The sequence below is a fragment of the Mesoplodon bidens genome (genome assembly GCF_964165515.1).
Source record: "Mesoplodon bidens genome assembly, chromosome: 19".
NCBI lineage: Eukaryota > Metazoa > Chordata > Mammalia > Artiodactyla > Ziphiidae > Mesoplodon > Mesoplodon bidens.
The window spans coordinates 17,081,441-17,630,363 of NC_138179.1; the positions used below are offsets into that span (position 1 = coordinate 17,081,441).

At 48.0% G+C, this 548,923-nt stretch overlaps 17 protein-coding genes and 1 long non-coding RNA gene across 44 annotated transcripts; 5 read left to right on the forward strand and 13 right to left on the reverse strand.

The window, feature by feature from the left end:
• Positions 1-20,296: 20,296 nt before the first annotated feature.
• On the reverse strand, positions 20,297-64,585 carry YWHAE (tyrosine 3-monooxygenase/tryptophan 5-monooxygenase activation protein epsilon). Its single transcript, XM_081218479.1, has 6 exons — positions 64,406-64,585; positions 32,219-32,418; positions 29,723-29,829; positions 28,861-29,067; positions 26,072-26,208; positions 20,297-21,258 (listed from the first exon to the last, which is right to left on the reverse strand). The coding sequence occupies exons 1-6, from the start codon at positions 64,467-64,469 to the stop codon at positions 21,206-21,208; spliced, it is 768 nt and encodes a 255-aa protein (XP_081074605.1). The 5' UTR covers positions 64,470-64,585; the 3' UTR covers positions 20,297-21,205.
• A 2,600-nt stretch (positions 64,586-67,185) lies between these two features.
• Positions 67,186-68,223, forward strand: LOC308607642 (ATP synthase subunit ATP5MJ, mitochondrial-like). The gene has a single exon (XM_081219803.1). The coding sequence runs from the start codon at positions 67,840-67,842 to the stop codon at positions 67,960-67,962; it is 123 nt and encodes a 40-aa protein (XP_081075929.1). The 5' UTR covers positions 67,186-67,839; the 3' UTR covers positions 67,963-68,223.
• Positions 68,224-82,014: 13,791 nt separating this feature from the next.
• On the reverse strand, positions 82,015-108,247 carry CRK (CRK proto-oncogene, adaptor protein). Of its 2 annotated transcripts, none has more exons than XM_081218475.1 (3): positions 107,869-108,247; positions 96,993-97,528; positions 82,015-84,641 (listed from the first exon to the last, which is right to left on the reverse strand). In XM_081218475.1, the coding sequence occupies exons 1-3, from the start codon at positions 108,107-108,109 to the stop codon at positions 84,504-84,506; spliced, it is 915 nt and encodes a 304-aa protein (XP_081074601.1). In that variant the 5' UTR covers positions 108,110-108,247; the 3' UTR covers positions 82,015-84,503. The 2 variants fall into 2 exon arrangements, with proteins under 2 accessions (XP_081074601.1, XP_081074602.1); XM_081218476.1 differs by having other exon boundaries at positions 84,440-84,641; positions 97,163-97,528.
• A 6,574-nt stretch (positions 108,248-114,821) lies between these two features.
• On the reverse strand, positions 114,822-138,713 carry MYO1C (myosin IC). 4 transcript variants are annotated; one of them, XM_081218480.1, is made up of 32 exons: positions 138,469-138,713; positions 131,162-131,317; positions 130,931-131,046; positions 130,188-130,386; positions 130,026-130,106; positions 128,585-128,764; positions 128,406-128,504; positions 127,590-127,703; positions 127,433-127,504; positions 126,891-127,010; positions 126,696-126,778; positions 126,371-126,476; positions 126,178-126,258; positions 125,807-125,898; positions 124,018-124,112; positions 123,891-123,937; positions 123,696-123,776; positions 121,009-121,114; positions 120,786-120,903; positions 120,064-120,177; positions 119,912-119,988; positions 119,495-119,563; positions 119,323-119,407; positions 119,080-119,239; positions 118,344-118,427; positions 117,402-117,495; positions 117,252-117,307; positions 116,996-117,131; positions 116,843-116,913; positions 116,657-116,754; positions 116,479-116,578; positions 114,822-116,076 (listed from the first exon to the last, which is right to left on the reverse strand). In XM_081218480.1, the coding sequence occupies exons 1-32, from the start codon at positions 138,541-138,543 to the stop codon at positions 116,050-116,052; spliced, it is 3,192 nt and encodes a 1,063-aa protein (XP_081074606.1). In that variant the 5' UTR covers positions 138,544-138,713; the 3' UTR covers positions 114,822-116,049. The 4 variants fall into 4 exon arrangements, with proteins under 4 accessions (XP_081074606.1, XP_081074609.1, XP_081074608.1 ...); XM_081218483.1 differs by lacking the exon at positions 138,469-138,713 and adding an exon at positions 137,856-137,943; XM_081218482.1 differs by lacking the exon at positions 138,469-138,713 and adding an exon at positions 137,541-137,665.
• Positions 138,714-140,968: 2,255 nt separating this feature from the next.
• On the reverse strand, positions 140,969-160,516 carry INPP5K (inositol polyphosphate-5-phosphatase K). 4 transcript variants are annotated; one of them, XM_081219394.1, is made up of 13 exons: positions 160,233-160,510; positions 158,886-159,116; positions 158,319-158,426; positions 157,880-157,988; positions 154,603-154,719; positions 154,071-154,246; positions 153,386-153,497; positions 152,566-152,675; positions 144,102-144,288; positions 143,096-143,233; positions 142,742-142,825; positions 142,490-142,594; positions 140,969-142,298 (listed from the first exon to the last, which is right to left on the reverse strand). In XM_081219394.1, exons 2-13 carry the CDS (start codon positions 159,041-159,043, stop codon positions 142,239-142,241), a joined length of 1,464 nt encoding a protein of 487 aa, XP_081075520.1. In that variant the 5' UTR covers positions 159,044-159,116; positions 160,233-160,510; the 3' UTR covers positions 140,969-142,238. The 4 variants fall into 4 exon arrangements, with proteins under 4 accessions (XP_081075520.1, XP_081075521.1, XP_081075522.1 ...); XM_081219395.1 differs by lacking the exon at positions 142,742-142,825 and having other exon boundaries at positions 160,233-160,516; XM_081219396.1 differs by lacking the exon at positions 158,886-159,116.
• Positions 160,517-161,572: 1,056 nt separating this feature from the next.
• PITPNA (phosphatidylinositol transfer protein alpha) lies at positions 161,573-202,428 on the reverse strand. Its single transcript, XM_081220051.1, has 12 exons — positions 202,181-202,428; positions 198,112-198,142; positions 193,163-193,308; positions 188,702-188,793; positions 183,625-183,632; positions 182,455-182,529; positions 180,216-180,299; positions 177,813-177,890; positions 177,542-177,652; positions 176,303-176,425; positions 165,183-165,251; positions 161,573-164,131 (listed from the first exon to the last, which is right to left on the reverse strand). Exons 1-11 carry the CDS (start codon positions 202,198-202,200, stop codon positions 165,207-165,209), a joined length of 813 nt encoding a protein of 270 aa, XP_081076177.1. The 5' UTR covers positions 202,201-202,428; the 3' UTR covers positions 161,573-164,131; positions 165,183-165,206.
• Positions 202,429-216,133: 13,705 nt separating this feature from the next.
• SLC43A2 (solute carrier family 43 member 2) lies at positions 216,134-254,498 on the reverse strand. 5 transcript variants are annotated; one of them, XM_081220041.1, is made up of 14 exons: positions 254,436-254,498; positions 253,321-253,557; positions 244,560-244,767; positions 242,940-242,995; positions 242,063-242,139; positions 229,102-229,194; positions 226,188-226,321; positions 225,902-226,104; positions 225,334-225,480; positions 222,681-222,819; positions 221,193-221,319; positions 218,779-218,852; positions 217,415-217,538; positions 216,134-216,859 (listed from the first exon to the last, which is right to left on the reverse strand). In XM_081220041.1, the coding sequence occupies exons 2-14, from the start codon at positions 253,478-253,480 to the stop codon at positions 216,698-216,700; spliced, it is 1,704 nt and encodes a 567-aa protein (XP_081076167.1). In that variant the 5' UTR covers positions 253,481-253,557; positions 254,436-254,498; the 3' UTR covers positions 216,134-216,697. The 5 variants fall into 5 exon arrangements, with proteins under 5 accessions (XP_081076167.1, XP_081076171.1, XP_081076168.1 ...); XM_081220045.1 differs by having other exon boundaries at positions 254,447-254,471; XM_081220042.1 differs by lacking the exon at positions 253,321-253,557 and having other exon boundaries at positions 254,436-254,457.
• Positions 254,499-260,657: 6,159 nt separating this feature from the next.
• SCARF1 (scavenger receptor class F member 1) lies at positions 260,658-270,780 on the reverse strand. 4 transcript variants are annotated; one of them, XM_081220549.1, is made up of 12 exons: positions 270,627-270,701; positions 270,292-270,353; positions 269,730-269,831; positions 269,397-269,530; positions 268,374-268,899; positions 266,912-267,130; positions 266,370-266,498; positions 265,470-265,573; positions 264,893-265,013; positions 263,485-263,609; positions 263,247-263,393; positions 260,658-262,579 (listed from the first exon to the last, which is right to left on the reverse strand). In XM_081220549.1, the coding sequence occupies exons 2-12, from the start codon at positions 270,300-270,302 to the stop codon at positions 261,720-261,722; spliced, it is 2,478 nt and encodes an 825-aa protein (XP_081076675.1). In that variant the 5' UTR covers positions 270,303-270,353; positions 270,627-270,701; the 3' UTR covers positions 260,658-261,719. The 4 variants fall into 4 exon arrangements, with proteins under 4 accessions (XP_081076675.1, XP_081076674.1, XP_081076673.1 ...); XM_081220548.1 differs by lacking the exon at positions 269,397-269,530 and having other exon boundaries at positions 270,627-270,780; XM_081220550.1 differs by lacking the exon at positions 269,397-269,530 and having other exon boundaries at positions 262,324-262,579; positions 263,247-263,356; positions 270,627-270,780.
• A 187-nt stretch (positions 270,781-270,967) lies between these two features.
• Positions 270,968-275,209, reverse strand: RILP (Rab interacting lysosomal protein). 3 transcript variants are annotated; one of them, XM_081220552.1, is made up of 9 exons: positions 275,123-275,209; positions 274,269-275,034; positions 274,103-274,196; positions 273,911-274,017; positions 273,577-273,822; positions 273,179-273,324; positions 272,683-272,805; positions 271,915-272,004; positions 270,968-271,672 (listed from the first exon to the last, which is right to left on the reverse strand). In XM_081220552.1, the coding sequence occupies exons 2-9, from the start codon at positions 274,494-274,496 to the stop codon at positions 271,534-271,536; spliced, it is 1,173 nt and encodes a 390-aa protein (XP_081076678.1). In that variant the 5' UTR covers positions 274,497-275,034; positions 275,123-275,209; the 3' UTR covers positions 270,968-271,533. The 3 variants fall into 3 exon arrangements, with proteins under 3 accessions (XP_081076678.1, XP_081076677.1, XP_081076679.1); XM_081220551.1 differs by lacking the exon at positions 270,968-271,672 and having other exon boundaries at positions 271,691-272,004; XM_081220553.1 differs by lacking the exons at positions 270,968-271,672; positions 274,269-275,034 and having other exon boundaries at positions 271,691-272,004; positions 275,123-275,201.
• Positions 275,210-275,250: 41 nt separating this feature from the next.
• PRPF8 (pre-mRNA processing factor 8) lies at positions 275,251-311,744 on the reverse strand. Its single transcript, XM_081220546.1, has 43 exons — positions 311,664-311,744; positions 311,360-311,470; positions 310,455-310,623; positions 307,988-308,152; positions 307,683-307,901; positions 307,341-307,553; positions 306,700-306,825; positions 306,499-306,604; positions 305,347-305,537; positions 305,097-305,216; positions 304,821-305,010; positions 304,567-304,686; positions 304,322-304,456; positions 303,845-303,974; positions 303,271-303,467; positions 302,936-303,142; positions 302,644-302,807; positions 302,377-302,503; positions 302,067-302,259; positions 301,605-301,792; positions 301,222-301,460; positions 300,849-300,995; positions 300,455-300,665; positions 300,142-300,258; positions 284,689-284,936; positions 284,408-284,587; positions 284,070-284,205; positions 283,785-283,954; positions 283,480-283,609; positions 283,219-283,365; positions 282,860-283,020; positions 282,364-282,555; positions 281,131-281,368; positions 280,865-280,993; positions 279,849-279,962; positions 279,591-279,764; positions 279,134-279,327; positions 278,177-278,416; positions 277,937-278,078; positions 276,334-276,474; positions 276,060-276,199; positions 275,752-275,954; positions 275,251-275,581 (listed from the first exon to the last, which is right to left on the reverse strand). Exons 2-43 carry the CDS (start codon positions 311,457-311,459, stop codon positions 275,427-275,429), a joined length of 7,008 nt encoding a protein of 2,335 aa, XP_081076672.1. The 5' UTR covers positions 311,460-311,470; positions 311,664-311,744; the 3' UTR covers positions 275,251-275,426.
• Positions 311,745-323,442: 11,698 nt separating this feature from the next.
• TLCD2 (TLC domain containing 2) lies at positions 323,443-328,128 on the reverse strand. Its single transcript, XM_081219403.1, has 4 exons — positions 327,856-328,128; positions 327,551-327,633; positions 327,245-327,327; positions 323,443-326,688 (listed from the first exon to the last, which is right to left on the reverse strand). Exons 1-4 carry the CDS (start codon positions 328,029-328,031, stop codon positions 326,236-326,238), a joined length of 795 nt encoding a protein of 264 aa, XP_081075529.1. The 5' UTR covers positions 328,032-328,128; the 3' UTR covers positions 323,443-326,235.
• Positions 328,129-330,468: 2,340 nt separating this feature from the next.
• LOC308607796 lies at positions 330,469-334,548 on the reverse strand. Of its 2 annotated transcripts, XR_014014049.1 has the most exons (3): positions 334,381-334,548; positions 332,740-332,829; positions 330,469-332,381 (listed from the first exon to the last, which is right to left on the reverse strand). It is a non-coding gene; the product is annotated as an uncharacterized lncRNA (long non-coding RNA). The 2 variants fall into 2 exon arrangements; XR_014014048.1 differs by lacking the exon at positions 332,740-332,829.
• Positions 334,549-340,512: 5,964 nt separating this feature from the next.
• Positions 340,513-352,139, forward strand: WDR81 (WD repeat domain 81). Of its 3 annotated transcripts, XM_081218723.1 has the most exons (10): positions 340,513-344,642; positions 345,387-345,494; positions 345,748-345,938; positions 346,052-346,242; positions 346,491-346,656; positions 346,735-346,900; positions 347,586-348,275; positions 349,241-349,386; positions 349,677-349,856; positions 350,913-352,139. In XM_081218723.1, exons 1-10 carry the CDS (start codon positions 340,946-340,948, stop codon positions 351,231-351,233), a joined length of 5,856 nt encoding a protein of 1,951 aa, XP_081074849.1. In that variant the 5' UTR covers positions 340,513-340,945; the 3' UTR covers positions 351,234-352,139. The 3 variants fall into 3 exon arrangements, 2 of the variants coding, with proteins under 2 accessions (XP_081074849.1, XP_081074848.1); XR_014013951.1 differs by lacking the exon at positions 350,913-352,139 and having other exon boundaries at positions 347,586-348,289; positions 349,677-349,798; XM_081218722.1 differs by having other exon boundaries at positions 346,491-346,900.
• Positions 352,140-352,699: 560 nt separating this feature from the next.
• SERPINF2 (serpin family F member 2) lies at positions 352,700-360,120 on the forward strand. 2 transcript variants are annotated; one of them, XM_081218725.1, is made up of 10 exons: positions 352,700-352,882; positions 354,274-354,340; positions 354,484-354,522; positions 354,644-354,706; positions 354,986-355,187; positions 355,617-355,760; positions 355,907-356,110; positions 356,552-356,694; positions 358,164-358,368; positions 358,996-360,120. In XM_081218725.1, exons 2-10 carry the CDS (start codon positions 354,278-354,280, stop codon positions 359,406-359,408), a joined length of 1,476 nt encoding a protein of 491 aa, XP_081074851.1. In that variant the 5' UTR covers positions 352,700-352,882; positions 354,274-354,277; the 3' UTR covers positions 359,409-360,120. The 2 variants fall into 2 exon arrangements, with proteins under 2 accessions (XP_081074851.1, XP_081074850.1); XM_081218724.1 differs by lacking the exon at positions 352,700-352,882 and adding an exon at positions 353,007-353,127.
• A 7,523-nt stretch (positions 360,121-367,643) lies between these two features.
• On the forward strand, positions 367,644-379,600 carry SERPINF1 (serpin family F member 1). Of its 2 annotated transcripts, none has more exons than XM_081218225.1 (8): positions 367,644-367,782; positions 372,207-372,304; positions 373,991-374,189; positions 374,816-374,971; positions 375,360-375,563; positions 377,006-377,148; positions 378,541-378,751; positions 379,215-379,600. In XM_081218225.1, exons 2-8 carry the CDS (start codon positions 372,215-372,217, stop codon positions 379,472-379,474), a joined length of 1,263 nt encoding a protein of 420 aa, XP_081074351.1. In that variant the 5' UTR covers positions 367,644-367,782; positions 372,207-372,214; the 3' UTR covers positions 379,475-379,600. The 2 variants fall into 2 exon arrangements, with proteins under 2 accessions (XP_081074351.1, XP_081074352.1); XM_081218226.1 differs by having other exon boundaries at positions 367,646-367,782; positions 372,207-372,292.
• Positions 379,601-380,789: 1,189 nt separating this feature from the next.
• SMYD4 (SET and MYND domain containing 4) lies at positions 380,790-421,091 on the reverse strand. Of its 6 annotated transcripts, XM_081219004.1 has the most exons (12): positions 421,006-421,091; positions 418,958-419,103; positions 403,478-403,622; positions 398,928-399,017; positions 396,660-397,237; positions 396,073-396,323; positions 386,403-386,585; positions 385,818-385,981; positions 384,507-384,639; positions 383,206-383,322; positions 382,881-383,022; positions 380,790-381,694 (listed from the first exon to the last, which is right to left on the reverse strand). In XM_081219004.1, the coding sequence occupies exons 2-12, from the start codon at positions 419,089-419,091 to the stop codon at positions 381,541-381,543; spliced, it is 2,091 nt and encodes a 696-aa protein (XP_081075130.1). In that variant the 5' UTR covers positions 419,092-419,103; positions 421,006-421,091; the 3' UTR covers positions 380,790-381,540. The 6 variants fall into 6 exon arrangements, with proteins under 6 accessions (XP_081075130.1, XP_081075129.1, XP_081075125.1 ...); XM_081219003.1 differs by having other exon boundaries at positions 382,881-383,004; positions 396,073-397,237; XM_081218999.1 differs by having other exon boundaries at positions 396,073-397,237.
• On the forward strand, positions 420,392-474,123 carry RPA1 (replication protein A1). Its single transcript, XM_081219006.1, has 17 exons — positions 420,392-420,549; positions 434,167-434,217; positions 435,655-435,733; positions 436,381-436,489; positions 445,174-445,262; positions 456,285-456,377; positions 458,631-458,763; positions 459,939-460,041; positions 461,838-461,906; positions 462,053-462,245; positions 462,404-462,543; positions 462,958-463,106; positions 466,028-466,160; positions 468,147-468,323; positions 468,855-468,962; positions 471,433-471,519; positions 473,138-474,123. Exons 1-17 carry the CDS (start codon positions 420,517-420,519, stop codon positions 473,243-473,245), a joined length of 1,854 nt encoding a protein of 617 aa, XP_081075132.1. The 5' UTR covers positions 420,392-420,516; the 3' UTR covers positions 473,246-474,123.
• A 29,094-nt stretch (positions 474,124-503,217) lies between these two features.
• RTN4RL1 (reticulon 4 receptor like 1) lies at positions 503,218-505,850 on the reverse strand (the record flags this gene model as incomplete). Its single annotated transcript, XM_081219141.1, is given in 3 exon segments — positions 503,218-504,718; positions 505,741-505,804; positions 505,806-505,850. Coding segments are annotated over 3 exon segments (1,434 nt in total). The 3' UTR covers positions 503,218-503,393.
• Between the last annotated feature and the right edge of the window lie 43,073 nt (positions 505,851-548,923).

Sequence of the window (548,923 nt, forward strand, 5' to 3'; positions counted from 1 at the left end):
ATTACTCGCCATAAAAAAGAATTTGCAGCAACATGGATGGACCATTTGCAGCAACATGGATGGACCTAGAGAATATTATGCTTAGTGAAGTAAGTCAGACAGAGAAAGGTAAATACTATAGGATATAACTTATATGTGGAATCTAAAAAATAATACAAATGGGGACTTCCCTGCAGTCCAGTGGTTAAGACTCCACACTTCCACTGCACAGGGTGTGGGTTCGATCCCTAGTTAGGGAACTAAGATCCTACATGCCGTGCAGTGCAACAAAAAATAATGATAATAATACAAATGAATGTATATGCAAAACAGAAACAGACTCACAGAGAAAACTTGTGGTTACCAAGGGGGAGGGGGAAGGGGGGAGGGACAAATTAGGGGTATGGGTTTAACAGATACAAACTGCAATATATAAAATAAAGAAGCAACAAGGATATACTGTACAGCTCAGGGAATTATATGCATTATCTTGTAATAACCTATAATGGAATATAATCTGCAAAAATACTAAGGTACTATGCTGTACACCTGAAACAACCACAATATTGTAAATCAACTATACTTCAATTAAAAAACAGAAAAAGAAAAAGAGTGAAAGGAGGAAGAGAAAGAGAAAGGAGGAGGGCTAAGGGGGACTAAGGAGGAAAAGAAGGGAATGGTTGCAGAAATGGGCCTGGGAAGGGCCGAGAAAACAGGCAGGGGTGAGGAAGGCCAGCTCCACTGCATACTCAGAGCCCCAGGGGAGGTGGCAGCCCAGGATGGGCAGAAGATATGGCTTTCCTTATTATCCAGTGGTGGGGGAGAGTGCTCCGGGCAGACACTGAAGGGGGATCTAGAAACAAATCATACCAGGAGGGTCATGTCTCCACAACCATGGCCAGCAGCAATGGGCATAAGGAAGCAGACTCATGGTCCAGTGCAGCCAGGGTTGTAGTAAACATCCTGATCACTAAGATTAATTGGGGCATGAACAGGCAATGTGTTAGGCTCTTTATGGGACTGTTAAAACAGATCATCTCCTGGTCAGGAAAACTGTACAGAACAAGTCTGGAGATGGAAGTGAGGCACTGATGGCAAAACTAACATAAGGCGCAGAGGCTATGAAAGGCCCCTGGGATGCATGAGGCAGGGACAGGTGACAGATGGAACATGGGCAGACGTGCTCTTCTGGGAATGGGACCACCCTCCATGGACACTGAGGCCTGGTCAGGGCATTGTTTCCTCAAAAGGGCACCCTGGACAGCCCCCAAATCTCCAGGGTGCTCCAGCACCAGCAGAGGCTACGGTGGACTCTGCTCTCCCCCTAAATATTCCACGACAATAAAGGCAGCAACCCCACACAACTGCCCCTACAAGCCCTGAGCACAAGAGGAGGGAAAAAGAGAAGGACTATTTGGGGGCAGGCAATTTGTTCCTGTGTGACTTCAACGTGAAGGGAATCCTTGGGACCTCCCTGTTGTCCAGTGGTTAAGACTCCACGCTTCCACTGCAGGGGGCTCAGGTTTGATCTCTGGTCAGGGAAGTAAGATCCCATATGCCGAGTGGCACGGCCAAAAACAAAGGAGTCCTTAAGGACACTAAGAAAATAACTGACCAGACAGGAGGTGCCAGAATTGCAATATCAGCAGCAATAACACCCATATATAGAGTGCATATCTATATCTATATACTGCATATCTCAGTAAGATATGCAGACTGCTCTACATGTTATACTCATCTAATCCTCATAATTATATCTCAATCCCCATTTTACAGATGGGAAAACTGAGGAACAGTGGAGGATGCCCAAGGATAATTAAGGGGTAGAACTGGTATTTGAAGACTTGTATCTCCACAGTCCATACCCTATTTCTATACTATGCAGCTAGATGAGGGAGATGGTGTTGCCAGACCTGGTAGAAGACTCTCAGGTCCCACCAGGTCCCTTGCAGGTTAGGTCCCATTCGTCACCAAGCTCCAAAAACTAGCAGGGTCTCACTCTGCTGAGGAAGATTATCCAGGGCTCACCCTCATGGCCCTTGCTGTCAGTCTCGACCGAATGCACCACTCATCTTTGCCCAATGGATTCCCATCTGTCACAAGCCCCAATTCCCCTCTGTGGGTTTCCTGGCCACAGCCAGGCAAGATCTCTCATCTGGAGAAGATGTGGAACTAACTGGGGAGCACTTGTGTGGCTTCCCAGGAGCTAACTGTGAGCCAATGTGAATTTACTGCATTATGGGAAACAGAAAACAGAAACCAAGATCTCTCAAAGCCTCCTCTCCACTATTCTGCACTCTCCTCCATCCCACTGCCTCTCTCAGCACACTCACTTTCTCAGCTGATTCATCAACACATAAATCATCCAAAATAGTAGCCTAGCACCAGGTTGTAGTGGCTTTCAACTTGGGTCTCCATAGGTACCGAAGAATGTTTTCTGACTCTTAGTTTAGCTTCTCTGGACAGAAACAACTTAGTCCAGGTTATGACTCACCTCCCTGGGTCAAAGAGCCCAAGGGTGAGGTCACAGAATAAAACCATGCCTGTGGGCAAGGCACACAGGGTCAAATGTGTCTTTCACAAGAAGTCCCTGAGCCAGTGGGAAATGAGGAAGGAGAGATGCCAGCTCAGGGAAAGAAAGGAAAGAAGCCAAAGAGCAGTGCCAAAGTATCCTAGGACAGGAACCATTCAAAAAGAAAAAGCTAGTATAAACAGCCAAGAGCAAACACTAAAAAAACAAGAAAATGACCTAAGTGATCAACAAAGAGTGAATAAATTCCATTATGGTCCATCTGAAGGCTAGAATATCATGAAGCTGTTCCCATTTTAAATTATGAACACAGGTATCATGGAAATGTGTGATAGAGAGTGAAGGGAACAAAGGATTAAAACTTAGTGCAGATGCAATTTTTTTTTTCATTGTCAATGTTTTCATTGTGGTAAAACATACATAAAATTTATCATTTTAACTATTTTTAAGTTTACAGTTCAGTGCCATTAAGTATATTACAATGTAGTGCAACCATCAACGCTATTTCCAGAACTTTTTCATCACCCCAAACGGAAACTCTGTATCCATTAAACAGTAACTTCCTATTTCCCCCTTATCCCAGCTCTTGGTATCCTCTATTTCACTTTCTGTCTCTGTGAAATTGCCTATTCTAGGTACCTCATATAATTGGCATCACATAATATTTGTCATTTTATGTCTGGTTTATTTCAGGCTCATATTTCTAAGTTTCCTCCATGATGTATCATGTATCAGAACTTTGTTCCTTTTTAGGGCTGAATAACATTCCATTGTATTAATATATCACGTTGTGGTTATCCATTCATCTTTTGATGAACACCTGGGTTGTTTCCACCTTCTGGCTATTGTGAGTAATGCTGCTAGGAACACTTTTATTCAAATATCTGAGTCCAGTTTTCAATTCTTTGGGGTATATACCTTAAGAGTAGAATTGTTAAAACATATGGTAAAGCTACGTTTAACTCTTTGGGGAATCAAAAACTGTTTTCCATATAGCAGCTACAACATAATACACTTCTACCAGCAATGCAGAAGGGTTCCATTTTCTCCACATCTTCACCAAAACTTGTTTTCTGTTATCATAATAGCCATCCTAACGGGTGTGGAGTGGTATCTCATTGCAGTTTTGATTTGCATTTCCCTAATGACTGGTTATGCTGAGTGAGCATCTTTTCATCTGCTTATTGGTCATTTGTATACCTTCTTTGGAGAAATGTCCATTCAACTCCTTGGCTCATTTCTGAATTGAGTTGTTCTTCTGTTGAATTGTAGGGGTTCTTTATATGTTCTGGATATCGATCCTTTATCAGATATATTATTTACAAATAGTTTCTCCCATTCCATGAATTGTCTTTTTACTCTTGATAGTGTCCTTCGATGTGCAAAAGTTCTTATTTTGATGAAGAGTAATTTTTTCTTTTGTTCCTGTACTTTTGCTGTCATATCTAAGATATCATTGCCAAATTCAATGTCATGGTTTTCGTCTATGTTTTCTTCTAAGAGTTTTATAGTTTTAGCTCTTAAATTTGATTTTCATTCATTTTGGATTAATTTCTCTGTATAATATACGGTAAAGTTCCAACTTCATTCTTTTGCATGGGGATATCCAGTTTTCCCAGCAAAATTTGTTGAAAAGATTGTCCTTTTCCCACTTAACTGTCTGGCGCCCTTTTCAAAAACCAACTGACCATACCTGTAAAGGCTTATTTCTGGGCTCTCTATTCTATTCCATGGGTCTAAAGGGCTGTCCTTATGCCAGTAGCAGTGTTTTGATTACTGTAGCTTTGTAATAAATTTTTAAATCAGGGATTCTTGATTTCTCCAAGTTTTTCTTCTTTTTCAGAATTGTTATGGCTATTCCGAGTCCCTTGAGATTCCATATGGATTTTAGAATGGGTTTTTCTACTTATACAAAAAAGAAAAAAAAAAAAGACACTGGAATACTAAGAGAGATTGGATCGCATCTGGAAATCACCTTGGATAATATTGACGCTGTAACATTAAGTCTTCCAATCCATGAAAAGGAGATGTTTTCCATTTATCTGTCTTAAATTTCTTTCAGCAGTATTTGTAGTTTTCAGTGTACAAGTCTTTCACACTTTTTTTTTTTTTGTCTGCGTTGGGTCTTCGTTGCTGTGCACGGGCTTTCTCTAGTTGTGGCGAGCGGGGGCTACTCTTGGGAGCTACTCTTTGTTGCGGTGCACAGGCTTCTCATTGAGGCGGCTTCTTTTGTTACGGAGCACAGGCTCTAGGCACGTGAGCTTCAGTAATTGCAGCATGCAGGCTCAGTAGTTGCGGCACACTGGCTCTAGGGCTCAAGGGCTCTAGAGCGCAGGCTCAGTAGTTGTGGCTCATGAGCTTAGTTGCTCTGCGGTATGTGGGAGCTTCCCAGACCAGGGATTGAACCCACATCCCCTGCATTTGCAGGCAGATTCTTAACCACTGGCCACCAGGGAAGTCCCTCACACTCTTCTTAAACGTATTCCTAAGTACTTGATTTTCTTTTATGCAATTGTAAGTGAAATTGTCTTAATTTCCTTGTCAGATTGTTCATTGCTACTTTATAGGAATGCAACTTATTTTTGTATGTTGATTTTGTAACATGCAGCTTTGCTGAATTGGTTTATTAGCTCTCACAATTTTTTGTGGAATTTTTAGGGCTTTCCAATATAAGATCATGTCATCTGCCATTGTAAATCAACTTTTTATACTCCAATAAAAAAATTTTTAAAAGATCATGTCACCTGCACACAGAGGTAATTTTATTTCTCCTTTCTAAATTAGATACCTTTTATTTCATTTTTCTTGACTCACTGCTCTGGCTAAAACTTCCAATACACTGGTCTTCCAGTGTTGAACAGAAATGGCAAAAAAACAGGGACTTCCCTGGTGGTCCAGTGGTTAAGACTCTGCCTTCCAATGCAGGGGGTGCAGGTTCAATCCCTGGTCTGGGAACTAAGATTCCCACATGCCACGTGGCTTAAAAAAAAAAAAAAAAGAAGAAGAAAGAAAGAAATGGCAAAAAAGAGCATCCTTGTCTTGTTCCTGACCTCAGGGGAAAAGTTTTTAGTCTTTCACCTTTGCTTATGATACTAGATGTGGGTTTTTCATATGTGCTCTTATTATGTTGTAGTTTCCTTCCATTCCTATTTTCCTGAATTTTTTCTTTTTTATCATTAAAGAGTGTTAAATGTTGTCAACTGCTTTGTCTACATCAACCGAAGGTATTTTTCCTTCATCCTGTGAGTGTGGAGTATTATACTGATTGATTTTCTTTGTGTGATTTTTTAAATAGAAGTATAGTTGATGTACAATATTATATATCTTACAAGTGTACAATATTGTGATTCACAAATTTTAAAGGTTATGCTCCATTTATAGCTATAAAATATTGGCTATATTCCCTGTGTTGTATGATATATCCTTATAAGTTATTTTATACATAATGGTTTGTACCTCTTAATCCCCTGCCCCTATATTGCCTTTCCTGCCTTCCCTCTCCCCACTGGTAACCACTAATTTGTTCTCTGTATCTGTGAGTCTGTTTCTTTTTTTTTTTTTTAATATATTTTAAAAACTTACTTATTTTTGGCTGCATTGGGTCTTCATTGTTGTGTGTGGGCTTTCTCTAGTTGCAGCGAGTGGGGGCTACTCTTTGTCACAGTGTGCAGACTTCTCATTGCAGTGGGTTCTCTTGTTGTGGAGCACGGGCTCTAGCTACATGGGCTTCAGTAGTTGAGGCTCACAGGCTCTAGAGCGCAGGCTCCATAGTTGTGGCGCATGGGTTTAGTTGCTCCGCAGCATGTGGGATCTTCCCAGACTGGGGCTCAAACACATGTCCCTTGCATTGGCAGGTGGATTCTTAACTACTGTGCCACCAAGGAAGCCCTGTGTTTCTTGTTATATTCACTAGTTTGTTGTATTTTTTAGATTCCACAGATAAGTGGTATCATACAATATTTGTCTTTCTCTATCTGACTTATTTCATTTGGCATAATACCCTCCAAGTCCATCCATGTTGTTGCAAGTGGCAAAATTATATTCCTTTCTATGGCTGAGTAGTATTCCATTGCGTGTGTGTGTGTGAGTGTGTGCATGTGTGTCTGTGTACCACATCTTCTTTATCCATCATCTGCTGATGGACATTTAGGTTACTTCCATATCTTGCCAATTGTAAATAATACTCCTATGAACATAAGGGTTTCAAATTAGTGTTTCTGCTTCTTTCGTATATATACCCAAGAGTAGAATTGCTGGATAATATGGTAATTCTATTTTTAGTTTTTTGAGAAACCTCCATACCGTTTTCCACAGTGGCTGCACCAATTTACATTTCCAACCACAGTTTAAGAGGGTTCCCTTTTCTCAACATAGTCTCCAACACTTGTGTTCTTTTGATGATAGCCATTCTGACAGATGTAAGGTGATGTCTCATTGTGGTTTTGACTTGCATTTCCCTGATGATTAGTATGTTGAGCATCTTTTCATGTGCCTGTTGGCCATATGCATACCCTCTTTGGAAAAACATTGATTCAGGTCTTCTGACCATTTTTTAATTGGGTTATTTGGGGTTTTGTATGTAACTGATTTTCACGTGTTGAGCCACCTTTGTATTCCAGAATAAAACCTAACTTGTCATGGTGTATAATCCTTTTAATGTGAGGCTCAAACCAGTATGCTAGTATTTTCCTAAGGATTATTACATCAATATTCATAAGAAATATTGATCTGTAGTTTTTAGTTTCTTTGTATTTGGTACCAGAGTAATACCGTCCTCATAGAATGAATTAGGAAGTATTCCCTCCCCTTCAATTTTATGGAAGAGTTTGAGAAAGACTGGTGTTAATTCTTCTTTAAATCTTTGGTAAAATACATCAGTGAAACAATGTGGTCCTGGGCTTTTTTTGTTGTTGTTAGGAAATTTTTAATTACTGATTCAATTTCCTTACAAGTTATAAGTCTATTCAGATTTTCTATTTCTTCATGAATCAGCCTTGGTAGGTTGTATGTTTCTAGGAATTTGTCCATTTCATCTAGATTATCCAAGTTGGTGTACAGTTGTCCACAGTACCCTCATAGTCCTTTTTATTTCTGTAAAATTGGTAACGTCCTCCTTCATTTCTGATTTTAGTTATTAGAGTCTTCTTTTTCTTAGTCAATGTAGGTAAAGGTTTGTCCATTTTTTTTATCTTTTCAAATAAGCAATTTATGGTGTCATCTTTTTTTTTAACGTATGCATTTACAGCTGTAAGTTCCCTTCATAGCACTGCAGTTCCTTCATTTCTTACATTTTGGTATGTTGTCTTTTCATTTTCATTCATCTCAAGGTGTATTCTATTTTCCCTTGTGATTTCTTCTTTGACCCACTGGTTGCATAATAGTGTTAAAATCCACATGCTTGTGAATTTTCCAGTTTTCCTTCTGTTATTGATTTCTAGTTTCATTCCATTGTGCTTAAAGGTTATTGGTATGACTGCAATCTTGTTAAATTTCTTAAGGCTTTGTTATCCAATATATATGGTCTATCCTATAAAGTTCCGATGTACTTTACAAGAGTGTGTATTCTCCTGTGGTTGGTTGGTTAGGTCTAATTGGTTTATAGTGTTGTTCCAATTCTCTATTTCCTTATTGATCTTCTGTCTGGTTGTACTATCTATTTCTGAAAGGGGGGGTATTGAAGTCTCCATCTATTACTGTAGAACTGTTTATTTCCCATCAATTCTGTCAATTTTTTACTTCATATATTTTGGGACTCATTTGTTAGGTGCATGTGTTTATAAATGTTATATCTTCTAGTTATATTGAAACTTTTATCAACATATAATGTCCTTTGTCTCTTGTAATCTTTTTATATTTAAATTCTATTTATTCTGACAATAATGTAGCCATCCCAATTCTCTTATGGTTACTATCTGCAGGGAATATCTTTTTCCATCCTTTTATTTTATTTTCATTCTCTTTTGTGTCCTTATATCTAACGTGAGTCTTCTATAGATGGCACATATATGGGTCCTATTGGATTTTTTAATCCAATCTGTCAATCTCTGCCTTTTAATAGAAGAGTTAAATCCACTTACATTTATGGGAATTCCCTGGCAGTCCAGTGGTTAGGACTCTGCGCTTTCACTGCAGAGGGCTTGGGTTCAATCCCTGGTCAGGGAACTAAGATCCCACAAGCTGTGCAGTGCAGCAAAAAAAAGAAAAAAAAAATCCGCATATATTTAATGTGATTATTGATATAGGATTTACTTCTGCTATTTGTTTTCTATATATCTTATATGGTTTTCGTTCCTCATTTTCACCATTACTGCTTTTTCAAATATATATGTAATCTTTTGTAGTGTACCATTTTGATTCCCTTCTTTCCTTTCCTATATATTTTTAAGTTATTTTCATAGTGGTTACCTTGAGGGTTACTAACAATCTACTTTGAATAATACCAACTTAGTTTCAGAAATACACATTTTAATCAAAAACCTCTGTCCCTCCCCTTTATACTGTTTTTGGTACAGATGACACCTCTGTACACTGAATGCCTATTTGCACGTATTCATAATTATTGTTTTATGTTTTTGCCTATTAAGTCATATAAAAGGAAAAGAAGTTACAAACCGTATCTAAAGTACAATAGCACTAACTTTTGTATTACCTACTAGTTACCTTTTCCAGTGTTCTTTATTTTCTTGTGTGGCTGTGAATTACTGTCCTTTCACTTCAGCCTGAAGACCTCCCTTTAGCTCTTCCTGTAGGGCAGGTCTACTGGTGATAAATTCCTTGTTTTTGTTTATCTAGGAATGTCTTAATTTCTCCTTCCTTCTTGAAGAATAGTTTTGCCAGAGACAGATTTCTTGCTTGACAGTTTTTTCTTTCAGGACTTTAAATATGTCATCCCATTGACTTCTTGCCTCTATGGTTCCTAAAGAAAAATCAGCTGCTAATCTTATTGAGGATCCATTATACTGATTAATCAGTTCTCTCTTCCTATTTCAAATTCTCTTGGTCTTCGGATTTCAGCAATTTGATCTCTTGGGGTTTATCCTGCTTGGAGTTCACTGAGCTTCTTGCACATGTATATTCATGTCTTCCCTCAGATTTGCAAAGCTTGAGGCCATTATTTCTTCAAATGATTTTTCTGCCCCTTTCCCTTTTTCCTCTTCTTCTGGGATTCCAGTACACATATGTTGGTATGTCTGATGGTATCCCACATGTCCCTCAAGCTCTACTAATTATTCTCCATTCTTTTTTCTCTATGCTCCTAAGACTGAATAATTTTTTATATATATAAATTTATTTATTTATTTATGGCTGCACTGGGTCTTCGTTGCTGCACATGGGCTTTCTCTAGTTGCGGCGAGTGGGGGCTACTCTTCGTTGCTGTGTGCAGGCTTTTCATTGAGGTGGCTTCTCGTTGAGAAACATGGGCTCTAGGTGCGTAGGCTTCAGTAGTTGTAGCACGCAGGCTCAGCAGTTGTGGTGCACAGGCTCAGCTGCTCCATGGCGTGTGGGGATCTTCCCGGGCCAGGGCTCGAACCCATGTCCCCTGCATTGGTAGATAGATTCTTAACCACTGCACCACCAGGGAAGTAAAGACTAAATAATTTTAATTGCCTTATCTTCAAAAGTTCAATGATTGTTTCTTCTGCCTGCTCAAACCTTCTGTTGAACCCCTCCAGTGTATCAGTTCTTGTACTTATGCTATTGGTGTCTTATTTATTACAGCTACACGTTATTAACCCCAAAGTACAATGTTACAATTTTTGCTTTAAAGTCATATGCTCTCTTAAAGAAGTAATATTTCTATATTACTCTTTTAAACACTCACTCCTTAAATATCTTCACTTCTGATATCATCTCGTCTCAGCCTGAAGAACTTTATTCAGCATTCCCTACCGTAAAATCTGCTCCCAAATAATTTTTAGTTTTCTTTTATCTGAAAATCTTTACTTTTTTTTTTTTTTTTTTTTTTTTTTTTTTACGGTACACAGGCCTCTCCTGTTGCGGAGCACAGGATCCGGACATGCAGGCTCAGCGGCCATGGCTCGCAGGCCCAGCCGCTCCGTGGCATGTAGGATCTTTCCAGACCGGGGCACAAACCTGTGTCCCCTGCATCAGCAGGCGGACCCTCAACCACTGCGCCACCAGGGAAGCCCTCACTTTCATTCTTGACAGATGTTTTCAGCAGTATAGAATTCTGGGCTGGATTTTTCTTCTTTGAGCACTTTAATATTGCTGTTCTCTGGCTTGTTATTTCGAATGAAAAGTCAGTGATTTGAAATGATACTCACTTGTATATGATCTGTCCATTTGTCAACATACATGTATGCTGTTTTCAATGTTTTTCCTTTGATTTTTCAGCAGTGTGATTATAATGTGAGCAAGTATTCATTTTCTTTGTATTTTTCTTATTTTCACGGGACTTGTTATATATTTGTCTTTCACAAAATGTGAGAAAATTTTAGTCATTCTTTGCATACTTTTCCCATCCCATTTTTTTCTTTTCTCTTTTTGTTTTTGTTTTTGGCCACACCACGCAGCCTGTGGGATTTTAGCTCCCCGACCAGGAAACAAACCTTGACCCTTGGCGGTGAGAACGCACAGTCCAAACCACTGGACAACCAAGGAATTCCCTCCCATCCTTTTCTCTTCTCTCCTTCTGGAACTACATCTACACATATGCTAGACCTTTTGATGTGTATACTATCTCACAGGTTCCCCTGAGGCTGTACTCTTTTTTAATCTTTTGCTTTCTATTGAGTTAACTTCAGGCTCACGAATCCTTCTGTTATTTTCCTTATTCTACTGTGAAGCCCATCCAGTGAATTTTTATTTCAGATATTGTATTTTTTAACTTTTTTTTTTTTTGGCTGCACTGTGCTTGTGGGATCTTAGTTCCCTGACCAGGGATTGAACCTGGGCCCCAGGCAGTGGAAGCGCTGTTTCCTAACTACTGGACCACCAGGGAATTCCCTTTTAACTCTTATTTTTTCCCAAGGCATTGTATTTTTTATAGTTCCAAAACGTCCACTTGGTTCTTTATTATAATTACAGTATTTCTACTGAAATTTCCTCTTTTAATTTGCACAAACATATTTTCCCTTTCATCCTTGAACAGTTACACGAGAAGCTTTAAAATTCTTATCTGCTATGGTGGAAGAATAACAGTAAGACTTTGCTAATTTACTTATCTGGGTTTTCTCAGGGATAATCTCCATTGATCCTCTCTTGAGTATGGGTCACGTTTACCTGTTTCTTCATGTGCTGAGTAGTTTTGGATTGTATCCATGCTATTGTAAAGAATGGGACTCTAGATTGTTATGTTCCTCTGAAGACTATTAATTTTTATCAGGCAGCTACCCAACTGAAATCAAATTGCAAATTGCCTCACTAGCAATGGGTGGCAGCCGAAATGTCAGTTCAGTCAGCAAAGAGACTTTTAAATGAGAAAATTATTAGGCATATTTTTAAAAGCTGACTTTAACATTTCAAGCACAACATAGTATAATCTGCAGAACAATTCTGTGAATTCCTCAGAAGATTCATTTCCAAATGTCAACACTGCTGAGAATTTTCCAGCCATTAAAAAAAAAAAAAAAAAAAAACACCTAATAGAAGTTCCCAAATCTCAAAATTAAGTCTTACTGAGCTTTCAACCTCTCCCTGAGAGAAGACTTGGGAGCACAACTGCTCTTGTCCTCTCCTGCTTTCTTTTGGATTAAATAATTTTTAGAATTCCATCTTTGTTATCTACTGACTTTTAGCTATACCTCTTTGCATTATTTCTATATAGTGCTTGCCCTAAGTATTACCATATATATTCTCAACCTCTCAAGGTCTTCTGAGAATTCATATTGTATCACTTCAAGTAAAATATAAGGAATTTACAATAAAATGTATCCATTTACCATCCCTTGGCTACCTCTTAATGCTATAGTTACCATATGTATGATGTGCCTACATAATCCCCCAATATAGTTATAATTTTTGCTTTAAACACTTGTAAGATTTTCAAAGAAACTGAGAAATAAGTCTCTTATAACTTACCTTCATATTACCATTTCAAGTGTTCTTCCATTCCTTCTTGAAGATCTATTAGGACCATCCATCTCTTCTATTTTGTCCTTAATTCCACAGAAGAAAAACTTTTGGTGCTATTTACATTTCATCACTCCAGAACTTTCAGGCTCATGAACATAAATGAAAAAAAAAAAAATTTAAACAAAATTTTAGCAATGCAAATCCAAAAATATTTTTAAAGGACAATATATAACAACTGGGGTTTATACCAGGAATGCAGGGTTGGTTTAGTATTTAAAAAGCAATCATTGTAATTCATTATATGCATTATAATTCATTATATTAAACTAAAAAAGGAAACACACATGCTCTTCTCAATAAATGAAGAAAAGGCATCTGACAAATCCAACATCCATCCATTCCTGATAAAAACTCTCAGCAAACGAGGAACAGAAATGAACTCCTCAACCTAATAAAGAACATCTATGAAAAACTTACAGCTAACATCATATTTAATGGTGAAAGAATGTTTTTCTCCGTAAGATCAGCAACAATACAAATATGATGTCTGCTCTTACCATTTCTATATAACATTGTGCTGGAGGTTCCAGCCAGTGCAATTGGGCAAGATAAACAAATAAGAGCAGGAGAAGAAAAGAAGTTAAAACTTTATATTAACAGAAAATATAATTGTCTATGAAGAAAATCTGATGAGATCTACAAAAACAACAAAACACTACTACTAAAACTAAATGAGTTTAGCAAGGTTTCAGGGTACGAGATCAATACACAAATATCAATGTTATTTCTATACACTAGCAATGAGCAATCAAAAACTGAATTTTAAAAAGCATACAAAAACATTAAAAATTATGAAATACTTAGGGACAAATATGACAAAAGAAGTGAAAGACCTGTACACTGAACAGTATAAAACACTGCTGGAATTTTAAAAGGCCTAAACTATTAGAGAGATATACCTTATTCATGGATCAGAAGACTCAATACTGTTATTAGAATAGACACCTCACTAAAGAAAATATACAGATGGCAGATACGCACATAAAAAAATGCTCAACATCATTAGTCATTAGGAAAATACAAATAAAAAAAACACCTACTAGAATGGAAAAATTAAAAAGACTAAGCCAGCTCTACAGTACAATGGATAGTGCATTGGACTTGCAAAAAGACTAACTATACCAAGTGCTGCAGAGGGTGTGGAGGAACAGGAGATTTCAGACACTGCTGGTGGAAATGTAAAATGGTACAATCATTTTGTAAAACAGTTTGGCAGTTTCTTAAGAAGCTAAATACCCACCTACCATACTATCCAACCATTCCACTCCTATTTATGCACAAAAAAAAGGAAATGTATGCCCACATAAAGACTTGTCACATTCATAGCAGCTTTATTAGTAACAGACAAAAGCTGGAAACAACCCAAATGTCCATCAATAGGTGAATAAACAAACCGTGGTATGTCCTAACAGTGGAATACTTCCCAGCAATAAGAGGAATAAACTACTGACACATGCAACATGGATGAATCTCAAAACAATTAAGCTGAAAGAAGCCAGACCACCTCCCCGCTAAAAAAAGAGTACATGAATTATATGATTCCATTTATATAAAACTCTAGAAAATGCAAACTAATGTAAAATAACAAAAAGCAGATTGGTTGGTTGGGGATGAAAGAAAGGGGAAACAGGAGGGAGGAAATTACAAAGTACAACAAGGAAACTTTTGAGGTTGAAGGCTATATTGACTATCTTGATGATGATGATGGTTTTACAAGTGCATACATATCCCAAAACTTCTCAAACTGTATAGTTTACATACATGACTTTTTAAGTCAAATAAAACTGTTTTATGAAAAGAAGTTGTATCTTTCAGAAATTTCCTAAAGACAGGCTAATACACATACAGAATATTGTCCTGTTTTATACATATTAAGATTATGCATGTTATGTATCTTACTATTCTCATCTAACATTGTATGCAAACAACTTACAACATTAGCAGAAATGTTTTAGCCTCATTTTTTTAAAACAGCAACATAGTATACATAGTAAGGGTGAACCAAAATTGATGGGCATTTAGGTTATTTCTAATTTGCTATTATAATGTCAAAGTGAACATATTTTACATTTATTTGTAAGCATACACACACAAGCAAAGGGTGCATTCATTTAAAACTTTCATTTATATTGTCCTGTCTCAGGATCTACATAGAACTGTTAGAATTAATAAGTTAATTTAGCAAGGTCATGGAAAACAAGGTCAATAGAGTATTACTATAAGTAGCAACAACCAGAAAATGAAAAAAAATACTATTTAAAATAACACACACAAAAAATCAAATACCTAGAAATTTGTCCAATAAAAAGCACCAGACCTCTACATAGAAAACCACAAAACACAGGAATTCCCTGGTGGTCCAATGGTTAGGATTCGGTGCTTTCACTGCTGCGGCCTGGGTTGGAGCCCTGGTCGGGGAACTAAGATCCCGCAAGCCACACAGCACGGCCACACACACACAAAAAAAGAAAAAACATTATTGGAAAAAATTAAAGATCTAAATAAATGGAAGAATACTATGTTCATGGATTAAAAGAACATAATTGTGTAAATACTGTGTTCATTCTCCAAAATTTATTTATAGATTCAGTAAAATCCTAATCAAAATCCCAGCAGGTTTTTGTTGTTGCTGTTCTATTATTGAAATTAACAAGCTGATTCTAAGGTGTATATGGAAATGCAAAGAGCCAAGAATAATCAGTACAATCGTGAACAACAAAAAAACTGGAGGACTTACATTACCAGATATTGAATATTGAATTATTTTATTCCTACAGTGTTGCACTGGCACTAGGACAAATAGACCAATGGAACAATAAATGTTGCTGGGTCCACTGAATATCCATATGGAAAAGTGTTATTTTTAACGTCTCCCTATTACCATGCACAAAATAGATTCTAGATGATTCTAGATCTAGATATGATAGGTCCAACAATGCTTCTAGAAAAACAAAAGATGAACAATCTTGGGGTAGACAAATATTTCTTAAATAGCATACATAAAGCACTTACCTTAAAGGAAAGTACAGATATACTGGACTATATTAAAATTAAGAACTCCTGCTCATCAAAAGACATCATTAAGATAATAAAAAAGCAGGACACAGAATGGGAGAAGATAACTGCAATAACTACAAAGACACACTCTATTCTTAAATATATTAAGACGTCCTACAAATCAATAAGAAAATGACAACCTACAGAAAAACAGGCAAAAGATATCCAAATGTCCATAAACATATTAAAAAGTACTCAGTCTCATTAGTCATCAGAAAAACACAAATTAAATCCAGAATGAGGTATCAGTACACACCCACCAGAAGGCTACAACAAAAAACAGTGACCACACCAAATGCTAGTGAGGATGTACAGCCACTGGGATTCTAATACACTGCTGGGAGGACTGTGAAACAGTACCGCCACTTTGGAAAACTGTTTTGCAGTATCTACTAAGCTGAACACGTGTTCCCTATGACCGAGCAATTCCATTCTTAGATATACATGCAACATTAATTCATACATGTATATACCAAAAGACATGTAAAACAATGGCCACAGCAACATTATTTGTAATATCCAAAAACTGAAAATAATCCAGTGTCCATCCATGGTATACTAATGCAACAGAATACTACATAGCCATAAAAATACACTATTATTACAGGCAATAATACAGACTAATCCCACAAACCTAATGTTAAGAGGAAACAAACAACAAGCCATTTATGTATATATGCCATTTACACCAAGTTCAAAAACTAAGCAAAATTAATCAATGGCAACATCAAGATACTGGTTCCAGTTGTAGGGGTAAAAGGGGGTAAATTAATGAAGAGGGCATGGAGTGCTCTATGATGTTGGTCCTGTCCTATTTCCTGATATGAGTGGTGGTTAAATGGTGTGTTCCCTTTGTAAAAATTCTAAGACGTACACCTTTGATGTATTTTTTATACTTGAATAAAAACTTTACTTAAAAAAAATACCAACAATAGTCTTATGTATTCTCTACATCCTCACCACAACAAAGTATTCTATAAATCTAATCACTGCTAACTATAATTATAATCTTAAACAAGGTGAAATTAGCATCTCGTTTTCGCTTACATATCCTTCATGACGAATGAGGTTAAGTGAAGAAAAAAGTTTTTAAACGTTTATTACTTGAACTCTGCTGAAAGCAAATTCTGAGGGAGTTCAGCAGTTATTGTGGCCTGTTAACGCTACAAATGTACCACTAATTAATGGGAAAGAAGCCTTAGGTGCTGAAATAAGCCCTACCACAACCCTATAGCTCCAGAATTCTAAATGGAAAAGGGTCTTCATGGAAGACTCAGAAACAAGCAATATGGGATGGAAGCATGAGTTCCAAGACTTTTCAGCACAACTGAAAAAAATGGTCAACGATAGCTTTAGACAGAGGAAGAAAGCTTCCGGACATGACTCATACCGCATGGGTTGTGCAAGTACACATTCTTAACATCAATTATGTGAGAAACAAATGTCCAAAACCCAATGAACTTTTTAAGAACAATAAGACTTAGGTTATCTGGAAAACTCAGTCACAGCACTGCAGCAACTTGGCAATCCATAATCACTGGTTATCTATTTGGATTATGGCTCTACTTGTCCAAGCTAAACTGTTTTAAATTGGAAGAATTGCTCCACCTGTTAAAAAAAACACTAATTTTTAAATTTCTAAATTAAGCTACAGACTAAGAAATTGCCAAAAAAATTAATCTAGGCAGTAATCCTCTTTTTAGACGGCAGCCACTGAAGAACCCTAAATATATTTATCATTTATATTCTATTTCCTCAATTCTAATATGATTTATACTACAGCTTAATGTGTCTACTATAGCTTTTCAAAAAGGCATATATCAATTGTAAACCATAAACTGATCTCAGAAATGTTAAAATATATTTTTTAGATGATCACTTTAGGGTAGGGGAAATATATTTCAATAAAACACTAACAGCCTAAAAGAAAGAGAATGCTTAATGGTTAAGAGCATGGGCTCTTCAGTTATACAAATCCAACTGTGAATCCTGTTTGAATACACTAGCTTTGTGGCTTTGGACAAGTACCTCAACTTCTCCCATCCCAGTTTTCCTATTTAAAAAACACAGATGGAAAACTTACCTAATTATCGAGTACCTATGTGCTAGACACTGCCTAATAAGCACAGTGCCTGGTACACAGCTGATACTCAATGTTAGCTATTAGTTGTCAATAACAATCACAAGTCTGGGAACTCAAAGAAATGAGAGATATGTCTTGTTGGATGGTTTAATTTTGCTGAATTGGATTGGATCCAGTATCACCACTTCCTCTAAAAGCTCGCAATTCCTTTTCAGTAGGCAGAGGAAAGGGGGAGGGGCATGACACAGGGAATTAAGAGGTAAACTATACATATAGCCAACATTTTAACTATAAATGGAGTATAACTTTTAAAAACTGTTGTACTCCTGAAACTCATTAACATTGCAAATCAACTATACCTCAATTTTTTAAAAAATTTCGAGGGGGAAAATAAAACTTTAAATCCAAATCAAAGAAAGAAAAACAATTCCTTTAATGAAGCATCCCAGAATTTTACCAGGGATCCCTGTGAACTTGTTAAAAATTTCAAAACAAAGCAAGATTCATCTTTCTGCAATTTTTTCAGCATGATCACTCTTCTACTGTCCTAGGATCAATAGTAGAGCAACTAATATGGGATTTTGTTTTGTAAAACTCTCAAGTGGCATTCGTCTGGAGCAGAAGTCACTGTTTGTATTATTCCATCAACACGCCCTGACTATGATCTAACAAATTGTCTTCCTAGAAAGCAGCAAAATATAATTTTGGAGATCTTCCTTTCTGGCCACCCGTCACAGAACCCAAGTATGGGTATAAACCCATTTATTGCTGCTCCTAACATTCTAGAAAACCTTTGGGTTTAAAACTTTTTTTCAAAGCAATTACCAAAAAATCAAAACAACTGCATTCAAGTTGTAATGGTAACTCAAGTTTCTATCAAAATCAACTGATCCTCACAGATGACTAAACCAGGAGCTGAAAAACACACTCCACCTCCCAGACAACAGATACAGGAAGTAAAATAACACTGTCCTCACAGGGCTGTCACCTTTCTGCAGTCTTCGCTCGCTGTCTTCCAATCTTTGATAGGGATCTTTCTAAAGACCTGTACTAATCACCACTGTCCTTCCTATGTGCCTTCATTAGTTTCTTTGGATGGCAAGTCCTTTTTTCTCCATACCAAGATTGCCACACCACTGAAAATGCTCATGGCATCCTGAATTTGCTGGATACAAATAGAAGTCTACATAGTCAACTAAGGAACTCTTTCACTAAACAAATTCATGTGACAACCCAACTTGGCAGAATCACCTCCACAAACCAGACTATTTTGTAAAAAGATTACCTATGTGTTTGTTCATTCAAACTGTTCCAAGTCCAGGCATTCACACATTAGTGTTTAGTGTGGGAGCGGCCTGCAAAACCCTGAATCCTATTAGCAGTTTCTTTAAAAATCTGTGATAGAGCTTAACAAATTCCTCTAGTTTTGGACTGAGATGCAGCAGACAACACTTGGCAACATTACTGCTGGAAAAAAACAAATCTGATTATCTCTTGGAGGTAGCTCCAAAGAGTACAATTTATATACAATCGTCTCCAATCATCTGACAGAAAAGCAATTCACTAAAACATTGTTTATTCTACATACACTTATTTTAATAAGAACTACTAGTACTAGTACTAGTACTAGTACTAATCTACTTATTTCCCAAGTATTTACTACGAAGGTATACTTTTGGTGTCAACATCTCATTTGGCAACAAGTCAAGTGTGGTGAAGCTAGTAGTCTCATACATTGTTTGATGGGGCTATAATGTTGAACAATTCTTGGAGGGAGATAGTATTTACCAATTGAAAAGTATGTGTTTTCTAACACAGGAAATCTAGAAAAGTATCATACAGATACACATGCATTTACTGCAGCACCATTTACAACAGCAAGGCTGGAAATAATCTGAATGTCCAAAAGTAGTCAACTGTTTTTTTTCCCCAAAAATCAGGAGTACATCAACGTGAGGCAGTCATTTGAATGAGACAGATCTCAATGCCTGACAATGATCTATACTATCTATATGCACTGATGTATATGATCTCTGGAAGATATTCTTACATTGAGTGTTTCTAATAAAGGGGACTACCATACTATTGTTTTACCATGTGTACACATATACTGAGAATGAATTTAATCATTCTTCTCTGCTCCTGTCACTGATTGGGGTGGGGGGGATTTTTCCCTCAGCCTAAGAAGGATTATTCTGACACATTCACATATTCAGCCTTTGGTTGCACAACCCCAAAAATTCCATGCTAGATGATCCACAATTACACCTTGTATTATAAATACACACTGGCACTTTAATGATTAAAATAAACATCGTGTTGTTATCTGGTTTAGAAGACAGGATACTTGCACTACTTATACTTGTTCTTCACAACCAGGTTACAGGTATTTTTCCCCCCAGAAATATACATCATTTTTGGGAAACAGACAAGTGATTTACGGAAGGAAAAAAATAAATGAGATCTTTTTCACATTCAGGCAAACAATATAATCAATATGTTCGGACTAGAGATTTTATTTTAGAAGGATAAAGGATGGAGGCGCAATGATGTTTGGCATTTTTAATTTAGGTTTGTTTTATTTAAGTTTAATGTTAATCCATGCTGTGTTTCAGTAAGAACAATACAGATTCTGTATCTGTGGCTCCAGTCAGATATCCAGTAGTACAAATTAGCTTCAAGTTACACATACTGAACAAAAGAGGTTGAGCGAGCGAAGGAGGGGAGGGGCGGGGCCCAGGGGGAGAGGGAAGGAGAAGAAACAAAGAATTGAACACGCATGCAGGCTTTTCCATTACCACCTTCAATGCTAACCTGCTTCAGAGGGAGAGTAAAGTAGGCAAGAATGAGCAGCCACGGATTGTTGAACTGTTACCAGCACCATGCTTTTCAGCAACATTTCAGCAGAGTTTGAAACACTTTTTACAGCAAAACCATTAGAACAAACTCCCCAAACAACCTTTAACCACCTCAAGCTAACATCCAATTAATTTTAAACATTGGTATAAAGTTCAATTTAAACAATTAGAAAAAGGGAAAATGATACCACATACACCTCTATAGTGTGATTAACCTTTCTCTTAGATGCTTGCATCACCTAAAAGTCTAATGGCTTTCGAATGTAATTTCCATTTCTAATGGTGACCTTGCCACATCTGGCAGGAGACAATACAGTAATGCTGAAAAAGCCTCTATGCAGTCCTGTTAGTGTCTTAAAGAACCTAAAAGCTGGGACCAGTAAAATCCACAGAAATTCACTCTTGCCTTTAAGAACTTTTGAAAACTGTTTTTTAAAAAACAAAAACAAAAACAAAAACCAACAGGGCAGGAACCTAAATTCTGAGACCAAATGTAAAAGTCAGATTTGGTGGTTCTCAGTGACAATGGGGGAATTTCCAAGAGGGGTGGGATGGGAAGGTGTGGGGTGGTCAGAGATGGTTTCTCTTGTTGGCTTTTATGTCTCACTGATTTTCATCTTCCACATCCTGCAGCGCTTCTTTATTCTGCTCTTCACCTGCAAAGAAGAATGACAGTTAATTATTTCATAATGACTAAACTAGGCTGTTGTGGTCACAAGGGTATCATTCCAAGCATAAAGACTCCTTATATTTGCTACAATTGGTTTAAACACAGACAGGCAAAGGATTTCTACCTTGACACCTGAGATGCCTAAGCCAAGAGGTGCTGCTGGATCAAGGTCCTGAATGATCAACAGGATGAAAAAAAAAAACAAAAACGGATGCATAGTAAAAGTCAGTGTTTTTATGCTAAAAAAGCTCTTAGGTAGACAGCCAGGTAACCATATTGTTAAAATGATTTTCAAGCTTTCATGTACATCTTGAGTCAAAATACTCTTTCTCAATAACCTCACCTCTTCAAGAACCAAGAGTACTTTATAATTTTTTGCAAAATCTTATTCTTCTGCAGGTCCCATTATTAGAAATGTTTCAATAAGAGAATTGAGCAGTAAAATTCTTCAAAGGAGTTCTATAGTTTTAGAGGGAGGATTCTGCTTTTGTAAACGAATATTTTACACATTTTGTATCCTGGACAGTCACACCAAACCATAATCACAATTTCTCACTCCAGAGTGGAAGAGCATGCTCAAAGTAAACCAGACCACTGAGGTTATTAAAGAAGGGCATTTGGACCAGTTCTCTCATGCCACTTTTCTTTTCCCTTTGAACACGATGATTAGCCTGAGGAGTTTCAACTGCACTATGACATGCAACAGAAAGCCAGCCTATTTACCAGAGAATCATCTACCTATTAATAAGCAGTAAATAAGTCAGCCATAATAAGGAAGCATGCAGGCTTTTGCCAAAAAATAAACAGGTAAAAGTTACATTCTTCTTCTTTAACAAGCCACTTGTAATTCTTATGTAGTTACTAGTCTGATCAAAATAAATGAAAATCAATTAACTAACCCAACAATCATGGTATGATAGTTCAGACAACCCATCCATTCATAGTGCTTGTTAAATTACTTAATTAGAATGGACAAATGACACTAAGACCGGCTGCCTACAGACATAAGGCAAAACTCTGAGGAATGCTTTTAAACAGTCTTAAAGACCTTGATACAATAAATGCTGTCATGGCAATAAGGGTTAAGTAAAGATAGTTTCAGTCATTTTAACATTTCTTTTGTGATGAAAATATTTGACATTGATTGTTTAACTCTAAAAGTACTTAATGTACATAAAGATTTTTGACTCACATTTAGAAAAAGACGTGCAAGGAAAGACAAAAGTAACTATTTACTGCGGGAAGAAATGATGGTCCGCCCAACTGTTTCCCCGGAGAACAATAATGTATTCAAACTTAGGAAATGATAGGAACGTTCACTCTCATTTTTAACAGCCATACGCTGCCAAAATATGGTTAACATACAACAACAGAGCACACTCTAATTTACTCATAAGCAACCATTAGATTTGCCAAAAGTTCCAAGTAACTTTGGCATAAAAATACTGTCACATAAGTCACACCCAAACAGAGGTAGACAGGGGTAGCAGATCATAAATGTCTTAGAAGGTTTCACATCCTGGAATGTAGAACAGGCAGTTTTTTAAGCGACAAGATGATGATATGCAGGCATGATTAGTGAAGAACCAAAACTAAAAGCAGAATTCACTGTGCCATGATAATGACTTACAAAGTAGAGTTTTTAGGAAAGGAAGAGTTGGATTTTCCTTTAGGAATCTATATTGCAAGGAGAAAGGGAGGGAGAACAATCATATGAAAGCAACATTACAAGAAAAATAAACCAAGAGCAGGACAAAGGAAAACATCAATGATTTAGGGGAGTCAGATTTTGATCTTTTTACTTTGTATGAACTTCACTCTAAGAAATAATCTGTTCCTTTTTAAGAGGATGAAATAATATCCTCTTAAAAGGTATACAGAAGGGGGGCAAAAAGGGTTCTTCAGATACATATTTCTTTGCCCAGTTTCTAGATTTGGGGGGGAGGAGGGGAACGGGCAGAGAGAACACACTTCCTCTCTATGGAATTGTGTATTTAACAGTCCTCTGACCACAGGTTAAGAGAAAAGGACTGAAATCACTTGATGAGAAAAAGTGGTGCTCCCTTTAAAGAATTATGTTTCAACAGACCCAGACAGACATTAACATACTCTGCAGTTAAAAACATATAAACGTGTAAGTAAAGGCTTGTGAACAATATATACTTCTTCCTTTAGAAACCCTCAATTCAAAAGGTTTTTTACACCATTTTTCATATTTAAAGTAAAAAAGGAGAAAACCATCTAAATAATCCTTGAAATAAATGCAAGTAACATCCTGACCAATTTCATGACCAAAATTCTTCTACATTCAGCATTGATTCTAAATCACAAAACCAATTTAATTTAACATGTAATACTCTACCTTTTATCAAAACTGGAAAATAATTTCCTAGTACCGACAACAATTTGTAAATTCAGATAGCTTGTTAATATTGCTAAAATTTCAAGATAGACCACTTGAATTTTTCACATTAAACTGCTTCATAATTCCAAATATTTTGCGACAAACCTCTTAAATGAAAATCAGTCTGTTTCGACCAAATTTAATTAACTGGTCAATTTACAAAGTGAAAAGGAATGGATGCAACTGAATTTCACTAGATTTTTCAGTGTTTTAGGATTAAAGAGAAATCTACCCTAAAATGTAATAAAACAATTTGTACAAAGAACCTTCCCAACTATGAAAACACAACAAATCTAAAGATACGCTATTTTTAAATGATCCATTTCATAAAACAATGCTCAATAACCAAGAGAAAGCATCTTTGGTTCTGTATAAAAATAGAGTGACATACAGTCTACCCTCAATCAATTCTTGGTTATGAGTGATAATGAAAAATATAGGCTTTTTGTAATCTAGCAACTTAGTTATAAGAGCTGGCATCAAATGTCTAAAAAAAATTGCTTTTCAAAGTCACCTTCTTTTTGTTACTTTTCACCCTCAAAAAAACATCCCCAGAGGTCAAAGGGGTATAGAGCTTACTTATAGGTCAATACCGCTTACCAAACTCTCCACATGCTTTCCTTTTATCCCCTCAAACAGGCAGAGATATTAGTCTTCTCTGAGCTGGGGGTGACTGTGAAGAGTCCACAGCTATTTGGCCATTCTTCTTAGTAGTTATTGTTAGAATACAATAGAATTTAAAGCTGGAAGGAACCTTAGTCATTAGTTCAGAGATGGTTAAATTGGTTTTGAGTCCCACAGACTGGTACTGGTTGCCCCTCAAGTACTGTGTTGAATGAAAAGTCATCTGTGGCTCCATCTGGCTTTGTTGGTAAAGTGTGCAAGTAGGTCACATGTGCCACATATATCAAGCCAACCCTAGTCAAGTTTCTAAATAGTTCATCAAGCTGGTGCACTTTAGAAGCTGAGTCACCTAATTCTCACTTCAGTAACCATGACTCAAGATAATTCTAAAATCTGACTTTATCCTTCCACTGTCAACCTACATGCCCTGACACCCATTTTCAAATACATCTTTAAAAAGTATGTTTCCAAATACAGTACAACATGTTGGTTTGACCAACGGAAAATACAGCTAGCCTCAAGCAATACAACATATGCTTCAGTTTGGGTAATACACTCTTAAAGGATCTGTAGCTGAAAGTGACAAGAAACTTTATTTCCACTCCCCATATCACCACCACCAATTACAAAAACTCTCATAATTATCATGCCACACTAGCTTGTGTCCATCTCCCCGTCCCATCCCCCCTCCTTCAATGATGTATCATGGATTAAAACAATTCTTTAGAAATGGGCAGAATAAAATATCCTTTAAAATCAAGAAACGTGACAAATTTGGCCTTTTACAACTGGAAGAAACATTAAGCACCCACCCCACCCCACCGCCCATCACAAGATTAAATTTTATAAAATATTCTAGTAACTATTTACAACTGCAACGCTAGAAAACAAGACACTACACCAGACCTCTTAAATAAGGACCTATGGGCAGGACATGCCATTTGTTGTGTAGAATACAGAGGTAAACTAGTTTTTTTTAGATCAAAGATTTCCACACAGAAAAGATGCTTCATAAATATCTACTTATAACCATCTAGTTTTTTGTTTTTGTTTTTTTTAACATCTTTATTGAAGTATAATTGCTTTACAATGGTGTGTTAGTTTCTGCTTTATAACAAAGTGAATCAGTTATACATATACATATGTTCCCATATCTCTTCCTTCTTGCATCTCCCTCCCTCCCACCCTCCCTATCCCACCACTCTAGGTGGTCACAAAGCACCGAGCTGATCTCCCTGTGCTATGCGGCTGCTTCCCACTAGCTATTTTACGTTTGGTAGTGTATATACGTCCATGCCACTCTCTCACTTTGTCACAGCTTACCCTTCCCCCCAACCATCTAGCTTTAACCTGAGGATTACCACTCAGCCAAAGCAGTGATCATGACAATCAAATACAATTAACCTTAGACCCCCTAAAATTGAATCTGAGAAATGATAATATGAACTGCTTCCTCTCCCTCCATCTTTCAAAACACAGTGTGAGAGAAGAGGTAAACTAAGTTTAGCAAACAGTATTAGAGGCAAAACTTTAAATCTTTGAATATTAACAAAAGATCCCCTTTCCCAAACAGGTCTTTTATCATCTTACAGACCAAAATGGAAGACTGTACTTTGATATCATTTCCGGTAAAGGCAGTAATCAAAATTTGATAGTTTGGAGGAAAGGCTGTTGAGTCTAAATTGTAGCTTAATGTAAAGAAATCCCAACTTCTAAGAGTAAACAGATCCAACAACTGAAAGAGACAACACTTTAACTTCAGTCTCCTTACCATCACCCTGCATGTCTGAAGTCCATAGTGTCAGATTATCACGTAACAACTGCATGATAAGCGTAGAGTCCTTATAGCTTTCTTCACTCAGCGTATCCAGTTCTGCAATTGCATCATCAAAAGCTGCTTTTGCCAACCTACAAGTGTTTACATAAATGTATTACAAAAATAAACTAAAAAAGTCCAAAACCAGAATTGGAAATGACATAAGTTAAATTTCAGTCTTTTCTTCAGTTATCACACAGTAATAGCGACACTGAATGCTTGGGTTTAGGCACTGAAATAAAGGAAAAGCAGATGTAACTGATGAAAATTAACTTCCTATTAACTCCCTTTTTAATTTTGTAATCCAGCAACTTTGGAACTACTGGAACTTTTGGAGTTCCACTTATGACTATGCTTTTGACAAGCAGACCAAATTCCATTCTAATCCACCACCAAAATACATGCATATTAAAGGTATTTCCAAATTCTAGTCAACAGTTCACTTATTTAACGAAGTTTTAATGCAAAAAGAGAAAATTCTGGGACAGTATCTCACAATTTAATCCAACAGAATTTAATGTTAATGGAGCAAGAAAAATAGGCAATACAGAACTCACAAAAATGTGATCATATAAGCGAATTACTACAGTTAAAATGAAACAAAATTCACATTCACTTGTTGAGTACTGCCTACTATGTACACCAAGTGATGATGGACATGGGTGGGGAAAAGAAAAGAGGAAAGAGAGACATAACCTGGGTACACAATGAACTTTTTAAAACATCTAAGAATAGAGGGACTGACACATAAATAACTACTGTAAAAGGAGGATGAAATGCTATCCTGGAGAAAGTACTTTAGGGATCCAAGAGGAGGAGCAAATGGGGAGGTCATATTTGAACTAATTAATGGGTAGGAAAACAGCACAAATGGCACACTTCAGATTAAAGCAAAAGCATGGAAAGGACTAAGTTGAAGCTACGTGTGGGACAGCTAGCCTGGAGAATGGCAATGAAAGATTCAACCAGTACTATCAGCTAAACAGCTATAGCTTCTTTATTAGTCAAGACATATTACCTGTTTGGACAAACTCGACTAGCAACATTTAGAATGTTTTTAGATAAATTAATATTTATTTGCATTCAAATGAATCCACCTAACATCAGGAAAATCTCTCCTTTCATGGAATATCTGATTCCTACATACTCAAGAACACTGAAGTTACAAAGAATAAATACATATTCCTACTATATGAAGTATCTAAAATAGGAAAACTCATAAAGACAGGAAGTAGAGATTACCAGGGACTGGGGCAGAAGGAAATACGGAGTTACTGTTTATTGGTCAGTTTGTTTCAGGTGATGAAAAAGTTTTAGAAATAGTGGTGACAGGCAATATTGTGGGTGTAGTTAATGCCACTGAATTGCACATTTAAAAACAAAATGCTAGGGCTTCCCTGATGGCGCAGTAGTTAAGAATCCGCCTGCCAGTGCAGGCGACAGTGGTTCTAGCCCTGGTCTGGGAAGATCCCACATGCCGCAGAGCAACTAAGCCCGTGTGCTACAACTACTGAGCCTGCGCTCTAGAGCCCGCAAGCCACAACTACTGAAACCCGCACATCTAGAGCCCGTGCTCCGCAACAAAAGAAGCCACCACAACGAGAAGCCCACGCACCGCAAGGAAGACCCAATGCAGCAAATAAAGAAAGAAAGAAGATTTTTTAAAAATAGAACACTAAACTTCATGTTATGTATATTTAAAAAGTAAAAAGCTATGTACATAAAGATATTCCTTAAATTTATATGTGTATCAAAAATTGGGAACAGGGGGCTTCCCTGGTGGCACAGTGGTTGAGAGTCCGCCTGCCGAAGCAGGGGACACGCGTTCGTGCCCCGGTCCGGGAAGATCCCACATGCCGCGGAGCAGCTGGGCCCGCAAGCCATGGCCGCTGAGCCTGTGCATCCGGAGCCTGTGCTCCACGACGGGAGAAGCCACAACAGTGAGAGGCCCGCGTACCGCAAAAAAAAAAAAAAAAAAAAAGGAACAATCTGATGTATAAATAGGGGAGTACTTTTACATACGTCAATAGGATGCCGAATTTTATGATAGAAAATACAAAATGACATGTACACTAAGAGCATAACTATATTAAACACATGCTATAAAGACTGAAAGCTAATATACAGAAATGAAGATAATTCTATTATGAAAATTCCCCATTCCTTCCTCTTACTCTGTAACAAGGTTCTTTTCAATCTACCAATCAAATTTTTCCCCATCAACATAATTATCCTAACTGCTATCCTAGTGAAGTGAGATAGGTCTGTCTTTATATCATCCAAAACAGCTGCATTAAAAGCCAGAATAGGGCTTCCCTGGTGGCGCAGTGGTTGAGAATCTGCCTGCCAATGCAGGGGACACGGGTTCGAGCCCTGGTCTGGGAAGATCCCACATGCCGCGGAGCAAGTAGGCCCGTGAGCCACAACTACTGAGCCTGCGCGTCTGGAGCCTGTGCTCCGCAACAAGAGAGGCCGCGATGGTGAGAGGCCCGCGCACCGTGATGAAGAGTGGCCCCCGCTTGCCACAACTAGAGAAAGCCCTCACACAGAAACGAAGACCCAACACAGCCCTAAATAAATAAATAAATAAATAAATTAAAAAAAAAAGCCAGAATAATTCTTTATTACAGGGCCAAGCCAACGAAGGCAGTCCCAAGGAACAAGACAAAAAACAAGTAGCTATTCTCCTTTGTAACCTTTTTTTACTTCCAAAGTGAGAGCGTTTGTTCTCTTTCATGACCTACCTGCAGGCACGGTCAGGGGAATTAAGAATTTCATAGTAGAATACGGAAAAATTGAGAGCAAGACCTAAGCGAATGGGATGTGTTGGTGGAAGTTCTGTCATTGCAATATCACTAGCAGCTTTATAAGCCACTAGGCTGTTCTCCGCAGCTTCCTTCCTGTCATTTCCTGTGGCAAATTCAGCCAGATACCTGTGGTAGTCCCCTTTCCTAAAACAAAACAAAAACAAAAAAACAGAATTAGGAATAATGCTTTTTAAATAAGTTGTTAAAAAGTTTCTGTATTACATAAGATCACGTATGTGACAAAAATATGAAACAGGTATACTTCAATAATTTCAAAAAGTCTCTTTCAGGAATGACTGACTCATCTATTTAGTTTTCCTCCTCAGAGATTTCACATTGCCAAATATAAGCAAAATCCTAGAGAAATTAACTGAAAAGGCTCAAAAATCAACAAATTTATCACTTGATAGACGAGAATTAAATATAAAAAGTGGTTCCAAAGAATGGCACAACAGTTTGTTAATCATGAAATAAAACTTCCATATAAATTGTTAAGACTGAACTGTGTAATGCACTGCTTGTAGCCAGGGGGGCAGCCCCACACAAGCAAATGAGTATGAATAGGTAAAGCGAAACCTAGTACATTTTTACAGTAATAGTCTGACCACCTAAATGCAGTAATATTGATTCTTCTTAGCAGTGAATCTGCAAATGAGTATTCAAAAATTAATTTGAGACTCACTCCTCCCGTAACTATCTCTCCAACGTTAAATAAAATGTTGTAAACCTACATTAAAAAGTGATGATTCTAAGAGAGCCAACATTTATCTGACATTTTCCCTGCTAGTATAGAACCTACATTTTATAATAGAAAACCTTGGACTCGCCAGTGTTAGCTGCTGGAATGAGGTGTTTGTCCAGTACATCCAGAATGTCACAACAGATTAACTTTAGCTCAGTCTCAACCTGAAAAACAAGTCAAAAAAATTGTTTAAGAAATTATATATAAATGATCACATTCTATCTCTGGTTTTGGAGAAGAGAACATGCATACCCCTCTCCAAACCCCCCTTCCCTCTCTTAATACAAAAGCAGAGAAAAGCTGTCTCCGGTTTATGGAAAGTCTTTCTTCCTATGTGCCATTACTTAAGTGCTTTAAAAAACCCTCACAGTTCAGCTACAGAACAGTGATTACTACTTACTAAATGCAGCACATTTATATTAAGTAGCTTCTTTAATGAGGTAGCAACTATTGTCTCCACTTAATGGGAAAACAAAGATTACTGTATTTGTCCAAAGATCACTAACTTAAAGAACTTAGGGGCAGAGTGAGAACTTGAACCCAGGTAAGGTTGCATGGTTAGAGTCACAGTTTGTAAGGGATGGAATAAGAATTCAAACCAAGGTATTCTGCTTCCAAGGCTCACATTTCTAACCACTACTATGCTCAACAGCCAACCACCTGAGTGGTAGATCCACAGCCAGTTACAACACCAAAAATCTGTAAACTCAAGGAAATATTGCCACTCGTCCCAATTCGTTTATCATGCCCAAAACACACACTACTCCTAAACATATATACACCATCTGCTTTCCATTTTCTATTACTACAGTGACATTGTTCAACCTTTCCAAATTCATTTCATGCCCTCTGGAACCTCCTCCTTCCCACTGTAAATAATTCGCCCACTCTCTCTTCTCCTATAATCTCGTTCTGATCCTAAGTAAAACCAGCTTTCTCCTGAATGAACTACCTTCTTTATGGCTTTTCAAGTAAAGATAGACCACTCTAAGAGAAGGATGATTTCTGAATCTCTTAACTCCTCACTGACTCAGTATGACTGCTCTCCTAATAGTCCAAACCCTTCCTCCTTGGAAGCTCATCCACTATGTTTTAATTTCTCAATTTCTGTTATCAGTAGATCTCCACAGGCTCTTCACCCACATTCACTGAGTATCTACAGCTTACCTCTACAATTCCGGGTATCACACACTAAGGTATTATCATGTTCCTTTCAACACAGTTCCTTCAACTCAACTCCGTGACCTTCACTTGTCCATACTCCTAACTGTGCTGTTCTATCCTGGAAGTCTTAAATTCCAACCTCTTGACTCTTTCATCTTCTCCCAATTTATCAGTTCCTCCCTTTGCTTCCTGCTTCCTTTCCTACTTATCCCAAATCCCACAATCTAGTTCACAGACTTACCTCTTTAGCACTTTCTCATTTCCTCATCCCTCTGAGACACCAAACTTGACTATTGACAATCCATATTCTTTTTTCAACATATTTGAAAGTAATGGTCACACTGGTACCAGCTAACCACCTTCTCTGTAACCCCAGGTATGTTACTTAATCACTCAGAACACCTGTTTTCCCATCTATGAACTGGAGTAATACCTACCCTTTACACGGTCATTTAAAGATTAAATACAGTATCTTGCACAATTATATATATTACAAATATCTCCCCATGTTAGTCAGTAAATGTTTCCCTTTTCCCTCCCCCTACCAAATTTACTACTCCCCATGCTAACTTTGTGACTGCTTCTGTTATTTCCCTCACTGTACTCTTAAGAGTGTGTTTAGAATCAGTTCCACTAGAATCAGTTTCTCAACAGTGGGGGGGGGTGGGGCTATTCTATGCATAACAGGATGCTCAGCAGTATCCCCATTTCTACCCACTGAAATACCAGCAGAACTGTCAAGTTGTGACAACCCAAAATGTCTCTAGACATTGCCAAATGTCCTCTGAGGAGCAAAGTCACCTCTGGTTGAGAACCACTGCACTAGATCAAACTTTTTTGACCAAAACCCACAACAAAAACATCACATATCGTATATGCCCACATGTAATATATGAAACAATAACTTTATGAAATAATGTCCAATGCCCTCTGATACTTTCTATTCTATTAAAAAAACAATGACTAGACTGATCTTCCATAAAGATATTAACTGTAACTGTCTCAACTTTGCACATAACACCTAGCAACTGGTGTGGCACATAATAGACACACAAATCTTTGTTAAATTGTCCTGAATGGTAATTTCAAGTCACTCAAGGAAGTATTTTGTAGTTACCACAATAAAAACAAAGATGAAATTAGTTCTTTACTTGTGTGGTGCTCAACACTACTCTGTGCAGCTTCCAAGGAAAAAAAGTTCTTCTCCTCTGTCCTGAAATACTGTATAGCCTATAATTCCCAATACTGGTGAGTGAAAGATGTAAATACATTAAAATGTAAAATATACATTACACAGGTATACAACAATGTGTGTACTAGGCTATGATTTAAACAGTCCACCACCTAAGACATCATTCTTTAAACTTGTCTAGAATACGACAATCTCACCATTTGCCGATATTCCCGAATCATTTTTAGTTTGTCTTCTCCTCCCTTGTTTTCTTCTTTCTGTTCAATGCTGCTGATTATCCTCCAGGAAGCTCTTCTAGCTCCAATCACATTTTTATATGCAACAGATAGGAGGTTTCTTTCTTCAACTGTCAACTCCACATCCATCCCTGCTACTTTCTTCATTGATTCCACCATTTCTATAAGTGAAAATAAAATGAGACCGTACAAACTATGTTTTGCTGAAACATCCCTTTTTTTTTTTTTTGCGGTACGCGGGCCTCTCACTGTTGTGGCCTCTCCCGTTGCGGAGCACAGGCTCCGGACGCGCAGGCTCAGCGGCCATGGCTCACGGGCCCAGCCGCTCCACGGCATGTGGGATCTTCCCGGACCAGGGCATGAACCCGTGTCCCCTGCATCGGCAGGCGGACTCTCAACCACTGCGCCACCAGGGAAGCCCTGAAAACATCCTTATCACAGTAGATCTTTTTGCTTTCAAGCTAATGTAAAACAAAAAACAAATTTTTTAACAAAATAACTTCACAATCATCAAAACTAGTATGAGTAAAAAACTAAAACCATGTAAAAGATAAAGTAAATTAAGAGCCCAGAAAAAATAGGATCTAGAATATAAACTGTATGGAACCAAAATGACTTCATACAGTTATCAAGTATAAAGTATAATTCAGTATGGCTTGGAGGCATCTCTCCCATATTAAGAGCACTAGGAATGCATACCTATCCGTTTCCCAGTAAAAATAATTCAGCTGGCAGTTTAAAACAAAAGTTTTAAATTTACAGACTCTGAAATGCATTTACTCTCAAATTATTCCCCAATTAAATACAAATAAATTGAACTTCCCCAAAAAGTAGTCACTGGAGAAAAGGGAATTCATTCATATAGCAAACATATACTGAGCATTTGGCTAGTCACAAACACAAACTTATCTTTGGGTATTTGCAATTCTTCCTCCTTTAGAAGGGCACTGTCCACCTCCTATGAATTCATTCATCAGCAAAGTTTTGTATGGTTCTCACTTGTCACCACTAGGTGGCGAGCAAAGAAAGGGGCCCAGATAAACCTTGGGAGATCCCAAGTATAGGAAAAAATAGTTAATAAAATGCACGTGAATGCAAAGGAAGAGCCAAAAACAGCTCAATAAACACCAACTGAATAAATATATTAATGAAAACTATGCTTTTAGAAAAGACTAAGTGCGATATTAGCATGTGGCTCTCCAACTTTTACTGCGTCAGAATTTTTGGTGATGAGACCCAAGGATCTGCATTTTAACAAGCACCCTTAGCATACATTCTAAGCATAAGCATACCTTAAAGTACAATGCAGATGGTGACTTTATGAAACACTGCTTAATAATATGATAAATTATGTGTAATCCCAGGAAATGATATGTTTCCAAAAATTATCCTTTCAGGAATATCAAGAAGTTACATAGTGGGGGGAGTTCCCTGGTGGTGCAGTGGTTAAGAATCCACCTTCCAATGCAGGGGACTCGGATTCAGCCCCCGGTCGGGGAACTAAGATCCCACATGCTGCGGGGGCAACTAAGCCCGAGTGCCACAACTACTGAGCCCACGTGCTGCAACTACTGAGCCCGCAAGCCACAACTAGAGAACCTACATGCCACAACTATGGAGCCCACGCACTCTGGTGCCCGTGCACCACAACTAAAGAAAAGCAAGTGTGCCGCAACGAAGAGCCCATGCACTGCAACGAAAGATCCTGCATGCTGCAATGAAGATCCCATGTTCTGCAACCAAGACCTGACCCAGCCAAATAAATATTTTTTTAAACAGAAGTTAAATAGAAATATTAAGATGATATGATCTTTAGAAAACAATTCAGTAGTTTCTTACAGAGTTCAACACTGTAAGACTAAGCAAGCCCACTCCTAGGTATTACCCAAGAGATACGAATATATATCTGCACAAAGACTTTTTTACATATATGTCCACAGCAACTTTATTCATAATAGACAGAAGGTGAAAACCACCCAAATGTCCATCCATACAATGGAATACTACTCAAGAATAAAAAAGAATGAACTACTGATACAAGTAACAACATGGATGAATTTCAAAAAACACGATGCTGGGCTTCCCTGGTGGCGCAGTGGTTGAGAGTCCGCCTGCCGATGCAGGGGACACGGGTTCGTGCCCCGGTCCAGGAAGATCCCACATGCCGCGGAGCGGCTGGGCCCGTGAGCCATGGCCGCTGAGCCTGCGTGTCTGGAGCCTGTGCTCCGCAACGGGAGAGGCCACAACAGTGAGAGGCCCGCGTACCGCAAAACAAACAAACAAACAACAACAAAAGAACATGATGCTAATTGAAAAAAGCCAGACCAGGGAGGGAGGCTCAAGAGAGAGAGGATATGGGGATATATGTATACTTATAGCTGATTCACTTTGTTGTACAACAGAAACTAACACAACATTGTAAAGCGATTATACTCCCATAAAGATATTTTTAAAAACAAAAGGAAAAAAGCCAGACCAAAAAGGACTATGATTCCATTTAAATCAAGTTATACAAAATGCAAAACTATAAAGGCAGAAAGCAAGTAAGTGGTTACCAAGATATGGGGGTTAAGTGAGAGGCTTGTGAGCAAAGGAGTACAAGGGAAATTTGGGGTGTAACAGAATTGTTCTACCGTGGTGGTTACACAATTGAATACATTTATCAAAACAATGAATTTGGGACTTCCCTGGTGGCACAGTGGTTAAGAATCCGCCTGCCAATGCAGGGGACGTGGGTTTGAGCCCTGGTCCAGAAAGATCCCACATGCCGTGGAGCAACTAAGCCCGCACATGCCATAACTACGGAGCCTGCGCTCTGGAGACCGTGAGCCACAACTACTGAAGCTCATGCACCTAGAGCCTGTGCTCCGCAACAAGAGAAGCCACCGCAATTTGAGAAGCCCGCGCACAGCAACGAAGACTCAACTCAGCCAAAACTAAATTATTTTTTTAAAAAAACAATGAATTTTACGGGTATAAGTAGTATATTATAAATTTTACCTCAATAGAGCTAAATTTTTTTAATGCAATTCTGAAGCATTAAAACAACAAATATTAAGGCATATATAAGACCATCTGTGGGAGCCTGGGCACATTCATCTGAAACATCCAGTTTTTTTTTTTTTAACCACAGCCATGAAAAAAAGGCTAAATTTAGTGACAGTAGAGTAAAGAGGGTATCATTTCAAGCTCACTGCCATACTAGTTCTCAAAAACTAACAACAAATTAAACATGCCTCAGAAGTGAACCAGTAATTTCATCTAAGTTGTTCCAACAACAAAGCAATTTAAAAAGTAACCTAGCTACACCAAAAAAAAGACCATAATTCTTTTAAACTGTAGAGCTCTGCAACATTATATATGGAAAAACTGTACCCAAATATCTAATACCACTAAAAATTTAACAATGGTATGTCTCTGGGTACTATTCCAGATGACAGATTTTTTTCATTTTTCTGTGCTCTAGAAATTTTCAACAATGATCATATAATAGTTTTACAATGTGAGGGGAGAAATACATTTTAAATACTCAATGATATTCTACTATCCCAGCTTCAATTAAGTATACAATTCCCTTCATTGAAAAAGCCACAAAACAATGCACAAAAGACTGTGGTACAAATACAAAAGTAGCAGTTATCTGTTATTATTAAATAACAGCTTTACTGATCTGTAATTCACATACAACTCACCTATTTAAAGCATACAATTCAATGGTGGTTATATTCACAGAATTTGCACAACCATTACTATAATCAATTTTAGAACATTTTTCATCATTCGAAAAAGAAAAGCTCCATACACATTAGCAGTCATTCCCCATTCACCCCCAAATCCCTCAGCCCTAGGCAACTACCAATCCACTTGCCATCTTTATGGATTTACCTATTTGGACATTTCATACAAAGGGAACTATACAGTATGTTGTCTTCTGTAACTGGCTTCTTTCACTTAGCATGTTTCAAGGTTCAGCCATAGTGCAGCATCTATCGATACTTCATTTACTGAATGTATACAGGTGTATACCACATTTTACTTATCCGTTCATCAGTTAATGGACATTTGAGTTGACTTTCCACTCTTTGGCTATTATGGAAAATGCTGCTATGAACATTCATGTAAGTATGCATTCAAATCTCTTGAATATATACTTAAGGAGTGGAACTGTGGGGTCATATGATAACTTTCTGAGGAAGGAACTGCTGAACTTTTTAACAGGGGCTGCACCATTTTTTTTTTACATTCCACCAGCAACAGAGAAGGATTCTAATTCCTCCATACTCTCACCAACGCTTGTTCCTTTTTTTTTTTTTAATAGTCATCCTAGTGGGTGTTAAGTGGGATCTCTGATTTTGATTCGCATTTCCTTGATGGCTAATGATGTTGAGCATCGTTTCATATGCTAACTGGCTATTTGTGTATGCTCTCTGGAAAATACCATTCAGATGTTATGACAATTTTTGAGTTATCTGCCTTTTTATTACGGAATTGTAGTAGTTACTGTTAAAAGCCAAACTACTCCTCATAGCCCTTTATCTTCAGAAATTTCTTCACTCCTGAAGGAACTAGGTTAAGGGATAGTAGTAGCACGAAGCAGAAGAGAAAAGAGCTAAAAGTTCTACAACCAGTGTTTTGTACCAATTTGTACAAATTATGACTATAAAGAAATTCCGATAACACTGGTGTCATCCTTACCCTTTTTTTTTTTTTTTTTTTTTTTTTTTTTCTGTACGCGGGCCTCTCACTGCCGCGGCCTCTCCCGTTGCGGAGCACAGGCTCCGGACACACAGGCTCCGCGGCCATGGCTCGCGGGCCCAGCCGCTCCGCGGCACGCGGGATCCTCCGGGATAGGGGCACGAACCTGCGTCCCCTGCATCGGCAGGCGGACTCTCAACCACTGCGCCACCAGGGAAGCCCCTTACCCTTTTTTTAAACACCAGCAACAGAAACACAATCCTAACTATAAAATACCCCAAAAGTATGTGAAAACCCTAATTTATCCAAAACTCTAGACTAGCCACACCCTTAAAACCTCCATCAGCAGAGGACTAACACCAGTTATATTCACACAACCTTCTCAAACACTAGTATTTCATGAAATCATTATTGCAGCAACTATTTTATCAATGCGATCTCAGCATTTCTCAGATGGCGGAAGACTGTCAAATCTATCTGCAGCAGACATGATCACAATTTATGAACCAGATAACTGCAACTCATGGTCAAATCACTACTTGTGGATGCGCAGTTTGGTACATGAGTTTTGGGCAATAAAATATAATTTCTGGGACTCTGACTATCCTGCCAAGAGAATCAAATGTTTTGCACTCCAACTTTAATTTAGCTTTGGTTCTTGGTTTTTGCTCTCTGAACTATTTACACATTCCTTCGATAAACTCATTCACAAATAAAACACCTCACGGTAGACACTGTTCCAAATGCTTTGCACCGGAACACACACTGAATCTGAATGCACCGAATCTGAGCAGACCTTTTAAGTAGGTACCAGTATTATCCCCATTTTATAAAAGGAAACTAAAAACTGTGGGGGTGAAATTTGCTCAAAATCACAAATTCAGTGGATTACAACAGGCACTCTGACTCCACAGTCATGCTTTGATTTAATCATATTATCTCAGATTTGAACATTTATTTGAATTCATCTGTATGGGGATCCTTTCGTTTGCTTTTATAATAGATGCAAGATAAATGATTTCAATGACAACAAACATACACACTTATTAATACATTAAAATGTGGTTTATTCCTGCTTACATCTTCTTCCACCTACAAGTTAACCTCCCAGAACAGTCTCTTCAAAAACCTTAACTGCCGGGCTTCCCTGGTGGCGCAGTGGTTGAAAATCTGCCTGCTAATGCAGGGGACACGGGTTCGAGCCCTGGTCTGGGAAGATCCCACATGCCGCGGAGCAACTGGGCCCGTAAGCCACAACTACTGAGCCTGCAAATCTGGAGCCTGTGCTCCGCAACAAGAGAGGCCGCGATAGTGAGAGGCCCGCGCACCGCGATGAAGAGCGGCCCCCGCTTGCCACAACTAGAGAAGCCCTCGCACAGGAACAAAGACCCAACACAGCAAAAATAAATTAATAAACTCCTACCCCCAACCTCTAAAAAAAAAAAAAAAAACCTTAACTGCCAATGCCTAGTAGAGAGCAGATGCTCCCATGCCACTAACAGTAAACAACATCCCAGTAAACTTGATTCTCCCAAGACTGTCCCTGCCAGATGGTAAAACACTGTCTCTGCTGAGGTCCAATAATCTTATTAATTTTATAAAGACAGAGTACAAAATCTAAAGGGGGGCCTACAGTTTCTAGTAAGAGCCAGACTCAGGATGGAAGCAAACTGTTCAGAATCACAGGAAAACAAGCAGGCTCTGTACTGGATGATAGGACTCATGTACCTCCTACCAAAGTATACAGGGTCATAACCATGATTTCGCTGAACATGGAAAAAAATGTCTGTCGGCTGTCAGAACACATAATTCTGACTTTAAAGACAAAAAACTGAAACAGTAACTTGCCTAAAGTCACACAGCTATTAAGTGGTAAAACCAGAATTCGAACCCAGACAATCTAACTTAAGTGCCTGAGCTCTCTCTTAACCACCACATTCAACTAACTTTCCAAGAAGTGTGCTCATAGAAACAAATTAAGTCCAAAAACACTAACGGCAAACACCCCAAGGACAGAAAAGGGCCACAGAATCAAACACTGCCTTAAAAAGGTTCTGTCACTCAAGGTTCTGGAGAGGTCTTGGGCTTGCTTTATGTAAAGATTGATCAGTTGACCCATGACCTTTTCTCTTTGTCTAGGAAACTATTCATCCCTCTGGATCAAGTTCTTATTCTGCAAAGCCTTACTGTGCTCTCCAACCCATGTTCATACTTCTTTCCCTGTGTTGAGAATCAGTGTTTTTCTTCCAATCAAATACTACCGTCCTAAAAGGGTATTAACTGTGTCTTTATCTCTCTATTCCCAGAAAAGCACAGTATCTAATGATATAAATGGCACACAAACATTTGATGAAAGAATGAATAATGTAAACTGAACTACGTTAATAGAGATTGAGAAATATATTCTGGTGGGCCTGACTATATAACAGATAAATGAAACCTATTTAAGGATCCCCCCCTAGATAGAACAAGAGATTCTATAGTTCCTTCTCAGCAATTTCAATAGGCCCTTTTTCTGCAGCCCATTTTATTTTGTAGAAAATTTAGCTATGTATCTGTCCCTAAAGAAGTTTCTGACACCCAAAGAATCATCCTGAAGGTCCGAATTCTGTTCATTAAATACATAAAGGGGAATTTAGTATAGGTGTCCTATGTTATCAAACTTTAGCTAAATGCCTATAGTACATTCAAATAATATACCCAATTAACAAGACTATGGCATCTTAGGGACTTATGAAGTATCTAGTATTATATGATCTGATATTGAATTCTGTACATGAAATGAATAAAGACGATCAAAACTCTTTCATAAGACAAAAGTCAAGGCATTTGGAGATATTCTGAGAACTGGGTATACTGTAGTCTAGAAGGCTTACCAATTCATCTGCTATAGATTATGAAGAAACGGCACAAAGAATGTGAAGGGTTATAACTTGTCTTTTATATGGAAAAGTGGCTGGTTGATGTTTAAAAAAAAAGGAGAGGGTAGGAAATAAGCCCATCAAAGCAATCTATAACAGAGGATACAAAAGTGCCATTTTAAATAATAACCAGATTTGATTCCCAATCAAGAGCCTCCTAGGGTGCATTTAGAGCAAGACAATCAAGGGGAAAAAAATCTAGCTCTTTCCTTTATTTAAAAGACTAAGATCATCTACCACACTTCACACCCATTAGGATGGCCACTATCAATAAACCAGAAAACAGGTGTTGGCAAGAATGTGGAGAAATTGGACCCCATGCCCTGTTGGTGGTCATGTAAAATGGTACATTTGCTGCGTTAACCAGTATGGTACTTCCTCAAAAAATTCTGAAAACAGAATTACCATATGACCCAGCAATTCCACTTCGAGTATATACCAAAAAGAACTGAAAGCAGGATCGTGAACAGATGTATCTGGGTATTTTCATAGCAGCATTATTCATGATAGCTACAACATGGACACAACCAAGTGTCCATTGACGGGTGAAGAGATAAGCAAAAGGTAGGTATATACATGCAAGGGAATATTAAAAAGGAAATTCTGCAATATGCTACGACATAGATGAACCTTAAGGACATTATACTAAGTGAAAGAAACCAGTCACAAAAACACAAATATTGTATGATTCCACTTATATGAGATACTTAAATTAGTCATAAAGAAAGTATAATGTTAGTTTCCAGGGGCTAAGGGGACAATGGGAAGTTACTGTTTAATGGATAGTTTCGGTTTTACAAGATGGAAAGAATCAGGGGGATGGATGGTAATGGCTTCAGAAAAATGTGAATGTATTTAACACCACTGAACTATACACTAAAAAATGATCAACATGGTGGGACTTCCCTGGTGGTCCAGTGGTTAAGACTCTGAGCTCCCAATGCAGGGGACCAGGGTTCGATCCCTGGTCAGGGAACTAGATCTCACATGCCGCAACAAAAATCCCACATAACGCAACCAACATCCGGCGCAGCCAAATAAATAAATAATTTAAAATATATATATATATATATGTCACTGTTTAAAAAAAATGATCAACGTGGTAAATTTTGTTATGTGTATTTTCTCACACACACATGACGAAGATGAACTAAGTAGCTCTGTCCCAAACTCTGTAGTCCCCCCTTCTCAATGAAAAGTAATCCAGATGACAGACATGATGATGATAGTATTGATAAAATCTTCAGTTAACTAGGGATTGTTGAACAGAAATTCCTCCAAAGACCCAACATGAGAAAAAACTTAAGACAATACATTTATTTCTGGCTTGCATGAAGGCAAGCTTCCCAAATCATTATGTCAAATGGAAAGAATGCAAAGTTATCTCAGGGGTGATGCAGAACTATCATGGGAAAAGCCAGGGGGAAAAAGACCAAGGTACCTCTGTAAATCGTAAAACTCTCTGTAAAATTCACCTTGTTGAAATAATAAAAATCACCTCAGTAAAAATCTCTCTAGACCAATTATTAGTTATCAGGCATGGTCGTTTGAAATTGTTAAGTTTGGGATCTATCAGAATATATATATATATTTTAAATTTCTTTTGGATGGGGACCATTTTTAAAGTCTTTATTGCATTTGTTACAATATTTCTTTTAATATTTATTTATTTATTTGGTTACACCACATCTTAGTTGCAGCAGGCGGGCTCCTTAGTTGCAACTCACGAGCTCCACAGTTCCAGCATGTGGGCTCCTTAGTTGTGGCATGCAAACTGTTAGTTGTGGCATGCACGTGGGATTTAGTTCCCTGACCAGGGATTGAACCCAGGCCCCCTGCGTTGGGAGTGCAGAGTCTTATCCAGTGTGCCACCAGGCAAGTCCCAGTACATACATACATACGTGTGTGGGTGTGTGTGTGTGTGTGTGTGTGTGTGTGTGTGTATTGCCTGCGTTGGGTCTTCATTGCTGTCCACGGGCTTTCTCTAGTTGTGTTGAGCAGGGGCTACTCTTTGTTGTGGTGCACAGGCTCTAGACGTGCAGGCTTCCACAGTTGCAGCACACAGGCTCAGTAGTTGCAGCACACGGGCCCTAGAGTGCACATGCTTCAGTAGTTGTGGCTCGCGGGCTGTAGAGCGCAGGCTCCGTAGTTGTGGCACATGGGCTTAGCTGCTCCGCAGCATGTGGGATCTTCTGGGACCAGGGATCAAACCCGTGTCCCCTGCATTGGCAGGCAGATTCTTAACCACTGCGCCACCAGGGAAGTCCCAGAATATATCTTATATGCATACATCTGGAATGACATATAGAGAAGTCTTTACCCCTCCCCCAAGATACATTAATATTTCTATCAAATGAGAGTACTTCTTCAAAACAGGAAGATCTATTGTTAAAATAGAAGTGTAAAAACTATACTTTTCAATATAGTACCACCATTTTCCCCTCACACTGAGTTTTTCACTTTATCACATGATGACTATTATCTTAGAGACACTTTACAAAATAACTAAAAACCTCAAATAAGGATAATAAGATAATAAAGAGAAAAAAAATCACCATCACTGAAAGCCATTCTACACTAGAAGAGAACAGCAAAAGGAAGAGAACAAATATCTTGAAGTATTTTCCCAGTTGCTGAAGAAAAAAGTTTTTTTTTTTTCTTTCAGTCGCACCGCACCACATGTGGGATCTCCCACCAGGGATCAACCCCACACCCCCTGCAGTGAAAGCGTGGAGGCCTAACCACTGGACCACCAGGGAATGTCCCAGTGTCAAAAGTTTAAATTTTGGGAACATTTCCATCTTGTGATTAACAGAGAAACTTAACACTGAAAGCTGGGATGTATGAAGGTCAATGCCTCTTGTACCATACACAGAAAAAATATCTGTGTTTTCTCGGTCAAAAGTGGGGAAGATAAGTACAGCAGCAAAGAAAAACCTGATATTTGGCATGGGTTGGGGTAGGGGGGTGGGGGAGTTCCCAAATGAATAAAAAGCAGAAAACCAGACTTGTGCCAGCAACAGTAGAGCAACAGTAGAGAATAGCTAGATTGAGAACCAAAGGGAGAACTAAAGGCTTAAGATGAAAGAGCTCAGGCTGGCCAGAGAGCTTAATGTGATGACTATCTCCCTTAAAATCTCAATACTTAGTTCTGAAGAGATATGGTTTAGAAATTAAGGAATGAAAAGAAGGAACTCCACCAGAGACTTAGTGTGCACAGAAGGGGGAAGTGTTATGCCCTTTAATGATTCATTCATATTGAGGCATGCCATGAAAGCAAAATGTCCTTCATACAGCATGCACATTTAACACACCAGCCAAAGGATGACCTCTAGAGAAGCTGGCGTATAATTCTGAAAACAGCTCTGCCTCCCCTAGGATTCTGGAAAGCAGAGAGGCCTAGATGCAATCTATTTAATATCTCAAAGTCGAAAGTACAAGAGACAGTAAACATGTTTTCAACCTTTTCTGAATTGTGATTGATAATTCTGTATTCCCAAAGGACAGGTGAGCTTGGGAACCAAATTATTCATCAAATTTCAGAGCCTTGACACAACAAAGGTTTCTTTTTCACTCAGATGTTTGTGAGAGTCCACCATCTTGGGGCTGTATGGTTCTGTACTTGAGGCTTTTCTAGTCAAGGAAGCAAGGGAAGAAACAGAAGAACCAGGAAAGGGTTCGTCACTGTTTCTGTTAAGTCCCCTACATACGAACCTTCAAGTTGTGAACTTTCAAAAATAGGAACATGCGTTAGCATGTCCAATCACCTGAGTCAGTTCACCTGTCTGGAGTACACTGTCACGTGCATGCATCCTTTACAAGTGGTTGTGCTTTTGTGTACTTTACAGTACTGTATAGAGAACAATAGTATAGTGTCTTTATTTCAAGCTAGGTCTGCAAGAGGATGACTTCATTGAACTCCTTGCTGTGCAACACGAGGAGCTTACTAATGAAGACCTGATGGAATTGGAGACCCACAGAAAAGACGAAGAGAGACAAAAGAAGTAGTAACTGAAGAATCAAAGAGACAGTGTGGGAAATGGCAAGGAGATTTTACTTGAGGAGGCACTTTTAGTTTTTTGAGGCACAGGACCCAAACGTAGAACGGTACTCCAGCAGCCGTTCAGATTGCAATCCAGTCCTACCGTGTCATTTATGACGAGAAAAAAAGAGCTACTACCCAGACATGACTGGATCGTTTTCTCAAGAGGGTAGGTAGAATTGAATCCAGCAAGGAACCAGAACCTGTCCCATCAACGTCAGGTGTGAGTGAAATTGCAGCTTGCTCTCCGTCTCCTATTGCTGACGATCCTTCAGCTCTACCATCTCCCACTTCCTCTCCCTCCTCCAGTCAGTGACTCTTCTTGCCTGTTCACTCAATGCCAGTCCTTGTATGCCAGCTGTTGTACTGCACTACTGTGCTTTTCAAGGTACTGTGTTTTCTTTATGTATTATTTCTGTGAAAAGTATTATAAACCTATTACAGTACAGTACTATATAGCAGATTGTGTTAGTTGGGTACCTAGTCTAACTTTGTCGGGCTTAGTAACAAATTGGACTTACAAACGCGCTCTTGGAACAGAACAAGTTCGTATGTAAGGGACTTACTGTACACAGTTACACATACAATTTCTGCTCACGTTTCACTGGCCAAACAGCTCACATGACCCTGCTGCTGCCCAAGTGCAAGAAGCTGGAAGAAGTGGGGAGGGCGCACTACAGTGTCTCAATATAGCTTAAAAAAAAAAAAAAAAAAAAAAACACCCAATGAAACCACACTAAGATTTATTTAAAAAAAAAAAGGCTATCAAACCAGACATTACTTATAAGGTCACAGATACGCAAAGGAATTATAGGCAATTAATTAACACAGACCACAAATTTTGTCTATGGTTAATGACAACTGAAGCAACAACTTAAAATGTCCCAAGCTGGACTTTGCTGATGGCACAGTGGTTAAGAATCCACCTGCCAACGCAGGGGACACAGGTTCGAGCCCTCGTCCAGGAAGATCCCACATGCTGCGGAGCAACTAAGCCCGTGTTCCACAACTACTGAGCCTGCGCTCCAGAGCCCGTGAGCCACAACTACTTAAGCCCGCACGCCTAGAGCCCGTGCTCCACAACAAGCCACCACAATGACAAGCCCACGCACCGCAACGAAGAGTAGCCCCCACTCGCCGCAACTAGAGAAAGCCCGCACGCAGCAACGAAGACCCAATGCAGCCAAAAACAAATTCGTTTTTAAAAAACTCCAAAAAAAGAAATAAAAAAAATAAAATGTCCCAAGCTAAATTCTGTTCCTGTATTTGATAACAAGAAGTATGCAAGTTTGTTGGAGAAAAAATGTCCAAGGTACTAAATCTAAGAGGAATTTACCATGTGGATCTTTATGTAAAAAGAGTCACAGAAAATGTCTGACTAGATTTACACAAGAGAAGCAGTCTTCACTCAGATACTTCTGATCTCATGAAATCAATGAGAGCATTTCTACAGGACGTTACCTATGTGAATGTCCAGGTGTTATGCTGCTTTCAGATTGATGGACTTAGACAACCTCCAAGAAATGAGTGAAATTACCAGCTAAGCAAAATTTGTACAACCACTAAACAAAATCAATTCATACGGATAATCCAATGACAATCACCATCCTGTCTTACAGATTTCTAAGAGTCGTATCTCTTGGTAGCAATGGCTGTTAATATTTAGGAATATACAGGTAAGAGCCAAATTTTTTCTAAAACTATGCATTTTCTGTCACACTGACGAATACTCTACTGGCACCAATAATTCTGTACCATAAAGCCATGGAAAAGAAATTTGACCTGGACAATTTTAAGGGCAGGTATTGTCAGCTAACCATAAAAGAAATTCAGTATGGGGCTCCTCTGGTGGCGCAGTGGTTGAGAATCTGCCTGCCGATGCAGGGGACACGGGTTCGTGCCCGGGTCCGGGAAGATCCCACATGACGCGGAGCAGCTAAGCCTGTGAGCCATGGCCGCTGGGCCTGTGCGTTCGGAGCCTGTGCTCTGCAACGGGAGAGGCCACAGCAGTAAGAGGCCCGCGTACGGCAAAAAAAAAAAAAAAAAAAAGAAAATCAGTATGATCCCTATGGAACATAATTTTTGACAGAGCTATACTCTCATAAGCCCATCAGATTAAGCTGGTTACAAAACATTCTCAGAAAACTAACGTGACTTAAATTGGCTGCTGAACATTAAATCCCTGCCAAATTCCACAATTTAGTTTCATCACTAATAATTCAGCTGCCTAAGTCTGCACAAAGTTTGTGATGCCATCACTTTAAAATGTTTTTTGCACTTGTATCAGTGTGCTTCCAAATCACTGAAGAGTTCTGAGGTGCGAAAACACAATTTAAGATTTTACATTACTCAAGATTGTAAGTCAATCTATTAAAAACTTCTTAATTGGGAATACCCTGGCGGTCCAGCGGTTAGGACTCGGTGCTTTCACTGCCGAGGGTCCACGTTCAATCTTGGCTGGGGAGCTAATAAGATCCCACAAGCCATGCGGCGCAGCCAAAATAAATAAATAAAATTAAAATTCTTAACTACTTTAATTCCAACAGTAAATAACGTGGAAAGGATCTAAAAATACAATTAAAAGCTGATGTTTGTAGCTTTAGGAGACTTGTATTTTCCTAGAGAGATAAAAAGCTATAGTAATCACTAGTTATATTTTGTTAAAACCAACAAAATATTGAGATGTATCTTACATATGCTAAGAAGATTTATTTTAAAAAGCAATCTGAGTAAACAGTTTGGCCAAGATTTGAAAGCCACTCCTGGGGTTTTTTTTGTTTTTTAAAATATTTTATTTACTTTTGGCTGTGTTGGATCTTTGCTGTGGCACGTGCAGGCTTTCTCTAGTTGCAGTGTGCGGGCTTCTCACTGCAGTGGCTTCTCTTGTTGTGGAGCATGGGCCCTAAGCGCGTGGGCTCAGTAGTGATGGCGTGCAGGCTCTAGGATGCACACGCGGGCTTCAGTAGTTGTGGTGCACAGGCTTAGCTGCCCCACAGCATGTGGGATCTCCCCGGACCAGGGATCGAACCCGTATCCCCAGCACTGGCAAGCGGATTCTTAACCACTGTGCCACCAGGGAAGTCCCTGGGATTCTTCTTTAAGCAAAAGTTTAAATGGCTTAAAGTTGACAGAATAAATCTGACATCTAAATACACTTTCGTGTTGAGTACTATATGAAATGAATAGGACGCTGAAACAAAACAGGAGATCTGGGAAGCCTCTCTAAAGAGATCTTATTTTATTCCAGTAACATTTTTACTATTCTTGTCATATCACTTGTACTGTTACTAGGTGGACCAAAAGACACACACACTTCGGACAACAGCATGGTAGGAAACCACATTTATAGCCAGAATGATGCAGATTAGATTTTCATTCTGGCTTAGATATTCACTTACATGCTATTTGACCTATGTCACTTAACCTCTATGAACTTGTTTCCTCACCTACAACTTGGAAGATAACCATCACTCATTGGGTTATGAGAGTTAAAATGAGATTGCATCATAAAGTCCCTGGCACATAATAGAAACTCAACAATATGTTAAAATCCTTTTCTTTGCTTGCCTTTTTTTTTTTTTTTTTTTTTTTTGCTGCACGTGGGCCTCTCACTGTTGTGGCCTCTCCCAGTGCGGAGCACAGGCTCTGGACGCGCAGGCTCAGTGGCCATGGCTCACGGGCCCAGCAGCTCCGCGGCATGTGGGGGCCTCCCGGACCGGGGCACGAACCTGTGTCCCCTGCATCGGCAGGCGGACTCTCAGCCACTGCGCCACCAGGGAAGCCCTGCTTGCCTCTTTTAAGACTTAAAAACAAACAGGAATCCAGGAAGATGTAAGCACTTAGAGAAGCGTTAACACTGTGCTTGAAGCAGTAATAAGCTAAATAAAGAACAGTGAACTTAGTCTTAATGGCATCTAGAATGCTGACTCCTTTCCAAATGGTTTTCAATTTACTTTGCTCAGATCCACCAGAGGAATCACTAACTATGGAAGCTACAGCCTTACAAAGTATGTTTCATAAATAGTAAGACTTCAAAGTTGAAATTACTCCTTGATCCCTGGGCTGCAGGATGGATGTTGTGTTAGCAGGCACGAAAACAGCATTAATCTCATTGTACATCTCTTATCAGAGCCCTTGGGTGATCAGGTGCATTGTCAATGAGCAGCAATATTTTGAAAGGAAATCTTTTTTTCTGAGCAGTACATATCAACAGTGGGCTTAAAATATTCAACCATGTTGTAAACAGATGTGCTGTCATCCAGGCTTTGTTGTTCCATTTACAGAGCTCAGGCAGAGTAAATTTAGCATAATTTTTAAGGGCCCTAGGATTTTCGGAAATCAATAAACGTGGGGCTTCCCTGGGGGCGCAGTGGTTAAGAATTTGCCTGCCAGTGCAGGAGACATGGGTTCGAGCCCTGGTCTGGGAAGATCCCACATGCCGCAGAGCAACTAAGCCCGAGCGCCACAACTACTGAGACCACACGCCTAGAGCCCGTGCTCCACGACAAGAGAAGCCACTGCAATGAGAAGCCGGTGCACCGCCAATGAAGAGCAGCCCCCACTCGCCGCCAACTACAGAAAGCCCGCGCACAGCAACGAAGACCCAACGCAGCCAAAAGTAAATAATAAAATAAATTTAAGAAAAAAAATCAATAAATGAGCATTGGCTTCAACTTTAAATCACCAGCTGCATTAGTACCTAATAAGAGTGTCAGCCTGTTCTTTGAAGCTTTTAAGCCAAGCACTGACTTCTCTCTAGCTATGAAAGTCACAGATGGGATCTTTTTCCAGTAGAAGGCTATGAAACATATGTTTGACAACGGCTCTCAAAGTTCCTCCAGGATCATTCAGTTACAGTTGCCCACAGTGGTAGTTAGCCTGGTAATACACCTTTATTGACTATCTGCTGGCCCTCACTTCCTAACTGATGTTTCTTTCCCCAACAAAGTAAATCATTGGCTCCTGAATCTTTGCTTTAGGGTCCACTTCTAGGGAAACTCAAACTAAGACAAAGTTGTGGTTGAAGAACATAGTCTATAATCCTTGCTACAGGAAGTGTAGTCTACAGACCAGGAACATCAGACATCACCTGGGGGCTTAATGAAAAAGCAGACATCCCAGGCACCATCACAACCGCTCCTGTTATAATCTCTACTTAAAGAAGACCTCTGGGGGCTTTCCTGGTGGGGCAGTGGTTAAGAATCCACCTGCCAATGCAGCGGACACAGGTTCAAGCCCTGGTCTGGGAAGATCCCACACGCGGAGCAACTAAGCCCATGTGCCACAACTACTGATCCTGCACTCTAGAGGCCATGAACCACAACTACTGAGCCCACGTGCCACAACTACTGAAGCCCACATGCCTATAGCCCGTGCTCTGCAACAAGAGAAGACACCGCAATGAGAAGCCTGCACACCTCAACAAAAAATAGACCCCGTTCGCCCCAACTAGAGAAAGCCTGCATGCAGTAACAAAGACCCAATGCACCATAAATAAATTTTTTAAAAAACATAATATGAAAATAGAGGCAGAAACAGGGAAAAGCGACAGAAATCAATAAACTACGTAAATGAAGGGAAAAAATAGTAAGAGGTCCATACTCAAAGTATGCAGCACCACTCAAAAACAAGAGTTAATTGATCATACTTTTTTAAAAACTGGACAAAAAACTATGCAATACTGCCACAGAATTTCCCATATTCTCCAACTCAGGGTCTCTGGCAATTCACTGCTGAAAAAACAGCTGAGACAGCCTCTAAGAAGGGAGCTCTACAAGGTCGTCTAGTCAAATCTAGCTGTATACCCGGAGATATGTATTAAATTTGAGTACTGATCAAATGCCTTAATTTTTAATAAGCACCCTCAGTAACTCTTAGTCAGGGGTTTGAGAAACGATCTATTCCCATGTTTCTCAACCCTGGCTGCACAGTAAAATCCCTTGGGAAGGTTTTCTTCTTTAAAGGTAGACTGACATAGGTGAACAAACCAGACATTTTAAAAGTTTTTATGTTAGTCTGGTCGAAATGGTCCAATTTTTTTTAAATTTATTTATTTATTTATTTATGGCTGTGTTGGGTCTTCGTTGCGGAGCACGGGCTCTAGGTACACGGGCTTCAGTAGTTGTGGTATGCGGGCTCAGCAGCTGTGGCTCGCAGGCAAAGTAATTGTGGCTTGCGGGCTCAGCAGTTGTGGCTCATGGGTTTAGCTGCTCCGCGGCATGTGGGATCTTCCCAGACCAGGGATCAAACCCGTGTCTCCTGCATTGGCAGGCAGATTCTTAATCGCTGCACCACCAGGGAAGTCCCAATTTTTATTTTAAAATACCTTTTTTATATTCACAATGTTTTGTTGAGGGAAAAAGGCATGTGGCTGAATAACATATATAATGTGACTTCTATGAAAGAATGCAGTACATTAAGTGCATATACTATAAACATGTATCTATCTTTAGGACACTTTTTTTTTTTAATTAACATCTCTGAAACCCAGATTTCTCTTAGTCAGTGGCATGTCATGATGCAGTTAGCATTTTTCTGTATTAGTGAGATGCATGTTATATCAATAACATCAGAGTCAATAAAACAAGGTATGTTTGTGAATACACGCACTGGCACTTGAGCAGACAAAGTTCTAAAAGTATATTCAAACTCTCAACAATCGTTACATCTGGCAGATTGGAGTAGCTGTCAATATTTTACTTGATAGGGCTGTACTTGTTTAACATTGTTACATTTAATTTTAACTTCTGTAGTTAAAAAAAAGAATCGGGAAAATTGTGGACTTCCCTGGTGGTCCAGTGGTTAAGAATCCGCCTTCCAATACAGGGGATGCAGATTTGATCCCAGTTCGGGGAACTAATAAGATCTCACATGCCACAGGGCAACTACAGAGCCCGCGCGCGCCACAGCTAGAGAGAAATCCACACACTGCAATGAAAGATCCCACATGCCGCAACTAAGACCTGATGCAGCCAAATATAAAATATTTTTTTTAGAAAAGTGGGGAGGGCTTCCCTGGTGGCACAGTGGTTAGGAATCCACCTGCCAATGCAGGGGACACGGATTCGAGCCTTGGTCCGGGAAGATCCCACATGCCACGGAGCAACTAAGCCCGTGTGCCACAGCTACTGAGCCTGTGCTCTACAGCTCACGTGCCACAACTACTGAAGCCCGTGCGCCTAGAGCCCGTGCCCCGCAACGAGAAGCCACCGCAATGAGAAACCTGCACATCGCAATGAAGAGTAGCCCCTGCTCGCCACAACCAGAGAAAGCCCACATGCAGCAACGAAGACCCAACGCAGCCAAAAATAAATAAATAAGAATTACAAACAGTGGTATTTTTCTTCTGCTCAACACTGTTTAATCTCTCTATTCCTTTTTAATTATAAATTTATTTATTTATTTATGGCTGTGTTGGGTCTTCATTGCTGCCTGCGGGCTCTCTCTAGTTGCGGCGAGCAGGAGCTACTCTTCGTTGTGGTGCGCGGGCTTCGCATTGCAGTTGCTTCTCTTATTGTGGAGCACAGGGCCTAGGCGCGCGGGCTTCAGTAGATTCAGCACGCGAGCTCAGTAGTCGTGGCTCGCGGGCTCTAGAGCATGGGTTCAGTAGTTGTAGCACACAGGCTTAGTTGCTCCGCGGCACGTGGGATCTTCCCGGATCAGGGCTCAAACAGGTGTCCCCTGAATTGGCAGGCGGATTCTTAACCAGTGCCCCCAGGGAAGTCCCATAATCTCTCTATTCCTTGATTAAATAAAATAACACGTGAACATCTTCAATGGCCATGTGAAAAAGCCAGGGGGGTTAGGAATAAGCACTAGTTAAGATTTCAAAGCTAGAAAGAAACAAAGAATCTCACAATGCATAAGTGGAAAGGAGAAAGACAACAGTAACTTAAAATATAAAACACTAAGAAAAATTCCACATTAATAAATAGGATTCTACTGGTTACACTTAAGGAACCATATTAATACTACATAATCTAGTAAATCCAAACATTTTCTTACAACTGCATTTTACCAACTGTAAAGTATAATACTGAGACCAACTCTCCTCTGGGAAGAACAATGAGGGTAGTAGCCTTGTACATTCTCTTTATCCTGACAACTAGCAAAACAGGACGAAATTCCATTCATGTTATTCGGGAGAAAAAAACAGTATTTTATGCAGCACCTTTTCTCCAAAATGATCAAAATATCTGGGGTCCCTGTGTTGCACAGTTCCAAGAGAAGTTTATCATGCTAAAGTGACCCTGAAAGTGCTGCATTAAAAGAATTGCAAATACAGCAAATTTGAATCCATTATTCTGAGAAAAGAAAAAAAGAAAAAAAAAAGAGAACAGACCTACAAAGTGAAAATAGGTCAACTCAAGTAAGGTAAGTAAAAAAGCTAAACCAGCCTCTGAGGGGAAGTATTCGTGCACAGTCCCTCATTAATCCTGGTGCTTCCTTAAAAGCTTGATGCCTTTTGGGGTATATTGAAGCCTCACCTTCCAGGCCTTCCGACCACAACTTAACATTACATTAAATCATGTAAAATTATCATTTTTGTAAGTCAAAAATGGCTGAAATTGACAATTTCATATAATTGAACCTTGTAATTCATTCAACACAAGCAGGAATATATATGAAAACTTGGCAAATGGGAGTTCCTCTATTAAATGAACCAATAGCTTAGTTGACTGGAGTAAAACCCAAAGTTGTAGACACAATCCACAGCTGAATTGAGATTTCTTTCATAGCCCTCCACTCTGCTGGTCACAAGGCAAAGATTACTTTTTTTAAAGTTTCTGCCTGCAAATTGTATAAAACAGCTTTCATAAGTCTATTATACAGGGACTTCCCTGGTGGTCCAGTGGTTAAGCCTCCATGTTCCCAATGCAGGGGGCATCGATCCCTGGTTGGGGAACTAAGATCCTGCATGCCCCACAGCGCGACCTAAAAATAATAATAATAATAATAGTAATAATAATAATAATAAAAGAAGTCTATTACACAGATGAGAAAAAGAGGCCCTGAGACTTAACTTACACGTCTGAAGGAACAGTAATCAGACATAAAACATGGACATGACAAGACCTCCCCTGAATTTAATGATTTCTGGTCCAGTGCTCATTCTACTATCTCATCTCTCTCTTCAATGAAAAATATACTCAAACCTACATACCCTTCTGCCTTATTCATATATGAAAGAAAACACAAATTAAGCCAAAAGACTGTTCAAAATAACCTTTAAGTTATAAAATTAAAACCTAAAGAACAGGGCTTCCCTGGTGGTGCAGTGCTTAAGAATCCGCCTGCCAATGCACGAGACACAGGTTCGAGCCCTGGTCCAGGAAGATCCCACATGCCACGGAGCAACTAAGCCCGTGCACCACAACTATTGAGCCTGCACTCTAGAGCCCGTGAGCCACAACTACTGAGCCTGCATGCTGCAACTACTGAAGCCCACGTGCCTAGAGCCTGTGCTCTGCAACAAGCAAAGACACCGCAATGAGAAGCCCACGCACCACAACGAAGAGTAGCTCCCGCTCGCCGCAACTAGAGAAAGCCCGCGTGGCGCAGCAGCAAAGACCCAGTGCAACCAAAAAAATAAATAAAATAAATAAGAGTAGGGTTTCCCTGGTGGCGCAGTGGTTGAGAGTCCACCTGCCAATGCAGGGGACACGGGTTCGTGCCCTGGTCTGGGAAGATCCCACATGCCACGGAGCGGCTAGGCCCGTGAGCCATGGCCGCTGAGCCTGCGCGTCTGGAGCCTGTGCTCCGCAACGGGAGAGGCCACAACAGTGAGAGGCCCGCATACGGCAAAATAAACAAACAAACAAACAAATAAATAAACAAATAAATTTATATATGTTTAAAAAAACCTAAGAAACAAGAGACTTCCCTGGTGGTCCAGTGGTTAAGAATCCACCTTCCCATCCAGGGGGCTCAGTTTCGATCCCTGGTCGGGGAGCTAAGATCCCACATGCCGCAGGGCAACTAAATCCACGAGCCCCAACTAGTGAGCCCGCGTGTCACAACTACAGAACCTACACGCCACAACTAGAGAGAAGCCCGCATGTCACAACAAAGACCCGACACAGCCAGAAACAAAACAAACAAAAAAAATTTTTGTTTTAATGTAAGGAACAGAAATAGAGCTTCAAGTGGTTTGGACTGATGTTTACATACAAGTATGGAAGTGGATGGACTTAGGAGCTTGGGAATGAGATAGACGAGCTGAATCCCAGCGATCCCTACTGCTGTCACCCTTCCTAAAGTTCTTGATCCTTATCTGTGAAAGTACCTACTCTGCAGGGTTGTTGTTGAGGACTGAGAGAATGTTAAGCACCTGAAATAGTTTTCAATAAATAGTAGATGGTACTGTTACAGGGTTTTATTATCACAGAGTCAATAAAAATAATTTTTTGAGAAAACTTTTGTTTGTTAATACCACTTAACACTAGTAGTCAATGAAGAAAGAATTTGAAATGGGACAGGGACCAGCACCAGGTATAATGCCTTACATTGTACCAAACACCACTGTTGTTACTAATTCAAATTAACTCTATTACACACACTAACAAAAGAGTAATTCTAAAAGCATTTATGCATTCCCTGCAAAATAAGCCCCTTGAACAGAACTTTTGCCTGTTTTGTTTACTGGTGAATCCCAAGTTGTTTAGAACAGTGCCTGGTACATACTCTGAATACTAAGGCTTTTCAAAACACAATAATCTTGACACTCAAATATGTACCATTTTTCTTCTTCATGCACCAGCCTAAACAGAGGAGCTTCTCACTCTAAAATTAACTCATACCTTCCCTTAAAAAAGACTAAAACGATTTTTAGCCTTGGGAATTCCCTGGTGGTCCAGTGGTTCGGACTCCACACTTTCACTGCTGAGGGCCCAGGTTCGATCCACAGTTGGGGAACTAAGATAGCACAAGCTGCGCAGCCGGCCAAAAAAAATCTAGCCTTAAAAAAATGTTAGGGCTTCCCTGGTGGGGCAGTGGTTAAGAATCCGCCTGCCAATGCAGGGGACACGGGTTCGATCCCTGGTCCGGGAAGATCCCACATGCCACGGAGCAACTAAACCTGTGCGCCACAACTACTGAGCCTGCGCTCTAGAGCCCACGAGCCACAACTACTGAAGCCCACGCGCCTAGAGCCCATGCTCCGCAACGAGAAGCCACCACAATGAGAAGCACGTGCACCGCAACGAAGAGTAGCCCCCGCTCGCCGCAACTAGAGAAGCCCGCGCACAGCAACAAAGACCCAACACCCCCCCAAAAAAATTTATTTTAAAAAAAGTTTTTAAACGTTCCTGATTAGCTTCTGATAGGTAGAAAACAGGCATCCTTTTACAACAACTCCACAACTTTTGACTGCAGAAAGGTATCTAGCCCACGAGTCTCAATACTGAGAGAGGGAAAAAAAGATCCCTCTTACTGCATCAGAACTGGAGATTTCTCCTCCTAGAATTTACGAAGATACTCCCTCAGGCATGCAAACATGTTTACCTGTACTAGAACCAAAAAAAATGTAAAAAAGATCGGGGAAGTAAATGACCTAAGGTACATATGGGAGTGGAAAAAAAAGAGCTTAAAGTCAATCTCTTCATAATTTCTCTAGAATTTGATACTGAAATTAAAAAACCTTAAAATTTTGTTTTGGAATACATGAGAGGTAAAATGAGCAGAAATAACCCATGCACTGATTCAGGAGAAGAGTTATACTATTTATTCAGATTTATTTATTTGATTTATTTTCCTAAGTCTTTGAACAGCCAAGAAACTCATCAAAATTGCAGCACTTTCATAGTAACGTATCTTAAAATTGTGGGGGGAAAACTCTACTCTGCACAAAAAAATAATTTGCATCAATGAATACCTTTTGAAAAACTTATAAAAGCAAAATTATAACTGTCCTAAGTGATATATTATAGTCAAAGGGCATAAAATGTGTCAAAAATTTCATGGTAATCCTACTATAAATTTTTACTAATTTATGATTTAGCCCATTATGAGCAAATAAAATCAATCACATAAACTCTTAAGCAGGACACATTTCTACAACACAAAAGTATTCACAACCACCATTCCAAGATCCTTAAATCTTCAAATGACTAACCACCAAGGATTAAGTATTAATTGGTAGCTTATTTTAATATAAATTTATTTATTTTATCTGTTTTTGGCTGCGTTGGTCTTCATTGCTGTATGTGGGCTTTCTCTAGTTGTGGCGAGCAGGGGCTACTCTTTGTTGTGGTGCGCGAGCTTCTCATTGCAGTGGCTTCTCTTGTTGTGGAGCACGGGCTCTAGGTGCGCAGGCTTCAGTAGTTGTAGCGCATGGGCTTAGTTGCTCCGCGGCATGTGGGATCTTCCCGGACCAGGGCTCAAACCCGTGTCCCCTGCACTGGTAGGTGAATTCTTAACCACTGCGCCACCAGGGAAGCTCAAAATTGGTAGCTTTCTTTAATCAGAACCCATTCACTGCCCAAGGCTTATACTAAGCCTTTAAAATCACATCTCACGATACTGGTTACACATAATATTTTTTCCTAGTCAGTAACCTGAGACTGCTAACATGCAAATATTGAACATTGATTTACTTTTACGTTTTTGTACTATGGAACCTTTCATCCCAAACCCATAGACAACACGTGTTATATCTGCTAGGGAGATAAGTATATCCTCCTGAATATTAACCTGGAATTAATATCAAAAGAACTACAAAGGGGCTTCGCTGGTGGTGCAGTGGTTGAGAGTCTGCCTGCCGATGCAGGGGACACCGGTTCGTGCCCCGGTCTGGGAAGATCCCACATGCCGCGGAGCAGCTGGGCCCGTGAGCCATGGATGCTGAGCCTGCGAGTCCAGAGCCTGTGCTCCGCAATGGGAGAGGCCACAACAGTGAGGGGCCCGCGTACTGCAAAAAAAAAAAAAAAAAGAAAGAACTACAGGGACTCCCCTGGTGGTGCAGTGGTTAAGAATCCGCCTGCCAATGCAGGGGACATGGGTTCAAGCCCTGGTCCGGGAAGATCCCACATGCCGCAGAGCAACTAAGCCCATGTGCCGCAACTACTGAGCCTGCACTCTAGAGCCCAAGAGCCACAACTACTGAGCCCGAGTGCCAGAACTACCGAAGCCCACGTGCCTAGAGCCCATGCTCTGCAACAAGAGAAGCCACTGCAATGAGAAGCCCATGCACTGCAACGAAGAGTAGCCCTTGCTTGCCGCAACTAGAGAAAGCCCACATGCAGCAACGAAGACCCAACGCAACCAAAAATAAATTAAATAAATTTAAAAAGAAAAAAGGAAGAACTACATACCAGGGACTTCCCTAGTGGTCCACTGGTTAGGACTCCACGCTTCCACTTCAGGGGGCACAAGTTCCATTCCTGGTCAGGGAACTAAGATCCTGTATGCCAAAAGGTGCAACCAAAAAATCAAGTACTACATACCTCAACATGGCCAAAGTATAGGTTATACTGCTTGGGAATAAATTTGGACAACCTTCATCCTCTGGATATGCAATTTTACAGATGAGTTAAGATTAAGGATTTTGTTTTGGGAACTAACCTTTATGCAAATGTAACTTGGACACTAAACCCATGAGAGTACACTTGCTAAGAATAACTCAAAAAAGGTACGTGGGGCTTCCCTGGTGGCGCAGTGGTTGAGGGTTCGCCTGCCGATGCAGGGGACATGGATTCGTACCCCGGTCCGGGAAGATCCCACATGCCGCAGAGAGGCTGGGCCCGTGGGCCGTGGCCGCTGAGCCTGCGAGTCCGGAGCCTGTGCTCCGCAACGGGAGAGGCCACAACAGCGAGAGGCCCGCGTACCGCCAAAAAGAAAAAAAAAAAAGGTACATTAATCTCTAATATGAATGTAGATCAACAGCAAAAACATTTACTTCATCTCTGACAATGGGTAAAAGGAAATTTTCACAATTAAGACTACTACCTGATAATTATACTTTGCAGTTTACAAAACCCCACAACTTCATTATCACCCTTGAAATTAGCAAGCAAGGTAGATATCATTAATCCCCATTCTATAGATGAGGAATCCAGATGATTCCAAGGCCTTTGCACTACATTACATCCACCAAAGTATGAAAGTCATTTTTTTTGAGTATTCTGACTTCCTAACAAGCAAATTTAACAAGGTAACTATTTATTATAAATTTATTTATTTGGGGCTGTGTTGGGTCTTCGTTGCACACGCCAGCTTTCTCTAATTGCGGTGAAAGGGGGCTACTCTTCGTTGAGGTGCCCAGGTTTCTCATTGCGGTGGCTTCTCATTGAGGAGCACGGGCTCTAGGCACGCACGCTTCAGTGGTTATGGCACACGGGCTCAGTAGTGGTGGCTCGCAGGCTCTAGAACGCAGGCTCAGTAGTTGTGGCGCACGGGCTTAGCTGCTCCACGGCATGTGGGATCTTCCCGGACCAGGTCTCGAACATGTGTCCCCTGCACTGGCAGGCAGATTCTTAACCACTGCGCCACCAGGGAAGCCAAAAGTCATTAATTCTTATTCATAGTAACGTGTCTCCTCCAAATTTTTATATGTGAAGAAAAGGGCTTAACACATTTCATATTGCTTTATAGCTAGATAAAATCCTGTCCTGATCATAAATGAAGCCTACCAATGACAGATCTGCCCAGCTACTATGATGGATCGATCACTGGAAGAAGGGCAATGAATTCAAGATTAAATTTCAAAAAGATAAACCAGCATCATGATCATATGTTTTCTAAACTATTCAGGATTCAGTGTTCTAAACATAATGATCATAACAAGACGTAGGTGAGACTTTAAAAATATTATTTGGAAAGTTCTAAACTTAAGACAGACACTGCTGCTAAGGGTCTGCACCTAAGTTTTTTTTTTTTTTTTGCGGTACGCGGGCCTCTCACCGCTGTAGCCTCTCCCACCGCAGAGCGCAGGCTCCGCGGCATGTGGGATCCTCCCAGACCGGGGCACGAACCCGTGTCCCCTGAATCGGCAGGCGGACCCCCAACCACTGCGCCACCAGGGAAGCACTAAGTCAAGTATTTTTAAACACAGATCTAGCTCAAGGTAAACATACATAAAACATACTTGGCTTTGACACTATCAGTCTGATTGACTAGTTAGTATGCCAGTAATCTCTATTTTCAGCAACTACTGTATACTTGACTTTTCCAGCTCCCATTTGGGGGAAAGGAGAGTGAGAGGAGGAAAGCTTTCACTTTGCCTTTGATCTGTCTTATGTTCTGCCAAATAATAACGTCATTTGAAAGAAGAAAACCAGTATTCTGGGGATTCAGATCTAAGATATCTTGGTGGTAGAGGGATGGACAAAGCTTAGGAAACTTTCTAAATGAGACAACTAGTAGCAACAAATGGTCTTAAGTAGGACGACCATAGGGCAAGTTTGCAGTTTCAACACAATTATGAATTGGCACCCCTTCATTTCAAGGTATCCTGACTTGAATAAATTATGATGACCCTCCTATTATTATGGCAGCTGTTATTACAACTTAGTAAACTTAAATGAGCTTCTGAAATTGTTCCTAGGACTTGCATGAATATTTAGTTAATGAGCTCAAAGTAATGTTATCTTGGCAAACCAATTTGTCAACTGGGATGCATCTGTATCAAACTGTTAACTGACCATTTCAAAAACCGTTAAAACAATTTTGTTTCTGTTCCCCACTACCCCTTAATAGATTCTGCTTGACAGCTAACTAGGCTACTATTTGGAACATTTAAGAATCATTTGCCAACCTCCCTGCCCCCCAAATTTTTATGACTATATTAATTTAAGGGCTGCATTCATTAAGACTAAGGTGAGGGGCAGAAACATTTTAGAAGTACTTTACAGAAATGCATGGCATTAAGTTATATCCCAATATAGAAATTGTGATAAAGCAAAAAACCTAAATATAAACACATTCTGAGACTACCTAAAATTCATCACTCTAACTTCATTCACTGTGCCTTGTTTTTGAAAGAAAACGAGGTTTCTTTAGAAAAGTATGAAGATATCTATTTACAATGGATACGAGTCAAGTCATAATACCAAAACATATTACGTGAAGTAACTGCTAAAAAAATAAGCATACCCCTCCTCCCACAAGGCACCATCTGATTTAGTTACACATGGGTCTTTTGTGAGTGGCTCAGGAGAAATAAAGAGTACCAGTCTAAAGGTCATCAGACCGACAAGTTCTGGCTTTGCCATATACTTGCCAACTAATCATGTGATACAGGAAAATTAAAAAAAAAAAATCACTAAATCTTCTCAAATTCACTTTCCTGAACCATAAAATGGAATTAACATTACCTACTTCAATATCACATGAAATAAGTAAAAAATTTTCTGCAAGTGGTCTGTGAAATGTGAAGTTCTATATAAATATGAAATTATATAATGTAAAGTTTAAAATTTTAACCTTTATCCTATGCCTCTCACTACTGTTTAAATACACTTTACTTAAACATAAGGCTATAAATAAATAAATAAATAAATAAGGCTAAAAAATTGCTGGAAAATCAGCCGTACAGCCCTTTTTTTTTCCCTTTACAGCCTTTAAAAAAGAAACAAAATCATGCTTTCAGATCAGCGTCTTAACGTATTTGAAACTCATTTGTAAAATGAGATACATTAGATCACTGTGCTGAAATTTCACTTGCTCTACCAGGTTAAAGTCAAGAAATTTTTTTAATATTTCATATTCCCTTGACCAAGCTATAAAACAATTATGAAAAGCCTGCTTATTCGTATGGACTTTCAGTGGGTTTGCCTGTACTTAATGAATCCAAAATTTGCTCAGTTTGGTATCTGTGTTCTTCCCCATACTAGAATTCAAAGGTGAAAAGGGTACCTAGAAATGTCCACAGTAAGAATTTACCCCATCACCACCTCAAATTGCAATGATTCATGATTTCCTTATATTCTATAGTTTTGTAAGCCAACAGAATAGACTGACCTATATATTGTGTATATGCACTAAAGTATACACAAAAGAGCATCTACCTTCAATACAAAGACCAAAAGCTACTTGTAGGAGGAATTTTTTAATTGCATTATCCAGCTCTGCTTATGTTTAGGTAGGAGAAATGTATTCAATAAAGTTAACTCCATTAACTGAAATAGCAATTAATTTCAGCATTAAGTGAAATAGCAACAATAAAAATTATTACTGGCCTATAGTCAAAGAACTGATAATTAACCCGTGCTTTTAAACTCATTACTAAAGTCGATTTACTCTTATCCATTTTTTTTCCCTAACAAGATGTATATTAAGGAGCTAATTCAAAACATGCCCCCCACCCCTCACTGACTACCAAAGTAAGCCAGAGATGAGGCTCTAGTGTCTTAAAAGGACAGCTCTCAAGTGACACAGAACAGATGCATTCCTGGTGTTGCGCTCACAGATTCAATCAAACATGACCATCAAAATGTTACCCCTACCTCATGTGAAGCTAATCATCAAACATGACCATCAAAATGTTACCCCTACCTCATGTGGAGCTAATCATCACATGGAGAAGAAAAGTGAGAAAAGGCCAAAACCAGCACTACCGCACAACCCAAACGTAGCTTATGCTGACCGCTCTGTTCTCAAAAAATGTAGAAAGTACTCATTTCCCCCCCTCTATATTCCCCACTTTTCCATACTAATATGGTTCATATACATGAGAAGTTAGGACTTCAGAAATGCTACAAGATGATGGGCTTGCTTAATATGGTTATGAATGACCCAAAAACCATCCCTTAGACTACTGTTGTTACATGATAAGATGCTAGATTTAATCTTCAAAGTGAACAGTCCTATCCCCAAACTTCAATATTTCCCATCTGCAACACCAAACTGTCCTTTTCCTGAACACAGCTTAGCTCGTCCTCCAGTACCATTAAATAATCTGCATCAAGTGATTCCAATTCCCCAGGACAAAGTTAAATGATGCCACAAAAAAGTTTAAGTACTAGGTTAAACAAAACACGCAAGATAAAAGCTAAAGGTACTGCAAGAACAAGGAAAAAAGCCAATATGTATATCCAACTACACCAAACCAAATCATCAAAAGCACTCTTCACCTTCCTGATACCTGATAAATTGTTTGGCAACTATAACTATGGGGTCATTTTTTTTGTGACCACAAACAAAACTGAATTATTGCACCCAATAAAGGAGTGGACAAAGGTAGAGAATGATTCCTAATGACTGTCTTCCTCTTCTTCCTTTCCAATGAATCCCTCCCAATTTTGTGCCCAAAAGTCACAGGAGATCCTCTCCACCTGGGAGATCCTATATACCTCCCACCCTTAGATCCTGAAGGGACAACCCTAATGTTTAAACAACGGTAAGGATGTGGCTCTATAGTCCTGTGTTGAATAACAAATTAAGCCTTTGGTCAAAAATCCTCAACACCCAATTCCAAAAATATGATCGTCACACTAAACTGTCACTTACTTGGAAGCTACAATCACAAGCTTCCAAATCAGTTTTTAAAATAAGTTCTTAAAAAAACCTTCCTCCATGTCCTTTTTGGTGATCACAGCAGGTTTACTCAAAGCCTAAATCCCTACAGAACAAAAAACATTCAAATATAATTTAAAGTTTCTCCCCAAGGGCACCAGTAGATTAAGAGGGGAACTCTTTGGGGCAGGAGAGGGGAAGAAGAAAAAAACTTCCATTACAAGCACACCTACATTTGTTTGACTTCTAAATACTGAAATAAAGACAAGTCTGACCTTGAGCTGTATTTCCCCATCTTATTCCCCTCCTCCTCCCAACAGAAATCTTGTTCAATACAAACAGCAATTTAAGGATTTACGAAACGAAATTTAGTGATCTTTCCTAAATTTGAGTTCAGGTCTTTTCTAATTTTCAAATTCCTGAATCCTAAGGTATGATGACACACTGGGACTAGCCCTGAGGCTATTCACATGACCAAGCAGGCATTCAAGGAAAGCAAGGTTCCCACACAGCATGTTAAAAAATAAATGGTTTAATGAAGAAAAATCTAAAGATCACTGACACTTGATTCCAACCATGTCTCACCCCACAACAGCATTAAAAACACAAAAAGCATACATAAGATTTTTTGTTTTGATAATACTAGTTTAACGGATGTGGGGGTAATTCAAATACCTAGGTCCAAAATGGGAGGAGGGAGGGACCCAGGCCGGGAGGGGCAATTAAAAAAAGCAGCAGTTTGGGACTGAGCAAACAGACACAATGGCCACTTCGATAAAGTTCTGAAAAATGACTATAGCACCTTTAGGGACAAAGGAGCAATGAACAAAGAAGAACTGTTCGAATCTGTACATAAAGCCGTCTATTAAAATTGAAGAAAAGAAAACAGGATCTGCTGGGATCCTTTATGTTCTTAGTACAAAAACCCAAGTCTCTGCTGAGTGCTTTGGGATAAGTGAATATCCCCAATGAAGTACGAACATGCATTCCAAGCCAGGGGAGTCAACCAAAATAGTTACTACACGTTATTTGAAAAAACTTTATTTTTCAACAGGTCCTTCCATTTGTCATAACGCTGCGTGTAAACAGGAAAGTCATCATTTTTAAATACCGGTAGATTGAAGCACAGGCATGGAAAAGGGACTAAGAGTCATTATCTCCTTGTTTCCTGTTCAATGTTCTATCCAGCAGAACCCACAACTTATGGAGCCAGAAAATGATTACAGAAACTTCGAGCTCTCTGGGATAAGTCTGAGGACAGGGAACGTGAAAGAGATTTTTCTAGACCTCCCTAGAAAAAAGCGAGGTTGAACGGAAAGCCTAAAAAACCCCGCTACAAGGTGTGCCGGCCTACGGGAAGGAAATCCGACCGTAGCATCTCAGCTGGCCTCCGCCCAAGGATGAACTGCAGTGATTCCCACTCTCTCCCCCCTTCCCCCACCCTCATCCAAGACGGCCCACCACCACAAGCCCAGAGAAGCCCTCCGCTTGCTAGAGTTCTCCTTTGTGAGACTCCACAGCCGCCGCCCCACTTTGGGCCTCCGGGGAAAAGCCACCGCCCCCACCCGCCATATTTCCCCGAAAGGCGCCCGCGCTACAGCGCCCAGTCGCCACTCTCCCCCATGTGGCGGGTGTTTCTTCCCTCATCACGCCACCAAATTGTTCACCACGTCCCAAAACCGGCCCAGAAACTCCCCTGGGGATTGCTCGCCCGGAGACAGCACCCGCCATCTCCTCCCCCGCCCCCGCCCCGGGACTCGCCCTCCCCCCAGCCGCCATTTTACAACCAATTCCTCCACCCTATGGCCTTGGTCTCCTCGGCTCGCGAACGTCTGCAGCTGAGGACTCCGAAAGGGTCAAATTCCTGAGCCTGGAGCCTCCTACCGCTCCGGGAGCCCAGAGGCCATTTCCTGCTTCCCGAATCCACGTCCCCGGGCTAGGCTTGGAGACGATGCCGCCATTTTGTCTCCTGCTCCCGGCCTCTGTGGGCGGCGGCAGAGGGTTCGAGAATTCCAGCCCCCCGTTGCCCCGCCAACTCACCGTCGTATCGCTCAGCCTGCTCGGCCAGCTTCGCCTGGTACACCAGATCCTCCCGATCATCCATAGCGGCAGCGGCTCCGGCAGGGTCTGCGCGACGGATGGAAGCGGATAGCGTCTCCAACTCTCAGCCTCTCGCTCCGCGCCCGGGCTGCAAAAATGGCGGCGCCTCAATCCGGGACTTCCGCCTGCGCACGCGGACAACTGCTCAGCTCTATGGCAACCGCTCCCTGGCAACTGGCGCGGGGGGCGGGTCCGCGAGCTAAGCGCCCGAAGAGGCTGGAACCAGCTAGACGCCCCTCCTCCGTGGGCTCATCGGCTGCTCTAGGCGGGAACTGTGACTGCGGGGAGGGAGAGCGCCACGAGGGAGCGAGGGAGGCCGGGTGAGGCCAGCTTGGACCGCTCCAGAAGAGAGTGAGCAGGAGAGCCTGGACGCGGACTGAGAAACGAGAGGCTGTAACGGTTTTTGAAATGGCAAGCCTTCCTCTCCGAAACCAACTTCTCTCCCATTGCCCCTGTTTTCTCAGCCAAGCCCAGTCCTGGCCCTTATTCACACCCGTTTAACTCCGGGGTAAAGAGCTGGGCCCTGCTGTAGTTGATAGGGGAAGGAGGGCTGCAGTTTTCACACTTGACCTTGGCACTTTGCAATCTTTTCCTGTTCCTCTCCCTCAGCCGCCTTTTTCCCTTTAGGCCCACCATGGGTAGGAATGGGGAAGTTCTTAGAGGAGCCTGGTCTGGAGTGCAAGGTGCAGAAGAGTAGGTCCAAGATCAGATTGAGATACAGGAGGCAGGAATGGGAAAGAACCTGGTCTGTTTTGCTTCCCAATGGATTCGCAGCACCTTGTACTCAGTACAGTATGTGTTGCAAGACTAAAGCTCAGGTAATTAGAGCATATGCCGTGTGGTAAAGTCTGCAATGAATGTGGAATAAAAAGCTTGGAACAAAATTATGAGGAGACCTGGATGGCAAGCCGAGAAGTGTGCACCTTATTCAGTGGGCGCAAGGAAGCTACCGTTTGATGATTTTTTTTTTTTTTTTTTTTGTACGCGGGCCTCTCACTGCTGTGGCCTCTCCCGTTGCGGAGCACAGGCTCCGGATGCGCAGGCTCAGTGGCCATGGCTTACGGGCCCAGCCGCTCCGCGGCATGTGGGATCTTCCCAGATCGGGGCACGAACCCGTGTCCCCTGCATCAGCAGGCGGACTCTCAACCACTGCGCCACCAGGGACGCCCCCGTTTGATGATTTTGCGAGGAGGATGACACCGTCATAGTTATTCTCTAAAAAGATTATAAATATTGTATAGCAGTAATTAAAGAGCAGCATGAATTATCAGGTTATTACAATAATACAGGCAAAAGGTAATAGAATAGCAGTGCAAATGTGAAAGAAAGGACAAATAGGAATAGTACTACAGAGGGAAACCACAACAGTTTGCAGCTAATCAGACTTGAAGACCTTGTGAAGGGAAAAAAATTAAAATTGACCTTCAGTCTTCCCACCCTGAGTCACTGGGATAATGAGTGGCAGTACCATTAACAACAACAAAAAAAAGGAATGCTAGGAAAATTTGCTGATGGAATGCAGAGAAAAACGTGAGCTCCTTTTATCACATGTTGGTTCTAAGGTTCTCACATATCACTAAAGTAGAAATAAGAGGCATGGAATTGGAAAAGGGGACTGGCATTGCAAGCTGGAGGGAGGCTGCAATGGAAGCAGCTAGAGAATGTGTGGAGGTAGGAGGACAAACAAAACCTTGGAGAATACTTACTTTCAAGTGATAGGAGAAAGCAGAAGAGCTAGCAAAGGTTGGCTCCTTAAGCCCCTTCACACTTTTAATACACCTTATCAAATGTCAATGATGAATGATTAAGAATCTAAAGACCTGGGTTCTAGCCCTAATTCTATAACTAAACAAATGTGTGACCTTCAGAAAGTCATTTCACCTCTGAGCTTCATGTTCATATGTAAAGTTAACTGGAGACCATATGTTAGGCCACAAAACAAGTCTTAATATTAAAAGATTGAAATCAGGGCTTCCCTGGTGGCGCAGTGGTTGAGAGTCCGCCCGCCGGTGCAGGGGATGCGGGTTCGTGCCCCGGTCCGGGAGGATCCCACGTGCCATGGAGCGGCTGGACCCGTGAGCCATGGCCACTGAGCCTGCGCGTCCGGAGCCTGTGCTCCGCGATGGGAGAGGCCGTGGCAGTGAGGGGCCCGCGTACCGCAAAAAAAAAAAAAAAAGATTGAAATCATACAAAGTGTCTTGTCACAATGGAATGAAGTTGGAAATCAATAAGAGAAGGAAAACTAGGAAAATCTGCAGATAATGTGGAAATTAAATAACACTTAACTAACTGATGGGTCAAAGAAGAAGATACAAGGGAAATTAGAAAATACCTTGAAATGAATAAAAATGAAAATACACTATACCAAAAATTATAAGATGCAGCAAAAATCCTGCTAAGGGAAATTTATAGCTGTAAATGTCTACATTAAAAAGAACGGGACTTCCCTGGTGGTGCAGTGGTTAGGAACCCACCTGCCAACACAGGGGACTTGGGTTTGATCCCTGGTCCAGGAAAATCCCACATGCTGCAGAGCAACTAAGCCTGTGTGCCGCAACTACCGAGCCTGCGCTCTAGAGCCCACAAGCCACAACTACTGAGCCCGTGTGCCACAACTACTGAGCTCACATGCTGCAACTACTGAAGCCCACGCACCTAGAGTCCCTGCTCCGCAACAAGGGAAGCCGCAGCAACAAAAAGACCACGCACCACAACGAAGAGTAGCCCCTGCTCGCCACAACTAGAGGAAGCCCACGCACAGCAATGAAGACCCAATGCAAACAAACAAACAAAAAAATGTTTTAAAAAAAGTTTAGGGCTTCCCTGGTGGCGCAGTGGTTGAGAGTCCGCCTGCCGATGCAGGGGACACGGGTTCGTGCCCCGGTCCAGGAGGATCCCACATGCCGTGGAGCAGCTGGGCCCGTGAGCCATTGCCGCTGAGCCTGCGCGTCTGGAGCCTGTGCTCCGCAACGGGAGAGGCCACAACAGTGAGAGGCCCGTGTACCGCAAAAAATAATAATAATAAAATAAAATAATAAAAAAAGTTTAAAAAAAGCAGAAGGATCTTGCAGGTTGGGGCAGCCTGAGTCTTTGGTCCTACACCCATATGCTTCAAAGCTTTATTAAAAATATTTGGAGGGGCTTCCCTGGTGGTGCAGTGGTTGAGAGTCCGCCTGCCGATGCAGGGGACACGGGTTCATACCCCGGTCTGGGAAGATCCCACATGCTGCAGAGCGGCTGGGCCCGTGAGCCATGGCTGCTGGGCCTGCACGTCCGGAGGCTGTGCTCTGCAATGGGAGAGGCCACAACGGTGAGAGGCCCATGTACCACAAAAAAAAAAAAAATTGGAAAAAAAAATATATATTTGGATCCCCATGAAGCCCTACTATACACAAGTTTACCAAGAGGTTTGGGTAGGAATGGGGTTGATGGACTTCATTTATAAAATCAGGAGTGCTGATAAAAGAAGTAAAGCTTTGAAATTTGACTGCTCATGATGACCATGAGCAGTCCTGCGCCTGCTCATGGTCATCATTAACCAGCTTTACTTGGAGGGAACGTCAGTCTGGCTGTAGATTTCAGCAAGCTGTGGCCAGATGGGAACCTGCCATTGACCTGCTGGCATGAATAAATGTACCTGGTGTGATCCACACTGCCTACATGGGTGTTCCTCCCTCAGCCCCCATGCCCATCGTGCTCTGCGTAGATCTTTGTGATGCAGCAGGTACAGTCAGAGTCTCACTGAGCAGCAGTCTCATCCTTAGGAAACCTGAGGGAGTGAGGAGTAAATATCTCGATTAGCACGTAGGAGTTGGGGATCAGATCTAAGCACTCACACTTGCGGTGTTCAATAAATACTTGTTAAAGGGGAGGGGGATAAATTGGGAATTTCGGTTTGGAATGAACAGATACACACTACTATATATAAAATAGATAAACAATGGGAATTCCCTGGCAGTCCAGTGGTTAGGACTCATTGCTTTCACTGCCGAGGGCCCGGTTCAATCCCTGGTCAGGGACTAACTAAGATCCCAGAAGCTGCGTGGCGCAGCCAAAAAAAACCAACAGATAAACAACAAGGACCTACTATATAGCACAAGGAACTATATTTAATACCTTGTAATAACCTGTAATGGAAAAGAATCTGAATACATATATATATAACACGTAACTGATTTACTTTGCTGTACACCTGAAATATTGTAAATCAACTATACTTCAATTAAAACATATATGTGTTAAACAGATTTTAAAAAAGAAGGCTCTCACATTGATAACCTAACTGTACAACTTAAGGAACTACAAGAAGTACAACATAAGGAAATAAATAAAAAATATTAAAGTGGAGATAAGTAAAATAGAAAACAGAAAAAAAAAATAAGAAAATCAACAAACTGAGTTGGTTCTTTGAAAAGATCAACAAAACTGAAAAACCTGTGGTTAGATTGACTACGAAAAAAAGAAGACTCAAATTATTAAAATTAGAAATGAAATTGAGGACCTTACCACCAACCTTACCGAAATAAGGAGTGTAAAAGTTTTATAAATTGGATAACAAATGAAATGAACAAATTCCTAGAAACACACTGATATCACGATACAATAAGAAATATATATTTGGTCTTTGTCCTTGGTTCTTACCAGAGAGCTCCTAAAACTCTTGTACAGGCATACTTCGTCTTGTTGCACTTCACTTTATTGCACTTTGCAGATACTGTGGGGTTTTTTGTTTGTTTGTTTATTAATTAATTTATTTTTGCTGTGTTGGGTCTTCGCTTCTGTGCGAGGGCTTTCTCTAGTTGTGGCAAGCGGGGACCACTCCTCATCGCGGTGCACGGGCCTCTCACTATCGCGGCCTCTCGTTGCGGAGCACAGGCTCCAGACGCGCAGGCTCAGTAGCCGTGGCTCACGGGCCCAGTTGCTCCGCGGCATGTGGGATCCTCCCAGACCAGGGCTCGAACCCGTGTCCCCTGCACCAGCAGGCAGACTCTCAACCACTGCGCCACCAGGGAAGCCCGATACTGTGTGGTTTTTTACAAATTGAAGGTTTGTGGCAACCTTGGGTCAAGCAAGTCTACCGGTGCCATTTTCCAGCAGCACTTTTTTTTCCCCCTAATTTGAATGTATAATTGGTTGTATTAACTCCAGGTAGTGTCAAAAATGAATTAAATTATAGAACACCCAGTTGGTATCCACAGAGAATTGGAAAACTGCTTGATGTGGAAAACACACACACTTGGTATCAGAAATGTGTGTAGAAACAGATTATTATACACACAAACTACCAAAACTGACTCGAGAAGAAATAGAAAATGTGAACTGATGTATAACAAATAAGGAGATTGAATCAGTAATCAAAAACTTCCCAACAACACAACAATGTGAATGTATGTACTTATGCCACTAAACTGTACACTAAAAAATTATTAAAATAGTAAATTTTATGTTATGCATACCCAAAGAAAAAAAAAATCTTCCAACAAAGAAAATCCCAGGACTAGATGGCTTCACTGGTCAATGTGTCTACAAAACACGATAAACAATTAACACTAATCCTTCTTAAACTCTTCCAAAAAAATAGAATACTTTCTACTTCATTTAGTTAGACCAGCATTACCTGGCCTCTAATACCAAAGCCAGACAAAGACACTACAAGAAAACTACAAGCCAATATCCTTTATGAATACAGATGAAAAAATCTTCAACAAAATAACAGCAAACTAAATTCAGCAGCATATTAAAAGACCAAGTAGGATTTAACCAAGGAATGGAAGGCTGTTTCAAGAAATTCAATCCATGTAATTGATACCCTACATTAACAGAATGAAAGGGAACAAAAAAATCATCAGCTCGATTGATGCAAAAAAAATCATTTGACGAAATCCAACATGCTTTCATGATAAAAATAATAAGATAGGAATAGAAGGGAACTTCCTCAACATAATGAAGGCCATATTTGAAACTCACAGCTAACATCATACTCAATGGTGAAAGACCAAAAGCTTCACCCTAAGATCATGAACAAGATAAGATGCGCCCTTTTGCCACTTCTATTCAGCATAGTTCTAGAAATTCTAGCCAGAGAAATTGGGGAATAAAAAGAAATAGAAGGCAAATTGTAAAGGAAGAAGCAAAATTATCTCTGTTCACAGACATGACCTTGTATGTAGAAAACTCTAAAGGTTCTACAAAAAAAACATGGTAAGAAAATAAACAAATTCAGCAAAGTTGGAGGATACAAAAAGCAACACACAAGTCGGTTGTATTTTTATACAGTAGCAAATGAACAATACAAAGAGGAAATTAAGAGAAACAATTCTATTCATAACAGTATCAAAAATAATAAAGTAGGAATAAACTGGTCAAGAAGGTGAAAGATGTCCTGGAAAAACTACAAAGCACCGCTGAAAGAAATTAAAGGAAACCTAAATGAATGGAAAGACACTCTGTGTTCTCAGATCAGAAGATTCAGTATTGTTAATATAACAGTATTACACAAAGTGATCTACAGAGTCAATGCAATCTCTATCAAAATCCCAATGGCATTTTTGCAGAAATGAAGTGAAACAGCTGAATTTGCTGACCTCTAGAAATCCCTCCCAGACACATCACAGCAAAGGTGATGGGCTCTGCTCTTGGAATCCCTGGGTTCGATGGCTCCTTATCACCTGTGCAATGGAAGCCTATTACTCAACTTCTTTACACCTCAGTTTACTCATCTATAAAATGAGAATAGAATTTTCCTTGTAAGTGGGAGATTTAAAGAACCTGATACTCAATGAATGTTAGCTATGTTTATTAATGTTTGTATGGTTCAAGCTTGAGCAAGAACCAGGAGAAGTTAGTGTCATAAAATACAAGTGAGAAGCGTTCAAAAATAAGGGGATGGTCGAATTAAATTCTCCAGAGACATCAAGATTAGCACTGAGTTAAGGCCACTGGATATAGCAATTAGGTCATCAGTGACCTTCATTCAAGATCAGTTTCAAAAGGGTGTTGGAAGCCAGACTGCATTTGGTTGAAGCACAAAGAAGGCGAGAACGTGGAAGTGGTAAGTGTAGGGTTCTCTTGAGAAGAGTAGCAGTGAAAAGGTAGAGGGTGATCATTTAATAGGGGTGATCTCCCAATAGGGGTGGCCAAATCATAGAGTTGGTCCACATGTTTGCAAAACCCACCCCACCTTACAAAGCTGGCCCTGCTGCCATATTGACCACAGGATATGCAGATTAGGAGTAACATCTTTTTAACCACTGGGTCTTCTCTCCTGAATAGTCTCCCAAGACTGGCTAAAGTCTATCTGAAGGTGCCTTTTCAGAAACTGCTGAAAAGGCAGAAATCTGAAACCTTAGATTGATCCTCCGACTGTACTGCCTGTTCTCTCAACCAACAGAACTAAAAGGGACAGAAATTGTGGACAGGGCAACAAAAATATAAAGAGAAATATTTATGATATAGCATCTGGGATTATAAACTGATAAAAAAAAATCATGGTGCTGAACTGAGGGTGGCTCCCGCAGTATGGTACTGCACTTCTCATGCTGCTGTGTTGATGGATATGTCACCAACATCACCAGGTCAATAGGTCACACCCCTAAATAGGAGTCTTCCAACTTTATTGAAGAATCTCCTTTAATAGAAATAAGAACTCATTTGACCTGTCTTGAGGAAATAATCGCCGACACATGGTAGTGTACTAACCACTGCAAGAAGGAAATAAGATGTTAAAAAATATGATTACTCATTTCCTACAGGATCTTGCAGTTTAGGGCTTATTTTCTTAAAAGGTTATTGTGTCTTTGGACTTCTCTGTTGGCGCAGTGGTTAAGAATCCGCCTGCCAATGCAGGGGACATGGTTTCGAGCCCTGCTCCAGGAAGATGCCACATGCCATGGAGCAACTAAACCTGTGCGCCACAACTACTGAGCCTGCGCTCTAGAGCCTACGAGCCACAACTACTGAAGCACGTGAGCTCTAGGGCCTGCATGCTGCAACTACTGAGCCTGCGTGCTGCAACTGCTGAAGCCCACGCGCCTAGAGCCCGTGCTCCACAACAAGAGAAGCCACCGCGACGAGAAGCCCGCGCACCATAACGAAAAGAGTAGCCCCGGCTCGCTGCAACTAGAGAAAAAGCCCACGCCCAGCAACGAAGACCCAACGCAGCCTAAAATAAATAAATAAATACATAATAAATTTATTTTTAAAAAAGTAACAATCGACTACTTGAATAAACAGTAAGTCCAATAAATAATATATGCACAGGATATAACCTGGTAATTCATATATGAGGAAATTCAAGGAGTAAATAAATGGAAATAGATTCATTTTCACTGGTAATAAAACTATACAAATAAAGTGGCTGAGATATACTTTTAAAATTTTTTAGGGGGCTTCCCTGGTGGCGCAGTGGTTGAGAGTCCGCCTGCCGATGCAGGGGACATGGGTTCGTGCCCCTGTCGGGGAAGATCCCACATGCCGCGGAGCGGCTGGACCCGTGAGCCATGGCCGCTGGGCCTGCGTGTCCAGAGCCTGTGCTCCGCAATGGGAGAGGCCACAACAGTGAGAGGCCCGCGTACCGCAAAAAAAAAAAAAAAAAAAAATTTTTAGGGACTTCGCTGGTGGCGCAGTGGATGGGACTCTGCGCTCCCAAAGCAGGGGGCCTGGGTTCAATCCCTGGTTGGGGAACTAGATTCCACATGCATGCCGCAACTAAGAGTTTGCATGCACAATGAAAGAGCCCGCAAGCCGCAACAAAGACCTGGCGCAACCAACTAAATATTTTTTTTAATGTTTTAATTCTTTTTAAAAATTAAAATAAAAAATTTAATTGTGGTAAAATACACATAACAAAGCTATCATCTTAACCAATTCTAAGTATAGAGTTCAGTAGTGTTAAGTACGTTCACATTGCTATAGGAGGCATACTTATAAGCATACTAAATTATCTTTTTTTAAAAATTATTTAATTATTATTTATTTTTGGCTGCATTGGGTCTTTGTTGCTGCATGCGGGCTTTCTCTAGTTGCGTCAAGTTGGGGGCAGCTACTCTTCGTTGCAGTGCGCAGGCTTCTCATTGCAGTGGCGTCCCTTGTTGCAGAGCACAGGCTCTAGGCACACGGGCTTCAGTAGTTGTGGCACGCAGGCCCAGCAGTTGTGGCTCCCGGTCTCTAGAGCGCAGGCTAGCGCAGGCTCAGTAGTTGTGGTGCACGGGCTTAGTTACTCCGTGGCATGTGGGATCTTCCCGGACCAGAGATCGAACCCGTGACGCTGCCTTGGCAGGCGGATTCTTAACCACTGCGACACCAGGGAAATCCACTAACTTACTTTTAAAAGTTTAATGGTGGTCCACACTTTCTAGATTATTCTGTTATCAGCGTTAACAATTGGTAAACGTCCTTTGGAGAGGTATTTGTAATACTTTCCTGTAACTACTACAGCAAATTACAAGTTTTGTGGTTTACACACAAATACATTATTTTATGTTTCTGGGGGATAAGAAAATCAAGGTGTCAGCAGGACTGTGTTCCTTCTGGAGGCTCTAAAAGGGTTTCCATTTCCTTGCCATTTCCAACTTAGTCTGCCTGCGTTCCATAACTGACTGCCCCTCCCTCCATCTTCAAAGTGCCTCACTGCAACCTCTGGTTCCACGGTCACATCTCCTATTTCTCACGGACTCCTCTTGTATCCCTCTTATAAAGCCACTCGTGATTGCATTGGGCTCACCAAGGTAATCCAGGGTAATTTCCCCAGGTCAAGGTCCTTAACTTAATCACAACTGCAAAATCCCTTTGTCATGTAAGGTAACAAGTTCCAGGGATCAGGATGTAGACCTCTTTGGGGGACTATTATTTTGTCTCCCACAGAATCACTAACAGATTTTGTTAATATAATCACAATAACATTATTACACCCCAGAAGATTCACATTTCTTAACATCATCTAATATCCAACCCGTGTTCACTTTCCCATGTTTGTCTGTTTTTTTCCGGTTGGTTTACCTGAGTCAGGATACAAACTAAATTCACAGAGAGTGTCAGTTGATAGGTCTGTGAAGTCTCTTTATCCATAACAGATATCCCTTCCTGTCCTTTTTCATGTCACTGATTTCAGAAGAAACTGGGCCATTAGTTATATAGAATATCTCCCATCCTGGATTTGTTTCTTCAGCTTCTTATGGTGTTGTTTAACTTGTTCCCCTATTCCTCACATTTCCTGTAAACTAATAGCTGGATTAGAGTCAGGGTCAATTTTGGGGGGTTTGAATGCCTCAGAGGTGATGCTTGCTGTGAGCTTCCTGTTATATCACAACAGAGACAATGTCTTGTTCGCTTTTAGTGACGTTAACACTGAAGAGACAATGTTTTTTGTTGTTGTTGTTGCTTGTTTGTTTTGCGATACACGGGCCTCTCACTGTTGCGGCCCCTCCTGCTGCGGAGCACAGGCTCTGGACGTGCAGGCCCAGCGGCCATGGCTCACGGGCCCAGCCGCTCCGCGGCATGTGGGATGCTCCCGGACCAGGGCACGAACCCGTGTCCCCTGCATTGGCAGGCGGACTCCCAACCACTGCGCCACCAGGGAAGCCTGAGACAATGTTTTTAAAATGGTTTTATTGAGATATAATTTACATACCATACAATCCATCCATTTTAAGCATACCATTCAATATACCATAAGTACATTTACAGAACTGTACAACTACGGCCACAATCTAATTTTAGAACACTTCCATCACCTTAAAATGAAACTGTGAGCGCATTTACAGTCAATCCCCATTCCTACTCTCAGCCCCAGGCAACCATTAATCTATTTTCTGTCTCTATAGATTTGCCTTTTATAGAAACAAATCATATTTTGGGTGCTTCAATGTTCTGGTCTGTTAACTTTCAGTTGGTTTCTGAATTCGATTCAGACATATTAACCTAAGCCTTTCTTTTTTTTCTTGCTCCTGGTTCTCTCAATCCCTCATTCATTTATCTTGATCCACTTACTTACTTGTTTTGTGCTTACTTAATTTTCTTGCTTTGTACATTTTGTGCCATCTCATGTTCCTCAGAAACCATTTCTCTGCTACCTTAGGTTGAGTATCGGGGCCCTGCTAGCCCACAGGGCACTTTTATGAGACTTATAAAATAGGTGCCCTTTCCACATATATGCAGCCCTAGGGGCTCACTGCTTAGCAAGCAAAATGTGCTTTTGAATTTAAAATGATACCTCCTGCAGGGGATGAAGCCAGGGACCAGGCCTGCTTCATGGCTAGCCCAGTGCAGGGTGGATTTCGGCTTCACTCCTCCTTGCTCGGCGTGTCCTTGGAAAGGGCATCACCTGCATGTCCACACGCAGCCATAACGCTAGTTAAGACTAGACATTCAGCTCTCCTTTACAACAGTAAATAGATGCTTACTATTAACTGTTCAACAAATATTTGCTGAGTGCTTTCCATGTGCTAATCATGTGAGATGCTTCAGATAAAAGTTAATAAAGTGGACACAGCCCCTTCTCTTATGAAGCTTCCTGTCAGAGTCTTCATTCTCAATGACAATTTTGCAAGTGCCTGTCTTCTCAAACAGTCCCCATGGTCCAGTTCCAAACACCTATTTTAGCAGGTACTAAAAATCATGATTACACATGCAAAATGTTCAAGTTACAAAATAAAATGAAGAAAAACTATGAACATTTGGGTATTGACTCACCCAGTGATGATGCTTCCTAGGAATCTGTGCTTCTTCACACATTTTAGTCAAATAGTTTCTTTGGGGTAGCCGTGTAGATTCCAAAAGTAGCCACAATACTTCACCCTTCCTATATCCACACCCCTTTGCAGTATGACTATATAGCTTCTCCCATCAAGAGGTGAAATCTATTTTTTCACTCCTTGAATCTGAGCTGGCCTTATGACTTGCTTTAAGCAATAGAATGCAGTGGAATTGACACTGTGTCAGTTCTAAGGCTAGGCCTTATGAAGCCTTGTGTGATTCCATCTGTTCTCTTGGAACCCTGTCCATAGCCATGAGAACCAGTCTGGGCTGCTCTGTTGGAGGATGGAAGATCACAGGAAGCAGAGACTAAACTCGGTCAGCTAAGGGCCATCCAAGACCAGCCAGCCCTCAGTCAACCGGAAGCTGATCTCAGATATGTGAGACTAGACCAGACCAGAAGAACTGTCCAGCAGAACCCAACCCAACCCAACCCAAACTGCTGAGCTGTAGAATTGTTAAGATAAATGACTGCTGTTTTAAGCCATTAAGTATTGATGTGGTTTATTTTGCAGCAGAAACTAACTGACACTAACTTTAAGTCCCTAGGAGTAATACTACCCAGTGCTCCCACTTGGCTTTTGAGGACCTCTAGCCCATCTATCCTGTTTTTCATTCTTTTGTTCAAAATACATACCCTGGGTATCTGCTGTGTGTCAAGCAGGGCTGGGTGTTGGAAATACAATGAGAAGTCTTAGTCTTGTGACAGACACATGCACAGGCAATGTCAGTTCAGTGTGACAACTGAAAGCACATATTGCCAAGAGAGGACATGGAACAGATACATAACCCAAATCAGAGTGTCTGATAAGACTAGTAATCGAAGGTGAGCCAGATAGATGTACAGACTGTACAAAAGCCTGGAGGGGTGAGCAGGTGGGTCAGGTAAAAAAGTACACAAACTCAGTATGGCTAGAGCCCAGAGTACAGCAGAGAAAGTGACGAGAGGGGAGGCTGGAGAGAGGAGCAGGAACTAGAACATAAAGAGCTCTGTATCCCTTTGTAGGGAGTTTGGATATCTGCTGAAGGAGAATCTAATCTAATCTAAATTATAGAAAGCTCACTAAGGCTGCAATATAACAAAGGGATTGGGGGGACCAAAACTAAAGGCACCCAGGTGGCTTTTGAGGTGATCCAGATGAGAAACATTGGCAGTTTGAACTAAGGTAGCAGCAGTGGGGATGGAGGTAAGTAAACTGATTTTAGATGCTCAGGAGTTAGGACTTGGTAAATGACTAGAAATGGGGTGATGAACTCTTGAGAGGAAGGAATAAAAGATGGTCCCCAGGGCTTCCCTGGTGGCGCAGTGGTTGAGAGTCCGCCTGCCGATGCAGGGGACACGGGTTCGTGGCCCAGTCCGGGAGGATCCCACATGCCGCAGAGCGGCTGGGCCCGTGAGCCATGGCCACTGAGCCTGCGCGTCCAGAGCCTGTGCTCTGCAATGGGAGAGGCCACAGCAGTGAGAGGCCCGCGTACCGCAAAAAAAAAAAAGATGGTCCCCGGGTTTTTGGCTTAGCCAATTGGTGATAGACACTGAGACAGGGAATGTGTATGAGGGGCAGATAAGGGAAGGGATGATGAATCCAGTTTGGAATATACTGAGTTTGAGGTGCCTTCAAGATATCCAAAAGGTGTCCAGTGGGCAGTTGGATATACCTGAGACCTGACAATATTTTATATATTTCTTCATTATCTAACTAGAAAAAAAAGGATAGTAGATGGCTGATAGCTGAAGAGTTTAGGAACTAGAAGGTGCCTTGAAATGGAAGAGCAAAGGCTTTGGGAAGACAGTGAGAGAACTGGAAGGCTAGAAAGTAGTGGTCAGGGAGTAAGATGTTTAAGATTCCGGGGATATAACAGTACAAGATAATGGATTTGAGATGGTCAATAAAGTGAAAAGCTAGGTGATGGATGGGTAAGCCCAGAAGACAGCAGACCTTGGCAAGAAGAAACACTGTGAGCCAGAGGTCAAAAACCATTAATAAATGAGGAGAAATTTGATTGGCAACAGTAAAGTGGTAGGGAGCCTAACAGGTTGGCAAAAGCTTCAAAGATGGAGTAAAGTACAAAAATGGGGGACAGAAGACCCAGTACAGCTTGAGGATGCCAGTGACAAAATGAGAGGTGACTAGGGGGATTTACACTTGGGGCAATTAGCAAAGATGACAAGAATGTGAGCTACGGAATGAGCTGGTTGGCCCTAGGTGTCCTAGTTTGGATTGTTTTTCCTTCAGAAGAATTCAATTCCCATGGAGGAAAGAGCAGCAGCCCTGCAGCAGTATTTCTCTAAAGGGGAGACCAGGGATAGAACTGCCAGATTTAGCAAATAAAAATACAGGATGCCCAGTTAAATTTCAATTTCAGGTACTACATAGACATACAGTAAAAAATTATTTATCTGAGGTACCTGAAGCATCTTATTGATTTCAACAAAGGTTTGGCATCATGTGGTCCTAACAACCTGCCAGTTGGTCAACCTCTCACCTATTCAATTCAACTCCCTTGTATTAGTCGGAGTAGGCTAACTAATGTAACTATTTGACTTTAAAACATACGGTTGAACAAGTTTATTTCTTGCTAATTAAGCCAGACACCAAGCCAAAGATGCCCTTCTCTGTGTAGTTACTTTGGGCTCAGGTGGATGAAGGATTTGCCCTGGGAGTCACCTCCATTCCCACCTGATGGAAAGGAAGAGCATGGAGGAGCACCTGTGGGAGGTTTCTATAGGCCAGGCCTGAAAGTGGTAAAGGCACTTCTGTACAGTCCATTGGCTGAACTCAATCACATGGTCATATGTAATACAAGGAAGCCTGGAAAATGTAGGATGCACAGGAAGAAAAGAACATGGCTTTGAGTGAGCAATCTCTGCCACACCCTTTATGAGTCTATCTGTGGATTCCCCAGGGATCAAGATTCTGGATCAATAACCTCTGCTTTAGAAGAACAGGCACCCACACGTACACCATATCCTAACTACTATTAAAAATGTGATCAAGGACAGAACTAAAGATCATTACATGCATTCCTTTTTTCCTAGACATCAGGGTTTTTCTGATAGCCAAAAGTGGTACCTATCAAATAGATCTCACTAAAGAGAACCGGAGAAGTTCATCCTGTTGTTCCCAATTCTAGCTGCTAGCCCACCAAGTTGGTGTTTTATCTTTCCATTATGATGAAATTTACCACAAATCATTCCAAACAACAAATGTTTTCCCCTAGTTCTTGCTTATGTAAATGTTGGTTGCCATGACAACAAAAAAGACTGCCCTTGATCAAATGGCAGAGCTTGCTAAGGAACAAGAAACAACTAGCTGGTTCAGCCATAACCCTAACCCCTCAGGCGTGTTTAACAAGGGAAATAAGAAACTGGGGCAATTTCTTATTCAAAAGAAAAAGTGAACGTAGAGGAAGAACTTGATTCTAGTGGGAGAAAAGATGTGGCCAAAGAATTTACATAAACCACTTCCTCTGTTACCTTCTTTTTTGGGGATGAGATCTGGCTTTCTCCTTTTCTCTTGTTATATCACAAGGCTCACGGAAGGACTTGGGCCTCAGACTCAGGCCAATTTTGTCTTTACTTCCTACCTACTTTCACATTAGAATGGGTTCATGCCCTTTACCATAATGCACAGAGAGAATTTACCTGCCCCTCTTAGTGTGCTGTGCTTTCTTGAGTTGCTGCCTCTGAGGTCTGTTATTGAAAGACCTAAATGACAACAGGATAAGGAATAACTACTTTGAATATTGTTTAGGCTATATGAAGCTACTTCCATTACAACTGGTATTTTAGAACAAGATAATTTAGACATAATCTTGACACTTTTGTTAATGAAATTCAGCCTTTTTGAAAATACTGTCAAAACCAGAAATTAGGGGCCTCCCTGGTGGCGCAGTGGTTGAGAGTCCGCCTGCGGATGCAGGGGATACGGGTTCGTGCCCCGGTCTGGGAGGATCCCATATGCCGCGGAGCGGCTGGGCCCGTGAGCCATGGCCACTGGGCCTGCGCGTCCGGAGCCTGTGCTCCGCAACGGGAGAGGCCACGACAGTGAGAGGCCCGCATACCGCAAAAAAAAAAAAAAAAAAAGAAAAAAAAAAAAAAAAAAACCAGAAATTAAAATACCAACCAGTGAATAATCTTCATTGTATGAATATAGCTCCCCTCTAAATAATCCAGTCACCTCCTTTTCTATGGAAAAAGAAAGAACAGGAAAGCACGAGAACCCTTGAGACTAGGCTTTGTCAAGCATTTCATGTTTCTACAACAGAAAGACCTTCAGAAATGGGTGTTATTCTGACTGAAATTAAAACGAACCTACAGCCTTCGAGCATACACAAGACCAGGGATACTGGGGACAGCAGCTGAGAGGTAACCGGTCGGGTCCCTATTCCCCAGACTCAAACCCTGCTAAGGAAAACATTATTTGATCAACAAATATGTACTGCCGACTGTGAGTCAAGCTCTGTGCTGGGCTCGGGCAATAGAATAATGAACAAATTAGATATGGCTCCTGCCCTGATGGAACTGATTTACAGTCTAACGGAGGAGGTAGAATGAAATCACAGAAATAATTACAATCTGAGAGGACCTCTGTGAAGGTGAATGATGTGATGATTATAAACGGGATTTAGGGGTTCAGGGAAGATATCTCTGAGAAAGCGACATTTAAGCCAGAGGGGGAGGCCAGTTAAGCTCGCTTCGACCTGTATCCCTAGAGGGTCCTTAAGCCCTGCTCTTTTTGAACGTCACTTCTTAACAGCTAGCTCTTCTTGGTCCCCTACCTTATCTCCCCTTTTCTTTTTCTTCATGATATGTGTGGCAGCAGAGGTCCACATTCTTAGCTTCCTCCTGCCAAACTGTGGAAGACCATTTTCATATTTTCATCTGTGGACAGGGCCACTTCTCTCTGCGCATCTGTAAGAGGAATAGACTTTAATCCGAAGATAAGGGTCACAAAATTTAAGAGCTGTTATGAGCACTCCAGGCTATATAAAGGAACCCAGCACTCAACCTATCACAAGATTTGGCAGCTTCTTATTAATAAAAAGTGGAAACATACTTAAATCACCTTGCTGTTAAGTGTGTGTACGGCAAAGATGGCCCCCTTGCAAGAGTTTCCTTTAACTCTGGGTTGATACTCTGCTATGTATACAGCAGTAACCAGATGTTTGTTTTGGGTCCAAGGCAGGATACTCTATAAATGACTGGCAAAGCTTGTCCTTTTCATTTTAAAACTTCACTACCCACAGGACATAAGACTATGGAGTATAAAATCAACCTTTTAGGTATATATATTCACACACTGGTGTGTATGCATCTAAATATACATGTGCTTTGAGAAAGGATGGGAAGAACATAATGTTTAACTCTTTTAAATTATCTATCCTGAAAAAAGTGCTCACATAAAAAAGAAGGAATTACACTGAATATCTACCCTAACATTGTAAAAACCTAATGTATAACATCCACACTTCTCATCTGCTTTACAAAGCCCCTACCACATCCATATTTTCTTTATACCCACATATAACCATTTCTGGACAAGTCTGATGTTATCTGTCCACATCATTCCAGCTTTCCAATCATTACATAATCATTCTTCTTAGATTCCCCTCAAATCATTATTTCATGACTTCTGGAGACTTTTCAAAATAACACCAATGATTGATCCCATCTTCTATGAGTACCCACAGAGTGTGTATAATTGTTTCTTTATCTCTTATTCCCTAAGCATAAAAGATTTAGCTCTTTTGTGAAAAATATTCAAAGATTACTTTCTTCAAAAGATCACCAAGCCAAACATATGGCCATATTTTTATTTACTACATATACTATAAACATATACAATACATGCTACAAAAAAAAAACATTTTTAAAAAAATTTAACTGTCAAGAAAGTGTATAGTGTTATAATACAATGGCACATGTTCATATTTTATTTCAAATTGGTTTGCTTATCACCCATTTCAAACCATTAACAGTGAAATGTTACTTAAGGATAATTAAAAATTATCTATTTGCATTATTAACAATAAACAATTCCAACAAATTAATAAGAATTAATCATGTCAAATATTAGTATCCAAAAAACGGGCTTCTGCAGAAATTATTATATAAAATATAGCAGCCAATTTCAGTTTATTTTGCTCTATGATAATGTACATATGCACTTAAATAGGATTCTAGCATTTGCTTTTGGAAGATACTTTTAACAAGTCCTTTGATTTCTTAAGGTCCAACAACCGCCACACCCAGCCAAATCTAATCCAACAGTTCATGTAATGGCTTTGGACAACCGATCATTGAGAAATTCTTATGATTTGGGTAGAGTTGCATGTTCCACCAATATTACATAGGATGAAAAGAGACATTACAAGCCAATATCAAAATTGAAGCAAAAGAAAATACAAATATTCAAATCAGTTGTGACAAAGCTTTTCTACAAATATTTTAAATGTCATACTTTTAGGAAACCAAGATTTAATGTGTATTTGGATTTTACAGTGTCTATGCTCTAACTGAAAATTTAACAGAGTAGTCAGATGGAATTAAGTCTAGTATTGCAAATCTGTCCATTCAACATTATTGAGCACCCACTATGTGCATAGCACTGTGCTAACATTTTAAAAGTCGAGTATTAAGGTCCTTATCAAGCATTACCTTAGTGTGAGGTAAAAATATATTAAATTAGCGTCAACTCATTAGTTTCCTTGTGGTAATGTATGTAATCCTGTGCCAGCTGGCTTCCCTGTGCCATATGATGAGCTTCTGCACAACCCTCATTCACTCACACAAGTATCTGTACACCAACTGTGCCAGGCATTGTGCTAGTCACTGGGATACCATGATTTGGCATATGTTCAATGAACGCAAATTAATCTTAACCTATGCAAAACAATTGGAAAGCTACATTACTTTTCTAAAATGAGGCCCAAAGCAAAAAACAAGGTGTTTCTATTGGTCATATCACACCACAGACCAGTAAGTGCCTCTAGACTGCAAACTAACTTTGAAAGTTTCATACTGTAGTCTAAATAGCCTAGATTATTTCTGGTCTTAAAAGTCAATTCTTTGGAGCACCTGACCCCATATAAACCATTCCATACTTAAAAGGGTTTGTAAACTAAACTTGAACACAAAGAAAAAGAGCCCCAAATGAAGGCAGTTTATAATGTAATGTACTTCAAGCACTATTCTGGCCATATGAAATTAATAATACATAAGTAATTCATGATTGGTTCAAACATTTTTCAAACCACTAACCCTATCCCCAAACTCATGTCATTTTAACTTGACTTTTATACAAGTTGTACATAAAGCAAAGGGCAGAATTTGGCCCCCCAACCGTCTACGGAATATTCTAAGTGATTGGTCCTTCCACTCTACACACAAGCGACGAATTCCAGAGTCCCCTGATAGGATACTGGCCCTCAGGAGAATGGCCCTGCTGGACCCCATGAGCCAGGAGTCTATTTCGCTGTGGTAGCAATGTGAACCCACTATGACCCCTTGAGGGACGGCAGAGAGCTGGGAGTTCGGCTGTCCACGCAGTGACTCCAACACTGGCTTAAAGCTACGCACTGAATAACGTGCTCTGCACACCCTGCTTATCATCTGGAATGAAAACAACACTCGTCTTGAGGATCAACCCATTTGTAGGTTTGGGGAAAAAGAATTACAAGGCTTGAAAGAACCCCAAGAAAAAGTATGAAGCACTGACTGGGAAGGAAGACAAATGCCTCTTGTAGTGTCCTCAGAATTCTCAGGATTTGAACTGTCAGAATGAGTCATACAATGGTCATGTTGTATAAATGAAAATGCATTCCCACTGGGTACTATCACACGGTGCAGGATGACTTCATGGGGGTGGAAGGGAACAGTCTATTGCCATTTGATAGCATGATTTCAGAATGAAAATAAAACCATTGAATACATCAGGGTAAGCAGTGTGCAGCACTTCTCTCCTGTCCATCAGTTTTCCACAGGTTGATTTGTATTGCCCGAGAGAAAGAAGGCAAGATACCTATCCCTTCAGATACACTCAGGCAACGTTGCTACCATCTAAAATTGCCAATTCAAAAGTTAACACACTAGCCCTCCAGTTTCGTACCCTGAATATGGTAAATATGACTAGGGATGGAGTAGTTCAGTCTAAAAGAGATCACAGGTAACAGAATGCTTATATAAACTAGACTGCTTTGACATCTGTAAGAAAATTGTATAGATGGCAATTGGAAAAAAAAAAAAGATTGTTCCCATCTGTGAGCAAAACTGTTTGTTGAGCTATACTCAGCTGAAGTCCTCATCGGGATTCTGTTGATCCAGCAGACGGACATGTGTGAATGGGAAGTGACCTCGTTTGCCATTACACTCCCCTTCCCACTGACCACTCACATTAATCTTCGTAACCTTTACCAGCTCACCGACCTGCAGGAGGAGAATAAGGACAACACTTTATTTCCAGTTATGAATGCAAGCTGAAAAACTCCATTCCTGGTTAGCCATACCCTGCCCACGTGATTGCTCTAGGGCTGATATCACAGAAATGGCTATTCACTGCCTCCCAAGCCCCAGCCACCAGACCGATTACTTGTGGTTAATGCAGGCAGGAGGAAGAAGTGATTTTAGCAGTGCAGAAAAACACAGAGTACAGAAGATAGAAGGGATCTTAAAACATGATTAGAAATCTCAAGTGTCTCTGGAGGAGCAACCCTACCTAGAATGATCTAGTATTCCTTATCTTTGTACCCACTACTCTTAGCTTCCTGCCTGACCCACACTGGCCCTCCCATCCCTGGCATATAGCAGCACAAACCCCCAGCCCACTCTCGTACACATATCCTGGCCTGCTGCTGCTTGTAGAGCAGAAGGCAATCATGGGAAGCATACTTCATTTGGTCCCAGAAAGTGAAGTTCTCATCACCTTCCTACCAAGGCAAGGATTTTCCCACTTGAGCAAGTACAGGCCAAGACTCCAAATTCCATCAGCTCCCTGAAAGACCCCACCTTCTTCAGCAAGTTTTACTTGGCAGAGGCCACTGCCGGCCAGTCCCCCCACTCCCACCCCACCATGTACTGACAGACCTTGTTGCTCCCTCAATGCCACTTGGTACTTGTTCATTAACAATAAGGGGACATCACGTTTTTGCTGTTACAAAAAGCTTCCTGTTGCAACATCAGATATTTTTGACAATCTAGGATATACCTCTATCTTATTATGAATCTTAAGACAAGGTCAGTCTGATGAATGGATTCATCCTGTAGCAAAGTATTTAACAATGGTGAGGTAAGTCCCCAAATGTCACTGGACTAAAGAACTTTACGACTATCCTTTAATTATGAACATCTGAGTTTTGAGCAGGCAAGTTGTTTCTAAACATTACTGTACATTTGGTTTTATTAAATTAATAACTACTACATATTTAACTTTCATAAAGTACTATAGAGAGCATTTTATATAAGTTATTTTCTAATAATCATTATACCCCTATAAGACAGGAATTGTTTTCATTTTACATACGAGAAACTGAGGTTCAGAGCAATTACATATTATACCTGAGGTCACAAAGCCAATGACAGGGCTGAGATTTGAGGCCAGAAATACCTGGCTCCCAAGCCCATTTATGTTTTTTCTGCTATACCAAGAACGTTCAAATTATGCTCCCACAGCCCTGGGGGTTCCTTCCCTAAGAATGCAGGCCAACCACTGGCCAAAGCCAACCCAAGTCTAGGCCGGGGCCTTCTCTAAAACCAGCTTGATCTCACTCACAGAGGAAACACGTTGCCTACTGGCCAGTCTACAATTTCCTAAAGAATTATCTGAAAACCGTAGAGGCCTAAAGTGGTTGTGGGGGTCATAAGATGCTGAGAAAAGGAAGATGGAAACCATCGGATATTAGAGAGACAAGGGATAAGACACAAGTGTGAGAAAAAGCAGCACCTTGATTTGTTGATAGTGAAGGCCAATGGTATAAGGGGAGGAGAGGGGAAAATGATATTGCATGTACATCTTTCCAAACAGATCCAGTTCCTATAGGCTGCTAGCACCAGGTTCTGTTTATTCCCAGCAATCTTCCAATTCAGTTCCTGACATCTGAGCAGGCCAACTATGACAAGCAAAAATTTTCAAACAGTCTTTGAAGAGAGGAAGCCCGGAGCATCAAGTGAAAATTTCCTTGGTAGTAAAAACAATCTAAAAGATTTCTTCCTATATCCCCAATTCTAGTTCTCAGACTATCTCACTTGTTCTCTCTTTTTTTTTTTTTTTTGCGGTACGCAGGCCTCTCACTGTTGTGGCCTCTCCCGTTGCGGCGCACAGGCTCTGGACGCGCAGGCTCAGCGGCCATGGCTCACGGGCCCAGCCGCTCCGCAGCATGTGGGATCCTCCCGGACGGGGCACGAACCCGTGTCCTCTGCATTGGCAGGCGGACTCTCAACCACTGCGCCACCAGGGAAGCCCTATTCTCTTCTTTTTAAAATCCTTGGGACTTCCCTGGTGGTCCAGTGGTTAAGAATCCGCCTTCCAGTGCAAGGGATGCGGGTTCAATCGCTGACTGGGGAACTAAGATCCCATATGCCGCAGGGCAACTAAGCCCGCGCGCCACAAATACGGAGCCCGCAGGCCACAACTAGAGAGAAGCCCCCATGCTGCAATTAAGACACCGCATGCCGCAATGAAAGAGCCCGAGTGCTGCAACTGAGACCCAATGCAGCCAAATAAATTTTTTTTAAAAAGTGCGAGGGAAAGAATATGAAAAAAAATAATAATAAAATAAAATTCTTGCAGTGTTGCAAGAAGTTAGCCTCTACATAAACTCCATAATGTGACTATTCCTTAGTGAATCTTCCTTGTTTCTGAACTGTCAACTACCTTTGACTCCCCACTCTTCACACATCCACACACACAACACGTTACTGGAATAATTGCCCGTGTGCTGCTAGCCCCTTGCTATGATACAGTAAATTATATCAAGTGCAGCACTCCCACCGCTGTTTTTGTTATTTATTTGTACTATGTGTTAAAACACTCATGTCATACTAAAGTGCTATTCAGGTAGCTGGACCCAGAATAATACAAGTCCCTGACCTTAAGAAAGAAAAAAACATTTGAGGGGATGTGTTTGCTCATGTCAAAAATCTAAATTGCCACTCATGTTAGATTCCCCTCCAGATGGGGATGAAAGGGTCAGTTTCTTTCAAGAAGCTGGTTTAATGACATCCCAGCTGTCATATGTGAATCCATCATTTTACTGATATTAAAAACACACCCAAGGGACATGAGGGAACATTCTGGAGTGCTGAAAATGTTCTATACTTTCATCTGGGTGGTTGTCACATAGGTATATATACATGTAAACTCACTGAGCTATATACTTATATACTTAGGATTGGTACGTTCTACCAAATGATTTCGTATCTAAATAAAAAAGTGAAAAGAAAAGAATGTTTGTTACGTTTTATCCAGCTTTTCTAGGTGTTTTGTAAAAGATGGTTCTTCAGGATACATCCTTAAGCCCACCATTATACTTGATACCAAAATCTAGGTTTAAACACCTCTCTTTTACTGTAAGATTGCCATTATTCTTAAGCATTCAAAGTGTTGTCTCAAATCACATCCCAAACAGCTCTAAGTGACGGGTAGGTAGAAATGTGGACCACCTTGCTGTTAATCAGTACCACAAAACCACACCAGCTTCTCCACAAACAGGGCAAAACCTGCTGATCTGCCCTCTGGCCTTTCTTCCTTCAGAGCTCGAAGGGAGAAACGAGTCGGGGTTCCCATACGGCAAGATGTTACTGGGGGGATGAATGAAGTGCAAATTAGTCCTTTGGACAACATCAGAGTCTGACATCATACAACATCTCAGATGTATACACTCTCTTGGTTCTACCCTACAGAGAAGGGCTCAGGAAAAGCACACCATCTTCTAGAATCCAAAATCTTTTTTTACAGTTGCTTAGGTTCTTGGCAGAGAAGTCCAACCACCACAGGGTGGGAAAAAAAAGCTGTGTCATGACTCTGAAACGATTCTGATTTTTAAATGGATAAAAGAAGAAAGCTGTAAGTGGTTAAGAGGCTAACCAACCTGCCCAAAGCGGCCCTGAAGTACAAGTACTTTGAGGAAGACCTTATTAAAATTAAATACCCTATGTATAATACCCTATGCGTTCTTTCTTCCAAAATATTCAAAGCACATGGGGACTCTTGGGGTCAAGAACAGACAAGTCCCAAAGGCAACATGACTCTCCTTTAGAACACATGAGGCCCTCGAGCTCCAACAGGGTGGAAGAAAGGGTAGCTGTCGAGCCTGGGGCTGAGTGCAGGAGGCGATGGGGCAGTCTAGGCACATGGTGCTCCACTAAGTCCAGGTCTTTCTCCAAGTCAGATGTGACACCATAATTTGTGCTCCTCTTCCCGTTAAGCAACAACACTCTGAAGCAGAATTCCCCAATGCCAGACCAGGGGATGCATATAGGTTTGAAGCTTGGTGTACTACTTCAAAGACAAAGAAAGCAAAACTGAATACTTGCCCCAGAAATGTTACAATTTTAAGACACAAAGGAATGTACTAATCAGTGAGCGCAGTAATAACTTAGTTCTAACACTACTGATTTCAAAATTCAAGTTATAGATGGAAAAAAAAATCCTCATCTGCATGCTAATGAAAAAGAAAGAACTTATAAAGGACCTAAAGCACTATGAAGCAGTTAACCTCTCCTTTCATGAGGCAGACCTCACTAACACCTTGTAAAGGAGAGACAGTGATGATTCTTTCGCCACCAAGGTACTATTTTAGTGTCCAGTCAGTTCCTAGCCTCTCAACCATATACCATATCCTCAGGAGCAAGTGCGCAAGTAAATTATGGCACCATCTGTAAAGAGGACTGAATGTGGTTACTTCAGTTTCTTCACTCCCAGGTAACTTGAGGAACACACTGGTTTCTTCCCTAGCTCTGTGTAGTTCCCAAGGTCAATCATGATCTTGGTACAGATTAGTCAAACCTAGAATTGATCTACAAGCCAAAAAAAAAAAAAAAAGAATTGATCTAGGAGCAAAAGATTTCCCAGTTCACCTTCACCAGTGAGTTCCAGTGATAATGAAAAAGAAATTGGAGCCCAAATGGCATTAAACAGGAGACATCAGGGAGCTGTGTGACCTAGTCAGCTGGTGTAACCCCAGGTGACTGCTTTTCTAGTTTGCCTTCTAACATGAAAGGCATCAACAGTTGCCAACGTTCCTTTGATCCAGATTTGCTGCATGATTCCAGTGAGTTCAGGGCAGGAAACACACATAACTTCATATAAATAAAACCAGGGAAACCAAGTACAGAGATGGAGTACAGGGACCTTGTTTTCAAATATTTTCAAACATACCAAGAACACATTTAGTAAATATTTCAAGATTTGACTGAAGGAGGAAAAAAAGGTAAGAAAACTACAGCAATCTAAGACAGGGGTCAGCAAACTATGGCCCATAAGCCACAACCAGCTTGCTGCCCCCTCTGTAAATAGTTTTATTGGAACACAGCAAGCTCATTTGTTGTTTTTCTACGACTGCTTTCTAGCTGCAATGGCAAAATGACAGAGGCCAGATGGCCTATAAAGTCCTTTACAGAAAGAAAAAGTCTGCAGACCCCTGATCTAAGGCATAGGTGATATTTAGGGTCCATCTAAAATCTTTCAAATCAGTGAAGACAAAGTGACGACAATTCAGTCTTAATGATTCACTTGCCTCAGAGATGGACTGAAATGGGCATGGCTCATATTGGTGGAAAGTTGCAGGTCTTTGAGATTTAACTGGTAGGTAGACTTCCTGGTGTAGAGCAAAAGCACCACACTGAAGACAGGTCTTACCCTGATTCTAGTCCAAGTCAGAAAAGATTCTCTATAGTTCAACAACTGATAATGACTGCAACTAAGTTCCCCATCCCCTTGGTGAGAGGTGGGGAGATGACCACATACAGCAGGTACATTTTAGCTCAACATAAAGAATTTTCTAAGAACTAGTCCAGTGAACTAGACCTGAGGTTCCCAAACTGTACAGTGTCAGAGTCACTGCAGCAAATTCAGAGGGGTGCCACCAAGTATTTTAAATTTTTGAGGGAAACACAGCAACATTTCTTATGCCATGTGAACTACCAGCTCGAGGCAGTTAAAAATTTTGACATCAGATTATACTACATCCCTTTCAAAGATGTCATATCTTTGTAGAGCTGGGTTTTGGCAGTTGCTATGATAAAAATCAAGTACCTCATGAAAATAAGTGTAGAACAGGAAATGAAGGTGGCAATGTTCCATATGGTCCCAAGGTTTGAGAAACTAAGGTGTACACATCTCATTAGTTAAATAACTGAAGTTATTTTATTAAAACAAAAATATTATTTTCTTCCAATTATTTTTATTATTTTTTCAAGTGGGTACTACGTTATTAAGATATAAATATTTAAGCTGTTTGAACCTACTGACTTAATAAATGGAACTGTTAAGTATTTCATTTGGCCTGGAACATTGTAAAATATTACTGAAACACTATGGGTTCTATGATCCAAGAAAGTTTGGAACCTCTAGACTACACTGTTGTGGATGATACAGAGCTCCCCAAAAGTAGAGATAATTCAAATACATGTTTAAAATCATCTGGGGGCGGAAGGGCAGAGAGATAGGGATATGGGATTAAGAAGGTACAAACTATTATGTACAAAACAAGCTACAAGGGGGACTTCCCTGGCAGTCCAGTGGTTGGTACTCTGCGTTTCCACTGCAGTGGGTGCGGGTTCAATCCCTGGTCGGGGAGCTAAGATCTCACACGCCATGCGGCGTGGCCAAAAAAACAACAAACAAACAAAAAACAAAAATAAACCATCAAAAAATAAAAAATAAAATAAAATAAGCTACAAGGATATATTTACAACACAGGTAACACAGCCAATATTTTCTAATAACTATAAACGGAGTATAACCTTTAAAAATTGTGAATCACTATGTTATACACCTGTAACTTACATGATATGGTACATCAACTATACTTTAATTTAAAAAATTATTTTAATTTATCTCTAAGGATACCAGAGGGCCTGCCTTCAATGTCCAAGAAGCTGGATTAGTTACTTCCAAACTCTGTTCCCATTGAGATCCTGTAATCTGAAATGAAGAAGTCCAAAAAGGATAGGAGAGGGAAAGCAGACAACTGTCTCAATGAACAAAACAGAAATCTACAGCTACAATTCCAGAAAAAGACAAACTAAACACAGCCAAGACTTGTCACTCAGGTTCTTATACTTTCTAATCTCATTTTTTCTCTCTGGATCACAGGGAATATTAAGGTCTTCACTCCACTTTTCCATACATAGGTCAAAAGGCCTAAATAACTTAGGTTTCACAGAGTTCCACATGGGGAGATGTAGAGTTGATGTAGTCACTGCTGCATATAATCAGGGACCCAAAGCACTTTACACCGTCCCTTATCTGTGCCCTGAAGGACAGGTCCGTGCCTAAGTCCACCTGAGAAGCTCCTTGGTTACGCAGAAGTCTTATAATACCAAAGGCAAGATGCCAGAAAATGGAAGTTACATGATTAGTACATTTAAAGATAATGGGGGGGCTTCCCTGGAGGCACAGTGGTTAAGAATCCACCTGCCAATGCAGGGGACACGGGTTCGAGCCCTGGTATGGGAAGATCCCACATGCCGTGGAGCAACTAAGCCTGTGAGCCACAACTACTGAGCCTGCGCTCTAGAGCCCGTGAGCCACAACTACTGAGCCCACGTGCCACAACTACCAAAGCCTCCGTGCCTAGAGCCCGTGCTCCGCAACAAGAGAAGCCACCACAATGAGAAGCCCTGTGCACCACAACGAGGACCCAATGCAGCCATAAATAAACAAACAAACAAATAAATATTTAAAATAAATAAATAAATAAAAATAAAGATAATGTCAGGGGGGCTTCCCTAGTGGAGCAGTGGTTAAGAATCCGCCTGCCGGGCTTCCTTGGTGGTGCAGTGGTAGAGAGTCCGCCTGCCGATGCAGGGGACACGGGTTCGTGCCCCGGTCCGGGAAGATCCCACATGCCGTGGAGCAGCTGGGCCCGTGAACCATGGCCGCTGAGCCTGCGCGTCCGGAGCCTGTGCTCCGCAATGGGAGAGGCCACAACAGTGAGAGGCCCGCGTACCGCAAAAAAAAAAAAAAAAAAAAAAAAAGAATCCGCCTGCCAATGCAAGGGACAGGGTTCGATCCCTGGTCCAGGAAGATCCCACATGCCGCGGAGCAACTAAGCCCATGTGCCACAACTACTGAGCCTGCGCTCTAGAGCCCGTGAGCCACAACTACTGAGCCCACATGCCAGAAGCCACCGCAAGGAGAAGCCTGCACACCACAATGAAGAGTAGCCCCCGCTCACTGCAAACAGAGAAAGCCCACGTGCAGCAAGGAAGACTCAATGCAGCCAAAAATAAATAAATAAATAAATTTATTTAAAAAGATAATGTGACGGACTTCCTCGTTGGTCCAGTGGTTAAGAATCCACCTTGCAATGCAGGAGACGCCAGTTAGATCCCTGGTCAGGGAACTAAGATCCCACATGCCACAGGGCAATTAAGCCCGAGCGCCACAACTAGAGAGCCTGAGTGCCGCAACTACAGAGCCCACGTGCTCTGGAGCCCACACGCCACAACTAGAGAAAAGCCCGCACACCTCAACGAAGATCTCGTGTGCCACAACTAAGACCCAATGCAGCCAAAAAATAAATAAATATTAAAAAAAAGAAAAAAAGATAATGTGATTATTCTGGACAGTCTACAGAGGCATAAAATAAACTTTAACACCTGCAATTTACAAGATAAATTCACTATTCAAGCTCCCATGGAGCCAGAAGCATGAAACAAAAACCGATCAAATCAAAATCTTAGATCAGCAGCAGAGCAACTAAGCCCGTGCGCCACAACTACTGAGCCTGTGCTCTAGAGCCCGCGTGCTGCAACTACTGAAGCCCATGCACCTAGAGCCCCGGCTCTGCAACAAGAGAAGCCACCACAATGAGAAGCCCATGCACCATAATGAAGAGTAGCCCCTGCTCGCCACAACTAGAGAAAGCCTGTAAGCAGCAACGAAGACCCAACGAAGCCAGAAAAAAATAAAAATAAAAAATAAACTTCCATTTCTTAAAAAAAAAAAAAAAAAAAAACTTAGATCAAATCAAAGATCAAAAAGATAAAAGGTGCCTCTGCACTGTTCTAGTGTTACTTCCAGTGTTTCTCCTTCAAAACACTCAGCATATCTACATTTGTTTAAAATCCGTCTTCATTAGAAGGTCCGGATGGAACAGATGGTGTCTTCCTGGTTCAGTTATATTCCCCCAGAATTACAGTGGGCAGAGGAATACCCCTACTTTGGTTGTTAGCTAGAATTAATCCCTTCTTTCCAACAGGCTTCATTCCTACTAGAGAAATCTGATGGGTAGGGAAAGAGGAAATAGGCATTAACTTATATTCTACTGGAGGACTCTGTTCCAGCAAATATACCATGCAGGAAACATCCATCTGTAAGATGAGGACAGGTGGATCTTGAACAATTTTTTAAATTTATTTTTTTAAGTACAGAAACCCTCTGTACTTAAAAAATCTTAGAGAGACCCTGATATATAACACAGTAAAAAACAGAGTTGCTTTGACTAAAAGCAAGAGAGGGAACCCAGAACCTCGCATCCTCAGCTACCTCCTGCGAAATGTTGGGGCACTGTGGAGCAGTCTGAACCCTATTATGTCTAGGGTTCTGCCCAATTCTAAAATGCAATGATTCTAATTTATCATGTTCAAGTTAACTGTAAGACTCCACTAAAACGTGCCTAGCTCATCTACAGATCTAAATTTATAGTGGGTCAAATATAGCAATGAATGTTTTTCTTATCAGAATGCTACAGTCAGAAAGCCAGAGTCTCCTAATCTTACCTCCTAGCCTCATCTCAATAGGGATGAGGCATCAGCTCCTATGAAAAACCAGAGATGGGAAAGGAGAACTGCCTCCCTGCATAGAGAATACAACTGAAGATATGCTGTCAGTGAAACCATACAAAACTTACACTGAGGAGGGCAGCACCACTGTTCTCAAACAAAAAGAATCACAGATTGAACCTGGGTATGGTTGCAAAGGCACCAAGGTAGATCTGGGTTCCTCATATCTCTACCTCGAACTAGTTTAAACAACCCATTCGATTTGTCTCAACATAAGTTTTTTCATACAACGAATAAGGATATCTAAGGTCTTTTCCAGCTCTAGATTTCTATGATGCTAAACTAACATCATGTTTTTTTAAGTACATACAGTGTTTTAAAGATATTATTTGGGGTATTTGTTCTAACTTGAAAGAAGCTATCTTCATCAATCAACATATATGGCTCAAAACTAATGTCCAAAAAAAAGAAAACTTACTGAAATCATAAACTAGTCTTCCACTTTAGTTTTTATTTCGTAAGATTTAGGTTTCACAGTAGCAGAACAGCTCAACCATCTTTGAGCACTAAAGCCTCTAATCAAGGCAGGTATCATTCAAAACAATTCTGGTGGGACTTCTCTGGTGGTGCAGTGGTTAAGAATCCACCTGACAATGCAGGGGACATGGGTTCGATCCCTGGTCCGGGAAGATCCCACATGCCGCAGAGTGACTAAGCCTGTGCGCCACAACTACTGAGCCTGAGCTCTACAGCCTGCGTGCCACAACTACTGAAGCCCACGCACCTAGAGCCCATGCTCTGAGACGAGAAGCCACCCCAATGAGAAGTCCGCACACCACAACAAAGAGTAGCCCCGCTCGCCGCAACTAGAGAAAGCCTGCGTGCAGCAACAAAGACCCAACGCAGCCAAAAAATTAATTAATTAATTAATTTAAAAAACAAAAAACAATTCTGGTAATTCCCTCGTGGTCCAGTGGTTAGGACTTGGTGCTTTCACTGCAGTGGGCCCGGGTTCAATCCCTGGTCGAGGAACTAAGATACTGCAAGCCACACAGTGCAGCCAAAAGACAAAACAAAACAAAACAATTCTCTTTGAGAAAGGAATTGCAAATGAAAGCAAAATTAATGTGATAACTATTCTCTACTGGGTGTCAGCTGGCTTGTTCCAAGAATGCTATTTTCACACTCCAGCCCAGTGCTAACAGAGTCTGCAATAAATGTCAAGAGTCACAACTGTCATGTGCACAGCACCGTGTTGGTTGTTGCCATCATCTGAACTTAAAATGAAAACATGAGGCTAGAAACTTTTCCTTACCCTCCAAACTCTAAGTGGGAAAAAGTGGTGTGACCTAGACAACATACATTTCATTTCTCATCAAAACCAGGACACAATTCTTTTAAGTCACAACATGATCTCTTAAAAACACACATTTTTCAGTCAAACCTGTAAGACCTAACTAACCCTCCTTTGCATCCATTATTCAGAATGTAAAAGAAAAATTTCAAATCCAGTAACATCAGAGACTACTTCAAATAAATTCCAGCTCACTGTACAGGCTAATACTCCCACTTAAAGGGCAGCTCCCCCGCCTCAGTGTATAAACATGACCCAAAGGAAACAAAATTTAGAGATTTCAGTTTACAAGAATATACTTTTGCACCTTCTCTGCTAACTTGTGCTCACAAAACTTCAGCCTGTGCTTATGAAATTTAGCTACTTACATTCAAGTTACCATATCTGAAAGGCTCTGAAAGATGGGAAAGCATGCTACTTCTACACTAGCTTTTATGCTGAACTAGCTCTGCATAACTCAGAAAGGAAGAAGAAAAGAAGGGAGGGAGGGAAGGAGAAAGAGAGGAGATAAGGGACAAAGCTGTAAGTGCTAAAGACAGGAATAAATACAATGCAATGGTTGGCGAGAGGAGATGGGCTACCAAGGATAACTATTCACCCGTAAAAGGCAAAACTTTATTCCTCAGGAGGAACTGGCTTCTTGTCTATAAAATGCATTAAACAGAGGGCTTCCCTGGTGGCGCAGTGGTTGAGAGTCCGCCTGCCGATGCAGGGGACACGGGTTCGTGCCCCGGTCCGGGAAGATCCCACATGCCGCGGAGCGACTGGGCCCGTGAACCATGGCCGCTGAGCCTGCACGTCTGGAGCCTGTGCTCCGCAACGGGAGAGGCCACAACAGTGAGAGGCCCGCGTACCACCAAAAAAAAAAAAAAAAAAGCATTAAATAACAAAGACCAAGTAAACCTGCTGCTCCTGGGAATTAATACTTTTGGGTATGTATCTCTTCATACCTATACACTTTACTATTCCTCCTGAATTACTTGATGAATACAATCAATCAATGGTAAGAAACCCCATACCCCCTAAAGTAAAAACATTTTTATAAGAAAATTAGTTTAAGTATTTTGATAGACACCACTTATTGTACTCAAATCTGTGTGAGCCCATCTTGTTTTAGATAATGATAAACAGAAAGAAAGAAACAGATTAGAACATAGAAGATGAGAAAAAATATTTTAGGTTAATTCCTGTGAATTCAGGTAGTATTATTAAAGTAGTCAAAGTATGGTTTAGTAGATCAATCAGAACATTCAGTTATACAGTTTTAAGCTTACTCATTCCAAAATAGGTTTTCTATAAAAAAGAGAAAACCCAACATTAAATGCCAAAATCAGTACTTAATGGTAAAGTACCATTCGACATCTATAACAACATCACAATGCTGTTGCTTGTATTCAGCATTCCTACAAAGCTCTAAGAGGTCTGAAAGGGAGACCCTGTAGCAGATCTCTTCTTTCTACATTTTGCACATTATGTACCTCCAAAGCCAAGGCTGTCTTGTCGTAGGCATTAGGGACTCGCTTCTGGATTACCCTGGCATAAATGGGCCCATTCTGGAGGTTAGGGAGCGGAGTGTTGACGCTGGGTTGGGCATAGGGCCCGGGCTCCGGCCCACCCAGTGGCTGTGGGTGGGAACCCTCCTGGTTACCTCCAATCAGAGCCGATACTGAGGCGGAGGCAGGTCTATACTTCTCGACGTAAGGGACTGGAATCATCCCCCTCTTGCCTTCGCTGTCCTCCGCATTCCACCACTGCTCTTCAGGCTTATCCCGGATTCTCAGGATGTCTCCTTTCTTAAAGGGAAGATCTTCCTCATCATTCCCATTAAAGTCAAAGAGGGCTCGTACATACTCTGCCTCCTCCTGCCTGAGAATCACTCCACTACCCTGCCTGGATCTGGAAACTGGTTCTATCAATGTTGTAGTGTCCAAATAGTGTATTTTGTAGAATTCCAGTAAAGCAGGCAATGAATCAAATTCTTGATCTCCTATTCGGAGTCTGGAGGGGCTCACCCCTGGAAAAAAACAGAGCAGGGTATTATTTAAAGATATATTATACTGGAGATGCAATGTAGATTTTAAGCATTTCCCAAACACGTTTAGTCAATATTTAATCAGAAAGAAAGAAAAAAACAAACAAACAAAAACCTGTCTAGAATAAATAACTGCTTCTCCTAATAGTAAACTAAAATCATACTTTGTAGCTCAAACATTCCCTGGGAAGAAAGATGCCTATCACCATCTGCAGCAGAGTCAGAAGGCTATGATAGACCAACCATGCCAGTCATGACATGCTCTCATACTGGATCAAAGACAGAGCAACATGGAGACTTCCTGTTCATTCTTCCCAAGTGTTCTGCTGCTATTCCATTTACAGGGTACAAACGGTTCAAGGCTGTGTCACAATCTTCTTTTCAACCTCAGGAAATGTAGCAAGCTCTCCTTTTTCATAAAAGTCACAGCAGCTATCCCAGGAAGAGGTGGGGAGAGCTTGGTATCTACCCCAGGATCATACATTCGTATCTTCACATCTAGAATGTACAATTCCTAATAAGAAAAAGTTTTAGACTATCTTTTTAATCCACAATTAATGACCTCAATCTCACTTCTGACAACTAAAAACTAAGAAGCTAACTGCTTGAAAATCAACTTACAAGATCTTCACTTAAATAAAACATGGAAACTGGACTGTTCCCTTAGAAACAAACAGGTCTTGAAAAAAGGTAAACAAGGATGCTCAGGAAAATAAAGAAGTGTTAAAATCCTCAAACTGATGACACACTGAGGGTCCAAGAGAAAGGACATATTAGGAATGCTTAAAATTCACATGACACAAAGATGTGTGAGGCCTTTGACACAGGGCATACTTTAAACTGGTTCCCTCCCTATCCTGAGATTCTAGAATTGAAGGATAATAAATGAATGTATTTTGCTTCAAATAAGAAACAAAGTTTCTAATGAGGAATACAAACCTTTAACTTGCACTCTGCTAAGCACCCAAAATATCAATATCTTAATTGGATTTTTTACTATTTGGTTTCCTGATAAAGGAATGCATAGCTCTACAGAACACTGCTTCTCATGGAGTTTATTTTTAATTTTTTTTTTTTTTTTTTTTTTGCGGTACGCGGGCCTCTCACTGTTGCTGCCTCTCCCGTTGCGGGAGCACAGGCTCCGGACGCGCAGGCTCAGCGGCCATGGCTCACGGGCCCAGCCGCTCCGCGGCATGTGGGATCTTCCTGGACCGGGGCACGAACCCGTGTCCCCTGCATCGGCAGGCAGACTCTCAACCACTGCGCCACCAGGGAAGCCCCCAGGTTTTTTATATAGGTATATATATACACACGTCATAAATACATTTTTATAACTAGATTACTATAATTTTATACCTTGCCCCTTTTCCTACAATAAAAGTGTTTTACTTTATACAATATTCTATTATATAATATTTATATAATAAAAATTTCCCCATATTCTTCAAGAATATGACTTTTAATGGCTATAAAATATTCCCAACTTTTCACTATTGCAAACAATGCTGTTATGAGTGTTTTTGTTCTGGTCTACTAATGAACATTTTTATTACTTCCTTATGATAAACTCCTTGAAATGCAATTGCTGGATCAAAGGGTAAGAACATTAAGGTTTAGGGACTTCCCCGGCGATCTAGTGGTTGAGACTTCACCTTCCAATGCAGGGGGTTTGGGTTCGATCCCAGGTTGGGGAGCTAAGATCCCACATGCATGCCAAAAAACCAAAACATAAAACAGAAGCAATACTGTAACAAATTCAATAAAGACTTTAAAACTGGTCCACATCAAAAAGAAAAAAACAAAACAAAACAAAACATTAAGAACATGAAGGTTGGACTTCCCTGGTGGCACAGTGGTTAAGAATCCACCTGCCAACGCAGGGGACATGGGTTTGACGCCTGGTCCGGGAAGATCCCACACGCCACGGAGCAACTAAGCCAGCACGCCACAACTACTGAGCCTGCGCTCTAGAGCGCACGCGCCGCACCTACGGAGCCCACAGGCCAGCACCTACTGAAGCCCGTGCGCCTAGAGCCCATGCTCCTCAATGAGAAGCCACCGCAATGAGAAGCCCACACACCAAAATGAAGAGTAGCCCCTGCTCACTGCAATTAGGGAAAGCCTGCCTCACCGCAGCAGCGAAGACCCAACGCAGCCAAAATAAATAAAGTTTTAAAAAAAAATGATAATAATAATACTAAGGTTTACGTTGCCAAACTGTCCTCCAAGAAGTTTGATAGTTTTACACTCCCACCAGTAGTTTACGAGTTCCCATTTCCCCCATATCCTTGCCAAACAGCAGGGATATCTCTTCTTAAATATTATCTTTGATTGTTTGATGTTTTTCATGTTTATTGACTATTTGTACTTCTTTTGTGAAAGTTACTTGTTCGATTCCTTTGTTAAGGGAAACAGCCAATCTACCCTCTCCACTCCTATTAAGACTAGCCCACCCATCTAAAACCCTTTGCTATTAATGCTGTGAAACAGGAACACTGTGGTAGCCCAGCTGTCTAAATCACTTCACCACTCAAAAAAAAAATGAGACCAAATTATTTTGTTCAATGTTAGAAGAAAACACTTCTTCCAGAAAGACCAGAAAAAGTACATTTAAAAACTTTGGAAGTTAATCAAAAGTCCTCAATACAGAATGAGTACTGATGAGTGCCTTCTCTTTTCACCCAAATGAAAGAAAGATCAAGACACTGAGAGGACAGATGCACATTTCTTATATTGCAAAAGTCCATCTGTGGAATTCATGGCTGTAAACTAAAACAAGTTAATAGCCCACATTCAATAATGTTGGCTGTCTCTCCAACTCAAGATGTTGAAATACATGCCCAAAGCCAGGATTGTCCATCTACGGCAAACACTCATCAGACACCAGCATAATGCAACCCAATAGTTCCAAGTTCAGGACTGGAGAGATGATTTTGGTAATGACCATACCAGAGCATGGTGGTGCTATATTCTGGAGTTTCTCTTCACTAAAGCGGATCACTGATGGGCAATTATTCCTATTCAAGTCTGGTAAACGAGATGCATGGCTATCTCACCTATCACCGCTAGGCTATAGTGAACTTTCAGGTCTGTGGAACTATGTTAAGAACAGGGTCAGTGTGAGCTCCAAGAAGTCCTACTTAGCACTGCCTGGTCAAGAAAGCCTCCAGGGCAAAGTGGTAGGGAGAACCTTCACACCAGCAGAGCACCCCGGCTTAGAAAATGGTCCTGATGACACCTGGGAAGAAAAGCTCCCTTGCTAGAATTTACCCAACTACATTCCAAGGTACAACAGCTAATATGGTTTTCACTAGTCACCTTTTTGGGACAGTGGTTGGCAGACTGTACGTGCTTAGTAAGTGTTAGATATTATCCTTTTTTAAAAATATTTTTATTTACTTATTTATTTATTTACTTACTTATTTATTTTGGCTGCACTGAGTCTTAGTTGTGGCACGCGGGATCTTAGTTGCAGCATGTGGGATCTAGTTCCCCAACCGGGGATCAAACCCGGGCCCCCTGCATTGGGGGCATGGAGTCTTACCCACTGGACCACCAGGGAAGTCCCATGTTAGATATTATTCTTAATGAACGTAACTCTGAAGTGAGGAGAAGTTAAATCAAGATCTGTTCCCAGCTTTGAGAAACTCACAGTGTAGTTGGGGATACAAGCATACGCAGTGTGGTTAGTAAGCAAGGAGTGTAGCAGCATGTCTTAGGAAGACATTATTTTTTTCCCCTGGCTTTCACTTCCAACTGGAGACATGCTCTTACAAAAAATAGTGGCAACAACAAATTATGTTCTAAGATACAACAAAATCACAATAAAAGAGCAGCTCTTCCTGTTCCTGAACAGTTTTTTTCTTTTTTGGCCACACTGTGCGGCTTGGGGGTCTTAGTTCCCCGACCAGGGATCACACCAGGGATCGAACCCAGGCCCCCAGCTGTGAAAGCTCCGAGTCCTAACCACTGGACCGTCAGGGAAGTCCCCTGAATGCTTCTAAGGTACTCTTTTCATTCCAAGATGGCAACTACTCCCTTTCATCCACTGTTATGGTTTCTCCGATTACTGTACTATCCCAAGTGAAATGTGTTTTGGTTTTTTTTGGGGGGGTGGGATAGGGTTTAGAAGGACAAATAAGACCACTAAGCCAAGTCCCTTAAAAAGATCAGCATGAGAATTCCGAAAACAAAAACTCAGTTCATCTGCCAGAAAGGCAGCAAGTTGGTTCAATTCACTTCTTGCTCAAATGCTTCATGATGGGAACTGGGCCCACTATTTTGTTTTGTTTGATTTTTGCTTGGCAATTCCAACAGACACAAAAATACAAGGAAAACACCAAGTGAAAATTTACCTATAAATTCTTTACCTTTCCTTTCTTTAAAAAGGTATATATATATATATATATATATATATATATATTTTTTTTTTTGGCCACGCCGAGAGGCTTATGGGATCTTGGTTCCCCAACCAGGGATCAAACCCAGGCCCAGGGCAATGAAAGCATGGAGTCCTAACCACTGGACTGCCAAGGAATTCCCTCTTTTCCTATTCTAACAACACTATAATTATTCCATAGAGGAATACCTGTTTTTGCATACTGCTGCAGCAGTTAGAGTTAGATATATGGGGCGATCAAGCTTCACTAATCCAGAAGAGAAGGAGGGGGAACAGAACATACATAAGCCCCAGATAAGCCCAAACCTCACCACAGCTATGCGTTCTGGTTCCTTTTCCCTAGTTCATCTCCTTCCAACCACAAACAGCCAAAGGCAGGAAATAGAAGGGCGGGAAAGGAAGGAGATACAGTCAGTCAGTCTAGAGAACAGAACAACAGAGTTCTCATAGCTGGGACTTGGAAAACCTCACTGACTTGTTCTACATTAAACCTGTGCTGGATTCTGAATGTGCAGTTATGAACACAATCAGAAATCAAAATCAATGCAGTCAGAAGTATCTTTTAACCAAAAGAGTTGTACATGCTCAACTCATTACTTCTAAGCATTTCAGCCCTCAAGTTACATCAGTTTTTACAAGACCACTCTCTGGAGGTTTTATGAAGAACACCCAAGAGCTCTGTGGGCTAAACAGGCCAGGTCACTTCTGGCATGGGCACCACCACAGTGGCTCCATCACCAGCCTCTCAGTCTCACAGCACTTCCTCTTCTTTCCTTTCCTCTTTAATTCTCATTCCCTCTTTCTCCTCTGCCTAAGCTATTTACAGAGGCTGCTTAAGCACTCTCACTACCTGTCCAATACAAAGGGCTAATAAGGCCACTGACTTCCACTTGAGAAAGTATACTGAAAAAAAAAAAAAAATGTCATGAAGAACCTAGGGGCAAGATGGGAATAAAGACACAGACCTACTAGAGAATGGACTTGAGGATACGGGGACGGGAAAGGGTAAGCTAGGTCAAAGTGAGAGAGTGGCATGGACATATATACGCTACCAAACGTAAAATAGATAGCTAGTGGGAAGCAGCCGCATAGCACAGGGAGGTCAGCTCGGTGCTTCGTGACCACCTACAGGGGTGGGATAGGGCGGGTGGGAGGGAGACGCAAGAGGGAAGAGATATGGGGATATATGTATACATATAGCTGATTCACTTTGTTATACAGCAGCAACTAACACAACAATGTAAAGCAATTATATGCCAATAAAGATGTTAAAAAAAAAAGAAAGTATACTGAAGACATATCAAGATGTACGGTTTCCTAAGCAAATAGAACTTCCTAAAAATGGTGGATGTCAGCATGGTATACTTTGCAGATTCAGACTGACTAGGTTTGATGAATTCTATCTCTGATCTTTCTTAGCTATATTAGCTGTTATTTAACTTCTCACAGGGCCTAGTTCCTAACTAATAAAGTTCCTGAAAGTAGCTGGTATATTATAGGTGCCCAATAAAAAGCAAATCAGTTTAACACACACCCCCAAACCTCCGAATTCCTTTAGAAATTTTCAATTCATCCCCAAATCCAGAGTCTGCTGCACTGTTTCCCAGAGAAGCTTCCACAGAATCTCAAGATGCTTCTCAAAAAGTTCCGTGGTCAAATTGGTTTGAAAGACCCAGTATCCAATACCTGCCTCTCTTAGAGTCGTAATTTCACATGAGCATAGTAAAGGCTTGGAGAAGTTCTGCAGTAAATAAACCCACCTCCTTTTACCAAGGAATTTTTTTTTTTTTTTTGGTCTAAAACCTTTAAGTAACTCACTGAAGAACTTCTCCAGAACCAATGAATGGAGGGATACTCTGATATTAAAGAGCAAATTATGAGGACCAGATTTGAGAACTACAAAGATGAGGTAAACAAATGAAACAGATGCTGAAGGTACAAAAAGGCAGCGGTAAATAACGGGCAGTCCCCTAAGATCTCCAGAAGTGGCTTGGCCCAGCACCACCTTGAAGAGGCAGTACAAACAGTTATCACCCTAGCTTCTACCCCCCACCCCCAAAACGAGGCAAGTTCTTATGCTCCACTCACCCACTAGAGCAACAGGTGGGAGGCTCTGGGTCGAGAAGGTGACGGCAGGCGCCATCCTATTTCCATGTACTGGATCCAACGTTCCTTCACGCTTCTTGATGCACCCCACCCCCCTCCACCCAGCACTTACTCCTTCAGACATGCTGTAAGCCTCTCAAAGCTGAGAACAGTTTTCCACCTTGCTTCAACTCCTCCCTCTCAACCACATAGATTAATATACCTAATGCTTACTGAGTACTTACTATAGGCCAGTTCCATTCCTAATACACTAAAACTCACTGAATCCTCGAAACAACCCTATGAGGTCAGTATTACTACTTCCCCTCTTTCACAGATAAGGAAACTGAGGCAGAGAGAAGTTAAAGAACCTGCCCAAAGTTATATGAGTAGTAAGCAGCAGGTAAGGAAGGTTCAAACCCAGGCTTCAGAGCACAAGCTTATAACTACTTTCCCTACTCATATTTACTCAGTTTTATTGATTGTCTACTGGACAAGGTCTAGTAAAACCTCATGTTCCAAGAGGAAAAAACTAGTGGATCCATCAATGATTGCAAAGTCTTCCCAAGAGGTACAGCTGACAGAGTATGACCAGTAGACATGACCAAGCCCTCTCCTATGGCCCTGGGGCACAGTCAGATCACTTCCAGGCAATGGCAGCACTGGTAGCCTGTGGGAGCTAAATGCTTAAGTTAAAAACAGGTTCACTGGTGGGGACTTCCCTGGTGGTCCAGTGGTTAAGACTCCACGCTCCCAATGCAGGGGGCCCGGGTTCGATCCCTGGTCAGGTTAGATCCCACATGCCACAACTAAAGATCCTGCATGCCGCAAGACCCAGCGCAGCCAAAGAAATAAATAAATTAAATATTTTGAAAAACAAAACAAAAAAACACCAAACAGGTTCACTGGAAAAGGTTGAGAATACCTGGTCTATTTTGTCCCTATGCCTCTAAAATCTATATCTAGGCCATTCCATACAAATTCATCCTCTACATTATCTCTATAAAATACACTATATAATCCTAAACAAAAAGCTCATTTCCCATATTCAATCTGCTAAATAAGGTTATTAAAAGCCTCTTTGTCACCAACTTCAGATAGCAGATGTGTATTCTCTGAACACTAAAGCCAGTTTCTTCTTGTCATTCTTCCCTTTTGGTCTTTAAACAGAACCTGGGACCCAGGGCAGAGACAAAAGTGTTGAGTCCTCAAAGTGCACTGTGGGATCTCAGAAGAAAACTGGCTTTGACAGAAAGGAGTACAGTGTATTAGTGTCAGCTTTAGGTCACAATTCCTAGGTTCAAATTCTGGCTCAGTCATTTACTAGCTGTGTGACTTTGGGCAATTTACTTTATCTCTGACTCTCAGTTTCCTCATCTATAAAATGGAAATATTTTAATAAGTGGAGATCATAGTACTTTCCTCACTAGATTGTTATAGACAGTAAATGAGACAAGGCACGTAAAGTATTCAGCAAAGTGCCTGGCATAGAATAACCAGTCAATAAATGTTAGCTATTAATATTGTATATGCCTTTCTAAAATTCAAGAAATTCTTCTGTGTGGTTTCAAAAGAATAAGAGCTGGATGGGGAGAGGGAGAACAAAGACTAAGTAGTTTTTATAAAGACAGCAACTGAATCAATTGCCCTATGTGGAAAATAGGGTACACAGCAGAAAGAAAAATGACCACAATGCCCATGAACTTTCCACACCCCATGCACAAACTTTAGCAATCCTCACCTTCTCTCTTGGGCCAAGAATCTGACCTCATATCTGTTATGAAAAGGTGGAGCTCAATATTAAGGTAAGAGCTGAGATTAAAGTTGTAACACCAAGATGTGGGGAAAGCTCAAATAAAACTGCCTGCTGCTATTTCCACATTCCGCAACCAACAAAACACATACACAAACAAAATGTTGAGAATTGAGTTTCAGGGGCCGTTTGCTATGTCACTGCACAGTAATGCAAAACCCTAGACACCATGAAGGTGGTAAAAAGTAGAACATATTTGATTTAGTGTAAATACAAAAATATTCCCGTCTCATGTTATAATGCTATTAAACCAACCAGACTGAGAAAGACCTCAGATAACTGTGGGCTTAAATATCCCCACGCTTGGGACTTCCCTGGTGGCGCAGTGGTTAAGTATCCGCCTGCCAATGCAGGGGACATGGGTTTGAGCCCTGATCTGGGAAGATCTCACATGCTGCAGAGCAGCTAAGTCCGTGCGCCACACCTACTGAGCCTGTGCTCTGGAGCCCGCGAGCCACAACTACTTAAGCCCGTGTGCCACAACTACTGAAGCCCGCACGCCAGAGCCTGTGCTCCGCAACGAGAGAGGCCACCGCCATGAGAAGCCCTCGCACCGCAACGAAGAGTAGCCCCTGCTCACCGCAACTAGAGAAAGCCCACACACAGCAACGAAGAACCAACACACCCAAAAATAAACAAACAAATAAGTAAATTTATTAAAAAGAAAAACAAAGTTAAAAAAAAATATCCCCATTCTCTTTTTAAAATTGGTACGTGTTAACAACAAAGAGACTACTCCATCTCCCCATTTCTGGCCAGAGTGTATAAATCTAAATTAGGACTCTCCTAAAAGGGCAAGTCTGCAAAGGCTGGTTCAGGAGCCTCCTAATTCACAGATTGGCCTGGATCTCGTCTCAGCTGGTCAGGACCAAACTGCTTCAACTTGGGAACAGTGAGAAGGTGCTAAGACTCTTGGTGCTGTTACACAGATAACAGCAACCTCAGAATTACTCTGTACCTCACAAATCTCAAGTACTAAGTGCCCAAATCTCCTTAAGACTCCCCAAACAACTCCAATGGCATGGGTAAGAGAGTCACATCTCAATCTCTGGTAAGGAAGATCCGGTACAGATAATTTAAATTCTCAGAGAATCAGCTCAGCAGGGTCTGTTCCCAACATCTAGGAAGACTCAGGCCACAGCCCTCAAAGTTACTGAACAAGGAGACGCCCTGGAGTACAAGACAGACAATGTTGAGGTTCAAGAAAAAAATGAAGCTCCATTCATTTTCAGGGAAGGGATTGTCTCCACTGTCTTATTTCTGAATTATTTCCTGAAAAAAAATCTTTCCTCCACTAATCGCTTTGAAAACTAGAAGCCCCTCATTGTGGAGGGCAGTCTCTGGACGCTAAGATCTCTTGAACACAGTCAGCCGGTCATCAGCTTATTCTGGGCTGGTCACAGAGGCCTTTCTTTTATAACCAAGGCACTTAGCTCACCACCTTCGTCCTCCGCGGGGGAAGAGGACGGTAAAAGTATTTTGGAAAAATGCCCAAGAAAGGAAAAAGCTGACCGGTTTCCTGAGGGTGTCTCCATCCCTCCCGGCCAGTATGCGGTGACTTCCTACCAAAGGCCACCAGGGGAGTATGGCCAAACCCGGCTCTCCAACACTGCAGGAAATGTTTCAAGCCTAAAAAGCCACTTGCAGGATTATCGGATTCATTCCGGGCACCGCTGCCAAGTGATGCCCCCGCAGTGCCAACATCCCCCTCAGCTCTTTTGTCCCCACGTTGCTCGGCCCTGCTCGGGCGCTAGCCCCACCCTGGGGCCGAAGCAGTTCCCCTTCCCCTGGGCTGTCCTCCCAAGTCACACCCAGAGGCCTGGGTCAGCGGCTCCTCCTCCCCCACACACTCCCGCTCGTCCGTGGGAGCGAGCCCCGGCAGCTGGCTGTCCCCCCGGCCACGGTCACTCCGGCCCTCTGCCTACGTCCCTCGTGGGGGTCAGCTCTCGAGGAGCAGCCGGCCAGGCTGGGGAGTTACGCGGCCCTCACCCCCGCCCGGGGCCTCCCGTCCCGTCCGTCCCTCACCGGGCGGAGGCTGGGCGGGCGACGGTGGCACCGGCGGGCGCGGGCCGCTGCTGTTGATGATGTAGTGGGAGACGCGCGAGTTCTCGGAGACGCTAAGCACATAGTCCCCGGGGCTGGTGCTCGAGTCCCGCACCAGGAACACCCCGTGCCGCTGGCCCTGCAACAGCGCCACCGCCTCCTGCCGACTCAGCCGCCCCCAGTACCAGCTACTCCGCTCCTCCGAGTCGAAGTTGCCCGCCATTGCCGCCTCCACGCCTCCACGCTGGGCCGCCGCCGCCGCGCGCGCCCCTCCAGCCCCGGCGCCCGCCGCCCAGCGGACCGGCTCGGGTCTCAGCCTCACAGCAGCGCCCGAAATGGCGGCGGAGGCCGCGGGCCTTCCCCACCGGAAATGACGCGCTCCCTGCCCCTGGGAGGATGCCGGGAAGGGGACCGCGGCCCGCCATTGGGAGAAGGGCAAGGCGCAGCCCTTGCGCGCACTGCGCATGCGGCCTCTTGGGCGTCGTCGCGTGGCGGGGACCGGGACTGCAGAGGGCGGAGAGGCGGAGTCTAGGGCCGAGGGGCGGGGCCTCAGCTACCAGTCCACTGTTGGCCGCACGGTTCTTTGCTCCTCCGGGTTTCAAGTTCCTGGAAGGCCCAGGTTTCTAGGCAGTGACTAGGAGACAAAATTAGAGTAAAAAGGTGATGTGGCCCCAGGGCCTGAGTTCCCTGAGACAGTCTTTTTCGGATGGTTCCTCCAGCTTCTCTCCAGGCCTGCTAAAGTTCTTGTTTTCATTGATTCATTCAGCAAACAGTTGACCACATTTGTCCTGCTGGTGCAAAGGTCATCAAGGCTGGGCCCTTTCCTCACCGAATTCTCAGAACAGTAGGAGGAACCAGGAAACAGTCAATGACGAAGGAATACCAGTGATACGATGGGGAAGGGACAAGGGGCTCTAGGAATACAGAGCAGGGCCCCCTAATCCACTCTGTAGAGGAATCCAAGAGGGCTTCCCAGAGGAGGTGGCTTGAGCTGAATATTGAATGGCAATCAGAAAAGAGCATTCAAGACAAAGGGAACAGAGTGTGCCAAGCCAGGTGGAAGTGTGGAGTTCTCCTGTCCGCTGAGGCTCGCAGTCATCTGCCCAGATTCTCTAAACTCTAATTGTGGTCATGCGTATCCTCTGCTCTCCCTGCCGTCAAGATCATTTCTATCTCTGCATCCCATGTCTATATCTGTATTCCTGTGACAACCTGCTCACTGGTGTTCTATACTCTTGATGCCCCTAATCGCATAGCACACAACTGCCAGTTTGCACTTTCTAAGTTATAGCTCTGAGTCTGCTGCTACCCTGTGTAAAACTTTTAACAGTCTCCACGTGTTAGAACTCCCAGTTTATCTCACAGTGTGGAACCAGGCCACAGTCTCATCGTCACTGCTCCTACATGAATCTTGTGTTTCTTCTTTCTGGAATACCCTTCACTCCTTTTGGGATCTCAACCTCAAATGCCTCCCCTTTCTTGACCATACATCACTCCCTCTCTGCATCTACAGCACAGCGTCCATATTATCTCTATTACAGTTCTTCCCTGTTATACTGTAACCTTTCATTTACACGTCTGCATTCCATGCTAGATCTCCCCAAAGGCCAGGCATCTAGTGTAGGACACACTCCATAATCATTTCATAATAACAGCTAACAGGGCTTCCCTGGTGGTGCAGTGGTTACGAATCCGCCTGCCAGTGCAGGGGACACGGGTTCGAGCCCTGGTCCAGGAAGATCCCACATGCCGCGGAGCAACTAAGCCCGTGCGCCACAACTACTGACCTGCGCTCTAGAGCCTGCGAGCCAGAACTACCGAGCCTGAGTGCCACAACTACTGAAGCCCGTGCGCCTAGAGCCCGTGCTCCGCAACAAGAGAAGCCACCGCAATGAGAAGCCCGTGCACCGCAACAAAGAGTAGCCCCCGCTTGCTGCAACTAGAGAAAGTCCGCACACAGCAACGAAGACCCAACGCAGCCAGAAAAAAAAAAAAGCAAATAAATAAATTAAAAAAAAAACAACAGCTAACATTTATTCAGGGAATACTACTTGCCAGGCATAGAGCTAACTACCCTTAGATAGATCATTTCTTTTAATCCTCTCAACAACCTATGGGTTGGTCCCATTTTACAGATGAAGCCAGAGTTAGGTGACTTGTCCAGATACACATAGCCACTGAGTTGGGAGCCGGGATTCAAATCCTGGGAGGAGAAGAGAGATATGGTCACTCTGCTCTATCCTCAGGCTTCTGGGATAGGAATGGCAAGAGATGGGGGTGAGGAAAGGATGGCAGAAATAGATTTTTTTTTAATCAGTCAGCCCTGGGTTTTATGGTCTTATATGAATAACACACCTATTCCAGACCCACTTCACACACCCCTGGGCCTACTCTGGAAAGGGTTGGGGGGCAAGGACAATTTCCCTGCTGTGGGTGATTTATCAAGACCCTGGCTTAGTCACAGCATGTCACCACAAGCCAGCAGAAGAAGCCAGCCCAGGATGAATTCTGGTCCTTTGGGGAAGAGACATGCCTGCTCTTCATTTCCCCAGGATGACTGGACTTTAAGGCAGGACCTTACCAGGGACTGCCTATGGGGATCTGAACCGTGCCTCTAAGCCCCCTCTCCAGGGCACATGGACATGACAGAAGAAAATACTTTAAAAGAAAAGAAAAGAAAGAGTGGATGAGGGAGAAAGAAAGGAAGGAAGGAAGAAAGGCAGAAAAGAAACAAAGAAAGAGAAGACAGAAGAGAGGGAGGAGAGAACAAATCATAACTAAGCTGGAAAATCAGCAAGGAGATTGGTAAGGAGGGGATACCCAGCACCAAGCAGCTAGTCAAGTGTGCTCTTCCTTGGAGCACAGAGAACCTATCAATTCAGAGGCCAACAAGGTGGGAACAGGTATGGCCTTGGGACAAGAAGAAGGCAAGCCCCCCTGCCCCTTCCTCCTTTCTCTTCTCCTCCTCTCCCCTTCATACATAAGGATTTACAGCTATACTGGTGGCTTCTGGCCCCTGAGAAGCCTGAGATCTGCCCTACAAAGAATGTAAAGAATGTGACCTTCTTGTTTAGGAAGATGCTCCTGGAGTTGCCTGAAGGAGAAGCAGAGATGAAAGGAGAAAAGGAAGGGAAGCCTTCGCTGTTCAAGAGAAAAACACATCAAAGTTCTCTGCTCCCTCCCCTCTAACCAAAGAAAGGCATTCCTGGGAATTCCCTGTCGGTCCAGAGGTTAGGACTCCCGCGCTTTCACTACCGAGGGCAGTTCAATCCCTGGTTGGGGAACTAAGATCCACAAGCGGTGTGGCAAAAAAAAAAAAAAAGAAGAAGAAGAAGAAGAAAGGCATTCCTTATTTTATTTATTTTTAAAATAAATTTATTTATTTATTTAGGCTGAGTTGGGTCTGCTGCTGCGCTCAGGCGGGCTTTCTCTAATTGCGGTGAGTGGGAGCTACTCTTCGTTGCGGTGCGCGGGCTTCTCATTGCGGTGGCTTCTCTTGTTGTGGAGCACGGCCTCTAGGTGCATGGGCTTCAGTAGCTGTGGTACGCGGGGTCTAGAGTGCAGCCTCAGTAGTTGCGGCACACAGGCTCAGTAGTTGTGGCTCACGGGCTCTAGAGCGCAGGCTCAGTAGTTGTGGCACACGGGCTTAGTTGCTCCGCGGCATGTGGGATCTTCCCGGACCAGGGCTCGAACCCATGTCCCCTGCACTGGCAGGTGGATTCTTAACCACTGTGCCACCAGGGAAGTCCCAAATTCCTTATTTTAGCAAAGGACAAGGAGCAGAGGTCCAAGGACCTATTTTCCTGCCTGTGTCTCCTAAAATGATGAAAACTGCCTCGTACATCCGTGCAAGTCATGTGCTGCACAACTCCAGGGTACTATGTAAATGAAACCCTCTGGAGTTGGGCTACTCACACTCGCTTTTCCTTTAAAAAAAAAAAGATTATTTGTATGAAGATGACAAAAACTGCTATTTAGAGAGAAAACTGACACATCTTGCAAAGTGTGTGTGAGAGAGAGAGGGAGAGACAAAAGTTGGTGGGTGTATAGGCACCATTGGTATTGGTGGGAAAGTACAATTCTGCCCAGTTTTCATCCATGGATGGAGACGAGGAGAGAGAAAGGAGACAGAAAAATTTCCAAGTCTCTGCTGGAGTTCTGGATAATGAAGAAGAGAGATGCCCCACCCACCGTGGGTAGCCCATAGTTTTGCAGAGACAAGGACCTGTCTAAAGATGTACAAAGGTAGGGTCTGGAGGCAGACACTAGGGGAAAGCTCTGGGGAGAAAAGTGAGGGAATTGCAAGGCAGGTGGAGGGGAGGAGAGCATGCTGGGAACCAAGGCAGGAGATGGGACCTTCCTAGAAAGGTCAGTGAGATGTTCCCAGGGGTGACATGCTGCAGGGCTTTTGAGAATCATTTGTCTGCTTTGCTACGATGTAAATCCCCCTGATTGCCCCATCCTTTAGGAGAGCTGCTCACACAGATGCCTTTTGCAGGGAGGAAACAAGGAGAAGGTGCCTGGGAATTCCCTGGTGGTCCAGCGGTTAGAGCTCTGTACTTCCACTGCAGGGGAACTAAGATCTTGCATGCCACACGGTGCAGCCAAAAAAAAAGAAAAAAGAAAAAAGGAGAGGGTGCCAACTTCCTTGTCTCTGTCCTCGTGGAGCTGAGAAAAATCGAGAACATCTGAAGGTGGTAAGATGCAAGTATGCCTGTCTTCTCCTCTCCTCCTCCTGCCCACTCCTCTTTGGTCCCACTAACCATCCTCTTCCTCCATGCTTTGACTTGCTGTTCCGTCTGCCCGGTCTCCACAGAGACCTCCTTCCGGTCTCTGCTCCAACGTTGCCTCTTCAGGGAGACCTTCTCTCACCGGCCCATTTGACACTGCAAACTGCATACCCAACTCTCCCACTCCCCCTTCTCTGCTTGATTTTCCTTGCACTTATCCCCTTCTAATTTTACAGATCTGTTTTATGCGTTGTCCTTTCTTCCCCTCTAGAATGCAAGCTCCGTTAAGAGCAAGGATTTTGGTCTTTTTGCTCCTGCTGTATCTCAAGTGCCTGGCAGAGAGCCTGGCATATACGCATTAAGTGAATATTGGTCGAATGATGAAATGAATGAAAGGAGAGTCCAGTGGAGGCACTTGTTCAAAGTTAGCTTCCTGTAATTGTCAGGTATCTCCTGGAGGGCACTGCACTTCCCATAGGAGGTGAGCAAGGGGTGCAAAGCATTCTTGGTTACGTCTCAAAAGGACATGTCCTCAGCTGCATCTGGGCTATGTCTGGGGCGTCACTCTCACATGTGCTCCAACTTGATAGAGGAAGGCAGTGTTGTTACAGTTGTAAAGCTGGTAATTGCACCTATCACAGTGCTTATCTTATCTGTCGGCTTCTTGGTGTCAGCTTCTTGGAACCTAAGTTACTACTGACAGAGTGAACAAATGATTGTGGTGCTTTTTCTTTAACTTAATTCGCAGGGAGGTGTCCAGATCTAGGTGTGTTCACAGGATAGTGCCAAACCCAAGATAAGTCATACATGACGTGGCATCTGTTCTTTGGGAACTTCTGTCCTAGGTGATGAATCTAAACCCCTCGGCAGGTAGCCTGACTCCAAACTAAACCTTCCCTTGCCTTTAAGCCTTGCACCTGCCATTTCTTCTACCTACAAGGCCCTTCTCTTTTGGGAAAACTCTTAGCCTGCCGAGGAGCTCTGTGGTTGCAGATTTCTTCTGCAGGCAGCAGCACTCTGATTTGGGGGGAAATCATGTTCCCAGTCTTGGTCCTCGCAGTCAGGGGGTGGTCCATGCTTCTGCCTGGGGGGCGCAGGCATATGACCCAGGCCCGCCAGGCACATATCAGAACGAGCTCTTCTCCCTCACTACACGGACCGGCTCAGGGAAGAGCACCTCATTAAAGCTGCTCCACTGGGAATCAGCTGAGACTTTAGAATCACTGGGAAAGAGGCACTTTCTTCTTCTGCTTCCGATGCTGAATTACCGAATGCAAGCCTGGAGCTGCCCGTGGCTGCTGCGGCCACCACATGAGTGGAGAACCTGCCTGAGAATGAAGCCACCACCCAGGAAGGCTGAGCCAAGAGATGGTTCCAGACACATTCCTGATAGTGAGGGCCTGGAAGGAGCCCTACTCTGGAACTGTTAAGCTGCTAATGCTAATAAATGTCCTTTTCTGTTTAAGTCAGTTTGAATTGGGTTTGTCACTTGCAGTGGAGTTCGGAGATTACCCTTTGAGACCCACTTCAAATGTTATCTTCTCTGAAGTGTCAGCAACCCTCATCCCCACCTGAGTCAATCTCTTGTCACTGTGCCCTCGATGCCTGTACTTACCACACTGGGCTGTTTCCATTCACTAGGCCTGCCTGCCAGGCTGAGGACCACACGGCAGGGACTGTGTGACGATCCGCCCTCCGCCACAGCCCTGGGCCAGGCTGAGTGGCCTTTCCATGGACAGTCAATGAAAGAGGGAGGCCATGTTGCAGCTACTGGTCACTCCTACTCTTTCCCGCAGGGAGGGAGCCCAGCCTCCTTCTTTCTGGGCATAAGGCAAAAATTATAATACAATACCCCTGGTTGCCTTCTAGGGGTCCTCTCCCTTTTTTTTTAAATTGATTTTTAAATTTTTGGCCGCGTTGGGTCTTTGTTTGCTGCATGCGGGCTTTCTCTAGTTGCAGCGAGCAGTGGCTACTCTTCGTTGCGGTGCGCGGGCTTCTCATTGCAGTGGCTTCTCTTGTTGCGGAGCACGGGCTCTAGGCACGAGGGCTCAGTAGTTGTGGCTCATGGGCTTAGTTGCTCTGCGGCATGTGGTATCTTCCCAGACCAGGGATCGAACCCGTGTCCCCTGCACTGGCAGGCGGATTCTTAACCACTGCGCCAGCAGGGAAGTCCTCCCTTTTCTAACATTCACAAGGAGCCCAAAGTTGGCAAACACGTATTGCTTTATTTAGTGTTTCTCTGGATTGCAGAAGTGTCAGCAGTGGGCTGAGACCCCCCCAGGAGGGCAGAGGCAGCTGGGCAGTCCCCCAGACCCTCTGGGGAGGTGGGGGGGGGAGAAGCAGCAGAAAGAGGTGATGCCCCTGCAGCTCCTCCCAAGGCTGGCCCCTTCCCCAGGCTCCCAGGATAGGGAGGGGGGTCAGGGGCCAGTAAAGGCCCTATGTCCTTGAATTGGGGCCAAAGTATATGGGCAGGGTGTTTGTTATCCTAAGGCATGGACTCAGGCAGGAGTGCTCCTCCCACCTGGTGGCCCCCAAAGGTGGTTGCTGGTCAGGAAGCCACAGGCACCCTTAAGGCATGAGCCTGTTTCACGGGGCCCCCGTCCCTGGGAGAGGCAGTGAGGTGTGCTGAGGACAGGGCTGCAGTCTGGTTTTGCCCCAACCTGCTGGATGACCTTGGGCAAGTCCCTTCCCCTCTCTGGGCCTCTGTCTCTTGCTCGTCACACCAGGAGACTAGACTAGGTGATCTCTCAGAGTCGTCCAAACTCTATGCCCTAGAGTCCTCCAAATTCTATGCCCTAGGGGTCCTGTCCCTACTCCAGGATGCCCTCAGGCTGGGATGATATTAGAAGGGCAGTTTTAAGGCAGGAAGGAGGGGGCAGGCAAGGGTGGTCTCAGCCCCCAGGGGGATGTTGGAGTGGGCTACAGGTGGGCAGGCAGACAGACGAGGTGCCAAGGAAATGAGGAGGAGAGGGTGGCCTGGGCAGGGAAGAGGGCACCAAGGCCCAGACCGCCCACCCTCTCAGCTCCATTCCCTGCCCTGCTGGAGTCAGGGAAAACACATCCAGTGTGTCCTGGGGATGGGAAGATGGCTTTTTTAAAAAATAGTTTCCTATAAAGCATCAAAAAATCTCAGAGAAAACCTCAGCAAAAGTTCCCTTCTCTCAAATATTTGGCATCGGCAGTGGGGCTGGCGTGGCTGCCTCTGGCCCCGGCTTTCCTATTGCTGTGGCCCGGCCTGGCCCACTCCTGGGGCAGCTCCCTGGTCCCTGCTGCTCCCTCAAGAGAGGGGCGAGCGGCAGGCAGGAGTTTGTTGGTGGGCTTCAAGGTGTCCCTGGGTCCCTGTCTGGAAGCTCGAGTCTTTGGTAACTGGGAAGGGGAGAAGGGGATGAGCAAAGCACTGGGAGGCGGGAGGGGGGTCCAGTGGGCGCCTTCATCACCGAGAGTTCAGCCGTGGGGCCACCTGTGGGACGGGGGAGAAGCCCAGGTGGTGAGCAGGAAGCAGAGGTGCTTCGAGCACTTGTCTTCATGGCTTAGATACGTCACAGCGCACCGGGGCAAGCTGCGGGAGTGGTCTAGAGGCCTTGGCACTGGAGACGCCAACCCTATTCCCACGGGAGCCACTGCCCTGGCCAGAGCGGGCCTCCCCTCCCCCTCAGCACACCCTCACCCCCTTGATCACCACTCCCCCTGCCGTGCTGCCATCTTTATGACCCTCTGCACTGTGGGAGCTTAAAGGACCCACGGCGAGGTGCCCAGGCTCTGCCCAGCACTGCTGAGGTTGGAAGGCTTGGCCACCAGAGGCTCTGCCCTGGCCCCAGGGCCCTCAGCGGGAGGCAGGGTGTTGCTGCCAGGCCCCACTCACCACAGCCAGGTGCCCATTCTTGGCCTTGGTGATGAGTAGCTCCGAGCCGGTCGTGAAGTCGATGATGCCATCCCTGCCGGGACCCCCTGCGAACGTGATGCTGGAGGGAAGGTGGTGCGTGAGGCCTGCCCCCCCGCCCATGCACGCACAGCCCCCTCCCCGCCCCTCCCCGCCTCACCTGCCCTGGTTGATGTTGATGTTGTTCACACGGTCGGCACTGAGGGCCGTCTTGGTCAGTGTCTCAATCACATGGTCACTCTGCAGCACCACGTCCCCCTGGGGGCCCAGATGGGGTCAGGGGTCAGGCCCTGCCCAGAGCTAGAGAAGCCACCCCCTCCCTGCCTCCCAGTCCCCCAAGGGGCACCTTCTGCTTATTGTCCTCACGCTGCACGTGGAGCACAAAGAGGCTGTCGCTCAGGCTGCTGACGGAGATTCCTGAGGGGGAAGGGCAGAGATCAGGGATCAAGGGTCAGAGCAGGGCCCCCCCGCCCCCACCCAGCCCTGGACTCTGGCTCACCGGTCAGGTTGGCGTACTCGATCCTCTGCTTGACTTTGGCATCCTCCACGATGACCACGGCGTTGGGCGTCAGCAGCAGCTGCCGGGAGCGGGGCTTGTAGCCCTTGCGGTCATATTTCACGACGGGCACTGCGTACTGGGGACAGAGGGTGGCTGAGGGGCCTCCTCACCCTCTGCCCAGTCCCTGACTCCCCCACCCAGTCCTTGGGCAGCAGAACTATTTGGGATTGAGGGTGGCCGGCAGGCAGGGTCTCACCTGGATGGGCTCAGAGCCCAGGGCCTGCAGCACTTTGGGGCTGATCTCATCTGCACCTGCAACCCAGATGGGGGAGGGGGAGGTGAGAGGAGAAGAGAGGGGACTAGGATGGTGATGGAGGGCTTACGCACTGCAAAGTCAGGGGCTCACCAAGCCGTGTGCTGATGAAGAGCCTGGGGACACTCTGGGGGTAATTGTCCTTCTTGCCCTTGAAGATCTCACTAGCCACGGCTTTCTGCTGCAGCTGAGGAGACAAGGGCAGGGAGGGGGGCTGTCAGAGGGATGGCGACCATCACAGCAGGGACAGGCCCAGCCTCAGGAACTGAGACAGTCTCCCTCACCCTCTCTCTGGCCCCAGCACCAGAGGCTAAGCCCTGCCACCAACACTCCCCTTTAGCCCCTTCTCTCCCTTACCCCCATCCCCACTGACCAAGGCACAGGGCTCCTCAGAAGGGTCATGACAGACAGTACTGTCAGGGTTTAGGCCCCACTCTGGGGATAATTCCCCATCATAGCAGGCCTTGGAGCCCCTGAGATAAAGCTCTGGCCTGGGATCTGGCTGGTTGCTAATACTCAAAAAACTACTACAGGTTGGGATTTCCCTGGCAGTGCAGTGGTTAAGACTCTGTGCTTCCACTGCAGGGGGCACAGGTTCGATCCTTGGTTGGGGAACTAAGATCCTGCGTGCCACATGGTGCGGCCAAAAAAATAAAAAAATAAATTTTTTTTTTTTTAAAACCACTACTGCAGGTTAACTCTGCTGCGTGGGTCCTTTAGCATCATCCTATACTGAGTTGGCAAATACAGGCACGTCAGCCACCAATGTCTCTCTGGAACTATTCTATCAGACTCAAGTTGCAGCCTTTTCAACACTGGGCTCTGGGCAGCCTCTACCAGGCCAGTGGAGCTGGTCTAGAAGATAAACCCTATTTGCAGTGCAAAATCAACTCCAGCCTCGGCTTCATACATGAGGCCAAACGGGCTGGGATCCATTTGAGGGCACGTGGTAAATTGGGGTGAAGGTCCTCCAGGCCAGCACTCTTCTAGTGGCCCCCTGGCTAGTCCCCCAGTGTCTGCCTCCCAGCCCCATACCTGCTGCTTCCACTCAGGGCTGATGCTCCGGCAGTACTTCCACACCATGTTCTTCCGGCACAGCTCCCGCAGCAGTTCTGAGGCCTGTGGGCGCAAGCGAGGTCAGGGCACCCAGGCAGCCTGGCTCCCTTCCCTCTGAAGACAACAGGCATGTGCCTACCATCAGGCCTTGGCCTAAGTGACACCACCTCAACCTGGGCCACTCTTCCATTCCTGAGTTGTTTCTTTGCAAAGAACTCATTCTTGGGACTTCCCAGGTGGCGCAGAGGTTAAGAATACGCCTGCCAATGCAGGGGACGCAGGTTCGAGCCCTGGTCCGGGAAGATCCCACACGCCGTGAAGCAACTAAGCCCGTGCGCCACAACTACTGAGCCTGCGCTCTAGAGCCCGTGAGCCACAACTACTGAGCCCGCATACCACAACTACTGAAGCCCGCGCGGCTAGAGCCCATGGTCTGCAGCAAGAGAAGCCACCACAATGAGAAGCCCATGCACCGCAACGAAGAATAACCCCCACTCGCTGCAACTAGAGAAAGCCCACGCACAGCAACGAGGACCCAACGCAGCCAAAAATAAATAAATAAAATGAATAAATTTATAAAAAAAAAAGAACTAATTCTCTGCAGCCCAGCTCCCGTTCCCTTCCCTTCCCTGATGGCTTCTCTGGTCACACAGTTATTAGGTCTCTCTGCTGAGCGTGCTGGTGGTTCCCAAGTCAGCAGGGAGGGTCCACAGACCTCACGCAGGGCAGGCGGCGGCGTGGGCCAGGAAGTGTCCAGGATATTCCGGGGCAGCTGCCGCCGCAGGTTGAGCAAAAAAGAGGTGCGCACATGATCCAGGAAGAAGGCATTCTCGGGGCAACGGGGTGCGTGGCGCAGAATGAAGCCGCGGATGAGCCTGTGGGTGGGGGTGAGAAGCCTGGTAACGGACCCCCGCACACACACACTCCGCACCCCGCCCCCATGGTGTCCAGTGCTCACCGCCGGATGGTCTGTGCTGCCCACTTCCTCTTGGCTGCCTTCCTCCGGCCCAGGGTCCCTCGCCACCACGACTGGATGCAGATGGCTGCGGAGAACACAGACGGCTGACCTCTATCTCCTCCCCGCCCTTACCCTAGCCCCTGCCCTCCTGAAGACCCCTGGGCCCCCAAACCTGATCGCTTCACCCGGAGGAATTTCTGCCGCCAGTGAAAGCCCCTCCAGGTGGCCTGGATCTTCGTGGCTGTAGTTGGGAAAGAAAGTCACTTGGCCAGAGCGCAAGGGACGCGGCTGGGGGCCGGGCACTGTCAGAGCTCACTGAGTGGCATGAGTGAGGGGAGTGGCTGAATGAGCATTAAGTGAAGGGAGAGTAAATCAAAGAGCAAGGGAGCGAGCAAAGCAACGTGAGAAGTGAGAACGTGCTGAGTGTGTAGCCAAGGGCAGGAGGGGGGGTGCTGGGGCTGGTGACGAGGAGGGCAGCTGAATGTGGGCGTGGCGGACTTCCTGGAGAAGGAGCCCAAATGCAGTGATTTCTTTCCTGCTCCCCAGAATGGACTCCACTGGGATAGGAAGGGTGGGGTCCCTCTCTCACCCAGGCTCTGCCGCCGGACCTCCAAGGCATCCTCTGTGGCAAACAGGGTCTTGGGGAAGCGGATGAAGATCTTGGTCCTGTAAAGGCAGCACTGATCAGCCCCTGGTTGCCACCCCCATGCCCCCCAAACACCAGGCGTGGGAGCCACTCACCTGCCCATCTTGTACTCTTCCGGCTTGTAGCCGAGGTGTCTGACCAACACAGCCACCCCATCCTGGGGCCGTCCTGCCCATATGGGCCATGTCTCTGGGCACAGTGACTTGTACCTGGGGACAGGAGGGGCAGAAATGCACTCAGCCCCCACCCCTGCCAGCATCCTTCTCTGGGGGCCCAAACCAGCTTTCCCAGGCATCTGCTGGGTGCTCCCACTGACTCACAGCTCACAGAAAGCCTGAGAGGTCGCTCTGTTACTATCCCCACTTTAAAGATGAGGAAACTGATGTTTCTCATCTGCTGAAAGGCATGGGGCTAGAAAGTGGTAGAGACAGAATTCACACCTGATTGACTCCCCAGGTCCCTAACTCAGGGTAACCCCAAAGCTGCTCTATCCTTTCTGATTGGAAACTCTGTCCTTTTCACAGGCTTTTACTATCTCCGCTGGTGATAGATAGGCATGTGGATGCACGCTTCATGGACCGCTAAGCAGCTGCTCTGTGAGGGCAAGGCCTGGGGGGGTGGGGAGGGCTGATCTTTGCCCTACCAAGCTTCACATTAGGCCTGCAGCATGGAGGGGCCCCTGGTGTGGATCCCACAGCAGCTCAGAGCCCCGTCCCTGAGCTGAGAATCGCTCAGCTGTCCTCCCTCCCGGGATCTAGGAGGCGCCGACAACCCTCCCACCCTTTTCCCCTGGCGCTGAGCCAGGCCCCGCCCCCACCTCTGCAGGAAAGCCTCATATTTGCGGCGATAGGCAAAGCCGGCTCTGCGCACGCGCAGGTTCTCCATCAGCCCCAGGTACTTCACCTGGTGCCGGATCAGCACCTCGTCAAAGCGGCCTGGGGGAGGGATAACCGGGTGGTCAGAGGGCTTTTGCCGCCAGATGGCCGTTGCCTCTGCGGGGGAGGCACAGCCTGCACTGGTCCAGGGGGCAGAGGGCTTACCGGGCTGCTTGGCGTCATTGGGCTTGATGCAGCGGACGTAGGCAGGCTCCTTAGACTTCAGGATCTCCACCAGCTGCAGGAGGCTCATCTTGAACTGGGTGGCCACCTGGTCAGCCAAGATGAACGGAAGGTTGGTTGGAGCTGGGCTGAGGCCGCTAACCCCTGCAGATGATGCCGCCCCCTGTGGCAGAGCCCTGAACACCCCCAGAGACCCCTCCCTGGGGCAAAACAGAACCAGTTCCCACAACTACCCCTGCCCTGCGTGGGCCCTTACTTTTTTTTTTTTTTTTTTTTTTTTTTTAATTACAACACTTTATTCCAGCATCGGCAAAGGTCAGAATTCTGAAGCTCGTGAAGACTGGGCAGCATTTCCATGTGAAATGTTACAACTTTACAAGTTTTGTTTCTTATTTAATTCTACATGCAGGAACTGAAACTTGGTAAAAGAAAAAATGCAAAAAAGCCAGAAAAAAAGATGTAATCAAGTTGTAGCATATAGATGTGCTCTTCAACTAAATTTACTGTGCCTATTGGAAAGCAAATGAAAGACAACTATCCTAATAAATTAACAGATTGCCAGAAACAGGCTAAGAACCCTCATTTCTATTTAGTGGGGAGAAAACAAAACAAAAACGAAAGCAAAATGAAAGCTCTACTATTTCCATACTTTGTTTAGAGACAGAGACTATAAACCCATGAAGGTCAACAAAATCTCCAGATCCCCTTCTCCCATCACCCCTCCCTCACAACAGAGGAAGGGGCCAGACTACATCACCTGCATCGCTCTGGCCAAGCTAAAGACCTCAGTTGAAGAACCTCATTCCCGTCTTAAAAATCCTGTTCAGGTCTCCTGGCAACCTCAATCCTATGCCTTCCTTTGGCAGCCACTCTTTCTCTTTTTAGAATTTCAGGGCCGCATTCCTAAACGATGTGTCCTACTCCTATGCGTTCAACCCTTATCCCTGTACACTGCACTGCAGGACCTTCAAGGACTTCAGGCCTGTGGGAGAAGCGGATGCCTCAGCAAAGATTTGCTATCCATTGCGGTCCCATTAATGCCAGGGGCGTATGCCTGGGGGTTCTGGAAGCATCAAGAAGGGGCAACTATTTCAGTCTGTGGGGTAGGGGGCATCAGGAAGGGTCCTCTGAAAATAACCCTTCAGCTGAGAATTAAAGGAGAAGTAGGAGACAGCCAGAAGGCAGGCAGGAGGGGACGGCATTCAGGCAGAGCAACCGAGTGAGCAAAGGCTTGGTGTGCACAGGGAACTACAAGCAGTGCAAGGATCCAGAGAGGGAGTAAAAAGATAGTGTTAGAGAGGCAGTATCACAGTAGGACTCGAGAGCCACATTAGGGAGATTAAATTCTATCCTGAGGGAAATAGGGAGCCAAAGAGGAATTTGGAGGGAGGGAGTGACAGGAAAAGATCTGCCTTTTGGAATAGCTCTACAGCAGACAAGTGGAGGATGGTTGGTAAGGACGATGGGAAGCCAGGAGACCACAGAGGAGGCTGTGGCTGGCTCAGAGGACCAAACTGGAGTAAGGGTTACAGAGAGGCCGAGAGGCAAGGGTATTCAGGCAGCAGAAACGGGCAAGATCCAACGGTTGTTAGGATGAGGGCAATGGTGGAGAGTGAAGAATCAGGGATGATGCCCAGGTTTCTGTCCTTCAGGACTGGGTGGAGGGTGGTCCCTGCCCTGAGTTAGGGAAACAGAAGGAGCAGGCCTGGGACACTGGATAGTCAAGGGCCATTTATAGACTACTGGGGTCTGGAGTGCCTGCAGGCCACTTGGAGATCAATGGAATCTATGGCTTGCTGGAGAGGCCTGGACGGAGTGGGTGTGTTCTCACGAGGGTCAAGGAGGGGGATATGAGGCCATGGAGGAGAATGCTCAGGGAAGGGGCGGGGGTGGGGAGCAGAGGGCAGGGTCCCAGAGAGTCAGACTCTGGACAACATGCTGCCTCCATGGCCTCCCTGCCTGCATGTCTTGGCCTGCAGCACTGTGGCTTCTACCTCTCCATGACCTTGCTCTTCTTGGGACCGCCCTGGCACTCCTTCTGCCAAGCCCAGCAGCCACGCCTCTGACCACAGCTCACTGGAGCTCTCCCTGTATCTGGCACCACTGGCCATATCTGCCTTTCCCCGTCTCTCTCCTCGAAATGTCACTTTCCTGTCCACCTCCTGGTTTTTTTTTGGACTGTATACCTGTGTGGGGCCCTCTGTCTATCTGATAAGCACCTACTCATTCCCAAGTTATCACAGATGCTTCCTCCTCCAGGAAGCCCTCCCTGACCACCTCCCCTCTTCAACTCCCTCAGGCAATTTGCTGCTCCCTAAGTTTCCATAGCACCCTGTGCACATTTCTAGGAAAGCACCTATTCATTTTTGTATCCAAAGTGCCCAGCAATGTCCACTACAAATGTCTGCTGTGGGGGTGATTGCACGCAAGCACCCACACAGACACAGGTGTACACATACGCGTCCACACTTAGAGACAGTGCACACACAGGTACACATGGAAGTAAGCACAGATGCACCCACGGGCAGCCTCCCAGACACACACCGACGCACAGCCAGGCACCAGTGAACACACGAACTCACACACCCACTGCTAACTCGCAGCTCATGCAGGCACTGGTCCCGCTCCCGTGCACACACACACCCCCTCGGGTCCCACCGCCTTCACACCGTCTCTGGCCGCTTCTTGTCACTGAGCTCGCTCCGGTCGAAGCACTGGCTCATGATGGGATTTTCCGAGCTGCACATGGTCTATGAGGGCAGAGCAGGGCGTCATGGCGGGAGCACAGGGTAAGGCCTATCAGATTCCTGGGGCAGAGGTCGTACAGGGCCCAGACCACGACCCCTCCCCCCGGTCCTCCTCACCTCCTTCAGGTTCCGGAAAAGAAGGTCATTGTTTTTATCCAGAAACCCTGGAAGGAGAGAGCAGAGGTGAGGGGAGGGAGAGCCCCTCTCCCCACCCACTGTGGGGACCCAGCCCCAGGGTCCTCACCGGTCACGTTGTAGGTCACCTCCCCAGCATAGTGCAGCAGGCGGAACTCCCCGCGGCCCAGAGATTTCCTGGTCCGCTGGTCAGCCAGCTTGTGCCTGGGGGTGACAGGGAGAGGAAGCTGCAGACTGCTGGCCTGAGCCATCACCCTGCCTGCTGAAGAGACTTCAAGAGAGGAACCAGGCATCCAGCAAAAAGCTGGCAGGGTGGGGCCACCTCCCTGAACAGAGGCTGCCACAGAGGCTCAGAGAGGTAGATGGCTTTGTCCTGGGTCACACAGCACCAGGACGGGGACCTTGGCCTCTGCACTGCCAGGGCATGCTGGGTGGAGGGTTACTTGGCGTTGCTTTTGGCTGTTACGTGGCTCTGCTCAGAGGGCTGAGTGCTGCCCACTACATTTTAAGACTGGAATCTGCCCCAAGAGACTACTTATGTCTTAAGCATGTTTATACCCTTTAGCCCGTTTTCTACTTTTAAGAACAATTCCAAGCAACTAACCAGAGAGACCAGGCAGAGATTTAAGGCACAGAGATAGATATTCGTGGCAGCCCTGTTTTCCCAGCAGAAACCTGGAGGCTGGACGGGGCCCCCAGAGGCTGGGTGAGAGCAGTGGAGTATCTGCTTTAGAGCCACTGGAGGAATTGTTTTGAGGAAATTTTTCTGTTTGATGATACAGGAAGATACTCAGGATATAACATCATCCTGAGCCTTACACACAATAAGTTCTCAACTATGAAAAAAAAATGTATAGAAAAAGGCAGGAAGAAAATGTCTCGAATTATTAACAGTGGTGACCTCTAGGTGACAGGATTACAAGTGGCTTTTGCACACATTCCAACTTTTCTCTGATGAGGGACATTATTTTTACAGCCAGAAAAAGTTTTTCTTTTTCTTTTTTTTTTTCTTCAGGCAAGGCTTTATTGGGGCCCCTGCTACAGCAGGTGCGGGGAGTGAGAACAAACAACAGGTTCCTTTGCTTGCTCGCTCCAGAGAAAGGTTTTTAAACATTCTCTTAAGCAAAAATTGCTCAGGACTTCCCTGGCGGTCCAGTGGTTAGGACTTGGCACTTTCACTGCTGGGGCCCGGCTTTGATTCCTAGTCGGGGAACTAATCTGCAGCCCTGGGGCTGAGTCTCAGCTCTGGGCTTAACTAGATGTGAGCTAACCTCGGGCAAACGGCTTCAACTTTTTTGTTTGTTTGTTTGTTTGTTTTGTGGTACGCGGGCCTCTCACTATTGTGGCCTCTCCCGCTGCGGAGCACAGGCTCTGGACGCGCAGGCTCAGCGGCCATGGCTCACGGGCCCAGCCGCTCCGCGGCATGTGGGATCCTCCCGGACCGGGGCACGAACCCGTGTCCCCTGCATCGGCAGGCGGACTCTCAACCACTGTGCCACCAGGGACGGCTTCACCTCTCTGAGCCTCAGTAAAACCTCCTCTAGGGGTTGCTTCAGATTAGAGGAGGTGATGTACTCAAAATACACAGGGCAGAGCTGGAACAGAGAGGCGTGTTTCTTTTCTCCCCTCACCCCGCTTTAGGGGATTCCTTAAATATAAAGGAATTTCCAAATAAGGAAGCTAGGAACATCTTAGGAAGTTTCATTCTCAAAAGGATAAGGAGGAAGCTGTGCTCCTTGCCTGTGACTCTGTGGACGCAGTACGAGCCGCGGCTCTGTGTGCCTGTCCTTCACTTAGTGCCTCCTCTGGTCACCCCCTTGTGACTGGTGTTCAGTGATTAGGGGGGACTGCAGGCTTCCACAGGCTCTGCCCCAGGGGAGCCCCACAAGCCCACTCACGTCAGGAAGTGTGGATGGTGCTTGATGGTGTCCTCCAGCTTCTCCAGGAAGGTCAGGTCTGTGGCCTCCCCGGGGCGCAGACACTCCTCATCCTGGGGGGTGTGGCAGAGGGCAAAGGACGTGTGGGGGAGGGACTGGAGAGCACAGGGACTCAGGGGTCCCCATGGGAGGCGCAGACACAGAGGAAAGGGGCACATCACAGGGAGCCTCCCAGACCTGGCCAGCACCTCACCTCACCCTCCACAGACAGCCCTGTCCTGTCCCTGCTCCAATTCTGGCTCTCTGCGGACAGGCCCGGAGAACAAGGGGAAAGGGGTGATGTCATCCCACCCAGCCCCCAACACGGGGCCTTGGAGGAGCAGACGGCTCACCAAAATGGAGATGATGCCCTTGAACTTCTCCTCCACCAGGTCACAGATGATCTTGTTGTTGAAATACTGGACAGGCTCCCACTGAGAGGCAAGAGGGGAGGAAGGCATCATCATGGGGTCCTGGCACCTCTCCTGGGGAGACCAGTGCCCGGGCTTCCAGGGCATGTGGGGATGCCCGCAGGCTTGCACTCACCGCGATGCCCTCTGCCTCATACTCCTCCTGCTCCGACTTGAGGGTGAGCTCAATGAAGAGCTGCTGCAGCTTCTCATTGCAGTAATTGATGCAGAACTGCTCAAAGCTATGAGGGAAACAGGAGCCCTCAGTAATTCCAGGGGACACGCGACCAGGAGCGGGGGAGGGGTGGGAGGAGGCCCCACAGCTCTAAGGGAAGAAACACAGAGCAGGACCCAGGTGGCTGGGAAGACACTGGCAGGAATGTGAGAGGCCGGGGAAGAGGAGAGGCACCAGGACAGGGGAGACGGGAGGAGAGACAGGAAGGGGACAGTGGGGCGCTGACCTGTTGTTCTGAAACACTTCGAAGCCATAAATGTCCAGGAGCCCGAGGACCGTGGTGCTCCGCCAGCTGGGGCTCTCAGCATCCTAGGGCCAGTGGACCGAGAGCGTGGGTCCCAACGTTCGCCAGCGCCCAGCCCCGGACCCCCCTGGTCTGCCCTCCCTGCCACCTTGGGAGCAGCAGGGGCCAAGCCCTCACCTTGGAGGCCAGCGACCTGTTGATCTTCGCGACCAGCCAGGTAAAGGTGCGACTGTACACGGCCTTGGCGAGGGCGTCTCGCGCGTATGCAGCCTGCTCTAGGTTTAGCGGGCTCAGGAGCTGGGGGTGGAGAGTGAGATGGGGAAATGAATGCAGCCCCTTCCCACCCCGGGCCCCTTCGCACTCAGGAAACTGACCACTCTGCCCTCCCCGCCCCCAATGAGTCTGGGGTTGGGGGGCACCAGGGGAGGATACAGTGGCCCCACCAGAGGGAAGGTGGTATAAGACAAGAGACCTCATTCCTGGAAGAAAAAAAAAAGAGGCCTCATTCCTGGAGGTGAGCCTTCCTTCCAGCCTCACCCTCTTGCTGTGTGACCTTGGCCAGCTCCCTGAGCCTCCCTGAGCCACCCGCCTTATGTCTTTCCAGCATTGCTAAGAAGACCAGCTGAGCAGATCAGAGGAAGGGGGATGATGGGAGGAGGGCTGCTGTGCAATACCTGCTCCTGCCCCCACTAGCTCCTGAAGCAAAGGCTGGGCCTCACCTCTTCGCCCTTGGCGATGATCTTCCTGTGCGTCAGGGCTTCCCGCAATGTTGAGCCTTCCACACCAAGGAGCTGCCAAGGGAAGGGGTGGGCCTGGTGAGGGTGCACTCCCCCCGCCCCAGCTGCCCTGCCCTCGCCCTCTGCTTGCCCCACTCACCCGGGTCAGATACTTGAGCTGGTTCTCGGTTGTGACCTGGGCGTTGCTCTCTTCGTCGGCAGCAAAGTGGATGTTGCCCAGATGCAGGACACTGGCCACGATGCTCAGCAGGTCCTGGGGGGGACAGGGAGGGGTAGGTGGGGGTCACAGGAGGGGCTGAGAGCCCCACAGGGGCACACAGTGGATGGTCAGAAGGAGCCGGGAGAGGGGCTTCCCTGGTGGCGCAGTGGTTAAGAATCCGCCTGCCAATGCAGGGGACACGGGTTCAGGAAGATCCCACATGCCGCGGAGCAACTGAGCCCGTGCAGCACAACTACTGAGCCTGCACTCTAGAGCCGCGAGCCACAACTACTGAGCCCATGTGCCACAACTACTGAAGCCTGCGCGCCTAGAGCCCGTGCTCCACAACAAGAGAAGCCACTGAAATGAGAAGCCCGCACACCGCAACGAAGAGCGGCCCCCGCTCACCGCAACTAGAGAAAGCCTGTGGGCAGCAACAAAGACCCAATGCAGCCAAAAATTTTTAAAAAAGAACCCATTGCTTTCAAAAAATTAGCAAAAGACAGACTGTCTCTGGCAGAAATGGAACTGCTTCTGCCTCCTCTTATTTTCATATAAACAGAGACTATGGTACCTGCATGCAGCAATGAAGACCCAACGCAGCCAAAGATAAAATAAATTTTAAAAAGGAGGCAGGAGAAGTGGTAAAGGAAATTTGAGAGGAAAAGGCGGCTAGAGTAGAAACAGGGTGTAAAGGTAGACAGAGATTTTCAGGGTATGACAGGAGAAAAGGGAGGGTCCCAGCAGAGGCCTCACCTCCACCTCATCCTCGGTGAAGTCGATGACCGTCAGAGCCTTCCTGACGACCTTCCAATCATTCTTGTCGTTGATGGAGGAGACTTTGGCGCACTGGCCCTGGAGGATGGGCAGAGCTGGATTCTAGCCGTGGCACTGGGCTCCCTGGGTGGCACCCGCCCTGCCTGGCCCCTACTCACCTTCACCAGGTACAGGTAGCTCTGGGGGTTCCGTTCCAGGCCCAGCCTGCGCAGTGTCTCCTCCTCGCCCCCCTCCAGCAGCTGGTAGAAGATGTGGAAGTTCCTCTCCCCATGATTCTGGTGCACCACCCGGGACTTCTCCAGGAGGTAACTGAGGATGTGGCCACCCACAGGGGCGCCCTGTGGGCAGGGCAGGATGTAGCGACTGCTCAGGGGGACTGGAGACAGAGCCCACCTTCCCCTTCCTCCCCTGCCCTCCGAATTCCAGCTCTGACAATGGCTCAGGCAAGTCGCCCCCTCTGGCCTGTTTCCTCCTCTGAGAAATGAGGACGCTCAGCCCTATCTACCTGGCGGCTCCACTTGGATGTCTGACAGGCTTCTCAGTCTCATCAGGCCTGAAACTGAACTCCTCATCTCCCCTCCTCAAACTAGCTCCCTCTTCCCATCTTGGTCAACTTTCTAGGTGCTCAGGCCAAGCAGTCTGCAGTCCTGGAAGCCTCTTTGTCTCCCACACCTCACGTCCAATTGGACAGCCAATCCTGCTGCCTTAACCTTCAGAACCTCCAGAATCCAACCACTGCCACCACACTGGGCCCAGCCACCATCATCTGTCATCTAGACTTAATAATCATCAGCTTCCTAACCGGTTTCCTTGCTCGGCCTGACTCTCTACCATCTATTCTCAACAAAGCAGCCAGAGTGATCATTTTAAGAGGAAAGTGAGGTCATAACACACTTCTGTTTCAAACTTTCGGGACCTCCCTGATGGTCCAGTGGTTAGGACTCTGTGCTTCCACTGCAGGGGACACAGGTTCGATCCCTGGTCAGGGAACTAAGATCCCACAAGCCACATGGGCATAGCCAAAAAAAACAAAAACAAAACAAAAACAAAAACCCCAACTCTCTAGCCTCCCTTCCACTCAGAGCTTTAAGAAAAGTTCTTACAAAGACCCAAAAGGACCCACAGCATCTAGCCTCCTCTTCTATTCCTTGGCCCCTTGCTCTCTTCTCCAGCCACTTTGGCCTCCTTGCTGTTCATGAACACATCAAGCACTTTCCCCATCACAGCCTCTGCAGTGGTGGTGCCCTCTGCCCGGACTCTCCTATCTGCACAGCTCATTCCTCTGTCTCCATCAGCTTTTACTAAATGCCACCTTCTCAGTGCCTACTATATCTGCCTCATTTAAAACAGCAACTGCTCCCGCCCCTTGCCTCATTTTATTTTTTGCTGTGACACTTGTCAGCTAAATTACATTTTTCTGTTTACTGTCTGTCTCCCTGGAGGCAGGATTTCTGTTTCACTGAGGTACCACCAGCACCTGGAACAGCGCCTGGCACACAGTAGGTGCTCGATAAATATCTGCTGGTGCCAAAGACCTGGCCAGTGGGCGCCTGCTGAATGGGAAACCCACTCCCCCTGCCCTGTCCCACCCACAGGTACCTTGAAGTCAAACTGCACGTCCATGTACTTCCCGAACCTGCTGGAGTTATCGTTCCGGAGGGTCTTGGCATTTCCGAAGGCCTAGGAGAGAACAGGGGTGTGAGGCGTGCCTGGCACTCTCTCTCTGCCCCTCCCGCCCCCCAGATGCTGCTGCCCCCTCACCTCCAGCACGGGGTTGCTCTGCAGCAGCCGGTCTCGCACGGCACCGCCCCGCTCGGGGGCTGGGCAGGTCTCAGCATAGAACTGCAGCAGCCGCTTGGTAGCCTCTGTCTTGCCTGCCCCGCTTTCCCCAGAGATCATCACTGCCTGGTCCCGGCGCTCCGTGCGCAGTGCCCGGTATGCAGTGTCGGCCACCGCGAACCTAGGGCAGAGGCCCGTCAGGAGCTTAGGGGGCCAGGGGTCAAGTGGCTGCAGGGGGTGGGAGTCCCACAGGTAGGACTGCGGGTGGGCGCTCCCATGTCTGGTGGGGTTCACAAGGGGGTGTACCCTTGAGGATGGGGGAACTCTCCAAGGTGTGGGTCAAGGGAGATCCTTCCCAGCTGAGGATGGGAGTCATATTCAGACGGAGGATTGAGGGGATCACTCATGGGTGGGGGGATGGGAGGTCATTCAGGTGAAGGCTGAGGTCACTCATAGGTAGGGCTGGGAGGTCCCTCAGAGGTGGGGGTCAGAGGGTCACTGAGGTTGGAGGGCTATGTTCAGGTAGAGCTGGGGGAATAAGTCATGGGTGTGAGTTGGGGTGGAGGCTGGCGGGGTCCTGCCCAGATGGAGTAGAGAGATTCACCTTGGGTGGGCACTGGGCATTCCTCACAGATGTGAATTGTGATTCATTCCAAGTGGGAGGTCGGGTGGAGTCATCTCAGGTGGAGATGAGGGGGTCACTCATAGGAGGGGGGGTCACTCACAGGTGGGGTGGCACCTCATAGAAGCTGACGCCCCGGTAACGCTCCATGTGCTGCCGGCTGTAGATCTGTAGGTCCCGGTAGGGGTTGACAGAGACCAGCACTGGGCCAATGTAGGTCTGGGGGTCAGGGGAGGAGGGTCAGAAGTTTCTCCCAGAGGCCCCTGAGCCTCTTTCCCTCACAGCCCGCATCTGTGCCCCCAGCACCCCCTGCATCTTCCCACTCGGGCCTCACGTAGATGAGGTTCTCCCGGAAGCGTCGCCGCAGGTTCTCGATGAAAGCTGCCTCGCTGGTGAAGTTCTCCAGCAGCACGAAATCCTGTACCCCGACCCGGTCACGGGCGGTCAGTGCACTCTCCATGGTCACCCGCACCCCGTCACTGCCCAGGGCCTGCAAGGAGGGGCCGTGGGAGAGGGCCAGTGGCAGCAGGGTAAGGGAAGGCCACTTCTCCCCTCCAGCACAGCCTGCGGGACTGAAAGGACAACCAGGGGCACGTGGACACGGGGGGCCTGGACACACGACACAGGGAACACCCAGGAGACGGGTGTACCAGGCTGGGTACAGTGGGCTTGGATGGCAGGAAGCTGGCGCATGGAACACTGAGGACGCGGGTCCCAGAACAAAGACCACATGGGACCTGAACACAGGACACTGGAGCACAGAGCACCCAGAGGACACGGGGGCAAGGCCACTGAGTCCAGGGAGACGCTGGTTTTGCGCAGAGGAAGGGGGGGTCATGAGAATAAGAGAAAGAATGCTCTGTTGACCTTGGACAAAACCCCTCCTCTCTCTGGGCTGTGTCCTTCTCAAGAAGGAGGAGTTGAGATAGACCAGGTGACCTCAAGTCCCTTAGCTCTGGGCCATGTGTGACAGGTGCTTTGTAGGACAAATAGCTCAAAGTGAGCTCTACAGGCAGGGTGGGGCCATCTCTCCCACGCCCACTCCCAAAGTCGCCAGGGGGAGAGTGTCTAGGGACCTAGCAAGAGGCCACCCCAGGCCACAGGAGAGGGATTCCCCCAGGGGACCTCCCATCCCAGCTGGGCTCAACACCCACCCCAGAAGGGGGGCCCTCCCTCCCACAGCTGAACCACGCCCTCCCCTCCAGCTGCCAGGTTCCCAGACACCCTCCTCCCCTGAGAGCCCCGAGAAGCCTCAAGGGAGTGGGGATTTTACCGCGGAAAACCCAGCTCCCTCCGGACCCCATCAGAGGGTGGAGAGAAGTACAGGTTCAACAAGGCCCCCACCCCAGAGCACACTCTTCAAAAGGGTCTGCGGGCTCTAGGAAATTGACACCAAGAGTGTCAAGGGTCAGAGAAGAGCAAGGTGGCCGCCGTGGTGGGAGGGGGTGTAGATCCCCAAGAGGCCACTAGGCCTCCTCCAACCGCAGACCACCCAGATCTCTGGCCCAGGAACCCCTCAGGGTCTGGCCAGGGGCCTGCCTCTCCTAGGCCTGTCCCTCACTGCCCCCTCCCCCTTCCAATACTGCCCCGAAGCTGCTGCCAAATCTGGCCCGAGCTCCAGCCCCCTTGCCCTCTGGGTGACGGGTCTCGGCGCTCTCAGTCCTCCCCGGGAGCTATTCGCCCGGCCCGGGTCCGAGAGCCTCACGGCCCTCCCTGCCTCGGCCTCCTCCCCCTGCAACTTTCCGGGACGTTTTTCCACCCGAAATTCCTGGGCCGCGCCCGCTTCCTGGCGGGGCCGAGGCGGCGCCGCGAGGCCGGGAGGGACGCCCGGGACCCCCGCCCTGCTCGCCAGCCCCGCTCACCGACGCTCGGTAGCGCATCCTGCCCGGTCGGCCTGGCGCCCCGCTCCGCTGCCCGTGCTCTCGCCTCGGGGCTCGGCGGCGGCGGCGGCGTCACGAGGGAGGGGCCGACCCGCCCCCCGTTCCGCCCCCTCCGTGAGCCTCGGAGGCGTGGGACTCCCCGGGAGCCCCCGCCTCCTTCGGTGCTTGGACTCGGGGGTCCCTCCCCAGCTGGTAGGGGTGGGGCAGGAACTAAGGGGGATCTCGCGGCGTGGGTGGGTACAAGGGTGGGGGCGGGGCCGGGGCGGGGCTCCCCACCGGGCAGGGGCTCCGCCTGAGTCAGGTTTTCCAGGAGGGACTTCGTTGGTTCCAGGGTGGGGCCCGGAACCCGCGCGGCCGCCGCGTCTACACTGACCCGGAACTCACTTCCGGGCTTGTGTCTACACTACGCACTAGGCCAGGCGCGGGGCTCACTAGGCAGAGGCCCGTGGGTCCCGGAGGAAGCAGGATTTCCCTCCCCTCCCCACTCCAACCTCGAGTCCCGGGAAAGTTAAAAATAGAACGAAATGTCCAAATACGGCCGGCGCGCCCAGGCGGGCGGAGCCTCCGTGCGGGACACTGTCCGCCCCCGTACACTCTCTGGAGGGTGGATCCCGTGTCTTTAAGTCTCTAGAAAATCTCTTTAGTTTCCCGCGTCAGCACAGAGCGCGTACCCCAGGGACGAAGACAGCCAGAGCACCTTTGCCGAGCGCGGTGCGTGCCCGGCCTCCATGGAGGGCTCAGCTTTCCATCTGGGGAATCCATGTCCGACTTCCAGCATTTGGGGAAATACCTTTCTCCCCTATCGAGGACATCCCGACTAGGGCCCCCGTGCCCAGGGGCTCTTCACCTCTCTCCTTCCTCTGGAGAGAGTCTCCCTCTCTTGTCCCTCTGGATCCCTCCATACTTTCTGCCCAAGACATCCTCCCTCTACCCAAACCAGCCCCCAGCAGCCCCGCCCTCGCTGGGCTCTCGGTGGGCAGCAGCCTGGGGGGCAAACTCTAGCTCAGGTCCCAGCGCTGGTGAGGGTGTGATGGCTAGTGCTTCTTCCAAAACGCTGGGCTGCTTCTCACAAGCTGTATGACTGCCAGCAGGTCAGTTAATTTCTGGGAGCCTCTCTTTCAGCCTTAAAATGAGGCTAATACCTGTCTCAAAGGGCTGTTGAGAAGGCTAAGATAAGCCGCCAAGGCACCTCCCAGGCCTTCAGTAAACACCACTTCCCTCTCTCGGCCAGACACACTTTGCACACACGCTTCGAGCAGACTTACTAAGAACCAGGTCCTGGGCCAGACAGGTCACACTTCTTATATAGCGGGGAAAGCCCCTCAGGCGTGTCTGCCTGCCAGTTAACAAAGAGCTCTCCAACTTTACCTGTGCCCCACCTGACAGATAAGGAACCCGAGGTGCAATCGCCGGATGCTGACTTGACCTAGGGGGCAAAAGGGCAGGGCTGGGACCCAAAGCCTCAGCATGCCCCTCTCTCGGACCTGGGCTCCCCGGGGAGGGACTGAGGTTGCGGCAGGTGCGGGCTATAGCCTCGTGGGGAAGGCTCATTACCTCGAGAACAACAGCCCGGCCGGAGCCGCGGCCCTGGAGGGAGCGAGGGGACTGGGTGCCACCGCGCGCAGCTGGGAGATGGGTGGGAACGGAGGGGGTGGGGGTCTTAAATACCACCAGCTTCGGGCTGAGGGCGGGAGGAGGCCCCCTCCGCGAGGGGACTCAGCGTCCCGCTCACCCGGCGTGGGGAGGGCCTTGGAAGACTGGAGGAAGGGGGTCCAGCCGGTCCCCACCAGGAGCACGGCTCAGGGGCGGTACAAGGACTAGGCTGGCTCGGCTGGCGGCCGCCCGCGGGCCCGAGGCGAGGAGCTGGCAGAGGGGTGGGGCCTCGCGGCCGCAGTGCCCGCTCCGGCCGCCGCCGCGTCAAGCGGCAGGAATGAGGGGAATCCGCATGCGGAGGGGTCCGGCCGGCCACCCCCGCCCGCGCCCCGCCGCCGCATTCCCCGGATGCCCGCTGACTCCCTTACAGCCGCCGCCCGGCGGCGGAAGGAGGGGGTGTCTCCGCTGCCAGGCGGGCCAGAGGGCCTGCTCCCCGACCACAGTCCCTGGCCACCGCCACTGGCCGCCTCGCCTCACTGGACGGAAGCGCCTGCCCGGGAGAGGGGGTAGGGAGGCGGGGGACAGAGCGTGCGAGAGACACCGCGGCCAAGGCTGCAGCGCCGGGCGCTTCCTGCGTTCGGAGCGCTGTCTTCTGGTACTGTACTCCTTTCAATGCCCTCAGCCGAGCCATGAGGTCTGTATTATTACCCCCATTCTACAGACGGGGAAACTGAGTCTGGGCAGGCGAATGATGTGTTCAAGATCCCAGGACTAGTAAAAGGAGGGGTAGGATTGGAACCGGGAAGTCTACCACTGTCTACTCCTGCAGGGCTGCCCTGAGGGAAAGACGCCTGCCTAGTGGCTGGAGGATTTCCCAGCTTCTCTGTCAGGGTTAACATGCTACCTGCCAGGCCGTGACCTTCCTTGGCGAACCCGTGACCGCAGTGCCCAGTACCCACCCTTGGCGGTGTTGTGTGACTATTGACATGTAGGCCTTAGGAATAGCAGCTAGGGAGTGGGGCCATGACCTGTGCCCCCAGCATGGCCCTGGACCTAAGGGCTGGCTGCAGGCTGGGGTGCAGCTGTGACCCCTGAGTGACCCAGGACTTATTTCCCAAGGATGCCTCTGAGTCTCCTCCCACCTGGGGAGGTGTTTCCCATAAAGGTGGCACAGGCCCAGCAGACCTGGGTCATCCAGTTACCTAGTATGGGCCAGGTGCCCCCAAGCCCGCCCTCTGGAGGAGTGGGGAGGGCAGTGGGCAGCCTCAGGTGTTCCCCCAGCTCGGGGCGATGCGAGTCTGGAGAGGGTGTTCTGAGGACCCCCAGATTGCTGCTAGAAACTGATTTCCACTGAGGCAGCCTCATGGCCTGTTGGGGCAGTGGAAAGAACCATAGCCTATCTCACCCACAGCGCATGCTGGGCACAGAACAGGTCTTCAGCTTTTTTATTATCAAACATATCTTAGGTCTGGGCCCAGGCTGCCCCACCAAGGACTGTTCCAGACTGAAGGGAACTGTTGTGAGGGGGAATGGAAAGAAAAGGTGGGGACTTAGGGGTTCTACCTGATATCTCACTGGGCCCCAGTCAAGGGCTGTATACTCTGGCTCCAGAACCATGGGCCTTTTGCCTGCCAGACACCTCTGCCTGGGGGTCCAGCAGAAGTAAACAAAGTGCCTTGCCCACTAACCTATCCTCCTTGTTCAGTATCCTGTAAGATGAGAGGAGGCAGGCACCTCCAGCTAGTCATCACCGCCTGGCATCAAAAGGCCCGCCCGGGCTTCCCTGGTGACACAGTGGTTGAGAGTCCGCCTGCCGATGCAGGGGACATGGGTTCGTGCCCCGGTCCGGGAAGATCCCACATGCTGCAGAGCGGCTGGGCCCGTGAGCCATGGCCGCTGAGCCTGCGCGTCTGGAGCCTGTGCTCCGCAACGGGAGAGGCCACAATAGTGAGAGGCCCACGTACCGCGCAAAAAAAAAAAAAAAAAAAAAGCCCGCCCTCCTCGCTCCACTCCTCACACCAAGGAGTCACTACCTGCTAAAACCTCCCCTTGGCTCCTGCATCACTGCTCTGATCCTGGACCAAGCAAGCAGCCTCCAAACTGGCCTCCCTGCCTTCCTCCCTCCAATCCATTTTCCCACGGCCACCTGTGGTATTTACAAATGCAAATCCGATCAATTAACATCTCATGTTAATAGAGTGAAGGTTTATAGGGCACCTGTCCATATGCCAAGCACACTCACTGCTTCTTGCCAGGCCTCTGTATGTGGACTCCAGAAGCCCCCTGTATCGTCAGTTTACCCCACTGCTCCTGAGCTCCTGTGTGGCTACAGGGGCAGCCGTCTCCAGTTCCTTCTCTCCCCATGTCTCCCTCACCACCACACACAGCCAGGAGGAGCTGCTTCCGCCTTTGCCCCCAGCCGCGTGGCTCTAAGCTTCAAGCCTTTGCACCTGCAGCTTCCTTGGCCCTCGCACCCAAACCCCTCCCCACCTGACTGACTCTTAGTCATCCTTGAAGATTCGGCTCAGGTATCACTTCCTCCAGAACCCCTTCCTGACGCCCCGCAACACACAGCCCCCTCCTTATCGCATTCCGCTCTGATCGAAGGTTTCCTTATCAGTCTCTCCCAGGAGACTGCTCCCGCTCCAGGCCGGCACACAGTGGGAGCTCAATAACCCCTCGTGGACGCCTGTGTGAATGAATGAATCACAGAGCCCGGGAGTGTGAGTAGAAGGCCGAAGCGTGCCGGGCGTTGAATAGGCCGTGGGCCAGCCATTCATTCTCTCATTCATCTCGGAGCCCCCCAGCCGCCGCACTCACACGCAGGGGCCACTGGCGCGGCTGGGCCGGGGGGCGGGGAACGGGAAGGGGCGGGGCCCGGACGGCTTCTCCGGAATCCGGAGGCAGAGCCGGCAGCCGGAGGGCCCCAGAGGGCGCGCAGGGCGCCTGGGTCACGCGACCCCAGTCGCTCCTTGCCGCCCTCACGTTACCCGCAAGAAATCTAAATCTCCAACAGGCCGAGTCCCGGGGCCACCGGGTCCTGGGACCCCGCACGGGCCGGGCCGAGCCCACCCTCGGCCCCAGCGATCCCTGGGCCGGCGACCCCCGCCTCCCCAACCGTAGCTCCGGGCCTGGCTCGCCGCCCGGCCGCTTACCCTCTCCTCCATCCCGCCCGCCAGCGGAGCCCCCCCAACCCCGGGGCCACGCAGCTGCGGCCCTCCCGGAGTTCCGCGTACCCACCGGCTTGGCTTCTCGGGTGCGCGGGCGGGGGCCAGGCTAGTCGGCGTGGCCGGCTCCGGAGTCGGCGGCCCAGGCACGCTCTCCCCGCCCAGGGCCCGCCCGGGGCCGGGCCGCTCCCTGTCGTCATCCCGGGCAGGGCCCAAGCCCCGGCGCGCGCGCGCACCCTCCGGCCCCGCCCCGGCCTCCCCGGTGCCGGCCCCGGCCCCGGCCCGCGTCCGTGTCCGCGGGGGCTTGGTGCAGCACACTCCGCAGCCAGCTCCCGGGGACGAGGCGCGTCACAGTCATTCACACACACGCACACACGCACACACGCACCCTCCTCCGGCTGACGACCGGGCCCACTCGCTGTAGTGCTGGGCGGCGTGTGTCTTATGGGGTTCTCCCTTCTCATCCTAGGGCGCCTTTGCATCACCAGAGCAAACCCGACCCTGCCCTGCGTGCCAGACCAAGTCAGTTCTTCCCCTTTTCTGACTGCCTCGCTCCATTCACCCTCCTTCTCCACCCACGCTACTGCTCTGAGCCGGCCAGTGTCTGTTCTTCAGGCCAGACGGGAAAGCAGCGGCATTAACTGAGCCTGTACTATATGCACCTGGAGCTTTGCATGCGCTGGTCCTTAGATCTCAGAGCGGCCCTGTCACCTCGGTGTTGTTAGCCCAGTTCATAGGCCAGCCCACTGAGGATCAGGGAGCTGGAGGAGAAGGGATTCAAACCCAGATCCCCGCTTGGAAACACTCTGCTCCTGGTGGGCTTAAACCCTACCCTGTTCCTTCCATTTACCCCTTCTTGTCCAGTCTGTTCCTGTCCCACCAAGGATCAGAATGCTTCCCCACTGCTCACCTCTTTCCCAAGGGGTTTGCCTGAGAGGAAGCTGCTGGGCCCTGGCGAGACACTGCCACCCTTCCTCCCAGCCCAGAGCATCCCAGCTTACAAGCTTGCAGGGCCTGTGGGGATGAACCACACGGATGATCTCCCCGGTGGGTATCAGCTCCACTTGCAGGGCCATTCCGTCTGTGGATAGCCAGCGTGCTGAGCACTGGGGCCTCTGAGCAAAAGCCCGTCTGCCTGCCCGCCCGCTGGTTCTGGCTGCTCCCGGAACCAGGAATCTAGTCTCACGCTGGGATGGCCGCTTGGTTCGGCTTCAACTCCAGCCCCGGGGGATGTGTCTGGTCCAGTGCCTCAGGACACAGCTGGAACAGCCCAGGTCTGATTGGGAGGCCTCTTGGCCCAGCAGGGTTGGGGCAGGAAGAGGAGGGGCTGAGGGACGGAGGAAATGCTTGTTGTCCCAGGTAACCAGAGGAGCTGATGCAGCCACCCATGGGGGACCCTGGGCTCCAGGTCAAAGGGTAGGAGGCCTTTCTCCCCAGCAGCTCCCTGGCCAGGCCTCTCCCACTGCCCTCTCGCTGGTATCAGCTGGAGAGCACAGTGACCACTCCCCAATTCAGAATGTACATCCTCCCTAAGCCAAGAGGATCCATGAATAGGCACAGTCCCCCCCCCCAAGCTTGTCCGCCTCCCACAGCAGCAGGTGAGCCCCTGGAGTTTGAGGCACCAGGCTGCTGGGGACTGGCCATGTTGGGCAGAGGGGTTAGCTGGAGAGGCAGGAGGGCATTGTGAGGAGGCCCCTGTCCCACCCTCCTCTGGAGCCTCAAATGCTTGAGGTTGGTTCCTGGGTGGCTTGGCGTTGGGGAGCCTTAATCTTGTTTGCCCCTTACTTTTCCGCAGCACCCTCAGGTGCTCCCCACCCCCAAATGTTCCTGTTTTTCTATCTGTATTGTTGCCAAATCACAGCTGACACTTTCCTGGCCTGGGACTGAGCCCTCGGGTCTCCGGCCATTCCTTATAGGAAGTGCGAAGGGGGAAGTGGATGGGGAAAGCGATCTTTCCAGAGGAAGATGCTGGCAGGGGAGGGGTGGAGTCCAGTGGGCCTGCGCCGCCGGCCCCCTCGGGCAGGCACCTTTCCCTGGGCACCCTTCCTTCCCTCCCCTCAGCTTCCCCCGCCCAGGAAAGGCCAGCAAAGCTTCCTTCCTTCCTTCCTCTGGGAAGCACATCTATCCAGGGCAGGATCATCCCCGGCAGCCACACAATGGCCCTTATCAGCCGTGGAGCCAGGCACAGAGACCCAGCGCGCACCAAGTCTCACATATTTCCTGTTTCCACCCAGCGGGTCAGGGCTGGGCCCAGAGCGGCCATATCCTGACTGGGGCCAAGAGGAGGGAGAGCACCCCCCCTTCCCCTTCCCGCCTCTCAATCATTGCTGGACTCACCCCTCCCTGCTAACAGGAGGCAGGGGTAGGGGTGTGTGAAGACTTAAGGGCAAAGGGGAGAGGTGGGCACCTACAAGACAAGCATGATCCAGAAACATGAGAAACAGGGGGACCCCTGGAGTCAGGAGCCCTGAGGTCCAGCCCCAGGGCTACATCAATCAGAACGAAGAGCTGGATAGACTGTTTTGTTTTTGTTTTTTGCGGTATGCGGGCGGGCCTCTCACTGTTGTGGCCTCTCCTGTTGTGGAGCACAAGCTCCGGACGCGCAGGCTCAGCGGCCATGGCTCACAGGCCCAGCGGCTCTGCGGCATGTGGGATCTTCCCGGACCGGGGCACGAACCCGTGTCCCCTGCATCGGCAGGCGGACTCAACCACTGCGCCACCAGGGAAGCCCTGTTTTTGTTTTGTAATTGTTCTCTCACAATAATCTTGTGAACCGGAACATTGTTTGTATTTTACAGAAACTGAGACTCCTAGAGTAGGGTAGAAGTGGAACTGTCATTCGAACCCAGGTCTTGAGCCCATTCCTGTGTTTCTGGTCTTGCATGACACCACAGCTCCCTGGCTCAGTTCGGCGGGATCACGCCACTCCTCTGGGCTTTGGCTTCCCCGTCCACACATGAAGGGTGCTCTGTAGCAGCACCCACGATGGTTGTGCGTGAGAAGGAAACAGGTGGCGAGTTCAAGGGTTCAGAGTCCCTCAGGTATGTGTGTGTTGGGGGCAGGGATAGAAGCTATCGTGGGGACCTCGGGGTACAGGGATCTGGGGCAGAGGTGGGGCAGAGAGAAGAGATGGTGACATTTTTGGAGAGCTTAACCCAGGACCAAGGCTCAAGACTAAGGTGTGAGGGAGTGCCGGGTGAGGAGGGATGAATCGGTGAGAGCAGAGTATGCACATTTTCTGAGACTTCAGTCCCAAGAAATCCATTCTACCTGCTCAGCAGCAGAGTAAATGAAGTGCCCAACAGCATAAGAGACATGCCCCACCTGGACCAGGGACTTGGAGGGCCACCATCCCAGGACCTCATCCCATTCCCATCTGGGCAACATCTGTCATCCTCAGACATGGTCTAGTCTGGATAACAGGGCCCTCGTCCTGGAGTCTAGCAAGGGCCCAGGGGCGTGTGCCCGTCCCCACCACTATCATGAAGGAGTCACAAGTGTAAAAGCCATGTTTCTAATTATCCCCCAATGCAACAGTCACAGAACACAGATGGCCATGGCCTGCTAGAAGCCAGAGGGACAGTTCCTGATGGCTCCCAGGGTGAAGTAGGAATGCAGAGCAACTGGAGTGTCCCTCAGTCTCAGGTCATAGGCTGGGCGTTAATAGTCACAGAGCAGGCTCCCTGAGGTGTCTTCTCCTCGGAAACAGGCTGTAGAGTCAACGGCGGCTGGAGGCAAATGGTGGGAGTGGGGCCGAACCGTGTCCACACAGCAGCTGGAGAATGCCCTCTGAAGACCCCCGGGCCAGATTCTCCAGAACATCTTGATTCTGACTCTCCTCTCCGCCTGGCCCCACTTCTAGGTCCCAGAGTGGTCTAGACAAAGGGCAAGTTTCTGGCCTGCGATGGCAGGCGAGGGTAGGGGAAGACGACCTGGATGGGGCAAGGACCGCCCTGGAAAAGTCTGTGGCCGTAGGTCCTCTACCACCTGCCAGCCCTTCCTAAGAGGGCAGGCTGGGGGCATGGAGCCTGATCCACTAGCAGAAGCGAACCTGAGTCCAATCCTCTGCTCAGACCCTGGAACTTCCTGAGTTGGACTCCTTGAGCTGGGGGTGGGGGTGGGGGGGTGTGCTGCTGGCAGAAGGACACACATCAGCCTGCCCACAACCCCTACAGAAGGGCCTGGGTGGAGGGCTCCTCCATCCTGCCGACTTAGTCATCTGCTTCTGCTGAAAGCAGGGATCCCAGGTCCTCTGCCCACCCCTCAGGGGGACAGGCAACGAGACGCCAAGCCTCCTGGAACCCAGTGCTACGTGGGCCAACCAGGCTCCGCAGCCTGTACAAATGGGAGCATCTCCCCCTCCCAGGCAGCCTAAGGCCCAGGGTGGCGTGACAAGAATGCAGGCCTGTGCCAGATGGGGCATGTGCCTGGCAGGCCTGCTTGGGCAGGACTGGAAGTGTGTGTGGGGGGAATCAAGAAATGAGACGCAGGCCGGAGGGTCCTTCCCACATCCAGTGGACTGTCTAGATCTTCACTGTTGACAAACTAGCTGGTTTCACTCACACCTCAGCAACAAAAACCTGTATTTAAGGGGCCGATTCCAGAGATCTGGACTGGAGAGAGCAAAGGAGTGTGGCTAGAGGTCCCCCTGGGGGGTGGAGGATACCGCTGCCTCCTCAGGGGGCCGGGCTGGGCCCTCAGCACTCCTGGCACTGGTAGGCAGAGCTGGCTGCCAGCTCCAGCCTCCGCCCTGGATTCACTCTATCCCGGCTCAGATCTGTGATTGGGCTTCATCCAGGGGGCCCTCCGCCAAGAAGGAGCGAGGATGGATCTGCAGGGGTAAAACAAGCAGTGAGCGGAAGGGGCGAGGGCAGGCTTCACCCCGTGCCTTCTGTCTCCCCCATCCCCCAAAGGCTTCGGCTCCATGGTGGAGGTCGGCTCCTCGGCCCGTGGCCTCAGGGAACTGGTGAGGGGCTCAAGTCTTCTGGGCTACCCTTCCTCTTACCCACCAGCAGCCATTACCTTGAAGGGAGTGCTTATCCCCACCACAGAATGTAGGTTGTTGCTATAGTATAAAAGGAGAAACTGATCCTCAGTCTCAGGAATGTCACTAATGTCGATGTACACCTGGAGGGAAGGACAGACGGAAGTGGATCAGCTCCACGGCCCCAGGCCCCATTCAGCTCTCTGCTCCTTCCAGAAGACAGGGGAGAGGTCAGACAAGCCCGCCTGCTGGAGATGTGGAATACCTATCTCAGGAAAGGGGGCAGGTACCTGGTTCAGCCCGTCGCTGAAGGAGACCTGGTTGTCCCTGACCCAGACATACGACACGTAGTCATTAATGTGGCGCAGCCCCACCTGCGGGAGGGGGGATCAGGCGGGTGGTCAGTGGTGTGGGAGGACACGGGACCCATGTCAAGCCCTACGGAGAGGATGGTGTCATGTCTAAGGCTGGCCGTCACACCAGCTGCCTCTTCCCCTGCACTGCTAGCCCCTCAGTGGGCAAGGACCCTTGGGGTGGATGAGGGTAGCTCTGCAGTCTCTGTGCCCAATTCCCCTGAGCACTCAGAGTAGATACACCGGTGGGGGGGTGCGACTGATGGGCTCCCTGCCCGCCTACCACGTCACCTTGTACAGGCCAATCCAGTCCCAGGGGCTGCTGAGGAAGTCTGCGGTCAGGGAGTAGCCGATCAGCATGTCGCTCTCCTTGGTGCACGGGCTCTCGGGCAGCAGGGTGACCAGTGGGGCAGATACCGATGGCTTCAGCTACGCACAGGGGCAGGAAGGGGTTGACGTCCCACAGCATCATTCCCTTCCCTGAGACAAACGTCCTTACTGTGCCCTTGCAACGGTCAGGGTCAGTGGGGAGGGATGGAGGGGCACCCACGGGTTAACTCTACTAGGCTGCCCTTAGAGTACCAGACCTTGGCTGGCCAGCTCGAAAGAAGGGCCAAAGGCTGATCGGGGATGGCTGGCCCTGCCAGGAGGACGAGACTGGGGGCCGGCTAGGTAACCAAGCAGAGAGCCAAGTGCTGAGGAACGTCGGAGTGGGGGAGATCAGGGGCGCCGCTGGCGGGTTGAAGAAAGAAGCCAGGGAGTTGCTCACAGGCCCTTCACGGTTCCTGATCCAAAGGCCCAAATCCAATTTGGGGGCCTCTGGTGAGAACAGCTACAGGCATGTGGAGGAACACAGTAGTATAAAGAGAGACAAACAGTAAGAGGGCAGCCAGCAGCTCAAAGGAGGTGAACACCACCTTGGTCATGAGATGGCAAGATACAAGGATGGAGGGGGCTTCCTTTGCAACCTGAGCCTGATAGGTGCAGGACAAATGAAAGCAAGTCCTACTTCCCATGGTAGGTAATAAGCATAATGGAACTCAGGAGCCCCAAGGGACAGTACCAAGAGGAAATGGAAACCTACTGACAAAGGGTTTGAACACATTTTTGACAGACAGAGCCATCAACAGCTCCTAAGAAGAGCTGGGATACCTGACCCGGGAGGAAAGGCAATCATGTCCTCCCACAGGTCTCCCCTGGGGCATCTGCTGACATGAGAACCCAGGGCGGGAGGGTCTGGGGATGTGGCCCAGCATGGCTGCTCCTCTGCCAAGTGCCGGGCAGCCCAGAAATTTACCTCCAAGTCAAAGGTGCTAGTGACAGGCTTATGGTCACTGATGCTGTACAGCATGTGGCTGACGTAGCTCCTCAGAAACAGGGTGAAGTGGGGGGCTGACAGTGTCGGGGTGTGGATGGCGGCCTGGGGCTGCCGCTTCAGCCTCCACAGGATGCGGTCGGTCCACGCGGGCTTGCGCTTTTTCTCACTGGGGGTGGGAGGAGAGGAAGAATGGGGAGAGAAGGGTTGGCAGGTGAGCAGGAAGGGACCCACGAGCTTGCTGGATGCCCTAACACCAGGGCCTGTCAGCAGTCACGAGACCTCCCTGGGCCAGAGCTGGAGACCAGCACGGCAGCAGGGTGTCCGATGGAACCAAAAGTATGCTGGCCTTTGTCAGACTCAGCCAAGGACCCTCAGTAGACTAGAGGGTCACAATCAAATTGTGACTCAGAAACATCCCGTTTAAAGCCTTTATTATTTCTTGAATAAAGGCAGCAGAACATCAAAGAAGCTGAGGTTTGGAATTTGGAGTGAGACAGACCTGAGCTGGAATCCGGCTTCCCCCATACTAAAGACCTGACCTTAGGGAAGGAAAGGGAAGTATTTAGGGAACGCTCACTACATGCCAGCAACCAGAACTATTTATTTCACTCTTCACAAGTGGAGAAAATGAGTCTTGGAGGGGAATTAACTTTCCCAGTCACACAGCCACTGAGTGGTAGAGCCAGGACTCAAGGCCAGCCAGCATGACCACAGAGCATGTGCCCTTAATCACCAGGCCAACCCCTCTTAGGCCTCAGCTTCCTCATCTGTAGGATGGAGATAATAGTAGTTACGTCATAGGGTTGCTGAGATGATTGAATGAGATGAAACACAAAAAATGTTTAGCACCATGCTTCGTACAACATAAACTCTCTGCATACACCGGCTACTGTGATGCTTTGTTCTCAGGAGTCAAGTGAAAGACCTCCCACCTGTTCTTTACTCACCAGCTTCCCTGACGGGCATAAAAGAGACCATATAGCTTGGTCAGATGATTCGCTGCTTTAAAACCTTTAAAGAGTCTTCACTGCTTCCAGAATAAAGCTCAAGTCTCCAAATGTGGCTTTCAAGGTGCGCAGGAGTCTGACACCCCTTGTGCTACCTTATCTCCCTCCTCTGCCCCAGACCCACCTCACCATGGTGAATGTCTCAAGCCTCTGGGCCTCTACTCTTACAGCTTTTGCTATCTATAACTCCCTTTGTCACAGGGAGAGGCCCAGTTCCAGTGCTGTTTTTGTCATAAAGCCGTCACTGACCTCTCTGCTTCCAAAGCATTCTACACAAGTACACCTATTACAGTATATTGTAGTTCACTGTTTCCCAGTCAGCCTATCAGTTAGCGTGTAAGCTTGGAAGGTAAGGACGGACTTTTGGCGTCTCCTGTGTATCCTCAGCATTAGCACAGAGCCTGGCATGCAGTAGGTACTCAAGAAGTGCTCCTGAAACCCAAAGAACTAAAAAAAAAAAAAAAAAAAAAAAACCCCAAGCTCATTCTCCTTCCTCAAAAATGCCCACCTAGGGACTTCCCTGGTGGCGCAGTGGATAAGTATCCGCCTGCCAATGCAGGGGACACAGGTTCGATCCCTGGTCCACGAAGATCCCACATGCCGCGGAGCAGCTAAGCCCGTGCGCCACAACTACTGAGCCTGTGCTCTAGAGCCCGCGAGCCACAACTACTGAAGCCCGCACGCCTAGAGCCTGTGCTCCGCAACAAGAGAAGCCACTGCGATGAGAAGCCTGCACACCACAACGAAGAGTGGCCCCCACTCGCCCCAACTACAGAAAGCCTGCACGCAGCAACAAAGACCCAACGCAGCCAAAAATAAATAAAATTAAATCTTAAATGGTTTTAAAAAAGTGAAAAATATATTTAAAAAAAATGCCCACTTATGCAAAAAAACAGCCCACTTAATCATTTTAAAAAAATAATTTATTTTATTTTATATATTTTTGGCTGCATTGGGTCTTCGTTGCTGTGCACGGGCTTTCTCTAGTTGCGGCGAGCGGGGGCTACTCTTCGTTGCGGTGCGCAGGCTTCTCATCGCGGTGGCTTCTCCTGTTGCGGAGCACAGGCTCTAGGCGCGTGGGCTTCAGTAGTTGTGGCTCGCGGGCTCTAGAGCACAGGCTCAGTAGTTGTGGGGCACGGGCTTAGCTGCTCCGCGGCATGTGGGATCTTCGCGGAGCAGGGCTCGAACCCATGTCCCCTGCACTGGCAGGCGGATTCTTAACCACTGCGCCATCAGGGAAGCCCTACCCACCTAATCTTAACATATACAGTTTCATATGCTTATAATCAGTTTGAAATTCTATTTTTGTCTTCTGCTTTATTCACTTACTATTTTAAACAAACACTTCTGGTATACTTCCATCACTTCAATAACAATATGGTTTTCCAGCAATAGAGGCAGAATGGTGCCTCGGTGGTGAACTCTGACTCTAGTATCAGAGACCAGTTGGGCAAGGTTCTGCCCCTGTTAATTAAGAGCTATGCGGTTCCAGGTTAGTGAATCTGGGGAGTGGTGCCCTTGGAGAGGGCATGGTAGCTCCTTCCCCTTCCCCATACCTTGTCCTACACATCTCTTCCATCTGCCTGCTTCTGAGTTATATCTTTTTACAACAAACCAGTAACTTAGTTTAAAAAAAAGCTCTGCCCTTGGGCAAGTGACTTCATCACTCCAAACCTCAGTTTCTTCCACTCTTAAGATGGGGTGACAACAGTGCTTACTTCAAAGAAACATTGTCGAGGGAGTGGTCAAGAAGTGGGAACTAGGGCTTCCCTGGTGGCGCAGTGGTTGAGAGTCCGCCTGCCGATGCAGGGGACGCGGGTTCGTGCCCCGGTCCGGGAGGATCCCACATGCCGCGGAGCGGCTGGGCCCGTGAGCCATGGCCGCTGAGCCTGCGCGTCCGGAGCCACAACAGTGAGAGGCCCGCGTACCGCGAAAAAAAAAAAAAAAGTGGGAACTGGCTAAACCACCTCTCCTCGGGGCTCCTGGGTTGTTTCAATCCTTCACTCTTCTGAGGAGTGTTCAGGGGATAATTGGAATGTGGTATTCCCATCCCAGAGACAACAGACACTCAATCTCCAAACCAATCTTGGACATTCAGTGCCTAGCAATTCTTAAAACTTGGTAATGAACCACATGAATGTACCACTCTCCCTTTCAAAGCATCCTCCCCACCTCCACTTCCCTATTATGGTCAAGAGCCCATACTTGCTGTCCCGTCAGGATCCTCCCCAAGTCCTGACCACAGCCTGACTCTCCTTCCCCCTCAGTACCTCAGCTTGGCTCTCCTTCCTCCTTGGGACCTCAGCCTGTCTCCCTTTCCTCCTTTTCCACACTCATCACTGGGCACCTGTATTGTTCATTCTTTCAGTGAGCTTTACTGAGCCCTTATTATACGCCAGGCAACTGGGGATCTGCTAAATGGGATTGACAAAGTCGTTGACGAGCTCGTTTAACAAACAAAAGACAAGGAACAAATAAGCAAAATAAATATGTACCAACTAAATATTATACATTTCCCTCAGTTCTCCATTCCTAATAATAACTAAACACGGGGTCCTTCTGTGCATCAGACTGTTCCAATCCTTCCAACACTGGAAGAATGCCACGGGTCACATTTTCCTTCTTCTCCAGGACACTGAAGTTGAGCGAGGTCACCCTATGCAGGTGGGAGCTGGGTGCCTGCCCACGTTGCTGACTACAGAGTCAGTGCTCCTTCCACTGCACCCGTCTCCTCCAGCTTGCCCGTGGTGACCGATTCCCAGTGTGTGTCACCAGAGCCGGGTCTCACTAATGCTTCTTTTTAAAAAAATTAATTTATTTACTTATTTATTTTATTTTTGGTCATGTTGGGTCTTCGTTGCTGCGAGCAGGGGCTACTCTTCGTTGTGGAGCATGGGCTCTAGGCATAGGCGTGCGGGCTTCAGTAGTTGTGGCTCGCGGGCTCTAGAGCACAGGCTCAGTAGTTGTGGTGCACAGGTTTAGTCACTCCGTGGCATGTGGCATCTTCCTGGACCAGGGCTTGAACCTGTGTCCCCTGCATTGGCAGGCGGATACTTAACCACTGCGCCACCAGGGAAGTCCCATCACTAATGCTTTTCTTGGCTGAATGGTCGTGACTGAGTACAAGAATTATCTCTGGAGCTTACAGGCACACCTCGTATCTTTGTGCTTCACTTTTCTTGTACTGCGCCGATATTGTGATTTTTACAAATTGAACGTTTGTGGCAACCCTGCATCGAGCAAGACCATTAGCACAATTTTTTTTTTTTTTTTTTTTTTTTTTTTTTTTTTTTGCGGTAGGCGGGCCTCTCACTGTTGTGGCCTCTCCCCTTGCGGAGCACAGGCTCCGGACACGCAGGCTCAGCAGCCACGGCTCACAGGCCCAGCCGCTCCGCGGCATGTGGGATCTTCCCAGACCGGGGCACGAACCCGTGTCCCCTGCATCGGCAGGCGGACTCTCAACCACTGCGCCACCAGGGAAGCCCAATTAGCACAATTTTTCAAACAGCATTTGCTCCCTTCATGTCTCTGAGTCACATTTTGGTAGTTCTTATAATATTTCAAGCTTTTTCATTATTGTTGTAACGGTTGACAGTGATCTGTGATCTTTGATGTTACTATTGCAAAAAAAAATTATGACTTGCTGAAGGCTCAGATGATGGTTAGCATTTTTTTTACCAATAAAGTATTTTTAAATGAAGGTATGTACATTTGTTTAGACATAATGCTATTGCACACTCAACAGACTACAGTATAGTGTAAACATAACTTTTTTATGTATCAGGAAACCAAAACATTTGTGTGACTCTCTTTATTGTGATATTCGCCTTACTGTGGTGGTCTGGAAGCAAACCCGCGATATTTCTCAGGTATGCCTGTAGTATGTCTTTACTTTCTAAAAATTAAAACCAAGTAGCTCTGCAGGATTCTCCTGGCTTAAGAGCCTAGAAAACTTGAGCCAGTGTACTGACCCAAAAGTAGTGATGTGTTCCATTTTGGGGTCTGAGAGCACTTTTCCTTTCGGCTCCCTATGGCCGAAGATGGCTTCTAAGTGTCTCGCTGAACTCTGGACTCGAGTCTTGAATAGATTGATCTTAACATCCTCTGCTCACTGCCTAGCAGAGAGGTGGACTGGGTTCCTGTCCACTGTAACAAAACCATTGCAATCCCTGACTTTAAAAGGATTTCCTGCCCTCAGCCCTTTCACCCTCCCGTGTAATGGAGCTGACCTCGTTTCTCATTACATCTTGGCTCCGGGATGCTGCCGAGGCTGGGCAAAGCTCCGTACCATGCCCTGCATGCAGCTCAGTCCCTCTGTACAGCGGGTCAACTCCACTCAAGATGCCTCTCACCAGCGCTGCTGACTGATCAGAATGCCTGCGCTCCTTTCTGCCTCCCTGACAATAACTCTCATTGACTCCTCCTGGCTTCAGCTGCCCGCCTCCTTACCATTTGCTTCACCCTCCTTCGGCACTTCCACACAGAGTTCTGGAACCTTCTATGGGCCAACTCCTGGACTTGAGAGTGTTTATTTGGCTCTCTCACTCTGGGTGGGTCCCTCTACTAGACTGGTTGCTCCTTAAATGCCTTATCTTTTCCTTTTGTCCTCTCAGGCTCCCAGTTTAAACATATGCCAGGCACTACGCTACACACCAGGGACGGTCATAAATCAGATCCGGTCTCTGTGCACTGGGCATTCATAGCACAGCAAGAAAGGCACACTGTGTTTTAAAAGCAACACTGAAAGCATGGTGTGTGCAAGGCTTGCAGGCAGCATAAGGAAAGGAGAGAACTCTCAGTGAAACGGGCAAGGGTCAGGAAAGGCTTTTCAGATGGTTCAGATGATGTCTGAACTGGGCTTTCAGGATGAATAACAGACTGAGCAGACAGGAATATTTCTGTTCACTATGTGGGGCTCAGGCCCTGCCCACCGCAGGAGCTCCCAGCTCGGAATATTTCAGTTATGAGGTCCCCCCATAAGGCCCCTGTTCCTGTCCAGACATTCCTTCATTTCCTGGGCTCCAGGCAAGGGGAACTGGATTCACACAGACTCCAGTTCAAATTCTTGCTCCGTCACTTACTCTGTTACTACCTTACTTAGATCTTCTGAGACACAGTTTCCTTATTTGTAAAAAGTCAGTATCAACAGCATTTACCTAATGAAGATACAGTATAAATGAAGTGAAGTGATGCGGGCAAAGCACTCTGCACGATGCCTGGCCCATGGTCAGCACTCAATAATGTCAGTCACAATGTGGATTATACCTATTATGTGGAAATAACAACTGCCTTCTCCTTAGCAAGGCTTTGCTATCCCAATCCTGCCCTCCTTTCTGCTGCTGCTGGCAAGACTGGCTGTGAACCCAGAGGCACTGTGGGCTAGAGGAAGGCATCGTGGGCAACACAGTCCAGAGAATTGGGTCTGAGCCCCAGCTCCGCCATCGCTAGCTGAGCCACCTGGGTAAGACCTTGAACATCTCTGAGCCTCTCTAGGCCATCTCATAACTTCCCGTCTCCTGCTGGTTTCCCTCCCATAACCAGGGGTGTGGGCCGAGGGACACCTGGCCAAACGGTCTGTCAGCGGCTCTCTTCCTGCTGGCAAGTGAGGTTTTGAAGTCAATTGGTAGAGGGTCCCAGCCCCCAAGGCCCCAGCCTGTCCCACTGAGGCCTGACAATTTCCACAGTGAGTCCATTGGACCCTCATCTCCAGTGGATGGCTGGGGAGACTGTCCGCTGTGGACCCGGCCAGCAGGCCAGCTGGAGCCTGACCTCCGCCCTTCTTCCTGGCTTGTACTGTAGCTCAGGCTGGACCCTGTTTCCAGTGTTCGTGGCCTCTTCTTGTGTGCACTGCCCTGGCTGTGACCCCACTCTGCCTTGCTCCACACACCTGAAATGGCTCATGCTCTCCCCCTTGCTTGGTGGGGACATTGCGGCTCTGCCACACGGCTTCCAGCACTGGGCCAGCAGCTCTTCCTCTCACCCCAGGCTGGCTGTGGGCATACCTACTCACCTGCTAAATCCCAGAGGCCTGGGCCGCCCTGGAGGTGCCTCCTACCTCCCTCATGAGACAGTCCTGCTACGGGAATACATGAAGGAGCTGCTCCGGCTGAAACAAAGAGCCTCATAACATGTAGGGGGTTCTTTTTCTTCAAAGAGATGAGGATTCTTGCCCTAAATTGGGCCAGGGACCTCTTGCCAGAGCTACTTTTGCCACTCTGCCTAAGCCTAAGGTTTTGGTGGTCACTTGGCCCTTTCTCAGCTTCTGAGAAAAGTTTTCAGTAAAACTGCCACCTGAAGACATGAATCTAAAAATAACAACAGGGACTTCCCTGGTGGCGCAGTGGTTAAGAATCCGCCTGCCAATGCAGGGGACACGGGTTCGAGCCCCGGTCCGGGAAGATCCTACATACCATGGAGCAACTAAGCCCGTGCACCACAACTACTGAGCCTGTGCTCTAGAGCCCACGAGCCACAGCTACTGAGCCCACGTACCACAACTACTGAAGCCCGAGCGCCTAGAGCCCGTGCTCTGCAACAAGAGATGCTACTGCAATGAGAAGCCCGCACACAGCAACGAAGAGTAGCCCCCCGCTCGCCGCAACTAGAGAAAGCCCGCGTGCAGCAACGAAGACCCAACACAGACAAAAAAAAATAATAAATTTATATTAAATAAATAAATAAATAATAAAATAAAATAAAAATAACAACAGCAGTTATCACAGTGCTTACCGGGTGACAGGCACTGGTCTGAGCACATGCAAGGTCTCATTTAATCTTCAGCCCCGTGAAATAGGTATTGTTATCATCCCCATTTTATAGATGACAAAACTGAGACTTAAATACCGTGTCCAAGGTCATACAGTTGATGAAGGGCAGAGCTGTGCTTCTAACTACCAGATGCACTATCTCCACATTGTTCCCCATTAACTGCCCCCCTGACAACTACTACTTCACCTTCCTAAATAGTACCCGACCCACTCACAGCTGGGGTAGGGCTATGTAATACCAGTAATTGGCTGAGCCAAGCTTTCTGCCCCCGTCTGGGTAGGATCAGAAAGTCCTGGGGAGCGGGGACAACGGGGACAACATTCAGGGGCAGGGGTTCCCAGAATGCTGAAGTACAGTCCCCTCAAGTCAGCAATCAACCGTCTTCCCTCCCCTTTGGCTCTACCTGCCCTGCCCCCAACCCCTATTCCTGCCAGCACTGTGTCTCCCCTTCCTGCTCTCCCTGCGGACAATCTGGGACAGCTCCCACAGGCAGCATCTCATGAGGGGGGTGGGTGGTGCCACTCCTGAGAGGTGATGGCTGGATCTATTCCTGCTTCCCCGACACTTCTATTCGGAGGCAGCTCCCACTGCCACTAGGGCCAGCATGATCTGACTTCCCAGGCCCAGACCTGCGACAGGCTGATCCTCTCCTGGTGGAGCCCCCTCACCTGGTGTCATAGTTGTTGGAGTTCTTATCAAACTTGTAGGTGGGCGGGAAGAGCAGGGGGCCCTCCTGGAACTCCCGGAGCAGCGGGTCGTGTCTCTTGGCAATGCTGAGCTGGAGGGAAAGGCACATTCCCATCTCCCAGCAGTCCTGCCCCAACGGCCCGGCACCACGCTCCAGTCAAGGGCTGGCACATGCCATCGCAGTGGGGCAAGAGTCAAACCCAGCCACTCCACCTCCTCACTGCCCCAGTGGCAGCCTCGGCACCCCAGCCCCCGGCGCCCTCACCCCCGGGAGATCAGCGGGATCCTTTTGAAAACATTACCCCATGGTCCCAGGGGAGGCAGCTGCCTGCCTTTTCCCAGTTCTTGGACTATAGGGACCAGGCTCTGAATTCCACCTCCCTGGCAACCACCAGCAAACGTGTGTCAGAAGGGAGGCTGGGGTAGCCAGGGTCCCCCAAAGGGGTGGTATCTCATCCTCTAGGAGGCAAGCCAGGCTGGGGGTGGGAAAGACAACAGGGACACAAGAGGGCTGGCGATGGTGCAGGGCCACAGCAGGCCGAAGCCCTTCTCGCTCCCTAATCTCACGCACACCCAGTGGCTGTGTCCTCGCTCCTCCAGCTGGAGACTGGGGCGGCCGGACAGGACTGGCTGCCCTACCGGCAGAGGTCAAGCCCTATTAGACCCCACCCTGCCTGGGAACAGGGACTCGGGCGGCCTGGGAAAGGAGAACAGGCACTAGAGAACCTCCCCACATCTCATGTTGACCTCCACCCACCACGGGCTCAGACCACCCTTCGCGGCCCTCCCCTCATCAGATACCTGATCCTTCTCCCACAGGTCACTGTAGCACTGATTTTTTATGGATTCCCGAACAAAGTGCAACCCAAAGTCCTCAATCCGAAAGTTCATGTCTCCAAACCAGAGAATGAGGCTTCAGAAAGAAAGGAAAGCAGACGGCCTGAAGGTTTGTGACGAGGTCAGAAAAGGCAGGACCACAGGGGTTCTGGCCACTCACTGCAGGGCTGCCGGAGAGCAGAAAGCTTGAGGGGTGGGTGAGAAGATCAGGTGAAGACAAGAGCAGGGCCCAACGGGACTGTTCTCACGGCCCCCACCCGCCACCATTTAAGCTGAAGAGATGGGCCCCAAGGGGCACGTGGCAAATATGGAGCAGGCCCTAGCCCTCCCTCCTCAACTGGGCAACAGGCAAGGCTGAGAACCAGCCCTTCCGGGGACCTCGGGAACCACGAGGTTCTTGACCTGGGATGTTCGGAAGTGCCCAGAGCTTCTAGGCAGGGCAGAGGGGCCAGGGAAAGGGAAGGTGTTCCAGACCTCAGGTAGGCAAAGCTGCAGAGGAGAGCAGATGGGCTGTCAAGAAGGAGGCTGGGAGAGGGTGGGAGATGGGGCGGACTGCCTCTGGCTGGGGAGCAGTGACCGGGCAGAGCACGCTTGCCTGGGCTGGCCTGGGGGAGAGGGCAGGGGCGGCAGTTCACAACGGCATGCTCACTCGTGGTCCAGGATGTTGGGGATATCCTGTGCCTCAAAATTCTGCATCTCCAGGATCCGGTCAAAGTGCTCCAGCCGCTGGTCATTGTTGGCCATGTGGGGGGGCAGGTGGCAGTTGATGATGCTGACATAGTAGCCGTAAAACTTCAGGAAGATGTTGACGCCCCCTTTGTTCCCCTGGTAGGTGGGCAGGAGGGTGGGAAGCCATTCTAGGGGGGACACACCTCTCTTTTCCCATCCTAGACCTGAGGGCAGATGGTCTCACCTCCTGTGGGGTCTCCCAGAGTCAGACACTCAGCTCCCAGAGTGGCCTCTCCATCCACAGAGCCCAGCTCATCCACCTGCCATCCTAGGGATGCTAAGTGTCTGACCCCCTGAGGCGGGAAGGCGGCTATGCAGGGCACTGGCCTGGACAGAGTGCCAAGATTCATTTCACCCCCTTTTTCACTTGCCCAGCTCTAAAGCCCCCAGCCCTGCCCATCCCAGTGAGACGGCCCCCCAGCTCTTGACTCAGACAACAGCTCAGTCCTTACCCAGTACCCGAAGAGGCCAGTGGGGGTGGATTTAGTAGAGAGGATCTGGATAAAGGGCAAATGCTGATACTTGGCAAAGATCAGTAAGAGGAGCCCCTGCATGCGGACACTGGAGACCTGCAGGACAGAGGGGCAACGGTCATTCGTGTCCCTCCAGGCCCTGTGCTGGGCGCTCTAGAGAGCCCTGATCCACATGGATGTCCTGCGCCAGGGGTCTATGGCATCTCAGTGCAGATGGAGTCTCAGCTGCCAAATGATGCATTCTGGAAGCTAAGCGAGTTCCAGTTTCTGCTCCTGGGCTTGGGGGTGGAGGGCAGAGAAGACAAGGCTGCCAGGGACTCCCTGCCATCAGGAAGGCCCCGACTCTTCGGCCCTGGCCCAGGCACGGTCAGGTGCTTTTCTCCTCAGTGCCTTCCTGAGTTTCCATGGGTACTGTGCACCGGGGCTCAAAGAACTTCAAAGATGCTCTATGGGACAGTGGCTAAGGGCCAGATCTGGGTTCAAATCCCAGCTCGGGCTCTAAGTATTTGATATTGGGCAAGTCTCAGCCTATTTTCTCATTAATAAAGCAGGAATCTATCTCAAAGATGCTGGATTAACTGGCAGTTATTATTTTTTTGGTTTAGGGATTCTTGAAAGTAAATGCAGGGAAGAAGCATGAGAGAGCCTTCTAGGGTGCTGAAAATGTTCTGTATCTTGATTTGACCAGTGGTAACATGTTCTGCATATACATATAAAAATCCACCTGGGGACTTCCCTGGTGGTCCAGTGGTTAAGACTCTGAGCTTCCACTGCAGGGGGCACGGGTTCCAACCCTGGTCAAGGAACTAAGATTCCACATGCTGCGTGGCGTGGCCAAGAAAAAAAAGAAAATCCATCAAACTGTACACTTAATTTCTGTATACATTATAGCTCAGTGCAAAAAAATTAAGAAAATGCTACTGAAAAATAATATAGACTGTGGGCAGTTGGTGCGTACGAAGGCCACGCAGAGGTGATGAGAGCGAGCGCAGAGGACGTGTGTTCACAGATTGGGGAGAGTAGCTACCGTCCACTGACACAGTGCCTCGCGCATTTAATCTTCTAGCCAACCCTTCAAGGCGGCTCCGTCCCTGTTCTGCACATGAAGGACCGAGGCTCAAGGAGACTACGGAACCAGTAGGACTACCTGGATATTCAAAGGACCAGGACTGCCAAAATCCCTGCTCTCTGTGGCCGCGGAGGTGGGGTGGGAATGGGCCAGTGACCCTCTCTCTCAGCTGCAGGCTGTCTACACCCACCACCCGAGTAGCTATTTCCGGAGCATGAGGTGCAGAGGCCAAGGAGGAAATCCCCGGGTGGGGAGTGTGTACTGGGGCCTTCCAGGAATTATGAAACTTGATCCCACAGGCCAGGAGCTCTGGGACGGTGGAGGAGTCAAAGCAGGGGGAACCCCAAATCCATGACCGAGGGAGGGAAGTATGAGAAACTAGGGTTCGGCAGAGGTTGCTACAGATGTGTCCCCCGCCTCACTCTCCACCCCCCCCCCCCCGTCTCGGTCTCTCCCCTTCGCATGCAAATATGACGATGGAAGTGGGTGAAGGGCTGGGCTAAGAGGGACTGATTCCCAGGGAGCTGATAAAGATTCAGGAAGAGTTTCAAGCTGAATCTGAACCCATAGAGCGGGTTGGGGCGATGGGCTCTACCACAAAGGCACCAGCCTGCTTCGTGAAGCCGCAGGGAAGGGGGTGTGGCGCAGGGAAGATGGATGTGGGGGTGGGGCTGTGGGGAAAGGCAGGAGGCTCCGAGGGGAAGTTCCAGTGGAGGAAATGAAGTAGGAGGAGCTAAGGAAGGGATTAGAGGGAGGTGGCTGGGAGCCTAGTAGCTGGCCAAGGGGGTCAGCCCCAGGCTTCTCAACCCGTGGCTGGCAACTTCTGGCTAAGGAATAGGCTGCAGGCAGGGCTCGCCCTTCACCTCCACTCTCGGCCGGGGAAGAAAGGTCATCTAATTTGGGTGCCAGGCCCTCAGGCTGCTCTCCCAACCTCAGGAGGCCGCATGGATAGAATGAGCTGTGTCCATGCCGCAAGATGAGCTCACTTCCTTGGCTCAATTCCATCCTGCCAAGCCCTTGCCAGTTAGCCAAGGTACAAGGAGGCCTCCAGTCTTGGAAAGGCAGTGGGTGGTGAGAGAGAAGCGGTTCTGCCCTCCGAGAAGGTCCAGCTCCAAGTCTGCAGCAAGAGGCCCGAGTGTGACGTGGAGGGAGCCGAGGGCTTGGGGGCTGGCATTTTTTAGCCTCAGCAGCAGGACCAAACCATGTCTGCCGTCCTCCTGGCTCTGCCCTCCTCGGGAGGACTCACAGCTCTTGCTTCAGCACCCTTAGGCAAATTAGGGTAACAGAATTAATTCTGAAGAAATCCAGTCACCCAGGGAAGGGAAGAAAGGAATTCTGGTATTTCCAGGAAGCATTGCTTCTTGGAGGCATTTTGAGTGGGAGTGTGTTTCATCCCTTGGCTGTGCAGGGCAGAAAGGTGAGATCCAGCAATCTAGAGCCTTCCTGTAGATGCTCCTATGGTCTAAAGATTCCCCAAAGAACTCTGGCCCTACAGACTGAGAACCTTTTTCCTCCACACCTGTGTCCCCTCTCCTAACCTCTTCGCCCCTAAGAATTTGAGGTGCATATCCCTTATGATCAGAGGATACCCTCTGATACCAGCAGGCGAGTCGTGGGATACGTCAGCCTTAGAGATCATCAGTACAGCAATAAAGTACAGTAGCCAAGAACATGGGTTATTAAGTTTGAAAGATCTGGATCTGAACCCCAGATATCCTGTGAAACCTCTGAGTCTTGGTTTTACCCATATAATACCCATATTTCAAAAGAGTTAAGATTTTTAAATAACGTATATAAAGAGTTTGCTTATAATGCTTAACACCAAGTAAGCACTCGATAGATGGTGGCAGTTATTATGCTCCGAGATTTCAGGCTGGGCCTGAGAGTAGAGGTTGGAGGCAGGGGGTGGGGTAGGCACTGAGGTGTTACTAAGCCCCGCTGCACCTCCCCAAGGAATTCTTCTAACCTGAAAAATATCAAGGTATTAAACTAGGGGTTCCAGCTCAGCTCCAGCTACCTCTGAACACACAAGGCAGGCAGGAGCCCCAGGGAGCCATGTGTAACTGAGGTTTGGGCCTTTAAATAAAAGGGACACAGCATGAAAGCTGGAGTGCGAGACCAAAGGACTAGGGATTAGTGATAAGAGATGAGACACATTTCCCAATTGCCCATGAACTTATAAGTTACCTTGACGAAGCTCAGAGGGGAAAGCACATCCATGAAGAAACTGCTCCATGGGTCTTCAAAGGCAGTGTCAGAAAGGAGGCTCATGATCCCACAGTTCATTTCCTGCAAACTGCCCATCTCAGGTCAGAGGCTTCCCCCTGGCCTGGAGGGCACTGCCTCTGCCGCAGACATTTAACACTGCCCTCAGCCGACTTTCCAGCCTTGGGCTCTCAGGACCATGGTCTCTCCCTCCCCTGGCTGTTGACTGCCAACCCCTTGCCATTGCTGATCCAGGACAACAGACACTGCCTGGCCCTGATGCAGGCTGAAAGCTCCTGGCCTTCAGACTCCAGAGTGAGGGTGTACAGGTTACAGCAGTTCCCCACAGGGACAACTTGGGACTGGTCAGGCTTACCTGATCTCAGATATAGGGATGCGTGACGGGCCTGCAGACACCTACCCAATGACATACACGTCCAGATTCAAGTTCAGGTTGTTCAGCTGAAGCAGATCACTGAGGTCTGGAGGGGGTGCTGCAGAGGCCACGTTCCATGTCACGACATGTATGCTGAGAAGGGAAGCCATGGAGGAAGGAGGATGAGCCCTCATCCAGGTAACAGACAGGGGGCTGCCCCTGCTAACGGCTGCACCACAATCCGCTGTAGTCAGAATGGGAAACGTGTGTTTCTGCATCCGGTGGAGGGAATAGAGCCACTGAACTACAAGCCCTTCATCTTCACCTCTGTCCCCGAAGCAGGAAATTCCCACCCTGGATTGGCTCCTCCGTGCAGGCATACAGCTCCCTACACCTGGCAGCACTGGTGCTGCTGACACTAGGAGAGCTGCCAAAGCGGGGCTGAAGGTTTCGGAGTCAGGCAAGGGAAGGGGTGTGGATGGGGTGGACTGTCAGGAATTTATTAATTCCACCAGCCCTTCATCTATGGCTCAGTCAGCAACTTTCCACCCCCACTCTTCAATCCAGGGGATCCTACAACCACCAGAAAGATTCTGGAGGTTCAGTTTTCACCTTGTGAGAGGCCTTAGTACTGCAAGACAGGGGAATTTCAAAAATAACAGAGATAACAGCACCACCTTTCCTTCTTCACTCAGCTCTGGAGCACAACCAATTCTGCCAAGCATTTCAGAAGAGCCTAAGAAGATTCTGAATAACAGGTTTCTCAACATCTCTCTCAAGACTCTACCCTCTTTTGGGAAAAGTCATCAGTTGGATAACATCCACCTCAGCTTCACATAAACCCTAGGGAAACAACAGATCTAATCAGCAGCTCAGGGGATGGAGAGACTTGCAAACCTCTTCATTTGAATAGTGACAGTAATGCTCCCAGGAAGCCCCCAGATTGTGCTGAGTACAGAACAGGCAGGGGCTACAAACCCTGCAGAGACCAAGAAGAACCACCAAGCCTCAGGTGAGTCCTAGGCACACCGTAAGGAGGAGGACCTGTAACAGTGGAAGATGTAGAATGGGGGCAGAGGGGGGAAGGAAAGGGCAGGATGTCCTCAAACATCTTTTCTCCACCAGACCCTGTTCTTAGAGGTCCATGTTCTAAAGAGCACAAATTGAAGAAATTCTTGGCCAGCTTAAAGCAACTTCCTGCCCCTCCATAGGAACATCAACAAAACAATACAATAACCACCTTCCCAGGCACTCAGCCAGAGGTTCCGTGCTTCGTTTGTTTACGGTCTCCCCCTGCTGTCCAACGGAGGATTAAGAGGCAGCTCTTTTACTCTAAGGCTCCTTGTTTCCCCAGGGACCTGCTCTAAGTGGATGGAGAGCCAAAGCCGGGATTTCTTGTTCCCACTTTTAGGTCCCACGATTAGCAGCAAATCCTTGCATCGTGACCGGCACTAAGTTGGTGATTAGCGTTGTTCCTCGTTAAAGAACAAGCATGAGACCAGGCTATTATCACTTCACTAAAGGATCTTATCTAAATCTGATTTTGGGTTTCAGGAGGGCACAACGGGGTCAGGAAGACCCCATGATGTATGTGCTGATCCAAAGTAAGAACAAGGTTTCTACTCTAGAGCTAAGGGGAGAGTGCTTCGTTATGTTTTTAACTTCTAACAGCCCAACACTGCTGCCTCCTCCAGAACCCAACTGGGCCACCTGCTTGGGGCGTCCAAGTGGGAAAGAACTTGGTGGCCCGAGTTTGGAGGGGGCGCGGGGTTCGAGCCCAACATAGCCCTCTCGATACTGGCCTGGGAGGATGTGGGAGGCCTCTGAACTAGAAGCAGCCCTGTAGGTCTGGCCCCTTCTCTCGCAGTCTGGTTCTGCCCCAGCCCCGCAGCCCGGATTGGGTCGGAGGCAGTGATCCCGCCCCGAGCAGGCCGGCCTGCCCGCAGTCGCCTTCCTCACCTGAGCGTCCTGACTCTCAGCTCGGTCTGTGGGTTCATGGCCGCCATCGTCCCCACGCGGTGGCCCGGCCGGCTCGCGTCTCCCCGCCGCAGCCTGTCCTGGCCCAATCTGCCCCCCTCGGGCAGCAGGTGCCACCGACCAGCTCCCTCTCCCGATTGTTTTTCTTCCGGATTTCGACCCTCCGCCTCGGCTTCCGTAAGAGGCGGGGTCTGAGCGCACGGATGGCTCTGGGTGGCGGGCTCGGGGGAAGAGGCGGAACTCTCCAAGGAGCGCGAAACGGTGAAAGGCTGAGGGGAAAGGGGCCTAGGGGACGGGGACGAAAGAGAGGCGTGTCCTCGTGTCACCAGACCCCGATACAACACTGCCCCGCCCAGCGGCCGGGGCGCGCCGTGGCCCAGTCACCGCCCAGGCGGCTCCCAGCGTGCCTCGCGCGAGGTCGGCCTGGAGGGGCCGTCTTCCGGCGGAAGCCGCCGCCTCGGCCCGCCCCGGCGCGTCGCGTTTCACTAGCACAGAACGTGAGGTCTCGGCCCTCGGCGCTGTCTCCCTCCAGGTTCCCAACGTCCCGAGGGGCAGAGGGCGAGGGGAGGCGGCGCAGCCACCCACTGTCCGGCCTGTAATCCAGTCTCTTTCCCAACTACAGGTAATCTCTCTCCTCTTGGTCAGTGAGCGCCTCCATTCTCCACTCTCACATTCAAGTGTTTTCCGCTCTTCAAACTCATGCAAGCTATTACACATTGGACTTTTGGGGGCTCCTGGACTCAGAAAGCTATACATCAGTGAACGAAAAATAAGTCACTGCCTCTATTTACGACCAAACATGAAATGAAGATTATTTACTGTGCCAAAGACTAACTATGATTTCCTTCAAATCACTGGTTCTTAATTTCGGGGAGGGGGGCGGGGGCAGGACAGTGCATGGGATTCCTCTGAAGAACTGATGAGAGCCATGACTCTCCCCAGAAAAATGCACCACAACTTTACAAACAAGCTTCATGAGGTTTACAGACTCAGAAGCCAGGGTTAAGAACTCCCTTAAATAAATGTTTTCCTTGGTAGGATGGGTAAAAGAGGGCGATGTGGAGAGGAGGGGAGACAAGAGCAAAAAGGAAATGCTGCCAGTAGAAGATGGCCAGATTACTTTCAGAAATGTGATATTTGCATAAGTAAAATGATAAGGGGATTGTTTTAGTTTACAGAAATCAACATGCAACAATTTTCAGAGATATCCTGTATCTTTCGAATCCTTCCCTGGTAAAACTAGGGAGATCAGCAAGAGTTTGAGGATACCTAAATTGTAAAATGGACATAAGGACATCACCAATAAGCTGGACTCCAGAAAGCTCTGTCTAGGATTTTATTAGACTGCTTTTTCCCCCAATATAAACCTATATTGGAAGATTGAGACAAAAAGGCACAAACTCACATTAAATAAACAAGGTAATCTAATCAGTTCTACAAAGTGTATTTTGTAAAAGAAGTAGCACTAGGAACCAACCAAAATACGTCAGGGAGTCCCAGCAGGGACTGTAAGAGAATTTGGGAAGATATACACATGTCCACAACACTGACCCTGTCCCCAGCCTCTCTCCATGAGAAGGCCAGAGCCCAGCACCCCTCCTACAGAGGCACTGCTGCTTCTAACTGGGACTGCGGCCCTGAAAGCAGCTGGTCTGAAGGGGCGTGGCACATCCTCAGGTACTACCCCTGGAGCTGAGCCTTGCATCATAGCCCCTCTGAGTGCTAGTCAGTTTGGGGGGTGGGTAAGGAGGGAAGGGGGATACTTAAAAGAAGCCAACACTGCTGCCCAGCAGCGACACTATCCATGGGGACGGAACAGACCAGGCACGTCCCTTCTTATGTTGATGTGGGCTGGAGCCCCAAATCCAGCTGACCTCAGGAAACACCAGTTCAGCTCTTGTGGATGCTGAACTGGGGCAACAGGTGGAGGTGGGAGGAGCCAGAGAAAAGGCCGACAAGGAGCAAGCCCCGCCCCTAGAATTGGAGTGATATGTGTGGATCTCAGAGAAGAGCTGAAGGAAGGAGACTGACAACTGCTGACCCTCAAACCACATAAACAATAGTCTGCCTAGAATATCACCGTTTGTTTCTCCCAGGCTAACCCACATCTGGACTTAACTTAGTTGATGAATGTAAGAAGGGAAAGCTTTAAGCACAAATATAATTATAGCTAATACAGAGCTTGTAGGAAAACATTTATATTTTTCTCCAGTAGGAATGTCTATTCAACTTTCCCAGTCAAATAAATGCTACCAGCAGTTGGGATGCTAATAACCAACTGAATTGCCCCAGATCCACTACTATAGACCCCACAAGGTGAGGAGACTGTGACAGGATATCTCCTGGCCCCAGAGGGGGCCTCAGTGAAGGTGGGAGCTAACCACACTGAGTCTGTCCACCCTTACCCCAGGAGGGCCACAGGGAAGCAGCCGTCAGGAAGTCACAGGTTTCATCCTGTGTGACACTCCCTTATTGCACTTAGAAATGAGTAAGGCAAAACAAACTGACAAAAACCTAAGGACAGATCATCCCATCCTACTTCTCACTCCCCCAACAGAGATTTGGTCTCGCATTAGCAGTTGCACCCAGGCTAGCATGGGCTTGAGTCACTGCACACTTGGCCAACAAACTTCACAAGGTTTGGGAAATGTCAGGTGACACCTCGGCTATCTCAGATTCTCCCACTGGGAAGGCATACTCGGGCTCTGCCAAGTCACAGGGAACCGTGAAGCACTCGGCAGCTTCTGCTCCCCTGGAGCCTGGACTTTCTCACCAGCCAGCTTTGGTAGAGCTCCGGACTACGATCGCTACTTGCTTTTGATTGTCCAGGGCAGAACTCAGCATGGGGGCAGGACGAGCTGAGTTCTTGATCCCCAAATTTCCTTTCCAGCAACGGGAGACATGGGGGAACATGTTCTGGGGAAAAGCTTTTTGCATGCTTGTTTTGTGCAGCATGAAAAGATCAAGACCCATTGTGTCCCGACCAGCCTCAGACAGAGGATAGGAATCTAAGAAAGCACAGAGAAAAGGGGATTATTGCTGAGTGGCAGCACCAGCCCAAAAGGGAAGAGGAGCGTGGACATACAGAGCTCCTCGGGGGGCAGACTCAATTCTAAGGGCCACACAGGACAGTTCCCTCCAGGTAGAGTTGACCCGGGCACATTATGGGCTCTGCGGAGATACAGAATGGGCAACAGGAGGGCCAAGAAACCATAGGTATTTCTAAGACTAGTGACCAGAGATGCAATGCCTGGGGCAGGGGTTATTTGTATTTGTTTAATGTTCAAAACAGGCTGGCTGGGCCTTGGGTACTTCCATGGTGCCTAGAGCACTAACAGTGGGTTACTGGGAGCAGAGGTCAGAGTTAGGAAGCCACATTGCTGTTCTGTGGAACTGGAGGGGAAAAAAATATGTATTTCTAACTCATCCCTTCTCCCCAGGTGAGCACTCCAAATTGCAAAGATCTGCCCAGGAAGCAAAATACCTCAAGTTTATCCCAAGGTTGAAAACTAACAAAGTAAATCATTTAAAATCACCACATCACAAAAGGCAGCTATTTTGAAAGACTAAAAATGTCACTTGGAAATAAAGGGGGCGGGGGCACACAGAAATGGGTCAAGAACACAATGGTTGGAGAGGGAGGAGCTGTAAATACAGCCACCTACACGCCACATATCTCAGAGGGGCGGGCTCCCGCACACACGGGCTTCGTAATACCAGACAGTCTATTTGTTCACAATGTTAAAGGGCATCTAGAATTAACTACAGTAAGGGATCAAAGTTGCCTGAAGAATGGGCACAGAAAGGCTGCGTCCGAAGATGGCCTGTCACTCAGGAGGGTGGAGCTGCTGGGCCTTCCTGTTGACCACTGTCTTGCAAAACTAGAAGAGAAATACAATTATTAAGGAAGCAACAGAGGAAAATAGAAACACACTGTAAATCATTGATGGGGGAATTGCAAAAGGAGGAAGGATGCCAGGCAGTGTGGTGGGGGGCTGTGGGGGGGGAGAGGAAACTAAGGTCCAAGCAGTGATGAGAAGCTGGCATCTCCTCAATCCACTTCATCCTACCGTTTTATCTCCCAGAAGTTCTCCTCAAGCACACGGGGCAGGGAGAGTGAGCAGCGGTTTGCTTCACTGCTGGTGAAAGCCCAGGCCTCCTTAGCACCGTAGTGCTAGAGGACGACCGGGCTTTATTGGATAACATAATTTTCTCTCAGAGCCTGATGGGAGCAGGACCAGGCTTCTCATTCCATGCCTAATCCCCTCTGAGCTGCTGGAATAACAGCAAGTCTGGAGGTGTGCAGGACACTGGGTAATACAATGTAGGGTCTTGGGAAAGAGTGACCACGTGAAACAAGAGACATCCCATCCTGGTCCTATGACCTGGGCAGAAACACTCTCCAAGTATCTGAAAGATGCTGCCTCTGAACTACTCTGTCTGGGATCAGAGGGTATAGAAAGAAAGGAAATGAAGCACCAGACCCAACAAGGACCACTAGGAAAAGCTGTCTGGACAGCAAATTTTCCAAGGGAGAGGCAGGGAACAGCTCTGGCACAGCGGGGTACAGGGAGCACCCAGAATGCCAGCCTCAACTTGACATGGCTCAAGTTACGAGAGGAAGAGTAATTAGGTGCAGATAAGCTTTGATTCTCATCCACTGGCCCCACCCCAGCCGCACTTCCCACCACCCTGTCCTTGTCTCTGAGTGGTTCTTTGTATAATCACATAGATCCCTGAAGTGTCTTAACAGCATAACCTCTTCCTCTTTTCGAAGCCTGAGAGCTATTAAGCATCGCAATCATCATTAATACTAGAGGGCAGGACGAGGAGAGAAGCAGGCCTTCTGCCTCCAGGGTGAGCTGCTGAGCCTTGAGGACCCAAACCGATTCTGGCATCTACGTCACGCTCAGTGAGAAATGCGGTACGTACAGTGCAGAGAGGGGGAGAGTGGCTTTAGTCATCCGCCGTCATTCCTTTCACTGGGTCCTTCTGTCTCATCTGGAACAGAAAAAACAGGAAAAATGGAAGGCTTTTGCTGTTGATGGGACTCTACAACAAACACATTCCTCCTCCTTCTCAATGCTGCCAGTGGATAGGGTAGAGCATTTTTTGTGCACAAAGCAAACCAGAAGAATAGAATTGTGTGTTCACACAGCCAAAGCCATACTATTTATAGCTCTGTCATTGGTCCCACCATCCATGATTTCCATTTCTCTCCCCTGCATCTCACCGTTGGGGTTTAGTTCTTAAGCTCCTCTCTTTCTCTCATTCATTCAACAAATATTTATGAGGCATCTTTTTTTGTGCAAGGAACTGCTCCAGGCCTGAACCAGCCTGAATTCAGCCGTGAACCAAAACAGGCCAAGTCTCTGCTCAAGGAGCTTAAGCTCTGGGACAAGGTGGGGGGAGAAGGAACAAACTATGCCGGGTGGGGCTGCGGGCTGCTGGGACGGAGAGACTGTGGGAAAGTGCTATTTTATGAGCCGGCTGTGGAGGGCCTCTCCGATAAGTGACATTTGAGTAGAGACCTGAAGGAAGTGAGGGGGGAAATCCTGTGGGCCCTCTGGGGGGTGGGGGACAGGGAGCGTTCCAGGTGGAGGGAACAGCAATTCCCTCTCCTGAGCTCTGCCTAGAGGCTTTGCCTAGTCAGCCAGGTGGGCAGAGTTTGGCACCAGAGTTCGGCATCAGAACACAGGGGTCGAGAGTGCAGGGAGTGGATCTCAGCTTGGCAGAAGTGCGAGGCTGCTGGAAAACAGCATGGGATCTTCTCTGGAAGCACTGAGTGGTCCCTTACCTGGCACCTTCCAAGCAGCAGAGGACACAACTTCTTGTTGGGGATACTGCGGTGGCCATCTCTCTCAAATCCTTTCCAACTTGAAAATTCTATTCTAATTGCAGGATGTCTATAACATGTATGTTTTAACTTCCCATTAGATATGTCTTCATTATCCGTGAGTTTTCTGCTCAACTTTCATTCTTTACTCATTCAACAGCTTTTGAGCACATAGAGCATAAGCGCTGGAATCAAACTGCCTGGATCACATTCTGGCTCCATCACTAAATTGTGTGACCTTGAACAAATGACTTCACTGCTAAGCCTCAATTACTGTAATAATAAAATAGAGATAATAGTACACATGTCATGGGGTTGTGGGGAAGATTAAGATATTCACGTGGAGTACTTAGCACAGCAGAGTGCTTGGCACTCTGTACATGTTATCTGTGTTGTTAATGTCTTTGTTCCAAACAGTGTAGTGAAGGGGATGTGTGTGTACACAGCTCTCAAGAACCTGCACTTTTAAGCTACAGCCTCCTCAGTTTTTGTTTTATTCACTTGACTTAAATACTGCCACACTGTGCAGAGATCCTATCTCAGTAGTAGTAGTTCTCCCCTGGGAAACATCTTCAAATACACTCTCTGCTATGTTTCAAACCCGTGTCTATTGTTCGCACCCCCTTGCCCCACCAACTATTATAATCAGTAAGTCCATGTGGAACCTGGACATGAGAAAAACATTCTCCTGGTCCTCCCCAGAGGTTCCCATAGTCACTCCTTACTGACAACAATTACTGTAATTACACCTAAGGTCTTAGCTTGGCCTTTTAGGCTACAGTTTCCTCAGACTTGATCAAGATAATTGCCTGGGGCATTTGTAGGTTCTTGGGCTCCAGACCTGATGAATCAGAACCTACAGGAGATGGACCCTAAATGAGTCATAAAATCAATCAGTCTCACAAGCCTCGCTTTTCACTGTCCCCAGCAAAGATCCTCTCCTCCAAACAGGAAAGTCTGTTTTCTGACACCAAGCCAGTACGTGCTTATTCCTAGCTCCCCCTGGAATGCCTCTCCCTGTAGATTTTGCTCAAAACTCACTTTCCTGAATGATATCTTTAATAGTGCTCCTATAACTTCCGTTATCCATATTAATTAATATCTGTTAATATACTATTTTATAAGGGTTCAACAAATTCAAGATTTTTCAACATAGCAAATCTGTTAAGGATAAGGGCACTGTCATATTTTTTAAAAGACAAGACGTTAACCTTGTGGTGTTAGGTTGGAATGGGAAGTATCTGTGTGATCATAATGTGTCAGCTAGATAAAGTAATAACTACAGATGTTAAAGTCCCCCAGCTCCATCCTATGAGAAAGTCTGGAAGCAGCAACGCCCCAACAGTAATGAGCATGTTCAGCACCCAAACACCGTCCTCCACTAAAGGAACCAGGGCTGCCAGGTGATGCAGCTGATTCTAGGGCTGGTCACAGAAAGAGCAAGACGAGCCTGGAACACCTTGCTGTGCTTCAGGTGAACAAAGGTAACTTCACCAGAACTGGACAGAAAGGCAGAATACAATGAAAAGAACACCGAAGTCTGTGACGTTTCAGCCTAAAATACAGAAACTGGATCTAATCACGCAGAATCACTGGACAAACCCAAATTGAAAGACATTCTACAGAATGACTAGCCTGTAACTTGCACAAATGTCAAGGTCATAGAAGTCCCAGAAAACTGAGGAGCTGCACCAGACTGAGACTAGAAGGGTGCAGTGTGTGATCCCGGGTCGTATCCTTTCCTTTAAAGGAACGGGTTCTCTGGGTTCAAGAGTATACAGGAGGGGGGCTTCCCTGGTGGCGCAGTGGTTGAGAGTCCGCCTGCCGATGCAGGGGACACGGGTTCGTGCCCCGGTCCGGGAACATCCCACATGCCACGGAGCGGCTGGGCCCGTGAGCCATGGCCACTGAGCCTGCGTGTCCGGAGCCTGTGCTCCGCAGCGGGAGAGGCCACAACAATGAGAGGCCTGCGTACCGCAAAAAAAAAAAAAAAAAAAAAAAAAAGAGTATACAGGAGTTCTCCGTATTCTCGTCACTTTTAGTAAGTTTGAAACTCTTTCAAAATAAAATTTTTTAAAAGACAGAAAAGCACTCTTTAAATGTCTGCTCACTAATGACCATTCATGTAAATTTTCAGTAATCAGGGAGGCTAAGATTTAGTATCATGGGACCAAAGCTCCTTGGGCCTCAAGCAGATCCTTGTATACCCTGAGACTCCACCACCTGGCTTTAATTTACTAACGCGAAGCCAGGTCCTGTTTTCCTACTGCTTGAAATAAGATGCAACTTCCCATCAGGAAACACGATAGCTTCCTTTACTCTTAGAGACAAGGTCCCCCCCACAGAGGGTGCCACGGAAATAAAAATGCATTATTTCATTCTTATAATGAAATGCTCTAAGAATGCTTATTTCCTGTTTCCTGGGGCCTAAATGACACAAGAGATTTTATCTGATGTTTGTAGTGTTCCTTGGATCAAACCACTGCAGGCTATATATATACATACAGTCGAGGAACATGAAAATAGAAGCTCCAGTCCTGGTCTGTTTGTTTTTAGCAGTGGTTTCCTCTAGGGAATGAGGCCGAAGGTTGGAAGAAAGGGACTTTTATTTTTTAACATTTTTCTCTATCTTTTGAAAACTGCTTTTACTATAAGTATGAAATACTCCTTTACTTAAAGAAACTTGTAAAAGTATCAATGTCAATTTCCTGGGTGTGATACTGTACTACTGTTTTGCAAGATGTCACTGGGAGAAACGGATCTCCTCTCTGTATTATTTCTTATACCTGCATGTGAATCTTATAATCATCTCAAAATAAAAAGTTCAATAAAAAAATAAAGCTAGTAAAAAACAAACAAACAAAAAAAACAATCAGTTTAAGACACTGAAAAGTAATCACAAACCTAACGTTAGTTCTGAAAGTGCACAGATATGAGGCAAATGTGGAATTGTTTTTAGAACCTCTCTAGGGACTTCCCTGGCAGTTCAATGGTTAAGACTTCGCCTTCCAATGCAGGGGGTGCGGGTCCGATCCCTCGTCTGGAAGCTAAGATCCCACCACATGCCTCATGGCCAAAGAACCAAAACATAAAACAGACACAATATTGTAACAAATTCAATAAAGACTTTAAAAATGGTCCACATCAAAAAAAATCTTAAAGAAAAAAAAAAGAACCTCTCTAGAAAGCCACTCTATAAACAGATTCAGCCTTTGGGGGAAGAAATTTGGCAATAGGTAACAAGAGTCTTAAATTCTCTAATTCCACTTGTAGGAATTTATTCTAAGTAAATAATCCTAATCACCCAAAAAACTGAGTGCATAAAAAATTTTCATCACAGCATTATTTAAAAACAGTGAGAACCTACAACAACATGAAGGAAAATCCAACACAGGGTGATGACAGAGTACAGAGCAATATGTACACTGTTGTTAGAAACATGTATGTGAAGAAACTTTTTTTTAGCAGGAAATGCTTTGTTACAATGTTCAGAGAAAAAAGTGAGAGAACCACCCAGGCACATGGAATACCATCATAGCTAAGTAAAAGTGTGTACGAATTCTTAAAATGGTTATCTTTAAATAGAGTACTTATCTTTAAATAGCGTACTTATCTTTAAATAGAGTACAAGTGTTTTTTTTCTTTCTACTTTTTACTCTTTTCCAAAAAATGTTTAATGCTTATATATTACCTTAATATTGAAAAATGAAACTATTTAAAAAGAAAAGAAAGCTGCTCCTATATTTCAAGATGCTGGTCAATGTTGCAGGTGGTCTGCCCTGGGGTCAATCACTTCTGGGCAGGGCGAAAGGAATTAAGACTCCACAGACAGGGATCCCTCGGCCTCAAAAGACCTAGCTTTGGGCTTCCCTGGTGGCGCAGTGGTTGAGAGTCCGCCTGCCGATGCAGGGGACACGGGTTTGTGCCCCAGTCTGGGAAGATCCCACATGCCGCGGAGCGGCTGGGCCCGTGAGCCATGACCGCTGAGCCTGCGCGTCTGGAGCACAGGTGCTCCGCAACAGGAGAGGCCACAACAGTGAGAGGCCCGCGTACCGAAGGAAAAAAAAAAAAAAAAAAAGACCTAGCTTTGCCCTCTGCAGGCGCTATGGGAATCTCAGATTCCAATCTCCCACAGCCCAGCAGGTGAGCTAGGCACTGAGTGGTTTCTCTCCTCAGACCTTCTGCCTACCACAAACCCAAACGGGAAACTAGGATGTAGTGTCCTGCCAGGCACTTCACTGCATAGGGACACTTATACAATTGCTGCGTAACCGGTCCAGAGTTTAAGACTTAAAATCTAAAACTGATGGTGATCCATCAGTCAAAAAGCCATAGGATGGAGCAAAGGCCCTCTTCATCAAAGTTCAGGTGATGAGAAAGGGACAGGCACATTCACACACAAGTGAACAGACAGGAAGGCCGGCTACACGGAGGCTCAGAGACAGCTCCCAGGGTGGGCCAGCAGAGCAAGAGCGCCATGTAGCCTCTCAACTCCATCCCAAAGTACAAAGTCCAGAAGGAATGGGCTATGGAGGGATCAGAGAAGCCAACAGATTTAGAGAGGAAGACCCACAAGGGAAGGCTGGGGAAGAAAATGCGGCAGGATCTTAATCGTGTGTTCTTTGCTGTTTCTCAGCAAATATTCTAGACAGTCCAGTAAGTAGGGAAACAAATTTTCTTAAAGTTTTTAAAATGAGTCCTCTTCTCCCAGTCTCATTATCTAGAGTTAATGACCAAGGCCCAGGAGGTACCTATTCTCTGAACTAGAAGGTATCCTTAACTTCTCTGAAAGTAATACCTACGGCACAGGTAGCCATGAGCATTTCATGACCATACATGTCAAATGTTTACCACACATGACAGGTACATGGTAAGACCTCAATGTTAGCTTCTCTTAATAATACAGATATGTTATTGTAAGTCAACTGTACTTCAATTAAAAAAATAATATAGATATGTTTATCACCACCATGTTCATAAGACAGTGAGTTCACCATTACAGGAGGTGATCAAGCACAAGCTGGTGGGAAAGCTGCAGAGAGGACTCAGGCACTGGCCATATAATTGGACTAAATGACCTTTAAGGTGCCCTCTTCCACTTTTTTTTTTTTTTTTTTTTGCGGTAGGCGGGCCTCTCACTGTTGTGGCCTCTCCCCTTGCAGAGCACAGGCTCCGGATGCGCAGGCTCAGCAGCCATGGCTCACGGGCCTAGCCGCTCTGCGGCATGTGGGATCTTCCCAGACCGGGGCACGAACCCGTGTCCCCTGCATCGGCAGGCGGACTCTCAACCACTGCGCCACCAGGGAAGCCCTCCTCTTCCACTTTTTTTTTTTTTTTTTTTTTTTTTTTTTTTTTTTTCGGTATGCGGGCCTCTCACTGTTGTGGCCTCTCCCGTTGCGGAGCACAGGCTCCGGATGCGCAGGCTCAGCGGCCATGGCTCACGGGCCCAGCCGCTCCGCGGCATATGGGATCCTCCCGGACCGGGGCACGAACCCGTATCCCCTGCATCGGCAGGCGGACTCTCAACCACTGCGCCACCAGGGAGGCCCTCCTCTTCCACTTTTGAGATTGAGTTTCTTAAGATCAGGAGCGAGGGAAGGAGGGAGAGCCACTGTTCCCCTACAGGCACACATTTCCTGACATTTTTGTTTTTAGGGAAAAGGACTAATCTCTCTTTTTAAAAAAATAAATAATTAATTAATTCATTAACTTTTGGCTGCGTTGGATCTTCGTTGCACGCAGGCTTTCTCTAGTTGCGGTGAGCCGGGGCAACTCTTCGTTGCAGTGCGCGGGCTTCTCATTGCAGTGGCTTCTCTTGTTGTGGAGCACAGGCTCTAGGTGCACGGGCTTCGGAAGTTGTGGCACGTGGGCTCAGTAGCTGTGGCGCACAGGCTTAGTTGCTCCATGGCATGTGGGATCTTCCCGGACCAGGGCTCGAACCCGTGTCCCCTGCATTGGCAGGCAGATTCTTAACCACTGTGCCACCAGGGAAGTCCCAGGACTAACCTCTTGATCTCATTTCTCAAATCCTTGAGCCTCAATCCAAGAATGGTGCGTCCACCCCGACAGAGGGACAAGAGTTATGGCAGTGGTGACTGTGGCCTTACAGTGACCTCTCATAACTCACAAAACAACCCACCCACGCCAGACTACTATGCATTGGTTTAAAGAATAACAGTCATAATTTCTCTGATTTTTCTTTTTTTTTTGGCCGTGCCAAGCAGCTTGCAGGATCTCAGTTCCCCGACCAGGGACTGAACCCAGGCCACGGCAGTGAAAGCCTGGAATCCTAACCACTAGGCCACCAGGGAACTCCCTAACAGTCATAATTTCTATCACAAACTTGCAGTTAATCATGGCAGATTGAATACATGCATTTGTTGCTATTCCTCCCCAAAACCCTACCACAATGACAGTAAAGGATTAAAAAAGATAGAAAACTATACAGACAACAAAAACAGAGGAGACAACTACAGATAAGAGATGGAAATGGCATTCCGGAAGATGAAAAAGGATGGATGAGCAATGACTGATCTGCAGAGCAGCAGGGGCTGCCGGTGAGGAGGGGACCCACTGGTGCTGCAGGTCACCCAGAGGCCTGGGAACTGGCAGCACCAGGTGCCTCTAAGTGCAGCTAGGGGTGAAAACGGGTGACTTCACTGAAAGTGGGAATAAAGAACCATTTGGGCCTGGCATGCCCTGGTGTTCCCTCCCCCAGTTTTCACAGTCAAGTAACGCCCCCTTCCTGCAAAGCCCAGGGATTCACTCTCTGGAGGCACTGAGGTCTTGAACTCAGGACCCCAGGCTCAGCTAGGGGTGAAGTAGGCACGATGCAGAATACAATGGGATTAAGTTAGAGCCACCCCATGGCATAGTGAGCCCACCAGGACCCTTCTTCAGCTCAGCTCGCAGAATGCTGGCCCTGACCATCTCCATGAGCAAAAGACTGGGGAGTCCTCTCAAAGCAAAGTGAGCAGCCCAAGAAAAATAGACTCAGGATCCTGAAGTGGGGGACCCCAATGGAACCACCTGATTACCCTTCAATAAGCCCAGCCACTGACTCAGAGAGCTTCCAACCACTTTCTGGAGCTTCACTCTTCACTTTGAACGGACAGCCAAGGACCCCCAAGCCCCAGTCATTTGAGGGAAGCCCCTAACAGAAAACACAGAGTCCCATAGGAAAAAGGAGCTCAGAGAAAACAAAGAATGTTCAGGTGGCAGATATCTCAAACCCAAACAAGAACCAAAACCCGGAGCTTCAGAAAAGGAAAATGATGCAAGCAGAAAAAAAGAAAAAATACTTAAAAAAAGAACACAGCACAAGAAATGCTTTAAAATGTCTTAAGTTCAACAGAGGAGAGAAAAGTTAACTTCAGAAAACCTCCCCTAGGAAGGAGACGAAAAAGGAGACACAACAAGAAAATTAGAAGATCAATTCATGAGGTCCAACTTCTAACTAAAAACAATCCAGACAGAGAACAAAGAGAACAGAGGGGAGAAAATGATGAAACAGGTAACAGGAAAACATTTCCCAGAACTAAAGAGATCTTTAGCTCAAAGTGCCCACCGGGTGGGAGCAAAATGAACGAAAGTGAACCAACGTCAACGACATTATTGTGCAAACAACCCAACCAACCACCCTGCTGAGACTCAAAAACTTAATGACACAGAGAACTAAGCTAACAAAGAGAAGGAACACGGTTCGAACTTCCTAACAAAACAAGAAAATTATCCAAGGAAGGAATGAAGATCAGAGTAGATGAAAGGGTTCAGTTGGGAAAAAGAATGACAAAGGTATAATAATGGTAAACGCTGAATGACCAGTTAATCCCAAATTGTGACACTGAAGGATGGAGAGGGAGCATGTGAGTGGTGGGTGGAGTAAAAGAGCTAAACCTTCCACAGGAAGAAGCGAGCAATTAACAGCTCAAGTTGAAAAACTGTGAATTAAGAGGATAAACCTATTATTTAGAAACTCAGAGGTAACTAACAAAAGAAACAACTGTGAGAACTGCAAGGGGCTACTTCTGGGGGCAGGACCACAGGGACAGGGCAGAGGAGGACGGCATCGTCCTCATACGCCTGGGATACTACTGCCTGAGTTTTAAAACTATAAAAATACTTGTGGAGGTGATGGATATGCTTTTGGCACTGACTGTGGTGATGGTTTCACGGATGTCTATTTATCTGCAAGCTCATCAAGATGTACACATTAAATGGGTGCAGCTCTTTGTATGTCAATCAGACTTCAATAAAGTGTTTTTTTAATTAAAAATGAAAAAAGTAAAACTCTGAAAATAAAACTTTGATACAAATATTTTTAGAAAGAGGAAAAATAAAGAAGAAAGAGAAGTGAGCTAGAGGTACAGTCAGCACACAAAGGTCCCATACAGTTGCTAAAGGGGTCAGAACATGTCCCCCAGTGGCTTTGCTTTCTCTTCCACTGCCAACTATTTAAAAAATTCCAATTCCAAAGAGGGTTTTCTGCATTTTGTAATTATCTTGGAGGACAGAGATCATCTAAGCTTTTGGCACAGTTATCCACAGAATGGAGAAACAGGCAAAGACAAGGGGTGGGGATTAAAAAAAGAACTCTCCGAGGACAAGTGCTCTCAAACTTTGGATCTGAGGGAGGCAGATCCAGTAAATGCTCAGGAGAGTTTTCCCAGCACCAAGAATTCGAATTCGACCCAAAGAGTGAAAGGCTGTCAGCAAACACTTCCATGACCCCAGTGTACTTCTGGCTGGCCTGTCAGGCAGTGGGCAGCTGAAGCTACAGGCTAAACCCCGAAAGCGCCGTGTTCTTCCATTTGGTAACCTGTTTCTTTTCTTTTTCTCAAGAATCGGGTGACCACAGGACTCAGGCCTCCCTCTTACACTGTTAGAATCGCCAGAGCCCTGGACATTAAAATCTACCACTTCCTGAAGATCCTTAGCAGAAGAATCAGGAGTTGTGTCCAAAATCCTGCCACTTCCCTGCCAAATGTACCTGAATGAATAACTAAAACATCTGCCTACAACAGGAACTAACTCAGCAAACCACTGTAACCAGTGAGTCAGCCCAGGAAGTGTCATCCTGGAGGGTAAAATCAAGGAAGAGCTCGCGGGCCCATTCTCCACCGAGACCAGCACAGCGCAGTGGGGGCACCTGTGTAGTGTGGGGCACCGTGGACCCAGGCCTGCGTCTCACCTGAGGCCCTGCTGGAGAGCCAGACGAGGCTGTGCAAAGATATGCCTGCCAGACACCCAGGCTCCGTGCCAACCCTCCCAGGGCAAGGAGGGAGCAATGGATGGCAGTTCCTATGAAACAGAGCTTCCTACCTTAATTTTAGCCCCGAGAGGCAGGAGGGAGTCCCAAATGGCATTTAGAGGGAGAAGAAGAGACGGAGTGATTGAGTGCTATGGCTCTTCCCCTGACTGTATCAACTGCAGGCTGTGTGACCCTGGGTACGGCCTTGAACTCTCAGAACCTCTACCTCCTCATCTGAGAGTGGGGGTAACAGTGGCGCGTCCTCACAGGGGTTGTGAGAATCACAGGAGATGGGACAAGACGTGGAAAGGCCCTCAGAATAGTGTCTCACACACAGCGGCTGCCTGAATGTTATTTACTGACCATCTCAGAGTGAGCCTTGCAGGGAAGCAGCCCCAAATTCCCCAAATGAGGCAAGAGGAGTGTTAGGTCTTCAGGCTTCCACGGAACAACAGATAGCTCTCCTTCTGGGATCCATGCCACAGCCAAGAAAAAAAAAAGGCAAAGGCTCCAAACTCTAAAAATAGCTCCTAACACCCTTATAGAGGGGTTAGTCCTGTGTGCCGCTGCTGTCCTCTGCGGGTGACGTGCGTGGCATTCGTGGACCAGCCCAGCCTGCCTCCTTCCGGGGCCACCTCCATCTCTGCAGCCCAGCACCATCCCCCCGCAACCAGCTCTGAAGAACCATTGCAGCAACTGTATTACTCACTTGGCATTCAGCACAGCCCGCCATATTTGTCTCTCTGGATATGCCAAGACCTCGACTAGACTGCAAGTTCAAGAGCACAGGCTGCTTTCTTCCTTGTAGTTCCCATATCGCCTGGCATTAGACCTTACCCACAGTAGACGCTGACATGTTCCTAGAACCACAGGACGGTGCCCTCAGTGAACCACCCTGGCACGACTCCGTAATGTTCACGGTTATCTAGGTGACAGTCCCAGAGTCTCGTCTGGCCTCCCACGTACCTCATCCAGCTGTCTCTTCGTCTCTTCTTCCATCCTTCGAATGTCGTCCATAGTCAGGTCAACCCACTTATCAAGCCAACAGAACAGCTGTCTGTGGAAGTTTGTAAACAGACGCCTCTCTTGCTATAAAAAGGAGGGACCCAAGTTAGAACTGGAAGGTGCAGGCCACTGCTGCAGCCCTGTGCCCCAAGACCTCTGTGCCAGTACCCACACTTTACGGGGGTGGGGGGAGTGATACCTGGCTGGCTGATCTGGATCAGCCCTCCAGTCCCTCAGGTCAGTGACCTTTGCCTCCATGTGTCTGAAGGGTATGGCCTCAAGTAGGGGAAGCCCCCAGGAGAGGGTTGGTGCCTACCTCACCGCGAGGCTCTGTGCCCAAAATGCTACCAAGACAGGCAGTCCACAAGTCAAGGTCCCAAAACAACTGTGCCAAGTTTCCTCCTTGTCTCTTGAGCCTAAAGCCAGGTTAAAACTGGCCAACAGCTATGAATGTTGCCCAATTTCACCAGACTCACACATCAGAGATAAGGCTATAGAAACTCCTTAGGTGTCATTTGGGCGAGTTGCTCAGTTTTCCTGGGTCTCCCATTTTTACATGTTATTATACTTTTGTTTGAGATTCTCTTGTTAAAAAAAGAAAAAAGGAAAAAACTCCTTAGGTCTGTCTAGTTCAGTAATTCAGGGCACTGGAGAATTTGGTTCATAGTGCTTCTTGCCTTTTGGCATCAAGAAAAGATGCTGAGGGGCTTCCCTGGTAGTGCAGTGGTTAAGACGCCGCACTCCCTATGTAGGGGGCTCGGGTTCGATCCCTGGTCAGGGAACTAGATCCCACATGCATGCCGCAACTAAGACTTCACATGCCACAACTAAGGAGCCCATGAGTCACAACTAAGGAGCCCGCAAGCCACAACTAAGGAGCCCACCTGCTGCAACTAAGACCCAGCGCAACTAAATAAATAGAAAAGATGCTGAATTTAATTTGTCATTTAATCACAACAAAGCCCCTTCCTGTTTCCTTCTTTTGCCTCAGTTTCCTTACCTTTCACATGTGGTACCCTTGGATGGACAGCATTAAACTGTAAGTTCAGTGCAAGGGGGAGTGGGGGGTCTGGGAAATGAAACCAAAATATCAAGCCACGTGGGTTGATATATGCCACGTGGGTTGTATGATCTTCTCTTGTCGGGCAAAACACCTCCCACCAACACACACTGGGAAGGCCTCCCACCCTGGTCACTTACCTTATGTATAAAGTTTTCCACTTTGTTCTGCAGGCCCCACCACTTGAACTTGACAGTAACCAGTTTGTATGCACACATGTATGGGCAGTCTTTCTGATTTACAAGTTCTTGCTGTATTAGAAACACACCCACAGGCAAGCAGTTAACTAAGAGGGCAGACCTCTGGATCCCCCTTAGCCCAGGCAGGCCATTCCCCTCCTCCATGGGGGAGATCCACACACACTGGCCCCAGTCCACCCCCACCCCCCGGTGGTGAGGGTGTGAACTGCACCTTCCAATTGGGACCCAAGGGTCCTCGGCCTGTTTTGATAGACTTAAATTTTGCTGGGTCTTCCTCTGCCTTGTAATCCTGAGAGGAGTTGGAGTTGGAGGGGGGAGGGAGAAAGAGGGGGAAGGGGAGGGAGGAGGAGGGAGAGGGAGAGAGAGAGAGAGAGAGAGAGAGAGAGAGGGAGAAACAGATCAGATTTTCCACCAGAGTACAGTTCATACCATTCTTGACATTGCTGGCTCACAGAAAATCTGGGAAGGTGTTATAAACAAGATATAGAACTGTTTACATTTGCCTCAGAGGAGAGCTCTCTGTGATTTTGTCTGCCAGGGCCTGTTTTCACTTTTACCAGACTGTGTGAGCAGGCACGTATTTCCACTGTTTAAGATGGGGCTTTGCAACCTGGAGTGAACATTCATATGACCAAGGAAGGTGTTTTCAAACTACAGTTGACCCTTGAGCAAGGCAGGGGTTAGGGGTGCTGACCCTCCACGCAGTCCAAAATCCACCTGACAGTTTGCCCTCCGTACCCGCAGTTCCTCTGCTTCCTCGGATTCAACCAAGCACAGATCGTGTGGAACTGTATTTAATACTGAAAAAAAAAACTGCTTTTAAGTAGACACCCGCAGTTCAAACCCATGTTGTTCAAGGGTCAACTGTACAGATTTCTGGGTCATTCCACCTAAAACCCAGTGAATAAGAACATCTGCAGGGGAGGGTTGCATGCTTTTTTTTTTTTTTTAACTCCCCAGGTGATTCTAAAACGGCAGCCTGAGCTGAGAACAACTGGCCGCAGTCATTCCTGAAATCTTCTAGACCCATCTCCCTCTGGCTTGTTTTGTTTTTGTTTTTAAACTGACTTGTTTTAATAAAATCATTATTGGAAATGTTCAATGTACAGACTTAATCCTCTTGTGTACTATCGTCAGTCTCCCCTCACTGATTTAAAATGCAGTCAGTGCTGTGTGTTAATTAACAGTAACAAAAGTTTACTCTTGGGCTGTTCCTCTGCATTGACTAATGTGGGCAACGAAAAGCAAACTCCTTATGGCATCTACTTAACAAAAATAATGAAGCTATCAAATCACACACACACACACACACACACACACAATCATAAAGCGTTTCCCAAAGCTAAGGAGATTATTTATTAAATCTTCCCTGCCTCTGCTTCTCTCCACTCACATGAAAGAGTCAACAAAATACTCAAAGCACCATACTTTTGGCTAGTATTTCTGTTTGAGAAATGAAATATCTGGTGATGTTCAGTTTGAGGAAATTCATCAAGCTGCACACTTATGATCTATTCACTTTGCTATATATGTTATACTTCAATAAAAATTTTTTTTTGAAAAATCCACTAATCTTTTGAGGGTAAGGGTGGGGATATTAGGCAAAGAAGCAAAGATGGCTTTCATATCTATTTGGGAATGCACAAAACAAAATATCTTAGTCACAAAGAGTGACTCCAGGAAAGAGGTATCACACCCCTGGGGTACAGAGAGCAAACACTTATTCCCTACCAACGGGCAGAGTCAAGCTCCTGTGCCCTGATTCCAACAGGCCTCTGTCAAATAGGGAGAGTACTGAATGGGGGAAACCTAGTCCTTTACTTCCCTAAACCAATACCTCCTGGGCAGTGAGCAGGACAGACCTGGTCCCCCATCTCTCCAACTTTATGGTCTAGCAGTGGACTGTCCTTTCCAGGTGGCTGCTGCCATGTCTGTTACTCTGAGAAGTGACCACCAACGTCTTGAGGGCAGGGTACTTGTCTTTTCATGTAACTGGCAACCCCCCAACCTAGAACCCACAGAACAGAGTATTCTAAACACAAAATAGGCAGGCAATATCTATTTTTAATCACAAGGTTAGAAAGAGAACTAGTTTCAGGCTAAGTGTCACTTCAGCAGGGCAAATCACCCCCAGGGCTACCGACAGTACCTGCGTCATCCAGTGACAATTTCCAGAGGGCAAACAGGACACATACATCTGGGCCACCATTTTCCTGGTGGTATCCCCGAGTCAGGGCGAGGCAATTCTTAACACTCATTTAAAAAATAAAATACCCAAGAGAGAACTTCCCTTTGAGCCAAGTTGGGTATGGTTCCTTGGTTTCTCTGACACTTAGAAGTCATTTCTGGGGCTTCCCTGGTGGCGCAGTGGTTGAGGGTCCGCCTGCTGATGCAGGGGACACGGGTTCATGCCCCGGTCCAGGAGGATCCCAAATGCCGCGGAGCGGCTGGGCCCGTGAGCCACGGCCGCTGAGCCTGTGCGTCCGGAGCCCGTGCTCCGCAACGGAAGAGGCCACAACAGTGAGAGGCCCGCGTACCGCAAAAAAAAAAAAAAAAAAAAAAAAAAGTCATTTCTGCATCTCAAAGGCCACCCATATCACTGAACAGTTCCTACCTTGCTAAGTACTTGGCTTCGATCTGCAATGTCTATATATATGGCTTCCACATGTTTCCAAGCCTCAGGCTCCAGTTTATGCACCTGCAGGAACAAGGAGGACCACTGTGTAGTTTTTATCATCTACGAAGCACCCTTTACCCAAAATGGACACCTAGCAGCAGCTGTTCCCATAGCCATAGATGTGATATTCCTACTGGCACATGCAAAACTATCCAAAGGAGTGAGAGGATGGATTTTAAGTGAACATACATTTGAGAACTAATGCTTTGATTTTTCAGGCTAAGTACAACTGCAGCAGCCCAAGACACTCTCAGGACTCCCCTAGCACCTACTTTGTTTCCATATGTTCCCCCTTTGTAAAGACTATACACTTGTCTCATGGGGATGTTGCCTGGTTAGCAATATACTGCTTATTTTGATGCTCTTAAAAATTAACTAACTCGGGGCTTCCCTGGTGGCACAGTGTTGAGAGTCTGCCTGCTGATGCAGGGGACATGGGCTCGTGCCCCGGTCCGGGAAGATCCCACATGCCGCGGAGCGGCTGGGCCCGTGAGCCATGGCCACTGAGCCTGCGCGTTCGGAGCCTGTGCTCCGCAACGGGTGAGGCCACAGCAGTGAGAGGCCCGTGTACCGCAAAAAAAAAAAAAAAAAAAAAAAAAAATTAACTAACTCAAAATAGGTGGTACCAGATACAAAATCATGCTACGAAATTCTGATAAATTCAAAATGTACAAAAGGGACTTCCCTGGTGGCACAGTGGTTGAGAATCCGCCTGCCAACGCAGGGGACACAGGTTTGAGCCCTGGTCTGGGAAGATCCCACATGCTGCGGAGCAACTAAGCCTGTGTGCCACAACTACTGAGCCTGCGCCCTAGAGCCTGCAAGCCACAACTACTGAAGCCCGCACGCCTAGAGCCCGTGCGCTGCAACAGAAGCCACTGCAGTGAGAAGCCCGTGCACCACAACAAAGAGTAGCCCCTGCTCTCCGCAACTAGAGAAAAGCCCACGCGCAGCAATGAAGACCTAACGCAGCCAAAACTAAATAAATTTACAAAATGCACAAAAGGATATGATAAAGAGTAACTCTTTCTCTTGTCTTCAAGTCCACTCCCAAGTACCACCAGTGCTAAACAATGAAGTGTAGAGATTTTTCTTTTAATACAGATGGTAGTATGTATACACACTGTTTCACATTGTGCTTTTTCCACTGAACAGTGTACGTTGAAGACTGTTCCCTACTGGTTCTTTTCAATGGCTGCATAATATACCACTATGTGGCTGCACAACAATTTATTTAACAGGGTCCTACTGATGGGCTCTTACGTTGTTTTTAACCTTTGGGTACACAAAGAATGCTGAGATGAATCTCCTTGTATATAAGTTATTTCATACATGTGAAAACATAACTGTAGTATAAATTCCTAGGTGTGGAATTGATGGGGTAAAGGATAGGTGTATTTTATTTTATTTATTTATTATAAATTTATTTTATTTGTTTATTTTTGGCTGCGATGGGTCTTCGTTGCTCCAAGCGGGCTTTCTGTAGCTGCAGTGGGCAGCTACTCTTTGTTGCAGTGCGCGGGCTTCTCATTGTGGTGGCTTCTCATTGCAGAGCACGGGGTCCAGTAGTTTCGGCACGCAGGCTCAGTAGCTATGGCTTGTGGGCTCTAGAGCGCAGGCTCAGTAGTTGTGGCACATGGGCTCAGTAGTTGTGGCTCACGGGCTCTGGAGCGCAGGCTCACTAGTTGTGGCACACGGGCTTAGCTGCTCCGTGGCATGTGGGATCTTCCTGAACCAGGGCTCGAACCTGTGTCCCCTGCATTGGCAGGCGGATTCTTAATCACTGCACCACCAGGGAAGCCCGGCTTACAGGATCTTAGTTCCCCAACCAGGGATTGAACCCCGGCCCTGGCAGTGAAAGCACCAAGTCCTAACCACTGGACTGCCAGGGAATTCCCTAATTTTGATGTTTTAAAAATGCACCTCCTCTGTGCCAGGAGGTACATTTTCAGACCAATCCCAGCACTAGGAGAGGGCCTATAAAGGGTCTTGTAGATCATATTTTCAGATTAGAGACAGAGCAATCCCATCCTGGTAGGACAGATCTGGGCACAGGCTACTGCCTGCCTGGCCAGGACAAAGGGGACCACGGATCAGACCCCTTGGCATGGAGGGAGCCTCAACACCCTGTCCTGGGGCCTGGAAGTCCTTGGGGCTCCTGGGAAGTGCTACTTACATTCTCCTGGGTGCCAAGATCTGGTTTGTGCCAGGTTTCAATTTTAATCAGAAAGTCTTCTTTCATGTACTCATTCTGGAAGAGGAAAAAAAATACCTTACAGTCACCAGGCTCAAAGTTGGAGAGTAACCATCCCCCCTACTTGCTCATGGGCAGTCGAAAGACCCCAGCCTCCACCTTATAGTAACAGCTGACTGTACCAGGAGCCCACAGTACGCCAGGTGAGTGTTCTCCGTTCAATCCTCACCCCAGCCTGTGACGGCTGTAGTAATACCACCCTCATCTTACAGTCAAGGAAAGTTACGTTCAAAGGCGTGAGGGGACTTGTCCAATGGCACGGAGATAACGACACAGCTGGTCCTCAAACTCAGTTGTGTCTGGCTTCAAAATCCATGTATTTAATCCGTGTATCTCTCCTATTTGCCTCATGCACAGGGCGTAAGGGCTGACTGGCAGCGTGGGAAGAGCACGGGGAGACTTCCCAGCCAACCAAACGTGTTCCCTGCCCGCGCCCGTTCTCCCCAGCCAGCCTTTTGCTAATTTAACCCTTCATGCTAATTATCAGCTTCCTCCCTTAGTGCCTTTAAAAAGTTGGAACTGCTCAAAGGAGGATCACGTTAACCCCTAACTCCTCAGTGGGAATTAGGTTCCCAGAAACTTCTTACATTTACCAGCAGGGACAAGGCACCTGGATGAGGACGCTGAAGGGTGGAGAGGAGGGGCACTGACAGAGGGGCTGGGCCTGGAAAAGAAACCTTGCTGATTTCTCAATTTTGCCAAGGGTCAGTGCTCACTGGGGTCAACAAACGCCCCAATGGGAAAGTCACAATCGGGTCAGCTGAACTGAAGCTTCTTGTACAACCCTGGGAAGGCCAAGCCTGGGGCAAGCAGGGGAGAGCCTTGCGTCATTCTGTACACGTGAGACCCAGGGCTAGTGTGCCACAGTCCTGACTGCTGCACCTACAAAGCCACCTGCCAATGTAGCTTCAAGCAAGAGGCCATTTTGCCAATTAACAAGTTCCTCATTAGGACTGAAAGGATTAAGCCTCAAAAGATCCAAAAGTCACCCAAGAGAAAGAGGAATACCCAGGAGTCTCCGGGGCAGTTCCATTTTTATTTTTCCTTTTCTTATAAATCATCTACAGCTCCAACCCCCCTGAAAATACTTACTGTAATAACTGCTCCAAGGCAAGGACATGGAAAAAAGAAAGAAAAAGATTAATGAGGATAAATAAAATATCCACCCCTCACCCCCAGGGAGCACGGAAGCAAAGAATTCTCCACTCCCTGGGGCACTCCACAGTCACTCTCCAAGCCCCAGCGAGTACATCTGGTACCTCAAATGCAGCAACTATCAAGTTTCACTCATACAAAAGTCCTCAAAGATCAAATATGGAATTTAATTAAAGCAATGCCACTACAGGCTCCTCAGGACTCTTCCCAGTTGGGCAAAGACAGGGAGCAGTTCTGATGAGCTGAAGCGTGGAGAGCCGCTGCTCTGCCGTCGGAGTGTCACCTGGTGTCCCCCCACCCCCGCTTCCCGGGGCACAGAGCAGGGCACTGTAGGCCAGGCCCTGTCTATCTGCCCTCTGCATCCTTCCTCTCACTGTAACCAAACCTCTCACCCTCCACACTCCTGATCATTGTAATGAGACCCCCTCGGAAAGCACCGTTCAATTATTTATCAGAGAAAATGACTGCAGCTCTAATGTCACTGGGGAACAGACTAGCCCTCCTCCTGACCACAGCCCAGATCATTCTGTACCCTCTGACTTTTGCAGTTATCGCAATTTCAGATGCATGCCACACTGCCCCATCTGACAGTACATGGGGCTAACAGTCAAATTCTATAACTCCAAAACTGAAACTAAGGTTATCTCTGAGATTGAGATGAGGAGAATTTGAAATATAGGGGATAAGATCCACCTTGTACAGAAATGACCCAAGAGACTATCAGTAATTTCTCTGAATCCAACAAAAGATACTTGCAAGAAAGCATCAGATCAAGATTATAAATAAAAGGGCTATTGAAATTAACTGCCCTTATGAGTTTAACAAAAAAGGAAATGAAGGGTATAATATTCATTGAGGGCGAGTCCAAAGAGACCAGTTTGGCAGAAATTCTCCAGCACTGTCCTGGGAGCAAGAGCCCTGGGCTGTGTACGTGGCACATCTAGCAGCCCCATCCTGAGTGTCAGGTTGGCCTGGTTTGATGACACCAGCCCTCAAGGTTCTCCCACTAACCACCTGATTCTGAGTCTATGCTCTCCGAGCAAACTTCTCCTAGTTTGGCCTCTGTTGGGACAGAAAGTGCTAATCAACAGACACAAGGCGGGGCTTCCCTGGTGGCGCAGTAGTTAAGAACCCACTTGCCAATGCAGGGGACATGGGTTTGAGCCCTGGTCCAGGAAGATCCCACATGCTGCAGAGCAACTAAGCCTGTGTGCCACAACTACTGAGCCTGCGCTCTAGAGCCCATGAGCCACAATTACTGAGCTCGCGTGCCACAACTACTGAAGTCCATGCACCTAGAGCCCGTGCTCCACAAGAGAGCCACTGCAATGAAAAGCCCGTGCACCATGAGGAGTGGCCCCCGCTCAATGCAACTAGAGAAAGCCCACGCGCAGCAACGAAGACCCAATGTAGCCAAAAATAAAGAAATAAATTTGTTAAAACAAAACAAAACAGAACAAAACACAGACACGAGGGTCTGATCACTTAAGCAAGTGGACGTTTTCACTACATGTTGGCTTTCTGATTATAATTTGGTTTCCTATGCAGAAGAGTCCACAAGGAAAGAATGCCCTACTCAGCAAACAGGAATATCTGGTTTTCATTAGTAATTTTGTATTTCAATATAACTTAATATATTGGCATTTGGGGGTTTTGTATATCAGGTCTTTCTGAGATCCTAAAAAACAGATCCATTCAGTTCTGACAAACTAGGTTTGTGAACCTAGGAGGGTGACCACCCTCCTGGCCTTTAATGCCAATGTGGGTGACCAAACAATCTTTCCCAATCTTCTCTAGCCTCAAGGCCTCCAAACACCTCTGCATTTGGAGCCTTCCCTTTTCTTCAAACTGCAACCCTGTGTACACTGGAAAAGTCTCAGGAAACCCTCTGCAGTTGGAAAACAGGGCTCTCCAATGAGACCAGTAAGGTACTTTTTAAAAACTATGGCTTTGGGACTTCCCTGGTGGTCCAGTGGTTAAGACTCCGTGCTTCCAATGCAGGGGGTGAGGGTTCGATCCCTGGCTGGGAAACTAAGATTCCACATGCCGTGTGGCACTGCTATAAACAAACAAACAAACTATGGCTTTATTGAGACTGTATTCAGCCCAGGGTTAAGGTTACAGGAAGAAGAAGGAGGAGAAACATTTATTTTCCTCTTCCTACTTTCTTTCTTTTTTTTTTTATGGAACGCTTCATGAATTTGCGTGTCATCCACGCACAGGGGCCATGCTAATCTTCTCTGTATCGTTCCGGTTTTAGTACATGTGCTGCTAAAGCAAGCGTCTCTTCCTACTTTCACTCACAGACCCAGTCCCATCTTAGCCCCTCCTCATGTCCCAAGTCATGAGCATCAGGGGAAAAGAAACAGAGAGAAATAAGGTAAGAGGATAGAAAGAGCTGATAATAAGTAGAGTATTCCACAGCCAACTTCACTCCAGTGAGAACAAGGTTAGAGCCTTCCAAAAGGCATGTGGAGTTTCACTCCACACTCCTTTATCCATCTCACCTCAAACTCTGATCTACTTAGGGCAACCTAACAGTTTGAACTAATAATCTTTCTCCCACCAGCCCCCAGAGGGAACTGGACATAGCCTTCCTTGTTTATATCTCTTTTTAAAAGAGGAATGGCTAACTGAACAGATCTAAGATTCAAGACATTCATTCTGGGCTTCCCTGGTGGCGCAGTGGTTAAGAATCCCCCTGCCAATGCAGGGGACATGGGTTCGATCCCTCGTCCGGGAAGATTCCCACATGCTGCAGAGCAACTAAGCCCGTGTGCCACAACTACTGAAGCCTATGCACCTAGAGCTCGTGCTCCACAACAAGAGAGCCACAGCAATGAAAAGCCCATGCACCATGAGGAGTGGCCCCTGCTCACCGCAGCTAAAGAAAGCCCGCACACAGCAACGAAGACCCAACGCAGCCAAAAATAAAACAAATAAATTTATATTAAAAAAAGAAGACATTCATTCTGTATGGCACTGGGTTGTGACTGTAAAGTCAGCACCCATTGAAGAAGCCAACCTCCTCTCCCCTACTCCCTGCCTCTCCTCTTCAGGGAGTATTTAGAAATTACATTTTTCTTCTTTTGGCCAAGGATCAGAAGATGCGAATGAACATGTGGCGTCTAGAAAAATGCCCATGTCAGCTGCAGCACACTCCCCCCAGAATTACAGAGGACAGTGGCATCTCTCAGTTGGCACAAGCTGTGTACCCAGAGCCCCGCCCCGGGCATGCAGCCGTCCACCCTGTACGTTTGCCTCCATTATGCCAAGTTGGCTAAGGTTCTTACGACACATGCTCAATGCAACTCTCTTACACATCAAGAAATCACCTTTGGCCCTAGACCAGACACACCCAGCCACTGTTCACACTGTCTTTTAAGAAAGTGTGTATGTGCCTCTTTTCCAAGAATTGAACAGCTTCCTGCCTGATGCTTAGGGAATAGTGATGTTTGCATGTTCAGCTACAGCAATAAAACTCTAAGCATTACACATCCCAGGTCCCACCAATGACCGTGCATCTCCTGATACAAGGTTCTTGAACCTGTGTAGGACTGAAGAGAGCAATGACCCTGTGATCTGGACTTCAGTCATTCCCAAAGTCAACGGGATAAGGACCACATGTATCTTCCTCATCAGGTACAATCTAGGGAGTGCCAGGTCCCAACAAATAAGAGAAGTGTAAGCACAGGCTGGCAGGAGGACCCCACAGGCCGACTGTCTGTGCCAACAAATGTAGACTGGCTGGGGGAAAAGCCACTTAACTCACGGTCGACTTCCAGGGGACCTCTAGAGACCCCCCGCTAGAATCCCAGAATGTCTAAAATAGAAAGTTCTCTGTGAAGGTTCAAATCTTTCCTTTCTAGGAACTCTAGATAGGAGACTAGGGAAGATTAAGAGAATAATTCCACTCCTATTCCCACCTTCAACTATAGAACATGCTGGTCTAGGAAGTTCCCTGGTGGTCTGCTAATTAGGACTCCGTGCTTTCACTGCCAAGGTCTGGGTTCAATCCCTGGTCAGGGAACTGAGAACCCACAAGCAACATGGTGAAGCCAAAAAAAAAAACCAAAAACCAAACCATGCTGGTCTAGTGGAAGCCACTGATTCAGGGCTCAGACTAAAGGTGTTATATAACATACTTGGGGGCTAGCTGTTTCTAAATCCTTTGTCATCAAACATTGGGCTTATTTCAACTTTTCCCCAACAACATCAGGGTTTTCTTTGCTATGTTTTCTTGGTATCTAGGTCTGGCCCTTCTCCAGCGCAGGAAGGTCACCCTGCAAGGCCCCTTCCTATGACTGCCTCTCTCAAGAGTCCCTGGGCCTCACTGCTGCTTTTCAAGCCAAACATGAATACATCCTATTAAAACTGGAAATTTCAGTATCTAACAATAAGGGAGTAGCTTAAAAAGATCCCAGTACATTCATACAATGGAATACTATGCAACTATTAATAAATTTTAAACAATAGACTATATGTAGTAACAGAGAAAAGGTTTCCCATTTACTGAGTAAAAATTAACAATTTAATAATTAGTATGACTGACCCAAAATTTGGCTGAAAAACATGTCTGGAGACTTTATATACATGTGTATATGAAAGCATTTTAAAAAAGGATTAGAAAGACACTAAAATGTTAACAGTGACTAGAAATGGAAGGATCATGGGTGATTATTTTCTTGTTTATATGTATTCTCCAAGACAGAGGACATTACTTTTGTAATCAGTAAAAACCAAAATTATCATACCATCCCCAAATAGGAGGGATTGGTTCTATGCCGTCTTGGGCCATGGCTACTTGGTGGTTCCCACCCAGCTGGCTGCCAAATTGCACTAGACAACACTGGCACTCACCACCGGCCTGAAGGGAGGCCCCAAGCTCATCCTTCCACTGGCTTAATCTGGAAAATGAAGGTGGGACACAAAGCCCCAATTCACTGCCACCCCTGGGCCTACTTGACCACACCCTCCATCCACCGTGGGGCCCAAATTCCACCTCTGCACTCACCTGTTCTGCAATAAGGGTAGGCATTCCACGCTTTTTCATGTATATTCAGGGCTCCTTCTGGGGCCAGCATTCGAACAAACGTGGGCACTTTGCTGTAGTGAGAAAAGGGTTATGAAGAGAAACAGAGGAGAGAGTTAGAAGACAATGGGCTAGGGACTTCCCTGGTGGCACAGAGGTTAAGAATCTGCCTGCCAAGGCAGGGGACATGGGTTTGAGCCCTGGTCCGGGAAGATCCCACATGCCGCGGAGCAACTAAGCCCGTGCGCCACAACTACTGAGCCTGCGCTCTAGAGCCTGTGAGCCACAATTACTGAGCCTGCTCACCTAGAGGCCGTGCTCTGCAATAAGAGAAGCCACCGCAATGAGAAGCCTGCGCACCACGACAAAGAGTAGCCCCCACTCGCCGCAACTAGAGAAAGCCCGTGCGCAGCAACAAAGACGCAACACAGCCAAAAATAAATTAAAAAAAAAAAAAAAAAAGACGACGACAATGGCCTTCTACTGCACATTCTCCAGGCTGCAGCTCCAGCTTCTTTGTGGGGAGTTGACATGCAAGTTCCCCTGAGACCAGCAGGTTACTCTGTGTGTGAAAAGCCACCTGCCAGAGCCCGACACCCCAGCTCAGCTGGCTACTAACATCCACCTGCAACTTGGCCCCCTACCCGCCAGGAACAGGACAGCAGGTGAGGCCCCAGGCTACCAGCCACAGCTTATCACTGGGCCCAGGGCGTGGTACTACACATTGCAAGGATGAGATGTCTTCAAGAGTGGACCAGACTGACTGGCTGACTAACCTGGAATATGGGATCCAAGATGACTTGATCTGCTAGGGTCAGTTCTGGGCAGCCAGGAGGGCCTCAGGGCCATCTGCCTCCCAGGACAAAATATTTTCTTCCATTCAATTCTTATCTCAGGTTACAGAGCAGCAGGTACCGTATGAGCTCTTTTTGTTTCTTTTGTTTAAAAAAAGGTATGTGTATTCCTCTGCCTCAGCTTTTCACTGGTAATCTACGCAGTCTTAAGAGGCTCCAACAACCTCATCAGCTTAGTGCCTGAGGCCTAAGAGAAAGAGCTACCTCCAGGACACAGCTAACTCTGGACACGCAGAGCAGCCCACTGAGATCCACTCACTCTTGGCCACACTCATTCAGGTAAGTATTTCTATGGGTTAGGCACCACGATGCATGTAGAAATCACACAGACATGGCTCCTGCCCTCAGGGAGCTTCCATTCTAGTGAGGAGTGGAACTAACCAGGCAGAGCACTGTGAGAACACGGTGCACGGGGAGGCTCCCCAGGGAAAAGGAAGGTTTACACGGAGTAGCGAGTGGGTAGGACTGAGCTAGACAAGAGGGCGGGAGTGGGGTGGGAAAAGCTGGGGGGAAGAGAGAGAAGTTCAGAGTAGCTCGTGTAAGGTATGAGGTGGGGAATATAGGAGAACAAGCAGAGGCTGGGTCGTAAAAGATCTTGTAGCTGCAACAAAGAGGATGGACTTTATCCCGAGGGCAAAGGGCCATCTATAGTTTCTAAGCTAGGGAGCAACAGATCTTCTTCTGGACAGAACGCTTGGAGCTGTGCAGAGAAGTGGAAAGCATGGAGACCAGTTAGGAGCTGCTGTGGTAATCCAGACAAGAGATGATGGAAGGAAATGCAAAGGCTGGAGATAACGAAGGAGATGGACTCAAAAGGACTTGATGAAGGACTTCCCTGGTGGTCCAGTGCTAAAGAATCCGCCTTACAATGCAGGGGATGCAGGTTCGATCTGTGGTCAGGGAACTAAGATCCCACATGCCGCGGGGCAACTAAGCCCACGTACCAGAACTACTGAGCTCTTGAGCCTCAGCTAGAGAGCCCGTGTGAGGCAAACTACAGAGCCCACATGCTCTGGAACCCATGCGCCACAGCTAGAGACAGAAAAACCTGCACGCCGCAACTAGAGAGAAGCTCGTGCGCCACAGTGAAAAATCCCGCATGCCTCAACAAAGATCCTGCGTGCTCCAACTAAGACCCAATGCAGCCAAAAATAAAATAAATAAATAAATAAATAAATAATAAATCTTAAAAAAAAAAAAGGACTTGATAAGACGAACAAGGAAGAGGGTGTTGTGAACCCATGGTTTCTGATTTGGGACAACTAACGGCTTTGGTCCTCATGATGGGAGGTGGTCATGGCATTCAGCACTGTTGGTTTTCTTTTCTTTTCTTTTCTTGGCAATTGGGTGTTTTGGGGTTAAGAGTAGTGGTAGGTAGCAGTTCACAAAGTTTCCACCCTCTCCATAAGGGAAAAGGTGAGACATGTCCCACCCTCCATATGTACAGACCTCCTCTCTGCCACTTTGGTTGGACCAGCTGAGTCTTGAGGAGCCAACTGGCCCCTACTACCAGCCTCACTATCTCTTTTCAAAGTCCTCTTTAAAAAATACAAATGTGCTGTGGGGAAAGTGTGTCTTTCTTAAATTAATTAATTATTTTTGGCTGCGCTGGGTCTTTGTTTCTGCGCGCAGGCTTTCTCTAGCTGCGGTGAGCGGGGGCTACTCTTTTGTTGTGGTGCACGGGCTTCTCACTGCAGTGGCTTCTCCTGTTGCGGACCACGGGCTCTAGGTTAGCAGGCTTCAGTAGCTGTGGCACAAGGGCTTCAGTAATTGTGGCCTGCGTGTTCTAGAGCGCAGGCTCAGTAGTTGTGGCACAGGGTTTAGTTGCTCCGCGGCAATGTGGGATCTTCCCAGCCCAGGGCTCGAACCCATGTTCCCTGCAATTAGCAGGCGGATTCTTAACCACTGCACCACAGCCACAGGGGAAGCCCCAGAAGGTGTGTCTTAAGCCTTATTCTAATCAACAGTTAATGGCTCAGTAAGGATTGGTTGGCAGTCAACTCAGAGGAGGACGAGGAGAAGCCATGGAGGGAAAAGAGCACAATGTCAAGGAAATGGGATCCTGGTGAGTTGTTTTGTATTGTTTTGTTTTGTTTTTTTAACTTTCTGAGCACACCACGTGGCATGTGGGATCTTAGTTCCCCGACCAGGGATCAAACCCGTGCCCCCTGCAGTGGAAGAAGGGAGTCTTAACCGTTGGACCACCAGGAAGTCCTTTGATGAGATTTTTTCCCCACTTCAGTGTTGTTCTCTTCCTGGCTCTGGCACTCACAAAATCCTGGACCCCTCTGGGCTGGCACTTTTACATCCCTAGATCAGCAGGCTACATTAAATCAGCGATTTTACCAAATGAAAATGAAACTGCTTTGCTCAGTTTAACTGACTAGAGATTAAGGTTCAGGTTTAAGTTGCACAACAATGTGAATGTTACTTAATGCCACTGAACTTAAAAATGGTGGGACTGCCCTGGTGGCACAATGGATAAGACTCTGTGCTCCCAATGCAGGGGGCCCAGGTTCTAGCCCTGGTCAGGGAACTAAATCCCACATGCATGCCACAACTAAGGAGCCTGCCTGCCGCAACTAAGATCCAGTGCAACCAGATAAATAAATAAATATTTTTGTAAATGGTAAAAATGGTGACTTTTGTGTTACGTACATTTTACCACAATTAAAAAAAATAGCAGGTTTATTTTTTCCAGTATTGGGTAGTTTCTAAAACTAGATTGATTCAATTTCCATTCAAGCTGGTCTATGTCTACTATGGCTTTCAATGTCCTTTGGGCCAGCTTACAGTTTACTGAAATATTACTGTCTTGGTTAGGGATTCAGCAATTGTGTGGTTTGCAATGGATTTTGGTACACCAATCAGTTCAAGCTATACTCTTAAATACTTATGCCTTTGATCCAAAGAGAGGTACCAAAATTCCTCCGGTAGCTGATTTCACAATATCAGAATTTAAAATACTACCTGACCCCACAATTCTACTTGTAGGAACATTTACTACAGATTTACACACATTGAGTACATCAAAAGATTTGTGCAGAAGGAGTTTTAGTGAAGTACTGTATGTAAACATCTGGAAATGACTGTAAATATACGTCAAGAGAAGACTGGTGAAACAACTTCTAGCACATTTGTTTAAAGATACGACGTGTACTTTAAAAGAATGAGGCCAAATATGCTGACAGTTAAAGAGCCATGACAAGATAAGAAAGAAGAGATCCCATCTCTGTCAGATAACAAAGGAAATGAACAGCCATTTACACACACACACACACACACACACACACACACACACACACTCTCTCTCTCTCTCTGGTACTCTCTCTCTCTCTCTCTCTCTCTCTCTGGTACTCACAGACAATGGAAGGGCCCACACTTCCGAAGACTAGGAGCCTGGTGGGTTGAGTATTACTTTTATTTAAAAACAAACAACACTTTAAATGAGCAAAGAAGAACCACCTCTACCTACTCTCGCAGGTGAAGCAACTTGATCAACCAGCTAACAACTCAAAACACACCCCAAATGATCCGCTGTCTCCACTTTGACACCAGGACGCCTTCGCTCTGCCGTGCAGCCACCTACCTCTGTAAGTGGTAGATCTTGTGCGTGTACTGGCCTTTCTCGCCGTCCTTTTCATAGGGCTCATTCACCAGGACCTCCACGCCTTCACCACCACCCGTTTCATTTTTGCTGGCCTCAGCCACAGAATACAGCTGCCCTACTTGATACTGAAGAAACAGAGAGACGGGAGTTACTGCCAACGCAGAATCTTCTCGATGGCTGCACACAGTCCAGTTGCCAGGAACTGTCCAATTAGATCACTCTGGGACCCCCTGATCCGGGAGCTCATCCCGCAGTTTCTCACGTGGCCTTGCCCAAATCCGCCCAGAGCCTCTAAGAAAAGCTGCTCCGTGGCCTCTCTTTAGCCATCAGGTGTGTTTAATTTCATCTTTCCCATTTTCACATCCTACTTCAAGGCTTAAGGAGGCAGGTGAATATGCTTAATCTCACACCGCTATCCAGAAAATAGAGTCCAAGGTAGTTTTTGCCCTGGACCTGCCTTTGGTCCCAGATCCCCAAACAAGATCTGGGTTGGTTGTTAGAAATCTCTTTATCCCATTCATTTAAACAGGTCCTAAGACATGACTTCTTGTCAAGAAAGGTACCCAGCGCACTGTGAAATCCACAACCCCTGCTATAAAACTGGCTCATCTACTTGTTTCTTCTCCAGCGTTGGGCCCCTCCTCACCCTGCCAGCAGCTCAGAGGGCAGTCCTGCAGGCAACCAAACCTCCTGATGCTTTCCTGATTCCTGGTGGGGCTGAAGCAAGCGCCCTGCTTCCCGTATTAGATAGCACAGATTCCTATCCCACAGTGCTGGCTGGGTGCACCCTCTATGTTGGCACTTACTAGATGGCCAAAGCCTAGTTTTCCTTTATTTGGGTCACATGCCACCCTATCAAGTCACCAGTCAAGATCACTGGCCTCCTCTGATCCCTCAAGACAACTCAGTATTAGGGCCAATGACCTGGGCAGTGCTCAGACCTGGCCCTTCTGCTCCCTTCTCTCTGAGGGAAGCGGTCTAGGGGGGAAAATGAGGTGAAAAGAGAATGAACAGCAACCATTAAAGCAGGAAGTTACGCCTATACCAAAGGATGCATCTTCCCTATCACGGCCAGTGCCACCAGGCACAACACTTCAGGGAGTATGAGAAAAAGAAACTTGATTATAGTTTGGGGAGGGGTGGGGATCGATTTTCCTCACCCTCCATGCCCCCTCCCCAAGCTCCTGGTACTCTCAGGAGTGAAAGACAAAGGTCTTTCTCCCTCTGAGGCCTGCTCTACCTGGCAGCCTCCTAAGCACCACGGGGACATTTCTGGGCAAAACATGGAAGGAGGTGAAGCAGCACATCAGGACACTTCACTGTTCACCACGAAGCTGAAAGAGCCCTAACTCCCAACGCAGAAACGCAGCCCAGGATGCCAAGGAAAGGCCCAGGCAAACCGTCAAGGCTGGGGTAATCCTGTAAAGAGGAGCATCGGGGTGAGAGCCAGCCACCTTGACCTTGCTAATCCAGAGCAACATCAGGGCTGCCTCAATGCCCCCAGGGAACCCCAAGCGGTCCCTCTGCCTTTCCAAGTCCACCCCTAACAGAGGCATACATGAGAACCCCTATCACGTGGGTCAGGGTTTGGCCGAGCCAGGGGTTCCTAGGAGGGAGCAGTAATTCTGTGTCAGAGAAGAGTCATAAGAACATCTAACCACTGACTCAGCAAGCCTACAGGGGAGGGGAGGCCGGTGTTACCAGGCCGGTGGAGGGGACTGGGGGGCCGGCTGGTGGTGCTGCTTGGGGAGGGGCCCCGGCAGAGACTAATCCCCTTCATTTGGTTCCTCTTCAGCTGCAGGAATCAGAGGGCAGGCTCTAAGAGGATCAGTGTGTTGGGCTGGCATCTTCCCCTTTTAATCTCTCTTGATATTCCGATCCTTTAATCCCAATGAGACATGTAAGGCAGTTTTGTTAATCCTAAGGGGTGAATAAGACTAGCGTCCACAAGCTACAAGTGAGGGACACTTTTCATGTCAGAGGGCTCCCTTTGGCACCGTGGCTGTGCACCCTGGGAAAGCAGAAAGCAGCCAGACTCAGATGGGGTAGAGATGGGGGATGGGGATCAGAACATTAAATCAGATAAAGAGCCCCAAGGAGACGGGGCTTCCAGCCTCCTCTGGCCCAGGACAGTGCTCCCTGCCCTGGAGATCTGCTCCCTTGTTCCCAAGAAAGAAGACAGCTAAGGAAAACAGAGACTCCACCACTTTGGCAGTCTGGGAGTGGGAGCCCAGGAAGATGTAGTGGGTGGGCCTGAAACATGTCATGAAAGACAGCACAGCTGTTGGTCCCACCCCATGGACCTGCCAGCCCAGGCACCAAAGGGGCCTGGTGCCATGCATCTCTGGAAATGAGAAGTAAAACAGCCCTGCCCACGGTCGGGGGAAAAGGCAGCCCGAACTGAGCAAGGAACCACTGTTGGACACACCACGTTGAACAGCCAGGGCTCTCTTGCTTTGCTGCAGAATGTCCAGAAACCCTGCACAGTGAGTATTAGGCCAAAGGCTCTGGCCAGCCAGAAGCTGATTTTACCCCAAAACATTGATTCAAGCCATCAGGATGGTCATAAAGACAGGGGCTTCTCTATTCTCTTTTCATTCCCCTTCCAAATCAGAAAGCTCTGAGGGCCTCCAATTGGGAGGCGAATCCAACAGCCACATGACACTGGGCTGTTCCCAGGGGAACCGTTAGGATGGGTTATCGATAATGACTCTGAGAAGGTTGGTCATTACTGATTTCTTCTTTGGCTTCCGCATTCAAGATTTTCTGATCTTCTGGAAGGAAGGCTCAAGCCATCGAAAGAGCAGCTCCTGCTTCAACCCTGCACAGGCCAAGCACTGCTTTCTCATCAGTGGTTTATGGCTGAGAATGCGTTGACCATCACCAGGCTTACAGATGGATCGCAACCAGTGCTTACTTCCCAAGCTTCTGCTTTCAGGCTCAGTTCACCCCACAGTTTCCTCAATGCTCCAAAAACAAACCACCACAAACTGAAAACCGCCAATTGTGGATGCTCTCAAGGTGAGTTCCCCTTTCCCTCCATGCTTGGCTCCACCATAAGCAATCAGCCAAGAGGTGCCCCCGGACAGTGCTGGCCCTCCTGGGTCTGCCATACCTCTCAGAGACACTCCCACCTGTCATTCCATCAAGAAACTCCCTGCAGGGGCATCCCTGGCGGCGCAGTGGTTGAGAATCCGCCTGCCAATGCAGGGGACACAGGTTCGAGCCCTGGTCCGGGAAGATCCCACATGCCACGGAGCAACTAAGCCCGTGAGCCACAACTACTGAGCCCATGTGCCACAACTACTGAAGCCCACACGCCTAGAGCCCGTGCTCTGCAACAAGAGAAGCCACCACAATGAGAAGCCCGTGCACCACAACGAAGAGTAGCCCCTGCTCACCGCAACTAGAGAAAGCCAGCGCACAGCAGCGAAGACCCAACACAGCCATAAATAAATAAATAAATAAATAAATAAATTTTTTTTAAAAAAGAAACTCCCTGTAAAAATGATCCACTTCACCCCTAAACACCACTTTGAGGTACTCCTGAACTCCCGGGGGACATCTTCCTCTCTGGGGTGTTGGATCCTCCTGTACAGCAGAGAGAGAGGCATAGGACCCCCAAGTTTCAGGGCAAGTAACGTGCTGGGCCTTCCTGCTTGGCCTCCTGGTTTGGAAAATCATCACTTGCTGTTTTTTCATAAAGAGAGCAAGGACCCCAAAGGAGATGGGTTAGCAGGGCTCCCCCAAGCCAACAGCTCTCAGCCCAAGCCCGTGGTTCCCAGGCCCCATGTACATCTCAGGGGCCTCCAGGGATCGCAGCATCTACCCAGCCATCCCCTCCCCCAGCTGCCCCAGTCTCATTTCTCTTATCCTCCTTACCCAGAACTCCCACATCACGTTTGAGGCCCACCTTGACCCCTCCTCCAGGTCTCCACAGCTCTTAACAGACGTACAGCCCACCACCAGAGACAATCCTCTGGGGGGCCAATGCCTGCCCACCCTCTTTGGGCGCCAAGGGGCCATTTGTCTCATCTCAAGTGTGCTGCGGGCTCTGGTGGCCTGATCTCATTTTTCGAAGGTCCATTTCATATTTGGAACAGGGTGGAAGTTATCACAAGAGCTGACACTGCAGGAGAGAGAGCGACTGAGGGCACCATACTGGCTGAGCAGCTTCACCTAAAGTCGAGCTTAACTGAAAGCTGAGGGGCCTGTGGATTCCAAAAGGGGCAAAGAACAAGGCTGAGCTGGGAGAGGAGAGTGAAGGAAGTTCAGAGAAAGGGCGGGACAAGGAAGGCTCTGTGACAGTCTTCTGCTGTCCCAGAGACCAACTCTGAGTCAGCACGGCCTATGAACCTTCTTGTGGCAAATCCTGCCAGATCCCTATACACGTCAGGCCCAAGAACCATAAAAGGACAGAGGGCAAGCCAAGCCCATCTGTCATTCCCTGCCCTCTGTAAAAGAAGGGTTCTGGGCCTCGGTCTTCCTAGCAGTCACCTAGAGTATGGCTAGGAAGGGCCTCAGAGATTTCCAGTCCTGCTGGTTTGTCACACAACCAGAGAGAGCCAGACACTTCCCTGATGAGTCACAGAGGTCCCAGAAATGCACGTACTTAATCCCCTCAGTAACATGTCCCCAAACAGGCTGAGTTCTAGCAGGTAAGAGGGGCTGGTTTAGTGTCTATTCAAAGTTATCTTGCTGGTCAACAGCTTGAGGCAGGTTGCACATAGTTGGTCAGACACATAAGCGCCCTCCTTCAACTGAAAATTGCACCAGGAAAATTGCACATCGAGTACTGATGATCTCTGTGCTAGAACAAACATGAAAACCACAAGATGATACTAGTGTGGGCTGCCAGGAGCCCGAATGAGCTAAGGGTCACAAGCAAGTATATCCAACTATGAATAAAAAGAAGAAAAAGGACTTACCTCTTCTACAGACACAGGTAGGATGACTCGACTGCAAGAGAGGGAAAAGAGTATCAACTTCAGGCTCTGAAACCTGCTCTTAAAGCATCATCTTAGAATGGTATTAAATGTTTCGTTGCACGTGACACTACACTCACTGTCAAAAACCCAGCAGAGAATGGCCCCCGGAGTGCTTCAAGGCTACGACCCTCTCTCCCTTCTGGCACTTCATTTAAAACCCTGTGATTCAGTGCAAACCTGTCCCCTCACCAGCTACTTCCCAGGCCTCTGACTCACATTTGGAGCTGTCTTCTTCTCCCTCTCTCCCACTCATATCTTCCCCAACAAAACTCGCCCATGGGTCTACCTCTCTCCGTTAACACAGGAGGTTAACACAGGAGGACTCACCCCTGCAAATTCTGAAGCCAAGATGAGGATTCAGACCCAAAGAAGCAGGTCCTGGGGATTTACCTCTCTGTGGACCCAACCTCCCAACGACAGCCCTCAAGGTGAAAGGCTAGGAAGGGGCCAAGCTCCTTGGAGAATTAATCACCCTAAGAGCACGCACCAACCATCTCTGCTCTGGGGCCAGATATTACAATGCAAGCTACTACCACAAACCCATCAAGAGAGGACACCTAACTTACGTCCTGACCTCCAGAAGCTGTCCAAAGACACCCCAACTGATCACTTCCTTTTCCTTCTCCATTTCAATGACTACCAATTGTTGGAGGTACCACCAATCAATCACCTGATGGAGAAGCCATGGCCAGCAAAGTCCCACACTGGTCAGAACTCCACACACAGAGGTGCGAGGGCCAGCGGCCCTTCTCTCGGGGGCTTGCATTTGTAATGCAGAGCAACGGCCAACCCCCAGCTCAAAACCGTGAGGTCAGAGAGCTGAGACAAAAACGCTTGGTTGTATTCCTACGAATCAAGTCAGCTCCCAAGCTTAGATTCTCAGTTCCCAGACCCTAGGTGGAACCCCTGGAGCCTCCTGCGTCTTGCATGCTTTGTGAAGCACGTGCCGCTATGCTCTCCTTCCTATGCGGTGGTCCTGCCAATTGGGATCCTTGCTCCAGGCTGGTAAAGAGCCTGCTCACTAGTTTCTAGTCCCACAAAGGTCCCCAGATAGCAAGAGACACCCAGAGGGATCTGAGAAAAACTTCACACTCAAGGCAAGGCACAGAGCAGAAAAGTAGCAGGAAAAACAAAATGGGCTCCAAGTCTCTACTGCCTGCTAACTCCCCTTCCTCCAGAATGACTCAAATAAGGTAAATCCTGCAGGTTACTGGATGCTACCACTAATGCTGTCCTCCCATTAGAGAAAGCCAACAGTGCAGAAAAATACTTCCAACTTGGAGGCCACAATTTCTGCACCCTCAGGAGAAACTTCCTAGAAAACAATAAGCCTTTTATCTTCAAGAACAGCAGTAAAAATCACATCCAAGAATTTGCAGAAATCAAATCAAGGAGAATCCTGTTACAGGAAGTGTCAGAAAAATCAACAGGGACAAACTTCAGACCCTGGGCAGGCAGTAAGTCTCCCCCAAAAAGAGATGGGCATCAGCCAGTTCCTGACAGGATGCCCTGAGGCTGCTATAGGACAGATGCACACCCAGACATTTCTCCCTGGCTCCTTGGGAGCAAAACCACTTCAGCAGCAATAGGGTGCAATTCCAAAGGACAGGGCCACAGAGGCAGTGCGGGGCTGGGACTGGAGCCGTGTTCACTTCAGTGTGACCTTCACTTGCACTCCCCAGAGCTGCAGCGCTGCAGCCACAGCCCGGTGTGTCTGATGCCCCCTCTTGGTCCCCCGCCCAGGGATGCACACACACGCCCGAGCACACACAGGGCACAAGTTGGGCAGAAAGGAAATGCAGATGCCAGGCAGGCTCTGCATACCTGGCACCTTGGACCTTTCCCTGGCAGGCTTCAAGGGGAGGAGAACAAAGACTGAGAAGGGAGGACCTCTCTTCAAAACTCACTCATATCTCTTCTGAAGGTCCCTTCCTTTCCCTGCCTGACCCTCTTTACAAAACCTACAGGTTTCTACAGATTCTAGGATTCAACTGGGAATAGAATAAAAGAATCAGGAGAATGGGCAAAGTCTGTCATCTGTACAGTCAAGATTAAAATCCAAAGTGCACCATGCCCTCCTCTTGTTGGATTCCCAAGATTCTTCCTCCTCACCACACAAAACTCTGTACTCTGGCTGGATCAGCATCAGATTGGATGTCAAGAAATAGAGGTGGGGGGACTTCCCTGGCGGTCCAGTGGTTAAGACTCCGCGCTTCTACTGCAGGGGGCACGGGTTCGATCCCTGGTCGGGGAACTAAGATCCCGCATGCCGCTCAGTGTGGCCAAAAGAGAAAAAGAAAGAAAGAAATAGAGGTGGAGGGGCTTTGAAATAACACTCTTCAGATGAGGTGTCAAGCTGGGATGGCACCTGGGTGTGTTCCCTTTGCTATCCAAAGCTCCACACTATGTCCAAAAGTCCTAAACACCTCCAAGGAGCAAACCAGATGGGATGGGGCAAAGTCCCTTCACTGACAAAATGGAAACAGCTCTCAGCACACCTGCCTGGCTACCAAGTGAATTCCACCAGATGCTCTCTACCCGGACACCTCCCACTTCCGGACTTTCTGGGCTTCTGGCCGAATGCTGCCCACTTGCCCTCCCCTCCAGGGGAGCACAGTTTCACTGAAAGTTCTGCACGTACACATCCAATCTCTCCTCTCCCCCCACCCCCAATCTTTCCTCTTGGAAAAAGAAGAAAAAAAAGTCCTAAGATGTTTACTTGGAATCATGAGCTTCAGGAATGGGTCATCTCATATTTGAAAGATCAGCAGTCCGAACATCCCCACCTGTCATCCAGTCCCGTGGATTTCACGAGCAAGCCCATCTCCTTGCAACTCCTACCAGAAGTCACTCATCTCCACCGCCCATTAACTACTCAGAAGCTCCCTCACTCTTCACCATTTTTCCTCAGTCAATGGCTTTATGAAAATATCAATTCCTCAGAGCAATTTCCCCATCTCTTTGCACCAAGACTGAGAATCCCCCAGAGACACGCTGGCCCTGTCCCCCACCCCAACTCCAATAACATGTATATTTACTCACAAACATACTCTTTTTCTAAGCTGTTCTCCTCCCCGGTAACATCCTAGCTCTCTCCCTCACCATAACTCCCCCATATCACTTCAGCCCCTGCCCAATATTGTCTGGACTCCTCACCCAAGTGTCTCCAAGTCCCAAGCAATCTTCCTAAGGCTTTTTTCCCAAATACCTCGTCCTCTGCCCCCACCACGTGGGCACCATGTCACACCATCTGTCCCCTCTGCTATCTCCTTTTACCCTTCCCCTGTCGCTCAGCCTGACCCTGACTCCCTAGTCCTTTTCCTGTGTCTACTTATCAGGATCCTTCCCCTGATGCCTAAGGCAACCACTCCTCACACCCCAGGCTGCCCTCAACACTCGGCCCCATCATCCCAACTGCATTCTTGAAGCTGTCTTATCTGATCTCCCAGTGCCCCTTGGTATTGTTCAGCCCCAAACCCCTCTCCACTCTGGCTGGCTCCCCGGCTCCCCAGCCCTGTCTTGCCCTTGTCTAACCGCTCCTCAGCCACTCGGACAACTCCTCCCTCTCCGGTGGGTCCTCTCAGCCAGTCCTGCAGCTCTGGCTGGCGCCTTCCTCCCTTAGCCTCCAGTCTAGGACCACCGCACATCTCATCCAGCACCCTCGATCCCCTCAGCCCCTCCTCATGCCCTGTCCGGCTCTCAATGTCCCCTTGACCTCATCTCAGGCCTGCCCGGCCCTCTTTGTCCCCTCAGCCTCTCCTCAGGCCTCTTCGGCCCTCACTGCCCCTTGGGCCCCACCTCAGGTGCTGTCCCTCCCGCTTTATCCCCGTTCGGCCCACCTCGGGCCCTGTCCGGCCCTCGCTGTCCCCTCAGCCCCTGCTGGGCCGCCCATCCAGCGCTCTCCATCCCGTCGGGCCCCGTCCGTCCTCCGCCAGGCCATCACCCTCCCTGCTCGTCATCCTCGACTCTCCCTCCCTCCTCGCTTCCGCACGGCCGGCTGGACACTCACTACTCCTTGAGCAGCACCATGTCGCTTCGCGGCTCGGCGGCTGCCCGCTGCCCGCCCAGCCTCCCGCCCGCTGCCCGGCGGCCGCTCTCCCCGTGGCCCGGCCCGGCTGCCTGTGCGCCTTCGTTGTTGTCTGCTCTGTCCCCGCCGCTCTCGCTGCAGTCGCCGCACCGGCTCCTGCCGCCCCTGCCTCGCCGCCTTCCGCGTCGCTGCCGACGCCGCCCGGAGCTCCAGTTCCGCAGCGCCGCGCGGGGGCGGGGCGTCTCTGCGGCAACCAGAGCGTCACGCGCAGCGCTGCGCGCTGACCTAAGCGCGGAGGCGGAGCCTTCCCGGGCCCTCCTCTCTTGTCCTTAAGTGGGCCGCGGCGCTGACATCCGCGTCCGGGGTGGGTCCCGGGCGTGCGCAAGACCCGGGCAGTAGGTGGGGCCGACACCGAGGTGTGCAGCAGGGTCCTGGGGGTGACTGTTCATCTGCAGGCGGAACAGATCCCCCTGTACAGCTGGGCCTCCCCAGTGGTGTGGTTTGAGATCTAGGAAGAGGCTGTGTCAAAAAATAATAATAATGGCCAGGTTTACGTGCACGTGCTCTTCTAAGGGCTTGACTCCTTACAACAGCTCTACCAGCAATGTATTATTACTGTCCACAGTGACAGGTGAGGAGGAGGCAGAGCTTAACAGACTTGCTCAAGAAAAAAAAAAGAGAGAGAGAGAGAGAGAGACTTGCTCAAGTCCAAAGCTAGCATGTGATGGGGCAGAGATTTTCACCTTGCTGTCTTAGTGTAATGTCTTTTTTTTTTTAATTCATTTTATTTATTTATTTATTTATTTATTGGCTGCATGGGCTCTTCGTTGCTGCGTGCGGGCTTTCGCTAATTGCGGCGAGCAGGGGTTACTCTTCGTTGCAGTGCACTGGCTTCTCATTGCAGTGTCTTCTCTTGTTGTGGAGCTCTAGGGCTCTAGGCACACGGGCTTCAGTAGTTGTGGCATGAGGGCTCAGTAGTTGTGGCTCGTGGGCTTAGTTGCTCCGCGGCATGTGGGATCTTCCTGGACCGGGGCTCAAACCCGTGTCCCCTGCGTTGGCAGGCGAATTCTTAACCACTGTGCCACCAAGGAAGTCCTTAGTGTAATGTCTTTCATCCAAAAAGTATTTGCTAAGTGCCTGCTGTGTATCAAAATCTGTGCTTTCCTGTTGGTGGGAATGTAAATTGATACAGTCACTATGGAGAACAGTATGGAGGTTCCTTAACAAACTAAAAATAGAACTACCATACGACCCAGCAATCCCACTACTGGGCATATACCCTGAGAAAACCAGAAGAGGGAGACACAAAAGGGAGGGGATATGGGGATATATGTATACATATAGCTGATTCACTTTGTTATACAGCAGAAACTAACGCAACATTGTAAAGCAATTATACTCCAATAAAGATGTTAAAAAAAATTATCATCACAAAAAGATGAAAAAAAAAAAGGAGCTACCTATGTGAGGTAATGGATGTGTTAATTATGTTGATCTTGGTAATTGTTCCATTTTATTCCATGAGTGTGTGTGTGTATATGTATATATATATATTCATCTCATTGTAGACTTTAAATATATACAATTATATCAATATTTGTCAAATATTCATCAATAAAGTCAGAAAAAATGAAAAAAAATCTGTGCTTTTGTTGAGTGAGCAACGTATCTAGCCCTTAGGGAACTCAAGGTCAAGTGGGGGGGGGTAGGTGGAGGGACAGCTAGGCAGTTAGGATGAAAAGGACTGTGAGAGGTGAAACACAGGTTTGGTGGCATTACACCCAGGAAGTGTAGTCAGCAAAGGCATTCTGGAGGAAGAGGTTCTAAGCTGAGCTCTTCAGGGGGCTGGGAGGGGAGGAGGTACCAGGCAGAGTTAATGCAAAAGCTGGGGCCCAGAGGGCCAGCATGTGCTCTAGGGGAACTGAGAGAGGTGACTGGGACATAAAGTTTGGGGGCTGAGGAGCTGTAGGAGATGGGAGTGGGGAGAGGGTTGGGGCCAGAGTATACAGCTCCTGGGGGTGATAAGGTGTTTGTAGTCCATCCTCAGGGCATGGGCTGGCATCTACGGTTTTTTATGCAGCTCTGGCGTTTGAAGGCTCACTCTGAGAGCTGAGTGAAAAGGGGACTAAGGGAAATAGAACAGAGGCAGGGAGACTGGTGAGGAGGCCTCTGCAGAAGTCCAGGCAGAGTTGGACTAGGACAGTGGTGGGATAAGGGGGGGAGAAAAAGAGAAATGGAGGACTTCCCTCATGGCGCAGTGGTTAAGAATCCGACTGCCAATGCAGGGGACACGGGTTCAATCCCTGGTCCAGGAAGATCCCACATGCCGCAGGGCAACTAAGCTCATGCACCACAGCTACTGAAGCCCACCAACCTAGAGCCCGTGCTCCACAAGAGAAGCCACCGCAATGAGAAGCCTGCGCACCGCAACAAAGAGTAGCCCCCGCTTGTGGCAACAAGAGAAAGCCCGCGTGCAGCAACGAAGACCCAACGCAGCCAAAACTAAAATAAATAGATAAATATTTTTTAAAAAAAGAGTGAGAGAGAGAGAGAGAGATGGATTTAGAAGCAACTCAGGTAAAATCAACAAGACTTATTGACTAATTGGCTGAGAGAGTGAGAGCAAGAAGGGAAGAGCAAAAACTTCCCAGGTTTCTAGTCTGGGAGACTGGGTGGACGGCACTGCCTTCAGGAAAACACAAGGAAGGCAGATTTGCACAGGGGAAGACAATGGCTGAAAGGGAGCAGGACCCTGTGGGGCCCTCCCAGGTACAAATCCTTTCTGTGTCCCTCATTTCCAGTTTGTAAGAAATAGGTGTCAGGGCTTCCCTTGGTGGCGCAGTGGTTGAGAGTCTGCCTGCCGATGCAGGGGACACGGGTTCGTGCCCCGGTCCGGGAAGATCCCACATGCCGCGGAGCGGCTGGGCCCGGGAGCCATGGCCGCTGAGCCTGAGCATCTGGAGCCTGTGCTCCGCAATGGGAGAGGCCACAACAGTGAGAGGCCCGCGTACAGCAAAAAAAAAAAAAAAAAAAGAAAAGAAATAGGCGTCACTCAGCCTCCACGACCTTCCCTGAGTTCCGAAGGGCATATTCAAACAGTTGCTAACCAGGGAAGGGAGGGAATGCAGAAACAAAGAAGGAGCAGTATCCATAACAATATCTTTGATATTCTGCTGGAACTAAGGCCCCCACCCAGGTGGAGGATGCTAACTTCAGCCTGGGCGCAAGATTCCTGGAACACCATCCTGTTACCTCACCATCAACCAATCAAAAGAAAGTCACACACCCTGCAGCCCTCACCCCAAATTTTGCCTATAAAAAGTTTTCCCTGAAAACCATCGGGGAGTTCTGGGTTTTTGAGCATGAGCCACCTGTTCTCCTTGCTTGGTCCTGCAATAAACCTTTCTCTGCTCCAGACTCCACGGTTTGGCCTCACTGTGCGTCGGGCACATGAACTCCAGTGTTGGACTCAAGGGGCACCGAGGTGATCGCGAGTGGGCTGCACAAGATAGAAAACTGGGAAAGGAGGAGGGAGCAGGTGGCTATATTGCCGTCAAGCTATGACTGGTGCCCCAGGACAGCCCTGAATATTGCACATGCTGGCCATCAAATCCTAGAGTTGGAGTATGGATTGCCCCAGAAATCCAAGCCCAACGCCCTCGGAGAAAAACCAAGAGAGGAGACAGAGACATTAGGACCCAAAGTCCAAGATCAAGTGAGCAGCCTGGACCCTGGTCCCCTGACCTCCCAGCATAGGGTTTTTCTCCTACGTAATATCAATACAGTAAATCTTTTTTAAAAATTTATTTATTTTTGGCTGTGTTGGGTCTTCGCTGCTGTGCCTGGGCTTTCTCTAGTTGTGGTGAGCAAGGGCTACTCGTTGTTGCAACGCACATGCTTCTCATTGCAGTAGCTTCTCTTGTTGCAGAGCATGGGCTCTAAGTGCACAGGCTTCAGTAGTTGTGGCACATGGGCTTCAGTAGTTGTTGTGCATGGGCTTCAATAGTTGTGGCTCGCAGGCTCTAGAGCACAGGCTCAGTAGTTGTGGCACACGGGCTTAGTTGCTCTGCGGCATGTGGGATCTTCCTGGACCAGGGATCGAACCTGTGTCCCCTGTGTTGGCAGGTGGATTCTTAACTGCTGCGCCACCAGGGAAGTCCCAATACAGTAAATCATTATTTAACAATTGCCATGTGCTGGCTCTCTGCAGGAAGTAATCAAACCCTGCCGTCTGGAGCTTGCAGTCTAGCTGGAAAAGCTACAGCTACTCATTCACTCCATAAAATATTGATTGAACTCCTTGCCCTGTCCTGGGCCTTTCTCTAGGCACTCAGGATATAGTGGTGATCAAGAAAAACAAGGTCCTTCCCTTGTTCGGTGGGGCGAGGCAGAATATAAACAAATGCAGAAATAACTTCAAGTAGAGGTGAATGTTATGAAGGGGCTGAACAGGGTGACTGGGGGCAGTGCAGGTGGTATTAGTTGGGTGGTCAAGAAAGACTCTAAGAGGCCATGTTTTGGGAATTCCCTGGCGGTCCGGTGGTTAGGACTCGAGGCTTTCACTGCTGGGGGCCTGGGGGCCGGGTTCAGTCCCTTGTGGGGGAACTAAGATCCCACAAGCCATGAGTTTCGGCCAAAAACAAGAGGCCACGGGACTTCCCTGGTGGTTCGGTGGCTGAGACTCTGCACTCCCACCGCATGGGGGTCGGGTTCGATCCCTGGTCAGGGAACTAGATCCCACATGCCGCAACTAAGACCCAGTGCAGCCAAATAAATATTAAAAAAAAAAAAAAGAGGCCATGTTTAGACAGAGACCTGAATGAGCTGAGATGAGGGAGCTTGGAGGGCCATGCAGGGCACTGGGGGAAGTAAAAAGCCAAACAATCATTAAAATACCTGAGAAACAGCCTCCATCTGGAGGAGCTCATGGAGAGGAGGCCTTGCACTTGCAGAAAACTGTACCTAGTGACTGATGTAGCTGGCCATAAAGGTGACCATGTGTGACACAAAGAACAGTGCTGGGAAGGGTCCAAGGAGAGGCCTCCTGGGCTGAAAAGGTGTAGGAAGTATCTGGGGACAAGGGGGATTTGAGACAGATTTGGTTAGAAAAGGGAAATGGCAGCTTCGGAGGGAAAGGAACATACGCAGAGGTGCAGAGGCAGGGTTCTATGTGGGTGGAATTTGGGGGGTGGGGAGACCAGGGTAGAGCCCCTGGTCAGAGCATGAGTGGTTCATGTGGTAGACACACACACACAGGCGGGACGGAGTGTGGGAACTTGAGTGCCAAGTTCAAGATCTGGCCTTAAGGAATCCCCACTCCTCATCATCCAGAATCAACTGTTAGCGAGGTTTCCCCACACTTGCTTCATCTCTTTTCTGAAACATTTTAAAGCAGATCTCAGACATCGTGTCATCTCCACCCTCCATGTTTCCGTGTGCATTCTAGAAATATGGATATTTTCTTATGAATCCACAGGGAAGTCCCAATACAGTAAATCATTATTTAACAATTGCCATGTGCTGCACTGTCAAGAAAAAGCCCTGCATTTTTTTTTTCCTTCACATTTTATTTTCAGTTGCTCTGTTTCTTACATCTCTCACTCTAGCAAGCTTTGCTTCAGGTGTGCATAAGAGTTAGGCCTGGGGCTTCCCTGGTGGCACAGTGGTTAAGAATCTGCCTGCCAATGCAGGGGACACGGGTTCAAGCCCTGGTCCAGGAAGATTCCACATGCCACGGAGCAACTAAGCCTGAGTGCCACAACTACTGAGCCTGTGCTCTAGAGCCCACGAGTCACAACTACGGAAGCCCGTGTGCCTAGAGCCCGTGCTCCGCAGCCAGAGAAGCCATAAAGAAAGGAAGGAAGGAAGGAAGGGTTAAGGGATAGGCCTTGCATGTTGGGGCCACAGCACTCTCCAGGGTGCCCAAATGTGAGTCAACAGTCCCACTGTGAGAACAGACCCCCTGGTGCCTGATGCCCTGGAGTCCCAGCCCTACCACTTCCCACTGTGTGACCTTGTGCAGGTTCCTTAACCTCTCTGAGTCTCAGCTCCTTCATTTGTAAAATGGGGATGATGGTAGTGGCTACCATGTGGGATTGCTGGGCATCGTAGATGAGGCAATGTGCATAAAGCAATTTCATGCAGGACATGACACATTTCTGTATTATCATTCTGGAGGAAAGGATGCTGTGAGGAAGGAGGGATGGACACTACTGCCCCCGAGGCTACTTCTACGTGCTCCAGGCTGAACAGGCAAGAAGGAAGTGACTCTCCAGGGTCACAACGATCTTTCTGTCTCACATGCCTCTCTTTCTTTGTCTCTCTCCCTCTCTCCCTCTTTGTACCCACCTCCTCTCCATCTCTCTAGCTACCCCCCCCTTCTGTCTCTCCTCTCCATCTCTTGGTATCTCTGTTTCTCTTTCTCTTTATCTCACCTCTTGTGAAAACACAGCCGCCTCCTAATTTATCTCTCTTGGAAATCTGGTCTTGAAGGTACCTTCTTTCTTTTTTTTTTTTTTTTTTTTTTTTTTTTGTGGTACACGGGCCTCTCACTGCTGTGGCCTCTCCCGTTGCAGAGCACAGGCTCCGGACGCACAGGCCCAGTGGCCATGGCTCACGGGTTCAGCCGCCCTGTGGCACGTGGGATCCTCCCGGACCGGGGCACGAACCCGTGTCCCCTGCATCGGCAGGCGGACTCTCAACCACTGTGCCACCAGGGAAGCCCGAAGGTACCTTCTTTCTTAAAGCGAGGCCTATGGGAGCACCATGCGGTCAGCCTGTCCCCAAATAGGAGATCTTGGCTCCTTTCCTGTTGTTACCATTGTGTACGTGTTTGTGTGTTTTTTAATAAAATGTTGACTTGCCCCCCCCCCCAAAAAAAGAAGTCTCTCTGTATCTCTTTCTGTCTCTCCCTGTCTCTTTATTTTTGTTCTCTCTGTGCCCCTCTGTCTGTCTGTCTCTTTCTGTTCCTCTGTAACTCTGTCCTCTCGCTCTCTCTCTCTTTAATCTCTCGTTACCTCTCCTCTCTCCATCTCTCTGTGTTTGTCTGTCTCTCTTTACCTCTCTTCCTGTCTCACCTCCCTCCGTGTTTCCCTCTCTCTGTCTCTCCCCATCACTGCCGTCTGCTCTGGGTAATGACCTGCTCTCTCTGTTCTGTCTTGGACTCTCTCTCTCTCCCCTCTGTCGCGCTGTCTGCGCATCTCACTGCTCTGGACCAACCCCGCACTTGCTCCTGGCTGGCTGGCCCTTGTTACCGCCTCGTCACAGCCACACCTGTAACCCATCTCTGTGTATCTCAGAGAGACTGCATTTCACTGTTTCCATCTTCTGTTCTGTACCTTCCTGGCTGCTGAGAGCGTGCTCTTCTCCCAGCCTCTGTCTCAGTCCGTTTCAGCCTCTTTTTGGTTGATTTCTCTCTCTCTCTCTCTTTTTAAGTTTCATCCTCCAAATATTTATTGAGCAGCTGTTCCATGCCAGGCACGTTTCAAGGTACTGGAGGTATGGTGACCGAGGCAGTGCACGTACCAGCGCTCAGGGGGCATTCCTTCTAGTGGGGAGACAGACAGACAAACAGAAGAGCAGACAAAGCGTGACCCTGGCTGCCTGGCTTGTCCCCCTGGCCAGAGGAGTGCATCAGCCAGCCCGTGGGCAGGGACTCGGGCCTCTGAGGTTAGCTGGCTCTGCCCCGTGCTGGCCCTGATGATTCCCTGTCCCTAAACAGGGACTGGGGGTCACTCTAGAAGCTAGACTAGAATGAGTAACCACTTGCTCACGTAACAGCATTCATTACGCGCCAGGCTGGGGGAGACAAAGGTTGGTCTGGGGGAGACAAAAGAGAACGGTCCCAGCCTGCGTGGGGCTGCAGCTCAGACATGCATAGTGTCTGCCCGGGTGGAGGAAACAGCCGTGGGGCGGTGCTTTACCTCCACCCTCCGCTCCCCGCCTCTGGCCTGCACACCGTGAAAAGCTACTGGAGCAGCTGTGATATTTTTAAAAAAAGGCTTTTGGAGCCAGCATCTGAAAATAGGGATATTTTCTATAAAACGCAGGACTCCCAGCTTCTCTTGTAAAAATCAGATCGGGCAACACCGAGCTCGCTCACTCAGGGCCTTAATTGGTTGCAGCTGTGTCAAGGCTGTCCTTAGATGGAGCTGTGGCTTCCAGGTCCCCATGGTGCCCACCAAGTCCTCTTGTCTGGCAGAGAGCTCAAGGTCTAGCTGCCCCCGTCTCATCACAGAGCTTGTGCTGTGGCTCTACTTATATTAGAGAAGTACTTCCCCGTGGTGTCTCAGCAAAAGTGGGAAAATGAAGGACACAGCAAAGGGGTGTGGCAGCGCCCCGGCTTTGGGGCTCGCAATCCTGATGAGTAGAAGCCCTCATGCACATCCATCCAGCACCTCTGCCCTGCCTGCTACGCAGGGGGCCTGCTGCTCGCCCATCCCCACGTGGCCCCCGAGGGCATCCACCTCCCTCCCCTGGGCCTCAAGGCCCCTCTGCCCGGCAGGCTCAGGAGCCAGGCCTCAGACAAACAGGCCATCCTCTCCCCTCCCTGGCCGTGGGGATCTCCTCGGGGCTTCTCTGGGGCAAAGCCCAGTGGCTCTTCTTTCCTGCTGCCACTACCCAGGGCCCTGGTCTGGCAGGACAGTGGCCAGCTTCGCGGGAAACCTGTAGGAGGAGCAGGTGTGCCCATGACCACTGACGTAGGACAAAAGAAAAGGGGCAAGGGTGAGCGCCCACCTTAGAACCAGAATTTCCAGCAGCCTTGGGCTTCCCACCCAAGAGGCCCCTGTCCTCTCCCCAGCTCTGCTGAAAGCTGGCCCACCAGCAAAGGTGGGCTGCAGTGAGTGCAACCTAGTGGAGAGTGGGGGTCACGGAGCACGTTTCAGACAAGTGACAGGCAAGAAACAAGTGGCAAGGGGTTAAGTGACAGAAAGAGACACAGGGGCCGAGGAGGAAGCAGTTCTTAGCCATTTTCGGCAGACATTTATTAAGTGCTTACTGTGTGCCAGGAAGTAAGCCGGGTGCTAGAGAGAGCAAAGGGCCAGGAAGAGGCAGGGTCAGCTCCTGAGCTGTCAGTGACACTGCACTGACCCTCGTGGACATAGGAACGTGTTAACCCTCCAGGCACCACTCTGAGAGCCTGGGCTGGGTCCTTGGACGGGGCCTGCCTCGGCCTTTCCAGCCACCGAAAGGGATTCAGCGACCTGAGACCCTCTCCCTCTTCGTCCAGGTAGACAGGCACACAGACAAGCTCCCACACACTCCTCCAAACACAGTCACACTCGACGTGCCTGGAATACACCTCAGACTTCGACACACGTGTGCACACACGCACACACACAGAGGCACGGCCAAGCAGTTTCACGAGGAGGTGGCATGGAGGTACTGCCTACAAGCCGTGCTCTGAGTCACCTACCTCAGCATAAAACTGTCAAGAGGGCTTCCCGGGTGGCGCAGTGGTTGAAAGTCCACCTGCCGATGCAGGGGACACGGGTTCGTGCCCCGGTCCGGGAAGATCCCACATGCCGCGGAGCGGCTGGGCCCGTGAGCTATGGCCGCTGAGCCTGCGCGTCTGGAGCCTGTGCTCCGCAACAGGAGGGGCCACAACAGTGAGAGGCCCGCGTACCGCAAAAACAAAACAAAACAAAACAAAACAAAACATAAACTGTCAAGAGTGCCCGAATATCCACCAGTTAGAGGTTAGCTTGAGAAGCTTTGGCCAAGTCTCTTAACAAAATGTGAAAGACGTAAAAGTGAACAAGGGGACAACTGCTTAAGGCTTTTGCTTAGAGAGGGGGTTCTGAGAGGGGTAGGGGCCAGCAGAAACAGACCTCACTTCCTTTACTTGGCCACAAGGCTGTCCCGGTCAGAGCTGCCTAAAGTCTGTCCTGTTATCTGGGCGGGGGAGGGTGGGTGTGGGTGGTCCTCATCCCCTGTGCTCTCTGCATTCCTCCAGGGTCATAAAAATAATGCTATCGCTTGTTAAGTGCCTATTAAGTGCAAGGTGCAATAATGTGCAACTGCATGACTTCCATGTCCACCTAGCCTCCCAGGGAGAGTATTACTGCCATTTTACAGATGAGGAAACTGAGGCTCAAGACTTGCTTCAGGTCACGAGATAGTATGTGTGGTGGGGCCTCTAACCTCTGCCCTTCCCTCACAGCCTCCTCAGCACAGGGAGATGGTCTCACTCTGGGAAGGGTTGAGGGGCTGGGAGCGGCCAGAGGCCCTGGTTTGGTCTTGGATCTGCCTGGGAGGCTGAGAAAGACTAACTTCGGGGCTGGACATGCTGCCTGCAGAGACCAAGGGCCCAGGCAGTGGTTGTGTGCCAGCGGCGGGAGAGGTCTGCTCTGTGGCGGGCCACCCACGTGGAGGACACTGCACCTCCTTCCAGACACCAGGTCCTCACCCCAGGGCTTGGCATGAGTCAGGGCCTGGGTGGTACAGGCTTCCAGAGCCCTCAGGCTCACCCTGACCCCACCCCCACCCCAGGGGAGCGCTGCAGCCTGTGGAAAACCATCCCCTCGCTTTGGGGCTCCTAATCCTAACCCCACAGATAAGGCGCCTTACTGCCCCAGAGTCCACGAGAATGCACCGTATTAAACAGCCCCGGAAGCCTGACTCTGCTGAGAAGACTTCTCAGAGTTCTCCGACAGGAGCCCCTTACCATAGGGAGTCCACAGCCTCACCTGCCCCTGGTGGTGTGTATCTGTATAAATTCATGCAGGCTGATGTGCAAATGCATCAAAAACTCCACTGGGCTTTTTGTGCCGCTGTCTGGGACAGTCCTGCACATGTACCCCCAATACTGGATGGCTCCCCATTTTCAGTGTGCTTGGGGCCCAGGGCAGTGGGATGCCCTCCTCACACTGCACAGCCCAGGGCCAGGACAAGGAGGGCTTGAGGAGAAGTTTTCACCAGGCTGACACTGGGTACAAGAGGAACAAAAAGAGAAACAGAAAGGAACTCACAACCTGCAGCCCCATCTACGGCCTTTACGAGGGTGAGAATCTTCCCCAGTACAGGCCCAGGTAGCGAGAGCCACGGGCAGAGGCCAGGAGGGCTTGGAGGAAGCTAACCACAAAGGAACACCTGGACTCAAGTGCAGCGAGGCTAGAGAGGAGTGGGGCTCGGGGCCATGCTCCTGGGGCCGGCCTGGCCACGCTCTTCACTCTGATTGAGCCCGCAGGGCTGGACACGACTTCCAGCTCCTTCCCACCAGAAGCCTGGAGAATGAGGAGGAAGATGGAGGGCCGAGCCCATGTGGTCCCTGCCCCACCCCAGGGCACTCCTCTCAGGGGTTGGGGCGACCAGAGACTTGCTCCCCCAAGTACCATCAGCCTCTAGGGCCAAGATGACTCTACTAAGTAGAGCTCACCCCACTCTCTCCAAGGAAGCTCTTGGCTCCAAGAAACAGACACCTCGCCTGTGTTTGCTTCCCTTCCTCAGGTTGTTTCGCCCTGATTTCAAGGCCTGGTGGCCCCTGGGGCTGCTGCTCTGAATGGAATGTCCTGACCTAGAGGGCCTTGGCTGCTCCAACGACTTAAGAACCACATGTGAGTCCTGGCTCTCACCTTGAGCAAGTTACTCCACCTCCCTGGGCCTCAATTTTTCCAGCTGTAAAATTAGGGAGGGTAGTATGAACTCCTGGCTTGTTAGCATGATCCAGTGATGGTAATGGGAGAATACGTAACCCATCAACCCAACACAGTCAGAGCAAAATGACAGGCGAGGGAGTGGGGGGCACCTGTGGTACCCAACCCATCGGGTACCCTGCTCCCATTTTCATGCCTCTCATCTCCACGCACTGTTGGCCCTAGACTATCTCCCACCCTGAACTCTGGTTTCTTAATGCCTGCTTCTTCCCCCAGAGTGCACACACCCTGCAGGTGGGTGGGAGAGAGAGGCCGCAGCTCCCACTTCGGCTGGGCTGGGCACTGCTGGGAACAGCACAGGCCATGTCTGTACAAGCTCAACATATTCTCCCAGCTGGAAGGGCCCATGCTAGTCAGCGCTTCCCCAAACTGCACTCCTTTGTCAGTGGGTCTCAAATGTTGGGGGGCGGGGCACCAGAACCACCAGGTGGGGCTTAGCAAGGTGTAGACTTCGGTTTCCCTCTAGGTCAGAGGCAAGGCCCAGAGGCTATGTTATTAACCAGCACCCGAGAGCTGCTGCTGCACGTGGTCATTGGGTCCCATGTGGAGGATGGCTGTGACGGTTAAAGCCATTCCTTAGTCACACACCACACCCCCCTGGAGAGGCGCACAGCCCACCAGTGCCGACTCACTTTACCTCATCTCAACATTTCCCGAATCTGACTATACCGCTGTTCTAAAAAATGAGAATAACCTTAACATCTCACAGAACTAGCATGCTGAGGAATGCTTTGGGAAATGTTGATCTCAGGCTCTCTCTTTTTTTCAAAATGTCTGTTTAAGGGCTTCCCGGGTGGCGCAGTGGTTGAGAGTCCGCATGCCGAGGCAGGGGACACGGGTTCGTGCCCCTGTCCGGGAAGATCCCACATGCCGCGGAGCGGCTGGGCCCGTGAGCCATGGCCGCTGAGCCTGTGCGTCCGGAGCCTGTGCTCCGCAACGGGAGAGGCCACAACAGTGAGAGGCCTGCTTACCGCAAAAAAAAAAAAGTCTGTTTCAAACAAATATTTGCTTTTGAATATCTGAGTGGGTGAAGCCCAGGGAGATTAGGTGCGTTCAAGGGGCTCGGGCCTGGGCCCGCCCCTGCCCCTTCCTGTTGCCACCCGTTCCTCCGCCACATCCTGCCTCTGCTCTCTTTGAGCCTGCGGCTCTCCTGGGGTCACCCTGTGTCCCGAACTTAGGAGGAACCCTCAGCATGGTTGACTGGTGACAGGAAGTCTGAGCAAGGATGAAAGGGGGTCAGGATTAGCCTGTCTGGCCGGGATAAGCAGCAGAGGAGGGGATGGCCACACTTCTAAGGTGTCTGCACAAGCCCCATTTGTTTGGGGGTGGAGCGGGGGAGGAAGGTCTTTTCCTGGCCCACTGCCCCTCCCGAGACAGCAATCACACCCAGAGAGACGGTGAGCCGCTGGGTACGACTGGGGCAGAGGATCTTCTCTTGCCTTTTCTTCTCAAGCTCAAAACAGGCACATGTAAGTCATTAACTGATGTGCTCGAAGGGGCATCCCTTACCAGGAGGAAAATGGATTTATTGCTTTATAAAAAGGAGTCTGATAAAACGTAAAAGAAAAAAAAAACCACCACCACCAAAACAATTCACCTAAATATAAACCCACCCCTCTCAGAGCTCCCAGGAAGCCTCAGACACATTTCTGAGGGCAGTCAAGGTGGGTGGGTTGATAAGCCAGGCCCGCCTGGCAGAGGAAAGGGGGCCTCGCCCACATCAACAGCTCCAGGGCCCTTGGAAAGTCTGCCAGCAGGGGGCGCTGTGGCCCTGCAGCCTGGGACAAGCTCCCAAACCTGAGCGGGGCTGGCTCCTGGGCGCTGGGCTTGCTGCGGGCCTGTCGGACTCGGGGTAGCTCTGGGAGGATAAGGGTAGACCCCCAGCGCCCACATCCCACCACCATCCCACACACATCTCTCATGCACAGGACACGTGCACACAACCCACATGCACACACACCCCTAGGTCTCTCACAAATCCACCTTCCCACCCGGGCCTGGACCTCCACGTCTGTCAGCCACATCTTGACTTCCACCCCCACGAAAACAGCTGTGTCTGTGTGTGTGTGTGTGTGTGTGCATGCACACGCGTGTGTTTGTGTGGTGCCCCTTTAATTCCCTTCAGGTCACAGACTGGACAGAGGGTGGCAGTGGAAACGTGTCCCTGGCTCAGGCCCTCCGGGAGGAGGGAAGGGACTGCTGCTCGGCCTTGACCACAGCTCCTGGGCCACATGTGACCATCCAGCCCTCCATCCCCTCCCCAGGCTTTAAGCCAGGGAGGACAGGCCACAGGGGGCTGGAATCACAAAGGAGTTAGCACCAACAACAGGAAGCGGGTCCTTCCTTCCTCAGGCAGCTCAGACTGGCCGGGGGAGGAGGTGAGGGGCCAGGCGAGGCGGGTACAGACAGTGCAAGCCTTTGTCCTCAGCAGGCGTGGTTGGTGGACATGCAGCCGAGGGGCAGGTGGTGGGCAGTAGACGGCAGACTCCTCTGCTTTGGCAAGAGGCGGAATCTCGACACACTGGGGGGAGAGGGCCTGCCTGCCCGGGGTCCTCCTGGCTGCTCCTGCAGGCACCACGGAGCCCCGAGGCTCCAGGGCCCCTCGAGGGTGGCTGAGCGCAGTCCAGAGCGCCTCTGCTTCCAGCAGGAGAAGCGCCTGACCGGGCCCTCTCCCATCCTTCCACCGCAGAGCTCCGAGGCAGGACCAGGGCCCTGGGAGGGAGCGAGGACTCCAACATGGTGAAGGACAGGATCCTAGGGGTGCGTGGAGGTCCTCTGGGGTGGGGAGGACACCGTTGAGTCACTGAAGCAAGGGCGGGACGCCACAGTTCCCAGGTGGTGGGTACTACACAAAAGCCTCCCGGTTGGACGAGCCGTTGAGCTTGAGGAAAAGCTTGTCATCCTCCCTCTTCTGCTGCAGCTGCCTCTCCAGCTGGCGCCGGTAGCAGATGAGGTAGAGGGGAAGGCAGAAGCCCAGCATGCTCAGGACAAGCAGCCCCACATTCACCTGGGGAGGCAGGCACGAGAGTCGCCGTCAAGGGCGGGGAGGGGGAGGGAGGGAGCAGGCAGGGGCTGTGGTCTTTGCAGAGTCCAGCTCCAGCCCCTTCCTCGTTCTCAGGTTTGGGAATGGGGAGAAGGTCACAGGAGAGGAGAGGAAAAACAAACAAGGAGTTTCAAGAGGTCGAGGGCCCGTTGTTCCACATTCCAGCGACAGAATTCCCCAGCTGTCCACGGGCCGGGCCACCGTACTGTACTGATCTGAATCTCTAGGGGCGGGGCCGGGATTGGGACAAGCTCATAGCACCTGGTTAAGAATCTGGGCCTTTGGCAGGAGGAGCAGGGACAGCAACTTGGTTCGATTTACCCCACAATCAGGTCCAGAAGGGACACTCTTCTCCTCCTGTCTCTCCTGCCCATTCACAAGGGGTCCCTGAATTGATCCTAACCAAAGTTCCAAACTGCCTGTCCCGGGGTTCTAGGAGCCCCCGAGTGATGCCTCCCAGCTCCCAATCAGCAGAGTGGGGCGGATGCCCATAACCCTCTGCCCCGCAATCCTTCTTACCCACAGAGGGTCTCCCTGGAGGGGACCCATCATAGCCAGAAACAGGGGCTGCTGCAGGAGAGCGAAGAGTGCACTGACCAGGGACTGCAGGCCCGTGAGGCTGCCAAACTGCGTGGAGGGGTACCTGCCAGGGCAGTAGAGAACCTGTCACCACGGGGGCCATGCTCTGGCTTCCCACATGCTCGTTCTCAGCCTGGCCCCAGGTGCTGGTGCCCCCAGGCTGCACCTCCGGTGGCAGAGAAGAGGTGGGAATAGCCTCAGAGAATGGTGGGGTGTCCATCCTTGGATTGCTTTCTGCTGAGCAGTTCTGCAAAGCGAATTTGTCTTTTGGACCAGCATGAGGCCCCGGGGCCCATGCGTGTCTGGCCAAGCTGAGTGGGAAATGTGGTGCCAGCAGGAGTCTGCAGCTTGTGAACCAGGCCCAGGGTGCAGGCTGGAGGCTGGGCCTGGCTTGGCTGCACCCTCTTCCAGAGAAGCGTTGTGTAATCACGGAAACATAGCATCACAGCCCTCGGATGAGTCCCTCAGACTCTGCCAGGGCAGCCACAACTTCCTCCAGGCCTGGGGGGTAGGTGGGGGTGGAACAGGCAGACCTGGAATGACCCCCATGGGATACTGTTGAGAGGGGGAGAGAGTTCTGGCAAAATCTTAGCCAGATTTTGCCAGAACTCTGGGGCCACGTCAGGCATCGTGGCCCCAGAGGTGAGAAAGGACTCCCAGCAAGGAACGGCTGGAGGAACAGGCTAGTCTTTGGTCAGAGGGAGACAGTGGATGGTGTTTGGGTTCCAGTGTTTGAGCCAAAGCCCGGCCCAAGGAGAAGGAACAACTATGGTTCCTTAGGCATGTGTGGCCTCTTGGAAAAGGAGGCAGGTTTCATTTTAGCCAAGGCCTGAGAAGGCTGTGGACAGAACCAGCCCTTTGAGGCGCTGGGTGGGATCTGTCAGGCACATACTGGGCTCAGTTATTCACGTCACTGCTGCTGCTGAAGCCCACTTGAAGGTCACCATTGAGCTGTGGGCAGCTAGAACCCGCCCCCTGCCCTTCCCATGAGCAGCCAGAGGCAGCCTCAGAACCCGGCTGAGCAGCAGTCCCCGAGGCAATAACGAGCGGCACCTTGGCTGGGGGAACTGACTTCGTGTTAACTGCCAAGGCTTGTGGGCACCCAACTGTCTGCCCACTGACCTGCTCCTGCCAGGTATGGCCTTCCCCCAACACACCCAACAGAAACCCTGGTACCTAAGGCAAGAGGATGAACCCCAAGTGGGCAAGATGGCCCCCTTCAGGCCCTCAGTCCCACCAGGAACCTCCCTCAGGTCATTCCCTTACCCTTGGCCACCAGGCCGCCCACAGCTCCCAGGACTTACACAGCGGCATACAGGCCCCCGACGGCAGAGTGGATGAATCCTCGCACAATCGTGTGCAGGATGAAGGAGAGGATCTGAGGGAGGGAGGGAGAGCAGAGCGTTGAGCAAGAGACATGGAGAGCCTCACCTTGTCCCCTTGCCCCAGAGCTCCTGGTGTCCTGAGCGGTGGGAGCATTGGCGCCCTGGAGTCAGCTTGTGCCAGCTTTCCAGGGCCAACTCCTGAACTTCCAAGAATTTTGAGCCGATTTTAAGTTAAACACAGTCACTACTAACAGTTCAACTGTAATAAACGTACAATTCAACAAATTACAGTTGACCCTTAAACAACATGGGGGGCTAGGGGTGCCGACCCTCCCCGCAGCCAACAATCCACATATAACTTAGAGTCGGCCCTCTGTATCCGCAGTTCTGTATCCTCAGATTCAACCACCCACGGATCACGTGGTACTTAGTATTTACCATTGAAAACCGTCTGAGTATGACTGGACCCGTGCAATTCAAACTTGTGTTGTTCAGGGGTCAACTGTACGTTGAAAACAAAGTTAATGAATACTCAAAACCCAGCACATCCTAATTATTTTATTCTGTTTTACCATTAGCCGTGCTCTTAAGGTGTTTTTTTTTTTTTTTTAAACTTTTTAATTTTTTTATTTTTGGCTGCGCCACACAGCTTGCAGGATCTTAGTCCCCCAACCAGGGATTGAACTTGCACCCTCAGCAGTGAAAGCATGGAGTCCTAACCACTGGACCACCAGGGAATTCCCGCTCTTAAGGTTTTTTAGTCTACTGTCAATATTGTATGATGGTGTGTTACTGTGTCTCTTTCCAACTCCACAGTTGGTGACACCGTATTGGTTGCTATCAGCCACGACGAGAGCACTTGCACCGCGGAAACTGGCAAACACTAAAACCCAGGGCTCCCCCATCCCGCCCCCATCTGGAGTCTGCTCTTAAGTGTACGTATGGACATAGCACTAAGCAGGAGGCCACTAATCACAACTCCTGCCTTTGCGGACCTGAGGACTGGGCCCAGGTCTCCCTGCCTGGTCACCCAGGCCCTACTGGTAGATGGCTGTCCCTCTCCCTTCTAGCTCTGCTTTCCTGAGGAAAGGTCACTGCTGGCAAGCTTGGCAAGCTTAGCAAGCACTTGTTAACGATTCCTGAGAGCCACGAGCTGTCTCCTTTGCTTCCAGGACCCTTTGTTTGCTCTTTGCACACAGCCCTGCCATCGGGCTCGGCAGCCAAGACCGTTTCCGGGAATATGGGCAGTGGAGGCGGCGAGGGCTGCCCTCTGCGGTGCTGCGAGAGGTCTGTGCCCGAACGTGCACCCATCCCTCTGCAGGCTCTGCTTTCCACTCCAAATGCCTTGCTGCCTTTCCACAACTTGTCTTTCAATAAGAACTGGATAAAACACAAAGCAGATGACTGTCCCCACTGAGCACTGCCCCGCAACTGGACAAGGGTGGTCAGGGCAAGGGTCTGCTGGTCTTGCAGAGAGGGCCACCACCAGGAGGCCGGGAGGGCACCAGGGATGCAGCAATACTCCCATCTGGAACTGGTAGGGCCTCCGGTGGTTTACTCTGGCTGCACACGGTGTCGGCACAAACACATGGTAGCACCTGTGGGTGGTGCACACCTGGGTGTTCAATGAACTTCTACGTGCGGCCACTTGTAGAAAGGGACTCTTGCTTTCCTCCTGGACCTGGTCCAAGACACCATCTGGACTTGGGTCACACCCATCTGGAAGCAACGCCATCACTTTTGTCCCTTCCAAGTTCATAAATCTGGGGATTAGAACTACAACACTTCTGTGGACCTAAGGGTGGAGCCAGGCTGGTAATAAAATCTACCTTTCTCAAACTCTCTGCCAAAAGTCAGGTTCCAAAGGCACTGGAAATCTTGTGAGAGGGAATTAAACTTTTGAACCCAGATGCCAAGGGATCATCGGTCTTTTTCCCGCGGCTCCCTTGTACTGGAGGAGCAGGCGTTCCCGCCAACACCACAGACTAGCCAGAATTCTTTGGACATCAGACTTCAGCTGTTTGAGCACATGCAAAAGAAGCAGCCACACAACTACACCACATGGTTCCAGAAATGGTAAGATGATGGTATTCATGGTATGCAAGATGCCTAAAGACCAAGAAGAATTTCACAGAGAAGAGTCTTCTGTGAAAGGCAATCTGAGTTTCATTTACAGCTTGCTCCCAGCATCATGCACGTACAGAGCCTGGCAGGTAGGGGGCCCTTTGGTAAATCACAGCGGGCTGGTTGATAGACTGGTTGGTTGAACTAAACAAATGCAAAGTCACTGTTCTCTGCTGAGAGAGCACTGTTCTCTCCTCCATGAGACATCATGCACCTTTCAGTCTCATCACCCCATACCCCACCTGGCTTGTCCCTCTCCCCATACCCACCTGTAGAGGCAGGTTGGGAATGAGGCAAGTCACCCCAAAGCCCACGAGCAGCAGGTTTGTGAAGGCAAAGGCCCGCATGGCGTTGGTGATCTTCTGGATCTGCCGGTCCCGCTTCTTCTTCTCACCTCTGTGGAAACGCAGAGCACACACCGGAGCTGGGGGCTCCCTGGAGGATAGGCTCTCCCAGGAAGTCAGGTCCCGGGAGTCACAGCTTGCGGACAGTGCAAGACTCAGAGACCAACCGCAAGCATGTGCTAGGGACTGTGGGGGCTAGACCAGCACGAGGGACACTCCCCACTGCATCCCCTGGACTGAGCGTGGGGTGTGAACCTCAGTGGAGAGGTCGGACGCCAGAAGACACGAGGAGATGGGCGTCAACACCCTGCGCTGCTTCAGTGAAGACTGAGGTCCGATGATGGGGAGGGAGGAGGAGACTGCACCCAGGTCAGGACGTGGCAAAGCCTCCTTCACTACTGGCTCCAACTTCACCTGAATCCTGCAGGGAGCTGACACTAAGCCAGATAATAAGCCAAAAAAGGGAGCAAGTGGATTTCTCCTTGGGCGGCAGGAAGGGGTGAAGGAGAAACGAGTATGCGGCAGATGGAACTGGAATGGGCACCAACAGCCTTCTGGCTGTAGGACCTGACCTACATAACAGAGCATTCTCTGTAATTATTTCCCTGTGAATTCACTATTACTGATTCCAGCCTCAACACCCACAAAGGTACCCCACGGACAACTGTATGACATCCAAGGGCTCAGAGGTGTGCAGGGAGGCCCAGACCCACCACTTTCTCCCTATGTGACCTCAGGCAAGCCACTCAGACGCCTAGCTTCAGTCCCCTCATCTGCAAAATGGGTCTAACTCATCGAGGTGTTGGGAGGCTTACCTGAGACGCTGTGCATTAAGGGCTTGGCACAGGGCCTGATACAGTAAAGAGGAGCTTACTGTACTAAGGTGGAGTCAGAGAAGACAGCATTTAACTCACCCTCTGATCTTAGAGCCCAACCCTTCTGTAAAGTAGGGCTCCGGTCCCTTGCTTAATTCTCAGTCATGAACAGATCTATTAACACGTATTAAGGTTATAGCCATTTACTACTCACACCCAGCGGAGCAGACCTCGCAGGCAAACAGGACCACTCTGAGGATGTCTGCGGGTGTACTACTTGTGCTAAGGATCGGAGTGCAGCCCTAAAAGCAGGATGTTGGATAGCTGTCTGCACAGACCTTCCTCTGGTTTCTCTCCTTCTCTCTTCGAGCTCCGTGTTTCCCCAAGTTTTGCATACAAAAGACTTTCCTTACAGAAGCAACAGACCAAAATGTGTGCTGAGCTGAGCGAGGCCAAGAGCAGCTTTGAGCACAGACCCCTCTCGCCTCTCCTGCTAACTTTAAAACCTAACCCACCCACCCGGATGCCGCCTAACACCTGACCGGTGGGCTTCTCCCTCTGGGGGCCGGGGCCCGGGCCATGAGCTCCGCCTACGCACTGGTTGGCGTCTTTCTCCTCAGGCTCCTCAGGGGCATCTTCACACTCCTTCAGCCTCCAGTCCATGATGTAGCCAATGACGGGGGCCGTGAGCAGACAGAGCAGCTGGAGCACACCGAAGATGGAGGTGTAGAGACCCACTGGGGATAAAGACGGGCCGGGTCACGGCGGCTGCCGGCAGAGCCTGGGGTGGGCGCTGGGCAGGCTCTGTGACCCCACAAGCCCTTCTGGGATCTTCTCCAGAACCGCCCCTTGTCACTGTGGGTCATGAGGGGAGCCCGGAGACCTTAACCTCTGAAATCAAAGCCGGAGCGAGGGGCAGGCCACCCTTTTCTTTTCTCCAAAGTCCTCGCCTACTTCCAAGAAACAGCTCATGAAATCCAGTATGTCACAGTGACTTCCCCCAGAAGCTCCAGGAAGTCTCTCTGACTTTGGGAACCACAAAATTACCAATGCCTGGGACTGAGGTTTTGTGTGTGACCGGCCGTCAGTTTTCTGCCTCTAGAAATATACCAGGAAGGCACCACTCACAAGGGCTCTGACGTAAGGGCTTCAATCTTCAAAGAGCCTTAAAATTACGATGGGATTTCTCAGACAAACAGAAGCTGAATGTGGACTGCCCCACCCCCAAACACAGGTCTGGCCGAGGGGGATGTCTGGAGTTCAAGGAGAGGTGTTTCTCAGTTGAACAGAGACCGGCTAGGAGACGATGTCATGTGTTCCCTGACAATCCCCCGTCCCCCCCGCCCCCACTGGCTTACCGGTAGCCATCACTGCATCAAGAAAGCAAAAGTGAAAAAGCAGAGAGGAGTGAGGTCAGCAGCAGAAATGTCAAAGGTTGTTACGGGGGGATGGGGCATGGAGGCAGGCTAGCTCTGGGCCCAGCTCACACGCCATTTCCCACCAAGCCCCGACCCTCAAGAGTGCCCAGCGCGGGTGTCTGCGGACGTTTTCCTGCCGGCTTGGGCCTCACTGGTGTGCAGCTGGTGCCTCGTCACAGGCGGGCTGGTGAATCAGGCCTGTAGTGTTCGCGGGGGACCGTGATGGGGAAGCGGCGTGGGTGCAGGAGACCTGGCAGAACCTGGTCCTCACTGCCCTTGTCCCCTCCGAGGGCAAAGAATCCACCCCACACCCAGCCCAAGTATCTCACGAGCCAGCGCTGGTCTCCCGTCCACCTACTGGCCCCCTGACCCTGATAGCCAGACATGTGTGTGTGCATGTGTGTGTGTGTGTGATGTCAGGCTTACTGCTCACAGGAGCAGGATGGGGAAAACCAATGCCCTGTCAGCTGCAGACCGAATTTCCTGGCCCAACTTCCTCTACTTCTTGAAATTGACTTTTTGAATGCGGGAAACAGATGGAAAAAATGCCTCTTGGGCAGCAAGAGTTCTCAGAGAGTAAAAGGCCGTGACTCAGCAGCAGGGAGATTTGCCTTCCAAGGGCCAGTGAGGGCCCTTCTCTGTACCCGTCAGAGTCTCCACCTGTCTGGGCCTCAGGGTTTACAATAGGGGGCAAATAGACACGATAGGTCATCTCTTCCCAAAGCGTGGCACACAGATTTTAATGAATGTTACATAATAAAAGGGTTCCTGTGGTAGAAATATAGGGGAATATCATTGGACGAAACCAAGCTAAACAGGTTATTTTTCTTCCTATCTTTGCATTTGCTACAAATTTTTGCAAGGGCGCATGATAGGGTTTTTCCACATTGCTTCACGTCCGAACACCCATTTTTGGAGTAGAACCTGCATTATCTGTGCCTCTTTGTCACCTTCCCCTTTTGTTAAGGCCGGGTTTCTCATCCTCTTTAAAAACTTACAGTGCCTGGCAGATCTTCCCGGGGTGGCGGGGCGGGGGGGAACCAACCCAAAAGTTGCACACCAATGAGACAGCCAATAAAAAGGATTTACCAGATGTGTTTGTCCCGCTTAGGGATAACTAAAGCTGACTCAGCTCAGGCCCTGAGGAAGTACTGACTTTCTTTGTAGACTCAAAACCTCTAATCAGCTTGTGTGTTCTTTTGGAAAAGTGGCAGGTGGGTTATCAGTTCTGTCTACCAGAAGTAACAAGCCTGGACTGGATTACCCACGAGGAAGGCTCCACCTGGCTCTGCTTCCCAGTTCAGGGCACAGATCCGGTGCAGGCCCAGGAGCCCCAGTCTCCAGCCGCAGTCGCCCAGCCCCCATCTCGGCCCCCAGCCTCTCCACGCGGCACCCCTGCGGTTTCCCGGAGAATTCTTGGCCTTGGGTTTGACTGATAGTCTTTCAACAAGCTCTCAGGTGGAGTACCACGTTCTGTGCAGTTTTCATTTACAAACACACACGTCAACCGTCCCCCTCAGGCAACAAAAAACACATCCCCCCCAAAAATAAACAAAAAACACATCCCCCACACCCCAAACACACGGAGTTATTTTAGTCCTCTCCTCCCTCCTAAACCGGGAAACTCTGACGGGGACATGAAAGGACAGTTGGGCCCGGCTGTGATGAAATGGCTCTGACACACAATCAGGCCCTTGGATTCTGCCATCACATGGCCCTGCTGGTCCAGCCCAGCCCAACACCCTCCAGCCAGCCGGGCAGCGGGCTTAACCTCAGGCGGGCAGGAGTGACCACCGCTCATGGGCTGCGCCCTGGGGCCTGGAGGCCACCTACCTACGTCCTGGTCGCCGCTGACCAGGAACTGGAGGATGTTGTTCATGGCGCCCATGTAGAAGATGAGGCGCAGCTGAGTGACGCACATGGTGACCAGGCTGAGCAGCAGGATGGGGCTGAACACGCTCTGCATGAACGAGGGGGCCGCTGCGGGGAGAAGAGGGTGCTCAGGGAGAACTGGGCGGTACCGCCGTGGCCACGGCCCACCCGCCACCCAGGGGCTGGGAGCATGGGTCTGAGAGCGCTGCTTTGCCGACCAAATCATGCTGGATGCGGTGGACGGCTGGACGCAGGAGTTAGGTCACCCAGCCGTACGAAACAAGCTGGGTGAGTCCCTCACCCTCGCTGACCCTTCGTCTGTAAGGCAGGCTGGATGGTGCCACCGGCCCTTTGGGCATGAAATGCGGATCAAGGGAGATGGTACCCACAAAGCCCTCAGCGGGCGCTGGTCCCCCCGAGGGGGCTGCAGCTTCCAAATCTGGACTGGCCGCTGGGGTGCGGGTGTGGGTTCAGAAGCTCCTGCTGACAGCTCAGGCAGGCTCAGGAGGTGGGGGCCGCACGCGGGTACCTGTGGCATCGGGCTGGCACTTGACTTCCAGGTCGACGGTGGACAGGCACAGCTTGTGGCCGTCTTGCAGTGCCGCCTGCTCCTTGGCGCTCCGCATGGAGCTGCCCACGCTGAGGCGGCGCCCGACCGTGGTCACCTGCTTGTAGAACTGCTTCCCGGTGATCTTGTGGTCAAAGCCCAGCCAGCTAAACTTGATCTTCACCCTAGAGGCCACAGGAGAGTGTCTGCCGCGCTGCCAGGGCCCCTGGCCGGCGTAGGGGTGGGAGCAGACCACACGTCCACTTACGTGTAGTCCATGTCCTCTGGGCCCGGGAAGGGCTCCAGGGGCCAGTTAAAGAAGCAGTTGAGGAAAACCAGCCCGGAGCAGCCGGCCCAGACCACGAGCATGACGATGAAGGAGGCGCCGAAGTCGTAGATGACCTGAGAGGCACAACAGGGTAGCGGTTGGAGTCAGGGCAGGGCAGAGGGCAGAGCTAGCAGAAGGAAGCCGGAGTGGGCAGTGGGTAGGGGCACCTAGCAGTCCTGCTCTGCCTGCACTCAGCTGCGAGGGGAGGCATGGCCCCAGCAGCCTGGGTGTTTGGTCGTCAGGCACCTGCATTCCGATAATCTTCGCTCGCCCTGGACCAAATGCTTCCAGCTTGGACCAGGTGTCACCTCCGGGGAGAGGCCCTCCCAGACCATCCAGCATTGTCACATCACTGGCCCACAGCCAACAGCCCTGGCGGAGAGTTTTGACCTCTTTTTTTTTTTTTTTTTTTTACAGAGCCCTGCATCTGAGTGAAGGGATGTGAATTACTGAAGCCCTGGGGACCAGGCCTCCTCTTCCCGTGCACCAGACTTGACCCAGCTGCAGCAGGGCAGGAGTGTCACTGTGAGTGTGAGTGTAAGTGAGGGTGAGTGCGGTGGAAGCACAGCTTCTCCATGCCCAGACTGCAATGCTTCCCACTGGCATCCGTGGATCTGTCTGTCACCTGTCTGTATGTAGCCCAGGCAGGGGAAGATAGGTATGAGAGGGGAAAAGAGTGTGGAATGGTGGGAAGAGGATAGGTGAATCCATTCTCCACACTTCAGCCTGAGGGGACTTTTATTTCACTCATTTCTGGTCATTCTCTCCCATACCGTCCAGCCACAAGGCTCCCTTCCCCCCTCCCCAGACCAAATAGGGCAGCTATGTCCAACCTCCCACACTGGGTTAATTGCTCTTTCTTGGCTTTGCCAAAGCACCCTCCACGGCCCCCAGCCAGTCAGCTTCGTCTATTGTAGTGATCTTATTGTCTCTTTTGATTCCCCTGCCCTGTCCAACCCAGATGACAAGTTCTCTGAGGGAAGAGTCTGTGCCTGTCTTCTCTGCTGTATCCTCATGCCCAAGCACATCACCCGGCACCTAGTAGTCACTCGATAAATATTTGTTGATTAGTGACTGCAGGAACAGAAATCACATGAAAGGAGGTCTCAGCTCAGAGAGGAAGGGCTGTGACCCTCTAACCATGAAGTGACTTGGCCAAGGCCACTCAGCCAACAAGTGTTCCCATAGCCTGGCCTGTCTAGACTGGGCCCTCTCTGGAGCCCTATTCCTCCTCTGCCCAGAATCGTACAAACAGAATGGGGCAGACAAGAAAGGTAATTGTCGGAGCAGAAGCCAGGAAGACAGAGAGGAGAGGGGATTGGCAAAACAGTACTGGACAGCGTCCCAAAGCTCTTTTCTTGCTGCCTGGTGCTGAGGTCTCCGTCTTCCCAGGGTCGAGTTTTGACCTCTTGATTCATTTCCTCATCTGTTATTAGGCCAGCTCCCTGCGAGGAACCTCCAGCCTTGTCCACTGGCTTCTCTAGTACCTTGAAGCATACACACGGTAGGTGCCAAAAACATACTCAAGGACTGAACAGCTGGAAGTCTCGCTTTGCTCCTCTGTGACATGGGTGTGACACTGGCATGCACCCTCCTGGTGTCAAGGTGGGGGTCAAGCGGGTAGAGGGCTCAGGACAGGGCCTGACAGGTGAGGAGCCTGCAAGCCCGTTAATGTCATCATTGCCATTGATTTCCAACACAAGAGTCCCCAGAGTGGACAGCAGAGCCCAGCTACCCAGGGAGGCCAGGCACGGAGAAGAGGAGGAGGGGGAACCTGTAGGCTCCCCTGCACTCCAGGAGCTCGAGGATCCCTAAAATCCACAGACGTCTGGCCCCAGCCCCTCTAAGCACCTCGATGTCCAGGTGGCCGGCCCATGTCTTCTTGTTTTGTCTTTTGGCCACACTGTGTGGCATGTAGGATCTTAGTTCCCCGACCAGGGATCAAACCCGTGCCCCCTGCAGTGGAAGCGTGGAGTCTTCACCACTGGCCCCCCAGGGAAGCCCCTGGCCCACGCCTCCTGTGACTCCTCCTCCTCTTGCCCTATGGCCTCTCCCCCTCAGACCTCTCAGGAAAGGGGATTTATTTGGTGCTGGTGCCACAGAAGGGAGAAGCCCCTTCTGAAGCCCTTTCAGGAGCAACAGGATTGGGAGCAGGAACTGGGACTGATGAACAGTGAGGTGTTTGCTCCATCCTGACCCTGTGTGACTTCCACGGGCTCAGAATCCTGCCTGGGAGGGAAACAGCTGAACCAACTTGGCTGAGAGCTGCGCTCTGGCAATGGGGAGCAATACAGCTCAACAACAACAGACCTGGGGGTGGGGGGACTAGAGTTAGACCCAGGACTGGGGACAAACACTCACCCCCTTTCTGTCCCCAGCCCTGAAACGCAAAGACAGCCTTCAGTCACACCTTGCAGTGATATGCTTGGATTTCCCAACCCCCCACCCCCCTCCCCCAACCCCGGCACAGCAGGTTTCTTTTCTTACCCCCATGGTGCCCAGGTGCATCCTCCCCCCAGACGGGGCTTGGGGGAAGGGGGGGCCCCAGCGCCCACAATGACTTCCCTCTTCTGGGAGCGCTGAAGGAGTCTTAAAAGAGGCCTCTGGGGCTTCCCTGGTGGCGCAGTGGTTGAGAGTCCGCCTGCCGATGCGGGGGACACGGGTTCGTGCCCTGGTCCGGGAGGATCCCACATGCCGCGGAGCGGCTGGGCCCGTGAGCCATGGCCGCTGGGCCTGTGCGTCCGGAGCCTGTGCTCCGCAACGGGAGAGGCCACAGCAGTGAGAGGCCCGCGTAACGCAAAAAAAAAAAAAAAAAAAAAGAGGCCTCTGCTCAGACACTAGTTCACACGCTCACCTTGACTCCTGGGAAGGTGACTGCTGAGGAGGCATAGGATCCAATCATCAAGGCAATAAACGTGGACCGAAGGTCACCAAACATGTTGGGCAGCTGAAAGATAAGAAGCAAGGGAGACTTCTTCTGAGAGAACAGACAGGGGAGGGGAAGAATCACGGCATCCTCAGGCACCATTTCTTATCTGCTCTCCACCCTGTGTAATTCACGGGGGCATCAGTCCAGGGGTAATCACAGCTAACTGAAAGTTTTTTCTTCCCAGACTGAGGTTGATAAAGGAAGGGGAGGAGAGTAATACAGAACTCAGACTCTGCACATGAGGACAGAGCAGGTAGACTTCCTGGCTGGCAAGCATCCCTCCTCTCTTCTCCGGCACAAGCCAGGTCCTCCCACCTTTGCAGGGTCACAAGGAGGTGCCAGCAAGCACAGCTGGGAGCCTGAGGCAACCCTCAAAGGGAGCAAGCCTGTTAGAAGTAAGAATCTATTTGAGGATGAGATGATTTTATAAATAAAAATATCAGTGTCCCAAAAGGACCAGATGTCAGCAAAGGCTGCTTTCGGTTCTGGGAGGAGTAGGTCTCTGGAAGGTGCCAATCACAATTCTACAGCCCCCAGGGCGGACGAGGGGGCTGGCCTGGAAGTCCTGCATCTGAATTTCTAGGTCCAAGGAGGGCTTTCCCCTTTTCCACCTGGAAAGAGCAACAGCAAGAAAGGCTCAGGCCGTCTTCCCTGTGAGGCCACTCCTCCCATCTCACAGCAGCTTGTCCTGGGCCCATCCAACGCGACTGCAAAGCTGAAACCCCCAGTGATTCCATACAAATCCAGACACGGTATAATGTGGCAACTCGGTCATGGATCCAAACAGACATGGGGCAAAGTGCATCCTCCTCAAACGGCAGTCTTGGCTGCTCTTGCTAACCTCAGGGGAGCTCGTACCGCATGGTGAAGGCTTCCCAGCCACACCCACAAGGTCCCTGGCGTTGAGAATGGCTCCCTGGATCTGCCAACCTGTTTCACTGAACTCAGGTGTTTATATGGACCTAATATATGTTCCCCTCCCCCTTTGTCTGGAATCATTTTGGGGTTTTATCAAACATGGACCATGTGATGGCTGCCCACAAGCTAATCTGCTGTTGCTGAACGGAGGCGGTTTGAACGTGTTTATCTACCTGCCCCTCATCATTTCTGCCTGTTTTGACCACAATTAAAAATGAAGAAGGGGCATCATCAAAATTTAAAATGTGCTTCAAAGACACCATCAAGAAAACAGAGGCACAGAAGAGAGAAAATTTGTACAAATCATCTGTCTGATAGGGTACCTGTATCTGCAGTATATAAAGAACTCCTACAACTCAGTAAAAAAAAAAAAAAAACATATATAACTATTTTTAAAATGGGCAAATAGGGCTTCCCTGGTGGCACAGTGGTTAAGAATCCACCTGCCAATGCAGGGGACACAGGTTCGAGCCCTGGTCCAGGAAGATCCCACATGCCGCGGAGCAACCAAGCCCGTGCGCCACAACTACTGAGCCTGCGCTCTAGAGGCCGCGAGCCACAACTACTGAAACCCGCGAGCCACAACTCCTGAAGCCCACAAGCCACAACTACTGAAACCTGCGTGCTACAGCTACTGAAGCCCGTGCTCCGCAACAAGAGAAGCCACCGCAATGAGAAGCCCGTGCACCGTAACGAAGAGTAGCCCCCGCTCGCCGCAACTAGAGAAAGCCTGCATGCAGCAATAAAGACCCAACGTGGCCAAAAAAATAATGATAATAATAAAATAAAATAAATAAATTTATTTTTAAAAATGGGCAAACAGACATTTCTGAATAGACATTTCTCCAGAGAAGACATACAAATGGCCAATAACCGTATGAAAAGATACTCAATATCATTAATCATAGGGAAATGCAAATTAAAACTACAATGAGATACCGCTTCATACCCCCCAGGGTGGTTATAATAATAAAAAAAAACAAAACACAACACATAATAACAAATGTTGGTGCTGATACAGAGGAATCAGAACCCTCCTACACTACTGGTAGGAATGTAAAATGGTACACAGCCACTTTGGAAAACACTCTGGCAGTTCCTCAATTAAACACAGAGCTACCATATGACCCAGAAATTTCACTCTTAGGTATATATATACCCAAGAGGAATGAAAATATATGCCCATGTGTACATGAATGTTTATAGCAGTGTTTTTGGGGGCTTTTTTGGCTGCACCTTGTGGCATGCAGGATCTCAGTTCCCCGACCAGGGATTGAACCCACACCCCCTGCAGTGGAAGCGCAGAGTCCTAACCACTGGCCTGCCAGGGAAGTCCCCATTCTTTATAATATACAAAAAGTGGAAACAACCTCCATGCCCATCAATGACTGAATAAGCAAAATGTGGTATATTCACACAATGGAATATTACTCAGCCACAAAAACAAATGAAGTACCGATACATGCTATCAATACAACATGGATAAACCCTGAAAACATTATGCTAAGTGAAAGAAACCAGTCATGAAAGAGCACAAAATTGTAGGATTCCATTCATATGAAATGTCCAGAATAGGCAAATCCATAGAGACAGAAACTAGATTAGGGGTTGCCTAGGGTTGGGGTAGGAGAAGCTGGGAGGAATAGGAAGAAATGCTAATGGGTACAGAGATGTGATTTGGGGTGATATGATTGATTCCGGTGATGACTGTGTAACTCTATAAATAGACTAAAAACCATTGAATTGTATACTTTAGGTAAATTGTATGGTATGTGAATTATGTCTCAATATCACTCTTAAGAAAAAAAAAACATGAATAAGAGACTTGAGATGTTTTGGGATCCCAGGATTTAAAAGGAACATGAATAAATCTACAGTGTATGGCCAACAAAGCCATCCTATGGCATGAAGCCAGGGTGGCTCTCCAGCCTACCCGAAGAATCCCCAGCACACAAAGAGCTCTTCTTCCAGCCCCCTGTGTCAACTCAGTCTTCTCAGAGAGGGTCAGAGGGAGATAAGGAGCATATGGAAACTCCCCCAGCCAAAGACAGAGGAAATGTGATGTGCTCATGGGTGCCCAGGCACATCCAAGTGAGCACTAAAGGTGCACAATCTTACTCTTTGCACACCTGCCTCCCAGGTATGCTGTGGTTCAGAGGACATGCCTCGGTTTCTGAGCTCACATATTTGGGCTGTGCCACGCTGGCTACTCCAGCAAGGCAGCCTCAGGCATTTCTGGGGCTACATCTGCCCCAGGGAGAATCCAAAGATTAGTTCTGCTTGTATGGAAAGAGGAAACTGTTCTAGCCTGGGATGCCACTCCAGCCAGGGCATGTGGAGGAAGAAAGGGGTCAAAGCGGGCTTAGAACCCAACCAGAAGAGCAGATGGAGGACAACAGCCAGTCGGTGCAGTCAAGCCAGGAAATGCTTTTGTTGAGTAGTCACCTTTGGGTAAAAAGAGTGTCCCCAACTTTTTGACAGGGCGAGGGGATACTTCTGAAGAGCAGACTGCTTGCTAGGTAGCCCTTTTCCTTCCACCCTAACCCAAGCTAGAACAGAACAACAGGGGCTTGGGGCTAGTGGGCAACTCTGACCTCATCTTCTGGAGTCTTCTCCCCAGAACTGGATCCAGGACAGGCAAGAACGGGAAGCTGGGAGAGGAGACTGACTTGACATCTGGTCCTGGATGAGACACTTGCCCTCATGCCTGGAAAAGGGCAGTAACCTTCCAGCTGCCCTCCTTGCTTCCCTGCCTCTCCCTGCCTGGAACGGTTTTTGCAACACCCTGAAAATTCTCCTCCCTAACATGTTATTTTAGTCAGCAGGGCCATTCCTAGGGTGTACAGAGCCTCAGGGCAAACCACACTATGCGGCTTTCTTACCAACATGTACATCTTGTATTTAAATTACGATTATTTTTCCTGATTAGAAGAGCAATGCGTGTCCATTGTAAAACATCTGGAACAAAGTACACATAAAGAATGAAATAAAAATTCCCCTGATATAGCCATGTTACCATTTTGATATATTTCCTTTTAATCTTTTTCCCATAAATACCTATAGCTTTGTAACCAAACTGGGATCATATGCTACATATTATTTTATAAACTTTTTCTTTTTTACTTGATATATTATAAATATTTTGTAATTTAGTATTCATCTTCAACATAATTTGTAACAACTGTCCGGTATTTCCTTTTCTGGGTGGTCTATAATTTATGCAACCATTTCTCTGATGTTCTCAGAGCCTTTTAAATTTTTATCATAAATAACATTTTAATGAACATTCTTGAAGATAAACATACAAACATATAGCTATGATTTCCTTAAGGTAAATTCCCAAAAGTAGAATCATTTGGCAAAAGGGAATGCACATTTTTAAGTTTTTGTGATACTCTGTGCCAAACTGCCTTCCAGAAAACTTACACCAATTGAAATTGAAAAAACTTACATTTATTGATTGTTAATGACTTTGAACATTTTTTCTACAGTTTTTAAAATCAGTCATTTATATTCCTCATTTATATTCCTATTGTCCTTTCTTCCTCTGAGGATGTTAATTTGTTCATATTGATTTGGCATAGGCTCTTTACATATTAAAGACCCTCACTGTTTGTCCATATACTGTAGGTATGTTTTCCTAGTTTGTCCTTTAACTTCTTAGTTCGTGGTGTTTTTTTTTTTTGTTTGTTTTTTAACCAATATAAGTGCTTAAATAGGTAGTCAAAGTCTGTTTCAGCTTTTAGGGACTACCTAACATTTGTGTCAGATGAAATCTCTCTGAAAACAGTATCAAGGATGACCTTGACCAGAGAAACCCAAAGCATAAACATCCTGGCAGTAGTCAATGTGTGGTCACAAAATAGCAAGCACAGGAGACGAGAAGGTTTCCCTGGGGGCATTAATTATTTTTCATATGTTAATACTAATTGTGTTTTATCCTTTAAGCTACTTCCTTCCCTTCCTCCCAAAGCTGTCATGCCTGCCAGAGGAAATTTCCCCCATTTGCTGTGCCCAGGAGCAGCTCAGTCAGAGGATTTTTCCTTGTTATTAAGTTATATAATAATGTAACATAGTTATGTTAATATACTAAATCATATAATAGCATTATTATTATTATAGCAACTATTATTATCCTAAAAGCCCTCAAAACATCCTTACCAGATAGGTGTCACTTAAAAAAAAAAAAACTTATTTATTTATTTATTTTTGGCTGTGTTGGGTCTTCGGTGCTGCGCTCAGGCTTTCTCTGGTTTCAGCGAGCAGGGGCTACTCTTCATTGCGGTGCGTGGGCTTCTCATTGCGATGGCTTCTCTTTGTTGCAGAGCACGAGCTCTAGGTGCGCAGGCTTTAGTAGTTGTGGCACGCGGGTTTAGCTGCTCCGCAGCATGTGGGATCTTCCCAGACCAGGGCTCGAACCCGTGTCCCCGGCATTGGCAGGCAGATTCTTAACCAATGCACCACCAGGGAAGTCCCAGGTGTCACTTATCACCCTCACTTAATGGTACAAAACTTTAGGATTAGAAAAGTCAAGGGACTCCCCCAAGCTGGTAAGGGTCAAATTTGGAATTCAAAGCAGGTCAAGCTTACGTGCATAGCCACTGCGTTACTCTGTGTCTTGGAAAACTCACATGGCCCTTGAAGGGTACACACTTGATTTGGGGGACAAAGGCAACTACCCTTACCTCTCACACCTCTCTGCGTCCCTTATTAAGCATTCTGTTTGCTCTCCCCACTAGAGATTTCTTATATCCTTTCCAATGCTCCTTTTAGACCTACCTGCCTCCTTTTCTCCCCTTGACCTTCCTTGGCTGACCTCCCCACAGTCCAGGGCCACACAGTCAGGTGGACTTGCATTTGGCTGTAGACTCTCTGTTGTTTCATCTTCTTGTCTGAGTCTCCTCCCCCACTGGTCTCCACATGACCCTCCCTCCCTCCCTCCTTCCCTCCCTCCCTCCCTCCTCTCTCCTTCTGCCTCTGCCTGACCTCAGCTGCACATAATGGCCACTCAGAAGCCCTGGTGATAGAGTGAGTGGTGGCTGAGTACTGAGCAGAGTGCCCTAGTACCGGCTTGAGGGTCGGGCGGAGGAGGAAGAACCATGTCTTCTGCCAAGTAGGAAGCTGTAGCTGAACTGCAATGACAGATGCGGGGAAAACACTCAGCAGGGGCGGCTTCCTGACCCTGGGCTCACAACTGCACTTGCAGGTGGGGGGCGCAGGCCCCCTCCCGGGCTCTGGGTGCTTCCCACCGCCACCCCTGCTGCCTTGGGGAGGACTAGGGCTGGAGGGGGCTCAGCCAGGCAGAACCGGCCCTCCGTGCTGGCCTGGCTCACATGGGGAGGCCATCCCTGCGTGAGCCCGGTGGTGACTCATTCTCTCAGCCCCTGGGCTGCACTGTAAACAGGCTGTGTGACCTTCCCAGAGGGGAAAACAGCAGCTGCAGATGGCCCCTCCCCTGGAGTGCTGGCCACAGAGCGCTGCTACTGGATGAGAATCACCAGAAGCCTAGGCTCCAGCATGGTGAGGGTGGGCTATCCTCCTCGGAGGACCCTCTTTAAGATGTCTCTCTTCCCAGGGGCCCCCAACTCAGGCCTGGGGCTTGCTGGCAGACGGGACAGAAGAGCCACTGTGTAGCCACCTGGCACCGACTTTCCAAATCAGTGATCTCCCCAGCCCACCAGCTGGGGGCTCCCCCTGGTCCTTAGGGAGCAGCCGCATGCCACGCCGGGTGGGCGAGGGGCTGGCATTCTGGCCCTCAGGCCCCTTCCAGAGGTGAGCCTTGTCCTCAGGTGGCGGCGGTACACACGCAGAGCTCTGTGCAACCTGAACAGGCCAGGATCCAGGTGCCAGTCTGGACAAGCGGACTCGGCCCAACCGGGCTCTTTTCTAACCCTTCACAGCCAACAGCTCCAGGCACACGCTACCCGGAGAAGGTCCTTTCACCTTTCCGCTCCACTGCTGAAGGGGTGAGGAGGAGGGGCTCCACACCCCCAGTCACTTCATCCGCTTTCCCAGCCAGGTCCATCCCCGATGTCCCCACTACACGTTGTCCACCCCTGAACGAGTCACGTGCTGGGGCAAGTCCGGAATGTGGAGCGCGCTGATGGGTGGATTTTTCCCAAGCCAATGGTGATCAGCTGACTGCTTTGGGTTCTCAAGGCTCAGAACAGAAACCCAGAGGCAGAGCTGGCTCTGGGCATTGGGAGGGTCCTGCTCACCTGGCACCTGGGGCACGTAGGATGCCTTGGGGACCCTCTCCTGGCCTGAGCAGGAATGCTAAACTCCCACACACACCCCCAGGGGGCATTTGCTTCACTGCTGTACCCCGAATCCTCTCCCACCCCTTCTCTCAGGTGTTTGAAGAGGGATATTTATTTCTCTTCAAACCCAGATCCCAACTCCCGTGGGATCGCTTCTTCCTCAGGTTCAAAGTAAGACTTCAATGAATCAAATAGGGAAAGCCCACAGAGAAATTTTTCATTAAGGAGCCTGGCAACATTTTGTCATCACTTTTCTGGGAGGGTCTCAGCTCAGAACTCCCCATCTCACCCACACTGACAGGGGTCAGAGGAATGAAGTGGAAATGACGTGTTCACAACACTGGCGGCATCTGGTTCCCATCTCTAAGCAACCCCGGCCCCGGATCGTCGGATGGCAGCCCAGAGATGCCGCCTCTGCCACCGGCTGGTGTTTTCCTCAAGCCAATGAAGCGAGTTAAAGACCTGTGCAAATGCGAGGCCTTGAGCAAACAGACCAGAGTGTGCTGTCCAGATGTCCAGGGGGGAGGCTGAGGCTCGGCACCTCGGGGTGTGCCCTGCACCACCAATGACCCGCACCCTCCTCCTCTGAGGGTGTCGCATTGCCCGGGGCCCTCTGCGGCAGGGACCTGGGAAAGCCAGTTCTAGCCATTAAGCAGCCCCCCTGGCATGGGATCCAGTCTCTGCTCTAGCGGACGGGATCACCTATGAGTACACACCTCTCCGGCTCTGTAGGGAGGTCTACGGGCCTGTGGAGAAAAGGCATTCTGCCAACTTGGGGCCCCCTCTTCACCAGTGGGGGTAGCAGCTCACCATCTCTGGTCATGTTTATTTATACCACAGCCCATGCAACACAAAACCCCTTGGGACTCAGAAAGTCCCCCAATTAAGGTTTCCCTGGCAACATTCCCCCCAGATTCCCAGGTTATTACGGAGTGATTACCCATGGCCCCAGAGCTGTTGTAGGAGATCTGACTTAGGAAGCTCCTAAAGGTGACCCTGAAGACGCCTCTGTCTCCCCAATTAGAACATGGGTGGGAGACCCAAACGGAAAGTTCCTGACCGTTCTGCTTTCTCAAAGGCCTGGGCTGTGTCAGAACGAGATTCAGCTCTGCTCAGCAGAAGCCTTGGCCAGCCCAGGAACATTGCCCAAGAGCTCCCGCCCTGCCCTCACTGACCTGCTTCTCATTCCCCTTTCGGGGTCTGTTCTGGAGAGGCTCCTTATCTGAGGACTCACGGGACAGAGGAATGCCCAAGGAGGTCCCTCAGGCCAGGGGCAGTGTGGGGAGGAGGAAACAGATGACATAAAAAGTGCTTAGGGGGCTTCCCTGGTGGCGCAGTGGTTAAGAATCCGCCTGCCAATGCAGGGGACACAGGTTCGAGCCCCGGTCCAGGAAGATCCCACGTGCCGCGGAGCAACTAAGTCCATGCGCCACAACTACTGAGCCTGCGCTCCAGAGCCCGCGAGCCACAACTACTGAAGCCCGGGTGCCTAGAGCTCATACTCTGCAACAAGAGAAGACACCACAATGAGAATCCTACGCACCGCAAAGAAGAGTAGCTCCCGCTCCCCACAATTAGAGAAAGCCCGCGCAGAGCAACAAAGACCCAATGCAGCCAACAACAAATAAATTAAAAAAAAAAAAAAAACTTAAAAAAAAAAAGTGCTTAGGGAGTTGGGCCATGAAACTACAAGGGGAGTGAGCAGGGGCTGGGGGTGGGTGTCAGCCCCTGCTTTCCAACAGGGAATTATGATTGAGCAGCTTCTTGGTGCCTCTAGACCAAAGGTTGTTGGACTTTTTCTGTAAAGGGACAGAGAATAACTATTTTCGCTTTTGCAGGCCATGTGGTCTCAGTACAACGACTTCACCCTGCTGCCACAGCACAAAAGAAACAAGTGGGAGTGGCTCTGTGCCAGTAAAACTTTGTTTACAGAAACCTGCAGTGGTCTGGATGTGTCCTGGGGGCAGCAGTTTGCTGACCTCTGCTCTAGATCCAAGAATGGGGACCTTAGAGGACAAGCCACCAACCTCCCTTAAACAGATGCCTGCTAACCAAACACTTCAGGTGATGATCCGATGGTTTTCTTGCCTGGTCACTCTCTGGCCTGTGCAGCCTTTACCTCCCTCTGGGAGAGCCAAGAGCTAACAGGAACACTCCTGCTGCAGTGAGTTTGGCTTCACACAGACCTACTAGAGGCTGATGAAAGCAACAGATCCTCCCCTAGAAAAATGCACCTGCACGGCATGTGTGTGCGCGTGCAGACACACACACACACGCAATTTGCTTGCTTGCTGAGAATCTCAAGGGAGTGCCTAGCCCTCCTGAAGCTTATTCATGGACCACCTAGAGGCCTAACAAAACCTAGGGTAAGACCCCTTGCTCACTCAGAAAGAGAACTAATTTTTTTGTATGTGAGAGAGTGCTCAAAAACACACACAAAAAAGAGAAACAACCCTGTAAAAAAGGACAAATGACACAAAGAAGCAATCACAGAAGAAATACAAATGATCACAAAAAAGAGGTGAAAAGATGCTCCATCTCACTAACAAAGAAAAAAATTTTAAATCATAGTATATCAGTTTTCACCAGATTAGACTGGCTAATGTTTGCAAGATTAATGACAGGGTATCGGAAGGGGTGTGGAGGAAAACCTCTCGGACATTCTGGAAGGCGAGCATCTGTGTATAACCTTTTGGGAAGACCATTTGACAATCTATATTAAAATTTAAAACATGCTGATCCTGGGGCCCAGCAATCCCACTTCCAGGAATTTATTTTACAGAAATACATGTACAGGGATGTTCACTTCGGCAGCATCATAAATCAGAAAAATTGGAAACCAACCCAAAAGTCCATTAGCAGGAAGCTGGTTACATAAATTATGGCACATCTATATTATAGAATAACATGGAACTGTTTAATAATGAGGCCAATCTCCATAGTTTAAAATAATAAGGTAGATTTCTAAGGACTGGCAGGAAAAGACATGAAAGATATACTGTTAAGTGAAAAAGGCAAGTTGTAACAGTATTCCTTTTAAAAAGAGCAACATTAGTATATCCAGATTTTCTTATTTTTTTCATAATGAAGAGTTACATTCTAAACTGATGAAGTTAGGCTTATAGGATTTTACAGTCCACATTTTATATTTCCAAAATAGTGACTTTTTACTTTTTGTTTTATAATCATAAAAAGAAAAGAAAAGAAAAAGAATCCTTATGAGCCTACTAGCCTCCCCTAAAGATTTCTTGGACAATAACTATGAACTCATTTTAAAGACTTTCTTTTTTTTTTTTTTTTTTTGAACATCTTTATTGGAGTATAATTGCTTTACAATGGTGTGTTAGTTTCTGCTTTGTAACAAAGTGAATCAGTTATACATATACATATGTCCCCATATCTCTTCCCTCTTGCATCTCCCTCCCTCCGACCCTCCCTATCCCACCCCTCTAGGTGGTCACAAAGCTCCGAGCTGATCTCCCTGCGCTATGCGGCTGTCCCACGAGCTATCTATTTTACATTTGTTAGTGTATATATGTCCATGCCACTCTCTCACTTTGTCCCAGCTTACCCTTCCCCCTCCCCGTATCCTCAAGTCCATTCTCTAGTAGGTCTCTGTCTTTATTCCCGTTAAAGACTTTCTTAAAGGGGATTCATGGTGTGGTGGTTCTTATCTATTTGTCTTAGGCTTTATTACAGTAAAGCACCTTTCTGTATTTCAGAGCGTAAACTCCTCAAGGACCATCTCTTTCTTTTATCCCGAAATTCAGAACTGCCATCACATAGGCATAGTGTGGCTCAAATAATGGGGGTGATGCCAGATTTTTACTTTTCATTTTGATGAAAGAGGTGGTCGTGTTCACACTGTCAAAAAACAAACAGAACCACGGCTCCTGCTTCACAATTTATACATCTTAGCGGAATCTGTGTACGTTTGACAGTTCTAACATAATTCTTACGATTTCAACATTTGTTTTCCCCTGGGAATTTGAGAAGGAAGGAGATATATCCATTTTTTATAAATCTACCTGGTTAAAAAGATAAAAATAGGGACTTCCCTGGTGGCGCAGTGGTTAAGAATCCGCCTGCCAATGCAGGGGACATGGGTTTGACCCCTGGTCCAGGAAGATCCCACATGCCATAGAGCAACTAAGCCCGTGCACCACAACTACTGAGCCCACGTGTCACAACTACTGAAGCCCACGCGCCTAGAGCCCGTGCTCCACAACAAGAGAAGCCACCTCGATGAGAAGCCCGCACACCACAACGAAGAGTAGCCCCCGCTCGCCTCAACTAGAGAAAGCCCACGCGCAGCAACGAAGACCCAACGCAGCCAACAAATAAATAAATAAATAAATAAATGTATGTTCCTTTAAAAAAATTAAAAAGAAAAGAAACAGTGGCTTTAAAATAAATAAATAAATAAATAAAAATGTACAAAAGAGTACAAAGTCAATCTCCTTCACACCACCAGGGGCAAGGCAACCAGAGTTCCCAGATACGTGTGTGTCCCCCACTCCTCAAGCACAGCACATATGTGGTCCTGGGCCAAGCCTCTCTCACCTAACACAGACCCCACTGAGGGTTCCATTTCCATGGACCCAGACCCAGGCACTTCATCCTTCCCACTGGGACAAAGTTAACAAAGCAAAACGCAGTAAGGGTGAACAGAAGAGGCACTGGGCCAGGCTTGGCCTCTGGCTCACAGCCTGCAGGAAGGGGTCACAGAGATGTCAATAGCTCTTCAAGCTCCTTACAAGAAGACCAGCAAGTCCCCAGAGCTCCCTCAAAGCTAAACGAGGGTCCTTCAGCAGCATGACTCCTGACTCATTAGTGGAAAGAGACAGCAGACGTGAACGCACTGCAAATAAATAGTGATGGGAGGTTATTGTTTCAGAAATACTTTCTCAAGGGGAAACTGAGACAGTCCAGACCTTCCTGTTGGACAGAGAAATCTCTGAAAGCCTAGCATTCGCACTTCTTTCCCAATGGCCAGCTCTGAAAGGCACACCTGCCTGACCAGGTGAGCCTGCAGACCGCTCCCTTCTTCGACTTTCTTGTAACCCGGACCCTCCTGCAGCCTCTCCCATTTCCAAAAGCAGCACATTCTGTGGCGTTCTGGTGCTACCATAGAGGGTGCTCAGCATCCTGAGAAACCCTCCCCAGAAGGGCTCCCTGTGCGCAGAAGGGATCCCTCCCCAGAAGGGCTCCCTGTGCCCCAGCATTTCAGAAAACCCAGCAGAGAGGCAGCCTATGTGTTCCCCAGAGTTTTTCATTCAGTTCTGAACAAAGCAACAGTTAGGGGCAGGGTGATTCCAAGAGAGGTGTGTTTTAAGGTTGCACTGTCAGCAAGAGCTGCCACAGAAAATATGAGAAAAGAAAGCAGGTGGCAGGTTTTTTCTCCCGGGTCCTGCCTTCTCTAGGCACATGGCTCCCTCGGCCCCTCAGTCACGGTCAGGAGGCAGGGGACGGGCCACTCCGCGAGTCCCGCTCTGCTGCCTTCCTTTCTGCCTGCAGGACCTCCCCAGCTTGGGAGGCCGAAGCTGGCTTTGCTGCCACAGCTTCACCACCGACGACCCTCTACTGCTTGGGATACCCAGGCAGATGCAGGCAAATGGAAAGCAAGGAAATCAAAGCCAATAAAAGCTGCCTCAGATTCACAAGAAGATGACTGAACTAGAGATCTTCCTAAAAAAATTGGTACTTACTGTTAATGAGGTGAATGTCATGCACATCCCACCAAAGCCATTCAGAGCCAGGGCGATGAAGATGAGCACAGAGAGAGCTGGAATAAAACAGAAAGCTCGTAAGCAGGGAACCACGGCTGAGCTTCAGGGAGGCTGGGGCCTGACCCAGTGCCGGGTAAGGAGCCGGCTCCGAACAAACGCAGCCGAGTGACTGACGAGCCATCAGGAGTTAGTGCCGGACACCTGGGGAGCTGGCCCAGCCTCTGCCTCATCCTCCTCTTGCCTATTTTATGGAGCTTGGGCTCTTGCAAAAGCTGCATCCCCCTCCTCCTTTCTCCACTAACCTTAGCAGCAAGGGAGAGGCCTAGAGAAGCTGCTTCACTGAAACCAAAAATACAGGTACCCAAGAATCAGGAGATGAGCCTGGGTAAGAGTTTGGTGAAACACAAATCCTATTTTGGTGTTTGTTCTAAAAGTCCCTGCAGCAACAGCTCCACCTGAGCAGGGTTAGGGACCAGGCAGCTTCTAAGCTATTTTTAAAGTGCTGGCCTGGGCTGCCCCAAGGGGCTCAGCTCATGACCTCCACACACACCCCTGCAGCTGGCCTAGTTCTCCAGTTGGCATCAATGAGGCCATCGGGGACTGGCCTGGCTCGGCAATGAGATGGGTGTTTCTCATCCCCTGGGAGCTTCTCTCAGACCTCTGTCTGGGGCCATTATTTGGTCATCCAGCCACCCATCAGAGATAAGTCACTGGGTAAAGGCCTAACAGGTGTTCCTCTAATTTGAGCAGTGAGCACCAGGCCTGGCCCAGCTTTCTAGAGCAGGTGGGCCTACAAGCACCTCTGGGCACTCTCTCCCCAGTCCCTGAAAAAAGGGTAGAGGAAAAGCTTACTCACAGCTTGGGTTACTTGCTCCGTATGCAATCAGCAAGCAGGAGACAGCAAAGCAGGCACTAAAAAGAAACAAACAGTACATTGTTATTATCGTTATTGTTAACATTGCTTATTTGGAGGTGTTTGTTATGTGTCAGATGCTTTCAGAAAATTTACATAATTCTTTCATTTAATTTAACAATTCTACGGAGTATAATTGGCTCCATTTTACTGATGAGAAAAATAAAACTCAAAAAACAAAAACAAGACAACAAGGTCCTACTGTATAGCACAGGGAACTATATTCAATATCCTGTGATAAACCATAATGGAAAAGAATATGAAAAAGAATGTATATATATGTATAATTGAATCAGTTTGCTGTACAGTACAGTAGAAATTAGCACAACATCGTAAATGAACTATACTTCAATAAAATACATTTTTTAAAAAACAGGTATTCAAATACTTAGAAAAAAACAAACACAAAAACTAAATTCTCCAAGGTCTCCTAGCTAGCAGGTGGCTAAGCTGGAATTCAAGCCCCAAAGCCAGATCTGGTAAACACCCCGCTGCACTGCCCCCTCCATAACCCAGACTGGAGCGGGCCAAGGCTGTGAAGCGAGAGAGGACACAATCCATTCCCCAGGCTCCCATATGCCCGCTCAGCAAAAGGGGATGGACAGAACCCGACCGGGCAAGGGGCGATGAATGGCAGCTTCCAAATCCCCTCTGCTTGGCTCTAACCTGGGGACCGAGTCTACTGAAGCTCCAAAGAATGAATGAAACAGGTCCCCCACTCATTCCCTTCAGGGCTACAGGCCTCTCTCGTTGCAAACCTCTGCCCTGCACGATGCTCATTTCCAATGGGACTGGCTTGGGGAGTACCTTGGCCAGAGAGGGCCAGCTGCTTGGTGGACTGACCCTGAGACTGGCAATCTGGAGCTTTATAGCCCAGGAACACATCCCAGGAGGTACATAAGATGACCCACAAAGGTACCAGAGGTAGGGAAATACTAGTTTACAATTTTATAATTTTAGAAATTTTATAATTTTCTATTTTATAATTTTATATCTCAGCCCCTTGAATTTATATTTTTTTGTATATGTATCATAAGCCACATGAAACACCGAATGAGAGGATGGATGTTCCCTAAACTTACTGTGGTCATCATTTCATGATGTATGTAAGTCTGAGCATTATGCTGTATGTACGTCTTATACAAGGCTGTACATCAATTATTACCTCAGTAGAATTGGGAGAAAAAAATAAAGCACATAGAACATTAAGAATGATATATGTGTATATTACTGACAGCTCCACGTGCTTATATTAGAGATATGTATTCAAACTCTTTCTTCTCATGGAGGTGTAAGATCAGAGAGACTGGAAACCAGTGTTCTTAATGACAAGCGATTCCAGACCCTCCCAGGCAGGCCTGAGCCCTGTGATGTTTTATGCAGATCAGCACGATGCAAGGATCCCAGCAACTATTGATTTGGTTGCACATGGGATAGGAAGCCCATCCTGGGCAGGCATTTAGGGAGCTCCACAGTGCACCGGAGAGCAGGTACCAGGATTACCCACAGTGGGGAATCTCAGCCCAGGGGTCCCACCTGCCCACCCCCACCCCTAGAACTGACCTGCCCAGCAGCCTGAGCTTCCTTGGGCCGTACTTGTCCATGACGATGCCCAGAGGCAGGGTGATGGCACTGAGCAGGAAGGAGCCCACGGTGAAGGCCAAGTTTAGCATCTCATCCTGGGCCTTGCAGCTGAGCCAGCCATTCATTCGGCTCACCTCCTCGTGCTCCGGCTCTGCTGTGCCCCCCACTGTGCCATTGGTGACATTCTCTGTGTGTAGAGGGAGGGAAACCTGACCACAGGGTCGTGGCAGCGATCTCCAAAGATCAGAGGGGCAGGTGCCCACCCAGAGTCAGCCCACTGGGAATGCCAGGGCTGAATCTGGCTATCCCCCCAGCAGGCTGGGACGTCTATCTGGCCCAAGCTTCCTGGAGCGATAATGCAGAGATTCTTAACTTCTGTGCGGGGGTCGCAGATGCTTTCAAGAATCCAATAAAGAAAGCTCTGCTCCTGCTCTTTAGAAAATGCACAAAGTCTTGTCCACAGTTTCAGGGCCTTCAGGCATCCCCTGCAGCACCCACGAGCCCCAGGTTGGGATTCCCATTCTAGAGTAACCGACACCTAGAAGAGTAGGCCTCGGGACCCCGCCCGGGCTGTGAGTGGGACCCAAGGCTGGCTAGAACCTTCTCTGCAGCTCTGTCCATGGAAACAGTCTGCAGCCAGTATACAGGAGGCCAACCCTAGACCACCTGGGAAGGACAAGCTGCTGGTCTCACTGCGCTGCCCTTGGTCAACCAAGGGGAAGGGTGAGTGGGCCTCCTTTACTGCCCAGTTCGGCAGATTTCTCAAACACACAGCCCCTGTGCTAAGTCCTCCCCGATGTTCTCACAGCATCAACCACCACATATACTGTGTCATGGAATCCCTTGGGAAGGTTTTTGTTTTGTTTTGTTTTGTTAAAAAAAAGAAAAGTCCCAAGTAATTTGCTTTCACTTGTTGAAGTGCACCTTGCTTCTTTTTCTCGCTGGGGTCATGATGTCACTGTCCCCTGTGACCACGCCTGTGCTGTAATCCCAGTCCTTAATGATACCCTCCAAAGTCCACCTGGCACCAAGACAATGAAAAGACGGAGGAAAAAGTGCTGCAGCAGCGGACTGTGGGAGGGTAGAGGATAGGCCGCCACATGGCGGAGGAACCCTCTCGTCTTGGGGACTGCTAGTTAAGAGATGCTGACTAATCCCACAGAGAGAGGAGCAGCCTCTGATTAGAGGTGAGGTCACGCTGGGAGACTCAAGGAAATACCTCTCTTCAGATAACTGCGTGCCTCCTGAATGCGGCTCTCTGGCGCCAGGGTTATAAATCTGAGGTGTGCAAGGCCTGCCCGGGTCTCTCTCGGGGGTGACCCAAGGTTACGGGAGAAGATGTACCTTGGGTGAATCATGCTATATGCCAGCCTCTGACGCAACAGGCCCTGCAGGGGGCACGTTGAGGGTGGGGTGCCGGGACCTGGCCTCTGGGTTCCAATTTTGGTTCCTCCACTTCCTATTTGTATAACCTTGGAGAAGTGATTTCATCTCTACCTCAGTTTCTTTATCTGTAAAATGGGCATAATATAAAAAAATCATCTACCTTTCTAGAGTTTTGAGGAAGATAAAAGAGAAATCCAGATAACATTCTAGAGCTCACATAGGCATAGAAAGTGCTCAATAAACAATAGCTAAAAGTTGTTATTACTACTATTACTACTCCTCTCGTTGGCTCGGAATGGGGGTAATGGCTGGCAGCAGAGCTGGACACACTAACTGGGAGCAGAGTTCCGTAACTGACCATTCATCCACAGCGTGAATTCATGTCTAGTCTCCCACTGGGCTGGGGGCCCTGAAGGACAGGGACTGTATTCTAGTCACCTGTGTCCCCAGCACCTCCCCTTGTTCCTGGTACACAGTGGTTGTTTACTGAATGAATGAAAACAGTGGCATCAGATCACATTGGCCAAAAGGATCAAGAGAGAAGAAATGAAACAGGACACATGGAACCAACTTGAAGACAGAGGGGACTGAAGGAGATTATAGCCCCAATGTTAACCTCCTGAAGCCAAAGACACAAAACCTAACAAGCCAGGTTCTCAGCGCCCCCCCCCCACTTTCTCTCAGCTTTCCAAAAGATGCCCCACCACGCTGGCAGCCAAAACACATGACAAACAAGGTCATCTGAGCCCATTAGGATCCAGCTCAGAACTGTCACACACACTGCCTTAGCCAGCAGGCCTGAGCTGCTTGTCCACAGCGAGGCCACTTCTGGAAAAGCAGAGCTGCTTCACAGGTTGGCACTGGTTTCGGGTGTCAGCTCTGCCGGCAGCAACAGGAAACTGGAATGTAAAGCGCGAGGACAGGGTGTCCGCAAAGCAATGGCCACCTCCAGGTTGGTGTGCAGGTGCAAGCAAACCAACAGAGGTGCGACAGAGTGGACGGGGGGGAAGGGGGCACCCCCAGGTCTGGGATCGCTGGCTTGTGAGGGCGCTAGAGGACACGAAATCCCTCCGGGCTGGGAGTGCTGTGGGATCTGCTGCTACAAGCAGGGAGCCATGGTTGGATGGGCAGCAGAGGAAGCGAGGCAGCCCGGGCTCTGCGTAAAGGCACAGGCTGCCCTGCTCCCAGCTTCCCCAGAGAGGAGCCACGGCTGGACCTAAAGCCACGACCGTATTCCCCCGAGACAGAGAGAAGATGAAATCCCAAGGCAACACACATATGCAAGGCAGACTCTCTGATTTGCTCTGAGTGAAGATGGGGACGAAAACATCTTGAACTGTTTAGAGATCTGGTCACCCTGTAACTAGACAGGGGGGCTCAGGGGGAGAGACGTCAGAGTGGAGGGAAGGGAATCTGTCCCTCCCATCTTTCATCCTAGAGCCACTACAACAGGAGCAGGGACCTTACACTTTTGGTCACCACCCTTCTCTGAAATCCCTGCCAACGGGGCCCCCTGGCCCTCTGCCCTCCTAGCTCCGGGCAGTGATGTCCAGCAACAAATAAGCTGGGGGTGGAGGCGCCCGGGTGGCCTCTCATCGGCCCAGGGAGCAGTGTGAGCGTGCCCCTCGCCCCAGAGGGAACTAAACCTTCTGTGAGCCCGAAGCTTTGTTGGCAGTAAACAGCCCACACGAATGATCACAGACCCAGATGCCCAAACACAGTCCCAGCCAGGCTGCTCCTGCCGCTCTGCTCCCACCTGGGCCACTGTGGGCCAGAGAGACCCAAAAACGTAAGCACCCAGGAAGTGTCAAGCCCCTGGGGTGCCCCTTTGCTCCCAGCCTAGACCTCAGCCCTCACCCCGGTCCAGGCTGCTCTGTGCCTCACCTGCACCGACTTATTACAGATGCGGCCAGAGTGGCCCGTTCCGGCCCGGCCCAGCCCAGCCAGGGAAGGTGAACCAAGAAGACAGGCAAGGAACTGGCATGTCCAGAGTGTGCAGAGAACAGGCGTAAGGCTGCTTAGGAGGAGACCCGGGGCAGGGAAGAGAGAACAATGCCTGCCCTGTTCGGCCCCACTCACAGAACTCACACACGAAATCCTTACAGAGAAAGCAGGGGAGAAAAGAGGGTGCTGTGGTCCCCCTGAGGCTCCCCTAAACCTCCCTGGATCAAGGAGGGGGCTCCCCTGACCCCAGGGAAACAAACCAGAACAGCTGACCGTAGGATGCTCAAGGGGGGAAGGGGCACCGAGTTGGAGGCCTCTGCAAACCCGAGCTGCGCCCCCAACCCCCAGAGTGCAGGCCTCTGGACCCCCTGCTATGGTCTCTGCCCCAGGATCTCCTGTCTCTCTCAAATCCTTAGTCTATCCGGCAACAGGAAGCCGCATCTCAGTCTGGCAGGGGGTATGTCGGTAAGAGGTCAGCCTCAGACACAGCAAACCGAGGCAGGACACGGTCAGAGGACCATGCCGGGTAGGCCAGGGCCCAGCCCCCGCGTGGTGATCGCAGAGTGCTGGCGTGCGCTGGCCACTGTGCTCCGCGCTAGTGGTTCCTGTGTCACCTAGCGCCATCCCACCCTCACCCCATATTCCACATCCAGATACCAGGAGTGTCAGAGCAGATAAGTTGCTTCCCCGAGGTCTCATAGACAGTATATGGGGAAGTTGGACTGGAATCCAGGTGGTCGGACCTCAAAGCTCCTGCTTTTAACCTTCAGGCTGTGCTGACGCTGTACCACCTGGGTTAGAGGCATTTCAGAGAGAAAATGCTGAGAGAATAAAGACACACAAGGCTATTGGTGTCAGGGCAATGCCAGGTGGCCCTTAATGTCACCTAGTGAGAATGGGACTGCCCCCAAGATGCTCCCATGAGGTCCCTGAAAGCCAACCAAGCTGGACAGGACCTTAATGGGACACCAAGAAGCCAGGTAAGGCCAGCAGATGTGGAGGAGGGAAATTAGGTCATGGGAAGGAGGCAGGCAGGGTGGGTGGGGAGGGCCAAGGGCACCAGCTCCTTTGTGACACGTCCCGAGGCTGGAGGCCCCAACCTCGATCCCCAAGTACCGAGTTAAAAAAAAAAAATCCAAAATAAACTGGGGGGAGTGAAAACAGTCCTATTCGCAGCAAAAAAGTGAAAGGACTTCCTTGGTGTTCCAGTGGTTAAGACTCCCTGAGCTTCCACTGCAGGGGGCATGGGTTCGATCCCCGGTCAGGGAACTAAGATCCCGCATATGCCACGTGGCGTGGCCACACACACACACACACACACACACACACACACACACACACACACACACACACACACACACACACACACACACACACACACACACACACACACACACACACACACACACACACACACACACACACACACACACACACACACACACACACACACACACACACACACACACACACAATGTGAAACGATGGGTTTTCAAAAGCTACCACCAGTGGCCTTTGAGGGTGGGAGGAGACCATAAAAAGGGAGGGCCATCAAGTGGCACGGACCATCTCCTGTCCACATCTGCAGCCTCGGTCCGGCCTGGTGGGGACCAGGCCTGGCCCTGCTCTCTCAGGGTCCCAGGGGCCAGCTTCCTGCTGTGTTTCAGTGAGGGGTGCCATCCCCCCGGCCACCACAAGCAGAGTAACTGCGGTGGTCAAGAGCACAGAACTGGGGTCTGCCTTGGGGTCCATGGCTGGGCTGGACCGTGGCTTCCTCGGGCAGAAGCCACGTCTCCCACCCAGCACCCGGAGTGTGGCAAGCCCTCAACAATTCATGAGAGGCTCACAGGTGAATCTGACCATCTCTTCTGCCTCAGGAGCTTCTTCCTGCCTTGAGAATAAATTCCAGTCTCCCCAGGGGCCTGCGGGCCCTGGCCCCTTCCCAGATCTCCAGTAATCTCCTGCCCGCCTGTCCTTTCTCTCCTCTCTTTCAACACACAGCTTACCCTGGAGGCTCACTGCCCGCTCCTTTCCTGAGTCACCCCTGTGGCCCTCCACGCTTCTGCCTAAATATCACAGAGCCCCACCCCCAGCCAAGTTGAACCAGGTCCCCGCAGTGGCTCTCACCCCGGCACCCTGCTCTCTGCTGGGGTCGGACCACCACTTGGAACCATGTAGGCCTATGTGTGATGACTCTTAGATGCTGGCAGACTACAGACTCCCTAAGGGCCCGGATTGCTCTGTGTCCAGAAGAGCCCCTCAGAAAATGGTCAGGTGAAAGAGGTCAGATGAAAGAGGAGATTAAACATCCACAGGTAGCACCAGCCCCCTGAGCTGACCCTGTCAAAGTGGGCCACCGGTTGACAGAGGAAATGAAGAAAGAGTTTGGGTGTGGGTGGTGACAGCGGCCATCGGGCGGCCAAAAGGACACAGTTCTGGAAAAGCCGGGGCTGGGAACCCAGTCGGTCTCCTGTCCATTCCAGCGGGGAGTGGGGAGGCAAAGCCAAGTGCCAGCCCCAGGTCCCCAGCCCCAGCCATCCATCCTGACTGTCCGGGAGACAGGGATAAGGAGCTGAGGGGAAATGGAAAACCCAGCTCTTTCTTTCTTTCTCCCACCTCGACATGCTGGAACCCGACACCGTGTCTGTGGCCGGATTCTGGCTGGAGTCCCAAGAAAGAGTTCTGAGAACCTTTCAACAGGTTCAGGCAAATTTTCTTTCGAGAACAAACCAAAGCATCAGTCCTAAAAGCAACAAAAAGCTGACAAATTTGCATTTCAGTCAGCTGTAGACTGGTCAGCTTTTCACAAGCTTAATTCAATAAAGGTAATAAATGGCCTAACTGCTTCTCTGCAATTCAGCTGTCCCCCAAGCATGAAAATATTAGGCCTAAGCAGAAATCTTGATCCTAAATCCTCCGGGCACACCCAGCCAGGCAAGACACAGGGACTCCTAGTCCCAAAAGGCAACAGGTTACTCAGACTCCAAGAAACAAGGAGCAAGGAGGCCAGAGAGATAAGCTGTGTGGAATCAGCAGGCCTGCCCGCCACGGATGCTGGGTCAGCGGGTTTGCCAGACAGTCAGAAAAACCAAAATCAGAGGCAGGAACAAAGGCACGGGATAAGAAGTTGATGTTCAACCCACAATCCTGACCCTTCAGCTTCGCTTTGGTTTACAGGAGGGACCAGGCAAGCCTCGCAAGGGCTTAAACACCAACTCAGCACTGCGTCGGCACAATCTCTGGGACTCCTCCCACTTCAACGAAGGAAGCCAAGGCTGAGGCAGGAATGAAGTGACCAGCCCCAGCGCCGCCAAGACCATAAAATAAATTAAATCAGTGGACAATGTGGGGGAAAAAACCCTAGAATCTGACCTTCTGACACCACAGGAGGTCAAAAAAAAAAATTGACTACAATAGTCCTCCAGTCTGGATGAGATGCTAAAAGCTTCATCTGGGGATGATGCTTTTTTCTGTTTTTTAACCCCTCTGTGCAGCCTGAAAGAATCCATCAGAGGCAAGCAGGAAGGGTCATGATCTACAAGGAGAGGAGAGAGGGAGGGAGAGGAGGCGCCTAACACTCCAATCTGTTCCCTTCCAGAGTCATTAATCTCCTAACATCTCTCGGGCAAAGCAGAAAGCTTGTTTAAGGAACAAGGTCTGAGTGACTCTCCCATCTCCCCAGATTTCTTGCTGATGTGGGGAAAGGTCTGCCAAGAACCCTAAGGTTATTAGGAAATATTTCTGAGTGGCTAAAGGCTAAAGGTTATAAGTGATATACTCTCTGCCCTCAGGCAGGCTCAGCATCCCCTCCCTTTCTCCTGTCCTTAACCTCTCCCAGCTGAAGCTTCCCTAGTGACTTGGAATGCTCAGGAATCTCTAGGAAGATCAGAGTAGGAAACCAGGGAGGGTTCTGCACGGGCTGACAGGCAGCATGAGCTGGTCCAAAGCTTTCTCTTCCCTCAAAGTTAAAACTCTAAAAAAAAAAAAAAAAAAAAAAAAGGCATGCTGGGCTTCCCTAGCGGCTCACTGGTTAAGAATCCACCTGCCAATGCAGGGGACACGGGTTTGAGCCCTGGTCCGGGAAGATCCTGCATGCCGCGGAGCAACTAAGCCCTTGCGCCACAACTACTGAGCCTGCGCTCTAGAGCCTGTGAGCCACAACTACTGAGCCCGCATGCCACAACTACTGAAGCCCACGTGCCTAGAGCCCGTGCTCCACAACAAGAGAAGCCACTGCAACGAGAAGCCTGCACCACAAGGAAGAGTAGCCCCCGCACGCCGCAACTAGAGAAAGCCGCACGCAGCAATGAAGACCCAATGCAGCCAAAAATAAATAATAAATTAATTTAAAAAAATTTTAAAAAAAGGCATGCCAGTGGTGTGATTCAGGGAGTCAGACTTGGGCTATCTCCATCCAAAGGAACTTGGGCAGGGGCTGCTGACAAAAGTACTGGGGAGAGACATTACTGAGTTCAACCCTTAGGTAGTCACTGCTGGGGACAGAGAGCAGAGGAAAACATTTCCTATCAAGGTTGCCTAGGAAGGTGGGTAGCAGGGTAATGGGTGAGAGGCACTTGGGTCCCACTGATTGGCTGAACCCCACTGACCTTCAGCAATCAGGATCCTTTCACAAGGTCATCGGGTGTGAACATAGGGGTGGGGGTTAGATTTCTTGTAGACAAGCATCCTCGTCTTTCATTCAGCAACACCAATTACAGTGTAGCAGAGAGGACAGACCTAGTGTCCTTTCCATAAATATCCTCCTTACCTCTCTCCTCCCCCACCCCCCCAGCCACGGGGGTAGAAGGCCACTGAGATGTTCTCACAGCCTGTGGGAGGAAATGTCCTTTAGAAAATCATAAAGCAGCAAAAACAGACAAGAAATTGTATCCGAAAAGCCCTTTAGAGACTCCATGATGGCCTGACAGAAAAACATCTAGATTCTAGATGAACCTTCCACCGGCTGGAGGCCAAGCCACTTCCTCTCTCTTGCTGCACCCCAGCTACTGAGTCAGGAGTTCCTCTTTCTTACAGTCAGAGAGCAACATGTTTACTGCAAAGCAAGTGATGTGCCAGGCACTGGGATGAGAAGAGTCCAGTCATGTTCCCAGGTGGTGGTAAGGACACCCTGGACTTAGGGGTTCTGGATCTATTACAGTCTACAGCTGTGCGGCCTCAGACAAGTCAGAAGATCTGAGACTCAGTTTCTTCAGCCACAAAACAGGGACAGTGATGTGTACCCAGCACACACTGTGGGTGTGTGTGAACTGGGTGAGGATCAAATGGGCCTTTTGCTAACTAGGAGGTGCTGCGCAGTGAGGTGGTCTTGCTGTCTGGGTCTACACCGCCATCCCCCCTCTCCCAAAGCCCCCACTCCAGGAACCAACCCGAGTCCGAACACCCGGCTCACCTGGCTCAGTACACAGGTAGGAGTAAAAACCCTCCGACTTGAGCATGATGAGCAGCGAGCCCCAGCCCAGGAGGACTGCCGAGAAGAGGAGGTTTTCCAGCACGGCCGTGCAGGCCATCCACCAGCGGCGCCGATGGGCAGTGGCCAGGGTGGGCGCCATGGCGAGGCGAGGCGAGGCGAGGCGCGGAGGCCCGGCTCCGGCTCGGGCTCCGGCTCGGGCTCCGGCTCTGCAGCCGCCTACGCACAGACCTCGGCGTCAGCGCCCGGCACTATGCAGCCGGGTCGGCCAACCCGGGCCGCTGCCGCAGCGCGCGGAGCTTGTCACCCCTCTGCGGCCCGGGAGGCAAGTGCGCGCAGCAAGGAAGCCCCAGCCCTGCCCGTGCCCTGGGCCACCCTCTCCGCCGCTGGCTCGTCCGCCTGCCCGCAGCTCCGGGAAAGCCGTCCCGGCCAGACAGGGAGACTTCTCCCTCGGCTCACTCGGAGGGAAACTGAGGCATGGAAACAAGAAGGGACTAACGCCTGCTCAGGGACGTGGACTTAGTCCTGGCTCACAGAAGGATTGACACAGCCTGGGGGTTGGCAAGGGAGGCAGCGTGAGGTCCGGATACCTGGGCAGGTGCATACCTGAGGGCTGCCACTCCCTGGGGCCCTCACTGGCGCCCGCCCGCCGGCACTGGGGACCCTCTCCCAGACTGGGCTCCCTGAACCACAAGATCAGCGCACGGAGTTCCAGAACGGCCCGCCCACGGCCCGCTCATTGGCCTGACGGCACAGGAACTGCCGCGCCATTGGCCGCTGTCTAGGTCGCTAGGCGCTGCGGCCACGCGAGCCCCGCATGGGCGAGGAGAAGCCGGTTCAAACCGGCGGCGCGAGTCTCTCGCGCGACCCCCGTCCGGCGCCGTTTCCTCGGCAATTAGCTCGTTTCCATGGAAGTGGACCCCCGTCCCTCCATCCCCCAGCTCCCTCCTCGATTCGTCAACTCTTTCCTGGCGGGTCCTCATCCATTCAGTCTCTCTCCTTTCCTATGCACACATCTTCAACCTACGCCCTTACTCGTGCGCCTTCTGCCCCCCAGCACCCAAGCCCGGGGCCCAGGTCCCCCGGATCCAGCTCACCCGGTTCTTACTGGTGTGTATCGGGCCCGGCCGGCGCCTTTTCTGCCCCCCTTTTATTCCAGCCCTTTTATTCCGACCCCAAGATGAAAACACTGCCACACGCTGATTGGCTGAGTGGGGGCTGGAAACAGGCTTTATCCAATCAGCAGCCACCCGCCCGCCCCGCGGCGAGCAGAAGCCGGTTCCGGCCGGACTAGGAGACAAACAAGGGAGTTGTGGGGGTGCCGGGACCTGCGTTGGGCGGTGTTTTTGGTCTGGTGCTTTAAACTGGAGTCACAGCCGGGCCGGGAACCCCCAGAGGCATTGCCCCATTGCCTCTCCAGAGCCTCGCCCCGAAGCCCTGTCTCTGGATTGGGTCCCCTGCTCGGCGTTCCGGCTCCCTCGGACTTGCCCTAGCTGCACTCCGGTCCGCCTCGCGCATCTAGCCTAGCTCCCGCACTCCGCTCTCCTCCGGCCCGCTTCGTCGTCCCCAGCTTCTCCTGTGCCTTGGGCACCACGCCCGATGCTCTGGCGCCGCATGGGTCGTCCCACTCCCGCCTCTTCCATTGCCTCCCCACGCAACGCTGCCATCCTGTCTATCTTGGGCTTTGTGCCCTGAACCCTCGCTCTCCTGCCCCTAGTAACCCTCATCCAGGCGCTGTCTGCGCATTCTCGATCCCCGGACCTCTCTATCCAGGCATGGTGTGCCTCTTCCCTGCTCTCCTGATTCACCGACCCCATTTCTGGGTGCCATCTGCCCGGTCCCTGGAAGGTGTCCCTCGGGGATCCCCAAGTGGGAGTTTGGGGCTTGTCTGCCTCCTAGAACGTTGTTTCCTCGGGTGCCGCATCCAGACTCTGACCCCCCGACCCCACCCCGTTCCCTCTCTCCTTGGTCCCCTCGGGGACCTTCACCCAGACCGGTCATCTTGGTGCTCCCTGCTGGAGTTGACCACCCCATTCCCACTGCCCGGCACCACCTCCACCCCCTTACTCCCCATTCCCTGACATCTCCTTCAGGTTAGGGCTCTCCCTGCAGGTTGACGCGGTGGGCAGCGCCAAACTGCAAAGCACAAGTCAGATCTCCCGGAAAGTGCGCGGGGTCGGGAGGGCTCCAGGCTCCTGCTCTGATCAGCGACTTCGACATGCCCCGAGGAACTGCCAGGGCAGGGGGATGGAACCTAGGCTCTGGAGGTTCAGCTCCATTTGGAGGATCTCCCCCATCGAAGGCACTAGGCCAACAACCTCACAGGGCCCTCGGTCTCCCGCAGATTCAGCCTGGTCTCTCTGGCACGCTCTGGGAGCTGGCCTGTCATCCCAGGGCTGTGGGAGACCCAGCAGGCTCCTGCTCCACGTCCCTGAGTCCGAGTGCGCCCCCTGCCGCCGTGAACCCACCGTTGGCAACCTTGCTCAGACCACGCTTGACATTGTGGGCTTGGGGGATCCTGGCTGGTTACCTATCCCGTTAATCTCACCCGCTCACAGGGTTGTAACTGTCTCTTGACTAACTTCAATCTTTCCCTCCCTCCCTCCTAGAGCCACCTGCCTGAGGGCTGTCTCCAGGCAGTTGTTCCATACACATTTCTAAACTGTTTCAAACACATCTCTGAAATAGTTCACTTTCTCCACCCCCACCCCCCAAAACTGTTCCTCCCATCCTTTTTCAGATAATAGCATCACTACCTACTGAAGTCAGATACCGTGAACCATCTTTTGAACAAATATTTGCTCGGTACCTGCTGTTATTCTCCCTCTCCCTCCCACCCCGACCCCACCCAGACAATCCATATCTCCTAAGTGCTTATCTAATTTGCCCATGTATGTCCATGACTGCAACTGCTATTCATCCAGGTTCCAATCTCAGCCGCTCAAATCCATCTCTCCACCGTACTCCATCCCAGTGAGCTATGTAAATCTGACCTCTGCTAAAATGCTTCAGAAACTCTTTACCATTTGTCCTGCAGGATAAAGTTCAAGTTCTCCAACCTGACCTACACAGGCTCCTCCCCCATCCTGGCTGACTTAAGATGTTCCAGTCACATGGAATTGCTTGTAGTTCCTGCAGGTGCTGTTCTTTCACCTCTGACCCTCAAACGTAGTCCCTTCTGGAACAGCACCTCCTCCAGGAAGCCTTCCCTCACTACTCCTCACGATATTCTCCATTATCTTTGTCCACTGATTGCTTTGTTTTACAATTATCTGTTCATCTGTTTGTCTCTCCCTTTTCCCATTGACTATGAACTCTTTGGAGGCACGAACTGTGTCTCATTCAGCTTTGTATTGTATAACCAGCCCTTAATACAGAAGAAAGCACAAAGCAGACGCACAACATGAGTTTGTTGAATGAAAACATGAATAAATGAAGAGGAGAAAGGTGTCAGCTTCTAGGGACAAAGGATTCAAAGCTGGGAGAATGATGTAATGCCAATAATAACGAACCTTTATTGAGAGTCAAAAATTTACTAGGTGCTTTACACACTGTCATTTAATCCCTACCATAACTTGGGAGATAGCCACATCCGCATTTTTCAGATGAAAAACAAGCTTTAAGTAACATTTCCAAAGTCACAAAACAAGTATGTCAGAACTGAGATGTGAATCCAAGTCTAATTTGAATGAAATTCTGGGTTTTTGTTTGTTTGTTTGTTTGTTCTGGCTGAGCCTTGTGGCTTGTGGGATTTTAGTTCCCCAACCGGGGATTGAACCCGGGCCAGGACAGTGAAAGTGCCAAGTCCTAACCACTGGACCACCAGGGAATTCCCTGGGTTTGGGGTTTTTTTCAGTCTTTTTGTCAGCAGTGTTAAAGGCATCACACCAGCACTGCTGGCAAATCATAAAGAAATGAATTATTATGTATAAAATAAGCTACAAGGATATGTTGCTCAACACAGGGAATATAGCCAATATTTTATAATAACTATAAATGGAGCATAACCTTTACAAATTGTGAATCACTATATTGTACATGTGTAACATATAATATTGTACATCAACTATACTTCAATTAAAAATTCATAAATAAAAGTACTAAAAGAAAATGTAGAATATTATTTCACTGATCTTAAGGTAGAGAAAGCCTTTCCATCTTTCCATTATGCATGACATTAAACCCAGAAGTCAAAAAGAAAAAGACTTGTCTAAATTTAAACTTTTTATTTCTATGGAGAAAAAGAAGAAAGAAACTATAAACAGCATTAAAAGACCAATCACAAACTGGGCGAAGAATTAATATCCTTGAGCAGAAATAGAAACGCAGATGTAGAGAACAAACGTATAGACACCAAGTGGGGAAGTGGGGGTGGGATGAATTGGGAGACTGAGATTGACATATATACACTAAAATATATAAAATAGGTAACTAATGAGAACCTGCCTGCTGTATAGCACAGGGAACTCCACTTTGCTGTACAGTAGAAACTAACACAACATTAGAAAACAACTATATCCCAATTTTAAAAATTTTAAATAAAAATAAAAAAGAATATTCTTGATATAAAGGCACATAAATCAATGAGAAAAAAATGAACACCTCAATTGAAAATTGGGGAAAGGGCTTCCCTGGTGGTGCAGTGGTTAAGAATCCACCTGCAATGCAGTGGACACGGGTTCGAGCCCTAGTCCAGGAAGATCCCACATGCCGTGGAGCAACTAAGCCCATGCGCCACAACTACTGAGCCTGCGCTCTAGAACCCGCAAGCCACGACTACTGAGCCCACGCACCGCAACAAAGAGTAGCTCCTGCTCGCCGCAACTAGAGAAAGCCCGTGCACAGCAACGAAGACCCAAGGCAGCCAAAAATAAATAAATAAATTAATTAATTTAGAAAAAAAAAGAAAAAAAATTGGGGAAAGAATATAACCAAATCATCCAAAGGAAAAATACAAATAACTTTAAAGATATGAAAAGCTCAGTCTTAGACTAATCATAGAATTCACATTTTAATGATCTTATTTTTTCATTTTTTTAGTGATTCAATTATATATATATACATATATATATGTATATATATATATATATATATTTTTTTTTTTTGGCCGTGCATCATGGCATGTGGGATCTTATTTCCCTGACTAGGGATCGAACCCATGTGCCTGGCAGTAGAAGCATGGAGCCCTAACCAGTGGACCGCCAGAAAATTCCCAATATATATATGTATTCTTTTTCAGATTCTTTTTCACTACAGTGTATTACAAGATATTGAATATAGTTCCCTGTGTTATTCAGTAGGACCTTGTTGTTTATCTGTTTTATATATAGTAGAGTATATATGTTAATCCCATACTCCTAATTTATCCTTCCCTCTCTCCCCTTTGGTAACCTTAATCTTGTTTTTATGTCTGTGAGTCTATTTCTCTTTTGTAGATAAGTTCATTTGTATCATTTTTTTAGATTCCACATATAAGTGATCTCATTTGATATTTTTCTTTGTCTGACTTACTTCAATTACTATGATAATCTCTAGGTCCATCCATTTTGCTGCAAATGGCAATATTTCCTTCTTTCTTATGGCTGAGTAATATTCCATTGTATATAGACCATGTCTTCTTTTTTTAAAATTAATTAATTAATTAATTAATTAATTTGGCTGTGTTGGGTCTTCCTTGCTGTGCGCAGGCTTTCTCTAGTTGCTGTGAGAGGGGGCAACTCTTCGTTGCGGTGCGCGGGCTTCTCATTGCGGTGGCTTCTCTTGTTGCAGAGCACGGGCTCTAGGCACATGGGCTTCAGTAGTTGTGGCACGCAGGCTCAGTAGATGTGGCTCACGGGCTCTAGAGTGCTGGCTCAGTAGTTGTGGCGCGTGGGCTTAGTTGCTCCATGGCATTTGGGATCTTCCCGGACCAGGGCTCGAACCTGAAGTCCTAGACCACACCTTCTTTATCCATTCATCTATTGATGGATACTGACGTTGCTTCCATGTCCTGGCTATTGTAAATAGTGCTGCTGTGAACATTGGGTGCATGAATGATACCATTTTTTTTTTTTTTTTTGCGGTGCGCGGGCCTCTCACCACTGTGGCCTTTCCCGTTGCGGAGCACAGGCTCCGGACGTGCAGGCTCAGCGGGCCCGGCTCACGGGCCCAGCCGCTCCGCGGCATGTGGGATCTTCCCAGACCAGGGCACGAACCCATGTCCCCTGCATCGGCAGGCAGACTCCCAACCACTGCGCCACCAGGGAAGCCCGATGATACCATTTTTGATAGTTAAAAAACACACACAGGACTTCCCTGGTGGCGCAGTGGTCGAGAATCCGCCTGCCAATGCAGGGGACACATGTTCGATCCCCGGGCTGGGAAGATCCCACATGTCGCGGAGCAACTAAGCCCGTGTGCCACAACTACTGAGCCCACGTGTTGCAACTACTGAGCCCGCATGCTGCAACTACTGAAACCCACGTGCCTAGAGCCCATGCTCCGCAACAAGAGAAGCCACCACAGTGAGAAGCCTGCACACCACAAGGAAGAGTAGCTCCAGCTCGCCGCAACTAGAGAAAGCCCACACACAGCAATAAAAACCCAACACAGCCAAGAATAATAAAAAAAAAAAAGAAAAAAGAAAAAAATTAACATTATAAAAAAAAAAAAGAAGATACTTAACAACAACAGAAACCCCACAAACAAAAAACTTTTATCTGGGGAATTCCCTGGCTGTCCAGTGGTTAGGACTCTGCGCTCTCACTGCTGAGGGCCCAGGTTCAACCCCTGGTCGGGGAACTAAGATCCCATAAGCTGCTTGGAACAGCCAAAAAAAAAAAAAAACCCAAACTTTTATCTGTACAAAGAATTTAACTTTTTAAGAATTAAAAATGTTATTACTTTAGTTATATTTTGTGCATGCTAAAATAATGAGATATCACTTTTAACCTATCAGATTGGGTGTGGGAAAATAGATGCCAACATAATTTATGAGAACACAAAGCCATTCAACTTTTTTTGGAGGGCCAATTGGAGTAAATACTCAAATGTTTAATTTTCTTACCCCATAACCCAGCAATTCCACCTCCAGGAAGCTCTTCTACAGAAGACCTAGCACTGATGCAAAAGGAAATGTAGACCGAGTTGTCCACTGCATCATTTATTGTATCAAAACAATTAGAAACAACCCACATCCCCATAGGCAGGGGATGGTTTAAATAACCTGTGTTATTTCCACATGATGGAATCCCATGCAGCCATTTTTTATAAAAAGAGGTAGTTTTATATTTACTGACATCAAAAGATAGCCAGGTTATATCGTTAAGTAAAAAAGCAAATTGCAGAACAGTATGTTCTTTTATTTTCATGCGCACAGAAAAACATCTGAAAGGAAGCATCTAAACTGTTCATGAGATTCTCTGCACACTGGGACAGAGGGACTTGCTTTTTATTTCCTGACTGGCTAATACAAGTATGTGAGGAAAGTATTCAGAACTAGACCAACAGGCATTCCGGGAAAATTAAGTCTGGCCCCTCCCTCATCCCCCAGAATCCTCTGGGGAGAAGAGAAATCTCATTTTTACTCTAGACATGTCTATAATGTTAGTACTTTTTATTTTAACGAAGAATATTGCCTATTATAATTTTAAGTATTCAACCTAGTGAGAAAAGTAAAAAGAACGTTCACTGTAGAAAATTTGCAAATTATGCAAAAATTTAAGAAGAAAATAAATATCTGCCACAATCTCATCTCCCAGAGAAAAGTGCCATTTGATGCCTTTCCCTCAAATATCTTTTATGCACATACATCTTTTTTTTAAAAGTCTGTAAAACAGTCACAAAATAAACACAAAATGGAAGAATTCTAAACATGTATTCTGAGGCAAAAGGAATAAAATTTGTAAAAAGAAAACTTACTTTTTACACGTAGCAGGATAGTGTGAACATGCTCCCATATGAAATATTCTTACACAACCTGATTTATTAGGGTTGTTTAGGAACCTTTCATAAGGAAGAGCTCTTTAATTAATCTTTTAGCATCAAACATTTAGGTTGTTTCCCATTTCAGAAAAATGTTTTGCAAATGAAGGAAAGAATAGCCTTTGGGGGCAGACAGAGTACAGGACAACAGAGAAAAAGTCCCTGTAGCCATCTCTTTCCCCTTCCTGACCCCATCCTGTGGGGTCTCTGCCCAGGCCTTCCAGACCCACTCCCAGAGCACGGCCAGGGCCAGAGCCAACTGGCCTCCAGCTCTGACATGTCCCGGTGTAAGTGCAGGGGCTCCAGCATGTCTTTCCTGGCCCTGGGATCTTTTCCCAGCACAAAACACAATCTAATTCGGGGTAGTTCGGATGCCTAAGCACCATCCACAGTCTTCCCACTCACGAAATTCAAGGTCCTCAGGGCTCTGGTGGTCCAGAGATGAGTACGACATTCTCATACTGGGGCTCCTCCTGCCCTTCCTCGTCAGCAAGCTTCTGGGGATCCTGATCTAGGGGACCACCCTGAGGGACCAGCTCCTGGCCCCTCCCTGAGCTCTTGATGCCATCCCCGAGCCCCCTGGCCACTTCCTCTGGCCCAGGCCCTGCAGACTCTAAGGCCCCAGTCAGCTCCTCACTTGGGGCTGAGCTGGAGCTCTGATCAGCAGAGCCAGAGGCCAGCCCGGGGCTGCCCTTGTTCCGACTCAGGGCCCGGCGTGGAGGCTTGGGGATGGCACTCTTGACCTTGGGCTCTGCCTGGCCTTTCTGGAAGCTACCAAAGCGGCGGAGGACAGACCGGACAGGGCCCTCAGATCCCCGGGGTGTCCCTGCCAGCATGTAGATTGTGGTCACAGAGCCTGCAGTCTCCTGGACACTGCCCTCGATGGCTTCCACACGTTCAGCCACTGTCCGGCCACTAAGCGGGAGCCGGCGGCGGCCAATGGCTGAATCCCTGGGGCTGGCGGCACCTGGAGGGGCCCCGTTCATTTCAGCTTGCTCTGGGCCTGGGGACTCCTCGGCCTCCTGGCTTTCAGGACCTGGCTGGCCCCCCCGGGAGAGCCTCTTGGGCTTACGGAGAGGGCTGGAGAGCTCCCCGGAGCCTCGGCAACTCTGTGGTGCAAACTTGGTGCCTTCAGCAAAGGAGACCGATGGCCGCTTGGCCCGAGCTAGGCTGGAAGTGCGCGGGATGGCAAACGGCGTGGAGGCATCCTCAGGGGGAGGGAAGGGACCTCCGGCCAGGCTGGCCTCTGGTGACTCTGCTTGGGCCGCAGGGACCATCCCTGGCAAAGGAGACAGAAGAGCTTGGCCAAAGCTGGGCTGGCTACCCCAATCCATCCTGCTTACCCAGCTCAGCATCTTCTGGGAGGCCCCCCAAATGGGGCAAGGGAGAGGGTGAGGATGCAGAGAGGCAGGGGAAGGGCCTATTCAGGCAGATGCTACTGCTTCTACCTCTTTTCTCACCACCCGCCCTACTTCGCACTAATGTCACACTCTAACCATGGTAAAACTCCTTCAGTGCCACATGGCCATGTCCCTCTTACCTCTGGGCCTTTGGGTATACTGTTCACTCTTCCTGAAACATCATTCCCAACTCTCCCTAACTTTCCCAGGGCTAATTCCTACTGATTCTGCCAGGCTCAACTCCAATAACACTAACACCGAGACATCCTCCCTGACTCCAGTCATCCCTGACGTGGCTGGATTCCGAGCCCCGACTTGCATGTCCTCCATGAAAGCAAGTATCACTCTGTCCCACATGTGTCTGATGACTGCCCGCCAGACGACAGGCTTGGGGAGGAGGAATCTATCTTGTTCTTTACTGCATCCCACTGCCAGGAGCTGTGAAGGGCATGGAACGGGCGCCTGATACACGTTTGCTAAAGGAATAAAGGAGAGGCTGTGATGAGCAGGACTGCTCAGGGGCTGAGTGGGCTGTTTGGGGGCTACCTTCTTGGGGTGGCACGCAGTAGGCAGGACCCTCGTCCTCTTCTCCAGACTCAGGATCAGTAGAGAAGGAGTCGTCCGAGGCCCAGCCGGCCGAGGGCGGTTCGATGAAGCTGTGGTTGAAGGGGATCTCCGGATCATGGTGCGAGACTGAGGCGGGAGGGGGGGGCTCTGGGTCAGGCGCAGAGCCCCAGGGGAAGCCCTGTCCCCTTGCAGCCCCTGACCCTCAGCACCCACTTACCTGTCACCCAGGGAAGCTTGTGGCTGCTGAGGGAACCGCAGGGCAGCGCAGAGCCCAGGCTGGAGGTCAGTGCCCCCCAGACCTGCAGCTTCATCCTGGACATAGCGGTTCCATCTCTCGCTGGCCTGAGGGCACAGGAGAGTCGTCAGTGAGGGAGACCCCGGTTGGGGCGGGATGGGGGCAGCAGAAAAGGGCCAGGACCATTCTGGTCCCGGGATTCGTGTGACAGAGTGACTGTGTCTACTTCAGTGACTCTCTATGACTACAGAGTAAAGTCCAAACTACTGACCCTGAGATCTGGGCCTGTCGCAGAGGGCAGCGTGGCTCCAGAGTCACGAGGCAGCAACTGTGGCTCAGACTTTGCCTCTCTGGGCCTCAGCTTCCTCATCCATAAAATGGAGACAACTGCTATATATCAGAACTTTTTTCAGGACCCAGCACAGCACCAGCTACCTGGTGGGGCTGCCCCAAAATGCAGCAGTGTGTTATTATCATCGCAGCTGAGCCCGGCTCACCTATCTTTCTGGAAGTGGCACCACCTCCAGGAAGCCCACTCTTGTCCCCGCCCCGAAGCTGGAAGTGACAGCTTCAGTCATTACCATTCCTCAGACAGTCTGTGCACATGTCCTGGTCTTCCTGTGAGGGGCTTCTCCCCACCTCCAGGCTCTATGCCCCAGGGTTGCGGGGAGGCTACTGGGTCTGCTGGTCTGAGGATGCCCCACAGCACAGAGGGGGACAGGATCAAGGGGTAGTGCGTGAACTAATAAGAGCACACAGGACAAAACAAAGAGTCCAGAGAACCGGCCACGGGCTCTGCGCGTGCCAGTGACTAGCTGGGTCACCTTGGGCCTGTGTCCTCCTGGGAATTGAGAATGCTAATCCTCCTGCCCCCACGTGCCCTGCTCCAAACCTCCATGCTGCTGTGAGCCTCCAAGGAGCTGAGAAGTACGAAGAGATTTTGTAAAGGAGCAAAGCCCTGTGCAAGGAATATTCCCCGCTTCCCTACAGCAGCCCGCAAGCTCAAAGCCCTCCTCGCCTCTCCTTTTCTTGAAAAGCCACATTCTCTGCTAAACCACTGCTCAGGCTTTTATGGCACTCTCCCTTCTGAGGCCTGGTCTCTTCCCCTCCCTGCCCAGAGCTGTCCCGTTGCTTCTACCTCCTGCCATCCTGGTGCCCGGGGCCCCCTGCTCACGCGTGACTCAGAACCTCCCCCACTGAAGGCTTCTGAGGAGGGCAGATGGCTGACCTGGTGTCTCCAGGCCACAGCCACTGCCAGCTACCTCGTTACCTCTGACCTACGTGTGTGACAAGGCCAGCCCATCCCCACCCCTGAAAGGAAACCAGATGCCACCTTGCTTCCACCCATGGCCTGAACTGTGGAATCGGGAAGGAAGGGGCCAGGGTTCACCTGTCCTTGGGATCCAACCGGGCAGCCCAGCAGCAGCAGGCACAGCAGGCGATGGCCAGGAGGAGAAGCAGCAGAGGCACAAGAATGCCCGCAATGAGGGCGGCATCCTGACTATGAGATCCTAGGGAGAGCCAGGGACGGGCAACTATTCAGGGCCATGTTGTCTCCCATACATCACGTCTCATCTCTAGCTCTGAATTACCTACTCTGGGCCCCTCCCACTCTTCTAAGAGATGTAGACTCTGCTCAGCCTGGAGGCCGCCTCCTCCAGGCAGCCTCCCCACTGGTCTGTCCTCTCCCGGTGGTCCACGGCCTGTTCCGCAAACTCTTGCCCTCAGGTCTCGGGCCTGATGAGACATCCCAGTGTCCAGCCCTGTCCGCTCACTTCCTGGGTGCTAGCCTGGACAGAGGCTCTGTCACGTCTTCAGGGGGCCCCAAAGCACCCGTACAGATTTCAAGTGAAGGGAACAGCTCTGAAGGGGGCCCAGCCTCTCTGGCAAGTGATGAGGCCCCGGAGCCCATGTAAAGGGCCACTCTTTCCCCGGTTACTTCTCCCTGTACCCTCTTTCCACCTTACCCAGCTGGCAGGCCCCAGAGACAGGGTGGCAGTTTCCCTCCGGACAGTCACAGGGAACAGAGCAGTTGTTTCCATGGAAGCCAGACGGGCACGAAGTGTTGCAGCTTTGGGGTGACAGGAGAGACAGGCTGAAGGCTGGGTGAGAAGGCATGGAGATAGGCAGGGGACAGGGGAGGGTAGATTTCTGGGCACTGCTTCCCACCCCCTGCCATACAGACTTCCCTGGATGATGCCCACGCAGATTCCTCTGACCTCTCAGCCACATTCTAAGTACCCTTAGCAGTGTTTGGGAGAATCCCTTAGCCCCTAAGCCCATCTTCCAGAGAGACCACCCACAAACTGCCCCCTGGCTCCCAGGCCCCCCAGGGTGTAAGCCACAGTCAGGGCCCACCTCTCATGATCCTCATCCCTTGCCCACCTGGCACTAATGTGAAGTAAGCTAGATGCCAATGGAATCCAGAGACACTTCCTCAGGGTTTGGAGGTCTGAGCCACCCCCAGCCCTGCCCCTAACTCTCTGGGCCTCGGTCCTCTCCTCTATAACATGAGGTCTCTTCCAGTTGATACTACATTCTATCCTACAGGTGGGAAAAACGTGACATTGGAAATAGTGACACTGATTATGTTTTTACCACCTGAAGACCTTAGGGAAACAACAATGGGGTTTGGCGCCCTCCTCCTAAGTAACTTCTAGTTCAGGAGCCAGGCCTTTTAGATTAAGCGTCACTCCGACCCTCCTTTGGAAGATGCAGACCCCACAACAAGAGGAATAACTTCTTAGTTATGAGGACGCTGGGTGGGAATCTGGGAGATGGAGAAGCCCAGGGAGGGAGGTTTGGGAAGCAGATTGCACAGAGGCCTGACCTAGGCCCCTGCCTCCTTCCAGGGCCCCAGTCCTCACCTGGGCCCCCAGTAGCCAGCGTTGCAGACACACTCCCCAGTCACAGCATCGCAGGCACCCCGGACACAGGTGGGGCAGGTAGAGCCACAATCCTCCCCAAAGGTGCCAATCGGGCAGGGGTCTTCACACCTGAGGTGAGGCAAGACTCAGAATGGGGAGTAGGGCAGGCCTGGACCCCACAGAGGGGCCTCACCCATGTGCCCACACTTGTAGATTCAGAGACCCAGCTGTCTACTTTTCAGCAGTGAAGCTCAGGTGCAAACAGGGCCTTGAATTTGAGGCCAGACCCAGTAGGTGACAGACTACAGATCCCTGGACGAGAAGAGGGCAGGAAGCCTGAGTGGTGAGGGAGCTGGAGGAAAACCGTGCCCAGGGCCCCAGCAGCACCCATCTCTCGCACCTCAGTCTTCCCCAGGAGGCGGGCCCCCAGGGCTGTGTGAATGTATGCGTTGTGGGAGGAGGCAGCTCTCCCTGAGGGAGCCGCTGCGGGGAGGATCTAGAAGGAAGGTATACCCTCACCCTGAGCAGGCTGGCCCCCTCACCTGGGCCCCAGCCAGCCAGGGTCACAATGTCGACAGTGCCCGGTGTCTGGCTGGCAGGCCTCCCCAAGCCGGCAGTGGGGGCACTGCTGCCTGCAGCTCTCGCCGAAGGTGCCAGGAGGGCAGGGCTCGTGGCACTGAGTCCCATTCCAGCCCGGCTCGCAGGACTCGCAGCTGCCTGTGTCTGCAGAGCATGGCTCATTCTGCTTGCAGTGGCCGCAGCTGGGAAGAGAAGGAGGACATGCAACGCTAAGAGAGCCTCCCAGCGCCAGCTGGGCCCCTCAAGCAGGTCTGAGCCTCAGCTGCCCCATGTTGTACAACAAAGAGGCTGGGCAGACTATCTCTGTGGGCTCTAGTAGGATTCCAGCCCTTTCTTAACCCCCGGTTCTGAGCCCCACCCTTTCCTGGGTCCCAGGGTCACCAGGAGCTCCCAGCCCAGCCAGGGAAGCCAAGTTACGACCTCAGCCTCTGCTTGCCTTCTGCCCAGTGTCCCCTCCTCCCCTTTCCCCCTTCCTCCGTTCCACCCATGCCATCTCGGAGGTCTGGCATGAGCAGTCCTCAGTAGTGTACCCTCTATGCCATTTTATGCATTATGAAAACGCATAAAGTGTGTTTTCACCACTAGAATTTTATCTTACATTTTTTCCAGTTTTATTGAGTTATAATTGACATACAGCACTGTATAAGTTTCAAGTGTGCAGCATAATGACCTCCTCACTATATATTGTGACATGATTACCACAAAAAGTTTAGTTAACATCCGTCATCTCATATGGATACCAAAAAATGAAAAAAAAAGTTTTTTTCCTCGTGATGAGAACACTTAGGATCTACTCTTTTAGCAACTTTTCCAATAAGGTTTATCTGGTCTTAATATCTCATTGATCCTTACTTGAAGTTTTTCCCTCCAGAGACTTAATTATCTGGGATCACGTGCTTGGATTAGACTCATTAGTAGGGTGAGGAAGGGAGTTCATCAAATCAATTTAGCAGATCCTGACCAGTATTAAAAAAGAGAGAGAGAGAGAGAATAGAAAACATTTCGGTGTACATATGTGTGTTGTCCGGTTAAGTTTTTACTTCAGTTAATATATATCGCATCATATATTATATATGATGGGAGGTAAAACATTTCTTACTGTGGGTGGAACTGGTCAAAGTTTGAAAGCCATTGAGTTTCAGAGGGACCTTGTAATCCTTTTGCCACAATGTTGATTCTTTATCTGTTTCTACGGCTTGCTAGTAGTAGTATTTTGTTTAACAGTAAGCCGATGAAAGTGGTGGGCGAGGCTGGACTTTAGGGCGTCGAGGGACTCTTTTCCCCCTCTCACCCCATCCTTGTCTGTTTCTGCGCAGCGTTCTCCCTGCGCCGCCGGCTCATCCCCTTTCCCTCCCGTTCTCTCCCCTTCCTTCTCACGCCCTCCTCCCTCCCTTTTCTCCCGCATCCCCCGTTGCCCCGGCTCACCTGTCGCGGCACTGCAGCCCGTAGCGGCCTGCGGGGCAGGGCAGCTCGCAGCGCGCGCCGCGGAAGCCGGGCGGGCATGTGCACAGGCCGGAGGCGGCGCTGCAGCGGCCGCGCACGCACTCGCAAGGCTGCCGGCACTCGGAGCCCCACCAGCCGGGCCGGCAGGCGCAGCGGCCCGACTCCTGCGCGCACGGCGAGCCGTGGCAGGCGCAGCGGAAGCTGCAACGGCGGCCCCACCAGCCCGGCTCGCACAGGCAGGAGCCGGTGGCCTGATCGCAGCGCGCCGCCGCCGGGTTGCACTGGCACGGGCGGCGGCACGTGGGCGACCACCAGCCGGGCTCGCAGCGGCACGCGCCGGTCTCGGGGTTGCAACGCCCGTGGGGGCCGCAGGCGCACGGGAACTCGCAGCGGTCGCCCCAGCGGTCGGATTGGCAGTGGCACACGCCCGTGGCTGGCTCGCACTGGCCGTGCGGGTGGCAGGCGCAGCTCTCCCGGCAGTCGGGGCCCCAGTACTGGCCCGGGCAGCCTGCGGGGTGGGAGGAAGGGAAGGGGGTCAACGGGCTCAGGGTCAGGCACCACGGATCCTCGCCCTGCACCCCCTTCCACGAGGAAGAGGTGGGGGGCCGGGCCCGCCCTCCAAGAGCCGGGGACAGCCTGTCCTCCTGGGGCACAGCTTACTTCCTGCCCCAGACTCTGAACTACACAAATCCTTACCACTGGCCCAGCCTCCCACTTCCACATTCCAAAACACACTTAAAGATCACGAGTGGCAAAGGGCCTTGCCCAGAGTCACACAGAAGTGGGTGTGCCTTCATTCACATGCCCCTCCTCCCTCTCATTGGGTTCCCCCATTGTGTCTTCCCCCGCCTGGATGCTGCCCATCCGGGTCGAAGAAGAAGCCACATTCCCCCCAGTGTCTCCTCTCAACCCTGACTCCTAGCCAGGCTGCCCTCTGGCTAAACTGCCCACCAACCCCTCTCCCATGCCCCACTTTCTGCCAGAGAGGGAGGACATTCCAGTCACCCTCCACACGTGCATACGGTGTATGCGGGGGAGACCAAGAATGCATCCATTCTGCAGTTAACGGGGATCCACAGCATCTTTCCGGAAGTTGAAAGGGAAGATGAATGGCCCAGAACTGAACCTGTGGGAGGGCTCTGTGGATGGGATAAAAACCAGATGACTCAGGACATCCCCTTAGAGTGCGTCACTTCCTGTCTCGACCTCAGTCTCCTCAGCGAAGCTTGGAGGGATTCTGGCCCTGCTGTTCTAAGATGACGTTCCTACATGCTTTGCCTCCCCTCTCCCCCAGTCCTGCCCGGCAACCTCATCCCCCAGGAGAGACTCAGGACTCACGGGAGTTGCACCGGGCCCCGAAGAATCCAGGTTTGCATCGACAGAGGCCTGGTTTCACACATACCTCGTCTTCCCGGCAGACGTCCAGCCCCTCGCAGATGGCTGAAAAACACCCCACCCAGGTTGGAAGGACTGGGGTGCGGCCAGGGGACACTCTGCCCCTCTCACTGACTCCCGGTGGCCTGCCCCCCTCAAGAGCTGTTTCCGGGCTTCCCTGGTGGCGCAGTGGATGAGAGTCCGCCTGCCGATGCAGGGGACATGGGTTCGTGCCCCGGTCTGGGAAGATCCCACATGCTGCGGAGTGGCTAGGCCCGTGAGCCATGGCCGCTGAGCCTGCGCGTCCGGAGCCTGTGCTCCGCAACGGGAGAGGCCACAACACTGAGAGGCCCGCATACCGCAAAAAAAAAAAAAAAAAAAAGAGCTGTTTCCCCAGGGCTAGGGGGTTGGGTCACAGCATAGACCCTAGCTCTAGGGCTCAGGAGGGCAAACAGACCCCAGGAGGGTAGGAAGGAAGGGTCACTGGGCTTCCTTCTCAGGTGGGGGGTGCATCCTGGCTACTCACGGGTGGTGCATTCTCGATCTTTCTGCATCCAGCCTGGGCAGCACTGGAGCTCAGCAGAAGGGCTGTGGGGCAGAGAGGGGTCAGCCGGGGGGCAGCCTGGCTCCGCAGGTGCATCACTGTCTCCCTGAGACACGAGATACCGCCTCAGCCCCATCGGGCAGGCCTGGCCAAGGGTCACAGCCCCCGTGTCCCCGACCCCTTCCCGCTCTGTCCCTGGCCATCCCACCATCTGTCCCCACTACCCACCACCCTCCAGGCTGTCCCCGAGCCCCTCTCGCTTTAGCCCCTCTTTCCTCGTGTCCTCCTCCCTCCCATCAGACCCCCAGAAGACCCACCTGCTGGCCATGCAGACGTGCCGCCCATTGGGGTCCAGCTCAGACCCCTGGGTCCCCCGAGTCCAGAGCAGCAGCAGAGGGAACAGGAGCCCCAGCCCCATGGCGGCCAGTGCAGTGGGAGGGCTTGGGTTAGTCTGGCCCCCACAGCTCCCAACCCCCTCCCTGCTTCCTCCCAAGGCTTTTCCTGAGGAAACCAGGCCGGAGGGGCGGGCTGCCCTGAGGCACCTCCCTGAGAGGGTGGGCAGGCGCAGAGAGGACCAGACAGCAGAGTACTGAAAGGAAAAGGAAGGCCAGTGGCGAGGGCTGAGCGGGGGCTTCAGGGTCTGGTCTCAGGCTGGAGGGGGCAGGAAGATGAGGCTGAGTTACGGGTACTGGGATAGGCGAGGGGGTGAGCCACGGGTGTCCACTAGGTCACACTCCCCACTGGAGGTCCACGCTGGGAGAAGCCTCCCCAGCCAGTGACAGCCAAGGGGAACTTCCTGGCAGAGCTGGGCAGGGGCAGACCACTGACAGACAGACATGGAGCAGTTTCTGGGTGTCACGGGCAGTTGCTTTATTACATCAGCTTAGGCCATCCGTACAAACACCTGGGAGGGAGGTAGTCAACTCTCCATTGCATGGATGGGGAGACTGAAACGCACAGAAGCAGCTCTTTTATCTGGCCCCGGAGGCTTGGCACAGAGATACAGGAAGGAAGGTAGGTTGAGCTCCCCGTCACACCCCGGCTCAGGCCAGGGTTCGAAAAGAGCCTGGGGAGGGCGGGGAAGGAGGGAGCCCTGTCCTCATGTGAGGTCACACATCCACCCCCAGACAGACTCCGAAGTCAGGCAGGCCTCTGGGGCAGCTGAGACCCCAGACGAAGATATTCATCGAGAGCAGAGCAGGGCCGGTCAGGAGTTGGGGGCTGTCAGGCTGCCCACAGGCTCCACGGGGGTGGCTGTGGAGCCTCCTCTCCTCCCCGTATCTCGCTGGTGGCTGCAATGCTGGCCTCAGCCTCAGCCTCAGCCTCAGGGGCCTCTGTTCCACCCCGATGCCACAGGCCCAAGCTGGGGGGAGAGCCAAGAGGTGCTTTGAGCCTGGATGCCAGGGAGGCAGGGGGTGCGGTAAAAAGGGGACTCAAGAGGACAACAGGGCAGCATGAGGCAGGGGGAGGTAAAGGGGCCACCAGAGGAGCGGGAGGGGACGGGCATGCTCAGAGCTCAAGGTGGCTGGGTGAGCCACAGTGGAGCGCGAAAGGTGGGGTCCCTCCACTCCCACCACATTTGTCCTTCCTCTTCCCCCAACATACAAACTCTGTATTCTGGACTCAGGGGGTGGGGGCTGGAGGTGGTCTCCCTTATCCCTGGAGAGCAGGAGCCATGAGCCATCCTCATCGTCACTGAGGCAGAGGAGAGAGGAGTTGTGAGGGTCATTTGTCAAGGCCCTGAGGGACAGCGGGACTCCAGCTATGTTCAGCCTTCTGTGCAGCCCCCAGGAGCAGGCAGGGGAGGACAAAGTGACTTCAGGGCCCCCAAAGCTGGGGAGAAGGAAAAGCAGGGGAGACGGAGGACAACTAGAGGATTTTTTTCTTTTTGGCTGTGCCCCACGGCATGCGGGATCTTAGTTCCCCGACCAGGGATCGAATCCATGCCCCCTGCAGTGGAAGCACGGAGTCTTAACCACTGGACCGCCAGGGAAGCCCCCTCCTAAGGCTTTTATTTTCTAGCCTGACACACAGCAGGCCCCTGACAAGACTGCAGATACAGCCTTACCCATCTGAGGACAAACAGATGCAGCCAAGACAAGAAACCGAAAACTGACTGTGGAGAAGCAGAATTAGCAGGTTTCTTCAGCAGGATGTACGGGGAGCATGGCAGGTGGGAGCAGTGCGATCCAGAGAGAAGGGTGGTGGGCTCAAGACGGCAGGCTCAGGGGATGACCAGGCCAGGTTAGGTTCTAGAAGTGACTAAGCTAGGTGACAGGCTCGAGGTGTGACTAGATTGGGGTGACAGGTACAGTCTGAGGCAACAGGCTCAGAAGGTGACCAGGCTCAGTGGGAATGGAGGCAGGGACTTACCTGCTCTCTGCTTCCTCTGGGGTCCCTAACATCTTGGCCTTGATCTTCTTTCGTTGCTTCCTGATAGCCACCTTCATGGCTTCGAGCAGAAGCCCGGGGACCCGGTGGTCTGTGAGCAGCTCCCTACAGAGGAGGGGAAGGGGCAGAGAAAAAGCAGTGGGGATGCCAAGAGTAGGTCTTGTCCCAAGTACCTGTGCATGTTGTTCCCCCTTTTGGAAACACTCCGCCTTGCTAACCCGCCGACTTTAGATGTCACCCCTCCTAGGAATACTTCCTTGATGGCTGCTGTGACCCTTTGCAATGGCCCATCCCATGTGGAAGAAGTTCCAGGAGGGCAGGGGCTTTGTGATTCTCGTCCTTCAGTGCCCAGCACAGTGCCCGGCACACGACAGCGTGGATATATCGATGACCCAAAGAATGAGGAGGGTGAACCAAGGCCTGGGAACAGGTGCAAGTGGTGCCCCCGAGCCTCCCGACCCCTGTCCTGCGCCCTCACCGCTGGAAGTAGGCCAACTCCTCCTTCAGCAGGAACACGTTGGCTTTGAGCTCATTCCTCTCCTGAAGGATCTGTTCAACCTCCCCTCGACTGAAGCCGCACTGCCCTACCTTGGCGGGGCGTCCTGGCGGCGGCAGGGCATCCGCCTGCGGAAGGACAGGCTTGGTCAGGGGGGCGCCTCGGCTGGAGAGGGACGCTAGAGGGTGACTGGCAGGGAGACTTGGGAGGCCAGGGTGCTACAATAGATGCCAGACCGGTGCTCTGGCTGAGACTGGGGGCGGAGGCCGGCTGGGGGCGCACACTCGTGCCACCTTCCAACTTCTCGGTGGCCCTAACTACGCAGCACAGCAAACCTTTCCCGAGTGCCGGACCGGTCTCTGACCTCATCCGGCACTCACCCGGTCCTCAGGGGTCCCCGGGGCTCCTGTGCTCGCGGCTGCCGTCTCGGGCTCCTGCCTCTGCTCGCACCCGGGCGCCGCGGCCTGGCCCTGCGCCTGCTCTGGCTCGGGCTCCAAGGTCGCTTCGCGTCGCCGCTCTGATTCGCTCTCGAGGTCCCGCGCGGCGCGCAGCTGGCTTTGTACTGCGGCCAGCTTGTGCCGCAACTCCGCATTCACCAGCAGGAGGCGCTGCAGCTGCTCCTGCAACTGTGGGCGGAGCAAAGGGGGCTGGTGGGCGGGGCGCCGGAGGGCCGGGAGAGCCCCGCCCCCGCACGTCGCCCCGCCCTGCCCTCACCGCCTCCGTCTCCTGGCTGCGCTGCCGCAGGTCGCGGTTGTGAGCCCGGAGTTCATCCCGCTGGCGGTCGGTAACCTCCTTGAGTTGCCGCAGCAGAGCGCGCTCCTCTGAGGAAGGGTCGTTCTCAGCGGCGGCCCGCGGGGAGAGGCCCTGAGCCTCCCCGCCCCCGGGCCCCGGCAGGCCCGCACTCACCCTGTGGCCCAGAGCGCAACTCTCTGCAGAGGCGCTCGTTCTCCTCCCGCAGCTGCCGCAGCTCGAGTTCGGCCTGCTGCGCGGATACCTGCAGCTGGAGAGGCCGCGCCGTCAGGGCCGGGCCCCGCCAGCCCGCGGGCGGCTAAGGGAGGGCGCCGTGACTCACCGAGTCCGGGGCGGGCCCCACGGCCGCCTTTTCCAGGAGCTCCAGCGCCTGCACCACCAGCGGCACGAGCCCGGCCGCCGCCTCCGGCCCGAAGCGGCGCGCCAGCTCCTTCAGCTCATTGCCCAAGGCCCCCGCTAGGTGGTACACGAGCTCCGCAGCCGTCCCCGACCCCGCGGCCACCCGAGGCCCCCAGTAGTGCGCCCCAGGCCCCACTCTCCTGGGCTCCATGTCCCCCGAAGGCGACTAGGACTGCGACACGCTCCTCCCCGCAACTGGGGAAGGAAAAGGCCAACCAGTCCTGGCCCAGGAAGCAGTTTAGGACGGTAGAGGGCGGGGTAGAAGCGACAAGGGAGGAGCGATTAAGGGAAAAAAGCTGGGGAAGGAGAGTGTCAGTGCCCTGTTCCCTGTCCTGTTCAAGCCCCCAAGGTCACAGGAAGCAGGACAGCCAACTTCCAGCCAGGTGTCCAGGAGCTGAGGCTCAGGGCTGTAAGTGGTCACTTTCGACAAGCCCTCCCCACAGTGCCCACACCAGGCTCCACCCCTGTGTCTGGAGTCATGGGGCCTGACTTGGCTGCCAACTCTCCAGGCAAGGGGTGAGAGGTAGGAGAGCTGTCACTGGCCTCAACCAGAGGCAGCCGACTGTCCAGCCATGTGCCTGTTTCCAAGAGAGACTGAGAGTGACACAAAGCTTAAAGGGCTAGGCTGGGCACCACAGCTGCAAACTGCTCCGAGAGATGTTGGAAAGCGGTGAGTGTTTCCAAGTATTCTGGAGGGAAATTGGCAAATGTCGTCATGGCAGAAGGAGTGTGAAGGCCCAAGTCCCCTTCAGTTCTCTGAGTTTAGAGCATATTTACCCCCATAGCTCCTGAATATCAGGGGGACCTCAAGGATCAGTCCAGCAGCTTGCTGTGAACAAGTCTGGCCTCTGCCATCCTTACACCCAGAATTCGAGCTGAGGGAAAAAAAAAAAAACCTCAAAAACTCCTATTTATACAAAATTTATTATACTTTGTTCAGAATTACCAGTCACCACGAGGTCAACAACATAAGCACAAAATAGAGGAAAAAGGGGCCAAGCTGCTGAATGTCCCCAGCTTGTCTGTGAGGGTCAAAAGGCTCTAGCCTCTGGGGAGTCTGAAGCAGGAGGCGAGGAGACAACTAGGCATAGAGGTCCTCTCGGTCCGCAGAGTAGACCTCGCCCTCCTGCAGGAGAGCAAAGTTGAGGAAGTGGGAGGGTCTGTGCACCTCGTGGTAGAACTCTTTGGGGTTCGCCAGCTGCAGCTCATACTTCATGTTGGGATCATGCCGAACACCTTGGAGTAGAAGGAAAGGGCCAGTGTTGACAAGGCCCACCTGCCTCACCCTGCTGGGTCCTGGACCATCTCCACAGCAGAGTCCGGCCCCAAGTGCTACGGGTGATGGCCTAACCCCAAGGCCACCTTCGTGTGTGCGCCGCCACCTCCCCACGCCCTGCCTCACATACCCATAAAGTTGTAGTTCCACGAGGACTGGGCAGGGACCATAAAGAAGCCAAGGAAGCGGTCTGACAGTAGCATCTGGACCCTCTCGTAGTGCGAGGGTAGGTAGCCCTTGGGGTTGTTGCCCTTGTCTGTGTTCTGGCGGCCCCATTCATAGCCACTGGGGGTCAGCTTGTAGGCTGTCAGGGTGCAGGAGCCTGGCGTGAAGCTGGAAGAGGAATGAGGACAGAGTCAGCGCTCAGGCCACCGCTCCTGGGCCCTGGCCTGCAGTGCCTGCCCCATCGTACTTCCACCCAAGGCGGCCCAACCCCACCTGCAGGTGATGATAATGGTCTTCTCGCCATCCCAAGATGGGTTGTCGGCCATGATCTTGGCATGAGTGGTGACATCCTGGGGTGACAGCTGGGGGGACTCGTTGGGCTGAGTGTGGATCCAACCTAAGGGTTCCATCTCCTATGGGTAGAGCAGTGAAGCGCTATTTAGAGCCCCGTCTGCAGACAGGAATCCCACCCGTGAGAGTAACACCCCTGCCTTCCCTCTACCGCCTTGAGAGCAGAAAGCCCCGGTTCTCCCACACCCCCGCTAACCTTGAGGTACTCATGCTGGGGCAGCTGGCCAGGCAGGTGCACAGTCTGGTGAGTGCCCCACTGGGGTACCATCACGATGCAGCGGATCTCCTTCACCTGGGGGTTATCTGGTGGGCTCACCCCATAGAGGTACCCTGCAATCTGGAGACAAGGGGGTCAAGAGCCAAAGAGATTCTTAGTACCAGTCCAGATTTGGGGCTGTGAGCCCTGTGTTTAATCCCCTTCTCCAAGAACAAGGACAGAGTTTCTCAAAATGTGGCCAGAATGTCCTGCATCAAAAACGCCTGGGGGTGCTTATTCAAAATGTTAAACACGGACCTCATCTCAGACTTATCACATCAGAATCTCGAGTAGGGTCCAGGAATCGGCACTGCTCACACATTCCCCAGTTGATTATTTAAGTATTTAAGTACAGTGTCCATAAACAAATGAGCACACAGGCACAGAGCTCATGCATTTCCACAAACTGAACACATCTATAAAATCAGCACTCAGCAGTACTTTAAATTTTACATTGTCATGAACAAAGTAAGAAAACTTGTGTTACTATAAACTCACCCAACACAGGATACTAACAATCTTCAAATTCACCAAACTGAGGCCACAAGTTGGTGTTTTATAAAATATGATTCTCCCTGATAACTAGTAAAGTTGACCATCTTTTCATATATTTTCCACCTTCGGTTCCTTTTCTGAACTACCTTCATACTCCTTTGCCCATTCTTCTACAGTTATCTTTTATAAAAATCAACTTCTGAGAATTCCCTATTCTAGATCCAAACCCACTATATCTTAGAGTTACGCAAATATTTTCTTCCTGTTTTTAGTTTGTCTTTTGTGGTACCCTTTGTCACGCACAAATTATTAATTTTGTTGTTGTTTTTGTTTTTTTGGGGTACGCGGGCCTCTCACTGTTGTGGCCTCTCCCGTTGTGGAGCACAGGCTCCGGACGCGCAGGCTCAGCGGCCATGGCTCACGGGCCCAGCCGCTCCGCGGCATGTGGGATCCTCCCGGACTGGGGCACGAACCCGTGTCCCCTGCATCAGCAGGTGGACTCTCAACCACTGCGCCACCAGGGAAGCCCACAAATTATTAATTTTGATGATGGCTTTGTGTCTCGTTTAAGAAGGTTATCCTAACTTTAAGATGATAAATATTTTCTTCTAATACTCTACTACAGTTTAGTATTTTACATTCACATTTGTACTCCACCTGGATTTGACTTCGGTTAAGTGCTATGAGGCAGGGATCAAGCCTCCTTTTGCTGACTGTTTCAGTATCATAAGGCACGCTTAATCCCACAGATGAAGTGGGATCCTCAAGTGATACAACACATTTATTATATACACATGAATCTGTTTCTATATATCCTCTTCCAATAACTTCTAGGCCCCAAATACATCATTTCTCAGTTGCCATAGCTTTATGTTTGGTATCTGGTGGGGGCCGAAACCCTCCTCCCTGCTTTGGCTATCCTTGTATAATTACTCATCTATCAATTTCAAAACCAGCACCTCCAGTTCCAGGAAATCTCAGGGAAGTTTTAGGCACATAAAATGTTTGGCACACACTGTGGCCTAGTTGAACAAACATACAAACATACTTGGGCCCGAAGGTCAGATATGCAGATAAACTTCTTAAGCACATTCTTGGGAAGAATATAGGTATAACCAGTCTCCTTGATGTCATCAGATGAAACATAGATGTGATTGGTCCTTAGGTGCAGGTTGGCGGCAGAGATGGCCCTAAAAACAGGTAGGGAATGTTGGCATTTCTCAACTTAAGCACCTCAGGTAGTACCAGTAGGCCTTTCCATCCCTACCCCTCTTGCCCCTTATACTACCTGACCCTCCATTCAGTCTTAGATGAGAAAGTCTGGGTCTCATAGTTGCTGGTGGTAGAGGTGATGATTTCGTCACCATGCTTGTTGACAGTACGAGTCTGGGTTGCAGTCAGCTGTGACTGTTCCTTGGTCTGCTTCTCAATCTCAGCTATCTGCTGCCGCTGCTGTGATGGTGCCGAGATCTCCATACCCAGGATGATGTCTCGAATTTCTGATTGTGTCAGTGATGCCACATTCACACTGTGGGGACAGTGTGGGTCACACCACAAGGATCCCTTCCCCTTGGTCATTTATGCCCCAATGGCAAGGTATAACTTGGTGGGACAGGGGAGCCCATACTCTGACCCCAGATAATCTTCAATTGACACTTGAAGTGTGAAGTGGAAATACACTAATACGGACAAGATTTGTCACATCCCAGGCTGGCCCTGTGCCTGTACACCTTTGAGCCATGCTCAAACCTGCTCAGCATCCATACCTCCCACTTTTCCTCAACAAAATGTGCCCTGGAACTGGGAAAACGGAAATGCTAGAACAAGTTCTCAATCACAGTTGGTGTGTCTGCACCCGTACTGGGTGAACATTTTTGGTTGCCAAATGACAAGGAAGAAGAGAGAAGGAAGGTGTGTGTGTGTGTGTTATTAGCTGTGGTACCTAGGGGTCTGGGATGTTAGAACTTCCTGTAATGTATGGACAGTAAGGAAACGCCCTGCTCAAAATGGCAACAGTGCCTCTGCTGAGGAATAGCGCCCAAGTGTCAGCCCGAGCCCTGAGACATGGACACTTCCTATACCATCTGAAGACACTGCCTACCTACCTCTCCTCTATAGGCATCTCTAGGACAATTTCTTGAGAAACTTCTGAGCTTAAAATGTTGCAAAAAACCCAGAAGGCATATACTGAGCCACCCATTTTACCCTTTTTGGATCTCTCATCTGTATCCCCACCACTGCTCACTTGTTTTTCTTGCCATAGTCAGCCAAGATAAGGTCCTTGAGCTGCACCTCCACCTTGATCCACTCCTCGTCAGTCAGAGTGGGCCAGATGTGGTGTGGTTCTGTGATCGTAGTCTTGTCTGGCTTCAGGATCACCTTCGCCCGGTCGTTGTTCACATGCAGGGCACGCAGGATCAGGATGAGGCGGGAGAAAGCCTGGGGAGAGACGTGGCAGCATGTCCTTCCCCCCTCCTCCACCCTATCCTTTCAGGAGACCCAAGAACCCACTTCAAACCCTACGGTGCTCCCCTCACCATGAGTCAACTTGATATGCAGAGTCACTGGACCATGCACAGGCTGAAGATGTGAAAATGGCCCCATAAGAGGCCTGTGGGAAAAGCTAAGGCACAGGACCTTCTTGTGACCCCAAACCCACTCCTCTTAGAGTGACCCTCCCTCCTCGTGAGGGGGCTTCATACCGTGTAAGATGAGATAGTCTTGAGCCAGTCATCATAGAGGTTAAAGAGAACCATCTGCGGCTCAGTGGCTTTTAGGATGAGATCCCCAAACTTTTCCACCTTGAGACAAGCCTGGAAGGGGAGCTGGAGCTCTGATCCTTTGATCACAATATTGGGGAAGTCCAGCAAGTGCACCTGAGTCAAGATCAAGTCCAAGTTTAGAAACAGAACCAGCAGGTCTCAGCCCTCTTTCCTTCTACCTCATTCACCACCTCTCACCTCCAATGGATCGAGCATGCCTTTTCTGGTGACAATGATCTGCTTGGGCTGCTCCTCCACTGGCAGAGATCGGATCAGGGCAGCCACCTCCTCAGCTGTCTTCCACTTAGCCAACTAAAAAGCAAGAGAGAAGAACATGGAAACTGAGTCTCCACCCTCCCAGGTCAACTAGAACAAAAAATTCTAGTCTTAAAACAATTAGACTATGTTTCTATCACACACTGCTATTGAATGTTAGGTACTTCAGAGGTATAGAAAAAACGTCCAATGGCCTTGCCCCAAAGGGTGTCTCAACCTAGCTGGCCAGACAAAGTTCACACAATACCACAAGCTAGTATTTGATTATATACACGCTATGTCAGGGACAAAAGAAATTAAGGCTAAAGGTCATAAAAAGCTGCACAAATAAAGAAGTCTTAAGGGATGAGTAAGACAGTGATTAACAGAAGAGAAGAGTTCATTCTAGAAGCAAAGACCTATAAGCAAAGCCACAGAGGTGGAGATGCTCATCAGGGTTTGGGATATCAGGATCCTGGACTGACTGCCAGAGGAAACACGCTACAGAGGAAGAGGAACTGTGGCTGGACAGGTTACAGGCCAACCAGATATTAAGCAGATATCTAGGAAACCAAAAAGTTAATTCAGCAAAAAGAAAGGGGCTACCAAAGGCTTTGAGGAGGAGGTGAGATTTGGTGAAAATGACATTTTAAGAGTGCTTGTTCCCTTTAGAAAGATGATTTTTCATAGCCCTCTTCAAGACAGGTTAGAGATGGGAGAGTCAGGAAGCAGAGACACCAACTCCTAGGTAATGAAGGACCTCAAATATTCTTGGACCTCTTATAGAAGAACACTTCCCAAGTTAAGTAATTCAGGAAAAAAGTTTAAATGAGATGTCCTAAATCTTACAAAGAGAGAAACAGGAGATTCTCTCTCTCACGTACACGCCCCCCCCCCCACATACCAAAGAGTAAGAGGCAGCAAAGTTCTACAGCCTCTCTACCCTTTCACATGCTCACCTGCCCCAAACGCTTCTGTCCAGCCCACACAGATGTGTGAATTATCTTGAGAAACAGCTGCCCTGTGCGTGGGTTGAAGATGAAGATGGCCCCATTGATGGGCTTGGTGGTCAGGTTCCCTTCAAAGGTCTAAGGAATGATTACATCAGTTAGCACAGTCTAGACACAACCAGCCCGCCTTCCTCGCAATATGTACACACTTGCCCGGCCACCCTCCCACAGGCATATACAGAGCCCCACACCCACATGTTGCATCTAACTCTCACCTTATGGATAGTCACTCTGTAGACATTCGTGTCATCCACAAACCAGATAATCTGGTTGGAAAAGAGCTCACCATAGTTCTGAGAGGACAGATAGGGCTCAGTAGGCTCGGATGAATAAAGCTGCAGCCCTTTACGGATCCGTTCACGTAACACATACAAGGCAGGGTTTGCCTTCATGATCTTGGCCATGGCCTGCTGTATGAGGGGCTTGCTGCCAGGGAACCAGTTTCCATAGGCACTGTGAGGGTGGAAGAGGCAAGAAAGGTTAAGACCAGGCTGGCAGTCCCAGGAACAAGGCAAACTGCAACTCTACAGAGGAAGAAAAGGCTGTTGGTCAGGCTGAGAATGAGTGCCTGCTCGTGTACGTAGAGGCAGGGAAGAAAGAGTCAGTGACCCCAGTGGAGGAAACGGCCAACCTCACCTCACCTGGGCAAACTAAAAAAACACGTGTATACTAAAGTACGGGGCAGGGGGGAAGGATAAATTAGGAGGGTGAGATTAACATATACATACTACTATATATAAGATAGATAATCAACAAGGACCTACTGTATATAGCACAGGGAACTCTACTCAATACTCTGTAATAATCTATATGGGAAAAATATCCTAAAAACAATAGATATATGTATACATATAACTAAATCACTTTGCTGTACACCTGAAACTAACACAACATTGTAAATCAACTATACTCCAATGTAAAATAAAAATTAAGGGACTTCCTGGTGGTTCAGTGGTAAAGAATCCGCCTTACAATCCAGGGGACGCAGGTTCCATCCCTGATCCGGAAACTAAGATCCCACGTGCCACGGGGCATCTAAGCCCGTGCGCCACAACTACTGAGCTCTCACTCATTCCTTAGACCTGTGAAGGGAACTTGACCACCAAGCCTCTCAATGGGGCCATCTTCATCATCGAACCTCAACTAGAGAGCCTGCATGCCGCAAACTACAGAGCCCACATGCTACAACTACAGAGCCCACGCACTCTAGAACCTGCGCACTACAACTAGAGAAAACCCGCACACCACAACTAGAGAGAAGCCCATGTGCCACAACAAAAGATCCTGTATGCCTCAACAAAGATCCCGCGTGCTGTGACTAAGACCCGATGCGCCCCAAAATAAATAAGAATAAATAAAAAATAAATCTTTTAAAAATAAATAAATAAATACAATAAAGTGTGGGGCTGATGAAAAATATCAATACATGCTTCTGAGCCTCAACTTACCTATGCAGGTTATAGGCCAGGTCGATGGCAATGAGCACACCTGTGGGCGAAGGGTAGATACTCATGTTGTCTGTGGTGTAGTCCAGGAACTTGGCCCGGGCGTAGCGCTCAATGTCATGGGAATCATAGTCCCCCCAGCGCAACTGGATGTCAATCCAATACTTCTGAGTGGTGGTGCTGTCCATCACATCCCTGAGGGTGGAAAGGGGTCAGGAATCTAGGCTTCCAGGAAGACAATGGCACAACCAATATCCCCAGAACCACAAGCACTCTCAACCACTACGTCTAAATCTCAAAACCAACCCCTCTGCCTGTTCCAGATCAGCAAGACCCATCAGAGAATTAGCAGACCTGGCTGAGGGTGTTAAGAGAATCAGGGGTAGAACTTGTTTCAAGTTAAAAAGAAAGGCAGCCAGGGACAATTTCTAAAGTAGTTCTGCTAGAATAGTAAAACTAAGCTTCTCAGATGCCTAGGGCTGGGTCGTAAGGCACTTACTTAGAGTCTGCCAGCAATGAGGGCCGGGAGACATTCCACTTATAGGAGGCAAAGAGCAGGATATCTGCACAGGAAGAGTTCATCTTATAGGACTTTCGGGGGTGGATTGTCTCCTTTTGTACTGTCTCAATTTCCAGTGCATCCAGTTCCTGATCAAACACCTGGAGGCAAAGGTGGAAAGGTTATGACTAGTTATGGAAACCCACTTAGAATGAGGGCTTATAGAACTTAAGATAATGTGGCACCTGGGACCACAACAGAAGTCTCATCCTTGAAGCTCTGAGGGTGGATTTCCCATACCCAAAAGAGAGAGCTGACTTGACTTTTTGTGGCATCCTCTCCCCTCAATTCTAGCCCACCTGACACAAGTCCATAACGATGCTCTCGTGGATCTTCTGCCACAAGTGAGCTCGGAAGATCTGGATGAGTGAGATCTTCAGTGTGGGGATCTTGCCGTGCATGAAGATACCTGTCAGGTCCAGCTGCACCTGAAAGCCTACGTATACCTGACAGGAAAAAGAGAGTGACACTAGAGACCGAGACGTTCTCAGGACATAATTAAGGGAGTAGAAACTCTTGTTTTTAGCTTCCCATCTCCCATGTCTATCAATCACACTCACGTTGGCTCGGTTGATGGTTGGGGACCACCAGAGGGTGAATCTACGATTGGGAATCTGGTTCAATCCTGATCGCTGAGCATTGGTTAGTTTCTTCCACTTCATAGACTCCTCAAAACCACTGGCCTTCTCCCTGGGAAGCAGAAGAGACCAGGTAAAGTGACGTCCTGCAATCCCCCAGAGCACTGCTGACCTCCTGGGGTGGCTATGTGGGAAACACCACGGTAGAACACAAAAGCACATGGGGGATGAGCTCAGAGGGCTGTGACATGTGAGAGGTCACTGTAAGGGGAGAACAGAATCCTCACCAGAAAAGCCCCTCCCAGGTAGGGAAGTAAGTGCCCTTGAAGAGAGTGTGTTCCAGAATGCCTTCCACACCACCCAGGGCCTGGATCATGTCCGTACGGTAGTTGTTCAGGTTCCAGAGCTTTCCATCATGCCGCTGGTGTGTCCACCAAAAAGGGTTCTGCTTCAAAACCTAGATGGCAAGGTAGGTACGGTGAAGCTTCTGGGTGCCCACTGCCCCAGGTTCCCAGCATGGCCACAGACTCCCCTAATTCAGGGAAAATCTCTCCACTATCCCCTCCACGTACCTGGTACTGCTTAAAGTCAGTGCGGACGCGCCAACCCTTATCATAAGCCAGTGTGTGCCGGTCCTTCTGGAAGAGGGTGTTGATTCGAGGAATGCCACGATCCCACGAATCCTCTAGATCTTCTAGGGTCAGTCGTCTGCCAAGGAAAAAAGACCAAAGTTAAACAAATACTCATATGAAGAGTCCAGCATTCCTCCCTAGCCAAGGATAAACAGGGTCAGACACACAACCTACTTCCTTGACCCCATAAACACACGGCATGCTCTACTCCTGACCTCCAGGCAGGGCTCAAAGGTCACACCCCTCAGCAGGACTGCTATGCCCTCCTGGATGCCCACCTGTTCTGCGCAATGGCCTCTTGTCTCTTGAGTGCATACTCAGCCCAGACCCGCTGAGAATCGATGAACTCACTCTCCCAGGGCTGTATGTAGCGATACAAGTTAGGAATCAGCTGGTCTTCTTCATGGCTCATTCCTGAGCGAAAGTGTGTGATACCTACATCTGTCTGCTTGGACCACCTGTGTGGGGACACAACCAAGATTAGAGAAAAAATAAAAACTGAAAATAAAGAAACATCCCCTTCCCTCAGGGTCTAGCAAGATTTTCAGCCAAGTCCTACCTGAGGTCAGATTGGGGGATGAGCACATGGCCCATTGAGAGCATGCCAAGTCCACCCAACTCCTTAGGGGTGTAGAACACGACAGGGGGGAAGCGACTCGGCATCTTGGAGTTGAGGCCAATCTTGATTCGTGTCTGGATCTTGTTCTCACACTTCACCAGCAAGTCCAGGAGCTCCTGGGTGTTCACCACAGCCTCCCGAAAGTATGTCATAAGGCCAATAAGAGCTGTGTTCCACTTATTCACAATCTGAAGACAGTGAAAAAGAAGTAAATTATAGATAAGCCATTGCAGGGAAAGGGTGTGTGTCTAGGAACCACCAGATATAATTAGTTATATTCTCCCTAGTTCTCAAGAAAGATTTGAGCTCAATGTCATTAGGGGAGTGTGTATAAATCAAAATCACTATGAGATATTACTTAACACCCATTGCAGTGGCTATAAGATAGTTACAAGGATGTGGAGAAAATGGAACTCTCATATACTGCTGGTAGGAATATGAAATAGTGCAGCCACATTGAAACAGCCTGGCAGCTCCTCAAAAGGTTAAATAGAGTTACCATATGACCCAACAATTCTACTCCTAGGTATATACCCAAGAGAAATAAAAACATATGTCCAGGGCTTCCCTGATGGCGCAGTGGTTGAACGTCCGCCTGCCGATGCAGGGGACAGGGGTTCGTGCCCCGGTCCGGGAAGATCCCACATGCCGCGGAGCGGCTTGGCCCGTGAGTCATGGCCGCTGAGCCTGCGCGTCCGGAGCCTGTGTTCCGCAACGGGAGAGGCCCCAACAGTGAGAGGCCCGCATACCGCAAAAAAAAACAAAACAAAACAAAACATATGTCCACACAAAAATGCGTATACAAATGTTCAGAAAAGCATTATTCGTAATAGCCAAAAAGTAGAAAAAAACCAAATGTCCATCAACTGACAAATAAATAAACAAAATGGTGTATAGCCATATTATGGAATATTATTTAGCCATGAAAAGGACTGAAATACTGATGTACGCTACAACATGGATAAACCTTGAAAACATTATACTAAGTGAAAGAAACCAGACGAAAAAGGTCACATACATGATCCATTTATATGAAATGTCCAGAAGAAACAAATCCATACAGACAGGAGGTAGATTAGGGGTTGCCAGAGGACTGGGGCAGGGAGGGACATGGGGAGTGAGTGACTGCTAATGGGTATAGGGTTTCTTTGTGGGGTGATGAAAACGTTCTGGAATTAGTGGTGATGGCTGCATAATTTTATGCATATAATGAAAACCACTGAATTGTATACTTTAAAAGTGTGAATTTCATTTCAATAAGAACATAAAGTTGGGCTTCCCTGGTGGCGCAGGGAAGATCCCACATGCCATGCGGAACAGCCAAAAAAAAAAAAAAAAAGCTGAAAGAATTTCCTTTAAGATCAGAAACAAGACAAGGATGCCCACTCTCACCACTTTTATTCAACATATTATTGAAAGTCCTAGCCACAGCAACCAGACAAGAAAAAGATATTAAAGAAATCCAGGGACTGCCTTGGTGGCACAGTGGTTAAGAATCTGCCTGCCAATACAGGGGACACAGGTTTGAGCCGTGGTCTGGGAAGATCCCACATGCCGCGGAGCAACTAAGCCCATGTGCCACGACTACTGAAGCCCGCAGGCCTAGAGCCCGTGCTCCACAACAAGAGAAGCCACCGCAATGAGAAGCCCTCACACAACAACAAATAGTAGCCTCCCGCTCGCTGCAACCAGAGAAAGCCCACGTGCAGCAACGAAGACCCAATGCAGCCAAAAAATACATATATATATATATATATATATATAAAAAAAAATTCCAAATTGGAAAGAAGTGTCACTGTTTGCAGATGACATGATATTATACATAGAAAATACTAAAGACACCACCAAAAAACTATCAGAACTCATCAATGAATTCAGTAACATGGCAGGATACAAAATTAACATAGAGAAATCTATTGCATTTCTGAACACTATCAGAGAGAGAAATTATGAAAACAATCCCATTTATAATTGCATCAAAAAAACAAACCAAACCAGGGACTTCCCTGGTGGTCCAGTGGTTAAGACTCCACGCTTCCAATGCAAGGGGCACAGGTTCAATCCCTGGTTGGGGAACTAAGATCCCACACGCTGCAGGGTACAACCAAGGGAAAAAAAAATCTAAAAAACAAAAACCCCAAAAAAAAAACCCTAAACCAAACCAAACAACAACTAGGAATAACTCAATCCAAGGAGATAAAAGACCTGTACTTGGAAAACTGTAAGAACTTGGTGAGGGACTTCCCTGGCGGTCCAGTGGTTAAGACTCCGCACTTCCACTGCAGGGGACATGGGTTTGAGTCCTGGTCTGGGAAGATTCCACATGCCACGGAGTAACTAAGCCCGCGAGCCACAACTACTGAGCCCGCATGCCACAACTACAGAGGCCCATGTGCCTAGAGCCCATGCTCTGCAACAAGAGAAGTCACCACAATGAGAAGCCCATGCACCGCAATGAAGAGTAGCCCCCGCTCGCCGCAACTAGAGAAAGCCCGTGCGCAGCAACAAAGACCCAACACAGCCAAAAATAAATACATTAAAAAAAAAAGAACATTGTTAAAATGACCACACCCCCCAAGTCCATTTACAAATTTAATGGAATCCCTATCAAAATACAAAAGACATTTTTCACAGAACTAGAACCAATAATTTTAATATTTGTATGGAAACACAAAAGACCCTGAATAGCCAAAACAATCCTGATAAAGAACAAAGTAGAAAGTATCACACCTCCTGATTTCAAACTATATTACAAAGCTACGGTACTCAAACATTATAGTAGTGGCACAAAAGCAAACCCATAGGTCAATGGATCAGAATAGAGAGCCCAGAAATAAACCCATGCTTTTATGGTCAATTAATCTGCAACAAGGAAAGCAAGAATATACACTGGGGAAAAGACAGCTTCTTCAATACATGGTGCTGGGAAAACCGGACAGCTAATGCAAAGGAATCAAACTGGACTTTCTCACAACATACACAAAAAATAAAGGCAAAATGGATTAAAGACTTAAATGTAAGACCTGAAACTATAAAACGCCTAGAAGAGGGACCTCCCTGGTGGCACAGTGGTTAAGAATCCGCCTGCCAATGCAGAGCACACAGGTTCGAGCCCCAGTCCAGGAAAATCCCACATGCCACGGAGCAACTAAGCCCGTGTGCCACAACTACTCAGCCTGCACTCTAGAGCCCACGAGCCACAACTACTGAAGCCCGCATGCCTAGAGCCCGTGCTCTGCAACAAAAAGTCTGTGCACTGCGATAAAGAGTAGCCCCTGCTCACCACAACTAGAGAAAGCACGCAATGAAGACCCAACGCAGCCAAAAATAAAATAAATAAATTTATTTAAAAAAAAAACAAACTCCTAGAAGAAAACACAAGCAGCACTCTCTTTGACCTTAGTCTTAGGAATATTTTTTTGGATATATCTCCTCAGGCAAGGGAAACAAAAAATTAAGAAATGGGACTATATCAAACTAAAAAGGTTTTGCACAGGGGCTTCCCTGGTGGCGCAGTGGTTAAGAATCCGCCTGTCAATGCAGGGGACGCGGGCTCGATCCCTGGCCCGGGAGGATCCCACATGCTTTGGAGCAACTAAGCCCGTGTGCCACAACTACTGGGCCTGTGCTCTACAGCCCACGAGCCACAACTACTGAAGCCCGCACGCCTAGAGCCCGTGCTCCTCAACAAGAGAAGCCACTGCAGTGAGAAGCCTGTGCACCTCAACAAAGAGTAGCCCCCGCTGGATGCAACTAGAGAAAGCCCTCACGCAGCAACAAAGACGCAACACAGCCAAAAATAAATAAATAAATAAACAAATAAAAGCTTTTGCACAGCAAAAGAAATTATCAACAAAATGGAAAGAAAGCCCACTGAACAGGAGGTGATATTTACAAACAATATATCTGATAAGGGGTTAATACGCAAAATATTGGGTTGGCCAAAAAAGTTTGTTCAGGTTTTTCCATAATATCTTATGGGAAAACCTGAACGAACTTTTTTGGCCAGCCCAATACAAAGAACTCATACAACTCAACATAAACAAAACAAAACAAAACAAAAACCTGATTTAAAATCTCTATTCGGCAGAGGAGCTGAAGAAACATTTTTCCAAAGAAGATATAAAGATGTCCAAGAGACACATGAAAAGATGCTCAACATCACTAATCATAAAGGAAGTGCAAATCAAAACCACAATGAGCTGTCTCCTCACACTTGCCAGAATGGCTATTATCAAAAAGACAAGTAACAAGCGTTGACAAGGATGTGGACAAAAGGGAACCCTCGTGTACTACTGTACTACTGATGGGAATGTAAAGTGGTGTAGACACTATAAAAAACAGTATGGAAGTTCCTCAAAAAATTAAAAACCGAACAACCATACAATCTAGCAATTCTACTCCTGGGTATTTATCTGAAGAAAACAAAAACACTACTTCGAAAAGATATGTGCATCCTCATGTTCACTGCAGCATTATTTGCAATAGCCAATATATGGAAGCAACTTAAATGTCTATTGATAGATAAATGGATAAAGGAGATGTGGTATGTACACACACACACACACACACACACACACACACACACAGAGAGAAATATTAGTCAGCCATAAAAAAGAAGGAAATCTTGCCATCTGCAACAACACAGATACTTGGAAGGGTGGGGGAATGAGTGAAATAGTTGAGGGAGACTAAGAGGTACAAACTTCCAGTTATAAAATAAGTAAGTCACAGGGATGTATAGGGAATATTATAACTTTGTGTGGTGACAGACAGTAACTAGACTTATCCTGGTGATCATTTTGTAATGTGTAAAAAGAGCAAATCACTACATTGTTTACCTGAAACTAACATAATATTGTAAGTCAGTCATACTTCAAAAAAAAGAAAGAGATCTGCAAGTTCCCTGGTGGCCTAGTGGTTAGGCTTCTGGGCTTTCACTGCTGTGGCGCCAGTTAATTCCTGGTCAGGGAACTGAGATACTGCAAAAGCTGCACAGCGCAACAAAAAAAAAAAAAAAAAAAAGAGAGAGGGAGAGAGAGATCTCTGAAGACCCATGAAGGGATCCATTTGCAGGCTATAAAACTCCGAGGTCGTGCTTGCTTCGGCAGCACATATACTAAAACTGGAACAATACAGAGAAGATTAGCATGGCCCCCGTGCAAGGATGACAGGCAAATTCGTGAAGCATTTCATATTTTTTTGTTATACAGCAGCAACTAACACAACAATGTAAAGCAACTATACTCCAATAAAGATGTTAAAAACAAAAAACAAAAAACCTCCGAGGTCAAAGAAAGAACCACCACCAGATCAGTAAGCTGAACAAGTCCCACAGCTCACATAAGGTTGACAACAGTTTGTGTTCCCGCCAGCCATACAGAAACTTCGTAATAAATGGGAATTAGGTATAGTCCATAGAAAGTTATCAACTTAGTAGTGGAGATAAATTAGCCCCAGAAGAAAGGGTGCTCTGGATTCACTATAACCAAGAAGCTTAAAATTAAAAGCAAGCCTCAAAAGGATCAAATTAAACCACAAGTTACTTAACTGTACACCAGAACACAACCCAACACTCTTTAAAGGAATATAACAAAATCCATAAATCAATATAAATTACACAATTTCTAGCATCAAATCAAAAATTGGATGCATACAAAGAAGTAGGAATAAATTACCCATAAACAGAAGAAAAATCAATCAGTACAAACAGACCTGGAAACAACAGATGATGGAATTAGTAGACAAAGACCTTACAACAGCTATTAAACATTTTATAATTGTGCTTGAGTATATAAAGAAAAACATGAACATAATGAGGAAAGAAACAGAAGATGTTAAAGATCCAAATGAAACTTTTAGAGATAAAAATTACAGTATCTGAAACTTTAAAATGTACAGATGGGATTAACAACATTGTAAAGCTGCAGAAAAAATCATGAAGGCAAAATAAACACTTTTTCTGACAAACAAAAGCAGAGTGTATTCATTGCCAGTACACCTTTACTACAAGAAATGTTAATGCAAACTCTTTAAGCAGAAGGAAAACAATACCAGATGGAAACCTGGATCTACATAAAGTAATGGAGAACACCAGAAATAGTAAGTATGTGGGTAAAATGTAAAAGACATTTTTTTTTCATTTTGTAATTTCTGTAAAAGATAGAAAGGCTGTTTAAAGCCAAAACAGTAACAAAGTATCACTGTGTTTATAACACAGGTACAGTTAAAACATATGACAAAAACACTACAGGGACTTCCCTGGCCATCCAGTGGTTAAGACTTCTCACTTCCACTGCAGGGGGCACGGGTTTGATCCCTGGTCAGGGAACTAAGATCCTGCATGCCGTGGGGCGTGGCCAAAAAAACAAAAACAAAAAAACACAAACACTACAAAGAATGAGGAGGAAAATGAAAGTATATTATTGAAAGGTTCTCGTACAATATGTAACATGATAGTAGACTAGTGGTCACAGTAAGCCAGAGATATATACTGTAAACCCTAAGCAACCAATAAAAAACAAAGAAGTGTAGTTAATAAGCGAAGTGTGGAGATAAATTAAAATCATACCCAAACCCCACTCAATCCAAAAGGCGGCAGGAAAATGAGTTACTCAGTTTTCCTGGGTCTCTCCCACATATATATGTTATGAAACTTTCATTTGATTTTCTCCTGTTTAAAAAATAAATAAAAAAGAAGGCAGGAAAAGAGGGAAAAAGCAGAATAAAGAACAAAGGACGAGATGGCAGATTTAAACTCAACGACATTGACAGTCATATTAAACTTAATTGGAGTGTTTAGACTATTTGCAAGGCAAAGATTGTTAAACTGAATTTAAAAAGCAAGAACCAATTAAATGCAATCTATAAGAAGTTAACTTTAATTATAATGACACAGATTAAAAGTATAAGGATGGGAAAAGACATCCATGCACACACAAAACAAAGCTAGAGGGGCACTACTGATATCAGACAAAGTAGACTTCAGAACACAGAATATTACAAGGAATAAAGAGAAATATTTCATGATGATAAAGGAGCCAATTCATTAAGAAGATATAATAATTCTAAATATACTACATACTTAGGGACTTCCCTGGTGGCGCAGTGGATAAGAATCTGCCTGCCAATGCAGGGGACACGGATTTGATCCCTGGTCCGGGAAGATCCCACATGCCATGGAGCAACTAAGCCCGTGCTCCACAACTACCGAGCCCGCACGCCACAACTAAAGCCCGCAGGCCTAGAGCCCATGCTCCACAACAAGAGAAGCCACTGTGAGGAGAAGCCTGTGCACGACAACCAAGAGCAACCCCGCTCGCCACAACCAGAGAAAGCCCGCGCACAGCAACGAAGACCCAACGCAGCAAGAGATAAATAAAATTAAATCTTTAAAAAAATAATAAATATATTATATACCTGATAACAGAGCTTCAAAATATATGACACAAAAAATCATGGACCTGTTGAAGCATAAGATTCAAAAAAAAATTATACAATTATGCCCAACAGTATGAACAATACATATGTCTTGCTGGGGTGTCAACAGAGTTGCTTCTATCTATTGAAATGTCTATGTGTGCATCAGTTGTAAAGTTCATTTCTAATTCTAGCTGTATCTTCAGGTACATCATACAGCATTCCACCTGGCACAACTCCTTGGTCATCACCCATATGCAGGTTCTTGCACAAAAAGTTTGTCAGTTTGCATTTTGGTCTCAATGAGATGGCTCCCTACTCCCCTAAGCCTGCTAATCTCCTGATGACTCTTTCTTGGTTTTCCACCTGTAAGCCAAGCCAATTATACTTTGCCCAACTTTGACTAAATACTTAAAAGATACCAGAGCAGTCTGAACTTCAGACATTCTTCTGTGCTCAAAAAAGATATAAATTTCTGGAAAAATGTCACGTGTCTTCATGTTATAAGCTTGGATGTCTTTAACAAAGTGAATTGGTGTCTCTAAAGCTAAAAATAAAAAGAGGAACCTGAAAAGGGAAATAAATCCACGACTTATGACCATCTTCTCTCAGTAACTGATAGAAATAGACACAAGAAAAAAAAAAGACATAGAAGGACTTGAACAACACAATCACTTGACTAAACCTAAATGACATTTGTAAAACCCAACAAAGCAGAATACAGATTCTTTCTCAAGTACACACGAAGACAGTCACCATATATGCTAAACCATAAAACAAGTCTAAATACACTTGAGAAAACTAAGATCATAAAGAGTGTTTTCTGACCATAATGGAATTAAACTAGATACTAATAAAAGAAAAATACCTGGAAAACCCCTCAAATAATATTTGAAAATTAAACAACATACTTCTAAGTAACCTATGGGTAAAATAAGAACTCATAAGAGAGGGACTTTCCTGGTGGTCCAGTGGCTAGGACTCCACGCTCCCAGTGCAGGGGGCCTGGGTTTGATCCCTGGTCAGGGAACTAGATCTCACATTCATGCCACAACTAGGAGTTCGCATGCTGCAACTGAAAGATCCTGCATGCCATGACTGAAGACCCCACGTGCCGCAACTAAGACCTGATGCAGCCAAATAAGTAAATAAAACAAATTTTAAAAATACATATATAATTTGAGTAAAAAGAAAAAAACAAAAAACGACAAAAAAAGAACTCACAAGGGAAGTTAGAAAACATTTTTAATTGAATGAAAATGAAAACCTATCAAAATTTGAGGGATACAGGGCTTCCCTGGTGGCACAGTGGTTAAGAATTCACCTGCCAATGCAGGGGACACGGGTTTGAGCCCTGGTCCAGGAAGATCCCACATGCCACGGAGCAACTAAGCCCCTGTGCCACAACTACTGAGCCGGCGCTCTAGAACCCACGAGCCACAACTACTGAACCCCTGTACCACAACTACTGAAGCTCACGTGCCTAGATCCCGTGCTCCGCAACAAGAGAAGCCACCGCAATGAGAAACCTGGGCGCCTCAATGAAGAGTAGCCCCCCACTCGCCGCAACTAGAGAAAGCCGGCACACAACAACGAAGACCCAACACAGCCAAAAATAAATAAATAAATAATAAATTAATTTAAAAAAAACTTAAGGGATGCAGCTAAAGCAATGCTTAAAAGGAGATTTTTCAGCACTGAATATTTCTATTAAAATGAAAGGTCCAAAATTGTCATCATCTAACCTTTTACCTTAACAAACTAGAAAACTAACAGCAAATTAAACCCAAAGTAAGCAAAAGAGCAGAATCAATGAAATAGAAAAGAGAAAAATAAAAATCAATGAAACTGGGCTTCCCCGGTGGCGGTTGAGAATCCATCTGCCAATGCAGGGGACACGGGTTCGAGCCCTGGTCCAGGAAGATCCCACATGCTGCAGAGCAACTAAGCCCATGCGTCACAACTACTGAGGCCCACACACCTAGAGCCCATGGTCCACAAGAGAAACCACTGCAATGAGAAGCCCGCACACCACAATGAAGAGTAGCCCCCGCTCACTGCAACTAGAGAAAGCCCACGTGCAGCAACAAAGACCCAACGCAGCCAAAAATAAATTAATTAAATTAAAAAAAAAATCAGTGAAACCAAAAGATCAATCTTTGAAAAAGAGAGCAACCACAAAATATCAAACGATATAATCAACACTTTAAGGTAAGGAATACGTTTGCTAGGCAATTGTTGAAGTGAAAGATCACATTGGCTGGAGTTATCACAGGAATTAGCCTTGAGCAAATAATATTCAGACAGGCAGGATGAAGTGACTCCTGGATGAGGTAACACCCAGAATCAAATCACAAAAGCAAAACTGAGCATCTAGCTTGTGCTCAGGATGAGACAACCAAGGCAACAGACCTATAGCAACGAGAGCGGAGAGCTGGGGACCAGAATGGGCTAGATCTGGGAATAAAGCAAATAGACTTCAGTAAGACAACTGCGAGTCTTAGTAAGTTCTCTGACTGTATTTGGCCCCTAGAATCACATGCTGCATGGTTTGTATCACAGAACACTCCAGTTCTGCTGCAGTTACCAGTGCTTTATTCCCATTAGGGAGTTAAGTATGAATTCCCAAGGAGTATCACATTCCTTTAAGGATAGCAGAAGTTCCTGGGGATGAGGGGAGGCAAGAAAGAGAATAACACTGAGTGATTCCATGTACTAGGTACCATGGTAAGAACTTCACACATATTAAGTCTTCATAAAAAAAACAAATTCAGGGGCTTCCCTGGTGGCGCAGTGGTTGAGAGTCCGCCTGCTGATGCGGGGGACACGGGTTCGTGCCCCGGTCCAGGAAGATCCCACATGCCGCGGAGTGGCTGGGCCCGTGAGCCATGGCCACTGAGCCTGCGCGCCTGGAGCCTGTGCTCCGCAGCGGAAGACACCACAACAGTGAGAGGCCCGCGTACCACAAAAAAAAAAAAAAAAAAAATCCCAAATTCAATTCATATAACCTGCCCATCATGGCACATGACCAACTTGGACGGGAATGTGGAAAATAAAACTGATGTTAGGATGATGGGATTCTGGGTGTTTTCTGGGTTCTGTTAGTATTTAATTTCTTTTTACTGTAAGTGAAAACATAACTGGTAAAAAATTAATGGGAACTTTTACTGTGTCCTTTTGAACCATGGTACATTAGACAACAAATTTTTTCCATCTAAAACTAAACATATAGCTGGGGCAGGGGAGATGAACAGGCAGAGAACAGAGGATTTTTAGGGCAGTAAAAATACTCTCTATGATATTTTAATGATGGATATGTGTTCTTCTACATTTGCCCAAACCCACAGAATATATACCACCAAGAGTGAACCCTAAGGTAAACTAAGGACTTTAGGTGGTTATGATGTGTCGATGTAGGATCATCCTTGGTAAAAAAAAAAAAAAATGTACCACTCTGGTGAGTAATGTTGATAATGGAGGAGGCTTTGCACATGTGGGGGCAGGGGTTAATGGGAAATCTCTGTGCCTTCCTCTCAATTTTATTATAAGTCTAAAGGTGCTCTAAAAAAAACAAAGTTTTCAAAAAATAAATAATGTAAAATAAAAGTCAAAACAAGAACAGAGAAATACATCTACTGCCAGGCAAAGATGTTCTTTTCCTCTTGGCTTTAGACTTTAAGTCATCTACACATGCTTAAAGGGATTCCCTGGTGAAGGACAGAGAGAATGCTGTTTGTGGGAAGACAGGGAACTCAGCAGGAAGGTGGCCTTACAGTCCTTCATAAGCTAAAGCTAAGTAGGCTGCACCTTGTAAGTCAGATGATCTAATGTGGTACATTTCTATTTTCCTTCTGTTATTCCTGGCCCATATCAAAGTCTTGTTTAAATGTTCCAGTCTCATTTCATAGCTACTACTAGGACTGAAGGAGTCCTGGCTCGAAGCCTGGGCTACTGCACTGCATGTACATAAAGCAAGAATGGGGGTAGCACCTAAAGTGCCCCCATCAGTAATAATTACAAGTGAATCTGGGGGGAAGGACAAGAATAGCGCCATAAGGTCCAGCCACCTCTAGCCCTACTGGAGATTTCCCTTCTATTATCAACCTTGGAGGACCAAGAAATTTGATTACAAGAACTGCTTTACCTTAACACACCTCAGGAAACAAATTCCAATACCGTACTATCCAATCATAGTCTGTGAGATGCCTCTAATCAATGACAGCAAACATTTATTACAAAATCTGTTGAGTAATGTAGCTTATTATAAGCATCATTTGTCGCAAAAGCCCTCTGAGCTAGCTAGCCTATCAGTACCCCCATTTTATGGATGAGGGAACTAAGGCCCAGAGTGGGTGGGTGACTTAACCCAGATCCCAAGAGTAATGTGGTAGAGCTATGACTAAACCCAGTCTGACTCCAGAACCCGTTACTCTAAGGACTATATTAAACTGCCTACCTGACCTCTGACAGTCCTCCTTTACTCAGGCTCTTACCTCTCACACATATATTCCTTTGATCCCTGTATTTTTTCCCAAGGCCACTGGCCTCTTCTGGTCTCTTCCTTCTCTCCCTCCCAATATCCAGGGTTCCAATAGGGGCCAGCACCCTTGATTCCCCTGCATCCAACCCCTTACCACTCCACAACAGCCCTCTGGCAAAACCCTAGTCCTAAATCAGCACTACAATCTATCCACCTTCTCCAGCCCGTGGCTGAGAGCTTGAGAAGCTGAGTAGTTCTGGGAAGAGCCCACACTCACTCACAGTTGTCTTCACTCTCTTAAAACCCTCAGTGCAGTTTCTTCAACAGTCGAATCACACCCTCACCACTGTGCTCACGTCCAGCACCCCCTGCCCCTCACTCCAGCCCAGGTGAAGCTGAAAAATGCAAGGTTTGTTATAACTTCCCACTAAACTTATCTACGTTCCCAACTGTGCAGACCTCGTTCTACTAGGTTCAGAGGATGCTTCCCTCTGCTTTCCCTTTACTCTATCCCTGCAGAGCAGACACCATTCCATCACCTACCACGCTTCTCTGCTGCACTCTGAACCGCTACTGGCTCCTTACTGTACACATACTCCCATCACTCCCATTTAAAAATACCTGCCTTGACTTCTATCTTCCTCTAGGTGGCGCCTAAAGTCCCTCCTCCTCCTCCTCCTCCTCCTCCTCCTGCTTTGGCAAACTGACAGTCTTTGCTGTCTCCACTCCCTCACTTCCCATAAAGCCTCACCCACTGCAATCTGGCATTTATCCCGATATTTCTGAAACAGCTCTTGCTAAGGTCATCCATGACATCCTGACTGCCAAATCCAATGGATACTTGTCAGGCCTTATCTGACTGAAACACACTTAGGCAACTGACACTGCTAAGTGCCCATCCCGATTCCTGACAGGCTTGGCATCCATGGCCCGGCACTCTCCCAGTCTGGCCACGCTGCTCAGTGTTCCCTACGGTTCCAAACTCACCCCTCTGCTCTTCTCGCTCCTTACACTTTCCCCAGATAATTTTGCTCACTCTTGAGTTTTCAACCATCTCCTTTATATTGACAGACTCCTAAATCTGTATTTGCAACCCAGACATCTTCCCCAAGCTTCAGATCCCAAAGTTATCTCCACTTGGACATCCTATAGGAACCTCTAAGTTGCCCCTAGTCGCTCTCACTTTCTCACCTTGTTTCTCTCCCTGGAGCTTCAAACTCATAATGCTTTTCATCAAATCTAAGAGGTACCACTAAATACACACACACATATATTTATTTTGGAATTGAAGAAATACGATATAAATAAGTGCCTGCTGGAAACTCTATCTGGATGTTCTCAGGAACGTCAAACTTTTTATATCCTAAACTAAATTCATTTATCTTCTCTCCTAAACCTGCTCTTCTTCCTGTAGTCTTCCAGTTGATGGCTAGCCACCCATGCCAAAAACTGAATGTTATTTTGACTTCCTTTCCCTCTGGCATTTCACCAAAATGAAGCTCTGCTGACTGTACCTACTATTTATCCAATCTGTTCCCCTCTGTGTACGTTCACGGATCTCATCATCTCTATCTGGACTTCAGCAGTAGTCCACAAACCTCATCTTTCCTCCTCCTCTTCTGAATCCATCTTCCCCACAGCTGCACAAGTGAACCACCTAACACGGAACGGAAATCTGAAAAAGTCACTCCCATGCTCAAGACCCTTATGGGTTGTTTTTTTTTTTTTTTTTGGCCACGCCATGCAGCACGCGGGATCTTAGTTCCCCAACCAGGGATCGAACCTGTGTCCCCTGAAATGGGAGCGCAGAGTCTTAACCACTGGACTGCCAGGGAAGTCCCCCCTTATGGGATTCTTAACAAGGCAGGTGATGCCCTCCATGATCTAGCTCTGCTTACCTATCCAGCCTCCATCTCCTCCACAGTTTTACTGCTGTAAACCCAAACTTTTTATGGCCTCACATGTACCACGCTGGCTACCTCTTCATACCTCTGGCTGAAAGAATGCTCTCCCTCACCTGCCCCTCACATGTTATTTCATTCAGGAAGTCCTTCTCTCTTCCTCTCCCAGACTGGGCTAGTCATGAACCTGAGGATTCTCAGAGATTCCCAAGTAACACAAGAGCTCTATAAACACATTGTACTGTAGTTCTCTTGACTATGCATTGTCTCTCCAACTAGGTAGTGAGCTCTTGGAAGGCAGAGACTGTGTGTCACATGTAGTGTGTGTGTAGCGTCTGGAACACAGTGGCTATCAACAAACACAAATGGAATGAATGAGTTACACAATTCCTGTTATCTGACTCTTGGACGATATACACCAACCTAAAAAGACAAACACTTTTTCCCTGCACTAGACTCAAAAAGAAAAAATGTATCATGAGGGACTTTAGGTAAGGAATATTAAGATTAAAAAAATGTATCCTCAACAGAACTATTACTAAAAAATTGGAAACCTTCTTTATATGCTGCATATTTAAAGGGATATGAAGGCCAGAAGGAGAGAAAATGCTACAGCTAAGAGTTATTCTAAGAGAAACCAGGATGACGCATTTTTTAATCCACTGAGGCATTTTATTTCTATGTATGTACTACGTTCCTAGAAAAAGAATACCCCCTATGTATTTTTATGTCTTGCTTCTTTGTGGTCCACAATGCCAGCCGAGTTGTCAGTACAATGAAACCAAACTGATGGGGCAAGAGCAGAATATTCTGCCATTTTTCTAGGTCTTTGAGTTGCACAGCAAATCTGGGGCTGATCACTTCACTACACTTGTTTAACTTGCCTGTGAAATTCAGTTTTGCCCGCTCTGTGATCATCAATGATTTCAAATTCACCCGTGTAACCCTGCCTCATTATTACAGTTAGAAACTGGACAGCGACTTTGGAACACAACCTAATAATAACCTAGCACTTCCCTCTCTTTTTGGCATTACTGATGCTCTTGAGAGTATCAGCCAGGACATTCATGTGCCCCATTAGTGGAACGGAAAGGCAGCAGGAAAAGAGCAAGGCGACTTTTTAAACCTTGCAGAAACTTAAGCACACACAGTTAACAAATCCTCAGATTACTCTTTTTCAATTCCAGCTGCCTTCGGCTGGGCCTTTGGAAACAACTGAAGGGGAAATAAACACTGAGATATAGCTCATTATACTTGCTTTTTAACATGCACATTATGTGACGGGTCAAAACATGAACTGTATGACCTGGATAACAAGCCTGGGGACAATGCAAAAATGGTGATTTTTGTTCAAATTTAAAAATCCAATTTCTACCCTTACCTTAACTTAGAATCATCACAACTACACAGAAGTAGGCTGTAGAGTTCCTACAGGGAATTCTCAGGAAACAACTGTGAGGTGATGTGACACTCTAAGCTGCTGTACCATAAAGCATGGAGACTAGTACACTGGACACAGTTGGGAAGAAAGGAGAGCAAAGGAGGGAAGAGCTGAAAGGGATGTGAGACAAAGGACACTACTGCTGTACGTACCTTGGTGAAGGTGGTGGAGCCAGAGGCCATCAGAATTTGACGCACACGGTTGTGGAAGCGCTGCATTGACTCATCATCCACACGCAGGAAACACTGAGCTGTTCGCTCCTTAGTAACCTAAACCATAAGGTCAAGGTTAACTATCTCTGTAACTGCCACAGGAACAAGAAACACCACTGAGCCCTACCCTCCCAACAGAGCTCAACCGACTGACAATGAAAAGGTGCGCAGTATACCTCACCCCCACCTACGCAGGATGTACAGGCATGGTAATGCTACTCCTACTACCCCCTGGTCCCGCTCCAGGCTGTACCTCATTCTGTAGGTTCCAGACCCCATCCTTGTGGGTAAACTCCTCATAGCTGGTGCGGCATTTAGGCAGGATGCGGCACTCAAAACCACACATGTTGAACAGCAGGTTGGGGTTGTCCTTACTGTACACGGACACGAAGCTGTTCTCCCACTGAACTGTAGTCACTGAGCGTGGCAGACGGTTCTTGATGTCCCAGAACACTGCCCGACCCCTGCCCACAGAGAACACAGGGTCACATCCGTCTCCTAGAAGGAACTTCCCTTCAAAGGCCAGACTGATGATATCCCAACAGAGTACACCCTCCCACCCAGGACACCACCTTATAAATCCCCTCTAATTGTCCTCTGGGTCCCTCAGGTTGATTCCAGCTCCCACGGCCCCAACTTAGACTCACAAGTTGACATCATGCTTCATGAGGCGCATGCGGGCGTCTCGGGGCCAGCATTTCTTGTTATTATAGCCAACGATGTTTTCATTGTTGGGGTCAGGGTGCTCCGTCAGGTAACGCTGGATCAGGTCCCGAGCCTCATCTGCTGTGAACCTACACCAGACAAGGTGCGTTGCTGAGGGCCAAGTACACTGGAATCTCATGAGGTCTACAGCTCCACAGACGGGGGCCACCCCCAACCTGCACCCTACTCACAGGACTTCATCCCATTTTAGAGCCCCAACCCAGGAGCAAGTCAACTAAGGTACAAGAGCTGCTTCCAGAAGCTGGGCATATACCTCAACACCCTGCAAGGGTAAGAATCCAGGCAAGCCCTCACCTGAAAAAAATATGGATGCGATCGATGTATCTGCAGAAGAGACGGATGGGGTGGGCAGCCTCAGTGGCTATGTCTTGGAAACTGAGAAAATCGTTTGGCATCTGAGGGGGCCCAGCCATCTCACTGGCCCGGTGCAATCCCAACACAAGCAAATCCATAACCAAGCCATAGTACTGTACGATGAATGAGGCGAACTGCAGGCCTCTAATGATCCCATACGAATTTGTATGGTTCATGTCCTAGAAAGAAAGACAACTCTTAACCATGGCCAAGTCCCAGGCTTCTCGGGGCCCATCCTCTTTTGCCCTCCCCCCAGCAAATCCCAACTCAGTGGGCCAACCACCCCTCCCCCAATTCCTTGCCACCCTGCCCCCAAGACACACCTTGTAGTTGATGACGACATTGTTCTTGGCCGTCATGTAGTCGGCTATGTTGTGGTCCACGATGAGGCGCAGCAGCCGATTAAGCAGGGTCAAATCTATCTTCTCATACATCTTCTCAAATCGGGACTCCAGCATGACGTTGCACTCGCCCTCACTTGTCTCCCACACGTCCTGCAGGTTATTGATGCCTGAGGAGTGGGAAACACAGGTCTCCAGCAGGTTAGAAATTCCCTTTCAGAACTAGTGCCTGCAGGAGCTATCACATTCATAACCCGATCACACAACCACCCTATTCATTCATCTGTATTGCTAGGAGAGTCAGCTGTGCTCAACGTAACATCAACACCGTTTCCTGGGTACCATGCACCAAGAGAGTAAACTAATTATGCTGACTGGATGAGAATTTTCCCACAGAACTTAATTCATCTCCCTTCCTCAAGGGCAATCCCAGAGAAGTTTTACCTTGGCACCACTTATAAACAAGCAGAGGAGGTGGTTCTGTGTCAGCAGGCTTGATCCAGGGTGGGAAAAGGCGGCGCTTGTCAGCTTCATACCACAGGTACTGGTCCAGGTAGGCATCAGTTATCTTCTCCAGTGGCTCCACATCATACACTGGCACCAGGTGGCTATAGAGATCCATGAACTCAATGCCCACCTGTGGGACAAGGAAGCTGGCTCACACCAACCCACCTATCATCTGAGGCAACCTGCCGCCCTGGGTGCCACGAATGAATCAAAAAGCCAAAGGAAAATGTTGGGGTATCTGACTCACTTCTTTAAAGGCTCTCTGTGTGAGGAGGTGACGCTTGATGCGGGACAATGCCTCGTGGGGGTTGTCATAGGCTTGCTCGATCAGACCTAGCTCCTCCCTCTGCGACTGGTTTAACCGAGACTTCACACTAACAAGGCAAGAGTAAAGGTGAAAGGGAAAACCAAGAGGAAGCCATCCCCAGAAAGGCCTTCTTTCTTTGGACTCTGACGATGATGCCATTCTCCCCCCCTCACCTCCCCACAGGAGGCTGTCTACTCTATTTCTCACCTGTAAGCTTCCTTGAGCCGCTCCAAGGCCAAGATGAGCAACTTGGTGTCGTGCTTGTAGGAGAGTGGGGGGAATGGGATGGGTGAGAACCTACGGCTTTCCAGCCAATGCACAGTGGTGGTATACACTGCCACCGCTTCTTCTGCTGTGATGTAAGGCCCGTCCTGCAAGGTGGACATGAGAATTAGCTTCCCACCATAGCCCAATCCCACCAGGGCAAGGTATGGTCCCAACTTTGCAGTCCACCCTCCTGCCCACCCCCACACACCAAGCCCAGCCTACTCTGCCCAACCTTTAGGTAGTTGTGCTGCCGCTCTTGTTCTGCCTTCAGGTAGAGCCGAGTGAGGCGTCCCAGGTTCTTTTTGCAAACAGTCTTGTCTACAGTGGCCCCACGGCGGATCCGTTCTCGGTTGTAGTGCGCAGTGTTGGTCCACCAGTCAGCCTTGGCCTTCACGTATCGAAGGATCATATTCTCTATAGGGGTTGGCAAACCAGGGACCTAGAAGTGCAAAAGGCACAATGAGAAGGTGATGGGAGCCACATGGCCCCCAAAGACATTCCAGAAGTGGTAATCCTGAGCCCAGGAAGATGATGTCTATGCCTCCTCGGAGTTGGGGAGACGCCCACCTTCCAGGGAATATTGGCCTTCCAGCAGCGCCAGGCTTCACTGAGGTGCTGCAGGATTGTCCGGGCCTTGTTCTGTTTGATCCCCTCAGGCATCATGTCCAGAATGTCATGCATCACAGCTGCCCGAAGCTCAAGGTCAAAATGTGACTCCACTCGCTGCTTGGTTACGGTCTTTGCCACCCCCTTTGAGTGTCGGCCTAGAAGTGAAAGTGAGTAAAAGCAAGATCTGTTGCTCCTAATAAGCGTCTCTACCTTCATGCTGTTGCTTACCATGGTTATAATGAAATCAGTAAGTATAAAAAAAGCCCAGCATATGCAAGACAAGATACGCCAGATATTCAGAACTACGCTTCTGAGGAATTTCCATCCTGTAAATGCTCGATAGCCTCAAGGCCCCAAAGCGAAGCCCAAGACCCAGAATACGAGGTCAGACTCATTGGAGACTGGGTCTTAGAGGCAATCCAACAGGAAGGGATTCTCAGTCTCGAACAAGGTCAAGGAACAGAACAGGAACACACATGATCTACCCTTGGAGTGATAACGGGAGAAGCTGGACACGGAGAAAACCACTTACCTTCAAACTGCCGGGCCAGGAGGTTACCCAGCCATCGCTCCAGCAAAGGGGTGATGCCACGCATGAAGAACAGCCAGACCCGCCAGCCAGCAGCCCAGAAACCACAGCCAGGGCCCTTCCCTACAGGGCCCTAGGATTCCAAGCAGAAGTCAAGAATACAAGTTAGCAATTCATTCAGACAACAACAGAAAATTGGGCAGAGGTGGGGCAAAGAGCACATGTGTGGCAGTTAAGGGAAAAAATGGGAAAACTCTGAGGCCTCCATATCTAAAATGGAGTAAATGAAGAAACCAGTCACTGAGATTCTCTATTTAGACCTAAAAGTGGGCTTTGAGGGGAAGTGTTGAGATTCACAAGATGAGGGCAGTAATGAAACACTCAAAGCCTCTCTCCAAACAGGTGCCTGGAAAGAGTCCTGACTAGATGTAAAAATTAAGATGGATCTGAGAACATGAATATACGAGGGCAGGGTCCTACCGTGTTGAAGCGGTAATAGATGAGATGCTTCAGGTCCTTGCACATGCGAATCTGCCGCATCAGCTTATATTTGTACCGGTACATGCCCGTCAGCTGCCCCACGTGGGCAAAGATATACTGCAACCCATCTGCCAGCTGCAACACAATTGCCCCATCAGGCTTTAAGCTAGAGCCAGATCCACGATCAGCCCAGGCTTCACCCAGCTTCCCCACCTGGAGCCAGGACTGGGAATTCCTAGCCTCACCTGGAAGGCATCCACATTGCCCAACCGATACTGCACATGACTGTCCACCACCAGCTTAGTTAAGCGCAGAACCTCTCGACACAGATGGAAAGCATTCCCAAAACGAGATTTCTTTCGTTCCTGGAAAAGAGGCCAAGGACAGAAACAACATTTGTCAGCAATAGTCTGGACTGGATGTATGCCCTCCTTAGAGGCCAGAGCAAAGCCAGTCTATCCCTCAGCCCAGGAGACCCCCTCAGGTCCAACGCAGGTACCTTGGTGGTGAGCGTCTTGACAGGCTTGAGGTTGAAGTTGTAGTCCAGGTGCAGATAGTTGAGATTCTTACGGTGAATGAGAAGGTTGAGCATGTTGTAGCCCTGGCGGCAAACCTGTAGCCCCACCTCCACCCAGTCCAGCTTTGTAGACTGAAAGAATTTGGTGGCTTTGAAGGAACGGAACAGATACCTGGGGTGGGAATAAGGAGTGAGAGTTAGACTTCTGATTATCTCTGGAACAGGAAAAGTCTGAGTAGGGGGCCTAGGGCACCTCACCTCTTCTTTTGCGCTTTAGGGGGCCGGTGCTTCAGGGCATTCAGCACATAGTACTTAAGCAGCTTCTGGTAGGAAACCCTCACTTTCACAGGCTGCCCAGCAGGACAATGCTCCCGATACCTGAAAAAACAAGCCCACCAGAGCTCAGCCCATCTCTTCTTCCAGCCGCTCTGCTAAAGGCTGCACGCCCACCCAGCTGGAGTCTTTCCTCCTGTACATCCACTACTATCCCCCCAGGTAGAAGCCTTACCAGTTCTTGACAAGGGGAATGTCCAGGGCCCGGCGGGTGCGACCAGAGCGTAGGTTGAAGGGCCGTGGGGCCCAAAGCAGGGCAATGCCATTGGCTGTGTTGTCTGTGTAGAGAGGTGTATCTTTCAAGAAGGGCTCCACAAACTCTGGGAGCTCAAACTCCTCGTCGTCATCTGGCAATGGTTCCTGACTCTGAAAGAAGAACCCCCGGGGGTTTATTTAGCTCCCGCTGATCTGGGCAGACACTTGCGATCAGAGGGAAACTCTCTGGGGCCAAGTACAGTAGCTACGTCTGCCATGGAAACTGAGCTGCCTGACAAGAGAAGCCCTGAAGGGCCAAGGCAAAGGGGGCCAAGGGAGCAGAGAACAAGGCAGGGCCAACCAGGAAGGCAAGCAGCACTCCTCACACCCCAGTGGCTCACCAGCAAAAGGCCTCCTAGAGGACCCCCCAATACCAGGAAGAGGTGAATACTGCAACCACCTCCTGTCCAAGCTCCAAAAACTGGGCTTGGGGAAGGAGATCTGTTCATGGTAAGAACGTAATGGAACGTGGATCAACATCAAAAACATTATGCTAAGTGTTAAGACCCAGCCACAAAAGACCACATACTGTGTGATTCCATTTATATGAAATGTCCAAAATAGGCAAATCTACAGCGACAGAAAGCAGATTAGCAGTTACCTAGGCAAGGAAGTTTCAAGGGAAATAGAGTGACTACTAATGGGTACAGGGTTTCTCTTTGAGGAAATGAAAATGTTCTAAAATTAACTGTGGTGATGGTTGCACAAGTCTGTGAATAAACGAAAAACCACCGAATTATCCACTTTAAACGGGTGAATGTGTGGTAGTGAATTACAGCTCAATAAAGGATTAAAAATAAAAACAAGAACACATTGGAAACAGACCAGAATAAGACCACATAGAGTCCCAGAGGAGAAATGATAAAACCCAAATGGATAATCATAGAAACAAGATAATACCAATAACTTGGTCTGAGCCAAGTGCCAAACTCTCACATTAGCTTACAGCTAGAGGGGAACACTTAAGGATGGAAAACATGTCTCCCTCTAGCTGAATTTTTATCTAGTAATGCTTCTGCCCGGACAGGAAGTCTCTCTTGAAGAGCTGAGGTCAAACGTCCCTTCCTCTCACCTTGACAGAGTGCCTATGGGAAATTGGGTTGATCAAAGGATCAAAGTAGAAAGCTGGCAAATCAGGATCCTCAGTTTTGATGAACACAACATTAGGAGTGTGGTACCTAAAATGAAAGAAGAGTCAGCCAAGGTTCTCCTGCCCTGGCCCAACCTAAACGCCCACCTCTCCTTCCCCCCAGCTGGGTTCTAGCTCTCTCACCAGGTGAGGTGGACGTGGTGTGGAAGATTGTTGTACAAGTACGGAAAAGCAATCTTGTACTCAGTGCGGATGGGCTGCCGGATGATGATCTTGTTAATATCATTGAATTCATTCCAGTCTTCATCCCTAGGGTGCAAAATCAAAGATGAGCAGACTAGTTGGGCAGTTTGGAAACTACAATGGGATCTTAAGGATCAAGATGAGATTTTATGGGGCTTCCCTGGTGCTGCAATGGTTAAGAATCCGCGTGCCAAGGCAGGGGGCACAGGTTCGAGCCATGGTCCGGGAAAATCCCACATGCTGTGGAACAACTAAACCCGTGCACCACAACTACTGAGCCTGTGCTCTAGAGCCCACGAGCCACAACTACTGAGCCTGTGGGCTGCAACTACTGAAGCTCGTGAGCCTAGAGTCTGTGCTCCGCAACAAGAGAAGCCACCGCAGTGAGAAGCCTGTGCACTGCAACAAAGAGTAGCCCCCACTCGCCGCAATTAGAGAAAGCCCAGTGCAGCAACAAAGACCCAATGCAGCCAATCAATGAATGAATGAACGAATGAATGAATGAATAAGTAAATTTTTTTTTAAAAGATTAGATTTTGTTTAACCCAAGGTGCCTAAAATCTCTACTCTCTCCAACTTACTGTAGGTTGATGTCTCGGACAAGAGGCTCAAATTTGGGGCCTCCAGGAATGGCCATATTGAGTGCCTTGGAGGTAAAAAAGGCCTTCAGATCAAACAGATAGAAGTAATTGTCATCTACCAAGTCTGTCAGGAGCTGATTGGCCAGGCGGTAGAGAGTGGACATCATAGGCAGTGTAAACTGCCAGCGTTGGTAAGTGGAACCATTCACATACCTAGGGAAAAAAGAGGCCCGTGTCAGGTAGATATACTAGCTAGCCAAGCCATACTACCCATTGCTCTCCCAGGACCCCTTCTGGAGTTCCAAAGCCCTCACAGGAGTGGTAACTCCAACCATCACTCACTTCCGGCTGTCCCTCAATGGCTGGTGGTCATAGAACCAGTCCAACACAGGGGCATCTTCCTCAGGGTCCAGCTCTAGCTGAATTGCCTCCAGTGGCTCAACATCTAGGATGTTGTCAGCATAGTCCAAAGGCGGCTCCTCATCATCAAAAGGGGGGAAACGCATCCTCTTGAAATGCCTCCTGTCTCTTTTTTCTCGACGCATCATAATCCACATTGACCTGGAAGTCGACAGTGTCACATAACGGTTTCTACCCACTGCCTCCACAACCACCACCACCACACACCATGTTCCAGCCCTTCTCACCCCCACTGGGAGATGTAGACAGGTTCAATGACCCAGGGAATCTCATTGACAAAGGAAATGGCTCCAGTGATGTGGTACAGCACAGGCACATCCCGAATCTGCTCCCAAGGCATAGGCATGTTCTCCAGGAGTTTGAGGACTGCATGGGGCATGTACTTTAGGGCACTGCAACAACAGAAAGACAGATGATTAGAAGTGACCAGGTGTTCTGCTACCTGTGCCATGCAGAGAAGCCACAAGGTAGCACAGTATCACGTTCCACAGAAAACCAGTCTTACAGTCCAAACCCCCAGTTAGTACACAGGCCCTCTGTGACCAGGAACTCTGCCTCCCCACCTCCAGCTGTGCCACTCTGCTTCTTAAACATCACTGTCCCACAATACTGGGCTTCAGTCCCTCTAAATCAACAGCTGTTCCCTTAACAGACAGCCTTTAGGCTACCTCACAGTCTATTCTCTCCGTAGCTTTCCATAAAAAATAATATTTACCACACTTTACTTTAACCATTGTCTATTATGTCACTAGGCTATAAGCTCCAGAAAGGCCATTACTTCCTGTTCACTGCTATATTCCTGGCACACAGCACAGATCTCAAAAATATTTTTGAAATAAAGCTTCCACAGCTGTCTTAGACCAGTTCATTAAGTGGCTAACATTTTTAAAAATTTATTTATTTATTTTATTTTATTTTATTTTATTTTATTCTTGGCTGCATTGGGTCTTCGCTGCCGCGCGGGGGCTTTCTCTAGTTGCAGCAAGCAGGGGCTACTCTTCGTTGAGGTGCATGGGCGTCTCATTGCGGTGGCTTCTCTTGTTGCAGAGCACAGGTTCTAGGCACACAGGCTTCAGTAGTTGCGGTTCGCGGGCTCTAGAGCACAGGCTCAGTAGTTGTGGTGCACGGGTTTAGCTGTTCCATGGCATGTGGGATCTTCCCAGACGACGGATCGAACCCTTGTCCCCTGAACTGGCAGGTGGATTCTTAACCACTGCGCCACCAGGGAAGCCCAGGTGGCTAACATTTTTGTGTAAAAATGGAAAAGGGATCTGCTAAGGCATTTGTAGCTGTACTCACCCACCTTGGGAACACAGAAAAACAAGAGTACAAAGACCTCAGGAGTGAACTACCCCCGAACCTGAAGATTCTGGTCACTTAGGAATTACAGGAAACAGGAATGTATAGGTGTCCTGCTCTTGGCTTTAGCCTACTCAAAGATAGAGACATCTTATCAAAGCATCAACAGGACAAATTAAAAGCTCCAGTCCCAGATCAGGAAAAAAAATCAGGGCAATAAAGAACACAACTGAGAACTCTCCTGCACTGTTGGTGGGAATGTAAATTGGTACAGCCACTATGGAAAACAGTATGGAGGTTCCTTAAAAAACTAAAAATAGAGCTACCATATAATCCAGCAAACCCACTCCTGGGCATATATCCAAAGAAAAACATAATTCGAAAAGATACATGCACCCTGATCCTCACTGCTGCACTATTTACAATAGCCAGGACATGGAAACAACCTAAATGTCCATAGGCAGATGAATGGATAAAGATGTGATACATCTATACCATGGAATATTACTCAGCCATAAAAAAGAATGAAATAATGCCATTTGCAGCAACATGGATGGACCTAGAGATTGTCATACTGAGTGAAGTAAGTCAAAGACAAATATCATATAATATCGCTTATATGTAGAATCTTAAAAAACAGTGGTACAAATGAACTTATTTACAAAACAGAAACAGAGTTACAGATGTAGAAGACAAACTTATGCTTACCAAAGAGGAAGTGGGGGAGGGATAAACTGGGAGACTGGGATTGACATACACACACTACTATATATAAAACAGATTACTAATAAGAACCTACTGTTGGGACTCCCCTGTTGGTCCGGTGTGTAAGACACCATGCTCCCAATGCAGGGGCTCAGGTTTGACCCCTGGTCAGGGAAATAGATCCTACAGGCATGCCGCAACTAAGAGTTTGCATGCCGCAACTAAGAAGAAGTCCACGTGCTGCAACTAAAGATCCCGTGTGCTGCAACCAAGACCCGGCGCGACCAAAATAAATTAAAAAAAAAAGAACCTACTGTACAGCACAGGGAACTCTACTTAATACTCTGTAATGACCTATAAGGGAAAAGAATCTAAAAAAGAGTGGGTATATATATACGTATAACTGATTCACTTTGCTGTACAGGAGGAACACAACGTTGTAAATCAACTACACTCCAATAAAGATTAATTTACCAAAAAAAAAAAAAAAAAAAAGCAAAACTGGAAGATGTGGAAATTATGACAAAATTCTAGTGATTTTCTCCCTTCTTTGATAACCACTCAGATGGGCTGTCACAGAACATTAAAGTCCCAAAATGATAAAGCAGCTATCCAGGACTGAAATATAAGAGACAGGGAGAAGGGAAAGGGGCCAAACTCCAAATGAAATACTTCCAGCATGTTCCTTACCCCAAGTACACCCTTTTGTCATGGCGAAACTTCCTGTTGGTCATGTCTCCATGGTCTCGAATGATCTTCCTGACATGTTCTGGAGGCATGTCTTCCTTTTGAGCATCCACAAATCCAAACTTCCGCTTTTCCGCATAGCGCTTGGCCTGCAATTGCTGCCATTTTCGGGCTACAAGGACACCTCAGTTTAAAGAACTGCACACCCTTAGCCTAACCACCCCCGCCTCTTGCCCTAGGGTAATCTCCGGTCAGGATGTATGACAGAGGGCAGGCACCCGGCAGAAGCACTCCCTGACAATTCTCTTGTCTACTCGCTCTGCTTTATTTTTTTTCTTCATCACATTTATCATTTCCTAGCATTTCTGTCATAACATAATTAAAGTTTTTTTTGTTTTTTTTTGTTTTTTGCGGTACCCGGGCCTCTCACTGTTGTGGCCTCTCCCGTTGAGGAGCACAGGCTCCGGACGCGCAGGCTCAGCGGCCATGGCTCACCGGCCCAGCCGCTCCGCGGCATATGGGATCTTCCCGGACCGGGGTACGAACCGGTGTCCCCTGCATCGGCAGGCGGACTCTCAACCACTGCGCCACCAGGGAAGCCCTTAAAGTTTTTTTTTTTTTTACTGTCTATCTCCCTCACTGCAACTTAAACCCTGTAAGGGAAGGGGTTTTGTCTGTATCGCTATTGTATCCTCATTGTCTGGATCAGTGCCTGCAAATAATAGACGCTTTTACTTTTTTTAAGTACATGATTTTAGAGACTTGATTAGATGTAAAAAATAAATGGGGGCCAATAAGTGCACTAACACCTCATGTTTTGACACTTGCCAAAACGGGGAAAGGGGCCAAACCCGCTGCGCGCACGCGCACACCCGCCCCCAGGCGCCGCTCCCGCACGCTTTCTTCACCTTTCTCCTGAAGCTTCTCCTCCGACATGTAGTCTGGCAGCGGGGCTAGAGGGCCAGGCACCGGGTTACCCGGCCCTCGGTAAGGAAATACTCCGGCCATACCCGGAGAATCTGGGGAGCAGCGAAAGAAAAAAATTAACGACAGGGCCCGGGCCCGCAAGAGGGGCAGCAGGAACACGTCGAAACCCACGGCCTGCAGTCCCGCCTCGCTTAGAGTGCGTCCAGCCCGGCCCGATCCCTCCGACCGTTCAGCCCGACCCCAGCCGCGCCTCCCGCAGCCCGGCCCTTAAAGCCCGCCACGTACCCCTACAGCCCCTCACACAGATAGCCGCTTCCCTGCAGGGCAATGGCGGCAAGCCGACGTCCGCTCCGCGTTGCTAAAGCCCGGAAGTGCGCGACGCGGCTTCAGCAGGTGACCCAATAGGCGCCGGTGTGCTCAGACGGATTAGAGAGTTCACCAATTAGAATTGCGATTCTTGCCGGAGGGGGCGGATCCATGGGCGGAAATATTTGGACGCGAGGGGGTGTGGTCGTAATAGGCGCAAGCCCCGCCTTCCGCGTTTCTGGAGCTGTCTCTTGGGCCTCAGCAGCGGCTCGCGTCCGTCCGACAGAAGACCAAGCTTCCAGAGTTTTACTAAATTTGTCGAATTTTGCACATTATTCTGTGTCTATCTCATATATGTAGACTTGAGGTGCAGTACTAACTCCGAGTCAATCAGTCTTTTGTTCATGCATTCATTCATTCATTCATTCAACAATCATTTACTGAATGCCTACTATTGTATCAAGCGTTGGGTGGGGGGGTGAAGAGGGGAAGGGGGTGGGGGCGCCGGAGGCGGGGGGTGGGAGGGGGAAGCCAACCTCAAGGAGCTCCCCAAGAAACTGGGTGGTAGACGAAAACCCAGGCTCTCACAATGCCCTGTGATGGGAATTCGGGGCCAGGGTATATAACCCTGCCTATCATGTCAAGGAGGAGTTAGTCAATGAACCTACAAAAGTAAAAGAGGCCTTGGGGAACAACATTGCCAGGTGTTTTTCCGCCTCCCTCTCCATTCCTATTTTCTCTCTCTGGCAACGACTACCCTATGAAGTGTATAATGAACACCCTATAAATGCTTCTTGACTCCCTCAGGCTCTGTCTATGTCTTGCTGCTTGAATTGCCCTCCAACTCCTGCCTTGTTTTAATTTTCATGCCTCTTGCTCTATTTTCTGATAACAACTTTGAATCTGACTTAACAGATAAGTTTGTTTGAACTCACACCAAGTTTATTGTGGAGGATGCAGAGGACTTGTAACCCATACAGGTTCTTCCGTCTAGTTGGGAATTTGGGACTCAAAAGAGAAAATGAGAAATATGCAAAGGAGAGTCCAGGCAAATACCGGCTGGTGTGGAGGTTCATATAGTTCAAAGAAGAGAGAGGAGCATTATTAAAGATGTGATGGAGGTGGGGGATATGAAGGATTTGAGGAGGTAGAGAAAGAGGAAGGAAAAAGAAATCCCAGGTGGTGGTAACTACTAGGGTTAGAGTTTAGAAAGAGAAACAAGCATGGCATGTTAGGAAAACAGCCAGCCAATCAACCTGGCTGCAAAAGAAAGTGCAGCAGCCTCTTTATGATGTTCATCATTGTCACTGTAGTGAAGTCCTTACCACTTGTATAAGGTCCACTATGTGCCAGGCATTATTCTAAAACCTGGTAAAATTCTAATATTGTCTGTTTTCATTAATACTGTTGTACTAATGTCAATTTCCTAGTTTTGATTGTCCTACTATTGTTATGTAAGAAGTTCTCAGGTGTGTGAAGAGTACACAGGAACTCTCCGTACTATTTTCTAAACAGCATTATTGAGAAATAATTTGCATTCCATAAAGGTCACCTGTGTAAAGTATACAATCCAATGTTTTTTAGTATATTTACAGAATTGTGCAATTATCTCTACCTAGTTCCAGAACATTCTCATCATTCCCAAAAGAAACCTTGTACTCCTTAGCACTCACTCCCCACTTCCTCCCACCTCTTACTCCTCAGCCCTAGGCAACTACTAATCTACTTTGTGTCTCTACAGATTTGCTTGATCTGGATATTTCATGTAAAGGGTATCATAGAATAGTGACTCTTGTCACTTTGTGAGTGGCTTCTTTTACTTAGCATGTTTTTGAGGTTCATCCCTGTTGTAACACATATATATTTTCTTTGTAGAAATGTCTTTTCAGATCCTTTGCCCATTTAAAAACTGAGTTGTCTTTACATTTTTTAGATGCAAGTTCCCTGTCATATATATGATATGCAAAATTTTTCTCCTGTTTTTTGAATTATCTTTTCACTTTCTGGATGGTATTAATCGAAGCAAAAAAGTTTTTAATTTGCATAAAGTCTAACTCATCAAATCTTCTCTTCTATTGCTTATGATTTCAGTGTCAAATCTTAGAAATCATTGCCTAACCCAAGTCACAAAGATGTAATCCTATGTTTTCTTCTAAGAGTTTTATAGTTTTAGTTCTTACCTGTAGGTCTATGATTCCCTTTGAGTTTATTTTTGTGTGTGGTGTGAGATAGGAGTCAAAATTCATTCTTTTACATGTGGATATTCAGTTGTTCCAGCACCATTTGTTAAAAAGGCACTCTTTCCTCTCTGGCAAAAATCAACTGACCATTTGTTTCTGGACTCTTAGTTCTATCCCATCGATCGATATGTTTATCTTTATGCACTCTGTGCTATTTTTGCAACTTCCATATGAGCCTAAAAGGTATTTCAAAACAAAAAGTTAATAATTAGCGAATTTAACCCTCAAAACAACCTTACAAAATAGGTATTATTATCTTCATTTTACTTATGAGAAACCCAGACGCAGAAAGTTTGAGTAGGGACTTCCCTGGTGGTCCAGTGGTTAAGAATCCGCCTTCTAATGGAGGGGAAGTGGGTTTGATCCTGGGTTGGGGAACTAAGATCCCGCAAGCGGCGTGGCGAGACAAAAAAAAAAAAAAAAAAGTTGAAGTCCAACTCTCCCCTTGGCCTCTCATACACATGTACACCCTTCCACTACCCCACCCTCTCAGTATGATTACATTATTCTTTTGGTGAGACTAATACTCAATATTTACATAATTGTGCATGCAGTAATAATAGCTAGCCCTTATATAGCATTTACTCTGTATTAGGCACTATTTTTTTAAACGCTTTTTATGTTTATTTTTATTTTTTTACTGAATTATAGTTGATTAATTAATTAATATATTTATTTTTGGCTGCCTTGGGTCTTCGTTGCTTCACGTGGGCTTTCTCTAGTTGCCACAAGCAGGGGCTACATTTCCTTGCGGTACGTGGGCTTCTCATTGCGGTAGCTTCTCTTGTTGTGGAACACAGGCTCTAGGCATGCGGGCTTCGGTAGTTGTGGCACGCGGGCTCAGTAGTTGTGGCTCACGGGCTTAGTTGCTCCGTGGCATGTGGGATTTTCCTGGACCAGGGCTCGAACCTGTGTCCCCTGCATTGGCAGGCAGATTCTTAACCACTGCGCCACCAAGGAAGCCCCCCAGGCACTTTTCTAAGCACATTAACATTAATTCATTTACTTCTCATGATAATCCTATTATTATCATTCCATTATACAGGTGAGGGTACTGGGGCACAGAGAAGTCAAGTAACTTGCCTAAGACCACATAGCTAATAAGTGGAAAATCTGGGATTTAAATCCAAGTAGTCTGGCTCTAAAAGCCATGACCTAGTGTACCCTCCCCAGCTTTCTGTGAAGGACACAGTATTGGAGTATGTGCCCAGCCTCTGAGATGATCATTTATTTCCCAGGTCTTCAGATACAGCCCTACCCCTTGCTAAGGATCCAGGCTACAGGGAGGAAACCTGCACCTCCCCTCACCCTTCCCTCTAAGTTTTTTTTTGTTTGGTTGGTTTTTGTTTTTTGTTTTTTGTTTTTGTTTTTGTTTTTGGCTGCTCCGGGTCTTAGTTGTGGCCTGCAGGATCTTAGTTCCCTGACCAGGGTTCGAACCCGGGCCCTCTGCCCTGGGAGCGCGGAGTCGTAACCACTGGACCCACCAGGGAAGTCCCCACCCCCCTTAAATTATCTCTCCTACCCCTCTGTCGAGTGCCCTCACCCCCACTGCCTTCTGTCATCAGTAATTTACATGAAGTTAAAATGTAAAAAAATAAAAAAACTTTATTGCAAAAAACTTTATTATGCCTGTCTATACAGACGGTACCCACAGATTTGCAGCTTTTTCAAGTAGTAAGCTATGATTACATTTATTTTCCTATGCAACTGTTTGTTTTGCCCATAGTTAATAGCTGCATTTGCTTAGTTTTCTACGGATTCTGCCAACTTCTCCTCTGGCTCTTCATTAGTTTTTAAATCTCTTTTAAAATGTTCAGACATATAAGGTAGTCTATCAATTTCACCTTCCCCCTCAAAAAAAAGGCTTTCCCAGAGCTTTGTGACCTGCTGTAGTATATATCAGTTTCCCTCTCTGCTGGCTGTACAGCTCTCTTCCTAGGATTCCCCTTCACCAATCGAACTGTGAAGTTCTTCTCTTCTGTGTTGGATCTCCTGTTTTCTACATCTGGGTCTTCCTTTTTCTTTTTTTTACATCTTTATTGGAGTATAATTGCTTTACAATGTTGTGGTAGTTTCTGCTGTACAAAAAGTGATTCAGCTATATGTATACATATATCCCCATATCCTCTCCCTCTTGCACCTCCCTCTCACCCTCCCTATCCCACTCCTCTAGGTTGTCATAAAACATCAAGCTGATCTCCCTGTGCTATGCAGCTGCTTCCCACTAGATACCTATTTTACATTTGGTAGCGTATATATATCAATGCTACTCTCTCACTTCGTCCCAGCTTACCCTTCCCTGCCCCACCGTGTCCTCAAGTCCATTCTCTAAGTCTGCGTCTTTATTCCTGTCCTGCCCCTATGTTCTTCAGAACCATTTTTCTTTTAGATTTCATATATATGTGTTAGCATATGGTATTTGTTTTCCTCTTTCTGACTTACTTCATTCTGTATGACAGACTCTAGGTCCATTCACCTTACTACAAATAACTCATTTTCATTTATTTTTATGGCTGAGTAATATTCCATTGTACATATGTGCCACGTCTTCATTATCCATTCATCTGTCAATGGATATTTAGGTTGCTTCCATGTCCTGGTTATTGTAAATAGTGCTGCAATGAACATCGTGGTACATGTCTCTTTTTGAATTATGGTTTTCTCAGGGTATATGCCCAGTAGTGGGATAACTGGCTCATATGGTAGTTCTATTTTTAGTTTTTTAAGGAACCTCCATACTGTTCTCCATAGTGACTGTATCAATTTACTTCCCACCAACAGTACAAGAGGGTTCCCTCTTCCTTTTTCTTGATTGTCTCCCTCATTTTGATGGAGTGTATTTTCTAGCAGTTTTCTGAGAAGCGTACATGGAAGATAACGTTTTTTGGACTTTGCATGTCTGAAAATACCTTTATTCTGCCCTCATACTTGATTGATGGTTTGGCTGGGTAACAGACTCTACTTTTAAATAATTTTCTTTCCAATTTTTGGTGAAATTACTCCATTGCCTTTTAGCTTCTGGTGTGATGTTTAGAAGTTCGACGTCATTTTGATTCCCGGTGTTTATACATAACTTTTCCCTCCGCTCTGAAGCATTAATCTCAATGTTCTGAAATTTAATTCTGTTGTTGCTTGATGTGAATCTACTTTCTTTCACTATTCTGGGAATTCCATGGATCCATCAATATGGCAACTCGTGTTCTTTGGTTTTGAACTTTTTCTTTCATGATTTCACTGATGATTTCCTTTTTATTTTTATTTTATTTTATTTTTAAGAAGGAATTTCCATCTTCAGGAAACAACTTTATTTATTTATTTATAAATTTATTTATTTATTCATTTATTTTTGGCTGTGTTGGGTCTTCGTTGCTGTGTGCCGGCTTTCTCTAGTTGTGGTGAGCGGGGGCTACTCTTCGTTGCGGTGCGCAGGCTTCTCATTGTGGTGGCTTCTCTTGTTGTGAAGCACGGGCTCTAGGCACGTGGGCTCAGTAGTTGTGGCTTGCGGGCTTTAGAGCGCAGGCTCAGTAGTTGTGGTGCACGGGCTTAGTTGCTTCAAGGCATGTGGGATCTTCCCAGACCAGGGCTTGAACCCATGTCCCCTGCACTGGCAGGCAGATTCTTAACCACTGCGCCACCAGGGAAGTTCTCTTTTTTCTTTTTTTTTCTTTCTGGGACTCCCATTATTTTGATGTTGGGTTTCTTGGACTGGTACCATGATTGTCTCATTTTTGTCCCTAATATCTTCTTTCTGGGAGATTTTCTCAACTTTATCTTCCAACTCTTCCATGAATTTTTCATTTCCAATATCACACTTTTAAATTTCATATACTCTGTTTAGTTCTGTCTGAATTCTTTTTAAAATTTTGGTAGTATATTATTTCATGCTTATGATATATTCCCTTATCTCTCTGAGGAAAATAATGAGTTTTTCTGAAGTTTTATTCTCCATGAATAGTCTTTGCTTTCTCTGTGTTTTCCCATTTTTCATATTCTACATATTTCATGTTAGAGGCTCTCCTCAAGTGCTCATAATTGGTCCTTCAATTAAACTCGTAATAAATACTTCCAATGAAGACAGAAAGATTTGACCTAATTGTAGGGGGAGGGTCATGGAAATGTCTTTAGGAAAAGAAATGTTGGAAATGAGCACTGAGAAGTGAGAATGTATAAGATAAAGGGGGTGGGATAGGAGGAGGGGAGCCAGGAAGATGGAAACAGGGGAGAATGGATAGCCTACCAGGCATTGGGCATTGTCTGTGCAAGGTCCTGAGAAAGGAAGGAGCATGGCATATTTTATTTTATTTATTTATTTAGGCTGTATTGGGTCTTCGTTGCGGTACGCGGGCTTCTCATTGCAGTGGCTTCTCTTTTTGCGTGCAGAGCACAGGTTCTAGGCGCATGGGCTTCAGTAGTTGTGGCACATGGGCTCAGTAGTTGTGGCATACAGGCTTAGTTGCTCCGTGGCATATGGGATCTTCCTGGACCAGGGCTCGAACCCGTGTCCCCTGCATTGGCAGGCGGATACTTAACCACTGCACCACCAGGGAAGCCCCCATGGCATATTTTATAAACTGAATAAAGTCACACAAAGAGTGAAACAGGGAATTCCCTGGCAGTCCTGTGGTTAGGACTCAGCACTTTCACTGCCGTGGCCAGGGTTCAAACCCTGGTCGGGGAACTAAAATCCTGCAAGCCATGTGGCGTAGCACAAAAAAAAAAAAAAAAAAAAAAAAAAAGAGTGAAACGGAAATTACCATGAAATGAATCTGGAGAGTAGACAAGGGGAGACCATGAAGAAGCCTACAGGTCATATCATGAATTATGCCCCTACCTAATAAAGGAGGAGCCACTGGATGGTATTAAGCAGGGGAATGACATGATCCAATTTGTATTTTAACAATCACAGGGGCTTCCCTGGTGGTGCAGTGGTTAAGAATCCACCTGCCAGTGCAGAAGACACGGGTTTGAGCCCTGGTCCGGGGAGACCCCACATGTCGTGGAGCAACTAAGCCCGTGCACCACAACTACTGAGCCTGTGCTCTAGAGCCTGTGAGCCACAACTACTGAGCCTGCGAGCCACAACTACTGAAGCCTGTGCACCTAGAGCTGGTGCTCTGCAACAAGACAAGCCACCACAATGAGAAGCCCACACACCGCAACAAAGAGTAGTCCCGGCTTGCTGCAACTAGAGAAAGCCTGCGCGCAGCAACGAAGACCCAACGCAGCCAAAGATAAATAAATTAAGTTATTTAAAAAAAAAAAATCACAGGGCTTCCCTGGTGGCGCAGTGGTTAAGAGTCCGCCTGCCAATGCAGGGGACACAGGTTCGTGCCCTGGTCTGGGAGGATCCCACATGCCGCGGAGCAGCTGGGCCTGTGGGCCATGGCCACTGGGCCTGCACATCCGGAGCCTGTGCTCTGCAACGGGAGAGGCCTCAGCAGTGAGAGGCCCGCGTATCGCAAAAAAAAAAAAAAAAAAAAAATCACAGACTGACCGCTAAGTGGAAAATAGTCATGAGGCTATCATCATGCCACCCAGGGTAGAGATGATGGTGACTACAACCAGGGTGGGATAAAAGAAATGGAAAGGAATGACTGAATGTGAAAGCCATTCTGAACTCAGTGATTAACTGGACTTGTTGCGGGGTGGGGGAGGTGGAGTGGCATGGCTTGAGGATGATTCTTTTTTTTTTTTTTTGAGGATGATTCTTAAGTTCCTGTTTTATACAGTGAGTTTAGGGCAGTGCTGTGCACAGACCAGGAGCATACAGGAAACGGTATAGGTCTGGGAGGAAATATGCTGGACATCCCTTGGATGTCAGGATGCAACAATCCCCTCCTCTCCAGGTTGTCAGTTCATTAGTCTGTGGATCATTGGCTGACCCATTTCTACATCCCTTACCTCTGGTTTCCCTCCTTTGGATAACTCCAATTTTTCCAGTTTTCCACTTTAACAAAATCCTCATTGCAGGCTCCCTGTAGCCTGGTCCCTGACTTGTTTACTCACTATTATATCTCCTGTGTTCGAGCACATAGTAGGATGTTCATAAATACTTGTTGAAAAGAGAAATAAGGTGGAGTGTGCCAGTAATAGTTAGAGCCACAAAATAGAATGTCACATCTTCCTGGATCGTAAAACTGACAGTTTCACTTGACATTTTGTAAAATTAAAAAAAAAATTCAAGTATTATACTTTTAAGTTATTTCAAATGTTATTTTATATTAAAAGAGATAGATAGGAAAAGATTTTGAAGCAGAATGCAAAGTTCACATGAATTTTTAAAATTCAATATATGTCAAGGAAATGCAGCTGCCCTAGGCTAGGCTCCCCCCGCCATTTCCTCCATCCCCCCAGTCCCCCACCCTTGCTTGCTGCCAGGGTGGAAATATTTGGATTCTAGGAAGAGCCAGGGTTAGGGACGGAAGGGCAGGAGCTTGAGGAAAATGATGGTTGGACAAGCTGCCGAGGAGAGGGAGACAAGGGCTGACTGGCGGTGCTGCTCTGGGCCAGTGCAGCAGCAGTCATTTGTGGCATCCCTGTTCCTGGGCTTCCCTGTCCTCTAGCAGTGCCCTGACCTGGGATCCGGGACCGAGAGAGCCTCTGTGCCAGTCTCTCAGCCTCTGGGATTAGCAGTGCCAACCGGTGAAGTTCAAGGAGGTGAAGGAATCCTTCCAAAGGCACAGACAGGCAGGCCGGCCAGAGCGAGGGGGCAAAGTCTAACCCAAAGGAATCATTTACCATCCCTGGAATGTCAGTTACTACCCCAGAGCCTGTTTTGGGGGGATTTGGGTGGTGGTAGGTGGGGAAGAACCCCTGCAGGGCCCATCATTTCCACTACAAGAATGAACTCCCTTTCTTCTACTTCTAAATGCAGCCCACGTGGCCTGCATTCTTATCTCAGTTGAAAGAGTTCACTCAGTCTGAGAATCACTTCCTTGTCTGCTTCCTGTGGAAGGTGTGGCCAGGGAAGTTTTGTCCCCCACCTGGTTAGAGGCAGGGAACGAATGTGCTCTCAACACTGAATTAACACTGTTCACGTCTGCAGGGGAATGCCGAAACGGACCTCTGCCCTGCACGGTTACTGCATTCCTGAAAAGTGCAGAAATCGATACGATACTTGGTGAATAGAAGTCTGGCTTTCCAACCGAAGAAGCATCCTGACTTATAAATACCACCTCAGACACAATTTATCTGATTTGACTGATGTTCAGTTGTCAACTTTCTACCTTGAAGTTTCTCCATTCCTCAGCCTTCCCATAAAGAAAGGGGCAAAATAGTGTATAAGAAGGATCCCTGGATTCTACTTCTGGCTGTGTCACAAACTAGCTGGGTGTACTTGGATAAGTCACTTAACTTTTCTAGGCTTTAATTTTCTGTAAGGGAATTCCGTGGCGGTCCAGTGGTTAGAACTTGGCGCTTTCACTGCTGGGGCCTGGGTTCGATTCCTGGTCAGGGAACTAAGATACTGCAAGCCAAGCAGCACAACCCCCACCAAAAAAAAAGATTTAAAAAAATGAAATGGTAAGATAATCTTGAAGGTGATGTATTAGTAAAGACTCACTGTTACAAGCGAAAAAAATTAACTCATACTCAAGCAAATCTGGGAGTTGTTTATTTATTTTTGGCTGCGTTGGGTCTTTGTTGCTGCATGCGGGCTTTTCTCTAGTTGCGGCGAGTGGGAGCTACTCTTCGTTGTGGTGCGTGGGTTTCTCATTGTGGTGGCTTCTCTTGTTGTGGAGCACGGGCTCTAGGTGCACAGGCTTCAGTAGTTGTGGCTCTTGGGCTCCAGAGCGCAGGCTAGAGCTTAGTTGTGGCACATGGGCTTAGTTGCTCCGCGGCATGTGGGATCTTCCCGGACCAGGGCTCGAACCCGTGTCCTCTGCATTGGCAGGCGGATTCTTAACCGCTGAGGCACCAGGGAAGTCCAAATCTGGGAGTTGTTTGAATTGTGTAACTGAATGGTCCAGGGGAAGTTCTTGCTTCAGGCAGAGTTTGATCCAGATATTTAAATGATGCTAGAAATCTCTCTCCATATTTGAATCCTCTTTTTCTGTCTTGGCTTCATGCTCAGGGAAGCTGTCTTACATCAACCTACTGGCTTAGCAATGTTAGCACACAGTGCATCTCAGCCAAAAGTTGTAGCAGACGGCAAGGTGCTGAAACTCATAGCTTTGCTTAAGTCATGAGCTCATCTCAGGGAAAGAGGATATGGTGTTCTGATTGGCTACGCCTGAGTCACATGCCCTTTGAAGGGGGAGTGATAGAGGAGCTAGGCAGGTAAAAATAGCAGATGTTGGACACAGGTGCTATCATAGAAAATAAACATACATATGGGCTTAAGTCCAGGCCCTGTCACTAACTAGCTAGGTAATCCTGAGGAAATTACCTTGGTTTCCTCATCTGAAAAATAGGCTGCGTCTCTATTGTGTGGGATTAAATGAGAGAAGGTATCCAAAGGTACCTCGTGAGGTAGGAGCACAACACATGTTCAGCCTAGGATGCTATGACTTGAAGTTAAAGATACTAAACAAATACTTTACTTCAATAAAGGAACAGTTCTTTAAAGAATAACTTTCCTTGTGTAATCTCCTGTAGAGTGAGGGCTCCTAATCTTCAGCCAAACAAACACAGATTTGATATACAACAATGCTTTGACAATTCAGTTATGGAGATTTCTGTTTAGAAAAGAAAAAAGACTTTCTTTTTTTTTTCTGGCCACACTGCGTGGCTTGCAAGAATCTTAGTTCCCTGACCAGGCATCCAGCCCTCGCCCTTGGCATTGAAAGCGCGGAGTCCTAACCACTGGACCGCCAGGGACTTCCCTAATTTTCTTGTTAACTCAAGATAAATTTAGCTAAAAGCTTCTTTTGGGTTCAACTCTTGGCATTTGAGAATCACTATAAATTGTCTGAATCCATTCTCTTGCTCTAAATCCATTCTACTGAATACATTTGATTTGTCTTTTCATAGTAGAGGATCTTAGAACACTTAGGGCTTTTAAAAAAAAATACATTTATTTATTTATTTATTTATTTATTGCTGCATTGGGTCTTCGTTGCTGCGTGCGGCCTTTCTAGTTGCAGCGAGAAGGGGCCACACTTTGTTGTGGTGTGCGGGCTTCTCATTGCAGTGGCTTCTCTTTGTTGCAGAGCTCGGGCTCTTGGTGCACAGGCTTCAGTAGCTGTGACACGTGGGCTCAGTAGTTGTGGCTCATGGGCTCTAGAGCACAGGCTCAGTAGTTGTGGCGCACGGGCTTAGTTGCTCTGAAGCGTGTGTGATCTTCCCGGACAAGGGCTCGAACCCCTGTCTCCTGCATTGGCAGGCAGATTCTTAACCACTGTGCCATGAGGGAAGTCCCCACTTTAGGGCTTTGTAGGTCAAAGAGTTAGTGCCAAGAGATCTTCTCACAGCAAATGCTGGATCTTCCATGATCCAGCATGCATTATAAACTAGGATACGACTGGAGCCAAGAAAAGTGACTCAAAGTAACCATACTCACAAAAGACTGATGCTATTATTTGTATAGCAATTTATTAATTTTTGATCAGGATAGTGTTCTGAGACCATAAAATACCAACGTTTCCCATCCAGGAAAGCCCCTCCCCTGTGCCAGAAGACAGAATTCATTAGCCAGTAGCTCAGTAGGCATGGATGGAATCAGTCTTGAGGACCACTTCACTGGGCCATGGTGAGGTCTGACACAGCACCACCATGGTGACCCAACTCATTGTACCAAACACAGCATCTGCCAGCCTCTGCAGTTTTGAGCTTCTCTTTTCCAGGCTCCCAGTTGACGATTGCTCTTTGATTCCCATCATCTCATCTCTATCTGGTCCACCATCTATAACTGGTCCAGTTGATGAGACGTCCACTGAATTATAATCATGATCCCAGTCCTGCCTTCCTGAAGTTTCACTGGGTCTCCACGATGGAAATTTGTGTGTGATCCAAAATTCTTCAAGTGTCCACTTATGTCCTACCTGCACAGGTAGCTAATCCCTTCCTGTATGGGTTTTACTAGTTAATGCATAGAAATAGCCATATTTCCCTAATGGTCAAGTTCTTGGGCACCCTTCATAGACACTACCAAGTTTTCCCAAGAAGGGAACTCACTTGGACCATGAATTCATGGCAGTGGCAAAAGAAAAGGTGTAGGGCTGGGAATGAATCAATACTGACATGAACACATAGGGAACAGATTCCTCCCATGGGTTTGTCACATTTCTTTTTCTTCGAAAGCTGAAAACAATGTTTTCGTTAATCAAGGCATTTGGTTAAAATAGCAAATGGAGGTTTGAAGATACTACGTCCGTTAAGGACAAACTCTGACAGAATTCTGCTTCGTTTCTCTACCTCAACTTCCACACCTTTGCATCTCTGGTTTTAGTCTGATTACATTCAAGCCCTCTGCTCTTGTTTTCTGCCTGCGTTTACTTCCAACTGTCGCAGTTTCTCCTCAGTCTCTGTTCATCATTTCCCCCCTTTGTGCTTTGGTCTTAATGACTCTCTGATGGGGATATCTCACAATCCCTCTCTCTCTTTTATCCCGTCTCTACGATGCTTTTTCCTCTCTCCATCTCTGTGCTCCCTCCTTTTCCTTGTTCCTTCCTCTGGATGTTTATTTCACCATTCTGCCCTCCCTCACCCCCCGTTTTCTGTGCTTCTCTTCAGTCCCTTTGCTTATTCTTCTGTCATTTCACATCCCCGATGCTTACTTCTCATCGTCCTACCAGTCTCTGCCTCTCAGTTCCTGTCAACCCCTGTCTCTGTGTTGTGCACTGTAGCTGTTTGTCCTTTGTCTTTCTGCCTGTCTCCAACTCAACATATTGCCTGCTTTTTCTGTCAATGAATCTTTCCATTGACTGCCTCCTCCACCTTCTGTTCTTCTGCTTCTCAGCTCCCCTGACTCATCCCCCTCATCTCTATTTCCACCTCTCTCTCGTCTCCCTCTGCTAATCTACCAGCCACTATTACCTCTGTCTCCCGGGAGTCTGGTGGTTCCTCCTTGTCACTCACTCTCCCTGTTTCATTGTCTAGACTATCTGTACCTTCCACCTTTGGGATCCCTTCCTGTCAGCCTTTATTTCCATTTTGCTTGTCCTCTTTGTTTATGACCATTTAACCAATTCTATGATTTTCGTTCTTCTCCGCATCTATAACAGACTTTCTCTATTTCCGCCAAGGATTCTGTCTTGCCCTCCATCTCTCTTCGTCTCTGTGTCTTCTCTGAAGCAAATCTTTTTCTTTCTATCTGTCCTTCAATCAGTATATGTCTGATGCTTTCATTCCCTTTGTCTCTCTCGAGCTCCACTTTATGCGTTCATCTTCCTGCCTCTTGCTCTTGCTCATGTATCTTTTCTGTGGATAATTAAGGGTTATCTATTTCTGTCCATTGTTTAGTAGAATAGCAACTTTAATCTGCTTAACTTCCCATAACCTGGATGTTCTGCCTGAAGAAGGGAGGGGTCTTGTGCAACAGAAAAAAATGCAGTAGAAGCAGCAGGGGACAAAGGGGAGCTTGCAGATGAATCCCAGAAGAGTCAGATATTCCTTAATTCCTCTGCAGCCGAGTGGAAGCCTACCTCATTGGCTGCCTCTGCCCTCATTCTTCCATGAAAGCCTGGCCCTGAGAAGACCCTACACTGGGCACCCAGAATGGGTGGCTGAGTTCCTGCTATGGCTCTGGACTTCAGTATAGGACGAGGGTGAAGTACAAACAGAATAGTGTGACTTTGAGAACCAGAAATATCACCAGCAATTGTTGTGGTCCAATTTCTTCTGTCTCTTGGCAACCGTTATGTCCATCCCTACTGGCTACGCATAGCACCTGTTCACCTGTTGTGCCCTCCTCCCTCTGCCATCATTTGGTCATAGGTGAGGTCTCTCTTCTCTCCAATTCCACCCCTTTGGCACTAGATCTCTCTCTGATCCTAGTAGGACTTCATCTTTCCTCATCCATTCCTGGGCTAAAGCGAAGGGTCTCTGTTCCCATTGGCAGTTTCATCCAGCTTCATGCCTCCTGCCACCCTTTATTGGTAACACAGGCTATACCTCTGGAGTTAGTTTGCTGGAAAGGGCGGGTCAACTGATGATGGGATTCAGTGAACAATAGCCCAGGTTCCCAAGCACCCATGAATATTAGCATTTCTTCTCAGATCCTAGGAATGCAGGAGTTAGCTGGAAGAGGAACTGAGATACTGAAAACCCAGTCCAGGCCTTACCCCTGGGGGACAGTGCATTGAAGACCACCATCTCCTTGTCCTGGTTCTACCTCCCCCAGGACCGGCAGAGGAGGAGCCTGGGGCTTCTCTTCAGTCTTTCAGGCTGAGAGTAGAATCATCCCTGGTGACAGGCTCACCATCGCAACATGTCCTGGTGCCCCTGGTTTCCTTGTGCTCAGGGATGGGTGGGCGGGGCCGAGACCGCAGGACATCATTGACCAAAATGCGGACACCCAGTGTGATGCTCGTAGCACCCACAGTGACCAGTCCAGTTCCACCAAGGATGACCAGAACAATAGGTACCTGGTGGCGTTGCTGGATCAGCCACAGACTCATCCATCCCAGCGGAACCAGGCGGAAGACGGCCAGGGTAGCCAGGGTGGCCCAGCTGGTCACACTGAAGGCCAGGGATGGGGCCTGGCGAGAAAGCAGCAGCAGCTTTCGTAGGTGCAGGCAGGTGGAGTTCAGCTCCAGGAGCAGAGATACCACAGAGAAGCCCACATAGTGGCCAGAGAGAATGGCGGTGCTGAGGCAGCTCACTACCTGGGGAGCCAAGGTCAGAGGTCAGAGGACTTTCCATGACCTACCACCTATCATGTTCCAATATCCCAGTCCTTGAGAGGGGTTCCCTAGCATTTTGTGGCACCCCTTCCCGAAACCCAACCTTACGCTTAACCTTATGGTAGGGGCCTGAATGGGCTTGAAACAACCCTTCCATAGAATTGAAGCAGCTTGGGCGCCTAGGCTGTCTGCCCTGGAGCTGCAGCGTCTGCACGGAACCCCACCCCCTTCATTTGCATTCCTGTGCTTTCACACCCTATCCCCACGCCCTATACTGGGGCTCCCTCTTCTCAGAAAAGCTCCATAGTCAAAGTTTCCCACACCTGTGGGAATACAGTCTCCATAGACAGTGCTCAGACTCCCAGCAGTGGCCAGCAGTCAATCCCCTCCCCCCACCAATTCAGCCTAAGGTTGGGAGGATCAAGCACCAGCAGGGCTCAGACTCTCTGGGAAGTCATAGGACAGAAAATTGCTGAGAGATTGGGGACCCCAGGCTAGGCATCCCTCCTTTCCTGTCTTGCCTCTCCCCAGGTCTCACCACCAAATGGTGACAAAGAAGTTCCCAGGCCTGGCCCAACGTCTGGTTCCACAGCATGTCAGCTCCATCGGCCAGGAAATAACCTGGGGGCAAGGAGGGGAGGGTGGTGTTAGGCTTCGCCCAAGCCAGTGTACAGTCTGGAGAGGAATCTCCACTCCCTCCTTTTCCCAGCTCTTGAGTTTCTCTCAGTAAAGCCGCCAGAAACATTTAACCCCATGGCAGGCCGGGCCGGGGAAGGAGACCCGGAATTACCGTTGGAAGGTTGTCCCCCACCCCAAACTGGTCCAGCCTTCCCTGCAGACTCACCCACAGATATAGCCACCAGCACCAGGGCCCAGGGCGGGTGGCCATGAATCGGGTCGGCGGCCATCTGAGGGTACAGCGACAGCCTGGAGGAGATGGGGGAGCCATGGTCAGCGTCTGTGCAGACCCAGATCTTATTCTCCCGCCGTGGACGTATCCACACCGCCCACCCATCTACATCCCCACCCATCTCAGACTCTCGAGGCCTCACGTTGATTCTAAAGGTGCCGCCGGGTCTTCTAATCCCAGCCTTCCAACCCTCTATCTCACCCTCACCACGGTGCCTCCCAAACCTCTAAGCCCCGCACCCGAGCAGCGCCCCGGCCCCCGTAAGCAGGCTGTGAACCAGGGAGACACAGATGTTCCGCCACTTCCAACGGTCCTGGGCAGCAGATCCCGGCGTGGGCAGAAGCTGCAGCCCCCAGTGCAGCCCCCGGAAGGCGGCGAAGGAGGCGCCGGTCACGAGGAGCCCAGAGGGCGCCATGGCCTGGCGGGCCGGCTAGGTCCGGATCCGTCCCTTGGGCTCCTGAGCTCTCAGTCCCGACACATCCAACGCCCCCTGCGGGGACTGCGAACCAGCTTCCCGGCAAGGCTGCGCCCCTGGACTCCCCCGCCCGCCCCGCCTACGGATTCCGCCTGAACTTTTCCAGGGCTCGTCCACGCCCCCAACCCCCGGCTGGGTGGTGATTGGAGCAGCCGTGGGGCCACCGCCCCTGGAGCCACAGCAATCGATCGTGTCCCGCCCCAGCCGGGGATGTCTGGTAGGGGGCTTCCCGGGACCAAACCCTGAAAACGGAGCTCAGGGAGGCTTTCCGGGATGTCGGTAGGGGTCTTCCCAAGCCCCATGTGTCCCGAAGTCCTCGCAAATCCAGAAATGGATGACTTATCTCACCTGACACTCCCAGAGGCCCAGCCCCATTAACTTTCCCGTCTCTAACCTCTCACCTGCTGCTCCTCCGGCCCATGCCACCCACGCAGCCCTTAAGTTAGAGGCCAGAGCCAACCCACTCCCACGTGCTTACACCTCGCCACCAGTCTGCCCCGCGCCCCACCCCGGTCTCTGTTGTGGGGAAGGGGGCAGATCACTTCCTTAGAGCCACCACTTCCCGAGGTTTCCAGACCTTTAACACATCCCAGCAACCCCGTAACTCCAGGAGTCCTGCCCGCTTACACAGTACCTCTCATAGGGAACAACAGCTCCCATTTTGGAGAAGCGACCCACCGGGGCTCCTCCCCTAAGCTCTTTTGGGGGCCCTCCAGAGGAGCCTCACTATTAGGAAGGGGAGGCAAAATGGAACCACTCAGCCCTATAGCCTTGAAAAGCACCCCTCCCCCAGGGCTTGGTACCTGTTACGGGGAAAGTGAGTATCTCTTCCAATCTGAGGAGGCAAGGAGAGGTCACACAGGGTCACCTCAAGATTGGGGCAGGGCTTCCCTGGTGGCGCAGTGGTTGGGAGTCCGCCTGCCGAGGCAGGGGACACGGGTTCGTGCCCCGGTCCGGGAGGATCCCACATGCCGCGGAGCGGCTGGGCCAATGAGCCATGGCCGCGGAGCCTCCGCGTCCAGAGCCTCCGCGTCCGGAGCCTGTGCTCCGCAATGGGAGAGGCCACAACAGTGAGAGGCCCGCGTACCGCAAAAAAAAAAAAAAGATTGGGGCAGAATCAAAGAGAAAAACGAAGACCCATCTTGCTTTTAGAGACAGGACTGTTAGGATTCTAGAACCTTTCGGCCTTGGGGGTGGGGAGATTTCCCTCTCCTGAAGACTGACAGGTTTTTACTTGTTTTCCTTCTGTCTTACTCCACTCCTCTTTAGATGGCTGTCACCAATTCAGAGAGCTGTTCCCTCTACAGGAGAGGGTGGATTCCAGCCACTCCCAAAGAATAAAATTCATAAACGAATAGGTGCTCCCCAAAACGTTCTCACAACCCTCCTCCTCCACCAAAACCCCATTAAACCAATGGGGCTGGGGGCATCCCTTCATTTCTTCCACACTCACCTCTCCAAAAGTTTTAAAAATTACACTGATTCTTATTTATTTATTTAGCGGTACGCGGGGCCTCTCACTGTGTGGCCTCTCCCGTTGCGGAGCACAGGCTCCGGACGTGCAGGCTCAGCGGCCATGGCTCATGGGCCCAGCCGCTCCGTGGCATGTGGGATGTGGGATCTTCCCGGACCGGGGCATGAACCCGTGTCCCCTGCATCAGCAGACGGACTCTCAACCACTGCGCCACCAGGGAAGCCCTATACTGATTCTTTTAAATTTTATTATATGAAAGTCATACACAGTTAATGTAGAAAATTTGGCAACTACAGAAAACCAAACAGGAAAATTACAACTATTTTATTCCATCATTCAAAGATAACTAATATTATTAACAATTTGGAGTATGTCGTCAGTCTTTTTCAAACTGTTTTATGTATAAAAACAAAATTGAGATCACATAATATACACCATTTTTTATAACCTTTTTAATGTTCAAGGAGCATGTTTCTTTCCAGTCAAATGTTCTTCTACGTGACTTTTAATGGCTGCGCAGCACTCCGCCCCACCATCTGGATGGATATACAATAATTTACTTAAGCAACCCCCTCTTGCAAATTTCAATTATAGCAGAAAAGAAATCAATTCCCAACCAGATAGTTGCTTCTCATTTTTCTCTACTGCAATGCTGGGATGAACATCGTTTAAACTAATCTTTAATTATTTCCTTAGGATAAATTCCCAGATGTAGAATTACTAGGTCAAAGGCCATGGGAACTTTTAGGATGTTTGATACATATTACCAAACTGACATCAGTAAGGCTGTACCAATTTGTACGCCCATATGCAATGTAGAGAGTGTTATTTTAGTACTCCTTTGCCAATAGCTGGGTCTTATTTTTTTCTGTTATAGTTTGCTACAGGAAAAATGCTTTCAGCTATATTTACCTCTCTTTAATTACTAATGAAGCACACATTTTTTCCCACACACTGAAATCCATTTGAATTTCTTTTAAGAATTTTCTGCATATGTCCTTTCACAGCTAAATGACATGGTGGGGAGAGGTGGAAGCAGCAGGATGAAGCCAAGGACGCTTTAACATGGTCCCACATCTCTGAGGGAGGCAGAACGACTGGAGAGCAACGGAGAATGAAGTAGATGGCTGGAAGCTTGTCCTCGATGGAGGCTGGCCGTCCTCCCTCCTCCTGGGGCTCTCCTGGCCTCTATGGGCCCCCCTCTGCAGATGTCCAGACAGGGCCCTGTGCTCTCCAGGCCTGGTCCTTCACTAGTCTTCTGCCTGCCTCTGTGTTCCCAGGCTGCTCTTCCTCATTTCTGCTCCATGATGGGTGAGGATGGCAGAGCCACATACCCAAGGCTAGAGGGAGACGCTGTGGCCAGTGAAGCAAGGAGGGGAAGAAAGGACGGAAGCAATGTCCAGGGACAGAGCGACCCTTGTGGCAGCCTCTGAGTGGACTCGGTCTACCCAGCCCCCTCTACCGCAGTCCCACACACATCCAGCTCAGGCTGCAGAAGGGTGGGTTCAGTGATCTACTCTGCCCTAAATCTGTTTCTCATAAATGGAGAATAGGACCCAGCTCCCTGCACAACTTCTGCCCCCGAACAGAACAAACGGCTTCCTGTAACCCCTGAACTTGGTCACCTTCAGACAGGGAGACTGGGCCAAGGCTGAACCACACCAGAGCCTGAGCCTGAGAGTGACATTAGATCAGGAGCTGGGGGTGGCAGGTTTACTCTGCCTGATGCCCCTAAAGGGATTACATCCCATAACCTACCTCTTCTGGTTGCTGGAGGGGAGAATTTCCAGCCTGCACAGGTCTGAGCAAAATCTCACACACTATCCTGGAAAAGTCAGTGGGGGAAGGGAGTGGTGGCAGCTGGAACCCCACCAGGGGCTGCAGCCCTGCTTTGGGAGGCAGGGGAAGCCTGGGCCACCTTTGCGTGGTGGGAAGTCAATGCAGAGACTGATTTCCCAGCAGCCCCTTGCATTGGTCTAACCCTAGTCCCTCCCTCCATCTGCCACCCCCAGCTCCTGGGGTTCTGGTCAGGGATGGGGGAAGGGCAATAGCTTATGTGAAAAGCTGTTTTGTTCCCACCCACTGCGGAGGAGAGCCCAGGCTCTGAGTCCACACAAGTGGGCTTCTGATTCCCTCACGCATGCTCAACTGTGCAGTTCTCCACCTCACAGGTGGAGGAGATGAGACAGGAGGTCTAAGGGTCTCACATAGAGGTAAGCATCCCTGAATCTAGAGTCTGGGCCAGACTAAGGAAATATGGGAAAAAATTAAGAGCAGGGGGATGACTACTCAGATGGGAGTCTCAGTCTGACCTTTTCCCTGAAGAGGAAACTTACTTTTGAACTTGGAAAAAGGCCAGTAGGAAAGAAGGGTGGACGAGGAAGGAAGGAGGGTCAGGAAAGACATCTAGGTAGAGGGGTAGGCAGGGTTTTCTTTGCTCCACTTCTTCCCATTGTCACACAGAGACCGACTAACCTTGGGTGTAGTCAGAGCCATCTATTCCCCAATTCAGCCAAGGTCTCTAATCTGAAATTTTCTCTCCTGCTGGCTCAATCTGGGTGAAGGTCCTCCAGCTGAATAGGGTTCCCTTTCCCAAAGGTATCATCACGCTCGCAGTTCAGACCTTCCCAGACCCAGTTCTGTCACCTTCCAGATGAGGGGAAGGCAGCTCCTTCTTCTCTTCTTCCTCCTCCTCGAAGCCAGGGGCAGAGGGCAACAGTTCTTCAACTGGCAGCTTTAGCTGGGTCAGGACATAAAGCTTGCCACTGAAGAACTACTGCGGCTCAGCCAGGTGAGGATGTGGGAGGTACAGGTTCCTAAAGGGAAAGGAAAGAAAAATGGGAAAGATCTGAGCAGGGCCATCTCACAGGGACACTGTCGCCCTGGCCATCAAAGTGCAGCCCCAGAAGATGGTCAACCTTCTGATGAAGGGTTCTTGGCTCTGACCTGAGCCCCTCAGTGAGAGACAAGAGGCAGCTCTAAACCTATTTCCTTGCTCCTCTTTCCAGAACTGAAGGCTGTAGAAACCCATATCTGCTCTCACCGCGCCCCCTCCCCTGCCGCCTTGCCCCAGCTACCCACAGGGGCCTCCAGCCTCCTCAGCACTGAGAGGGCAGGACTCGGGAGCCTGGACACACCTCACCAGTCACCCAGGTATTAGGTGAGAAGTTGTACCTGAGATCCAGAAATGCGAGTTCAGGGATCAGCCCAACTGACTTGGTCCCAGGGAGTTCAGCTGGAAGAAGAGTTCTGGGGGGCTTACATCTGGGGAAGAGTGAGGAAGGGAGGAGGTCTAGGGTTTGGAAGAAGGTCAGCAGAGGCTCCTGGGACTGTGAGGAGAGGACAGGGGACCAGAGGCTGGAGGGGAGGGAGGTAGGGCAGGGTGGTTGGGCAGCTTCCCCAGGACTCTTAAATGCCAGGCATTCCGCTTGCACATTCCGGGTACATCTGGTATGAATTCCAGGCTGTCTGCCGTCCCCTCCATGTCTGAACTTTGTTCCAAGTTCCAAGCCCCGCCCCCACAGTTCCAACGCATGAATCAGCAGGAAAAGCCGGGCCCTGCAGCATGGCCCAGGGAGGGGGCTGGGGGTGTGGCAGGCTTGAGGGTTGTGAGCTGGGGAGGGTGGGTCTGTGCTGACACTTAGTCCGAGGGCATGGCCCATGCCAGTTTAAGGAGCCAAGGCGGGTCCTGCCTTGAGATTTCTATACTCCGAGGGTAAGAAAGATTAGGGTGGGAGGTTTTCAAATTACAAAACCCTCTTGGGAGGCATGAACTTTGTGGTATCTTCCTTCTCCCAGGTGACCAGTCCAACTCCTTCTCACTCCTCTCTGCCTGAGCAGGCTCTGTTCAGCCCATAGGACTCAGCTGCTGCTGAGAGTCTGTGCCAAGCAGGTGCCCTTGGCTGCAGGGCGGGGTGGGCCCAGGTCACTGACCCTCTGACCAGCTGCTCCATCAGCCCTTTGGCACCCTGACAGCTCCTAGCCCAGTCTGACAGCCAGGATGACAGGCCAAATGAGTTGGAGGCTGGAACTACAGCCGAAGGGAGGTGGGGGCAATAGCCTAGCCAGAGGCCACGGGGAGGGGCCAAGAGTTGGCCGAGAGGTGGGGAGAGAGGGAGCCCAGTGATGACTAACCCAGGCGCCCCACCCAGCCAGCCGGCTTCCCAGGCGGTCAGGGCCAGGCCTGGGCTAGGGGCCCCACAACCGGACAAGCTGGGGGGAGGTGCAGAGGTGACCTTCTCTCGGCCCAAGACGGCCAGTTAGGCTGGGGAGGGGGGGCGGTTAGAGTTTCCAGGCTCTCCTCCTGCCTTCTCCCCCCACCAACCCGCGGTGAAACCCTAACCTTTGGGTTGCATAAGGCCGCCCCTCGCACCGCCGCCCCCTACTCTTCTCCCCTCCCCCCTTACATAACATTCCCTGGAGGGAACGAGAGGAGGGGCCGGCCCGCCCAGAGACCCCTTCCCTGCCAGGGCGCTCAACTGGCCCTAACCCAATGAGTGCCGGTAGAGGCAAAGCACCTCCCCGCTACCCGCCCAGTCCAAATCCTCCCCAAGCTGGGAGGCCGGCTCCCGTATCCTCGACCAGAGGGCGCCGAGGTTAGCCGCCCCCAGCCCTCCGGCCCCTCGTCTTTCTCCCAGCTACTCCGCAAAACCCTCCGCACGACTACTGTCCCGGACTCCTTCTTTAAACCTCCTGACACACTACTCCAGCCGGTCCAGGCCCCTCTCCCCCGGAGCTACCGAGCCTCCGCCGCCCCCTCTCCCCTCCCCCGGAAGGGCAGGGTGTGGCCGTCAGGACCCTACTTTCCCCCATTACCCCGTTAGCATGGTTCCCTCCTGTGCGGCCGGGACCCCATCTCACACCCACCTGGTGCTGGGTGGGGGGGTGCTGAGGGTAGGGGAGCAAATCAGTGCGTCCGATCCCCACGGCCGGCGGCGCTGTCTCTTCCCAGCGCCCAGCACACACCGGCTACAGTCTGCGATCAGCTGGCGGCGTCGTGACGCACAAGCTGCGATTGCACCGCCCAGGGCCAATCACCGCCCACTGCTGGGCAGCGTGACCACACCCACTCGAGGGCGCCAGCGCTTAGCCCTGGTCCCGCCTCCCCGACCGTCTTAGCTCTGACTGGCAAGGAAGCCAACCCTTTGCCTAGTGGAGTAGCGCTAGGCCACGCCCACCAAGTCGCGAGCTGGCCAATAGGTGAAAAGGTGTGGCTCAGCCCTCCGCCTAGGCTAACGTGCTTAGAGGGTCGCTACGTCAAACCCGAGTCCTAAAAAGCAGAAGGAAGTAAAGGCGTGTGTGTTTGCAGTGCGTACTGGTCAATGTAGTTCTCGGTCTGACACCTCGTTCCCAGAATCCAGCGCGCTCTGTGAGTTGGCATTTTTAAACCCATCTCTGAATCCATCCCGGCGAGGTCCTTAAAGGGCTACAGCCCCTCCTTTTTGGAGCCGTGAGTGGTTCTTTTAGACAGCCCCCAAACGGATTCACTGAACTCTTGCAGGAGGCGATAGATCTGTCAGGAAAGGTGGAGGAGGAGAGGCAGCAGGAGTGAGAACTGAGGGTGGAAATCAGCCCCCAGGGCAGCCAGACTCTTCCTTTGGAATGAGGACTCCTGGGGGCTTTTGGGGGAGGGAGGACTGCCCACCTCGGCTGGCCCCAGCTTTCAATGGAGAGATCTACTCCACCTCTCCTGGAGCCTTCCTAATCAGAGGAGACTTCTGGTAGAAGATGTCTCGCCCCAGTCACAGAGAGACAAAGGCTCTCAAGCAGCGGCTTCCTAACGAAAGATTTATAGCAGAGTCTTCACCTGAGGGTAGAAGGAAGGCTTGTGGTCAGCAACTAGGGGCAGGGCCGGGCCAAAGTGCAACTGGCTAGCAACCCCGTCCTCTGCCCAATACCCCCATTCTGTCCCGCCCCCTAGAAGCTTTTCACCGACTCAGGCCTACTTAGGGAAGAGCTTTCAAAGGTGGAGACCAATGAGGAGGCTGCTCCTTCCCCAAAGGCCAATCAGAGCATAGAGGGGCGGGAGGATGGGCCAAAGGGGGGGAAAAAAACACAAAAAACGGAAAGGAACCCAATGACTTGGCAAAAGCTGCAGAACCTCTTAGTTAAAGCGGCAAGTCTGAGACCCACCCCACCTCAATCACTCGCATCTCTCCACCACCACCAAAGAGGAACGTGTGGAGAGGGATCCACGACTTTTCCATAAGCTCCCAATTGGCGGGGTGAAGATAACAGCCTGGAGTGTGAGATAGTTCCTTCCGTATTAAAGAGGGGCTGCACCAAGTGATTGCTATGGCTCCTAGGAGCTCCTAAATGCCGAACCTGTGTTCAGAACATTGTGCCTTTAAGGAAACTTCCTGCCTTCCACCCCAGTAACAGCTGATTGTTGGGAAGTGTGACCTCAGGGGACGAATCAGCTGTTACCACATCCTACTCCAGTTCTGCCCTCCTTTATCCCTTTATCCCCACCCCACCATGGGTGGTGAGGGAAGGAAGGAGATGAAACCCCAAATATGGGGGACCTGCTTGAGTGTTCTTTCCTCTTTCCTCTCACTCCAAGACTCTCTCCCTCCCCTGCCCCCTCTTCTCCCTCCCTCTTCTCTCCCCCCTCTCCCTCCCCCAGTCTGCTGGTTAGTTCTTCAGAGGCTCTGAGCCTGGAACGAGAGGTATTTCCTGTCGGCACTGTCTGCTCAGACCCGCCCTCCCCTGGTCTAGTTGGGAGGCCAGTACTGGGGAGGCCCAGAATGGTGGCTGCCTGGCTCTGTGGGTGCTCTAGGAATGGGTACTGGGGAAGGTCCAGTGAAGCTGAGGACTAAACCTAGAGAAGAGGAATGGCTGTGGAAACAAGCCTCCTCGGGGTCAGAACCCTGCTCCCCAGGCCAGCTGCCCCCTACTTCCTGCTCAAGAGAGAGGCTCCTGCTAAGGGAATCCTCCTGGCTTTGCCCATTACTCCACTTCTAACTGTTCATAGATACCTCCTGGACCTCCACGGCTCCATGTTTTACACTTTCACCCCCCACTGCAAAGGTGTTAATGTGAGGCCTCCCAGGGGCTACAGGTGGAGCACAAGGGCCCCAGGAACCAGGCGCTTTGGCTGGGAAGTCCTGTGCCAGAAGACCCAGGTAAACATTCTGCCCCAGCCCTGAGCTGGGAGTCGGGGTCACTCCAGGACAAGCTTAGTGTGAAGTCCCAGGACTGACTTGGCAAGGTTGGGAGAAACTGAGCAGGGTCTTGGCCAAGCTTGGAAGAAAGAGAAATCTCACCAGCTGCCCCCATTCTCCATTATCCTTAGCATAAAAGTCCCATTTCCTTCTCACCCAAGGCCCTGGGGTAGGTCCTTTCCCATTTTGTTCTAACTTTCCATGTCCCCACCCTCCCACCCTATAGGGCAAAAGCACAGGCTTTGAGTCCAGGGTTTCTCAATCACAGCACTATTGACATTTGGGGCTGGCTAATTTCTTGTGGCAGCTGTCCTGTACATAGTTGCTTGTTTAGCGGTAGCCCTGGGCCACTAGATGCCTTTAGCACCCCCCCACGACAATCAAAATTGTCACCAGACATGACCAAATGTCCCCTGGGGGCCAAAATCACCCTCAATTGAGAACCACTGAGTTAGACAAACTTGGATTCACATTCCAACTCTTACCAGCTGAGAGCTTGATGAAGATACTTAACATCTCTGAGCCTCAATTTCCTCATCTACAAAATTGAATGAATAATAAACTCATGGCTTATTGTAGGGTTTTAGAAAGGAATATGTTTGAAAACACCTAGCACAGTACGTGGCCCACGGTTGGTGCACTAAACACTACTTTCCTTCACTTTTCTCCTTGCCAGATCAGCAAGAGCTAACCTCACTCAGCATGGGCTGACTGCTGGGGCTGCTGCAGTTTCCCTCCCTGACCCTCCAAGCCATGACTTCCCAGAAACTCAATACCGAGTTTGGCGAAGGAGAGTGACTAATTTGGTACCAGATTCCCTAAAGCCCAAGTGTGCTTGGGTTGGGATTCATGGAGCACTTGGGAATAGAGCTGTTACAGAACATTATATCTCAAGATGTGGACTGCATATTGCCTGCATCAGAATTATCTAGTGCTTGTTAAAAATTCAGATTAAAAAAAAAATTCAGATTCCAGCGTCTCAATCAGAAGTACATAATAAAGTTTGAAAAACCATAGCTTGGGCCTCCCTGGTGGCGCAGTGGTTGGGAGTCCGCCTGCCGATGCAGGGGATACGGGTTTGTGCCCCGGTCTGGGAGGATCCCATGTGCCGCGGAGCGGCTGGGCCCGTGAGCCGTGGCCTCTGGGCCTGCGCGTCCGGAGCCTGTGCTCCGCAACGGGAGAGGCCACAGCAGTGAGAGGCCCGCATACCGCAAAAAGAAAAAAAAAAAAAAAAAAAAAAAAAAAAAAAAAAAAAAGAAAAACCATAGCTTTAGGGCTCAGACTGGGGAAGGTGTCAGTACCCCAGAAATCTTAGGGCACCAGTGCCCAGTATTGCAAGGACATCCCTGTTTAAGGGATGGAAAGAACTGTAAGACATAAGGTTAGTTACACTCAAGGTCATTGCTGCATTGCAAGTCAAAACCACTAGAGGGCAGGGCACACACAAACTTGCAGAAAGAAAAAGTAACTCCTGTTCAGTCTAGGTAAACTGAGAGAAGAGCAAAGATCATGCGGACCAAAATTTTATTGGTACTAAGAAGCTCGCACAAAGGAACTTCCCTGGTGGTCCAGTGGTTAAGACTCCGTGCTCCCAATTCAGGGGGCCCGGGTTCGATTCCTGCTCAGGGAAATACATCCGCATGCCGCAACTAAAAGATCCCACGTACCGCAACTAAAGATCCTGCATGCCACAGCTAAAAAAAAAAAAAAAAAAAAAAAATTCCACATGCCAAAACGAAGATCCTACATGCCGCAACTAAGACCCGGCACAGCTAAATAAATAAATAAGTATTAAAAAAAAAAAAAAAAAAGAAGCAGGCACTACCTCCAGACCATCCTTTGGTCTCAGGTACTCAGACCAATGTTGGGGATAGAAGATTGTCAAGAAACACCTAATTTCCCTGGTGAAAAAACAATAGTACATGACGATTACCAAAGGGGAAATGTCGGGGAGGGGAGGGGAGGGATAAATTAGGAGCTTGGGATTATACATATATATTACATATATAAAATAGATAACCAACAAAGACCTACTGTATAGCACATGGAACTCTACTCAGTATTCTGTAATTACCTATATGGGAAAAGAATCTGAAAGAGAATGAATATATGTATGTGTATAACTGAACCACTTTGCTGTACACCTGAAACTAAAACAACATTGTAAATCAACTGTACTGCAATAAAATTTTTAAAACAAAACAAATACTGCATGGCCAAGGAGTATGAAGAACATTGGTTTTAGAATGAGATAGGCCTGGGTTTGAATCCTGGTCTACCACTTCTTAGCTATGTGACCTAAGCAAGCTACCTAAGGTAGTCAGCTTCCTCATCCTAAAAGGGATCTAAGCTATCTTCTTAAAAGGGGTTGTGGTGAGAACTAAACAAATCAAAGTACGCAAAGTGCTTAGCACGATGCCTGGCTCCTAATCAGTGCTCATAAGTGGTGGTTGTGGGACTTCCCTGGTGGCTCAGTGGTTGGGAACCTGCCTGCCACTGCAGGGGACACGGTTTCGATCCCTGGTCCGGGAAGATCCCACGTGCTGTGGAGCAACTAAGCCCGTGCGCCACAACTACTGAGCCTGTGCTCTAGAGCCTGCGTGCCACAACTACTGAAGCCCGCGCGCCTAGAGCCCCGTGCTCCGTACGTAACAAGAGAAGCCACAGCAAAGAGAAGCCCACACACCACAACAAAGAGTAGCCCCCGCTCGCCGCAACTAGAAAAAGCCCATGTGCAGCAAGGAAGACCCAATGCAGCCAAAAATGAAAAATACATTTTTTTAAAAAACGGTGGTTTTAAGTTATTACTGCCCAAGGTCACGTGACCAAGCACATCAGGGGCTCTGGCTGCCCCTTCAAGAAAGATGGATGGAATTAGATCATGGCTGAGCCATTCCAGTCTCCTCTCTAATTAGGACTTTATTTTTTTCTTAAGTGCCTTTATGGAGCTCCCACATCTCCACACCAGACTCCTACATGAGGCAAACTCTCCTTCTAGGAGTGGGACTCAAAAAACAGACAGTGGGTTCGCCGTAGACAATGGCCTATCTATCCTGCAAATGAGTCACAACTGAGACCCCTTGAAGGAGTCCTGTAGTTTTGGTGCCAGCTCACTGGTTTCCGCTCCCTGTCCGTGCTGCACCCTCCCCCGAGCCACCGTGGCATCTGCAAGGCTCTGACCACAGCAGGCAGGCTCTGCAGCAAAGCAGAGGCAGCTCTTCAACAGGAAGTCTTGGGGGAACATTTCCTCCCACGAACTCCAGGCCTTTGAGCCTGGGCCTCTTCTCTCCCCCAGATTGCCCAGAATTAAAAAAAAAAAAAAAAAAAGGCGTTAAGAGGTCTGTCAGTGGGGAGGACTCCAGGTTAAAGGATCTGTGCACCACCTTCTAAGTCTCCATTCTGCCCCTTGGACAAGCCTCTTTGGAGGCTCTTGGTTTTCACCTGTAAAATATAAATAGTAACCGTCCCTCCTACCTCACTGAGTGTTGTGAGGGCCAAATGGAATGGTACTGATGAAATATTTTGTAAAACTAAAAGCTCTTTTTTTTTGGTAGGCAGCATGGAGGCGGTGAAGTGACTTATGTCAAAAGTCCCCCAAAGTCCCAAAAGTCCCCAAAAACCGGCTTCGGGTTTCTTCTCTGTAAAACCAGAGGGAGGTGGGGTGGTGGCAGGGATGATGAGCCACTTAAAGTCTGCCATCTCTAGGGAAAGCCTCCCTAGGTCCGCGACCCAGCACATGAAGGAGGAAGTAGGGAGGGGAGGGGAAATCCCGTGGGTCGCTCAGTATTCTCCTCTCCTGCCCCTTTCACCCCGAGCAAGCGAAGCCGCCACCGGGCCCAGCAGAGCGCTGGGAGGGAGGGCGCCGAGGCCGGCCGGGCGGTGGCGCGGGCGGGAGGCGGGGTCCCCCGGACCAGTCGAGCCACGTGCGGTTGTTTCCGTGCCGGGGCGATCACGTGAGCAGCATCAGCTGACCCGTCACGGTGGAGCCCGGCGGTGGCGCCCCGCATCCCCCGCCCTGCCGCTCTCGGAGTGCAGGACCTTGCTGAGGGGTAAGTGCGCCCCCGCGCCCCCTCTGTCCCCGGCCCACCCCCGCCTCCTCCGCCCCAGCCCCTGTCCCTCTCCCATCCCCACCCACCCGGCTTGGCACTCCGGAAGCTGTGGCGAGGAGGGCCGTGGCCGGGCTCAGCCCCGCGCCGCCCCCAGGCAGCCAGGAGGGGATGGCCCTGGGGAGCAGGGGGCGGGAAGTCGCTCTTACCACCGAGGCCGAGGGCTGGTCACCGCCCCCGAGCCCCGACATGGAGGAGCTGCTCCGGAGCGTGGAGAGAGACCTGAACATCGATGCCCGGCAGCTGGCTCCAGCCCCGGGGGGCACCCACGTGGTGGCCCTAGTGCCTGCGCGCTGGCTGGCCAGCCTCCGCGAGCGCCGGCTGCCCCCGGGACCGTGTCCCCGCGCTGAAGGCCTGGGCGAAGCGGAAGTCAGAACTCTCCTGCAACGCTCCGTGCAGAGGCTGCCCCCCGGTTGGACGCGAGTGGAGGTCCACGGGCTGCGGAAACAGAGGCTCTCTTACCCGCTGGGCTCCCTGCCTTTTGAGGAGGGGTCCGGCAGCCCGGAGACCCTCACTCGCTTCATGCAGGACGTGGCTGCCCAGAATTATCGCAACCTGTGGCGCCACGCATATCACACTTATGGGCAGCCCTATAGTCATAGCCCTGCTCCTGCAGCTGTCCCTGCCCTGGACTCAGTACGACAAGCTCTGCAGAGGGTCTATGGTTGCCCCTTCCTGCCAGTGGGCGAAGCTACCCAGTGCCCATCACATGCCAGAGATGGCCCCTGTCCTCCTCGGGGCAACCCTGCCTCTCCCAGTCTTCTGAGAGCTGAGGCTCTGTTGGAGTCACCAGAGATGTTGTACGTGGTGCACCCCTATGTGCAGTTCTCCCTGCATGATGTGGTCACCTTCAGCCCTGCCAAGCTGACCAACAGCCAAGCCAAGGTGCTCTTCATTCTCTTCCGCGTGCTGAGGGCCATGGATGCCTGTCACCGCCAGGGACTGGCCTGTGGGGCCCTATCTTTGCACCACATCGCTGTGGATGAGAAGCTTTGCAGTGAGCTACGGCTGGACCTGAGTGCTTACGAGAAGCTCAGAGAGGATGAGAATGAGGAGATGTCTGTAGCAAGAAATGGAGCAGGCACTGAGCCTGGAGAGGAGGGAGGGAGGGGACCTGGGTGTCCCACCTGCCAGGAGGAACTTAGGGACCTCGTGCTAGACTGGGTCCATGGCCGCATCAGCAACTTCCACTACCTCATGCAGCTGAATCGGTTGGCAGGTCGGCGGCAGGGGGACCCCAACTACCACCCAGTACTGCCCTGGGTGGTGGACTTCACCACGCCCCGGGGGCGCTTCCGAGACCTGCGCAAGTCCAAGTTCCGCCTCAACAAGGGGGATAAACAGCTGGACTTCACGTATGAGATGACGCGGCAGGCGTTCGTGGCAGGTGGCGCGGGGGGCGGGGAGCCACCGCACGTTCCCCACCACATCTCTGACGTGCTTTCTGACATCACATACTATGTGTACAAGGCTCGGCGCACACCCCGGTCGGTGCTCTGTGGACACGTGCGGGCGCAGTGGGAGCCCCATGAGTATCCTGCAAGCATGGAGCGTATGCAGAGCTGGACACCTGATGAGTGCATCCCCGAGTTCTACACCGATCCCTCCATCTTCTGCTCCATCCACCCTGACATGCCTGACCTGGACGTGCCGGCCTGGTGCAGCTCCAGCCAGGAGTTCGTGGCTGCCCACCGGGCGCTGCTGGAGAGCCGAGAGGTGTCCCAGGACCTACACCACTGGATTGACCTCACCTTTGGCTACAAACTCCAGGGCAAGGAGGCCGTGAAGGAGAAGAACGTGTGTCTGCACCTGGTGGACGCCCATACGCACCTGACCAGCTACGGCGTGGTGCAGCTCTTCGATCAGCCGCACCCCCGGCGCCTGGCCGGGGCCCCTGCCCTTGCCCCTGAACCTCCACTCATCCCCAGGCTGTTGTTCCAGACCATCCAGGAGAGCACAGGCCGGGAGGACTTCCCAGCACAGCTTGCGAATGGAACAGGCAGGCCGGTTTTGGAGGCCACTCCCCGTGAGGCTGCCTGGGCCAGGGACAGGCCCGTGGTGGGGGAGGATGACTTGGAGCAGGCCACAGAAGCTCTGGATTCCATCTCCCTGACTGGGAAGGCAGGTGACCAGCTGGGCCCCTCCTCCTCCTCCTCTTCCTCCTCCTCCTCCTCCTCCTCCTCTTCTAGTCAAGCCCCTCCAGGCCTCCTGCCTTTCTCAGGGGCCTCAGCCTCTCGACCAGGCCGCCGGAACAAAGCTGCTGGGGTAGACCCCGGGGAAGGTGAGGAGGGCAAGATTCTTCTTCCGGAGGGCTTCGGTCCTCTGCAGGCTCTGGAAGAGTTGGAGAAACTGGGCAACTTCTTGACCAAAGGCCTGGGGGGCCGCTTGGAGGTGCCTCAGCAGCCCCAGGTCCAGCGAGCCGTGCAGCTGCGGGACCTCTTCCATCGGGACATGCAGGCGCTGGGTGTCCTGTTGGCTGAGATGGTGTTTGCCACCAGGGTCCGGACACTGCAGCCTGATGCGCCTTTGTGGGTACGATTCGAGGCTGTTCGGGGGCTCTGCACACGCCATCCCAAGGAGGTCCCTGTGTCTCTGCAGCCCGTGCTGGACACGCTCCTGCAGCTCAGTGGCCGTCAAGGCCCCGTGGTTGCAGGGAGGGGCAAGCTGGACCCGCTGTTCGAGTACAGGCCCGTCTCCCAGGGCTTGCCCCCGCCCTGCCCGGCCCAGCTCCTCAGCCTCTTCAGCTCCGTGGTTCCCTTCCCTCCGTACTTCCCCGCGCTGCACAAGTTCATCCTCTTGTACCAGGCAAGGCGCGTGGAGGACGAGGCCCAGGGGCGGGAGCTGGTCTTTGCTCTGTGGCAGCAACTGGGTGCAGTTTTGGGTGACATCACCCCCGAGGGCCTGGAGATCTTGCTGCCTTTCGTGCTGTCACTCATGTCTGAGGAGCACACAGCCGTGTATACGGCCTGGTACCTATTTGAACCTGTCGCCAAGGCACTGGGCCCCAAGAATGCTAACAAGTACCTACTGAAGCCTCTCATTGGTGCCTACGAGAGCCCCAGCCGGCTACACGGCCGCTTCTACCTGTACACCGACTGCTTCGTGGCCCAGCTCATGGTGCGGCTGGGCCTGCAGGCCTTTCTCGTCCACCTGCTGCCCCACGTCCTGCAGGTGCTGGCGGGTGTGGAGACCTCCCAGGAGGAAAGCAAGGGCCTGGCGGGGGCTGCAGAGGATGAGGAAAGTGGGCTCCTGGGGGCCAGGCCTAGCTCCTGTGCCTTTGGGGAGGAGATCCAGATGGATGGGGAGCCGGCTGCCTCCTCGGGCCTGGGGCTCCTGGACTACACGTCTGGCGTCAGCTTCCATGACCAGGCCGACCTCCCTGAGACGGAGGACTTCCAGGCCGGGCTCTACGTGGCCGAGGCCCCTCAGCCCCAGGAGGCTGAGGCTGTGAGCCTGGGCCGGCTGAGTGACAAGAGCAGCACCAGCGAGACCTCCCTGGGCGACGAGCGGGTGGCAGACGAGGGGGGCGCCCCGGTGGACAAGAGCAGCCTCAAGTCAGGTGACAGCAGCCAGGACTTGAAGCAAAGCGAGGGCTCCGAGGAGGAAGAGGAGGAGGAGGAAGGCTGTGTGGTGTTGGAGGAGGGGGAGGGGGAGCAAGATGAGGTCCCCGAGGCGTCTGAGCTCACGCTGTCCAACACGGTGCTGTCCATGGATACGGTTGTGGCCAGTGACGGCGGGGCTGACGGGGAGGAAGAAGAGGAACCACTGACCGAGCAGTCGGAGGGCAAAGAGCGGAAGATCCTTCTTGGTGAGTTCTCAGGCCTGGAGGTGTTGGTCTAACAGTCATCATGTGCGGAGCCCTTGCCCCGTGCCAAGCAGTGGGTCGAGCAGATCCACACGCAGCAGAGCCGTGGGCCTGCCCTCCTGGAGCTCACGTCCATGCTGTAGGCAGTCTTCCGTAAGCATGAGTTCTGTTAGTGCTACAAACAGCATGGCTGGCTACCACGAGGGAATAGAACATGGGCTTAGATCTCATTTTCAGGGGTCAGAGAAGGCTTTCTTGGAAGTAGGGCCCGCTGAGGTTGAATGAGGAGGCGGTAGCTGGGCAAAAATGGCAGGTTCTGCGGTGGGAAGAGCGTTCCAGGCAGAGGGAACAGCATGTGCAAGGCTCTGAGGCTGTCACGGTTCCATTAAAGAATCTGTGAAAGGCCAGTGCGGTTAGACCGAGAGGGTGAAGAGAAGCGGAACGGGAAGAGGCCAGAGGGGGTGGTAGCCAGGGCCTCATTTCGGAGCTGGGGGAGATTCACTGAAAGGGTCACCTTCCTGCTGGGTATGCCCGAGTAGAGGTGCCTGGAGCAGCCCCAAAGCCAGACTCCCATGGGCCAGCTCTGCAGCTGCTAAAGGGAGGGTGGTGGCGTGGGGTGGCCAGGCGCTGGCTGGGCTCCTGGGCAGAGTTGGAGTCCACGTCGGCTAGGCGGGGTCCGTGGGGTGGGGTGGGGGAGTAGTGAGCCGCCGTTATCTGATGAGCTCAGGGCCTGCTCCCGCCCTGCAGATACGGCCTGCAAGATGGTCCGCTGGCTGTCCGCCAAGCTCGGCCCCACCGTGGCCTCTCGCCACGTGGCCCGGAACCTGCTCCGCCTGCTGACGTCGTGTTACGTGGGTAAGGCCGGGGATGGGGCTTCCTCCAGCCCTTTGCCCATCTTCGTCCCCCTGTAGCGGATCCTTCCTACTTTCACCTCTGACCACCTCCTGGCCCGGTCCTGGGTCCCAGTCTGTAAGCTCCTTCCTTCCTTGGGTGAGGCACGGGGAGACCCCAAGCTAGAGTGAGCAGGAGTGGCCGCCACAGTCCCTGAAGGCCCACCTCCCTCCTGCCCTCCACTGGCTACTCAAGGCTGCTGGCCCTTCCTTGGCAGGGCCCACCCGGCAGCAGTTCACCGTGAGCAGTGACGACAGCCCCCCTCTGAGCGTGGGCACTGTCTACCAGAAGAGACCAGTACTGGGCGATATAGTGTCAGGCCCCGTGCTCAGCTGCCTCCTCCACGTCGCCCACCTGTACGGGGAGCCCGTCCTCACCTACCAGTACCTGCCCTACATCAGCTACCTGGTCAGTCACCATTTGGCAGCCGGGGTCTGGGCGGCTGAGGGCCGACCCAGGACCTCTTTGGGTTCCCGGTGGTCTGTGAGGCAACCTGGCCCTCATCTGCTCTGTGGCCCTAGGTGGCCCCGGGTAGTACCTCAGGCCCCAGTCGACTGAACAGCCGCAAGGAGGCGGGGCTGCTGGCAGCGGTGACTCTGACCCAGAAGATCATCGTGTACCTCTCAGACACCACCCTCATGGACATCCTGCCCCGTATCAGCCACGAGGTCTTGCTGCCCGTGCTCAGCTTCCTCACTTCCCTCGTCACGGGGTAGGGCCCTGCACCACCGCACAGGGGAGCAGCCCAGCTGAGGGGGCGACCTGGGGTGCGGGGCGTCAGGAGTCCTGGTTCTCATCCCAGCTGGGTGACCCTGAGCAAGCCACACCTGTCTGTGCCTTCGTTTCCTCATCTGGTCTGGACCACTTGGTCTTAGAGCTCCTTTCGTTTACAGCTTTGGATAGATCTGGGAAAGCCCTGCAGAGTCAGTGGGGGCCGGAGCTTATAAGCTCTATTTCCAGGTTCCCAAGTGGAGCCCAGGCCCGGACTGTCCTGTGTATGAAAACCATTAGCCTCATCGCCCTCATCTGCCTGCGCATCGGACAGGAGATGGTCCAGCAGCACCTGAGCGAGCCTGTGGCCACCTTCTTTCAAATCTTCTCTCAGCTGCATGAGCTTCGGCACCAGGTGGGCAGACCTACCTGTCTGGGGTGGGCTGGCCAGGGGCCGTGGCCTCCGCTGACTCCCCGGGCTTCCTGCCCACAGGATCTGAAGCTGGAGTCCGTGGGCCGCAGTGAGGGCCAGCTGCCAAAGGTGGCCTTCTCCGATGGGCAGCTGCGGCTGGTGGACCCCACCCTGCTGGACGAGCTGCAGAAGGTGTTCACCTTGGAGATGGCGTATACAATCTACGTGCCCTTCTCCTGCCTGTTGGGTACTGGCCCATCCCTTCCCCTCCCAGCCTCTGTGGCCACAACTCTTCCCCTGGGAGGGCCCCATGCTCCCCCAGCCCCTAGAGTCAGGAGTGGGTGTTAAGCACAGTTCTCTGGGTCAGAGCAAAGGGATTTGGCCTTAGGCCCCCGAGTCCCAGTGACATATAAACAGGGATTGAGCTTTGGCCAGCAAGGAGGCACGGGAGCAGCCTGGCCTGTCCCTGGGGCAGGCATGGCAGTCAGCCTGCCGGACTGACGTCTTAGCAGCCGTCTGAGAGGAATGAGCAGCCCACTGTTCACGTAGCTTCCCGTATAGGCCTGGCCCTGTGCCAAGCGTCTACGTGTGTCATCGCCCTGAATAGGATGAACAGCCCTGGTCAGATATGTTGTCATCCCACCACTGAAATCTAGGCTGTGGGAGGGAGAGCATGACCTGTCCTGTTCACCGTTCTGTTTCTGATGCCCAGCATGGCACGCAGCACATGTGGAAGATGCTCACATGTCCATACTGAAGGAATGAATCCACATTTTCCTGGGGAGGAAATAGGCTCAGAGATGAAGAGTTACTTGCTTAGAGTTGCACAGACAGTACCTGCCCTGCCTTCTGTGGTTCCCGAGCCCTTGGGTGGGTGGTGGCAGTCGCTTGCCATCTCCCCTAATCTCAGGACCTCTCCCGCTCCCATTTAGGTGACATCATCAGGAAAATCGTCCCCAACCATGAGCTGGTGGGGGAGCTGGCGGGGCTGTATCTGGAGAGCGTGAGCCCAAGCAATCGCAACCCTGCCAGCATGGAGCCCACCGCGCCCAGCACCGGCCCTGAGTGGGACCCCCAGGGTGGGAGCTGCCCCCAGGACGACGGCCACTCGGGGACCTTTGGGAGCGTCCTGGTCGGGAACCGCATCCAGATCCCCGATGACTCCCAGCCTGAGAGCCCCGGCCCGCTGGGCCCCATTTCCGGGGTGGGTGGCGGGGACCTCAGCAACCAGAGTGAGGACAACGCGCTGAAGCTGGAGCTGCCGCGGAGCGCGCACGGGCTGAGTGGGAACTGGCTGGCGTACTGGCAGTACGAGATCGGCGTGAACCAGCAGGATGCCCACTTTCACTTCCACCAGATCCGCCTGCAGAGCTTCCCCGGCCACTCAGGGGCCGTCAAGTGTGTGGTGCCCCTGAGCAGCGAGGACTTCTTCCTGAGTGGCAGCAAGGACCGCACTGTGCGCCTCTGGCCCCTCTACAACTCTGGGGACGGAACCAGTGAGACAGCCTCGCGCCTCGTCTATGCCCAGCACCGCAAGAGTGTCTTCTTTGTGGGCCAGCTTGAGGCCCCGCAGTGTGTGGTGAGCTGTGACGGGGCTGTGCACGTCTGGGACCCCTTCACAGGTGAGCGGGCCCAGGTGAGGTCTGTTGTGTTGCTGCTGTCCTGTACTCCACCAAGGGTGGTGGGTTGGGGTATAATGGTATGTGGTTTAGGGTGACCCAGTGAGGCCACAGAGAGGAGCATCTAAGACTCAGAATCCGTCATACCCAAGTTTGAATCGGCTCTGCCAACTTACTTGCCGAGTGACCTTGAGCAAGTCACTGCTGCTGGAAGTATCAGTTTTCCTATCTGCAAAATGGGAATCAGAACAGCTGCTTTAGAAGATAATGCATAGGGGTTTGGCTTAACGTGGAGCACATAGTACCTGGTTGGTAATCAGTTGCTCACTTATTTTTTGTCATCATTGTAGGCAGAAATAAGGTTAAAAAGCAGCGGGTGAGGAGGTAGAGTAGCACTGAGGTAGGTGGTGGGGAGGTAGCTTTCGGCGGGGGTGCTGTGTGAAGAGAGGGGCCTGGCTTGGCCGTGGAAGTAGGAAGGTGGGAGGGTCAAGAAACATCTTTAGGGCTTCCCTGGTGGCGCAGTGGTTGAGAGTCTGCCTGCTAATGCGGGGGACACGGGTTCGAGCCCTGGTCTGGGAGGATCCCACATGCCGCGGAGCGACTAGGCCCGTGAGCCACAACTACTGAGCCTGCGCGTCTGGAGCCTGTGCTCCTGCAACAAGAGAGGCCGCAATAGTGAGAGGCCTGTGCACCGTGATGAAGAGTGGCCCCCACTTGCCACAACTAGAGAAAGCCCTCGCACAGAAACGAAGACCCAACACAGCAAAAATAAATAAATAAATAAATAAATAAACTCCTACCGACAACATCTTCAAAAAAAAAAAAAAAAAAAGAAACATCTTTAGCAGCATTTATTGAGGTTTCCTGGGATGTGGGAGGCACGTACGGGGTGCGTTGGGGGGATAGGAGGAGTCGAGGCTCTTCCATCAGTGGCCGGGACCCAGATCCACCGTGCCTTTCCTTCCCAGGGAAGACCCTTCGCATGGTGGAGCCGTCGGACAGCCGGGTGCCCCTGACCGCCGTGGCTGTCATGCCCGCCCCCCACACCAGCATCACCATGGCCAGCTCTGACTCGACCCTGCGCTTTGTAGACTGCCGGAAGCCTGGCCTGCAGGTCAGGGGCATCCTGTTCCCTGAGCCCTGGCCTGGGTGCCTGGCAGGGAGGAGGGAGGAGAGACCCCTGCAGAGAGGAGGCCAGGGCAGAGTTTCTCTTTGGTGACAGATCATCCGCAAACCCTGGGGGGTGGGGGGTGGGACTCTGGCTCTGGGATTTGGGGAGCCCCCCCTTGATGGGGGACGAGGCTCAGGCCTTCCAGCTGTGTGGGTTGGGGGGTGAACTGGACCTCGGGGAGATGCGGGTTGGAGCAGGCGGTGGCCCCTCATCTTGTCTTCCTCTGCCCGCAGCATGAGTTCCGCCTGAGCGGCGGGCTGAACCCTGGGCTTGTCCGCTCCCTGGCTGTCAGCCCCAGCGGCCGGAGCGTGGTGGCCGGCTTCTCCTCGGGCTTCATGGTGCTCCTGGACACCCGTACGGGCCTGGTTCTGCGTGGCTGGCCTGCCCATGAAGGGGACATCCTGCAGATCAAGGTGACAGACCAGGTTCCCTTCCCCTCCTGGCTGAGTGCTCCAGCCCTCACCTCTGCTTAGAGCCCACCCAGGACAGGCTCCAGCTGACCTCCCTTATACCTGCCCGAGGGCTGATGGGCAGGGAGGGTCAGGAGGCAGCTGCACCACGGGGGCCTCGGCAGGAGGCTGGCCGCTGGGAGGAACCGGGGGGCCGAGCTGACCCTGCTGCTTCCTGGCGATGTTCTAATGAGTAACCCTTGTCCATATTTGTCTTGCTTGGAGGATCAGGGGTCGGGCCCTGTCCATGACCCAGTCAGGTTAAATAAAGCTCAGCTGGGAGGCTGTTTACTGCCCCCAGACCACTGAGCAGAGTCCATGCCCCCAGCTGGGCTGTCCCTGGTGCGGGCAGGGGCGGATTGGGCATGGGAATCCTGCCCCCACCTCCACCCCCAGCCCATTTTCAGTCACAGACCTCCAGGAACTGCTCAGGGAGGTGCAGGAGGGGAGGAACAGGGCTCTTTGTGGGAGGGTTTTTCCAGGCAACTGGGACTCCCTCCCCATCCTCAGTGGCAGCCAGGGCACATGCACTGCCACTGCTGGGGGCAGGCAGCCCCTGGTTCCCTCCAGGGCCCCCCAGGGGATCCTGGGTTCTGGGTGCCTCTAAATTCTGACTTTCCAAGAAAGCATCAGGAGGTCTCTGGGGTCAGCCTGGGTGTTAATCCTGGCTCTGCCACTTATTGGTTCTGTGACCTTGTATGATTACTTAACTTTCCTGAGCCTTAGTGTTTTCCTCTGTAAAATGGGAACAATGACAACACCTTCCTCATAGAGTTGTTATGAAGATTAACCACGGTAAGACGTTTAATGTACCTAATACAATGCTTGACATAGTAAGTGCCCAAATTATAATGATGACTAGGTTGATGACACTTAATATATTCCTGTTAACTAACATTAATATAACGTGGGAGGGTGGCAGCCCGTCCCCGGCTCAGGACGCCCTGTCTTCCTGGGAGATCCTATGGGAGGAAACAGGAAGACCCTGGGCCCTGCTGAGGCTCTGCTCTCCCCGGGCAGGCGGTGGAGGGCAGTGTCCTGGTCAGCTCCTCCTCGGACCACTCCTTGACTGTCTGGAAGGAGCTGGAGCAGAAGCCCACGCATCACTACAAGTCAACCTCCGACCCTATCCACACCTTCGACTTGTACGGCAGCGAGGTGGTAACCGGCACCGTGGCCAACAAGATCGGCGTCTGCTCCCTGCTTGAGCCGCCTTCCCAGGCCACCACCAAGCTCAGCTCCGAGAACTTCCGTGGCACGCTCACCAGCCTGGCCTTGCTGCCCACCAAACGCCACCTCCTGCTGGGCTCAGACAACGGGGTCATCCGCCTCCTGGCGTAGTCCGAGGCAAGAGCTGGCCAGGCGGAGGTGGGCACACGTCCTCCGGGAGTCCATCCCTCACCTTTGTTTCCCCAGCAGCATCCCTCCTGGCAAGCCTCAGGCCCCATGCCCTGGGTACCCACATGGCCTGCCAGCTAAGGTGGCATGGAGGTCTGGGCTCCTGTGCCCCCAGAGCCACTGAGGCTGCCAGAAGGGATCTCGTTCATGGCTTGGGGCGATGCTGCTCCACCGAGCCAGCAGGAAGCAAGAGGCAGAGCCTGGAGAAAGCATCGCTGCCCTCTCTTCTCCCCGGCTCCACCCTCTGCATCCACATGGGGACCGGAAGCTCTGGAAAGGGGAAGGGAGACTCTCCCTGCCTAGCCGGTCTCCAGCCACAGCACCCCTCGCTGGGCTCTCTCTGCCCCTGTCCTGCAAGGACGGGGATGCCACCCCAGTCCAGGACACTGATGGTGCTTGGACTCCAGCCTCTAAGGGCTGGCCATGGTCCAGGAGTTAGGGGCCTTGGGCGGGGGTTTAAGTGTCCTCCCAGCCAGGCCCTGCCCAGTGTGGGACCAGTAGGGGAAGAAAGAGGGCGGGACCAAAGGAGAGAAGATGGACTGGGCCCGGTGGTGGCTGCCAGGAGCGACCCCATGCCTTGCCTGCCCACCCGTCACTACAGTGTTTGTGCCTTGAGCTGAGGAGACAGCCCCTGGGTCCAGAGCCCCTGGGGGAGCAGGTCCAAGACCCTGAAAGAAGGGGCAAGAAGGATCATCTCTGCATCTCAGGTCTCCCTCCCCCAGGGGACAGGAAGACCCAGGCATCCCCGGGTCCTCACGTTCTGGAGCAGATGAGGTCTGAGGCGGGGCCTCTGCTGCCTTCTCACTATTTGCAATAGATGCAAATATGATCAATAAATTCTTTGGAAGAGCCATGGAACCGAGTGAGGCTTCTCTTTTTTTTCGGCCGTGCAGTGGAAGCGCGGAGCCCCAACCCCTGGACCACTGGGGAGGTCCCCGAGTGAGGCTTTTCCTGACGACGGTGCCAGGGTGGGGAAAAGTTGAAACCCTGCAGCTTCCAGGACAGCGAGGAGAGAGTGAGGAGGTGCGGAGGCAGCCTGATCACTGTTCTTCAGGCGGTACTGGGTACAGGGCTTCTGGTTCGTGCAGCCCCAGGCCAGTTTCTAGAACCCTCACCCTTGAGGAGGGTAAGGAGGTATTGCTCCTGATGAAGTAGGGTGCTGGGAGAGGCTGTGTCCCTCTGCATCTTTTCTCTCCCCACCCCTGCCTTCTGGATCCAGGCTGGAGGCATCCAACCAGGAGCCTGGGCATGTGAGGGTTGAGGATGGGCATCATCCTATCCTGGGTTCCCTGCGTCGTCTCTTGCAGCTTCCGCTTCCCTCCTCTTGGGAGGAGGAGGCAGTTCTGGGGGAGAGGAAAGGACATTGGAAGGAGGAACCTGGATGTAACTCTGAGCCCAGCTCTGTGTCCTTGGGCAGGTCACATAGCTTCTCTGAGCCTGACTAAGACAGGGATAGCCTCTCACTTCACGGGGTCACTGGAAGGCCCCTGTCCTTCCTGGATCTGCCCTCCGGCTGAGGACAGCCTCTTCGACCGTCTCCTGAACCTCCTTTCTCCAGGCTCAAGTGGGACCCACATCTACGGGGGTTCCAGGTAGCTGTCCCAGTATTAGATGCTTTGGTGGGAAAGGGGTTTTTGGTCCCAGTATCAATGTTTAACCGGATGTGCAGGTCAATATTTACCAGAAGAGAAAGCCATTGGAACAGGGGTTGGCTGAGAGCAAAGGTCCTGGTGGCAGGGGAGGGCTCAGCTGGGCTGGCTGGAACCCGGGCAGAGCGTGGGGAGCACCCAAGTGGGGCCAGAGGGACATCGTGTGCAGCAGCGAGAAGCCTGCCGAGGTAAGATGGGTGGCTTGGCCTGGAGCTGCCCACCTAGCCGAGGGGGTCTGGGCTGAGTTTATTCAGGAGACCTGTCACTTCTCCGTCTCCTGGGGTAATGAGGAACCAAGGCGGAGGTTCTGGGGGTAGTCCCTCTGGGAAGTGAAAGACTGGAAGCCTTTTCTTCCCAGGAAGATTCAGAAGCCCAGGTTGGAGATCAGGGCCCTGGCCAAGGGTCCTTGTGTGGGATGGGGATGGGGCCAGGGGTGATAGAAGGATGCTTGAGATGGGGGCGGGGTGGGTGTGTGTGAGACCTGCTCCGAGGCCGGACCAAGACCTGCCCATCCCCACCCGCCAGCCTAGCTTCCCGGAGCCAGCCTGGGGCAGAGAGGGGGCCAGGTCCTGTGTTTTCCGTAAGTCCAAAGGTGGCTCTGGCCAGAGTCATTCACTGGGCTCTGCTGTTGGGTCAACAAGGCCAGTCTCTGGCCCAGCCCACCACCCCTGCTGAGACCACAGTCCCGTCCACCCTTGTGGGCAAGAGCAGACCAGCCAGCAAAGGTGGGCCGATGGGCAGCCAGTGGGTAGGAGCTCCGGGGTGGGAGCCCCAGTGCGGAGGAGGCTGCAGCTCAGTCCTCCCAGAAGAGGGCCCTTGGGCTGGACTGACAACAGCCATTGCTGAGTGCCAGGCCGTGTAGCCAGGGCTCACGAAGACTGACTTAGGTTGGTCCCCGCAGTACACACGAGTAGAGGTAGGGACTTTCGCCACCATTTTACAAGATGAGGCAAAGCCCAGAGGGGTTAAGGGAGATGTCCTACGTCCTCTGCCAAGAGGCGCAGCCTGGATTCAAACCCAGGTCTGACTCACAACACCAGGCCTTGAAGAATGGGGACATTTTTTTGTTTGGGTAATATTTTCCCCCTATGAACAAAAACATTTTCAGTGCATGAAAAGTGAACAACCAGAAAACACAAAGGGGAAAAAGCAATTCAGGGGGGAGTTCAAGCAATTCACCGCTCAGAGTGCTGTGCTTTGGGCGTGTGTGCTGCCGCTGTCGCTGTCCCCTCCTTGGTGATGGCTCAGGGCTTCGGCTGCCCGTGAGCGTGAGGGTGGGATTCCACGGCGGGTGTGGGCGCGAGGAAGGAACGGAGGCTTCCCATCCCGCACAGGAACATGGCGCTGCTCTGGGGGCTCCTGGTGCTCAGCGTGTCCTGCCTGCAAAGCCCCTGCTCAGCGGTGAGCCTGGGCCGCGGTCTGGGTGGGGCGGGGAGGTGGCAGCGGGAGAGGCCAGGGGTCCCGGGCAAAGAGGAGGGGGGCAGGGTCGAGGGAGGTCTTGGCTTTAGGGGTTCCCTCGCCTCTCCTCGTTCCTTTCTCAACAGTTCTCTCCTGTGAGCACCATGGAGCCCTTGGGCCTGCAGGTACTGGGGAGAGAGAGGCACGGCAGGGAGGAAGGCCCCAGGGGGGCCTCGCCTGTGGCTGGTGCAGGGTGGGGAGACCTGTGGGAAGGGCTGCTCTCCATCTGCTTCCTCCTTTCTTCAGCTGATGAGCGGGCAGACCCAGCAGAAGCTACCCCCACTTTCCCTCCTCAAGTTGGCCAACCAGGTACAACCAGGTGGGGCTGGGGAAGAGTGGGCAGGGCCTGAGGGAGGAGGGCCATCAGCAGGGGCAAGGAAATGGGGGGCGGGTGGCAGTGAGGCTGAGGCCTGAAGGGAGAGGGTGGGAGGGACCAGAGGAAGGGACCTAGTCCCCTGAATGCCATTGCCCATGTCTGGACTGGGACAAGGCCCTGCTGTCCCCAGCACAGGGGCTTTGAAGGAGATCTTCAACACAGAACCTGGAGCTGACCCTTTGACCCCACTGACCCCTAATCTGTCCCTGCAGGAGCCTGGTGGCCAGACTGCCCCAAAGAAGGGCCCAGGAGACTGTAAGGGGTCCCCAAACCCGGAGCAGACCCGCAGGCTGGCCCAGGCCATGATGGCCTTCACCACAGATCTCTTCTCCCTGGTGGCCCGAAGCTCCACCAGGCCCAACCTGATCCTGTCGCCTCTGAGTGTGGCCCTGGCACTGTCTCACCTGGCACTAGGTACTGTGGGAGCACCTGTCCAGACGAGCAGAGCTGGGAGGCCAGTAGGAACTCATTACCTACCCCAGAGTTTACGAGCAGGTGCATTTGGTAAAAATGCAGACTCGTCTCTGTGAATGAGAATCCCAGGGATTGGGCCCAGGATGTGCTTCTGGTGATTTTTGTGCAAGAATATGATAGGTACAATGTCTCCGTTGGACTGGAGGGTCTCACTGTGGGACCTTCCCCAGAGAGGGAAGGCAAGAGGCTGAGGCTGCCCAGATTGGCAGCAACAGAGATGAAAGTAAACTTGGGAGTCCTGTCCCTCAGACCAGTTCAGGATATGGGAGGAGAAAGTGCGGTCTCGTGGGCATGCTCACTGTAGGTATTCAAGAGGGACAGGAGAGGGCAGTGGGGCGGGAAGGGCCACAGCTGCTGTGTCCCCTCCAGGTGCTCAGAACCAAACGCTGCAGAGGCTGCAGCAGGTGCTGCACGTGGACTCAGGGACCTGCCTCCCCCACCTGCTCAGCCGCCTCTGCCAGGACCTGGGCCCTGGGGCTTTCCGATTGGCTGCCAGAATGTACCTTCAGAAAGGTAGGTGCTGGTGGCAGACACTCCCTAGGTTGTGCCCTGGGGTGGACAGGGGTGAGGGAGATGGGTGTGGGCTCAGGCGGCCAGTCGGAGCACAGGTGGTTGTGGGGCCCAAGTCCTGGCAACAGCCTGTGGGCAATTCTGTGCAGGATTTCCCATCAGAGAGGACTTCTTGGAACAATCAGAACAGCTCTTTGGTGCAAAGCCCATGAGCCTGACGGGAAGGAAGAGGGATGACCTGGCAAACATCAACCAATGGGTGAAGAAGGCCACAGAGGGCAAGATTGAGGATTTCCTCTCAGATCTGCCAGATGACACAGTGTTGCTTCTCCTCAATGCCATCCACTTCCAGGGTGCGCTCCTCCCCTTCTCGGGTCCCTGCCCGCAGACCCTACCCCTGCCCCGTAGGCACGCTTTTTTCTGAGGGTCCCTCTTCCTCCCCAGGCCTGGGCCGAGAGGGTAGGAGACAGGTAATGGTGTGGCAGGACGGAGGCCCAGGAACTGGATGGGGCTGATGTGGAGAGAGTTCCCTAGGAGGAAACCGAGTCTTAAAAGACCCAGGGGAGGTTCCTGGGAACATGGCAGGGCAGGGGAGAACGCAAGTCCAGGTTCTGCAATTGCTCCAGGGAACAGACCTCAGATTACCTGGGTATCACCTGGCACAGCACCCCCTGGCGCCTCAGCCTCCACCTTTCATCCCTTAAATGGGTTCTGGGTGGGATGGGGAAGAGACTGGTGGGGTAGAATCTACCTTGATCCCAGTCTATATGGCCCCTGCCCTCTGCTGGATTCAGGCTTCTGGAGGAGGAAGTTCGACCCGAATCTCACGCGGAGAGACACTTTCCACCTGGACGAGCAGTTCACGGTGCCGGTGGACATGATGCAAGCCCGCACGTACCCGCTGCGCTGGTATCTGCTGGAGCAGCCTGAGATCCAGGTCACCCTTGACTCCCCAGCCTGGGCTTGGGTGCTGGGAGGTGGAGAAGGGAGTGGGCACCTGTGGAGCAGGCACAGGGGTCAGGGGTGTGCCCCACCTTCCTTGCAGTCACGTCACCGGGGCAGGTGGCTCTGAAAGGTCTCGTTGTGCCCCCATCCAGGGAAACTGAGGCTCCAGGCACTGCGGGTTTAGTGGAGCACAAGGAAACCAGATCCCTGCTCTGGGGAGGGAAGACACACACAGTGCACGAGCAAACATAAATCAACAGGATAATTTCAGATAGTGGGGGGAAAGGTATTTTAGCTAGAGTGGTCAGGGAACCTTCTTTGAGGAAGGGACACTGAGTTGAGTCCCAGGTGATCTTTGGTTATGGGGGTTTATTACAAGGACCCATGGGTCGTGGGGCAGCACAGGGCCTCAGCACCCTGAAGCCTGGGAGATGCGACCTGAGCGCTCACACGGTGCTCCTTGGAAGGGAGGATCTGATTGGGATGGCTTTGTCAGCATCCTGATGGAACATTCTGATTAGAGAGAGTGCTATGTCAAGCTATCTCAGGTGCAGCCTCCCTTGCTTCCAGCCTAAACATGGTCCCCTTGGCCTAAGCGGCTGCTCCCTGGGCCGGTCGGCTGTGGCTGAGACGGCAGTGTTGGTTAGTTTCACAAGGCCTCTTCTGAGAGGGGCTGTGGGCGAGGCAGGCCCTTGGAGCAGTGTCTCAGCTTCTCTCCGGTTCCCCCTGACACGTGGTCCATCTGGTTCTCCTTCCCGCCAGGCTGGGTCCTGCCCACACTTCCTTCACCCTTCCGTCTCCATCCTTGGCCCTCCTTGGTCTTCCTCTTGTCTTGCCCGCCCTCTGCGGGCTGGCCCGGGTAGCCAGACACTGGCACTCCCCCTCCCGCCGCAGGGGTCCTGCCCCCTGGGTGCTCTGCCTGGAGCCCGAGGAGTGACATCCACCAGGGCCCATGGAGCCCAGTGGTTTTCACGCTTCTTTAGCTGCGGAAACTCTGTTCACATGAACTCTTACCCCAAATCACAGTATAAATACACAGCCAGGCAAAGTCACTGATGGAGGAGAGAGGAGTGGATAGGGTACCACCCTTGGCAGCGGCTCCTCTGCTAGGGCAACCTGGTCCATTGTATGCGTGGAAGTGAGAGGCGGACACAGGGGGTTCCTCACCCTGAGTCACGGGCTAGCTGGTAGCAGAGGGGGAGAGAGAAAACTACCAGTTACTGAGTGAGCACCGCCTATGTGCAGACACTCGGCCAGAAGCTTTAAAAGCTTCTCTTTCCGTCACATGTCAGCCGGCAGTGTGTGCAGGTAGTGTTACTCCACAGGTGAGGAAGTGGAGGCTCAGGGAGACCCCACACACACCTGTGAAGGATGGACTGTCTCATAAGCGATGCTGGCCCAGTCCCCACCTCGGCCTGGGTGCTTTCTGGTCCTCATGCTATCTCCTTGCCTTGTCTGTAGGTGGCTCATTTCCCCTTTAAGAACAACATGAGCTTTGTGGTCATCGTGCCCACCCATTTTGAGTGGAACGTGTCCCAGGTGCTGGCTAACCTGAGCTGGGGCATCCTGCACCAGCCCTTGCTGCGGGAGAGGCCCACCACAGTCCAGCTGCCTAAGCTGCATCTGAAATACCAAATGGACTTGGTGGCCATCCTCAGCCAGCTGGGTAAGGAGGCCGGGCGTGGGACAGCTCCCGGCTCAGCCGGACGGGGTGGGTAAGGAGGAAGCCCCCAGCCGGCAGGTCTGAGTCAGAGCTAGACTTGTGTCCTGGCCTTTTCTGGGGCTTAGGGAGGTGAGAGGATTTGATATGCACCCTCGGACTCTCTGTCCTGGGCAGGGGGTGGGGCAAGGGAATGAGGACCTGCTCTGCCCAAGACTGAGCATCGCAAAGAATCCTGGGTGGAGGGCCAGGGGTGGCATGTGAGCCTCGCTGACTCTGCTGCAAGAGGCACGAGGAACCCACCACGTACGAAGAGCTGAGTCTCACGGGGTCGGCAGAGGAGGAATCAGGTACTTACAATTCAGCGCTAAGTGATAAGACAGAGGGCTTCTCTCTAGTCCACCCAGGGAGCTATTGGAAAGGCATCTGTCTGGACTTCAGGGCAGGGGCTCGGGGAAGGCTTCCCGGAGGAAGGAACCTTTAAGCTGATACATGCAGGTTAAATAGGAGTTAACCAGCAGTCTGTGGGTTCAAGGTGTTCCCTGGCCGGGATGCCAGACACCCTCCCAGGCAGGTCCATGCAGTGTACGGGGCAGAAGGCAGCTCTGACCAGCCATCTCCTGGCCTGGGCAGGCCTGCAGGAACTGTTCCAGGCCCCGGACCTGCGTGGGATCTCAGACCAGAGCCTGGTGGTGTCCAGCGTGCAGCATCAGTCCACTCTGGAGCTCGGAGAGGCCGGCGTGGAGGCGGCCGCGACAACCAGCACGGCCATGTCCCGCATGTCCCTCTCCTCCTTCAGCGTGAACCGCCCCTTCCTCTTCTTCATCCTCGAGGACAGCACGAGCCTGCCCCTCTTTGTGGGCAGCGTGAGGAACCCCAATCCTGGCGCGCAGCCGGAGCTTAAGGAGCAGCAGGACTCCCCTGACAACAGGGACTTTTTCCAGCACCAGAAAGTCTTCCCCAGCGGAGACAAGCCCTTCGACCCTGACTTAAAACTTGCGCCCCCCTCGGAGGAGGATTACCCCCAACCTAGCAGCCCCAAGTGAGGGGCTGTGGCCGCCAGCAGCCCGAGTCCCTGCTTGGACCAGCCTCTCAACTCATGTGACTCTTTCCAAACAGCTTTGTGGGATTGCGGGCGGGGGCCTGGGGCGCAGTCTGGGAGAGGGGAGGAGGGGAGCCACTCTCTCGTCTCCTCTTGGGGAGTTTGGGGAGGGGCGGTGCTGGGAGGAGGGCGGGCATCCGGGAACCATGGGCCTTGATCCCACGTCATTTCTTCCAAAGGGGCTCAGGGGGTGTCCTCATCTGGGGCTTGGGCGGGAGGGCAGCTGTGGATTCATTTTTGTCAGGAAGGTAGGTAGGTTATTCCCTAAGTTGGCTGGGTCGCCTCCACGCCTGTTTACCAGAGACGGAGGGCCGGGGAGCAGTGGACACCAGGCTGGGGAGACGGGGTGGCCCGGGGGTGCCGAGCACTGTCGTGGGGTTAAATGTGTGGGTGGAGGTCGAGCACCCCGTGCAGCTGCCTCTGCCCTGAGCTGCCCAAGGCCCACCAGCCTCCAGCCCACCCCGTCGCCTCAGTCTCCCCGCTGGTCCTCGGAGGTACCAACACTGCCGGGACTCCCCTTTTGTCCTCTCCCCTCTGTCCCCCCTGCCTGGTGTCTCAGTGGCCGAGGGGTGGGGGGCATTAGCTCCCGAAGGCTCTTTTGTAAAGTTTTTGTAGTGATTTTTATGCCACCTGAATAAAGAATGAATGGGCCTGTCTGCTGTGATGTCACTGTTTGGGGCATGGGTGGGAGCAGGGGGGCTGGAGGAAGGCGGGAGGAGGCCACGGGCTGGGCCCCCAGGAGCAGCAGCCCTCTCTGTGCCACGTTTGGCCTCTGGCCACTCGCCAGCCCTTCTCCACCATTCCATCCCTCTGACTTCACCAGCCCTGCCCAGGGCCACCCCCTTGCCAGCCTGGCTCTGCTCTCAGCCTGTTCCTCTCTACAGACCTCAGGCAGCCGGCAACAAAGGCGACTCAAAATAGCACCAGCCTCCTGGTTTGGGAGAAGAACTGGCAATTACGGAGCTTGAGGAGTTTCTAATTACATGCCAGCCCTTCTGCCTGGAGCTGGCGCCCGCCAGACGGGGGCGGGCAGGCTGCCGGGAGCACCGGCTCCAGCTGGAGGCTGTCAGCGCCTGAGGATTTGGGGGAAGCAATTGGGGGCATCTTGGCACAGGGCTGGGGGCAGCCCTTGTCTGTGAGTGCAGGGTGTCCATGTGGCAGCAGCCACCTGCGGCCCTGTAGTGCGGTGGTTAAGAGCAAGTCCCTAGGATGGGATCTCGCTTCTTACAGACCAGCAGTGTGTGGAGATGGGAAATAAATCAACAGTGAAATACATGGTATGTCAGAGGGTGGTGAGAGCTCTGGTGAGAAATAAAGCAAGGAGGGCCTCCCGGAGGAGGTGACTTTTGGAGCAGAGACTAGAAGGAGGCAAGGGTGGGTACTATGGGGACGTCCTGGGGAAGAGTGTCCTGGGCAGAGGAGTGGGAGCTGCTCAAAAGGTTCAGGATGAGCAGGAGATCCGTGGGGCTGGAGTGGAGGGGGTGAGGGGGGAGATGTAGGAAGGAATCAGAGAGGAGCTGAGGACAGACCGCTGAGGGATTTAGGGCCACTGTAAAGACTGTTGTTATCTTAGGAGAGGTAAGAGACTACTGGAAAGTTAAATCAGCAAGCCCACCAGCTTAATTTTACCTCCTGTGTTTTTCTCAGCTCTCTCTTCCTCTCCATTTGGGCTCTAGCCACGGTTTGGATCTCGTCATCACTCCCGAGGGTCACGGCTGTCACCTCCCGGGTTCTCCGTGCTGCTGGTCTGGCTGCCTTAACTGCATCCTCTGTCCTGTAAATACTAGTCAAGTGCTTTCTGTGTGCCCAGCAGCTCCCCAGGCTCTGGGGCTGCAGCAATGAAAAAGACAACAAGACCTCTAACCCCCAGAGCCTAAATCTGGTGGTAGAATGGTCTAGACAATAAACAAGTTAAAATTTGGGGTTGAAGTATAGTATGCCAAGTACACAAGTCATAAATGTACCTAAGCATAATGAATTTGTTTCACGAACAAAGTGAAACCAGTACTCAGATCAACAAACAGTACTCAGTCTCCTGGCTTCTGATAACAGACTAGTTTTCTCTGGTTTTGAACTTTATGTAAAGGAATCGTGCAGTCTGTTCTCCCTGGTGCCTGGCTTCTTTCATTCAACCTCCTGTTTGTGAGATTCATCCGTGTCGTTGGGGATGGCAATTATTCATTCACTGTGGAAGGCTTTTTTTTTTTTTAATTTATTTGTTTGGTTGCACGGGGTCTTAGTCGTGGCAGGTGGACTCCTTAGTTGCGGCAGGTGGACTCCTTATTTGCAGCAGGTGAACTCTTAGTTGCGGCATGCATGTGGGATCTAGTTCCCTGACCAGGGATCAAACCCTGGCCCCCCGCATTGGGAGCATGAAGTCTTTACCACTGTGCCACCAGGGAAGTCCCTGTGGAAGGCTTTAACTGAGGGGCACCATGGTCTGAGGTAAGCTCTGGAAGGCTCATTTGGCTTCTGTGAGGAGAACAGACTTAGAGGCACAAATGCAGGAGGAGGGAGGCTGGTTAGCCAGCAAGAGACATGGGTGGCTTGGCCCAGGCTGCTGGCTCTGGAAATGCAGGAAAATGGTCAGACTTCAGGTATATTTTGCAGGTAGATGTTATAGAATTTGTGCATAGACTGTATGGCAGATGAGGGAGAGGAAAGAGTCAAGGATGGTGGGGCTCATCATTCAAATCCCCGGATTTTTGTGTTGAGAAAAATGGGTTTTACTGAGATGGGAATCAGAGTGAGGGACAGATTTTAGGATTGCAGATTTTAGGATTGCAGATTGTTTGATTGGAGATTTCCATTTTGAACATGACTGAAATGCCACACTAATATAGGGTGACCATATGTCCCAGTCTTCCCTGGGATGGTTTGAGTTATGTCTGTGGTTCCAGCTTAATTCACAGCACCCGCTTTTGTGCTTAGAAGTGTTTGGATGATGAATTGTATGTTCCTCTTACATGCTGGGCATCCATGTGGCTATGTCAAATTAGGCTGGAAGTATATATTTGGGAGCTCACAGATGCATTGAAAGTTATGGAACTGGCAGAAATCACCTAAGAGGAGATGTAGATGGAGAGAGAAGAAAAGGTGTCCCAGAATCAAGCCAGCAAGGAAGATGGAGAAGATGGGGCTTTTGAGGTGCAAGAAAAATGAGAGGGTGTGGAGAGTCGGGGTTTCAAGGAGGGACAGTTTGCCGCCTGCTGGCGAGGGCAGAGATGTCCATTTGGTGGTCAACACAGACGTCACCCGTGAACTTGGCGACAGCAATTTCAAAGGAGAACTGGGCACAGAAGCAAGTTGGAGAGTGAGGAAGGAAAGGCGCTAAGAGTAAATAGCTCTTTCCCGCATGTCTGGGAGGGAGGAAGGCGAAATGGACGGTAGCTTTAGGCGACGCGGCAATAAAGGAAGAGTCTTTGAAGAAGGGAGTAGCACATGCTGTTTAAAGGCTGTGGAATGGTCCTTCAGAGAAGGATTACATTGATTAGGCAGGAGAGGGGCTGCCTGCAGGAGCCTAGTCCTTGAAAAGCACCAGTGCAGGCCCTCTCCTTTGGCAGGCGTGGGACACACTGCTTTCACGCTACTCGGAAGAAAGAGAAATCTTCTTTCTTTATAAGTCATTATAAATAATTAGGACATACAAAGGGTATAATAAATCATATAAGGCCACTGTCCAGCTTAAAAATTATTCTCAGTATAGTGATAGTCCTACATTCCCTTCCTCAACCCTTCCCCTGCCCCCAAAACCATCATCCTGAATTAGTTTTTTATTATTTTCATGCATTTCTTTTACATTCACCACATGAGTTTTAATCCCTGAGTGGTATATATTAATAGTATCATTCTGTGTGTCTTTAAACCTTCCACAAATGTATCATCCTGCAACTTGGCATCACTTCATATTGTGAGATGAATCTGTGTTAAGTGGCTTCCCTTTAGTATTTCTCATCGCTGTAGGCTTTTTTTTTTTTTTTTTTCCCACCCCTTATCTAATCTCCTGTTGCTGGACATTGAGGGAGCTTTCTTTTTTTTTTTTTTTTTTTTTTGCCATTACACAGTGCTGCTGTAACATTCTTGCTACATCCTTGTGCACTTGTGCAGAGTCTTTTCGGCTCACGTTTAGGAGTGGAATTGCTGAGCTGTGGGTTTGGGTTTTCCATCTTTCACTGCCAGGGCTGCCACATAAGGTTATGCACCACCTTGCCATTGGTTGCCAGATTGTTCTTCAAAGGGGTTGTATCAATTTATGTTCTCATAAGGAGGGCCTAAGAGATCCTGGCCGTCCACATGCTCACCAATACTTGGTATTGTCAGGTGTTTCAATTTCGCCCATCTGATGAGTGTGAAATACACTTATCAAAGTATTTAATCTGCATTCCCCTGATTACGGGTGAAAAACATCTTTTCGTAAATTTATTGGCCACTCAGGAGTCTTCATCTGTGAATTACCTGGGCCTATTTTTCTGCTGCATTGTTTTCTTCTTTCTTTTTTTTTTAAATTGATTTGTAGTTCTTTCTGTATTATAGTTAGTAATCTTTTTTTGTCAGTTATCTGTGTTACAAATATTTTCTCTTAGTGTGAGGCTTGTCTTTTCATTTTGTTTTATGGTATCTGTTCATGAAAACAAGTTTTTGATTTTAGTGACAAATTTATCAATCTTTTATAATTTGTGCTTTCTTTGGTGTCTTGTCTAAAAAAACTTTCCTACTGAGAGATCACAGAGAAATCCATCTATACATTTTTCTAAAATATTTACATTTTTTCCTGTTGTGTATCTGTGTTTACATTTGTTTTTTAAGCAATTAAAATTATCTCTGAAAGGATACATATGAAAGAGATTAACATCAGCTGTCTCCAGGGAGTGGAATCAGGTGACTGGAGATCAGAGTGAAAAGGAGTCATTCACTGTATATCTTTAGTTGCTTTTGAGTTTTGAACCATATTAAAAAAATACCTATTCAAAAATAAGTGAATAATTTAAATAAAAAGTCATTAAAGGGGCTTCCCTGGTGGCGCAGTGGTTGAGAGTCCGCCTGCCGATGCAGGGGATGCGGGTTCATGCCCCGCGGTCCGGGAAGATCCCACTTGCCGCGGAGCAGCTGGGCCCGTGAGCCATGGCCGCTGAGCCTGCGCGTCCGGAGCCTGTGCTCCACAACGGGAGAGGCCACAACAGTGAGAGGCCCGCGTACCGCAAAAAAAAAAGTCATTAAAAAGGTTCTGCAGGGAACCTACACTGTTGGTGGGAATGTAAACTGGTACAGCTACTATGGAGAACAGTATGGAGGTTCCTTAAAAAACTAAAAATAGAGCTACTGTATGATCCAGCAACCCCACTCCTGGGCATATATTCAGGGAAAACCATAATTCGAACAGAATTATTATTATAATAATTATTATTATATATAGAATAATTATTATTCCAATATTCATTGCAGCACTATTTACCATAGCCAGGACACGGAAGCAACCTAAATGTCTATCGACAGAGGAATGGATAAAGAAGATGTGGTACATATATGCAATGGAATATTACTCAGCCATAAAAAAGAATGAAATAATGCCATTTGCAGCAACATGGATGGACCTAGAGATTGTCATACTGAGTGAAGTAAGTCAGACAAAGACAAATATCATATGATATCGCTTATATGTGGAATCTAAAAAAGTGTTACAAATGAACTTATTTACAAAACAGAAATAGAGTCACAGATGTAGAAAACAATCTTATGGTTACCAGGGGGGAAAGGGGCTGAGGGATAAATTGGGAGATTGGGATTGACATATACACACTACCATATATAAAATAGATAACAAATAAGGACCTACTGTATAGCACAGGGAACTCTATTCAGTACTCTGTAATGACCTATATGCGAAAAGAATCTCAAAAAAGTGGATGTATGTATATGTATAACTGATGTACTTTGCTGTACAGCAGAAACTAACACAACATTGTAAATCAACTATACTTGAATAAAAAAAATTAAAAAATTAAAATGTTAAAAAAAGGTTCTGCAAAAACAGAAGTTGTTTTTCAGAAACATTTAAACCTCGAATGCACCTACAGTTAAACTTTGTGCATGGTGTGAGAAAGGGATCCAGTTTTAAATTGTCCACAGGATAGTCACACCTTCCCACCTTTCTATGCTTAGCTCATTCTTATTCAAGACTCAGCTTAGATTCATATATTCCAGCTGTGCTGCCATGATACCCTATAGAGCAGTGCTGTTCAGTAGAAATACAATGCAAACTGCATATGTAATTTAAGATTTCCTAGCAGCCACATTAAAAAAGAAATAGGTGAAATTAATGTTAACAATATATTTATTTAACCTAATATATGTAATCAGGGTCAAAATTATTGAGATAGTTCACATTCTTTTTCATACTAAATATTCAAAATCTAGTGTGTACTTTATACTTATAGCAGACCACAACTCAGACTGGCCACATTTCAGTTGCTCCATGGCCACATGTGGTTAGTGGCTATCATATTGGATGGCATGGCTGTAGAGACTGCTATCACAGAATGTGCTGAATTATATGATCTGTCCTCACATCATCCTCTGTTATTAGCCAGTGAGCTTCTGAAGGGTGGGCACTGAGTCTTAGTCATCTATGTACTCCTTCTCTGTGTACCTAGTGAGTGCTTTGAGTAGAGGTCCTCAATTTTTGGTTGAATGGATTGAACTCTGGAGACTTCCCAGGTGGTCCAGTGGCTAAGACTCCGAGCTCCCAATGTAGGGGGCCTGGGTTCGATCCCTGGTCAGGGAACTAGATCCCACATACCGCAACTAAGAGCCTGCATGCTGTAACTAAAGATCCCGCAGGCAGCAAGATCCCTCATGTCACAACTAAGACCTGGTGCAGCCAAATTAATTAATTAATTAATTTTAAAAAAGAAATGATTGAACTGTGTTTTTTTTGGCTGCACCACGCAGCCTGTGGGATCCTAGTTTCCTGACCAGGGATCGAACCCGGACCCCGTGCAGTGGAAACGTAGAGTTCTAATCACTGGACCGCCAGGGATGAACTCTAGACTGTTGATACACTCTTCCTTATATAAAGCTGAATCTGGTTCACTGGAAATTTCCAGGGGCCCTAGCTCTGCACCCTGAAGCCTCACAGGAGGTGAAGTTCCCCTAAATTTTCTCTTCCTCTAAATATCCCAGAGGCTCTCCCTTCCTTTTCTTTTTTTTTTTTTTTTGCAGTACGCGGGCCTCTCACTGTTGTGGCCTCTCCCGTTGCGGAGCACAGGCTCCGGACGTGCAGGCTCAGTGGCCACGGCACACGAGCCCAGCCGCTCTGCAGCACGTGGGATCTTCAGCCGCTCTGCAGCACGTGGGATCTTCAGCCGCTCTGCAGCACGTGGGATCTTCCCGGACCGGGGCACGAACCCGTGTCTCCTGTATCGGCAGGGGGACTCTCAACCACTGTGACACCAGGGAAGCCCCTCTCCCTTCCTTTTCTGATCCCTCCTTGTCTGAATGACCACTGGGCTTCTGACCAGGATCCACACATGCCTAGAAAACGTTTTGGTACATTCTCCAATTACTTCCCATGTCAGTGTTTTAGTTTCACAACTGCATTGCAAGTTCCTAAACGCCCCAAGGTGAGCAAGGCCTCGGTGGTCTCCTCCCAGGTGATCTCCGCGGTGCCCAGGTGGGTGGCAGGCACACACGCTCAGCTTCCTCTCAGGACTAATGTTTACAGTTCATCTCATTCTTCCTCTGCTCAGATATGTCCCCACTGCCTTTTCTGATCTTCAGAAATCAGAGCATTTCAGGGCTAAAAAAGCACACAGACATCCCCGTACCAACCCCTCGTTTTCCAGCTGAGGAAAGGTAGGAGCCATGAGTGATGTCTTGCCCCAAATCCGAGTGCCAGAACCAAGGACCAGGAAAAACCCAGAGTCCCAGTTCTGGGCCCCTGTTTCCTCTATTCTGGCCTTCTCCTGGGCCTCCTCTTGCGAGACTCTTCCTCAGTCCTGGCTCCCACCCAGGCGGGCCAGGCTGCCCGGTCGGGTGGGAAGGCCAGGACCCCAAAGAAGGTCTGGTGGAGCAGTAGGGTGTGTGAATGTGTCTGTCTGGGGGTGTGTGGTGGAAGGGCACCAGCGGGTTAAAGTGAACACCGGACAATGATGCAATCACAGACTCCAAATTGAGTGCAGGTCGCTTTAAGAAAGGAGTAGCTGTAATCTGAAGCCTGCTGGACGCTGGATTAGGAGGCAGCAGAAGAAGCTCTGGGGCTTAACAGCAGCCCCTCAGTGTGCAGACCTAGGCTGGGGCGCGGAGCTGCGGCGCACTCACAGGTAAAGAGCTCCCTGTCTGGTCTGCATGTGTGTCTGGGGAAGACGGGAGGCTCCTCTGGGCTGGAGGGACGGGGGTGAAGCAGGGTACTTCAGGGAGCAGAAAAGAGGGGTGTAAGGGAGAGGAGGTGGGGAGACATTAGTTCCTGCAGCTTGGGCACCAGGGTGAGTAGGTTAGAGAGGGCAGAGGGAGTTGGGGGCCAGAGCCCACTTATCCCCCAACCCTACTGCACCACTAGGAGAAGAGGCCGGAAAGACTCCTGAATGAAATGGGTGGGAAACAATGGGGGGGGGTGGCGGGGAAGAAGCAGAGAGCTTGGCTGCTGGGTCAGGTCTGAGCATCACTTCAGGGGGCTCTGCAGCCTTGGGGGAAGGAGGCTGTCGGGGAGCTGTACCTCCACTGGGGCAGTCAGGGAAGCAGCCCATCCTGCAGCCCGGCCATGGCTTGGGCTCAGCTCCCTCCCCGCTGCCTTTTCAGAGTCAATTGGTGCTGATTTCAAAGGTAACTTCCCGACACTGCCAAGCAGCTGGCCTGTGGGGAGGCTTCCGGGCAGGCCTGGGATGGAGGACAGCTGGGTCCTTCTATCCAGTGCCCACCCTTTTTCTTTGGCCAAATCAGCTGCCAGTAAAAGCTGGGCGACCAGTGGGGGTTTGGCCTCTCACCAACAATGACCGCTATTTAGCCCAGCCGGTGTATGGGATTTGGGGGCTCAGCGGCCGGAGCTGGAGAGGAGGGCTGCCCGCACACTTGGTGCTCCCTGGGACAAGCCACAGCAAGGAGCGGGTCTGGGCCAGAGAAAAACTTCAGGCTTCCCAGAAACCCCATCATTGTCTGGCCCAGGCGGGTCCACCAAGAGTTCAGCCCTCAGGCAGCGGGCCAGGCAATTCTGTCCCTAAGGCTGGTCCTTCTGGGGTGTGGGGAGGTGACACTCATGGGCGCCCTGGCCCCGCTCATTCAGGCTCCAAAACTTCAGAAAAAAAGTCGCCTGCGCACTGATGGGGTCACCACGGTGGGGTGGGCCTGGAGGGACCCCTCAGAATCTCCCTCCCAGAGCCAGGGCAGAGGGTGGTGCCCTTCCATGAACTGCCCATGAGGTCCACTGCCATGTGGCTTGGAGGCTGTGCGGTCCTGGGAGGAGGAGGAGGGATGGTGTTCGTCTCACAGCTGGGTTTAATCTGAAACACATGTACTGGCTCAAATTTATCCTCCCAGCTTGAAGGCAAGATCACAAAATCAGTTCCTTGTGTTTCTTGATTTGGGCAATGTGGCCGGAAGGCAGGCCTGAGCTTGGCCCAACTGGGAGGATATCTACCTCCTCTCCCTGCCCTCCCCCGCCTGGTAGGACAGGAATCTGGCTTGGACACTGCCCCTTGGACAGGATGGCACCATTGTCCCTGTGCCCCTGGCCAGGCGATGGAGGCCTGGACAAGCCCACGGAACAGTCATCTTGGACAGGGCACCGAGTGTGCTCAGAGGGGCCCCCGTGCAGACCCTTACTCTCTACCCTCTCACTGCCCTTGCAGGGGGTTTTCGATCATCTCTCCGCTTCCCTCATCCCCAGGGCTTCAGGTGGAGGATTCAAAGAGGGGCCATAAACACTATGCGTCCTGGAGACTGGCTCTGGGCCAGCTGTGGACCCAGGTGCCTTTCCCTGCCAGGGTGGCTCACCTCATCTTTAGTCCTCAGCCCACTCACGTGGTGACAAGTGATCACATGACCTGAGGTTTGGGCTCACACTCTGTAGGGACTCCTACAGAGAAGATCCATCTTCAAGTGCATTTGAACTTGGTTTCCTTAAACACCACGCCAGGATGACATCTCCCACCTCCTCCCTCCTATCTCAGTTCCCTACCCTGGCCCAGGAACTAGAGCTAACAGCTTTCCCTCTAGCCCTGCATCTCACTGAATTTCCAGTCTCCGCTAAGCCAGTCTGCTGAGGCTCAGGCAGGGAAGGCCCCTGCCAGCTCTGGGTGGGGCTGGCCGGGTGGAAAGAGCAGCTGTGAGCCTGGATGGCCTTAAGGGCTCTATCTTGCACTGCAGAAAGCTTTTCCCGTTGTCTCAATGGAAGATATCTCCCTGAGTGGCAGGGGCAGCCGTGGGGAAGAGCAGCTGGCTGAGAACACAAGGGTCTGTGGAACTCACTGAGAGACACGTGCTCGAGATCAGGGTTTAGAGAGAAAGCCGGGCTGGGGCCCACAGGCCGTCCGGCCGTAAGCCGAGCAAACTCAGAGGCCATCTTTTCTTTTGCGTCCTTTCATGCTCTACAATGTTGTCCAGTGGCTTATTAGACTTAATTTTAAGGACTTTGACCAAAAATCACACACTGCATTCTCAATTTTCCTATTTGTTCTGAGAAGTCAGGAAAGCGTGTGTGTGTGTGTGTGTGTGTGTGTGTGTGTTTATGGGTATATGAAAGGAAGAAAGAGCTTGAGACCCTTGGCCTGTGTGTGTTTGTGCACACAAGGGTGTATTTGTGCTGCAGGGGAGGGGAGGGGCAGGGGAGACAGGTGATAAGTTCTTGTTTTTTTAAAATAAATTTGTTTGTTTATTTATTTATTTTTGGCTGCGTTGGGTCTTCGTTGCTGCGCGGGCTTTCTCTAGTTGCGGCGAGCCGGAGCTACTCTTCGCTGCAGTGTGTGGGCTTCCCATTGCAGTGGCTTCTCTTGTTGCAGAGCATGGGCTCTAGGCACACGGGCTTCAGTAGTTGTGGCTTGTGGGCTCTGGAGCACAGGCTCAGTAGTTGTGGCACACAGGCTTAGTTGCTCCGCGGCATGTGGGATCTTCCCGGACCAGGGCTCGAACCTGTGTCCCCTGCATTGGCAGATGGATTCTCAACCACTGCGCCACCAGGGAAGCCCAGGTGATAAGTTCTTGACATGGCAGTATGGATGGAGGGAGAGCAGAGGTCCTGGTTGCTGAGACCTTGTCCCACTTTCTAACCAGAAGGCCTCTCAGAAGATCTTGTTTATGAACACCCCCAGCTGCCTTCATCCCCTCCCACCTCCGCATCCTGATTCCAGGGGTGAGCTCATAGAGGCAGTGAATGTAGGAGGGCAAGGAATGCGGGAGCCCTAGACCCAGAGTTCCCTTTTCCCTTGTGGTCCAGGGGTCAGACCAGAGTCCTGTCCAAAGAGGCTACTGCTCAGGAGGTAAAGGGACTTGGGTGGTCTTACTAAGAAGTGGGGTTACTTAACCTGAAGGAAAGAATTCTTGGAGGTTTCAGAGCTAGATCCGAGCTAGTGGGGGGAAGAGGACATGGCTACCTCCAGGGAGAAGGGGGGTCCTGGGGTTCCAGGAGTAGGGAGACACATTTTGACTCAGGGATCATTGGAGAACTCACCTGTCTCTGGTGTCACTCACTAAGTGCTATGAAGGCATCATCTAATTTAATTCTCATCACAATAGGTAAGTACTATTTGATTTCCATTTTACAAGAGAAGACACTGGGATTTAGAGAGGTATTAAGACACAGAATTGAGGGGAATTCCCTGGCGGTCCAGTGGTTAGGACTCCACACTTTCACTGCTGGAGCCCGGGTTCGATCCCTTGTTGGGGAACTAAGATCCCGCAAGCCGCACAAAGAAGATACAGAATTGAGATTTGAACCCAGGCTGTCTGACACTAGACCCAGCACTCCTAACCATGAGAGTAAGAGCTTTTTTTTTTTTTTTTTTTTGCGGTACATGGGCCTCTCACTGTTGTGGCCTCTCCAGTTGCGGAGCACAGGCTCTGGACACGCAGGCTCAGCAGCCATGGCTCACGGGCCCAGCCGCTCTGCGGCATGTGGGATCCTCCCGAACCAGGGCACAAACCCACATCCCCTGCATCAGCAGGTGGAGTCCCAACCACTGCGCCACCAGGGAAGCCCCGAGAGTAAGAGCTTTTGACACAGAACTGTCCAAGAAGGGAACGAGTTGCTTATGAGGCCACAGGTTCCAGGGCAGAGGAATTCAAGGAGAGACTTTGAGAACTTGGGGGTAGCAGGGGCTGGACCAGATGCCCCCATTCTCTATATTCTGTGATTCTACATCTGAGACCTAGGTTCTGCCCCCATGCTTTTACATTGACCCAAATCCTGTATCAAGAGCTGGTCAGTGTGCCCGCAGGGAAAAGCCCATGTCCACACAGAGGAGCCCACTGCTGGGTCTTCACTACCCTGGAAGTTTAGGCACAAAGGTGGGTCTCCTGGCACAGACAATGGATGAAAGCACAAGCTCGCCATAGGACCGTGGGCTGTGAGGCAGGGGGAGGGCTGGGGAGGTGCTGAGAGGGAGGGAACAGCAAGCTGAGGGTCCACTTCCAGCCCGGGGAGGCTGGAGGGAAGGTGCCTAGCCCTGCCAAGGCCCTGCTACCTGCCCAGGGTGGCCGGGTGTTGCAGGGTGGTGGGTGAGGGAAGCAGCCTGCCACCTCTTTTGCTTTCTTGCAGGCCCCAGGATGCAGGCCTTTGTGCTACTTCTCTGGACTGGAGCCCTCCTCGGGCACGGCAGCTGCCAGAACCCCGGCCTGGAGGAGGTCAGAGGCGGGGTGTGTGTGGTGGGGGCCTGGCGGGGCATCAGCAATTCCAGCCCCTCCTCAGTAGGCAGCATGGGAGACAGGACAACACCCAGGTTGCAGGCCAGGCTCTGGCCTTTCTGTCTAGACAGGGCCTTGGTTTTTCCATCAGCAAAACATAAAGTGTCTCACCCTGCCTTTCACAGAACAGAGTGGGGACAAACGTTAAGATCCAACAAGGTGAAAGGCAAAAACGCTCTAACAAGTCCAGGGCTGTCCCTTCAGTGAAGACTTTTTCTCATTACCTTGCATTACTTGTGGGTCTCACTGAGTGGGTGGTGGCCTTGGATATTTGTTCCAGTCCTGATCAGGGTGCAGCAGAGGTGTAAGAGTGTGGAAAGGCCTCTTTCCTGTCCAGAGAGAGCACAGTCGGGTTGCAAAGGCAGATGCTGAGAAGCCTATGCTATGTGACAGTGGGGGTGGGGGAGTGACTGTCACACAAGGGACCAGGGCACTTCTGGACCAGTCCCTTGTCTTTTAAAAAATTAATTAATTAATTTTTGGTTGTCTTGGGTTTTCACTGCTGCATGCAGGCTTTCTCTAGTTGGGGCGAGCGGGGGCTACTCTCTGCTGCGGTGCGTGGGCTTCTCATTCGGTGGCTTCTCTTGTTGTGGAGCACAGGCTCTAGGCACGCGGGCTTCAGTAGTCGTGGCATGTGGGCTCAGTAGTTGTGGTTCGTGGGCTCTACAGAGCAGGCTCAGTAGCTGTGGTGCACGTGCTTAGTTGCTCCGCGGCATGTGGGATCTTCCCGGACCAGGACTCGAACCTGTGTCCCCTGCATTGGCAGGCGGATTCTCAACCACTGCGCCACCAGGGAAGTCCCTGGACTTTGTCTTGAGTTCCAAGTTTGAATTCTGGTTCACCCTCTCACTAGCTTTATCATCTTGGACAAGTCACTGTTACTTGAGTCTGTTTTCTTATCTATAAAATGGGATTAAAAATATCCTTACAGGGCCATCACAGACAGTCACTTATTTTTTTATCTACTGAACACCTACTCTGTAGGTGTGCTGGGGATGGGTGGAAATATGAAAGACTCAGTTCTGGCTTTCAAGGAACTCAGTGTTTTGGGATAGTGGTCTTTGGTGGTATCATCTACATTGACTAGTATGAAATGAAGTAAGTCAAATAAAAAGAACTAGCACAGAGGCAGGCACATGGTAGGCAGTTAATACAGAAGTGGTAGTTGACTCTGAAAAAATGGTCAGAAAACCAAAAGGTGCCTTCAGATTGGGGCCATCAGGGAAAGTCTGTGGTGGAGGAGGTGATATCTAATCAGAGCCATGAAAGACAGGAAGGGTTTGATAGGAGGGTCCAGGTGGAGACCTGCGAGCAGTGAGCAAGGGTGAGCAGACAGGGAGCCTGTCTGGCCTGAGAACAGAATTTCTTGGGAAGGGGAACTCCTCTCCTTTTATTTATTTATTTTTAATGTGTTACAGGCCTGAGGCTCACAGGTCACTGGCGCTTAAAGCTGGCCAGCTAACTTCTCCCCAGCAGAGCGCCCCTACAGGAGCAGGGGCACAGACTCATTCCAACGTTAGGCTAAGCGTACCATCCTCAGGCAGGACAGCCCCCAGGGACCAGAAGGACAGTCCCACACAAAGCGATGAGACCAGTCATCCCGTGCTCATTTGCACTGGTCCTTGTGCTCAAATGCAGGGCTCCCTGGCCCCTGAGACCACAGGGCTGCCAGTGGAGGAGGAGGATCCCTTCTTCAAGGTCCCTGTGAACAAGCTGGCGGCCGCCGTCTCCAACTTTGGCTACGACTTGTACCGCGTGAGATCCAGGGAGAGCCCCGCTGCTAACGTGCTCCTGTCTCCGCTCAGCGTGGCCACGGCGCTCTCTGCCCTTTCGCTGGGTGAGTTCCTGGATGCAGAAAGCCCTGCATCCTAGAGCTGCCCTCCGGCCTCTGCACATATCTGACTCTAAGCCCTGGAGACACTTCGCTCAGGGAGGGTGAAGAGTGCCGAGAGGCTGGGCCTGGGGGTCCCGGCGTGTGCAGAGTGGGAGCTCGGGGGGCAGGGCACTGCTGACACGGGTGTGTGGCCTCGGGACCACTTACTGACATTCCTTACGCGAGCTTCTCCTACGTGCCAGCCTCGTCGGTGTGGCTAGGCTCTGGGGACATAACTGCACACAAACAGGCACGGTCTGTGCCCTCGCTTGGGTCACACAGCTGAGCTCACGGGGGAAACAAATAAACAGGAAACTGCAGAACAGTCTGGTAAGTGTTGTGATGGGAGAAGCACAGGGACTTGAACCCTCACTCCACCCTTCTATCTCCCTAGGCCTGATGCCTTTAGCCTACCTCCAGGAAAATCTATTTTTCCTCCATTGCCTTCAGATTCCTTTCCACCTAGAACGTCCCCAGTACCAGCAGACGAGAAGACTTAGGGTGCGGTGTCCCTGCCCCGTTCCAGGAGCTGGCCCGACTTGGGCCCCAGTGGGCAGTTACAGAGGTTTACACGCCCATCCCTCTGGCAGGAGCGGAGCAGCGGACAGAATCCAGCATTCACCGGGCTCTCTACTATGACCTGATCAGCAAGCCAGACATTCACAATACCTATAAGGAACTCCTTGCCTCCGTCACCGCCCCGGAGAAGAACCTCAAGAGCGCTTCCCGTATCGTCTTTGAGAGGAGTGAGTCACCCGGGATGCCTGAGGCGCGTGGGGCTCTGTGCTGCACGTGGGGGTTTCCTTCTAACCACCAGAGCACATCTGCTCTGGCCAGGCCTGGCCCTGGGGGGCAGGAAGGGGCCCTGTGAGCCCAGAGAGGATCGGAAAGAGGAAATGGGCTGAGGGAGGCAGCGGGAGGGTCGGGTGAGGGCAGTAGTGTGAAGAGAAACAGTAATGAGTGAGGTCTGTTGTTCCCCGTCCAGTGCCAGGGGAAGCCGGCACAGAGTCCTGGCGTGTCCCGGGAAGATGCCAGGCAGGAAGTCGGGGCCTGCTGAGGGTCAACCAGAACCTCTCAGAGAGGATGCTGGGTTAGCTCTCAGCGCACACTAACCTCTGCCCCGTCTCTTCGCAGAGCTGCGGATAAAAGCCAGCTTTGTCGCACCCCTGGAAAAGTCGTATGGGACCAGGCCCAGAATCTTGACCGGCAACACTCACTTGGACCTTCAGGAGATTAACAACTGGGTGCAGGCCCGGATGAAAGGGAAAGTCGCTAGGTCCACGAGGCAAATGCCCAGTGGAATCAGCATTCTCCTTCTTGGTGTGGCTTACTTCAAGGGTGAGGGCTTCTCCACTTGGCTTTTGGCCAAGGGCGGACAATGAGTGTCAGATGGGGCCAGGAAAGAGGGGAAGTCAAAGAAGGCAGAGGAGGACCCAGGAAAGGCACCTGCCTGAGGGCTGCCTGCTTGTCGTCAAACCCAAGGCAAACATTGGATAAGTGCCTACAAAGTGTACGGGGCCGTAGAGAAAGACTAGCAGAGATAAGGGGGCACTCCCACTCCCACACCTGTTTGGGGCAGGCACTGGTAGATTTCTGGCTGGAGCCAGGTGAGGGTCCAGGCCCAGCTCTGCCTGTACTGGCTGGAGAGCCCTGCACAAGCTTCATAGCCTTTTGGGGCCTGTTTTCTTATCTCTCACTCGGGGACGATACACTGACTTCAGGGACACTCTGTCTGTGTCATCTCCCATCATTTTTTTTTTTTTAACATCTTTATTGGAGTATAACACACAGTGGTGTGTTAGTCTCTGCCTTACAACAAAGTGAGTCAGCCATACATATACATATATCCCCAATATCTCCTCCCTCTTGCGTCTCCCTCCCTCCTACCCTCCCTATCCTACACCTCTAGGTGGTCACAAAGCACCGAGCTGATCTCCCTGTGCGATGCAGCTGCTTCCCACGAGCTATCTATTTGACATTGGGTAGTGTATATATGTCCATGCCACTCTCTCACTTCATCCCAGCTTCCCCTTCTCCTTCCCCCATCTCCCATCTTCACATGGACCCTAGCATCATGCCCGGGGCACACAGCAGGTCGTTGATAAACCGTTGTTAGTTTTCTAACAACATTCTTCTAGGCTGTGTTGATGTGCCCAAGTCTATTCCACGGGCCCAGTGTGAGGCCAGCCCTATTCACATGAGCCTTGGGTAAGATGTGCCTCCCCTTAAAGTGTCTATCAGGCAGAGTGGACCCCTAAACTCCTAGAGGAAAGTCCTCCCTGAAGCACTGAGCTCCAGGACATGAAAGAAGCTGTCACAGACCAGCATGTTAAAGGCCACGTCAAACTATCGGCTTGCTGTGTGAGCGCTGGCAATCACTTCACCTCTCTGGGGTTCTGGGCTTTTTCAGCTATGAGAGGGTTGATGACATGATGTCGAGGTCCCTTCCAGCTCTAGCCTCCCTGGGTTGTCTTCCGGACACAACACTGTAAAAGTGTACACCAGTTTACCTTTCTCCTAGGCTATCACAGAACTTGAATAAACCCCGACAATCAACCTATTTCCTCCTGAGTTTACGTATGGAAGGTATTCAGGACCCTAGAAATTCTGTGGTCCAGACTGCACATTCTGAGATAGAGCTATTCCCTGATGTATCAGGGCCTCTGACGACTAAGATTCCTGTAGCCAGGCAATGTTCAGCAATATGCTTTGGCCTCAGCACGGTCCCAATGCCTTTCTGGTCTCCTGGGGCTCAGGGCACGCCATCTGTTTCATTCCAGGGCAGTGGGTAACAAAATTTGACTCCAGAAAGACTTCCCTAAATGATTTCCACTTGGATGAGGAGAGGACCGTGAAAGTCCCCACGATGTCAGACCCTAAGGCCATTTTACGCTACGGCTTCGATTCTGATCTCAACTGCAAGGTCTGTAGGGGTAGAGTGGGTAGTGGGTGCGGGGACAGGCAGGATGGTGTAGTGGGAATAGAAGGACTTTTTTTTTTTTTTGTGGTACGCAGGCCTCTCACTGTTGTGGCCTCTCCCGTTGCGGAGCACAGGCTCCAGATGTGCAGGCTCAGCGGCCATGGCTCACGGGCCCAGCCGCTCCGCAGCATGTGGGATCCTCCCGGACCAGGGCACGAACCCGTGTCCCCTGCATCGGCAGGCGGACTCCCAACCACTGCGCCACCAGGGAGGCCCTAGAATGACTTTTGAGATGACAGCTGTCTAAATTTTACTTGCTGTGTGACTTTCAGTAAGTTAATAGTTTCTCTGAGGCTTTTTTCCTCAAAATAAAGGGGCATAGTTATCTAAACTTCTCCTCTCACTCAGGGTTTCCTGTAAGGGTTGATAAGGTAATGTGAAATGGGCCCTCAAGATACTTCCCTGCTGGTCCAGCGGTTAAGACTCTGCGCTTCCAATGCAGGGGATGTGGGTTTAGGGAACTAAGATCCCACATGCTGTGCAGCCCAAAAAAAAGTATGCAGGGGAGTGTCATGATCAACGTATACTGTACGTCTGAATAAATCTGAAAAAAATGTTAATAAGCATGAAATTAAAAAATTAAAAAAAAAGATTGGGCACTCAAATGCTGGTGTTAATTCTTGTCTTTTCTTTCCTTCTTTTCCCCTTTTTTTGGGGGGAGAACTTGTATTTCTAGAAGTCAAAGTTAAACTTTCAAAAATTGTCACAAACTCCAAACCGCTGGCATTCTAAGTCTTTCATACCTGACTTTTGAACGTTCGAAGTCAGTAGTTCCTTTTTCTTTGCAAATCGGACAAAACACCTGAAGCACTGGAGAGAAATGCCATGTATGCATTTCTGTAGATGATTTCAGGGGCTCTTGGGACCTCTGATGCCATCTGTCCTGTGGACCTGAGGTTAAGGACCGCTGCTCAAAGGACCATTGTATTGCTGCTTCTGTGTGCTCTGCCTGGAGTCCCTATTTCTAGTCCAGGGCTCTGTACATAACAGATGATCAGTAACTGTTGGCAGACAAACCTTGGGAGAAAACACAGACCTGGAATTCAATTCTAGCTCTTTAGAACCACAGGAGAAAATTCTTTCAGCAGATAACTTCAGTTGGTATTAGGCCCAGGTAAGAAAAGACAATGGCCTACTTTTTGAAGAAACATCAGTAGACATCTTGCTGTCGGAAAGCAATAGCTTCGAGGGACAACTGTTACATAGATGAGGGGCTGGGAAAGCGTGGCAGGGCCTGGTTACAGGAGAGGAGAAGGCGGCTTGGGGGGCTGTACCTATCTCTAGGCTCCTGGGCTCCAAAGGACTAACGCCTGTGCTTCCTCCCTGTCGTTTCAGATTGCCCAGCTGCCCTTGACCGGGAGCATGAGTATCATTTTCTTCCTGCCTCTGAAAGTGACCCAGAACTTGACCATTATAGAAGAGAGCCTCACCTCTGAGTTCATTCACGACATAGACCGAGAACTGAAGACTGTTCAAGCGGTCCTGACCATCCCCAAGCTGAAGCTGAATTATGAAGGCGAACTCACAAAGTCCGTGCAGGAGATGAGTATGTTTCTGCAAGACCTCTTTGCTCCTGGGGTGGGTGGGGTAGAGTCTTTGAGCCTTCCACCTTGCTAAGCGGAACGCAAAGGCTCCACGGCATTGTACCGAGGCCAGGGATGATTCCTTAATTCTAATAGTGCTGGAGAGGAAGACTGAACTTCCTTATCAGACTCACTCCTCAGCCCCAAGAGCATACGTCTTGTAACAGCAACTCAGAACACTGCCTCTCAAGATAGGTCTCTTGACCTGGTTTCTAATCTTAACTTCACTTGCTGTGTGCTCCTGGGCAAGTCACTTAACCCTTAACCAGCCCAGAGCTCTACATACCTCACAGAAGGTCAAAAGTGGTGTTCCACTCCCAGCCTGCTTGCCTTCTTGAGAATCAGAATTTAAGAATCAGGACTGTACTCTTCCTTGGGGTGTTGATGAGGCAAGGTTTTAACGGAAATCTCTCTCAATCTCTGCAGAGTTGCAGTCCTTGTTTGATTCACCAGACTTTAGCAAGATCACGGGCAAACCTATCAAACTTACTCAAGTGGAACATCGCACTGGCTTTGAGTGGAATGAAGATGGGGCGGGTACCACCCCCAGCCCAGGGCTCCAGCCTGCCCACCTCACCTTCTCCCTGGACTATCACCTTAACCAACCTTTCATCTTTGTACTGAGGGACACAGACACAGGGGCCCTTCTCTTCATAGGCAAAATTCTGGACCCCAGGGGCACTTAATACTCCAATTTAATGTTCAAATACCCCAGAAGAAGAAAACGCTAGAGGGATGGCAGATTATATATTACATGAAGGCTGCCCCTATGTTTCAATGTATACTTTGCAATAAAAGTGCTTTATCCTTAACTTTTGTTACCCTGTTCCTCCTCCTATTTTGAGTTATGTTAAATTTAATATGAAGATAAATAACCCTTTAGGAATTTGCTGGTCCCGTATTTATAGCCTGGTCTAACTAAACTCTGCAGAAAGTCACCAGGTGAGATAAGAACTGTAGTGCAAACAACTACAGTTTGCATTCTACAGTTTGCATTGATTGCAATGCAAACTACAGTTTGCATTGATTCTCTGCTCTGTGGGGTTTACACTCTAGGTCACTAATCCCCCGGGAAGGAATTTCCTGTCTCCACAATCAGTGGACCATGCTCTTAAATACACCGGACTTTAGGTTTTAATGCAAGCACGGATATCCCCCAGTCAAGCTAATGCCACCTGACAACACAGGATAACATGCAGACAGATAAGGGAGGAAGTTTGTAACTTCAGGAAATAATTCTTTATTTTATAGAGCATTTAAAGAAAGCTCTCAAGTTCACATAAAATGAGGTCTGCTATGTAAAATTCTACACATATTCTTTTTAAGGAAGGGGGCGTTTTACAAAGTACAACAGAACCTCCTTTTTCAGGAACATGAAACATGCCAAGTGTTTGGAAAAGAACTACAGAATTGGTCAAGACTAAATTTTTCTTCCTGAAAGAGTTAGCTCTACCAAAACATCTCACTGGCCACAGCCCTTGCCAAAGTGAGTTAGTGGAAAGGAAGATAAAGGCGATTCTGCCTGCCCTTCATTCAAGTATTTGAGTGTGAACCATGTTCTGAACACTCAGCTTCCTGCAAAGCTACTGCCAGGCAGCGTCAGGGCTATTCAGTTCCTGATTATAATGCCGGGGCAACCACTGGGCACTTCTTGGGCATGGCCGGGGTGGGCAAACTCTCAAAGCAGTGTGTATGCTTTTCCACCAACTCATCTGAACCACTTGGTCCCCAGTGATGATAAAGCACCCAGGGTTCTGGCCTTCTGACTGGGATGGGGTTTAGACTATTGCTATACATCCAGGTAGACAACAGCTACCATTACTACTTTTTGTCTCTTAAGTGTGAAACCGCTAGCAGCAATGCCCACACCCTCAGCACCTTCTGAAGTTGTTGTTTTTTTTCCCTTCTCAGTAATTATGCAGTCTGTATTTCACTTGCCTGCTTGGGGAGGTAGAAAAAAGCGGTCTCTTTTCAGGCTTGCTAATAAACAGAACTCAGAAACGATGTGTTATAAAGTCATTGCTACAAGCTTGATTTTATTAGTGTTTGGTCAGTGAGTCTGCCTAGAGTATACAATGAAAACCACAGAATAAGGACTCGAAAACTGGTAGAAAACAAATTTAGAGTTGCCATCCTAGGAAGAAATTCCCCAACAATAAAATGGCCCCATATTTATTTCTCTATTCACAATTTATACTCCACCAGTTTTAACAAAGGATTCAAGGAAGCTAGGTACCATAAATGAAACTATATCTCCAGAGGTAAGGAGCCTCACTAATTTCTTGCTTATAATTATTCTTCAATTACAATACAACTATTAAGAGTTTAAGTTCCCACTGGAGTGGTACACAACATTACTACTAGAAACCAAAGGAATGTTCCAGGGAAACAGACTATCATCATTTAGTGAGGTGGCGTCTAGCCAAAACCCCAGGCTAACATCCAGATGCCTGCAGATCAGCTAAAATCCTTTTAAAGGGCTTAGGCTCTCCCTCCAGATACCAGTTTTAAGTTTTTTCTGTAAACCAGGAGTTTTTGTTGCAGAGCAGTTAACTACTTCAAGAAACATCATCAAAATAGGTGAGCATGTCTCCAACTGCAAAGCTTTCTAAGCCCTCCCCTCCCCTCATACACTAAGCTTGTGACTGTCAGGCAAGTCCTGTATTGTTTGGCGACAGCTCAGCAGCAACAGACCCTCTTTAACTCCTCCCACACAGGCTCCTTTCCTGTTGGTCAAGGTCCCCTTGGGACCCTATTCGTTGGGTCCCACAGGGATGGGCAGCAAGTCCAACAAACAGGATCTCATCTGTTGTAGCTCCTGGATCTCATCATTCCAAGGGCCACAGTGCACCAGCAGAACCTTTTCTGCCTGTTGTATTGTGTTCAGAGCTTCGGGTATTGCAAACCTGAAGCAAAGGAGGTAAGGGGAGTGAATCCACCCATTCAATCAGGCAAACATTAACTGAGGGCCTACTCATACCCTGTGGAGAATGTAAAGTAGAACATTTCTGTCTTCAAGGATCTTACAATCTAGAAGGGCAGATAAGACTCTCAGAAACACACTGAAAGGCAGAGTTTGAGATGAAAGTTATGAAAAAAAGGTATAAAGATTCCAGGATTCTGAGAAACAGGCAGATATCAAAGCACTAATCTGATATTTACCCCAAGGTTTACTCAGGAGTCTCTGCCTTAGAGTCACGGAGTCCGCCTATGGCCTGACTCTGCAGCCCTTTCCCTCTCTCTGACGGGGTGGACTGCCTCTATGTCTTGGGTATCAGGTCCACCCACCTCCTAATCCTAGGACCGAGCTTCAAACACTTTCCCACACAGCAGCTTTACCAAGGTTGGACATATTCCGTCTAGAAAGACTGACAGCAGGGCCTCCTAGTGATCCCAGTTACAAAAGCGGATGAGGCATCAACTCATCAACCCTCTTTTTTCCTTTTAACCTTTAAAGCTGGGTTTCTCAACCCTGACACTGTTGACATTTGGGGCCGGATAATTCTCAGCTGTGTGTGTGCGGGGGCTGGCTCGTGCCCTGTCGGATGTTTAACAGCATCTCTGGCCTCCACCCTGAGTCATGACAATCAAAAATGTCTCCAGACATTGCCAGATGTCCCCGGGGGAGCCAGATGACTCGTGCTTGATTACAGCTGCTTTAAAAGGAATAGGACCAGGGGGAAGGAAGAGGCCCTGGAGCTGAGAGTGCTGAGAATGAGTGCTGAGGGGGGGAGGTGTGAATAACTGCCGAGGGGGGTGGGGGGGTGGGGGGGTGGGGGGCGGGACAGGGGAGGGGGCTGAGAAGAACCGCTATGACGGTAGTGGTGGCGGGTTGGGGGGGGCGGGGGCCTGGGCAAGTTCTCCCTGGGAAACTCCCTTCAGAGCTAAGAGCTTCCCCATATCTCCCAGGAGGAAATTCTAAAGTTTCAAGTTTGTCAGCAAAACAGAAGGAAGAATCTCTCCTAAACGGGAAATAAAGACGTGTCAACATGCTTAAAAGCACTGTAGAAAAGAAAAGGAATACACAGAAGAGCCTAATAAAAGAACAGTATGTGGCCCGGTGAAGTGCTGGGAAACAAGAGAAAGACTCACCCATTGAAGAAGATTTGGGCCAGTTTGAAGAGTTCATGGCCCATCTCAACACTGGATGGGCCGTGGCGAACCTCAACCACTCGGAGACTCTTCTGTAGATGGGTGGCTGACTTCTCCCAGTCCCCTTCAACGAAAGGAAAATCTGGTTTCAGAAAAGAACCACAGTCAACTGTGGATGAACATTTTCAGGGTAAGGAATGCTAAATGGAAGGGAGAGCAGCCTCAGTTGAAAGACTCAGAGAGAACCAACCAGACGAGGCCAAGATCATGACCAAACACCCAAGGCAGGCTCATCCTTGGAGCGGAAGGTGAAGACACACCTTACCTAAGGCAGCATAGGCCTGGGCCAGGCCATCCTCGATTTCTCCCACCACGCTGTGTTCCGCCAACAGGAAGCTCTCAGCATCATGCCGGCATCCCAACAACAGCTGAATGGCTCGCTCTATCAATTCAAAGGAAAGTGGCCTCATTACAGACACAAACCCCGTCTTAGAAATGAGAACCCAGCCCTTAAATTCTCTATGGGCTGGGCTGAATGTGGAAACCCCACTTTGTCTCCTTGGGCTGTGATCAACCCACAATTTTTGTTCCAATAAAGCTGTTCTCTTATGTTTTCTCTTTCAATAGCAGAAGGTGCTGGGTGAGGCCTCCCCACATTTACTGTGGGTTTCCAACTTCAGTTTGAAGTGGAATGACTACATTCCATTTATGGTCATTATTTCTCTTGACTCAAAAATCTAAGCTAAAGGTCAACTTTCATAAAAATAGGGTAAATAAATTCCCACGATGTCAAACTCTAAGGCAGAGTTTTCCAAGGTAACGAGGGGTTCCATCACTCCCTTTCTGGAAAAAGCAGGATACTTACATCCATTGGGCACATGGCCCAATGCCCTTTATTTTTAAAAATATTTATTTATTTATTTAATTTATTTTTGGCTGCCTCAGGTCTTAGTTGCCACACGTGGGATCTTTGGTTGTGGTGCGTGGGCTCCAGTGCATGGGCTCAGTAGTTGTGGCGCTCGGGCTCTCTAGTTGTGGCGCATGGGCTCCAGAGTGCTTGGGCTCTGTAGCTGTGGCACGTGGGCTCTCTAGTTGTGGTGCGTGGGCTCAGTAGTTGTGGTGCACAAGCTTAGTTGCCCCGCGGCATGTGGGATCTTAGTTCCAGGGATCAAACCTGCCTCCCCTGTGTTGGAAGGCGGATTCTTAACCACTGGACCACCAGGGAAGTCCCCCCACTGCTCTTTAGAAGAGGGATGATGCTCTGATGAGGGCAGAACAATTTCTCTAGGAAATTAGGTCATGAGGCCCTCGGATTAAAATAAATGGCACTGAACTTCTGGATATGCACAAAGATCACGGATGTCAGAGATAACCTGTTAGTCTTTAACTAACTCTCTGATGCCTAAGAGAACAACAGCTTAAATCAGTTGGCCCTTTTTCAAGGACACCATGCAAACTGAGCTGGTAAGGGTTTGGTCTCACTGGCCCACAAAGCCATCTTGTGGCTGGCATGGGGATAATTAAATTCAATTCTTCAGTCTTCACCGAGTATCCCTGAATTCAAGGTGATCTCAAAATAAATAAAAGGGAAGGGGCTGGAGGACCAAAGCAGGGAGCCAGTCTCACCTAGTTTGCCATTTCTGAGAAGCTTCCGGGCCATCCCCACCTGCTGCCGAAGGTCCTGTAGCTGAGAGACTAGGTGATCTCTGCTGACTGATTCCGTACAAGATGTGCTGCCACAGCTCAGAACATCATCTCCCTGTGGAAGTCAGTTTTGTCTTTTTTCCTGTACCAGACACTGCATGTGCTTACATTATAGGATTGCTCCAGAGCTTCTGACCCTATGGGGGAAGGACTCCTGCAGTAACACACCATGACCAAGGGCAGACTGGATTTGGTTCGATGGCGGCAACTGCAGTGAAAGCAGGAGCCGATCCCTGCTTGAGATTTACTTTTTGCAACCAAATTAAACTGGTACAGACCACAATTTCTTTCCATCTTGATAGCCCCTATCTTATTTCTCTTTGGGGCTGGGACTTTGGATGACAGACACATTTCTAGTGGTTATGAAAAAGCCATAAGGAAACCAATAGAAAAAAAGTGCTGGGTGAGGCCTCCCCACATTCGTCCTCGGGCTTGTGACTTCAGCTTTCCAACACAACCAGCTCCATGTTCTACTTACAGTTCTAAGACATTTGCTGTTTTTCAGATGCCAGAATCTGTGGCCCCATTTGGCAATAGCAACCTGACTTCTCCGGAGGATCCTTTCCCACCCTCCTGAAGTCAGGGCCTGGGGGCTGAGTGGGGAGCATGTGGCTCCGATCTGGCCCATGCCTCTGGCCCAAATGGCTGGGGGGAAACTGTGACTCTGATTTTCCTCCAGACGCAGGTATCAGGTTGATAAAACACAGTAAGATTTTTGCCTAGATCTCTGTTAGAGTTCATATGTTTTTATCCTTCTGGACCGGGGGGATCTGATGCTGGAGCTGCTAGCGGCCATCTGGTCACCACAGGAGGGAAGTCTGCCTGAGGTTGGGCTCAATAATACAGAAAATGGAGCTGAGGGAGGTAGAAAGAAAAATGAGGCCTTGGTGACATTATCTGAGCCCCTGGATCACATTGTATTTGAAGTACCCCTACGCTGGGACTTCTTAGTGATGTACTTGAGCAAATAAATTCCCGGTCTCCCTGAACCCCCAATCAGTTTAGGTGGGATTTTCTGTTCTTTGCAAGAAGGAGATCACTAAATCCAACCTTTCCCTGTAGTTCCTGCAGGGGGGTAATCAATGTGCAGGGAAGACGGGCAAAAGGGAAGAGAGAGTACTGCTATTAGCACCTCTGAGTCCCAGTGGCCTCCTCCTAAAGATTTAAGGCCTTTAGGCTGGATAACTGACCGCCAGGAAAAGCAAAGAGAAGGGAGGGGAGAAAGAGATTCACCTGCAGGAGTGCGCTGCAACGGTGACAACAGAAGGCTTCCCGCCCGGGCCCCTGCGAGGGTCTCTGCTTCTCACGTTCACAAGCGGGACAGGTGCAGTCAAAGAAATACTGAGACCTCAGCTTCTGGCACCTCTCGGCAACACCCATCCTGCTCTCGTGGGGCCCTGCAGAGACACCACGCTTGGCCAGGATTTAAAGCAAGAGAACATCAAGCACTACTTAAAAAACTTCAGCTTAGCGGAGGGTCTGATCAATCACTCATCATGCGACAGGTACATTTCACTCAAACATTTGTGGAACTAGATACAGAAACAGGCTTCCAAGTTGCGGGGACAGGAAGAAAAAGAAACCAAGAAGTTGTTCCTGGCCTATTTTCAGAATAGGACATTTACAGGGATCAAACACGATAGTGCAGATACAACAGGGCCTAGCGAGGAGGCTTTTCTTCCCCGTAAGTATGCACTGCCTCTGCCAGGATGCAGACTCTGCACAGGTGAGGCACCTGCCCTGTGGCTTGCTCAGGCGAATTCACCCCGTCCTTTTCTGCTGGAGAAAAGTGGCCAGGAGGGAGGATGGATGGCTCACCATAGCAGTGGAGAATCTCTTGCCCTTTTCTAATCTGCTGAGATGCCCGAACGGTGGCGACGGTGCTAATAAAGGACACGCTGGTATTGGGGCTGCAGGAATGGTTCAGGAGGCTGATGACGGGGAACAGCCCCGTGGCAAGGCGCACCTGCCTGCTGTCGGTAATGAGGTTCTCTTCAGATCCTGAGAGTGCAAGAGGAAAAAGGGAAAAATGTGTCAGGACACTCGTCCTGGCCTCGCCCTCCATTCCTCAGAAGATGAGCTGGGCAATCGGGCCTGAAGCGCGGCTGAGTCAGAGCTCAGCTCCACAAGCTGGATCCGAGATAAATCAGATGGAGCATGACTCAGAGCAAACTCCGGTTCCTGGGAAGCAAAGCGAACGAGCACATGAAACGTCCACCAGAATCTTGGAACCTAACCACCGTGTCTCAATACCACAAAAAAATCCAAAGATTAGAATTTATAGAGAGTAATAAAAAAAGAATGATCAGTAGGGAGCCTTCCAGATAGACAGTTCCCTCATGTTCATGACAACATGGAAACCAGAGCACCAGATGAGGTTATTTCCTAAAGACTTTTATAGTCCAAGTGCTTCTGTTTAACTGGTCTTTGGTTGGTTAATAGAACAAGTAACCTAATTATACCCTACACTAAATAGGCCTATCATATATTTTAAAAAATCAATATTTCTTATGCTCACCTCTTCATTCTGCCCTTTGTCCCAACTTGATGGGAAATCAGTCAAGCAGTAGTTCTCACTGAAAAAACTCTTTGGACCACTTCTATTCCAGACAGTCTCATGTCCCTAACCATCTCTTCTTTGAAGCACAATTAAACCAGCAATTTAACCACGTGATTGAAAATGAGGAAGGAAGGAAGAAGAAAAAAGCCTCTAAGCAGTGAGGCTACATCTGCACCAAGGCCCATGCACTTACATTCATATATGAATTCTCTGTATTCTGCTGCAGGCCCACTCCCTCTTATTTTAGCCATAGTTCGAACTGGCGTGGTTATTCAGTTTCTCAGCCCACCACAGTCCAGAAACAGAGAACTACTAAGAGGCAGGTTTTCTGACAATGGCAAAGGAGATGGGGACAGACTGGAGGAGGAGGCAGAAAACTTATACAAGAATAACAGCCTCAGGCAAACAAAAACACTAGCACCAAAAAAAAAACAACAAAAAAAACCAAACCACTAGCACTACTCCGAGCTTAACCAGAGGTTCTCAGACTGATACCATACTTGCATGGGTTTTTGTCATATGTCTATGTCTCAGGAGGATGCATGTACAGATAACCTTGGGCATACAGAAAGGCTTGTGTTCAGCAGCCTTGGTGTAAGCATGAGGAGATAGCGTTTCCGACAAAGCTGGTTGAAATACGAAAGATACTGGTACTTAGAGGGGAATGTTCAGTTTTCTGGAAAACTGCTAAGCCATCAGATAATTGTGGTATCACCATATACGCCAGGAATCTCAATGCACCAATCACCAAATAATGCGGTCTAGGTACATATGAAATGAATAAAGAAAATACAAACCATCATGTGAAAATGTTCTAGAAAGGAAAACATTAACTATCAGGAATAATACTGTCTCTCTGCAGATGATTCTATTGCCTGCTGCCGTGGAAGACAAGAATTAGAACAAGTAAATAAAATTCGCAGGGAATCAAATGACTCAATTTTAGTCAACAATTCTACAAATTGTATTGAAATCTTTCATTAGAGCTTCTCCTAAAAGCTTAACTGATTTTAGTGTCCCCTCCCCCCACCCTTGTCCAATGCCTACCTTCTGGTACATGTACTAATGAGCAGTAGAAATGCTAAAAGGTAAGGAAGCAGCAGGAAGGAGCAGCGCAGGGCACAAAGAGTTTGTCGTCTGAATAATCAGCCTCTGCGTAATGAACAGTGGACTTGCATTCCCAACTACTGATAACTGGCAATCTATATTGGAACAGCTGCTAAAATTTTCCCAGAGAAAATTATCACAATACACATGAGTAATGTCAGCTTCGTGAATTATTTATGGATTATCCTCTAACAGAAGTAGGCCCAGGAACAGAGTGGGGTGAGTATTTATGTCAGAGTTGAATTCCTCTCTAATTATCTCTACAAAATTAAGTATTGATTTTAAAAATTATTCAATATTTTGCATTAGTCATCTGTTGGCAGAGATCGTAGAAAGTGAGAATGTGTATGTACCTTAACTACCAAATTTAATATGTGACATTTTGTGCACAAAACAAACAAAAAACAGAGGGCCTGAATATTTTACGTAAAGTGTACCTCGCTAATATCCTTAAGTACATTTAGTAAAGAAAAAAAGATTCATTCACAATACTTTCAGAATATACCTATTCTGGTAGATATTTTACAAAACAAGAAATTTTTGTGTCAAAAAAGTAATCAAGGACCCACAGTGAAGGTAGATTCCTCGGTTGCTAAAGAGTTGAAAGCAAATGGCAGTGAACTGATCTGAACCTCCATAGAACCTCATTAAGCCTCCTTACGACGTGAACCTAGATATATCACGAATATGCCATTCCCACCGAGAGAGATCCACACACACCAAGGTCTGGAATACCATCAGTGGCCAGTTCTATCCCTTAAAATAAGTACCAAAGAGAGATTTCTGAGGAAATTTGATTAAATAGGATTTATACAAAGATAATAACATACATTTTTATAGATTTTTGTCAAAGTCTATCCAAGTTAACACTTTAATCCTTCTTCTGTGCTACTAATGAAACAGCTGCTAATGAAATTCAATGAGAACACTAAACTGGGAGGTGTTGGAACCCCAAAGAAATAATAAAAAGGGATGAAACAAGATTAGAAATATTAGCAGATTGAGACAAAATTAGACTGAATTAAAAAGTGAAAGTGAACATTGCTGGTGGGTGTGTAACTGGTACAACTTTCCTAGAGGGCAATTTTGCAATATGTATCAAGTGCCTTAAAAATGTTCATGTAAAAAATGTTATCATTTGAACTATTTTATTGTTTAAAGAAACTAGTTAAAGAAGAAATACATGGCAGTGAAAAAAAATTTAAAAACTGACAATTATAGAGAAAATAACAGTCATTTATAATCCTCTCAGTCAGCTATAAGATTTTGGTGCATTTTCTTACAGTCTTCTTTCTAGCCTTATATATGGATTTTTAACATAATTGGCAACAAGGTGCACATGGCGATTTGTAAGTTCTTTCTTTTTTTTTTTTTTTTTGCGGTACGCAGGCCTCTCACTGTTGTGGCCTCTCCTGTTGCGGAGCACAGGCTCCGGACGCGCAGGCTCAACGGCCATGGCTCACGGGCCCAGCCGCTCTGCGGCATGTGGGATCCTCCCGGACCGGGGCACAAACCCGTGTCCCCTGCATCGGCAGGCGGACTCCCAACCACTGCACCACCAGGGAAGCCCATCTTTTTAAAAATTATTATTTTAAAAATACATTTATTTATTTATTTATTTATTTATGGCTGTGTTGGGTCTTTGTTGCTGTGCGTGGGCTTTCTCTAGTTGCGGCGAGCGGGGGCTACTCTTCATTGTAGTGCGCTGGCTTCTCATTGCGGTGGCTTCTCTTGGTGTGGAGCACAGGCTCTAGGCACGTGGGTTTCAGTAGTTGCAGCATGTGGGCCCAGTAGCTGTGGCTCACGGGCTCTAGAGCACAGGCTCGGCATTTGTGGCGCACGGGTTTAGTTGCTCCGCGGCATGTGGGATCTTTCTGGACCAGGGCTCGAACCCATGTCCCCTGCATTGCCAGGCAGATTCTTAACCACTGTGCCACCAGGGAAGCCCTGTAAGTTATTTCTTTTTCACTTAATATATCATGGCCCTTTCTTTATACCCTAACCTGAAATGTATATTAAAATTAAAAAAAGGACTTCCCTGGTGGCGCAGTGGTTAAGAATCTGCCTGCCAATGCAAGGGGCACAAGTTCGATCCCTGCTCTGGGAAGATCCCAAATGCCCCGGAGCAACTAAGTGGCGAGCCACAACTACTGAGCACACATGCCACAACTACTGAAGTCCACACACCTAGAGCCTGTGTTCTGCGAAGAGAAGCCACTGCAATGAGAAGCCTGCGTACCACAACGAAGAGTAGCCCCCGTTCGCCACAACTAGAGAAAGCCCGTGTGCAGCAACGAAGACCCAACACAGTCAAAAATTTAAAAAAAATTCAAAAATAAAAATGAGCTGCATAGTTGCTAGAAATGTCCTCTCATTTTGTCACTCACATTTTAATTTTTGTTTATGGGTGTTTGGAGGTGGGGAGTGTTAAAACAACAACTATTTCATTTGCTTACAATGCTGTGTGCCAGCAACTTTGCTTGGGCTCAGCTGAACATTTTTTCTGCTAGTGTTGCCTGGGATTACCCATATGATTGCAGTCATCTGGCACGTGGTCTTTTGTCCTCAGGGAGGCTAGCCCAGGCTTGTTCACAGTCCACACCATCGTTTTGAGAAGGTAACAAAGGCAGCTGCAAGGTCTCTTTTAAGGCTTAGACTCATTAAGTCACATAACATCACTTGTACTGCATTCCATTGGTCAAAGCAAGATTCAGCAGGGGAAATAAGACTCTACCCCTTGATGGGAGAAAAATCAATGTCAAGTTGCAAAGGGGCAAACATACAGAGATGGGAGGAACTGTTGTGGTCATTTTTGCAGAGTCTTCCCTAGAGGCCTGGAGGTTCATCTAGTCCTCTTATTATCCATATGAGAATACTGACCCACACAAAGGTTCAGTACCCTGAGCTAAGAGTAAGTGGTTAGACTGAGTGGAACAGGAACTCAGGTCTGTTGCCTCCTAGTCCAATGTTTTCATTCCTTCAAGGACCTCTTTCACCCACATTCTCTGTCTTCTTTTCTGATTATAGTGTTTTTGAAATTTGGTATTTAAGTTAAATCTAGCTATCTTCTAATTACCTAAATTTGGTATTATATACTTTAGAAAGCTTCTCTTACCACCTTAAAACTACATAAAAGTTCACTTATCTTTTTCTAGATATTTTATGGTTTAATTTTAATTTATTAATTATTATTATTATTATTTGGCTGAGCTGCGTGGCTTGTGGGATCTTAGTTCCCCAACCAGAGATTGAACCTGGACCCTTGGCAGTGAAACCTCGGAGAACCACCACTGGACTGCCAGGGAATTTCCTGAATTTTTAAATATGTAACTTTTTAATGGCTTGAAGAAAGAATCTAATACTTTTGGGGGGCTATCATATTAGTGCCATACTGTTTTTAATTACTGTAGCTCAATGCTGATATGAAATCTGATAGTACCAAGCCCCTTCAGTACTCTTTAAAACAAAAAGGCTACTTTTTTTTTTTAATGTTTATTTATTTACTTACTTACTGATTTTGGCTGTACCAGGTCTTAGCTGCGGCATGTGGGATCTTTAGTTGTGGCATGTAGGCTCTTAGTTGTGGCAGGCGGGCTTCTCAGTTGCAGCATGCAAACTCAGCTGTGGCATGCATGTGGGATCTAGTTCCCCGACCAGGGATCGAACCTGGGGCCCCTGCACTGGGAGTGCAGAGTCTTGCCCACTGGACCACCAGGGAAGTCTCACAAAAAGGCTATTCTTACACATTTATTCAAGATGAACTTTAGAATCAGTGTCAAATTTTAAGAAAAATACAACTGTGATTTTGTTGGAAACTGCATTAGACTGATTAGGTTAATGTGGGGAAACTGCCATTTTTACAGTGTTCCGTGTTTCCTTCTAAGGATCTGGCATGTCTCTGCATTTATCCAAGCCTTCTTTTATATCCCTCCAAATTAAAATATCCTTGCATTTCTGGAAGAAATCCTACTTGGTCATGTATGATTGTTTCTTTAATAAACTGCTGGATGTGACATAGCAGTGATTTTTTTTTCAGGGTTTCTACATCCACATTCACATGTGAGACTGGTCTATAGCTTTTCCTCTGGGCTTTGTAAAATGAGTGGGAAAGGGTTCTCGGTTCCTCCATGCCCTGGAACAGTTTATACTGTATAAAAACGATCTGTTCCTTGATATTTTTTCCTTTTATCTTTAAAAAAATGTGGCTGAATATGTTCCTTAAAAGTTTTAAAGAACTCACATGAAAAACAGTGGGTCTGGCTTTTTTTATGGAACTATTTTGATAACTTTTTCAATTTCTTCCACAATTACTAGATTTTTAAAGTATTTTCCTCCTTCTGGAAAAATTTAGGCAATTTATATTTTTCCACAAAGTTGTTTATTTACTGTTTTCAAATTCAATAATCTAAAATTGTATTAAATATTTGCTATAAATTTTAGAATGAATTTATATTATTGGCTATATCCCCTTTATAATTTTGTGGCGTTTTCCCCTAGATTTCTTAATTAGATTTGCCAAATCTTTGTCTCTATCAGGAGTCTGTAAACTGTAGCCTGTGTGCCAAATCCTGCCTGGTGCCTCTTTTTGTACATATGTGGTCTAAGAATGGTTTTTACTTTTTTTTTTGGCCACACCATGAGGCTTGTGGAATCTTAGTTCCCCAATCAGGGACTGAACCTGGGCCCTTGGCAGTGAGAGCGTGGAGTCCTAACCACTGGACCACCAGGGAATTCCTGTTTTTAAGTGTTTAAGTTGTTGACAAAAGGTGAAAGGAATAATTCTCATGACATGAAAAATTTTAGGAAATTCAACTTTCAGTGTCAATAATAAACTTCTTTTGGAGTCCAACCAGGCTCATTCATATGTATACTTTCTATGGTCGCTTTCATGCTACAAGGGCAGTTGAGTAGTTGCAAAAGAGACCATACGGCCTGCAAAGCCCCAAATATTTACTCTGTGGTGCTTTACAGAAAAAGTTGGCCAAACCCTGATCTATAGGACACAAGCTTTGGTGGATATACCTCTGAATCCCCTATTTTATTATGTTATCTTGGTTTCCAGATCCTTATTATTAATATATTTGATCAAAGTCAGAGTAGTATATTAAAGTTTCTTATAACTATGGAGTTTTTGCCAGTTTCTCCTTGTATACTCAGTCATTTTTGTTTTATAGACACAATCTCTATGTTCCTGAGAGCTAAGGTTGATGATATATTGCAGAAGAGTCTCCTTTACAAAAATAAAATGCCTTCTTTGTTTTACTATATATCGTACCTTGAGCCCTACTGTTTCATATTAATACCCCGATTTACTTGTGATTCCTGACATGTCTTGCCCACTTTGTGTTAAGTGTCACTTTTGTAAACAGAATATACTTGGATTTTAATCTTTTTGACCCATTCTGAAAGATGAATTTAAGAGTTTAGCTCATTTTTATTTACTATTATAGACTCATTTTTATCATCTCCCTATCTTTTGCTCTGTGAACTATTTTTTTTAATGTTCTTTGTTTTTTCCTTAGAATGAAGAGAAAGGTTTACAACCAATTTAAAATTTACTAAAGTTACCACCATGTGAATAACTGTTTTTAATTTTTAAAATATAGAACAGTTCAAAGAAAAAAGTAGCAATCACCCATATTTCCACTATCAGAATTCATCACTGTTAATTAAGATTTTGGTATTTTTACTTCTAGTGTTATTTTTTTCTATGTATATATATATATATATATATATATATATATATTTAAAACATCATATAAATAAGAATAAATCATGCATAAAATATTAGAACCTCATAGATGAAGACAGAGTCTCCAATCCTCTTTCCGTCACTCCAGGTCTCCAGTATTATGCTACGTATCTATTTTTCTAGTCCTTTTTAGCCACAGAAAATACACGTATTTCTGGCTATACACAGTCTTCCTACCAAAATTCACTCTTAACAACTTGTGAAAAATTTTACTCAACACCTGCTATGCAAATAAAAATTGACTGTAATGAAATCTCAAGCACAGGGAGCAACAAATTTTAGGCTAAGATTCTCTGACTGTAAGAGGGAGGCCAATGAAGGAAGGTGGATGGAAAACACTTTCGTTTGTCCCTAGCGCTCTGCCATCCTGCCTCAGGGATTCAGCCTGAGTTAGTGGTCACTGCTATTGTTTACCCAGAAAATAGTTCCCATAGTTTTTAGAGCTACTGACATTTACATCTTTTTTGTATGTTCTACTAAGTATTTTAGAGGCAAGACACAACAGAATCAAGAGTTGGCAGCTTTCTGCCATATTATCTGGAAGCTCCATATACTATTTTTTATATTCAGAAAAACAAAAAATGAAAACAGTAGTTTTTAAAATGCCAGTGAATGTACCCTAGGGGAAACATAATTCTGGAAAAACACTCAACAGATACATATTTTAGAAGGTAGCAATGGCTCAAAGCAGCAAAAGCAGAGAAGAAAATGGAGACTAGCTTGTTGTATCATGGGATGAGGCCAGTGCTATTTTTGGATGTTCCATGCACTTCAGGATACGGAATTGAGTCCTGCCCCAAAATACCTCTAGTGAAATACCATACACTATATAACTTGGCAGCTGAATTAAAATTAAAGATAAAAATATATAAACAAAAGGTTGACAGAATTCTAGATTACCTAATATGACACGATCAGAAGAGTTAAGCATGTATATAGTTTAGTGAAGCCACATTTAATATTAATCTGCCTATAAATCCTAGGTGTAGATATGACCTAATTCCTCCCCTCCACAGGGTTAATTAGGAAATTGAGAAAAGTATAATGAGCTGATTGAATTGAAACACATTATCCGCTAAAATGGAGATCACACAATAGAAATACTGGAAACACCATTTCTTTTCTAATAATAGTACCCATTGTCAGTACAGTCATATTAGAGATGGCACTCATGATGCTGGGCACGTGCAACCTCCCCATCTACCTTAACAGCCTCTTCTATAGGGTCTGGTTCAGGAAAGCAGGGCTAGGGATGGTCTGTGTCTAGAGGTGGCCTCCAGATTGCTGGCCCCCTGACCAGAAGCCTGCCCAAACACAGGCTGGCCAACAGCTTACAGCAGCATTGTGTGAAAAGCTGTGATGGGCCAGATTCCTCTTTCGGAAAGTTAAAACAGAAGAATGGGAGAAAACCTGGCAATTGAAAATAGAAGAGAGTAGTTGAGTCAAAGGAGTGAGTTAAGATTCTGATAACTTAACTACAGACCCTGCTCCTTCTGCAGTCTTGTTTATCCATTGTTTCAGCTTTCCTCCACAATCAGAAATTAATAGTGTAATAGGTTTTTTTTTAAACAATGTAGTTTTTTTTAAAGATTTTTTTAAAGTCTTTATTGAATTTGTTACAATATTGTTTCTGTTTTATGTTTTGGTTCCTTGGTCATGAGGCCCGTGGGGTCTTAGCTCCCCGACCAGGGATTGAACTTGCACCCCCTGCATTGGAAGGCGAAGTCTCAACTGCTGGACTGCCAGGGAAGTACCCCCCAACATTTTTTTTTTTTTTTGGTAATAGGGTTTTAAAGTATTTTTACAAACAAACACATCAGCTTCACAACTCTGTAAAGTTAGGTGCGATTAAACTATCCATTTTACAAATGAGAAAGCTGAGGCACAGTAGGATCAAAACAAGTTGAGGTCACATAGCTTCTCAATGGCATAATCATAAGACAGCTGTGTTTTCCTTTAGGCCACTGATCTGTTTGAATGCTACTGTTCTCCTTTATAGTCCTTTCTCCGCAAACATTAGCTACATCAAGAAGAATACTGTAAGGCAGAAAAAAGAGTTTCCCTCTTACCTGTTTGCTGTATGGTTGTTATTGCCTGAGCATTACACTGTAGCTGTAACATGTGTCTCAGCATGGCCGCTCCCCAAATATTCAACTCTGGATACAACACAGGAACCGCTGCTGCTTTCAGCTTAGACGATTTCAGACCTGTTGTGAAGGCCTGTAAACTGACTGCTTCGAGCTGCCTGCAGAGTGCAGAAACACTCAGAGCACAGAGGAATTTGTGCACAGGGCTATGGTTTCCTGTATGGGGTAAAAGGCTGAAGACAGCATTATAATTACTTTCATACTTCCCATTAATATCACACCCAGGAATCAGGGTCTCAACTGTTTTGCCCTTTTTTTTACTCTCCCCTCCCAAGTCATAACTGAGTGTTTGTGCCAGATTCTTGCTTTCAGGTAAACAGATATCCCTGTTAGTAATCTCACCACAAAGCTTATTTATGACTTTGCCAGCCTCCTCAAATCTAGCTAAAAGAGTCGACCTCAGGGCAATGTGGCAAAAAACACCCAGTGTGAGAAGCAGCCCCCCTAGAGAACACTCTATACTATGGTAGAGATCCCAGGCCTGCTGCAAACACTCTTGGCTGCAATACTTGGCATAGCTGCATCCATCACAGGGAACTGGGGCCAAAGTGTGCTTCAAACATCGGTGACAGTAGAGGTCCCCGTTGGTAGCTCTGGTATCCCACTTGCTCTCGAGGCCATGATGCCATGGTGGCATTTCTCCTGGGTTAAGGACACTCACAAAAGCATCCTCTTTCACCAGAAGCTCTCCTGGGAGAATATCTTTTGTGGCAACCAGATAGCGGCCTTTTAAAGGGTCCATACATAAGCCGACAGATGATGATGTGTTGGAAATTTGTTCATTCTCTTCCCTTAGGTCCATATCCTCAAAGGCTTTGGTTAGAGCTGCTGGGGAGGTTTCTGTGAGATTCTCCTTTTCTTGTACCTTTACTTTCAGACGACAGAGGGTTCTCTGCAGAATCTGAAATTGGGAAGCTGCTAGGGTTGGTTTGGCAGCAAAGTTACTTTCAAGATCACTGATGGTCTGGCTTGCCTCATTTGGTCTCCCCAGGGTCACCAGACACTCCGCCTTACGCAACAGCAACTTGGGTTGCAACCTTTCTGGATATCCATGCATCTGTGCTCTGACGATGTCTTTAAGGCATGTCTGCAAACAGAAAGAAAATCCCAAAATGACCCTTGGTCCCTACTCTTAAATGTCCATTTGAAAGTCTTAACAAAAATCTACAAGTTAAAGATTATTAAAAATGGAGCAGGGCTTCCCTGGTGGTACAGTGGTTGAGAGTCTGCCTGCCGATGCGGGGGACACGGGTTCGTGCCCCGGTCCGGGAAGATCCCACATGCCGCGGAGCGGCTAGGCCCGTGAGCCATGTCCAATAAGCCTGCACGTCCGGAGCCTGTGCTCCGCAGCGGGAGAGGCCACAACAGTGAGAGGCCCGTGTACTGCAAAAAAAAAAAAAAAAAAAAAAGGAGCAACTACAATCATGTGCTTATTTCTTTAAATCATATTCTACTGTGATCTTTTAATTAAATGATTAGAAACAGATGCTGAAGATATTATGTTTAACTGTCATTAAATATTTCTGATTCTAAGGAAAAAAGTCTTACAGATAGAAGCATAGTATGATGATTAAGAGGGCATCCCAGTACGGACTCTGCCTCTTGCTAGCTGTATGGCCTTGTGCAAATGAATTAATTTCTCAGTGTCTTAGTTTTCTCATCTGAAAAACAGGGATAATAATACCTCACAGGATAGAAATAAAAATGAAAATAAGGTAATATATCTAAAGTGTTAAAAAGATGCCTGGAACATAGTATGTGCTCAATACATGGGAATTATTATTGTAAGAAGTAACAATATAGGGAAGTTAAAAAGGGCTAAATGTTTCACAAGGTCTTCCCAATGCTGTCTATAGTAGCCCAGGCCTTTCTTGCTTAGGGCCGTGCCTTAGATTCTTGCTCTTCTCTCTTAGTCCAAAGGGCTTAAGTGTGAACTTGCGGTGACTCAAATAGTTCTTAACTCTAGGGTATACTTTAAATTTTTGTAGAATTCCAAAATGGATGTGCCCAAGTGGCATTTTAGAGTTTGTCCTTAGACCTCAATTTGGGGATGAGGAGGAAGCCACTCATCTGAAGTCCCCCCACCCAACAGGCATTTCAGTGCAACTTTTACTTTCCCACTCAAAATTTATATTGAGGGTGAGACTTATTATTGCAGGGATATTCTTTTTTTTTTTTTTTTTTTTTTGCGGTATGCGGGCCTCTCACTGTTGTGGCCTCTCCCATTGTGGAGCATAGGCTCCAGACGCGCAGGCTCAGCAGCCGTGGCTCACGGGCCCAGCCGCTCTGCGGCACGTGGGATCTTCCTAGACTGGGGCACGAACCCGTGTCCCCTGCATTGGCAGGGGGACTCTCAACCACTGCGCCACCAGGGAAGCCCTGCAGGGATATTCTTGAGCATGCTCATCTACTTATTAAAAAAAAAAAAAACCACCCTGAGCAAGTAACTAGTTTGCAAACACTTGGAACCTGAAGTATTATTAGCAACGTATCTCATAGCTGATCTTGACACTGAGCACTGCTGACCCACTGGATAGAATCCACGGCCCTGGGGAATGTGCATGTCTCTTTCCTGCCAACCCACACTACCCCATGTAATCACCTGAGACAGGTGAAGTGAATCAGGAGAAAGAAAAAGTTCGGGAGGTATCAATTTGCTTCCAATTCAACCAGTTCCAATTTTAGCTTTCTAATGTAGAAGCAGGGATGAAGGTCTAGTCCTCCAGGGAACCCCCCTGCCGATCCTCTCCAATCACACCAGGCATCCTGATACTCACCTCATACTGACCCAGGTGGAAGAGGGCTGCAGAGCGATTGGCGTAACACAGTGAAATGTCCTCAGAGTTGGGGCTTGAATGCGATACTCCCTGCAGAACAATGAACCGGTTAAAGGTATACATGGAAACTAGCATCTTTAGAGTTTTTTTTTTTTTTCCAGATAATAGGGGCTCTGCTACTAAAGACTGTATGAAATTGGTTAAGTTACTGGATCTCTTTGTGCTTCATCTGCTTCATTTTTAACTACCTTAGAGCAGAGGTGTGAAGATCAAGTGAGGAAATAAATAGGTAAAGCACTTTGAAGACAGTAGCTTCAGACACGCAGCTTCAGACACAGCTTCAGCCACAAACAGTATTAAAGGTAAATGAAAACTGAGGAGCATAATCCGGCACATAACGAAGTGTGAGTGGAACAAATAGAAACTCACAAATGAAGAAACATGAATGATACGTGGGAAACAGTTCATATACAGATAGTCAAATACATGAAAATGAAAGCAGAAAAGGGCTACTTTTTTCTACCACCAAATTGGCAAGGATTAATAATAATCATAAAGGTGGGACTTCCCTGGTGGCCCAGTGGTTAAGAATCCGCCTGCCAATGCAGGGGACACGGGTTTGAGCCCTGGTCCAGGAAGAGCCCACATGCTATGGAGCAACTAAGCCCGTGCACCACAACTACTGAGCCTGCGCTCTAGAGCCCACGAGCCACAACTACTGAAGCCCGCACGCCTAGAACCCGTGCTCTGGAACAAGAGAAGCCACCACAGTGAGAAGCCTGTGCACCCACCGAACAGTAGCCCCCACTCGCTGCAGCTAGAGAAAGCCCGGGCGTAGCAACGAAGACCCAAACACAGCCAAAAAAAATTAAAAAAAATAAAAATAAAGGTGGCATCTCCAATCACTGGAGAAAAGACAGGGATTATTCAATAAAAGTATTGGGACAAGTAGCCACTGAGGAAAAATAAAGTTGGTTCTCGATATATGATAATAAAACTTTCATTAGGATAAATAACAAATGGATCAAAATCTTAATATAAAAATTGAAACTAGGGCTTCCCTGGTGGCGCAGTGGTTGAGAGTCCACCTGCTGATGCAGGGGACACGGGTTCGTGCCCCAGTCCGGGAAGATCCCACATGCCGCGGAGCGGCTAGGCCCGTGAGCCATGGCCGCTGAGCCTGTGCGTCCAGAGCCTGTGCTCCGCAACTGGAGAGGCCACAACAGTGAGAGGCCCGCGTACCGCAAAAAAAAAAAAAAAAAAAAAAAAAAAAAAAAAAAAATTGAAACTATAAGAGCACCAGAAGAAACTATATAAATAATCTAAAGTGATGTTGGAGTCAGAAATACCTTTCTAATTATGACACAAAACCCAGAAGTCATAAAAGGTTAATGAATTTGACCACATAAAAATAAAAAATCTATTTGTAGCAACAAACCAATAAAAGCAATATCAAAAGACAAACGAACTGGAAAAAATATTTGCAACTCCTATTACAGGCAAAGGGCTCATTTCTTTACTTTATGAACAGTTCCTACAGATCAATACGATGGCAACCAATAATTCAGTAGGAAAATAAGCAAATGATATGAACGATTCTAATGGGAAATATAAATGGCTCTTAAACAAATGAAAAGATGCTCAACCTCGTTCATAATCAGCAAAATGCAAATTAAAACTCTACTGAGATGCTAGGTTTTTTTTTTTTTTTTTTGTGGTGTGTGGGCCTCTCCCTGTTGTGACCTCTCCCGTTGCGGAGCACAGGCTCCGGACGCGCAGGCTCAGCGACCATGACTCACGGGCCCAGCCGCTCCGCGGCATGTGGGATCTTCCCAGACCGGGGCACGAACCCGTGTCCCCTGCATCGGCAGGCGGACTCTCCACCACTGCGCCACCAGGGAAGCCCGAGATGCTAGTTTTTACTTAGCAGATTTGCAAAGAGGTAAAATTGATAGCATACTGAGTTGGCATAGGAGTGGGATAATGGTCATTCTCATACATTGCTAGTGGGAGTGTAAACTGGTCTCACAATTCCGGAGGCAATTTAGCAATATATATCTCCTAATACATATATCTATATCTCCATTGACCCAGCAATTCCTCTTCTAGGGATTTATCCTACAGATATAATCCTTTATCCTATAGATATGTGCAAAATAACATATATGCAAAGTTTCTTATCACAGAATTGTCTGAAGTAACAAAAGATAGGAAAAAAGGTAAATAGTGATCTAAAGGACTCTAATTAAATAAATTACTACTATATCCATATAACAGAATATAAGTGGAAAACACAGTGCTGAACTGTGTGTATAGAATGTTATTTATATAAAAAGAGTATGTGTGTGCAGGAGTGGGAGATTATTTGTATTTATTTATATACGCTGGAGTACCTTTGGAAAGATTGCTTTAACTGTGCTAGCTTCTGAGGATGGGAAATGAGTGGCTGGAGGACAGAGGAAGTAGACTGCACTCTATACTCTTGCACCTTAAAAATTCTAACTATGTAAACACATTTCCTATTCCAAAATAAAAAGATAAAATAATGTTAATAATACCAAATAACCAATATTGCTTAGGATATAGAGAAATGAACATTCCCATACTCTGCTAGAAGGGATGTAACTAGTTTTTTCCTGGAGAATGATTCAGCAACAAGTGCCAAAGGCCTTAAAAAAAAATACATTCAGTTGACCAAGCAATTGCCCTTCTAGGAATTTATCCTTGGGAAATAGTCAGGTGTGTACAAATATTTACATAGAAAGATGCTCCTTGCAGCTTTATGATACCAAACACTCTGCGAACACTAGGTGTTAAATCAAGTATAGTTCTCTGTAATGGAACACTAAGCCAGCTGTACAAAAATCATGTTTTAGTGGAAAATTTAATAACATGAGAAAACGGTCACAATAAATTGTTGAGGGGAAAAAAAGCAGGTTATAAAACAGTAAGTACAGTATTATCGCCATTTTGTACAAGAAAAACATATTTTCAGAGGAAAAAGTGGCTGGCTGGATATAAGCAAAAATGTTAACAGTGCTTATCACTGGTTATGGGATTTTTTCTTACTTTTTTATGCCTCTCTATATTTTCCAAGCAAACATATATGACATTTACAATCAGACAAAAACAAATATTATTTTAAAAAAGAAAGAAAACAGCAGCTCTATGGAAAACTGCAAAGTACCACAATCAACAAAATACTAGTTTCATGAAATAGGAAGGTTCAATTTTTTTGTCTGATTTCACTTTTTAGTTTACTTATTTTCCTTGAACAGCTTCCCCTGTGATCACATTTATGACACACATGCATACAGTTGCAAAAAGATTAGCTCTGAAAAAGAACTACTATTAAGCCATTTACCAGTGATCATTCCATCTAATGGATTTTAGTTCTTCAGCAATCACTGATGCTTACATTTGTCAGCATTACAAAGCAGGGCTTTTATCAATTTTAGAAGGTGCTGTTGTAGGTCTGATAGTTTTTGGAAAACTAATTCCAAACTTTAAGCATAGCCCTGTTAAAGATGCAGAGTAGGGGGTACACTCTTCAAATTCACACTCATTCTTTCAATATACAGGATTCACAGACCTGGTTTAAGAGGTTGATATATTCTTGCTTTAAACCCATATTTATCTCTAAAAAATTATGGAAGGAAATCTCTCAGGGATCTTGTTCCAGTTTCTACTCTGGAAGCAGGACAAGAGCAACAGATTGTTAAAAGCCACTATTCCTCCTTGAAACCTAGTTCACTGATGGTTAGTGTAATAATGTTAAATATTTGTTGACAACCTTCAAAATGCAGTTCAGGGCCTCCCTGGTGGCGCAGTGGTTGAGAGTCCGCCTGCCGATGCAGGGGATACGGGTTCGTGCCCCGGTCTGGGAGGATCCCATATGCCGCGGAGCGGCTGGGCCCGTGAGCCATGGCCGCTGGGCCTGCGCATCCGGAGCCTGTGCTCCGCAACGGGAGAGGCCACAACAGTGAGAGGCCCGCATACCGCAAAAAAAAAAAAAAAAAAAAAAAAAAAAAAAAAAATGCAGTTCAACTGGGCTGTGGCAATTGAGCTTATTTTCCTTCGTAACTTTACCTAAGTCATACTGGCTATGAGCTAACAGGGTGGCACCAAAAATCCAGCCGTTCTCTAAATTGGGACTATCAGAGCAACAGCCTCATCAGTTATTCAGACAAAAAAGGCACACAATTCAGGAAGAGCTGACAGACAGGGAGGAGGGAGGCCAAGGCATCCAACGAGACTTGCTACACTGTGTCTGAAGGAATATGAGAATAGAAGCTTCTTGATGGAATTCAGGACGTATAATACAACCTATCCTTTGTTTCAGAATATGACCAAAAGCTGAGTTGTGCCAGTTTTCTTTTGCAAATCCAATCCAAAATTAATAGGCAAAGCTACTAGTGGCTACACAATACACAATTCACAATTCAGCAGTAACGGTTCTCTCTTTTGAAGAAATATGAATTGTTAAATTGTTGAGACAGCCCCTCCTGCTGAGCTGGGCCGGGCGTCGGGGGGTGGCCCGGTCCTCTTACCTTAGAGTACAGCACTGTGGCTCCCATATAATCCTTCTTCTGAAATTTTTTGTTTCCTTCTTCTCTGTAGAAAAGGGGAGCGTTGGAGTCCTTTCCAACAAGGTAACCTCTAGAAAGCCTTTTTAAAAACATCTCATCCTCTGGTCTTCATGAAGAAAGAACAACCACAACAACAAAAAAGCACAAATTTGTTACTTCTAGGAAAACTCCTAACCATTGCACTTGAAACAGGAGTGACTGCCTACAAAATACTGGGACAAAAGAGGTTGGATGTGTTATATAATGTGACTGGGGGGAAAAATCTTTGGTCTCAGAGACATAGGGACTGGAATTTCTATTGGGACAGAATATAAAGTTTTTATTCAGTTACTGGCCAATAAACCATTCCTTGGATAATGCATTATACAGAAGTTTGGGTGTGGAGAAGGACACAATACACAAGTCTTTGCACCAAGGTATACTCGCCACCTAAACTTTGTTGAAAATACCTGAGTGAACGGCTGACAGAGGGGAGGGAGGGAGAGAAGGGGGAGGGAGAGACAAGAGGGAGGGGGAGGGAAGGAGGAGGAGGAAGAGGAGGAGGAGAAGGAAGAAGAGGAAGAGACAGGATGAATCATAAAGTAAATGTAGTGAAATGTTAACATTTGGGGAATCTGAAAGGGCATTGCACAACAATATCCTATTTTTGCAAGTAAATCTGAAATTATTTCAACCTGCAAAGTTTTTAAAAACAAGTATACGAATTCTCTAATGTATAAATACACAAACATACACCTTTTTTTTCTTTTTTTCCAATAAAAAGAAATAGTATAGAATAACCTAGACTATACTCTTTGACTATACAATGCAATGAAGCAAAATATGAATAACATGGGAACTAAAAATTCTCTTAAGCAACTCCTGGGTCAAAGTGGAAATCAAAGACAAAACTGCAGAATGTTTAGAAAAGTGTTTTTCAAATTTTTGTTTACAAAGACCCACAATAAGAAATACCTTTCATGGGCTTCCCTGGTGGCGCAGTGGTTAAGAATCCGCCTGCCAATGCAGGGGACACGGGTTCGAGCCCTGGTCCGGGAAGATCCCACATGCCGCAGAGCAACTAAGCCCGTGTGCCACAACTACTGAAGCCCACGCACCTAGAGCCCGTGCTCAGCAACAAGAGAAGCCACCGCGATGAGAAACCAGCGTGCCACAAGGAAGAGTAGCCCCAGGTCGCAGCAAATAGAGAAAGCCCGCGCGCAGCAACAAAGGTCCAACGCAGTCAAAAATAAAAAATTAAAAACAAAAAAACCAGAAAGGCAGTAATGGAACAACAACAACAACCAAAAAAAGAAATACCTTTCACATTGTGATTCAGTAAGCTGCATCTGTGTATGTATATATGGAAATTTCACAAAACACTATTGATCTTTAAGTTAATATCAAATATTTTATTAATATTTAAACACAATACAGAAAAAATCTCAAAGTAAATAACACAAAAAGAAAAATAAGGAAAGATCTAATTCAGAAGGTGTGCTTGCCTGTTCAAAATTTATTCCAGTCCAGAAAATATGAGGACAATACCCCATGAATATCTGGTACACCATAGATCCTATTCTTTGTTCTGTTTGTTTTTATGTTGTTGTAAATTAGGTTAAACCTGAAAACCCTATTCAAACAAAGAAGTTGTGGTGAACAGTAATAATAGTAAAATTCTTCTTGCCTAACAATGGATATTCCTTAATCTTAATCCAAAATGATGACAAACTCAATGTTTTTGTAATTGTTCTTCAGTGTAATTAAGAACTAAGCTGCAATAATTCATTCTTCTAGTACCAGGTTTAACTCAGTAATTAAAGTTTTGAAAAGCTTTCTTTTTTTAATATTTCAAATTTTCTTCTGGAATGTTATGATAAAAAATTTGTGGAAGTGAGATGGAACAATTTTCTAATTAATTTTTTTATTGTGCTAAAATATTTTAAAACTTTTCATTTTAACTAAAGTATATAGTTCAGTGGCATTAAGTACATTCACAATATTGTGCGATTGTCACCGCTATCCATTTCCAGAACTTTTTCACCAGCCCAAACTAGAACTCTGCGCTCATTAAATGATAACTCTCTATTCCTCCCTCTCCCCAGCCCCTGATAACCTCTATTTCACTTCCTGTTTCTATGAATTTGCCTGCTCTAGGTACTTCATGTAAGTGGAATGGTAAAGTATTCATCCTTTTATGGCTGGCTTGTTTCACTTAACATAATGTTTCCGAGGTTCATTCCTTTTTATAGCTGAGTAATATTCCATTATATGTATATATCACAGTTTATCCATTCATCTGTTAATGGACATTTGGGCTATTTTCACTCTTGGCTATTATGAATACTGCTCTGAACATTGGTGTGCAAATAAATCTGTTCAAGTCCCGTTTTCAATTCTTTTGAGTATAAAACCAGAAGTAGGATTGCTGGATTATATAGTAATTCTATTTTTTTTTAAATTGGTGCCTTACTTGTCTTTTTAAAAAATTAATTAATTAATTAATTAAATTTTTGGCAGCACTGGGTCTTCGTTGCTGCGTGCAGGCTTTCTCTGGTTGCAGCGAGCAGGGGCTACTCTTCGTTCCAGTGCTCGGGCTTCTCATTGCAGTGGCTTCTCTTGTTGCAGAGCATAGGCTTTAGGCTTGCAGGCTTCAGTAGTTGCAGCACACAGGCTCAGTAGTTGTGGCTAACAGGCTCTAGAGCTCAGGCTCAGTAGTTGTGGCACACAGGCTTAGGTGCTCCGCTGCATGTGGGATCTTCCTGGACCAGGGCTCGAATCTCTGTCCCCTGCCTTGGCAGACGGATTCTCAACCACTGCGCCACCAGGGCGGCCCCAGTAATTCTATTTCTAATTATTTGAAGAACTGCCATACTGTTTTTCATAGTGGCTATACCATTTTATGTTCCCAACAACAGTGCACAAGGGCTCCAATTTCTCCACATCCTCATCAACACTTTGTTATTTTCTGTTTTATTTTTTTGGATAGTAGCCATCTAATAAGTATGAGGATAATAAGGTATCTTGTAGTTTGATTTGCATCTCCCTAATGATTAGTGATGTTAAGAGCATCTTTTCATATGCTTATTTCATGTGCTTATCTTCTTTGAAGAAGTATCTATGCAAGTCCTTTGCCCATTTTTAAAGAAAATTTACTTATTTATTTTGGGCTGTGTTGGGTCTTTGTTGCTACCCATGGGCTTTCTCTAGTTGCGGTGAGTGGGGGCTCTTTGCCCATTTTTAAACTGGGTTTTTTGTTGTCGTTGAGTCTTAGGAGTTGTTTATATGGTCTGGATATTAATTCCTTAGCAGATGTATGATTTGCAATATTTTCTCCCATTCTGAGGGTTGCCTATTTAACTCTGTTGATAGTCACTTGATGCACTAAATATTTTACTTTTCATGAAGTCTGATTTGCCTATTTTTGTTGTTGTTGTTGCCTGTGCCTTTGGTATCATAGCCAAGAAAAAGATGCCAAATCCAATGTCATAAGCTTTTGGCTTATGTTTTCTTCTAAGAGTTTTATGGTTTTAGCTCTTAAGTTTAGGTCTTTGAGTTATTTTGAGTTAGCTTTTGCATATGGTGTAAGGTAAAGGTCCAACTTCATTCTTTGGCATGTAGAGTCTAACTAGGAAGCAGATAGAAGGAACCAAGTTCCTTCTTCTAGCCATGCCTTCTCTTTCTAGAGCCCTAGAGAGGTAAAGCCTCTTATAAGGTCAATTGGCAAAGCAGAAAGTCCCAGCCCCAGCAAAGAGTACAGAAGATCAGAGCTGAGAAACTGCAGCTTAATAACTCGCACACATTCACACATACACATTTTTTTTCCTGAAAGTAAGTGCACTCATCATGGAAGTTCACCTCTAAATATTTCAGCATGCCTCTGCTAAGAATAAGGACATTCTCCTATATCTTGATATCACAATATCATTATCATGCCTAAAAAATTAACACTAGGGACTTCCCTGGTGGCACAGTGGTTGAGAATCCGTCTGTCAAGGCAGGGGACACAGGTTCGATCCCTGGTCCAGGAAGATCCCACATGCAGTGGAGCAACTAAGCCTGTGCGCCACAACTACTGAGCCTGAGCTCTAGAGCCCGCGAGCCACAACTACTGAGCCCACGTGCCAAAACTACTGGAGCCCACGCGCCTAAAGCCCGAGCTCCGTAACAAGAGAAACCACTGCAGTGAGAAGTCCGAGCACTGCAACAAAGAGTAGCCCCCGCTCGATGCAACTAGAGAAAGCCCACATGCAGCAACGAAGACCCGATGCAACCAAATAAATAAATTAAATTAAAAAAATAACACTAATTCAAATATCATTTAAAATTTCTCCATTATTCCTAAAATGTCTTTTCTTTCTTTTTCTTACCCCAACCTGATGCCAGATCAAAGTTCTAACATACTGCATTTAGTTATTTCTCATTAGTTTCTTTTGAGACAGTCCCATAATTTTTTTGTTTTTCATGATTAAGTTTTTTTGAAGACTCAAGACCAGGAAAACGTTACACATTCTGGTTTTGTCTCATTGTTTCCTCATGATTAGATTCAGATCAAACAGTTTTTGTCAAGAATATTAGTCCATCACTAAATCTGTATACTTGTTGTTGTTTCAAACCAGGAGACACATGTCAGGCAGTCCCATCACTACTGGTGATGTTGTTTGGTCACCTGGTTAAAGTGGTGACTGTTAGATTTCTCTAATATAAAGATAACTTTCCCCTTGTAATAAGTAACATTAATAAGTAATCTATGGGGCCATACTTTGAGACCATGTGAATAACCTGTTTCTCAGTGATCTTTCTTCTAATGTTTTGAGCATCCATTGACGATTATTGCCAGAATCACTTATTACACTGGGAGTTACAAAATGGTGATTTTCTAATTCTATCATTATTTCTAAACTTATTCATTAGCATTCTTCTGTAAAGACAAATGTTTCCCCCTTTTCTTCTTTTACTTATTTATGTATTTTTTTGAGTATCACCATGGACTCAAAAAATTCATTCTTATAAACCATTATCATCATTATACTTTTTTATTATTTAAAAAAATTTTTTTTTGTTTTTGCGGTACACGGGCCTCTCACTGCCGTGGCCTCTCGTGTTGCGGAGCACAGGCTCTGGACGCGCAGGCTCAGCGGCCATGGCTCACGGGCCCAGCTGCTCCGCGGCATGTGGGATCTTCCCGGACCGGGGCACAAACCCGTGTCCCCTGCATCGGCAGGCAGACTCTCAACCACTGCGCCACCAGGGAAGCCCTCATCATTATACTTTTTGATGCTCAGATTGTTCTAAATTTGGCCAATGGAAACCTCTTCAGACTGGCTCCTATGTTCTTTTTTTACTTAAATCCGTTAGTCTTTGAGCATTTCCTTGATTGCTGGCAAAACAAAGTATTCCATTTGAATCAGTGTAAAATCAAAACAAATAGGAAGGCAGTGAGTGTGGATAGTGAGTCTGTTAAGGATTCCCTAGGACACTAGATTATCAATGCGAGAGGTCCATGTGTCTCAAAAGGTCTTTGATACTAACAAAACGCATCTAATTTGGTAAAACATTCCTCAAAGACTGTAAATGGCAAGAAAGAAGAGTGTATGCCTGGCTTTAAGCTTTGAAGGCCCAATTCATACTTTCATTTACTGGGCAAACATATGGAGATTAGAAATTTAAATCTTTTTTGGTCATTTTAGATTATGATTGAATAGTTTTACAAACAGCTCTTTGGAACTAACTTGTTAAGTAGAGAAGATTGGGGATGAAGCAGTGAGAGATACACAGAACAAATAAAAATAGAGGCAATTTTTAACTTCAGGGAAAATAAGAGTTGTACAAGAAAGGAAATGTAATTCAAAGTATACTTTGTGGTTCATATGATATTTACACAGACATAATGATATACATGTTGAAAACTGATTTAACCAGTATCATATCCTACTGGTTATATACTATAATATAGTTATGATGATAGAATGAGGGAAAAACAAAGTATATACATGTGAGTTGGGGGTAAGAGAGCTAGATTTGGCATCTAAAACTGAAAATTCAAAAATAGCAATATTAGCATACTGTTTAGTAATATGAAATTAAATTCTGGAAGAAACAGAATGATTTTAAATATCAGTCTTTGCAGAATAGAAATGGGGAAGAGTAAGCGAGAGTTGCTGTTTTTCTTTATAAGTTTTGAAGTACTATTTGACTTCTTATACTATGTGCATATTATTCTGATAAAAAATAAACTAAAAAAGGAAAATATTTCCATGTAATAAGGTACCAGGTCTAGGGACTTCCCTGGTGGTCCAGTGGGTAAGACTCTGTGCTCCCAATGCAAGGGGGCCCGGGTTCGATCCCTGGTCAGGGAACTAGATCCCACATGCATGATGGAACTAAGAGTTCGCATGCCACAACTAAGATCTGGTGCAGCCAAAATAAATAAATAAATAAAATATAAATAAATATTTTTTAAAAAATAAGGGGGGCTTCCCTGGTGGCACAGTGGTTGAGAGTCCGCCTGCTGATGCTGGGGACACGGGTTCGTGCCCCGGTCCGGGAGGATCCCACATGCCGCGGAGCGGCTGGGCCCGTGAGCCATGGCCACTGGGCCTGCGCGTCCGGAGCCTGTGCTCCGCAATGGGAGAGGCCACAGCAGTGAGAGGCCCGCGTACTGCCAAAAATAAATAAATAAAAATAAGGTACCAGGTCTACATAGTTTTACAGGATTTTCTACCAGCTTTAAAGAATCAAATAATCCTTACATTATATAAATTATTTCAGAGCATAGAGAAATATGGGAAGCTCTCCAATTCATGCCATGAGGCTATCATAACCCTGATACCAAGAGCTGATGAACAGAGCACACACACACAAAATCCTAAAAATAACCTCAGCAAATTGAATCTAGCCCTGTGTTAAAAAAAAAAAAAGTTAGATGATAACCAGAGTTATTCTCCAAAACAGTTCAACTTCAGTAAATCTACTGATGTCAATTCTGCCTTAACAGATTAAAGTAGAATAAGAAAATGATCATTCCTCCCAAAATATATAAAAAATAGGACTGATAAAATTCAACACTTATTTATGATACAAGATAGCACAACTTCCTTAAACTGATAAAGGGTATATACTACAAACCTACAGCAATGTCCTAAATGCCTCTTACTATTCAACATTGCACCAGAGGTCTAAATAATGCTATAATTAAAAAGTAAGAGAAGAGGTACAAATATTTGAAAGGAGGATTGCTGTTTGCAGATATACTTACTAAAAATTCTAAGTGGATTGGCATAAAAAATGATGAAATAATGTGAAAGTACAGTGAGGTGGCCTATTATAAGATGATTCCTAGCTTATATTTATACCACCAATCATCAGTCAGAGAATGTAATTGGGGGGAAAAAGTCTTATTCACGAGAACAACAAAAACCTTGTAAGAAGTAGAATAAATCTAAGAGGAAATGTGCAAGACCTATATAAAGAAAATGATAAAACTTTATTTAAGTACATAAAAGAAGCCCTAAACAAGTGGCAAGACATACCCTTTACGTGAATGAGGAAATTTAATATTGTAAAGGTGTCAAGTCTCCCTAAATGAATCTATAAATTCCCAATCAAAAACCCAACGATACTTTTTATTGAACGTGACAGTCAATTCTGAAGTTCACATGGGGGAAATATACACAGAATAGCCAAGATATTCTTGAAAAAGAATAATGACTGTGCATATGTGTGTGGGAACTTGGCTTAACAGATAGCAAAGACACATTTGTACCAGACTTCCCTGCTTTCAACTGCTCCTTCTCACCACGTCTGGTAACAAAATCTCAGTGCGGAAACCATTCCTTGTGGTTGAAGTAGGACTGACCCCAATTTTGCAAGACGGTTGGGCATGTGTTACAGGCCTGGCCAATCAGAGGAGCCCACATCTTTGGTTAAAGGGGTGTGCATGCCATCAAAGTTAGGTTGATCAGAGTCCAACCCAGACCTTTTTTGCCAAAACTCTTAGGAAAGATGACCTCTTTTCTTGTGGTTATTAAGCTATTATCAGCATGTGCTCAAGGTTACCAATGGTTATACTGCCCACCAGGTGGAGACAGTCTGTCTGACAGATGAAGAGATAGAGTCTGATGACATCTTCTGAGCTCCTGGATACAACTCTGCTTAAAAATAGATCTGCCTTTGCACATCCTAGTTTCCATAGCCTATAGATTTCCTAATTTGAGCTGGGTTTCTGTCACTTGAAACTGAAAAAATTCTAGTATGATACTATAAAGTCACAGTAATTAAAACTCTTTGGTTTTGGCACAGACGTAGAGTCTAGAAACTCATTTATAGAAAAGTGGGAATTTAATTTTAATAAATGTGGCATTTTGAAGAACTGAGGAAAGGATGGACTATTCAGTAACTGACGTGGGAAAACTATCTGGAATAAAACTTAGACTATTCCCTCACATCACACACAAAAATAAATTCCAGATGGATTAGAGAGCTAAAACTAAAAGACAAAACTACCAAAAAAGTCAGAAGAAAATAAAGAATATTTTTATAATCTTGGGGAAGAGTAGACTATCCTAAGACACATAACCCAGAAACCATAAAAGAAAAAGACAGAAATGGCTGTAAAAAAGTTAAAATATATGCATGCAATTTATATATAATGAGACACAATAAGTAAAATAAAAACAGATAAATAATAGACTAGGAGAAAAATTAGTAACATATATAGCAAAGAAATATATAGTCAGATTCATGAAGACCCCTTAAAAATTATTAAGAGAAAGATAGACAACCCTCTAGAGAAATGGGGAAAGGACACAAACAAAAATTCACAGAACAAATATTAATGAGTAACATCAGAAATGGTGCATTACTTCACTAGCAATCAGAAAAATGCAAATTAAAACAAGACTATTTTGTCCTTAAGGTTGCCAAAATTAAAGACTGTTGCCTTCTGGGACTTCCCTGGTGGCGCACTGGTTAAGAATCCGCCTGCCGGGGCTTCCCTGGTGGCGCAGTGGTTGAGAATCTGCCCGCTAATGCAGGGGACACGGGTTCGAGCCCTGGTCTGGGAGGATCCCACGTGCTGTGGAGCAACTGGGCCCGTGAGCCCAGAAGCCACCTCAATTAGAAGCCCGCGCACCACAAAGAAGAGTATCCCCCACTTGCTGCAACTAGAGAAAGCCTGTGCGCAGCAATGAAGACCCAATGCAGCCAAAAATAAATAAATAAATATATAAATTAAAAAAAAAAGAAAAAAAAAGACTCCGTGCTTCTACCGTAGGGGGCACAGGTTCAACCCCTGGTAGGGGAACTAAGATCCCTCACGTGGTGCGGTGTGGCGAAAAAAAAAAAAAAAAGACTGTTGTTTTCTAATGTTGGTGAGGATATGTTCATGGTAAGCGGGTAAAGCCTTCTTGGAAGACAATTTGGCAGTATTTATTAAATTTAAATTGCTCACAACCACTGATGCAACAAATCCTCTTCTAAGAATCTATCTTAAATTCTAAACATATGTACAACATATATAAAAGTTGTTCATTGCAGCATTGTTTGTAACAGTAAAAAAACAAAAACAATCACCTGGAAAGAACATAACTGCCCATCAATAGGGAAACAAATAAGTAAGTTGCGGCAATAATATACTAGCAATCTCCTTTGGTTGCTAAAAAGATTAAGGTGTGATGCTGCAAAAAACTTCAAAGAACAAAACACATAATATAATCTAATAGAGGAGAAAAAGATACGCACACATTTATGTATGAATGTACGAGAATACATAAAAAAGAAATAGAAAGTTCCAATAACTTGTGGTAATCTCTGAAAGAGAATGAGAAGGCTAAGGGGGAAATTTTCATGTTTTAGTTTATTAAATATTGTATCAATCTTTTGCGATGAGAATGTACTTGTATCTTACTAACATTAATAAAAAAGAAAAACAACAAGCCAAAGAAAAAAAAAGTATAACCCGGGCTTCCCTGGTGGCGCAGTGGTTGAGAGTCCGCCTGCCGATGCAGGGGACACGGGTTCGTGCCCCTATCCCGGAAGATCCCACATGCCGTGCAGCGGCTGGGCCCGCGAGCCATGGCCGCGGAGCCTGTGTGTCCGGAGCCTGTGCTCCGCAACGGGAGAGGCCACAGCAGTGAGAGGCCCGCGTACAGCAAAAAAAAAAAAAAAAAAAAAAAAAAGTATAACCCTAATGGTACCTAGTACCTGAACTGGCAAGGCTCCCATGAGGCAAACGGGCTTTAAATTTGGGCCTTGAGTTTGGCCATCTTGTAGTTTCCAATCCATCACATCAGCCCCAAATGACCGCCAAAAGGTCTGCTGGTTTCAGTTTCCCCCAGGACAGTCCCTGTGCTTGGGGCCAGCCTGATCCTCAGCCTTTAATTACCCCCAGGAAAGACCATGGATAGCAAACGCCTAGGAAGGAGTCTTCGCTCTCTGGAATTTTAGTCCATCTGGTCCTTGTTGCTCTCTGGTGTCTTTAAAAATATGATTATTGTAGTATCAATATTTTTTAGTTTCAAAAGTACTGCCTGTTGTGACCTATTATATCCTATCCAGAAGCAGAAGTCTTATTTGCCAAATTTGAAAGAAATTTAGCGTTCACAGTCCTACAATGGACAAAATTTGGCAATGGATTTAATACGGGGTATGAAGAAGAAGGAAAAATCAGGCATGACTCCTAGGTTTCTGGGTAGCAACTGGATGGATGGTGGTGTAATTCACTAAGGGATCATGATGATCTGAAGTAAAAAGGGGGAATGATCATGAGTTATTTTAAAATATAAAATGGGGGACTTCCCTGGTGGCACAGTGGTTAAGAATCCGCCTGCCAATGCAGGGGACATGAGTTCAAGCCCTGGTCCGGGAAGATTCCACGTGCCACAGAGCAACTAAGCTTGTGCACCACAACTACTGAGCCTGCGCTCTAGAGCCTGCAAGCCACAACTACCGAAGCCCATGCACCTAGCGCCCATGCTCTGCAACAAGAGGAGCCACCTCAATAAGAAACCCATGCACCGCAATGAGGAGTAGCCCCCACTTGCCGTAACTAGAGAAAGCCCGCACGCAGTGAAGACCCAATGCAGCCAAAAATAAATAAATAAATATACATACATATATATATATATATATACACACACATATACACACATACATAAATACATACATATATATATATATATAAAATGGTTCACAGGTTTCTAGTTTTAGGGACTGAAATAAGGCAGTGCAGTTCATTAAGATAGACACCACTGGGGCTTCCCTGGTGGCGCAGTGGTTGAGAGTCCGCCTGCCGATGCAGGGGACACGGGTTCGTGCCCCGGTCTGGGAAGATCCCACATGCCGCGGAGCGGCTGGGCCCGTGAGCCATGGCCGCTGGGCCTGCGCAGCCGGAGCCTGTGCTCCGCAACGGGAGAGGCCACAACAGTGAGAGGCCCACGTACAGCAAAAAAAAAAAAAAAAAAAAAAAAAAAAAAAAAAGATAGACACCACTGGAAGGTAATCTAATTTCGAAGACAAGATGGTGAGTTTGGTTTTGGATATGTTGAATTTTAAGTATCTTTGAGGCTTTAAGTAGTCATCTGTATTAGACATTTGTGTCTCAGAGAAGAAGTGAGGGCTGGAGATATAATTTTAAGGGTAATCGGCATATAGGAGGTAATTGATGTCATGGGTGTGAATGAGGCTGAACTGGTTGAGAATAGACAGTGACTAGGAAAGAGAGCCTAGGCAGGAGTCTTGAGGAACTCCAACATTAAACAAACAGACAAATCCTCTTCTTTGATTTATATTCCTTTCTGTGCTCCAAAACTTCAAATTTGGATTCTTACTGATACTCCTTTTTGCTGTTAGTAAGCTATACCAATTTATCTTGGTATCAACCAGAGTTTTCATCAGCAGTTCTCCATCATTTTTGGAAATTTTTAAAAGGGAATCCACAAATCCCATAGAGTTTTAACATTATTTTTCAAACTGTAGGTCATGACTCAGTAGGTCACGAAATCAGTTTAGAGGGTCCTGATTAGTACTTTAAAAATTAGATCAATAGAAGGGAAAATATCAAGAAGTACATCACATGCAGTAAGCATCTACACTTTCTTCCTTGGTGAAATTTTCCAGTCTCATGGCTCAAAATGCCATGTAATTCCCAAATTTGTATCTCTAGCCCGAGCCTCATAAATTCCATGCTCATTAAGACATCTCCACTTGAATGTCTACTAGACATTTCCAACTGAAATACGAACCCCTAAATTTCTTTCCCAAGACACTTCCACCTGCAGCTTTCCCAGGTGATGGCAATTTCATCCTACTACCTTTGGCCCTGTAGGTCTACATCCCAGGAGTCACTTTTTACTTCTCTCATTCTCTAACATACCATATCCCATCTGTCAGGAAATGCTATTAAGTACACCATCAGAATCCAACCACTTCTCATCATCCCCACCACTACCACCCTGGCCCAAATTACTACCACTTCCTCTCTCACCTGGATTAAAGCAACAGCCTTCCAACAATTCTATTTCCACTCTTACTCCTGCTATACTCAACACAGTGGTCAGAGCAATCCTTTAAAACAGGGATCAGGGCTTCCCTGGTGGCGCAGTGGTTGAGAGTCCGCCTGCCGATGCAGGGGACACGGGTTCGTGCCCCGGTCCGGGAAGATCCCACATGCCGCGGAGCGGCTGGGCCCGTGAGCCATGGCCGCTGAGCCTGCACGTCCGGAGCCTGTGCTCCGCAACGGGAGAGGCCACAACAGTGAGAGGCCCGCGTACCTCAAAAAAAAAAACCAAAGAAAAACAGGGATCAGCAAACTTTCTCTAGAAAACCAGAGACATTTAGCCTGCTTGGGCCAAGAGGTAAAATCGAGGCTATTACATAGGTGCTTATATAACAAAAGAAAAAACACGCTTGTAAAAATCATTTACTGACAAAATTCAAGGTATAATAATTGAGTACAATTCTTTTGTAACACAGGTCTACTAATGAGAAGAATGAAAGAAAATTTTTTTAATGGATACCATTTTGCTAAACTGGAGTTCAAAGCCAATGTTCCCCATCATCAAATCGACTACAAATATTTATCTGTAAAAACCATTCTTAGCTGATGGCCACACAAACAGGCAGTGGGATGGATGTACCCTGTGGGTTGTTGTTTGCTGACATCTGTTTAAAATATAATCAGATTGTATCACTCTTATCTCAAAACCCTGTGAATTAGTTTTCTATTGTAGTGTAAAAACTACCACACATTCAGCAGGTTAAAACAATACCCATTTATTATTCTCAGTTCTGTAGATCAGAAGTCCAGGTGGGCTTGCCTGGGCTCTCTGCTTAGGGTCTCACAAGGCTGAAATCAAGGTGACCTCTTATAGAGAGGATCTGGGAAAGAATCTATATCTAAACTCATCCAGGATATTGAGTTTAGAACTGACAGAAGCCAGTTCCTTGCAATTGTAGGTCTGAGGTCCCCAGTTCCTTGCTGGCTGTTAGCCAGGAAGCACTCTCAGCTTCTAGAAGCTTCCTGCATTCCTTGTCATGTGTCATGTAGCTCCATCTTCAAAGTCAGCCAAATCGCATTCAAACCTCATGCTTTGAATCTCTCTGATTTCCCTTTCTGCTACCAGCTGGGAAGAACTCTCTGCTTTTAAAGGTCTGGTCTGATTGGGTTACACCCACCCAGTAATTATATCTCAAAGTCAGGGGGCTTGGGACTTTCATTACATCAGCCAAGTCCGTTCCCAGCAGTGCTTAGGTTAATGTTAGATTGAGTAACGAGGGGACCAGGATTGAGTAACCAGGGGACCAGAATGCTGGCGTGGGGGCAGGGGGAGCATCTTTAGAATTCTGCCTACTATACCCTGCAATAACTTCCTACTCAGGGTAAAAAGATAAGGCACTAAGAAAGGGTCAACTCGATTTGTGCCACCTGCTCTTCCCCAACTCCCATGCGTGTCCCATTACCTCTCTGATGGTACTTCCTACCACTCTCCCTCTGGCTTACTCTGTTCATCCACCACTAGCTGTTCATCCAACTTGCTGTTGCTTAAACATGCCAGACACTCTCCCACCTTAGGATCTCTGCCTGGAATGCTCTTCTCTCAGATATCTCTTTAGTTAACTCCTGTATCTCCAAGACTTTGCTCCACTTTCACTCTTTCAATGAGGCATATCTGATTATACTACTTAATACTACAATCTGTACTCTCGCTCCTGGCACTGCCTATTTCCCCTACCCTGTTCAATTTTTCCTTTTTTTTTACTGTATTTCTCACCTTTAACATACTATATATTTTAACTTATTTATGATGTTTATTGTCTGTCCTTCCTTGCTAGAATTAAGCTCCTCAAAGGTAAGGATCTTTGTCTATTTTTTTTCAAATGATGTATTTTTTGCTTACTAAGCACTTAGCACAGTGGCTGGCACAAAATAGATGTTCAATAAAAATTCACTGAACGAAGTTTGGGAAATTCCTGCTTCAGTTTTTTATTTACTTAACTTTTATTTTTTTGGCCACGCCGCAGCATGCAGGATCTTGGTTTCCCAACCAAGGATGGATGCCATGCACCCCGTGGTGGAAGCAGAGTCTTAACCACCGGACCACCAGGGAAGTCCCCTGTTTCAGTTTTTTATATACGTATAAAAAACTAGTATACATACTAGGTTGTGATGTAAAATATATTTCTTATTGAAGAGTGTAGTCAAGACTGTTTGAAAACTACTGGGGTTAGACTGTATGACCTCTATGGTTCTTTCCAAATATGAGCATTTATGAATTTCTATGTGCAGCTAGTAAATGTCCACTGTATCCTTTGGGATACAGCAAGGTGCACAGCCTAGTGACAACAGCAAGGCACTGATTACTGAAACATAATATTGACACCGAAAAAGCTAAATAGCATCCCTACCTGTTGTATAATAGTAGGTTAGAAAGAACTGTGGAAACAGCAAGAAGTGTTGAATGCCCCAAAATATAAAAACCTAAAGGTAACTCTTCCATCAAAAAGAGGTATAATTTGACGGGCTTCCCTGGTGGCATAGTAGTTAAGAATCCACGTACCAACACAAGGGACACGGGTTCGAGCCCTGGTCCGGGAAGATCCCACATGCCACAGAGCAGCTAAGCCTGTGTGCCACAACTACTGAGCCTGCGCTCTAGAGCCCGTGTGCCACAAATAATAAGCCAGTGTGCTGCAACTACTGAAGCCTGCGTGCCTAGAGCCCGTGCCCCACAACAGGAGGAAGCACTGCAATGAGAAGCCCGCACACTGCAAGGAAGAGTAACCCCCACTCGACGCAACTAAAGAAAGCCCGGGCGCAGCAACGAAGACCCAACGCAATACCCAACGAAGAAAATAAATAAATAAATTTATATTTTAAAAAAAGAGATATAATTTGAGAGCAAATCACAAAAGACAACGTTTTCTGCTTCAAAATTTCCCTGGTTAAAGCTTCCATTCACTTACTGAAGAAGCGAAGATGAGAAGAGAAAGATATCGCTTAAAGTCTCTGCTGTAGAAATTGTAACCTGAATGGACTTGGGGAGCAAAGACCACTTCTGAAGTATGTACGATTTCCACTCATCCACGGGCAGATCCATGCTACTTTAAATCTAAAAAATGAATAAGAAAATAAGGAATTCGGATTTCTACAAATGCACAATTCTAGAAAGTCAAGATTCCATTCAAGCATGCATGAAGCAACAAAATCAATTCTTGTGGTCTCTTCCTATAGTTGTTTACACGCTGAGGAAGCATCTATTGTTTCTCACCCCAATTCACTCAACATCCCTTCATTCAGAAATATTTATTGAAAGCTTACTTTGTTCCAGGCATCATACTAGGTACTGGTTATACAATGATGAATCAGAACTCTTACCCAGTTCAGTTTTTTCTTTTCAATCCCCAGGTCACTCCTTTAGTTCAAGCCCGCACCATTTCCTGTCCGGCATTCTTTCTGGAGTGTTATAACTAGTCTCCACACCCTCAGACCCCCCACTTCCCCATTCCAAATTCAGTCCATCTTCCACATTGAGACAGATGTCAGTACTCCGCCTTAAATTCATCAATGCTCCTCCTAGCATTTAGGGAAGTCCAGTACAAACCCTTCATTATTTGACTCTTGGCTTACTTTCTAATGCTCAAGTCTCACTTCTTCCTCTGTACCCTACTATTCTAGCTACTCAAAGCTATCCCCAGTTTGCCAGGCTATTCATCTCCCTAGGTGTTACAAAGACTGTTCATTGGCCCTACCCTCACTTGGAGTCCACCTGGCAAATTTCCAAACATTCAAGGCCCAGTTCAAATGGTACCTCCTCCGGGAAGCCTTCCCTGATTTTTCCACCTGTGATAGCACACTTTGTGTCTCTCCTGGGGCCCAAACCATGTCTACCTTGAGTTAGTGCTCCTCACAGCAGCAATTCCCTCGACAGACTGTGCTCTCCTCTGAGGGTAGGGACCAGGTCTTATTTACCTTGAGAGATCCCCACTGTGCCAAGCTCAGGGTCTGGAGCCTGCGGGAGCTCAGCTCTGGGTTGCTGAAGGAAGCAAGTCAATGCTTTGACTATATCCAGTAGCAGAGTTACTAGGGCAACAGCTCTACCACTCCTCTGGGCTACCAGTCAGTGTCTGCCCACCAAAGGCCGAGTTGGGTACGTTTCCGAGAGTTTGCTCGGAATGCTAACGTAACTCGTCCACTCCGCGCCCTTCGCTGCGTCCGCGTCACGCTTCGCGCATCACGCATCACGCTTCGCGCGCTCCGCGGTCCCGCGCCCCGCCCCCAGGCCAGGCAATCCAGCGACTAGGCCCCGGACCTGGGCTCCGGTGAGTCATGTGGGCCACCCGCCGCGCTTCGGCCAATGAGGTGGCTGCTCGGCTCCTAAACCCGCCCCCGTGCCGTGCGCGCGTCAGGAGGCCTTCGCGGTGCACGCAAGTCCTCGGGCCAATCGCTTTGGAGCGCGCGGGTTCCCTGGAGTAAAGCCAGGGCTGCGGGGGAGCGGGAGCGTTGGAGCTGTTGCGGCGGAACCATGGTGGGCCACCTGAGCGAGGGGGCCATTGCGGTGAGGAGACGCCTGCGAGCCGGGCGCGGGCCGGGGTGGCTGTGGGCCTTGGGGCTGTGCGGGGTGGAGAAGGGGGAGAGAACACGGGAGGAGGAGACAGCGGGGGCCGGGGACGAACCGCCGGGTGACTCCCTAGAATCATCACTCCTCAAAGCATTTTTCCCATCGTCTTTTAAACACGTTCATGTTTTTCCTGCTTAAGGAAATGAAACAAAATAAATTGTTGATTTTCGCCCATCTCTCTCCCGCAGCCACTCTCTTTCTCCTCCCCTTCCCCCATCCGCAGCCTAACTTTCCTAGAGTTGTCAGTTTTCAGTTCTTTTTCTCCCCTCCCATTAACCCTTCAACAGACTCCAATCAGTCACTCCCCTGATCACTATAGAAGTAACCCTGGCTGAAGTCAGCAGTGCCTCCAGGTCGTTAAATCCAACAGACACTTTTGAGAGTTAAATTTACCCGAGTTCTCAGCAGCGTTTGACTATTGAGCCTCGCTTTCTTTTGGTAACACCCTCTTCTTTCGGTTTCTGTGGCTCAGCTTGGCTTGTCTTTCCCCGTCTTATTTGGAGATCTCTCTGTAAATTTTTGTTGACTCTTCTCGCGAGACAAATTACCATCTGTATGTCAATTGCTCATAAATTTCTGTGTCCGGAGCCACCTTTACACTCAAAGACAAACCTGTATCAGCTGCGTACTTGATATCTCAAAAACATTTTAAATTCAGCATGTCCCAAAGCAAATCCATTATCTTTCTAAATTTGGGCCTCTACCGTTCCCTGTCTGGATGAATGGCACCATTATTCATTGAGTTATAACAGCCAGAAATTGTGGAATCATTCTTGCTACACATTCCGTCACCCTGGATGTCCAGTCCCTCCCCAAGTCTGGTGTGTTTTACCTCCACATATATCTCTTAAATGCATCTACTTCTCTCCATCCACACTGGCACCATTGTTTCTGCCTGGCCTTCTCACTTCTACCCAGCATAACCCTCCTCCCGCCATTCCCATCATAGCGTATTCCCACCAGTTCTTTCCTCCTTTCCAGCCTTTCCTTTTTTTTTTTTTTTTTAATTTAAATCCGGGTATATTTCATACTCCTGCCTTCCACAGGGGCTTTGAACATTCTTTAACCTGTGCCTACTGCCTGGGTGGTTCTTCATTCTCCCCTGGCTGACTAATGTAACCTTCAAGTCTCTGCTCAGTTACTTCCTCAGAGAAGCCGTCCTTGACTCCCCTTGCTAGGCTAAATCCCTTTATTTTCAGCCCCTAATTCCTGTTTGTTCACGATATTAAACTCTGCCTTTCCTCTCTGTCAAATGAGGTTAATCATACCTAGTACCTATTGCCTAAGGTTAGTGGGACGATTAAATGAGCTATTAATTTAAAGTGCTTAGTCCATGCCTGATACATAATAAATGCTCATTATATGTTACCTATTATTAATAATCACAGATGTGATCTTACATTTATATGTTGTTTATTTGATTCATATCAGTTACTTTCTGTCTCCCTCCACTGGATTGTAAATTCTTTGAGGCCTGAAATTATGTCTGTTTTTTTGCTCAACATAGTCTCCCCAATACCGGAAGGACTGCTGGCAAGTTTTAGGTGCCCAGTAAATGTTTGCTAATTGCGCGTGAGGCAGGGAAAAGAAAGGGACAGAGATGGATGGGGAAGAACAGTTGGCAGAGTTGAGTGAATATTTTAATAAATTAGAAATAACCCCGAGAAGTGATTGCAAATTGTAGTCCTTGTTTACTTTATAGCTGCTACCTTGCATCCTTAAGACAAATTAGAATTGTTCTTCACTTTCAAGGAAAGTGACTGGTATTTTTCAAGTAATTTGAGTTAGTTTTTGCCATATTCAAAATTTAGGAAACATATTTCCAGTGTTAGGTGAAGTATTACTTAGGTTTTGTTCATAAATGATAAGGAAAATTTGTGTGTGTGTGTGTTTGTGGTGATGGAGTGTAGAGTACCTTTGTCAAGTTTGTTTATCACCTAAAGCAGGTAATATCATTTTAGTTCAAAAGACATAGACCCCAAAGAGTAAGCACTAACACACAAATAGTGCATTTTCGGCAAGAGCTAACATAAAATAAGAGATTATGCGTGGAACTATTGTGGTAATTAGAACTAATAGCATTTGTATCTTGAGTAATTAGGTAATACAAAGAAAGGGGAAGGGAATGAATACTTTTGATCTTTTCCAATGTGCCAGTTACTTTATTATACTCAGTAGTTACAGTAACCCTGTAAAGTAGATTTTTATCATTAACCCCATCTTACAGATGAAGTAATTGAAGTCCAGAGAAGTTAAGTAATTTGTGCATGAGGTGAGGATTTGAACATGTGCTCTGAACCATTCCATTCTGTTGTTTTGTATTTTTTCCTTCCAGTTTTATTGAGATATAATTGACATACAACACTGTATAAGTTTAAGGTGTACAGCATAATGATTTGACTTACATACATCATGAAACAATTACCACAGTAAGTTTAGTGAATGCCCATCACCTCATATAGATACAAAATAAAAAGAAAAAAGTATTTTTTTCCTTGTGATGAGAACTCTTAGGATTTACTCTCTTAATAACTTTCATATATAACATTGTTAATTAAATTTCATATATAGCATTGTTAATTAGATTAATCATGTTGTATGTTATTTATCTTATAACTGGAAATTTGTACCTTTTGACCATGTTTGTCCGGTTCCTCCTCCCTCTACTTCCTGCCTCTGGTAACCACAAATCGGATCTCTTTTTTCTATAAGTTTGTTCATTTGTTTGTTTTTGAAGTATAATTGGCTTACAATACTGTGTAAGTTCTTGGTGCACAACATAGTAATTTGATATTTCTGTACATTACAAAATGATCACCACTGTTGCTTTGTATTTTTATTAGCAATGTTAATTTGGAAAATTTAAGTCAGTTCTGTCTTAAGTGTATATATCATGCTATATATCCCAGAAGAGTAAGTCTTATATTCACTATTTATGATGACACAAATAAATTAAAAAGAATGATAAAGTACTACATGTATTTGGTTTTAGAATCAAATAAAACAGAAAGGTGCTTGATGAAATTACTGACCTGTCTCTTCCCCCGGTTCTGTTCCTTTAAAAAAAAAAAAAAACCACCTTTACTGAAGTTCAATTTGATTTACGTATAACAAAAACTATAATACATATTGTTTACAAACTATATCAGTCTGTAATACATCAAACTATATGCAGTAATACATCAAACTATATGCAGTTTGATGAGTTTTGACAAATGTATACATCACCCCAATCTGCTCCTTTCCCATCCCCTGCCCCTACCCTAGGCAACCACTGTTCTGAGTTCTGGTTTCTATCACTATAGGTTAGTTTTGACTGTTCTAAAACTTCATATAAATGGAATCAAATAATATGTACCCTTTGTGTCTGGCTTCTTTCAGCAAAATGATTTTTGAGATTTATCCATGTTGTTTCAGTAGTTTGCACCTTTTTATTGCCCAGTAGTATTCCATGGTATGAATAAACAATTGTTTATTTACCTGTTGAACATTTGGGTTATTTTCCTTTTTGGCTATTATGAATGAAGATGTAAGGAACTTTTATGTACAAGTCTTCTTATGGAAATATATTTTAATTCCTCTGAGATAAATATTGGGGAGTGCAGTTGCTGGGTCATGTGATAACTGAACATTTAACTTTATAAGAAATTGCTAAACTATTTCCAAAGTGTTTATGAGAATTCTGTTTGCTCCATTTCCTCACGAACACTTAGTTTTGTCAGTCTTTTTAGGTTTACCTATTCTAGTGAATGTGTAGTGGTATCTCACTGTGATTTTAATTTGATTTTCGCTGATGACTAATGATCTTGAGCATCTTTTCATGTGCTTATTGGCTGTTTATATTCCTTCTTTTGGGAAGTGTATGTTAATATCTTTTGCCTGTTTAAAAAATTGGGACATGTTCTTATTAGTTAGTTGTAAGAATTCTTTATTTAATCTGGACACGTCTTTTGTTAGATGAAAGCATTATATATATCTTCTCCCAATCAGGCTTTTCATTCTTTTAATGCTGTTTTTTGTTTTTAATAAATTTATTTTATTTATTTATTTTCAGCTGCATTGGGTCTTCGTTGCTGTGCACAGGTTTCTCTAGCTGCGGCGAGCGGGGGCTATGCTACTCTTCTTTGCGGTGCGTGGGCTTCTCATCACAGTGGCTTATCTTGTTGCAGAGCACGGGCTCTGGGCGCGCAGGCTTCAGCAGTTGTGACACATGGGCTCAGTAGTTGTGGCTCGCGGGCTCTAGAGCACGGGCTCAGTAATTGTGGCACACGGGCTTAGTTGCTCCGCAGCATGTGGGATCTTCCCGGACCAGGGCTTTAACCCGTGTCCCCTGCATTGGCAGGCGTATTCTTAACCACCAGGCCACCAGGGAAACTCAATGGTGTTTATTTATTTATTTATTTATTTATTTATTTTTTGCGGTACGCGGGCCTCTCACTGTTGTGGCCTCTCCTGTTGTGGAGCACAGGCTCTGGATGCGCAGGCTCAGCGGCCATGGCTCACGGGCCCAGCAGCTCCACGGCATGTGGGATCTTCCCGGACCGGGGCACGAACCCATGTCCCCTGCATCGGCAGGCGGACTCTCAACCACTGTACCACCAGGGAAGCCCCAGTGGTGTTCTTTTAAAAGAGCAGTTTTAAATTTTGATGTTCAGTTGGGTTTGTTTTGTTTTGTTTTTCCTTTTCTGAATTGTATTTTTCTGTCCCCAAAAATCTTTGTCTCCCTCAAGGTTACAAATCTTTTGTCCTGTGTTTTCTTCTAGAAGTTTTATAGTTTTAGTTTACATTCAGGTCTGTAATCCATTTCAAGTTTGCCTTTTTATGTATGGTGTATAGATCATTCTTTCCATTGCAGATATTCAGTTGTTTCAGCCCCGTTTGTTATAAAGACTATAATGTTCCATTGAATTGTGTTGTCACCTTTGATAGAATTTATATACATGTGGGTCTATATCTAGAATGCCTATTCTGCCACTGCTCCATATGTCAGTACTTACACCAGTACCACATTGTCTTCATAACTGTAGTTATATAGTAAGTCTTGAAATTGGGTAGTATAAATTCTCCAGCTTCATTCTTTTTCAAAATTGTTTTACTGAATCTAGGTTCTCTGTATTTTCATATATATTTTAGAATCAGCTTGTCAATTTCTAATAAAGCCTGATGGGATTTTGATTGATAGTACATTACATTTATAGATCAATTTGGGATCAGTTGACTTCTTACAGACATTGAATCTTTCAAACCATGGACATGCTATATCTCTCATTTACTTAGGTTTTCTTTAATTTCTCTCAGTGTTTTGTAGTTTTCAGTATGCAAGTCTTGCATATGTATTGTTAGACTTAGGTTTTTTTTAATGGTATTTTTTAAAATTTCATTTTCCAGTTGTTAATTGGCAGTATATAAAAATACAGTTGTGGCTTCCCTGGTGGCGCAGTGGTTGAGAGTCTGCCTGCCGATGCAGGAAACACCGGTTCGTGCCCCGGTCCAGGAAGATCCCACATGCCGCGGAGAGGCTGGGCCTGTGAGCCATGGCCGCTGAGCCTGCGCGTCCGGAGCCTGTGCTCCGCAACGGGAGAGGCCACAACAGCGATTGGGAGTCCGCCTGCCGATGCAGGGAACGTGGGTTCGTGCCCCGGTCCGGGAAGATCCCACATGCCGTGGAGCGGCTGGGCCCGTGAGCCATGGCCGCTGAGCCTGCGCGTCCAGAGCCTGTGCTCCACAACGGGAGAGGCCACAACAGTGAGAGGCCTGTGTACCACAAAAAAAAAAAACCAGTTGATTTTTGCATATTAACCTTGTATCCTGAAAACTCGGTAAATTGACTTAGTAGTTTTTTGTAGATGCCTTAGGATTTTCTACATACGTGACTACATATAAAGACAGTTTTATTATTTCCTTTTCAATCTTTATGCCTTTATTTCTTTTTTAAAATATATATATATATATATATATTTTTTTTTTCTTTTATGGTACGCGGGCCTCTCACTGCTGTGGCGTCTCCCGCTGCTGAGCACAGGCTCCGGACGCGCAGGCTCAGCGGCCATGGCCCACAGGCCCAGCCGCCCCGCGGCACGTGGGATCCCCCCGGACCGGGGCACGAACCCGTGTCCCCCGCATCAGCAGGCGGACTCCCAACCACTGCGCCACCAGGGAAGCCCCTAAAATATATTTAAAAAAAATATTTATTTATCTATTTATTTAGGCTGTGCCAGGCCTTAGTTGTGGCACATGGGATCTTCATTGTGGTATGTGGACTCTTAGTTGCGGCATGTGGGCTCTTAGTTGTGGCATGCAGGTGGGATCTAGTTCCCCAACCAGGGATCAAACCCGGGCCCCCTTCATTGGGAGCTCAGAATCTTACCCACTGGACCACCAGGGAAGTCCCTATGCCCTTATTTCTTTTTCTCATCTTGTTGGCATTAGTTAGGAGCTCTACTGCCATATTTAATAAAAGTGATGAGAGTTATATCCTTGCCTTGTTCCTGATCTTAGGGGAGGTCATTTAGTCCTTTGCCATTAAGTGTGATTGGTAATTAGATTTTTTGGTAGATGCCTATCAGTTTAACCCTATCTTCTATTCCTAATTTGCTGAGACTTTTTATAATGAGTAAGTGTTGAATTTTGTCAAATGCTTTTTCTGCATCTATTGAGATGGTTGTGGTTTTTCCTCTTTATTCTGTTAATGTGACAGACTACAATAATAGATTTTTGAATGTTGAGTAAACCTTGCCTTCTTGGAATAAACCTCACATGGTCATGACATATTATATACATTTTATATAGTGCTATATTTGATTTACTGACATTTTGTTGAGGATTTTTACATCTTTATTGATGAGTGATATATAGATCTGTAATTTTTCTTTCTTACAATGACTTTGTTTTTTCTATCAGAGTAAAGCTAACATTATACAATGAGTTGTAAAGTGTTCTCTTCTATCTCCTGAAATAATTTATGCAGGATTGGTGTTTTTTGTCATTCAGTGTTAGATAGAATTTACCAGCAAAGCCATCTGGACCTAGAGTTTTGTCTTTTGGAATATTCTAAATTATAAATTTAATTTCTTTAATAGATATAGAATTATCTAGATTTTCTGTATTTTTATGTAGTTTTGATAATTTTTGTTTTTTTTAAGGGACTTATCCATTTAATCTAAGTTGTTTCATAAAGTTCCTAATATTCCCTTATTTTATATATATAAATATATATAAAATTTTATATATGTATGATTTATATTGATGCCTTTTTCATTCCTGGTATTGAGAATGTGTGTTTTCTTTTTCTTGACCAGACTAGTTAGAAGTTTATCAATTTTATTGATCTTTTCAAAGAACCAGCTTTTGGTTCAATTGTGTTTTTCCTATTATTTATCAATTTTCTATTTCATTGATTTTTGCTCTTTTATTATTTCTTTCCTTCTGTGTACTTGGGTTTAATTTATTCTTTTTCTGGCTCCTTATGGTGTAATATTAGATGATTGACTTTGGAGCTTTTTTCTTCTCTGATGAGAGCATTTAAAGCTGTATTTTCCCCTCTAAGCATTGCTCTAGGTGTATCCCACAAATTTAGATAGATTGTATTTTAATTTTCGTTCTGTTAATAACTTTCTAATTTCTCTTGTGATTTCTTCTTCAACAAATGGGTTATTTAGAAGGTTGTTGTTTAACTTCCAAGTATTTGAGATTTTCTAGATATCATATTGTTATTGATTTCTAGTTTAATTCTAGTGTGGTCAAATAACGTACTCTGTATGAATTCAACTTTTCAACGTTTATTGAGATTTGTTTTACTGCCCAGTATATGGACTATCTTGATGAAAATGTTCCAGGTACACTTAAAAGAATGTGTATTTTGCAGTTGTTAGATGATCTAATTAGGTCAAGTTTATTGATAGTTTAAGTTTTCTATATTCTTATTTCTATATTTTTTGGTCTATTTGCCCTGTCAATTACTGAGAGAAGAATGTTGAAACCACCAATTATAATAGTGGATTTGTCTATTTCTCCTTTTCATTTTGTCAGTTTTTCCTTCATGTATTTTGAAACCCTGTTGTTAGGTGACCACATTTATCATTGTGTCTTTTTTTTTTTTTTTTGGCCATGCTGTGCAGCATGTGGATCTTAGTTCCCTGACTGGGGATTGTACCCGTGCCCCCTGCAGTGGAAGTGTGGAGTCTTAAGCACTGGACCGCCAGGGAAGTCCCCACTGTGTCTCCTTTAGGAATCAACCCTATTATTATTATGAAATGTCCTTTCTTATCCCGGGTAATATTCCTTGTCCTGAAGTCTACTTTGCCTGCTTTTAATGATACATCTTTTTCCAGTATTTTATTTTTAATTTGCCTTTTTATATTTGAAGTGCGTTTCTTGTACAGAGCAAATAGTTGGGTCTTTCTTATTCATTACAATAATTTCTTCCATTTAATTGGAGTACTTGAACCATTTACACTTAATATAATTACAAGTTTGGGTTTAAGTTTTTCATTTTGCTGCTTTTTGTGTGTGTGTGTGTGTGTGTGTGTGTGTGTGTGTGTGGTACGCGGGCCTCTCACTGTTGTGGCCTCTCCCATTGAGGAGCACAGGCTCCGGACGCGCAGGCTCAGCGGCCATGGCTCACGGGCCCAGCCGCTCCGCAGCATGTGGGATCTTCTCGGACCCGTGTCCCCTGCATCGGCAGGCAGACTCTCAACCACTGCGCCACCAGGGAAGCCTGCTGCTTGTTTTTTTATTTGTCCCATCTATTCTTTTTCTATTTTTTAACTTTTCCCAACTTTTGGATTATTTGAGTATTTTTTATGATTAAAATTTATTTCCACTGTTGGCTTATTAGCAATGCTTTATGTTTTTAATGATTGTTTTAGGGCAACGTATCCTAGCTTGGACTACTATAACAAAATACCGTAGACTAGGTGATGTAAACGGCAGATTTATTTCTCACAATTCTAGAGGCTGAGAAGTCCATCAAGGCACCAGCAGATTTAGTTCTGGGTGAGGGCTGTCTTCCTGGCTTGCAGCTACCATCTCACTGTGCTCACATGACCTCTTCTTTGTGTGGAGAGAGTGAGTTCTGGTGTCTCTTCCTCTTTTCTTTTTTTTTTTTTTTCCTGGCTGCACCTCGTGGCATTCAGGATCTTAGTTGCATGACCAGGGATCGAGCCGTGGCCCCTGAAGTGGAAGCGCAGCATCTCAACCACTGGACTGCCAGGGAAGTCCCTCTTTTTATAAGGACAGTAATCTCATTATGGGGGCTCCACCCTCGTGACCTCATCTGAAAGTATTTGCTTCCAAAGACCCCATCTCTTGATACTCTCACACTGAGGGTTAGAGCGTCAACATATGAATTGGGAGGTGGGGTCAGGACACAAATGTTTGGTCCAAAACACAGTGGTTCTCAAATGTTTTGATTTTAGAATGCCTTTCATTTGTATAAAATCACTGAGTGCCCCCCCAAAAGCTTTTTTTTGTGTGGGTTATATCTCCCTTACCATATTTGAAATTATAACAGATATTTTTAGAATACTTATTCATTTAAAATAGTAATAAACTCATCTGTTAACATAAATAACATGTTTTAGGAAAAACAGTTATATAGTTCAAAACAAATAGAAAAGTGACATTGTTTTACATTTTTGCACATTGCTTTAATATCTGGCTTACTAGAAGACGTGACAGCTAGATATTCATACCAGCTTCTGCGTTCAGTATATGGATATATGGTTTTTTTGGTCGAACTATATGGAGGAAATCTGGCTTCAAATATGTAGTTGGAAGAAGGAGGAGTATTTTAATAGCCTTTTTCAGGCTTCTTTTCTGATCTTTGTGATCTTGTAATATAATAAGAAATATATGTTTGGTCTTTGTCCAGTTTTTGGTACACAGAACTCCTGAAACCCTTGGAATTTCCTGAGTGATAGGGTTGGAGGAGCTTTTTTTGTTACTTAGGATAAACCCCTTTCAACCATACCTGAAGTTTAATGAGGTAACTCTTTGTGGGCTCCGGGGTAGCTTCAGGATAGGGGTTGATTGCCAGGAACCAATCGTGTGATTAAAGGGTTGGAACCTTCTGCTCTACACCTCACCCCACAGGATAAAGGCTGGAGATTGAGCTAATCACCAGTAGCCAACGATCTAATCAATCATGCCTATGTAATGGGGCCTTCAGAAAAATCCCTAAACAACAAAATTCAGAGGGCTTCTAGTTTGGTGAACACATCTACATGCTGGGAGGGGGCACACCCCCAGACTCCACAGGAACAGAATCTCCTGTGCTTGGGACCCATCCAGACCTTGTCCTATGTGCCTCTCCATCTGATTTTCATTTGTATCCTTTTAACTATCTCTTATAATATACCAGTAATACTAAGTCAAGTGTTTCCCTGAGTTCTGTGAGGGACTCCAAGGAAGTCCCCACAATTTGTAGCCAAGTCAAACAAGTGTAAAGTGGGTCACCTGGGGACCCACTACTTGAGATTAGTGTATGAAGTGGGCACTTGGACAGTCTTGTGGGACTGAGCCCTTAACCTGTGGGGTCTACACTAATTCTGGGTAGTTAGTGTCAAAATTAAGTTGACTTGTGAGACGCCCAGTTGGTGTCTGCAGAGAATTGCTTCATGGGGAAAACCCACACATTTGGTGTCAGAAGTGTTTTGAATAGAAAATCAGGTTTCCTTTAACACTGTGTCAAAACTCAACAAATGGTAGTTTCTTAAAGGTTAGTTGGAATGTAGATTTGGCCTGTCTTCCATTTTGAATGGATCTTTTACCTATGCATTATTTGTAACGCCATGTTTCGGTCATTTGGAAAATATTGGTTCATTGCATTTTACGGATCTTCCAAATGTTGATATATTTTGTTAAATGACAAAAATTCATGCTTATTAACATCATTACTGATTTAATTAAGGAAAGTCAGTAAGTATTAGGAAGCTGGTGAATACAAGTTTTCAAAAGTCCTGATTTTCATTAGAAAACTCTTCTATCATTGGCAACAAATACAGTTAATTGTCTCACTTTATTTTTGAGAAGATATCCACTAAATTCCCAGGTCTGAATAACCACAGTTTGTCGTTTGCCCTTTCAAGTTAAAATGACGTTCCATGAGAAAAAAACGGCCGGTTCAACTTGCAGCTGGAACAGTTGTAGCAGTGCTTTTCCTCAAGGCCGCAGCCATACTTCAGCAGAAGGACTTTGGCATACCTTCTGTATGGTTGCATAGAATATTAAAATTTTTTTGTCCTCAAGGTTAAGATTTAATGTAATAATTTTATTTCTTCAAGGTTTTTTTTTTTTTTTTTTTTTAGTGAAACTCCCCTCCCCAGTGTGTTCAGGGCAGTGAAGAATACAGTGACTACTACTATAGTACCTCCGCTAAGGCACCAGTAGTTTTACCTACCACTGCTTTGCACCATCAGTGCAAATGTCAACACAGCTGTTTCAGGATAAACCATGAGTTTTGAAAGTGATTCAACACTTGGAATATTTCAGCATAGTCTGTGTTTGTTCTCAAGCATTCACATGAAAGATGATCTTACTAGATGGTTAGTTGGTGCTGATACGAGATGAACACAAGCAAAGCAGCCAGTCCAGCCACATCTATCTATTCATCCATTCATAAGGCAAAAGTAGAATTCTGCGGAAGAGGTATTAACTCAGTCTTCATGATGTATCTTGTTCTTTAATTCAACAAGTTGCTTTATTATTAGCAAGTGGAACTGCTGTGATTTCTATTACTGATTTTTCATCCAGTAGACATTCATAAGTGGTAACAGTATAAAGTTTTATTAGTCCTTCAGCCAGTTTTTCATTGTATTGAATGAACGAGAGTGAGAAGGACAAAAGCTTGTTTATTATGAAGAAAATAGTTTTCAATTCATGTACCCTCTGCAAAGGCCTTGGGACCCCAGATGGCAATGGACATTATGAACAATACGTTGTTCAGTGTCTAGAATATGTGTATAGAGAATATTGAGTTGTTCTGGCAGACTGTTAACTTACTTGCAGATCAGCTGAGCCCTCTGAGACTGTAGTGGGTCTAGAGTAGCTTTTACTTTGGGGATAGTTTAGTCTATTTCTAAAGCATGGCCTTCCTGGGGTTTCTACTGAATGCACCAGGTGTTTATTGAGTTCTCTCCACTCAAATGGCTAATTGGAACTCACACGTGCTCTAGCCTGGGTGAGCGCCCGTAATTTTTCAGCTTGTAGCTCTCTAATCTTTACTTGGTCTGTGGCACCTCATTCTGTGTATGCACAACTTAGAATTCAGCCAAAAACTCAAGGGAACCCCTGCATAGGTTATTGAAGCTCTTTCTCTGTGTAGCTCCCTCCTGTCGGGTACTCTGCATCCGGGAAGTCCAGATGACTCACCTCCCCAAACTGATCTGTGCTCAGCAGGACTGCCATATTCTTCTTGGGTTCCCTTCCCTATGCTATGATCCAAAAGTGCCTCTGTGCAGAAACTCATTTGTTTTCCTTTCAGGGACCACAGTCTTGTTCTACCTGTTGCCTGGTATTTGAAAACAGTTTATATATTTTTGTCCAGTTTTTAGTTTATGTTTGGAAGAGCTAGTCTGGTATCACTTATTTCAGCATGGGCAAAAGCAGACGTCAGACAACGAGTTTTAGCTAGCTAGTTTTTCTGATGGTTACCTTTAAATGATGCCTTTTAAAAAACGAACTAAAAGCCTGATTAATAGTTATTTTGCTTTTGTTAGAAATTACTTTTATAATTGCTAATAGAGTCATGAGATTTAACATTCAAAAAGTATAAAAGAGGATGTAGTGCAAGGTCTGCCTCCCACACACGTCCCCCATCACCCAATTCCTCTCACAAAGGCAACCAGTGGTATAGAAACATCTTTTTTTTCTTTTTTGGGCTGCGTTGGGTCTTTGTTGCAGTGCGCAGGCTTTCTTTAGTTGGGGCAAGCTGGGGCTACTCTTCATTGCGGTGCATGGGCTTCTCATTGCAGTGGCTTCTCTTCTTCTCTTGTTGCGGAGCATGGGCTCTAGGCGCGCGGGCTTCAGTAGTTGTAGCACGCGGGCTTCAGTTGTTGTGGCGTGCAGGCTCAGTAGTTGTGGCTTGCAGCCTTAGTTGCTCCGCAGCATGTGGGATCTTCCTGGACCAGGGCTCAAACCCGTGTCCCCTGCATTGGCAGGTGGATTCTTAACCACTGCGCCGCCAGGGAAGTCCCTAGAAACATCTTCTTAAGGTTGCATAATATTCTGTTTTAAGGATTTGCTGTACTTATTTGTTTGATTCCCTATTAATGGGCAGTGTAGGAAAATAAATGTGCTATTTTGAATAATGAGTACATATGCGATGCCAGCTTTTTAGATGTAGTATCCTTGTCGATAAGTATGAATCCCACTTTTATGATTTTATGATTTGTCCAGAGTGATAAAGCTTAAAGTAGATTTTCAAATGATAAGCTCGGAAAAGGGTCTCTTAATAATGTCATCTGTGGGTTATTCCAGACACCAAATTAAAAATATGTCAAGTTTTAATCATGATTTGAGTGCCTATCTCATAAGCATCTGTTTTTACTTTTTCAGGCCATAATGCAACAGGGAGATACATCCATAAAACCCATTCTCCAAGTCATTGTGAGTACCTACATATTTTTATGTCAAACGTTTTTTAAACTTACATATAATTATAAATTACATTTGATAGAGGACATACAGTCCACTTCAGGAAGTGTGTCCACTTTACAAAATTCTCTTCATCATCACAGAAATAGTCCAGTCCATGTTGTAACTCTGAGAGAGGAACCAGGCTTTATTTTTAATGTCGTGTTAGCCAGAGTTTGACCTTTGGAGGTTCACATTTGAGGCTTTGCCTTTCTGTCTTTCCACAGTTGGTGGATACTGTCGCGCTACACACCAGTACTTCTGCTTCCTTGGTTGTCTTTCTGCCCTGGGGTTTGTCTTGCTCAAATCTGCCTTACATATGGCCTCTGGAGAGATCTACCTGAAAACAACTTGTCTGCTTAAAATTCTTCATTAACCCTATCATTCATTTAAGGAGTTCTCAAATTTTAGTGAGAATTTTAAAAATCAATAGGAGCAGAATCCTGGATCATACTTGCAGATTGTGACTCAGTAAGCCTGAGGGTCTGTCTCCCTGTTACTCCCAAACTCCCTGCCAGTCATCTTTTTTTTTTTAAGGCAAATATTCCCAGTTTTATTATTTTATTTTTAAAATTTTTATTTACTTTTGGCTGCAATGGGTCTTCGTTGCTGCGTGCGGGCTTTCTCTAGTTGCAGTGCATGGGCTTCTCATTGCGGTGGCTTCTCTTGTTGTGGAGCATGGGCTCTAGGCGTGTGGGCTTCAGTAGTTGTGGCACACAGGCTCAATAGTAGTGGCTCATGGGCTCTAGAGCGCAGGCTCAGTAGTTGTGGCGCACGGGCTTAGTTGCTTCCCAGCATGTGGGATCCTCCCGGACCAGCTCTTGAACCCGCGTCCGCTGCATTGGCAGGCGGATTCTTAACCACTGTGCCACCAGGGAATCCCTCCCTGCCAGTCATCTTAAGGCTGTTTTCGTATTTCATTTTCTTCAGAAAGCTGCCTCTGATTTCCTTTAAGCTGGAATAAATGTCTTGTCATTATGTGCACACCTCTGCTATGTCTCTCTGCCTCTGTCTCCACCCCAATTATAAGTCTCTTCAGGGCAAGGATTTTTTCTTCCATTTTGTATTTTTATCATGTTTCCTACATAGTACCATACATATATTAGGTGCCTTATTGGATGTTTTTTTAAATTAATTTTCAATCAAGTTTGAGTTAAGGGAGAGAGAACAGAAGAGTATTGGCAACCTATTTTATTCTTGTTTATGTTATGTTTAATAACGTTAGTAGAGAGAGGTTGGTGGGAGAATCATCAAATCCAATTTTCTTTTACTTGGATTTAGGTGTCGAGAATGGGCAAGCAGTTCAATTGTGTTGAACTAATGGCGAAGGCACTCTCCTGCCACTTAAGTTTACTGATCCCTGGGGACTGAGCAGACAACCTGGCTAATGAATCATGTTTTCTTTCCTAGAACATCCGTCCCATTGCTACAGGGAATAATCCACCCCGTTATCGACTGCTTATGAGTGATGGATTGAATACTCTGTCTTGTACGTATGATGTATAAATCTAGGAATTTGTATTTAAATAATAGAAGCGCACCCAACACTTTGGTTGCAGTAATTGGAGCATTCCAGAAGTCTACATTGGCTTGGCTCTGCCTTCGTAAAGACAGAATTGCAGCTGGCAGAGTGCATTCTAACAATAGACTGGGTCGAGTGGAAAGCTGCCACTTGGCTTAATTTTGTCTAACTGGTGCTCTGTGCTTTCTTTGATTAATTTCCCTTAGGATGATATTGACATTTAGTGAATATGATTGGTTAGCTGTCTGATACTTGTCTTTTTGGGGTTTTATTTCTGTGTTGAAAGCTTTACAGGGAGAAAGGAGAGAATTTGCAGAGTATATACTTACTGTTTCTAGTCACAAGGTGAAGGACCTAGAAAAGATTTTTTAGTCTTTGTCATGAAACCTGAGTGATGGAAAAGATGATTTGGGGCACCTTAAGAAATACTTAATTTCAGAGTAGCAGCAGATGTTTAATGCCCAGCAAATTACTACTGTTTTTCACTATGCAGAGTCTGAGTAGTTTTAATATTTAAGGCATAATGTTTTTCTTTGCTGGTACAGGTATGATCAGCTTTTAGATTGTCATGACTGAAATGTTTTAGAGACTGAAGTAATCTCTGTGCTTTTCAGCTTTCATGTTGGCAACACAGTTGAACCCTCTTGTTGAGGAAGAACGATTGTCTAGCAACTGTATTTGCCAGATTAACCGATTTATTGTGAACACTCTGAAAGATGGAAGGTATGTGGTATCTTTTTTTCTGTTCTATTGTGTTGTATAATGAGACTAATTTTTGAACAGACAAGTTCATTGGATGCCAAAATTCAATTAGAAGTCGAAAAGCTTTCAGCTAAGAATTTACAACTATTGAGTTCTGAACTCAGGCAACTAAAATGTGGCACCAAAAGGAGAAAAATATGGAACCGAACTGGAAATTTCACAGCAGGAAATTAAAGCCGAATGCAGAGCTCTTATTTCTAATCTGTTCAGCAGCACTGATTTTAGGATTCTCTTTTTAAATATCTTTTAATGAAATGGGATCACTTATTAGGGCAAAAGAAGATATAATTAATTATGTAACACTGTCCTTTTTGCAGTCTTGACTTTCATAGTAAACACTTTCTTCAGCCAACAGAGTATGCTAAGTACGTACGAGATGCTACATGCTAGAGATACAGTGGTGAACAGAACTATTATTCACACCTGATTAACCACAGCTGAAATATGACTTTTTTGTTGGCTAGCAGAGTCATATTTGCCAAATCTAGGGCAATTTAAAAGTCGAAATAAAAATAGGGACTCCCCAGTGGTCCACTGGTTAAGACTTTGCACTCCCAATGCAGGGGGCCTGGGTTCGATCCCTGGTCAGGGAACTAGATGCCGCATGCTGCAACTAAAAGATCCTCATGCCGAAACAAAGATCCTGCACACGGCAACGAAGATCCCGCCTGCCACAACTAAGACCCTGCGCAGCCATATAAATAAATAAATAATTAATTAATTAAAAGTAAGTAAATAAATGAATAGTAACAGACTGCAACCTACTGAATAAAATAAGAATTCATAAGTCCATACTGAATAAATGAATACGGGGTGGGGGACAGAAAGCTTTTTCTCTTTTTTTTTTTTTTGCTGTACGCGGGCCTCTCACTGTTGTGGCCTCTCCCGTTGCGGAGCACAGGCTCCGGACGCGCAGGCTCAGCGGCCATGGCTGACTGGGCCCAGCCGCTCCGCGGCATATGGGATCCTCCCGGATCGGGGCACGAACCGGCGTCCACTGCATCGGCAGGCGGAGTCTCAACCACTGCGCCGCCAGGGAAGCCCAGAAAGCTTTTTCTTACAATAGAATGCCATCTAAAAATGTAAATGGATTGATGGAATTAGAAAATCACCATTTGGCAACCGTCATAGTATTAATTAAGGCAGGAAACATTGATAGGTGCTATATAAGTTTCCTGTGGCTGCCGTAACAAATTACTGCAAATTTGGTGGTTTAGAACAACAGAAATTATTTTCCCTGGAAGTTAGAAGTTGAAGTCAGTTTCACCGGGCTGAGATCATGGTGGCGGCAGGGCACGGCTCCTTCTGGGAGCTCTCTGGGAGAATCCATTTCTTGCCTCTTCCAGCTTCTGGTGGTTGCTAGCATTCCTTGGCTTACGGCTGCATCACTCCAATCCCTCCCTCCATGGTCACGTTACCTCTTCTTCTGTCTGTGCCAGGTCTGCCTCTGCCTCCTTAGAAGGATATGTGGTTGCTTTTAAGGCCCGTCGGATAATCTGGGATAAAATTGCCACTTCGATCCTTAGTTTAATCACATCTACAAAGTCCCTTTTTGCCATATAAGGTAACATTCATAGGTTCCAGGGATTAGGACTTGAATATCTTTTGGTTGGGGGTGGTCATCTAGCCTACCACAGATGCTGAAACAAGTGGTAAAAATTTGATGGAGGAACAAGTTATTCATAGGGTAAAAGTACCTCCCCAGAGCATAATTATTAATTGTAAAAGGAAAAGAAGCAACTTCACAATGGAGAAAGCTGGCAGACAGCACCTTATTCCAATGATTGACGTTAACGTTACCAGTAATGGGACAAACAGAAGTCATGTATTACCTGGTAGGATGCAGTGAGAAGAACATCGCATCAGTACTACTGTATTCTTGCCAAAGATGCATAATCTATATCTAATCATGAGGAAGCCTCAGGGAAATTGAGGGACATTCTGTAAAATAACTGATTTTCAAATTTCAAGCATGGAAGTAAAAGAATCCTTCCAGATTCAGGGAGTCTAAAGAGATATAATTAAATATAACAAGTGATCCTGAACTGGATCCTATTGCTATTAAAGCATATCATAAGACAATTTATGAAACTTGAATGGATTCTGTGGATTAGATGGAAGAATTCTTTATGTTTCAAGTTCAGTAACTTAACCAGGCTATGTCTCAAATGTCAGTGGTTCCTTTTTTCCCCCCACTGGTGCATGGTGCCCTTTCAGTCTGCAGTTAGGAGTTAGGTCTTTCTTTTTGATGAGATTGTTCTGTTATTCCTATGATCTTTTCTGTTTCATTTGAGTTCCAGTTTTTACTTATGTTTCTGTTTCATTTGAGTTCCAGGGTAACTTTGTTCTCCATGTATGTTTTCAGTTTGCTCTAGTCTTTTTTCTAATGCATGCGTTGGATTCAGTTAAGATTTTCCAACATATTATATATTATAGTTCAGTTTTTAGCTTTCTCTGTTCTGTTCCTTGATGTTTATAGTTTAAGTATTAGATGTATAATGATACTGCTTTTGTTCTGTTTTTTCCTTAACTTTTCAAGCGCCCTTTTCTTCTCAATCTCTTGTTTCATCTCATCTTTTGACTTTTATTGAAATCTTAGTCTTATTTTGCACACCACACTTGGGAAGTATTCCCTTTCTTGGCTTATGCTTTCCTCTAGATGGGATTGTTAATTGTCTCTGCCTCTTCTGTTCCTTTTATTTTTATACACTGTGTGTGTTACATTGTTGCTATGTCATTTCCTTTTATCTTGTTCATGCTTAACGTGGACAGTTCTGTCCAGACTTCATTTGCTCTGACATAGTCTAGTCCAGGTACATCCCCTTGCCAACCTTCCCACTTGGGACCTGTTATCTTCCACTCCAGGCTACCTGAGTGCTTGAGTGGTGCTTTCTAGCCACTTTTCTTTCCTCTAGGGTATGGTATAGGGGAGGGTGGAGAGCTTTGCTGTGGTTGAGTACTAAACCTCGAGCTCCATTCACTCCAGTCTAGGGTGGAGTTCCACTCCCGTGAGCTTTGCCTTATTTCACCGCTTCAGCATGGCTGCATGCCGTGTGTTCCTTCCTGCCTCTGCTGAGAACCTGTGTGTGTACGACCAAGTTTATTCCTTACCTTGATGGTCAGTTAGGTTTTTTTTTTGTTTTTTTAATTTATATTGGCTGTGTTGGGTCTTCATTTCTGTGCGTGGGCTTTCTCTAGTTGCAGCGAGCAGGGGCCACTCTTCATCGCGGTGTGCGGGCCTCTCACTGTCACAGCCTCTCGTTGTGGAGCACAAGCTCCAGACGCGCAGGTTCAGTAGTTGTGGCCCACGGGCCTAGTTGCTCCGCGGCATGTGGGATCTTCCCAGACCAGGGCTCGAACCCGTGTCCCCTGCATTGGCAGGCAGATTCTCAACCACTGCGCCACCAGGGAAGCCCTAGTCAGTTAGGTTTGATGGTCATTTAGGTTTATTCCCAACAGGGCTTTAGCAGTCATCCTTGTACATTTATCTTTACATGCTCATGCTGTTATTTCTTAGGAGTTGTGGGGATCAAAGGACGTCTGTTGTAGAAAGTATACCAATTAACATACTCTTGAGCCTTGTGTAAGAGTCCCTGTTTCTGAATAGGCAAATACACAGACAGAAATTAGATTCATGGTTTCCAGTGGTGGGGGAATGGAGAGTGACTGCCATGGAGCACAGGGTTTCTTTTTTGGGGTGATAGAAATGTTCTGAAGGTAGGTAGTGGTGATGCTTGCACAGCTCTGTAAATATACTACAAACCACTGAATTATACTTTTAAAGGATAACTTTTATGGTATGTGTTCAATAAACCTGTTTTTAGGGGGAAAATATACTTGTTTCCCCTTAACCTTGTCAACATAGCAGATATTACTGATTTTTAAAAAATAATTGCCAGTCATCATTATTTTAACTTAAATTTCTGTATTATAAAAGGAAAACAATAGATATATAAAATAATAAATTCCCCTGTTAGTGAGGTCAAGTGTCTTTTCATATACTTACTGTTTGTACTTTTTCTCTGAATAGCTTTTGATGATATACTTTGTCTTTTGCGTGTGTGTGTTCAGGGAGACGTGGAGGATGCACTTTGTAAATCAGGGATATTAATTAATTCTTTGTTAGCTAATTCTTTATTAGACCTTGTAGTCTACTTTTATCGACTGTTTATGGTGTCTTGTGATGTGGAATTAAAGAATTTTTTAAAAATTTAGTCAATTTTGTCCATTTTTTTCTTTATGGCTTCTGAATTTTGTATTTTCCTTAGGAAGCTTCCTGACTGGGTTATTTAAAAACACTTCTTAGTTCTTCAGACATTCTGTGGATTTTTTAAAGTAGATTTTGGTTCATCTGAGGTTTTGTTTTTTAGTTTTAAAAGCAGTGGGATTATTTTAAGTTATTTAAGGTTTTGATTTTTGTTTTTTATTGAAGTATAGTTGATTTACAGTATTGTATTAGTTTCAGGTGTACAGTGTAGTGATTTGATATGAGGTTTACTTTTATATAGGGTATGAAGGAGGAATTTAGCTTAATTTTTCCCAAGTGGATAGTCCATATCATGGAAGACTTACAGTAAGGAGTTTATTTTATTCTAAGTGTGATGGGAAGCTATAGGCTTTCGAACAGGGGAGTACTGGTACAATTTGATTTAAGTTTTTTAAAGTTTCCAAGAGATTATTTTGATAGCTGTGTGGAGGATTGATGGTTGGTGACAAAAACAGATAAAGAGAGACTAGTATTCTTTTTATCTGACTCTCTTCTGTTTGCCATCTTTTCCTTTGATCTGCTTGTCTAGTCTCGTGTCAGTGCCAGAGTTTGTTTTTTCTTTCTTTCTTTTTTTTTTTTTTTTTTTGGTGACATCTTCTTGAGATATAGTTCATATACCATACAGTTCATCTATTTAAAGTGTAAAATAGTTTTTACTATATTCAGAGTTGTGCAGCCATTACCACAATTAATTTTAGAATATTTTATTGCTCTCCAAATAAACCCTGTACCCTTTAGATATCACCCCCAAACTCCGTATCCTCCCCAGCCTTAGACAACCACTAACTACTTTCTGTCTCTATAGGATGTGCTTATTCTGGACATTTCTTATAAATGAAGTCATATAATATGTGGTCTCGGGCTTCCCTGGTGGCGCAGTGGTTGAGAGTCCGCCTGCCGATGCAGGGGACACGGGTTCGTGCCCCGGTCTGGGAGGATCCCACATGCCGCGGAGCGGCTGGGCCCGTGAGCCATGGCTGTTGAGCCTGCGCGTCCGGAGCCTGTGCTCCGCAACGGGAGAGGCCACAACAGTGAGAGGCCCGCATACCACAAAAAAAAAAAAATAAATAAATAAATAATATGTGGTCTCTTGTGGCTGGCCTCTTTTACTAAGCATGATATTTTCAAGGTTCATTCATGTTGTACCACATGGTCAGTACGTCATTCCTTTTTACGGCCAAATAGTATTCCATTGTATAGATATGTCACATTTTGTTTATCTAGTCGTTTGGACGTTAGGGTTGTTTCCACCTTTTCGCTATTATGAATAATGCTGTAGATGTTTGTGTACAAGTTTTTGTGTGGACATGTTTCTGTTTATTTTATATATATCTAGGAGTAGAATTGTGTGTCAAATGGTAACTTTATGATTAAATTTTTGAGGAACTGCCAGACTATTTTCCAGAGTGGCTACAGTAATTTACATTCCCTCTAGCAATGTATGAGGGTTCCAGTTTCTCCACATCTATATCAACACAGATAATTACATCTGCCATAGTGTTTCCAGGTAAAGTATCATCTGTAGAATATTTTAGTAACTTACAGATGATGTCTTCCTTTACTTTTTTCTCCCCCCAAATTTTCTTCGTAGTTTTTCTTTCTTTTTTTTCCTTCTTTTAGTTTATTTATTTTTGGCTGTGTTGGGTCTTTGTTGCTGTGTGCAGGCTTTCTCTAGTTGCTGCGAGTGGAGGCTACTCTTAGTTGTGGTGCTCAGGTTTCTCATTGCAGTGGCTTCTCTTGTTGTGGAGCACAGGCTCTAGGTGCACGGTAGTTGCAGCATGCAGGCTAAGTAGTTGTGGCTCGCGGGTTCTAGAACACAGGCTCAGTAGTTGTGGTACACGGGCTTAGTTGCTCCTCAGCATGTGGGATCTTCCCACACCAGGGCTCGAACGTGTGTCCCCTGCATTGGCAGGCAGATTCTTAACCACTGCACCACCAGGGAAGCCCACCTGGTAGTTTTTCTATATTTATTCTTCCATATTTATTCTTCTTCTTCCATGTTTATTCTTTCAAGTATCAAAAAAAACCCACAAAAGTCCTGTTGGAATACAAAGAACTGCAGTAAATTTACATAGTATTTGATACTAAGTCCATTCAAGAATATGGTATGTGAATCCCTATATATCCTGTTATCTATCTTCAGATTATCACTTGATATCCAATCTTGTTTTATCTAAATGCCTTCCACATCTACCCTCCTCTATGATTTTGAAGCAAATCTCAGACATATTTCCTCCACAAATATTTTAGTATATATCTTTAAAAGATAGTAATTCTTTCTTTAAAATTCCATTTTTGCACCTAAAATATCAAATATTCTGTCACTGTCCAGTTTCCAACTATTCGTGTGTGTGTCTAATTAATTTGTCTGTATCAGAGTCCAAAGTAATGTTCTCACTGCAGTAGGTTGATAGTTCTTTTAAGTCTCTATGAATCTAGGTTCCTCCTCCATATCTTTTTTCCTCCCTTAGTGTTTATTTGTTGAAGAAACCAGGTCATTTGTACTTTATCCTCATGCACCGTTTCCCACAGTCTGGATTTTGCTGATTGTATCTTTATAAAGTTGTAATGTGTCCTTGTCATCTGTGTTTTCTGTAAGTTGATATTGGTGTATTCTTTTGATGTGCTGCTGGATTCATCTTGCTGATATTTTAGTTAGGATGTATGTATATTACAAAATAAAATTAGTGGGGTTTTTTAGTGTGTTTTTTCTTAGGTTTTGATATTAGGGTAATGCTAAATGATAATAAGCCTTCCATTTTTCTATGTTAATCCAAAATTTGGATACTTTTGGAAGGTAGTTACAATACCACTAAATATCTATCTGAGTTTTTATAGTGAATCTGTATGTAATATTCAGAAACAGATAGTTTCAAGCTTATTTTATTGAAGTAATATAACCTTGATATGAAAACTTGATAAAGGTAGCACAGACTGATCAATTGCATGTGAAAATCCAAAATACAGCAGTCAGACCATTTAAAGAATCCATCACAATGAGGTTGGGCTTATTATTGCTTAAATAATTGCTCCAGACCATCTACTCTTTTTTTTTTTTTTCCTTTTGGCTGTGCTGTGCGGCATGCAGGATCTTAGTTCCCTGACCAGGAATCAAACCTGTCCTCCCTCCAGTGGAAACATGGAGTCCTAACCACTGGACTACCAGGGAACTGAATTTCCCATCTACTATATTTAATGTCCATCTCAACTATGCTAATTCAGGCCCCGTCAGTTCTTCCTGCTGTTGTTCCCCCTGCCTCCAGTTGTGTTCCCCTCAGATTCCTTCATATTGCAGTCCTCTTTAAAATACGAATGTGATCGTGACATTCTTGTTCAAGCACGTATTGAGCAATGACTGTGGACCAGTTGCTACAGTAAACACTGGAGGATACCTGCCATTACTGAAAGTGCAGTTTAGTAAGAGAAACAGATAATAAATAATGAATATACAACTAAAATATATCATATGTGAGTAAATAATCAAATAATGAACATAATTAACCCAAATATTAATCATTATATGTCAATATATATTAATTAAACCTGAGAGAAGTGACCTGAAGGAAAGAAATGATGGCTGTAGAAAGGAGTATAACAGAACACTGATCTAAACCAAAGATTAAGGAAGCGTCTGAATATTAGATGAGGCAGAATGAGAGACCATCACAATCAGAAAGCGGCGTGTACAGAGGCCTTGTGGCAGGAGAGAGCGGAATGTACACCAAGAGCTGGAAGGAAACAGATGGTGGAGAGCAGTGCACCACGGGGAAACGGCGCGAGATGAGCCGGAGAGGTTAGTGCGAGGCCAGACCTTACAGAGCCTTGTAGGCTGTGTGAAAAGGTTTTTAACTTTTGGCCGAAGGTCCTTGAGAAGTTATTGAAAGGTTTTAGTCAGAATTAAAAATGGACAAAGAATTGGAAGTTCTTGGTTAATAGTAATCACAATTAAAAAATATCTATAGTCATGGTTTTCACTGGGAAAAGGTAATTGTTCAGCTAAGTGTATGTTTCTGAAAACAGATCATCTCTTGTGCCACATATTCTTGGGTTTAGTAATTTAAATTCTTATCATGTCATTTGCTCCTTGAAGATACAGTATGTAGTAAGGACACTGCATTTTAATTAAGGAACTAGCTGGGAAATGAAAACCCTGCAATCATAAAAGCCCTTGATAATGATACAATGAAAGATTAAGGGAAATGTTTATGTAGGAATTGATATCATATGTTTCTCAAGTTATTCAGTAATGAAAAACAATTGACAAAGGGAAATAGTTTTATCGCAGTGATTATTGGGGGAAGCTTTTTAAGTAGCTTGTCGTTTGAAGGGCTTCTGAATTTATTTTTTCTAACATGTTTCTATTTCTTTGCCTTTGTAGGAGAGTGGTTATTTTGATGGAGTTAGAAGTTTTGAAATCAGCTGAAGAAGTTGGATTAAAGATTGGCAATCCAGTGCCCTATAATGAAGGTAAAATGTTTTTTATGGGTTGTAGCACTCAGTTGAATACCTCTTCATAGATTTGGAATTCTTCCTTTTGATATAGTTTGATTTGTTACTCTTACTAAAACTGGTGATTTGGGAGTCTAGCAACCAGGTTATTCTTTCATTGTTTTTTTTTTTTCAATACTGAAGAAATGATGGTAGGACTCTGTAAAGGAAAACCTCTCCTCTGTTTTTCTCTACAAACAACAGTCATACATACTTCTGGCTCTTCTGTGACCAGATGTATGGGTTTTTTTTCTTCCCCCTGATAAGCAATTCTCCATTTCTCTGTGGACACCAGCTGGGTCTCCTACAATTCAATTTAGTTCTGACACTAGCTACCTGGAGTTAGCCTCAGATTTCACAGGGTAAGGGCTCAGTTCCACTGGATGGCCTCCACCCCTCACCCCGCTCCCCTTCAGTCCAGAGTCCAGGCTGGGACTTCCCTGGTGGCACAGTAGTTAAGAATCCGCCTGCCAATGCAGGGAAACGGGTTCGAGCCCTGGTCCGGGAAGATCCCACATGCCGCAGCGCAACTAAGCCCATGCGCCACAACTGCTGAGCCTGTGCTCTAGAGCCCGCAAGCCACACCTACTGAGCCCACACTCCGCAACTACTGATGCCTATGTCTCTAGAGGCCGTACTCCACAACAAGAGAAGCCACCGCAGTGAGAAGCCCGTGCACCGCAATGAAGAGTAGCCCCCGTGCGCCGCAGCTAGAGAAAGCCCGCGTGCAGCAACGAAGACCCAACGCAGCCAAAAATAAATAAATAAAATTTAAAAAATAAAAAAGTAAGTCCAGGTTGTTATCTGTGCTTCTGACCAACTAGCTATAAATTGTAGCTTCCTACAACTCCCTCCTCAGGTTCAATTAGAGTGATTTCCTAGAGTGGCTCACAGAACTCGGAGAAACAATTTACTTACTAGATTACCAATTTATTACAAAGGCTATAACTCAGGAACAGTGAGGTAGAAGGGTAGGCATAAGGTGAGGTATGGGGAAAGGGGTGCAGAGCTTCCATGCCCTCAGGGTATGCCATCTGCCCCGGACCTTCATGTGTTCACCAACAGAGGCTCCCCAAATCCTGCCCTTTGGGGTTTTTATGGAGGCCTCCTTACTTGGGCGTGATTGATTGAATTATTGGTGATTAGTTCGACCTCCAGCCCCTCTAGCAGTTATTTTGAATATCTTAGTCTTTAATGTCGGTCTCCCAAAAGGGGAAGAAGAGAAAAATGAAGTGGGAAGAAAGAGTGCCAGCCCTTTAAATCCCTGGAAGGCACTTCATCAAGAGGGCTTAGGGCTTGCAACACTGGAGGGAGCAACAGCAATGGTCACTGTCTCTTTGCACCTCTGTGATCAGAAGCAGCATTCACAGCACAGATCCCCAATTATGGAGGACAGGATCCTTTCTGCCCACCTCAGTTCCAGAAATGGTGTGCAGGCTGCTCCAGGAACAGGTCCACTGCTGTGTGCCACACGGCTGAGGGGTGGGGAATGGGCAGCTGTTACTGTGCTAAGGGCTGGTATTGGTGGAAATTCACCAACCAAGCCTTCCCCTGAAGTTGCAAGCCTTCTATAGACTTCTGAATTCAAAGTAGTTATAACAGATGAATTTTGCCAGTGCAGTTGTAGTCTAGGTTGAGAGATAGATTGCTTGTGCTTCCTACTCTGCTGTCTTTCCAGAATCCTTTCAACAGTGATTATCTCTTGATAATAACTTTTATCTTCTTGTGAAAATATATAGGAAAGCCCACTGAAATCAGAAAAATTTAATTACTTTAAACAAGAGAGACAATAATAGTTTAGAAAAAAAGTCAAAGAATCATCAAATCACTGACTCGAGAAGGCTTGTCTGCCCCTCCATCAAGTCAAATAAACATAAAATTAGAGGGAATTCCCTGGTGGTCCAGTGGTTAGGACTCCGTGCACTCACTGCTGAGGGCCCGGGTTCAACCTCTGGTCTGGGAACTAGGATCCCACAAGCCGTGTAGCACAGCCAAAAAAAAAAAAAAAATTAGAGCCTCATTGTTCACCAGGATAAATTCCAGATTTGTTTAAAAAGTTAAAAAATGAAACCATTAAAAATAATAAAAATAGGGACCTCCCTGGTGGTGCAGTGGTTAAGAATCCACCTGCCAATGCTGGGGACACGGGTTCGATCCCTGGTCCAGCAACATCCCATATGCCGTGGAGCAACTAAGCCCGTGCTCCACAACTACTGAGCCTGCACTCTAGAGCCCACGAGCCACAACTACTGAAGCCTGCGTGCTTAGAGCCCGTGCTCTGCAACAAGAGAAGCCACCACAATGAGAAGCCTGCACGCAGCAATGAAGACCCAGCGGAGCCAAAAATAAATTTTAAAAATAAAGAAATAAAGAGAATGGGGGCTTCACTGGTGGTCCAGCCGGTAAGACTGCGCTCCCAATGCAGGGGGCCCAGGTTCGATCCCTGGTCGGGGAACTAGATCTCACATGCATGCCGCAACTAAGGCATCCACATGCTGCAACTAAGGAGTCCACATGCTGCAATGAAGATCCTGCATGCCGCAACTAAGACCTGGCACAGCCAAAATAAATAAATAAAAATAAAATAAATATTTTAAAGAAATAAAGGAGAATGGGGCTCTTTAAATGGATTGGAATAATTCACAATGAATATTTGATTACATTAAAATTTTAAAATTTGCATGTTAGAAAGGTGTGCAAACATAAACTAGGATAAAATAGTTACAAAAGATAAGTCTGACGAAGTGTTAATCTTTAATATTTACTAAATTTTTTACAAGGGAAAATTTTTTTATATTTATTATTATTGATATTATTTTTTTCAAGGAAAAGTTCTCCGGTAGGAAAGCAGGCATTGGATGAGAAGAAACACTTCACAGTAGAAGGAAAACAAATGGCCAATACATAAGAAAAAATATTAACCCTTACTGGTCATTTTTGTCTTGTTCTTTTAACTATTATATCTTGTTCCTTTAACTATTATATCTTGTTCCTTTAAGTATTATCACCTTTAAGTATTTTATTATGTTAGCTGTAGGTTTTTCATAGATTCTTTTTATCACTATGAGGAAGTTTACTTCTGTTCCTCGGCTGAGAGTTTTTATCAGGAATAAAAGGTGAATTTTGTCAAATTTTTTTCTGTGTCTGCTGATGATCATATCATTTTTCTTTTTTCATTGGTTAATTACATTCATTTTTGAATGCTAAGCCAATCTGATTTCTGGGGTACATATTATGTCATGATCTCTTTCTACTTTTTATGTATTGTTGGATTTGATTTGCTAAATCAAGCAAATCCACTTGATGTGATGTGATTTTGTTTAGATTTTTTTTTTTTTTTAAAGATGATGTTGGGGATAGGAGTTAATTAATTAATTTATTTATTTTTGCTGTGTTGGGTCTTCATTTCTTTGTGAGGGCTTTCTCTAGTTGTGGCAAGCAGGGGCCACTCTTCATCGCGGTGCGTGGGCCTCTCACTATTGCGGCCTCTCTTGTTGCGGAGCACAGGCTCCAGATGCACAGGCTCAGTAGTTATGGCTCATGGGCCTAGTTGCTCCGTGGCATGTGGGATCCTCCCAGACCAGGGCTAGAACCCGTGTCCCCTGCATTAGCAGGCAGACTCCCAACCACTGTGCCACCAGGGAAGCCCTGTTTAGAATTTTTACATCTATATTATGAGGGGTATTGGTCTGTAATTTTGTCATACCTTGTCTAACTTTGGTATCATAGTAATCTTGGCCTCAGAGAATGAGTTAGAAAGTGTTCCCTCTTAAATTTTACGCAAGAGTTTATTTGGAATTGGTATTAATTCTTTCTTAAATATTTCGTAGAGTTTACCAGTGAAACCATCTGGCCCTGATACATATATATTTTTTTATGGAACGGCTTTAAACTACAAATGCAGTTTCTGTAACAGATACATAGTCATTCACTTTGATTGTGTGTTGCAAGAAATCTGACCATGTTATTTAAGTTGTTGAATTTATTGGCCTATATCAAAGTAAATAGAATAAATGTTCCAATTAAAAGGCAGAAACTATCAGATTGGATAAAATAAATGTAGTCCCTTATTGTCCTTTCAGTGTCTGTAGAAACTGTGGTGATGTCACCTCTTTTAGACCTGATATTGGTGATTTGTGTCTCTTTTTTTTCCTGATAAGTCTGACTAGGGGTTTATCAATTTTATGGACCTTTTCAAAGAATGAAGCTTTTGCTTTCCTTTGTGTATATAGACCACATCTTTTTATTTTCTTATTTTTGGCTGTGTTGGGTCTTCATTGCTGTGCGCGGGCTTTCTCTAGTTGCGGCGAGCAGGGGCTACTCTTTGTTGTGGTGCGCAGGCTTCTCATTGCAGTGGCTTCTCTTGTTGCAGAGCACAAGCTCTAGGCACGCAGGCTTCAGTACTTGTGACACATGGGCTCAGTAGTTGTGGCTTGTGGGCTCTGGAGCGCAGGCTCAGTAGTTGTGGCGCATGGCCTTAGTTGCTCCATGGCATATGGGATCTTCCCAGACCAGGGCTCGAACCCATGTCCCCTGAATTGGCAGGTGGATTCTTAACCACTGTGCCACCAGGGAAGTCCCTTCAGGTGGTTTTTTGTTTTGTTTGTTTGTTTGTTTGTTTTGTGGCCATGCCATGCAGCTGCAGGATCTTAGTTCCCCGACCAGGGATTGAACCTGGGCCCCCTACAGTGGAAGCCTGGAGTCCTAACCACTGGACCACCAGGGAATTCCCCCTTCAGGTGTTTCTTAATGAAAATATAACCAAATACATAAATTATATATTTTCATTCATAATCCACTTTGCTTACACCAAAGGCAGGATACTGTGTACACTATCCTGTCTCTTTTTTTTATCCTGTTGTGTTTTTTTTTAATTTCGGCCTAGAGATATTTTCATACATATACTTAGAGATCTTCCTTATTTTTATTTATTTTTTTAACAGTATAGAGTATTCTGTTGTGTGACTATTCCATAGTTTAAGCAGCCCTTTATTGATGGGCACTTGGGTGTTTTCATACTCTGGCTACTAAAACAGTGCTGCAGCAGATAACTTTATACATATGCAGGTACATGGTCAGAGGGGGTTTGATTGCCAGAGGTGAGATTGTTGGATCAATGGATAAATGCCTTTGTGGTAGGTAGATATGCTTGGGTTCCCTCCATAGGATAGTATCATTTTGCATTCCAGCAGTATGTGAAAATACTGGTTTCTTCACAGCTATGCCAACAGAGTATGTTGTTAATCTTTTGATTTTTTTACCAATCTGATAGATGAAAACTCACGTCTCAGTGTAGTGTTTAATTTGTATTCTGAGCAAGGTTAGCATCCTTTTAAATGTTTAAGGGCTTTTTATTCTCTGTGAACTGTTGTGTTGCCCATTTTTCATGTGGGTTGTGTATCTTTTTCTTCTCAATTTTTAAGAGAGTTCTTTAAAAAAAATAGAGGAATTAGTCCTTTGTCTCTGATATGAATTACAACGTCTTTCTGACTTTGCTTATGGTGTTTTCTTTGCTATGCAGCAGTTTACTTTTGTTTTTATGAAGTTGAATTTTCCAGTTCTTTTTTTTTTTTTTTTTATGACTTTGGGGTTTTGAGCCATAGTTAGAAAGGTCTTCGTCACTGAGTTATAAAGGTATTCACCCATGTTTTATTCTAGTACTTGTGCAGTTTCATTGTATTTAAATCATCCATGCTGCTTCTCTCTTACAGTTGTGACGTCTTGATTTGTGGTGTTTTGGGCTTCACTTTCACATACTTTGCAATTTGTCTTTTTCCCCTAGTTTCACTAAAGATGCAGTCTGTATGTGGGATGTTTGTTTATGGGACGGGTATTCATGCTTCTTGTTGCCCTCTATGATTTTTAGAAGTGGGAAGGTTTTGGACTAGGTCATCACCATGCTTCTTCCAGAAATGAAATGTTCTAGATTTAATTTTTACCTACACCAAACATAATAATTTGGTGCTTTAAATTAGAAAGGGAAAGCTGGAGCCTATTCAGGTAGAATTCTAAAATATTAAATTGGAACATCACAATTGTTTTGCATTAGTAAACTTTTGTTAAAATGAGCACATTGGTTATCTTATTCTTAGCTTTTAGGAAGGAGAGTCAAGACAAAGTGATACTTAGCATCTCTATGAAATCTTTGGATGCCGTAGGGGTGAGGGAGAGATGATTATGCCCAACTTATCACCTTTGGCCAGATTTCTTACATTTCTTATGTTGTATTTAATTGAATGGTTGCTTTGGACATTTTGCCTTTCAGGGGCAAAAGTATTTGAGGTAAAGATGGAGATGAAAGGGTTAAAAGATGATTACCACTTGAGGTCAGAACTATACAACTATGGAAAACACTCCTTTGTCTCAATACCCAGTTCCTCTGGCTCTTCCCTTTCTTCAGGGTCTGTTAAAGTGCAGAGGGATGAGACAGAATTTTGCTGTTAAAGAGTATTTGCTATTGAATTTCATTGTAACCGGATCAGTAACACATTGTTACTTGGGCTATCATGAAAATAGTTTTGTTATAGTGACTACTACCTTATGGGTGTATTTGACAGAAATGGTTTCTAATTGTCTATTGGAAAGCAAGGAGACTGTTATTAGTGGATAGAGAGCTAAGGTTAGATTTGTATCCTCCTAGCACCTAACCCAGACCTGTGACGTATCAGATGACCTAACTCACTAGACCCAGCCCAGAAATAAGCAGAGGAATTCCAAAATGTGCATTGAAATTGTCTCATGGTACTAGTACCACATTAAGTAAAGATACTTACAGAATTTTCAAAATGTGAGAAGTAAAATTTCAAACACAGTTCTTTTTTTTTTTTTTTTTTGCTATACACGGGCCTCTCCCCGTTGTGGCCTCTCCCGTTGCGGAGCACAGGCTCCGGATGCGCAGGCTCAGCGGCCATGGCTCACGGGCCCAGGCGCTCCGCGGCATGTGGCATCTTCCTGGACCAGGGCACAAACCCATGTCCCTTGCATCGGCAAGCGGACTCTCAACCACTGCGCCACCAGGGAAGCCCCCCACAGTTCATTTTTCATACAATATTGGGTTAGATGGCTTTAAATCTCCCGTATTTACCATTATATATTTTTTAATCAGTATGTATATTAGTTCTATGAACCTACACTATTTCTAGCCACAGTATTATACTTAGACTTAAATTTCTTAACTTGCTGCTTAGTTATTAGTATCACTCACTATTGAAAGATACTAGCTGGAATTTTTTTCAGCCTGACTCTGTCCGTTTTCTGCCAATAAGAAATTGTACTTATTGGATTGACTCTACCTTAAATTCTTTGTGGTGATTGTTAAGAAAGTAATTGTTGGTAGAAATTGAGTTTTTTGTTACTTTGTATACTCTGTTGTCTGTTGGCTGATTTTTCTCAGCTGGTGGCTCATTTACTATTATAATGATAATAAAAATGATAGGTGTGGGGCTTCCCTGGTGGCGCAGTGGTTGAGGGTCCGCCTGCCGATGCAGGGGACGTGGGTTCGTGCCCCGGTCTGGGAAGATCCCACATGCCGTGGAGCAGCTGGGCCCGTGAGCCGTGGCCGCTGAGCCTGCGCATCTGGAGCCTGGGTGCAGCAGGAGAGGCCACAGCAGTGAGAGGCCCACGTACCGCAAAAAAAAAAAAAAAAAAAATGATAGGTGTGAGTGCAAGTAACTTGAGGAGCTCGAGTCTGCTTTTAAATATCCTATATCCCTCCTGGGTCAGAGCCGGCGATAAGAAGCTAGCATACAGCAAAAAGGTCTAAGAATTATGACCTTGATCCACCTTATTGGAATGATTTGGTTTGCAGGTGACATAAAACTGAAGATTATCAGAAGTTGAATATCTGTATTACTGCTTTGGGGTATAATTTTAATTTTTAGGAAGATTATTATTTAGTTGTGTACTGATTTCTTTTACGTCTTATGGTTATTGGTTGTATTGCAGTGCATTAAATTGAGGGGCAGTTGTTGCTATTTAGAGTGCACCAACATTCTTGCTATCCATTTGGCTTGGGAATGTCTCTTGTCTTTTGTGCCAGATTTACAAATGTGGTCCAAAGCAGGAATTAAGGATTGCTCTAATAAATAGATTAGTAGCTTTTCCTAACTACCAGATATTGTGGTTATTAGTTATGTTCTATATAATTAGAGTTCTGGCTTCCAGAATTGGTTGCTTAGGATTAAAAATTAACTAGATGGTGGTGAAGTTGAATAGATCTAGTCAGACAAACCTGGGTTCAAGACTAGGTTCTGTCTCTTCCTGGGTGACTCTGGGCAAGTTCCTTGACCTCTTAAACCCACTTTTCTCATCTGTTAAATGAGTGCAATAATACTATCTATATATATTTTATAGAGAGAGCTAAAGAGTAAACGGAATAATGCACTTAACCTTGTACCTGGTACATAGTAAGCATTCAGAAAATTGTAGCTATTATGAACATGTCTATTACAGGGCCTAATTGGAGTCTTGTTAAATATACTATTTTCATTGACTCTAAGAGAATCCAGTGATGATAAAACGATACCATTATATTATGTACTACTAAAAAGAAATTATAGCATTACTTTTAATCCATATGTTAAAATGTTTAAAAATGCTGATCTTGCAATAGGTAAACAGGTAAGTTACATTTTTAAAAATTGTGGTAAAATACACATAACATAAAATTTACATCTTAGTCATTTTTTAAGTGTTGTATTGTTCAGTGATGTTCAGTACAGTCATTGTCGTGCAACCGCCACCACCATCCACCTCCAGAGCTCTTTCATCACCCCAAACTGAAACTCTGCACCCATTGAACAGTCGCTCCCCACTCCCACCAGTCCCTGGTAACCACCGTTCTACTATAGATACCTCATAAAGGTTAGTTACATTTTGATGGAAATGAGTGTAAGAGATCAGCAAGATGCTGTGACCATGTCCTGTTCAGCAAGATACTTGGAGAAGCAGGCGTAGAGAGGAGGAAGGGACTTGAGAGTGTAGGTGTGTTTGAGACAGTGGGAGGGAGAGGAACTAGGGTGGAGTACAGCAGGGGTTTGTGTATCTTCATGGTTCCATCTTCGAATGTTTAAATCTTTTGGTTCATTTGAATAAAATTTCATGAAGCAGGTAAAAATACAGGTTAAGGGACTTCCCTGGTGGCACAGTGGTGAAGAATCCACCTGCCAATGCAGGGGACACGGGTTCAAGCCCTGGTCGGGGAAGATCCCACATGCCGTGGAGCAGCTAAGCCCGTGTGCCACAGCTACTGAGCCTGCGTTCTAGAGCCTGCGAGCCATAACTCCTGAGCCCACGTGCCGCAACTGCTGAAGCCCACGCCCTCTAGGGCCTGCGTGCCTCAACTGCTGAGCCCCTGTGCTGCAACTACTGAAGCCCATGTGCCTAGAGAGCCTGTGCTCCGCAACAAGAGAAGCCACCGCAATGAGAAGCCCGCGCAGTGCAACAAAGAGTAGCCCCTGCTCGCTGCAACTAGAGAAAGCCTGCGTGCAGCAGTGAAGACCCAATGCAGCCAAAAAAAAAAAAAAAAAATTACAGCTTAATTTTTTTCCAACCACTTGGCCCCAATACTGTTTACTGAGCAACTCATCTTTTCCCTACTGATTTAAAAAAAGGTTCACTGTAGAATTTCACAATGTTCCTTCATAAGACACATTGTCAAAGGAGAACAGTCCTCCCAAGCAATCTCATATGACACTCTGTAAATTCAGAGGTGATGGAAAAGCTAAAACATAAACACAGAAATTCATTGTCAATAATCTTGGCTCTTTTCTCCCTGTAAATGGTGCCTCTCAGTTTTTCCCTCTATAGGAAGAACTAAATAATCAGTTCTGTTTAACCCTTTTAATTTGATGCTAAATTAATTTTACTGTAATGGCACTGTTAACTCCCATTTAGTTGTACCAGTTAAGAGTAACTTTGGCAGGAGGAAAGGGAATCAGTGTGCAGTGTGCCCATGTGAGTTAGGGCCTTGGAAAACCCAGCAGGAATAAACTCAGTGGTGGAAGAAGCAGGGGCAAGGCGGCAGGCAGGGAGCTTTTCCAGGGGTGCTCACCATGTCTGTTCTTAGGGCTCTCTAGGATATGTTTTGAGCTGCACTTGTGTGCTGCAAGCACTCTTAGTGAACAGCCCAGATTGGGTTGACTTCTACTTTTAGTGCCAATCACAAAGGCAACATCAAATTCCATAAATCTATTATTTTTTTAAATTAAGTGTATTTTTGCAATTTTAACATTCTTCAGTTTCCTAAACATTTGCAGAAGGGGTGAGGGGCAAATAAATACTCTGATGGTGTGGCATTTCTTATTTTCTGCTTGAGAGACATGTTCGTTTCCCCTCCTTTTCCTTTTAATCTTACTGTCTCCCTGCCACAGCTGCTTCTGAACTCCATCCTCATCTCTCCTCCTGTGACAGTTCACTAGCCTTCACAGTACCGAAGGCGCTTTCAACTCTTATTTTCCACCAACTGTCAGTTGCAAAATAAGGTTGCTTTGTTTGGGAAGGAAAAGGTAGAATCCTTTCTGAATGTCTTCTTTCCTTTTGAAGCAGGAGCACTTCAGAGACAATTGAACTGCTTTTAGGTTTTTGTTACCACCCAGCTTTTTCTTCTGATAGATCCTGCCGTGAACACAGTTCTGTTGATAACATCGATTTGTTGCTATGGAAATAGTGGTAATGTCACAGATTCAGCTCAGTGACTTTATTTCAGGTTCACGTGGGAGAAATGGGCAAGGCTTTAGGGGAGAACCTCATTAAAACCAAAAGCTATCAATTATAAGCAGGTGAAAGGTAAATGGAGCCAACCTTTTAGGTAATGAAAACATAAGTGTGAACCCCTAGCACATTCGCTGCATGCAGTTGAGTGCCCCAGCATGAATTCCAACCCACAAGAGTCCTTGACAATATCACAAATTTACACTTTCTCAGAGTATTTCTTCTACTTAAGTTTAAGTCTCTTAACCCAAATTACTTGCACTAAAATGGTCTTTCTCTTTTGATCACCAGGACATGGACAACAGCCAGTAGTTCCTCCTCCAGTCTCAGCAGCCAGTCCACCAGCCAGCAGGCCCCAGCAACAGAATGGGAGCTCGGGAGTGGGTAAGGCTGCCATATGAGGATGCCTGCTGATTGTGTGTGGCAGGCTTTCGAATGATGGTTTGAAATTTAATCTGAGACTAAAGGGAGTTTTCAAAATGCTGTTCATGACAGTTGCTTCTTGCAAAGAATAATTCCAGTTCTTCTTGGAATTATTGTAAAGTGTGTGATTGAAAAAATGATTAAAGACTATCTTTTAAAGATACTTAATATGCTTTTTAAAAAAAATCAGAATTACACACTGTTCTTTGTTAACAGTTTATCTGGTAGTTTCTCACTTAGACCCTCTTGACTTTGTGAAATACATACCTTTTAAATTCTCGCCTTTTAACTCTTTAGGATCCGCTTATTAAATTTGGCTTGTCTGTCTCCAGGTTTCCCATCTGGGGCTCTTGTGGGTATTTATCTTAGCTTGAAGACAGTATCATTTATGTTGGTCATAGGTCCTGCTTCTCTGTCTCACGGATGAGAAATAGTTTCTTTTTAACTTTCTCTTCATCAGGTCCTGAGAGGCTGTAATGGAATCATCTTGTTTACTTTCTGGCCTTTGCTTTAGGAACCTCCTCATGTGGGATGTCGCCACTGAAAATTATGATCTGTAGAGTTTGGTTGGAATTTACTTTTAGAGTTTCTTTTTTCTGTCCCAGCTTCACATACATCACCTATTCCCCTCCCCTCAACTATTAGTTTCTATTTCTCAGTGCTAAGATTCTAAGAAAAGCAGGGTTAAGACGTCACTAATGTTTCTGTGAAACTTGCAGGACATAAGTCTTTTTCCCCATTAGTCTTTGATGTTTTTATCTACCTTGCAAGAGCTAACTATCTTCTATCCATCTCCCTTTCTAAGTGGATCTATTTATACAGAACTCTCAAATTATGTACTGTCGAAGGGGGGTGGTAGAATAGATTATCTAAAATGGTAAAGACCCTAAAAGTTACTTCCTTAGGCTAAAATACAAATAGTATGTTATTCTTCTTTCCACCCCCCACCCGTACAGATTATCTTTCCAGTTGTCTATCTTTGGCTTATATTGAGATTGATTTTAAAAAATCAGTTAACATTCCCTAAACACATAACTGGGTGCTGAAAGAAAAAGGACTGGAAGTGTATGGAGGGGAGGCTGCCTGCCAGCATGAAAACTGGATGTGTGTGTGTTTTATATAATTATGTATTATATACTAGGTATGTATATACACACACACATAAATATTCTGTAGAGTATGTGTGCTTCCTTGTGTCACCTTGAGGTAATTGTTACTGTTGTGTGTGTAGTCGTTTCTTGACTCCCCAGTTAGAAGAGAAAATTTGAAGATCTGGGACCGTGTATGTATCTTTTTTACTAAGTGCTACAAATGCCTAGAATAGTGCAATACGGGCTGTGGAAACAATAAATAAATGCCAAGTGATGGAAGATTTACATTTCTAGCCAGATGCCATTCTGAAGAAATGTTTTGATATAGAATATGTGAAATCATTGGACTAAATTATCTTTTCTGAATTTGGAGGTTGAAGCTTTATAGAAACAGCGTGCATGTAAAAGATTTCATCTGCTTATAGGCTTTACGTAATTACGTATCCTTCCCAAGTGCAAGACAGCTTCTTAGGCTTGGCTAAAGGAGTCAAGAAGGGGTCACGAAAGCCAGCCACCTACGTGTCTTGAACCGAAAACTGATGCTTGCCCTTTGCTCCCAACTAAACCCAGTCCCGTAAACTTCATTCTAGACTTTCCGTGACTGTAAGACCAGTTGAGAACTGGGAGTTTTCTGGGGATGTTTTGAGGCGATACATTTGTGATAGGTATCCTTCACCTCGGATGGCTCACCCACTGTGTCCCTTAATTCCAAGCATTTTCTTTTGCTTTTTCTCTTATGCAACTAGTGACTTGTCATCAGTTTTACCAGTCAAGAAGGTTGATTTTCTTTCTCTGACCCATTATCCTGCCTGTTGATACACGGGAAAAGTTTAGGAGGGTTGACCTCCGAAATAGCAGTGTCTGGATTCATTACCATTATTATCTTGACCTCAGGGCGTAAGTCAGCAGATACAGTTGTGAACATCTGTGTGCCCAGCCTTCTTCCTAGATCTGCCTCTAGCCTCCTGTTTCAGTCTCTGATGTCCAAATCTCTTGATTATTTAAAAGGAAAAACTTTGTCTCTCATCTTGTATGATGTCACTAGTAATTGAGAGTTCTTGCAAAACTTACTATAAAATTTAAATAAAATAATGATTGTCCTTCTTTGTGTTTGTTTTTAAAGGTTCCACTGTATCTAAGACTTTTGGTGCCTCAAAGACATTTGGAAAACCTGGAGGTACCAGCCTAGGGAGCAGCTCCGGGGGAACACAGGCCAAAGTGGTACCCATTGCCAGCCTCACCCCTTACCAGTCCAAGTGAGTTATTTCATGGAATAAGTTTAGAAGGGACTTAGAAACGATATAAGAGGTTATTATGGGCTCTTGAGTTACTTATATGTGAACTTCAGGATTACCACACATAAAATAGGTTTCCTCCTTTTTTCTTTCTCTAGAGGGGGAGGAGATAACAAATTGTGGCAACCTTTAACTCTCAATAAAAGAAGGGCAAAAAGAGCAGTCATCCATAGCCTGTGGAATTTCATTCGTTTTAAAAGAATTTGAAATTTAAAAGATTTAATGTTTCAAGAATCAGTTGGTAGTCCTATGAGTAAGAATAAATTTTCTAATTCAGAAGGTATTTCATCTTATCATATAAATAGGTGACTTTTAGTCTAAAAATTATTACTCTGATTTAGCTGGCTAAAAGAATCTGTGCTGTTTGTATTAACCATAGTAATATAACCTGAACAGATATTTCTTTTATATGACTTCTTCCCATTCAAAATTAATTTAAGCTGTGGAAAATTAGTGAGTACTCGTTTCAGAATTCTTTCAGCTATGTTTTTGTTTGTTTTTCAATTCTTTGCAATATAGCGAAGATCCGTTCCCCTGTGAAATTATGAGTAAGGTAGCTAATGTGCCCAGCACCTGCATTCAGGATGGGCACTAGGACTGGATGTCAGACCTTGTGCCTCCTTTTTTAGTGGCCTCTGTCTGAGGTCATAGTGCTTGAGGGTGTTTTCTTTTGGTGCCTGAACCAACACCGCGTTCCATATCCTTATATTTATATTCAGTGTGTCTTGGAAACGAGACAGAAGTTTGACATCAGTTATATCAGTTCCCATGATTGAAAATAGTGGCAAAATATAATTGCTGGTATTACTGCATTTTCTAGCTTAGAACCTTCCATTAAGGGGATAGTGTTGCCTTGGTGATGCTTTTTGGAGAAGGGAGAGCGTTCATAAATTTACTTATTTGACAGGAGAATGAGTCAGTGTTAAATCACCTTGTGTGTTTTACTATTTGCTTATTCTACAAACTGTCAAACCTGGATGTCATCGTGGGGTTTTAATTAGCTGGATTAAAATACAGTTTACACTGAAAAATGGAATATGCATAAGATAAGAAAGGCTATAAGAAGATGATAGGGAACCTTTCAGATCTTTCCCAAGTAAGACTCCAAACACTAATATAATGTATTTGGTTTTTAGGTGGACTATTTGTGCTCGTGTTACCAACAAAAGTCAGATCCGTACCTGGAGCAATTCCCGAGGGGAAGGGAAGCTTTTCTCTATAGAACTAGTTGATGAGAGTGTGAGTATTTGTCAAGTGGGGAGAGAGGAGTCTTCTTCTCTGAGAAACAGAGGGCTAATCTCTGTGCAGGCCTGTGAGGTGAACAACAATAGTAAGCCAAGAAGAAACACGATTGTTCTTGTTTTTCTTCTATTGTAGTCTTCTGATGCTGTCCGGGGGCAAAGGGTTAAAGTCATAAATAAAATCCTTGATCTCAAATGAAAGCATTTGTAGCAGTAGAAATTAGTTTTCTAAAGGTAAGTAGCCTCACGGGCAGGAGAAACCAGAGACACTGTCTGACTTGCTGGCAGGCTTAGTCGAAGCCCCAGGGGGTTATGTCTGCTTAGGAGCCAAGTGGAGCTTTGGGCCACAGCAGAAGGTATGCAGCAGCCTTGATATGTGATAAGTGATCGGTTTTGTGGGAGATGGATTCTGGCTGTGCAGACACTATGTGCTTTTCTGTTTTTTTTAAAATAAATTTATTTATTTATTTTTGGCTGCGTTGGGTCTTCACTGCTGCACACAGGCTTTCTCTAATTGCGGCGAGCGGGGGCTACTCTTCGTTGTGGTGCACAGGCTTCTCATTGCGGTTGCTTCTCTTGTTGCGGAGCCTGGGCTCTAGGCGCGCGGGCTTCAGTAGATGTGCCTCGCAGGCTCTAGAGCGCAGGCTCAGTAGTTGTGGCACACGGGCATAGTTGCTCCGCAGCATGTGGGATCTTCCCAGACCAGGGATCGAACCCTTGTCCCCTGCATTGGCAGGCTGATTCTCAACCACTGCGCCACCAGGGAAGTCCCTCTATATGCTTTTCTTAAACAAGACCAAACCGTGATGAAGAGACGAAAAATCCATGTTGTGGAGTCTCCACAAAGTCTTGTCATGCTATTTCTCTGTCCATTGTTTTTTTTGTTTGGTTTTTTTTTTTTTGCGGTACACGGGCCTCTCACTGCTGTGGCCTCTCCCGTTGCGGAGCACAGGCTCTGGATGCGCAGGCTCAGTGGTCATGGCTCACAGGCCCACCGCTCCGCGGCATGTGGGACCCTCCCGGACCGGGGCACGAACCTGTGTCCCCTGCATCGGCAGGTGGACTCTCAACCACTGCACCACCAGGGAAGCCCCATTAGTTTTGTTTATAACTCCTAATGTATACTTCAAGCATTCTTTTCAAACTGCTGCATATTTCCTATTTGTTCAAACCTCTAACAGGGCCGAAAAAAACAGTTGGTTTGTTTTTATTTTTTTGTTTGTTTTTCGAAGATGGGATAATACCCTAAAATGTATTGACTGTGAGGGTAGAATCGGTGTCAGAACCTAATTTTTTTTTTTACCAAATTATTGGTCTCATCTGTCATTTGGCTAAAAATTCAGCTGTTAATTTAAGTTTCTTCTCCCTCTGTAGCATTTTGACTGATGGAAAAGTAAAAGTGAAAATCTAATCACAAGCAACTTGAAAGTATGACTTGTTTTTAACATTTTTGGCAGTGACTCCTGAGTATGAAGTAATTCCTCGCTGGGTGCAAACATGTGGCTCAGCACACTTCCCTGGGGGCTTCAGTCATGTCGCTCAGTGTTCGAAAATTTTTATTTATTTATTTATTTAGGTTTCTAACTTGAGGTTAATGAAGCACAGTAACGGGATCAACCGGTTAAACTTGGGTTGTTTCAGGGTTACTAACTTGAATATGTGACTGTGAACTGTGTGTTTCTGGGGTGACTGTGCTACTGCTTTCAAGATGTCCTTTTGACACTAAGATGTCCTGTTTTTCACTGGTAAAACTTGAACTCCCCAATTCTAACCTGTTCTCGCATGCTTCTGTAGGGCGAAATCAGAGCGACTGCTTTCAATGAGCAAGTGGACAAGTTCTTTCCTCTTATTGATGTGAACAAGGTACAGTAGCATGGAGTCGAGAACGGGAACAGCCGAGCGGTGGGGTGAGGGGATGCTGTCTGTTGGAGAGCTGTGTGATCTGTAAAGGGTTTTTATATCCGATTTGATGGCCTATCCCATGTTCCATAGCTTGGCCTCTTTTACAGGTCTATTACTTCTCTAAAGGCACCCTGAAGATCGCCAACAAACAGTTCACAGCCGTCAAAAATGACTATGAGATGACCTTCAATAATGAGACTTCTGTCATGCCCTGTGAAGATGGTCGTCATTTACCCACAGTTCAGTTTGATTTCACAGGGATTGATGACCTAGAGAACAAGTCTAAAGACTCACTTGTAGGTAAGTATGTGTGTGAGAATGAAGAGAGTGGTGGTTATTAGTTCTGTTTCCAACATATAGGGGAGGCATGAGACTTCAGTGCTTGCTGTCCAACCTCTGGTCATGCTGTAATGGGAGCCTTGACCATCTCTTGCTAAAACGTTGTGCCTGTGTTTTAGACATAATCGGAATCTGCAAGAGCTATGAAGATGTCACTAAAATCACAGTGAAGTCTAACAACAGAGAAGTCTCTAAGAGGACTATCTATTTGATGGACATGTCAGGGAAAGTGGTGAATGCTGCTCTGTGGGGAGAAGATGTGAGTACCCGCGTTGAGTGGTCAGGGCACATGCAGAGAGGCGAAGACCTAAAGAGCTTCCAGGGTGGTGGTCTTGCCCTGGAAGCTGTGGGGCTTTGGCCATGTCGGCTGTGTAGACCCTTCCTAATGAAGGGTTGGACTGTCTGGGGAGTATTTGAAAACCTTTATTTGATTTACTTCTGTGAGATTTGCTATGATTTAGATTTTACATAGTGAAACGCTCTTTCCTCTAATTCTCGATTAGTTTTGATGTGTCTCCGAGCAGATTCTATATTCTTGTATAGATTCCATGTGCCATTTATTGCATTCACTCTACTGTTGGCTGTTTCCCTTGTTTTTTGTAAAAATGTTTTGTGCGTTCTTCCTGCTAGTGACAATTGTTTGTGTTTGTTCGGTGTCTTTGTTGTTACGCAGGCTGATAGATTTGACGGTTCTAGACAACCCGTGATGGCTATCAAAGGAGCCAGAGTTTCTGATTTTGGTGGACGGAGCCTCTCTGTACTGTCTTCAAGTACCGTCATTGTGAACCCTGACATCCCAGAGGCCTACAAGCTTCGTGGATGGTAGGTTTTATGGGGCTAAACACAAGGGTTATTTGAGCCTTAGTTTGGAGAAGAGCTGGTTCTTTTGGTTCCCACGATCGGTATATGAGCTGTCTGCCAAGCAGAGAGCTTCGTTTCTGGGTGGAGCAGTGCCTGTATTTCTTGGAGACATTGTGCCTTCTGAAAGGATGGCTCTAAATGCCCTTCAACTGACAGACCTGTAATCCCATGACAGACCTGGAGAGTCGCAGGGAGCAATTAGGATGGGAATGCTGCCTGCCGACCTTGATCCTGCGAAGCAGGTGAGGCCGGCGGTAGCAGCTGTATGGTGAAGGCGTCTGTGAGCGGAGGCGTCTTTCTTTTCATGACTCAAAGCTGTGGGCTTCTGCGGCGTCGGGGGAGAGAGTGCTTCTTGTTCCGTCCAGTCTCTGGTGCCGATTGCATCGTCTAGCATGTATTCACTGGACCCTGATCAAGTGCGGTGGGCACAATGGGCCTTTGTGGGCATTGCGTTGTTATTCATGAAGCACTCGGGGGATGAGGAGAAGCTACTGAAATCTCCTCACTATGTCTAGCTGTTTAGGGTGTTTAAACTCTGCCTTAAAAGAGCACTTCAAACTGAAGCATGGTGTGCAAGCATTGATGTGGTCAGGGAAAGCCCTGGAACTAGCTTGAGCTTAAATAATTTGTGTAGCTGTGGTCACAGGGGGGAGTGTGTTGGTTTCCAACCATGTCTTAGGGTTTGAGTGACTAAGGAATTAGCTCATATTACATACTCCCCACTTTTGTTTGAGCCTAATGTGAACCAGTTGCACTAGTATTTGAATAGTTTCATGAAATATCTACTGGCATGATCATGTCACTTAAGCCAGCCTTGTGCATGTGGTCCCTGTGGATCTGTATTTAACTCTTCTGGTAGCTAGCATTGCATTATAAGGGAAGGCCCATTCATTAATAACCTGACCAGACGTAATCACAGCTTTGGTTTGTTCTTATTGCTTGATTTTCGTACAGGCTGGAGCTCGAGCCCAGTTCAATTGCATGCCCACATTAAGGTCTTCATATTTTTCTTGATAACTGTGATCCCAGTCAACATAAAAAGACATGGCTGCCTCTAGAATAAAAGAACTTGGCATTGATCAAAGAGAAGCTCAGTGTACACGTCCCACTAAGCAAGGACTGGAGATGTTTAGATCTTGGTTGCAACGATGTGGAGTTTTTACTGTAAGAAGGGCTGCCTCTCTCCTTGCTCTGTTGACTCCGGATAGCTGTCTTCGGTGGCAAATGTCTCCTTGGAGTTTTTGAAACCGTAAACTCATGTAGCTAGTTGTGGTGAAACAGATTTGTGGACCTTGCTGTGCCTCTGTGACAGATTTAGCCGCTGATCAGACAGAACAAAAAGGCAATCGTCTGCAGCTTAGGGCAGCATCCGTTCTGTTCCATGCTCTCTTTTTAAGGAGCCTGTTCTATATGTGGTTAATCTCAGACTGACTCTTCCCTGCCACAAGTATGTTTCTGAGACACTTCCTCTCGGGCCCCCTTTCCTTCATATTAGCTGATATGTGATCAAGAAATGTAATCAATTTTATAATAATTTAACATAAATTAATTTCACTTTTAATAACGGCATAAATGGGACTTCCCTGATGGCGCGCCCAGTGGTTAAGAATCCACCTTCCAATGCAGGGGACGTGGGTTCGACCCCTGGTCCAGGAAGATCCCACATGCCGCGGAGCAACTAAGCCCGTGCACCACAACTACTGAGCCCGCATGCCACAACTACTGAAGCCCGCGCACCTAAAGCCTGTGCTCCGCAAAAAGAGAAGCCACAGCAATGAGAAGCCCGCGCACCACAACAAAGAGTAGCCCTTGCTCACCGCAACTAGAGAAAGCCCCCATGCAGCAATGAAGACCCAACACAGCCAAAAATAAAATTAAAAAAAGAAAATAACTTAAAAAAAATATATATATATATATTGGCATGAGTAAAATCTCACTAAGATGGTAAATCTACAAGGAAACAGATAAATACCTTCTAAGAAATTACTTTGAATCATATAATCTTTTGAAATTATACCAGGCTTAAAAGATCTTTCACCACGGGAACACTTCTTGCTACCCTCTTAAAATATGTCAACTGTCCCTTTCTATCCTGATACATTTCAGTGATGATAAAAATGCAGCTGCTAAGCAAAACTGAGCATCAGTAGCCCAAAGAACTATACCACAGCTCTCCATTGTTGCTTTTTTTGTTGTTGACTTTCCGGGTTACTGTTTTTAGGCCTTGGGCCCTCCAGCCAGTGTTGGTATGCAAGGCTAATTTAATAAAAGGTTCTGTGGTAGTTGGGCACTGTCTTTCTTGACCACTGGGGGGCATCAAAGCAATTGAGAGAACAAAGAGGCCATTCCGTTTCGTCAGACTTAAGATACAGTGAGGAAGATACTGCCGTCAGCTCGCTTGGCCCTGACCTATGAAAGTTGGGGGGGGGCTTCCCTGGTGGCGCAGTGGTTAAGAATCCGCCTGCTAATATAGGGGACGCGGGTTCGAGCCCTGGTCCGGGAAGACCCCACATGCCGCGGAGCAACTAAGCCCGTGCTCCACAACGACTGAGCCTGAACTCTAGAGCCCGCGAGTCACAACCACTGAAGCCCGTGTGCCACAACTACTGAAGCCCGTGTGCCACAACTACTGAAGCCCGCATACCTAGAACCCGTGCTCTGCAACAAGAAGCCACCACAATAAGAAGCCCACGTACCGCAACGAAGAGTAGCCTGCGCTCGCCGCAACTAGAGAAAGCCCACGCACCGAAGACCCAACGCAGCCACAAAAAAAAAAAAAAAAAAAGAAGTTGGGTGGGGAGTGGACAGCCCGTATATAGCATGTAGGAATAAGTATCATATTCAATAAGCATACATAGTGCCTGTTATTCTTTGTTTTTCAGGTTTGACTCGGAAGGACAAGCCTTAGCTGGCGTTTCCATCTCTGATCTGAAGAGTGGAGGAATAGGAGGGACCAACACCAACTGGAAAACTTTATATGAGGTTAAATCAGAGAACTTGGGCCAAGGTGACAAGGTATCTGCATTCCTAACTTTCTTCACAAAAGCATGTAAAATGTGTGAGACAATAGTTTTCAGATTCCATTTCTGCTACCAGCTGTTAGACCTTAATTCAGAGCTATGAGTCTTACCTGGGGCTCTGCCCAGAGCATGGCGTATTGGTTGAGGATCCCAGCCAGAATGAAGGAGCTGTGCTTTCTAATAGGAGTGTGTTACCTCCCTCAGGTAGGTTGAGGCAGAAAGATGTTCAAGCTTTGACTTAGAGAGTTGTGTAGTTCTCAGAGGGAACTTAGCCAAGTGGTAGTAATCAGGTTGCGTATTTTATGAACTGTCTTCAGGTCCATATTTCTTTTCTCTGATTGTTCCTGCAAACTGAAATGCCCGTATACCAAGAAGGTGGCTTTTGAGATTATAGCTCACACCGAGCATTAGTCAGTCTCAGCATCAGACATCGGGCAGTTGACATGTGCCCTCACTGGCTGTAGAATATTAACGTCTCGTGGGCTGAGCGCTGCTGGTATTCTCTGACAAGAATGGCTCTGGTATTTGACTTTAGTTGCAACTCTCCTTTCAATGTTTGTATCTAATGACCCTCCTCCTGTCTTAATCTAAACCTGTATTCTGTCAGCAGTTCAATATTTAAATCATTTATTTCTCCTCTATGCTCCCCAAACCAGTACTTCCTGCTTTATTATTTTCATGTGATACAATATGGTTTTTATTCCGTACTGTCTCATTTCGCTATACTCTCTTACTCATCATTGTCAATGACTGCAATTCATAATGCTGTTATACGGCATCCTGAGAATGAAACATTGGACAGGTCTGTGTCTCTTGTCAACCAGTTTCCTTCTTAGATCTAGGAGTAGACAGTATGTAACAAGAAATCAGGCCTAGAGAGTACCTGTTCGCACCCAAACTTTCAAGTCACACTTTGAATCTGGACCTTACCTGGAAGTATAGAAACATCCTTCAGGCATTCTCCTCAGAGACTCCCCTGCTCTAGGGCCTTTTGGAGTGAGGATTTGCCCAAGCTCTTTAAACATCCACCGTATTGTTTTGCCTCTTCTGTTCTGAAACATCAGGAAGCCCCAGAGGCTGCTGACCTGGCCCTGAATTGAGTACACCCAGAGGGAACTGCTTGCCCCCCAAAATTATTCATCCCGTATCCTTTCCATGAGAGTTAAAAGGCAAAGCAAATAGCAACATAAAGCCCATGCACATGACTTGGCCCTTGCTACACTTACTTATCAGTGACGTCTCCACTTTGAAGACACTTGTTCAGTCTTTTTGCATTCTGAATTTGATGACTTAGACCAGGGATTCACAAACAGGCCCCCGGGCCATATCCAGCCTGCTGCCTGTTGTAAATACAAGCGCATTGAAACCAGCCACCCGCTCTCATCTCCATACTGTCTGTGGACCATCTTGCACCACAGCAGCAGGGTGAGTGGCTGCAACAAAGACTGTGACCCAATGGCTTATAAAGCCTGAATTAGTTACTGTCTAGCTTTTTACAGAAAAAACTTGCTGACACCTGACCAAATAGAGATAAAGTTGAATCTAGACGCTAGAAATCATTGCTGTTGTTTTTAATGTGGGAGGAATGGTTGAACATAACTGTGCTAGATTTTACTGCATTCCTCAGTGTTTCCTGGTTCTGTTACCTTTGGAGGGTCAGAGGAACAGGAGGAACAAGTCTTTGTCTCTTGAAGTCTTTGTCTGTCATATAATCTGTTCAGTTTTAATGAATTTAGTCTAATTTAGAATTAATTCTTTTATTGTTAAGGAATAATACGCTTTATAACTTGGTTTATTACCTTCATGGCTTTTATAATCAGCACAAGTGACTTCTAAAACTATAGAATGAATTATTCCCAGTAATCACACTGTGATCATGAGAACTAGAATATGTAAACACTTACCCCTCATGTGTAAGGGCAAGTCCAGTCCTGAACATAGGCCTGTGCTCTGTGTCTCATGTCACTGTTTTCTCCTGAAGCCCGACTATTTTAGTTCTGTGGCGACAGTGGTGTATCTTCGCAAAGAGAACTGTATGTACCAGGCCTGCCCAACTCAGGACTGCAATAAGAAAGTGATTGATCAACAGAATGGATTGTACCGCTGCGAGAAGTGTGACAGTGAATTTCCCAATTTCAAGTACCGCATGATCCTGTCAGTAAGTAGAATGGGTGGATGAGGACCACTGTGGTGTTTCTCGAGTCCCTACCAAGTGCCTGGCACTGTCTTTAGTTCAGGCTTTCCAATTGTCTGGGATGCCAGCAGTGACTGAGAGCTGTCTTATGGAGTGCCTCCTGGTGACTGAAGGATATACAGTTTAAAATGCAGAGGACTTTGGTGGCTTGTTCAAAACCTTTAGTCCAAAGGCCATTGTGGCTGGAGGGCCACTGAGTCCATTGTGCCCAGATTCTGTGTCTGAAGGAGAGTTTAGTTGGGCTGTATCTCCACTGAGATCTGAAATCACACATACACACCACATCTTGTTCCTGCTGTGATCCAGACTTACATTTCGAACTTCTTTCTTGGATACTTTTTACATTCTTTGGAAAGAATATGGCATATATAGTGGAAATGGGTTTTTTCCCTAGAAATTACTTTAATGAGTAGAAAAAGTTAATCTTCCAGTCTCCTTAGTGTGTCTTCCTTTTATTATTTCTTTGCTGAAATAACGTAAAGTTGTGTTTTTTAGGTAAATATTGCTGATTTTCAAGAGAATCAGTGGGTCACATGTTTCCAGGAGTCTGCAGAGGCCATCCTTGGACAAAGCACTGCTTATCTTGGGGAGTTAAAAGAGAAGGTCAGCCACGTCTTGTATTATTACTGTAATAGTTCCCATGCTATAACACTTGCCCATTTTTTGCTCTTTAATATTTTTTGGTTTGTTGCTTTTGGGTGTTGTATAGTTTCTCACTGATGATTATTTGAGAGCTTATCCGATTCTGTCTAATTGTGTCTACCTTGGACGTGCTAACAATGAGGCATGAAGTAATGTATAGAAAATGCTTTAAAAACAGCACTTTCCAGCATTTTTTTCTCCTGTTACTGTTAGCACACCAAGAGTTGGTGTGCCTGCAGTCACTTGAGATCTGGAAGGTGTCTTCTGAAATAAGCTGAAGTACAGATGTGCCTTTTTTTTTTTTTGAGTCTGTGTTGGACTTTAAGTCCATTATGGTTTATCCATCATGGTTTATCCCGGGACATTGAATAGTTCCTTGTGCTACAGTAAGACCTTGTTATCCAATCTAAATGTAATAGTTTACATCTACTAACCCCAAACTCCCAGTCCATCCCTCTCCCCCTACCTGTCCCCACCTTGGTAACCACAAGTCTGTTCTCTATGTCTGTGAGTCTGTTTCTGCTTTGTAGATAGGTTCATTTGTGTGATATTTTAGATTCCACATGTATGGTATTTGTCTTTCTTTTTCTGACTTATTTAGTATGATAATCTCTAGTTGCATCCGTGTTGCTGCAAATGGCATTATTTCATTCTATTTTATGGCTGAGTAGTATTCCATTGTGTATATGTACCACATCTTTATCCATTCCAGATGTGCCTTTTTAATGTAACGAACAGTTTTCTGAAAAGTTGAATCAATCCTGGTTTAAATTCACGTATAAGGTACTTGCTTATTTCATGTTGTCAGATGGAATTCTTACGAAGTAACTTTCTTTCATAAGATAACTTTCTCCATTTCATTTTTATAAATTAGTATTTTCACATATTAGTTTTATTTAATTCAGGGAATAGATTACTAATTATCCTAAACTTAAGAAAGGTACTTGCTCAGATAAAACATGTAAAGACCAATAAAAGCTGTATTTTCTGGGCCACACAAGTTAGCATCTATCTGTAGATTTTTTTCCCGTTTTCCTCCAAATCGGTTAGGATACTTATAAAAGCCGCTAACAAAAAAAAGGGTTTGTCATTTGTTTTGGTGTGTGTGTGTTTTTCTTTTCTGTCTTCTATTCTGTCCGTTTAGCTCTGCCCCTGTGTCTCTTTGAAATTGTCCATGAGCTCTCTAAAAATAATCCCAACAAGCCCTTTTACAGAAATAACTGGAATTGACTTTAAAGTATGATGGTATCTTTTATCTGTTTTGCCTGGTCCTCTATTTTCATATCAGATTTTAAGGCTCGAGGCAGCCTTTCAGGATTTTTTATGAGCTTATTACATTTGGCTGGTTTCACTGCCAGTGAATGAGGACATACAGAAACTCTTCCCTCAGGAACCATGATATTCTTGGAGTAGGCGCTCCATGCTTTCACTGATCTTGAAAGAATCATGGCAGCTGGTGTGATTTTCTGAAGGTTTAACACATTGTTTTATTTACATACCCGAAAGCCTGAGGACTTTGTGTGTGTGTGTAGTAACCTTTACACAAAACAGTTCTATATATAATAAAGCTATTTTCATGTTTCAAGTGGCTGGCAAAGATAATACTTGACTGATATGAACTGTTTTTTAAAAAGTTCTTGTACATTTATTTTATGCATATTTATATAAAATGCTTTCTCTGATCCCTGTTTACCAGACATTTTTTTTTAATTCAGCAGCTTAATCAAATAGTATTTGAGGGGCCAGAGAAAGAGGGAGAGAGGAGTATCGTTTTTAAACTTTTTCCCTAACCTTTGCCTACTTTTCCTGTCTTCCTCACTTCCTCACCAAATCCATAGCTGTAAATCCAGAGGCTGAAATAGTGCATATGACAACTTGAACTTTTTTCTGAGTGTGTCCTCCCATCCTTAATTTGTGATGAAGATGCTGAGCCTCAGATCTATTCCATCACAGACTTTTAAAGTTTAGAAATGTGTTTCATAAGAGTGTTTCAGTTTTTTTTTTATTGTGGTAAAATATACATAAAACTTACCATTTTAACCATTTTTAAGTGTAAGTTCAGTGGCATTAAATACGTTCACGTTGCTGCGCAACCATCACCATCATCAAGCTCGAGAACTTTTTCATCCTCCTAAGCTGGAACGCTGGACCCATTAAACACTAACTCTCCACTGCCCCTGGCAGCCATCATTCCACTTTCTGCCCCTATGAATTTGAGCACTCTAGGTAGAGTATTTTAATTTTTAATAAAATTCTACCTAAACAGTTTTATGTGATGAAATGTCACCTTAGTCATTCCTAAGAAATTTTAAACCACTGGGGGTGATCATTTTCTCAAGGATTTTCCTCAAAGTCTTTTCAGAAATCTCACGGACATTTTCAGATGGTCTGGTAGTTTCCATGCCTACAGTTTTACATTTTTTTTTTGCAGAACGAACAAGCATTTGAGGAAGTTTTCCAGAATGCCAACTTTAGATCTTTTACATTCAGGATCAGGGTCAAATTGGAGACCTACAATGTAAGTAACATCACCCAAGGTGCAGGAGGGTTAGCAGTGGGGAACTGCTGTTTGTCACCCCCCGCAACATTATAGTGTTAACTCTCAGTTCCTTGCTTACTGTGTTCCAGACCCAACGCTAAGCACCCTGCATTTATTACTCATTGAATCTTCCCAGCACTGGGGTACCAAGCATCATCCTGTTTTCAGATGAGGAAACAGACTTAAAGAGAGGTTAAGGGTCTTGTCCAGTGTCAACATCCAGAGAAAAAATGCTATGTGGCCTTTTTTTTTTTTTTTCCGGCTGTGCCTTGCGGCAAGCCAGATCTTAGTTTCATCAGGGATCAGACCTGTGCCCCCTGCATTGGGAGTGCGGAGTCTTAACCACTGGACCTCCAAGGAAGTCCCGCTGTATGGCCTTTTCAGTTAAAACCTGGGGGTTTTTGGTTTGTGTCCCGACAAAATGGACTCACATCTTCCACATGGTTTGGGTTCTAAAGTCAGTATGTGAAACAAAGACCATATGTAGTTAAAATTACCTTGAAAATTCCTTAAATAGCTCATAACATCATACGGTTGTAAAGTCATGATAAAACAGTCTTTATTGAGTACTTACTATCTGCCAGATACTGTTCTGCACCCTTTACATACATTGTCTCGCTTCATCCTGGCAGTAACCCTATGTGTAGAAACTATTGTTAGCCCCGTTTTTACCAGCAAAAAAAGGTAGGCATACGGAGAATGAGTAACTTGCCTAAATTCATACGCTAACAAGTGGCAGAGCTCATAATGGCACACAGGCAGTCCAGCCTCAGAGCTTTGCTCTCAACCATGCTTAGAAATACGACTGGGTTTAGTCAGTACAGAGCACACTGTAGCGTGTGAGCCCCTGAGCTGGCCTCACCCGGTTCTGCCTCTGCAGGCAACATCCAACCTAGTGAACCGGCGAGGGGCGAGGGGAGAGAATTCAGAAAACTTCTCTGCTTGCCTCAGGGTTTACTCGTCCTGTTTTATTGTCAGACCTTAACCCTAATGCCTGCTGATAGCTGTGCTCGGTTTTTTGAGCGTTAAGTGAGACAGGGACTCCAGAGGTCAGTGATACGATGTCAGGGTGGTGTCAGGAAGGAGAGGGATGGAAGGGTTGCTCGGCCCCGGAGTGGTGTGGACAGGGGAGGTGAAGGACAGCGAGGTCGCCTCTCTCGGGGCCGAGGTGGGCCCACGGCAGGCCTCCCTCCCCTGCCGCGCGTGCTTCTCCTCTCCCCATGGCCCCTGATTTCAGAGCCAGCTGTGTGGCTTTAGGAAGTCACTGTCTCCTCTGGGCTCCTGTTTCCCCCTCTGTAAAGAGAATACATTGAACTTCACGAGCCCTCTAAGGTTCATCGCGCTTGGAGTCTAGGTTCCTGAGCGTTTGGGAGCGCAAGGGACAGGTGAGAGGGGTCTGTATCGAAGGGAGGCCTTTGTCCACTCTCCTGGCCCCAGAAAGTCTGCCCTGGGCTCTCACCATCATTGTTTCCTTATCGGAATGACAGAACTCTGAACCCAGCGTGTCTTTGTGATTTCTCCTGCTGGGATCATTGAAACCATTGCCCCGTGGCCACAGGCTTTCCTTCGTTCACAAATCGCTTTTCTCTTTTCAAAGGATGAGTCTCGAATTAAGGCCACTGTGATGGACGTGAAGCCCGTGGACTACAGAGAATATGGCAGAAGGTTGATTGTGAGCATCAGGAGAAACGCTGCGGCGATGTGAGCCGAGCCTGCTAACGGGGCAGGAGTCTGTAGACAGAGGGCTAAGGCGAACTGACACCCGACCCCCGACCCCCGCCCCACCTGAGGAGTGCCTCTCTGTGGGGGACTAAGCCGTTGCCTCTTGTGCGTCTGGGAACCCACTGGCAGCAAAGGGAAATCCGCTCGGAGGACTGTGGTGTAAACCATGTGAGACCTCGGGGTCAGCTGGCGGGGAGTGTAGTACCAGTCACTCCCTCTGTCTTTAGGCTTTTGTCAGTTTTATTAAGATTTCATTGTCTTCAACCGAGAATTATGTCACAAGTAATTGACCCTAAATCTGCAGACCGTGAAATAAATTATGTAAGTAGGGTTTCCACTTCTCCAGTGGTGACACCTCCACGATTTGGGTCCCTTCTCGGGAGGGAGAGCTGAGAAGTGATTGTGCACAGGAACCTGGGTGTTGTAGTAGGCGTGTCTTCCTAGAATTCAAAGGCTCTCTAGAGGTGCCACATAGTTGTTAATGCTTGGAATGGCAATAGGGTAGAATTATTAATCAAAGTCATATCTTTTTTATCTGAAAATATCCTTCCTTCAGGGTCTAATAGACTGAGTCAGATGGGTCTGATATTAATCAAAATTGTCTCTTCTGAGGAAGGCTGATAAGCAGTGACTTGCCGTCCCCTAGGGACATCCAGGCAACTACAGAGCATTCATTGCTTTAGTTTTCCCTTCAGTTAATGTTGCATTTTGGTTGGTATGCCTTTTCTACCTGTACATATTTCTTGCATTTGTATGTTTCTTTTCTTGATTAAAGCTATGTTAAATAGAAGGGATTTTGAAAGGAGAAGCCCTTTGTTTCCGTTGCTTTGTTTAATAAACAGTATAGTCTCTGCTTGTGAATCCTACTTTCTTTGAATGCAAAGGGCTCTTGTAGCTGGAAAGCAATTAATTAGCCTTCATAATAAATGTTCACTGGGGGGAGATGTTAACTCATTACAAACTCGAAGATTAGTCCAAAGCATGGAGATGATTCTTCCTAATGTTTGCAACTCTGAAATGCATCTTTAAAGGAATGAATATACCAAAAACAAAAAGCCATTGTGCCCTGGAAGCCTGATGATCTGGCACTTTTGGATTTTATTGATGTTTACACAGCAGTCTTAACACCAACCAGGCTTTGAAATGTGAACAGACAGTGAGCTGGTAAGAAAACAGTAATTATGCTCCTGGGCTTTTCAGTCGGCAAGAGCATGCTTCCTCTCTGTGTTCCTAATCACATTAATTACCTATCTGGTTGCTGCAGCCCACCGCTTGGCATTTGCTGCGCACCTCTCTCCAAGCATCTAGGCAGCGTCGCAGTCTTCCTGCAGCCCCAGGCCCTGGTTTTTCATCTGGGCAAGTGGGGCACGTGGAGGCCCTTGGTGGAGCTGGGGAGTGATCACGTCCTGTCTGTGTCATCCTTAGATGTCCTCTTTCGGGAGGAACCAGCCCGCGCTAGGCAGGGTGACTCCCATTTCCCAGAACATAGAGCGGCCTTTTCTCAGGCCCACTAATTGAGCACGTTCTAGTCTCAGAAGATGGCCACTGGGCTGCACTTGATTCTTTGGCCAAGGCCTCAACGATTTTTATGGAAGCTCCTTTCTGTCTGACCTTGCGTCTAAAGCGCTGACTAGAAAATTATACTCTTCAGCACTCTGGTGGATTGACAAATTGGGGGTTAGAAGTGGCAATCTAGCTTTCAGTCCGGTAATGAGTCTTTTATATCCGCTGCTCCCAGCATTCCCCTCTTTCCCTATCAAGGCTTCCACCCCGTGAAGAGCACTGACCAACAGTGCGACGCTGACGCGTCTCTGGAACATTGTACCAGCCACCACGTGTTCTCGGTGTCCACGCGGTGACACAAGTACGTCTGCGCAGATGCGATTAGAAGTCCACAGGGGATGTTCTGAGATAGGGCGGCTCCCTCAAGGGAGGATGTTTAGCAGATTTCCCTACTAAAAATCAAATCACCAGTAGTGGAGCATCAGAAATTGGCTCCACTGTTATGCTTTTAAGAGCTTCAGGTCCCTAAGGGTTGCCTAAATAGATTCTGGCCCACAGTTCTTAGAATTCTCTTGGAGATAGTTTACCTTGAAAGGCCGTTCGTGTTCTATTTCTCATCTTTCACTTAGAGATCAATGTTTATTTTGCGTACACCATGACATCAGCGTTAGGCAATTAGGAAAAATCTAATCATTTCACCTTTATTTTAAATGGCTTTTGGATTCCCTCCAGTCTCATTGTGAAGGAGGCAGGGGGGAAAAAAAGGGTAATAATCTGATTTCTGTCCATATTTTCAGTGTTTTATGCTTTCCATTAAAGTCTTGCTTATCTCCAGTGTGCTTGTTCTGACTTTTTGAACTGCAGGGTCGAAAACTTCCCCTCCCCGACATTTTTTTCCTGAGTGGCCTGTCTTCGAAAAGTATAAATAACATCGATCGTGGTGTTTAATACACTAATGAAACCCATGGTTACTGACTATATAATTAATATACTGTCTAAAAATGAATTTGGTAGCCCAGTATATAAAGGTTTATATATATATATATATATATATATATATATTCTTTTTTTTTTAAGGTTTATATATTGACATGTTTCTTTGGCAATATGCCTTCTAAGGTTTTATTTATAGAAAATGACACTGTTTGTTCCATCTCCTTTCCTTGTCACTTGTTAGAAAGCCACTTCTCCCCCCAGTAAATTGATTGTTTCCTTATCTCAAAGAGAGGATTTCCCCCCTCGTATTCCCCCTCCCTTTTTTATGCGGTTTGTTAGCTCTTAGTTTTATAATCCACTCTGCTGGTAGAGTTCTGACTTTCAGAAACACTTTTGGGAATAGTCATTTTTTTCCTCAAAAAAGAGAGACTTTAGATGTTTAATTTTAATTGTTTTGGAAAAAAACCTCAACTGAGCATGTTTTATTATTAAGGTGATAAGTATTGTTAATGTCAAGGAAAAAAAGGAAAAAGAATGGGTACTGTTAGGACCATTGATTATTTCTTAACACAAGTAATCCATGTTCATCGTAGAAAAGTAACCTGCAGACAAGAAAAAACAAAACAAAATTGTCCCACCAATCAGCAATAACTGCTTGTATAGCTGACTACTTTTCTCTATACTTGTATGTGTATATAGTTTTAACTTAAAAATGGGATGGTATTAATGCCCATTATTCTGTAACACTTTGTTCCTAGCACTAAAGGATGGACCTCTTTCCTACTTCAATAAAAATAGATCTGTGGGGCTTCCCTGGTGATGCAGTGGTTGAGAGTCCGCCTGCCGATGCAGGGGACACGGGTTCATGCCCCCGTCGGGGAAGATCCCATATGCCATGAAGCGGCTGTGCCCGTCAGCCATGGCCGCTGAGCCTGCGCGTCCGGAGCCTGTGCTCCGCAACGGGAGAGGCCACAACAGTGAGAGGCCCGCGTACCGAAAAAAAAAAAAAAAATAGATCTGTGTTATTTTTTTAGATCTGCATAATTTTAATTAGTATTTGCCTATATGAATGTATAAATTTATTGAGCCCATTCACCTACTGGATATGTATATTTTCTAGCTTTTTAAATTTTATTTTTATTGAGATATAATTGGCATATAACATTGTATTAGTTTAGACGTACACATACTTTCTAATTGTTATCATAAACTCAGATTTTTTTTTTTTTTTTTTTTTTTTTTTTGGTGGTACGTGGGCCTCTCACTGTTGTGGCCTCTCCCGCTGCGGAGCACAGGCTCCGGACGCGCAGGCTCAGCGGCCATGGCTCACGGGCCCAGCCGCTCCGCGGCATGTGGGATCTTCCCGGACCAGGGCACGAACCCGCGTGCCCTGCATCGGCAGGCGGACTCTCAACCACTGCGCCACCAGGGAAGCCCCATAAACTCAGATTTTGATAGGCAGAAGCATTATCCTTTGTTGCACTGTGAACATGTGTGCCTTCTCTTCTTGTTCTGTACGTTTCTCTGTGCTTTCTTTGCCTCAGTCCAGTGAGAGCTCCTCTGACCCTCACGGGCTGGCAGGTGATTTGAGCAGGCACTAGAATCCTCTGGAGCAACAGCAGGTAGAAGACCAGGCAGGAGAGGTGCAAGGAAGGCTCAGAGCCACCGGTGGCTTCATCCTACCACGTGGACGGGGTCGTGGCTGCGAGAGGAGGCTTGGATCCTCTTGTTCTCTGCTAGAAATGGCCTCTTGAACACATCTGACTTGCTTTATAAATCAACCTGATTCTTTATCTAAAGCTATTAATGAATGATTATTAAAAATCTTTTCATTACATTTGCGATGGAGGTTTCAAGTCATTGAGAAAAGTATGTAACACCTGTCTTCATTGACCACCTGTGCCACCCTCTCCTTCTAGGTGACTAATTTTGTTGGTTTGTTTGTTGGCCACACCGCACAGCTTGGGGGATCCTAGTTCCACAACCAGGTATTGAACTCATGCCCTCAGCAGTGAAAGTACAGAGTCCTAACCACTGGACCGCCAGGGAATTCCCCTAGATGACTTTAAATCAAGACAACTGGGACTTCCCTGGTGGCGCAGTGGTTAAGAATCCTCCTGCCAATGCAGGAGACACGGGTTCAATCCCTGGTCCGGGAAGATAGCACATGCCACAGAACAACTAAGCCCGTGCGCCACAACTACTGAGCCTGCGCTCTAGAGCTCGCGAGCCACGACTACTGAGCCCGTGTGCCGACAGCCCGTGCTCCGCAACAAGAGAAGCCACCGCGGTGAGAAGCCCGCGCACCGCAATAAAGAGTAGCCCCCGCTCCCCGCAGCTAGAGAAAACCCACGTGTAGCAACAACGACCCAGTGCAGCCAAGAAAAAAAAATCAAGATAACCTTGTCCCCAAGAACTGCAGTCTATTTGGAGCAAGGCTTGGGGCTAAGTAGTAATATCACAACTCAAATTAAAATTCAGTAAATGGAGGGGCTTCCCTGGTGGCGCAGTGGTTGAGAATCTGCCTGCTAATGCAGGGGACACGGGTTCGAGCCCTGGTCTGGGAAGATCCCACATGCCACGGAGCACCTAGGCCCGTGAGCCACAACTACTGAGCCTGAGCTCTAGAGCCCGTGAGCCACAACTTCTGAGCCTGCGCATCTGGAGCCTGTGCTCCACAACAGGAGAGGCCACGATAGTGAGAGGCCTGCGCATCGCGATGAGGAGTGGCCCCCGCTTGCCACAACTAGAGAAAGCCCTCGCACAGAAATGAAGACCCAGGACAGCGCAAAAATAAATAAACAAATTTAAAAATAAAATAAATTAAAAAAAAAAAGAACTCTGGTATTTCTCCTGAGTTTAAAAAAAAAAAAATTCAGTAAATGGAGAGATCACTGGAGACTGGAGTCATCAGAAAAGATTTCACAAAGAATTGGTTGATTTGAGACTCACAAATTGTATCCTTCATTTAGGTCAGGGCCATCTGATCTATATGGAAAACACATGCAACGCCGGCTAACAGCCATTCATTCCATATTCACCGCTGACAGATGAAGCTATGTGGATGCCATGAGAGTTAGGTAGATAGCACCAAAGGAAACTGGGCCCCTGGATGAGTAATGTTTGACCACTGCTGATGTAGGAGGACTTACGTGTATTACCTATTGCCAGACCCCAACTCTTGCACTGGGCTTGTCATGAGAGTTTGTGACTCGCCAGTGAAACTGTGGCTGTTCTTGAGACTGAACCTACCACCTGGCCATTTTTTTACAGGCTTCTAGCTTTGTCAGGTTCTTCATGGCTATCACCTTGGACCCCCTTACTCCTTAGCTGTTGATAAATCTCCGATGTATACTTTTAAAGAAAGCAGTTTCTTTTTCGGCCTTGAATATAGACCACGTGAAAAACAATCCCACCTGCCTCGTGAGAAATATTTATATCCAATTCAAAAGTAATCGTGTAAACTTTTGATAATTGTGAGCCAATCTTACAAAATCGTACGTGCTCCCTGGGGTATTACCCAGTTGGTAATTGGAAGTTTGTGCTGTCATTAAAAATGACAGCTTCCTCAGTTAACATTCTTGGTGCTTGTAAGATGCAGATAACTCAGCCTATATTTAACTTGCGTGGTGCAGCTTCCTTTCCATGGTTAGGTAACCAGGCACTGGTGCCCGGGAAAGCAGGGGAGCTCGCTGCAGGGAACGGCAGCTTTGTGCCCATGAATGCCCTACCCCAAAACGGAGTCAGAACAACCAGGACCTTTTAAAAATAAGCTCCGATTGGACTCTCATCTCTCCTCTCACGGTGGACACTGCTGTTCATGTTGAAGTTTATTTATATCTTCAGTCAGCCATGGTACAGAGGTCATTTCTATTGGCCTAAAATTTTAGAGGCTTATGTTTGCTTCGGAAAGCTGATCTCCCCAGCACGTAGGCTTGGAATGCAAAGCTGGTCTTTGTAGAAGCTCTTCTGCCTCCACAGCAAACCACCCCCTACCACTACCACCACCACCACCAATTTCTTTCTCCACCATTTATTTAAAATTTGAACAGCTTTCGAAGGTACATCCCTGTAGACGAGCGCTCCTCCCCTAATGGGCTCTCTCCAGGCAGCAAACCTTCCATGAAGGAGCCACTAATTGAACAGAAAATGGTTTGTCTTGCTTAGCCACGTTCCATGAATCTAGCAGTCAATTTAGAAGATGGCAACATCCTTCTTTATGGCTATGATTTTAATAATATTCCTTTTTTATAGATTTTATTTATCAATTTATTTTTGGCTATGTTGGGTCTAAGTTGCTGTGTGCTGGCTTTCTCTAGTTGTGGTGAGCGGGGGCTTCTCTTTGCTGTGGTGTGCAGGCTTCTCTCGTTGCAACGGCTTCTCTTGTTGTGGAGCACGAGCTCTAGGTGCGCAGGCTCAGCATTTGTGGCGCACGGGCTTAGTTGCTCCGCGGCATGTGGGATCCTCCCAGACCAGGGCTCAAACCCGTGTCCCCTGCATTGGCAGGTGGATTCTTAACCACTGCGTCACCAGGGAAGCCCCTAATAATATTCTTTTGTCTTCCCGCCAGCGGTTAGGGTGTTTGTGTGTGTGTGTCCTGTTTCTGTCTTTCTCTCCATCTTGAAGAGGAAGATTCGTTGCCGTGGACTTTTTATGAATATCCTTATTAAAGTTACTCTTGAAGGATCAAACCCACGCCGAGCCTTCCTGGTTGGAGAGCGGGGCTGTGGGAAAGCGTTTCCATTTGCAGTGGAGGCACGCACAGGGCTTTCAGGGAAGATGCCTGTCAGTCAAAGGACTCTCGTGTTGTGAGAGGCCCACACGACTCTCTGGCCTTCTCCCTCCGAGGGAGAATTGGAGGTGTTAGCAGGCTTCCCCGGGCAGCATCACTCCCACCCGGGTGGATGTGCACACCCCAGCCAGGCTGCACATGACTCCTAATAGAACCTTTAGCTCCTGGAGCCGAGCCTCATTTCGTGTGTGTTTTTCAAGTGAGGGAGGCTAGAAAAGCAGAGCCCTCTTAAATAGAGAGCGACATTCTTGCATCGTAGTGGTGTTCTGTTTGTGACATAATTGTCACAGCAAATTACCAGTTAGGTTAAATATTGAGCTGGTAGTTCTCGGAGCTTCAATTATTTGCTCCACCCCACCCTCCCCACCCGCCCCTACCCTTGCCATCACCTGCTATCCTGCACTTCTAACTTGATCTTCTGCCAAGTGGTAGCTTTTAAGTGAGGCTTAGAGAAGATACACTTTACAGCGGGAGCAATAAATCCGGCTTTGGGCAAGTTATAGGACGCCAGGAACATCTGAATGAGGGGTACAATTTTTGCTCGGTGTGGGAGGGGGCGTAAGCCGGGTCATCTTTTCCGACTTCTAACTCCAGCTATAAAACTGCTGGGTCATTTGGTATGTCTAGTGAGGCTGTTTCCTGATGTGAAAACCCCATTTGAGATGCCACAAGAAATGCAAAGGAAATAAATATGACTCGGTCCCTTGTCTCCAAATTTTAATCCCTCTGGGGGAAGGTCCACAACATGGAAGAACACTTCTTATAAACAAGCGAAGAAATAGCAGATTGAGTGTGTGGTGTGGGAAAGGAGAGGGTGGAGAGGAGAGAAAAGACTCTGGCGGAGGCAGTCCCAACACGTGTGCGTTGTCCCCTTAAGGGCGAGAAAATGGATTGGCAGGGAGAAAAGAGAGGTCCATTTCCAGCTGAAGGAACTGCACACGCGTAGGCTCGGGAGCAGGACAAAGAAAAGCGGGTGTGGGTGAGACCAAGTAAATCAGCGTGGTTCAAGTGATGGATCTTTGTAGAGAAATAGTAAGCGAGATTACTGAACATCGGGAGAGCGGCTCGGAGCTTAATACTTAAGCCCTTTGGAACGCAGGTCCCAGCGAGCGTCCTTTGTCTTTAATTGACCCGTTGTCGGCTGCTCCTAGAGCTGGGGTTCTGGCCAGCCACGTACCCGGGAGGATTGCTCCAGTGCAGCCTCTCTGCTTAGCCAACTAAACAGCCGAGGAAATCCTGCAGGGGATGTTATTGGAGTGTTCTACACTCCATTCCTCACAAGCTTCATGCTGGGCAGCTCATTTTCTTTGGACAAAGATAGACTGGCTCCCTCTGTTGATGGAATGAAAATTCTCCCTTGCATTATGGCTCACGTGATAGCTTTGGAGGCAGTGCTGTGGGGATAATGAAGAGTCTCTTAATGGCTCTAGTTAAACCCAGTAATATCCCTCTATCAACCTTCAGCCGGCAGTGGGACTCTAACCCAGTTCTGTATTCCTCAACGTATAGTACCCACCGCTGGCATCTTCAGAGCGCTAAGACGACACTGGCCATCACTCCCCTGTCTCCCGGAGCGTATTTACAAACCGGCGCTCATTCCTTGACTCTAGGGTTGTGCCTCCTCCCGCTCCAGCTCCTCGGCCGAGGTCAGTCTCCTTGAAACAACTGGGCAAGTCCAAGTCATTTCGGCCACGGCATCACCCTTCTCAGCGTCTTAGCTACTGGCCAGCTGGTTTAGTGCCCCCAAAGGAAGAGAACTCATCTTATTCCGGAAAAGGGGGAACTGAATTTGCTTCAGGACCCGCCTATGTCTAATTAGTCCAGTCTGTAAACAGGATTTGCCCCGTGCGTGAGGTGCGTGTGCACGCATGTGGCGTGTGCACGCGTGTGCCCTCGGCTACAGTAACCCGTGCTCAGCGATGGCTACCGCTCCCTCAGCTGGGCCCACCTCAGTCCTGTTCTCAAGGCAGCTCCGGTGCATGAGGCCACCTTCCAACCCCTTGGCCTTCCAGAATTTCCCCTATTCACCCCCAAATGGAAAAGTAGCCAAGTGGATATGGACGGTCAAGGCAACTTTCAGATGCACTTGAGCGAACTAGGATATCCGCCCCTCCCCCCGCCCCCCGGGGCAGAGGAGGGGGATGGCGAGGGGGCAGGAGAAAAGGTATAGGTGAGGACAGAGGTCATTTTAACCTAAATTAAATAATGGAAGTGACACTTACGAACAGCACTGAGAGCAAGGCAGCCAGAGCTCCCTGACCGTGACAGATGGCTCTCCTGGGGAACGGGGCACAGCCTCCTCTCCTGGACGTCGCGGGAAGGGGTCCCTCCACCAACCAGGGCTGAGGCAGGGCCTTCGCTGCCCGATTTAGCCTGGAAGTTAAAATCTCTGGAACAGTTTACAGAAACAGAGTGAGCTGTGGCCCACAGTCAGCAGGCAGGATCCAGAGATGATGGCATAAACGTTTCAAATGTGCTCGGGGTAATTAGTTTTGAATTACCATGTGCATGTTTTAAACATTGAAATGATCATCCCAGGTTTGCGAAAACAGGTCACACGGCTTCGTGTCGCTCACCCTCCCGGTGCAGCCTCCCCGCAGGAAAGCAGCGGGCGCTGGGCTCGGGATGGAGCCAGAGCAGTTCTGCGGCTTCCGCGGAGAGAGAGGAGAGCTGGAGCCACGCTAAGCCCTCGGATCAAGGGGGATTAGGCCGCAGCCCCGGTCCTGGCGCAGCCTGCTCGCCCAGGACTTTCCTTCCTCCAATCCAGTGTCGTCTATGCCAGTTTTTCAAAACGATTTGTTCAGCTTTTACGTTTTCCATTGTGCATGAAAATGCAATTCCCTTTGGGTAGCTTTCTTTTTTTTTTTTCCATTTTATTTTTTGAAGACCTTGGACAGATGGGAAACTTGAAAGATGATTAGCCAGGTAGGAGTGACATGTGGGGTTTTACACCGGCGACCATGTCCACCAGTCAACTTCCAGCAACTTCAGCCCCTCCATGTTTAGGCCAGAATGCAAACAGATGTTTCTAAAATCCCTAACTCAGTAAACAGCAGAAAGGGCAAGGGCTTTCATGCCACAACCCTGCAGCCTGTCTCCTCTTATAGGAATTACTAAAGGAGGTGCACGCTGGTATCTTACAGAGGACCTTTCTAGGTCCTTCCTGTTTGGGGAAGGATCTAGAAAGGGGGGTGTTTATAAAGTCAGGTCTCTAACTTAATAAAGGACCTGAATTTAGAGCAGAGGCTTAGAGAGCCGCCCAGCATCCTTTTCTCCTGTTAAATGATGTTCCTCCAGCAGGGGGAGCCGGGAGAATTAAAAACTATGAGCCCTTGTGTAGGACCTTTTGAGTGGGAGCTATCTATGCTGAGATCCTGATTGAATGAAAATTGTTCATTATGCAAACTGTGTGGTTCAATACACAGAGGCAGCCCCCAGGCACAAACCCCAAGTAGTTGCTTTTTCTCTCTGCAGATTAAAACATATGAATTGCTTTGATGTAATCTTAGAACAAATCCTAATAGAAATTTTATTTCTTCTGAAGTTGCCTGTCATTTCTTATTGCCCCCCTTCTTCTGTCCTATTAATACCCTTACAGTCAGGGATATACGCAGCAGAGTTTAGACTGCATTTGAGGATGGGAACAGTGTGCTTTCCTTGGCAATGGCCCAGGTTATTTAAATACACGTACACTGCTTGCAATATGTTTAATCTCTTGGTCCCCCCCCCCGCTATTTATCATCCTAATGGAATGCTACAGAATATCACATTATGCAATGTGTTTAAATTGATAAATTATATTAGAAAAATATTGAATCGGATATTTTTAATGGTAAGTGGGTTTTGTTGAAATATTTTCTCATTAGTAGATCAGTGGCTTGCAGGGTAGGCGTTGCAAGGATTTGGGAATAAGCTATATTTATGACCTATTTGGCTAATTAAAATTAAAGCATAATTTTAGCATGAAGTTCCTGCAAGACTTTGCAGAGAGGGTGGAGGAAGCAACTTGCCCAAATCCGGTTACTTTTAAAGTCAGTTGCCATAACAACTTCACGTGAGCCATATTTTTACTTGAAAATTCCTTTTAGGATTCGGTTGCTATAATAATATGCCTCAGTTCTTTTTAGGAGGCATATTTTCCTATTTTCCTTTTGTGATCATTTCAAGGCTTTCAATACTGTAACAAAAATGACCGTGTAAATAGCTCAACTCTTTCTTCTTCCAAGGAAGCAGGTAGCCCCCCAGAATGGAAGTGTGGGTTCAGGGAATTCTTCTGCAGGGAGGGTTCTCCCAGACCACGGGGGAAGAGGGCCACGTTCTAGGGGTCCATTGCTGCAGGAGCCAATGTCCTTGTGGGTGGGAATTATTAAGTCAACAGAATTTTCTGAAGTGTGACTGTTCAGCTTTTCTGTGTCCTGGGGGTTTTGCATAAGGCAAAGGCCAGTCTGTATTCTGGAGGCCTATCGGCTGCCGTCAACTTGTCGTTAAGAGGACCTACTGGCATTTGACGGCCAAGTGAGGCAATTCCCAAAGTATTTACTTAGAAGCAGAGTCGTAGCAGAGTAAAGTTCAGTGTCCTTTCTTGCGCTGTTTAGCTGTTAACCTTCATTCACTAGACGATATGACCTCAGAGAAGCACTTGCATCCAAGATCTTCCGGCCACAGGTACACCAGAGGGGACTAGTTGCTGCCAGCCTTCCAGCTCTCTCCAGGGCTGACGCTGTCCTTGCTAAGGGCAAGCTCGGGGTCCCCAGGAAAAGGTTTTGCAAGTGGGAAGAATATGGAATTTCAAAAGATTTATGGTCCCACCTCCTTGAAGGAACTCAGCTGTTCCTGCTCACTTCCTGTGTCCCTTCCTGGGCGGAAGCTGCAATCAGGTCTCTGAATTGGCCCCACTGTGGTTTTAGTGACCACAGCTCCTCTTCCTGGGTCTTTCCGTGGTCCTTCCTCCCCTCCCCCATCTTTCCTCCTCCCACCCCAGCTCTTTGGTGGGATCTCGAATCGTCACATCTTTCCTGGGACTCTGAGGCTTGCAAAGGAGGATAGTGAAGAAAAGAGGGGACCTGATGGCTCTCCTTCCTTCCCCCGGGGGTCTCTGTAGTGGGCAGCCCACTTCGCCTCCTGATGTCCTCACCTGTGCAGTGAGAGTCATGCTTTCCACCACCCCTGCTGTATAGGGCGGAAGTGAGGATCAACTGCAATGATTTGTGACAAAGAGAAAGATAAACCCCTCTATAAATGTGCCAGGGTTAATAAGTGTTATATTTTCTCCTCTGGGTGAAGCAGGCTTTGGAAGTATGGAGCTTATACTCTAGAAAAATCAGCTGGGCCAGAAACAGGAGCTGCTCTTTCCAGAGCTCGGCAGTGTGTCTCTGAAGGAGATTTTGGTGAAGGTTTGCCTCTGTTTGGGGATGCTCAACCTTTTGATTGTTCCGTACACGTCCGCTGAAATGTAATACTTGACGTTTCTCAACCACCGATTGTGCTGTTTTTGTTTTCCCCATACTGAATGTAACTGAACTGTAGGTTCAGGGAAATGGAAATAAAACATGATTGCTTGGTTTCGATGTGAAGCTGGAGTTTCTGCTTCATCCTCTTCCTCCTTTGAGGACTTTCATCCTTTCCCCACATTCTGGGCCCCCGGCATTGGAAGCAGACTGTTCCTTCACACAGGAGGGAGCCAGCATGGGGTGGGCATGGGGGCACAATATGAGGGCTCTGCAGTCTGACAGATCTGGGTTCAAATCCCATATCCTTCACTTATCTGACCTCAGAATTCATTCCCTCACGTAAAAAGCACGGATGATAACAACCCATCCCTTTCAGGCTGTTGTGAACATTAGAAATACTACTTGTAAAGCATCTAGCATATAACGGGCTAAATTCAAAACCTGCAGTGATGATTGCTGTCCGTGCTCGTGGAAGGGCCAAAATTCCTTTGGTCAGTCTGGCCCCACTGCCAGTGCCCTGTGACCTCGGGGAGGGGGCGATATTTTCATTCCCTCAACTGATTAGAATGAGACAGCTTCTGAGTCCAGGGGTGACCTTCATTTTCAGAGTTCCTGAAGGCAAATCTGGGACAGTGTGTGGACAGCATTCCAGGTAAGTGGTTTTGACTCAGCTGAAGAAAGTGTTTTATAATGATCAGAACTGACCAATGACATGAGGTCACTTTAGAATATAATGAGCTTCCATACATTTTCCATTAAGAAAAGGCTGGTGGGACTTCCCTGGTGGTGCAGTGGTTAAGTATCCGCCTGCCAGTGCAGGGGACGTGGGTTCGAGCCCTGGTCCGGGAAGATCCCACATGCCGCGGAGCAGCTAAGCCCGTGTGCCACAACTACTGAGCCCATGTGCCACAACTACTGAGCCCACATGCCACAACTACTGAAGCCCACGTGCCTAGAGCCCGTGCTCTGCAACAAAAGAAGCCATCGCAGTGAGAAACCCGCGCACCTCAACGAAGAGTAGCCCCCGCTCGCCGCAACTAGAGAAAGCCCGCGTGCAGCAACGAAGACCCAACGCAGCCAAAAATAAATAAATAAATAAATAAATAAATTTTTAAAAAAGGCTGGTATAACACAACATTGTAAAGCAACCATACTCCAATAAAATTTAATAAGAAAGAAAGAAAGAAAGAAAAGGCTGGTAAACATTTGCAAAGCCCCTGTAGGAGAAGAGCCCTGTGCTTGGTCCTTGAAGCTCAGAGGACAGACCATGAGGAGGAACATCCTGGCTGCAGGGCTTGGCTTAACACCTCCCTCTGATTCCCTTCCTCCCCGGGGATTCTTGTGGGGAGATGCTCTGTCGCGGCCTGCCATCTTAGAAACCGCCTCCAAGGTTTCTAATGTTCTCGGGGCTGAGTGACACTCTGAGACGGGAACATGGCTTTGAAAAGTGTTGCCTGGCTTTGAGGAAAGGCTCGGTGTCCCTGTGGCTTTGTTACAGAGCCAAAGTGACAGGTGCCTCAAGGGCAGGCAGAGGGTCCATTGGGTGGTGGCTTAGAATGAAGGCTTTGCCTGAGAGCAGTTCCCCAGATGGCTTTGGCTGTCACTGTGGGTTGAATGGTGTTTCCCCAAAAGATACGTCTAACGGAACCCGTGAGTGTGACCGTATTTGGAAAGAAGGTCTTTGCAGATGTAATTACATTAAGGATCTCGAGACGAGATCGTCCTAAATTAGGGCGGACCCTAAATCCAGTGACAGTGTCCTTAGAAGAAAGGGATTGAGGACACACAGAGCAGGTGATGTGAGGACAGAAGCAGAGATTGGAGTAATGCTTCTTCAAGCCAAGGACATCAAGGATTGCTGGCAGCTACCAGAAACTAAGAGAGAGACGTGGAGCAGCTTGTCCCTCAGAGCCATCAGGAGGAAACAACCGTATCGACCCCTTGATTTCAGACGTCTGGCCTCCAGAACTGGAGAGAAGAAGTGTCTGTGGTTTTGAGCCATCCAACTTGTGGTCCTTTGTTTTGGCAGTCCTAGGAAACTATGTAACTGTTCTGCCGACTTGAATTCTCTCATGCTCTTCACACTGGGGCACTGAGGGAAGCCATGGGCTTACTCAAGTGGCCATCATATTCCATGAAAAACTAGCTCCCTTGATGCTGGGGCTGCTCTGTTAGGTTCCTCACCTCAGGACTCTCCCTTCTCTATCCCCAAATGCTCCCTGGTGTCTGCTTCCTTCTGCACCAGGTACAACGGTGTTGTATTCTTAGTGGCTGGGGTTTTAGTGCTTAATGATGTCTGAGCCACAGCATGAAGGAACAGGGGGCCATCGGCACAAGGCCCATGCCCCACGTGAAAAAAAAGGCACATCACCAACAGGAATGATATTTTTGAAAATCACCTTAAAAAAAAAAAGATAGCACCAAGCGTGCAATAAACAGCGTTCAACCACAGTCTGCCAGCCATAAATTTAATCTGTTTTGACCTGGCCACAGCTGTTTTCCTCTCCTTTCTACAGCATCTTATGCGGAACTGGCAGTGGCCACGTGCCCACTGTCATTGGCAGTGAGTTTTCAAGTTGAAAGACACTTTAATGGGACAGTTACACCACATTCTGCACCTCGGTGGGTATTGTCCCCCCAGCAAAGTTTGTACTTAATGAGTTTGGGGTTTTGATCTCGAAAGCACTAGGGAGATAAGCTAGGAGGCCTGGCAGTGCCATTCCTTTGGAGACAGGCATGAGCCAGCGCTCTTTTCCAGGAGCTGCAGATCAGCCTGTAAGGGGTCTGGAGGCGGAACACACAGGAGGGGTGGGGATACTGGGTTATTTTATCCCGCTCACCGGCGCACCCACCCGAGCCCCCTGCTTTCTCCTGGGAGAACACCAGAGCCCCTGGGTACACTTCCTTGAGCTATGGTGACCCGTCCTGCTTTTCAGAAAGATGCGTTTCTTCCCAGTGCAGCCCAGCATTAGCATGGAAATAGAGACATCATTCTTGAGGGGACCTCTGTTGACATCTTCCTCAGACATCAGAGCTGGGGAATCAGTCCCTGGGCTGTGCTCTGAGCAGAGAGGATACATTTATCCTGTCTCCCAGCAGGTGGTACCCAAGAAGCCCTTGCATTGGACCCTGTAGCAACAGAATGTCAAACTTCCTGCCGTCTTGAATTCTCCTGGCCTGACTTGGATGTCTCCGGAGCAAGCGGACTTTTTCATTCCTGGAACTAATAAGAACCTTTCAAACTGTTTTTTTCTCTTTCTTTCTTCTTCCTTTTTTTTTTCCTTTTAATCTTCTTTTCTGTCTATGTGAAAGCAGCAAGTGCTGAGTGTTGCTGAGAATGACAGGAGTTGACAAAAGTAAAAGAGGGGCTTCCCTGGTGGCGCAGTGGTTGAGAGTCCGCCTGCCGGTGCAGGGGACACGGGTTCGTGCCCTGGTCCGGGAGGATCCCACATGCCGTGGAGCGGCTGGGCCCGTGAGCCATGGCCGCTGAGCCTGCGCGTCCGGAGCCTGTGCTCCGCAACGCGAGAGGCCACAACAGTGAGAGGCCCGTACCGCCAAAAAAAAAAAAAAGTGAAAGAGGAAAGGATTGCTGGCAGCTACCAGCAACAGCCCCAGCTGAAGGTGCATAATGACGGCGGGCCCATGACAGCCAGATTGCCACCCGTCTGCAGCCCTGGGTGGTAACGAGGAACTCAAGCACCAGGGTATATGCTCGAAATGAGGGAACGTTTAAACCACGTCCGTCTACGGTCCACTCACCTCTGCTTGGCTTCTTAATTATCGGCAGCACCTGACTTTCGAGGAATCCTCTTGTGCCCGTGGAATCCATTTCCTCATCCTCGTGTGGACACGCGGTGGCCTCACTTGTACGGCGCGGTGATATGATTTGTGGCCACGGATTGCGATTTAGGGGAGAAGGTTGTGATCCGTGAGGCCAGAGAGAGGCTGGGAGAGAGATGTCTTCGGCAGAAAGGCAGCTTGTCTTGAATGGAGTCCTTAGCGGGAGCAGAGGGAGGGGCACTGGAGGGAAATGCAGGAAGCTGCAGCACGAAGTGTAAATACGATGATTGTTGTCTCTTTCACGGGAAGTAAATAAATCAGCTTGGTGTAGATTCGAGAGGTGGCTGGTGATGCTGTGTACTTACACAGTGTCCCGAACCTGGCCTCTTCAGAGCCATCCTGATGTTGATTCATTATGCCTTCACCAGCCCACCAAGGGCGGGAGGTGGAGAGAATTATTATCCCTCCACTAAACCAAGAGACTGAGAGAGGTTAAGAGGCGGTAAGTTGGGAGTCAAAGGCGGCCGTCCCAGCAGCCCGTCCAGCGCTTCCTCCACTAGATCACGCTCCACTTAGAAGCAAGTAATTGTCAGGTAACCTATTTTTCGGGGGCTAATTTCAGCATATGAGGGCTTTGTCTCCTCTGTATATTTCTTTACCTGAAAAGTGCATTAGCTTATGGAGCAGGAAAGAAGGATTTTAATCATGTGCCCAAGCTCATCTGGGGGCCAAAGGTCCAAGCGAGAGAGAGCAGAGGATGGGGTACCCTCCCCCCAGCCCCCGGCCCCACCTGAATGGAGTCCCTTTAGCACACAGATGAAACGTGGAAGGGAAAATGCGTATATAGGTGGAATCACGAGGCTTGTGGCCTTGGGTTTCCTGAAAATATGGATCTGAAATGGCTTTCTCATTAGGAATCTGTTGACCAAGTGCCATGAGGGAGGGCTCAGCCTGGGAGAGGTAGTCAGATGCTCAGCAGTGGTGCAGAGGCCGTGGAGCGGCAGCTGGGGTTTGCAGATGGGTGGATAGTGCATAAGACTTTGTCATCCTGGCCCGGAGTTCAACCCTGGCTGCAGGATGGCAAAGCCAGGCAGTGAGGAAGGGATGAGATTCAGACGCCCGAGGGGGGAGTTCGTTGGAATAATTCTCCAGCAGTTTTGCCGACACACTCTGGACCGTCCGGAGCTCTCCTCACCCCAAGCCCTGCAGCTCTCCTGGGCTTCCTGAGAATGGGCGGGAGAGGAGGCGAGCTGCCGGCGGAGCTCTGCCGTGCGTGTTACCAAGGAGCGGGTCCCCAAAAGCCAGTGTGCAGAGCCTCCACCGAGTCCCACGTGTCAGGGTGGCCGTGGCTCGGCGTCTCACCGATGGCTCAGCAGATGGATGCAAACCCAGGCACCTGTGGAGAGCATGTGGCTCCTTCTCCGAGGGTAAGCACATCTGGGCATGCCTGCCCAGGCATCTCCTCCGCCCCTCGCGTGCCCACAATGGGGAGAGGAAGCAGTAGGAATCCTAGGCCCTGTTCACTTATCCTGAAACTGCAGGGCCCAGACTGATCCCAGCTATATTGGGCAGGCCCTGCGGGGACGTAATAATATGTGTTTAGCGCTGTTGCAGGGAACTGCCACCGTTACAGCCTAGCCGTCTGACGCAGTCTCCTCCCCCTTCCCTTCCATCCCTCCCCTTCATTCTCTCCCTTCTTCCCCTCCCCACCCCCCTTCTTTGTCTCTTTTCTTCTCACTCAGCCTCTGCTGAATCCTGCATTGACATCAGCACTTCCAAAAACAACAACAAAGGAAAGTAGGTCACTGGCAGTTCCAGGTCCGAGCTGGGCCCTGGTGCCCGCTGAGTCAGGGGGTGCAACCCCTCTCACGGAGAGCAGAGGGATGCCCCAAACTCTGTGCCCACTGCCTTGTAAGTGGAGCTTGGTTCCCACCCCCGCTCCATATTCTTAGGGGGAAGAGTAGGTATAGGCACGTACACCGTGTGTTTGCACGCTGGCTTTGCACAAGGCAAAGGGGGGTTCCTGCACCAAGAGCAACGCTCCATACACTTGCTCTGGTCCTGTTACAGTGCTGGGGTTCAGGGACCCGGGGTGCACACACCCGGTCCTGTGAGTGGGAAGGCAGCCTGTGAATACACATATTTATTCACACACGTGTACACAGGCCTACATCCTCTGCCCTGTTCCTCAGGGGCTTCACACGTAATATTTCCCCTGCTCTCTGGGGTCATGGAACTCCCAGTTGTACTTGAAAGATTACCCAACACGCTAATTGGAACTCCTGCTATGATTAAAAAGAAATTTCAGATTAGAGCCACCATGCCATAGAGCTCAGGAAGAAAACAGCTCTTTATAAGTGCAGCTGGAGCAGACTTTAGAGTGTGGTTTTTTTTTTCTTCTAACTTTGAAAACAATTGCATCTTGCTGGTGTTTTGCCCATGATGAGTCAAGTATAAAAAGCCACCCGGTAGGGCCCAAATCATAAAGAGAGGGTCACTTACAAGGAGATAAAGTTGCAGCTTCCCCCCAACCCCGTCCCCCTTTTAATACAATAGCCGTAATGGAGTTCTCTCTGTGAGCCCAGATCCTTCCTCCGCCGGCACCTCGGGCGTCCTGACTTGGGAGATGCCCGCATCCATTGTGGGTCAGCCTTTGCCCAGGATAAAGCTTTTATGAGCAGCCGATGGTGAGCAGGAGCACTTTCAATCAAGCTGCCTGAAACGATTAGCTCTGGAGGTCCCCAGGGGTGGCTGGGGGGAGATTTAAGCTGCGGTCAGTCCCCGGCAGGCACAGCCATGAGGGCAGTGCTTCTGAATGATTTTACTTGCAGGGCTGAGCTCATCACATTGATACTTTTAGATCTCATTAGCTTGGGGAGAGCAGGAACACACTGTACCAGGTCTCCTGGGCTCTTTACCTTTTCAAGCAGCTCTTCTAGTTTCAAGAGAAAAAGTCCTCCCCACTCCTTTCTACCCCACCGTCAGCCCCAAGTCCCCAGCCCTGTTACAATTTTTAAATTTTCACGTTGAACCCAAACCCTCCTCAAAGGGAACCATTTGACTCTACGTAAATAAAGTATCTCCTTAATATCAGCTTCATTAAAAGACCCAAGAAAAGAACATCAATGTTTGCTGATGGAAGATTATAATTGTCTTTAAGGGTAAATGACTAATTATTGCAGATAATTGTCTGCAAATAACGGAGAGGCAGGTAGTAAAGAGGGAGAAGTCTGCATGGAGGGGCTGCTGCAGGTTAGCAGGTAAGCAGACCTCTTGGCGTGAATGGGATGGGGTTGAGGCCAGGAGAGTGGAAGGCCAGGACTTCACTGTCTGACCCCTTCACAACCGCCATTCCCAGAGCCTTGCCATTCCCCAGAGCAGGAAAATTCCAGAAGGAATGTGGAGGGCCTCCCTGGGGTAGCCAACTAGAGACACTGAGAAACAACAGCTACCATGCACTAGTACCATCAGTTCATAAAAGGAGGGTCTTCTTAGGACACCCCTCGCCATCTTCCAACCAAAACCAGGGACTCGATTTCAGAAGAAAGGATTATCTTTAGACTGAATAAATTTAGCTTAATGAAAAGCTCGCTACATTAATGTTTAATCACAAATCAGTAAAATCACAATCACAGGCTTCCTTTGTCTTCAGCCCGCTCTTTCTGGGGAGCAGTTGCCGCAGCTTTTGGAACGAAGAAGAAGCAGACAGAGAGAGAACCTGGGTTTGAAAGGCTGTTGCCGTCTTCTTCCGGTAGTCTCTCAATCCTCCCCCACCCCACCCCATTTCCCTTGTGTGAAGTAGACGATTTAGTTAAAGCCAATCTGGTCAAAATGACTATTTCCACCACCGCGTTGGCGGCATCTCCTGCCCCTGCTGCCCTGACAGCCAGGATGGTCATCTCGAAGGCAGAGCGCCACCTGTGGGCCAGGGTGGGGAGTGCAGCAAGGATCACCTGAAGTTTAATTAGCCAGTCAAGACCCGCAGTTCTAAACATTTTTGAGGATCTAATGAAAACCTCTCTGTGGAAACCTGCACATTCCCAGAAGGCCTTGCATCGAATTCTGCACAGTTTATGGACACACTCCCTCATCCCCCAACCCTGCTTCAGAACCCTGAATCTTGACAAACGTTTCTCATCTTTCTCAGTGCAATGATAAATTTATACTTAAAATCCTAATGTTTCATTCAGAAACATCCAAGCAAAAGCGTGACCATTTATATCATTGTCCCTGTTGGAAACTTTATTTTTTCCTTAGTAAAGTTGTTTAAGTATAAGAAAACTCTACCTAAATAGGTAAAGTAAGTAGCATGAACTGAAAATAAATTTAGAATTGAAAAGGCAAAATAACCTGAAGTTATGCAAGATGTTACCGCTGGGGAAAACTGAATGAAGTCCATACGGGACCTCCCTGTACCCTTTTTTGGAGGGGTGGGGAGTGGGAAACTTCCTGTGAATCTATATTATTTCCAAATAAAAAGTTTTCTAAAAATGGAAAAATTTTTCACTAAGATAAAAAGTTATAATATCACCTAGGATAAATTATTACATGAGCTAGTGATTGCCTGTTCACTTTTTAGCCAATTTGCTATTAGGCCATTTAAAATTGGAACCAAAATTTTAAAATTCATGAAAATATTCCAAACAAGCAAAGCAGGCATATTTGATTGAAAATTATGATGATGATTTTAAGTTAATTTCCCAAATGAACAAAAACAATGAAAAAAAAATACAAATTTCCAGAACAGTCCCAAAGTCCACGAAAAGCTCTGAGGTGAGACCAAAAATCAATTATCAAAAATGTTGAGGGACTTCCCTGGTGGTCCAATGGGTAAGAATCCGAGCTCCCAAAAGCAGGGGGCCCGGGTTCGATCCCTGGTTGGGGAACTAGATCCTGCATGCCCCAACTGAGAGTCTACCTGCTGCAACTAAAAGATCCCTCATGCCGAAACGAAGATCTTGCGTACCACAACTAAGACCTGGTGCAGCCAAGATAAATAAATATTTTTTTTAAATGCTGAAAGCTCAAAACGTTATAAAAAAGGCAGCCACTTAAGGGGGGCAGCTAAGAAGGTACCTGTTTTATGTTTGTACATAGGGACCTCCACATGGTTCTTGCAGGTCTGATTGTCAACTTTGAGTGGCCCTTACCCACGGTCTTCCTGTCACAAGGTGAGAGGTGCCCTGCAGGGGAAAGGACCATGGGGCTGGGTCTTCTTTCTCTGCCCTTACTACTGGAGTCTACTGCACTATGTGGGATCCTTCTAGAAACGGGGACCCAGCTACAGCTGTCAAGAAACTGGAGAAACTCTCCTGCCAGCATGGGCATTCTCTGTTACTGCACCCCTGTACTTGGGAGGGGTCTGCCGGCTCCTTCAGTCACTGGCCATCCCAGTGACCTAGTTAGGGAAAGTTCAAGGGGTCAGGAATGCAGAGAGAACCTCTAGGGAAAGTTTCTGCCTTTTGATTGATTCTGCAAATCAATTCTTCTGAGCATGAAATTCCTGGAGGTGGGAGGGAAGAGTCGAGCCCCCCAGGGTGGTTCCACTCTTAGACTTGGGTCATGTGGGATGGGGGTCAGGGCTGTGTTGGGGAAGAGCCCCAGTCTTGGGCTCAAAAGCATGGGGTTGAATTACCAGGAGGCCCATTTTTTTTCATCTGTAAAATGGGAATTGTGATCAAATCTTGGAGGTGACACTTCCCAGTTAACTATGAGGTCGTGTCCATGAGGGGGCTTAAAAAGCCTCATGCCACCCAGTTCTAAGTTGCTTTTTTTTTTTTTAATTTATTAAAAAAAATTTTTGGCCACACGGCATGTGGGATCTTAGTTCTCCAGCCAGGGATCGAACCCATGCCCCCTGTATTGGAAATGCAGTCTTAACTGGACCACCAGGGAAGCTCTTAAGTTTCTTTTTCATTTTCATTCATCCCTGGTCTTAGGAGAGAAAACGGATGAGGAGGAAAGATTCCCAAGAAGACAGGGCTACGGCCTTGCTGGAGCCGGTCTCAGGGGCTGCAGTGGGTCAGCAGCTCTGAGAGATGAAGCTGTCCCTGAGGGAGAAGGCCGAGGGGGCGTGGGCCAGAGGAGGCCACTTCTGACGGTGGCCAGGGGCTGCTGGGGAGGCCGAGGCCAGCTCTGGGCCCAGTGTGCGGTCACTGGGGGAGGAGAGAGGGGCTAGTAAGGCAGCACGAGTGATGGGAGGGGGCACTTCCCCAGCGTGCGTCACCGGTGAGGCCGGGAGGGACGTTCCTCTGGTCTGCGGGACGGTGGAGGGGGGTGGGGAAGGGCCGCTGCAGGACAGGTCCAGCTGCTTAGGGGACAGCTTGGAGGCGTGGAGTTCACCGCAGCTGCTCCTACAGCAACCTCCACCCAGAATACCCAGTCTCCGCCTTGCCTGCCTCTGTGGGCACAGAGCTGAGAGCAAAGTGGGGCCCCCCAGGGTGGTGTGAGCCTCCTTCCTGATGACCACGTGTCACGGCCGGCGGAGACACAGGCAAGGAGGTGAGCCTGGGGTAGCGTCTGGAAAGGAGGCTGGCGTGGGAATTCAGAAGAGCCTGTACCTTAGACTTGCAAAGTGCCAGACACTCAGTGGCACTTTAAATGCCACAGATAAAACAGTGAGAGACTTTCCGGGCGGCAGGTGAGACGAGGGGTCAGGGACCTCGGGGCCTCTGAGGCTTTTTCCTGACGCCGGGAAAAAGAATAAAAACACCTTGGAGACCTCTGTGAGCCTGAGCGTGTGGGGAGAATGCCAATGCGGAGAGGAACCTGCCACATGCCCAAGGGCACAGAGTCCAGGGGTTTAAGGGCTCGGGGCCCCTGGAGCCTCCACAGCGCTGGTAGGCAGACAAACCCCTTCAGGGTCAAGGCTCAGTGGGAAACACCGCTGCCCAGGGCTCAGACCAGATTCTGCCCCTCATCACAGGCCTGCTGGTCCCTGAAGGCCCTGCAGGTCCCTGCTGGTCACCAGTGTGCGGGGAGCGGGGGACTCACCCCACCCTCTATTCTCCCTGGCCGGGGGTGGGGCGTTTGCGTGACAGACCCCTCCTCCCAGCTCTTGACCACCCCCCTCGTAATGAAATAAAGGGGGCTGCTCTTGGCCGGAAGGTAAGTTCCCCGTCGATGGGCTGTCACCTGTCCAGGGCCATGCACGTGGTGGGTGTCAAGTCTGGGGACAGCGTGAATGTCCCACGCTCGGTTGCATGAGGGACAGTGACAGGACATGGTGCCTGAATGACGTGTGAGTGCAAAATGGTTTTTTCCTTATCACACCCTCCTGTCTGTCTGTCTGTCTGAATCTTTCCCTGTCTCTTGACCCTCTGGCTATGTGACTGCCTCGTAGGGTTGTGCTTTCTCTCTGCAAGTGACACTGTATGTGTGCGCCCTTTGGGGTCTTGCTCAGACTCCACCAGTCCACACCTGACCCCGTCCCCCGCCACGGTTCCCTCTGTGGGTTGGTGCTGCTGGCCCTCGTCCCTGAAAGTGTCTTATATGCTGGTCGTCCCTTGCATCTCTCTGGCTGGAGCAGCGCGTGGCCGCCTGGGCGCTGCCAGATCTCAGTCTCCGGTCAGCAGCTGCCACTCGGAGGGCATTGTCATCTTGCCCGTGACCGTCCCTGAAGCTGGGGCGTTGGGTGATACGGAGCCGGTTGCCTCGGAGGCCTCCCACCTGTTTAGGTCCTGAGCACTTGCGTTTCCTTCTTCCTTAGAGTCTGTCTCCTGGGAAGTGGTACTTACAGAGATTGAAGAGTTTAATACATCTCTCGCTTCCTCTCTCTTCTGAGAGGAAGCAGCAGAAGCTGTGGTTGGCAGGGGCTCCCAGAGATGCCTGGCTGAGGGAGGTGGAGGTGGCATGGAGCCTCAGCCAGTTTGGAAAGCACTGTGACCCAAGCCCGTTCTGCAGCAGCAGTGTCAAATTCTGCCATTCAGACATGCCATTAGTGTGCACGCTGCCACATAGGAATCGGTGACACAAAAGGCACAGCCTTCCCTACCCCCGTGGTGCTTGGAAACGAAGAGCTCTAATGAGCGATCGGAGCTGAAAGCAGAGAGATGGAGGGCAGGGCACATCCGCGCAGGCTGGGGCACACCTTGGAGGAGGCTGACCCACTTCTTTTGGAGGGAAGGGGCCTTGTGGGTCAGCTCACTGAAATACCACTGAAATTAGCCACTGCTGCCTGCGCGTGTCCCCTTTGTCCTCACCCCTCCCTCATTGCTCTTGGAGCAGCACGGCCTGTCAACACAGCCTCATGGCTACTCTCTGCTTCTAGTTCTCCCTTGGGGCATCCTCAGTTCCTTCACCCAGTGGACTTTTTTTTTTTTTTTTGCGGTACGCGGGCCTCTCACTGCTGTGGTCTCTCCCATTGCAGAGCACAGGCTCCGGATGTGCAGGCTCAGCGGCCATGACTCACGGGCCCAGCCGCTCCGCAGCATGTGGGATCCTCCCGGACCTGGGGCACGAACCCGCGTCCCCTGCATTGGCAGGCAGACTCTCAACCACTGCGCCAGCAGGGAAGCCCCCAGTGGACTTTTTAGGACCACAATCCACCCTGATTCCAGCAGTCCTCTTAAAAGAGATAGGCAAGGACAGCCTGAGCGCGAGCACAGGTGGGCACGTCTCACTCTGAGCCTCCCTTTCTTCCTGGCTTTTTGGCTGTGCTGTGAGTTAGTTAGCCAACAATAGATGTTTACGTATATATTTTTTTAGAGCTTTTATTTATTAACAGCCTGCAAAGGGGGACAGTGGGAGATTTATACTGAAAGCACAGTGAGTTAAAAGGGACAATTAGAGGAGCAGAAAGAGATAGCAAGTGGAGAGCTGTAAAGGATATTTTAACGCGCAAAGGTTCTTGAGAAATTTTCCAGGTAGACAGAAGGTAAAAGAAAATTGGCCCATTACAAGCTGATAGTGGGGAATTGGTGATATGGGATGGAATAATAGCTGATGGGCTAAACTCTTACTTAGGCCAGAGAGCCAGGCTGGGAGGAGGTGAGCCAGAATGCAACCACAGTTGGGTCAAGAGGCTGAACGGTAGATGTTGGCCAGGACCCCATCAAAAGGTACACTCACCCCTGATCCATATAAGAAGGTACACAAAGAAAGGCTGGCATCCTCCAGGTCAGTGTTGAGTAGGGCCCTGAGGAGCTGGGTCCCAGAGGTGGGGTCCAGCCAGGGGCTAGTGGGGACAGTCTGGGTGGTGAAAATACAAGGGACGATTTGCTGGGAGCTGCCGAGACCCTGAGGCTCCCAGCTGGCTCCAGGGAGCCCTCCCAGCAAATCTGTTCTCTCTGACCCCCTGCCCTGCAGCTTGTCCTCCAGGAGAACTTCCTGGCTCCCCCAGCCCCCACAAACTTGCCAACAGGCCTTCTGGAGCCCCCATTTGCCATGGTGGCAGAGAGCTGAGTGATTAGTTAAGTGACAAGTAAACAGTTGCTAAATGGGATTCTTGGTTCCCTGGTAATGAACAGCCCCAGCAGGAGAGAAAAAAGGGAGATGCAGTCTGGGGGAGTTCTGATGGTCTGCCAGGGCGAGCACATGTGGAGATGCCCAAGGGGGTGTCTGGGCAGCCCCTTGGAAGCAAGGAGAAGAGTTGGGGTTGAGCCCTTCGTGGATGGGAAAGGAGGGAGTGTAGGAGACGAAACGGCTGTGGGATACTGTCCGTGCTTGGAAGCAGCAGGTGTCTGGGAATGGGACTCTGGCCCAGGCAGATTTCCAGGGAGCGCTCCAGCTTGCTGGCACAAGGGAAGGATCTGGCTGAGCAGAAGAGGCAAGTTTCGATGACGAAATCCACTGTTGGGGGACATTGGCAAGCATGCCACGGGTGGGGGCCACGTGCTCAGAGAGAGACTGGGGGTTCGGGGTAGGGAAGAGGACCCCAAGGTGGGGGGGCTCACACCTCCACTTTTGGAGTAGGATCCAAGTCCCCAGGCAGGATTCCGCTTGCCAGGCTCACCTCCCACACATCCCAAAACAGCATTCCCAGTCCTCAGCTCACAGTTGTTTGCAGATACCCCAAACGTGGTGCCATTGCATGCCTCCAGCCCTCTGCCTGTAATACTCCCCACACTCTTCTCTGGCTGCCTCCTCATCCTCTGAGACCCTTCAGCGTGTCACCTCCTCCTGGAAGCCCTCCCTGACTGCCCCCACCCTGGCCGAGTTTCTCATGGTAGTGTGGGGGTGTGCCAACAGAGACACCAATCCCACCCTGGTTTCACCAATCCCATACTTGCTTCCACATCTAGGCTCTGAGCTCCTTTCAGGAGAGCCACGTCTTCTCACTTTTAGGTTCCCAGAGCCTGGGCCAATGGCTGGCACATGTAGACCCTTGTTCAACACTTGTTGAATGAAGGGTAAGGAGCCAGCCAAGCCCTGAGGCCTGGGGAGGAACTTGTAGAGAGAAACGCTGAGACCACTGGTGGTCACCCAGCCCCTCCTGAAGGCCACTTCCCCAGAGAGGAGGGTTGTGTGGCTGGAGGTGAGAGAGGAAGATGAGGAGACGGCTGCCTCTTGGGGCCTAGGGAAAGTGTTGAGCAAAGATGGCAAAGGGGCCGACCCCACCACAAACAGAGGGGTGGGGGATGGCCTCAGCCTCTGGGAGGAGGATAGGGCTCCCGAGGCAGGAACCCACACCTCCCTGCCCTGAACCACCTAGGAGGGATGCTGGGTCTGGTGAGTTGAAAGGCCTTAGCTTAACTCCCGACCTGTGAACTTGCTCTGATGTTTCAGACAATGCTGTCATTGTGCCTGTGTAGCATATGAGCTGCTGAGTGACAAGTGATATCATCCACAATAGAGCTGCTTTTATTCCCTCTACCTCTTAGAGGAGCAAGCTGCTAAAATACACCTGGCGTCTGGGCCCTCCTGACTTGCCTCTAATAACAGTCGGCAACCAGAGACTGTGCTGCGCTTGACAGAAGCGGACCATTTATCAAACATTAGCATTTCTCGTACTGACATTTCACTTCCATACTACAGGTCTTTCTAAGTCTTTTTTTTTTTAATTTAATAAAGTGCTTGGACTCTTGATTTTCCTGCTGAGGGCTGGTGCTGTCTAAAGTTGGAAATGAAATCAACAACATAACAACATCCTCGGGTTGTAAAGGGACAGTTAGGCCCTGGCACCGGCCTGGGTAAGAGCAGGCAGACCACTGGGGTCAAACGCAGACCAAAGACAATTTGTTCTGCCGTCACCGGACTCCCTTTAGTGTACATTTCCAGCCTTGTACTGAGGAGGCTTTGTCCAGGCCTGGAAACACAGCCTCTTTCCTCTACCTGGGGAACTCTCTCCTGTCTCCAAAGCCAGAGAGGCGGGCGCAGCCTCCAGACCCCATCCACGTCCACTGCTACATGGGTTGGGCCCCAGCTTCCTGGAATCCCCTCTGGGCCCTAGGAACCGGCAGGTCCCTTCCGGCCGCCCCCGAGCCCCCTTAAGAATCAATAGCTCAGCTGCTGCTGTGAAGCTCTTGGGAACAGGCCGGGAATGATCCAGGGCCAGACTGCTCCGGAGACAGCCACAGAGATGGTGCCGACCCAGCGTAGCCAGAGCGTGGGGAGTGAGTCATGTCCTGTGCTGGTGAAGGAAGAACCATGGAACGGAGAATGTGTGTGTGTATGTGTGTGTTCGTGCACACACACGTGTCCCAGTGAGTCATTGTGCCCCTGCTCCAAACAGCTCTTCCCACCAACACACGTGCTTGTGTCCTCAGAGCTGCACCCAGCCAGGCTCGCCCACCCCATAAAAGCCCAGGATCTGCCACACCTTCAGGAATTCGGGGCTGGGAAATGAGAAACAGGGTTCTTGTCCAAGAGAATTTTTTTTATTATTATTTTTCTCTCTTAATTGGATTCAGTGTTTCTTGCTCCTGACACACATCCTCTCTGGTGGGGAATTGGGGTTTGTGCAAAGCCAAAAAAGATTGTGCCCGCACGGACACCAACCGGCAGCATGGCTGACCTTGACTTGAGCTCCTCTCCCCTGTCTGAGCTTGCATGCTCCATTCTCTGCACGTCCCCACTCCTGACCCCTGGTCCCCACTCCTGACCCCTGAGTCTGGCCAGCCCCTGACCTCTTCCCGTCCCCGGGGCAACTTCAGAGGGTCCAGGAGGGACGGGGCCTCTGTAATGCAGAAGTGCCTGAGATGGTTCTTGAAATGCCCTCTTTGTTCCCCTTCTGCTAAGGCCACCTGATGCTTTCCCTCCTGCCACCCTACACAGGACCCTTGCTGGGATGCCCATCAAAGAGCCTCAAGGAAAAATTCAGCAGCTGAGCCGCGCTGGAGGCCTGGGCTCATGCCCAGAGCATCCCCGGCCCGTCCAGACTGTGGCCGGCAGCACAGCCCAGCCTGTTGGACTAACACTGTGGATACTGCCTCGCCTGCCGGCCTAAGAAACCCAAAGCCCCTTCCTTCCCATTCTCCTTCCAGCCCATCCCCAGGGCCTAGACCCCCAACGTCCAACAAGCTGCTTCTGGCTTCTCACCCTGATGCCAACAGCTGCTATGTTGGGAGGGATTGGGTGCTCCGGGGTGGCAGACAGGCTTGTGCTGCATATAAAAGACATGGTGATGCTCCAAGTAGCTAAGAATATTGGTCCCCTGAAGTGATTCTTGCTGCCTCCCCTTCTCCCTGACCACACCCCCCACCCACTGCCCCTTTGCCCCAGGCCCGGCAAGCCCAGGTTACATGGGGACTACTGTTGCCAGGTTGGGATTCTAGACAAAAATCCTAGAACTCCTTTCTTGCTAGAAATCACCAATACAATCCTTAGTTCAGCAGATATAGTTTTCCGTATAGTTTATAAACATGATGAGACATACAGTTTGGTAAGGGAGTAGAGAGAGGGCCTGTGCATTTGTGTGTATATATATACGTACAGGGTGTGTGTGTGTGTGCGTGTATATATGTGTGTGTGTGTGTGTGTGTGTATATATATATATATATATATATATATATATACACACACACACAAAGTGGACATAGTTATAAAACTGCACCTCCTGTGAGAACCTCATTGCACACGATGAAGTTCTAAATTTCAGCCTCTGATGATCTTTCCTTTGGTAATTGGTTCTTGGAGCCCAGCAGCTGGGCCTGGGTCTGCCAGGGTTGCCTGAGACATCAGGAATGAGAGGCGTTACCCCCGAGGGAGGGACTGAAGGTGGCACATGGTTGGATTCAGGGCAGGGTGACTAAAAGTGGCCTCAGGCAAGAGCCAAAATGCCACCGGCTCGTGTGCTCCCAGATAGCTGGTGGACCCAGCTTCTTTGGTGACCCTTGTCTGTTCTCTGAGTCCTGCTTCCTCCGGAAGTGGCGGGAGCCCTTCAGGCCTCTCCAAATGACCAGGAGTCCACAGAACCCAGCTCCCGTGGGGCACTGTCCCATCGTTGCTAATGAAGGATTCGCCCTGAGGCTTTAACTGCCTTGCTGGGGGGATGCTGTCCATAGGTGCTCGGCCGGGGGCTGGCTGGGACAGCTGGGTGGGATGAACTAATCCCCTCCCGCTTGGGGCTGTACACTTTGTGTTTATAATCCACCGGGCAGGGCCCAGACCACAGCTGAAGCCTCTACCAGCCTTTGCCTGAAACCCAGCAGATCCTCCACTTGTAAAAATGGAAAAGAAATCCTGTTCCTTGGTGGACATGTGGCAGTGCTGGGTGCTGGTGCCCTGCGTCCTCAGCGAAGAGTGACCACCAGCCCCAGTATCCAGGCCAGGAGCGAGGCCCTCAGGGAACTGCCCAAGGAGGCCTGCTGCACCCCGCTGGGGGCACGGATGGGGGTCCTGCGGGCACACTTGCCCTTCCTCTTGGGCCGTGCCGTGGGCATGATGTCAAAGCTGAACTTGTGCTGGTAGTCAGGGGCATAGTCCTGCAGCTCGTGGGCCTGCTTCCTGGTGCCCACCTTCGAGACCTTGTTGCGATTCCTGTGGCTGGTGCAGTTCTTGCCCTGCTTCTTGTAGCCCGACCGAGAGCCGGGCAGATGGCCGTGCGGGTGGTCCTTGTCCCTGGCAGGGCCACGGGGTGGGTGGTGTTCCTTGCGGGCGGCCCTGTCAGTGGTGGTGAGCGTGTGCGACTTGATCTGGTGCGGGGACGCCGGCCCCGTGCAGTTCCGGAAGTCCTCGGCCCTCAGCAGCTTCAGGTCCTGGCCATGCAGAGGCTCGGGGGACACACAAGGGACAGCGGAGCTGGAGCCACGGAACCTTTGCAGCCATTCCCACAGGGAGCGCGCCCGGCAGCCACAGTCCCAGGCGTTCCCGTTGAGGCGGAGGAACTCCAGGGCCCCCAGGGGTTCCAGGCAGTCGCCCGGCAGCTCAGAGAGACTGTTGTTGAAGAGGAAGAGGGTGGTCAGCCTGCGGAGGTCGTGGAAAGCCTTGTGATGGACCCACTGCAGCTGGTTCTCGTGCAGCAGCAGCCGGTCCAGGTTCACCAGGCCCCGGAAGGTGTCCTGGCCTAGGCTCCACAGCTTGTTGCCGTGGAGAAACAGGTGGCTGAGGTTGACCAGGTCCACAAAGATGTCGTCCTGGAGGTACTCGATGTGGTTGTCCTGCAGGTAGAGGTACTGCAGGCTGTGCAGGCCACCAAAGATGCCGGCCGGCAGGGCACTGAGCCCACACTTATAGAGGTAGAGGGCATGGAGCTTCACCAGGCCCTGGAAGGTCTCGGGCGCCAGCGTCCGCAGCTGCCGGTTGTCGCCGAGGTCCAGCTCCTCCAGGTGCACGAAGCCCTGGAAGGTGTTGGGGTCAATGAAGGTGATGTTGTTGGAGTAGATCCACAGGGTGACCATGGAGGGGCTGAAGTGGCCCTGCTGGAGGAGGGTGATGCGGTTGTTCTGCAGGAAGACGCGCTCGCTGTCCTCCGGGATGCCCTCGGGGATGGCGGCGAAGTTGTGCGCCTGGCAGCTGACCGTCATGGGTGCAGGGTAGCACACACAGTCCCGCGGGCAGCCGCCGCCCAGGGGCAGCTCCCCGGCCAGCAGCAGCAGCAGCAGTTCCACACAGCACCCTGGCAGGGAGAGAGAGCACAGCCAGGTCAGGGGCTGCCCAGGAGGTGGGAGACACTCTGGGTGCCGGGCTCGATGGGCACGTGACCCTCCTAGGCCGCTGGGGCTCTGTCCTCGTCTTTGCTGCACTCAGCGGTCTGGGGTCAAAGCCCCCCGAGGTCCTGGCTCTTGATGGCTCCCCATGCCCTGGTGCCCCACCTCTGCTGGGGGTTCTATCCCAGCCTGGGCTATGAGATGGGTTGGGGTAGAGACTCTGATGCCCACACACCCGGCATACTTCCTTGGCCCCACCCAGCAAACCCCTAGCCCCGCCCATAGCTTCTGAGCCCCGCCCCCTTAGGCTCTGTCGGCCCTGGTAGGATTGGGGTCACAACCCATGGACACAGCAGCTAGCTTCGGGTTCCTGTCCAAGCTCTGCCACTTACTTGCTTTGATCTGCCTGAACAGATAGTGGTGCAAAGTCCTGTTCTAACAAAGTAAATATCTCATATGGACTCCTGAAGAGTCTTTTTATTTAAATTATTCCCAATAACAAAGCATGCATGCATGACACCAAAGTTTATCTTGAAAGATTTCTCATTTACAGTACCTTCCAGGTCCTCATGTATGCACCACCCCCTGTGCCTCAGTTTCTTCATTTCTAAATAGTAATAGTTGTCCCTCACAAAGGACGTGTGTGTGTGTGTGTGTGTGTGTGTGTGTGTGTGTGTGTGATGGACTGGGGGAGGCACCAGGGCTGATGGTTCTGGGGTCCAAGGAGCAGCCAGAATGAGGCTGCCCCCAACTGGGGTCTGCCTTCCGGGCCCTCCCCTCTCGCTGGAGATCCCAGGCTGTAGCTGCAAATCAGGCCCTGCCTAGCGATTGTCCCGAGCATTTCCTCTGTAGCTTCCCTCTAATTGGGCATTAATTAGGCATTTGTTAATGGATCCTTAAAATAATTTATTTTCGATGTGTCCAGCCCGTGGTCGGATAATAGCCCCGTGCTCATTATCGGAGCAGCCTCATTATGGAGGATCATCATTACCTGCCGTTTTCCAGGCTCGCAGCTGCCCCAGGCAGCCTGGCAGGTATGCCAGTGTTGGGGGGACGGGCTCCAGGCCTGTACACCCCCACCCTGCAGGGCCGGGCAGCCATCTCGTCTCTGCCTGGGTTGGCCTCCCGATCCTTCCCTTCTAGCTTGGCCAGCCAGGCCCCTGGGGAGAGCCGAGGGCCTGAGGCAGTTCGGCCGATTTCTTCCTGTTGCCAGCTGTGCCCGGAGCATGTTGAACGAGAGAACCAGCCCTCCTGGCCACTCTCGGGCCAGCCCCGCTCCCAGCCTCAGGCCGGCCGCCACCCCAGCCGTCTGCCTGGGCTCAGGTGGGCCTCACCACGACTGCCACTCCCTCTTTCCCCACAGAAACAGTGTCATAAAAAAGTGACAGCTCCCAGCTGTTGGGAGTTATGGGCTCCCAGAGAGTAACAGCTGCTTCCCGTCCCCCTGTAATCACCCGGCTTTGACCAAACGTTTCCAACACATAAAAATCATCACACATGATTCGTTTTTTGCGTAATTGTGTTTGGTTGCGATTTCAGAGCAGTTATGACCTGGGCAGTGGTGGCGGTGACAGAGCAGCTGTGAGGTCCCTTTCTGGGCTGGGCCACGATCTGTGTGGCCACGATGCCCTGCTTCAGTCACTGAAACCATCGGACAGTCTGCAGGCCAGGCCCCGGGCGGGGGCCTCCTCAGCCTCAGTTTCCCCCTGTGTAACAAGAGTCGGAGATGGTGGCTATGCCAGCGCTCCCCGCGTGGAGTCTGACCTCCAGTCCACCACTGCTCTCCTAGGTCTGGCCAGGGGGCCCCGGGCCCACAGGAGGAGACAGGACAGTGAGGACCCTCTAGGAGCCTGGGCCCCAAACCCCAACTGACTCTTGGGGAGCCTGCCCACTGCCTTGAGCCTCCAACACCCAGGCTGGGAGGCGGGCCCAGTGCACTGCAGCTGCCCGTTCAGAGCCTGCCCCTCCCTGTCCGCTAGCTCAGCTCTGCGCTGCTCCTCGGCCCTGCCCAGGCTGCCCCCAGCGAGGTGCCCCCACCCTGCCACTCTGAGGGAGCCCAGGGTGCCCCTCCTAGCTCAAGGGTGTTCAGGGTGCTCCCTGTGCTGAAGGGGACAGGGCTGGGGCCATTCATGGGAACCACAGGGCCACAGCAGACCCCACCCCTTGGGGTCCTGCAAAGACGAGGCATTCCCTTAAGTCAGGCAGGGAGAGCCGCTCACGTGGCAGGCTCAGCGCTAATACCGCCGACACCTGTGCGGCTTAGAGAGTTTACAAAGCGCTTCTGCTCTCACCCCTCTGATCCGCAGAACTACCCTGCCTGGTGGGGGCTGCGGGACTTTTCCTGCCCCCTGACCTGGGGTGGGGCAGACAGTCCATCTGCCTGCTGCTGTGGCTCCTCTCTGTAAGGTCCTGGGGGGGATTCTCTGAAATGTCCCCAGAGAGGCAGGGTGGGGGTGGGGGACTCCACAAAGAGCCACACCCCTCCCTCACACAGGTGCCCCCAGGGGTGCTGGGGCACAGGGGAAAACAGGCGAAGACCATGGTTTGGGTAAAAGAGCCAACTGTACAAAAATCTAGGCGTGGGCTTAGCAGCTGGCATATGAACACACTTTGGCAGGTGGGAGGGGTCAGATATCGGGGGCGGGGCTGGGTGGTGTAAAGGTGGCACCCAGGACGGGAGCCACTGTGCTGTTGTTCCTCTGAGAGGGGCCCAGGAGAAGGCAGGGACCCCAGCCGATGCTTAGAGCTGCTCTCCATCCTCCAGCACCGCCCAGATTCCAGGGGACCTGGGCCAGGGGAACCGCCCTTGCAGGTACCCCTGCCCCCTCCCACTAGGCACTGGGGTGGGTCTCACCTGAGTCTGCTTCTCCGCTCTGGAAGCTGGTCCCATCTTCAAGGCCAGCCCTGGACCACCTCTCTCAGCCAATCCCACCTGCCTCTGGCACCCCTGCCTTAGCCAGCGGGTGCTCTGGCCATGGATCATCACCCTGCCCGTTTCTTCCCAGGCAGGCTCTGCACTGCATCGCCACGGCTCCTCTTGTGCCCCCTGTGCCCCCTCTGTGTTGCCCATGGGAGCCCCGACCTGCTGATTGCTGGTTAATGTACTAACAATGACATCGGTGCCTTTGCTGTGCATTTTAAGATTGCAAATTAGCAGGAATAAAAGTCTCCATGGAGGAGCCTTGCACTTCCTCTCATCAGCCTCCTCGCCCCCTTCTGGGGGGCAAGGGGGCTGCTCTGCCTGACGGGGCTGAAGAAAGCAAGGCGGGGACTCAAACTCCGGACTTCTCAGGTTCTCCTCCGCCGCCCCCTCCTCCCCCTGCTCCCCCCACTCCTCCGGGGGCATCCACCTGTCTGCTGAGCGGCTCCCAGACCTCCTGGCCTCCCACACATGAGCTCACACACATCTCTGCAGCCTCATTCATTCCCTCCTCCGTTCAACACTTGCTGCCAGAGTCCTGGAGTATCCTGAGTGCCGGGGTTGGGGGGGCCTGGGATGAACTTGGCAGGTCCTCGTGGACTAGCAGATGGGGGTCTCAATACCAGGCAGTCCAGCAGGTGCCAGGCCCAGAGCAGGCATCTAGGTGTGTGCATGGGGAAGGCACCTGCTGCCTTGTGCCACCTGCTCCACAGAGTCCTCTTGCTCCCCTGCCAGCACAAAGGATGTGCAGGAAAAGGGAGCGGGTACTGTTTTCATGTCCTCCTTCCTACAAATCCCCAAACCCCTCATCTGCTGAGCAGGGACCTGTGGGGGCCGGGGTGAGTAGCCTGTGATGGGTGGGCCCCTCACCCAGTCCACTCAGCAGCCCATTCATAAGATAGGGGTTGGACCTGGTGGGATGTGTGGAAAGGGCATTCCAGGCAGAGGGCACAGCATGTGCAAAGGTACTGAGGTGGGGAAGCAGGTGGCAGGCCCTCTCTCAGCCTCTAAGTAACCAGAGCTCCCTAAGATGCTGTAACTACAGCTCAGCTGGGTGAGGGGCACCCAGGGCTGGGGAGGCCAGACAGCTCCCTACTGGGACCAGCACTGACAGGGCCCCTGCTCCTGTCCTAGGCCAGATGGCCAGCGTGGCAGGGGTCCTGTAGCTTCCCCGCCCCCGGAAGCAGGAAGGGAGCTAACCAAACAGGACCCAGCCCTGAGTACCACGTTCTTTACATGGGATCCTCATGACACCCCACGGGTGCCGCACCATTTCACAGAGGAGGAAATGAGGCACAGAGGGGAGTGGCCGACCAAGGCCACACAGCTGGTGAGCAGGGCAGGTGGGGCAGCCTCATCTGAGGGCTGGTCAGTCCTCCCCGGCCTGAAGGTCTTGGGCCTCACCCTGACCTGAGTCTGATGCCTGCCCCTCCCTACGCCTGTGCAGGGACAGCCCGATGGGTTGGCATCCCCAGGAGCCCCCAGGCAGCTCCGTGGGGCTCTCTGAGGCTTGGAGACTGGTCAGCCATGTGGTCAGTCCTTCTGCCTCGGCAGCCTGCCCTCCCCCTGCCCTGGGCTCGGCTCCTGGCCCACCTGCTGCCCCAGCCTTGCCAGATGCTCCTCTCTAAGCTAACGGGATGACTCTGCTGGCTGGATAACAGCCTCAGGCCAGGCCAGCTGTGCTCACAGAGCGACTGGCAACTCAGGCCACTCAGCACTGTCTCTTTGCGCCACACCCAAGCACAGGCCGCTTCCCGGAGACAAGGAAGCCAGCCAGGGCAGAGCTGGCTTTCCTCCTCCCCTGGTCCTCTCAGTGCCAGGCGTGTCCTGCTTCAGCGTATGTGTGTACTGTCCCCTCTTGCCCGGAGCACTTCCCAGGGTACCTGCAGGGCACCTCACCATTCAGGTACCTCCTCATGTCACCTTCTCAGTGAGGCCTTCCGCAGCAGCCTATTTTATTTTATTTTTATTATTATTTTTATTTTGGCCATGCCGCTTGGCTTGTGGGATCTTAGTTCCCTGATCAGGGATTGAACCCGAGCCCTCAGCAGTGGAAGCGCGGAGTCCTAACCACTGGACCGCTAGGGAATTCCCCCCAGCAGCCTATTTTAAATGGCTCCTTCCTCGTTTTACTTTTCCCCATAACGTTCATTCCCTCCTAATAAATTCACCTCATTTATTTATTTATCTTGTTTATTTTCTGTCTCCCCTCACTGAGTGGGCAGCTCCATGCGGACAATGATTTTGTCTGGTGTGTTCCCTGCTGTACCCCCAGGGCCTAGAACAGTGCCTGGCATACAGTAGGTGCTCAAGAAGAAAACCCTAGGCCCAGAGCCGGGCTCATAGTAGGTGCTCAATAAACATAATGGTTCTTATTAGTACAGAGGCCTCTGGGGTGACAGTAGAGACTCAGGCTTGGCTCTCTCCCAAGGGACCCTTGGCCAGCAGAGAGGTGACAGGTGGTGAGGAGGGCTCTGGGAGGGAAGGTACACACCAGGCCTGCCTGGGGCCTGGGGCAGGTGACCAGAGCAGGTTTGCCTAAGACTCGGGGGGTTCCCAGGACACAGGATTTTTAGTGCCAATATCTGAAAGTCCCAAACAAATGTTAGTCACCCTACCTGGGGACCAGGACTGTCCTGGCCCCCAAAAACTTCCGGCCACAGGATGGAGAGGGAATAAACAGGCAGGCATGAGGCGTGAGTGTTCTCCAGAGACCCACAGCTCAGGCCCTGTGCCTGCAGCCTGGGCCCTAGACAGAGCCTGTGTGTGTGTATGTGGATCTGTGCACATCTATCTACGTGTGTATTTATCTATGTGTGTGTACATGGCCATGTGCACGTCTCTGAATACATGCATGTGCATATGTCAGCACACACTTGTGTCTGGAGACCATCAAGGGGGCTGGCCGCCCAATACTTTCATCCTGAGCATCCCGAACTCCACCCTGGAGAGGCGTCAGGGCCCTCTTCCAAGGAGAGGCACATCCATCCTTGACATCCCCGTCTTATCTCAGCGCCCACTCTGGCTTTGCCTATAGCTCCCCCTCTCCTCCTGACACGCTGAATTATGTACCCACTCCAAGCCCCTCCAGCACACCAGGATCAGTCTCAGCTGGGAAGTGGGCGGCCCCTTGTTGGAATAACCTTTCAGCTTTCATCCTCTGCGGCTGGTCCCCCGAGCAGGCCTGGCCAGGAACGTCGTGCTAATTGGGTTGCCGAGCTCTCAGGGGGCCTTGTTGGAGCAAACTTGGGCTCCCCTATCCTTTGCCTACCCGTATCTACCACCTCCTCGTTTCGGGGGTCCCTGCATGGGCAGGGGAGGTGGGGGGACACCAGAGCCCGGCTCTGTATCCATGAACTGCCTGGGCCTGGGACCAGCCTCAGTGGGAGCACATATCAGCTGGACAAGCTCAGGCAGGTCACTAAAGCTCCACAGCCTCAGTTTCTTAGTCTGGGAACTGGGAGTCAGAGCGTCTGCCTTCTTGGGTGTCGGCAGCACTCAGTGAGGCTGTGCCTTAAACCGGTACCAGGTTCAGCTGCAGGGGATGTGCTTCCAAGGCTGATGACTGCGTTACAGCTACTGCATCAAAGGGAGCTGCTGTAGCCCCTCCCCCGTGGACCCTGGCTTTCGCCCCACCCACCCTGGTGCTCCCAGACCCCAGAGGCTTGGCAGAGGGACCTGATAGATCAGATACCGAGTCAGAGCTCAAGCTCAAGTACAAGCTCCCTGCCAGGCCTTGGCTGCCCCAGGACTTAGCAGATGGGGACGGGGTCTTGACCCCTGAACTTGGCCCTCTCTCCCAGTCCATCCCCCCACACCTGGAGCTGCCAGCTCTCTGCACAAAGCCCAGGGCATGTGAGCTCTACCTTCACCTCGTGAAGCTCCCCTGGGGCTCATAATATGTGTCCACTGTTACTCAAATTTGCTTCTCAGTTTGGGGGCCCCAGAACCTGGGCTGTGGCAGCCCAGACTCCAAGGCTGAGGGCGAGGGCCTCTGAGAGTCAGACCTTCCCGGAGCTTTTGAGAAGGTTCTGGGCTCTGCTTCCTCCCTGTGGTACTAACTGTCCCTCCCCTCAAACCCCAGAAACGTGTGGGCCCACCTGCAACCAGACAGGCCCACTGACACCCAAGTGGCATCTACATTGTAATCAGTGGGGCTGGGAACCTCTGTGGGGGTGGGGCAGTCCTCAGGGGCAAGTGTCTATTGAGATGCCTGCTTAGGGAGTCCCTGAGGAGGGTGTGAGGGAGAGGGAGTGGTGGGCAGTGCTCTACCAATCCCTGAAGGCTCTGGCATCGGGTGACACAAAACAGAAGATGGGACCCAGCCTTTGAGAAGCAGGTGAGGCACTCTCCACCAGGAGCCCTTGTTCCGAGTCCCCGGAACAGCTGCCCCTTCCACGCTGCCTGTGAAAGGCCTTCAGAGCTCACATCCAGGCTATCGATCATCCCCGTTCTGAATTTGTCCCTCAGTTCTTTCATTCATGTGAGAAACAGCTCCGTGCTTGGTGCTGCAACAGTAAGGGACATGGCTCCTTCCCTCATGGAGCCTACATTCTAGGGGGAGACGATTTAAACGACCACACAAGCCCAAACTGACACAGGGTGGTGGGGCACTGGGGATGCAGGAGGGGGTTAAGAGTGAGATGAATGGAGGGCCTCTCTGAGCAGTGACACTTGAGTTGAAACCTAAAGATTAAGAAGGAGCTGAGGAACAGCTTTGCAGGCAGTGGGAACAGCAGGTGCAAAGGCCCTGGGGCAGGACTGACTGGGTGCGGATGAGGGAGAGGGGCATGAGATGTGGTCAGAAAGGCAGGAGGCAGGCCTTGCAGGGCTTTAAAAGCCTCAATCAAGAGGCTGGATCTGGGAATTCCCTGGCAGTCCAGTGGTTAGGGCTCCGCACTTGCACTGCAGGCGCCGGTTCGATCCCTGGTTGGGGAACTAAGATCCCGCATGCCATGTGGCACAGCCAAACAAACAAAAAAAAGAGTTTGGATCTGATCCTGTGTCTGGCAGGACGCCAGTGAAGAGTCCGAAGTAGGAGCAACTTGATCGGATTTGGGTGCACTGCTTTTGGAGCAAGGATTTGTGGGAGCAAGAAGGGAGGCAGGGAGGCCTATGGCTGTCATCCATGAGAGATGTGGGTGGTCCAGAAGGGGTGGGGGCCATGGAGACAGAGAGCAGTGGACAGACTGAGAAACATCTGGGATGTAGAATTGACAGGACATACAGATGGACCAGTGTGAGGGAGACGGGGTGGGTACAGAGGATAAGGGTACAGTAAGATGGGAGGAGCCTAGGGAAGCAGGTATAGGGGCCAACAAGAGCTCCGCTTAGGACGTACCAAGTCCTAAGCCTTATAGAGATGATTAGTTGGAAGCTGGATGTACAAAACTGGAGCCCCGAGGCGAGAAGAACACTTGGCACAGGGGTGGTATTTAAATCTGTGGGAATGGATGAGGTCGCTTCTGAGAGTCAAGAAAGAAGATAGAGGCGGGACTTCCCTGGGGGTCCAGTGGTTAAGACTCCACGCTTCCGATGCAGGGGGCCCAGGTTCAAGCCCTGGTAGAGGAAGTTCCGTGTGACACGCGGCGCGGCCAAAAAAAAAAAAAAAAAAAAAGAGAGAAAGAGAGAAAGAGAGAAGATAGAGGACTGAGGCCTCTGGCAACACAGTGATTCTGAAGGCACGTAAAGGAGAAGGAACGGGCGACAAGGTCAGAGGAAAGCCGGGAAGCGTGGCTTGACCGAAGCCAAGAGCGTTTCCAGAAGGAAGGAGGAATCAGCTGTGATGAGAGTGGCTGAGAGTTTATGTGAGGATTGAGGAGTGTCCAGGTGATTTGGCAACATGGAGGTAATTGGTGATGCTGGAAAGTTCATTTCTGGTAGAAAGGTGGGGGCAGGCTTGCTGGAGTGGGATGAAGAGTCAATGGGAGGCGAGGAGGGGAGATAGCACTGTATCAGTCAGGACAGGCTCGGGCACGCTGATGGGACAAGGGACCCAGAGCCTCCACGGCTCACAACGACAAAGACTGGGTTCTCGCTAAGGCGGGGCAGCGGAGGCTCTGCTCAGGGACCCACGTGGAGAGCTCATCCTCCACCCAGGACACTGCCGGTCTCGTGGCAGAGGGGACAGAGGACGTGGCCAGTGACTGGCTCTCGAGGCTTTCGTTTCCAGTGATGCACATCATTTCGGCTCATGCTTCACTGGTCAAAGTCACTCACAGGGCCCAGCCTGTCATCAGTGGGATAGGAAACAATACTCCCAGGGGCCTCAGGGAACAACCTCTGTGAGCACCCAGAGGCCACTCGCTGGGGGAAGCTTGGCTGTGAAGGGAGCAGAGAGACTGGGCAGGACCCGGAGGGGCGTGGGGTCCAGGGAGGTTGTTTGTTTTTTAAGGTGGAAGAAACTAGAATCTGTCTGCATGTTCCTGGGGATGATCCCAGGAGGAAAGCGAGAGAAAAACTGATGCATTAGGAGTGAGAGGGCCAAAGAGACAAAGATCCAGAGCTCCAGGGGAACATCTCCCGCGCTGTAACAGGACGGAATACGATATATGCAGAGGAGATGATGAGTTAGCCTCCGAGGGCTTCTATTCTCTCCAGGAGGTAACTGGGGGTCATCAGCTGAGAGCGAAGGTAGGGAAGAGGGTGGGACTTTGAGGAGGAAGAAGACAGAATGAAACAGGCTGTGTGGTAGGAAATCAAGCCACCCCGCTCACAGGAGAGGTCTGTGGAGACAATGAAACAGAAAGTGTTTGCACACCCACTGCCCCAGCCCCTGCCCGAGCTCTCCTTGCCTCTAGCTGGACAGTTGGGGCTGTCTGGCCCCTCCAATGAAGCGTGCTCACGTCACTCCCCTGCTGACAGTACATTAGCTCAGTAACTACTTACTCCAACCCTTTTCCTCTGGCCAGGCACCCTGTCAGGAGGGCTCTGGGGACAAAAGACCCAGTTCCTGGCCTCCGTGAGCTGACCGACAGTCTCCCCAGATGCCTTCAGGAGAGTATGTTGTGGACATCTGTCACTCCTTCCGGTCACCCAGCCACTAAACCCCCTTCCTGTACTTGGGAGATCTCCCAGTTTATGTAAATAAGGCCTTCCCTCCTTGTGGAAGCTGAAAAGGTCCATCCCTCACTTTCCCAGCCTCCCTTGCAGCTCCGGCAGGGCCCTGCCCCCTCGACACAGCTACCCTGGACTTCTGAGCTCGGAGTTAGTGAGGCAGATAAGCAGGGGCCCGAGCAGGATCCACGCTTGCCGGGATGGCAGCAGTGGCAGAGCCAACGGGGGCAGGGACTGTGGCGGGAACATTGGAGGTGCCCGCGGGAGTGTCTTTGCTTCGGTTGGGGGGTTGGTCCTGCCTGTGGGGTCCCCAGCCCTCTGGGAGATTCTGTGAATGACCCAGTATCTTTTAAATACATTTGCCTTTTATTTAAATTAGTCAAGGCAGGTGTCTGTTGCTTGCAAATAAGAATCCTCACAAATGTGAGGTCCCTCCAGCTGAGCATGGCTCCCAAGCCCATCCATGCTCTGGCCCTGTTCCCCTGATTCCCGCTCTCCCTGACTCACTCCCCTCTCCCTGCCTTCCTGTGGCAGCAGAACCCTAAGTTCCCTGGGGGTGGGGTGGGGGGACCAGGTGATGTAGGAGGCAAGCAACCCTGGCTCAGCCAATCAGACCCTCCCTCAGGAATTTGAACCTGACCATGAAGCAGAGTGATTCGGCTGTTTCACCCTGGTGGGGCTGTCCTGAGGACACTGCCCAGGAGTTCTTTCCACTAAGACCCCCAGGGCCACCTTGGTCCCTGCCCTCCCCAGAGCTGGGCTGCTCAGCTTCTCCTTTGGGTCCCATTTTCTTTCTGCAGAGGTCCATCCAACACCCTTCTTCTTGGCTATCAGGATCCAAATTTCCTCCAGCTCTCAGGCAGCCACATGCTCTAGAGGAGCCAGGCTTCTCCCCAGCCCAGGAAGTGGGACTTTATTCCTCTACTCTGCTGTCAGTGATTGGTTTAAACAGGAGCATGTGACTCCATTCTGACCAATAAGACACAAAGAGGATCTGCTGAGAGACTTCTGGGAAAATTTGTCTGTAAACTTCTTGGTATGTGACATAATAAATCCTCTTCTTTTTTTTTTTTTTTTTTGGCCGTACGCGGGCCTCTCACTGTTGTGGCCTCTCCCGTTGCGGAGCACAGGCTCCGGACACACAGCCTCAGCGGCCATGGCTCACAGGCCCAACCGCTCCGCGGCATGTGGAATCTTCCCAGACCGGGGCACGAACCCGTGTCCCCTGCATCAGCAGGCGGACTCCCAACCACTACGCCACCAGGGAAGCCCTAAATCCTTTTCTTGTTGGGCTTTCAATTACTTATAGCAATTACAATACCTTCCAATGAGTTCCTCTTCTGCTTTAGTCAGCCAGACTAGATTTCTCCAGCTTGCAGCCAAAGAAGTGTACCTTATGTACCTGGTAACCGCATGACTTGGTGGTTCACACAGGACCTGCTCCAGGAAGCCTCCACAGACCCTACCTTCTGTGTTTTTGTGGGTTTTTTTTTCAACTTTATTGAGACATAACTGCCCAATAAAATTGTAATATATTTGAAGCGTACATCATGATAATTATGCGTGTGTTTATATATGTGTTATATACAAACATAAATTATATATAAAACATATATATATAATTTCATGAGAACATTTAAGTTTACTCTCTTAAAAATTTCAATTACACAACATAGCATGTCAACTCTATTAGTCATGTTACATTTTAGATCCTCAGACTTTATTCATCTTATAGCTGAAAGTTTGTACTTTGAGACCAACTTCTATTTTTCCCACCCCCAGGGAGTAGAAATCCATTGGCCAGACCCTACCTTCTGGGTTAGACCGTCCGCCCTCCTCAGTGCTTTCCCTCTCACCGCACTCCCCACTCAGAGTCACCTGCCTTCACCACCAGAGGTGTGGAGCTACTGGGGTGTCCAGTTGGTGCCTGGTACCTGGAGCTTATCTGTGCATAACTGGTGAGTGAATGAATGAATGAATGAATGATTTAGCTGATGTAATTCTAGCCAAAAGCAAGGCAACCAGGTGCTTTAGTTAGCTGAGATGGCTTATAGTGGGTAAACATATACAATATATAATATACAATAAGTTTTAGCAGCTGGAGGACCCCAGGGTAGGGACCTCATGCAGAGGATAACTGAGTTTACCAGGCATTTCAGGTCTCACCTCACAAACCTTGCTCTCTTGATCCTTTTGCAGAATCTGTCTTGACTGGCTACTTAAGACACTTAGCAGGGAATGCTTCAAGTGGATCTGTGGTGTTCCGTGTGTTAAACTGAGCAGCAGACTCAGAGATGTTAACTTTCATATTCACTATACTTTATATATGCTTGCATTTACTATTTAATAAAAAAAATAAATCTTGCAAAAAAAAAAATACCCTGCCAAGTTTAGCTGAGAATCTCAGGTCCCAGGCCTGGAACTGCTTCCTCCTCTCTGTTGGTAGGGCCCCGTACTTTCTTCAGGGGCGCTAGTCTGGCCAGCTACCAGCACATGCCAGCCTCTGACCCTTATGCAGAGGCTTTAGCCCACGTAGCACGGGCTTCCCGGTGTCCCCAAATCCTATTTTCCACCACAAGGTTTTTCTTTAAAGTCACTCTTGATCATTTGTTTTAATTTTTTAATTTTTTTTTTTTTTTTGCGATACGCGGGCCTCTCACTGCTGTGGCCTCTCCCATTGCGGAGCACAGGCTCCGGAGGCGCAGGCTCAGCGGCCATAGCTCACGGGCCCAGCCGCTCTGCAGCATGTGGGATCCTCCCGGACCGGGGCACGAACCCATGTCCCCTGCATCGGCAGGTGGACTCTCAACCACTGCGCCACCAGGGAAGCCCCCATTTGTTTTAATCTTAAAGTAATACTTGCTAATTGTGGAAAACGTGAAAAGCATAGAACTAAAAAGGAAAAATCTACACAATCCCATTACCCTTGACAACCATCCACAGTGCCTTGCTGTACCTTCTTATGAGACTTCCTTCATTTACGTAGGGATATATAAAATTTAAATAAAAATTTTATTTAAAGCAATAAAATTGGGATCATGCTATATAAGCAGCTCTGTATCCTGCCTTTTCCACTTAACTTATTCATTCATTCAGCAGATCTCCAGGTGCCTCCATCTGTGAGGCTTTGCTCTAAGGCAGCCACAGGGAGCCCAGCAGACAGACTGACCCCATCCTGCAGGAGAATATGGTCTGATGCGGAAACAGACACTCGTCCAACGGCCACATCCATATATAAGCACAGCCTGTAAGGAGGAGTACAGGTAGAGAGATCCAGGGAGCCGGGAGAACTGTGGAGGCTCCCCTAGTTGGTGGGGGTGAGAGGACTGGGAGTTTGGAGATTGAGAAGGACTCCAGTGGGATGGCTGAGGATTCCAGACAGAGGAAACAGCATGTGCTGAAGGCCTGAGGCCAGAGGCAACACACAGTTAAGTGACAAAAGGTGTGGTAACAGGTACGGTTTTTAGAGACTGCAGAGTATCCTAGTGTATGGAGAGAAGATAATTTATTTATCTGTGAAACATTTAGGTTGTTTTTCATTTTTCACTGTTATAAGGCAAAACTGATAATATCAGTTGCTTCCTGGGAGGTTCTCCTGGAAGCTTAGGGACTAGGGTGAGGGGAACTTCACCTGTATACCTGGCAGGAACTTTCGATTTATTACCGTGTGAATGTACCTATAGATTCTTTTAAGAAGTAGTTAAATTAAAACTAAATAATGTTGGAATGAACATCTTTATGCATAAAGTTTTATCCAAATTTTTCACTCTTTCCCCTAATCAGAGATTCATTGTCCAAGTCCTCTTGACACACAACAATAAGTCACCTTCCAGAAAGGTTAACCCATAGAGCCTTAAGTTCTGCACCCAGAAAGTCACCACCCATGGGGGCTTTAAGAGACTTGACACTTTCCTTTTTTTGTCTTCCCAACTAGGCTGTGAGCTACTCAAGAGACAAAAGCTGTGTGTCTCATACAAGAGGAGACCTCTGGGGTGGGGAAGCAAAGGAGATTAACGTGTGTTGAATCCTTCCCGTGTGCCAGACGTACCATCCTGGGGGCATCCACATACACTCATCGGATGTTCTCCCCAAATTATCGTGAAGGTATTCATATCCCTATTTTACAGTTGAGAAAAATAAGGCTCAACAAAGTGTAGTGATTCACCCAAGATGATGGAGCCAGGATCCAGACCAAGATGGATCTGGCATCCAGTGATGGGGGGAGAGCTCTCTCTCCTTTGAGGCCACTGCCCCCTCAGGGACCCTCCCCCACTGCAAAAGGCAGATACCCCACCTCCCACAAACTGTGTCCTTGCTCCCTGGACAATAACATCACCCCTGCCCCTGTCTTCATTATTTATTTCCTCTCCTTGAGCTTCAGACTCATGAGGCTGGGGAAATGGACAAGTCAGATGGGGAAGGAAGGGGAAATTCTGTGTAATACCATCCTCTGTATCACAAAACTTGTCTTAAGTGCCAGCCCCGGGGATTTCCTGGAGCTGGTGCAACAGAGGTGGGGCTGAAGGTCAGATTAAATTGGACTAGTAACCCCAGGGGGATGCTCGAAAGGGGGAGCTAAAGAAAGCATTTCCGGAACGCCAGGCCGCTGAGGCAGGCAGTAGGCAGCACGCTGGCCAGCCGACCAGGTCAAACCTACGTAGTGGGGCTTAGTGGTGACGGGCCTGGATTCACACATCCTCCCCCGGAAAGCTGAAATCTTGCCTTTTTCCCCCAATAATGAGTTGGTATAAAAATGGATCCTGAATAAAATTGTCTGCAGTTTTCAAATTTCAAACTGCATTAGTCAAAATATATCAAATTTCCGTGTACTGACTTACCACCTGCTCAAAATCGGATCCTTTTTCAGCTGGAATATATTGAAATATGAATCACCTCCTGAGAGGAAAAGGGGAGAAGAAGTGGAAGGAAGCCCTTCTCAAAATGTGCCAGTGGGGCTTCCCTGGTGGCGCAGTGGTTGAGAGTCCGCCTGCTGATGCAGGGGACACGGGTTCGTGCCCCGGTCTGGGAAGATCCCACATGCCGCGGAGCGGCTGGGCCCGTGAGCCATGGCTACTGAGCCTGCGCGTCCGGAGCCTGTGCTCCGCAACGGGAGAGGCCACAACAGTGAGAGGTCCGCGTACCGCAAAAAAAAAAGAAAAAAAAAAAGTGCCAGTGGGCGAACCGGAATCCTGTGCTCCTTGGGCTCCCCGGCCTCCCCCGGCCTCCCTGCAACAATGGCTCCCTGGTGGCCCAGGCCCCTCAGCCACTTCCCCTTGATAAATGCCTGGTTTCTAGCGGGAACCCCTGGGCTCTGGGCAATCTATGCTTCATAGTGCAGAACATGCTCATTTCAAGTCCTCCAACCTTTAAATAAGCACCTAATATGTGCCAGGCGCTCAGGCTCACAGGGAGGCCGACCTCTAATCCCCCGGCTAAATCCTAAGATAACTCCTTTGTCCTCATCTATTCATCCTTTTAGCAGCACTGGACAGTGTTGGCCCTCCCTCCTGGGAACACTTCCTTCACTTCAGACATAGGGCTCAGCTGTTTTTTTCTCCTGCCTTACTGGCTGCTTTTCTTGGTCTGCTGTGCTGGGGGCTCTTCCTCGGCTTGATCTCTACATAGCCTGATTCCCCAGGCACAGCCCTGGGATCTTCTCTCTTCCATACCCATACCAATCCCGGGGTGGGGTCGCCCAGGGCCAGGTTTTAAATACCGTCTCCACGGGGGTGAAGATCAGACGGTTGTCTCTGTCCTGAACTCCAGACCAGCCCATCCAATGGCCCACCTGACATTGCCTCGTGGGTATCTAATAAGCTGCTCAAACTCTGTGTGCTCTAAAGTTGTTCCCCACACAGGCTTCCTCATCTCAGTAAAACGCCAACTCCATCCTTTTAGTTGCTCAAGTTGAAAATGTAAATGGCATTCTCCATTCTTCCCTTTCCCTCATTCTCCTTCTCCTTAATCCGTCAAGTCCCGTTGGTTCTACCTTCAAAATAAATCCTAAATCTGTTCTCATCAATCCATCCCCATGGCCCGCACCCTGTCCCAGGCCACCATCATCTCTCCTCTGGATCACAGCAGTGGCTTCCCCATCTGATCTCCCTGCTTTTATTTCGGTCCCATCACCACCCACGGCCCACACAGCCACAGGATCTTTAAAAATGGTAAGTGCCGTCTTGTTCCTTTCCTGCTTGAAAACTTCCAGTGGCTCCCCCATTGCACTAGAATAAAATGCAAACTTCTTACCAACCCATAACATCCTCATGACCGGCCCCCATCACCTCCCCCATCCTCTACCATTTTGCCTACACTGGCCTTTCTGTTCCTAGACCACAGCAAGCTCATTCTTGCCTTGGCTGTTTTGTTTGGTTTTATGGGAAAATACACAGAACATAAAATGTACCATTTGAGCCATTTTATTTTTGCTGGTGGTGGTGGTGGTGTTTTCCTTTTTGTTTTTTTGGGGCCGCACTGCGTGGCATGTGGGAACTTAGTTCCAGGGATCAAACCCATGCCCTACAGTGGAAGCATGGAGTCCTAACCACCAGGACCACCAGGGAATTCCCAATTTGAGCCATTTTAACGTGTACAATTCAGTGGCATTTAGTACCTTCACAATGTTGTGCAACCATCACTACTATCTAGTTCTAGAACATTTTCATCATCTCAAAGGGAAACCCCATAACCATTAGCAGTCACACCCATCTGCCTCCCCCACATCCAGCCCCTGGCAATCAGTAATCTGCTTTCCATCTCTCTGGATTCACCTATCCCGGATGTTTCATACAAACGTAATGATACAATATGTTTGCCTTGGAGTTTTAGGGCTGACATGAACCGCTCTGCCCCAGGCCCTTGCAGGACCACCTCCCTCTTAGCATTCAGGCCTCAGCTCCAGCATCACCTCCTTGTCTAAACAGATGCCGCTGCCCACCCCAAGCACTCTTTTTTTTTTTTTTTTTTTTTTTTTTGCGGTACGTGGGCCTCTCACTGTTGTGGCCTCTCCCGTTGCGGAGCACAGGCTCCGGACGCACAGCCTCAGCGGCCATGGCTCACGGGCCCAGCCGCTCCACGGCATGTGGGATCCTCCCGGACCAGGGCACGAATCCGTGTCCCCTGCATTGGCAGGCGGACTCTCAACCACTGCGCCACCAGGGAAGCCCCTCCCAATCACTCTTGATTGCAGAAGTGCGCTACTCTGTTTCCCTCTTAGCACTCAACACTCTTGTTTATTTTTTGTTTACATGTTCATTGTCTTTCCCCTCGTTTGCTTGTTCCCTGTGGTGTCCCAACCCCCAGGACAGTGCCAGGCACCTGGGAGGCGGTCAATGATTACTTTATTTTTATTTTTTTTATTTTTTGCTTTATAACAAATTTAATCAGTTATACATATACATATGTTCCCATATCCCCTCCCTTTTGTGTCTCCCTCCCACCCTCCCTATCCCACCCCTCCAGGCGGTCACAAAGCACAGAGCTGATCTCCCTGTGCTATGCGGCTGCTTCCCACTAGCTATCTACCTTACGTTTGGTAGTGTATATATGTCCATGCCGCTCTTTCACTTTGTCACAGCTTACCCTTCCCCCTCCCCATATCCTCAAGTCCATTCTCTAGTAGGTCTGTGTCTTTATTCCTGTCTTACCCCTATGTTCTTCATGACATTTTTTTTTCTTAAATTCCATATATATGTGTCAGCATACAGTATTTGTCTTTCTCTTTCTGACTTACTTCACTCTGTATGACAGACTCTAGGTCCATCCACCTCATTACAAATAGCTCAATTTCATTTCTTTTTATGGCTGAGTAATATTCCATTGTATATATGTGCCACATCTTCTTTACCCATTCATCTGATGATGGACACTTAGGTTGTTTCCAGGTCAATGATTACTTGCATATTGATTTAACCAGTGCACCATCAGCACCGTGATGGGGCCTCGATGATGCTTATAGAGACATGGACGAGGGTGGGAACCAGCAGTGCTGCCAGGTAGTGGAGGGGTCACAGTGGGAAGGTAGCCAACAAGGGGGAGTAGAATCTTCCCTGGCCTTCAAGGGGGAAGAGGGAGGGCATCCAGGTAGAAGGAACGGCATGGTCAAAGGCCTGGAGGCATGAGACAGCATGTCCCATTTGGAGTCCTATGATGTCTCCTCTGGTTTGCAATTTGCCCCCTGTTTTTTGTTTGTTTGTTTGTTTGGTTGGTTGGTTGGTGGCACTGGGTCTTGGTTGCGGCACGTGGGCTCCTTAGTTGTGGCATGCGGACTCTTAGTTGCAGCATGCATGTGGGATCTAGTTCCCTGACCAGGGATCGAACCCGGGCCCCCTGCATTGGGAGCACAGAGTCTTAACCATTGCACCACCAGGGAAGTCCCTGTCCCCTAACTGTTTCACTAGCCTCCCACAGAGAGGAGACAAAATATATGTCTGGGAGTTGGGTTTGATACAAGATGCAAAGTACTGAGAGTAAAGAAAGAATGGAGTCTTTTTCATTTGTTTCTTCTCCCCCCACCTAACATGTGTTGAACACCCGCGCAGATGCAGAGGAAAACAGACTGGTTCCAAGCTTTCTGACTGTGAGTCATCCTCAGCCACCTTTCAGAGACATGGGAAGGTGGGAGGAGATGGTGATGTATATTACAGACACTTCTCAACTGTGTTTCAAGGATGGGGGGGCTCCCAGGATGGAGGCAGAGCTAGGATGGACCTGGACCCCCCCACGGGCCCTCCCCGGCCTTATCTTTCTGGGCTGAGCCAGTGGCCCCTCTGGGCACTGGGCTGTCTGGGGGCCTCATGTCCTTCATTTCTCCTGATCGAATCAGGCCCAGCTGACCCGGGCCCTGTGGCTCTGGGAGTCCAGCTGAGCTCCCAGGAGGAGAGGCCCTTCCCCAAAGCCAGGAGGCTCAGGAGGGCAAATTCAATTGTTTGCAAGGTGGGAGCCATTAACCTGTCTGTGGACTGCGGTGCTCCCACCCTCTCTCCCCTCTGCCAGATGGGCCTGTCCAGGCTGCCTCTGCCGGATCCCCACCTCCCACCACCCCGAAGGCCCCCCTGCTGCCCCTGGGCTGTGCCCAACCTTTTCTGTCCCTTGGTGCCCCATGGCTCCCATTACCCCTGCCTCTAGGATCAGGTTTTGAGCTAAGAAGAAAAACCAATCCAGGTGGAACTCACCCCCTCCTCGGAGGCAAGCCTATATCCTGGCCCTTCCTGCTCTGCAAGCTTCTAGGTGGAATCTGCCCTTAGAAATCTTAATGGGGAAGAGGCCCTGGAAGCAGGCTGGGGCCATTTGGACAGAGGATTCTGAGATCTCAAATACCTAGACTGTGGTCTAGAGCTGTGTTGTTCGGTACAGTAGCCACTACCCACGTGCGGCTACCGAACCCTTGAAAAGTGCCTATTTCAAAGACTTAGTATGAAAAAGAATGCTTGCTATACTGATTACATGTTGAAATGGTAATATTTTTAACATAGTGCGTTTAATAAAAACATTTAAAAATGAATTTCATCTGTTGCTTTTTACTTTTTAATGTGGCTGCAAGAAAATTTAAATTACACGTGGCCCACGTTTCTACTGGACAGAACCAGTCTTGAGCGATGGGCACATCTCCCGGATCCCATGGACTCTTGCCTTTTGGGGAGGGGAGCAACAGGAAGAGGGCCGGAACAGGACCCTCCAGAAGGTGCTGCTTCTTGAAGGAAACTAGTCCCGACACCCACTCAAAGGGCTCCCCTAAATTAGCAGCTGGAAGCCCGGTGACTCCCCCACAGAAGGATGCGCCCTGGAGACAGCTCTCCAGGAAGGGCCGTGGCCTAGAGCAGAAAGCAGGGGAAGGGCTTTGCTGTTATGCACTCCTTTTTCCAGCACAGGTTGGGCATCTGGCCAGTACCACGTGGACGCAGCTGCAGGCAGGACAGACCCAGTGGCTGCTCTCATGGGGCAGCGGGCTCACCGTAGCCCCGGGGTGGGGTAGGGGCATGGCAAGGGTGTGCCCAGGAATTGCAGAGCCCCAGGAGACAGCTGAGCAAAGAGAACTCCCTGGAAAGATGGCATAGCAGATCTCAACCTGCAATACTGTGGACCTGAGAAGGTGAAGAGGAGATGGCGAAAGAGAGAGAAGAAGGAGAAGTAAAGGAAGATGGAAGGAAGGAGCCAGGAGAGAGAGCAGAGAAAGCAAGGTGCCCGTGGAGGGCGTGGGCTCTGGTGCCAAAAACTGATGGGGTTCCACCAGAAGAAGGGTCTGGGCAGTGGGTGAAAGAAGGCCTGGAGTGGGGCCGAGGAAGCCCATTGGATGTTCCCGCCTGGGAACGGGGAGGGCGTGGGGTGGTAGGAGGAGGCCAGGGTAAGGTAATGGGGAGCCATGGGTGGCACCACGTGGGGACAAGCTGGAGCCTGATGGAGCAGGGGGCGCCTTAGTGGGACTACTGGGCAGGAGGGGCTGGGGCCACCCCAGTCTCACTGTTGTCTCTTTTCCGCTGCCCCTCAGGAGCCCTCAGCAGGGATACCCAGCACGTTTACCTGGAGGAGGAGGGTGGGCTGGGAGCACCCGGAGTGGGTCTGCCTGCCCCTCAAGGGTTCAGAGGAGTTAGCTCAGCGCAGGGTTGGCCTGCGGTTCTCCTGGTGACGACGCCGGGCCCCTCTCCGCCCAACCCTGGGCCCCGGTGGGCCTTCCTGCCCTCAGCTCCGCCAGCCACTCGCGCAGCCCACTCTCCAGAAGGCCTAGCTCCTTTGCCCCAGGATTTTCCGCCCTCACCCGGACTCGGTTTATCAAATGGCCTCACGCCACCGTGGAGGGCTGTGGCTTCCGTCTTCCCCCAACCCCAGAGAGGGAAGGAAGACTTGCTCGCTTTCCTGCTTCAAAGCTTAGAGCGCCCTTTCAGGCTCTCCACGAAAGCTCCGGCTTCCTGCTCAGGATGGGCCAGCTCGTTTATGCAGCCGGGATGAGGAACAAATCAGGAGCACCTCCAGAGCTAACGAATGATCCAAGCCTTTGGCTCAGGTCAGCAGGCCCCCACCAGCGTCCTCGGTCCTCTGTGATGGCTCATTATTCCATTATTCCCAGGACAGAGATGGAATTTTCCCCAACATCGCCTAATTACATTCTGGCTCTATGTGATACAGTGACATGTGTGCTCACGCACACCATTCCCAATAAGACGCAGATGAGAGCATTCCCGCAGAGGGCGCGGACGGGATGTTTTAATCTTGAGGTGTGTGCTGAGAGCCATTACCTGGGGAGGCTCCGGGATGAGACACCCCTCTCCTGTCGAGAGCAAGCCCCACCCTGGGTGACTGAGAGAACCAGACACAGAGGTGCAGACAGAAGAGACTTCAAAGGGAGGACAGCTGTGGGGAGGGGGATGTGTTTCCTGAAGGCTTGCTGCAGAGGATGGGAGATGGTTCTGACCCCCAGTCTCGGGAGCATTGCAACTTCTCAACGCAGGGCTCTCCTGGTCCTGTGTCCCTCCTGCGCCACGTGGGGCTTCCCAGCATGCTCCCAGCCTGCATGAATCCCTGGGACAGAGGAGGGCAGGCTGTCTTCTGGGGCCCTGTCTGTGTGGCCCCGAGTCTTGGGGATGACCCAGACCCACCAACAGAGCCAAAGGACACTGAGATGGGTGTGGAAGCTCCTGGAGAACAGAGCAGCCTCCTTCGTGCCCTCCCCTCCCTCCAGCACCTATTCCATCACCCAGGGATGTAAGTTGGACCTGCAGGTCCCTGGCTCACAATCTTAGCTGATCCCAGAACTGCAGCTGCGCCAGCATCATCCCATGCGGCCTTCACAGCTTCGTCTCTCATTCTCCTCAGTGGCCGTTCCAAACCATCCGCTGTCTCCCCAAATCGCTACCCTTGGCCTTTGGGCCTGACCCCCCATCTTATCAGCATCCTCCCACATCAGGCCTCCTGCCTTCTCGCCTCTCCTCACCCCAAGGTTTCAATTCAAATGCCTACACGGGCAGCCAAACAGGAAACACAAAAGGGTGAGATGAACAGGTAGGATGTACAGGTGGCCACCTGGAAGCCAGACCCATCTGGAGAGGCCCAGGCTCCAGCCACTGCTGCCCTGCGGGAAAGGGGGGCCTTTGGGTTACCAGTTCATTCAATTTTCCCAGAGACTGGGAATCAGGATTTTCACATGGAGTTGTTTGACAGCAAATTCAACCAAAAACAAAACACCGTGTGGGCCGGTGCAACCCCACCTGCAGCCTGATTCTGCCCGAGGCTGTGGTTTCTGACAGCTGCCTCCCTGCCTGGGGTGCCCCCTCGCCAGCATCTCCACTTCCCCACCCGCAAGCTCCCACTATCGACTGCTCCCTCTCCGCCTATAGACTCGCTCAAGTCTCTCCCACTGAACAACAAAACCTGCCAAACCCAAATCGCCTGCAGTGACCGCCTCTCTTCTCCCGTCAGAGACACGTCAGAGGCAAACCGCTTGAAAACTCTCTCTCCGAGCAGTTGGCCCACTTCCTCTCCCTTCCCCGGCCCCTGCACCTGGTCTCACGCACAAACTCCCTGCTTTTGCCCAAACCCAACCATTTCCGGTCTCTCTCTTCACTCAATTGCCCCTGGGGGCAAAGTTCCCCTTGAAATCTCCTCCCTACCGCCCCGCAATTTCCTTGACACAGCTCTCTCCAGGGTCTACTGCAACTCAGGTCCACTCTGGACATTCCTTCTCAGCCCCTGTCACGGGCACCTCTTCCTCTTCCCATACTACCCACAGTCCTTGGGGGGCCACCATGACCCATACAAATTCATCCCCCTCTTAGCTCGCTCCTTGCTCCAAAACCGAATCACCAAGAGCTCCATGCATGTGCCCTGGGGTCGCCCAGACTCTTCCAAATCGCCAGCATTCCCCGAACAAACAACGTCCCCTCCAAACCTCCTCCCCTCTCCCTGGGTCACCTTCTCAGTGACCCCCAACTCCTCCGTCTGCAAAAAACCCAGACTCTGCCTTTTCCTCTTTCCTTGAGTCCCGTTCACCAAGTCCCGCAGCTTCCACCTTCGAAACTCCCTCCCGAGGGTGCAGCTGCCCGTCGCTGATCTCCTGCCTTCATCCTTTCTCCCTTCTAGCTTCTCCATCTGACTCTATCACTCCAAATGGCTGTGGCCCTTCTCTGTCCAGTGCCCTGGGTCCTAAGCTGACGTTCACTTCCTGTCACCAGCCCAACCTTGTGTGTCTGCCACAGTCTCTCCCATTTCCAGGCCTTGGGTCATGCTGTCCCCTCCACCCGGAATGCCCCTCCTTCCCTCGTCTGCCTGCCAATTCTTACCTGTTCTTCAGACTCGGCACAAGCTAAGTGGGATTCTCCCTGCTTTGGGCTCACCTAGAATGAATGTTCTGTTCATTCCGCACGGCTTCACCATCGTCAGTTTGCATGTAGGAATCCGTTGTCACGTGAGAGACTGAAGATACAGATAGGCGATGCCAAACCACAGAGAAAAACAGAACTCTGACTCTCAATCTGCCGTAACCGCCCCAGGAAACCATCCCCTTACCTACAGTAACCAGCCCAAGAAGCCAGCCTGCTAGCGACAAGTCAGACTTGTAGGAAATCAGACCGCATCTCTATCGAATGGTCCAGGAAGCCAAACAGTAACCCCTGTGACAATCAGTCACAAACGGCCAGAACTTGATTAGCGTCCCCAATTCTTGTCCCCACTTACAACTTAGGGCCAAGCAGAGAAAACCAAATATGCTCCCTAACCAATCACAGAGGATGCCCTACTTCTAATTAGCCCGCCTCCAGCTTCCCCATGCCAATCAGGGCACAGATGAAGCCTTCCCTTGTTTCCACTCTAAAACTTTCCCACTCCTTGGCCTGCCTTTGACTCTCTGCCAAAATGTAAGTGATGGAGGAGCAACCTCCGAATAAGCCGCCTTTACATGTCCTCATTCAGTTGGTCCATTTATTTCCACGTGTGTAATAAACTATTCCAGACGTGAGCACTGAAAACGAAACGATCTCTTTCATGACCTCGTGGCTCAGGGAGCTGAATGGGCTCTGTGGGACGGTTCTTCTGTTGTTCTCACTCAGGGTTTCTCGTGTGCTTGCAGACAGGTGGCAGAGGGCACTGGGTCATCTGGGCCCAGAACTGAGATTCTGGGACACCTGAGCCCCTCTCTCCCTCTCCATATGGTCTTGGGGCTTCTCCTCTCAATGTGGTCACTGCCTGTGATGTCTCTAGCAGGGGATCCAGACTTCTTACACTGTGGCTCAGATCTCCCAAAACCTTCCTTAGGCTTGGGAAAGTGAGGATGACGGCCTCCTTCAAGAGCTCAGAACGGGAACGGGCACAACCAGTTGGGTGCACACTTCCACTGCATCCGACTGGTTAAATCAAGCTGCCCACCAGCCTGATTCCACGTGGGAAGGGACACTCCCAGGCCATGAGAGCAACAGGCATGGATACCATCTTAGGAGCCTGGCTTCCACACATCTTCCTTCTCACTGACATCGTTCTTGATCTCTGGGCCTCGGCATCTAGCAGGGGCTTGACTGAGTCAGGGCTCAGCAAGTCTTTTTTTTTTTTTTAATTTATTTATTTTATTTTTGGCTGCGTTGAGTCTTCGTTGTTGCACACGGGCTTTCTCTAGTTGCAGAGAGCGGGGGCTCTTTGTTGCGGTGCACAGGCTTCTCATTATGGTGGCTTCTCGTTACGGAGCACTGGCTCTAGGCTCATGGGCTTCAGTCGTTGTGGCGCACGGGCTTAGTTGCTCCCCAGCACGTGGGATCTTCCCAGACCAGGGCTCGAACCCGTGTCCCCTGCATTGGCAGGCGGATTCTCAACCACTAAGCCACCAGGGAAGCACAGGGCTCAGCAAGTCTTGATGATCAGGTATGAACAGATGGAGGGATAGTGTGCCCAACAGATGAACAGAAAGCCTCCACACCGGCAGCCCTGCGCGCAGGTCCACGCTGCCATGTGTCATTCACATAAACACTGCTCTCGGCTGCTTGACATGCTGCTATTTTTAAACCTCTCAAGCACTGAGTGGTGCTTAACATTTTTTGAATCAGGGTCCCCTTAGGGAATCTCATGAAAGCTGTAGGAGACCCTCTCCCTCGAGAAGTGCGCCTCTGTAAAATCATTCACAATTCTGCAGCATATTAATGACAGCTGCCCTTTACTGAGATCTTAACCGAGTGCCGGTGACTGTGTGCAGTACAGTGTGTCCATTATCTGGATTTATTACCCCAAACATACTGCAAGCTGAATACTACCATTTAGCTCCATTTTCTAGATGAGAAAGCCAAGGCTCAAAAGGGTGAAGGAGGAACTAGAAAGTGGCACTGGGACTCAGCACAGGAAGGTCTGAAGACAAAGCCCAGACCCTCCCAACCACTGCACCATACAGTTTCAGGAGGTTCTGGGATGCTCTGAAGTCTGCCTGTGAATCCCGGGTTAAGAATTCCTTCTCTAAGGGCTCTCAAAGTCCTACTTCCTGATCTAAGTACCCTACCTGGCTTTGAAGACTCTAAATAAGCCAGACCCACCCTATGCTCCCTGCCCTACCCCCCCTCCACTCCCGGATTTCTGGCTAATCCCAGGCCAGCTGCCTCAGCCTGGCTACCCTGACTCTGACCTGGCCTCCCCTGAAAGGCCCTCTCCGTGCTCTGTTCTCACCCAAAGGTCAAGGCTTTTTCTCCCCAGAGCTTTCCCTGACAGTCTGCCTTGGACTAGTGCCTGATTATCCCTCTCCCACTTGGGGCTCTCATCACTTCCTGAGTAAGTGCTAGTTTCCCAACTTAGCTGTGATCCCCTTGAGAGTAGAGACCCATCCTCTGTGTCTTTCTCACCTTCCTAAACAGACACTCGAATAAACACTAACGGTTCACAGATTCTTCCCCAGGCCCATTTCTTCTGCTGTGCTTTTGGGTCCTGGATCCTCAAACCCAAAGACTGAACCAGACTCTAGAGTGGCCCAGGCCACATAGGGGCTGCCTAGACCCAACGTGTTTCCTTTACGCAGAGAAGCAGCTGCTAAGATACAGTTTTAGAACCCAGTCCAGGGTCCCACCCCCACCTGGCATCTCCAGCAGGAATATCTGGTATCATCTGTTTCTTTCTTTTGCATTCTCAGGGGACACCATGTTGCATGAAATCTGTGGCTGCTTTGTTTCCCGATAACAATAAATAAAGGCTACAAAGAATGTGCATGTACTGGTCTGATGGACAGCTTCTACGGGGACAAACAGGACAAAAGAAATATCAGTTTCTTGAGTTCCATGAGATTCTGCTCTCCTAGTGCCCTCCACACAAACCAGGCCACAGGTCAGCAGGCCCCGGCTTATGGATGGAAAGCTGAGAGCAGGGTGTAAGACTGCCATAGGCCCAAGGACAGAGATGACTGACCAGGCCCCCCCAACACCATTTCTGTCCCTGAGGGCTAAGGTTACTGTCTTCCAGGCCCTGGGTCAAGCACTTTGCACTCACTACAACCACACAAGCAAACTGTTGAATAACAAAATTCATTTTACAGGTGAGGGAAGCAAAGCTCTAAAAGGTAAATGACTTGTCCAGGACCACTGTGTCCATCAGGTGTCATTAGGTTATTCTGAGGACAGTTTAATAAAGGGACAATTGACCAAGGTGTGGACAGGGCCCAGGGAATCCTCAGGGATGGCAAATAACAGGAAGGAGCCACCAGTGTCACCACCCTTCGGCCTGAAGAGGGGAGGGAGGGGACTGGAAATCAGAACCTAGAACAGAGAAGCTGTATGAAGAGGGCCCCTTGACAAGAGCTGAGACATTCGGTCAGGGATGGAGCCCACTTGTAGCGGTGGGGGGGTAAATACCCAGCAAGCACTCTCCTCCCTGCCTCTGATCACCTGCCAGTGCCTCCTGTCAGCTGGGCAGGAGGCCACAGTTGTCAACAGATAGGCGGACTCCAGGCATGGGGGTGGGGTGGGGGGAGGGCTATCAGCTTCACTGGCTGGAAAGCGGCAGAGCCCTCACCTAAACCCAGGCTTGCCTGCCTCCAGAGGCCAAGCATTTAGCCCTTCACCTACCACATTTCCATGGGATGTAGGCCAAAGGGGCCCGGAGGGGTTTGTGCACAAGTCTGGGGTCCCGCACTTCCCTGGGTGTTGGCACTCCTGTCAGCTCCAAGCATTGTGGTCTAACCCTTCATTTGCTCCCCACATGGTTCTGAGCCCAAAATGAATCTTCTAGTTCCTTGAGAAAATATGGTGCGGGAGGTTTGAGGAGTCCCCAGCAGAGGGGAGCTGTGGTTCTACAATTAACCTAAAAGCCTCTTCTTAGCATCCTGGCCTAAAAGTCCCCAAACACCCACACAGAAACGGGTCTTCCCCCACATCACCTTTCAGCCTGGGGTAGAGAAAGGGTTTCAGCAAAGATGTGGGCTGCAGCTCTGCAGTCTAGAGCAGCAGCAGACAGCACAGCCCCTTTGGGGGATGGGACTAGGCTGCACCCCTGTGACAGGGGCCTCAGGGCGAGCTAACACCACATCGTCTCACCGAACCCTGCTTCATTTGCAGATTTATTAAATCGAGAGCCAATTCTGACAGTTTCTTTCAAGCCGTTCTACCTTGCAGGTGTGCAAAATTTATTTGAGATAAAGAAAACCATTACAGGGCTTCCCTGGTGGCGCAGTGGTTGAGAGTCCGCCTGCCGATGCAGGGGACACAGGTTCGTGCCCCAGTCTGGGAAGATCCTACATGCCGCAGAGCGGCTGGGCCCATGAGCCATGGCCGCTGAGCCTGCGCGTCCGGAGCCTGTGCTCCGCAACGGGAGAGGCCACAACAGTGAGAGGCCCGCGTACCGCAAAAAACAAACAAAAAAAAAGAAAACCATTACAGAGAGAGCACAATCTTCAAAGCCCACCTCTGAGACCAGAAAGAAATAAAAAAACAGTAGCCCATACAAATGTGCAATTAAGTTTCCAAATACTTGGGAGCCATGAGAAACACCATCCACATGGAGAGCATGTCTTTAAGGCAATTTTCTTGAACTCTATTCAGCACTCACTCAGAATGCTTTTTAAAAATAACGTATGATTTTCTTCTCTCTCCAAAGGCTCCCTTATTCTTTCTCTTCCAGGTAAGAATGAGCCAGCTCTGAAGTGAGAAAAGCAGTCACTCATTTCGATAGAGGATGATGTACTATGTTTCAAGGGACGCAGAAAAGAAAACCAAACAAACATCCCTGCCCATGGAGCAGGAGTCTTGCTGAGGTGTGGGGTGGCCCGAAGCCTAGGGGCTGGCCCTGGGGCGTCTTCACCCATCAATAATAGAAGGCCACAGTTCCAGAGATCAGACCCAGCTCAGAGGAGCTGTTTACCCACAGCCTAGGCTGGGCTCAACAAATGCCAACTCTCCCCAGGTGGGGGTTTGATTCCCTGTGAGAGGGAGAAGGCTCAGTTCTGCTGTAGGGTTTGCTAAGAATTAGATCCCTTTTTCTACATGAAGTTGAGTGAGCTGCAAATAGGTGCAAAATAGAGTCAGTGCTGCACAGGGAGACAGGACCCACATCCCGGTCCTGCCACTCAGCAACAGTGTGACTCTGGGCAGGTGGCTTGGCCTCCCAAGCTTTAGTTCCCTGAGCTATCAAATGAGATACTTCATAGGGCTGTTGGGTGAATGTGTGGTTTAACCATAAGAGCACCTAGCAGGTTATATTTCCTGGGGCCAGGCAAAAACATGCTGCAGCTGGGGCTCAAAGCATTGCCTCAGTCCTGGAAAGGGTCACCACCCTGTTACCAGAGCAGGGAACCAGAGATGTCACCATGCAGAGACAGCACAGGCTTTGGTTGAAAGCCCAGCTTTTGGATGGGACTCAGCTTTGAATCTTAGTTCATAATTTAGTGTCTATGTGTCCCTTGGCCAAAGCCCTTAGTTTCTCTGAACCTCAGTTTCCCCAGCTGTGAAATGGGGACATTAATAATACCTGATCAAAAGAGCTAATCCATGTAAAGTTCTTAGCTAGTGCCTGGCACAGAGTAAGTACTTAATAAGCAGTTGTTTTGTTATCGTTATGGCTTTCCCAGATCAGACTCTGTGTGCTAAAATTTAACAACAGTTTGTTTCTTTGTGTTTATTTCTGCAGTTACTTTCTATTTATGGCAAGTGATACTGTCTCCATTTACAGAGGTGTTATCAAGTTTCCTTTTTAAATACATTTATTTAAGCTAAAGTGGGTCAATATACAGAAGAAAAAAGAAATGAAAAAGTGCAGGTGCCTCACAGATGGGTGAGACGCCGGGAAGGTGTCAGGCAGAAACTGAAGTTTGGGAAATACCCAGATAATAACCTGTGTGTAAAGCCAGAAGCAGACCCAAGCCGTGCCCCACACCCACCCCAAGGCCAGATTCAAGGTTGTTCAGAAGCCAGCGACCTTGAAGCCTGCTCTTCCCCACCTTCTGGGTCCTCCCTGGATCCTCCATCTTGTCTCAGGCGGAAGTCCCCAGCTGCCCTGCGGACGACTTTCCCAAAATGAGGGCACTGTGAAGAGCTCCCGAGGCCCCTTGCCTGCCTGCCTGCCTCCCTGCAGGGCCTGGGCCCCAGGAGTCAACCACGGCGCCAGAATCTTGGGGCCAGTCTGGCGTAAGACCGCCGGGCTGGGGGCTGAGGACTGGGAACGGGGAGGGTGGGTGTGGTCCCTTTGAGAAGGTGAACCGAATGCCATCTTTCTACAACTTCTAAGGAGAGACTTGGAGCAGCCAGGAAAATAAAAACACCATCCTGGCTGTCGCCGCCGAGGTGTTACAACTTAGTCCCAGTTGCCTGGCAACCGCGCAGGTGTGTGATTGGGCGAGTGGCGCTCCCAGGGAGCCAACCAGCGCCCGCCGGGCCGGCCCAGGTGGAAGCCGGTGGGGGAGAGGGCCAGTAGCCGCGTCCGCATCCCGCATCCCGCATCCCGCATCCCGCATCCCGCATCCCGCCTCCGCTCACGCCTGCCGCACCCCTCTTGCCCCCTCCGAGAGAGAAGAATCGCTCTGGCCTCTAGGGGTCGCGGTTTGGGCGACTGCCAGATCCTGGCACCCGTGCTCCGGCCTCCACCGCTGTCTCTAGCCCAGGTTGGGTCACTGGCTTCGGAATCAGTAGCCAAGGGCCCTGACCCCCTGCAAGCCGGCCTCGCACCCCACTCCTACCCACACCCGGCATTTCAGAGAAACCTGAGAATGAGAATGGGTGGGACCTCCCTCTCTGGGATCTCCTTTGGCATGTAAATACACTTTCTTCTGTGCCCAGAGAAGGAGCTAAGGGAGCAGAATCCTTCAGAGGAGGGATTTTGTGGACTCCTGCAACAGCTATCTAGGTGGGTTCTGCAGCCGACCTCCCAACACCAACGGCCAGCAGGAATAGTGGCAACAGGGCTGGCTGAAAGCAGGCCTGCATTTGAACTCCAGCCTGTGACTGACTGGCTGTGTAGGCCTGAGCAAGTCATGTAACCTCTCAATTTGCTGATCTGTAAAATGGGGAAAAAACAGGACCCACTTTATAGAGCTGCTGTGAAGATTAAGTAGTACACATAGAACATTTAGCATGGCGCTTGACAAATTCTTCCCTCAATCTCAGAAAAATAAATAGTTTCATTAGGGCCTGGAAGCTGTTGCCACCAGGCATAAATCACAGTTGCTGGGGAGCCTCCCACTCAGAGCACATGGCATTCTAATCCTCCCCCCACCCCCCGCTTCAGTAACCTGTGCAGGTGGCCTCTAAGAGGCGGATCCCCATGATGGCCGGTGGGCTACCTTGCTCCCCATGTGGTGGCCTCTCCCAGCCAGCACCCCTGCACTTGCTGCCTCCTGGAACCATTTACAACTGCCCTAAAGAAGTGCTGAGTCATGGGATGCTCAATGCTTCCCTGGTGGCACAGTGGTTAAGAATCCGCCTGCCAATTCAGGGACACGGGTTCGAGCCCTGGTCCGGGAAGATCCCACATGCCGCGGAGCAACTAAGCCCGTGCACCACAACTACTGAGCCTGCACTCTAGAGCCTGTGAGCCACAACTACTGAGCCTGCGCTCTAGAGCCCACGAGTCACAGCTACTGAAGCCTGCATGCTCTAGGGCCTGTGCTCTGCAGCAAGAGAAGCCACTACAATGAGAAGCCCGCGCACCACAACGAAGAGTAGCCCCTGCTCGCCACAACCAGAGAAAGCCCACGCACAGCAACAAAAACCCAACGCAGCAAATAAATAAATAAACGTCATTCACTTAAAAAAAACAATTAAAAAAAAAAGAAAGAAAGGAATGCTGAGTCAGGAGGCAGGTGGTGGGAGCAATCCGGATTTCTGCCTGCCACACTCCACCCCATCCTGGCTCTGCCTTTTCACCCTCCCTCTAAGGTAGCATTCTCCATGGGGTCCTCCGCAGCCTGCACTAAGGACTCACCTTCCCAAGGCAGGTGCTGCTCACTTGCAGTTCAGCAGGGCTGGGCACTCCCCACCCCCACCAGGAAAGAAAAGGAGGAAGCAGGCCAGCCGACTCCAGCCTTTTGCAGGGTGAGTAGCCCTTCTCTTTGGAGAGCGCCTTCCCTTCCCCTTCCCCCCACCCCGGGCCCCTTTCTTCCATCTTCTACCCTCTACTGCCTTCCACACACCGAAGGCGGCAGGTGGGCAGGCTGCGTGTGAAAGTGCTCCTGCCAGGGAAGAATATGAAGAAGGAAATCTCTGTGACTGAGGAGAACTACAACCAGCCTTCTGGGAGGCTCCCGGGAAGCCTTGCTGAACCCCAGGGGCTGAAGACCCAGACTTTGTCCACACTCCCCAGCATGGAGGGTGCCTCCAAATCCCTGCACTCCACATGCACTTGGCTCAGATGTGTTTTCTTAAAAAGATTAATTCCATGAAATCCCAGGCAGACTTTGACACTGATGTTTACATGGAGTTTTTAAAAGCTTCTGCTTTTCAGCCAACATATTAACATGTTAACAGTTGTGCTTGACTCTGCTTTAGTGTCTGGGCTTTTTCTCCTGCTTCTTTGGAGTTTTCTATACTTTTCAAAATTTCCACAGATGGCATGTATTACTTTCATAGCAAAACAATAAAAATAAACAAAAACAAAAAATTAATTAGTGGGCCTGCTCAGCAACCCGTTTAAATCCTCATCGGAAGGGTAGCAGAGTGTGCCAGAGGGCCAGAACCGGCCCCTGTCCCTGATCTATGCTGCTTCCTGGAGCCACATGGGGCAAGGAGGGCAGGGAGGCGCTGGTGGGACAAAGTGCTCCAAAGGATCCTCTTGTGACCCCTCTAGGGAATGGCTGTGGTCATAGCGGGCAGCAAGTGGCCAGCAGCTTCCTGGGAGTCACCTGCCCAAGGTACCAGCCAGAAACTGCCCTCTTAGGAGACTTACAAATGAAAATCTTGGTTTCCCCTTTGCTCAGCTCTGCCTTTCCAGAGACATTAGGAAAATGGGCTGGAGGGGTAGGGTAGGGAGAAGGGTTGTTCCTCCCTAATCCCTGCAGCTGCGTCTTCTGCCCATCCTGATCTAGCCCCACATGAGTCACTGCCCCCTTCCAGCTTGGCCTGCTCCAGTTTGATGCAACCAACGCTGCCCAAGGCACTGCCCTGGGAGATCCATCCATGCCTCGGCCTTGATCAGTCTTCTTCCAGGAAGCTCTAGGACCCAGCAGAAAAGGAGACTTGCCAGGATGCTAGAAAGAAAAGGGTGTAAACTCCAAGGGGCAGGGATGGCTCTTCCAAAATAATAAGAGTAAGTGAGAATTTAGAGTCACTGACCTCAGGGTCAGCACTGTGCTTGGCCCTACACGTATGATATCCCTAACCTTCTCAACACTCCAGCAAGGCAGGTGTTATTATACATCTTCTAGATGACAAATTGGAAACTCAAAGAGGTTCAGAGACTTCCACAACACCCACCCACAAGTAAAAAGTGGCAAAGCAAGAGCCAAATCCAGTTCCTCTGTGGTCAGCCTCTTGCTGCGGACAGCATCTTTCTCACTATGACATTCTCAGTGCAGTGCAAATACTAGGCGAATGAATAAGGCAAAGGATGGAGGTAGCTTCTATGCCCCCAACCCTCCATCTTCCGATGGACCTGCCCCAAACCTGGGCCTGGACAAAGCATCATACCCTGCTTGTCTCGACAGAAACTATGGGAAGAAGCAGTGTGACAAACACCGGGACCCCTCCATGGATTCCCTACAGGCAGTCCTCTCCTCTTCTTGCACAGAAGTAGATGGCCAGAACCCCTTATATCTCCAGCCTGCTGGGTAACCCTAAAAGTAGAGTGAGGCAGGCCCCACAACTTGCTGAGCTGGGGCAGTGAGGAAGGGGGTTGCTCAGTAGGCAGCAAAGTGAAAGCAGGGGAGGAGCCATGGCAGATGGGTCATTATTTACCAGTAAACTGGGTCTCCTTTTTCTGGGAGCTCCTTGAGGGCAGGCTGGTCTTTTCACAGATCCATATCAAGCACCCAGTGGAGCAGCATCCAGAAAACTGGGCAAATGCCCCCGGGATGCAATGGCCCTGGGAGGCTTTTCGGTGGTTGAGTTACGCTGAGACCCCACATTCTCCTGAGGACCCTTGTCCGGTAACAACACCAGCAGAGGCCAAATCACAGCGATACTAACAAAGCATCCACAGCAGTCCCAAGGTCCTGCACCTCATTCTGTATTCATGACTTTTATACTTTTATACTTTTCCAAAAAAGGGGCACCCCAAATTGTGTAAGCTCCACAAAATCTGGAACAAGCAGAGTGTCAAAACCTGCAAACTCCCTCCACCCACACCCTGCTCCCGGCTGGCACGTGTAAGCTGGCTTTCTGGGGAAAGAACAGCAAGAACCAGGGTAGAATGAGAGGGGCAGGCAGGGCTCTGAGGCCAAGGAAACCCCCAGATCACAGTCAGATTTTGATCATGATCGAGGCTGTGTATACATCAAGTGCAAGTGGGAGGGGTGAGCAATACCCCTCCTTCACCCCCAAATAGTCACAGTATCACAGAGTCCAACAAAGTCCTCAATCTTTTTGAATGCGGGAACCTTTTGAGAATCTGATGGAAGCTCCCGAGGAACTAAAATGCACCCCACACAGAATACTGCATATCCTTGTAGGGGGTTATGGCCCCTGAGACCCATTGGTTGGCCCTGTAGGAGTCGGGGAGGACCAGGTTGAGGCCCCTGCAATGGAGGCAGCATGATGTAACGATGTACAATTGTGCCCATCGGGAACCTGGGTTCTATCCCAGCTTCTAAGTCTTTTCACTTCCCCAAACTTCTACTGAACTTTGTGTTAGGTGTTCTCTAAATTCCTTCCAACTCCTTCCAGAATTCTGATTATTTCTGGGACTTTCATCTTCTGCAGGCCTGAGCACTGCTCCAAGGCCTTCGGGGGAAAAAAATAACAACACACCCGTTCCATGAAAGAAGCGTTTCTCATACGTTGCTTGTTTAATTTTCTCAGTTACCCTATGGAGCAAATATTCTTTTTTTTTTTTAATTTTATGTATTTATTTATTTATTTTTGGCTGTGTTAGGTCTTCGTTGTTGTGCGTGGGCTTTCTGTAGTTGTGGCGAGCGGGGGCTACTCTTCATTGCAGTGCGTGGGCTTCTCATTGCGGTGGCTTCTCTTGTTGCAGAGCACGGGCTGTCAGCACACGGGCTTCAGTAGTTGTGGCTCGCGGGCTCTAGAGAGCAGGCTCAGTAGTTGTGGTGCACAGGCTTAGTTGCTCCGCGGCCTGTGGGATCTTCCCGAACCAAGGTCGAACCTGTGTCCCCTGCATTGGCAGGAGGATTCTTAATCACTGTGCCACCAGGGAAGCCCTGGAGCAAATATTCTTTACTCCACTTTACAGATTAAGAAACCCCTCTGTCGGGATGAGGGGTAAAAGAACTACCCAAAGGTGATGGTAAGTGTTGAGGCTCAGATTTGAACCTGGATCTGTTGGTCCACATAAGCCTGTGCCTTTGCCATGGCCGCAATGATGCCCTTAGTCCCCTCCTTCTTCTCACACCCACTGTCAACTTGGCCTTGAAATACGGGTCTTTCCCTCCCTCTCTTGCCCCTCTTGGCCTCAAGCAACGTGTTTCCCACTCTCTGTCCCTGGGGTCTGCTTGCCATCCAGCAGTTGAAGAATGAGGACCCCATTCCCATCCAGCTAGATCAAATCCTACTGAGCCTGATTCCTCCTGGGATGGCGGGGGGAGCAATTAATGGCCATGGTTGATTACTGGACACTTATGCACAGAACAGCATCATGCAGGTTTGCCTTTCCAGGTTAAAAGCCCAGATTAATTGCCCCGGGCTGGTTCTGTCACACACAGGGATATATTTTCCTCTTGGAATTTACAAGTCATTCCATTTGAGAAATAAACAACCAGAGATAAAATTTACATTGTCACAGTGCGGGTGTGATAGATGTAGGAAGCAAGCCATCGTCGTGGCCGCCGTGGAGGTGCTCTGCCGACAGAATCCACCAAATGAGACCTGGAGGAGCCCCAGGGAAGGGGGGTGAGATGCTGATGGGATCTCGGCCAAATGGGAAGCATGGAATCTCTGCAATTTACATTCCATCACTCTAAATCATAGGGTTCCGTGTCAGCCTCCTGGAGCCAGGGTGAGAGTTTGACAGGAGACCTCCTCGGGCCACCCCACCTCTCAGCTGCAGGCCTCAGGAAGGGGACACCTGGACAATAGAACAGGTCCCAGCTGAGGGGCCAGCAGGGGGACACTTGGCTTAAACTTGGCCACAGTGTCTCCACCAAGACACCAACTACTTGACTTGTCTCTACTGCTACTAGCGGAGGGGAACCAAGCCTAAGTGTGAAGAAAGCCACTTCAGAGAAGGCCACAAGAAGACCGGGCTGGACCTGGGGTCAGAATAATAATAACTAACATTTACTGAGCACTACATGCTCGGTCCTCTGTGAAGGACCCAGCAAGGATTATCTCATATTAATCCTCAAGACAACCCTATGAAGTGATACTATTATCCCCACTTTACAGATGACAAAGTGAGGTTCAGAGAGGTTAACTGACATGCCCAAGGTCCCTGGCATGGATTAAATGAATGGCCCCCAAAATATATGTCTACATCTAAATCCCTGGAACTTGTAAATGGGACTTTACTTGGAAAAAGAGTCTTTGCAGATGTAATTAAGGATCCTGAGATGAGATCATGCTGGATTACCCAGATGGGGCCTAAATTTAACGACGAATGTTATAAGAGACAGAAGAGAGGACAGAGAAGAGAGAAGCCTCGAGAAGACAGAGGCAGAGATTGGAGTAGCCCCGAGGCATACCAACCACCACTGGAAGCTGGCAAGGAACAGATTGTCCCCCAGAGCCTCTGGAGGGAGAACGGTCCTGCCAACACCTTAATTTCAGATTTCTGACCTCCAGAACCATGAGAATAAATTTCTGCTGTTTTAGGCCACTCCATTTTTATTTTTATTTTTTTGGCCGTACCACACAGCTTTCGGGATCTTAGTTCCCTGACCAGGGATTGAACCCAGGGCCCCGGTAGTGAAAGCACCAAGTCCTAACCACTGGACCACCAGGGAATTCCCCAGCCACTCAATTTGTAGCCATTTGTTACGACAGCCCTTGGACAACAATACAGGGCCACAGCTAACAAATGGCAGAACCAGGATTCAAATCTTGCAGGCTGACCCCAGACTCAGGGTCTGCCCAGCAGGTGATCCCCAGATGCCAATCCTGCCTCCATTGCAATTGAGCTGTGTGACCTTGAGAAAGTCGCTAAGCCTCAGCCTACTCACCTGCAACATGAGGAGGCTGAACAAGACCACTGGGGTGCCTCAGGGGCTGTCACAGAGACAAGATGGACAAATGGGGTTCTGAGTACACCATCAGGTGTAGAAAAAGAAAAGACCCTTAGCAAACCACCTGTACACTGCACCTTGTGTGGGTTTTCAGCCACCCACAACATGCTCCCCTCCTTCTGGGCACAGTCCCCAGTCAGCATACATTCCCAGCCCTCAGTGACGGGTTCAGGATCAAACCGAGGTTGATGACATCAGGCCCAGAGCGATAAACTTTCTGTTTCTGGGGGGAGGGGGCATGAACTTGGAGCTGCTGGGCCTTTCGAGCATGATGCCGAGGCAAGAGAAGCCATGCCAAGAAGCTGAGAAGAAGAAACCAAGTCCTGGTGACACTGTATGATCAAGTCGCACCTGAAGATGAATCTTTCAGTTTTACGAGCCTGTGAGATTCCTTTTTTGTTCCAACAGTTTGCGTTTCTGGCATTTCTAACCAGCGTCCCAACCTTCAATTCACCAGGCACTACCATTACTATGGGTCTTTCTAGCTCTGAAGCAGAGTAATTCCAGGGCCAGAAAATCCACAGTGTGTGCATTTGCCTGCAGTGTGTGTGTGTGTGTGTGCACACTCTTGTTCACAGACATGCCTGCACATGTGTACTTTCCACGCAGGACGGCCCTGGCATCTCTGACAGGAGACCATTATGCCTCCACTGCTTGATGCCTTTCTCAGGAGGCCGCTGGTCCACCGGTCCAGGCCAAGCCTCACCAAACTCCACCTGGATTCTTCCTGGGAGCCTCTGAGTCTAACTCCTTGATGCATCAGAAGACAGTTCCCTCTAATCTCCTCTTCATGATTTCTTAAGGAATTCCTAATATGACCCAGTTTTTCAGCATCTTCACTACTTCATAGTCCACAACCATTCAGCAGGTATTTGCTGAGCACATGGTATGTGCCAGGTGCAGATGAGAGCTGGGGGTACAACATCAATAAGCAGACATTCTCCCTGTTAATTAATTGACACAGCCATTCAACTTCTAGACACCACCCTGGGCCAAGCGGCCACTCTCCTCTGGGGCCCCGCAATGTCTCCTAACCTTCCTGTCCTCTTCCACTCTTCTTCCCCAAGTCTCTTCCCCACGTGGCAGTCAGGGTGATCTCCCCAAAATATGAATCCTCTTAAAATGTAAACCAGTCCCCTCTATGGCTCTTCATCACACTGAGAATAAAACTCAGTGACCTCCCTGTGGCCCACAAGGCCCTGCGTGATCTAACCACACTGCCCCCTCCTTTCCCCCAGTCCCTGTGCCCCAGCCCACTGGGGCCGCCTTACTGTTCCTGGAGTAACCCAGGCACACTCCTCATGGACTTTGTATTGGTTTTTCCCTCAGCCCAGCCCCTCTCTTGCCCCAGCATCCACGTACTCCCTCCGTCATCCACCGGGGTCTGATCAAGGTCACTTCCTCCCAAGGCTTCCCTGAGTGCCTTATCCCAAACTGCCATCCCCCACTTTCTGTGCCTTCACCTCCACAGTCCTCATCAGCCCTGGCATTGTTTTCTCATCCCTGACACCACCCCCACCACCCCCGCAGGGTGTGAGCTCCATGACAGCAGGGCTGTGCCTGTCTCGCTCACCACTGTGTCCTCAGCACCAAGGTGCCTGGCACCGGCTGATGTCATTACGTTTGTTCAGTGAATGAATGAATGAGTGCTGGATGCTGTAGGCGCCAATAACTGGGGGACCTGCTGTAGTCTGGGGGGCTCAGGACCACTTCTTGAGGAAGTGTCATCTGAGCTGAGCTCTAAAGGAAGAGAAGGAATTATCCAGGTGAGGGGTGTGGGGTGGAGGCCACATCACAGGCAGCATAATCTGCTTGTGGGAGGACCCTGACCAGGAGGGAGACTGGCATGTGTGAGGAATAGAAAATCAGTCAGTAAGAGAGGCAAGTAGTGTGAGGTGAGGTCGGAAGCATAGGCGGGGGGCCAGCTTACACCAGGCCCCGAGAGCCCCGTTAAAAACTGAGGCCTCCCTGGCGGTCCAATGGTTAAGACTCTGGGCTTCCACTGCAGGGGGTGCGGGTTGGATCCCTGATCCAAGGAACTAAGATCCTGCATGTCACGCAGCGCAGCTGAAAAACAAAGCAAAACAGAAAAACAAAAACAAAGAAAACCTGAGGCCTCTATTTCCAGAGCTGTGGGAAGCCACTGAAGGATTTTAAACAATTAAAGTGATATGATCAGATCATTTTCCCCAACATCACCTGTCTGCAGTGTGGAGCTGGAGACAAGAGAAGAAGCTAGAACACCAATCAGGGGGCTACTGCAATGGTCCAAGCAAGAGATTCAGGACCCTGATTTAAAATGGTAGAAGCAGGGGAAATGGAGAGAAGGGGATACATTTAAGCAATGTGCAGGGGATGGGCTGGGTTGGTAGAGATGACGAGGGAGCGGGTGACTCAGGTGGTGTTCAGCAGACAGCAAAGCAGGTCCCTCAGCAACCTGGATTTGGACACTTCTATTAATGTGGCCAAAGATGATAGGTGCTCGTTTTTTCTGGAAGTCACATCAAACTTTCTGACTCACTGTGCTACAGGCAAACACTTCCTCATCAGAATAACCCTCATGGGGACAAAAAATCTCTACTGTGAAGGAGGTGGAGCTCGTGGCAAGCTCCTGGATCACAGCCTAGAGAGAGGTGCCAGGGCATCACACACTGGCCAAGTCCAGAGAACCGCTGGGGGCGGATTTCATTTCAAGAATGAGACAGTGGTCATGGGCAAGGGATATATACTCTCTCCTTCCTCTAGGCTAGTGAATTTTTGAGACAGGAAAAAAATAGAAATAGTAGGAGAAATGTCACCAAGCTATAGTACTTATATCTCTGTTTCTAGAGACTTCCATGACAACCCTCCCACCCTCATCCTGTGTTCTACTGGACTGCCAATGCCTGTGGATGATTTCAGAGACCAGAGAAGGAATCCACCTTGATGGCGCTTCCAGAAGCTGGTATCTGGAAGACCTCCGTAGAACACAGACCAAGTCTGAGCAAGGATGCGCTCCTTAAGCAGAAAGCAAGTGGCCATGAAGAAGTGTTTCTTGGGCTTTCTCTACTTTTTAACAACTGTGCCCCATTAAAAATGGTCATTATGGGTTGCAAACCAATGTGAAGGTACTTAATGTTACAAAACGGCACCCTTGAAAAATGCTTAGAATAATACATTTTATGTTATGTATAACATAAACAATAAAAAGAAACCTTGTAGTCCACTGAAACAACCAACTACCGAAGCCTTAATTTCTCCTACAAAAGCCTGCTACATGGTTGTCTTCCAGCCTCAGGATGAACATATACAACAACAGGTGAGTTACTGCCATTGTCGCAGAGGACTCCATTTTTTCTGTCTCTATTAAAAACTTCTTGGGGGACTTCCCTGGTGGTCCAGTGGGTAAGACTCCACACTCCCAATGCAGGGGGCCCAGGTCTGATTCCTGGTCAGGGAACTAGATCCTGCATGCATGCCACAACTAAGGAGTCTGCATGCCCCAACGAAGATCCCATGTGCCACAACTAAGACCCAGCACAGCCAAAATAAACAGTTCTTGGAATAAAATCAAACGACTAATACTTTAAAAAAAAAAAGTCACCATGGAGCTTTTGGGGGCCCACTACAGATGCTCTTCTGACTGAGAATCTTTCTAGAGCTGGACCTTCCCATGGATCACACCAGCGTTCTGTCCTGTTTCCTCAAGTCACTCTGAGTTGTGTCTCCAGGAGAAGAGATGGTGTACATGTAAAGCCCTCACTGGGTCACATCGGAGCAAGGGTTTGGGATGAATGCAGGGAAAGAGCCCCTCTCTGGATTCAGAGAGCTGACCTGTGTGGGATTTAGATGTCTGACCTTAGCCAATTAGTACCTTGCTGGGTGTAACCAACCGAGTCACAGATTCAATTCAGCAAACATTTATCGAGCAACTCAGAGCCAGCTGAAGTCTGTCTGTTCTCTAATTGCAGTGAAGCTCAACCTTCTCTCTAGATTAGAGGTATTTTTATTTCAAGGCAAAAAGATAGGTTTTAAGTACCTGTGAGAGGTGGTAATGGATGCCTTGGGGAGGGGTGGGCATGGAGCTGAGAAGTGGCCTGTGAGTCAGGATGGCAGAACCTGGCTGCAGTCAGGGAAGAAAAAGTAGCCTGAGAAGCCAGATAAAGCCTGGGGATTTGTTTGTTTTTAAACCTCCCCCCACTTTCTTTTTAACTGAAAAGATATTGCATGCACATAGTAAAAAAAAAAATTTTTTTTCAAAAATCACGAAAAGGAATACAATGTAAAATAAATCTCCTTTCCTCTCCCAGACCTCCAGTCCCTAGTATTTTCTTCAGAGGCATCCCACTGTTAACAGTTCCTTTTGTGTCTTTCCAGAAATTTTCTATCACATACAAGCATATCTTTCTTTTAAAAATCCAAATGGTAGTGCAATATATTACCACAGCTTTTTCACTTAGCAATGCATCTTGGCATCTAGCCCATATCAGTGCTACAGAGTCACCCATTCCTTGGAGCACAGAATCCCACTGTATGAGGCTGCTGTAATCTACCTAGTCTATCCCCTACTGATGGGCATTTAGGTTGTTTCCCGTTTCTGCTATTACAAGCAATGAAAACATGCACACTCCTATATGTGCATTTCTGCCCACAGGTGCAAGGGGATGCGTAATAAATTCCTGGAAATGGAATTGCTATATTTAGATAGATGTGACTGACTGTGTCTGAGAAGTCCAGTTAGAGTTGTGTCTCCAGGAGAGGAGATGGCGTGTCCCGGGCCTCAACCTGCCCTCCTTCCTTGCACACACAAACTCCCAGTTCCCTGACGGACATGTGGCCCTGTCAGAGGAAAGGTCTGGACTGCGTGTAGGGAAAGAGTTCTTCTCTGGATTCAGAGGAGCCAACTTGCGTGGCTGAGGACCCTATTCGGAGCTAAGAGTGTGTAGACCCCCTCCAGTTGGAGGTTAAGAATGTGCAGAGAGGGAATTCCCGGGTGGTCCAGTAGTTAGGACTGTGCGCTTTCACCGCTGTGGGCGTGGGTTGGATCCCTGGTGGGGGAACTAAGATCCCACAGGCTGCATGGCGTGGCCAAAAAAAAAAAGAATATGCAGAAAGATCAAAGTTTAATGGTAAGGCTTAGCACGATGCCTGGCACACAAGGAGTGCTCCATCAGCATGAGTTATCACTGCTATAGTGATAAGAAGAAGAAGGGGAGGAGGAAGGCAAGACAGAGGGAGCCTGTCTTGCCAGTGGTCAGGAAAGCTCCCAGGGTCAGTCTGTTCAAGGGTCCAGTTGACCCAAAGGCACCGACCTGGGAGCCTGCTCAGCATTTGGAGCTGAGACAGGCAGTCTCCAGTCATCACCGCTTGGCATCTGAAACTCCCAAGCCTTTGCCAGTACCTAATAAACACCATACTTCATGCCTTGCCATTGTCACCCACGCGTCCCCTGACGCCTGCTGATGACGTCTGCCACCACACACAGTCAGCATTTCGGCCTAGCACATGACTCCTTCATGACCTGCTTTCTTTTTTAAGTGGTGAATGTAGCCAAATGACGCCACCTTGACATAATGAAACTAAATCTGTGTGTTATTGGGGGAGGAGGAGGGCGGTGGGTACACCAGAACTTACACATCCAGAAAAGAATTAGCCTTGAGTTCGGGGTCAGTGAGACCCGGGTTTGAGTCCTGACCCTGACACTTAAAGCTCTGTGGCCTTGGGAAGTCATTTAACTTCCTTGAGCCTTAATTTCCTCACCTGTGAAATGGGCTAAGAACTTGTTCTAATAGGATTACTCCGAGGAGTAAGCAAGATAATGGTTATTGATGCATTTTTTTAATAGACTGGCCTTATTCCAAAAATGATTTCAGGCAGTTGAGATAATGTATATAAAGTGTCTGCACATGTAGTGGCTCCACAAAGCATCAATTCCCTTCCTCTGCCCTTCTGCCAAAGTAGTCAGCTTTGGACCCCAGCCCCCGCCCCCAACACCCCCGTTTCAAGGTACTGCCATCACTCAAAGCACTTCTGGAACTTTCTTGTATGAAAAGTGGCTCAATTCTTGAGTCCCAGCTTGTTTCCAACCTAAAAAAAAAAAAAAAAATTCCAACAACGAAACAAATCACATTCTGCAAATTGCTCATTCACTTATTCGTAATACACAGCTTCAAATTACTCTTGGCCTTTTCGAAAAAAGTCACTCCCACCCTCGATGGCCAAGGATTCACCATCACCGAAGCTATCAAGAGGAAAACGCTGTGAGGCGAGGCAATTTCCCATGAACTGCTGTGAGCTAGTGGATCTGGAATAATGGCAAAGCCTGCCCAGCTCCCACCCCCGACCCCCATGACTCCTTCGACTCGGCCCATTCCTGGGGACAGGGAATCAAAAACTCTTTGCAGAAAAGTCTACCTTACTTCTCCCTCGTCCCACTCGTGGATCACATTTCCCAATCTTTGGGGTAAAAGCAGGTTGTACTGCCTCTGAGAAGTGCCTGCTTGGATGGAATTCACGGACACTGAGTGCTAGGATAAGGTATTGAGGGGAAAGTGGTGGATGAGAGTTTGAGAGGAAGGAGTGGCCTTCTTTCCATCTTTTATGAGGATATTTAGAAAGGAGCCCAGGGATTCTGGGTCGGAGATGGGATGACTCAGGAGACAGAGAGCAGGGTACCCCCGTACCCATGCCTATTTTGTTACAGTGGACCCACCAACTCTCCCAACAGGAGACCCACTTGAGCCCTCCTAGGACAAAAGCAGGACAAACACTTCCCACAGTCTGAATTTCCCCAGATGTTCTCAGGCCAGAAAATGCCAAAGGGCCCACTCCATCCTCTCCTGCCAGCTGGTGAGCTTGCTCCTCCTATACCCACAATTCTGAAGAAACCCCTGCCCCTACCTAACCTATGAGAAGGCTGCAGGCAGTGCAGTCAAGTGGAAAGGCCCTAGCTTCCAGAGGCAGCCAGGCCTGGGTTCAAATCACTTGGGCAGCACAAGCAGACCAGCTGCTTCCTCAGTATCCTTGTCTAGGAAAGGGGATAATACCTATTTGGGCTGGGGAGAGGGGGCTTATAAAGATGAGATGATGTAGCCCCTCTGAAGATGGCAGCTAATATTCCTAAGGCCCTGGGTGCAGGTTCTGTATCTGGAGTGTGTGAGTTCCCTGCTCACAGGAAGCCTGTGATGATGCCCTGATCCCACAGGGATGGAACTCAGCCCACTGAGCTTTCACTGTGTGTCTGTGAAAGGATGGTGGGGGAGGGGAGCCTCCACAAGCAGGAGGGCCTAGAATTGGCTCTGGGAGGACAAGACCTTGGCCTTCCCTCGCTCTCCTCCTTGCACACTCACCCCAGAGACAAGGGGGCTGACTCTTGCCCTCGATGGAAACACCATGTGCCAGAAGGCAAGAGAGCACATTGGCTCTGCCTGGCACTCTGTATCTGTAGCAGCCCTC

Bases quoted from the DNA above. Each gene is read 5' to 3' on its own strand.
- YWHAE (XM_081218479.1), bottom strand. From the start codon at position 64,469: ATGGATGATCGGGAGGATCTGGTGTACCAGGCGAAGCTGGCCGAGCAG. The intron at 29,830-32,218 runs GTGAGATTGTCG...CTTGTTTTTCAG, and splicing joins TTCGGGAATATCGGCAAATG to GTTGAGACTGAGCTAAAGTT. The intron at 29,068-29,722 runs GTAGGTTCTATA...GTTTTGTTTTAG, and splicing joins AAGGTTTTCTATTATAAAAT to GAAAGGGGACTACCACAGGT.
- LOC308607642 (XM_081219803.1), top strand. From the start codon at position 67,840: ATGAAGCCCTACTATACACAAGTTTACCAAGAGGTTTGGGTAGGAATG.
- CRK (XM_081218475.1), bottom strand. From the start codon at position 108,109: ATGGCGGGCAACTTCGACTCGGAGGAGCGGAGTAGCTGGTACTGGGGG. The intron at 97,529-107,868 runs GTGAGGGACGGA...GTTTTTTTCCAG, and splicing joins GCCCGCCCAGCCTCCGCCCG to GGGTGAGCCCCTCCAGACTC. The intron at 84,642-96,992 runs GTACATAATGTG...CTCCTCCTGCAG, and splicing joins AGACAGCCTTGGCTTTGGAG to GTCGGTGAGCTGGTAAAGGT.
- MYO1C (XM_081218480.1), bottom strand. From the start codon at position 138,543: ATGGCCCTGCAAGTGGAGCTGATACCCACCGGGGAGATCATCCGTGTG. The intron at 127,011-127,432 runs GTGAGGCCCAGC...CTCCACCCCCAG, and splicing joins TCATCGCCAAGGGCGAAGAG to CTCCTGAGCCCGCTAAACCT. The intron at 119,989-120,063 runs GTGAGTGGCTCC...CTGCCTTTACAG, and splicing joins GAAGAGTACAAGATGGGCAG to GACCAAGATCTTCATCCGCT.
- INPP5K (XM_081219393.1), bottom strand. From the start codon at position 158,653: ATGCCTGCACGGAGGAGCCAATCCAGGGTGGGAATTTCCTGCTTCGGG. The intron at 154,247-154,602 runs GTAAGGACTGAG...CCCACCTACCAG, and splicing joins CTGGCCTCTTCGGGTACTGG to GGGAACAAAGGGGGCGTCAA. The intron at 144,289-152,565 runs GTGAGGGGGCTC...TCCCACCCCCAG, and splicing joins TCCAACAACTATGACACCAG to TGAGAAAAAGCGCAAGCCCG.
- PITPNA (XM_081220051.1), bottom strand. From the start codon at position 202,200: ATGGTGCTGCTCAAGGAGTA. The intron at 180,300-182,454 runs GTAAGTAGCACT...TTGTTCCTGCAG, and splicing joins ATCTTGGCACCCAGGAGAAT to GTGCATAAACTGGAGCCTGA. The intron at 176,426-177,541 runs GTAAGTGACCAG...TCCTTTTTATAG, and splicing joins TGGAAAACTTTATACATAAG to CAAGAGAGGCGTCTGTTTAC.
- SLC43A2 (XM_081220041.1), bottom strand. From the start codon at position 253,480: ATGGCGCCCACCCTGGCCACTGCCCATCGGCGCCGCTGGTGGATGGCC. The intron at 221,320-222,680 runs GTGCGTAGGCGG...GCGTTTCCACAG, and splicing joins GAGGAGAAAGACGCCAACCA to AGGTGAGAAGAAGAAGCGGG. The intron at 216,860-217,414 runs GTAAGAAGGATT...CTGCCTCCCCAG, and splicing joins TCCAGGGAGACCCTCTGTGG to GTGAATGTGGGGCTGCTTGT.
- SCARF1 (XM_081220547.1), bottom strand. From the start codon at position 270,051: ATGGCTCACGGGCCTAGCCACTCCGCAGCATGTGGGATCTTCCCAGAC. The intron at 268,900-269,729 runs GTGAGTCCTGAG...CCCACCCCGCAG, and splicing joins CGGGGCCCGGTGCAACTCCC to GCTGCCCGGGCCAGTACTGG. The intron at 267,131-268,373 runs GTGAGCCGGGGC...TTCTCTTCCCAG, and splicing joins GGGCTGCAGTGCCGCGACAG to CTGCGGCCACTGCAAGCAGA.
- RILP (XM_081220551.1), bottom strand. From the start codon at position 274,496: ATGGAGCCCAGGAGAGTGGGGCCTGGGGCGCACTACTGGGGGCCTCGG. The intron at 274,018-274,102 runs GTGAGTGCGGGC...ACCCTTCCTCAG, and splicing joins GTTGCGCTCTGGGCCACAGG to AGGAGCGCGCTCTGCTGCGG. The intron at 273,823-273,910 runs GTGAGGGCAGGG...CTCCGCCCACAG, and splicing joins GCAGCCAGGAGACGGAGGCG to TTGCAGGAGCAGCTGCAGCG.
- PRPF8 (XM_081220546.1), bottom strand. From the start codon at position 311,459: ATGGCCGGAGTATTTCCTTACCGAGGGCCGGGTAACCCGGTGCCTGGC. The intron at 307,902-307,987 runs GTGAGAAGGGCT...GTCGACTTCCAG, and splicing joins GTCTACATCTCCCAGTGGGG to GTCAATGTGGATTATGATGC. The intron at 279,765-279,848 runs GTGAGAGGTGGT...ATCTTGACTCAG, and splicing joins GCATGCTCGATCCATTGGAG to GTGCACTTGCTGGACTTCCC.
- TLCD2 (XM_081219403.1), bottom strand. From the start codon at position 328,031: ATGGCGCCCTCTGGGCTCCTCGTGACCGGCGCCTCCTTCGCCGCCTTC. The intron at 327,634-327,855 runs GTGCGGGGCTTA...CATCTCCTCCAG, and splicing joins GGGGCCGGGGCGCTGCTCGG to GCTGTCGCTGTACCCTCAGA. The intron at 326,689-327,244 runs GTGAGACCTGGG...TTGGCTCCCCAG, and splicing joins TTCTTTGTCACCATTTGGTG to GTAGTGAGCTGCCTCAGCAC.
- WDR81 (XM_081218722.1), top strand. From the start codon at position 340,946: ATGGCCCTGGGGAGCAGGGGGCGGGAAGTCGCTCTTACCACCGAGGCC. The intron at 345,495-345,747 runs GTAAGGCCGGGG...CTTCCTTGGCAG, and splicing joins GCTGACGTCGTGTTACGTGG to GGCCCACCCGGCAGCAGTTC. The intron at 349,857-350,912 runs GTGACAGACCAG...CTCCCCGGGCAG, and splicing joins GGGACATCCTGCAGATCAAG to GCGGTGGAGGGCAGTGTCCT.
- SERPINF2 (XM_081218725.1), top strand. From the start codon at position 354,278: ATGGCGCTGCTCTGGGGGCTCCTGGTGCTCAGCGTGTCCTGCCTGCAA. The intron at 354,523-354,643 runs GTACTGGGGAGA...TCCTTTCTTCAG, and splicing joins TGGAGCCCTTGGGCCTGCAG to CTGATGAGCGGGCAGACCCA. The intron at 355,188-355,616 runs GTACTGTGGGAG...TGTCCCCTCCAG, and splicing joins ACTGTCTCACCTGGCACTAG to GTGCTCAGAACCAAACGCTG.
- SERPINF1 (XM_081218225.1), top strand. From the start codon at position 372,215: ATGCAGGCCTTTGTGCTACTTCTCTGGACTGGAGCCCTCCTCGGGCAC. The intron at 372,305-373,990 runs GTGTGTGTGGTG...GCTCAAATGCAG, and splicing joins TGGAGGAGGTCAGAGGCGGG to GGCTCCCTGGCCCCTGAGAC. The intron at 374,972-375,359 runs GTGAGTCACCCG...GTCTCTTCGCAG, and splicing joins CCGTATCGTCTTTGAGAGGA to AGCTGCGGATAAAAGCCAGC.
- SMYD4 (XM_081218999.1), bottom strand. From the start codon at position 419,091: ATGGATCTGCCCGTGGATGAGTGGAAATCGTACATACTTCAGAAGTGG. The intron at 403,623-418,957 runs GTAAGTGAATGG...TTCTTCATGAAG, and splicing joins TTCTCATCTTCGCTTCTTCA to ACCAGAGGATGAGATGTTTT. The intron at 397,238-398,927 runs GTGAGTATCAGG...TTCTGTTTGCAG, and splicing joins TCCACCTGGGTCAGTATGAG to ACATGCCTTAAAGACATCGT.
- RPA1 (XM_081219006.1), top strand. From the start codon at position 420,517: ATGGTGGGCCACCTGAGCGAGGGGGCCATTGCG. The intron at 434,218-435,654 runs GTGAGTACCTAC...TTTCTTTCCTAG, and splicing joins AACCCATTCTCCAAGTCATT to AACATCCGTCCCATTGCTAC. The intron at 456,378-458,630 runs GTAAGGCTGCCA...TTGTTTTTAAAG, and splicing joins GAATGGGAGCTCGGGAGTGG to GTTCCACTGTATCTAAGACT.